This window comes from Narcine bancroftii, chromosome 3 (genome assembly GCF_036971445.1).
Source record: "Narcine bancroftii isolate sNarBan1 chromosome 3, sNarBan1.hap1, whole genome shotgun sequence".
Lineage (NCBI taxonomy): Eukaryota > Metazoa > Chordata > Chondrichthyes > Torpediniformes > Narcinidae > Narcine > Narcine bancroftii.
This window is the reverse complement of record NC_091471.1, coordinates 3,969,236-4,545,951: the sequence shown is the minus strand read 5'-3', so window position 1 is coordinate 4,545,951 and position 576,716 is coordinate 3,969,236. Positions and strand designations below refer to the sequence as shown.

The 576,716-nt window shown below is 45.5% G+C and overlaps 3 protein-coding genes and 1 long non-coding RNA gene across 16 annotated transcripts in view; 2 read left to right on the top strand and 2 right to left on the bottom strand.

Moving 5' to 3' along the window:
- Positions 1 to 84,484, top strand: part of LOC138756947 (rab11 family-interacting protein 1-like) — a 111,939-nt gene extending 27,455 nt beyond the window's left edge. For 2 of the 5 annotated variants that reach the window (XM_069923416.1, XM_069923414.1), the window contains exons 2-6: positions 7,693 to 8,162; positions 24,955 to 25,588; positions 51,383 to 53,605; positions 73,132 to 73,312; positions 82,141 to 84,484. In XM_069923416.1, the coding sequence (XP_069779517.1) occupies positions 7,693 to 8,162; positions 24,955 to 25,588; positions 51,383 to 53,605; positions 73,132 to 73,312; positions 82,141 to 82,362 (3,730 nt within the window). In that variant the 3' untranslated portion in view covers positions 82,363 to 84,484. Of the gene's footprint in view, positions 1 to 2,800; positions 2,974 to 7,692; positions 8,163 to 16,129; positions 16,289 to 24,954; positions 25,589 to 51,382; positions 53,606 to 73,131; positions 73,313 to 82,140 lie in introns of those variants that run through there. The other 3 variants (XM_069923417.1, XM_069923415.1, XM_069923418.1) reach the window with 3 other exon arrangements.
- A 19,914-nt stretch (positions 84,485 to 104,398) lies between these two features.
- On the top strand, positions 104,399 to 413,885 carry LOC138756945 (sideroflexin-5-like). 5 transcript variants are annotated; one of them, XM_069923410.1, is made up of 14 exons: positions 104,399 to 104,627; positions 136,689 to 136,757; positions 167,145 to 167,222; positions 174,101 to 174,127; positions 175,257 to 175,311; positions 199,164 to 199,189; positions 205,822 to 205,875; positions 225,128 to 225,184; positions 230,164 to 230,229; positions 250,530 to 250,620; positions 289,305 to 289,420; positions 294,586 to 294,671; positions 331,897 to 332,014; positions 335,413 to 335,926. In XM_069923410.1, the coding sequence occupies exons 1-14, from the start codon at positions 104,577 to 104,579 to the stop codon at positions 335,440 to 335,442; spliced, it is 924 nt and encodes a 307-aa protein (XP_069779511.1). In that variant the 5' UTR covers positions 104,399 to 104,576; the 3' UTR covers positions 335,443 to 335,926. The 5 variants fall into 5 exon arrangements, with proteins under 5 accessions (XP_069779511.1, XP_069779513.1, XP_069779512.1 ...); XM_069923409.1 differs by lacking the exon at positions 335,413 to 335,926 and adding an exon at positions 413,649 to 413,885 and having other exon boundaries at positions 104,401 to 104,627; XM_069923412.1 differs by lacking the exons at positions 331,897 to 332,014; positions 335,413 to 335,926 and adding an exon at positions 413,649 to 413,885.
- Positions 243,627 to 329,262, bottom strand: LOC138756946 (uncharacterized). 5 transcript variants are annotated; one of them, XR_011353241.1, is made up of 7 exons: positions 329,205 to 329,240; positions 315,928 to 316,044; positions 314,408 to 314,521; positions 297,286 to 297,348; positions 288,341 to 288,538; positions 261,586 to 261,688; positions 243,627 to 243,838 (listed from the first exon to the last, which is right to left on the bottom strand). It is a non-coding gene; the product is annotated as an uncharacterized lncRNA (long non-coding RNA). The 5 variants fall into 5 exon arrangements; XR_011353243.1 differs by lacking the exon at positions 329,205 to 329,240 and adding an exon at positions 317,008 to 317,056; XR_011353242.1 differs by lacking the exon at positions 288,341 to 288,538.
- A 64,211-nt stretch (positions 413,886 to 478,096) lies between the features above and the next one.
- emx1 (empty spiracles homeobox 1) lies at positions 478,097 to 512,789 on the bottom strand. Its single transcript, XM_069922724.1, has 3 exons — positions 512,289 to 512,789; positions 504,126 to 504,310; positions 478,097 to 478,464 (listed from the first exon to the last, which is right to left on the bottom strand). Exons 1-3 carry the CDS (start codon positions 512,632 to 512,634, stop codon positions 478,297 to 478,299), a joined length of 699 nt encoding a protein of 232 aa, XP_069778825.1. The 5' UTR covers positions 512,635 to 512,789; the 3' UTR covers positions 478,097 to 478,296.
- Between the last annotated feature and the right edge of the window lie 63,927 nt (positions 512,790 to 576,716).

The window sequence follows — 576,716 nt, the reverse complement described above, 5'->3', positions numbered from 1 at the left end:
TCACCTTGTAGCCATGTTTCCGTGATGGCGACCAGTCATAGGCATGGGGACCGATTTGGGCCTCAAGTTTACTAACCTTATTCCTAATACTGCGGGTATTCAGATAAAGTGCCCTCATGCTCTTTGTCCTTTTAATATCTAGTGACTTCTGTAACCTTTTCTTTTGATTTTTCTGCCCACTATTTTTCTTTGTAATTTTCTTAACCCGAAAACTCACTGCTCCATCTGACTTTTTACTTTCTCCTCCCAACATTACTTTTCCTAGTTTACTTTTCCTGGCCATTACTTTATCTTCCCTCTCCTTTTCCCTGTCACTTAGGTGATACTCCAGGTGAGGTCTCACCAGGGCCCTGTACAACTGCAGGAGGGCTTCTCTACTCCTATACTCCAATCCCCTGTTTATGAAAGCCAACATACCATTCGCCCTCTTCACCACTTGCTGAACCTGACGCTAATTTTCAATGACGGGTGAACGAGTCCACCCAGATCCCTTTGCACGACCCCACTCCCCAGCTTGACTCCATTTAAATAATATTCTGCTCTCTTATTACTGCCTCCAAAATGGAGAACCTCACATTTGCTCACATTGAACTTCATCTTCCATTCCTCCGCCCACTCCCCCAACCTGTCCAAGTCCCTCTGCATTTTCCTGACATCCTCCTCACTCTTTCCACTGCCACTCAGTTTAGTGTCATCTGCAAATATGCTCATGTTGTTCATCATCCCTTCATCCAAATCATTTACATAGATGATGAACAACTGAGGACCCAACACCAATCCCTGTGGGACCCCACTCGTCACATCCTGAAAATGACCCGGTTATCCCAACTTTGTTTCCTTTTTCTTAACCAATTTTCTATCCATGTCAGCACCTTCCCCCCAATACCATGCTCCTTGATTTTTCCTACTGTGTGGGACCTTATCAAAGGCTTTCTGGAAGTCCAGGTGCACCACATCCACTGGCTCTCCCAAGTCCACCCTCTTTGTCATATCTTCAAAAAATTCCGGAAGGTTAGTCAAGGATGACTTTCCCTTAAGGAATCCACTGGTACATGGCACCGATACTATTATTTCTGCCCAAGTGCTTTGCTACTTCTCCTTTTATGATGGATTCCAATATCTTCCCCACCACTGACGTCAGGCTGACCGGTCTATAATTTCTCTCCCTCCCTTCTTAAAAAGTGCCACTACATCAGCCACTCTCCAATCCACAGGCACCTCCCCTGAATCTATGGAACTTTGGAAAATGCCGACCAGTGCCTTCACAATTTCCAGAGCAACCTTTCTAAGCACCTTGGGATGCAGCCCATCAGGCCCTGGGAACTTATCACCCCTCAGTCCTAAAAATTTACCCACAACCACCTGCTTCTGGATCTGGATATCCATCAGATTCCCCCATTTCCTCAGGAAATTCCACCCAGTCCCAAGATACTGCATGACCTCTCCACCCTATCTGACCAGAACCTAGACCCTCCTTGGTGAAGACAGATGCAAAGTATCTGCATTTATTTTAAATTTTTGAAATAAACTGTTAAAAAAAGTCACTGGGTATATTCAAGGCAGAGATTGAGAGGTTCTTGATTAGCCAGGGCATCAAAGGTTATGGGGAGAAGGCCGGGCAGTGGGGCTGAGTGGGGAAATGGATTGAATGGCAGGGCAGACTCAATGGGCTGAATGGCCCTATTTCTGCTCCTATTGTCATAAGCCAGGAAGTTGAATGTGGTTGAAGAGTTGCTGAAATCAACCTGCCTTTTAAAGAAGATAATGTGCCATTACAAAGGGGTTTGACTTGAGCAAGATTACTTAGCTTTACGCCATCCTTTGTTGCAATGTTTTCCAACCTTCTTTGGGGCTTGCTGCAGTGGGAAGAGGGTGGGTGATGTGTTTGACGCTGGCTTCCTGCCTTGGAGGCATTCCATCCTCCTTAGCAAGATGTTTACAAGGTTCCTCACACCACGTCCTGTGGAGAAACTTGTGGTTCAGTGTTCTCCACCCCTTTGCAACACCGAAGGAGATCATTGGGTTCACATGAGTTCCGCATTTCATCCCTTCCAAGTCGACTAGTCGATTCGGTTCCTTTCCCTTTCCCTGTGTTTTGCCCCGTCCCTGCAGAGGAGTCCCAGACACCGGCAGCACTTGATCCATGAGGAATGTGGCCAGCTTCCACTGGGAGGGGAGGGAATAACAGCAGTGAGATCCTTGCTCATATGGTCTCCCAGCATTTGACAGGGAAGGGTGGAGCTCGTTCCTTATCTCTTGCTGCCTAAACTGCTCCAAGGCCCCGATGCAGACTCAGGGCTGAGCTATTGGCCAATTTCAGACTGTCTACCAATCCCTATGGAGTCTTGGGTAATCGACTTGGCAGGCGTTGCTGGCAGGGAGTTTGCTAACAGTTCATCTCAGCCTGAAGCCGTCGTTTCCCACTGCTTTCCTTGGGTTACTTGCTCCCTCTGTCACTGCGCCCACCACCCCCCCAATCCTGCCACCAGCGAGATGTTGGATGCCCTCTGAGCTTTCTGTGTATCACTGCTTGGGTGCGGGCGTGGCAGGACCTCAGAGTTACCACCTGATCCATTGCTTGCAGGATTACTCAGCTCTGCCTGTGGCTGAGCACACGTGCACTCCGCTGCTGCATTGCTGTTTTAAAAAAACCAAAGCCAGCTCTCAGCGACACGAGGCACCGCTCCCAGCTGACACCCGATTCCTTTATTGCCACGTAATAGTACACAGCATGTAATATTACACAAAATTGTCTTCTGCCTGTCGTAATGCAGAGACACCATCGGTATCACCCGGTGCCTCCTACAGAGCAGGAGAAAGAGAAGCAAAAGAGACACCAGATGTTTTAAGTGCCGGGCCCCTGCCTTGAGGCCGGCTCGATCCGCGGAGAAAAACCAGAACTTGCCTCATTATGGAGCAGCCCTAAAAGGCTCTGGGAACGCAGAGCGGTTTCAGCTGTGCGGGGGATTAGGGGTAACAAAGACGGCGATTGATCGTTCTTCCAGCTTCCCCTCTGGCTCATCACTCTTGCATCCATCAGACTACCCGGCTCTGCTCCACCATCTCCACTCCTCAGCTTCTGCCCTCCTCCCTCCCGGGCCGTGGAGCTCAGCACAATGGTCCCTTCGCCCTCTGGCCCTGGCAGCAAGGTGGGATCCAACTCTCCTTGCCCCTGCTGGGCCTCCAGCTCCCCGCTGTCCTCCTGCATCTCGGTTTCGGTGGCCCTGGTGAAAGAGCGAGGGGCGGAGGGGGAAACAGGAAGAGGGCACTTCCGGAGGGTGGGGGGAGCAGGAGGGAGCCCTCACCCCAGCACCAGTCCCCGTGGGAGCCCTGGTGGTGGTGGCTCCTGGGTCGCCGTCAGCCCACCCCTAGCCAGCAGCAGCACATTTATGATGCGTGGCAGAGCGCTGCACTCCACCGCTGACACTAGGTTGAAGAGGGATTGGAGTCGGCGCCTTGGAGCCGCTCGTGGAGCATTTATGATGGTGGAGAGGTGAAGGTTAGCAGTGAGGAAGTTGTGGTTGGTGTGTGGGAGAGGGGGGATGGGAGCTGCTCTGCTCAAGATGAGGAAAAGGTCCAGAAGGCGGTAAAACATCACACAAACTCCCCTCCCCTCTCCTTCCATCTCTGTTGCCCAGGAAAGGCAGCTGATATGAAAGAAGCGCCCATCACATCCCGGACATACTCTCTTCTCCCTCCTGCTCCCATGTTGCCTTTACGCAGGGCATGATTCAGTCATGGGGCGGGGGGGGGGGGGGGGGGTGGAGAACATTGCCGAAACCACATGAACATTTTAGCCAAGAGCTCCAAGGGACTGATGATAAGAACGGTCCAGCCTCTCATGGGGATGCGAGAGGCCTGGTGAATGTCACCCATGTTATCAGCAGGAAACAGAGGCTGAGTTGGCCAGATTCCTCTGATCTGACACCACTTCAGCGGCACATGGCAAGAGCATCCGCACGCAGCGCAGGCAGGCCCGGGGGGTGGGGTGGGGGGGGGGGGAAGGTCAAGGGTTGGGCATGGCGACAAGCTGTAATCATCTCTGCTCTGGATCGCTATCCTACCTGTGGTAACGACATGACCTGTCCCAGAGGGTCTGACCCCCAGTAGCAGTGATTGTGATCCCTGACCTGGAGTGGGGGGGGGGTTAGTGTGTGTGACCACCCACCCTTCCTGTGGGCAACTTTTTCCCTCTTGATTTTATAGAAGGTTCCCCTTCTAACAGGTGGAGAGAGGTGGGAAGGTGGTAGAGAAAGAGTTGAAGTAATCAGGGGAGAGAGAGCAGAGACCTCTCCCCCTATCACTGGACAGCATGGTTAGTTCAACTCTGTGACACTGCCTTGATACCTTGATGAAGGGTTCAAAGGCCTGGATAGAGGGGACTTGGAGAAGATGGTTCAGCAGTGGGAGAGTCTAAGACTGGAGGACACAGATTCAGAATAAATTATGTCCCTTTAGAATAGAAATGAGGCAAAATTTCTTCAGCCAGCGGGTGGTGAATCTGTGGAATTTGTTGCCAAAGGCCATTGTTGTAGCCAGATCATTGGGTGTATTTAAAATGGAGATTGGTAGGTCTTACAGACCATAGACTGTAAGACACAGAAGCAAAACAGGCTGATCCATTTCCCCACACGGCCCCACTGCCCGGCCTTCTCCCCATAACCTTTGATGCCCTGGCTAATCAAGAACCTGTCAATCTCTTCCTTAAATACACCCAATGACCCGGCCTCCACAACCTCCTGTGGCAACAAATTCCACAGATCCACCACCCTCTGGCTAAAGAAAATCCTCCACGTCTCTCTTCTAAGTGGACGCCCTTCAATCCTGAATTAATACCCTCTTGTCCTAGGCTCTCCCACCGTGGGAAACAATCTTTCTACATCTACTCCGTCCACGCCTTTCAACATTCAAAATATTTCAATGAGATCCCCCCTCATTCTCCTAAATTCCAACGAGCACAGGCCAAGAGCTGTCAAACGCTCCTCATATGATAACCCTTTCATTCCTGGATTCATCTTTGTGAACCTCCTCTGCATAAAGGTTAGGGGGGGAAGCCAGGAGAATAAGACTGAAAGCCATCATTTGAATGGTGGAGCAGAGTTGATGGGCAGAATGGCCTAATTCACCCCAATTAACCTACAACCAATTAACCAGAATGGCCCAAATTCAACAAACAATTAACCAGAATGGCCCGAATTCACCCCAATTAACCTACAACCCCTGATACATTTTGAAGGGTGGGAGGAAACTGGAGCACTCGGAGGAAACCCACACAGATATGGGGAGAACAAACAAACTCCTTACAGACAGCATGGGATTCGAACCTGAGTTGCTAGCGCTGCAACAGTGTCGCAATAACCACTACCCATCGCTCGACATCCTCCTACAATAAATGACAACCTCCAAGATTATGACGGCCAGCACCTGTTTCCCGGGGCAGGATCAGCAAACACCAGAGGACGAGTGTACAACGTGAAGGGAGGGAAATTTTGGGAAGACATTGGATTAAGGTTTTTTTACACAGAGAGCTGTGGGGGCCTGGAATGCCTTGGAGGCTGGAACATTAGGGGCATTTCAGAGACTCTTGGACAGGCACATGGATGGAAAGAAAATAGAGGGTTACGGGGTGGGGTTAATTTTTAGGTGTATATATAAGTTGGCACCACATCATGGGCTGAAGGCCCTGTGCTATGCCATAATATTTTATGATCCCCTATTTCTGAGTTGCTCTGTGTGTTTAACTTTTCCCTATCAATTTGCTGAATTCTCTTCTTTTTTCTCTCTCATGTTCAAATGTGATGCTTTTATTGGTAGCCTATAAACCTTTACCTTTTGTCTAACACTACATTTAACCTCCCTTCATGACCACAGTGAGACCCCATGTACTGTTGGTCTCTTTCAAACCTGAAGACTACACCGTCAACAATGCAGTGGAGGGGATATGGAGGGATATCTATAAAGTGCAGGCAGCAGAGGTTTAATTTGGACACAGGCACATGGGTCGAAGGACGTGATCCTGTACTGTTTCTGTGTTTTACGTTGTCCCATGTGGCAGTGTTGGCGTGAATTGTGTGCCTGGATTGGACTTGAATCTTAGACCATAGAACACTGAGCATCCCAACAAGACCACACGTAAATTGGAGGAACAACACTTAATTTTTCCGTCTGGGCACCCTCCAGCCGGATGGTATCAACATCGACTTCTCTGGATTCTGCCGGTCTGCTCTCCATTCTCCCTTCCTTCCCCTCCCTCTGTCTTCTTTCCCTCAGCTCTCCACCACCCTTCCCTCTCTGTTCTCCGAGCCGCCCCTCCTCCCCCTGTTTGCTGCTGTTCCCTCCCTCCCTTCTCCATCTATTGCCTCCTGCCTGTGTGACTGCGCACCCCCTATCATTTTTCCATACCTTGATGAAGGGCTCAAGCCCAAGATGTTGGTTGGGTACCTTTATCCTGGCCTCATAAAGAACAGATCTTCCTTGACTTACGATGGCCTGACATAATATTTTTTCTTGGTACGATGGTGATGGGCATTTTAATGAAAATACCTGAATGTAGACACTTGGTTCTGTAGTTTCATAATTCGCTGCACGGTGGTGTTGGGGTGACCTGTCGTTATTGGTGATGTACAAAAAATAGGTTTTTTTAAGTGTGGATAGAAGTATATAAAATTGAGGGGGATAGATCAATTAGATGTGAATAGGCTCTTCCCCTTGGAGGGTTGGGGAGATGGGAACGAGGAGTCATAAGTTGAGGGTTAGGGGGCAAAAGTTTAGAAGTAACATGAGAGGGAACTTCTTCACTCAGAGAGTGAATGACCTTCCGGAAGAGGTGGTTGTAGCAGGGACAATTCTATCATTTAAGAGGAGATTGGATGAGTACATGGATATGATGGGATTGGAGAGTTATGGGCAGGGAGCGGGTAGGTGGAACTAGTGGAGTTCACTTAAATCGGTATGGACTAGAGGGGCTGAGATGCCCTCTTTCTGTACTGTAATTATTATATATGGTTATGTAGTGGTAGCTACCAACTCTTAAACACACCACAGGACACTGAGGGGTTTCAGTTGAACTGATTTATTTGAACTTCCTTGACCCTCTGAGATTCAGGGCTTAGTTCATGATTTGGCTGAAACCAAAGAGGCTTCTCCCAAAATAAAGTCAAACCTTGATGAAGGGCTCAAGTCCTAAAGGTTGGTTCTGGACCTTTATCTTCGTTACATAAAGGACACTCTGTGGCCAGCTGAGTTTCTCTAGTATTGTGTTAGTGTGGTTTTTTAAGGGCAGCGTGAGCTCTGCCCCGTGTGGGGGGTGATGTCATCCCATTTGCCCGAGGCGCGCGCTGAGACGTGAGCCACGAGGCACTGAGATACCCCCAACAGCGCCATCTTCCCACAGCTGCCCCGCCGGCATGGCGATACAAGTGGGGGCCGGTTCGCCGTGAGAGATCTGCGGTGCAGTATTCTTTATCGGCTTACGATTTTCCCACCTACGATGGGTTTATCGGAATGTAACTCCATCGTACGTCGAGGAGCATCTGTGCACTGTTTGACCTGCTGGATTTCTCCAGTACAGGGTCTGCGGACTTTTGTGTTTTACTTCTGACTGCAGGGATGGTGTGGGACAAACCATACTCTTCCTGGCCTCCATTGTCTCGTATTCTCCCTAAGTCATGACCTGATCTTCTTTATCCTCAGATGGTACAAGCTGTCCTCCAAGTCCGGCCAAAAGGAGAAGGAACGAGGGGAGATCCAAGTCAGTATACGGTTTGTCCGCAACAACCTGACGGCCAGCATGTTTGACCTGTCCTCGAAGGAGAAGCACCGCTCGGCGCTGGACAAGCTGAAGGACAAGGTGAAAGGCAAGAAGAAACAGGACAGGCTGGTGGCCGAGTCTGCCTCGGCCATCGTCTCCAGCAGCGTGGGGCAGATAACCAGTGACGAGGAGCTCAGCGAGAGGGGGACACCGGAGAAGAAGCCCAAGAGGAGCTTCTTCTCAAAGCCTAAGCTTCACCGCTCATCGCTGACCAAGTCCAACTCCTCGCTCAGCTCCCAGCACAGTGTGCGGTCCTTGGAGAGTGTCGACAGCAGTACTGGGGTTGCAAGCTTGGGGTCTCCAAAGGCCATGGCAGCTCCTGCTGACTGGCAGCATCTGCCCAGCGAATCGGGTAAGGAGCCTGTGTCCTGGTGACATTTAGGGTCAACCTGTTGAGCCTGGTCTGTACTTGAGGTTGGAGACCCAGGAAACTAAAGGTGGTGAATCCCAGGGCACAAAGTGCAGCTCCCTTCGCACCGTCCCATCACACACTCCCGGGGTCAGACACCGAGTGAAGTTCTCTCCACACCGTCCTTTCACTCACTCCCAGGGTCAGACACAAAGTGAAGCTCCCTCCACACCATCCCATCACACACTCCCAGGGTCAGACACAGAGTGAAGCTCCCTCCACACCGTCCTTTCACTCACTCCCGGGGTCAGACACAGAGTGAAGCTCCCTCCACACCATCCCATCACACACTCCCAGGGTCAGACACGGAGTGAGGCTGCTTCCACGCCGTCCCATCTCACACTCCCGGGATCAGACACAGAAGGCTTCCTCTGCAGGTATTGCATCTCACCTCTGTATGGATTCAAAAACCAGTATATCTTTCCTCAAGTAAGGAGACTAAAACTGCACACATTACTCCAGGTCCGACCAGTTGCGACAGAGTCCCCTGCTCTTAAATTCAATCCCTCCAGCAATGAAGGACAACTCTCCATTTACGTTATTGATGACCTGTTGTACCTGCAAACCAGCCTTTTTCAATTCATGCACAAGCTCTCCCAAGTCCCTCTGCACAACAGCATGCTGTAGTCATTCACCATTTAAATAAGAATCTGAACTTCTATTTTTCCTTTCAAAGTTGCCGGGACTTGAGAGGAACTGAGTTACAGGGAAAGGTTCAACTGATTCGGACTTTATTCCCTGGACTGTAGAAGAATGAGGGGAGATTTGATAGATGTGGACACATTTAAAATGGGTATAGATAGGGTGAATGCAAGGAGGCTTTTTCCACTGAGTAAAACATGAAAGTCTGCAGTCACCGTGATTGAAGTAAAAGCTCAAGGCTGGAGAAACTCAGCAAGACAAGGTGTCCTTTATATGGCAATTAATATGGCATTATACCTTGACGAAGGGCTCAAGCCCGAAACGTTAATTATTTTAATTTAGATATACAGCACGGTAAAAGGGTATTTCGGCCCACAAGTCTGTGTCGCCCAATTAACCTCCAACCCCCAGTATGTTTCGAATGATGGGAGGAAACCGGAGACCCCGGGGAAAACCCATGCAGACATGGGGAGAACGTATAGACAGCGCGGGATTTGAACCCACGTCCGCTCCTAATCACTGGCGCTGTAAAGGCGTGGCGCTAACCGCCATGCCAACCATGCCGCCTCCAGTTCTCTGCTGTCCGACTCCTTGACCCTCTGAGATTCAGGGTTTAGTTCATGATTTGGCTGAAACCAAAGAGGCTTCTCCCAAAATAAAGTCAAACCTTGATGAAGGGCTCAAGTCCTAAAGGTTGGTTCTGGACCTTTATCTTCGTTACATAAAGGACACTCTGTGGCCAGCTGAGTTTCTCTAGTATTGTGTTAGTGTGGTTTTTTCCACTCAGGTGGGATGAGATAAGAACTGGAGGTTAAGGGTGAAAGGCGAGGTGTTTCAGGTGCTCATATTTCTTCATGCTGAGAGTGTGGAACGAGCTGCCAGCTGAAGTGGTGAATGTGGGCTGGAGTTTAACATAGAAGAAAAATTTAGCCAGGTACTTGGATGGGAGGAGAATGGAAGGATATGGTCTGGGTGCAGGTCAGTGGGACTAAGTGGAATGGTAGTTCTAGCCCTGACTGGATGGGCCGAAGGGCTGGTTACGGTGCTGTGGAGTTCTCTGGTTGTACTAAATCTCTCGCTGGTGTGCTTGCAGGTCTCCCACCCTCCCAGCTGCCTGCTTATTTAATTTGTCTCTACTGCGCTGCCATACTGGGAATGACGAACCGGGTATGTTCATTGGGATGGTCTGCCCAGCCAGAGTTGCATCCAGGGCCAGCATTGAAAAGAAACAAAATAACCCTTACTCATTTCTCATGCTGCTGGGAAATGTTCCACATTTTCCCTCCTGGAAAATCCCACTGCGATTTTGAATTCCAGAAATTATCCCTTCCAGGATTTTGATGTAAAACATGAAGGTCTGAAGATACTGGAGTTGAAGTTAAAACATAATACGACCTGACGACCCACATTCTGCAAGAGGAGTGTTCCCCTGCCTTGGCTGCTATTCCCACTGTTTATGACTAGAGGAACAAAATACAGTACAAATCCGATTATCCGAAATGGTCAGGACCAGGCCTGTGTCATATAAATTTTTTTTTTCGGAGAACTGGTCATTTTTTTAAAAAACAGCCCAGTAGCACAGCAAATCACTTGGTAATAGTGTTTAAACAACAAGGGAAGACTTTTATAAGCATTAAAATAATGTTTAACCATATAACCATTTACAGCACGGAAACAGGCCAGTTCGGCCCTACTAGTCCGTGCCGAACATCTTCTCCCACCCAGTCCCACTGACCCGCATTCAGCCCTACACCCTCCACACCTCTCCCGTCCATGTACCTATCCAACCTTTCCTTGAATATTAACATCGATCTCGCTTCTATCACTACTGCCGGAAGTTCATTCCACACTCCCACCACCCTCTGCGTGAAAAAATTCCCCCTCATGTTCCCCTAAACTTTTCCCCTTTTACTCTCAATCCATCCCCTCTTGTATGAATCTCCCCCACTTTCAGTGGAAAAAGCCTGTCCACATTCACTCTATCTGTCCCCCTTATAATTTTGAACACCTGTATCATTCACCCCTCAACCTTCTACACTCTAGGGAATAAAGTCCCAGTCTGCTCATCTGTTCCCTGTAATTCAAACCCTGAAACCCCAGCAAACATCCTCGTAAACCTCCTCTGCACTCTCTCTATATTGTTTATATCCTTCCTGTAATTCGGCAACCAAAACTGCACACAATATTCAAAATTTGCCCTCACCAATGCCTTAGTCAATTTCAACATAACATCCCAACTCCCGTATTCTATATTTTGATTTATGAAAGCCAACATACCAAATGCCTTCTTCACCACCTTATCCACATGTGATTCAACTTTCAGGGAATTATGTACCATGACTCCTGAATCCCTTTGTTCCATTGCACTCCTCAAATGTCTACCATTTAGCGTGTATGTCCTACTTTGATAGTTCTACCAAAATGTAGCACCTCACATTTATCAGTATTAAACTCCATCTGCCATCTTCCAGCCCACTCTTCTAACTGTCCTATATCACCCTGTAACCTTTGTATCATTTAGAAATTTATGAATCCAATTTGCCACCCTATCATCTAGGTCGTTAATATAAATGACAAGCAGCAGTGGACCTAGTACCAACCCCTGAGGCACTCCACTCACCACTGGCCTCCAATTTGACAAACAATTTTCTACCACTACTCTCTGGCATCTCCCATCCAACCATTGCTGAATCTATTTCACTACTTCATCATTAATACCTAATACTTCCACTTTCCTCACTCGCCTCTTATGGGGAACCTTGTCAAAAGCCTTACTAAAGTCCAAATCAACAATGTCCACCGCCTTCCCTTCATCAACCTTTGTAGTAACTTCCTCGAAAAACTCTCCAAGATTTGTTAGAAATGATCTACTATGTACAAAACCATGCTGACCACTCCAAATCAATCCCTATCTTTCCAAATAGTTGTATACATCATCTCTAAGAACACCTTTCATTAATTTACCCACCACTGATGTCAGTCTTACAGGCCTATGATTACCAGGTTTACTTTTGGATCCTTTTTTGAACAGCGGAACAACACGAGCCCCCTCCAGTTCTCCGGCCCTTCCCCCGTGGCCAGTGACATTTTAAATATTTCTGTCAACGCCCAAACTATTTGTTCACGAACCTCCCTCAGGGTCCTAGGGAATATTTTGTCAGGAACTGGAGATTTATCCACCTTGATCTTTTTCAATATAGCCAACACAACCTCCTCATTAATCCTTATATTATTCATGAGCTCCCGACCATATTTCTTCACTTCATCTGGCTCAATATCCTTTTCCTTAGTGAAAACTGAAGAAAAGGAAGGTTAATTAGGAAGGTGCAGTCTTTAGGTATAAATTTTGAGATAGTCAAATGGATTGAACATTGGCTGAAAGGGAGAGGCCAGAGAGTGGTAGTGGATAATTGTCTGTCAGGTTGGAGGCCGGTGACCAGTGGTGTGCCTCAAGGATCTGTATTGGGCCCATTGTTGTTCGTTATATACATTAATGATCTAGATGATGGGGTGGTGAATTGGATTAGTAAATATGCAGACGATACTAAGATAGGTGGAATAGTGGATAATGAAGAAGGTTTTCAAGGATTGCAGAGGGATTTGGGCTGCTTAGAAAAGTGGGCTGAAAAATGGCAGATGGAATTTAATGCTGATAAGTGTGAGGTGCTTCATTTTGGTAAGAAGATTCAGAACAGGACATACGTGGTAAATGGGAGAGCATTGAGGAATACAGAAGAGCAGAAAGATTTAGGAGTGACGGTACATCGTTCCCTGAAGGTAGAAACTCACGTGAATAGGGTGGTGAAGAAGGCTTTTAGTAGGCTGGCCCTTATCAATCATTGCATGGAATATAGGAGTTGGGAGGTGATGTTGAGATTGTATAAGACGTTGGTGCGGCCTAATTTGGAGTTCTGTGTGCAGTTCTGGTCGCCTAATTATAGGAAGGATATAAACAGAGTGGAGAGAGTGCAGAGAAGGTTTACCAGAATGTTGCCTGGGTTTAAGCATCTGGAGTATGGGGAGAGATTGGACAGATTGGGTCTTTATTCTTTGGAGCGTAGAAGGTTGAGAGGGGATTTGATAGAAGTATTTAAGATTATGAAAGGGATAGACAGAATGGATGTGGATAGACTATTTCCGTTAAGAGGAGGAAAGTTTAAAACAAGAGGACATGAGTTAAGAATTAAGGGGCAGAGGTTTAGAGGTAACATGAGGGGGAACTTCTTTACTCAGAGAGTGGTAGCTGTGTGGAATGATCTTCCGAGAGAAATAGTGGCGGCGGAGTCAATTGTATTGTTTAAGAAAAGGTTGGACAGGTATATGGATGAGAAGAAGATGGAGGGTTATGGGCATTGTGCAGGGAGGTGGGATTAGAAAGGGGTGTTTGGTTCGGTGCGGACTAGAAGGGCCTAATGGCCTGTTTCCGTGCTGTAATTGTTATTATGTTAAAAAAAAATTGTTTAAATTTCACCCATTTTCTCTGGCTTCTCAAACAGCCTCCCCCCTCATCTTCAGGGGGCCCAATGTTATCCCTCACTATTCTTTTACTACCAACCCCAACCAACCAATTTTCCCCTGCAACCGCTGCAATCGTGTCTGCCTGTCCCGCATCGGACTTGTCAGCCACAAACGAGCCTGCAGGTGACGTGGACATTTACCCCCTCCATAAATCTTCGTCCGCGAAGCCAAGCCAAAGAAGAACCCTTTTTGATTTATTTTTACTTTTTCTGCCAAAGCAGCTTCATTTCTCCTTTCAGCCGTTCTAATTTCCTTCTTAAGGTTTTTTTTACACCTTATATTCCTCAAGCAGTTCATCCCTTCCCTGCTGTTTCTACCTGTTGTCCACATCCCTCTTCCTCCGAACCAAGTTCCCAATATCTTTTGGAAAAACAAGGCTCCCTACAGTTTCTAACCTTTCCTTTAATCTTCACGGGGACAGACCGACTCTGCACTCTCAGACCTTCTTTGAATATCCTCCATTTATCAGTTGCATTTTTCCCTGAAAACAACTTATCCCAATCCACACCCTCCAAATCTTTTCCATCCCCTTGAAATTTGCCTTCTTCCAATCAAGAATCTCCACCTCTATTCTTTTCCATCACTAGCCTAAAACTAATAGTATTGTGATCTCTCGACCCAAAGTGTTCCCCAACACAAACCTCCATCACCTGACCTACCTCGTTCCCTAAGAGGAGATCCAATACTTGAGTTGGTTCTTCCACATTTTTATTCAGAAAACTTTCCTGAACACACTTCACAAACTCTACCCCATCCAGCCCTCTTACTGTATGGGCCTCCCAGTTAATGTTTGGAAATTTGAAATCTCCCACCTTATGTTTATTACAAATTTGCTCCTCTATTTCCCTCAGCCCATTTGGTGGTCTATAATACACTCCCATTAATGTATTCATGCCTCTGCCATTCCTCAATTCCACCCAAATAGCCTTGCTGGATGATCCCAACAAACCATCCTGCCACAGCACTGCTGTCATTTTCTCTCTAATAAGCAATGCAACTCCTCCGCCTTTTATTGCCCCTGCCTGGGAGCCTGACGTCCCTGCCCCTGCCTGGGAGGCCGATCTTCTCAGTGATGCTGGGACAAGGGATTCTTCTGACCACCTGCGGCTGGGAGACAGCAACACACAGTTTGAGAGAGAAAGTTGGAGAGAAAAGTCAATAGGGGAAGATAAAGAAAAAATTGAAAGAGAGAGGGAGGAGTTACCCGAAATGAGGACAATCGTGGTTCCTAATTTCATGTCAGGTGAATATTTTTTCCAACATTTGAGGTCAGTTCGGCTCCGAAAATTTTTTTAGGATAAATGAGGATTTTGGAGAATTGATTTTGGATAATCGAAGTTGTACTATACATGATATCGAAAGTAAAAACACAAAGCTGGAGAAACTCAGCAGATCAAACAGTGTCCTTTATATAGCAAAGGTAAACATACATCACCAACATTTTGGTCTTTGGCCCTTCATCAAGCTATGGAAAAATGTCGGCAGGTGTCTGAACAAAATTGTCAAGTGGGAGGAACAGGGTGAGGAGCATGGTATGCTACCCTAACCGTGATTCTGATAGCTGAGCACTCTCCAACCAATTGCATTAATGCCGTCTCCTCCAGTTTCTGCTAGCCCACTCCCCGGTCAAATCCCCCATGAGTTTGTACCTTAAGAGATGGGGAAGTGCAGAGAGACCTAGGGGTACTTGTACACACACCAGTCTCTGAAGGCGAACATGCAGGTACAGCAGGCGGTTAAAAAGGCAAATGGTATGTTGGCCTTCATATCAAGAGGGTTTGAGTCTAGGAACAAGGATACCTTACTGCAGCTGTACAGGGCCTTGGTGAGACCCTACCTGGAGTATTGTGTGCAGTTTTGGTCACCTTATCTAAGGAAGGATGTCCTTGCAATGGAGGGAGTGCAGAGGCGATTCACCAGGCTGACACCTGGAAGGGCAGGAATGACTTATGAGGAAAGATTGCGCAAATTGGGATTGTACTCGCTGGAGTTTAGAAGATTGAGAGGGAATCTCATAGAGACATATAAAATTCTGGCAGGACTGGACAGAACGGATGCAGATGGGATGTTTCCAATGGTGGAGGAGTCCAAAACCCGGGGCCATGGTTTGAGGATAATAGGCAAACCATTTATGACCGAGATGAGGAGGAATTTCTATACCCAGAGGGTGGTGAATCTGTGGAATTCATTGCCACAGAGGGCAGTAGAGGCAAGATCATTAAATATATTTAAGAGGGAATTAGATCTATTTCTTCAGTATAAGGGTATTAAAGGTTACGGAGAGAAGGCAGGGACGGGGTACTGAACTTTAAGATCAGCCATGATCTCATTGAATGGCGGAGCAGGCTCGAAGGGGCGAATGACCTACTCCTGCTTCTATCTTCTATGTTTCTCTCCGTATCAGCGTGAGTTTCCTCCACATGCTTTGGTTTCCTCTCACCTTCTAAAGACGCATGGGATTTGTGAGTTAATTGGTCACTTGGATGTATCTGGGCGGCACGGGCTCATGGGCCGGAAGGGCCTGTAACCATGCTGTGCCTCTATTTCAAAATTAATAAATCATATCTCTTTCCTCTCACCTTAAACCTGCCCTGTGTTCTTTAGAATCATCTACCTTGGGGAAAAAGATTGTGGGCATTCAATTTTATACATGGTTTTATAAACCTTTTCAGGGTCCATAGGTGAAACGTTAACCTGGGGCTCCCTGCTGTCCCCGGTGGGTGGATAGGATTCCTGATGATCTTCTCCCCAAGAACATCACCACCACCACACTCTTCAGAGGTCAAGAAGCTATGGTTCTCTCTGGGTGCGATGTAGACGTCATTGGTGGATTGTCTGTGGAATGGCCCCTGAACTGAGCAAGCGGCTAACAGTCGACCACGTTGGTGGACTTGACCATACAGGAGGAGGTATAGATTTTGGGGGCTGCATGGTTGGGATGTTGTGACAATCAGTCAAATACTTTGGAGGATGCTGGGATGGCGAAAGGTGCCAGGGAAATGCTGCCCATGCAGGGCGGCGCGGTCAGCGTAACGCTGTTATAGTGGCAGCAAACAAGACCGGTTTTCAAATCCAGCGCTGTTTTTAAGGAGTTTGTATGTTCTCCCCATGTCTGCATGGGTGCCTGGATTTCAACTCTCTCTGGGATCGCACTGTTGTTTCAGTCTGATGACGTTGCCGCCAACTCCTGAGGAATGGTCTGCTGGCTAAGCGGGCAGACTATTTTTTCAATGGGAAGAATATTGAAAATACCCAGATGCAAAGGGACCTGGGAGTCCTCGTGCAGGACGGCCTGAAGGTGAACTTGCAGGTTGAGTCGGTGACGAAGAAGGCGAATGCGATGCTGGCGTTCATTTCATGAAGAATAAAATATAAGAGCAGGGATGTAATGGTGGGGGTTTATAAGGCCCTGGTGAGACCTCACGTGGAGAATTGTGAGGAGTTTTGAGCTCCTTGTTTAAGAAAAGATGTGGTGACATTGGAGAGAGTTCATAGGAGGTTCACAAGGATGATTCCGGGAATGAAGGGGTTATCATTGAGGAGCGTTTGACAGCTCTTGGCCTGGACTCGTTGAGATTTAGGAGAATGAGGGAAGATCTCATTAAAACATTTTGAATGTTGAACAGCATTGACAGATTAGATGTAGAATGGTTGAGAGAGTAGAGAATAAGAGGGCACAACTTCAGAATTGAAGGGCATCCGCTTAAAGCAGAGATGCCAATCCTTGTGTGTACTTGAGGCAGAGATTAACATAGAAACGTAGAAGATAGGAGCAGGAGAAAGTCATTCGGCCCTTTGAGCCTGCTCCGCCATTCAATGAGACCATGGCTGATCTTAAAGTTCAGTACCCTGTCCCCGCCTTCTCTCCGTAACCCCTAATTCCCTTATACTGAAGAAATAGATCTAATTCCCTCTTAAATATATTTAATGAACCTGCCTCTACTGCCCTCTGTGGCAAAGAATTCCACAGATTCACCATCCACTGGGTAAAGAAATTCCTCTTCATCTCGGTCCTAAATGTTTTGCCTATTATCCTTGAACCATGGCCCCGGGTTCTGGACTCCCCCACCATTGGAAACGTTCCTTCCGCATCTGTTCTGTCCAGTCCTGCCAGAATTTTATATGTCTCTATGAGATCCCCTCTCAATCTTCTAAACTCCAGTGAGTACAATCCCAATTTGCGCAATCTTTCCTCATAAGTCGTTCCTGCCATTCCAGGTATCAGCCTGGTGAATCGCCTCTGCACTCCCTCCATTGCAAGAACATCCTTCCTTAGATCAGGTGACCAAAACTGCACACAATACTCCAGGTGGGGTCTCACCAAGGCCCTGTACAGCTGCAGTAAGGTATCCTTGTTCCTATACTCAAACCCTCTTGATATGAAGGCCAACATACTATTTGCCTTTTTAACCGCCTGGTGTACCTGCATGCTCGCCTTCAGTGACTGGTGCACAAGAACCCCTAGTTCTCTCTGCACTTCCCCATCTCCCAATCTATTGCCATTCAAATAGTAATCTGCCCTCCGGTTTGTATTACCAAAGTGGATAACCTCACATTTATCCACATTGTAGTGCATTTGCCATGTATCTGCCCAGTTCCCCAATTTATGCAAATCACACTGGAGCTTCCTGACCCCCTCTTCCGTGCACACAACTCCTCCTAGCTTAGTGTCGTCTGCAAATTTGGAGATATTACATCCAATCCCCTCATCCAGATCATTAATGTAAATTGTAAACAGCTGGGGTCCCAGTACAGATCCCTGTGGTACCCCACTGGTCACCGCCTGCCACTCAGAAAATGAGCCATTTATCCCAACTCTCTGTCTTCTACCTGCCAGCCAGTTCTCAATCCACATCAATACTTTGCCCCCAATCCCATGAGCCTTGATTTTGGAAGCTAGTCGTTTATGCGGGACCTTATCGAAGGCCTTTTGGAAGTCCAGGTACACCACATCCACTGGCTCTCCCCCATCTATTTTACCTGTTACCATCTCAAAGAATTCCAATAGATTTGTCAAGCACGATTTACCTTTTGTAAACCCATGTTGACTCCGTCCGATCCCTTCTCTGCTAGTCATATGCTCCGCTATTACATCCTTAATAATGGATTCCATCATTTTTCCCACTACTGATGTAAGGCTCACTGGCCGATAATTCCCCGCTTTTTCTCTACCCCCCTTTTTAAATAGTGGGGTAACATTAGCTACCCTCCAATCCATGGGTACTGATCCTGAGTCTATCGAGTTCTGGAAAATAATTCTTAAAGCATCTGCTATCTGAATGGCCACTTCCTTGAGTACCCTAGGATGTAGATTATCAGGCCCTTGGGATTTATCTGCCTTCAATCCCATCAATTTCCCCAAGACCATGACCTTAGAGATACTGATTTCTTTCAGTTCCTCCCTTGCATTAGTCTCTATGTTTCCCAACATCCTTGGGAGGTTATTTGTATCCTCTCTTGTAAAAATAGAACTAAAGTAAGAATTTAATTGGTCTGCCATTTCCTTATTCCCCATTATATATTCCCCTGATTCCGACTGCAAGGGACCTACTCTGGATTTCACCAATCTTTTCCTCTTGACATATCTATAAAAGCTTTTGCAGCCGGTTTTTATATTTGCCGCAAGCTTACTTTCGTAATTTATTTTTGCTCTCTTGATTAATCCCTTTGTCCTCCTTTGATGCATCTAGAACTGCTCCCAGTCTTCGGTTGTGGTACTTTTTTTGGCCAATTGATATGCTCTCTCTTTGGACCTAATGCTGTCTCTAATTTCCCTTGTTATCCACGGTTGAGTCACCTTTTTTGGTTTATTTTTATGCCAAACCGGTATAAACGATTTTTGCAATTTCTCCATTAGATCTGTGAATGCTTTCCATTGTCTATCCACAGTCAACTCCCCCATAAACACCACCCAATCAATCTTACTCAACTCCCGTCTCATACCATCATAATTCCATTTATTTAAATTCAGGACCTTAGTCTCGGTTTTAATTTCTTCACTCTCCATGTCGAGTGAGAATTCGATCACATTGTGATCGCTCCTACCCAAAGGGCCTCGTACAACAAGATTGTTGATTATCCCCTTATCATTGCATAATACCCAATCTAAAATGGCCTGCTCCCGAGTTGGTTCCTCGGCATATTGGTCTAGATAACCGTCCCGTAAACATTCAAGGAATTCCTCCTCCTCTGTATTTTTACTAATTTGACTAGTCCAATCTATATGCAAATTAAAGTCTTCCATGATGACGGCTGTTCCCTTATTGCACGCTTTTCTAATTTCTCTTTTAATGCCTTCCCTCACCTCTACACTACTATTTGGAGGCCTATATACCACCCCCACTAACGTTTTCCGCCCCTTGCTATTCCTCAGTTCTACCCATATAGATTCCACATCTTCCGAATTGATATCCTTCCTGTCAATCGTGTCGGTCCCTTCTCTCACCATCAATACTACCCCACCCTCTTTGCTTTCTTGCCGATCCCTCCTAAATATCGTATACCCCGGGATGTTAAGTTCCCAGGCTTGCCCACCCTGCAGCCATGTTTCTGTAATCCCAATCAAATCATATTTGTTTATCTCAATTTCCACAGCTAATTCATCTACCTTGTTCCGAATGCTTCTTGCATTAAGATATAAAGCCTTCAGATTTGCTTTTTTCACCCTCCTTGCTCTTTCTGATTTTTTACTTTTGCTGCCTAACCTAACTCTTCCTGTTTTATTGATGGCTTCTTGATTATCCAGGGCATCAAAGGTTATGGGGAGAAGATCAGGCAGTGGGGCTGAATGGGAAAATGGATCAGTTCTTGATTAGGATAAAGGTCATCGAGGACTGCATGTATAGACAAAAATCAAAGGTTTGTACATAATAGAAGTGTTCTCAGGTGTATTTATTTCAATGCAAGAATAATGTTGGAAAGGCGGATGGGCTTAGGGCGTGATTGGCACGTGGATTAGCGCATGGGAATATGACATTATTGCTTTTAGTGAGACTTGGTTGCAGGAGGGGCAGGACTGGCAGCTCAATGTCTCGTGTTCTGTCGTTTCAGACGTGATAGAGGGGGAGGAGTGGCATTGCTAGTCAGGGAAAATATCACAGCTGTGCTTAGACAGGCTAGCCCCGGAGGGCTCATCTACAAAAGCCATATGGTTAGAGCTGACGAACGAGAAAGGTGTGACCACACTGATAGGGTTGTGTTATAGACCGCCCAATAGTCAGAGAGAGTTTGAGAATTGAGAGATAGCAGACCGATGTGAGAAACAGAATGTTGTGATAGGAGGAGATTTTAACTTTCCACATATTGACTGGGACGCCCACACTGTAAAAGGGCTGCATGGCTTGGAGTTTATTGAATGTGTTCAGGAAAGTTTTCTAAATCAATGTATAGAGATACCAGCGAGAGAGGATGCAATATGTGATTTCCTATTAGGAAACCAGACAGGGCAGGTGATGGAATTATGTGTAGACAAACATTTTTGGTCCAGTGACCATAATGTAATTAGTTTCAAGTTAATTATGGGGAAGGGTAGGTCTGGTTCTTGAGTTAAAATTCTAAATTGGAGAAAGGCCAACTTTGTGGAAATGAGAAAGGATCGAGGAAGAGTGGATTGCGATAAGTTGTTTTCTGGCAAGGACGTGTTCAGTCAGTGGAAGGTCTTTAAAGGCAAAATTTTGAGAGTGCAGAATTTGCACGTTCCTGTCCGGATTAAAGGCAAAGTTAACAGGCCGAGGGAACCTTGGTTTTCGAGGGATATTGGGAATCTGCTTAAGAGGAAGAGAGAGGTGTAGAGCAGGTCTAGGCAACATGGAGCAAATGAGGTGCTACAAGAGTGTAGAAAATGTAAGAAAATACTTAAGACAGAAGAAGACACGAGGTTGGTTTGACAGACAATGTGAAGGTAAATCCGAAGGGTTTCTACAAGTATATTAAGAGTAAAAGGATAGTAAGGGACAAAATTGATCCCCTAGAGCAGGGGTGTCAAACTCAAATTCACCGAGGGCCAAAATTAAAAACTTGGACTAAGTCGAGGGCCGAACTAAATATTTATTGAAAATTTTCAACAACATCTGCATGTTTTTTCTTCTTTCAATATATGTAATGTTAAACTTTAGGATATAACTTTAGGAGGATAATGTTACAGGTCAGGAGTAGGTAGCTCAAGTTCACCCTTTGCTTGACCTGAGGGAAACCTATTTAGTCCCTGTGGAAATGTAGTCAGCATTCACAGGCTGTGTCCATTTTGGCCTGCATCAGGACTCAGCATTTCCTGCTCACTCCTCAGGCTCTAGGCCTCTATTCACCCTCGACCCACCATCCCTCTACCTGACCAGTCCTTTACCCAACCTCTACTCACCCCTCACTCCACTCGCTCTGCCTCTACCCACCCCATCCTATACACGCCCCTCTACTGCCTCTCCCCTCAATCTGTTCCTCCCTCTACCCGTCTCTCACCCTCTAATCACCCCTCCCCTACTCGCCCTGCCCCTCCCCTTTTACCTCTTCCCTATCCACCCCTCCTTCTACTCATCCCTCCCTCTAACTGCCCCTCGCACCACCATAACTTCCCCTGCCCATTACTCCTCACCTACACCCTCTGCCCACCCCTGCTTACCCACCCACTCAGGCCCAGCGCGCTGCCGATCAGCCTTTGCGGACAGCCACCATCTCTCTTCACGTGCAGGGCCGAACCAGCCGTCCCTGGGGTCCGCGCGGGTGCAAGCGCTGAAGGCCGTGGCGACCGGGAGAAGTGCGCTCGCGCTGTGGAAGGGCCGACCGGTGCCAGTCGCGCGGGGCTCGCGCTGCCCGGGGGCCGTGCGCAGCCTGCCATGCCCGTCGCGCCGACAGGAAATCACAGGCGCTCGCCCATCTGCCGCACCGCTCGACAGGTGGGAGAAGTGACTGGTTGTGCGGGGAGCCTTCCAACCGGCTTGCCGGCTGATGACATCGACAGACTTCTCGTGTTACAATTTCTCGTGTTACATTGGGGAAGGATGTGCAATGAAGGGGGAGGATGGTGGGGGTGATGTTACCAAAAAACAGCATCGGCTCTCGCTGCAGGGCGGGCCACCTCTAATACATTTTTGAAATGATCTTGCAGGCCAAATATAATTATATTGGGCCAGAGTTTGACATGTGTGCCCTAGAGGATCAGAGCAGTCGTCTATGTTTGGAGCCTCACGAGATGGGGAGATCTTAAAGTTTTTTTTGCATCAGTATTTACTCAGGAAATTGACATTGTGTATAAGGAAGGAAGGGAGACAAGCAGTAGTGGCAGGGAACATATGGAGATTAACGAGGAGGAGGTGCTTGCTGCCTTGAATAAAAGTAGATAAATTCCCCAGACCTTGAAGGAGACAAGTGTAGAAATTGCAGGGGCTCTGGCAGATGTATTCAAAATATCCTTAGCTACAGGTGAGGTGCCAGAGGATTGGAGGGTAGCTCATGTTGTTCCGTTGTTTAAAAAAGGCTCCAAAAATTAACAAGGAAATTACAGGCTGGTGAGCCTGACCAGTCGTAAGTATATTATTGAAGGGTGTTCTGAGAGATCAGATACTCGTGTATTTGGACAGACAAGGGCTGATAAGGATAGTCAGCATGGATTTGTGCCTGGTAGGTCATGTTTAACAAATCTTCAAGGAAGTTACCAAGAAAGTAGATGAAGGAAAGGGTGTGGATGTTGTCTACATGAACTATAGTGAGGCCTTCGACAAGGTCCCACATGGGAGGTTAGTTCAGAAGGTTCAGACACTAGGTATCCATGGAGAGGTTGCAAACTAGATTCAAAGTTGGCTGAATGGGAGAAGCCAGAGAGTAGTGGTGGATGATTAATTCTCAGACTGGAGGCCTATGATTAGTGGTGCCTCAGGGATCGGTGCTGGGACCATTGTTGTTTGTTGTCTCTAGCAATGATCTGGATGATAATGTGGTCAATTGGATCAGAAAGTTTGCAGGTGACACTAAGATTAGAGGCGTTATGGACGGCAAGAAAGTTTTTCAAATTTTGCAGAGGGATCTGGACCAACTGGGAGAAGGGACCAAAAAATGGTCGATGGAGTTTAATGCCGACAAATGTGAGGTGTTGCATTTTAGAAGGATAAGCCAAGGAAGGACGTAAACGGTCGGGCACTGAGGCGTGTGGAGGAGCAGAGAGACCTGGGGATGCGGGTACATTGTTCCCTGAAGGTGGTGTCACAGGTGGACAGGGTTGTAAAGAAAGCTGTTGGCATCTTGGCCTCATAAATCAAAGTATTGAGTCCAGAAGTTGGGATGTTATGGTAAGGTTGTATAAGACATTGGTGAGGCCAAATTTGGTTTATTTTGTGCAGTTCTGGTCACCGAACTACAGGAAGGTTATCAGTAAGATTGAAACGGTGAAGAAAAGATTTACTAGGATGTTGCTGGGTCTTCAGGAACAGAGTTACAGGGAAAGATTAAACAGGTTAGGACTTTATTCTTTGGAGTGTAGAAGATTGGGGGGAGATTTGAAGGAGGTGTAGACAGAGTAAATGTAGGTCGGCTCTTTCCACATATTGGGAGAGATAAATACGAGGGAACATGGCTATAGGGTGAAAGCGAAAAGGTTTAGGGGGAACGTTAGTGGGAACTTCTTCAATCAGAGAGTGTTGGGAGTGTGGAACGAGTTGCCATCCAACGTGGTAAATGCAGGCTCATTGTTAAGTTTTAAGAATAAACTGGATAGATACATGGATGAGAGAGGTCTGGAGGGTTATGGACTGAGTACAGGTCAGTGGGACTAGCGGAATGATGTTTCAGCATAGACAGGAAAGGCCGAATGGCCTGTTTTCTCTGCTGAAGTGTTCTATCATTCTGTGGTTCTAAATGGGTGGCAGACATGATGGGGGCTGAATGGCCTATTTCTGCGGGACAAGTTGTGTCTGAGGGGTACTTGCAATACAGTTGCGCAGCCAGAAGAGCCACTGCTTCACAGCTCCAGAGACATGGGTTTGATCCCTGCCTCCGACAGTGCCTGGATGGTTTGGACGCTCTCCCTGTGACCCCTGTATGTTCCATAAGACACAGTCCAGACCCTTCAGCCCACAATGTTGTGCTAACCTACTCCACAACCGTCCAACCCTTCCCTGCGTCATGCCCACAATCCACCATTTTCCTTACTAGATCCGCGTACATATCTAGGAATGTAGGTTCCTTCCCAGGTGTTCCAGACTTTTCTCCCCCCCCTCACACACCCCCCAACCCCACGCCCCGAAGACTAGCAGATTGGACAGTTAAAATTTCCCCCAGTGAGGAGGAGAGCCGGAGGAGTTGAGGGAATGCAAGAGAATAGAGATATAAAGGGATTAATGTGAGATTAATGTAAATGTTTGGCGTGGATTTGAAAGGAACGCTTCCATGTCATATGACTGCTTCCGTGTCGTATGACTGCGTCCATGACCTATGACTGCGTCCGTGTCCTATGACTGTGTCCGTGTTGTATGACCGCCCCCTGGGAACTGGTCGATGCAGGTGGGTGGGGTTAGACTGGCTTAAACCAGGATGTTTGTCACTAGCTGACCATAAATCAGGGCATTCTCTGTCCTTTTTGTTATAACAGCAGATTCCAAACCATTTTTGGCCAAGGTGCTGACACACAAGAGGACTCTCAGCGACGAGGTTAACCAGGCGATGGAAGTCGGTCTGCCTCACCTGGCTCCCAAGACGAGTCCCATGTCAAGGTCGTTGCTCTGTATCAATGGCAGCCACGTCTACAGTGAGGAGCATTCCCCCAAGAACCCCTCCAGTTCATTCCTCAAGTCCCCCCACCTGTGCCTCTCCCTCCAGAACGTTGCCGGCAAGGCCGAGGAACCCCGGCAGCAGACCCCAGTCGGGGACCCCGACAGTCAACAGTGGAAGGAGGGCAGGCCGGAGGTCAGAGGCGTGCCCCCCGCCATCACAGTGAACAACGAGGGGGTCGCCCAGGACCTGAGCATGGAGGGGCGGAGGAAGGAGGGGGCCGGAGGTGCGCAGGGAACCAGGCCAGTGTACGTGGCTGCCCCCTTCACCTCCGCCGTTGAGCCCTCAAGGAGCAGAGCCTGCCACGAGACCAAGAAGGTCAGCGTCTTCCCGTTCGGCAGTGACACTGTGGACTCTGAGGCCAGGCGATCCAGAACACCATCTCCCGTGAGAAAATCCAGTTCTTTAACACGACCCAGTGGATGGTTTCTGAAGGAGACCAGTCACAAGCCAAGGTCAGTGACCATCCTGGGGAAATTGTAGAAGTTGGGTGGGGGGGTGGGGGAAGGTGGTGGTGGTTTGAATACAGTGTGACTCTCTAGCTAATGTTAACCGAGCTGAGAATATCTCTTTATCCTTTGCTATCTTTGCTTTATAAAGTACATTGGTTAACCTGCTACGTTTCTGCAATTTTACTTCAGATTTTAGATCTACATGAGAACACAGTGTACTTTATATAGCAAAGATAAAGGTACATAATCAACAATTTGGGCTTGAGCCCCTCATCAAGGGATCTTTATCTGTGCACAATAATGTGCACTGTGTGACCTGCAGAGTTTCTCCAGCGTTTTGTTTTTACCTTCTACTACAGTGTCTGCAGACTTTCATGTTTTACTTAAATTTACGTGAATTCTGCTGGTCACCTCATTTGCAGGAAGGACATAGAAGCCTTGGAAAGGCGTCAGGTTCATCAAGATGTTGGCTGGTTTGGAGGGGATGAGTTGTGGGAAGAGGTTGGACCAACTTGAGTTGTTTTCTTTGGAGAGTTGGAGGCCGAGGGGAGACCTGATAGAAGTTTAGAAAATCATTAGGCTGTTCGGTCAAAATCCTTTCATGTGATTAAATTGTAGAGCTTCTGCACTTAAGGTAAGGGGGAGGATGTTTGGAGGAGCTTGGGGTGACACGATTGGCCAAGCAGTTAGGGCAATGCTGTTACAGCGCCAGCGATCGGGACCAGAGTTCGAATCCTGTGCTCTCTGTAAGGTGTTTGTATGTTCTCCCCAGGTCTGCGTGGGTTTTCCCCAGGGGCTCCGGTTTCCTCCCACTGTTCAAAAAATGTTCTGGGGGCTGTAGGCCAATTGGAAGTAAATTGGGCGGCAAGGGCTTGTGGGCCGAAAGGGCCTAGTTACCGTGTAGTGTGTCTAAATTGATGTGAAGGGCAAGGTTTTACTCAGTGTGGTGGATTGCCAGGATAGGCAGCCGGGGTAGTGGCGGAGGGTGGAACAACAGTTGTGTTGGAGACTTTTGGATAGACACATGGATGTGCAGGGAGTGGAGTGGTATGCGTTAAATGCAAGCACTGGAGTTTTGGTTTCATTCGTGTTCTGACCAGACATTATGGGCCGAAGGGCCTGGTCCTGTGCTGTACCTCTGTATAGTGTCCCTTTTTAACATGCAATCTACTGTAGATTTGCTAAGTTCCAGAACTGCAATCAAGGACGTTGGATTGATTAGAGAAATTCAGCATGCTTTTGCTCAAGGCTAAATGTAAACTAATCAACTTTGATGAAGTAACGGAGAAGGACAATATTTTAGACCTCTAAAGGAATGATCAGGTACCATGAAATATGACAAGATTATAAGATATAAGGGCAGAAGTAGGCCATTCAGCCCATTGATTCTGCTCTGCCATTCCGTCAGGAACTGATCCATTCTGCCACTCAGCCCCAGCCCCCTGCCTTCTCCCCATTACGTTGCGAGACCGTGAGTGAAACACAGAAGTCTGCAGGCGCTGTGACTGTAGTAAAAACATATCAAAATGCTGGAGGAACTCAGCCGGTGTTCTCAGTGTCCAATAAAAAGCAAAGATTTATTACCATTGTTTTGGGCTTGATCCCGTCTTCAGGGAATGGATTATTCTGCAGGAGGGACTGACCAGCATCCATGGGAGAGAAAGAATGGTCAATGTTTCAGGCCGGCCGGAACCCGTTATCAATGATGGGTCTCAACTTAAGGATTTAGGCCTGAAATGTTGACCATTCATTCTTTCCCATGGATGCTGTTCGACCTGCTGAGTTCCTCCAGTAGGTTGAGTTTGGCTTCAGATTCCAGCATCTGCAGCCTCCAGTGTGTCTCCAATGTTGGGCGCCTACTTCTGCAATCCCAAAATTTTCTTCTCGAGCCCGCGTTCACCACATCTGATGGCAACTGATTCCACACTCCCACCACTCTCTGAGTGATGTTCCCCCTAAACCTTTCCACTTTCATCTTAAAACCATGACCTCTCGTACTTATCTCCCCTAATCTGTGGAAAAAGAAGTCTACTCACATTTACTCTGTCAATACCTCTCATAATCTCGTAATCTTCACAACGGTTATGGAAAAAAAAACTGCTTGTCCCCTGAAGAAAGACTTCAGGCCCGAAACGTCGACAATACATCTTTTCTTTTTATGGACGCTGAAAAGCCTGGCTGAATTCATCCAACATTTCATGTGTTTTTACCTTTGATACCCTGACTATTTGGATACCTATCAATCTCTCCCTTAAGTACACCCAAAGACCTGGCCCATCTGCCCGTGGTAGCAAATCCACAGATTCACTACCCATTGGCTAAAGAAATTCCTCCGCATCTCTGTTTAAAATGGACGCCGTCCCCTACCACAGGAAATTACTTTGCCACATCTACTCTGTCCAGGCCTTTCAACATACAAAATGATTCATTGATAAATTCAGGCATACAGGCCACTTCGGCCCACAAGCCCATGCACCCAAATTAACCCACAATGCCGTACACTTCGAATGGTGGGAGGAAACCAGAGCCCCCAGGGAAAACCAACGCAGACAGGAGGAGGACGTACAAAATCCTTACAGACAGCGCGGGATTTGAACCCCAGACCTGAAAAGGCGTCGCGCTAACCGTGCAGCCCAGGTCTCCCCTCATTCTTCTGAACTCCAAGGAGTGCAGTCCAAGGGCCATCAAACGTTCCTCATATGCTAATCCCTTCATAGGTTCAAAGAACACGTCAGCACAGAAAACAGGCCATTGGTCCCTTCTAGCCTGTGCCCCAACATTATTCCACTAGTCCCATTGACCTGCACCCAATCCATAACCCTCCACACCTCTCCCATTCTTGTGGCTAATGAATCTATTTTTAAAAGTTGAGTGAGCCCACATTTACCATGTCAGATGGCAGCTTGTTCCACACTCCCACAAGTGAAGAAGTTCCCCCTAATGTTCCATCTAAACCATAAAACAGGCCATTCGACCTTTCCAGTCTATGCCGACCATTATTACACTCATCCCATAACCCTCCAGACCTCTCCCATCCATGTATCTACCAAATTTATTCTTAAAACTTAAGAGCCCACATTCACCACATCTGATGGCAGCTCATTCCATACTCCCACCACTCTCTGAATGAAGAACTTTCCCCTAACCCTAACCTTAACCTTTCCCCTTTCATCTTAAAACTATAACATTTCATATTTATCTCCCCCAATCGGTGGAAAAAGTCTCCTCACATTTACTCTGTCATAATCTTGTAAACCTCTATCAAATCTCTCCTCATTCTTCTTCGCTCCAAGGAATAAAGTCCTAACTGTTTAATCTTTCTCTGAAGACCCAACAACATCCTAGTAAATCTTCTCTGCACTCTCAATCTTACTGATAACCTTCCTGTAGTTTGGTGACCAGAACTGCTTACATTATTCCAAATTGAGCCTCATCAATGTCTTAAACAACTTCAACATAACATCCCAACTCCTGTACTCAATACTTTGATTTATCAAGGCTAAGTTGGCCACCTGTGACACCACCTTCAGGGAACAATGTACCTGCATCCCCAGGTCTCTCTGCTCCTCTACACGCCTCAGTGCCCGACCGTTTACGTCCTTCCTTGGCTTATCCTTCTAAAATGCAACACCTCACATTTGTCGGCATTAAACTCCATCGACCATTTTTTGGTCCCTTCTCCCAGTTGGTCCAGATCCCTCTGCAAAATTTGAAAATCTTTCTTGCCGTCCATAACACCTCTAATCTTAGTGTCACCTGCAAACTTTCTGATCCAATTGACCACATTATCATCCAGATCATTGATAGAGACAACAAACAACAATGGTCCCAGCACCGATCCCTGAGGCACCACCACTAGTCACAGGCCTCCAGTCTGAGAAGCATCATCCACCACCACCACTCTGTTTTCTCCCACACAGCCAATTTTGAATCCTATTTACAAACTCTCCCTGGATACCCAGTGTCTGAATCTTCCGAACTAACCTCTCTTGTGAGACCTTGTCAAAGGCCTCATTATAGGTCCATGTAGACAATATCCACATACTTTCCTTCATCTACTTTCTTGGTTTTAAAAAAAGATTTGTTAAACAAAACCTACAAAACACAAATCCATGCTGACTCTCCTTATCAGCCCTTGGGTGTCCAAATACTTACCCACTACTGATGTCAGGCTCACCGGCCAGTAATTTCCTGGTTTACTATTGGAGCCTTTTTTAAACAACAGATCAACATGAGCTACCCTCCAATCCTCTGGCACCTCACCTGTGGCTAAGGACATTTTAAATATTTCTGCCAGGGCGCCTGCAATTTCTACACTCACTTCCCTCAAGGTCCGAGGGAATACCATGTCAGGCCCTGGAGATTTATCTACCTTTATTCACTGTAAGGCAGCAAGCACTTCCTCCTCCTTAATGTCTATATGCCAGTTTCCTGTGTAAATACTGATGCAAAAAAACTGTTCAAGATCTCCCCCATCTCGTGAGACTCCACACAGAGACGACCTCTCTGATCCTCTAGGGGATTCATTTTGTCCCTTACTATCCTTTTAGTCACAACATACTTGTAGAAACCCTTTGGATTTACCTTCACATTATCTGACAAAGCAACCTCATGTCTTCTTCTTGCCTTCCTGATTTCCTTTTAAGTATTTTCTTACATTTTCTATACTCTTCTAGCATCTCATTTGCTCCATGTTGCCTAGACCTGCTCTACACCTCTCTCTTCCTCTTGAGCAGATTGCCAATATCCCTTGAAAACCAAGGTTCCCTCAGCCTGTTAACTTGGCCTTTAATCCTGTCTCGAACATGCAAACTCTGCATTCTCTCAATTTTTCCTTTGAAGGCCTTCCACTTACTGAACATGTCCTTGCCAGAAAACAACATTGCAATCCACTCTTCCTAGATCCTTTCTCATTTCCACAAAATTGGCCTTTCTCCAATTTAGAATCTCAATTTGAGAACCAGACCTATCCTTCTCCATAATTAGTGAAACTAATGACATTATGGTCACTGGTCCAAAAATGTTTGTCTACAAATACTTCTGTCACCTGCCCTAATAGGAGATCAAGTATTATATCTTTTCTCATTGGTACCTCTCTCTGTATATTGATTTAGAAAACTTTCCTGAACACATGTAGTATTGGAGTCCCAGTCAATACGTGGAAAGTTTAAAATCTCCCTCTATCACAACTTTCTTTTTCTTACCTCAGTCTGCTATCTCTCTACAGAGTGGTCACACCTTCCCCATTCCTCAGCTCCACCCACATGACCTCTGTGGGTGAGCCCTCTGGGCTGTCCTGTCTAAACACAGCTGCGATCCTTTCCCTGATTAGCAATGCCACTCCTCCCCCTCTATCACATCTGAAACCCGAAATCTGAACCCCGGAACATTGAGCTGCCAGTCCTGCCCCTCCTGCCACCAAGCCTCACTTATAGCAATAACGCCATAATCCCATGTGCAAATTCACAGCCTAAGCTCGTCTGCCTTTCCAACAATACTCCTTGCATGGAAATAAATCCACCTGAGAACACATCCAAACCTTTGATTTCTCTCTAGACATGCATTCCGCGCATGACCTTTATCTTTCTCCTCACTATCTGCTCTTAACTCTAGCTCCTATCCCCGTACAAATCGAGTTGAAACCCTCCATAAACAGCACTAACAAACCTACCTGCAAGGATATTAATCCCCTGCAAATTGTCCCAACCAAACAAGCCCCCCCTTCCCTGGAACAGAGTCCACTGGTCCAGAAACATGAAACCCTCCCTCCCTCCTGAACCATCTCTTTTGCCACAAACGTAGCTGCATTCACTTCCTATTTTCAGCCTTGCTAGCATGTGAACTCCTGAGATTGCCACCCTGGGGGTCCTATCCTTCCACTCTTCTCTTCAATTCCCTTTGCATGACCTCCAGGAATCATTCTTATAAATTGTTTCTGAACCCTCTCCAATGCCAGCACATCCTTCCTTAAATAAGGCATTGGAAACTCACCAGTGCCGTATAAAGCCTCAGTGTCACATCCTATTCATTTGGATATAAACACCAGCATTGCATTCGCCTTCTTCACCACCGACTCAACCTGGAGGTTAACCTTTCGGGTATCCAGCATGAGGACTCCCAAGGCCCTTTGCACCTCCAAATTTAAAATTTTCTCCCCATCCAAATAATCCTTTAATTTCTTCTACCAAATACCATGATCGTACACTTTCCAACATTGTATTACATGAAGATTGAAAGTCATGGAATGGAGGGATTGCAGCAGCGCAATGTTGAAGACCCGCAGGAGGCTGCAGATGCTGGAACCTGAAGCCAAACTCAATCTTGTGGAGGGGTTCAGCAGGTCGAGCAGCGCCCGTGGGAGAGAAAGAAAAGCCTGAAATGCTGACCTGAAGGGCGAGACGCATCATCAACAAAGGGTCACGGCCTGAAATGTTGTCCATTCTGCCTCCCACGGATTCTGCTCGGCCTGCTCCTCCAGCAGATTGGGTGTTGGGGACAGAAACTTGTCTCTGGATATGGAAGTGAAGGGTCATGACAAACGTGCCAGAGAAACTCAGCAGGTCGCGCAGCATCCACAGGAAGTAAAGGGTGACTAGCGTTTCTAGCCTGGGCCCTTCACCAGGAGTTGGGTCGGTGAGGACGTGGATCTGGTGGAGAGGTCAGTGGCAGGTTATGGTGAGTGAGTGAGTTCCGGGGGAGGATGTGAGAATGAGGGTCTCAACACTCTCCAACAAGACGGCATCAAGTTTCCATTAACTCCCTCCTCTAAGTCTCTCTCCTTCCCAATCCCTCTAAATCTTTGCCTCCAGCTCCCTACCAACTTCCCTTCCTTCTATTAGAGAGCTGTCCCATCACTTCTCAGCTTTTTTCTCTTCTACCCTCTCACCTGTGACCTCGTCCCAGTTAACATGTATTCCTCCACCTACCCCTTCCTCTCTCCTCCCCCCACTTTTTTAATCAGGCGTCTGCCAGTTTATCCTTAGACCCAGGCCAAGACATTGATCGCCCTTTTGCTTCGTCTGGACGCTGCGTGACCTGCTGAGTTTCTCCAGCAGGTTTGTGTACTGCCCTTGATCCCAGCATCTTAACTCCACCAAGAGTCACGTCGAAGGGAGCTTCCTTTCGGACTGGATGAACAATGGCATAGGATTACTGGGCCAGCAGGAACTCCATGGGCCAAAAGGCCTGTTTCTGTGCTGTCTCAATCTGTATCATGGATCCCAGCCATGGCTTTTCTTAATGTATGTAAATGGGACAAAACGTAGAGGGTACAAATTCTTTATGTTCCTGTTAGGTTGAAAGGAAAGGTTAAAAGATTGAGGGAGCCAAGGTTTTCAAGGGAATTTATAAACGGTTCAGAAAAAGAGAGATGCCACCAGTAAATATAAGCAGCGTGGAGAAAATGAAGGGCTCGCGGAATATAGAGAATGTAAAAAGGATCTGAAGAAAGAAATTAGAAAAGCTACAAAGAAATACGAGGTTGCTTTGGCAAATAAGGTGAAAGTAAATCCAAAGGGTTTCTACAGTTCTATTAACAGCAAGAGGAGTGTGAGGGATAAGATCGGACCCTTCGAGAATCAGAGTGGTCACCTGTGTGTGGAACCAAAAGGCATGGGGGAGATTTTGAACTACTCCTTTTCTAAGGAGAAAAATATTGAATTGTGTACGGTAAGGGAAACGAGTGGGGAAGTAATGGAAACTGTGATGACTGAAGAGGAGGAAGTGCTAGAGCTTTTAAGAAATATAAAGGTGGCCAAGTCTCCAGGTCCTGACAGGATATTTCCCTAGGACTTTGAGGGAAGTTGGTGTAGAAATAGCAGGGGCTCTGACAGAAATATTTAAAATGTCATTGGCAATGGGGATGGTGCCGGAGAATTGGAGGATTGCGCACGTTGTTCCATTGTATAAAAAGGGTTCAAAGAGTAAAGCGAGCAATTATCGGCCTGTAAGTTTGATGTCAACGGTGGGCAACTAATAGAAAATGTTCTGAAAGATGGTGTATATATAATCATCTGGATAGACATGGTATGATTAGGAACAATCAACATGGATTTGTGCTTGGAAGGTCCTGTTTAACAAATCTTCGTGAATTTTGTTGGAGGTTACAGGGAAAATTGATGAGGGTAAGGCAGTGGATGTTGTCTATATGGACTTCAGTAAGGCCTCCGACAAGGTCCTACATGGAAGGTGGGTTAGGAAAGTTCAATCGTTAATGTGGAAATAGTAAAATGGATTCAACAGTGGCTGGATGGGAGATGCCAGAGAGTGGAGGTGGATAACTGTTTGTCGGGTTGGAGGCCGATGGCTAGTGGTGTGCCTTAAGGATCTGTACTGGGCCCATTGTTGTTTGAAATAGACCCGAATGATCTGGATGATGGGGTGGTAAATTGGATTAGTCAGTATGGAGATGATTCTAAGGTAAATGGCATTGGGGATAGTGAGGAAGGTTTTCAAATCTTGCACAGAGATTTGGGCAAGTTAGAAGAGTGGGCTGAAAGTTGGCAAATGGAGTTTAATGCTGACAAGTGTGAAATGCTACATTTTGGTCAGACTAATCAAAATAGGACATATGTAGTGAATGGGAGGGCATTAAAGAATGCAATTGAACAGAGGGATCTAGGAATAATGTTCCACAGTTCCTGGAAGGTGGATAAGGTCATGAAGAAGGCCTTTGGAATTCTGGCCTTTATGAATCAAGCATAGAATAGAAGAGTTGGGAGGTGATGTTAAAATTGTACAAGGCATTGGTGAGGCCAAATATGGAATATTGTGTTCAGTTCTGGTCACCAAATTATAGGAAGGATGTGAACCAAACAGAGAGAGAACAGAGAAGATTCACCAGACAAGACCTGGGCTTCAGCACCTAAGTTATAGAGAAAGGTTAAACAAGTTAGGTCGTTATTTCTTGGAGCGTAGAAGGCTGAGGGGGATTTGATAGAGGTCTTTAAAATTTTGAGGGGATAGACAGAGTCGATGGGGATTGACCTTTTCAATTGAGAATGGGGGAGATTCAAATAAGAGGACACGAGCTGAGAGTTAGGGGGAAAAGATTTAGGATCTGTGTGGAATGAGCTTTCGGTGGAGGCAGGTACAATATTATCTTTTAAGAAAAATTTGGAGGTGCATGGATGTAAAATGTATGGAGGGTTATGGGCAGAGTGCAGGTCAGTGGGACTAGGAGAGTATGTGTTTTAGCACAGAAAAGAAGGGCTGTGATGGTGGGTTTCCATGCTGTAATTGTTATGTGTGCACTGCGTGGAGGAGGGAAATGGCAGGAAGGCAGGAGGTAGTGATGAGATGGGAATTTATTGTCATAGATCTACTAAAGTACAGTAAAACCTTTGTTACCGGGAACGCAAGCAACTGGCAGCATCGAGTAACTGACAATAAAATTGAGGAAAATAAATGGGTAAAAAATATGGAAGTTTAAAATTGGTGTGCCTCGCTGTTCGTTCACCATTCATGCCACACGCAATCTCAGGCAACTGGAAAATACTCTTATTCAGCGTCTACATATTCCCTGTAGTTAGACAACCAAAACTCCACACAATACTCTAAATTTGGCCTCATCAATGTCTTATACAACTTTACCATAACATCCCAACTCCTGTACTCAATACTTTGATTTATGAAGGCCAATGTGGCAAAACCTCTCTTTACAACCCTGTCCACCTGTGATGGCACTTTCAGGGAATTATGCATCTGTATTCCCAGGTCCCTCAGGCACTCCTCAGTGCCTGACCATTTGCCATGTATGTTCTTCGTTGGTTTGTCTTTCCAAAATGCAACACCTCACACTTGTCTGCATTAAATTCCATCGGCCGTTTTTCAGCCCATTTTTCCAGCTGGTCCAGATCCCTCTGCAAGCTTTGAAAACCTTCCTCACTGTCCACAACGTCTCCAATCTTAGTGTCATCTGCAAACTTGCTGATCCAATTGACCACATTATCATCCAGATTATTGGTATAGATGGAAAACAACAATGGTCCCAGCACCGATCCCTGAGGTCCACCAATAGTTACAGGCCTCCAGTCTGAGAAGCATCATCCACCACTACTCTCTGGCTTTTCCTGTTCAGTCATTGTCGAATCCAGTTCACTACCTCACCGTGAATACTGAGCGTCTGAACCTTCCTGACTAACCTCCCACGTGGGACCTTGTCAAAGGTTGGAATTTAGAGTTGGAATTTCAGGGAACGAGTGAGGATCCCATTGAAACATTTTGATTGTTGAAAGGCATGGACAATGTAGAAGTAAAAATGTTATTTCCCATGGTGGGAGAGTCTAGGACAAGAGGGTATAACTTTAGGAGTGAAGGGCGTCCACTTAGAACAGAGATGTGGGGAAATTTCTTCAGCCAGAGGGTGGTGAATCTGTGGAATTTGTTACCACAGGTGGTTCTGGAGGCCGGATCATTGGGTGTATTTAAGGGAGGGCATCAAAGGTTAGGGGTAAGTGAATTAGATGATAATTGAATGATGGAGTAGATTCGATGGGTTGAATAGCCCTTTTTCTGCTCCGACAGCAAGAAATGTAACATGTGAAAGGATATAATGTCTGGTGAAAAAAGTTTGACAGAGCTAGGGATACAGGTACTAAAGGGGCATTCAAAAGACTCTTAGGCTCAAGGATGAAGTGGGGGGAGGGTTAGGTTGCTATGTAGTAGGTTTATATAGGTTGGCACAACATTGTGTGCTGAAGGACCTTTACTGTGCTGGAATGTTCTATGTTAGCCAAATATTCACAGTCGTAGTTGGTGCAGAAGAAAACAGTGATATTTCCATATCACAGGTGATTCTGGTAGTGTTGTGGTTGAGGTACCACTAGGAGCTTCGAGTGCCTGCTAGTTGTTTGGAAAAAGGAAACAGAAAGAATGGGAAAGGTCAATGTGAAGGAGCAAGTATAATTCTAAAAGGGACAGAAGGGCAGAGAGACCCTGGGATGGGGGTAGGTGTATGTTCACCGTGTCAGGGCAGGCTGAGAAAGAACAACAGAGATGATTCTGGGCAGCTAGAAGGAGTTGAGAAACATGGGAACAGAGTGATGGGATCACATAGGATTCAATCATGTTATTCAAAAGGGGGCTGGATAAATAATTGAAAAAGTATGGGGGAGAGAGGGGGAGAGCGAGGGGTTTGCAAGGAGAATTTCGATGCACTCCAAGCGTTGGATGGCTTCTCTTTTGTGTTGTGTCGTTTTTTGTCATTTGCAGCTGGTTTTTCATGAGCTTTCGGTTCTGATTCAAGATTCTTTTATTTGTCATGAAATAAAACAGATGGAATATTAGACAAAACTGTATTTGATCTACCGTAAGGCAAAGATTCGCCACCACCATAAATTGCCTGGCATCCATTACAGTCAGAGAAAGAGGAGCAAAAGAGAGTCCCTTCAGAGATACCGAGTTGTCCATGGATTCGCCTCCAGTTCTCCCGCAGCCTCTGTAGCTGCACAGACTCCTGTTCAATCCATCGGCCGCCCAAGCTCCAGATCCAAACCCCCGACACGATCAGGAAACCTTCAGCGCCCAAGGCCCTTCTTGCCTTTAGCACCCTCTCGAATCCAGGCTCTGAGCCCTGGTTCCCACAAGTCCATCTCCAGCAGTGTGCAGTGTGTCCACAAGTTGCCCGCAGCTCGTGTGGGTCCCCCGACCACAAGTTGCCCGTAGCCTGTGTGGGTCCCTCAGCTGCTGAGCCCCTCGCTGGTCCGCCGCCACGGTCACCGTCCTGGAGGGTCGCCTCCACTGCTTCTCCTTCTCAGTGGAGTACGTTCCCCCAGTTTATGGTGCCCTGTGCTTGTTTGCTGCCCCCTCCCAGAGTCTGCGAACCCATAATTAGCAGTTTTTAGAGTAGGAATGAAACAAGGAATACAACTATATTTTGCATTACGCAGTGGAAACTCTACTCCAACTGATCTGACAAAGGAACACATCCTTTGGCACACAATGTCTGTGCCAAACAAATTAAATCTCATCTGCCTGCTTATTCCCTGCCTATTCACATCTATCCAGAAGCCTCTTATCTGCTACTGTTATATCTGCTTCCACCACTGCCCCTGACAGCCCACTTGTGCTCTTGAGATATTTCCCTGCTGAGACTGTTCAGAGTGTGAGCTTTGATGGGATGGTTTAGATGTCTACATCGGAGAGACTGGATGTAGCCTGAGAGATCGCTTCATTGAGCACCTCAGCTCCGGCCGCTGCAATAGCATGGATCTCCCAGTGGCCATCCATTTCAATTCCCTTGCTGACAGGTCTATCTGTGGCCTTGTGCATGGCCAGTCTGAGACCACCGCAAATTGGAGGAACAGCACCTCATCTTCCATCTGAGCCCCCTCCAACTGGATGGCATTAGCATCGGCTTCTCCGGTTTCCATTAGCCTCCCTTTCTCCCCCCCCCCCCATATCTCTCTCTCTCTCTCTCTCCTTTTCCCTCCGTCTTCTTTCTCAGCTTTGCTTTACAAAGCCAAAAGCAATCCTTTCGCACCCAATCAATTCTCACCTTTCCTTTTCCAATTAACATCTTTTGTCTGTTGGACTGTGCTTCTCCCCGGCCTTATAGTTCAGGCACCTGCCTGCATTTCACTCATACTTTGAAAAAGGAATCAGGCCCGAAATGCCAGTATTGGAGCTTTACCCGTTATGGCCACTGTGAGACCGGCCAAGTTCCTCCAGTATTTCTGCGATTTTTACAATCACAGCATCTGCACACTTTCGCGTTTCACTCCGTTCAGATGGAGCTTTGTTCTGTGCCAATCCTGCCCTCCATCTACCCTGAGGGTGGGATGTTAATTCTGTCTCTGTCCTGCGAGTGTGAGACAGGAGAGTGCAGTAGGAGCTTTCTAACCCTTTGTTGAATTTGCCTCGATGCACTTGGCTACTGTATATCCAGCTTCCAGCTCAAAGAAAAATGGTATACACAGGTCAGGGATAAGGTAACACTCCTTAATACCAGAATGATAAAGAGAAGGGAGCATGAAAACATTCAAGTTTGTTGTCATCTGATTATGCATCCTGTCAACACAGCATATCTCTGGACCATGTTGCGCACACACAGACCCCACACACACCCAAACGACGTATATACACAGTGGTCCGAAATAAATCTACATAAAAATAATTTAAGGGCTTCTCGGATTGTTCGACTGTCTCACCAACTTTGGGAAGAAGATGTTTCCCCAACCTGGCAGTCTTGGTTTTTAAGCATTTGCACCTCGTCCTTGAAGGTAGAGACTCACCAATAATGCAGCTTGGGAGTTAAGAGTCCTTGATGATACTCTGGGCCCTCTTTAAACACTACTTTCTCTCTGTAGACGTCATCAGTAGAGGGAAGGGAAACCCCAGTGATCTTCTCAGCAGTTTTAATCACCCTCCGCACTGACCTCCGATCTGATGCTTTGCAGCGACCACACCACACTCTGATGCAGACAGGACACTCTCTATTGCGCTCCTGTACAACTTTGTTAGGATGGTGGCCGGTAATCTTGCCATCCTCGACCTCCCGAGGAAGTGTAGGCACTGCTGTGTCTTCTTGACTAATGAGGAGGTGGTGTGGATCCAGGTTAGACATCGAAGAACTTTGTGCTCTGCAATTCATATACGACGGAGCCATTGACTGGGAGTAGGGAGTGGGCCTTCATCCTCCTGAAGTGCATAACCATCTGCTACGTCTTGTCCACATTGAGACTCAGGATGTTACTCTTGCACCACTGTCCGAGCCTTTCAACCTCCTCTCCGTAAGCCGACTCATCGTTTGCCGCCGCTGAGGCAAACTTCCATGGTGTCATTCGTAAACTTGATGAATCTGTGCAGCTGAACCTGAGCAAAACATTAATCCTTAAAGATAATAAGAATTCTAAAAAGATGTGAAAGTGATGTCACAGGTAGATAAGAACATAAGATATAAGAGCAGGAGTCGGCCATCCGGCCCGTTGAAACTGCTCCGCCATTCAATGAGATCATGGCTGATCTGCTCATTGACTCATCTCCACCCACCTGCCTTTTCCCCCATCTCCCTTCATTCCTTTTTGATGTAAAAATCTAACTAATTGAACCTTAAATATGTTTAATGAAGTTGCCTCAACTGCTTCCCTGTGAAGAGAATTCCACAGATTCACGACTCTCTGGGAAAAATAGTTTTTCCTCATCTCCGTCTTGAATCTACTCCCTGAATCTTGAGGCTATGTCCCCTAGTTCTGGTCTCACCTACCAGTGAAAACAATTTTCCTGCCTCTATCTTATCCATCCCTTTCATAATTTTATATGTTTCTATAAGATCTCTCACCTCTGGGATCGACCTGGTGAACCTCCCCTGGACTGCCTCCAAGGCCAGTATATCCATCCTCAAGGAGATCAGAACTGCACACAGTTCTCCAGGTGCAGCCTCACCAGGACCTTGTATAGTTGCAGCATGACCTCCCTGCTCTTGAATTCAGTTCCTCTAGCGATGAAGGCCAACATTATTTTGTATCTGCAACCCAACTTTTTGCGATTCATACCCAAGCCCTCCCATTCTTTTACCATTTAAATAATAATCTACTCTTCTATTTTTCCTACCAAAGTGGATGACCTCGCATTTACTAATATTGTACTCCATCTGCCAGACCTTTACCCACTCACCTAACTTAACTATATCCTTCTGCAGCCTCTCCACATCCGCTGTACAGTTTGTTTTTTCACTCAGTTTAGGATCATCTGCAAACTTGGCTGCTCTGCACTCTGTCCCCTCTTCCAAATCATTGTTGTAAAGAGATCTTTTGGCATATTGACCTTCATAAATCAAAGTATTGAGTACAGAAGTTGGGATGTTATGGTAAAGTTGTATAAGACATTGGTGAGGCCAAATTTGGAGGATTGTGTGCAGTTTTGGTCACCGAACTACAGGAAAGATATCAATAAGATAGAAAGAGTGTGGAGAAGATTTACTAGGTTGTTGCCCAGACTTCATGAAATGAGTTACAGGAAAAGGTTAAGCAGGTTAGGACTTTATTCCATGGAGCATCGGAGAATGAGGGGCAACACAGTTAGCCATAGTGGTTAGCGCAACGTTATTACAGCGCCAGCGATCGGGACCGGAGTTTGAATCCTGTGCTGTCTGTAAAAGTTTGTATGTTCTCCCCATGTCTGTGTAGGTTTTCCCGGGGGCTCCAGTTTTCTCCCACCATTCCAAACGTATGGAGTTGTAGGTTAATTGGTGTAATTGGGCAGCATGGACTCATGGACCACAAGGTCCTACCACCATGCTGTATGTCTAAATTTAATTAAAACTTTTAAATTTGATAGAGGTATGCAAAATATTGAGGAGTATGGATGAGGTAAATGCAAAGTAGACTTTTCCCACTGAGGTTGGGTGAGACGAGAACTAGAGGACATGGGTTAAGGGTGAAAGGTGAGATGTTTAAGGGGGAACTTCACGCAGACTGTGGTGGGAATGAAGAATGAGCTGCCTACAGAGGTGGTAGATGCAGTCAATGTCATCAGTCAAATGTGGAAGGGAACACTGCTGTATCTGCTGTGATAATACAGTTAACCAACAGTGACCACAACATGATTTACCACTCAAAATATCAAATGGGAGAATGGTCAATGGGAAAGAGTTAACTCTAATGACTTGGGAAGGGACCCATCACAGCTAAACTGGGAAGAGACAAATGCAGGATAACGTTAGTGGAGAGTAACTTGATCAGGCAAAATGACATATGCAAGTCAAGGATTTTTCTCTGAAGGGAAAAGGAATTAAGTGCAAGTTTGTTGTCACGTAACACCGGTTATAGTGAAAAGGGTTTCTAAGCGAGGAGTCTCGCAAGATGGGTTTAATATTTGTGCAGCCATATAAAGTGGAACAACACAATTCATGGATTATCACCAAGTAAGGGGAGCGTGAGAGCACTGTGGCGGGGTCCATTCAGGAGCCTGATGGCTGCAGGGAAGAAACTGTCTTTAAATCTGTCGGTGCGCACTTTCACATCCTTGAGCCTTCTCCCCAGTGGGAGGAGGGAGAATAGAGTGTGTCTGGGGCGTGATGGGTCCTTCGATGCGTCGGCTGCCTTTCCTGGGCAGTGGGAGATGAAGATGGGGTCCAGGGAGGGGAGTTTGCGTGATGTTCTGAGCTGCACTCACTGCCTTCTGCAGCTTCTGATCTTGAGCAGAGCAGCTCCTGTCCCACGCCGTGAGGCAGCCAGCAAGTCTGCGCTCGATGGTTCTAGTGAGAAGTTGTTGAGGGACACGGGGACATGCCAGGACCATGAGACAGTAGAGGCATTGAATGGCTTTCGTAATGTGGTTACTCCCAAGAACCTGACACTATCTACTGTCTCCATATGGTTGAGATCGATGTGGATGAGGGAGTAGGCACCCTGTCCACTCCACTCTAAACTGCTGCCCTCCCCAATGGTTTTCTCATGCTGCCTGACGGTTAATATTTCCAGCATTTTTTGTTTGACTTCAGCATTCAGAAGAATAGAGGAGTTGAGATGAAGGGTATGGTCATTTCTGGGATTCACTACATAAGAGAAGACTGGGCTGAGAAGACCATAGGAGTAATCTTTTTAAAAATTAAATTTAGACATACAGCACGGAAACAGGCCGTTTTGGCTCATGAGTCCATCCCACTCATTGACCTACACCCCCCCAGTACGTTTCGAACAGTGGGAGAAAACCGGAGCCTTTGGGGATAACCCACACAAAGGGAGAATGTACAAACTCCTTCCAGACAGTGATGGATTTGAACCCCGGTCCCGATTGCTGGTGCTCTAAAGGCTTTGCGCTGACCGCTGTGCTAACTGCGCTGCCCCAAGCCCATCGAGTCTGCCCCACCATTCAATCATGAGCTGATCCATTTCCTCACTTGGCCCCACTGCCCGGCCTTCTCCCCATAACCTTTCATGCCCCGGATAATCAAGAACCTGTCAATCTCTGCCTTAAATACTCCCAATGACTTGGTCTCCACACTCGCCTGTGGCAACAAATTCCACAGATTCACCACCCTCTGGCTGAAGAAATTCCTCCGCGCCTCTGTTCTACATAAGAAGTGATGTTTGGGTGTCAGCAAAAGGCATAACAGAGTTGACTAATGATTTGTTTCTGTGCTGTTGAGTTCCTATAATTCTTTGCAAGGGTGTTCCTGTTTCTAACGCATCTCAATGTCAAAACCACAGTCATCACCGGTATTCTGTTGATACTGAAATGACCTGGTCATGTTCTCCAAGGCCCCCTGGAAGCCAGGCAACTCACAGGGATAACTGTTAGCTCTCTGTTTTCAGAGCAGGGATCCAAGTGTGTTTGGACAGCTGAAGGCACAGCTGCCATTACAAAGCACAGGAGGTCGGATGTACAGTATGCACAAGGCCAGAAATTGGAAGGGAGTTTGTGAGGCTTGTTTGCATTTTATTAGGGGTAGAAATGGCTATGGAGATCACATGGAGAAGTTTGTCCATGGCCTCATGCACTGCCAATTGGAGGATTCCTTATATTCCGTCTTGGCAGTCTTCAAGCAGACAGCATTTATGTCGATGACCAAATATCCAATTTCTGTTAACCCGCCCCCTCCTCCAAGTCTCTCTCTTTCCATATCCCTCTTTCCTTTCCTCCACCCCCTTTCCTTCCCTCTTTATTCAGAGAGCTTCCCCCTCCCCATCACTTCTCCTTGCTCTATCCTCCCACCTTTATCCACCTATGACTTCTTACCTGTCAGTCTGTGTTCTTCCCCTGCTCCTTCCACCACCCTACCTTTTTAATCAGGTGCCTACTTTTTATAAAAATTTAGACATACAACACGGTAACAGGCCCTTTCGGCCCATGGGCCTGGGCCACCCAATTGCACCCAATGGACCTACAACTCTCGGTACATTTCGAACAGTGGGAGGAAACCAGATCCCCCAGAGGAAACACACGCAGACATTGTGAGAAGGTACAAACTCCTTACAGACAGCGTGGGATTCGAACCTAGGTCCCGATTGCTGGCGCTGTAATGGCGTGGCACTACCCATTACGCCAACCGTACCGCTCTTGTTTTTCCTGAGTCCTGACAAGGGGCCAAGCCCCAAAACGTTGGTTCCCCTTCAATTCCCAAGGACGCTGCGTGACATGCTGAGTTTGTCAAGCAAGTTTGTGTGCTGCTCTCGATCACACCTCTCTGGGTGATTATGTCAGAATTTGCGGCTGAGATGGTTTTAAATAACTCTCCATGATCTCGTGCACTGCCTAACTGAGACCACCTGCAAACAGGAGGAACACATTTTGTCTGGACATCCTCCAAATGGATGGCATTAATATCAACTTCTCCGGTTTCTGTTATTCCCCCCCACAGCAAGTATCCTTTCCTTTCACACACTCTGTATCTCTCCCTCCCCCCCTTTTTCCTCTGTCTCCCTTCCCCCCTTTTCCCTCTGACTCCTTTCATCCAGTTCTGCATTCACAAAGCCAACCCTCCGCCCCTGTCGATCGAGTTTCATCTTTCCTCTCTCCTGTGTCCCATCCATATCCAATTAATAGCTTTTGCTTGCTGGTCTTTACTCTCCCCTGCCCATTCTCCCCATCTCCTCCTGCCCTTTTAATTCGGGCACCTGCCAGCCTACTTTTTCCTCATACATTGAAGAAGGGCTCAGGCCTGAAACATCAGGAATATGTCTTTCCCTCCTGTGATCGCTGCGAGACCGGCTGTGTCCTTACACTGTTTCTGCATTTTTACTAAACTCAGCAGGTCACACAGCAAGTAGGAATGAGCTGCCAGAGGAGGTGGTAGAAGTGGAGACAATTGCAGCGTTTTAAAGACATTTACTCATACCTAGAAGAAGGGCTCAGGCCCAAAACATCGGAAATATATCTTTACCTCCTATGGACGCTGTGAGACCTGCGGAGTTCCTCCAGCATTTCTGTGTTTTTACTTGAATAGAAGAGTCTCTGCTGGGTGCATTTCCACCATCTTCAGGTTACAGGGTTCTTGCGCCACACTTTTGCTAAATGATCCAGTCAAGGAGGAACCTTTCATGACAAATCTTTGTCACCTGTTGATCTTGGGAGTGTTTCATCAAATCTTGCCTTCCTTCCGGCCCTATCAACATATATTTGCAGTGCAATGGAAATAATGTCAGGAGAACGATCGCAATTTTTCTTTTATGCTGCAAATGGGAGCTTCCAGACCACCTGGATCCAAAACAGATTGATATAGACATGGGACTATGTCATTCTGTAATGGAGTCAAGGAGACACACAGCATTGAAAAAGGCCCTTCGGACTGTTCTGGGCACAGAGGACCCCAAAACCCAGCAGCAATAGAAATTCACTAAGACAAATGGTTACTTAAACAGAAGTTTCTTTTAATTTTCTTTAAACGTGAAAACAGGATCAAACTTTAACATTACTATTAACTTAACCTAACTCAACCCCCTTCTATGTAAGTTCAGAAAAGTTCTTTGGTTCACAGTCCAATCTCACTTCTCCTCCAAGTTCACTGGTTGCAGGCAATTCTTAGACTGTGCACAGAATTTAACATTTATGAATTTCACCAGGCTTTGGTGCTTGAAAGGTAAATGGTTACCGCTCAGGAAGGTTCTTGTCGGGTTTCAGAGAGAGATTTGTTGCTCGTTGGACACAAACTGATCCCTTCTAATCAGCCACGTCAGTGTCTTGCCAAAGAAACTTGCCCCGACAGGGTTTTCCAGATGATAACCTCTTTCTTTCAGGTCACCACAGAGTTCCTTTTTGTTTCCCTTATTTCAAGTGAAACCTTATACAGCCAGCCTTCTCCTCTTGTATGGACCACAAGGTCTTTCAACCGGCTGAACTAAGAACTCACAACCCGTCTTCAAAATAGGGTTTTTCCACAAGCTTGCCAGCTTGTCCTGTTCTAGTCCCAGCTGTTGCTGAACTGTAGAACTGAATTCTCTCTCACTCTCAAAGAAAGCCACATGACCCTCTTAGAACAGCACTCTGCACTCAGACTGCGGCACTGGGCCCAATCTTCTGAATTCGTTCATCTGTTGCTTTCCAAAACAATAATCCATTACTCCACAGCAGGTCCAATTAACTCCTACTTGTGAAGTCCTTATAGGCATCCTTCAAAGGTTTTGCAAAAGCACTTGGAACCTGAACTGTCTGGCTTAAGCAGAGCTCTGGAATTTTAAATGAGATCTCTTTTGAAGTGTTTGTATGTGACCTACACTAAAAAGCCTCCCACAATTTATTTCCTTTATAACATATATACACAAGCAATATAAAATGTAACATAATCTGTCACAGGACCACAGTTCTAACTGACCATTTCCATTGATCCTACAATAAGACCATAAAATGTAGAAACACAAATAGGCTATTCAGCCCATTGAGTCTGCTCTGCCATTTAATCATGAGCTGATCTATTTTACCACTCAACTCCACTGACCTGCTTTCTCCCCATAACCTTTGATGTCCTGCTAATTGAGAACCATGGTGGAAGAGTACAGGAGAAGAGGGCACAGCTTGAGGATTGAAGGGCATCTGCTTAGAACAGAGAGACAGGAATTTCTTCAGCCAGAGGGTGGCGAATCTGAGGAATTTGTTGCCTCAGGTGGTTGTGGAGGCCGGGTCATTGGGTGTATTTATGGCAGAGATTGATAGGTTCTTGATTAGCCAGGGCATCAAAAGTTATGGGGAGAAATGGATCAGCTCATGATTGAATGGTGAGGCAGATTCAATGGGCTGAATGGCCTATTTCTGCTCCTATGTCTTATGGTCTTATAACCTGTCAATCTCTGCCTTAAAAATACTCAATGACTTGGCCAACATTGATCCCATATTGGCATCAACCCCTTCCACCCCCCCCCCCCCCACCACCCCGATCCTACCACCCACCTAAATGCTCATGGCTGTTTACTGTGGCAGTTATCCTACCAATCTGAACCCCACTGAGGGAGGAAACCAGTGCATGCAGAGGAAACCCACACGGTCACAGGGAGAAAGCGCAGACTCCATGTAGATTTCACATTGAACCCATGTCTCTGGCACTGGGAGGCTGCAGGTCCACTGGCTCTGCCACTCTGTGCCACTTGCAGTGGGTGCAGGTCTGTCACAATGGTATTGTGGAACTGTACTGGCTCCAACACAGTCCCTCCTCGGCAATCCCTCAGGATGGATGAGCACCTCCACTCAGTTCTGTGGGTTCTGAGATGATCAATGTGGGTCCCACAGATGGGACACAAGAGCCTGACTAATGGGGGTGAATGGTTGGTATATAAGGACTATGTACAAGAGCATCAAAATTCTTGCTTGCTGCGGATACACAAATCCTAATACTATATATTAATTTACCACAATATGCAGGATAGAAAACAAGCTAATAAATGTCAGAGGCAAAAGGCAGGGAAATGCTCACAGTTGCAATTGGTGAAAGGAAAAGAGGGTGTTTCATAATGCATTCAGATCTTTTAGTGGTAATGGAGTGGTCTCGGGTAGTTCAAGAAACCAATTGTAATGGAAAAAAACTATTCTTGAATCAAGAGGGGCTGGACTTTCATCATTCATCAAGGTTTGATCATTTTTCATCATCGTTCACCAAAGTAGATCCTGTATCAACATCATTCGCCAAGGTTCCATCCTCTTCCATCGTTGTTCATCAAGATTCTGCCCTCTTTCATCATGGTTCCATCTTCCATCGTTGTTCATCGAGGTTCTGTCCTCTTTCATCAAGGTTCCATCCTCTTCCATCGTTGTTCATCGAGGTTCTGCCCTCTTTCATCATGGTTCAATCTTCATCCATTGTTGTTCATCGAGGTTCTGCCCTCTTTCATTGAGGTTCCATCCTCTTCCATCGTTGTTCATCGAGGTTCTGTTCTCTTTCATCGAGGTTCCATCGTTGTTCATCAAGGTTCTTCCCTCTTTCATCGAGGTTCCATCCTCTTTTATCATTATTCATCGAGGTTCTGTCCTCTTTCATCAAGGTTCCATCCTCTTCCATCGTTGTTCATCGAGGTTCTGCCCTCTTTCATCGAGGTTCCATCCTCTTTTATCATTATTCATCGAGGTTCTGTCCTCTTCCATCGTTGTTCATCGAGGTTCTGCCATCTTTCATCGAGGTTCCATCGTCTTCCATCTTTATTCATTGAGGTTCTGTCCTCTTTCATCATGGTTCCATCTTCTTGCATCGTCATTTATCGATGTTCCGTCTTTTTTCATTGTTGTTCATCATGGTTCCATCTTTCATCATTGTTCATCGAGATTTGATCATATTTCATCAAGGTTCTGTCCTTTTTCATCATCGTTCATCAAGGGATCTCAAACGATCAGTGGGGATTTGGTTTCTATTTCAACTCTCCTGGAATCTCTGCCTGGAAACCTTCCAATGATCCAGCTCAGATTAAAGAGTTTCAAGAGTGAGATGGCCGACACATTGGATGTAACCAATGTGTCCAGGCCTCAGTGCTGGGGATCTGCTCTGGGATTGACTGTGAGCTTGGAAGAATTTGCAACAACTGCATTTGTGATGTTCTCAGTGAATTGAGGTGAAAGTTATAGGAAGTTGCAGAGCACAAATGTGCTGGAGAAACTCAGCAGGTCACACAGCATCCACAGGGAAAAAAGAATGATAACCTACATTTCAAGCCTGGGCCCTTCATCAAGGTTTGAGCAAGAAACAGGCAGGTATCTGAATAAAAGATGGGAGGAGACAAGGAAGGAAGGAAGGGGCAGGGAGAGGAGGACTGGCCAAAAGGTAAGAGGTCGTAGGTGGATGCAGGGGGAGGGTATGAGAAAAAAGGCTGAAATGTGATAACGGAGGGGGTAGCACTGAATGAGAGGGAAGAGAAGGGGGTGGGGAGCTAGCTGGAGGAAAGGAGATAGGCAAAGAGAAAGACTTGGAGAAGGGGGTGAAGTCAGTGTTAATACAGGCTGGTTGGAGAGAGTTCCGATTCTTGGGGAGCTGTGGTCTGGCAGTGTATGAGGCCACGGACAGACATGATATGTAGGAATGGTGTGAAGAATTGAAATGGTTGGCCACTGGGAGGTCCTTTCTTGCTTTTGCAGCTGACAGAGCGAAGATGCTCAGTGAAGCATATCCCAGTCTGTGTCCAGTCTATCAGATATACTGTGAGAATGAAGTCAAATGGCATGTGGGATAAGTTCAAGCAATTAATGAAGGACAAAGATGTGCAGACAGATGAGACACGTTCTTTCTTTCAATTTATTCTTGTTGATGATGGGGGAGGGGCAGATGAATCTCAGGTATGGATGAAACTTGCTGAAGACTTGGGAATGGATGAATCTCTCTGAAGACTCTGGGGATGAATGAATCTTGCTGAAGTTTCGGCATATGGAGGAATGCTGAAGACTCAGGGGAGGGATGAATTTCGCTGAAGACTTGGTGGATGGATGAATCTCACTGTTGTAAGAATGAATCTCACTGAAAACTCATTGTATGTATGAGTCTCACTGAAGATTCGTCCTACCAATGAATCTTACTGAAGATTAGGGGGACAGATGAATCTCGCTGAAGTCTAGGGGGACAGATGAATCTCATTGAAGACTCTGGTATGAATGAGCCTCGCTGAAGACTCAACATATGGATTATCCTTGCTGAAGACTCAACATATGGGTGATCCTTGCTGAAGACTCAACATATGGATGATTCTTGTTGAAGTCATAGTATGGATGAATCTTGCTGAATACTCAGGGATGGATGAATCTTGCTGAAGACTCGGGAACAGGTGAATCTCACTGAAGTTTAGGAGGACAGATGAATCTCACTGAAGACCCATACAGATGAATCTCACGGAAGACTCTGGTACTAATGAGCCTCGCTGAAGACTCATATAGATGATCCTTGCTGAATACTCAACATATGGAGGATTCTTGTTGAAGACATAGTATGGATGATTCTCAATGAAGACTCTGGGATGGATGAATCTTGCTGAATGCTCAGGGATGAATGAATTTTGCTGAAGACTCAGGGTCAGATGAATCTCGCTGAAGTCTAGGGGAACAGATGAATCTCACTGAAGACCCATACAGATGAATCTCATGGAAGACTCTGGTACTAATGAGCCTCGCTAAAGGCTCAACATATGGATGATCCTTGCTGAAGACTCAATATATGGATGATTCTTGTTGGATATAGTATGGATGATTCTCACTGAAGATTGGGATGAATGAATCTTGCTGAAGATTCAGATGGATGAATTTTGCTGAAGACTCATACAGATGATCCTCACTGAAGACTCATCGTATAGATGATCCTCATGGAAGACTCAAGGGATGGATGAACCTCACTGAAGACTCAGAGTATTGATGAATCCCACTGAAGACATAGTACTGATGAATCTCACTGAATATTTGTGGTACATGTGAACCTCGCTGAAGACCTGTCATATGGATGACTCTCACTGAAGACTCATTCATATGGATGAACCTCACTGAAGACCAGGGGATGGAAAAATCTCACAAGACGGGGTACTGATGAATCTCACTGAAGACTTGGGTATGAATGAACCTCACTAAAGACGGGGTATGGATGAACCTTGCTGAAGACTCGGGGTAGGAATAAACCTGGCTGAAGACTCCGGTATGGAAGATCCTTGCTGAAGACTCATCATATGCATGATTCTCCCTGAAGACATGAGGGACAGATGATCCTCACTGAAGACTCGAGGGCTTGATGAATTTTGCAGAAGATGGGGTACAAATGAACCTCACTAAAGATTCAGAGGATGGATGAATCTCTCTGAAGACTCAGGATATGGATGAACCTTGCTGAAGACTCTGGGTATGGATGAATTTTGCTGAAAACTCAGGGTATGGATAAATCTCACTGAAGACTAATTTTACAGATGAATCTCGCTGAAGATGGGGTACTGATGAATCTTGCTGAAGACGGGCAGATTACCCCTCTCCCCCTGACATTATCCCCTCCCCCATTGACATTACCCTTCATATCCCAGTCTACCCCAACTAATAGTTAGATTCGGAGCCATTTCCCCATGTCCGGGGGCACATGTTGCCTTTATCTCCCTGAACTAAGATTAGAATGAAATAAAATTACCACTGAAAAGGTTTTAGTAAAAAAAAAGTGACCAGTTTAGTCAGGAGATAGTTTCTCGGGCGCCGTACTTCAGGGACTTTAAAAATGATTTGAACTGTATTGTACGTTGCAAATGTTAGGATAGATACATGGATGGAAGGGGTTGGTAGTGAGGGCGAAGGTCAATGGCTCTAGAATAGGCAGAATCACGGTTGAGCGTGGACTAGGCGGGCCAAAAGGATTGTTTCTGCGCTGCTGTGTTCCGTGGTTCTAACAGTGGTCCTCAATCGTTTTTTTCCCCACTCCCATACCACCTTCAGTCATCCCTGAGTAACCACAGAGCACTGATAGCAGTGCTTCTCAACCACTGACCCTCAGCATCCTATGCTCTGTGGTTAGTAAGGGATGACAGGTGGTATGGGAGTGGGAAAGAAGGTTGAGAACTACTGATCTAACCAGATATAAATCTAAGGAAAGGTTGAAATGTTCTGTTTGGTCCCAACGCCACACTAACCAGGAGGACTTCTGTCTTCCCTCCACAGCCGGGAAGTATCTCCTGCGGTAGAAACCCGTTCTGATTCTCCCTCGTTTTCCCATTGCTTGTCACTGCACCCTCCTCCTCCCCTTCCTTCATCCCCTCACATTCTGCATCGTGCAACTAACACTAACCCTTTCATGGGTGCTGAGGAAGGGCGAGTGCCGTTCTTCAAGCCTCCTACCAACCCTTTCTTCATTGCTCTGCAGAGTAACCCTTTCTTTGAGGATCTCTTGGCTGATACGTTATTAAAATCTCCTCCATTCCCGTCCTCTCTCTCCAGTGTAACCTTTGGCTCTCAAGGTACACCTGATGCCCTGAGCACCGACGTGGTCAACCTTGCAAGCGAAGTGACCCACTGCAGCTCCCTGCCGGCTCCCCGGGTCTCCCCACTGAACAACGCAGCTGTGAGCCCTGCCTCTGCACCGCAGCCGCCAGCTACCTCTTCCCCGTCCAAAGGCACAGGCACGGTCCTGTGGTCGGCTGGAGTTGGCATCGAGGTCGGAGGAGGTCAACGAGGGCCCTGGCCGGATTATTCGAACAATCAAGTACCTTCTGATGCGCCGAAGGAGGACGAGGGAGAAGAAAAGGTCTCGTCCACGCTGGCCCAAGTGGGGGGTCATCTGGCCGTGCAGAGCCAGGGCAAAGGGAGCAGCTCTTCCATGGACTGGTCTGGAGGATGGGTCCAGGATGGCGAGCCCTTGGTTGGGAGCAGAATGCGCGCAGACTGGGCAGAGAGCATGCATTGGACTGTCCCTCTGGCGCAGGGTGCCGCTTCGCCAGTCTTGGACCCAGAGCAAACTCAGGAGCTGGGGCAGAGTGTCCCCTACGGTGACCCTGAGGTGCAAAGCGGCCCATTGCCTGGAGGAGAGGCTCCAAGGGGACATCACCTGGGGGGACATCACCTGGAGAGACCTCCGGCGCCACCCAGCCGGGCTGGAGGCGAGCCGCCAGTTACTGGTGGCAGTGCCATCCTTTCTCCCATTTTTCTGCAGAATGAGGACCAGGTCCCCAATGATTGCTTGCCCGCTTCGGAAATTCAGCTGGGCGGGAGCCGCTGTGAGAGTCCAGCCAGGGTCACGGGGGAAGGAAAATCACGTGCTACAGAAGAGTGCCCCGAGGGGACAGGGGGGAGCCCCGAGGGGACAAAGGGAAGGACAGGGGGGAGCCCCGAGGAGTCAGGGGTGAGCCCCGAGGAGTCAGGGGTGAGCCCCGAGGAGTCAGGGGTGAGCCCCAAGGGGACAAGGGGAAGGACAGAGGGGAGCCCTGAGGAGACAGGGGGGAGACCCAAGGCTGTGGCAGGTGAAAGGAATCTCATTGCCGCCCCATGTTTGAATCACACTGACCCAGCTCCTCCGAAGCCCCCTCGTTCATTCGAATGCAACCACGGGGACGAGGCTGACAAAGGTGAAGCGATGGAGGAGAGGCAGGAGATACTGGGCTGCCCTGCTGCTCTGCAGTTGCACCAAAGACTCGAGCAAAAGGCCTCCCTTGTGCTCTCCAGCCCAGCTGCTGAGGCCAACCCTGAGCAGCCCGAAACTGCCTCCACACCGCCCGCTGTGCGACCCTCAGCCGATGCAGAACCCAGTGCCTCGGAGTTGAACCCAAATGAGATCCCAGGCGTTGAGCTCTACAAGACTTGTCTTTCCACGCTCTCAGCGGAGGTAATAAACACATCAACTGGCAGTGATGGCAATTCAAACAAATTGGATGTTTTCCAGCAGGCTGGGTCGTGGGGGCTCATTGAATTCCACCACCTTGTTGAGGTCCAGCCTGCCACACTATGGGCGAACTCACCGGAGGCTGCATCTCTGGGCGAGGACCGACTGCCAGCAGGTCTGGAAGTCAGTCCCGAGGAGGAAGGCAGCTCAGCCCGGTCCGCCGTCCAGGAGTCCGGCGAGAAGACTTGGGAATTCTTCCCCGGGGAGGCGGACGGGGGTGCAGGAAGGGAAGGGGGACTTCGCACCCTGAGCCACTCGGAGCAGGCGCCAGCCAGGAACGCTGGTCGAGGGATGGGGCCATTAACGGCCGGGATGGAGACGGCAGGGGGAAGGAAGCAGCGAGCTGGGGGACCAGAGGCAGAGAGTTCTCTGTCTGGGGCGTGTAATCACGGCCAGGAGATGGGCAAGGCAAATGGCCCAGCACCTCTCAGTGCCCCGAGCGCTAACCACCGGCCTTGGGACTGCAGGAAGCTCGTGGCGGAGGAGGCTCCCGCGGAGGATTCCTGGCCACCGTCCGCCGCCCTCTCTGAGCAGAGGTTGAGCTTCAGGGACCTCCACCGACAATCCGTCCCGCACGCCTTTCTCCTGCCGGATTTTCCCTTGGCCTTCTCCACCCCTCACCCCGTGGCTGCCACTAACCCTAGAGCAACTGACCTTCCCTCTCCCATCCCACTCCCCTCTGCCTCGGGGGACATCGCCTCCCAACACTCGCCGCAGTCCGGTGGTCCAAAACCTCGGGAGCCGCGGCCAGTGGAGACACCCGCCCCGAAGCAGCAACAACTCAGGTGAGCATCGCGGGGTTAAGACGAAACCTTTCTCCTCTACCTGTTCTATTCAATCCATGAACATCCGCTTGAGTATGCGGGAGGGAATGACTCATCCTGCTCCCTTTCCTGATTTGCCCAGTCTCTTCCACTCTCCCCCTACCCGTCCCCTTCCCCGCCCACCTCTGCTGGCCCTGTCTCCTGCCTCTTCTCCTGACTCTGCCCTCTGCCCCTGTCTCCAACTCTCCCGCCTCTGCCCTGTCTCCTGCCTCCACCCCATCTCCCGCCTCTGACCCCATCTCCCGCCTCTGACCCCATCTCCCACTTCTGACCCCATCTCCCGCCTCTGCCCCCACTGTCCCACCTCCACCCCATCTCCTGCCTCCGCCCCCACTTTCCCGCCTCCGCCCCCACTCTCCCGCCTTCTTCCCCACTCTCCTGCCTCTGCTCCTGGCTCTGCCCATTCTCCCACCTCCCAGTTTTCCCCCCTCAAATTCCAGCAGATTGTCTGGGCCCATCAGTAACCCAACCTGGATATGAAGGGGATGACTGGGAGCACCTGGGTAACAGGCCACATCCGGCCCTTCAGATGGCCATGCATGCGGTCTGAGCATTGGCCAATCAAGTGTGGTGTTGTTTTCATTAGATTATCACTTGGCAAGGTTGACAGTGATCAGGAACACGACTTTTTCAGTCACACAGCATAGTAGCCTACTCATGCCCTGCATGTTTCTTTCTCTTCTTCTTCTTCTTCTTCTTCTTCTTCTTTGGCTTGGCTTCGCAGACGAAGATTTATGGAGGGGGTAAAAAGTCCACGTCAGCTGCAGGCTCGTTTGTGGCTGACCAGTCCGATGCGGGACAGGCAGACACGATTGCAGCGGTTGCAAGGGAAAATTGGTTGGTTGGGGTTGGGTGTTGGGTTTTTCCTCCTTTGCCTTTTGTCAGTGAGGTGGGCTCTTTCTATCTCTTCATAAAATGCAGGGATCCATCTCACTCCCTCTCTCTCGCTCCCCCCTCTCCCTTGCTCCCCTCTCCCTCGCTCCCCCTCTCCCTCGCTCCCCCTCTCCCTCGCTCCCTTGCTCTCCCTCGCTCCCTCGCTCCCCCTCTCCCTCGCTCCCCCTCTCCCTCACTTCCCCCTCTCCCTCGCTCCCCCCCTCTCCCTCGCTCCCCCCCTCTCCCTCGCTCCCCCCCTCTCCCTCGCTCCCCCCTCTCCCTCTCTCCCCCTCTCCCTCACTTCCCCCTCTCCCTCGCTCCCTCTCTCCCTCGCTTCCCTCGCTCCCCCTCTCCCTCACTTCCCCCTCTCCCTCGCTCCCCCTCTCCCTCACTTCCCCCTCTCCCTCGCTCCCCCTCTCCCTCGCTCCCCTTCTCTCCCTCGTCCCCCCTCTCTCCCTCGTCCCCCCTCTCTCCCTCGTCCCCCCTCTCTCCCTCGTCCCCCCTCTCTCCCTCGTCCCCCCCTCTCCCTCGTCCCCCCTCGCTCCCTCTCTGCCAGCTGAAGTGGTGAATATCGGCTCAATTTTAACATTTAAGAAGAATTTGGACAGGGAGAGATATGGAGGGCTATGGACTGGGTGCAGGACAGTGGCACAGATGAGAAGAGCCGAAGAGGCCTGTGTCTGTGCAGTAATGTTCCCAACCTTTTCTGTTTCAATTCCCTTTGCCCAGGTTGGCTTAAATGTAAATCTGACCTTGAGTTGAGTTGGTTGAGTTGTGGTGAAAGGCCCCAGAAAGCTGTTTCACAAAAGCAACAGCCCTGGAATATAGAAAAATGAGGGGCCGTTTAAAAGTGTTTTATTTAAAATTATGAGAGGGATAAAAAGAGTAAATATGAGTAGGTTTTTTTCCACTGAAGCTACGTGAGACACAAACCAGAGGAGATGGGTGAAAGGGGAAAAGTTTAGGGAACGATCTGCCAGCTGAAGTAGTGAATGAGTGCTCAATGTTAGTATTTGAGAAGTATTTGGACAGGTACATGGATGAGGGGGTATGAACTGGGTGCAGGTCAGTGGGACTATGGAAATAAAAATGGCTTGGCACAGACTAGAAGGGCTAAAGGGGCCTGTTTCTGTGCTGCAATGTTCTATGGCCTTAAAAATGAAGATGTGATGAAGGCTGATCTTCATCTGAGGAGTTGTTCCAGTGAAGCTCTATGCACCTCGGACCCAGCAACAAAGCAGGGAAGTGAGCCCAGGTGAACGACACCACCTGCCTTCTGTGGTTAGTGTGTCTGCAGCCCCCACTGACAACATCCTTAATGGTTAAAGCTAATTAACGAGTCTAAGTTCATGTTTATTCTCATCTGTACGCATACAACCAGAAAAAAAACAGCGTTTCTCCAGAGAACAACTAACAACACATCATAAGGACATATAAAGATATAATATAAAATAGAAATATATAAACATTTTGGGATTTACTCAATTAAGGGAAACCGGTCACTCTCACAGCCTGCGGGACGAAGCTATTCCCCAGCCTGGCCGTCCTGATTTTGATGTTCCTGATGTTAGTGGATCAAAGATCCTGTGCAGTCTTCGGTCTCTTTATTCTTACACCTTCCTGTTCTTTGCTTATTTCTTGAAGAAGGACCCAGACCCAAAACAGGTAATTTATCTTTACCTCCTCTGGGTGTTGCTGGTCTGCCTGAGTTCCTCCAGCATTTCTGTGTGTTTCTACAAAGATCCTGTGTGCTGGATGGAAAGGGTCCTCTATAGAGCCCTATTTAAGCAACTCTCCTGGTGAATGTCGTCAATAGAGGAAAGCGAGACCCCTGGTGATCTTTTCGGCCATTTTGATGATCCTCTGTATTGACTTGCGGCTCCCATCCCACACAGTGATGCAGCCGGACAGAACACTCTCGATTGTAAAAACACAATGCCAGAGAATCTCAGCAGGTCAAACGGTATTGCTTTAAACAATAAGGGGAAAGATGCATCTCAATTGTGCTCATGCAAAATAGTGTCGAGATGAGAGCCAGTAGTCTAGCCCTCCTCAGCTCCCTTTGGGAATGTAGGCGCTGCCGTGCCTTCCTGACTTAGGACGGAGTGTTGCGAGATGTGACTGGAAGATCTGGCGTTTCTTCAACCAGCAAAGATAGAAGTGTCTAGGGACTGAATGCCACCAAAAGCCCTGGTTGTCCAGGCGAATTGCAGAGGCCGCAGTAAATTCCTTGCTGAGATTAATTAGAATTTATTGGGAGATCAATTTTGTTTTTATAAGTCGATTCTCATCCGTATTGATTCTGACGATGGTATCGCTATAGGATGGCCAATCTCTTGGTCTCCATACAAGGAGAATACTTAGTGGTGCCACGCAACCAATTTTCTTGTCCTATACATGAGTACAATAACCACTTTCTGATCCTCCAGTTTCTTCCTACATTCCAAAGATGTACGGGGTTAGTAGGTTAATTAGTTATTTGGGCGGTGAGGCCTTGTGTTTATTTCTAAATTTAAAAAAAAACATGGTAGAAGGTCCTTCTGGTCCATGAAACCTGTGCCACCCACTCTGTATGTTTTTGGAGGATTGGGGGAAATGGGATTTCCCAGAGGAATCGTGTGCAGACACATGGGCCCCTAGTGCTGTAACGGTGTTGCATTTACTACTACACTAATTGATGGGGTTTTTTTTAGATTTATACATGATAGAAATGTTCTCAGGTGTATTTATTTAAATGCAAGGAGTATTGTCGGAAAGGCAGACAAGCTTAGGGCATGGATTGGTATGTGGGATTATGACATTGTTACTAAAAGTGAGACTTGGTGACAGGAGGGGCATGACTGATAACTCAATGCTCCGGGTTCTGTTGTTTCAGATGTGATAGAGGGGGAAGGACGAAAGGGGGCAAGAGTGGCATTGCTAGTCGGGGAAATGATCACAGCTGTGCTGAGTCAGGACAGCCCAGAGGGCTTGTCTACAAGAGGGCATGTCGTTGGAGCTGAGGAACGGGAAAGATGTGACCACACTGATAGGGTTGTATTATAGACCGCCCAATAGTCAGAGAGAATTGGAGAAACAAATCTGTCGGGAGATAGCAGACTGATGTAAGAAACAGAAAGTTCTGATAGTGGGAGATTTTAACTTTTCACATATTGACTGGGACGCCCACACTGTAAAAGGGCTGCATGGCTTGGAGTTTGTCCAATGTGTTCAGGAAAGTTTTCTAAATCAATGTATAGAGGTACCAATGAGAGAGGATGCAATACTTGATCTCCTATTAGGGAACCAGGCAGGACAGGAGACAGAATTATGTGTAAGCGAACATTTTTGGAACCAGTGGCCATAATGTCATTAGTTTCAAGTTAATTATGGATAAGAATAGATCTCGTCGTCAAGTTGAGATTCTAAATTGGAGGAAGGCCAATTTTTGTGGAAATGAGAAAGGATCTAGAATGGGTGGATTGGGAAAAGTTGTTTTCGGGCAAGGATGAGTTTGGTAAGTGGAAGGTCTTCAGAGGCGAAATTTTGAGTGCAGAGTTTGCACGTTCCTGTCAAGATTAAAGGCAATGTTAACAGGCAGAGGGAACCTTGGTTTTAAAGGGATATTGGGGATCTGGTTAAGACGAGGAGAGAGGTGTAGAGCAGGTCTAGGCAACAAGGAGCAAATGAGGTACTAGAAGAGTATAGAAAATGTAAGACAATACTTAAGAAGGAAATTAGGAAGGCAAGAAGAAGACACGAGGGTGCTTTGGCAGATAATGTGAAGGTAAATCCAAAAGGTTTCTCCAAGCATGTTAAGACTAAAAGGATAGTAAGGGACAAAATTGGTCCCCTAGAGGATCAGAGTGGTCATCTATGTGTGGAGCCTCACAAGAAGGGGGAGATCTTGAACAGTTTTTTTGCCAGGATAAGGAAGGAAGGGAGACAAGCAGTAGTGGCAGGGAACATATGGAGATTAAAGAGGAGGAGGTGCTTGCTGCTTTACTGCGAATAAATCCACTAGGCCTGACATACTATTCCCTTGTATCTTGAGGGAGTCTAGTGTCGAAATTTCTATTTAAAATGTCCTTCTCCATGGGTGAGGTTCTGGAGGATTGTTGGGTAGCTCATGTGTTCTGTTGTTTAAAAAAGGCTCCAAAAGTAAACTAGGAAATTACAGGCCGGTGAGTCTGACGTCAGTAGTGGGTAAATTATTGTAGGGTGTTCTGAGAGATCGGATATACATGTATATGGACAGTCAGGGTCTGATTATAATCAGCATGGACCTGTGTGTGGTTGGTCATGTTTAACAAGTTTTTCAATGAAGTTACCAAGAAAGTAGAAGAAGGAAAGGATGTGAACTTCAGTAAGGTCTTTGACAAAGTCCCACATGGCAGGTTAGTTCAGAAGGTTCAGACACGAGGTATCCATGGAGAGGTTGTAAACTGTATTCAAAAGTGGCTGAATGGGAGAAGACAGCGAGTGGCAGTGGATGATGCTTCTCAGACTGGAGGCCTATTGGTGGGCCTCAGGGATTGGTGCTGGGACCATTGTTGTTTGTTGTCTATATCAATGATCTGGATGATAATGTGGGAAATTGGATCAGAAAGTTTGCCGATGACACTAAGATTGGAGGTGTGGTGGACAGCGAGGAAGGCTTTCAAAGCTTGCAGAGGGATCTGGACCAACTGGAAAATGGGCCAGAAAATGGCAGATTGAACTTAATGCAGACAAGTGTGAGGTGTTGCATTTTTCAAGGACAAACCAAGAAAGGACGTACACAGTAAATGGTCGGACATTGTGGAATGTGGAGGAACAAAGAGATCTGGGAATATAGATTCCCTGAAACTAGTCTCACGGGTGGGCAGGGCTGTAAAGAGAGCTTTTGGCATCTTGGCTTTCATAAATCAAAGTAATGAGTTCAGGAGTTGGGATGTTATGGCAAGTTGTATAAGACATTGGTGAGACCAAATTTGGAATATTGAGTGCAGTTCTGGTCACCAAACTACAGGAAGGATATCAATAAGACAAAGATTGCAGAGAAGATTTACTAGGATGTGCTGGGTCTTCACAAGTTGTGTTACAGGGAAAGATTAAACAGGTTAGGAGAATGTAAAAGAATGAGGGGAGATTTGATGGAGGTTTACAAAATTATGAGGGGTATAGACAGAGTAAATACAGGTAAGCTAATTCCACTTAGACTAAGAGAGATAAATACAAAAGGACATGGCTTTAGGTTGAAAGGGGAAAGGTTTATGGGAACATTAGGGGGAACTCAGAGAATAGTGGAAGTGTGGAATGAGCTGCCATCTGACTTGAATGCAGCCTGAATCTTAAGTTTTAAGATTAAATGGGAGAGATACAAGGATGGGAGAGTCTGGAGGGTTATGTACTGGGTGCACGTCAGTGGGACTGGTGGAATAATGTTTTGGTACAGATTACAAGGGCCAAATGGCCAGTTTTCTATGCCAAAGTGTTCTATGGTTCTATTAAAAGAAACTATTCTTGAACCTCGAGGTGCCAGATTTCAGGCTGATGTACCTTCTGCCTGAAGGCAACAATGACCAGAAAACATAGCCAGGGTGATGGGGGTCCTTTATGAAGTTGGCTGCCTTCTTGAGGCAGCGCCTCACAAAGATGTTTTCAATGGCCAGGAGGTCCGAAGCCTGTGTTGGAAACTTCCTGAAGCCTTGTGTGTTCTTTACCTTGCTTCACTCTGTGCCGTACACAACACCAGCCGAGAGCTGGAGGGCTTTCTGACATCTTCTCTGGGGCTTGTATTTTCCCAGTAAACATGTCTGGTGAGTTGACAGCTTACTAGACCACATTGGAAGAAAAATTAGGCTTGATCCCTCCAGAGAAAATCAATATGGTCTTGGGAAATTCCCTTCAGATCGGACCTTCACAGATCTTGGTTTAATTTGGATTTGTAATGAGCATCCTGGCCTGTGCTCTCACTCCTCCCCCACCCAAGGTGAGACGTCACTGTGCTCTTAATGAGGAACGAGGTAAGTGCATGGGGGAGAAGTTTCTTGCTGATGGTATGGATGACACAGACCAATTAGGCTGTGAATAGGTGGCTTGTGTGCTTTAAAAATGCATGTAGTTGCAGTGGAGAAACACAGGAGACTGCATACCCTGGAATGTGAAACTGAACACAATCTTCTGGAGGGACCCCGAGTCGATCAGTGGGCCGAGTTCCTCCAGCTGATATTGTTTGGTGTCTGATATTTAATTTCGAGGTGAATATTTCGCTCTTGTCTTTGTGTAATTTTTTGATCATCTCATTTAAATGTGTCTTTTGCGATTCTGAAGCCTGTTCAGCTTACAAGTGTTCAGAATGAGTTATGTTCCAAGTGACGGTAAATGGAATTGGTGTGGGCAGGTGCTCATGGAGGGTGTGGAGGTACGAGATCGAGGGCCTGGTTCTAGGCTGCAAGACTCCACAATTTCAGACGTTACTAACGTGCCGTCAGCCCAACCAAGTCGACGGTTGACCTGGGTAATGTTCAGGTTTATCTGGATATACACAACCAGATGAAACAGCATTTCTCTGGACCACGGTGCACAGCACATAACCACATGCATATCAAAATATATATATGTATGTATCTATGTGTATGTCCACACATTTTTATACACGTTTGTATATGTATATATGTGTGTATATGTACATACACAGTGCCTTCCATAATGTTTGGGACAAAGTTTTTCCTTTATTTCCCCGTGCTCCATAGATTTAAATTTGTAATCAAACAATTCACATGTGATTAAAGTGCCACATTCCTGATTTTATTCAAGGTTGTTTGTATACATTATGGTTTGACCATGTAGAAATTACAGCAATTTTTAAACTGTTCCCCCATTTCAAGGGACCATAATGTTTGGAACATTGGGTTTCACAGGTGTTTGCGAGTCCTCAGGTATGTTTAATTGCTTCATTGGTACAGGCATAAGAGAGCTAGGCTTGCTTCCAAGCTTTTGATCACCTTTGGAGTCTGTTATTGCCATTTTTCAACACGAGGACCAGAGTTGTGTCAATGAAGGTCAAAGGAGCCATTATGAGGCTGAAAAACATGAATAAAACAGTGAGAGACGTCGCCCAAAACTTTGGATGAGCAAAATCAACAGTTTGGGACATGGTTAAAAAGAAAGAGCATATTGATGTGCTCAGTAATTGCAAAGGGACTGGTATTCCAAGGAAAACCTCCACTGCTGAGGACAGATGAATTCTTATCATAATGAAGAAAAATCCCCAAACACAGATCAGAAGTACTCTTCAGGAGGCAGATTTCCTGCTACCAACCTTCTAGGAAGACTTTGACACTGCATCATGAATTATCTGGTTAGTCGGTAACCCGGCATTTTACAGGAGTCCCTCCTCCAGCGGTGACAATGCAAGAGCAGGTTGTGCTTTCACACCGCCAGGAGTCGATCAGTGAGTTAACTCGGTCGGGCTCTGGCATTTTCCCCCACCAAGCGACGAACGGACCCACCAAATTAGCTGGTTAACCCACATGGAATCGGTGAGCTGAAAGGGTCTATGACTTCTGTCCGTAGAAGACTTCATGAACAGAAATACAGTGACTTCCCTACAAGAAGCAAATCAGTAGTTAGCCACAGAAAGGATGGCTAGATTACGGTTCGGCAAGAATCATTTAAAAGAGCCTACAAAATTCTGGAAAAAGGTCTTGCGGACAGATGAGACCAAGATTAATCTGTATCAGAGTGATGGCAAGAGCATGATGGAGGTGTAAAGGAACTGCCCAGGATCCAAAGCACACCACCTTTGCCATGGTTTGCATCTTGCAGTGTAGCCTCTGTATTTCTGTGAAGACTGTGAAGTCTTCTGTGGACAGTAGTCTTTGACACATCCACACCTGCCTCCTGAAGAGTGTTTCTGATCTGTCGGACAGGCGTTTCGGGATTTTCCTTCGTTATGGTGAAAATTCGTCTGTCAGCAGTGGAGATCTTCCTAAGAATACCAGTCCCTTTGTGATTACTGAGCTCACCAGTATGCCTTTCTCTTAATGATGTTCCCGACTGTTGAGTTTGGTAATCCTAAGGTTTGGGCAACTGTTTTGTTCTTGTTTTTCAGCCTCATTGCGGATCCTTTTGACTTTTATTAGTGGAGCCTCAGGGATCGGTGCTGGAACCATTAGTTGTTTGTCATTTATATCAATGATCTGGAGGATAATTTGGTAAATTGGATCAGCAAATTTGAGACGTTGTGGACAGTGAGGAAGGTTTTCAAAGCTGCAGAGGGATCTGGACCAGCTGGAAAAATGGGCTGAAAGATGGCCGATGGAATTTAATGCAGACAAGGGGGAGGTGTTGCATTTTGGAAGGACAAACCAAGAAAGGATGTACACGGTGAATGGTCGGGCACGGAAGGGTGCGGTAGAACAGAGGAATCTGGGAATACAGATATGTACAGTACAAATCCGATTATCCAAAATGGTCAGGACTGGGCTTATTTCAGATAAACAGTTTTTTGGAGAACAGGTCATTTTTTTAAAAATAGCCCAGTGGCAACAACAAATATTGGAACAGTGTTTAAACAACAACAAACAACAAGGGAAGGCTTCTTCAGCATTAAAATAATTCTCACCAAAAAAAAATGCTGGCCACCGCTGATCACCTAAACAAACCCATCGAGGCCCTGCTCGAGCCCGGGAGCCTGAAGTCCACTGCTGCCCAAAATCTGGAATGTACACTTTAATAACATGTGAATTGTTTGATTACAAAAAAACTCTGGAGCACAGGGGCTCCATAAAGGAAAAAAAGTATCTAGGCCCAATATGGAGGGGGGGGGGGTGTGTGTGTCCATGTGGATGTACATATTCGTGTGTGTGTGTGTGTGTGTGTGTGTGTGTGTGTGTGCGAAAACACTGATTTTGGAGAGCAGCAGGAATCATTAAGGACCCCCACCACCCAGCACATGCTCGGTTCTCGCTGCTGCCGTCAGGAAAGAGGTGTCGGTGCCACAAGACTCGCCCCACCAGGTTCAGGAACAGCTGCTCCCCCTCCACCATCAGACGCCTCAACGTCAAACTCAATCAGGGCCTCGTTTTCAGGCTCTTACTTTGCACATTATTTATCATAGAATATTTTAGAAGATGTAGTTTGCTTGCATTTATTTCTTGGTTACATTTTTCTTTTATGTCTATGTATCTTTTCTTGAGTACAGTTTGTTTTCCACTACCAATAAGTAGAAATTCTGCCTGGCCCACAGGAAAAAGAATCTCAGGGTTGGATGTGGTGTCGTGTATGTGCCCTGACAATAAATCTGAACTTCGATGTGCGTGTGTGTGCATAGATATTCAGGCTCTCAGCTGAATTATACACTCGCAACCTGGAATAGGTCAAGAATTAGCCCCTCTCCCCCCCCCCCCCACCCAATTGATGGTGTGATGAACTAGGTATGTCAATTAAAATGTCACAAAGGTTTAAGTTTGTGTTAGGTGAAGCTATAGCAATCTCCTATTTTAGCTGTCAGTAGTGCTCAGAATCAGAATTTATTGTCATGGACATGTCGCAAGATGATCAGGCCTACTTGATTCTGGTAGAAGCTGGGTGTTCTTCTGGGAAGACAGAGCAGAGATGCGAAGGTCTCCAAGTGTCAGTCGTGACCTCTGAGGAGTGCCTGGTGGCTTTGTTTGTCTTTAGCAGCTTTGAAAGGCTACTTTCTCTTGGAGTCCTTGACGTTTTACATTGTCCACAGCAGCCCTTTTTTAGTCTTAAATTTAAATGTAGACATACAGCATGGTAACAGGCCCTTCTAGCCCACGAGTCGGTGCCGCCAAAATACCCCCATTAATCTACCACCCTTGTATGTTTTGGAGGGTGGGTGGAAACCGGAGCACCCAGAGAAAACCCACAAAGACACGGGGAGAATGTACAAACTCCTTACAGACAGCGCGGGATTTGAAACCGGATCGCTGGCTCTATAACACCGTTGCTCTAACCACTACACTTATCATGTCACCCGAAGTAAGAATTGGTTTCTCCTGGTTTCGCCATCCTGAAGTCCACAATCACTTCCTTAATTTTGCTAATGTTGAGTACAAGCATGTCGTTGTGACCCCACTCCACCAGCTGATCTATCTTACCCCTGTATTTTATTTGTTTTATGTAGCCGATAGAAGTATGGAAGACAGCAAAACCTGACTGCTTCTCAGGGAAGGGGACCTATAAAATTTGAGCTTAGTCCTAGGATGGGCATAGACAAAAAATGGTTGGAAATGGCTGATCTATAGCAGTTTGAAAGAAAAACAGAACTCTGGGATGTAAATTTTAACAAGATCATAAGATTGTGGAGCAGAAATAGGCCATTCAGCAAGTCTGCCCTGCCATTCAATCATGAGCTGATCCATATTCCCACTTAGCCCCACTGCCTGGGCTTTTCATAATCTTTGATGCCCCGGCTAATCAAGAATCTATTGACAGTCTTAGTCACTTAACTTCAGGAAAGATATCAATAAGATTGAGAGTGCAGAGAGGATTTACTAGGAAGTTGCCTGGACTTCAGGAATGGAGTTACAAGGAACGGTTAAGTAGGACTTTATTCCCTGGAGCATAGAAGAATGAGGGGAGATTTGATAGAGGTATTTAAATTTCGGATGAACATAGGCTTTTTTCCTAGGTGAGATAACAATCATAGAAAAATTGGTGCAGGAGACGGCCATTTGGCCCTTCAAGCTTACACCACCATTCAATATGATCATGGCTGATCAGTACCCGGTTCCTGCCTTCTCCCCATACCCCCTGATCCCCTTAGCCACAAGGGCCAATTCTAACCTACTCTTAAATATTGACAAGGAACCATCCTCAGCTACTTCCTGTAGCAAAGAATTCCACAGATCCACCACCCTCTGAGAGAAGACATTTTTCCTCATCTCAGTCCTAAAAAGCATCCCCCTTATCCTTAAACTGTGACCCCTGGTTCTGGTTTTTCCCAGCATTGGAAACAACCTACCTGCATCTAGTCTGTCTAAACCCTTAAGAATTTTATATGTTTCTATAAGATCCCCCCTCAATCTTCTAAATTCCAGAGAATACAAGCCTAGTCTGTCCAACCTTTCTTCATATGCGAGTCCCTCCATCTCCGGTATCAGTCTAGTGAACCTTCTCTGCACCCCCTCCATGGCAAGGATGTCCTTCCTCAGATAAGGCGACCAAAACTGCGCGCAGTACTCCAGGTGTGGACTCACTGAGGCCCTGTAGAGCTGTAGCAGGATCTCCCTACTCCTGTACTCAAATCCTCTCGCTATGAACGCCAATATACCTTTCGCCCTCCTCACCGCCTGCTGCACCTGCAAGCCCACTTTCAACGACTGATGCACAGCAACACCCAAGTCTCGCTGCATCTCCCCTTTTCCTAAACGGATACCATTTAAATAATAGTCCTCTTTCCTGGTGAAAGGGGAAACTTCACACAGAGAGTGGAGGGAGTGGAACGAGCTGCCAGCTAAGGAGGTGAATGCGGGCTCATTTTTAATATTGAAGAAGAATTTGGACAGATACATGGATGGGAGAGGTATGGAGGGATATGGACTGGGTGCAGGTCAGTGGGACGAGGCAGAAAAATAGTTTGGTACAGACTAGAAGGACTTGTTTCTGTGCTGTATCAATCTTTGATTTAAATACACCCAATGATCTGGCCTCCACAACTGCCTGTGGCAACAAAATTCCACAGATTCACCACCCTCTGGCTGAAGAAATTTCTCCATCTCTTAGCAGACACCCTTCAATCGTGAAGTTGTGTCCCCTTGTCCTGAAGTCTCCCGCCCTAGGAAACATCCTTTCTCCATCTACTCTGTCCACACCTTTCAACATTCAAAATGTTTCAATGAGATCCCCCGTCTTTCTAAATTCCAAGTGCTCTCATGTGCTCTTGAGTTTATTGTCATATACATTACAGTGTAAATAAGTATCATCAGATCCTTGGGGTTTTCAGGCTCATTAATTTCTCTAGCGGTTCATTACAAATATTCTTTTACTCTTTCATCATTACTGGTCCTTTGACTATCCCTTATTTCTGGGAAATTTTTCACATCTTTTCAGTAAAGACATCTGTCAAAATCTTCTTTATCAACAGCAAAACATAATCAAAGGTGATAGAAAAAGGATTTATTTACGGAAGTTATTATTATTCAGTTCCCTGATTCCTATTACAAACCGTGCTATCTCTGGTAAAAATTGCTTGTGTTAATCTTTAACACAGTTTCTTTCTTTCTTTCTTTCTTTTTCAATCTTTTTATTATTATTATAATTTATAAACACATACAGTTCAAAGAGATATTAAAAAAATACATAGTAAGTAATGAATTAATACAGAGATATTAAACAATAATATTATAGAATAAAAATATATCATAAAAAAAATTTTGATCAGTTTAGGGTGTGAACTATCTCTAAAAAAAAGATATAATTAATAACAATATATGAAAAAAGAGAAAAAAAACCCCAAAAAAGAAGAAAAAACAAATCTGAATTTAAAAAAAACTTTTAAAAAAAACCTACAGATATAGCTAAACCACGCCGATCACTCCGATCTCATCTTACAACCCAATTATCATACATAATCATAGAAAGAATACAGAGCCAGGTCAACTCACCACAAATGAAAATATTGAATAAATGGTCGCCAGGTTAACTCAAACTTAGAAGTGGGTTCATAGACAGAGTTTCTAATTTTCTCTAAATTTAAACATAGTATAGTTTGGGTAAACCATTGGAAAACAGTGGGAGGATTTACCTCTTTCCAATTTAATAGTATAGATCTTCTAGCCATTAGTGTAAGAAAAGCAATCATACGATCCGCAGGAAGAGATAAATAAGTCAAATCTATCATAGGTAATCCAAAAATTGCAGTAATGGGATGTGGTTGTAAATCAATATTCAAAACAGTAGATATAATGGAAAAAATTTCCTTCCAATAATTCTGTAAAGAGGGACAGGACCAAAACATATGTGTAAGGGAAGCTATTTCCAATTGACATTTATCACATATAGGATCGATATGAGAATAAAAGCGATGGAGTTTATTCTTGGATTTAATACATTGGATTATTCTTGGATAACTCTTTCATGTCATTTGAACAATTATCCATGAAATATGATTTACCTCGATCTCATTTCTTTCGATATTTGCAGATTAGGAGTTTCTTAGTTTCGACTTTACCCTCTTTTCCCAATCGGGAGACTACGACTGTTTTAGAGGATATACTACATTCAAAATTCCCTCCAAAAGGTGTGATATCTAAATTATATAATATAATTACAAAAATAAATTCTGGGACTTTTGAAAAGTTTAAAAATGATTGGGAAAGAGAACTCAACCTTCATATTTCTAATGAAAATTGGAATAAAATTCTGCGACTGGTAAACTCTTCTCTATGTGCAAAACATTCACTAATACAGTTTAAAGTTGTTCATAGAGCTCATATGTCTAAAGATAAACACAGTTTCTTTACCTTTTCATCGTCAATTTCTCCGTCATCCTTCTCTGCATTTTTAGATTCCCAATCCTCAGGCCCATTGATTTTCCTGGATGTAGATACACTCTATTTTTAGAATATTAAGGGTTGAACCACTTTTCATGTTGAGCAGCTAGCATAGCGGTTAGTGCCAGTGACCCGGGTTCGTATCCAGAGCTGTCTGTGAGGAATTTGTATGTCCTCTCTGTGCCTGCATGTGCTTCCTCCAGCTGCTTCGGTTTCCTTCCACCTTTCAAAATGTAATTGGGTAGCACAGGGTTAAAAGGCGGAATCGGTTTCTATTATTGCTGTGAAGAAAATTTTAAAATTAATTTAATTGTTAAATTTAGAAATACAACCCGGTTACAGGCCATTTCGGCTCACGAGTCCGTGCTGCCCAATTTAAAACCAAATGACCTACACCCCTGGTGCCCCTGGAAACCATGCAGAAATGGGGAGAACATCCACACTCCTAACAGCATGGGATTCAAACCCACGGTCCCGATCGGTGGCGCTGCTAAGGCATTGGCACTAACCGCTACGCCAACCAAGCCAGCCCAATTCATTATCTCTCTCATGCTCTTGATGTGAAACTTCTGGGCAGGAACACAAAAGTTCAGCTTTATTGTCAGAGTACATACATAAGCTCACATAGAACCCTGAGATCCTTTTTCCTGTGGGCCAGGAAGAATTTCTACTTATTGGTTGTGCAAAAAAAAAATAATGTGAGAAGAAAAGATATGTATAATAAATTGTGCAACACAGAAAATAAATATTCCATAATGAATAATGTGCAATGTTTTGAAATGAGTCCCTGATTGAGTTTGTCGTTGAGGGGTCTGATGGTGGAGGGGTAGCAGCTGTTCCTGAACCTGGTGGTGCGAGTCTTGTGGCACCTGCGCCTCTTTCCTGATGTCAGCAGTGAGAACAGAGCGTGTGGATCCTTGATGATTGTTGCTGCTCTCCAGTGGTAGCATTCCAGATAGATTTTCTCATCTGTGGGGAATGTTTTGCCTGTGATGCATTTGGGCTGTGTCACCTACTCTCAAGGCTTTCTGCTCAGAGGTAACCTACTGCAGTAGATTATCTTGTTGTATTAAAACTTAAGGCCTTTGGGTAAAGAGATTAAAACATTGACGTGGTTGGGAACATGTGTGAGGTGTTATCTCAAGAAGGTAGACGTCATCATAACAGTCCCTACCCCAGCACCCCTCCTCGTCCTCTGGGTCACAACCTCCTCACTGATACCTTTTGGAAAAAGGTACAGAAGCTTGAAGATAAGCACCCTTAGTTTCAAGAGCAGGTTTTTTTCTCCAATACTTACCAGGTTCTCGATCCATAAGTCGAAGTAGATTTGTCACAAAAACTCTAAACATTGAGAAGTGTTGTTCTGCAGAGAGACTAACATTCATCCAGCTGTATAAAGAGCACAATTTAATGAGTACAGGGTTGCAATGAAAAGGAAAATCAATTAGTACCAAGGAAGGGGAGCATGAGAGCACTGTGGTGAGGTTCATTCAGGAGCTTGATGGCTGCAGGGAAGAAACTAATTTTAAGCCTGTCGGTGCTCGGTTTCACACTCTTGAGCCCTTCTCCCCGATGGGAGGAGGAGAGTGTGTCTGGAGTGTGACAAGTCCTTCAGTGAGTTGGCTGCTTTTCCTAAGCAGTGGAAGGTGCAGATGGAGTCCGTGGAGGGGAAGGAGGTTTGTGTGATGTTCCAAGCTCCATTCACTGCCTTTGCAGGTTCTGCCAACCTGGAGCAGAGCAGCTCCTGTCCTACACTCTGATGCACCCAGCAAGGTTGCTCTCAGTGAGGGACCCATAGATGTTATTGAGGGACAGGGGAAACATTTCGAATTTCTTCAGTCTTCCGTTTTCTTGACCTTGGTCAGGACACTGGAGATGTTTTCTCCTAAGAAATTGGAGCTATCAACTCTTTTGTCTTCAGCCCATCAATGTGGGCAGGGGTGTGGACTCCACACCTTCTCCTGATGCTAATAATCATCTGCTTCATCTTATTGACCTTGAGAGGGATGTTGTTAACTTGGCACCTTGTCATGTTTTTCAATCTCTTTCATATATTTTGTCAACTACAATAGACTTTCAGTCTCTTTCCTACAAGAGCTCCAAAGATTAATTTTAAAAAAACTTAGATATACAGCACAGTAACAGGCCATTCTGACCCACGAGTACACCCAATTAACCTACAACCCTGGTATGTTTTGAAAGGAAATCCCAAGCGGAGGAGGGAGAACATATGGTGCAGAATTCGAACCCCGTTTCAGTAGCTGGCAGTGTAAAGGCGTTGCGTTATCCACTATGCCAACCGTGGTGCCCCTAACCTGTGGTGAAAACACAAACATACTGGAGGAACTCAGCAGGTCTCGCAGCATCTGTAGGAAGCAGAGATGATGTTTTGGGCCTGAGCCCTTCTTCAAGGAAAGAAATGGCAGTGTTGCTGTTGGTGTGGAGCTGGGGAGTGGAGACATAATGGAGACATAGTCCTCGGCAGGGACCTACCACCTAGTTCTACTGATGACGGATCCATACAGGCTATGAACAGCCTGTTGAAGGAGCCGACGGTGTTTCCTTTAAAATCTTGCGACCATAGGGTCTGGGCCCAAGATGGCAGTGCCTGTGTTCAGCAATGGCATTGAGGGGTTGCAGACTCCGGGGCAGCATCAGACTGGCACAGGATACCAGTAATGGGGATTAGACCCCCTGTTGAGAAGGGGAAGCAGAGGAGATGACGTTTGGCCCACGGTGGCAGACCAGTGAGGGGCTATGAGGCTAAAGGACACACATGGGTGGCGAGCTGTTGGCAACTTGATCGAGGAACCCACACAGATTTCAGGCTACTGGCAATGTCATCAAGGACTCCCATGAGGCCGTGGGCTGCTGGAGACTGGCTCGTGAGAACCAAGTTTCGGAACCAGGATTCAAGAGGATGCCAAAGGAAAGGAGGGCTCCAAAAGGGCCCTGAAGGGTTCCTCATCATGTCGGAGGATTGGATCTGGCCTCAAGTTGCCAAGGGTTTGAACTGAACTGAAGTTTTGAAGAAGAGGATGAAGGAGTGGCACCTCGATGAAGGGCTCAAGCCTGAAATGTTGGTTATGAATCTGCTATAGACAGGTCACTGTTTGACCAGTTGAGTTTCTCCAGCATTGGGTTTTCACTTCAGTCATGATGTCGGCAGACTTTCATGTTTTACTAATATTTGTTAGGATTTTTCTTTACTCTTTTTATATTTATTATATTTTTTTTCTTTGTGGCTATTTAATTTTACTTTATCTGTGTTGATGTCCTTGACTTAACTAGGAAGCAGCAGCAGGTAAGGCTCATTGCATCTGCACATTGTGCTTACTGACTGGGCAAGAATGGGTGGCACGGTTGGTGTAGCAGTTAGTGCGCTGCTGTAACATCGTCAGCATACGAGACAGGGGTTCGAATTCCGCACTGACTGTAAGGAGTTTGTACATTCTCCCCGTGTCTGTGTGGGTCTTCTCCAGGGGCTCTGGTTTCCTCTCACCGTTCACAACGTTCTGGGGTTGTAGGTTACTTGGGTGTCCATTGGGTTCCACGGGTTCGTGGACCGAATTGGCCTGTTACCATGCTGTATGTCTAAATTTAAATTTAAGAAACTAATTTGTTCAGGATGTTGCAAAATATCTCGGTGCCCTTAAGGAAGCTGATATTGTTGGGAAGGTGGGATCAAGGCCTGTTTTGGGGGTGTCTTGGGTAAACATACCTCTCACTTTGTTCATTTTAGATTGGTCACAGTGTTTGAGCTACCAAAAGAAAATAGACACACACACCGAGAGCAGTTCAGATTATACAAATGTTTATTACAAATTCAAAAGCTGATTTCACACTACAATATGCAAGCCCTTCCCAACTATACTTATCAACGCTTGGACTGGTCCCAACTGCCAAAGCGAGGCAATGACTGCACACTTGTAGTAGGTTGTCAGGGCGCCGGTAGCAGCTTCTCCACTTTCCCTGACCGGGACGTTGGCTGGACTCTAGAAGTTCTTCTTCTTGCTGAGAGATATTGCCACCTCTCGGAGAGTCTCTCACTTCAGCAGCGGGCCCATGGCTTATATTACCCAAAAACTGCTTACCCAAGCACCTATTCCCAGCACAGCAAAAAAGATAAGCGAGCAAGCTAGCACGCTAGGCTTCTATCGAATAACATAATTTTCAGCTTATCACTTTGAATACAATGGTTTATTTTGCATCAAGGCTAGGCCTCTGACAGTCTGTGACCAAAACAAGCAGGAAGATTAAATGTTCTTGGTACACAGATGTCCTTTCTTCAGATAACAGCATCTCTGGCCCCTCGGTGGAACTTAGCTTATGTCTGCTGGTTCTAAAACACAAGCAGGTTCTCAGCCTTGCAGAAGCAAAGACTGCAAAAGTAAAAAACAACACAGTTAGAATCTTCCATTACAGAGGGATGATTGGAAATTTAATTTTAATTTAGGGTTACAGCACGGTCGCAGACCTTTCCAGTCCATGAGCCCATGTCACCCAAATACACCCAATTAACCAACAAACCCATTCGTTTTTAGAGGGTGGGAAGAATGAGGGGGTACCTAAGAGAAACATCTTGAATGTTGAAAGGTGTGGACAGAGGAGTTTCCCATGGTAGGGGAGTCTCGGACAAGAGGGCACAACTTCGGAATTAAAGGGTGCCCATTTAAAACAGAGATATGGAGGAATTATTTTAGTCAGAGAGCGGTGAACCTTTTGAATTTGCTACCGGGGCAGCTGTGGATGCCAGGTTGTTGGGTGTAATTAAAGCAGAGATTGATAGGTACCTGAATGGTCAAGGTATAAAGATTATGGGAAGAAGACAGGGGAGTTGGTCTGAGTGGTAGAATGGATCGGCACATGACGGAATGGCAGAGTGGCCTCATTGGGCTGAATGGCCTACTTCTGCTCCTATATTGATGGAAACCAGAGTACCTCAGGGAAAACCTCGCAGGGTCCCGGGGAGAACATACAAACTTTTTATAGAGAGTGCTGGATTTGAGCCCAGGTCACTGTAATAAGTATCGTGGTCACCGCTGTGCCCACCACGTTTTGAACAAAGTTTTCCATCTGGAGTGTAGCAGCATATTATGAGTGATTATTTCTCTGCTCTCCCACCAGCCCACTCCCTGAGAAGCCAATCACTGCCACGGCCCAGGAGGTTGCAGAGAAGAAATCTAGCCGGTCCTGCCTCAGCAGTACACTGAGCAGTGGGTTGGAGAAGCTGAAGAATGTGACCACCGGAAGTATCAGCCCCATTAAGGTGTCTGGGCATGGACGAGAGGCGCAGGAAGCAGTGAAGGTAAGTTGGACTACATGGGGTTCGAGCTTCTTGCAGGAGTGTTGACTGAGGAAAGCCTTTGTGCTAAACAGCTGTGTGATGCACTGTGGGTTCCTGCAGTCACCATTAGCTACAACCATTTAAACCTGGGCCTTAAAGAAGAATCTTTGCAGTCAAGTGCCATGTACAAGTGTGCTGGAGAAACTCAGCAGGTCACACAGTATCCATAGGAAGGTTAACTAAGGTTTCAGGCCAGAGGTTAACTAAGGTTTCAGGCCAGAGGTTAACTAAGGTTTCAGGCCAGAGCCCTTTGTCAGGAGTAAGGAAAAGCAGAATCAGAATTTATTGTTATGAAATTTGATTTACAGGCCTCATCACCATGGCAACGTTGATTTAAACCACCTCACAAAATAAAATTAAATAGTGCAAAAAAAATCAAAGGAAGGCAGTGTTTTTGGTTCATTGTTCATTCAGGAATTTGATGACAGTGGGGAAGAAGCCATCCTTGTGCTGTTTTCAGGCTCCTGTACCTTTTTCCTGACAGTAGCAGAGTGAAGAGGTTGGTGGGGGTCTTTGAGGATAGACGCTGCTTTCTTATGACACCGCCTCACGTAGACGTCCTCCGTGGAGTGAAGTCTGCTGCCTGTTGCTGGCTGAGTTAACAACCCTCTGAAGTTTATTCTTGTCCTGAGAATTGGTGCCTCCATACCAGGCAGTGATGGGACGCGCCAGAATGCTCTCCACGGTCCACCTGTAGAAGGTGTACGAGAGTCTTCGGTGACGAACCAAATCTCCTCAGACATCTCACAAAGCATAGTGGCTGGGAAGCCGCCTTCATGATTGCATTGACTTGGAAGCTCCAGGTCAGACCCTCAGAAATGTTGACACCCAGGAATCTGATGTATGAATAAAAAGGTTGGGGGAGTGGGAGGGAGGGAAGGAGCACGAGCGAAGAAGAGCTAATTGGGGGATACAAGTGGGACGGTAGATGAGGAAGAGGGCAGAGGGTGAAAAAGGATAGCTCTCTGAGAGAAGGAAGGGGGTGGGGAGCTGAAGTAAGGGTGACAGGCAAAAGAGAGACGAGGGGAATGGCTTTAACGGAAATTGGAGGTTGATGTTGATGGCATCTGGTTAGAGAGTGCCAAGATGGAATATATGTTTGTGGTGATAGTGCGCTACAATTTTGTTCCACCAAATGCTTTGTGGAATTGGTTTGGCAGTGCATGAGTGAAATACGAAAGTCTGCAGACGCTGTGGTAGTAAGAACACAGAAATGCTGGAAGAATAATAAGTTATTCCTCGAAGAAGGGTTCAGGCCTAATCCCTTCACAATAGATAACATTTCCTTTAGAGAATGGGAGAGAAAAAGGATTAAAAGAATAGAAAATTGTTTTTTGGGAAATAATTTATTATCATTTGAACAAATGAAGTACAAATATGGAATAACTCACGGTACAATGTTTGCATACCACCAAATGAAAACCACTTAAAGGATTCATTGGGAAGCAGACTGAGGTTACCAGAAGGAAGCAGCTTTGAATATGTGATTACAGACACAGTGATAATAAAAAGATTTATAACGAACATTACATCAAACTGCAAGAGAAGGAAAATTATGAAATAAGCTATAAGCCCAAACAAAAATGGGAAAAAGATTTAAACATAAAGTTAAAAAAATGAAAGTTGGGAAAAGTTATGTTCTGGAACTATGAGAAATATAATAAATACGAGGTTATGCATGATACAATATAATTGGTTACACAGGCTATACACCACACCCCAAAAGTTAATAAATGGGATCCAACAGTATCAGACAGATGTTTTCGCTGTAAGAAGGAAACAGGAACAACAATACATGCAATTTGGGCATGTGAGAAAGTGGAAAAGTTTTGGGAAGATCTAAATCAGGTATTAAATAAAATCACGAAAAGCAACATCCCAAAAAATCCAGAGATCTTTCTTCGAAGTAATATAAGAAGTAAAGAATTTGGACTCGATTTGGATGAAGCACAAAAAAGATTGATTATGATAGCCTTAGCTGTAGCAAAAAAATGTATAATGTCAACCTGGAAATCAGAAGAGAGCCTGAGAATACAGCAATGGTACATGGAAATGAATAAATGTATTCCATTGGAAAAAATAACATATAATTGAAAAAATAAAGTCACATTATTCGAACAAATTTGGGAACTGTACATGGAATACGACAGAGAGGGCTCGCCTCAGACCTCCACCCCCTAAAAGACAGAATGAGAAGACGACGAAATGAACTGACCCAGTGGGTAAAAGTAGATGACACAATTTTCTTGTTTATTTTCATTGTGTGATGATATTGTTTAATGGGTTTAATGTATTGTATATGTTGAACGTTTAGAGGGTAGGGAGGGGGGTAGGAAGGAGGGAGGAGGGAAAAAGGGGAGAAAATGACACTGTGTATATTAAAGAGGGAAATGTTTGTGTCTATTTTGATTGATATGTGAAAAAAATTTTTAAAAATTAAAAAAGAAGGGTTCAGGCCCCAGACAATGGTAATATATCTTTACCTTCAATGGATACTCCAAGACCAGCTGAGTTCCTCCAGCATTTTGGTGTGTTTTTATGCCAGTACATGGACAAACCTGTTGGGGTGGCCAAGGAGTGAGGATTTAAAATGGATGGCCACTAGGAGGTCCTTGCTGTTTCTTATGCCTGATGAAGGGCTCGGGCAACCCTTCACTTGTGCAATGGTGCATGACTTGTTGAATTTCTGTACTGGGCCAAATGGGCCTTGCGTCTCACGTGTGAAATTTAAGTAGAAATGTACAAGCATGTTTACCTCTTTCCCAGATCTCAGTGGTTTGAGATTTGCAGTCAGAGAAATTTATCTTGGCAAATCAATTGTGTGGCATTTAAAAAAATAATTAAATGATACAACATGCTATAAGGCCCTTCCAGTCTGTGACTGGTGGTGTGGCTCAGGGATCGGTGCTGGGACCATTGTTGTTTGTCATCTATATCAGTGATCTGGATGATAATGTAGTTAATTGGATCCGCAAGTTTACAGATGACCCTAAGATTGGAGATGATGTGGACAGTGAGAAAGATTTTCAAAGCTTGCAGAGGGATCTGGACCAGCTGGAAAAATGGGTTGTAAAATGACAGATGGAATTTAATGCAGACAAGGGTGAGGTGTTGCATTTTGGAAGGCAAACCAAGATAGGACATACATGATAAATGATAGGACACTGAGGAGTGCGGTAGAACAGAAATATCTGGGAGTACAGATACATAATTCCTTGAAAGTGGTGTCACAGGGGGACAGGGTTGTAAAGAGATCTTTTGGCATCTTGGCCTTCATAAATCAAAGAATTGAGGATAGGAGTTGGGATGTTATGGTAAAGTTGTATAAGACAGTGGTGAGGCCAAATTTGGAGTATTGTCTGTAGTTTTGGTCACCAAACTACAAGAAAAATCAGAATCATGATTTATTGTCATGAACAAGTCATAAAATTCGATGTTTTTGCAGCAACGTCGTAGCGTAAACATTCATATTATAACCATCTTACAACATTACTATTCATTTTTTTTAAGTGCACGAGAAGTAAGGCCGTGTCTTTGATTCATTGATCATTCAGGAATCTGATGGCAGAGGGAAAGAAGCCATCCTTGTGCCGCTGAGTGCTCATCTTTAGGCTCCTTGTACATTTTTCCTGATGGTAACAGAGTGAAGAGGACATGGCCTGGGGGTGGTGGGGGTCTTTGAGGATAGAGGCTGCTTTTTTAAGACACCGCCTCCTGTAGATGCCCTCGATGGAGTGAAGTCTGGTGCCTGTGATGTCGCAGGCTGAGTTAACAACCCTCTGGAGTTTATTCTTGTTCTGATGGTTGGCGTCTCCATACCAGGCAGTGATGCAACCAGCCAGAATGCTCTCTAGGGTACACATGTAGAAGTTTTTGAGAGTCTTCAGTAACATACCGAATCTCCTCAGACACCTCACAAAGTATAGCCTCTGGTGAGCCTTCCTTGTGATTCCATCAACGTGGAGGCTCCAGGACTGATCCTCAGTGATGTTGACACTCAGGAATTTGACGTCTTTGACCCTCATGGGTGTATAACATGTAGAGCAGTGGGCTAAGCACGCATCTTTGGAGTGCGCCAATGTTGATGATCAGTGAGGAGCAGACGTTGCTTCCAAATAGTACTGACTGTGGTCTTCCAATGAGCAAGTCAAGGATCCATTTGCAGAGGTGGGTACAAAAGTCTCGAGTTTGAGGCTTCTCGACCAGCGCTGAGGGATGCCCAAGCTGTAGTCAATAGAGAGCAGCAGTATGTATGATTTGCTGTTTTCGAGGTGATCCAGAGCTGAGTGAAGAGCCAGCGATGTTGCATCGGCTGTGGAGCGATTGTGACGAGAGGCTAATTGCAGTGGGTCCAGATCTTTACTTAGGTACGTGTTAATTCTGGCCATGACCAGCCTCTCAAAATATTTCAGTCCAAGAGCTGTCAAATGCTCCTCATATGATAACCCTTTCATTCCCAGATCATCCTCTCCATCCTTTCTTAAATGAGGAGCCCAAATTATTTACATTTCTCCATGTGAGGTCTCACCAGTGTCCTCTAAAGCCTCAACATCACATCCCTGATCTTATATTCTATTCCTCTTGAAATGAGTGCATCTGAAGGTTTTGTCAGTATCAGAATCAGAATTTATTGTCGTGAATGTCACGAAATTTGTTGTTTTGTGGCAGAATTGCAGATGCGAAAATTACAAATAAATAGATTGGTGCAAAAGCAGGGAAAGTGAGGTCATATCTGTGGTTCATGGTCCATTCAGAAATCTGAGGGTGGAGGAGAAAAAACTGTTTCTGTGCCGCTGGGTGTTTGTCTTCAGGCTCCTTGCTGCTGGTATCAGTGTAAAGAGGGGATGACCTGGCTGGTGAGGGTCCTTGATGATAGAAGCTGCTTTCTTGAGACACTGCCTCTTATAATTGTCCTCAGTGGAGTGAAGAGAGATGTTCATGATGGTGCTGGCCGAGTTCACAACTCTCTCTAGTGTTTTCCTGTCCTGTACATTGGTACATTCAGACCAGACAGTGTTGGAACTGGTCAGAATTCTCACCTTGGTGCACCTGTGGAAATTTGCAGAGTCTTCAGTGAGATCTCAAACTCCTCACTCAGTATAGCTGCAGACAGGCCTTCTTCATGATTGCATCGGCACGGGGGCCCCAGGATAGATCTTCAGACACGTTGACACCCAGTTCTTAACTCTTTCCACTGCTGACCCCTCAATGAAGACTACTTTGTGTTCTCTTGGTTTCCCCTTCCTGAAGTCCACAATCAATTCTTATGCTTTGCTGATGTTGAGTGCAAGGCAGTTGTTGTGACATCATTCAACCAGCTGATCTATTCTCAGTTCTTTGGCATAATGAGTTAGAAACATTATGCCCACATCTCATCAATGTTTCATGTAGCATACACTTGGGATGACACACAATGGCCAATTAACTTACCTTGGCAGAATGTGAGGTGCGGTTCCTCTCATTCCTATTCCACCTGGGCTGTCTGCAGCTTTTCAGTATGAACAAAGAATGTTCTAATTCACGGAATGTCCTCTCTGTTCCATACCACTTCTGCCCTTTCCTCTGACCTCCCTCCCCTTTTTTTGTCCCGTTTCCTACCTAGCCCCCCCTTAACTGTTCTCATCCTCCTCTTCTTTGATTCCTTCCAACCTCATCTCATTGGATACTCTTATTTCCCCCCCCCCCCCTTCCCCTCTGGTTCCATCTGTTCCCTCTCTTTATCCCACCAAAATTGTCTTATCAGATCCTAGCACTGGCAGCCTTTGTCGCTGACCACTCACCACGCCACCCGCGTCTCATTTTTCTCCATCTGACCTCTTTATGTTTCTCTGTGGCACCTGCCAATCCACTGCTGCTGTCCAACAAGCTTCATCTCTCCCTAGTTCACCAATCCCTCTCCCACACCTCACACTCTGTCCATTTAACACTGGCTTCATAGAACACTACAGTATAGAAAAAGACCCTTCCAATCTTAGAGTCTTTGCCCAGCTATTTTTATGCCTGGTCCCACTGACCATCAGTCAGACCATATCCCCCTATAACCCCCATCCATGTACCAGTCCAAATTTTTGAATGTCGTGTTTTTTAAAAAAAATTCACAGCACAGTAGAAGCCAATTCCGGCCATTTAAACCCATGCCGCCTAATTACACCCAATTAACCCACAATCCCCGTACGTTTTGGAGGGTGGAAAGAAACTGAAGCACCTGGAGGAAACCCTTGCAGGTCACGGGGAGAAGGTACAAAGTCCTTACAGACAGCACCGGATTTGAACGCTGGTCGCTGGTGCTGTTACAGTGTTCACTTCGCCACACTAACCATGCCACCCAAAATCAAGTCTGCATTCTTCACTCCTGCTGGCTCATTCCACATTCCCACCACTCTCTATGTGAAGAAGTTCCCCCTTATGTTCACCCTGAACCTTTCCCCTTTCACCCTTAACCCACATCCTCTGGTTTTTATCTCCCTTCTCCACATTCCCAGTCTTGCCTGAAACAACGACTATTCTTTTCTCCAGCCCCCACCTCCCCCCCCCACCCCGATGCTGCTCGACCTGCTGAGTTCCTCCATCAGTTTGTTAATGGTTAAGGAGGTGTGGTGTTCCTTGCACCATTTTGTGTGGTTTCGATCCGCTTCTGATGAATACACTCTATTTTCAGTGCCTTCCTGAATGGTGCTTTGCCACTTAGTGCAGCTAAGGACCAGGCATTCCCAAGGGGCAGTGAAGATGTTGTCACGAGATTTTCCATCTCTTCTCTGTGGTGCAACTCATCATTATTGCTGTTGAGTCCGACGACTGTTGTATCATCTGCAAACTTGATTACTCTATTGGAGGAGGATCTGGCGATGCAGTTGTAGGTCAGTAGCATGAACTAGATCGGGCTGAGCACACAGCCCAACTGCTGACCCCTCCCCTTCTCCTTAGCACTGCCAATCTTCTCTCTCCTTCCTCAATCCTGCAGCAGGGTTTCGACCCTAAACATCGATGGTCCAGTTCCCTCCATGACTTTGTGTCCTTTTCCAGTTTTTAATTTGCTTCAGATTCCACCATCTGCCATCTCTTGTGCCATCTGAGACAATCACTATTTATCAAGCAAGGGATTACCAGGTGGACTGAGGAAAAGATGCAAAGATATTCTGAAAGTCTCTGCAAAGGGACAACATCCTCACTGCCCCCATGGGATTGCCTGGTCCTTAGCTGCACTAAGTGGCAAAGCACCATTCAGGAAGGCACTGAAAATAGAATCAGAAGCAGATCGAAACCACACAAAATGGTGCAAGGAACACAACACCTCCTTAATTATTAATAAACTGATGGAGGAACTCAGCAGGTCGAGCAGCATTGGGGTGGGGGGGGGGGAGGTGGGGGCTGGAGAAAAGAACAGTCGCTGTTTCAGTCAAGACTGAGAATGTGGAGAAGTGAGATAAAAACCAGAGGATGTGGGTTAAGGGTGAAAGGGGAAAAGTTTAAAGGGAACATTATGGGGAATTTGATAGAGGTACTCAAAATTATGAGGTATTTCGACAGAATAGAGGTAGGTCGGCCTTTTCCACTGAGGGTAGGTGAGAGAAAAACCAGAGGACATGGGGACACACATCTCCTCACTTGTCAGGAAGGCATAACCAGCAACTGCACTTCCTGAGAAGATTGAGGCGGGCAAACCTACGGGCCACCATCCTGTCAACCTTTTAACAGTAGCTCTATCGAGAGCATCCTGGCTGGCTGCATTACAGTGTGGTACAGTTGCTGTAGAGAAATGGATTGGTAATTAATCTTTAGGACCATAAGAGAAACAGAGAAGATCACTGAGGTCTCTTGGAATCATTGTCTGAAGAGGACTCACAAAATCATGGAGGACCACCACCATCCCGCACACCGTATATTTCAGCTACTCCCGAGGGGAAGAGATACAGAAGCATCGGAGCCAAAATCACTAGGCTGAGGAACAGCTTCTTCCCACGGGCAGTCAGAACACTGAACAACTGAAATGAACTGCTCATACAAACCCTCCAAGACTCTACCATTTATTATACAATATTTATTTTTATATACATACTGCATAAGTATCACGTGTCTGGCTGTGTGCTGTTTTGTCAGGTTGTACTTGTACAGTTGGATCAGGAAGGGGTGAAGGATGACGGACAGATGGAGGAGCAGGAAGGATGGAGTTTAGGAGACAGACGCAGAGGAGTGATGGGGGGAAGCAGACGAGGGGAGGGGTGTGCCCTGCTGCCTACGACAGCAGATCGAATACAATTAGGCCTACGTTGCTGCAGGTGTTGGTTCTTGTTTGCCGTCCTTGCGATTGCAGTTGGAGGATTTTGCAGAATGTCATTCAGCCTCCAGAGAGCAGTGGAACTGGGATGTGGAAAGTGGCATAGATAGGGCGGACAGCAAACACCTTTTTCCCAGGGCAAGAGGAGCAAACACACCAGAGGACATTTGGAGTTAACATGACACCACGACTGAAGTAAAAACACAAGGCTGGAGAAACTCAGCTGGTCAAACAGTGTACTTTAGGTAGCAAAGATAAAGATACAGAACCAATGTTTTGGTCTTGAGCCCTTCATCAAGGTATAAGAAATTGTCAGCAGGCCTCTGAATAAATCAAGTGTGGTTTCTCCAATTTACTATTGGTCTTGGAGGCAATGGACAGACATGTGAGTGGGGTGCAGAATTGAAGTGGTTGGCCAGATCCCTGTCACTGATGCAGACAGAGCAAAGGTGTCCAGCAAAGCAATTTCCCAGTCTCTGGTGTGATCTTCTTTACATCTTTCTTCTCATTGCAGGAATCCAAGATGCCAGACCCAGCCACGCACTACTACCACCTCACACACGACGAACTCATCAAAAAAATTCTGCAGCAGGAGTTGGAGTTGCAGAAGAAGGAAGAACACGTGCGAGATCTGGAGGAGTATATCGACCTCTTGCTGGTGCAGATCATGGAGCAAAATCCGAGCATCCTCCAGTCGGTGAGCGAGAAGATGAAGAGCAAGACGGCTACCGATTAAATCACCATCGTGCCTGACCCAGTCTATGGGCTTCTCCTTACATCCTTGCACTTGTAAATGTTGGAATGACAGCAGGTACAAAAAACGATCACATTCTTGCTGTGAAATGACCATCCATGTGCAGCAGGAGAGGTGATTGTGAAGAAGGTGGGAAAGAGGAACTGAACTTGGTGGCGTTTTGGTTTGGGACATTGTGCTGTCACAATTCCTGCAGGAGGCAAACCTTGCTTGGATGCCTATGAATATAGAGCTTTGGCAAAGAACAACTCGTTCATGGGGGCAAGGAATATAATTCAACACGGAAATTTAGCAAATCTTTTTGTTGGCCATGGCCACTGTAAGAGTGCAGTGGGGAATGAAGAGAATAAATTAGAAATAGTTGCTGTTGGTGTGGTAAGAAATCTTCCCTTGGTGCCTGCAAAAAAAAATCCCATGTTAAACTACATTCAAGCTGTGATAAGCCAGTCTCTGTGCCTTCACATGCATGCAAATCGTCTGAGATAGCATAATGTGTTGAAATGTTTTGGTATCATTTGTATTTGTCTTCCAGCCAACCTCAAGGGGTATTTGGAAGATTGATTCCAGTGTCCCTAAACAAAGCCTATCTTTTGTTTCTCTTTCCTCTGCATGTTTTGACTGGACACCTCTTGCAACTGTCTCAGAATGAGAACCATTCTCTATGCAATTAAAGTATTATTAATGACACCTGATTGCGTACATTGATAAAGCTGGTAGAGTGCGTGCTCCCAGAAAAGTCGCTGCAGCTAATGCTTTGCCTATCTCACCGAGCACTGTTGAAAGGAACTGTGTCCTGGTGATTGCACTTTCCTTTTGCTGCCTCTCGGATGCACAAGAGTTTGTGAAAGTCACCCAATCTGTTCACAGCCTGGTCTTTTTGGAGTGACCATCCGTCGAGAGGATAAACTTGCTCCTGCCGAACATCTACACGAGAGCATTTTCTAGCAAGGTCCAAATTAACAGCGGAAAAATGCATGCTTTTGGTCGCCTCCCTCCCGCCACTGTGTGGTGTCCTTGGGAGAGATCTGCCAGCTGAGAGCTTCTGGTCTACTTTGGCAGGGCAGGGTGAAATCATGGAAGAACACCAATATACATTTGTGTTTAATTTCTTTTGAAATGATTACATTTGTGGAGTAATTGGAGAACAGTCCTTCCCTTTGCAGTAGGACATGTGCAGTGGTTCCTTATTGGCAACTCTCACATGCACGCAGTTAAAGATGGAAAAAGAACCCCAGAATAAGTTGATACTGTGAAAAAGATCTTCTCTGGCGCTTTTTTCCATTTCTAATCCAAGTCAAGTCATGTGAACTATGTTCATGAGTAGAAGATGGTACTGAGTCTCTCAGGAAAGCACTACAGCTGTGATTATTTTTGTAAGGGGGTTGGGGGAAGAACTCGTTTCAGTCTCTCAGCTGGACAGCATCTATAAAGATTAGTTAAAACACAGATTCCTGAGGATTTTCTTTTTGCCTTGTATTTTCCATAATCCTATCCTGGGTTTTAAGTATTTGAAAAATGTTCTCAAAGCAAATCCACCATGATGAATTTAAACCAGAATTAATTAAAATTAACTCAAAGAAAAGGTTAAAGGTTCTACCTGTTGAACGCCATCATGAGACTTGTTCTCAGTGTGAATCTTGGGTTGTATTGTGTTAAGACACCGCAAGAGTCAATATGTCATTGTAAGCAATTAAATTAACCTCTTGTGTAGCAGGAGAAATACATATTTTTGTGATGGATTTGATTTATTGATGAAAAGTAGATCCATATTTATTGCATGGGTATGCTTTGATGTGGAAATATTTGGAATTGTTTTTTTCTCTCCACTCCGTTGGTCGCTTCTCTCCAAGAACAAAATCCATCTCATAAACTCTTACCAAACCTTACTGTTTGCAGCTCACATGGGGGATCGGATGCAACATGCTTTGCCCAACTATCAATGGAGAATCCAGTCGGAAGTATTTCTCCAAATGCCTTTGCTATGTAACTGGTGTAATATACTGTATATAATATGTATGAAAAAACTGCTTCCTGAGAGCTTTCCAAATTGCTACCTGTTAATAAAATTATATCATGAAGTAATAAAATTAGCTTTTTTTCCCAAGATGTACGTGTAGCCGTATTAATAAAGATTTCCTATTAATAAAGATTTCCTTAAGAAATGAACACTTCTTGTGAACTGAAATACAAATGCAGCCTTGCATTGAGAATGGAAATATCTATCTTGTTGAATTAAATTTATTTTCCATCGTCAGACATCAGCAGGAAAAATTAACCCCACTTTTTTGAATATTTAGCTTTTAAAAGTTCATCCATGGGACATGAGTATCTTGGTTGGTGTCCTGTTTTTTTCTGTGGTAATGATAGATTAAGGTTGATGTCACTATTCCTTCCTTTTACCCCGGGCAACAAATACATAGAACACTACAGTCCAGTACAGGCCCATGAGCCGTCAATGTTGTGCCAACCCATATATTCCAAAGTACTAAACCCTCCCTACCCCATAACCCTCTATTTTTCTTTCATCCATGTATCTAAGAGTCTCTTAAATGCTCCAATGTTTGAGCCTCCACCACCATCCCTGGCAAGGCATTCCAGGCACCCACAACTCTCAAATAGCAGAGGACATCTGTTTAAGGTGAGGGGAGAAATGTTTCAGGTAAGTTTTCTCTAAAACAGAGAGTGGTGGTGGCTGCCTGGAATGCAGGTGTGGGGGGTGGAGGCTGGTAAAATGGGGACATTCGAAAGACTCGTGGATAGAGTGGCACGGTTGCCGCCACGCTGTTACAGTGCCAGCGACCCAGGTTTGTATCTGCTGTTGTCTGTAAGGTTTTTGTACGTTCTCCTCTTGTCTGCATTGATTTCTTTTGGGTGCTCCAGTTTCCTCCCTCGTTTTGAAACGTAAAGGGAGGGGGTGTAGATTAATTGGGGTATGTGAGTGGCACAGACTCGTGGGCTAGAAGGGCCCGTAACAGAGCTGTATGTCTAAATTTAAGAAAATAGACATACTGATGTAAGAAAAATAGAGGGTTATAGGTAAGGTGAGGAAGGATTAGATTGTAATGGAGCAGGTTTATTACATAGGTCAGCACAACATCATGGCCGAGGGGCCTGCACTCTGCTGCACTGGTCTATGGGCAAATGTTCTTTCGTTTTGCAACTCAAAAATTCCATTGGGATGGGGAGGAGACAATCTGAACATCAGAGGGCTTTGTGGAGCAAAACCTTTCACGTTGCGCAGACCCACGATGACACAGTATCTGGCAATGGGAGAGGATCTATTCAAACGAGTGGCTGGGTGCAACTCAGACCCTCAACCTGGCTCCACCAGGACAGATGGGATGTTAACCTCAACTTGCGTTCTCACCTGCACTAGATGATGTTTCACCCCTTTCCTTATTTAAATATCTATCTCCCTTTGCTAAAATAAAAATCATTTCAAGACTCTTCTTCTAACCTTTTAAGGAAGGGAGTTCTCAAGACTCACGACCCCTTCGAGAAATAAATTTGCCCTGTCTAAATGAGCCACTGAATGTTTTTATTTAGAGAGACCCCCAATTCTCACAAAAGAGAAAACATTCTCACCACATCACTCAAGAACATCAATTAAGAACAATTATTATCGAAATGATGCTTTTCATATAGAAGTGTGTACATCAGTGAAGTATTATCTTTCCTTATTTGGAAAAGAGGTTCAATGTCAACCCTCAACCAGTGGACTCCGGGATCAATTGTTCAAGCATTGGAACACTCAAAGGGTTGTGAGTGTGGAACGAGCTGCCAGCAAAGGTGATGGATGTGGGTTTGATTCCAACATTGAAGAAATATTTGAACAGGTACATGGATGGGAGGGGTACTGTCTGGGGATCGGTCAATTGGACAAGGTGGAAGACAGGATGGACTGTGGATCTATTGCGATAAACCTGGAAATACCTGCCAGCAATCAGAAAAAGAGAGGAAGAATTTGTATTTCAGGTTAATGCCTTTCATCAATCTGAAATGTTTAACTAAAGATTCAATTTATTTTCATTTGATAAAGGGAGTGCAATATGACAGAATTTGTGTTCATCTGTCATAAGGCAGACAAATTTGCCATCAGCAAAAAATTGCCTGAAGCGCCTCTAAAGTCATCGAGCTTCCATAGATTTGCCTCCCCCACAGCTACACAGAATTCAAACCATCAGCAGCTCAAACTCCAGATCCGAATCTCCAACACGATCAGGAACCCTTCAGTGCCCTCAGCACCCTCTTGCTTCCCAGTTCTGATACCTGCTACCCCTTCAACCAGTCTTGAGCCAATCTCCAGCAGTCCGCAGGCCAGTGTGAATCTCTTAATCGCAGTTGCCAGCAGTCCGCAGCCTGCAGGGGTTCATCGCCTTGAGTCACCAACAGCCTGTGTGTCCGCAGAACCCCTCATGGGTCTGTGGCTGTGGTCCCCATGCTATGAGTCATCTCCTCTGTGTTTCCTTCTCAAATGGGTTGTTCTCCCATTTTATGGTGCTCTGCGCCAGTCCTCTGCAACCCCTCATGGCTGCTGCCGATCAAAGGTGCCGCCATCTTGGGTGCAGGCCCCGCAGTCACAGTATTTTTTTAAATAAAACCACCGTCGGCTCAATTTACAGCCTGTTTAAAGCCCGTACGGAAATGATGGCAGTTGGATTGGGCGGTTTTTCTCTTTGTAGAGATTTTGTTTGATTTGTTGGATATTTGCAGCATTCTGTCTTTACTTCAGATTGCCAGCAGCTGTAGAATATTAGTTCAGGATAACTTGGGGCAGCACGGTTAGCGCGACGCTATTACAGTGTCAGCAAGCTGGGTTCAAATCATGCGCTGTCTGTCAGGAGTTTGTTCGTTCTCCCTGTGTCTGCGTGGGTTTCCTCCAGGTGCTCAGGTTTCCTCCCACCCGACAAAAACGTACAGGGGGTGGGGTTGTTGGTTAATTGGGGTATTTGGGCAGCATGGGTTGTTGGGCCGGAAGGGCTTGTGACATTGCTGTATCTGTAAATTGTGTGCTTACTTCCTGAAGACATCACGGATCGCCATTGCTAAGAGTCAGCGTAAACCTGTGCAATCTGCACTAGGTGGCAGATAACCCTCTTTCTCTGAGATGAGCTGAGAGGATCATAGTTACTGAGGGTTTTTTAGATATGCAGCATGGAACAGATCATTTCGGCCCACAAGTCTGTGCTGCCCAATGACGCCCGATTGACCTACACCCCCAGTATGTATTTGAAAGGTGAGAGGAAACCAGAGCCTCCCAAGTAAACCCACACAGACATGGGGAGAATGTACAAACTCCTTACAGACAGTTCGGGATTTGAACCCTGGATCCAATTGCTGGCATTGTGACATACAATGTACTGATGCATTAAAATTCTTACTTGCTGCAGCCAAACAAATATGCAAGATACATATATGCCTAGGCATAAAATGTGATAATCTTTTCTTTGGCTTGGCTTCGCGGACGAAGATTTATGGAGGGGGTAAAAAAGTCCACGTCAGCTGCAGGCTCGTTTGTGGCTGACCAGTCCGATGCGGGACAGGCAGACACGATTGCAGCGGTTGCAGGGGAAAATTGGTGGGTTGGGGTTGGGTGTTGGGTTTTTCCTCCTTTGCCTTTTGTCAGTGAGGTGGGCTCTGCGGTCTTCTTCCAAGGAGGTTGCTGCCCGCCGAACTGTGAGGCGCCAAGATGCACGGTTTGAGGCGATATCAGCCCACTGGCGGTGGTCAATGTGGCAGGCACCAAGAGATTTCTTTAGGCAGTCCTTGTACCTTTTCTTTGGTGCACCTCTGTCACGGTGGCCAGTGATAATAGAACATAGAATATTACAGCACAATACAGGCCCTTTGGCCCATCATGTTGTGCTGACTGATGTAAACCTACTCAACAAACTAAATCTTCCCTGCCTTATACCCATAACCACCTATTTTTCTTACATCCATGTGCCTGTCTAAGACCCTATTAATGTCCCTGTTGCACCAGCCTCCACTACCACCACCCCAGCAATGCATTTCTTTACTTATTCCTTGAAGAGCTCAGGCCTGAAACATCGGCAATATATTTTTGTCTCCGATGGACACTGCAAGACCGGCTGAGTTCCTCTAGCATTTTCAGTGTGGTTTTTACTACAATCATGGCATCTGCAGACTTTTGTGTTTCACTCAATGCATTCCAGGAACTCTATGTGTAAAACAGAAACTTACCCTGACGTCTCCCTTAAACTTTTGTCCCCTCTCCTTGTATAGATGTCCTCTGGTGTTTGCTTGCCTCACCCTGGGAAAAAGGTGCTGGCTGTCCACCCTATCGATGGCTTGCATAATCTTGTAGACATCTATTAACTCACCTGTGATAGATAAATAAATACTCACAGTTGCAGTTAGTGCAAGAAAAAACTGAAATTTCAATAGTACAGATAAATCCTTTGCTGCTTACGGACTAGGTTAGGGTAGTTCAAGGTTCCGATCTTTGTTGAAAAATATCTTGAATCCAGAGGTGCTGGATTCCACACTTCTGTACCTTCTGAGTGCAAGACCGTCATTGTACATGGTTTTTCTGAACCACACAAAACTCTTCGACTCCATCAGCCAAGAGAGATTACAGAGAATACTTCTCGTGTTTGTGTGTCTAATGAAATTTCCTATAATTTTATGCCCATATCCCAAAGGCACGCCATGCAACATGTGATCGTAACAAGCAGCTCCACCCTAGACACAATCCCATGGCAATCCTAGAACAAGACAATTTTGGAACCATCCTGCCTCTCAATCTTCCTTCCAACAATTACAAAAAAACTGCTGAAAATATTCAGCTTATCAGGCAGTATCTAAAGTGAAAGAGTAGGCACGTTCTGTTCTCGCTGCTGCCATCAGGAAAGAGGTATAGATGCCACAGGATGCCCACCACTGGGTTCAGGAACAGCTGCTACCCCTCCACCATTGGACTCAACAACAAACTCAATCGTGGACTCATTTAAAAACTCTTATTTTGCTCCTTATTTATTACTGAATATTAATTTTTTTCTGTATTGCACACTCAGTTTCTTTACATTTCTTTGTTCACATTTCTCTCTTTTGCATACATATCTTTTTTTGGAGGTACAGTTTTTTGGACTATTGATAAACAGAAATTGTGCCTGGCCCACAGGAGAATCTCTGGGTTGGATGTGATGTCTTGTATGTACTCTGACAGTAAATTTGAACTTTAATGACCTTTCCATCAGAACAAATCTATCCACAGATGCTATGTGATCTGCTGAGCATAACCAGCTTGTCTGTATTTATTCTGTACTCCCTTTCCCCAAGATTCCTTGCTGGACCATGAAAACACCATTCAGTTGGTTGAAGGCCCGCGCACTTCAGGCTGAATGACCACATTCTGTGCTCCTGGTCACCCAGACTTCTGCTGCTCTGTTGAGTCCAATCTTAGGGTATAATGTTATTGTTACTGAGATATTGCTGAAAGTGAACAAGTTTGTGAAGGATTTATTAAAACAGAAATGCTGGAGGAAATCAGCAAGTCCTGCAGCAGCTACAGGAGGTAAAGATATATAACTGACATTTTGGGCCTAAGCCCTTCTTGAAGACTTTGCTTATATATCTTTTGGGCCTAAGCCCTTCTTGAAGATGTTGCTTATATATCTTTTGGGCCCAAGCCCTTCTTGAAGATGTTGCTTATATATCTTTTGGGCCTAAGCCCTTCTTGAAGACTTTGCTTATATATCTTTTGGGCCTAAGCCCTTCTTGAAGACTTTGCTTATATATCTTTTGGGCCTAAGCCCTTCTTGAAGACTTTGCTTATATATCTTTTGGGCCTAAGCCCTTCTTGAAGATGTTGCTTATATATCTTTTGGGCCCAAGCCCTTCTTGAAGATGTTGCTTATATATCTTTTGGGCCTAAGCCCTTCTTGAAGACTTTGCTTATATATCTTTTGGGCCTAAGCCCTTCTTGAAGACTTTGCTTATATATCTTTTGGGCCTACGCCCTTCTTGAAGACGTTGCTTATATATCTTTTGGGCCCAAGCCCTTCTTGAAGATGTTGCTTATATATCTTTTGGGCCTAAGCCCTTCTTGAAGACTTTGCTTATATATCTTTTGGGCCTAAGCCCTTCTTGAAGACTTTGCTTATATATCTTTTGGGCCTAAGCCCTTCTTGAAGACGTTGCTTATATATCTTTTGGGCCCAAGCCCTTCTTGAAGATGTTGCTTATATATCTTTTGGGCCTAAGCCCTTCTTGAAGACTTTGCTTATATATCTTTTGGGCCTAAGCCCTTCTTGAAGACGTTGCTTATATATCTTTTGGCCTAAGCCCTTCTTGAAGACGTTGCTTATATATCTTTTGGGCCCAAGCCCTTCTTGAAGATGTTGCTTATATATCTTTTGGGCCCAAGCCCTTCTTGAAGATGTTGCTTATATATCTTTTGGGCCTAAGCCCTTCTTGAAGACTTTGCTTATATATCTTTTGGGCCTAAGCCCTTCTTGAAGACTTTGCTTATATATCTTTTGGGCCTAAGCCCTTCTTGAAGACGTTGCTTATATATCTTTTGGGCCTAAGCCCTTCTTGAAGACTTTGCTTATATATCTTTTGGGCCTAAGCCCTTCTTGAAGACTTTGCTTATATATCTTTTGGGCCTAAGCCCTTCTTGAAGACGTTGCTTATATATCTTTTGGGCCCAAGCCCTTCTTGAAGATGTTGCTTATATATCTTTTGGGCCTAAGCCCTTCTTGAAGACTTTGCTTATATATCTTTTGGGCCTAAGCCCTTCTTGAAGACTTTGCTTATATATCTTTTGGACCTAAGCCCTTCTTGAAGATGTTGCTTATATATCTTTTGGGCCCAAGCCCTTCTTGAAGATGTTGCTTATATATCTTTTGGGCCTAAGCCCTTCTTGAAGACTTTGCTTATATATCTTTTGGGCCTAAGCCCTTCTGGAAGACTTTGCTTATATATCTTTTGGGCCTAAGCCCTTCTTGAAGACGTTGCTTATATATCTTTTGGGCCCAAGCCCTTCTTGAAGATGTTGCTTATATATCTTTTGGGCCTAAGCCCTTCTTGAAGACTTTGCTTATATATCTTTTGGGCCTAAGCCCTTCTTGAAGACTTTGCTTATATATCTTTTGGGCCTAAGCCCTTCTTGAAGACGTTGCTTATATATCTTTTGGGCCCAAGCCCTTCTTGAAGATGTTGCTTATATATCTTTTGGGCCTAAGCCCTTCTTGAAGACTTTGCTTATATATCTTTTGGGCCTAAGCCCTTCTTGAAGACGTTGCTTATATATCTTTTGGCCTAAGCCCTTCTTGAAGACGTTGCTTATATATCTTTTGGGCCCAAGCCCTTCTTGAAGATGTTGCTTATATATCTTTTGGGCCTAAGCCCTTCTTTTTTTTTTATTTTTTATTTTTTACACTGTAAACCATATTGATCAAGTTACATACAGACATTTTTTCTCTTGAATATACACAGTGCCATTTATTCCCCATTTTCCCCCCTCCCTTCCCTCCCTCCCTCACCCCCTTTCCCATTTATTTGAAACATAGAAACATAGAAGATAGGAGCAGGAGTAGGTCATTCGACCCTTCGAGCCTGCTCCACCATTCAACGAGATCATGGCTGATCTTAAAGTTCAGTACCCCGTCCCCGCCTTTTCTCCGTAACCTTTAATACCCTTATACTGAAGAAATAGATCTAATTCCCTCAAATATATTTAATGAACCTGCCTCTACTGCCCTCTGTGGCAATGAATTCCACAAATTCACCACCCTCTGGGTCAAGAAATTCCTCCTCATCTCGGTCCTAAATGGTTTGCCTATTATCCTCGAACCATGGCCCCGGGTTCTGGATTTTCCCATCCTTGGAAACATCCCATCTGCATCCATTCTGACCAGTCCTGCCAGAATTTTATATGTCTCTATGAGATCCCCTCTCAATCTTCTTAACTCCAGCGAGTACAATCCCAATTTGCGCAATCTTTCCTCATTAAGTCATTCCTGCCATTCCAGGTATCAGCCTGGTGAATCACCTCTGCACGCCCTCCATCGCAAGAACATCCCTCCTTAGATAAGATGACCAAAACTGCACACAATACTCCAGGTGTGGTCTCACCAAGGCCCTGTACAGCTGCAGTAAGGTATCCTTGTTCCTATACTCAAACCCGCTTGATATGAAGTCCAACATACCATTTGCCTTTTTAACCGCCTGCTGTACCTGCATGCTCGCCTTCAGAGACTGGTGTACAAGTACCCATAGGTCTCCCTGCACTTCCCTATCTCTTAATCTATTGCCATTCAAATAGTTCAATCTATAAGTTACATTAAACCCGTGGCCTAAGCCCTTCTTGAAGACATTGCTTATATATCTTTTGGGCCTAAGCCCTTCTTGAAGATGTTGCTTATATATCTTTTGGGCCTAAGCCCTTCTTGAAGACGTTGCTTATATATCTTTTGGGCCCAAGCCCTTCTTGAAGACGTTGCTTATATATCTTTACCTCCTAAGGACGCTGCGAGACCTGCTGAGTTCCTCCAGCATTTGTGTTTTTAGCATGTCTGCAACCCATCATGTTTCACCTTGTGAAGGTTTGTTCCCAGTTTGATATTGACGTACAAAGTAGCGCTCTGCTGATCAAGGTGTTTTATCAATTCCAGCTTTCTTATCATCCACTTGTACAAGTAAAACCTGATGAAACCGTGTTCCTCAGTCCTTGTTGCAAAAACATGCATACAGAACTAACAAAGACAAATGATCCATATGACACAGGTATATGTATCATAGAGTCTAGGAGGGTCTCCCCATGTTTGCTTGCACCCATTACTCCCCTGCATTTGACTCCCAAACTCCATCCTTCCTACTCTTCCATCTGGCAATCATCCTTCACCCCTCCCCAGTCCACCAAGTTCAGGTTTATGATCATCCAATTGTAGAACTACAGCCCAACAAAACATCATCTCCAAGAACATGCACTCTCCCAGACATATGACACATACAGACATACATACTTATGCAATACACATATGCATATATGAAAAGAAAAAATAAATAATAAATAGCTGAGTCATGGAGGGTTTGTATGAGCAGTTCATCAGTCGTTGAGCATTCTCACTGCCCGTAGGAAGAAGCTGTTTCTCAGCCTGATGATGCAAGCTCTGATACCCCATGTCTCTTTCCCGATGGGGGTAGCTGGAAAATGCTGTGTTGATGGTGGGAGGCCAGAAGGGAGGGGGAAGGGATACCATAGCGATCCTCTCTGCCACTCTTATGGTCCTGTAGAATGGCCTCCGATCCATTTCTCTGTAGCAACCGTTGCACACTACTATGCAGCAGGCCAGGGCACCCGCAAGAGATCCTGTAGAAAACTGACATAATGGTGGCCGGTAGCCTTGCCCCTTCAGTTTTCTCAGGAAGTTGTGGCTTCCTGACAAGTAAGGAGATGTTTGTTGAGCATCAACGATAGATTTCTAGTTAACTGGACTTGGAGTAATGGTGTTCTCCACTACCAAGCTATGAATATGTTGTGGAGGCTGGTCATCCCTGGTCCTCCTGAAGTCCACAATCATCTAATTTGTCTTGTCCACATTGAAGATCCTAGTTATCAGTGGATAATAAAGCTGGATGCTGTTCAGAATGGGAAAAGGCAGAATCATGGAGAGTTGGGATGCTGTGTGAAATTCTGGTTACCACACCTTGCACTATTACACTGGACAGGGTGATTGTGGAGATTCAGTAAGATATTTCCTGGGATGAAACATTTCAGTTACAGCAAGAGATTGAGCAGAGTGGGATTGTTTTCCTTCAAATAAAAGATGAGGGCGGACTTGAGAGGTCTCCAAAATGCATGATATCAATTGGGAAAAGCTGGAAATTTCCATACTACCAGAAATGTTGAAAATTAGTGGGCACCCGTTTACGATAATTAGAGGTGGGATCTGAGGTATTTTCACCCAGACAGGGGTGACAGAGGAAGAAATTATCACCGGCATGGTTAGCGTAGCACAACGCTGTTACAACACCAGCAACCCAGGTTTGAATCTGTATGTATGTTCTCCCCGGGTCTGCATGGGTTTCCTTCGGGTGCTCCAGTTTCCTCCAACCCTTCAAAAACATTCGGGAGTTGTAGGTCAATTAGGTATAATCGGGCAGCATGGGCTCATGGGCCACAAGGGCCTGTAACTGTGCTATATCTCTGAATTGAAATAAATATTTTAAAATTTAAAAGTATTCATACCAGCACTTGAATCGAGGCATTGGTGGCAGTGGGCCAAGAGCGAGCTGGTAGTTGAGATTAGTATAGATGGGTACTTCGTGGTCAGCATAGATATGGTTAGATTAGATTTCAGATTTATTTTCAGAGTACATACGTGAATACAACCCTGATATTCTTTTTCCTGCGGGCGAGGCAGAATTACCACTTATTGGTCATGCAAAAGAAAAACTGTACACAACATACACATGTCAACAAATAAAGAAATGTAAGCAAACTGACTGCAATACAGAGAAAAAAATCAATGAAGTGCAAAAGTAAGAGTCCTTAAATTGAGTCCCTGATTGAGTTTGTCGTTGATGGTGGAGGGTAGCAGCTGTTCCTGAAACTGGTGGTGAGAGTCTTGTGGCACATGGTAGCAGTGAGAATGGAGCGTTTGCTGGATAGTATGAATCCTTAATGATTGCTGCTGGACTCTGACAGATGTTCTCGATGGTGGGGAGGGTCTTTCCTGTGATGTCCTCTACCTTTTGAAGGGCTTTATGCAGGATTATTGGTGTCCCCATACCAGACCGTGATGCAATTGGTCAGCACACATTCCACCACACATCTGTAGAAGTTTCCCAGGACTTCCAATGTCAGATCAACCCTCTGCAAACCCTCGAGGAAGTAGAAGCACTTAAGAGCTTTCTTCATGATGCCATTAATGTTTTGGGTCCAGGAAAGATCCTCCAAGATAGTGACTCCCGAAAACTTAAATTTGTTCCCCCTCTCCACCTCTGATCCCTCCAATGATCACTGGATCTACACCCCTGGTTTTCCCTTCCTAAAGTCGCCCATCAGCACCTTTCTTCTGGTGAGATTGAGCGTGAAATTATTGTTGGTGCACCATTTGGCCAAGTTTTCAATCTCCCTCCTGTATGCTGACTCATTGCCAAATGGTGGGCCTGTTTTTTTTTAATTTTTAATTTTTCACACCATAAATCACATTAACCATGATACACACTTTTTCCTTTTCACACATATACAGAGCCATTTTCTCCCCCCCCCCTCCTCCCATCCCACCCTCCCTACCTCCCCCCTCCCGTCCATTTAAGGTACAAAATCTAGGATACATTAAACCAGTCAGACAATGTTGTCATTCAATAAAAATATACCGGAAATTCCACTGAGTCCATTCTTTTAATTTCCTTTTCCTTCCGTTAACTTAGGTAGTGATTGTCCCCAGTAGGTTTTCACTATTGTGTTTCATGTAAGGCTCCCATATTTGTTCGAATATTTCAATATTATTTCTTAAACTATATGTTATTTTTTCTAATGGAATACATTTATTCATTTCTATATACCATTGTTGTATTTTCAAATTATCTTCCAATTTCCAGGTTGACATAATACATTTTTTTGCTACGGCTAGAGCTATCTTAACAAATCTTTTTTGTGCATCCTCCAAATCAATTCCAAATTCTTTGTTTTTTATGTTACTTAGGAGGAAGATCTCTGGATTCTTTGGTATATTGTTTTCTGTTATTTTATTTAATATCTGATTTAGATCTTCCCAAAATTTTTCTACTTTCTCACATGTCCAGATTGCATGAATTGTTGTTCCCATTTCTTTTTTACATCGAAAACATCTATCAGATACTGTTGGGTCCCATTTATTTAACTTTTGAGGTGTAATGTATAGCCTGTGTATCCAGTTATATTGTATCATACGTAACCTCGTATTTATTGTATTTCTCATCATTCCAGAGCATAACTTCTCCCATGTTTCCTTTTTTATCTTTATATTTAAATCTTGTTCCCATTTTTGTTTAGTTTTACCATTTATTTCCTCATTCTCCTTTTCTTGCAGTTTAATATACATATTTGTTATAAATCTTTTGATTATCATTGTATCTGTAATCACATATTCAAAGTTACTTCCCTCTGGCAAACTCAAACTGCTTCCTAATTTATCCTTCAAGTAGGATCTCAATTGGTAATATGCCAGCGCTGTATCTTGAGTTGTATTGTATTTATCTTTCATTTGTTCAAAGGATAATCATCTATTTCCTGAAAAACAATTTTCTATTCTTTTAATCCCTTTTATCTCCCATTCTCTAAAGGAAAGGTTATCTATTGTAAAAGGGAGTAAATTGTTTTGCGTCAATATTAGTTTTGGTAATTGATAATTTGTTTTATTTCTTTCTACATGAATCTTCTTCCAAATATTGAGTAGATGATGTAATACTGGAGAACTTCTATGTTGTACCAATTTTTCATCCCATTTATATAATATGTGTTCAGGTATCTTTTCCCCTATTTTATCTAATTCTAATCTAGTCCAATCTGGCTTTTCCCTTGTTTGATAAAAATCTGATAGGTATCTTAATTGTGCGGCTCTATAATAATTTTTAAAGTTTGGCAGTTGTAAGCCTCCTTGTTTATACCATTCTGTTAATTTATCTAGTGCTATCCTCGGTTTCCCCCCTTTCCATAAAAATTTCCTTATTATTTTCTTTAACTCCTTGAAGAATTTCTCTGTCAGTTGTATTGGCAATGCCTGAAATAGGTATAATATCCTTGGAAAAATGTTCATTTTAATACAGTTTATCCTTCCTATTAGTGTTAGTGGTAAATCTTTCCAATGCTTTAAATCGTCCTGTAATTTTTTCATTAGTGGATAATAATTGAGTTTATATAGTTGGCCGAGATTTTTATTTATTTGTACACCTAGGTATCTCATTGCTTGCATTTGCCATCTAAATGGTGATTCCTTTTTAAATTTTGAGAAATCGGCATTATTCATAGGCATTCCTTCACTTTTATTTACGTTGATCTTGTAACCCGACACTTCTCCATATTCCTTCAATTTCTTATATAATTCTTTTATTGATAGTTCTGGTTCTGTTAAGTATACTATAATATCATCCACAAATAAACTGATTTTATATTCCTTGTCTTTTATTTTTATCCCTTTTATATTATTTTCTGTTCTTATCAATTCTGCTAGTGGTTCTATAGCTAACACAAACAATAAAGGTGATAGTGGGCATCCCTGCCATGTTGACCTGCTTAAGTTAAATTGCTTTGATACATGTCCATTTACTGTCACTTTCACTAATGGTCCCTTATATAATGCTTTAATCCAATTAATATACTTCTCCGGTAAACTGAATTTTTGCAATACTTTGAACAAATAATTCCATTCTACTCTGTCAAAGGCCTTCTCTGTGTCTAAAGCAACTGCTACTGTTGGCGCTTTATTCCCTTCTACTGCATGAATTCAGTTAATAAATTTACAAATATTGTCTGTTGTGCGTCTTTTTTTTGATAAATCCAGTTTGGTCTAGATTTACCATGTTCGGTACATACTCTGCTAATCTGTTTGCTAATAGTTTAGCTATTATCTTATAATCTGTGTTAAGTAAAGATATTGGTCTATATGACGCTGGTGTGAGTGCATCTTTCCCTTGCTTTAGTATTACTGTAATTATTGCTGTTTTACATGAATCTGGTAAGCTTTGTGTTTTATCAATCTGGTTGATTACTTCCCGGAGGGGCGGAATTAATAAGTCTTTAAATGTTTTATAGAATTCTATTGGGAATCCATCCTCTCCTGGTGTCTTATTATTTGGTCATTTTTTTATTATCTCTTGTATTTCTACTATTCCAAATGGCTCTGTTAATTTATTTTGTTCCTCTATTTGTAGTTTTGGTAGTTCAATTTTAGTTAAAAATTCATCTATTTTCCCTTCTTTCCCTTCGTTTTCAGTTCGGTATAATTGTTCATAGAATTCTCTAAAGTTTTCCTTAATTTCTTTTGGATTATATGTAATTTGTTTGTCTTTTTTCCTTGATGCCAATACCATTTTCTTAGCTTGTTCTGTCTTAAGCTGCCATGCTAAGATTTTGTGCGTTTTTTCATCTAGTTCATAATATTTCTGTTTTGTCTTCATTATATTCTTCTCCACCTTATATGTTTGTAGTGTTTCATATTTTATTTTTTTATCCGCCAATTGTATCTTCCTTCATTGCTAATTCTTTTTCTATATTTACTATTTCCCTTTCCAACTGCTCTGTTTCCTGATTATAGTCCTTTTTCATCTTGGTTACATAATTTATTATTTGCCCTCTAATGAATGGTTTCATTGCATCCCATAGTATAAACTTATCTTTCACTGATTTTGTATTTATTCCAAAATACATTTTAATTTGTCTTTCAATAAATTCTCTAAAATCCTGCCTTTTAAGTAACATGGGGTTTAATCTCCATCTATACATTCTTGGAGGGATGTCCTCTAACTTTATTGTCAATATTAAGGATGAATGGTCCGATAGTATTCTAGCTTTATATTCTGTTTTTATTACTCTATCTTGCATATGAGCTAATAACAAAAATAGGTCTATTCTTGAGTATGTTTTATGTCTAGCCGAGTAATATGAATATTCCTTTTCCTTTGGGTGTTGTTTCCTCCATATATCCAAAAGTTGCATTTCTTCCATCGATTTAATTATAAATTTGGTTACTTTGTTCTTTCTGTTAATTTTTTTCCCAGATTTGTCCATATTTGAATCCAAATTCAGGTTGAAATCCCCTCCTATTAATATGTTCCCTTGCGTATCTGCTATCTTCAAAAAGATATCTTGCATAAACTTTTGATCTTCTTTGTTAGGTGAATATACATTGAGTAGATTCCAAAACTCCGAATATATCTGACATTTTATCATTACATATCTCCCTGCTGGATCTATTATTTCCTCTTCTATTTTAAATGGCACATTTTTACTAATTAATATAGCTACTCCTCTTGCTTTTGAATTATACGATGCTGCTGTTACGTGTCCTACCCAATCTCTCTTTAATTTCTTGTGCTCCAATTCAGTTAAATGTGTTTCTTGCACAAATGCTATATCAATTTTTTCTTTCTTCAGTAAATTTAGCAGTTTCTTCCTTTTAATTTGGTTATGTATTCCATTAATATTTAAAGTCATATAGTTCAACGTAGCCATTTTATACTTTGTTTATCTTCCCTTTCCGTTTCTCCATCATTACCTTTCCTTCTTATCCATTTCTGTTTTCTTGTTTTGAACCCTTTATAAGACAACATTCCTAAAACATCCAACATTTTCCTTATTCTCCTATTTTAAACTTCTTTAGCCCCAATCTCCCCTTCCCCTCCTGAGTTGTCCTTTATCCCTTGTCGGACAACCACATCTCCCCTCTCCATTTGGATTTGTGAATTCACTCGCAAGCGTCAGCTGATTTTGCAGTGACCGTAACTCCTCCCCACCCAGCCCCCCCAGAAAAGATTTCACTTTTCATATGTAACAAAGGTCACTCTTTTAATTCCCTACTTATTCCCTCTATTCCATTTCCTTCCCTTATTAATTCTTGTCTATACTCTCTATATTTTCCTCTAAATACGGATACATTCATGTATGCACACTATACATATACACACATATACCTCTTTACCCACATACATATAGATCGTGGTCATTTTTACTCTTATTACATGTCTTCATCTCTCTGTTTGTTTTGTAGTTGTTCTGCAAATTTCCTTGCTTCCTCTGGATCCGAGAATAGTTTTTTTCCATAAGATCGTTTTCGCTGTATTGAACTCCTTCCTCTTCTTCAGGAGTTCAAAACTTATGTGTCTTTTTAGTTCGCAGTCTTTTGTACTCTCGTTACACGTCTTCATCTCTCAGTCTATTTTGTAATTCTTCTGCAAATTTTTGTGCTTCCTCTGGATCCGAGAATAGTCTGTTTTGCTGTCCTGGAATAAATATTTTCAATACCGCTGGATGCTTTATTATAAATTTATACCCTTTCTTCCATAAAATCGCCTTTGCTGTATTGAACTCCTTTCTCTTCTTCAGGAGTTCAAAACTTATATCTGGATAAATGAAGATTTTTCGCCCTTTGTACTCCAGTGGCTTGTTGTCCTCTCTTACTTTTTCCATTGTTTTCTCCAGTACCTTTTCTCTTTTAGTATATCTTAGGAATTTTACTAAAATAGATCTTGGCTTTTGTTGTGGTTGTGGTTTAAAGGCCAATGCTCTATGTGCCCTTTCTATTTCCATTTCTTGCTGTAGTTCTGGACATCCTAGGATCCTAGGGATCCAATCTTTTTATAAACTCTCTCATATTCTTGCCTTATTCATCTTCCTTAAGGCCCACTATCTTTATGTTATTTCTTCTGTTATAATTTTCCATTATTTCTATTTTCTGAGCTAACAGCTCTTGTGTCTCTTTAACTTTTTTATTAGATTCCTCTAATTTCTTTTTTAAGTCCTCTACCTCCATTTCTACTGCTGCTTCTCGTTCTTCCACCTTGTCCATTCTTTTTCCCATTTCTGATAAGGTCATATCTATTTTATTCATTTTCTCTTCTGTATTGTTTATTCTTCTTCTTAAATCATTAAATTCTTGCACTTGCCATTCTTTAAATGACTCCATGTATTCTTTAATAAGAGAAAGTATATCCTTTGTCTTGCCTTTCCCTTCTTCTTCTATTTCACTGTACTCTTCCTCTTCTTCTTCCTCTGGGTTGGCCATCTGTTGTTTCTTTGTTGCCCTTTCCTTCTCTTCTTTCTTGTTTCCATTGTCTTCTATGTTCTCCTCTTGCTGCAGCTGTTCTGCAGCTGTCATTGCCGGCTGTGGAGATCGACTCCCCAGCTGGTCACCCCTCCCGTCGGTGTGCTTTTTGCATGCGCAGTTGCGCACTTTTACTCGGCTCAGCAAGCCATTTTTGTAGTCCACTTTCTACCGACCTGAGGGAGCGGGTTTCTCTCTCCACCACGGGCCTCTTCGAGCAGGTAAGGCCTTCTCCTTCTTCTTCCGTTGTCTTCTCTTCCTCTCTTCTTACCATTGGTTTCGATTTTTCTTTTTTCGTCGCCATCTTCTTTCCACCTTTATACTCACTTTACTTTAATTTTTATTTTTGTGCCCTTGTGTTTTCCTTTGTTTTTTCCGACTTTTCTGGAGAGGGCTGGAGTTCACCGTCCGGCCACTACTCCATCACGTGACTCCTCCGGTGGGCCTGTTTCATTAAATGACTGAAAACCTGAGGATTTGTTGTTTGTTTTCAGTTGAAAGTGCAAGGTCAGACAATAGAGCAGCAGAAGTCTGGGTGACCAGGAGCACAGAATTTGGCCAGTTGGCGTAAGCAAGTTCAAGAGGTAACAGAACACAGCAGCAGATGAGGTGAGGATAAACAGAGCCTGTCCATTTCACTGAGCTCAACTCTAAGTTACGAATGTGCTGGAGAAACTGAGCAGACACGCAGCATCTATAGAAGTCAGAATCAGAACTTATTGTCAAGAACATGTCATGAAATTCATTGTTTTGCGCAGCATCACAGTGTAAACAAACTACCTTAACTTGCAAGAAAAAGTAAGGCAGTGGGCTAAGCACACCATGTCTCCAAACTTTCATATTTGTTTATTGCACTCGATCCCAGCATCTGCAAACTTTCTCTTTTTTAACTCAACTTCAAGTCACACTCCTTCAGGTTCACAGTTTCCAAATCCCTGGATTGGTGGGAGTATGTGATATTTCCAATGCTGTTTCCTATTTACACATTCTTCCTTGGTGTTATGGTCCAGCAGCCAAACTAATTGGGTGTAAAACCCCTCTTCGACTTTTTTTTGGATTCCATTCCAAGTTCTTGAAAACCCTGGTAAATTTCTACAGATGTGTGGTGTAAATGGTGCTGACCAGCTGCATCACGATCTGATATGGGGACAGCAATACCCCTGAGCGTAAAGCCCTGCAAAATGTACACAGCCCAGGACATTAAAGGTTTTATTTGTTTAAATGTGTATGTGGAGTCAGTTTTTTTTTGCACTCCCATTAAACACCAACAAAAACCTTGCACTTAATGTCCCCAAAACTAAGGAGCTGACTGTTGGCTTCAGGAAGGGAAAGCCAGTGGAGTACGATCCAGTGATCATTGGGGGATCAGACGTGGAGAAGGTGAGCAAATTTAAGTTCTTGTGAGTAACTATCTCAGAGGATGTTTCCTGGACTGAACACACCAATGGCATCGTGAATAAAGCATGTCAACACCTCAGGAGTTTCCAGAAGTTTGGTATTGAAATTTTCTGCAGATGGGTGGTGGAATGTGTGCTGACCGACTGCATCTTTGTTGGGTATGGGGACAAGGATATCCCTGAGCGTAAAGCCTTCCAAAAAGTAGTGGACACAGCCCAGGACATCACAGGCAACACCCTTCCCACCACCGAGAACATCTACGGGGAACACTGCCGTCGGAGAGCAGCAGCAATCCTCGAGGATCCGCGCCACCCCAGCACTGCTGCCGTCAGGAAAGGGGTATAGGGGCCACAAGACTCGCACCTCCAGGTTAAGGAACAGTTGCTCCCCCTCCACCATCAGACTCTTCAACGACAAAACTCAATCAGGGACTCATTTAAGGCCTCTCATCCCGAACCATTCCTGATGAGACTATAAACCAGGATCTGGAACAAGAACCTGGAATGGGCGGAGCTCACTCAGTAACAACCCATGAATCAAAAAGTTAGGTTGCAGGTGCAGCAGGTTATTAAGAAGGCAAATGGAATGTTGGCCTTCATCGCTAGAGGAATTGAATTCAGGAGTAGGAAGGTCATGTTGCAACTGTATAAGGTACTGGTGAGACCGCACCTGGAGTACTGTGTCCAGTTCTGGTCTCCATATTTGAGGAAGGATATACTGGCTTTGGAGACGGTCCAGAGGAGGTTTACTAGGTTGATCCCTGGGATGAAGGGGTTGACTTAGGATGAAAGATTAAATCGTCTAGGATTGTATTCGCTCGAGTACAGAAGAATGAGAGGAGATCTTATAGAAACATATAGGATTATGAAGGGCATGGATAGGATAGATGTAGGAAGGTTTTTTAAGCTGGCCGGGGAAACCAAAACGAGAGGACACAGTCTCAAGATTCGGGGGAGTAGATTTAGGACAGAGATGAGGAAAAGTAGTTTTTCCCAGAGAGTAGTGAATGTTTGGAATTCTCTATCCAGGGAAGTGGTTGAGGCTGCCTCATTAAACATATTTAAAATTCGGTTAGATAAATTTTTTACATGATAGAGGAATTAGGGGATATGGGGAGAAGGCAGGTAGGTGGAGTTAAGTCATAAATTAGATCACCCATGATCGTATTGAATAGCAGAGCAGGCTCGATGGGCCATTTTTGGCCTCCTCCTGTTCCTACTTCTTATGTTCCTAAATGGCTACAAACCCCGAGACCAGGGATGGCGCGTCCTTTCAACCTGAAGCCCCCCCAAGCAGCATCCCAAGCATCCACTTCCACCAATGGCTGCTACAGAACACGTTTCGGGCGCAAAATACAGGGATTAAACTGGGGGGGACTGTTCAGTGCTGATAATTGTTGTAATGTGCGACACCGACATGGATCGAGGTATGTGAAAGAGGTTAGCCCAGAAAGGGGAGGTAGACAGCCGCTTCTATTGGGCTGCCCGCACCCGCTGCAGCCACTGTGGTCGCTACGATGGTATTGCGCGTGCGTGAGTCCCCGCGAAGCGCGCTCGGTTGGTGGCGGACGCCATTTCCAGGGGCTCTTGTTGATTCATCGGAGGTTGTCGTTTTGGGCATCAGCAAACACACTTTACTGATTTTTACTCCTCTCTGTATTGCTCAGTTTGTTTCCACTTTTAAAATTTGTTCATTGAGGTCGTTTTTTTTTTGCACTGCCAGTAAATTCTCCTGAAGTTTGGCTGTGGGGTCACGTGTGTCACGTCTGGACAAGTCTGAAAGGTGGATGGATCCGTTCATTCAACACTGCGCATGGGCGGGACCATGGAGCATGACGGGAAGTGTCGTGTCCTGCACAAATTGCGACTGCGCCTGCATTTCCTGAGAGACCTCGCAGGTGAAACTACAGCTCCCGACAGCGACCGGGGCTCACTTCCGGCCAGCCGCTCACCTGGGAGGCGCCAAATTCCCGGGCGAACCGATCCTTGACCTTGGAGAGGGTGGGAGAAGGAGGTGAGACGAGCGATGGCAGCGGAGTATCCACCGTTCGTGTTGGGGAGAGCGCGGTTCGATCAGGTACGATCGGCGCGGACCACCGAGGGAGTCGTCGAACACCCCCGACCCCGACCCACCCGAGCCACGTGACGTTCAGCCCGCAATTCCAAAAAAAAACGGTCGAGCCAAACCCGCCCTTTCGATCGCCTCATTGGGCGAGGCTGCTGCCTCTCCCTCCTCGCCTCGCTGCTGATTGGTTAGGGCACCTGTCCATCATTAAAGGGCTCTGCTGCTGGTGTTGGGTCAAATTAAAAGGGCGACTATTGTCACGTGTTCCAGGGGAGAGATTGTTGGGAGAGCAGTCCAGCCAGACTTCCCAGCCAGAGTACCAACACGATAGAGAAGAGAAGTGCTGAATTACAGTGCGTCCAGACCTAAGTCAACACAATTTTAATATTTTGGCTAAAAACACAATGCTGGAGAAACAGTGTCCTTGATATCGCAGACGACTTGGGCTTGAGCCCTTCATCAAAGATTGAACAAATTCCGGGCAGGACCCTGGAATAAAATAGGTGGGGGGGGGGGAGGGTAGGGGGAGGAGGAGGTTATTCAGGATAGGAACGTTCTGCCAGGCAGAGGAAGGGGGACTGGCTAGGTCCCTTGGCCCTTCCTCTGCTGCGGCAGGAAGTGCCTCACTTGTGCTCACCCCTCCCTCACCACCAGTTGCATCCCCAAACAGCCTTTCCAAGGGAAGTAAGTCAGCCTGAAGAAAACTGAGGTCCTCCATCAACCAGCTCCCCACCATGACCACCAGCCCCCCCACATCTCCATCGGGCACACAGAACTCAAAACGGTCAACCAGTTTACCTACCTCGGCTGCACCATTTCATCGGATGCAAGGATCGACAACGAGATAGACAACAGACTCGCCAAGGCAAATAGCGCCTTTGGAAGACTACACAAAAGAGTCTGGAAAAACAACCACCTGAACAAACACACAAAGATCAGCATGTACAGAGCCATTGTCATACCCACGCTCCTGTTCGTCTATGAATCTTGAGTCCTCTACCGGCATCATCTACAGCTCCGAGAATGCTTCCATCCTCAACATCCATTGGAATCACCAATATCGAAGTACTCGAGCTAACAGAGTCCGCAAGCATCGAATCCATGCTGCTGAAGACCCAACTGCTCTGGGTGGGTCACGTCTCCAGAATGGAGGACCATCGCCTTCCCAAGATTGTGTTATATGGGGAGCTCTCCACTGGCCACCGAGACAGAGGTGCACCAAAGAAGAGGTACAAGGACTGCTTAAAGAAATCTCTTGGTGCCTGCCACATTGACCTCTGCCAGTGGGCTGATATCGCCTCCAACCGTGCATCTTGGCGCCTCACAGTTCGGCGGGCAGCAACCTCCTTTGAAGAAGACCGCAGAGCCCACCTCACTGACAAAAGGCAAAGGAGGAAAAACCCAACACCCAACCCCAACCAACCAATTTTCCCTTGCAACCGCTGCAACCATGCCTGCCTGTCCCGCATCGGACTTGTCAGTCACCAACGAGCCTGCAGCAGACGTGGACATACCCCTCCATAAATCTTCGTCTGCGAAGCCAAGCCAAAGAAGAAGAACACTTCACTTGTGATTCTGTGGGAGTCACTTACTGCAGCTGGTGTTCCTATTGTGGCCTTATCTTCGTCGGAGAGACTGGATGCAGACTGGGAGATCGCTTCGTTGAGCACCTTCGCTCTGTTCGCATCAATGACAGGAATCTTCTAGTGGTCGACCAATTAAATTCTGCTCCCTACGTTGTGTCTGTCTCATTCACCTAATTTTCCAACTGGACACTCTCCAACCAGATGGCATTAACATCGACTTCTACTGTTTCTGCTCCCCCCCCCTTCCCTCTTTTTCAGTCTTCAATTCTCCAGTTCTCCACCCCCTTTCCTCTTTCTCAGTCTTCATTTCTCTAGCTCTCCACCCCCTTCCCTCTTTCTCAGTCTTCATTTCTCCAGCTCTCTACCCCTTCCCTCTTTCTCAGTCTTCATTTCTCCAGCTCTCCACCCCCTTCCCTCTCCATTCACAGAACCATCCCCCTTCCCTTCCTTATACACCTATCACCTCCTGCTTTTGGGACAGTGCTCCTCCTCATGCACCTCCCACCCCAACAATTCGTTCAGGCGCCTGTCTACATTTTACTCATGATGAAGGATTCAAGCCTGAAACATTGGTTATGCATCTTTATCTTTGCAATATAAGGTACACTTTTGACCTACTGAATTTCCCCAGCTTTGTGTTTTTACTTCAATCACATTGTCTGCAGACTTTCGTGTTTTACTGTAATATTTTGGGATTCATTCAGGAGTCTGATAATGAAATTGTAAGGAGTTTGTGTGTTCTCTCCATGTCTCTTGGGTTTCATCTGGGCGTCTGTTATCGTTCAAAGATGAACGAGGTTAGTAGGTTACGTAGCACTTGAGGCACCTGACAAAGACTGGCCAAAGACAGCATGCTTTCTGTAAGGTAAATCTTGAATGATAAACCTGCAGGATTTCTCTGAAGAAGTGACAAACAGGCCATGGATTTTTAGAAGTCCTTTTAAAAAAAAATTGAGAAATTCAGCAGGGCAACAGGTCCTTTTGCAGTCAATCGGATACCTTTTGAGATGAAAGAAACGTGGTGGCCGTGTGAGGGTTTGACATGCGTAATGTGATAATGAGTAACAATTACTTTCTGAGTGATGTTCGTTCTGAATGACTTTTGACCAAGCTGCCAAGAAGGGCTTCACTGCTCTTCAGGTTAATGGTCATGGACCATTTATTCAAAATAATGTTAAGGAACCTTTTGCATTTCTAGAGTTTTACTGCACAGAAACAGGTCCAGAGGTCCAGATTGTTCATGCCAAACAAGGTGCCCTCCTACTTAAGCCCATTAAACACTCTGCCCATACCTCTCCAATCCCTTCCCATCCATGTCGTTAACCAAGTGTTTTAAATTTAAATTAGACATACAGCGCAGTAAAAAGGCCCTTCCAGCCCATGAGCCTGTGGAGTCCAAATACCCCAATATATTTTGAAGGGTGGGAGGAAACCGGAGCATTTGGAGAAAACCCACACAGACACAGAGAGAACGTACAAACTTCCTACAGACAGCGCTGGATTTGAACCCATGTGGCTTGCACTGTAATAGCATTGTGTTAACCATGCCGTTCAAACGCAAGTATTTTATAACACCTGCCTCCACCACTTTGTCTGGTAGATTATTCCATGTGCCTACCACCCTCTGAGGGAAGAACTGTCCCCTGACATCCCTAAAAAAAATCTTGGGCTTTTCCCTTTGGAATGTAGAAGAATGAGAGGGGTCTGAAAGATTATGGGGCATTGATAAGATGGTCAGCCAGCACCATTTTCCCAGGGTAGGAGTAGCAAGCATCCATCTGTATGAAGTGAAGGGAGGGAAGTATAGGGGAGACATCAGGGATAAGTTTTTTTTTCACATAGAGTTGTGGGGGCCTGGAATTCATTGGTGGGGGGGGGTGTGGAGGTAAAACAATAGGGGTATTAAGAGACTCTTAGGCATGTGTGGATGAAAGAAAAATAGAGGGTTACAGGACAGAGAGGGATTAGTTTTTTTTTAGGTATATATGGGTTGGCACAATATCGTGGACTGAAGGGGCTTTGCTGTCGTGTTCTGTTTTAAATCTTCCTCCCTCCTCTGTGGGGAGGGGGAGAAATAAAGGGGCAATATTTTGACAACTCAACCATAGAAAAATTCTCACTATCCAGCACTGCAATGCTGTAACTTTCCAAGGAAATAATTCAAAAGAATGAAAAGAAGAGCAATGGCTTTTTGTCAATAATTGATAAAAATAGCGAAAAGAAGAGGCATGCCTGTGCAGCGAGTTTATTAAATGGTGTGCTTCCAATCTCTTCTGAGGAATGGCATTCTTGCTTGGTCGAGAAATGTGAAAAGTAGAATGAAACATTTCCTGATTGTGGATTTCAGGAGCGAGTCAGGAGAACTCGAACCAGTCCTCATCGAGGGGACCACAGCGGAGAGGGTCAAATTCCTTTCTCTTTTTAAAATATTTTTATTGAGCTTGACATAATAGTCCCTTATACAAGGTGTATTGATAAAGCAAAGCGAAATGATATACATATCCTTTAAAATAAATGCACAATACAACAAATTTAAAATTTCATTCATAATTGTTAAACGTCATTATTTGTTAAAATTATTATGTGTATAGATCAGTTCAATAATAATAATATACCAATCCTCATTATACCTTGATATAATATCTTTTTTAAACTTTATTTAAAATTTTCAAGAAAAAACTTATACAAAGTCCATAATATAAAAATGAAAACTACAACTAACCCACCCCCCTCCACCCACCCTCAGCAAACTCCACAGGAAAGCATACAAAAAAAACACCGTAAAAGAGCAATTTAAGATATTACTAAACTCGTACATTTCAAATAAGGCGACCACATCTTAATAAAAAAGTCATAATTATCATGCAAGTTGTATGTTATTTTCTCCATATAAATACAGGATCTCGACTCATTATTGCCAACGAGTTACATTTACCTCAACCTCATCTTTCCATGAAGTTGCGACACATTTACGTGCTACAGCCAATGCTAGACGAGGAAATGCTGTCTGAAACTTGTCCAACCCCAAATCAGTAAATGGGGCAATACAACCCAACAAAAAAATGTTTGGATCCAGCAAAAATTGGATCTTAATCAATTTTTGAAGAAATTCCCAAATTTTTTGCCAAAATGGTTGAACCTGATCACAAAGCCAAACTGAATGTAAAAATGTTCCTCCACATAGTCCACATCTAAAACACAGTTCTGAATTTCTAAATCCGTATTTTCTCAGGGGTCAGATTCAACTGATGCAAAAAATTATAATTCACCATACTGTATTTTACATTAAGCAATTTAGTCACTCCATCAAAACTCATCATCTCCCAATCGGCCTGATTAATATCGCAAATTAAGTCATTTTCCCATTTAATTCTAGATTTATCTAAATTTATTTTATCCATAGTATCTTGCAACAATACATACATTTCAGAAATAAAACCCTTATTTGATGAATGAGAAATCAAAAACTCAAATTTTGTAAACTTAGGAATTTTCATTTCTCTTCCAAAATGATCTTTCACTAATGTTCTAATTTGATTAGAATTCACTGAAATTCCAAATTTCTCTCTAAGTTGATGAAACAATAAAAATTTACGCTCTTCAAAACAATCCTGCAACAACTTCATTCCTTTAATCTGCCATTCTCTTAAAAATCTATTATTCAACGAAAAAGGAATCAATTTATTTTGATATATGGGACCCTGAACCGATAATTTACCTTTCGTACCTATCAATAAATTCCTTTTAGTCCAAATCTCTAAAAAATGGTCCATTATATCTCTGTAATAAAACAGAATTCCACTTAATTATAGAATGGTGCGAATAAGGTTCTGAAATACCAGCCAATTCTACCCGAGCCCAACGAGGAGGATACAAAACATCCATCATACGATTAATAAATCTTAATTGAGCTGCTTCATAATAATTTTGAAAATGAGGCAATTGTAATCGTCCAAAGGCATATTTCCAAGTCAATTTACGTATCGCTACTCTAGCTAATTTCCCCTTCCATAAAAATTCTCATACTACTTTATTTAAGTCCTGAAAAAAAGATTTCGAAAGTAGACAAGGAATCGACTGTAAAAGATAGTGAATTCGCGGAAAAACGTTCATCTTAATGCAATTTACTCAACCTTCTCATGACAAAGGTAAATCCTTCTCCTTAATCAAATAGCCTTAATCTTTCTCATTAACGGTACATAATTTAAATTATACAATGATTGATTTTTACATCAATCAATGTACCCAAATACTTGACTTTATCAGTTCAACAAAATTTAGTAATTTGTCTACACTGATCATAATTTACATCAGAAATTGGTAATATTTCACTTTTATCCCAATTCACCTTCTTTGGCTTGGCTTCGCGGACGAAGATTTATGGAGGGGTATGTCCACGTCTGCTGCAGGCTCGTTGGTAACTGACAAGTCCAATGCAGGACAGGCAGGCACGGTTGCAGCGGTTGCAAGGGAAAATTGGTAGGTTGGGGTTGGGTGTTGGGTTTTTGCTCCTTTGTCTTTTGTCAGTGAGGTGGGCTCTGCGGTCTTCTTCAAAGGAGGTTGCTGCCCGCCTAACTGTGAGGCGCCAAGATGCACAGTTGGAGGCAATATCAGCCCACTGGCAGTGGTCAATGTGGCAGGCACCAAGAGATTTCTTTAAGTAGTCCTTGTACCTCTTCTTTGGTGCACCTCTGTCTTGGTGGCCAGTGGAGAGCTCGCCATGTAACACGATCTTGGGAAGGCGATGGTCCTCCATTCTGGAGACGTGACCCACCCAGCGCAGTTGGGTCTTCAGCAGCGTGGATTCAATGCTTGCGGACTCTGCCAGCTCGAGTACTTCGATGTTGGTGATGAAGTCATTCCAATGAATGTTGAAGATGGAGCGGAGAGAGCACTAATGGAAGCGTTCTAGGAGCCGTAGGTGATGCCGGTAGAGGACCCATGATTCGGAGCCAAACAAGAGCGTGGGTATGACAGCGGCTCTGTACACGCTGATCTTTGTGTATTTCTTCAGGTGGTTGTTTTTCCAGACTCTTTTGTGTAGTCTTCCAAAGGCGCTATTTGCCTTGGCGAGTCTGTTGTCTATCTCGTTGTCGATCCTTGCATCCGCTGAAATGGTGCAGCCGAGGTAGGTAAACTGGTTGACCGTTTTGAGTTCAGTGTGCCCGATGGAGATGTGGGGGGGCTGGTAGTCATGGTGGGGAGCTGGCTGATGGAGGACCTCAGTTTTCTTCAGGCTGACTTCCAGGCCAAACATTTTGGCAGTTTCCGCAAAACAGGACGTCAAGCGCTGAAGAGCTGGCTCTGAATGGGCAACTAAAGCGGCATGGTCTGCAAAGAGTAGTTCACGGACAAGTTTCTCTTGTGTCTTGATGTGAGCGTGCAGGCGCCTCAGATTGAAGAGACTGCCATCCGTGCGGTACCGGATGTAAACAGCATCTTCATTGTTGAGGTCTTTCATGGCTTGTTTCAGCATCATGCTGAAGAAGATTGAAAAGAGGGATGGTGCAAGAACGCAGCCTTGCTTCACACCGTTGTCAATGGAGAAGGGTTCAGAGAGCTCATTGCTGTATCTGACCCAACCTGGTTGGCTTTCGTGCAGTTGGATAACCATGTTGAGGAACTTGTATCCTGACAATACACCATATTGTCTAAACAGTCTTGGAAATAAATTAAAGATCGTTCCAGATTAGTTGAATATATCAAAACATCATCAGCAAATAAATTAATCTTATATTCATCATCTGCTATCCTTAGGAACATAGGAAGTAGGAACAGGAGGAGGCCAAAAATGGCCCATCGAGCCTGCTCCACCATTCAATACGATCATGGCTGATCTAATTTATGACCTAACTCCACTTACCTGCCTTCTCCCCATATCCTCTAATTCCTCTATCATGTAAAAATTTATCTAACCGAATTTTAAATATGTTTAATGAGGCAGCCTCAACCACTTCCCTGGATAGAGAATTCCAAACATTCACTACTCTCTGGGAAAAACTATTTTTCCTCATCTCTGTCCTAAATCTACTCCCCCGAATCTTGAGACTGTGTCCTCTTGTTTTAGTTTCCCCGACCAGCTCAAAAAACCTTCCTACATCTATCCTATCCATACCCTTCATAATCCTATATGTTTCTATAAGATCTCCTCTCATTCTTCTGAACTCGAGCGAATACAATCCTAGACGATTTAATCTTTCATCATGTCAACCCCTTCATCCCAGGGATCAACCTAGTAAACTTGCTCTGGACCGTCTCCAAAGCCAGTATATCCTTCCTCAAATATGGAGACCAGAATTGGACACAGTACTCCAGGTGCGGTCTCACCAGTACCTTATACAGTTGCAACATTACCTCCCTATTCCTGAATTCAATTCCTCTAGCGATGAAGGCCAACATTCTATTTGCCTTCTTAATAACCTGCTGCACCTGCAACCTAACATTTTGCGATTCATGCACAAGCCCTCCCAAGTCCCTATGCACAACAGCATGCTGTAGTTTTTCACCCTTTAAATAATATTCAGCTCTTTTATTTTTCTTGCCAAAGTGGATAACCTCACACTTATTAACATTATACTCCATCTGCCAGACCTTTGCCCACTCATCCAGCTTAACTCTATCCCTCTGCAGACTCTCCACGTCCTCATTACAATTTGCTCTTCCACTCAATTTGGTGTCATCCGCAAACTTGGCTACAGCACATTTTGTCCCCTCCTCCAAGTCATCAATGTAAATGATGAACAGTTGTGGGCCTAACACCGACCCCTGCGGCATCCCACTTACCACTCTCTGTCAACCTGAAAAACTCCCACTATCCCAACTCTCTGCCTCCTGTCAGACAACCAATTTTCAATCCAGGCCAATATACTTCCCCGGACTCCTCTTTCCTGTAACTTACTGAGAAGTCTCTTGCGCGGCACCTTATCAAACGCTTTCTGGAAATCCAAATATACAACATCAACCTGTTCCCCTCTATCAACCGCACCCATTATATCCTCAAAGAATCCTAACAAATTTGTCAAACAAGATCTTCCCTTTCTAAAACCATGCTGCGTCTGCCTGATTGAACCCTTACGTTCCAAAAGTTTCACTATTTCATCTTTAATGACAGCTTCAAGCATTTTTCCAACCACAAACGTCAAGCTAATTGGCCAATAATTTCCAGACTTCTGCCTACATCCCTTCTTAAAAAGTGGCGTGACATATGCTGTCTTCCAGTCTGCCAGGACCTGCCCAGAATCCAAGGAATTTTGGTCTATGACCACCAATGCATCAACTCTAACTTCTGCCATTTTCTTCAGAACCCTTGAATGCATATCATCAAGGACCAGGTGATTTGTCCGACTTAAAAAAATAAAGGCCATCAGTTTCTCTTGTACCTCTAATATTCTCATTCTGCCCTTGTAGCTTGAGCTAACAGTTCGATGACCAACGCAAATAGAGCTGGCGACAAAGGACAACTTTGGTGACTTGATATAATATCTAAAAAATGATATAATCTACGATAATCATAATTAAACCCAATAAATCCAGTTATCTAAAAGAAAAAACCTAAACTCAATACTAATCTAACCCCTCTCTCTAATCAAGGTTATAAGATGGATCAAGTCACGATCTCCAGAAGATGGGTGGATCAAAACTAGAGCATCCATATCATTTAAATCTACCAATGATTATAGTATTGTATAAGTGGGCCCCATACCTTTTCAAACGGAAACTTCTTATCTTTAACATTATACCAAATTTTCTCTAAACTACATCATATTGTGACGGAGTATATAGATATGTTTTGGGAGATAAATTTGGAAAGGTTTGTTAGAGTAGGTCACATACAAACAGATCTTATTTGAAATACTGGAGCTCTGCCCAATGCTAGACATATCTGGGCTCGGAACTTTTTCAAGAGCTTTGAAGAGTGTTCAAGAGACTTTACTAATGGATTGTTGTTTACAAAAGGCAACAGATGAAAGAGCTTGTCAGAGCCGCTGCTGTCTGGAAGAGAGCTTGCTGTTGTAAGAGGGTCATGTGGTTTTGCAAGCAGTGAGAGTCAAACAGGTTTTCCTCTTTGAGAGAGAGAGAGACACACACACACGCACACAGATAACTTGGACAGTGTTACAGCCAGCAAGAAGCAGCTGGGACTGGAACAGGACAAGCTTGCAAGCTTGTATAATTCCCCATTTTGGAAGATGGCCAGGTCAAAGCCTTTGTGGTTCATGCAAGAGGAGAGGACTGGCTGTCTAATGTTTCACTTGGAATAAGAGAAACAAAAAGGAACTCTGGTGACATGAAGGAAAGAGGTTATCATCTGGAGAACCCTGAAGGGTCAAGTTTCGTCAGCAAGACACTAGAGTGGCTGATTAAAAAGAATCAGTTGTGGATGTCCTGGAACAACAAATCTCTCTCTAAACTGACAAGAACCTTCCTGAGCGGTAACAATTTCTCTTTCAAGCACCAAAGCCTGGTGAAGTTTATAAATGTTAAATTCTGTGCACAGTCTAAGAATTGCCTGCAACCAGTGAACTTGGAGGAATGAGAAGTGAGATTGGACTGTGAATTAAAGAACTTTTCTGAACTTACATACATGTGCACTTGGAATTCGAAGGGGGTTAAGTTAGGTTAGTTAAGTCAATAGAGATAAGTTTAAGTTTGATTCTATTTTCATGTTTAAAGATAATTAAAAGCAACTTTTGTTTAAGTAACTATTTGTCTTGGTGAATCTCTATTACTGCTTGGTTTTGGGGTCCTCTGGGCTCATAACAATGTAACCACTGTGTATGAGTCGGTGACAAGTTTATCTTTCATTTCATTAAAACTGCTCGTCTGGCTATCAATGTGCTAAAAGCAAAAACTTGCTCCTGAGGTGCTAATAAAAGTTTATCTGGTTCACTTGAAAAACCAAACAGGGCAATTAAAGGGCATGGATCTATTTTCATCTTAAAAATCACTGATAAAGAATGAAAAATATTCTCCCATTATCTTCCTATTTGAGGCCATTCCCAAAACATATGAATCAGTGAGGCATCAAAAATTTTACAGTTTTCACATAATGGATCAACATCTGCATGGAAATGGGCTAATTTGAATTTAGACTTGTGTATTCTGTGTATCACCTTAAATTGTAATAAGCAGAGCCTTGCACAAAACGAGGACACATTGATCAAACTAAGAGGGGAACTCCAATCCTCATCTGAAAAAGATACTTTAAGATCACGCTCCCAATCATTTTTAATCTTAACCATTGGGGCTAATCTTAAATTCAGTAGATCAATATAAATACATGATATCAATCCTGTGTGAATAAATTGTAGATCAAAAAATATGTCAAGAATATTTGAATCTGCGATTCGAGGAAAAGCATTGAATTTAGACTGAACAAAATTCCTAATTTGCAAATATCTAAAAAAATGTCTATTAGAGAGCTTAAATTTAACTGACAGTTGTTCAAAAGAAGCAGTTATTTCAAATAAATAAATCTTTAAAAATTTTAATACCAAATCTGTACCATTCCTTAAAGCCTTCATCTGATCACCAAATCTGTACCATTTTTTAAAGCCTTCATCTGATCACCAAATCTGTACCATTCCTTAAAGCCTTCATCTGATCGTCAAATCTGTACCATTCCTTAAAGCCTTCATCTGATCGTCAAATCTGTACCATTCCTTAAAGCCTTCATCTGATCACCAAATCTGTACCATTCCTTAAAGCCTTCATCTGATCACCAAATCTGTACCATTCCTTAAAGCCTTCATCTGATCGCCAAATCTGTACCATTCCTTAAAGCCTTCATCTGATCACCAAATCTGTACCATTCCTTAAAGCCTTCATCTGATCGCCAAATCTGTACCATTCCTTAAAGCCTACATCTGATCACCAAATCTGTACCATTCCTTAAAGCCTTCATCTGATGGCGTTTAAATGTTCGGTAGCTTTTTTAATATATCTTGTATTTCCTCTTTCAAATGGTTTTATCAATTTGTTTTGCTCCTCTTCTTGCAATTTTGGTAGTTCAATTTTAGCTAGAAACTCATCTATTTTTGTCTTCTTTCCCTTTGTTCTCAGTTCGGTATAATTGCTTGTAGAATTCCTTAAAGTTTTCATTGATCTCTGTTGGGTTATATGTAATTTGTTTGTCCTTTTTCCTTGATGCCAATACCATTCTTTTAGCTTGTTCTGTTTTAAGCTACCAAGCTAGTATTTTGTGCATTTTTTTTTCTCCTAGCTCATAATACTTCTACTTTGTCTTCATTATGTTCTTCTCCACCTTATATGTTTGCAGTGTTTCGTATTTTATTTTTTTTGTCCGTCCGCCATTTCTCTTTTTGTTATATCATCCCTTGTTGCTAGTTCCTTTTCTGTACTTACTATCTCCCTTTCTAGCTGTTCTAGTTCCCGATTGTAGTCCTTCATCTTAGTTATATAACTTATTATCTGCCCTCTAATGAAGGCTTTCATTGCGTCCCATAATATAAATTTGTCTCACTGATTCCGTATTTATTTCAAAGTACATTTTAATTTGGCGCTCAATAAATTCTCTAAAATCCTGCCTTTTAAGTAGCATGGAGTTTAACCTCCATCTATATGTTCTTGGTGGGATGTCCTCCAGTTCTATTGCTAATAACAGTGGTGAGTGATAAGATAACAATCTAGCTTTATATTCTGTTTTCCTAACTCTCCCTTGGATATGGGCTGACAGCAGGAACAGGTCAATCCTTCAGTATGTTTTATGTCTACTCGAATAATATGAGTATTCGTTCTCCGTTGGGTGTTGTCTCCTCCATATATCCAAAAGTTGCATTTCCTGCATTGATTTAACCATAAATTTGGCTACTTTGTTCTTTCTGCTCGTCTTTTGTCCAGTTTTATCCATCTTTGAATCCAAATTAAGGTTAAAGTCCCCTCCTATCAATATATTCCCCTGCGTATCTACAATCTTCAAAAAAATATCTTGCATAAACTTTTGATCCTCTTCATTAGGTGCATATATATTGACCAAATTCCAGAATTCTGAATATATCTGACACTTTATCATTACATATCTCCCTGCTGGATCTATTATTTCCTCCTTGTAATGGTTTTTACTTTTGCACCCTTTGCTTCTGCAAGGCTGAAAACCTGCTTTTTTTTAGAACCAGCAGACATAAGCTAAATTCCACCGAGGGTCCAGAGATGCTGTTATCTGACGAAAGGACATCTGTGTACCAAGAACATTTAATCTTCCTGCTTGTTTTGGTCACATACTGTCAGAGGCTTGATGCAAAATAAACAATTGTATTCAAAGTGATAAGCTGAAAATTACGTTATTCGTTAGTAGCCTCGCATGCTAGCTTGCTTGCTTGTCTTTCTTACTGTGCTGGGAATAGGTGCTTGGGTAAGCAGTTTTTGGGTAATATAAGCCATGGTCCCGCTGCTGAAGTTTGAGACTCTCTGAGAGGTGGCAACATCTCTCAGCAAGAAGAAGAACTTCTAGAGTCCAGTCAGCGTCCCGGTCATGGGAGGTGGAGAAGCCGCTACTGGCGCCCCGGTCGTTGCTTCGCTTCGGCATTTGGGACCAGTCCAGGCATTGATAAGTATAGTTGGGAAGGGCTAGCATATTGTAGTTTGAAATCAGCTTTTGAATTTGTAATAAACATTTCTATAATCTGAACTGCTCTCGGTGTGTGTGTCTATTTTCTTTTGGTAGCTCAAACACTGTGACCAATCTAAAATGAACAAAGTGACAGGTATAAGTTTACCCAGGACACTCCTCTATTTTGATTGGTACATTTTTATTGATTAATATAGCTACACCTCTGGCTTCTGAATTATATGATGCTGCCGCTACGTGCCCTTCCCAGTCTCTCCTTCATTTCTTGTGTTCCACTTCAGTTAGATGCGTCTCCTGCATGAATGCTATATCTATTTTTTTCTTTTTTCAGTAAATTTAATAGCCTTTTCCTTTTGATTTGGTTATGTATTCCGTTAATATTTATAGTCATATAGTTCAACACGGCCATCTCATACTTTGTTTACCTCTCATTTCTGCTTCTTCACCACCACCTTTCCCCTTTTCCCCATTTCCATTTCTCTGAAGTGTTGTCATACAGTGCGTTCAAAAAAAGAAAACTAAAACATAAAATATCTCAACCACTCCCACATCTAAAATTCCCTTAACCCCAAGTGTCTCCCCCCCCCCGAGTTGCCCCTTGTCCCTTGACGGGCAACCACAACTCCCCTCTCCATTCAGACTGTGAAGCTGTTTGCAAGTGTCAACTGATTTCACAGTGACTGTTATTTCTCTCCCACCCAACCCCCTCCAGAAAAGACTTTTATCTTCACATTACAACAAAGCTCCCCCTCTTTTCTTCTCTTTTTCTTTTTATTTTTTAACCCCTCTTTTTTTCCCCCCTTCTCCTTTACTTCCCTTTTTCTTCCCTCCTTTAGTTCTTACTTCTGCATTATTTTTACATCTTTATATGTAATTTGTCGCCATTCTTCGTTCTTGTTACATCTCTTCATCTCTCTTTCTGTCTTGCAGGCGTTCTGCAAATTCTCGTGCTTTCTCCGTATCCAAGAACAGTCTGTTTTGCTGCCCCGGGATAACTATTTTAAATACCGCTGGATATCTTAACATAAATTTATAGCCTTTTTTCCATAGGATCGATTTTGGTGCGTTAACCTCCTTCCTCTTCTTTAGAGCTCAAAACTTATGTCTGTTGAGCTGCTTGTCTCAGTTTGTTGAGTATTTTTTTTCATGGTGTCTTGATGTTGGTCCTCTTCTTCTGGGTTGGTTATCTGTTGTGTCTCTGGTTTCCTTTTTTCATTCTCACCCCTCCCGTTCCCATTATTTTCTTTATCTTCCAGCTGGGAGCCCTGCTGTCGGGTCTCTCTCAGCTGCTCGTGTTGTTGAGTTTCACTCTACAGCTGGTCCCCCATCCCGTCGGTGTTGTCTTTGTTGTACGCATCGCACATGCGCAAGGTTGCGCACCTCTGTTTGGCTCCGTGAGCCATTTTTGCAGTCCCGCAGTCGATGGGTCGCGACCCTGCGGGGTGTCCACTAATCTCGGGGAGTGGGCTCTTCTTTCCACGGTGGTTCCCTGCTTTTTCGTGTAGGTAAGGCCTTCACCTTTCTCTTCCGGTGTCTTTCCTTCTTCTTTTCTTCCCGTTATTTTTGGCTTTTCTGTCTTAGGTGCCATTTTCTCCACATCTTTATTTTTTATTTGTTGTGGTTTGTGCGTCTGGGGCTTTGCTTTTTCTTCACTTTTTTCCTTCTTTTCTGGAGAGGGCTGGTATTCTCCTACCGGCCACTACTCCGTCACGTGACTCCTCCGGTTTTGCTGATGTTGAGTGCAAAGTTGTTGTCTTTACCCCATTCCATGAGCTGATCGATTGTGGAATTGCCATTTGTGATTCTACTGATAACTGGTGTCACACAGAGAATAGATGGATGTGTATCAAGTTTAATTGGGCTATCGATTTTGGTGCAGACATATGGGCCGAAGGGCCTGTTCCTGGGCTGTGCTGCTTTGTCATGTGTCATATGAAATGAGATATAGTTGGGAAAAAAAAGCTTTGATTTGCATGCAAATCTACTGGTACAGCAGGTAGCAGTAATAAACACATGCAGGGAATCTTCTTTATATCAAGTTAAATAGAGCAGTGTTTCGAGAAAAAGGACAATTTTAAAAAAATGCAAGGGCATCATTTTACCAATGGGAGGTTAATTTAAAGGTGACATGATTAGAACAAAGTTATGAGAGCGCCAGTGACCCGAGTTCAGTAAGGAGTTTGTACATTCTCCCTGTGACCTGTTCCAGTTTCCTCCCACCCTTCAAAATGTTCAGTGGTTGTAAATTAATTGGTGTATTTGGAGGATACAGGGTCATGGGCTGGAAGGGCCTGTTCTAGTGCGGCACATGTTGAAAAATAAAGTCTGGCAAGAAAGAAACTGTCCTTGCATGGAAATCTGTGTTTTCAATCTTTTCCCTTTCCCCCCACCCAAGGAGGGAAATAGGTGTGACTGATGTGGGATTGGTCTTTCAAGTTAACTTTTCTGAAACAGCTGGAGGTCTAGGCAGATTTGATGGTGGGGGAGGGGTTAAGTTATTACCTGAGCTATGCTCTCTGCCGTTACTTGAGGTCTTGGGCAGAGTAGTTCCCTTCCCAAGTTGGGATGCATCTGGATAAAATATGTTCTGTGATGCATCAGAAGACGTTGGCCAGAGATCTTGATGCGTGCCAAATTCCCAGTCTTTTGAGGAGGTTGAGGTGTTGGTCTGCTTTCCTAGTTGTAACATGAGCATATAGTTGGACCATGATAAGTTGTTTGTGGTATTTACTCTTCAAGGCTTGAAACTCTTCACCATCTCCATCTCAGCACTGTGGATATGTGCTCCCCTGCATCCTGAAGTCAATGACCAGCACCTTTATTTGCTGACTTTGAGGGAGAGATGGCCACTGGACTCCTTAGTGTTTCTCAACCTTTTTCTTTCCACTCACATAAGTAGTCCCAATGCCATAGGTGCTCTGTGATTAGTAAGAGATTGCTTAAGGTAGGATGTGGGTGGAAAGAAAAAGGTTGAAAACCACTATTTTAATTGTCCCTCATTGACTCGTTATGTGCATGGTTTCAGAACTCCAAAAGAAATGGGCCAGTGACAATTTTTCTAAAGCAAAATATTTCATTAACATTTGGGTCTAGAGCAGGAATTCCTAACCTTTCCTTCCCACTCAGATCTCACCTGAAGCAATCCCTTACTAATCACAGAGCACCGATGGCCTAGGAATTACTTAAAGTGGGATGTGAGTGGAAAGAAAAAGGTTGAGAGCCACTGCTCTATATCCTCCCTATACTCTCTCATTATTGACCAGCCTACAAATAGTGTCATGCCTAAACTTGTAGATGGAGTTTGAGTAGGTTTTGGCCACAAAATCATGAAAATACAGTAAAGCCCTTGCTATCCATCTCCAATGTGAATTGGTAGATCAGTGAAGTTAATTTTCTGGTTGCTTGAGATTGCGTGTGAATTGAATTGGAATTTATTGTCTAAGTATTGTTCAGATGGCTGGCTCCTCCCCTGGCACCACCTTCACCTACCTCAATATAAACCTTGGTTTTCTTGCCTTACCTCAGAGTCATCTGAGGACTATTGTGCCTACCGGCCATTGATTGTAAGCTATTAAAAGTGTGTTTGTACTCCTCTCCGAGTACATTCAGTCGCGTAACAATTTTAATAGCTTAACTTTTAAGTAGGATGGAAGCCCTGTTGAAGCCAGACATGCTCCAGGTGAACCCTCTGGCCCCTGAGGCCCCGGAGGAATTCGCCTACTGGTTGGAGTGCTTCCACTCCTACCTGACGGCCACAAAAGTCGTCTTCAACTCGGGTGATCTCTGGAGATCGGCACTTCTCTCTCAACCAAAGGGTACACGATCATCGGAGAGGTACATGTGGCCCCAGAATGATGTGCTGGCGAGACACTGGCTCTCTCAACATCAGCAGCGTCTGGATGAGTCACTGGACGACTATATTCTTGAACTGTGGGCCCTGACCAGGAAATGCCACTACAAAGTAGCCACAGCCCGGGTGAGAGAGGATGAACAAATCTGGGACACCCTCAAGGCAGGAGTGAGGGCGAGGTAAGAGACAGTGACTGCTAGAGTTGGGGAAGAAAAACGTGGACAGCACCCTGAAGCTGGCAAGAGTGCTTGAACGGGCCCAACTGGGAGCTGACGGCCTCACGGGCAAAAGCAGCGACCTTTCAGAGGACCAGGTCGTTGGAGCGCCAGCGACTCCCGCAGCCCCAGTGCCAACTGCTGCAGCTAGTGAGGAGGTCATGAAGCATACGAGGATAACCGAGGAGGTAGTGATGGCTGTGTTGAAAAAGATAAAGGTGGATAAATCTAGAGGACCGGACAAAATATTCCCAAGGACACTCAGGGAGGCTCGTGGACAGATAGTGGGGCCATTAACAGAGATATTTAGGATGTCACTGGCCACGGGGGTAGTGCCAAAGGATTGGAGGATGGCTCCGCTGTTTAAGAAAGGGTCCAAATGTAAACCTGGGAATTATAGGCCCGTGAGTCTGACGTCTGTGGTGGGAAAGTTGATGGAAAGTGTTCGGAGGGATGGTATTTACAAATATTTGGAGGTACAGGGATTGCTAGGGAGTAATCAGCATGGTTTTGTCAGGGGGAGATCATGCTTGACAAACCTGATTGAATTTTTCGAGAGGGTTAGGAATGATGGTAAATAGTACCCTCAAGGCTGATACTCAGGTAGATGGTGTGGTGAAGAAGGCATTTGGAATGTTGGCCTTCATAAATCGGAGAATTGAATTCAAGAGTAGGGAGGTTATGATGAAATTGTACAAGGCATTGGTGAGGCCAAATTTGGAGTACTGTGTGCAGTTTTGGTCACCAAATTATAGGAAAGATATAAACAAAATAGAGAGAGTGCAGAGAAGGTTCACGAGAATGTTGACAGGATTTCAAGGTTTGAGTTACAGGGAAAGGTCGTGCAGACTGGGGCTATTTTCTCTGGAGCGTAGAAGATTGAGAGGGGACTTGATAGAGGTGTTTAAGATTTTAAAAGGGACAGACAGAGTAAATGTGGATAGGCTTTTTCAATTAAGAGTGGGGGAGATTCAAACTAGAGGGCATGGTTTAAGATTGAAGGGGAAAAATTATAAGGGGAACATGAGGGGAAATTTCTTTACGCAAAGGGTGGTAGGGATGTGGAATGAGCTTCCGGCAGAAATGGTTGAGGCGGGATCATTGGTTACATTTAAGGAAAGATTGGATAGTTACATGGAGAGGAGAGGACTGGAGGGGTATGGACCGAGTGCTGGTCAGTGGGTCTAGGACTAGTAGCATGGACTAGTAGGGCTGAATTGGCCTGTTCTGTGCTGTAAGTGGTTATATGTGCGACCAGGGTTGCTACTTCTGTGGTCAGGCACAGCACTCCTGTGCCTGATGCACTGTGAAGGACTCTGTATGCGCAGGATTCGGTAAGTGAGTGCACTGGATGAAGGTCAGCCAGGCTAAAGGGAACCCAAAGAGGACTACTCCATGTGCAACCCCTGAATCATCGCTTGACCCGTGCCCGAGTCCTAAAGGACCAGCCTCCACCTCTCTGTGCTGTTCGCCGCCAGCGTCTGGCTGTGCCTCGTGATGGGACTCACCACCGGAAGTGGAACATTGGTAGAAGCCACGACGGCCATCTAGTCGACTGTCAGATCAGGATGGAGGGCGGCCATCTTGCCGTGCCTCGTGATCGACACCATCTTGTCTACCCGTGGGCCAAGAGCGGAGAGTCGACATCAGCATGGGGAAAGACAAGGTTTCTGGAGTACTGGCATCGGTCGTCCTGGATCAGGCAATATCTCGCCAATTGAATAACTCGACAATGGAGGTGAGAGTAAATGGACATTTGACGGATTGCTTAGTAGACGTTGGCTCCCTAGAGAGCTTTATAAACTTTGTGACAGCTCTGCAGTACCTGACGGACTATCATATTTTCACCCTCTGCGACGATCCAGGAGTATTGTATAGTACATCTAACTATAAAGCGGGGTGGTGGGAGGGGGAACGGTGGATTTTGTAAGTTCCGACTGTACTGAAAGATTTATGTGCTCCTGTGTTGCTGGGCTTCGACTTCCTATGTCACCTTAAAAGGTGATTAGCCCACTTTCTCTAATCACGTTGCAGAATGGAAGATCCCAAAAGCCAGACACGACATGCGGTCTCTCCACCCTAAACATTGATTTGAGCAGGCGATAGAGTGCGGGGAATCAGAAATATATTAGAGACGAGACACAGTGGCTGCTCAAAGAAAACATCATGGAACCTAGCAACAGCCCATGGAGAGCCCAGATGGTAGTCATGAAAGGGGAAGAAAAGTCAAGACTAACGATTGACTAAAGCCAAACAATTAATCGTTTTACATTCCTGGACTCATACCACCTCCCTCGAATTTTGGACATGGTAAATGAAATTGCACAGTACCAGGTCTATTCGACCAATGACTTGAAAGCTGCATACCATCAGTTATTGATCCATTCTGAAGGCCGCCCCTACACAGCATTTGAGGTACACAGGCGGCTCTATTCTATCAGTTCCAGAGGGTCATTTTTGGTATCACCAATGGGGTCTCAGTCTTCCAGAGACAGATGATCAAAATGGTCGAAGAGTATGGGTTGAAGGCCACCTTTCCTTATCTTGACCACATCTCCATTTGTGGACTCTCTGGAAGACCATGACACCAACCTCCAGAGGTTTCTCCACATGTCCAAGGGCCTGAACCTCACGTACAACTCCAGTAAGTGTGTGTTTCTGACAAAACGTCTGGCGATCCTGGGCTATGTGGTGGAGAATGGTGTCATTGGCCCTGACCCTGATCAAATGCACTCCCTGTTAGACCTCCTGATCCCGATGACCATGAAAGCCTTAAGGAAGTGCCTGGGCTTCTTCTCCTACTTTGACCAGTGTGTCCCTCGCTACACGGATAAGGTCTGCCCCCTCTTAAAGTCCACCTTTTTCCCATTGTTGGCTGAAGCCCAGGTGACTTTTGACTACATTCGGAGCTACATCGCAAAGGCCACCATGCGTGCAGTGGACAAGAATGCACCCTTCCAGGTGGAAAGCAAAGCCTCTGGCCATTACCCTTAACCAGGCAGACAGGCTGGTTGCATTTTTCTCCCATACCCTACAAGTGCAACTGAGGACAAAAATGGAAGGTTAAGACAAATGAATGTGTGGCTGAGGGGCTGGTGTAAAAGTCAGGGTTTTGGCTTCTTGGACCATTGGAATCTCTTTTGGGGAAGGCATGACCTTTACAAGAAGGATGGGTTACACCTAAACCCAAAAGGGGTCAATATATTGGCAGCTAGGTTTGGTACAGCCGTCGGGTGCGGTTTAAACTAATTTGGCAGGGGGGTGGGAACCTGTATGATAGGGCAAAGGACAGAAAAGATAAAACAGGAAAAGTTAGGTGAGGCAGCGAAAGTAAAAAATCAGAAAGAGCAAGGAGGGTGAAAAAAGCAAATCTGAAGGCTTTGTATCTTAATGCAAGAAGCATTAGGAACAAGGTAGATGAATTAGCTGTGGAAATTGAGATAAACCAATATGATTTGATTGGGATTACAGAAACATGGCTGCAGGGTGGGCAAGCCTGGGAACTTAACATCCCGGGGTATACGATATTTAGGAGGGATCGGCAAGAAAGCAAAGGAGGTGGGGTAGCATTGATGGTGAGAGAAGGGACCGACACGATTGACAGAAAGGATATCAACTTGGAAGATGCGGAATCTATATGGGTAGAACTGAGGAATAGCAAGGGGTGGAAAACATTAGTGGGGGTGGTATATAGGCCTCCAAATAGTAGTGTAGAGGTGAGGGAAGGCATTAAAAGAAAAATTAGAAAAGCGTGCAATAAGGGAACAGCTGACATCATGGGAGACTTTAATTTGCATATAGATTGGACTAGTCAAATTGGTAAAACTACAGAGGAGGAGGAATTCCTTGAATGTTTACGGGATGGTTATCTAGTCCAATATGTCGAGGAACCAACTCGGGAGCAGGCCATTTTAGATTGGGTATTATGCAATGATAAGGGGCTAATTAACAATCTTGTTGTACGAGGCCCTTTGGGTAGGAGCGATCACAATATGATCGAATTCTCACTCGACATGGAGAGTGATGAAATTAAAACCGAGACTAAGGCCCTGAATTTAAATAAAGGGAATTATGATGGTATGAGACGGGAGTTGAGTAAGATTGATTGGGTGGTGTTTATGGGGGAGTTGACGGTGGATAGACAATGGAAAGCATTCACAGATCTAATCAAATATCGTTTATAAACCAAAAAAGGTGACTCAACCGTGGATAACAAGGGAAATTAGAGACAGCATTAGGTCCAAAGAGAGAGCATATCAATTGGCCAAAAAAAGTACCACAACCGAAGACTGGGAGCAGTTCAAGATGCACCAAAGGAGGACAAAGGGATTAATCAAGAGGGCAAAAATAAATTACGAAAGTAAGCTTGCGGCAAACATAAAAACCGACTGCAAAAGCTTTTATAGATATCTCAAGAGGAAAAGATTGGTGAAATCCAGAGTAGGTCCCTTGCAGTCGGAATCAGCGGAATATATAATGGGGAATAAGGAAATGGCAGACCAATTAAATTCTTACTTTAGTTCTGTTTTTACAAGAGAGGATACAAATAACCTCCCAAGGATGTTGGGAAACAGAGACTAATTCAAGGGAGGAACTGAAAGAAATCAGTATCTCTAAGGACATGGTCTTGGGGAAATTGATGGGATTGAAGGCAGATAAATCCCAAGGGCCTGATAATCTACATCCTAGGGTACTTAAGGAAGTGGACATTCAGATAGCAGATGCTTTAAGAATTATTTTCCAGAACTCGATAGACTCAGGATCAGTACCCATGGATTGGAGGGTAGCTAATGTTACCCCACTATTTAAAAAGGGGGGTAGAGAAAAAGCGGGGAATTATCGGCCGGTGAGCCTTACATCAGTAGTGGGAAAAATGATGGAATCCATTATTAAGGATGTAATAGCGGAGCATATGACTAGCAGAGAAGGGATCGGACGGAGTCAACATGGATTTACAAAAGGTAAATCGTGCTTGACAAATCTATTGGAATTCTTTGAGATGGTGACAGGTAAAATAGATGGGGGAGAGCCAGTGGATGTGGTGTACCTGGACTTCCAAAAGGCCTTCGATAAGGTCCCGCATAAACGACTGGCTTCCAAAATCAAGGCTCATGGGATTGGGGGCAAAGTATTGATGTGGATTGAGAACTGGCTGGCAGGTAGAAGACAGAAAGTTGGGATAAATGGCTCGTTTTCTGAGTGGCAGGCGGTGACCAGTGGGGTGCCACAAGGATCTGTACTGGGACCCCAACTGTTCACAATTTACATTAATGATCTGGATGAGGGGATTGGATGTAATATCTCCAAATTTGCAGACGACACTAAGCTAGGAGGGGTTGTGTGCACGGAAGAGGGGGTCAGGAAGCTCCAGTGTGATTTGGATAAATTGAGGGACTGGGCAGAAACATGGCAAATGCACTACAATGTGGATAAATGTGAGGTTATCCACTTTGGTAATACAAACCGGAGGGCAGATTACTATTTGAATGGCAATAGATTAAGAGATAGGGAAGTGCAGGGAGACCTAGGGGTACTTGTACACCAGTCTCTGAAGGCGAGCATGCAGGTACAGCAGGCGGTTAAAAAGGCAAATGGTATGTTGGCCTTCATATCAAGTTTGAGTCTAGGAACAAGGATACCTTACTGCAGCTGTACAGGGCCTTGGTGAGACCCCACCTGGAGTATTGTGTGCAGTTTTGGTCACCTTATCTAAGGAAGGATGTTCTTGCAATGGAGGGAGTGCAGAGGCGATTCACCAGGCTGACACCTGGAATGGCAGGAATGACTTATGAGGAAAGATTGCGCAAATTGGGATTGTACTCACTGGAGTTTAGAAGATTGAGAGGGGATCTCATAGAGACCTATAAAATTCTGGCAGGACTGGACAGAATGGATGCAGATGGGATGTTTCAAATGGTGGGGGAGTCCAGAACCCGGGGCCATGGTTCGAGGATAATAGGCAAACCATTTAGGACCGAGATGAGGAGGAATTTCTTTACCCAGAGGGTGGTGAATCTGTGGAATTCATTGCCACAGAGAGCAGTAGAGGCAGGTTCATTGAATATATTTAAGAGGGAATTAGATATATTTCTTCAGTATAAGGGAATTAGGGGTTACAGAGAGAAGGCGGGGACGGGGTACTGAACTTTAAGATCAGCCATGATCTCATTGAATGGCGGAGCAGGCTCAAAGGGCCGAATGACATACTCCTGCTCCTATCTTCTATGTTTCTATGTTTAATCCATCTGTGGAGAAAGTGGCTCAAACCATTGTGGAGGCCATCAGGCACTGGAGGCATTACCTGTCCTCCAGAAAATTTACACTGTTCACCAACCAGTGATCAGTTGCATTTATGTTTAATAATGCAAAAAGGGGCAAAATAAAGAATGATAAGATCACTAGGTGGAGGATTGAACTCTCCACCTATAATTATGACATAGCATACAGGCCAGGTACTCTCAATGAATCTCCAGGTGCCCTGTCAAGAAGTTATGCCTCTGCACTCATCAGCCATTGCGGTCACTGCACGATGAGCTTTGCCACCCAGGCATCACTGCATGGCTCATTTTGTCAAGGCACGCAACCTGCCCTACTCCATTGAGGACATCATGGAAATTACCAGGTCCTGACAGGCCTGTGCGGAGTGCAAACCACACTTGTACTGTCCCGACAAAGGCAGTGTTCTCCGGGATCCTGAGTGGGTACTTGGCACACTTGAGGCGTCGGACCCTCAGTTCCAGTGGGTGCCAGGTCTTTGATAGAGATGGTGTCCTCTCTGTCATCAGGGTATGCCATGTGGGCATACGTTGGATTGGCATGCAGCAGGTGCACCCTTTCGATCAGGGGGTCTGTCTTGCTCCTTCTCACTTGCTTTCTCAGCAGGACTGGCCCTGGTGCCATCTGATAGACATCCCACCCCTTCGAACGACTGTGTTGATTTCAAGGGTCCCTTCCTTTCCACCAACGGAAAGATGTACTTTCTCAACGTTATGAACGAGTATTCATGTTTTCTGTTCGCCATTCCCTGCCCAGACATGACCACCACCACAGTCATCAGGGCTCTATTGCACTCTATTTTTACCATGTTCCAGTATCCCAGCTATATCCATAGCGACTAGGGCTTACTATTTATGAGCAAAGAACTACGCCAGTATCTGCTCGTAACGGGCATTGCCTCAAGCAAGACGACTAGCTACAATCGCTGGAGGAACGGACAAGTTGAAAAAAAGAACATGACTGTATGGAAGGCCATGAAATTGGCTCTCTGGTCCAAAGGCCTTCCAGATGCATGCTGGCCAGAAGTCCTACCTATGGTGCTCCACTCCATTAGGTCGCTCCTCTGCACGGCGACCATTGCAACTCCTCACAAGCTTATGTTTACATTCCAGAGGAAATCCACATCCGGGACTACTCTCTCGGCTTGGCTGATGACACCAGGGCCAGTCCTGCTGAGAACTCACATGAGGAGGAGCAAGGCAGACCCCCTGATCGAAAGGGTGCACCTGCTGCATGCCAATCCAATGTACGCCCACATGACATACCCTGATGGCAGAGAGGACACCATCTCGATCAAAGACCTGGCACCTGCCGGAACTGAGGGTCCGATGCCTCAAGTGTGCCAGAAATTACCGAGTACCCCACTCAGGGTACCGGAAGACACTGCTCGGGAAGTGGACCAATTCACTCCACGACCTGAGCTGGAGCCCTCAAGACCCACAGACCCTGTACCACAGGGTGTCCAGGAAGTTCAGGAATTCTAATTCTTCCAGTACTGCAGGGCTCGACTAGAATCACCAGACTCTCTGACAGACTTAACTTGTAAATATTTGTAAAGTATTAGTTTTTTTTGGATGAATGGCCTCTGTTTTTCACCCACAGGCTTAATTCTGAAGGAAGGGGTGAATGCAGTGAACTGGAATTCACTGTCTATGTGTTGTTCCAATGTCTGGCTCTTCCCCTGGCTCCACCCTCACCTACTCCAATATTAACCCTTGTTTTTCTGCCTTACTTCACATTCCCCTGAGGACTATTGGCCATTGATTGTAAGCTATTGTTACTCCTCACTTGTCTCTAAGTCTTCAGCTTGGCTTCGCGGAAAAAGATTTATGGAGGGGGTAAAAAAGTCCACGTCAGCTGCAGGCTCGTTTGTGGCTGACAAGTCCGATGCGGGACAGGCAGACACGGTTGCAGCGGCTGCAGGGGAAAATTGGTGGGTTGGGGTTGGGTTTTTCCTCCTTTGCCTTTTGTCAGTGAGGTGGGCTCTGCGGTCTTCTTCAAAGGAGGTTGCTGCCCGCCGAACTGTGAGGTGCCAAGATGCACGGTTTGAGGCGATATCAGCCCACTGGCAGTTGTCAATGTGGCTAAAGCATGTTGAATGAATTTCAAACTAACTGCTAAGATGAGGTAATTTTAAACTTTCTTATTTTTTATCTATTTGCCTGCAATTTTTTTTGCTGGTTGCTTGAATTCCAGATAATGGGTCCCTGCTATACAAGGAATATAATAAGGCGTATGTGCAGGGCACTGATGTTCAACATTATTGTGCAGGAGGTGGTGTCTTCCCAACTGTTATCAGATTCTTAAATGGACCTCCCATTGGTAAAATAATGATGTTCTTGCACAGTTTTTAACTTTGTTTTCACTAAGTGAACTGGCGTGACATGGCCTGTTTCCACACCATAAACAGTTATATGGTTATATATGGTTATACTTACATTCTGCACTATTTGACTTATTATAACACTTCTTTGCATTTGTTTGTTTATTGGATTACCTGTTGTTCGAGTTGAAATGGCTGAATAGTATGTAAAATAAAGATTTTTTAATTGTATCTCTGTACATATGACAATAAACAGTTCGATTAAATTCCCTGGATTCTTTACCCTGCAACTGTAAGGAAGTGCATTTATCCTTACACCTCCCCCACCATCATCCAGAGACCTTAACAATCCTTCCAGACAAAAATTCATAAGGACTTCCTCCAGTCTTCTCTAGTGTATTCGATGATCAGCCAGAGCATCAAAGGTTGTGGGGAGAACACCGGCAGTTTGGCTGAGTGGGGAAATGGATCACCTCATGATTAAATGGGGGGGCAGACTCGATGAGCTCTATAGCCTGTTTCTGCTCCAATTTCTTATGCTCTTCTGGAGCCCTCTTATTGTATCTGCTCTGCATCCACCACCACTTCCAGGAACCCACCACACTGTGTATTTTTTTTCAAAATTCCCCGGCATGTCTCCCTTCAAGCTCTCTTTCTCCCCTCTCCACCAACCCCACCTAAATCCATCACCTCTAATATATCATATATCATCTGTTTACCTGGGGAGGAGGGGGGGGGCGGGGGGGGGAGACTTTCACCCCATCCACGCCTCTGCTAATTTCATCAACTTCTGTCAGCTTTCCCCTCTGACTCCATTCCGGAAAAAAAACAATCCAAGTTTGTCCAGCATAAATTGAGTTGTTTGTAGTAATTCACCTTGTCCATTCAACTTCCTTTTCAGTAGTGTGTCTGGGTTTTAAATGAGCCGATTGGCAACTTAATTAGTCTTGTCCTGCAGCCTCAGCAGAACATTTCCAAAAATAAATTAGGCAGACTTCAGTGGCTAAACTAGGCCTGGGTAGAGTTGTGGCTGATGGGCTGGAGGGTGATGGTCGGTCGCCTGAATAAAACATTTGTACTTGCTCTGGATAGAATCAATGCCAGTCAAGCAAGCCCCACAAACCTTTATTCTTGGCAGACGAATGGCATTCTCAATAGTGTGGCCTTGAATAATCTTAACAATCAGGATAGCCATTCGTTTTCAGTTGGCATCCTGAAACCAGCCTCGAGCTGCAAAACTCATCCCGTGTTTACATTTTGTGGGATGCATCAGGGAAGAGTAATGGAATTTTGTTCCTTGTGTTCATTTCACTTATTGACTTCTGTCAGCTTCATTAATCCAGATCTGGTTGAATTCAGATAAATACAGACTGTGGAAAATAGCAATTTGAACCTTTAAACAACATTTCAAATCAGTCACAAATTCTTTAGAGAGAAATGGTCCTTTCACCTCAGCCGTTCCTACTGCAGCAAGCACCTTCCCCTATCTTGGGAATCTGAGTGGAAATTGTTCCATCAGACAGGCACAGCGTGGAAGGGCAACTCATGTTTGACAAACTTACTGGAGTTCATTGAGGATATAATGAACACAGTGGTTGGAGGTGAAGAGGTGGATGTATGCTTGGATTTTCAGAAAATGTTGAATGATGTGCCACGTCAAAGACATCGATAAGGAATTGGTTGGTCAATGGAAGACCGAGTTGGGAGTCTGTCTGGATGGCAAATATTGGAGAGTGGGGTGCCACAGGGGTTGGTGCTGGTCCTGATATATATTAATGATTTGGAAGAGAGAAAATTCAGTATGCTATTGTGCAGAGGAACACAAGCAAAAGGTTATCAAGAGGGCAAATGGTCTGTTGTCCTTCATTGCTAGAGATTCTTCTGCAACGGTCACAGGGTAGGATGAGGTCTCCTTACACCACAGTACAGGGCCTACGACACACGATGTTGTGCCGGCCTATATATACACACACACACACACACACACACACACACATATTTTTTTCTGTCTTTGGCTTGGCTTCGCGGACGAACATTTATGGAGGGGTAAATGTCCACGTCAGCAACAGGCTTGTTTGTGGCTGACAAGTCCGATGCGGGACAGGCAGACATGGTTGTAGCGGTTGCAGGGGAAAATTGGTTGGTTGGGGTTGGGTGTTGGGTTTTTCCTCCTTTGTCTTTTGACAGTGAGGTGGGCTCTGCGGTCTTCTTCAAAGGAGGTTGCTGCCCGCCAAACTGTGAGGCGCCAAGATGCACGGTTTGAGGCGAGATCAGCCCACTGGCGGTGGTCAATGTGGCAGGCACCAAGAGATTTCTTTAGGCAGTCCTTGTACCTCTTCTTTGGTGCACCTCTGTCTCGGTGGCCAGTGGAGAGCTCGCCATATAACAAGATCTTGGGAAGGCGATGGTCCTCCATTCTGGAGACATGACCTACCCAGCGCAGTTTGATCTTCAGCAGCGTGGATTGATGCTGTCGGCCTCTGCCATCTCGAGTACTTCGATGTTGGAGATGAAGTCGCTCCAATGAATGTTGAGGATGGAGCGGAGACAACGCTGGTGGAAGCGTTCTAGGAGCCGTAGGTGATGCTGGTAAAGGATCCATATATATATACACCTACAAACAAAAAACAAAACCAACCCTATCACAAAACTCTCTATTTTTCTTCCATCCATGTGCCTGTCAAAGAGTGTCTTAAAGCCCCAATTTTTCCAGCCTCCACCATCACCCCTGGCAGTGCATTCCAGACACCCACAGTTCTCTGAGTAAAACGAGACTTACCTCTGATGTCACCCCTAAACTTTCCTCCCTTCACTTTCTGAAGTTGTCCTCTGGTGTTTACTACTCCTGCCCTTGTAAAAAAGATGCTGGCTGTCTACCTTATCTATGCCTCTCAAAGATGTACTGGCTTTGGAAGCGGTGCAGAGGAGGTTAACCAGGTTTATTCTGGATATGAAGGGATTAGATTATGAGGAAATATTGAGTTGGTTAGGACTGTACTCTTTGGAATTCAGAAGAATGACTGAGCATCTTACAAAATGTATAAAATGAGTCAGGAAAGTTGTTTCTTCTCAGAGGTGAGATAAAACTAGGGGAGAGTCTGAAGATTCGGAGGGGGTTATACATTCGGGTATGGTATGAGGAACTGCTTTTCCCAGAGAGTCGTGAATCTGTTGAATTCTCTGCCTGAGGAAGCAGTAGAGATTGCTTTATTAAATACAATGAAGACGGAGTTAGACAAATTTTTGCATAGTAGGGGAATTCTGGGACATTGGGAAAAAGCAAGTAGGTGGAGCTGAGTCACGATCTTATTGAATGGTGGAGCATATTCGATGGGCCAAATGACCTCCCTCAGCTCCTATTTCTTGCGTTCTTTCCCTAATGCACTCAATACAACTAATTAATTGATAATAATCGTATGTAGAGTCTTGAATGTGGCATCGCAGGTAGATAAGGATGTAAAGAGAGCTTTTGGCATATTGGACTTCATAAATCAAAGTATTGAGTACAGGAGTTGGGATGTTATGGTAAAGTTGTATAAGACATTGGTGAGGCCAAATTTGGAGGATTGTCTGCAGTTCTGGTCACCAAACTACAGGAAAGAATCAATAAGATAGAAAGAGGGCAGAGAAGATTGACTAGGATGTTGCCTGGACTTCAGGAACTGAGTTACAGGGAAAGGTTAAACAGGTTAGGAGTTTATTCCCTTGTGTGTAGAGAAATGAGGGGAGATTTGATCGAGGTATTTAACATCAAGAAGGGGATAGACAGAGTAAATGTAAATAAGCTTTTTCCACTGAGGGTAGATGAGATACAAACCAGAGGACACGGGTTATGAGTGGAAAGGAGAAAAGTTTAAAAGGTAAAGGATCCATGATTGTCATGTAATACTACATTTAGAATGAAATTCTTTAACTAGACAGAGAGTTTCTACTTTGTCCAGTGCCCCTCACAGAAACCTGAAGCACCTAGTATGCTACGGCAGCCTCCCCTCCAACTACTGACCAGTCATGAGCCTGCTTAGCTTTTGAGATCAGACAATTTCAGGCATACTCAGGCTATTAGATGCTGTTTGGCGAGCTTCTTCACAGAGTGGGAGTGTGGAACGAACTTCCAGCTGAGGTAGTGAATGCGAGCTCAATTTTAACATTTAAAAAGAATTTGGACAGGTCCATGCGTGGGAGAGGTCTGGAGGCCTATGGACTGGGTGCAGGTCAGTGGGATCAGGCAAAAAAGAATGGTTTGGCACAGACTCAAAGGGCCGAAGGGACCTGTTTCTCGTCGATAGTGTTCTGTGGTGGATCTCTTTTGTGTATTCAGATGATTACTAGGGTCTTTCTCCTCCCCATCGACGTGATCTGCCAGGATCGTTGTCTGAAGAGGGCACACAAAATCAGTGAGGACCCCTTCCACCCCGCTCGCAGCATCATTCAGCTGCTCCCGTTGGGGAAGAGATACAGGAGGATCGGAGTCAGAACCACCAGGCTGAGGAACAGCTTCTTCCTGCAGGAAGTGAGAATGCTGAACGACCCAAGGAACTGCTCACACTGACCCTCTGCTATGTATTAAACAATATTTATTTTTGATCTGTGTACTTGTCCTGCATGCGTATCACTTGTCTGCATGAGTATTATGCCTGGTTGTGTATTTGCACTGTTTCGTCAGGTTGTACTTGTATAATCGGGTGATAAAAAACTTGAAATTGAACTTGAACTTGAAAGGATAGCACAGTGATGCAGCTAGTAGGTCAGTTGTCTCTCAGCTCCAGTGGCCCAGTTTGCTGTCTGTGTGGAGTTTCTCTGTTCTCCTTATGACTGTGTGAGTTTCCTTCTGGGTGCTCTAATTTAGCCATTCTCAGCCTTTTTTTTTTTGCCTTTTGCTTCCCCGTGAGTTCTCGGCTCAGAGTTTATGGGCCACTTTTCCTGTGAAGCAATCAAATTTTAGTTTCTTCTGTTTTTCTCTCCTACTGACTACACGAAAAAAAACAGAAAAATGTTTGTGTTACGTGCGAAGAAAAGAAAAGAGGACTTACTTAAATGTGCTGTGGTCCTCCCTGGAGTTTGGGGTGGAGGGTGAGGGGAGGAATGTGTAGGATCCAGCGGAGAATGGCTGCATTAATTTCATTTCTCATCCCGAGGACTTGCAGGTTGGTGGGTTAATTGGCTTCTGTAAATTTCCCCTGGTGTGTGGAATCTAGGGGAGATTGAGAATGTGGGGAGAATAAATAATGGAATTTAGGTGGGATTGGGATAAACCATGGGTTGGTGGTCAGCATGGATGATGGGCTGAAGGGTTTGTTTCTGACCCATATTTCTCCAACTAAATTTTTTTATCCCTTTCCTCTTGCCCCCTTAGAATAGTATTGCTACATTTGATTTATCAGGATTTAAACAAGAAAGTCTGCAGATGCTGGGGACGAGGGCAGCCTACAAACATGCTGGAGAAACTCAGCAGGTCATGCAGCATTCTTAGGAAGTGAAGGGTAACCAAAATGCTGGGCCTGAGCCCTTTGTCAGGTGTGACCTGAACGTTAGTTTCCCTTCCTATGGATGCTGTGTGACTGCTGAGTTTCTTCAGCACGTTTGTGATTCATTACAACGTAATTTTTCCCTTTTTGACTTGAAAACAGTATTATTTTTAAATTCCATCTTTTTCTCCATTCTATAGCCTTCCTCAAATTTATTTATTTGAATCAAATTCAATTGCTACAGCGTCAGCAACTCCAGTTTGAATCCAGCACCGTCTGTAAGGAGTTTCTACATTCTCCCTGTATCTGCATGAGTTTCCTTTTGGTGCTGTGGTCTCCTCTCACCATTCAATATGTACCAGGGGTTGTAGGTCAATTGGGTGTAATTGAGCTCGTGGGCTGGAAGGGCCTGGTACTATGCTGTAGGTCTTTAAAAAAAATTCTTGGTTTTCAAAATTCCCCATTGGTTGTCATGGCCCGGATTTTACATCTTCAATCGCTGGAATTCTTAAGCCCCTGAGACGCTGCATCTCTCCTTTAATCAGCTCCTATCTCCTTCACCATGCTTTCGATTGTGCGAGGTGCCCCGGGACAAGTTTATGTTATATAAATGCAAATTCTTGGTCTGAATATTACAGTTGCTAACTGAATTATTTTGTTTATTAAGATTTGAGCTGGCGACACTCACCTGTTTTTTTCAGCTTGTGCAGATTATGCTTTTATCAATTGGTGAATGTTCGATTCTGATTTTGTTTTTCATTCTTCTTTCAGTCCACTTTTTATGGGCGTTTGAGGCATTTCCTGGATATCATTGATCCCCGGACTCTGTTTGTCACTGAGGTATTTCACGCAGTGCATGGTTTTTAAGTTCTGTTTAATACTTTGAATGTTTCCCACAGATCAAGCACAATCTTTTGAAACTTTGCAATGTCAATAGTGATTCTTCACTTATACACTGGAGGAGTTGTGGATGGAGCTGAAAGTGGTCATTGGTTACAAGAGGATATAGACAGGATGCAGAGTTGGGAAGAAAAGTGGCAGATGGATTTTAATCCAAGTAAGTGTGAGGTGATGCATTTTGGAAGGGCAAACCAGAAGGCTGGATACAAGGTTAATGGTCGATTACTTAAGAGTGGATGAACAGAGGGACCTTGGGGTCCATATCTATCCATCCCTCAAGGTCGCCGGACAGGTTGATGGCATAATTAGGAAGGCCTATGGGATGCTGGGATTCATTCATAGAGGGATTGAATTCAAGAGTAGAGAGGTCATGTTGCAATGCTACAAATCTCTGGTAAGACCACACTTAGAGTATTATGATCAGTTCTAGATAGGGTGGACGGCCAGCATCTGTTTCCCAGGGCAGGAATAGCAAACACCAGAGAACATATGTGCAGAGTGAAGGGAGAGAATTTTAGGGGAGACATCAGGGATAAGTGTTTTTACACAGAGAGTTGTGGGGGACTGGAATGCCTTGCCAGGGTTGGTGGTGGAGGCTGGAACATTGGGGTCATTTTAGAGACACTTAGACAGGCATGTGGATGGAAGAAAAATAGAGGATTGCAGGGTAGGGAGGGTTTAATACTTTTTTTTAAGGAATATATGGGTTGGCACAACATCGAGGGCCGAAGGGCCTGTACTGTGCTGTAGTGTTCTAGGCATCACTATTCAAGGTTGGGATTATGAGGAAATCTGGGAAATGGGTTTGAATGGAAGGTTGACTCCCTGAGAGTTAATGTGCTAGACATTTCCAACACAGTCACTAGGTACACCCTTTCTCCACAGCAAGTAGAAGGAAATGGTCCTGAAACTCCCGTACAGTGTATCAACTCCAAGCCCAATGGTTTTAATGCAACAGTTAAATGTAACGATGTACTCAAATCTTGGGGAACTGAGGGCAAATCTTTTTGCTCAGTGGTTGATATGAGGGCTTCTACAAATATATTAAGAGCAAAAGGATAGCAAGGGACAGAATTGGTTCACTTGAAGATTAGTGGTTGGGTATGTATGGAGCCAAAATGATGGGGAAGATCTTAAATTTTTTCTTTGCCTTTATATTTATGGAGGCATCTGACGTAGAAACTATAGAAGTGAGGCAAACAAGCACTGAGGTATTGGAACCCAGGAACCCATACAGATAAAAGAGGAGGAGGTGCTTGCTATATTGAAGCCTAAAGGATGGACAAATCCCCGGGGCTTAAGCAGGGTGTAAATGTAGTGCTTTAGCACAACGTTGTTACAGCTCCAGCAGCCTGGGTTTGAATCTGGCACAGTCTGCAAAGAGTTTCTGCATTCTCACTGGGATCTGTGTGGTTTTCTCTGAGTACTTGGGTTACCTTCCACCCTCCAAGATTTACAGGGTTGGCTGGTTCATTGAGTGTAATTAGGCTGCACGGGTTTCATGGGCCAGAAGGCTCTTCTCCTATGTTGCATCATTAGTTATAATCTGTCTTTAAGCTTGTTGATGTACACTTTCCCACTCTTGAGCCTTGTTGATGGGAGGAGAGAGTGTGGATGGTTCTGATGGGTCCTTCAGTATGTTGCCTTTCTGAATCTATGTCTGACAAGTATGCTTGAACCAGTACAATTGATAACTGTTCAGAACATGGAACAGAGTCCTGTCTTCACCGCTTTGTGATATGTGGCAATTCCGTAGAGCCATAGAACTACAGTACAGAAATGGCCCCTTTGTCCCATCTAGTCTATGCAAAAATATTATTCTGTCTGTCCCTGGACCATATTCCTCTTATTCCCCTCCCATCCAATCTTCTACAATCTCTGAAATACTGAAGTCGAATCTACGTCCACCACTTCTGCTGGGAGCTTCTCCACCCTCTCACCACTCTGTGTGAAGAGGTTTCCCCTAAACAGATTTCAGATTTATTGTCAGAGTATATACACGACATCACATACAACCAAAAGATTCTTTTTCCTGTGGGCCAGGCAGAATTACCACTTAAAAACTGATTTAACGTACACACAAACAAAGAAATGTAAACATATTGGCTGTGCAATACAGAGGAAAAAAATCAATAAAGTGCAAAAGTAAGTCTTTAAATGAGTCCCTGGTTGAGTTTGTTGTTGAGGAGTCTGATGGTGGAGGTGGTGATGAAAGAAAAAGAAATGGTGTCGGCGCACTACGGCGACTGACTTTCCTAAACATCTCACCTTTCACCCTTAACCCATGCCCTCTACTTCTGTCTCATCTAACCGCATTGGAAAATTCCAGCTTGCATTTACCCTATCTATACTCCTTATAAATTCCATCCGTGTGATCTATCTAAGAGTCTTTTGAATGCCCCTATTGTACTGACCTTTACCACTAGGTATGCATTCCAGGTACCCACCACACTCTCAGTAAAAATAATACCATTGACATCTCCTGTAAACTTTCCTCCACTCACCTTAAATAGGTGTCCTCTGGTATTTGTTATTGATGCCCTGTAAAGTGGTTGGGGGTGGCAATTAGCACAATGCTGTTCTTTCTTTGGCTTGGCTTCGCGGACGAATATTTATGGAGGGGTATGTCCATGTCTGCTGCAGGCTCGTTGGTGACTGACAAGTCCGATGCGGGACAGGCAGGCACAGTTGCAGTGGTTGCAAGGGAAAATTGGTGGGTTGGGGTTGGGTGTTGGGTTTTTCCTCCTTTGTCTTTTGTCAGTGAGGTGGGCTCTGCAGTCTTCTTCAAAGGAGGTTGCTGCCCGCCGAACTGTGAGGCGCCAAGATGCACGGTTTGAGGCGATATCAGCCCACTGGCGGTGGTCAATGTGGCAGGCTCCAAGAGATTTCTTTAAGCAGTCCTTTTACCTCTTCTTTGGTGCACCTCTGTCTCGGTGGCCAGTGGAGAGCTCGCCATAGAACCCGATCTTGGGAAGGTGATGGTCCTCCATTCTGGAGACGTGACCCACCCAGCGCAGTTGGGTCTTCAGCAGCATGGATTCGATGCTTGCGGACTCTCCCAGCTCAAGTACTTTGACGTTGGTGATGAAGTCATTCCAATGAATGTTGAGGATGGAGCGGAGACAGTGCTGATGGAAGCGTTCTAGGAGCCGTAGGTGATGCCGGTAGAGGACCCATGATTCGGAGCCGAACAAGAGCGTGGGTATGACAGCGGCTTTGTACACGCTGGTCTTTGTGTGTTTCTTCAGGTGGTTGTTTTTCCAGACTCTTTTGTGTAGTCTTCCAAAGGTGCTATTTGCCTTGGCGAGTCTGTTGTCTATCTCTTTGTCGATCCTTGCATCTGATGAAATGGTGCTATTACAGTGCAAGTAATAGCATCGAGTCCACGCTGCTGAAGATCCAGCTGCGCTGGGTGGGTCACGTCTCCAGAATGGAGGACCATCGCCTTCCCAAGATCGTGTTATATGGCGAGCTCTCCACTGGCCACTGTGACAGAGGTGCACCAAAGAAAAGGTACAAGGACTGCCTAAAGAAATCTCTTGGTGCCTGCCACATTGACCACCGCCAGTGGGCTGATATCGCCTCAAACCGTGCATCTTTGCACCTCACAGTTTGGCGGGCAGCAACCTCCTTTGAAGAAGACCGCAGAGCCCACCTCACTGACAAAAGACAAAGGAGGAAAAACCCAACACCCAACCCCAACCAACCAATTTTCCCCTGCAACCGTCTGCCTGTCCCGCATCGGACTTGTCAGCCACAAACGAGCCTGTAGCTGACGTGGACATTTACCCCCTCCATAAATCTTCATCCGCGAAGCCAAGCCAAAGAAAAGAAGAATAGCGGGCAGGGGTTGTCAGTGATATTATTTTTGCTCAGAGAGTGGTGGGTACCTGGAATGCATATCTAGTGGTGGACATTCAAAAGATTCTTACATAGGCCCATGGATGGAAGAAAATAGAAGGTCCAAGGGTGTGAGGTTGGGTGTATAGATGTACTCTGACTATAAATGTGAAAAATAAAATCATTGTGGACAGAAGAGACTGGACTGTGCTGGAATGTTCTATGTTTTCACTCCCTGATCCTAAGGATCACTTTTGTGCAGATTTTCAATGGGACCAGACACAAACTAATTTTTTTGCTTTGCAAGGACTGCTCAGAGGCAGTCCTTTGGGGAGTAATCAACTCCTGATACCCCATTGTCTTTTTACCCTTAGGCATATCCAAGTAAGGAAGGTGGAATACTCTCCATATGCCTCAATGAGCTGGTCAGCATGGACATGTTGGGCTGAGGGTCCTGTTCCCATGATGTAAAACTCACTCCATGATTGCAGCTCCAATAATGCTTGGGGCTTAACACAATCCAAGATGTAGCTGCCTGTCTGATCTATCAATCTGGACAACAATTTGTCCTTGGTTGGCACTGAGTGTCTACAGACTGCATCATTTACATGCACAACATTCACTTGCCCAGGGCACTCCAACCACACTTCTGAAATCTACCTCCAAGCACAAGAGTGGCTGGCGCAATGAACATAGAACATTACAGCACAGTACTTTCAGCCCACGATGTTGTGCCAACCAATATAGATCTACAACAGGACTAAACCCTTCCTACCTCATAACACTCTATTTTTCTTCCATCCATGTGCTCATGAAAACGCCCTTTATTATTTTAGTATTTTTAACCTTCATTTGTCTTTTAATACCAGTCATATATCTTTCTTTCTTTGGCTTTGCTTCGCGGACGAAGATTTATGGAGGGGGTAAAAAGTCCACGTCAGCTGCAGGCTCGTTTGTGGCTGACCAGTCCGATGCGGGACAGGCAGACACGATTGCAGCGGTTGCAAGGGAAAATTGGTTGGTTGGGGTTGGGTGTTGGGTTTTTCCTCCTTTGCCTTTTGTCAGTGAGGTGGGCTCTGCGGTCTTCTTCAAAGGAGGCTGCTGCCCGCCAAACTGTGAGGCGCCAAGATGCACGGTTTGAGGCGTTATCAGCCCACTGGCGGTGGTCAATGTGGCAGGCACCAAGAGATTTCTTTAGGCAGTCCTTGTACCTTTTCTTTGGTGCACCTCTGTCACGGTGGCCAGTGGAGAGCTCGCCATATAATACGATCTTGGGAAGGCGATGGTCCTCCATTCTGGAGACGTGACCCATCCAGCGCAGCTGGATCTTCAGCAGCGTGGACTCGATGCTGTCGACCTCTGCCATCTCGAGTACCTCGACGTTAGGGGTGTGAGCGCTCCAATGGATGTTGAGGATGGAGCGGAGACAACGCTGGTGGAAGCGTTCTAGGAGCCGTAGGTGGTGCCGGTAGAGGACCCATGATTCAGAGCCGAACAGGAGTGTGGGTATGACAACGGCTCTGTATACGCTTATCTTTGTGAGGTTTTTCAGTTGGTTGTTTTTCCAGACTCTTTTGTGTAGTCTTCCAAAGGCGCTATTTGCCTTGGCGAGTCTGTTGTCTATCTCATTGTCGATCCTTGCATCTGATGAAATGGTGCAGCCGAGATAGGTAAACTGGTTGACCGTTTTGAGTTTTGTGTGCCCGATGGAGATGTGGGGGGGCTGGTAGTCATGGTGGGGAGCTGGCTGATGGAGGACCTCAGTTTTCTTCAGGCTGACTTCCAGGCCAAACATTTTGGCAGTTTCCGCAAAGCAGGACGTCAAGCGCTGAAGAGCTGGCTCTGAATGGGCAACTAAAGCGGCATCATCTGCAAAGAGTAGTTCACGGACAAGTTTCTCTTGTGTCTTGGTGTGAGCTTGCAGGCGCCTCAGATTGAAGAGACTGCCATCCGTGCGGTACCGGATGTAAACAGCGTCTTCATTGTTGGGGTCTTTCATGGCTTGGTTCAGCATCATGCTGAAGAAGATTGAAAAGAGGGTTGGTGCGAGAACACAGCCTTGCTTCACGCCATTGTTAATGGAGAAGGGTTCAGAGAGCTCATTGCTGTATCTGACCCGACCTTGTTGGTTTTCGTGCAGTTGGATAATCATGTTGAGGAACTTTGGGGGACATCCGATGCGCTCTAGTATTTGCCAAAGCCCTTTCCTGCTCACGGTGTCGAAGGCTTTGGTGAGGTCAACAAAGGTGATGTAGAGTCCTTTGTTTTGTTCTCTGCACTTTTCTTGGAGCTGTCTGAGGGCAAAGACCATGTCAGTAGTTCCTCTGTTTGCGCGAAAGCCGCACTGTGATTCTGGGAGAATATTCTCGGCGACACTAGGTATTATTCTATTTAGTAGAATCCTAGCAAAGATTTTGCCTGCAATGGAGAGCAGCGTGATTCCCCTGTAGTTTGAGCAGTCTGATTTCTCGCCTTTGTTTTTGTACAGGGTGATGATGGTGGCATCACGAAGATCCTGAGGCAGTTTACCTTGGTCCCAACAAAGCTTGAAAAACTCATGCAGTCATATATAGCATCTGGCAATGTGGTTATGTAAGGGGTTTGAGTTTTTTCTCACTATTTTCTTTCCTTTTTTTATATATTAGAGGTTTTTTTTCATTATAGGGGATATAGTATTTAGACTATGAATTATGGATATAATTTACAGTTTATGTATGTTAGTGATGTAAGGAGTACCTTACTTAGTTTGTATAACTGTCTGTACTATCTTATTGAATTGTACCATTTTTTGTTTGTATAAGTTCAATAAAAATATTTTAAAAAGAAAATGCCCAGTGTACATCTGCTGGGATGTATGGCCTCGAATTGCCCAGTCGGGAGAGGGCAGCTGAGTATATCCATCAGTTGCCCTGGCCTCTATTCTCTGGAAGGGGCGCGGATGTCTGCCACCCCGCAGGTGATGTTTCCTGCTGCCGGAGAGGGGCAAGTTCCTTTTGGAACAGGATTCTCAGCTCTGCCCTAAGGGAGTTGGAGCCACTGTGGGTGGTGGAAGAGCTGAGGGAGTTGTGAGTGTGGACTTCGGAGCTCCTTCCCCCAGAGTGCTCTTTCCAGAGTGTGCACAAAGCAGAGATGGGGTTTCCATGAATGCGAGCGTGCTCCACGCCATTGCTCACCAATACCATAAACAACTCCTTGCAGATAAACCGGGGGCCCTCATTGCCTGCCCTTGCCTCGGCCTTGCAGACTTGACTGGGTGCCACCGCCCCCACTCCGCTTCATGTATTCAAGCCCTTCTAATAATTTGATGGCTTCCTGGATAGTTTTCCCAGTTGCCGGTCCCATGAGGGGCAGGACCACTGAGTTTAGGTCAGGGTATGCTGTGGTGTCTACATTATCCTGCTAGGGCATCAGTAACCCTTGTTTTCTCAGGGAAATGGTGATCGCAGGCTCCTCTATATATGCCTATAATTAAAGCCCATTCCCTGAAGCCCCTTGTCCCCTCAATAGTCCTGTTCCACTGTGGCCAGCAGTATAGGTCCCATTCTAGCAGAGTTGGGTATCAGGCTTGCATTGCCATCACAGATCACTTCAGGTGATGCCCGCAGGGCATAATTGTCTTCAAGGGCAATAAGATATCCAAGGTGCTTGCTTCCTGATGGGAGAGGTTCACATTGGGGGCCCCCTCATCCCAGAGCCTGAGCAGCCAGGTGTTTCTCTGGGCACTAGCGATAATCTTTCTCCCAGGGCGGTCAGCTCTTCCGCTGAATATTCCAATGTCACTGTGGTTTCGCAGTGCCCACAGGCATGTCCATCCGAGGTCACCCCCATTCTCTGCTGCTTCCCTGTTCTGTAGGGTTGGTGGAATGCCCTCATGTCGGATCTGTGACCGGAGAGGGGGAGGACGTGTGGGGCAGGTTTCGTCCTCTTCACTCTCATCACTGCCCATCCACACGTCCCCTCCCTCAACCACATGTTGAGCCTGTCCCCTCGCTGGACAATGGCCTGGACATTAATTGGGTCTATCTGCCAGCTGGAGTGGCAGCTGCTGCATTTTAAGTAGCCTGCAGGCTACCTGTCCCTCTCACCTCAAGATTGGTCGGTGGCTTGGGCTTGGGCAGCGTATGCTGCTGGAGTGCCTCTATCTCCTTATTTTTCTGGGCACTCTCCAAATCTTTCCTTTCTATGATCTTGCATTGGTTTCTCAGGAGAGATGCTAGCAGCCAAAAGGCACCCCTCTGACTACCCTTAGTTTTTGGGAACCCTAACTGCTTGAGGAAGGACAGCACGTGGTGACCCACTTTCTCACCGGGTGAGTCCAGGTGCTTGGACCAATCTACTGGTTTGCCGTGGTCCACCAGCTTTCTTAACAAGCTCCCAATCCCTGCACTTTCGTCAGTCCACCCGGGGATCCTATCTTCACTGCCAGCACTGGCTCTCCTGTCCCAATTCCAAAACATCTCCCTGCAGCTGTGTTCAGTCAGAACTCTAAAGACCCTGCTCACAGCACCAATTTTCATGTGTGTGAAACTGGTTTGTGTCCCAAGGGTGATGAGTCTGAATGCAGATGATGTGTAGGGGAGTCACAACAGGGGTAAAATATGCACCCACTTGACAGATAAAGCGAAACCTTTTGTGGGTAGAAGGTTTTACAATCAAGTATTCACATATGATACCCGCCTCCCATTGATATCCCTGGTAGGCACGGCTCTTATCTAAACTAAACTATGGGCACTTGGCACACAATATTACAGCTCTCAACCCTTTGTCTGCTCATACTTTACCGACGATTCTCCAGCGTTGTCCACAGTTCCCAACCTGGAGTGGAGCTTGAGTTCATCCCAGAAGATAAAAGAGGAAGATGTCTTACATATGGTGGGCTTTATAGTGTCATCAGTTGGAAGTGAGGTGACCTGATCAGGTTCCAGACGGAGAGGTCTCATGCCTCTCCTCAATCCACACTACACAATGGCAATGTCATCTGCAAACTAATAGTTGGGAGTTGGAGCAGCATTCGGAGAATAATTAACGCTTTTCTGCTGGCACTGGGTTTGGCTCTGTTTATCCTGCTAAACCTGGATCCCAACCTTGGCAAGTGAAATAAGATTCAGGTTTTGTCTGTTTTTACTAGAGGGCTGACAAGCTGCCAAGACGATGTTTGTGTTTTGAGGTGAAACTTGTTGCTCTGTCATGGAGAATGGGTAGAGAGGGGATCTCATCGAGACCTATAAAATTCTGGCAGGACTGGACAGAATGGATGCAGATGGGATGTTTCCAAGGATGGGAAAATCCAGAACCCAGGGCCATGGTTTGAGGATAATAGGCAAACCCTTTAGGACCGAGATGAGGAGGAATTTCTTGACCCAGAGGGTGGTGAATCTGTGGAATTCATTGCCACAGAGGGCAGTAGAGGCAGGTTCATTAAATCTATTTAAGAGGGAATTAGATCTATTTCTTCAGTACAAGGGTATTAAAAGTTACGGAGAGAAGGCGGGGACGGGGTACTGAACTTTAAGATCAGCCATGATCTCGTTGAATGGCGGAGCAGGCTCGAAGGGTCGAATGACCTACTCCAGCTCCTATCTTCTATGTTTCTATGCCCTACATAAGAGCCTGTAATTATTAGTTTGAGTAGCTGTTGTTGAAAAAAGCTATTGGTTGGAGAAGAACAGTTGGCACAGACTGTAAAGTTTCTTGAATGAAATGCAGTAGAGTTTTTTTTCTAAAAAGAGCATCTGATAAGGATGTAAAAGAGACTTTTCAATGAAAATCATTCACATTATATGATGTTTGGTGTTGTGTTTACCTGGGGTAAATGGTGTCAGAGTTGTACAGTGCAAAAGCAGACCTTTCAGCATCCATTTAGCCAATATTTAGCCCTTTTAAATATTAATATTCAGTAGGTTCCAGAAGAACAGGCATCAGGTAACTAGTCTAGAGCCATCATTCTCAACCTTTATTTGGTTACAGCCCCCTTGGGAATCTGCTCAAAATTTATGGGCCCCTTCTCTGTCAAGCAGTCATGTTTAGCTGGTTTCTTCCATTCTTCTCTCCTGCATAAAAAGCAAAAAAAAATTAAGTGAGGTGAAAATGTGGTGTGGCCCCCAGGAGGGGAGGGGGAATGGGGATTTATGCCCCCCATTGGGAATGGCTGCGCTAGAGAACAGAATTGAGGAACCAAGGGCAAGATGGCTGTACCAAACCCACACAATGGATTGCTGTTGCCTCTGGTTCACCCCCAACTCTCCAGATTTTGCTGTTCAGGCCAAATGTTTCTCCCTACTTCGTGTGGACCGGTCGGCATCCTCGGGTAAAAGAAGAGGAAGTGGCGTCCACTTTTCCCGGTGCTCAGGAAAAACTCTCTGATTTCCTAGATTAGTGTTGTCATCGTACTCTCTTCCAGAATTCGAGTCTTAAGGTTCCTTCATTGTCATGTGCACAGCATACATCTCATTCATTTTCTCTTTGCCCTGTAAATGCACACACAGATGCGCCACTAGGTCAGCACCCCCGCCCCCCCCATACCCATCCCCACCCATAGGAACAAGAGAGAGTGCCTTTGGATCAAAATAATTGTTATCTGATACTTCTTCTTCTTCTTTGGCTTGGCTTCGCGGACGAAGATTTATGGAGGGGGTAAAAAGTCCACGTCAGCTGCAGGCTCGTTTGTGGCTGACCAGTCCGATGCGGGACAGGCAGACACGATTGCAGCGGTTGCAAGGGAAAATTGGTTGGTTGGGGTTGGGTGTTGGGTTTTTCCTCCTTTGCCTTTTGTCAGTGAGGTGGGCTCTGCGGTCTTCTTCAAAGGAGGCTGCTGCCCGCCAAACTGTGAGGCGCCAAGATGCACGGTTTGAGGCGTTATCAGCCCACTGGCGGTGGTCAATGTGGCAGGCACCAAGAGATTTCTTTAGGCAGTCCTTGTACCTTTTCTTTGGTGCACCTCTGTCACGGTGGCCAGTGGAGAGCTCGCCATATAATACGATCTTGGGAAGGCGATGGTCCTCCATTCTGGAGACGTGACCCATCCAGCGCAGCTGGATCTTCAGCAGCGTGGACTCGATGCTGTCGACCTCTGCCATCTCGAGTACCTCGACGTTAGGGGTGTGAGCGCTCCAATGGATGTTGAGGATGGAGCGGAGACAACGCTGGTGGAAGCGTTCTAGGAGCCGTAGGTGGTGCCATATAACCATATAACCATATAACCACTTACAGCACAGAACAGGCCAGTTCGGCCCTACTAGTCCATGCTGTAGCAAATTCCCACCCTCCTAGTCCCACTGACCAGCACCCGGTCCATCCCCCTCTAGTCCCCTCCTATCCATGTAATGATCCAGTCTTTCCTTAAATGTAACCAATGATCCCGCCTCGACCACGTCTGCCGGAAGCTCATTCCACATCCCCACCACCCTCTGCGTAAAGAAATTTCCCCTCATGTTCCCCTTATAATTTTCCCCCTTCAATCTTAAACCATGTCCTCTAGTTTGAATCTCCCCCTTTCTTAATTGAAAAAGCCTATCCACATTTACTCTGTCTGTCCCTTTTAAAATCTTAAACACCTCTATTAAGTCCCCCCTCAATCTTCTACGCTCCAGAGAAAAAAGCCCCAGTCTGCACAACCTTTCCCTGTAACTCAGACCCTGAAATCCTGTCAACATTCTCGTGAACCTTCTCTGCACTCTCTCTATTTTGTTTGTTCCTCTGGAGGCTATTAATGTATAAAAGGGTTAACAATTAAAGCTGGTAACATGGAATATCCAGCATCAGGTGGAATTCCCTTTGCCTTCTATTCTCTCAAAGTTTGAATCATACTAACAGGCCAAATTTACTCTTAATTTGAATGGGTATGGTAGTAGAGTTAAAGTTAGGTTATGAGACTAGTAGCCAGCAACTGGCGTCATTAACTTTGCTGCTCCATTTGAGGAGGACTCTTGCAATTTTGGGGCTTCTGTGTTGAATGATGAGGCCCTTTTGGAACTGTATATTCTTAAGTTATATGGATCCTATAGGGATTTATAGATGCCGGATAAGCAAGTTTTCCGGTTACTTGAGACAGCACGTTGCATGAATGCAGAACTAATGGCGTGCCAATTTTGAACGCGTATTTTATACCCATTAATTTTCCATGATTTTTTTTTGCAGGTTACTTAAGGTTGCCAGTTGCTTGAATTCTGGGTACAGGGATTCACTGTATTGGGTTCAGTTCTGGTCTCCTCATTACAGGAAGGATGTGGAAGTTATGAAGAGGGGGCAGAGGAGATTCACCAGGATGCTGCCTGGATTGGAGAACATGTTTTAAGAGGCAAGGTTAGCAGAGCTGGGGCTTTTCTTTTGGAGCGAAAAAGGATGAGAGGTGAATTAATAGAGGTCTACAAGATTATGAGAGGCATAGATGGGGTGGACAACCAGCACCTTTTCCTGAGGAAAGACTAGCAAACACCAGAGGACATTTGAACAGGGTGAGGGGAGGAAAGTTTAGGGGAGACATCAGGGGTATTCTTTTCTCACAGAGAATGGTGGGTGCTTGGAATGCATTGCCAGAGATGGTGGTGGAGGTTGGTACTGTTGGGACATTTAAAAGTCAGACACATGGATGCAATAAATATAGAGGGTTATGGTGTGAGGTAGGGAAGGTTTAGTTTATTAGGTAGGTTTATATAGGTCATGCTGTAATGTTCTTCTAAAACAGGGAGCAGGTGTTTCCTGGCAGGTGGGGCGGTGGGGGGGGTTACTTGAGTAGCTGGTGCACTTACCCAAGGCATCCAGATGCATGGATAAGGTTCTTAGTAATTCAAAAACACTAACAGAAAATTATATTCATGGAGATGAATAAATCTGGAATCTCAGTAATGGTGACATGAAGCTACCAGTTTGTCATTAAACATCTATCAGGTTCACTAATGACTAATGATCTGTCTTTACCTTGTCTGACATTTATTTCCTGGAGAGCAGGAAGATGAGGAGTGATCTCATGAGATGAGCAAAATAACGAGAGGAATAGATCAGATGAACGCATGGAATCTTTTTGGTGAAGTGGGAGAGATATACTGCATACCATTTTTATACAGAGGGTGGTGGATAAAGGAACGGGCTGCTGGAGGAAGTGGTTGAGGCAGGTTCTGTTGCAATGTTTAAGAAATAATTGGACAGATACTGTGATAGGATAAGTTTAGAAGAATATGGCAGGTGAGGAGAGTGTGGATGGGACATTTTGGTTGGCATGGGCGAATTTGGGCTGAAGGGCCTGTTTCCCACTCTTTGTTGCTCCATGACCAGGCTTGGATAGATTTTTTTAAAAATTTGCAAATACAGCACGGTAACAGGAGCCCATATAACCCCATACATGTTTGGAATGTCGGGAGAAACCAAAGTACCTGGAGGAAACCCACAAAGACACAGGGAGAAAGTGCAAACTCCTTGCAGTTAGCGCCAGATTTGAACCTGGGTCACTGGCCCTGTAATAGCTTCGTGCTAACTGTGCCGTAGCATAATTTGAACCAAGAATATAATATACTTCTTAGAATTTCAAATATTCCTCAAAAAAGATGAGGCTGTGGTGAATTAAAAATGTTGAAAAATGCATCTTGAAGGTTATGAAACAATTCAGACAGAGGGGTTTTAGATCTTAGAACAGCACACCACAGAAACAGACGCCTTTGGCCCTGCTAGTGTGTGCCGAACCATTTTTTTGTTGCGTAGTTCCACTGACCTACATAACCCTCCCATCCATGGACCTGCCCAAATTCTTCTTAAATATTAAAATTGAGCCCACATTCACCACCTCAGCTGACAGCTCGTTCCACACCCTCACCACACTCTGTGTGAAGAAATTCCCCCTCATCATTTTAAATACCTCTATCGGATCTCCCCTCATTCTTCTACACTCCAGGGAATAAAGTCCTAATCTGTTTAACCTTTCCATATCCTAGTAAATCTTTCTCTCTTCATCACCTATGAAAAATTGGCCCAAGAGAGCAAGGGTCTGAATGGCCTTTTGTTCCTGTGTTTCCGTAAGACTTGGTCATTGAATTGACCTGACAGAAAAATTGTGAATCAATGGCCACCTCTAAATCCCCACCCACAACACACGGAAAAAATCTGCACTGTTTTGGGTGTTGTTATAAATGTGCAAAGTTCTTTTTAAAACATCTCATTTCTGTGTGTGCCTTTTGAGTTTTAATTTGGATCACTGAGGGTCAGTCTTGATTCAACACATGGTGGTTTCCAAAAGGCAGACATCATTGGTCAGCTGCCATGAGGTTAGCATTCAAATGAGGCTAATTTGGGAGGGTTGCCATGTTGCAATTGAATTAAAATTGAAGTTGATCATTAATTACAGGGTGTGTGGGTTTGTGTGAATTAACAGTTTCCTGTTCCCAGTTCAGTGGCCCAAACAAGGTTTGTGGAAAAATGATGCTGTACATCCCAGAGCTAATCATCTCATCATTGCTTTACTCAGAATCCAAATTTATTGTCATAACAAGTCACAAAGTACATTGTTTTGAGGCACCGTCATAATATAAGCCACCTTACAAAAACCAATAAAAATAGTGCATGAAAAGTCAGTAAGGCAGTCTTTGGTTTATTGATCATTGAAGCTGTCCTTCAAGGTCCTGTACATTTTTTCCAAAGGTAGCAGAGTGAAGAGGCCATGGCTAGATGGTGGGAGTCCTTGAGAATAGACACTGCTTTCTTAAGATACCACCTCTTGTAGATGTCCTTGACGGAGTGAAGACTGGTGCTCGTGATGTCACAGGCCAAGTTAACAACCCTCTGGTGCTTTCCCTTGTCCTGTTCATTGGTACCTCTGTACCAGTCAGTGATGCAACCAGCCAGAATGCTCTCCACGTTGCACCTGTAGAAGTTTTCAAGTGTCTTCGGTAAGGGGCCGCAAACAAAATTGTCTGCATTTCAAACTGTCTCGCAGTTGTAGACAGCTGGAGTGTTACTGCAAGACATTTCTTCTCTTGTTCCTCTTGACCTAGTAAACCTTCTCTTACAGATAAAAGGAAGCCAAAGCTAATGAGGGGAAAGAATACTCTTACTCTTGTCCATTCTGGACCAGGGGTCAGGACAAGCCCAAGGCATCAAATGCACTGTGTTATCTTCAGTTGACATTTTCCCAGAAACTACAAGACTAAACGCCTTCTTTTGTGAGGGTAAACAATTTTAAAAATAAAAAAGAATCTTTTCCCCCACTGGTAAGGGTGATTGGGCTTCTTGTTGCTTTTCATTCAGTTTGGCACCAAATCCTTTTTCTTTCTTCTCTCCTAATGGAAAAAGAACCCCATGCTGTGTATTAACAGTCTGTCTGTCGAAAATGTCATCTGGAATAAATTAGAGCAGTAAAAATACCTGGAACCGGCTCCTGGCACTCCTGTTGAAGGTTAATTAACCAGCATTAAATACATAATACCAATAACTTCATCTTCTCACTTCCCTAAATCAACTCATCCTTTATCAGCCTCTATTAGGGGAAAGAAAAAAAAACCAAAGGGCTGATTATTGAAGTTTTGTAGTTTAAATCTGCTGACCTCAAGTACCATCCTCCCTTGTACATGAGTTGGTTTTGGGAGAGAATCATAATTTATGGTCAGGAACGTGTCATGAAATTCAGTGTTTTGTGGCAGTATTATTGAATATTGCAGGTGCAAAGATTTGCTACAAATTACATTTTAAAAAAATAGATTAGTGCAAAAGAAGAAAGAAAGTGAAGTGGTAAAAGACAAGGGAAAGAAAACAGCCTGAGCACTGGCCGCCGTGACGTGACAAACCCATAAATCCCTGATATATGTTTCATACCTTTGTTGTGAACATCCTAGATGTGGTGTATAACTTTGGTTGAGTAAGGGGGGAGGAGGGAAGGGACAGAAAAAGTTTGAACTCTTAAGAAAATCTTGTGTAGAATTGATAATTGTAAATTGTGATAGGTTAACATTAATATCATTAATATTGATAACTGTTTGAATTTTGAAAATCATAAATAAAATATAAAAAAAACAAGTGAGGTCATGTCTCTGGTTCATTGTCCATTCAGAAATCTGATGGCGGAGGGGAAGAAACTGTTTCTGTACCGTGGGGTGTTGGTCTTCAGGCTCCTGTACCTCCTTCATGATGGTAGCAGGGTGAAGAGGGGTCCTTGAGGATAGAAGCTGCTTTCTTGAGTGTTCCATATTGATTTGCATGGAGAACAGACAAACAAACAGACAGACATGCATAAATATATATTAGATAGAAGAATAATTAGGAGTACGATAGGGCCCCTTAAAGATTAACAAGATCATCTATGTGTGTAACTGCAGGAGACAATAGTGGTCCTAAACAAATAATTCTCATCTGGATTGATCATGGAGAAAGACCTGCAGGCAAGGGAACTAGGGGAAGTAAATAGCCATGGCTTGAAGGAAGTCCACGTTGCAGAAGAGAAGGAGCTGGAGGTCTTAAAATGCATGAATGTACATACTGTAAATCCTAGGGCTAATTAAGGAATTTGTTGTGACAGACAGCAATGGTGGCTAGCATTGGACATATTTAAAATGGAGGTGGATGGGTTCTTGATTAGTTAGGATTAAAGGTACAGGGAGAAGGCAGGAGAATTGGATTGAGAGGAAAAATACATCCTTAATGATTTGAAGAGCAGAGCAGACTGGATGGGCTGAATGGCCTAATTCTGTTCCTACTCTTTATGGTCTTATTGAAGGTATGTTGGGATGTTACTGGAATTAGGGGAGAAATTGCAGTGGGGATTGTTGGAATATTTGTATCATTAGCCCTAGGTCAAATCTGCAATCGGTTAATTTATTTAATTGTTTCTCATCCCTTCCAAAGCCCAGTGAATTAGTTAAATGATACAGGACATGGGAGAAGTTGTTTCCATTGGCAAGGGCATTTAGAACAAGAGCGCACAATTTTCGGATTGAAGGGCAGCCCAATTCAAACAGAAATGCGGAGTGATTTCTTTAGCCAGAGGGTGGTGAATCTCTGGAATTTGTTACCACAGGTGGGTGTGGAGGCCAGATTGTTGGGTGCATTTAAGGCAAAGATTACTAGGTATCTGAAGAGTCAGGGTATCAAAGGTTATGGGAAGAAAGCTGGGGAGTGGGGCTGAATAGGAGAATGGATCGGCGCAAGAGCAGACTCGATGGCCTGAATGGCCTACTTCTGCTCCTATATCTTATGATGAATTGACAGCGTAATAAGTAAATGAAGTACAAATGCTGAGAGAGGTGCATATTCGGTAAAAACACTTCGTTAATGGGATCATGGACAAAATTGTTGTTCTTTAATTCTGGCGAAACAACGAGAATGTAGTTTATTTTAGTTACGAGGTATTTCCTTTCCCCATGCTTCATTTATTCTCACTAATCTGTAGTGATAATTGCTCTTGTAGCAATTCAGCATTGGAAATGTCTCCTCTACGTAATTCACAGACCTAGCTCTAGTTTTTGTTCCCTTCCACCTCAAATAATGATTATGGCTGCTTTTCCTGTTAGCCCACAACCACCTGGTACTTCATTCGACCACTTAATCTTTGAACAGTGGATTCAAACAGCACAAAGCAATGCCTTCGGCTCAACTTGTCACTCCTCTTGGTCACCTCTTTAAAACAAAACTCAACGAACAAAGAACACTACGGCCCAGTAGTGTTCGGCCCTCGATGTTGTGCTACCTTCAAAAAAAGAAACCTTCCCAACCTCATAACCCTCTATTTTTCTTCTATCCATGAACCTGTCAAAGAGTCTCTTAAATATACCAGGTTCCACTACCACCCATGGCAATTTATTCCAGGTACCCACAACTCATGGTGTAAAAAAAAATCAATCAATAAACAAAACTTTTCCCCAGTGTTATGATGTCATCACGTCGCCATGATAACGTCACTCATATATTGTGTGCTGCGGGAAACCATTTTAGATTTGGAATAAACAAAGAATAAAGCATCATGTGCTAATGTATTTCTAAGCCAAGAAAACACAACAGATTGGCGATGAGGATCGAAATGAACTTCCTCTATGCTCCAAACGTTGGAGTGAAGATTTAAAAGGGAAACACAAGATTATTATCACAGCGGGCCCCACAGGCTCAAGCACAGAGAACAATGGAAAGAAGATTCAAGTTAGAAGAGGGATAGTTTGGAAAATTCGTGGACACAGAGGAAGACTGGTATGCCTACGTAGAAAGATTTGATCATTACCATCTTGCCCATAGTATTACCGACACATCACCTTTGAACTGAAAACTATGCTATTTCTGAGCCAAGTGGGAAGCAAGATATTTAAACCCCTGAAAGACCAACTACAAAAACTTATGCAGATTTGCGTACATCCGGTACCGCACGGATGGCAGTCTCTTCAATCTGAGGCGCCTGCAAGCTCACACCAAGACACAAGAGAAACTTGTCCGTGAACTACTCTTTGCAGACGATGCCGCTTTAGTTGCCCATTCAGAGCCAGCTCTTCAGCGCTTGACGTCCTGCTTTGCGGAAACTGCCAAAAGTCAGCCTGAAGAAAACTGAGGTCCTCCATCAGCCAGCTCCCCACCGTGACTACCAGCCCCCCCACATCTCCATCGGGCACACAAAACTCAAAACGGTCAACCAGTTTACCTATCTCGGCTGCACCATTTCATCAGATGCAAGGATCGACAATGAGATAGACAACAGACTCGCCAAGGCAAATAGCGCCTTTGGAAGACTACACAAAAGAGTATGGAAAAACAACCAACTGAAAAACCTCACAAAGATAAGCGTATACAGAGCCGTTGTCATACCCACACTCCTGTTCGGCTCTGAATCATGGGTCCTCTACCGGCACCACCTACGGCTCCTAGAACGCTTCCACCAGCGTTGTCTCCGCTCCATCCTCAACATCCATTGGAGCGCTTTCATCCCTAACATCGAAGTACTCGAGATGGCAGAGGTCGACTGCATCGAGTCCACGCTGCTGAAGATCCAGCTGCGCTGGATGGGTCACGTCTCCAGAATGGAGGACCATCGCCTTCCCAAGATCGTGTTATATGGTGAGCTCTCCACTGGCCACCGTGACAGAGGTGCACCAAAGAAAAGGTACAAGGACTGCCTAAAGAAATCTCTTGGTGCCTGCCACATTGACCACCGCCAGTGGGCTGATATTGCCTCAAACCGTGCATCTTGGCGCCTCACAGTTTGGCGGGCAGCAACCTCCTTTGAAGAAGACCGCAGAGCCCACCTCACTGACAAAAGGCAAAGGAGGAAAAACCCAACACCCAACCCCAACCCACCAATTTTCCCCTGCAGCCGCTGCAACCGTGTCTGCCTGTCCCGCATCGGACTTGTCAGCCACAAACGAGCCTGCAGCTGACGTGGACTTTTACCCCGTCCATAAATCTTCGTCTGCGAAGCCAAGCCAAAGAAAGAATAGGGGCACATCTAAGTCCCAAACCACTGGCTGTTGCAGAAAGACAAAGATTTTATTTCAGAAAGCAGAGAATAGGCAAAATTTTGGCTGAATTACATAGACTGTCAGAAGACTGTAAGTTTGGGGTGTTCTTAAATGAAGCATTAAGGAATAGTAAAGTATCTGTTCACAAGTTAGTAATAGATATCGCAGACCACAGTGGGAGACAGTGATTGCTAAGTACAAGAGATGTAACCCTTAATTCAGCATATGATATAGCCTTGGGTTTTGAGATAGCCGATAACAACTTGGACATCGCCCATTGAGGACCACAAGTGGTAGAAAAGTTTTCCCACCAAGAATGCCGCCGCTATGGAAAAAGCAATCACACTCCGGATAATTGTTATTTCAGAAAATCTAGATGTCATCTATGTGACAAAGAGGGGCACATCAGAACCAAAAGTCCAAGACAGAAGGAAAGTGGCAGCAAGGGTAAAAAGGATAAAAAGTGAAGACCTAAATTTGAAAAACATCCCTCAGAAGTAAGAACCATGGAGGAGAAGGATGAAAGCCCCGGCAATGGAACAAATGACTCAGAGGAAGACATGATACGGGAAGGTCATGTGTATCGCATGTTAAAGGATAAAAATTCGGAAATGTACATCCAAGTGAACCTCTTCGAATGGAGTTGGACACGGGCAGCAGTGCCATTAATGCCACTAAAGTTAAAAGCATGACTGTTAACCCACTTCACCATTAAAGAGATTGACATGGTGTTGAAAATGGTCACGGGAGAAAGTCAAGGTGTTTGGAAAATGTGACATTAACGTGGAATATAAAGGACAGACACCAAAGAGATTACCTCTCTACATCGTTGACACCAAGGTGCCGGCACTCTTCGGAAGAAACTGGCTATCACACGTTCAACTACATTGGATGGAAATTGGATCCATAATGAATGTGTGCCTAGAAGATAAGGCCAAGCCAAAACTGGAGCAAGGAATATCAGACGGCTTTCGAAAAAGGCCTGGGAAAAATCCAAGAAGTCCAGGTGAAATTACACCTGAAATCAGGTGTTGAACCCAGGTTCTTTAAGCCCAGAACAGTACTGTTTGCAAAAAAGAGAAAGATTGAATCTAAACTTAACAGATTGGAAAACATCCAATACAGTGATTAGGCAGCCCCCATCGTGCCAGTGTGAAAAAGGCCCATGGAGAAATCTGAATTTGTGGTGACTACAAATTGACCATTAATCAAGCTTTGCAAATACCTGAACATCCTATGCCCAAAGTGGAGGAATTATTCCACGCCCTGAACGGGGGAAAGAAATTCACGAAGGTGGACTTATCACAAGCATATCAGCAAATAGATTTGGAAGAGTCCTCAAAGAAATATGTGGCATTCGATACTCATTTGGGGTTATTCACCTATACCCAAATGCCATAGGGAATGTCAGCAACCCCGGCAATATTTCAAACAGTCATGGACAAATTATTACGTGGCATGCTATCTCGATGACATTATAATTACTATTCCTTTTGTGAGTCGTAGTGGACAGGAATTTTGTTACTTGACGTTAGTAGTTCTTTCAAGCGATCAACTAGTCTCTTCATTCCATCAGCATTTCTGATCTTTTTAAAATTTTCACCCAGGTTCAGCAGGCTGCATAGCATTGATATTTGGTGTGTGCTTCTGATAATGGTTAACCAAACCCTGGAACGACCGTAATTCGGCTCAATTTGTTGGGTAGGGTACTCTGCGGACAGCCTCGGTACCAGCAGTATCCATTTGGACTCCCTCACTATTAATTGTAAAGCCTAAATATGTTATGGAAGATACCATAAATACACACTAGTCCTGGCGCAGGTGGATGTTTACTTGTTGCAATTGAATTAGGACTCTTTCTCGGTTAGATAGGTGCTCAGATTTGTCTCGACCTAACTCTTGCAGTGAATGCTTCTCCAGTGGGATTAGGAGTGATATGGTTATAAGTGATAGAAAAAGGGGAACAAACGGTGGCTTGTGCCTCCCAGACTTTGATGGCTTGTGAACATAATTATGCACAACTGGAAAAGGAAGGACTTGCCATAATATTTGGTGTCAAATGATTCCATCAATATTTATATGGTAGGAGGTTTACCTTGGGAACTGATAACAAACCACTGAGTTTGATTCTAGGCCCTAAAAAGGGGATACCAATGCTAGCGGCAACAAGAATTAAAAGATGGGCCAGGTTCCTCGCCGCATACGACTACGATCTAAAACATAAACCAGCAACACAGAACAGCCATGCTAATGCACAATCTCACCTGCCCGTACCGAAAACTTAACAGAAAGACGAGGTAATTAAATGGAAATGGACGGTGGAGGCTACAGCTATTAATCAAGAACAACTTCACCGTTTACTTATTACAGCAAAAACAGTCAGTAAAAAAGTACAGAAGGAATCTGTCAAAGGTCTTATATTTCACCTTAAATGAGTGACACGAGGCCAAAGCTATCTCTCCAGAACTGAAACCTTATACACGACACAATAAGATATCAATTGAAGAAGGTGGTTTATTGTGAGGCACCAGGACAATTATTCCTATGAATGGCAGAGAGCCATATTATCAGAGCTCCACAACAACCACCCAAGGATGGTTTAAATGAAAGCTTTGGCACGTCTGCATGTCTGGTGGACCTCAATTGGCATCGATATGGAACAGACAGTGAGAAAATGTGGCATTCGTCAAGATATGGAACCCAAAGCTTCTCAAGCAGAAGCAGACCCATGAAGATGGGCATCACGACCAGGGCACAGGATTCACATCGATTTTGCTGGTCTGTTTATGAGAAAAAAAACTTCCTTATGGTTGTCAGTGCCCAGTCTAAATGGCCAGTGGTGTCACAGATGAGAAAAACAACAACAGTCCAGACATTTAAAAGACTATGAAGTATATTTGCATTAGATGAGTTGCCTTTTGAACTAGTCTCTGATAATGGGCCGCAGTTTGTATCAGATGCTCCTACATAATAACAATATGCGACACATCTTGTCAGCACCCTATCACCCAAGCATTAATGGGGAAGTAGGATGTTTTGTACAAACATTTAAAAAGACCATGAAAACTAAGAAACTCCAAGACAAGATTGTGGATTTCCTAATGCGCAGCAATACACGGCAATCTGTGACCAAATGAACACCAGCAAATTGATGTTTGGACATAACTTAAGAACAAAACTTTCCACAGTACACCCAAACATTGACCTTCACATGGAACAATCCACGTCTCCAAGTAAATCTACCAGATCTCTGGAAGTAGGAGAGCGGGAACTGGTATGGGACTAACGAGACAATAGGGAGCTGTGGGTGATAGGCACGATTCTTAAAAAACTAAGTCCCTGTTATTATTCTATACTGGTGGGAACTAAAATGTGGAAACGGTACATTGACCAGTTGAGAGCGGTGGATGTTCCTATGGCCACATCCACTGCTTACGATCCCAATGAAATTCCAGATGAGGTTCCATGGGCTTATACCACCGTCGACGTTCCAGAATTATCTTTGGGAAATGAGGCCTCTTCAATGTTGACTGTCAACTGAGCAGTCCTACTGCTCAGCAGCGCAGTCCTATGCAACGTCCAAATGAGGCGTGCCAAAGACAAGGTCCTTACCACCGACCAAGGTGCTACCCGAAAAGGCAGAGAGTCCAGAGAAGTCACAAAGTATTCTGACGGATTCTACCTCACTGAGATGATCCAAAAGGAAAGAACGTCCTCCAGAACGGCTGAAGGACTATGTAGAGTGACTTGGCGGCTTAACATGTCATATTTGCATTATAGTGTCATTCTTACCATTAGTCTATGGGAACGATGTAGTTATCGTAGTTTAGCTGCCTATATGTTATTTTCACAAAGTATTAATTTTATTGGGGGGGGGGAGTGTTTTATATATATATATATATATATATATATATATACACATCAAATCCACGCTGCTGAAGATCAAACTGCGCTGGGTAGGTCACGTCTCCAGAATGGAGGACCATCGCCTTCCCAAGATCGTGTTATATGGCGAGCTCTCCACTGGCCACCGAGACAGAGGTGCACCAAAGAAGAGGTACAAGGACTGCCTAAAGAAATCTCTTGGTGCCTGCCACATTGACCACTGCCAGTGGGCTGATATCGCCTCAAATCGCGCCTCATAGTTCGGCGGGCAGCAACCTCCTTTGAAGAAGACCGCAGAGCCCACCTCACTGACAAAAGTCAAAGGAGGAAAAACCCAACACCCAACCCCAACCAACCAATTTTCCCTTGCAACCGTTGCAACCGTGCCTGCCTGTCCCGCATCGGACTTGTCAGCCACAAACGAGCCTGCAGCTGACGTGGACATTACCCCTCCATAAATCTTCGTCCGCGAAGCCAAGCCAAAGAAAAAGATATATGATGTCGTCACTTGTACATACTGTGTGCTGCAGGGAACCATTTTAGATTTGTAACAAACAATGAATAAAGCATCATGTCTCTGTGTACTAGTCTATGCCTCTCAGAATCTTGTAGACCTCTATTAAGTCTCCTCTCATCCTTCTACCCTCCTAAGAGAAAATTCTATAGGACATAATACACGATTTCCCCTGCACAAAGCCATGAGGATTACATCTCATCATTCCCCAAACCCTCTCCAGCAACTTTCCCATCACTGATGTCAGGCTCAGCAGCTGTAGTTTCCTGGCTCGTCCATGCTGCCTTTTTGTAAAATAACACTTTGACAGTTATCTCGTCTGGGAAACAACCTCCCATCAGCTGACACAAAATTATCACTTCTGTTAATCAGTGTAGTTTTCTAGCTGACTTAAAGATGCCAGTCTCCTCCCCTTCCACCTACCCGTGCAGTAGGGATTCTGCTGAGGCTAATTATCTCCCCCATCTGAGATCCATGAACTTGGCTGGGACATGGACGAGGCGTATATTTCAACCTCTTATAAGCGCAACCTCGAGTCTGACCCAGTGATCACATTAGCTGCCCACCCCACTTTCAGGATTGAATTCCGATTGCATTTCTCCAACAATCACACCACGCATATTTAAAAAAAAATACACCCCAGGCTCCCCATTTCAGTTCACAGTCATTTATAACTCGTCACCTTGATGGTGTTGGCAGTGCCGGAGCCCATTCTCTTTCCAACCCTGCAGGAAGCTGTTTCATTTGCCAATATTAATCTGCAGCTAATAAAGTCACTGCTCCATTAGATGAAGTTCTAATTAAGAGAACTAATTTCAGACCAGTTCCGAAGGGTTTGCTTAGAAAGGAAAAGAAACCATCTCCCACAGAGTACTGATGAGGCCAGAGGTGCTGAAGAGTCAGTGGAGTGAAAATTTGATGATATTTATAATTAAGATACAAAAGAAATGTGCACATGTCTCATGCTTCTGGACATACCACCAGTCGAGTCTGCGAGGATTAAGTTTTATTTGACAGTTTGAAAGTTAATTCACATCAAGTTGAGATCCCACTATCAACTGTGAACTACATTGGCTCCAATTCAGCAATACTTTTTATAACAGTGTCTCGTATCCCCATATGACTTTGACCCTGCTGACATCTATGACCTTTGCTGTCTCCAGAATTCTAGTTCAAATTGCTTCAAATAAAAACACAGAACGTTTCAGACCTGAGCCCTTCTTCAACATATGCGGAATCTCTTTGAGGGATGCCTTACCCTGAAGAAGGTCACCTTTTTTCTTGTTTCACTGGCTCCACTGCGAGATCTCCTTGAGGAATGCCTACCCTGAAAAAGTTCTCCTCCCCTATGTCTATATTTTAAGTAAATCACAGCATCTGCAGACTTTTGTGTATTACACTATTAAATTGCTTCATCCCAGGCAACCGTGCCTGAATTCTTGAATTTACTCCATGAACCGAGCAAGGTGATCTACAGCCTCCCTTTCTGACCAGCCATTTTAACAGTCTTAAATAGCTCGCAATGTGATTTGATTGTAACATTTGCCTGAAAATGTTTTTGCTGTGGCTTCTTGACTGCTTTTGAAATGCTGAAGGTGCTAATGTTATCCATATAGCGAGGCATTTCTTTGAATAGGTGAAGATTCCCAAGATTCCTTTATTGTTACGTGAATAGTACAGAACATGCTACATGACATGAAATTGCCTTCTGCCTGCAATAAAGTAGACAGAGTTGTCATTAATATCACCCAGCGCCCTTTATAGTAAGATAAACAAATGGGAGACCCTTCAGAGTCACTGAGTGTCCGTGGATTTGCCTCCAGCGCACCCACAGCCTCTGTGGCTGCACAGACTCCTGTTTGATCCATTGGCAGCCCGAGCTTCAGAGCCAAACCTTTGACACGGTCAGGAGGCCTTCAACGCTCAAGGACCTTCAGAAGCCCTTCTTGAATCCCGGCTCCAAAGCCCTCAGCCCGCATCCCGTGCAGGTTCCCCCGACTGCAAGTCGGCAGTAGCCCACAGCCTGAGTTGGTCCCTCAGCCACTGAGGCCCTCACTAGTCCGCTGCTGTGGTCACAGTCCTATATCTTCGTCTCCTCTGTTTCTCCTTCTCGTTTGGAGGTGTTTCTCCTCGTTTCTGGACCCCGTGCCAGTCTGCTGCTCCCCAGAGTTTCCAACCCCTCGTGGATGCTGCCCAGCACAGGTGCTGCTATCTTGGACATGGTTGCAGGATTCTAGTTTATAAACACCTCTGAAAGGCTTTTAAAGCTTGTACGCAGCTCCCTGCATTAATTCCGGGAGGTTGAACCCTTTGGTGCATCACTGTATCTCCGCTGTCCTGCGTCCACCCCAGCGAGAATGCTGCCATTACAGTAGCTCTGGCAGTGCCATGAGTTGTTTTAAGAGAATGGAGGAAAAGGAGAAAGTTCTCTTTCCACCCCAGTATACCCATGGAAACAGGACTGGTCAGATTTTATAGCTCAGCGCTTCGCCTAAGCCTCCCTTGTGTCCCATGCCATTTTAACAAGCGTGGGTTTTTATTTTCTACCAATAGACCTAACTTCTATACAGCTTTACAGCTCCAGTGACCAGGACCAGTGTTTGAATCCCACCCTGTCTGTAAGGAGTTTGCAACATTCTCCCCGTGTCTGCGTGGGTTTTGCCTAAGCTCCAGTTTCCTCCCACCGTTCGAAACATACTATGAGCATAGGTTAATTGGGTGTAAAATGGATGCCACTGACTCATGGGCCAAAATGGCTTGTTACCGTGCTGTATGTCCAAAAAATTTGTCCAGCCCACATTTCAGATTTATTGTTACAGTACATACATGACATCACATTTTCTCTCTAGGTCATTCTTTGGTCTCTAACTATTCCTGTATCTCTACCTCTCCCACCTTCAGTCCAATGCCCTATCACATTCTGACACCCTTTCCCTTCCCCTTCCCCCCACCCCTCTTCATCACTTGATATTTCTCCTTCCCACTTTAGTCTCATTCTCATTAAAAGATCTTGGAGCTGAACGTTTTGACTAACCATTCTGTTTGTTCACTCAAAATATCAGCATGTTTTATCTACTTAGACGTGTATAATAAAAGAAAAAATGTATTTTATGTTAAAAAGATCAAACCATTTTACCATGGGAAACTTCTACAGATATGCAATGGAAAGTGTGCTGACCAGCTGCATCATGGCCTGGTATTCGGGTTGGGGGAGGGTGGTGGGGGTGAGCAGAAAGCCCTCCAAAAGGTAGTGGACACAACCCAGAACATTACAGACAAAACTCTCTCCACCATCAAGAAAATCTACATGGAACGCTGTCATCAGAGAGCAGCAGCAATCATCAAGGATCCACATCACCCAGCACATGCTCTGTTCTCGCTGCTGCCATCAGGAAAGAGGTGTAGGGGTCACAAGACTCGCACCACCAGGTTCAGGAACAGATGCTACCCCTCCTCCATCAGACTCCTCAACAACAAACTCACTCAGGGATTTATTTAAGGACACTTACTTATGCACATTATTTATTATTGGATATTTATTTTCTATATTGTAGTCAGTTTGTTTGCATTTCCTTTGTTTACATTTCTCTCTTTTGTGTACATATCTTTTTCTTGAGTACATTTTTTTGCACGACTGATAAATAGAAATTGTGCTTGGCCCACAGGAAAAAAGAATCGCAGGGTTGTATGTGATGTCATGTATGTTCTCTGACAATAAATCTGAAATCTGAACAACCAATATTATTATCACAGAAGTGTGTCAATTAATTTCTTTCTTTCCATCATTTCAATCATACTACATGGATTGCAGTGTGTTAAGAAGTATTTAAAAGTGCAACAAGATGCACTTCCATCTTCTGCAATGAAGATTTGCCTCTTTGGACTTGTATAACCATATAACCACTTACAGCACAGAACAGGCCAGTTCGGCCCTACTAGTCCATGCTGTAACAAATCCCCACCCTCCTAATCGCACTGACCAGCACCCGGTCCATACCCCTCCAGTCCTCTCCTATCCATGTAACTATCTAGTCTTTCCTTAAATGAAACCAATGATCCCGCCTCGACCACGTCTGCCAGAAGCTCATTCCACATCCCCACCACCCTCTGCGTAAAGAAATTTCCCCTCATGTTCCCCTTATAATTTTTCCCCTTCAATCTTAAACCATGCCCTCTAGTTTGAATCTCCCCCACTCTTAATTGAAACAGCCTATCCACATTTACTCTGTCTGTCCCTTTTAAAATCTTAAACACCTCTATCAAGTTCCCTCTCAATCTTCTACGCTCCAGAGAAAAAAGCCCCAGTCTGCACAACCTTTCCCTGTAACTCAAACCTTGAAATCCTGTCAACTTCTCGCTTCCAGTTTTTTTTTAATCTCCTGACTTTTTAAAAAGTTGGCCACCTCATCCTGGCAGATGCCCAGTCTAGGGAACCTCACTGAACTGCTTAAATAAATGACCTTACACAGCCCCATTTTTACCACTCACCATGTCACCAACGGCAACTGTGGAAGGAGCGTCAATCTTGATAGTAGAACCTAGAAATCGACAGCAGCTGATCTCAACAGCTCCCCTGAGGGCCACAACACATTTAAGTAAAAGCCCTGTTTTCACCTCGTGAATCATATTAAAAAGCAGAGATGTGGAGCAATTTATTTTGCCAGTGTTGGAATTTTGCTATAATGGGCAGCTGTGGAGGCCAATTTGTTGGGTGTATTTTTTAAGGCAAAAATTGAAAGGCATCTGAATCATCAGGATATCAAAGGCAGGGGAGTGGGGCTGAGTGGGAGAATGGATCAGCTCATGGCAGCATTGACTCAATGGACCAAATAGCTTTCTCTGCTCCTATGTCTTATGGTCTTATAATTTGGTTTTAAAGTGATTGCCAAAAGAATGAAGGATAAGAGGAAAATCTTTAAATAGGGAATATATGTTATCTGCATTCACTGTCTGACATGGGTGATGGAACCTGTGGCTCTTTGAAGGAATTGGATGATACTTAACAGAAAAGAAAATTTGACTTACAGAGCTGAGAAGAGTGTTTGACTTCATCATCCTGCACCCAAGGCAAAGCAGGAATGTTGTTCCGAGCAATATGCTCATTTAGAGACTGAGTAATTGATGGTTTGCCATCATCATCTATTGAGTAATGAGAACTTCTGATCATATACTTAAGTACATGATAACATGGGTGACATGGTTAAGCACAGTGGTTAGCACAGGGCCAGTGACTTTGGTATAAATCTGGTGCTGTCTGTGGTGAGTTTGTATATTCACCCCATGACCTGGGTTCTCAGGTTTCCTCCCACTCTCCAAAACATATGGGGTTTGGTAGATTAATTGGGTGGCATGGGTTTCAGTGTCTGGAAGGGCCAGATCATTTAAAAAAAAATTAAACACAATGTACAGATGCACTGAAATTCTTACTTCTTGCAGCCACACAGGAACATAAGATACATCAACTACAATCGTCTAAATTAAAATGCTCTTCTCATAATCTCTAGCAATCCTCGTATTCCATGAATTAATGGAAGGAAAGTCCTATATTTAAATTTTGGGAATGTGAACATTGCTGGCAAAGCTTGGATGTATTGCCCATCTCCATTTGCATGAGAACATCCAAAAGAGGACCAGGAGTAGGCCATCTGGCTCTTTGAGCTGTCATTGTACATAGGTGGATCTGCCACCTATTGCAAAGAGGAACTTCCTTTGAGTATCCCTGAGCTTCCGTGCAGAGTGAAAGAAGTCCATTTAAGGTTAATGGTGGAAAGTTTAGGGGAGATGTCGGAGGAATGTTTGTTTACACAGAGTAGTAGGGTTTATGGAATGCATTGCCGGGAGTGTTGATGGAGACTGGTACAATAGGGATATTTAACAGACTCTAGTACAGGCACGTGGGTGTAGGGAAGATGAAGGCTAATGTGTGTGAGATGATGGAAATTTGAGATTGTTAAGGAATAGATTTACATAGGTCAGCACAGCATCATGGGCAGAAAGGCCTGTATTATACTGAAACATTCTGTGTTCTGTTAAAGACTGAGAATACTGCCTGGGATGGTATGATTTAGTGTAGCGGTTTGTGCCACGGTGTAACTGCACCAGCGACCAGGGTTTACATCTAGCACTGTCAACAAAGAGTTTGTACATTCTCCCTGTGAATGCGTGGGTTTCCTTCAGATGTTCTGGTTTCTTCCTACTGTTCAAAGCCTACCGGGGGTTCTAGATTAATTGGGTATAAATTGGGCAGCACGGGCTCATAGGTCAAGGGCCTGTAGTGTGCTGTTATGTCTACATTGAAATGTTTAAAATGTAATGGGGAGACTTGCTTTGTACTAGACAGTCGAAGATTTTATACCCTCGAGGGATGTGGCTTCGCAGGTTGAGCCATGGTTTAATTACCCTTCTCTAATTACCCTTGATAAGGTGGTGGACTGTTCCTTCCTTGAACTGCTGCAGTCCTTGATGTGTGGGGATCTCCACAATGCCGATGAGAAGAGTTCCAGGATCTTGACCCAGCTGTTAGTGGTGAAGATCACCACCCCTACAACATGTTGCCCCCATTTTTGATTTATAGCTTGCATCAGAGCCTTTGGCAGTGGTTTGTGTCAGTTAAAGCACGTTTTATTTTTAAAATATCGATTCTTTTAAACTCTTTCTTTGCTCTTTGTTTTTCAGAATCACCTTAAAGCAGCAGTGCAGCTTCTGAAAGACTTCAAACTTGGTACCATACCCTCAGGAGTCTCCAACCAGCAGGTAAGCATTAGATAGGCCCCTCAGCCTTTCCATCATCAGCTGATCCATTCTCCCATTCAGACCCATTCCCCTGCCTCCTCCCTCACCACAGTCTGGGCTCCCAGCAGACCTTTCACATGAAACAACACTTCACTCATACATCCAGAGGACTTATTTACTGCATCCAGTGTACATTTTGAGGCCTTCTCTACATCAGAGAGACCAGTCACCGAGTGGGAGAACACTTCGCTCAGCACCTCTGCTCCGTCCACAACCACAGCGACCCCCCCCAGTGGCCAACCCTTTCAATTCCGGTTCACAGTCCCGTACTCACAGGTTTGTCCATGGCCTTATGTACTGTCCTACCCAGACCACCCACAAATTGGAGGAATAACACCTTGTTTTCAGTCTGGGCCCCCTCCAGCCACATGGCATAAACATTGACTTTACTGCTTTCCATTAAACCTGCTCGCCTTTTACCCCTTTTTCATGTTGTGGTGAAATGACTGGACGCACTGGCTGGCCCGCCTTCTGGGGGTCTCCTTGCCTTAGCTCCTCCCTTGATCCTGTCCATGTGACCCCATAAAGGTCGAGTCCCCTCTCCTTCCTGCTCATTTTCCTAGCCTGGGCCCGGGCCAACAGTCTCTAGCACAATGAAGCCTATCGTTCCCCTCAGTCTTCTGTCTGCATCATTATTGGGGCGACCGATAGCGCCCAACAATTTACTGAGCTCGATTTTTGGAGGTCTCCAGTTATGGAGAAATTGCTGCGCCCCGAACGGCTGGAAGCAGACTTCCAAGTCCCGGTGCATCGGTACTCTTCAAACAGTGGGTGAACAGTTTTAATAATTTCCTCAATGCTGCTGCAGAGGTGGTCAACTTGGACGAGAAGAAGCTCAAGATCCTTCTAGCCCGAGTCGGCCAGAAGGCCTACCTGACCATCCTACGCTGTGCGACCTACACTGAGGTGATGGCTGAGCTGCGGCTGCTCTATAAACCCAAGGTGAACTCGGTTTACTCCCGTTACCTGCTGGCGTCCCGGAAACAACAGCCTGGTGAGTCTGCCAAAGAGTTCGTCCGGTCCTTGGTCACACTGGGAAAAGACTGTTTGAGGGATCTAACGGGCCCGGGCACGATATTGCTGAACCAGTGCGTGGAAGAGCTGATCAGAGACACCTGTGTGTTGGGGTTGAGGTCGGATTACATCTGGCAAAGATTCCTCGAGGAGGACCCGCTCCCTCTCAAAAAGGCTATCGAACTGGTCAGAACTCTGGACTAGTCCCAGCGCCAAGCGGTGTCAATCATGGGCAGAAGCGGGCCAACTGTGTACGTTCCACCACGAGGGCCATCGGCCTGGGACTCAGCGTTGGGCATCACCGATCCGACTACGGCTGCAATCACACCGACCGCATCGTTGAGATGCAATTTCTGTGGGCAGGCCAAGCACGCGAGGGCGCCTCTGCCCCGCGAAAGGAGCGACATGCTCGGGCTGTGGAAAGAGGGGCCACTACCAAAGGGACTGCAGGTCCTGATCGCAGCCAGCGAGCAGTGTTCCTGAAGAGCTTCCGGCGTTTACCACGTGTGCGGTGAGGGTAGCGCTATCTTATTGGCCACCGCTCCCAATCTCGGCACCTCCGCCTATTGTGCTAGTGACATCACTTCCGACTGCCTCGACTCCACTTCCGACTTCTTCTTCATCCAATGCTGCGTAGTCAACATGGAGGTTGCCATCTTGAGCGGGCCTCCCCACCAACAACTAAGATGAAGGAACGCAGCCCCTCGCTTTAGTGACACTAAATCAAGCCGGTCCTCACCCAATCTCGAACTCAATGATGCAGATCGAGGTGAATGGGCATAAAACGAACTGTCTTTTCGATAGTGGCAGCACAGAAAGCTTCATGCACCCCGATGTGGTCCACAGACTCTCCCTCCTGCTCCGACCCATGAACGGGATGGTTTCATTGGCGGCTATGAACCAACAGTCGAGTATCCGGGGGTATCGCTGATGGTGGGGGGGGGGATGTTATAACGACTTTGTGTTATTAATCATGCCCTGCCTCTGCGTGCTGATCCTCCTAGGGCTTGACTTTCAGAGTCCGTTCCCTTCCAGGTGGAAAGCGACGCCTCCAACTTCACACTGGCCGCCACATTAAACCAAGCAGGCAGGCCGGTACCATTTTTTTTCCCGCACATTTCATGATCCCGAACTCTGGCACTCCTCCGTCGAGAAGGAAGCGCAAGCGATCGTTGAGGCGGTGCGCCACTGGCGGCACTACCTAGCCAGTAAGAGATTTACCCTGTTGACTGACCAGAGGGCAGTGACCTTCATGTTCAGAGCCAAACAACGGGGTAAAATCAAGAATGACAAGATTCTGAGGTGGAAGATTGAATTGTCCACCTACAGCTATGACATCTTATACAGGCCAGTAAGCTCAATGACCTCCCTGGATGCCCTATCCCGAGGGATGTGCGCCAGCGTGCATCTCGACTGTCTCCAGACCCAGCACAGTAATCTGTGTCACCCTGGAGTCCCGTACTCTGTCGAGGATGTCCAGTCCACGACCAGACGCTGCCAAATCTGCACCGAATATAAGCCCCAGTTCTACCGGCCAGAAAAGGCACACGTCATCAAGGCCACTCACCCTTTCGAACGACTCAGTGTCGATATCAAGGGCCCCCTCCCAACCACAAATAGGAACACCTACTTCCTGACGGTGGTGGACGAATTCTCCAGGTTCCCCTTTGCAATCCCCCGACCGGATATGACCTCAGCCACTGTCATCAAGGCCCTGAGCAGTATCTTCCCACTGTTCGGGTACCCCGACTACATTCATTGTGACCGGGGGACCTCGATCATGAGTGAGGAGCTGCGTCAGTACTTCCTGACCAGAGGCATAGCCGCCAGCAGGACCACCAGCTATAACCCTAGAGGTAATGGCCAGGTGGAAAGGGAGAATGGCACTATTTGGAAGGTGGTGCTCCTGGCCCTCAGGTCCAAACATTTACCAGTGTCCCGCTGGCAGGACGTTTTGCCTGAAGCCTTCCATGCTATCCGCTGCACCGCTACTAACACCACTCCACACAAATGCCTCTTTGCTTTCCTAGGAGGTCGGCGAATGGTTCTTCCATCCCTACCTGGCTGACATCCCCAGGGCCAGTTCTCCTTTGGAGGCACGTCAGAGGCCATAAGACCCACTGGTTGAAGCGGTACACCTCATTCATGCCAACCCCCAGTATGCATTTGTGAGGTACCTGGACGGTCACGAGGACGCTGTGCCCATTCGAGACCTAGCAAGGGCCGGAGACCCCGAGACTGCCTTGCCGGCTGCTGACCACACCGCGGACCCAATGGTGCCACATCCAAGCACGGCCCTGGAGTCCGAACCGCCTACCCTGCAGGCGGACGTCCAGGTTCCTACCACTCCTGCAGCTGCGGCAGACCCCCCAGTACTCCAGGAGTCTACCACTAACACCCCAACCCCCACAGTTCCTGCAGCGAATACTCCCCCATCGGCCCCCTCTTTGGAGAGCACTGTACTGAAGCGCCAGTTACCCGGCGGTCCGGCAGACAGAGGATGCTGCCTGTGCGGCTCAACCTCTAGCCGGAAGTGGGGAGGGGAGGGGGTAGCATTCGCTTTTGTAGCCAGTTGTTGTTAATTGTTAATTATTATTGTTCTGCTGTTGTATTTCCTCCAGGTTTTGTTATTACCAGTGGACTCTTTTTAAAAAAGGGGGGGGTGAATGTGGTGATATGGCTGTATACACTGCTGGCCTGCCCACTGGGGGTCTCCCTGCCTTAGCTCCTCCCTTGATCCTTCCCATGTGACCCCGGGCCATAAAGGTTGAGTCCCCTCTCCTTCCCGCTCATTTTCCTAGCCTAGACCCGGGCCAGCAGTCTCTTGCTCAATAAAGCCTATTGGTGGAGAGCACAGTCCCACAGGCAGGAGATAATAGAGAGGGAAAGCACAGTGGGAGAGGAGGGATGGCTCTGTGAATGGACGGGGAACTGGAGGAAAGGAGACAGAGGAAAGGGGAGATCCCTGTCACTGATAAAACAGCTGTCCCTTCAAAGCAAACAGGAGCTGGAGGGACCTGGTGGGTCAGGCAAAGTGAACTGCCAGTACACACCTCTCTGGTTATCTAGGCCAGAAGGCATTTGCTATGTTGAAGTGAAGCGAGCATCATAAACAGACCAGGCAGAATGCGGACCCTGATCAATCTTCCCGAAGAACTGCAGGGAAGCAGTTTGGTTGAACTAGTGGAGTTGTTCTAGTGAACCGGTGCAGGGACTCGAAAGGTCGACATGGCCTGTTTCCGCTCCGTAAATGGTTATATGGTTCCCCTCAGTCTTCTGCCTGCGTCATTATTGGGGCGACCGATAGCACCCAACACCTGTCCTTCCAGTTCTTTCACCCACCCAGCTCTACCATCCCCCCTCCCCCTCATTGCTGCTATCCCCTCCCTCATTTCCCCACCTCTCATCTCCTGCCTTGCCACCCCTCCCCTCCCCCCCCCTACCTTTTTGTTCAGACGCTTGTTGACATTTTCTCACACTTTGCTGGAGGGCTCAAGCATGAAACATCAGTTCTGTATCTTTCCCTTTGCTACATCAAGGACACTGTTTGACCTGCTGAGCTTCTCCAGTGTTTTGTGTTTTTTACAAAATTATATATCATTGCCACTTCTTTGCCCATTCTCCTAATCCATCTAAGTCCTTCTGCAGCCTCTGTGTTTCTTCAACACTACCTGCTTCTCTACCTACCTTCATATCATCTGCAACGTCTTGCCCACATTGAGACTCAGGTTGTTGCTGTCGCACCACTGTAGAAGCCTTTCAACCTCCCCTCTGTAAGCCGACTATTGTTGTGTCATCCACATACTCAATAAACTCTTGGCACTTTATTCTTTAAAACTGAAGTTATTCAGCCAATACTTTGTACTATAAATAGGGATAGGACAGAGTTTGGTCAGAACAGCAGTGAAAAGCCAGCATTTTCCGCCAATAACACAGGCAGTTTGTGACAATAGTCTGATAAGTCCTGAGGGAAAAATGTGAATAAGGAAACAAGAGTGAAACAGGAAAGTTTGCAGACACTGTGATTGCAGTTAATACACAAAAGTGCTGGAGAAATTCAGCAGGTTCCGCAGCATCCATATAGAACCCACATTTTGGGCCTAAGCCCTTCGTCAAGGAATGGATGTTCAGGTACAAGGAGACATGAAGCTGGAAGGGCAATTTTCTATTTGTTGCTGTATTTGAGGATGTGTGGACGGTTTCAATCAGTTTTTACATCAGCACCAAAGCTGCCAATGCAACTTCACTTCCTTCCTGTTAGCAATTTACTCTAAAAGCTGGTTTGCTTTGACAAAGTCCAAGGGCAGGATCCATAATTGGACTTGCATTCCACAGAACCATGGAGCACTATAGCACAGACACAGGCCATTTGGCCCATCCAGTCGATATGAACTAATATCCTGCCTAGTTCCATGGACCTGCACCCTTCACATCCAAATACCTAGCCACAATTTTCTTAAATGGCAAACTTGAGCCCAAATTCACCACTTCAGCTGGCAGCTTGTTCCACACTTCTGCGCGAAATTCCCCTAAACATCTCACCTTTCACCTGTCCTCTTGTTCTTGTCTCACCTAAACCTCAGTAGGAAAAAGCCAACTTACATTGACTCTATTTATACCCTTCATAATTTTATTTACTGTCAAATTTCCCCTTATTCTTCTAATCTCCAGGCAGCAAGGTCCTAACCCTCTTAACCTTTCCCATTAGTTCAGCAGTTTCTCCAATCCAAAAGCTCTATTGACAACCCTATCCATTTGTGACACGACTTTCAGGCAATTATGTATCTGTATTCCCAGATTCCTCTATTCTACCACACTCCTCAGTGCCCGACCATTTACTGTGTATATCCTACCCTAGTTAGTTCTCCCAAAGTACCTCTGTCCTTGCGTTTCACCTGCACCTGGTTTACCAATCCCTCCATCACAATCTTCCCACCCTGTCCTTTTTACACTGGCTCAAAGTGCCAACTATTCTTTCTCTCCCACTTAAAGCTGCTTTACCCGCTGAGTTCTCCAGCAGAGTTTGTTTAGCTTCAGATTCCAGCATCTGCTGTCTCCTGTGTGCCTCTAGCTCAGATGGCAACCTGGTTCACCTGGAGAAGTTGGCCCATAATGCTATGTTAGCATTCATTTCAAGAGGACAAGAGAGTCTTTACAAGGCATTGGTCTGACCACATTTGGAATATTATGAGCAGTCTTGGGCTCCATATCGAAGAAAAGATGGACTGGAGTTGGAGAGGGTCCAGTGGAGGTATACAAGAATGATCCCCAAAAAAAGAGGAGTCATACATGAGAAGTGTTTGATGGCTTTAGCCCTACACTCGCTGGAATTTAGAAGGATGGGGTGGTTGGGGGATCTCATCGAAACATACTGAATATTTAAAGGGCTGGATAGAGTGGTCATGGAGAAGATGTTTTTGGCAGTGGGAGAGTCTAGGACCAAAGGGCACAGCCTCAGAATGAAAAGGTGTCTCTTTAGAACAGAGATGAGGAGAGATTTCTTCAGCTGGAGGGTGGTGAATCTGTGGAATTTGTTGTCACAGAGATAAACTTATGATCAGAGGTGTCCATGTTTATGGGGAGAAGGTAGGAGAATGGGGTTGAAAGGAAAAATACATCAGTCATGATTTGACTGGCAGAGCAGACTTGATGGGCCGAATGGCCTAATTCTGCTCCTAAATCTTACGGCCTATTGCCTCATTCATGTTCTCCCAGGATCTGGAGGAAATGAGCCAACGCAGGCCCCAGATCTGAAGCTGACCGATGCTGGGCTTTAAATATCAGGTTCGACACTAACAATATCTCCTTTCTTTGTCTTTATCTAGCTTTGGGAGGCACAAAAAATTAAACAGGTAAGTATTTCTACATAACTAATCCTGCTGTAATTCCTGTTTATGAATGTGTGATATATTTCATTGTTTTTATTAAAATTTTCATCTGTTCAACACTCTCTGATTGTACTTTCCAAGAAAAAGTGTTGATGCCATTTGTCTGGTGAATTGGAGGGATATGGATTATGAACTCTGGTTTGAATAGTAATTCAGAGAGTCCAAATTTTGTCATGGCATTCAGACAAAAGGACTTCCATAGGACTTAGTATTACAAGCCGGAGACCATTCTCCTGCCTCACCCTTTGTGACTCCGGTTTCACATTAAGGATACTGGTCATTAGTTGATGTTTTGAGGTTGAATCCGTTCAACTGCATGTGGATCAGCTTGTCCATTAATATCCGCCTGGTAATGGCACCAACATCTCCAGAATGAATTAAAATACCATTGTGGATATTATTGGTCGTCCTTCGATTGTGGATAAAGTCTTATTATTTTGTATGTTGTAACCATTTTCTCCGTAATTGTATAAGACATTGGGTGAGGCCAATTTTGGAGTATTATGTGCAGTTTTGGACACCACACTAAAGGATAGACATTAATAAGACTGAAAGAACAGAAAAAAATTATGAGGATGTTCACTGCACAGGACTTGAGAAGAGAGTTACAGGGAAAGGTTAAACAGGTTAGGACTTTATTCCCTGGAGCGTAGAAGAATGAAGGGAGATTTGATTGAAGTATTTAAAATTGTGAGGAGTACAGGTAGAGTAAATGCAAGCAGGCTTTTCCCACTTAGGTTGGGTGAGACAAGAATGAGAGATCATAGGTCAAAAGTGAAAGGTGAGTTGTTTAAGGGGGAATTTCTTCATCCAGAGAGGGATGAGCATGTAGAATGAGTTGCCAACTGAAGTGTGAATGCAGGCTCAAATTTGCCATTTAAGAAAAATTTGGATAGGTACATGGATAGGAGGGGCATGAATGGATATGGTCTGGGTGCAAGTCAATGGAACTAGGCAGAAAAAAATAGTTCAATCCAGACTCGATGGACTGAAGGCCCTGTTTCTATGCTGTCATTTAGTGTTTGCTGTCTTTCCTTCCGATTGAAAGACATTTTCTGTAGTGTTCTTAACTCTTCTTTTGCTTTGTTTCAAGGCTGTTTTGCACCCGGATACCAATGAGAAAATTTTGATGCCATTCAGGATGTCAGGTATACTTTCACAATTTTGCAACACTAATTTCTATTCACATCTATTGACTTCAGTACTAACTTTTCATCCTTCTGTTAGTCTGTGCAGTACTTCCTCACAGCCAAAGTCATGGATCTATTATCAAGAGTACCTCTCTGAGATGTTCGATCAAATTGCTTTTTTCATTTTTAGCTCCTACCCTGGTCTTAAGCCAGGAGCATTTGTTTTCCTCAATCATAAGGACCATATGATACAGGAGCAGAAGTAGCCATTCAGCCTATTGAGTCCATTCCATCATGAGCTGATTCATTCTCCCGCTCAGCCCCACTCCCCTGCCTTCTCCCCATAACCTTTGACGCCCTGACTATTCAAATACCTATCAATCTCTGCCTTAATGGCCTGGCCTCCATAGCCACCCGTGATAGCAAATTCCAGAGATTTACTACTTTCTGGCTAAAAAAATTCCTCCACATTTGTTTTAATCCTGAAGTTGTGCCTTCTTATCCTTGACTCCCCTACCATGGGAAACAATCCTTCCAAATCGTGTAGTGGGGATTGGAACATGGAACCATAGAACATTACAGCACAGAAACTGGCCTCTTCAGCCCTTCTAGTCCGTGCCAAACCATTTTTTTTTGCTTCGTCCTTCCCATTGATCTGCACGCAGTCCATAGCTCTCCATACCTCTTCCATCCATGTACCTGTCCACATTCGAGAATGAGACATGAGATAAATTTTTGCTGATTTTTCTTTAAATATCAATTCTTCCGCAATGTGTCCAAAGCTGCAAATCCATGAACCCAGAGATATTTACCATTGACAGACTGTTTCACTGTGCAAATATCTCCGAAAAATATGTTTACATGTCTCTTCTCAGAAGCATCATGGATGTATGGTTATTCTTATTGAAGGACTGCAGGTATTTGGATTAATCTTGGGTTTTGATAGAGATTTTATCTTGTTATTTTTTTTGTATTTATAGCACGGTAGAAGCCATTTCTGCCCATTTAAATCCGTGCTTCCCAATTACACCTATATAAACCTACAATCCCCATATGTTTTGGAGGGTGGGAGGAAACCAGAGCACACAGAGGAAACCCACGCAGACATGAGGAGAACGTACAAACTCCTTACAACAGCGCCAGATTCAAACCTGGGTCTTTGGCACTGTAATGGTGTCACGCTAACTGCGATGCTAACCATTCTGCCCCTTTTGGGGGGTGGGGGATCTGGGCTTCATTCGTAAAGGCAGCATTTATTACCCATCCTTAAATAGCCTTGAACCATTGCAGGTATTCTTGTGAAGATGCTCCCACTGTGGATTGGGAGAGGGTTCCAGGAATTGGACCCAGGGATGAAAAGTGACTGGTATTATTGGGCTGAAGGAGAACTTGCAAATGGCGGTGTTCGTTGTGCTCTGTTGCCCTTGTCGCTGGTGGTAAGGTCACAAATTAAGAGTTTGATGGGTAATTAAATGCATCTTTTTAGAGTCTGCATGTGCAACCACTGTATACCATGATGGAGGGAGTGATGGTCCAATCAAGCGCGATCATTGTATTAATGAAGGATCTTGACCTGAACTGTCAATGTTCTTTCTCCTCCCTCCACTGAAGCTACTTGACCACTAAGTTCCTCCAGAACACATTGTTTTGTTGATCATTAGATTCTGTTAGAGAATACACTTTGTCTTGGGCATGTGGAGAACATTCCACCACGATCCCCACTCATGCCTTGAGTCACCTGGAGCCGTACTTGCTGATATTCAGAGGGGATCCTCCAGAGACATGTAAAATGATGAAAAGGACGGATAAAATAGAGGCAGGAATGTTGTGTCCACTGGATACTAGAACCAGCGGACAGAGTTTCAAGATTCGGTGGAGAAGTCCCAGAACAGAGATGAGGAGGAATGGGAACTGTTTTCCCATAGAATTGTGAATCTGTGGAATTCTAGACCATAGAATATTACAGCGCAGTACATGCCCTTCAGCCCACGATGTTGTGCTAACTGATAGAAGTTACTCAACCAACTGAACCTTCCATACCTTACCCCCATAACCCTCTATTTTTCAAATATCCATGTGCCTGTCTAAGAGTCTTTTAAATGCCCCTATTGTACCAGCCTCCACCGCCACCGCTGGCAATACATTCCAGGCACTCACTACTCTGTGTGTAAAAAAAACTTGATGCCTCTCCTACACTTTACTTCCCTCACCTTGCACAGATGTCCTCTGGTGTTCGCTATGCTTGCCCATGAAAATGGTGCTGGCTATCCATCCTATCTGTGCCTCATAATGATGTAGACTTCTATTATGTCATCTCTCGTCCTTCGCCCCAGAGAAAAGTCCTTGCCTCATAAGACACGTTCTGCCATCCAGGCATCCTCTTGGTTAATCTCCCCAAACCACAGTCACTACCTCACTTTTTCTCTTCTTCTTGCACCAATTTATTTATTTTTAAAAATGTAACTTGTACCAATTTTTTGCACCTGCAACAAAACACAAGTTTTCAGCACATCTGACGTGACAATAAATTCTGATTCTGATTCAGACCTCTTCATGACTTCCACATCCTTCCTAGGAGTTGACTGGAACGGAACAGAATATTCCAAATATGGTCTCGACCATTAGAATTCTCTAATGGTGCCTCATTAACTGTGCATAAGACACCAATAGATCTTTGCAGAAAAGGAGAATTAGGGGATATGGGGGAAAAGCCAGGTAAGTGGAGCTGAGTTCATGGCCAGATTTTATTTAATGGCAGAACAGGTTGCACAGATTTGATGGCTGTCCCCGAGAACCATAGACCCCTATAGCACAGAAACAGGCCCCTTTAGCCTTTCTAGTCTGCTGAACCATAGATAACCATTTATGGAGAGGAAACAGGCCATGTCGGCCTTTCGAGTGTGTACCAGTTCACTAGAATAACTCCACTAGCTCAAACCTCCCGCTCACCGCCAATAATCCTCCAGTCCCTTCACCTCCATGTACACATCCAACCTTCTCTTAAATGACAGAAGGGACCCTGACACAACTATCTCATTTGGAAGTTAATTCCATTCTGCCACCACTCACTGAGTGAAAAAGCCACCTCTAATATTTCTCCTAAACTGTTGTCCCCTTACCCTTAACTCATGGCCTCTTGATCCAACCTCCCATGCCCTCAGGGGAAAGAGTATGTTTATGTCTAGTCTATCTATTCCTTTCATAATTTTAAATACCTCTGTCAAGTCCCCTCTCATTCGTCTACGTTCCAATGAATAAAGTCCCAGTTTCCTTAATCTCTCCCTGTAATCCAGATGCTGCAAGCCAGGCAACATCCTTGTAAACTTTCTCTGCACCCTCTCCACCTTATTTCTATCCTTTCTATAATTTGGAGACCAGAATTGAGCACAGTACTCCAAAACCGGCCTCACCAATGGCTTAAACAGCTGCAGCATCACCTCCCAGCTCCTATACTCTACACTATGATTTATGAAGGCCGGCATACCATATGCCTTCTTAACCACCCTGTCTACATGGGAATCCACCTTCAGTGAACTCTGTACCATAACCCCCAGGTCTCTTCGCTCCTCTGCATGCCTCAATGCCCTTCCCTTAACTGTATGTCCTATTCAGGTTATTTTTACCAAAATGCAACACCTCACACTTGTCTACGTTGAATTCCATCTGCCATCTTTCAGCCCACTCTTCCAAACAAACCAAATCCTTCTGTAATCCAAAAAAATCTACCTCACTATCCACCACTCCCCCTATTTTCATATCATCCGCATATTTGCTTACACAGTTAACCACATCCTCCTCTAAATCATTAATATAAATGATAAACAACAAGGGACCCAGCACTGATCCCTGAGGCACCCCGCTTGTCATAGGCTTCCAACTGGACAGATAGTTGTCGATCATGAATTTTTGCTGTCTATCTCCCAGCCACCTCTGAACAATCTCTCTACTAATTTCTAGTGACTGAACCTTCCTTATTAACCTTCCATGCGGAACCTTATCAAAAGCCTTACTAAAATCCAAATAGGTCACATCCACTGCTCTACCTTCATCCATCTTTTCTGTCACTTCCCCAAAAAACTCAACAAGGTTCGTCAAACATGACTTTCCTTTTACAAACCCATGCTGAGTGCCCCTAATCAACCCCTGCCCATCCAGATATGCGTATGTACTATCTCGAAGCATACCCTCCATAACCTTCCCCACCACCGAAGTCAATCTTACTGGCTAATAATTACTTGGCCTACACCTAATGCCTTTTTTGAACAATGGAACAACATTTGCAACCCTCCAATCCTGTGGTACCAACCCAACCTCCAGTGATCTTTGAAAAATCACTGTCAGTGCCCCCGCTATTTGTTCCCTGACCTCCTGGGAAAAATCCCATCAGGAACCAGGAGACTTATCTACCTTAATTGACCCTAGAAGCTCCAAAACTCTTGCTTTACTAATCCCTATCCTTTCCATAACTAAGCCCTTTGCCTCTCTTATCTCGTATATCCCAATGTCCCTTTCCCTTGTGAATACCGACGAGAAAAAATCGTTCAATATTTCTCCCATCTCATACGGTTCCAGACATAGTTCATCCAGTGGACCTATTCTATCCTTAACCCCCTTTTACTGTTCACATATCTGTAAAAACCCTTAGGATTCACCTTCACCTTATTAGCTATGGACTCCTCATATCTTCTTTTTGCCTTTCTAATTTCCCTCTTAAGGTTCTTCCTGCAATCTAAGTAACGACCATACATCTCCTCAATCCCTTGTTTTTTATATTTGATATAGGCCTCCCTCTTGTCCCGAACCAACTTCTTAATTTCACCAGAAAACCATGGCTCCCTCGAACCTTTAGTCTTCCCCTTCGGCCTGACTGGAACATAAAGATCCTGTGCTCTCAATCTCTCACCCCTAAATGCCCCCCAAATTTCCTCTACATCCTTTCCGGCAAAAAGATCAGCCCACACAACTCTACAAATCCCTTCACATTTTTCTAAATCTGGCCTCCCCCCACTCGAAGACCTTCAACCTCGGACCCAACCTATCCGTTTCCATCATTAAGCTAAAGCTAATGGACCCATGATCACCGGATCCAAAGTTCTCTCCCATGCTTACCTCCGTCACCTGCCCTATTTCATTCCCAAATAACAGATCTAACACCGCTCCCCCTCTAGTTGGCATCTCAACATATTGCTGCAAAAAGCAACCCTGAACACAATGCATAAGTACTGAACCATCCTGCCCTTTTACTTACTGCGTTTCTCAATCTATGTTTGGAAAATTGAAATCCCCAACCAACACCACCGTATTTCTCCTGCACATCTCACCTATTCCCTTGCACATTTGCTCTTCTAGTTCCCTTTCCCCATTTGGAGGCCTATAATACACCCCCATAATAGTAACCTCACCCTTCTTATTTTTCAGCTCTACCCACACTGCCTCCCTCGACGGGCCCTCCGTCCATCTTGCCTCAGCATTGCTGTAATATCCTCCCTGACAAGTAATGCCACACCTCCCCCACTTAATCCACCAACTCTGTCTCATTGAAAGCAGCGAAATCCTGAAACATTCAACTGACAGTCACAACTTTCCTTCAACCACGTCTCGCTAATGGCCACAACATCATAATGCCACATGTCAATCCACACCTTCAGCTCATCCAGCTTCCTTACTATGCTTCTTGCATTAAAATAAATACATCTCAGGGATCTCCTACATCCTACCTTCTCCCTATCCTCCTCTCTTCCATTCTCACAATTTTCACTACAATATCTTTTTACTACTTCCTGCTTTTTCTCCCTCAAATTATTCAAACGTATCTTTCCTTAGCCTACAAACCCTCACCCTGCTGTCCTGCCTAACTTGAAACCCTGACCCCAACCATACTAGTTTAAATCCCCCCCCCGACAGCCCCTGCCAGGAGGCTGGTCCCTCTGGGATTAAGATGTAACCCATCATTACGATATAGGTACCATCTTCCCCAAAAAAAGGTCCCGGTGGTCCAAGAACTTGAAACCCTGTCTGTTACTCCATCCCTTTAGCCATGCATTTAACCTCCACCTAATTCTATTTCTGCCCTCACTGTCACGTGGCACAGGAAGCAATCCAGAGATTACCCTCTTAGTGGTCTTCCTTTTAAGCTCCCTACCCAACTCCCTATACTCATTCTGCAGGACCACTTCCTTCTTCCTTCCAACATCATTGGTACCAACATGTACCACAACCTCAGGCTCCTCACCCTCCCGTTTTAGGATGTTCTGAATGCACATAGTCACATCCTGGACCCTGGCACCAGGGAGGCAAGCCACCATCCAGTTTTTCTTATCGCGTCCACAAAAACCTCTGTCTGTCCTCCTAACCATTGAATCCCCTATAACTATCGCCATTTTCCTTTTATCCCTACCTTTCTGGGTCATAGAGGTTGACACCACACCTCTGCCCACCATAGTCTGAATATCCCCCTCCTCAGTTCTCAAGGTGGAGTACCGATTTCTGAAGATTACAAACTTGGGTGCTTGCACATGAACCTGACCCCTCCCTTTCCTCCTCCTAACGGTAACCCACTGCCGCTCCTCCCATGGCCCCTGTGCGACCAACTGTCTGTAGCTCTTGTCCGTGATGGCCTCACTCTCCCTAACCAGAGAGAGGTCATCGAGCTGCAGCTCAAGTTCCTTGACCCGGTCCTTCAGGCCACACTCCTTGTCCGTGATGGCCTTACTCTCCCTAACCAGAGAGAGGACATCGAGCTGCAGCTCAAGTTCCTTGACCCGGTCCTTCAGGCCACACTCCTTGTCCGTGATGGCCTCACTCTCCCTAACCAGAGAGAGGACATTGAGCTGCAGCTCAAGTTCCTTGACCCGGTCCTTCAGGCCACACTCCTCGTCCGTGATGGCTTCACTCTCCCTAACCAGAGAGAGGTCATCGAGCTGCAACTCAAGTTCCCTGACTCGGTCCCTTAGACACTGCAGCTCAGCCCACTTTGTGCACACATGGAAGTCCGGAAGACGTGAAGACTCCATGACTCCCAGATATGACACTGAGAGCAGAAAAGTGCCCTTACACTCATCCTGCCTCATTCTCCTCACACCTTACAAAGTAAAAAAATAAGCATATATATTAAATTAACTCTGAATGCCTTACCTTTAGTCCAGCACGCTCGTCCTCAGCCTCTGCTCACCTAAGCCTCACAAGCCAAAGCCTCAAAGACCCACTCCTTCACTGGGCCACTCCCTTATACTCACTCTCCTTTTATTGTTCCCTTGGCCAATTAACACCCTCACTCTCTCCAAGCTCCTCCACCTGCAGATAGTCGCCCAAACTCCAGTCGCCGCCTCCTCCAACTCACAGCCCGAACCATTTTTTTTGCCTAGTCCCACTGACCTGCACCCAGTCCATAGTCCTCCATATGCCTCTGCATTCACTACCTCAGCTGGAAACTCATTTCACAATGTGAAGAAGTTCCCCCTCATGTTCCCCATAAACCTTCGCCCCTTTCACTCTTAACCCATGTCCTCTGGTTTGTATCTCAGTGGAAAAAGCCGACCTACATATAAGGTACTGGTGAGACCGCACCTGGAGTACTGTGTCCAGTTCTGGTCTCCATATTTGAGCAAGGATCTACGGCTTTGGAGACGGTCCAGAGGAGGTTTACTAGGTTGATCCCTGGGATGAAGGGGTTGACATGATGAAAGATTAAATCGTCTAGGATTGTATTCGCTCAAGTTCAGAAGAATGAGAGGAGATCTTATGGAAACATATAGGATTATGAAGGGTATAGATAGGATAGATGTAGGAAGGTGTTTTGAACTGGCCGGGGAAACTAAAACGAGAGGACACAGTCTCTAGATTCAGGGGAGTAGATTTAGGACAGAGATGAGGAAAAATAGTTTTTCCCAGAGAGTAGTGATTGTTTGGAATTCTCTATCCAGGGAAGTGGTTGAGGCTGCCTCATTAAACATATTTAAAATTCGGTTAGATAAATTTTTACATGATAGAGGAATTAGGGGATATGGGGAGAAGGCAGGTAGGTGGAGTTAGGTCATAAATTAGATCAGCCATGATTGTATTGAATGGCGGAGCAGGCTCGATGGGCCATTTTTGGCCTCCTCCTGTTCCTACTTCCTATGTTCCTATGTTCCTACTCTGTCTGTCTCCCTCATAATTTTAAATACCTCGCTCAGATCTCTCCTCATTTTTCTACACTCCAGGGAATAAAGTCCTAACCTGTTTAACCTTTCCTTGTAACTCAGTTCCTGAGTAAATATCCCAGTAAATCTGCTCCTATTTCTTGTGATCTTATCAAATATAGTGAAAAAGCTTTGGCGTGAAAAGAGGAGAATCACTCACCAAAGCATAACCAACCTCTGTATTGCTCTTGGTTGGTTTAGATGAGTCTCCGGCCAGTGGTGATACCACCACCCTACCCTCCTTGAATATTAAGCACGGTTGGTAGACTGTTTTGTTAGAGGTAGTCATTGCCCAGTACTTCCATGGTGCTAATGTTACCTGCTCCTTATCAGCCCATGCCTGACCTTTCAAGTTCAAGTTTAAACTTATTTATTATCCGATTGTAAAAGTGCAAACTGATGAAACAACATTCTCCAGTCCTCATTGCAAAACACTGCAAACACATATGCAGACAAATGATACAAATACACAGTATGTCTACACAAATATTAAAATAAATAAATATTTTTGATAAGTAAAGAGTAGAGTCACGGGAGGGTTTGTATGAGTAGTTTGTGTCTCGTTCTTCGTGTACTCCGGTTCGGACTGCTTGATAAGTTGAGTTTTAAAAGTCCTTGCTTCAATTCATTTTTTTAAAGTAAAAAAGCAACAAGTTAATTGTTGTTGAAATTCTTTGTAATTGTTATACATTGAGCTGACTTGCTGATGCCAGCAATGTGTGTTTTGGCAATGTTTAACATATTGTTCAGGGACATAGCAGCAGCGTATCATGACAGGAGAATGGACTATGTTACCACCATGAAGGCTCAGTTTTAATATTTCAGAAAAATTTGGACAGCTACATGGATGAGAGGGGTATAGAGAGAAATGGACAGTGCAATCAGGCAGGATAATAGTTCAGCACAGACTAGAAGGACCAAAGGACCCATTTCTAGTGCTGCAATGCTCTATGGTTTCACTGGTGAAGGCTTGCCCTTCCCTGATAAGGAATTGATTATGGATTTCAGGAAGGGGAAACCAAGAGAATGCAAGTCAGTCCTCATCGAGTGCTCAGCAGTTGAGAAGGTAAGGAACTTCAAATTCCTGAATGTCAACATCTCAGAAAATCTATCCTGAGGCCATCATGTCAATGTAATCATGAAGACTCGCTATTAGGAGTTTGAGGAGATTTGGTATGTCAACAAATTTCTACCGTGGAGAGCATTCTGGCTGGTTGCATCACTTTCTGGTATGGAGGCGCCAATACACAGGACAAAAATGGCTGCAGATGGTTGTAAGCTCAGCTATAGCCATTATGGGCATCAGTCTTCACTTCATTGTGGACATCTTGAAGTAGCAGTGTCTGAAGAAAACAGCTTCTATCCTCAAAGAGCCTCACCACTGTTAGGTCTGTTTTGTTCATGAATGAGTGAGACAAACACCAGGCTGAGTCGAAATCAGGGTTCTTTGTTCTTTATTACCGGATTGTAACACTTGCGACTAACCATGTTAGTCGGAGAATGCATTCTGCCGTTATCAGCAAAATGGTGATTTTTTATACCCTTGGATATGTGCTTAGAACATCATCATATCATTACTTGTCCAATGACTAAAACTGTTGCTATCCTTTCCCTGCTAGCTTCCTGCCTCTCAATCCATCAATGTCTCTCTTATCTTGTAAGTACAAGGATGCATTCACATCTTGTTACAGCCCTGCACATTCCCATCTCATGATGTTTTACCTAACAGGAGTACAAGGACACCTCCCCTTCTTGTTACAGCCCTGTACAGGGTAATTCCTTACACATTCCCATCTCATGATGTTTTACCTTACAATCCCTCCTTTGTCCTCTTTAGAGGACAATCTCGCCCTGACTATGCTACCACCGCGTTACATTAGTTCGCCTATTATTGCCAAGCTCTATACGGGTTCTGTTCACAGGGCAGTTCGGCTGGTGGGCGAGGGCTCCCCCAACCCTCCTTTGCGTACACCCCCCATCCGTCACCCCGATCCCATTGCCCGTTTACAAGTTTCATCCCATTTGCCCCCAAGCAAAAAACTAGCTAACCCCCCGTACATTAGTAAATTCCCAAGTTAACATATGGTCTACAATCTAATTCATAATACTTGTTCTACAATCTGATTAATAATGTTTGTGTTACAATCAATGTTATAATATTTGTTCTACAATCAAGGTTATAATATTTAGGTTACAAGCAAGGTTAAAATTATATGTGTAACAATCTAATTCACAATCCCTCCTTCCCATCACATTCCCCTTCAGACTCCAGATCGATCTCAGCAACTTTCTCCGCCTCCTGTAATGTGAGATAGTCTTGCTCCACAGCCTGCACAGCTTGATATTTCGGAGGCAGTTCATCACGGTCAGCAAAGGCTCTCTCTATGGTCCTCGTGACCAGCGTTCGAATGCATGGAATACAACAACAGCCACAAGTGATAAAAATTGATACAGAAATGAACAAACCCAGCAAAAGTTGTCCTAACAAAGTGCTCCATCTCCCAAACACTCCCTGTAACCAGGATAAAACAGGATTGGAGACTCCAGACTGGGCTTTTAATTCTTTCGCCAATGCCCTAAGTTTCGTTAACCCCTTAGTGAGTGATCCATCTGGCCCTGTGTTATTAGAGATAGAAGTGCAGCATAGATCTCCAAACATAGCACACACTCCACCTTTCTCTGCCAGGACCATATCAATCGCTATCCCATTCTGAAGTGTCATAAGGGAAGTTTCTGACAGTTGTTGATGTATTGCCTCAACAACGTCCCTGGTCAAATTTGCAAGGCGCTGGACATTATAGTGAATAAGGTTGATCCTATTAACATTCTTATTTACAGTGATGGGAAAAATTGCACTAAAAACAGGAAAGCTTTCAAACCCAGCTGCAATCTCATCGGCTAATTTAAATTCGTCCGGAATATTCCGGGCTTGGCCAATGGCATCAATCCATACCCCATCAGGGTTCCTTCCTCCCGGCCCCAAGAGTCCAACACTCCTCCTTTTTCTCCACAGCCAACTCTCTGTGTGGCGCAATTCTAGGGAATCCTCGTCTCCCTCCTGCCTTTTGACAATCAGCACTGGCGCATTAAGGGTTACTAGAGCACACCGACCATCCCAGTTAGCGGGGAGCCAGTTGTACAGCACTCTTCCTCCACAAAACCACCAAATATCCGCCCTAGCCTGGGTCAAGCGGGTTGCACTACTGCTATGTGAGAGATCAACATGAGTCCTGCACGAGTCGCTGGGCAGCCAACCCACATGGAAAACGTGCGCTGCTGTGTTGTTGTTGGCAAAACAAGTAACATTAGTTATGCCTGTGGATCTAAAGACAGGGGGAGCTACATTAGCCGGAGCTATGGGAAACGTCTGTTCCCATATCAGACACCTATTCAGTGGGTTGGATTCTGACATTAGGTTCAAGGCGCAGTCCATAGCATCTGTCTCCTCAAAAATTGATCTGCTCATCCGTAATAATGGCCTTCCTCGGGCACAGACCCAGCAGTTCCCATACCCTGCTTGGTCCGCATATTTACCCATCTGATCTATCCAGGAGTTTGACTCATCAATACCTGTCTCAATTGCTATCTTCTCTCCCCTGGACATCTTCGTACTGTCGAATTTTCTCACTTCCCCCTCTTTCGAAGTGGGTTTAATTATGTCCTTTGTGTATGTTTATAAGTCGAATCTCACCACTCCCCAAGGATCTTTTCCATTAATAGACACTCCAATCATTTGATAGGAGAGGTCTCCGACACCATGTTCTCTCCCTGTGCCTCCCTCGCATGTCTTGTACTGTAGTAGGTTTTCGATACCCTAGTATCATTTCTCTATGTGCCTCAGACATGGCCGTACCGTTTTTACCCACGAGTCTTCCTAGGAAAGTTACCACCCTCCTTCCGACCTGACATTTCGACCTTTTTACTTTAAATCCAGCCTCGCCTAACCCCTTGAGTAAAACTGCTGTCCCTGTCAGGCACTCATGTGGCGTTTTCCCTGCTAATATTAGGTCGTCTACATACTGAATCAGTGTAACATCTTCCGGGAGCTTTAATTTCATTAGGATTTCGCTAAGGGCCTGATTGAACAGTCCTGGACTGTCCTTATAACCCTGAGGTAATCTAGTGTATGTGTACCGATGTGCTTGGTAAGTGAAAGTGAACCAGTCTTGGCATTCCTCAGCTAATTTCAAGCAGAAGAATGCGTTTGCCAGATCAATGACAGTATAGTATTCGTGCTCCGGACTCAGAGCCCTAAGTGCTACATATGGGTCTGGGACTGGTCTCCCGATGGTCTTGGTAGCCAAGTTAATCTCCCGGAGGTCGTGTACCATCCTCCAGTCTTTTCTACCCTGTTTGGGAACAGGCATGATGGGCGTGTTCCACATACTGTCAGGTGCCGCCCTTAAAACCCCTGACTCCATTAACCCTTCTATCGTTCCTTTAATACCCTCCTCCTGACTGGGCGACAAGCGGTATTGTTTTCTCCATATTGGTTTCTGCCCGGGGTTGGCCAATTCTAGAAATACCTCTCCTTTTATTACTCCCACATCATAGGGCCCCGTTGTCCATATATGTGGACTCAGATTAGAAAGATATTTGTCTGAGTCTCTGTGATCAATATTTTCTCCTTCTATGGCTCGGTCTCTTTCTACTTTCTCATTCACTACCTGGTCCCATGCTTCAATATTCAGTCTGACAAATTTTCCTCCCTCCGAGGTGGAATATCCCGGGATTTCTGTCTGCCTGTATTCACACCCTATCGCTTCCTTTACCATCGGACCCAGCTGTCGAGCGTGATGATCTTTGGCAATACCCAAGGTCACATGAGGCACACTTTCTACTCCTAAGCAGAACCACTCCATTTGTTCTTCTGTCATGACAACCATAGCAGCTATTCCCTCCTTACCTACAAAGATAAATGGACAATGTATCGTTTCTGTCTTCCCTTCTTTTAGAGAGTCCCACCTCTCCTCATATTCCTGGTCCGGGTGGATGGTGTAGTTTAATGTAACATGCATAGGATCTAGTGGATAATGGTAATCCCCATACCGAGGAATACTGGCCCTCCACTCAAAAAACTGTTTAATCAGCCCTGGGCCTGGTTCATCATACAGTAGCCGACTCCAGAAAATACTAACCTCCACAGAGTCTTCTGAAGCGTTAGATGGGGTCATTACTATAAACTGTCCTCCCCTTCTTATTGTATCCCCTGGGTATGTTAACCGAAGGCCCTTCTCAGAACATTGTATGGTTATTCCTAGTTTGGTAAGAATGTCCCTTGCTAATAAATTAATGGGGCAACTTGGCACAACCAGGACAGGCGTTTTAACCCTTTGTTGTCCAAATGTCATGTCGATGTTATCTGTATAGGGCTGTGTTTCCCTTATCCCGGAGAATCCTATTGTAGATAATGTTTTGCCCGAAAATGTGCTCCCTGGGGGTTTTTAATCACTGTCGTAACTGCTGCCCCTGTGTCAACCATAAATTCAATTTTTTCTCCATTTACCGTCCCCCAAATTTTTGGTGGCTCCCAGGGAGGCGTGATTTTTGATTCTCCTGGGCACCGTCAATAATCAAATTCAGCACCTTCCTCAATATAGTCATTACACTGAGGTGCCTGGACTTGTTGATCACTCTGCCACCCCCCGATTCTCTGGGGCCCATCAATGTGTCCACCCCTACCCCTTGCTTGTCCTCTTAAGTTTCCTCCTCTTCCCCGATAGCCTCTCATAGAGGGTAATCTTTTTCCCCTTGCTCTCCCAGCCTCCGGACAGTTCCGCTGGTAGTGTCCAGGATTTTGGCAGTACCAGCATACTACATGTTCCCCTCTATACATTGTACCTAGCTGTCTTTCCCAACCATTTCTTACTTGGGGTCCCGGATTTATCACTGGCCCCATGACCTGTGGGACTATCTGTTGGGCCGCTAATTTAACCCCTATATGTTCTATGGCTCTCACCAATTTATCGGTTGTTTAGTCCACCTCCTTCTGGGACGCACTTTCTGACTTAGCATGCTCTGATTGACGATGTCGTTTGATTGCATGTGTCAGGTGTCTTTTCCACAAATCCTCCGACATTGTCTCTACTCCCACAATGTCCCTTAATTTTGCTTGAACCGTAGCAGGTAGTCCGTTTATTATCCCATTACGAAAGTGAGCCCTTCCTAAGGGGCTGTGGTCGGGTCTTTCTCCAGTCCCTGTTTCCCATAAGTCCCATGCTCGAGTGAAATACTCGTGTGCAGTCTCTCCTTCCTTTAGTTGAAGGGTTACCAAGGCATCCAAACTATAGGGTGTAGGAATTGTTTCTCTAAGTGCTTCCCAAAATTTATTCCGAAGTGGGTTAAATTCTATTTCATCCCCCAATTTACTGCTTCTTACAATTCTCTCTATTTGCTTCAGGGCCCCTTCTGCCTTTAATTTTATCATGATAGTTCTGACATCTGCGAGTGCTAATTGTTCTTGGCAGGTTTCTCGCTCAAAACAAGAAATCCATGGACTAGCCCCATTACTCAACGGAGGTAGTTTTTTCATTAAACTCTCTAAGTCCATTCGTGACCAGGGTACATATTTTTGAGTTCCCCGTCCCGTGATCAGTAATGGGCATTGATATCTCAATTTTTGGGGATTTCTGCTCCTTCTTTACTCTTGGCATGCATTTATTTATCCCACCTTGTTCTGACTCTTCTTCGTCACTGTCACTGTCCCTATCAGCTTCCAATGTCTCAGGGTCAAAGGTATATTGGTCACGTTCATCTCTAAGATAATCTTTTCGGCCATAGTTTAGTTGTTTCACATCTTTCTCTTTTGTCCTAACTATGTCCAGGTAGGCATGTCTATTTTTCTCCCTCCCGAGTCTTTTCCTTCTACTTTCCTCCCATGGTGGATCGTATCTCGTTTCCTCATCTGTACTACACTTTTCGTCCTTTACTCCTATTACCATTCCTTCAGCTTTAATTTCTCCTGACAGTGTTGTAGTTATCTTTTCCACTTCCTTAAATACACCTACCATTAATTCTTTTTGATCCTCACTGATCTGCCCCAGCACATTAATATCTCTGTTTAAGTTTTTAATGTTATCCTGAACCTTTTTCATGTTCCATTTCTGTATCTCTAACTCCTTTTCTATTTTCTTGGACTCCAGAGGGGTCTCTACATCTATTACTCCCCCTTCTATTTTTATTAAAGGGGCCTGTACCTCGTCTGATGTGTCCCTATTCCCGAGGTTCTTGTCACACCCCAGTGTCTCAATATCTGGATATAAGGGACGTGACTCCAGTATCCCATCTGGGGTGCCAGGGGCACCTTTTGACTCCACATATGTATAGGGCGGGGGTCTACAAGCTATTTCTACAGGGGCCATAATAGGTGGGTTATCAGGGAGACCAAATTCTTCGAATATAGCTAGGACATCGCGGTACTGCATCTCCTTGTCTCTCACCCTCTTTTTTGCTGACTCGCGATTAAAGATTTTGTTTTCTGTGTCCCGTTTTGTTTAATTGTATAAGACTCACTTATAAATGATTTATTGTCAGAGTACATACATGACATCACATACATCCAGAGACTATGAGAGAGAGAGAGAGAGAGAGAGAGAGAGAGAGAGAGAGAGAGAGAGCATAGCGAGAGAAAGAGATAGAGAGGCAGATACACAGAGCACAAGAGATAGAGAGAGAAAATGCCTTGCACTGGCCCCACTGGGAGAAAAGTCTTCAGATTAACACTTTCGTTTCAAAGGTTTTAAAAGGTTCTCATCCTGTGATCACTGGTCTGGATCAGATTGGGTCTCCCACCACTGGGAACTATCACTCCTTCCTTCCCTCCCACCTCGAGTGAGCTACACGTCAGCCCACAATGTCTGCCCTGATCCCGCAATGGTGGGGGTGCGGGAAAGAGGGAGGGAGAGAGGATAAAACAGGATCCCATTTGATGCGGAGCTGGAATTGTGGGCACAAAATTAAAACCAAATTGTATTTCTCTGCCCTGCCCAACCTGGGGATTTCAGGGCAGCACCGCCACAGATTGGGATTGGGAGGGGGAGTGGGTGAGAGAGGAGGGGGGGAGAAGAGAGAGAGGGGGAGAGAAGAGAGAGAGGGAGGGAGAGAGCAAACCCGGACACTTCGTGGCTGGAAACTGGAAACAGGCACTTTTCCTTTCCCTTCTGTGTTTTGTTTCTTCCAGCTTATCTAAGCCTCCTCGTTTTAAAATTTTTTTTTCCTCACCTGTCAGGAACATCTCAGTGCCCCCGGGTAACCAACCCCTCTTCCTCCAGCGGTCTACACATTTTCGGAGCATTTTTTGTTTTTCCAATGCCGCATTACTGGTATTTCGCTCCTCTAATTCCTGATTAATTTCCTTAATAACTTGGTCAAAAGTCTTAGCAGGCAACTGTACAGCCATAGCTGCGGGACCGCTTTCTAATGCCTGTTTTAATTTAGGTTCTTGTCCGTTTAGGGGATCTATGTCAACGAAAATTGCTTTTAAAAATGTCTCCTTGCAAGCTGGATGACTAATATCTTTTAAAGGAACAGTCTCTAAGTCTTGTCCTCCAATTGACTTCAGACTGTCCTGTATACTCTGATTGCTCGTTTTCCACTCTCTGTTTTCCCAAAGGGGTCTGAAAGTTAAATTACAACTAGAAAACCAAATATTTGGGCTATACTTTTGTCCTGTTTCCCTGTACCAATCTATGAATTTACGTAACTTTATCTCCTTGGTGATGTTGGGAATACCCTCATTTAACTTATCAAAAGTATTTCGAATAAACTGGGTGTCTCTTAGGAGTTTATCAACTTTTTCATTAATATCTCCTACCTGATCCGGACACAGCTGTCGCAGCCTTCTGTCGTCGTTCTTGTTCACCAGGCAGGCGTCCCTGAGAACTTTTTTTGTTGTCTCAAGGTCTCTAGTGTCTGCTGTGGTATTCCACCACGGCGAATTGGGGAAATAAATTCTTAACTTCTCAAGTGTACAGACATTATCATACCTACCGGACATTTATAAGTCAGTCTCTCAGATACAATTGAGGCCAATAAGCCTGAACCTTTGTTTTCTTTCAAAGCCCAACCTTCACGTGGGAGATTTCTCCTCTTAATAACCAGTTTAGGGCAGAAAACTCAGGTCCTCAATTGTTTATAGACCACCTTCTCACTCTATTGGACTTTGCAACGACACAATAAAGACTTTTAAACTCTAGTAGTTTCTTGCGAAGCACTTAATAAATGTCATTCAAACACCTTAAGGACTTTTATCTTGTCTGTAATCACTTACGTGTTACAATCCTGGCATGCGACCTTCAATTGTGGTCGTCTAATTTGTCCGATCTCCAGTTCTTACTGACAATCATAAAGATTTAAAAAAAAAAAAGAGAATTTTGTTAAAACAGGCTTCTCTGGACCTTTTTATCAGCCGGCTGAGATGATTGTCAGAAAAAACAGAAACCGTCGTCCAGTGTTCACTCACCCATCACGTCGGGGTCACCAAATTGTTAGGTCTGTTTTGTTCATGAATGAGTGAGACAAACACCAGGCTGAGTCGAAATCAGGGTTCTTTGTTCTTTATTACCGGATTGTAACACTTGCGACTAACCATGTTAGTCGGAGAATGCATTCTGCCGTTATCAGCAAAATGGTGATTTTTTATACCCTTGGATATGTGCTTAGAACATCATCATATCATTACTTGTCCAATGACTAAAACTGTTGCTATCCTTTCCCTGCTAGCTTCCTGCCTCTCAATCCATCAATGTCTCTCTTATCTTGTAAGTACAAGGATGCATTCACATCTTGTTACAGCCCTGCACATTCCCATCTCATGATGTTTTACCTAACAGGAGTACAAGGACACCTCCCCTTCTTGTTACAGCCCTGTACAGGGTAATTCCTTACACATTCCCATCTCATGATGTTTTACCTTACACCACCTAGGCCATGCTCTCTTCACACTGTTCTCATCAGGAAGGAGGTGCAGGAGCCTGAAGACAAACACCAAACACTACAAAATTAGCTTCTTTCCATCTTCCATCCGATTCCTGAACGGACAATGAACCACAGACACGACCTCACTTTTCTTTTTCTCTTTTTGTTCTAATCATTTACGAATTGTAATTTATAGCAATTTTTGGACCTGTAATGCACAATACTGCTTCCGCAAAACAACATCTTTTGTGGCACATGTTCATGACACAAACCTGATTCTGATAAGAGCAGTTGCCTCATCTACAAGCTGCTCACTTGTATGGGATCATTAATGCACAGGGATAGAGAAGTTATTAATTGCATTTATTCTTGGATGATTTGCAGATCATTCTGAAGAACCAGATCTAATGTTGGGAGTGGTGGGGAAAACATCAAAGAATTCTTACAAGGATTCCGTTCACACCCTAAATTATTGCAAGCCAGAAACAATTTGCTGGTGAAACTCAGCAGGCCATGCAACATCAGTGGGAGAAAAAGATTGTCAACGTTTTCTGGTTGAATTCCTTCTCCAAAACTGAGAGTGTAGAGGAGGGATAGCCAGTTTAATGATGACAGGTGGGAGGTTTTGGACAGGGGCCAATAGGGGATTGGTTACACTGGAGGGATGAAGGAATGATGGACAGGTAGGGAGGTTGAAGGCTGGAGTTAGGAGACAGGTGCAGTAGGTTCAAGGCTCGTTTTATTGTCAGGTAATAATACATTAAAATGTATCATGCTTGATATAAGGCAAACAAAGACTCACCATGAGAAAGAGAAGCAAAGTGAGTCACTGAGTGTTTGTGGAATTCACCTCCATGACAAGGCACAACGACAGCTTCTTCTCCTCAGCCGGACAATGAAACTCAGACACTTTTGTAGTTTATCCTATTTTCTTGAAATATTTATTTATTTTTGAGATGTATTATATTAATGACAATAAATTCTGATTCTGAGAACACCTGCAGCCGCACAGACTACTGTTCGATTCATCGGCAACCCGAGCTCCAGTTCCAAACCTCCGACATGGCCAGAAAGCCTTCAGCACCCGAGGCTCTTTGGGAGCCCTCTCGAATCCTGGTTCTAATACCTGGTTCCCATGAGCCAGTCTCCAGCAGCCCATGTGTACTCCAACCACCAGCCTGTGTGTGTCCCTCAGCTGCCATGGTCACCATCCTATAGGATCGACTCCTCTGATTCTCCTTCTCAAGGGGGTGCTCTCCCTGTTACTGGTGTCCAGCTCCTGTCTGTGGCTTCCCCAGAGTCTGCAAACCCTCGTGGCCTGCTGCCTTGCAGTTGCAGGATTTTTCTTACAAACACCATTAGCTCCTTTAACAGGCCACTTATGACCTGTACACTTAGGCAGAAATAATAGTATAAGGGCTAGTCAGCATGGATTCCTTAAGGGTAAGTCATGCTTGACTAACCTTCTGGAATTTTTCGAGGATGTGACAAAGAGGGTGGACTTGGGAGAGCCAGTGGATGTGGTGTATTTGGACTTCCAGAAGGCCTTTGATAAGGTACCACACGGGAGACTAGTGGGCAAGATCAGGGAGCATGGTATTGGAGGTAAGGTGCTGACATGGATAGGAAATTGGTTAAGAAATAGGAAACAAAGGGTTGGGGTAAGCGGGTCTTTTTCAGGATGGCAGGATGTGACGAGTGGAGTGCCGCAGGGATTGGTATTGGGTCCTCAGTTGTTTGTAATTTATGTAAATGATTTGGATGAGGGGATTATTAATAACTTGAGTAAATTTGCAGATGACACGAAACTGGGTGGCGGTGTGGGGTGTGAGGAGGATGTCAGGAAAATGCAGAGGGTCTTGGACAGGTTGGGGGTGTGGGCTGCTGAATGGAAGATGACGTTCAATGTAAGCAAATGTGAGGTTATCCATTTTGGGGGCAATAATAGGAAAGCTGAGTATTATTTAAATGGAGACAAGCTAGGGAGTGGGGAGGAGCAAATGGAACTGGGTGTACTTGTTCACCGGTCACTGAAGACTAGCATGCAGGTTCAGAAAGCTGTGAAGAAGGCTAATAGCATGTTGGCTTTCATAAAGAGGGGATTGGAGTATAGGAACAGAGACGCCCTTCTGCAGTTGTACAGGGCCCTGGTGAGACCCCACCTGGAGTATTGCGTCCAGTTCTGGTCTCCAATTTTGAGGAAGGACATACTAGCTATAGAGGGTGTGCAGCGCAGATTTACAAGGTTAGTTCCAGGGATGGCGGGGTTGACATATGCTGAAAGGCTAGAAAAACTGGACTTGTATCCGATGGAGTTTAGAAGGATGAGGGGGGACATGATTGAGGTATACAAAATTATCAGGGGGATAGACAAGGTGAAGTCGGATTACTTGTTCCCAATGATGGGGGAGACGAGGACCAGAGGGCATAGTTTAAGAATACAGGGTAGGCCCTTTAGGACAGAGATGAGAAAACATTTTTTTACCCAGAGAAGTGTGAATCTCTGGAATGCTCTGTGGTAGAGGCAGATTCGCTGATATGTTCAAAAGAGAGTTAGATAAGACTCTAGTGGGCAAAGGAGTTAAGGGTTATGGGGATAAGGCTGGAAAGGGGTACTGATGGTAGTGATCAGCCATGATCTGTAAAATGGCGGTGCTGGCTCGATGGGCCGGAGGGCCTACTCCAGCTCCTATTGTCTATTGTCTATTGTCTAATGTCTATTACCAGCATTAGGACTGGGCAGGCAGTTAAACAGTAGATTGGCAGATGCCAGACAAAGGGAAAGGCAAGGAGAAAAAAGGGGTTAAGCTGGAGGCTGGTGGGTGTTGTGGAAATGGGATTCCAGTACTAAAATCTGCTCAGTGTAGAAGGCAGTGATGGCAATATAATAGAAACCTTTCAAAGAGAACAGATTGGAGCAGAAAGCATTGAAAAGGGGGAGCAGATCCTGTGGCTGAAATGTGGACAGAAGAGGGTGGAAACGAGGGGGGTGAGGATGTGCGAGGTTCTGAGTGGGTGAATGGGGAGAAAAGCAGAAGTAGATGGGAAGAGAGAGAAGATTTGTTATGCCCTGCATGCAGCTTCACTCTGAATTTGTTGGGGGCTGTTCACCACAGAAAAGCTCAATCAAAAGCAGTGGCTCCAGTAATAGTAGTTGGAAGTAAAAGGTGCTCATTTTGAGGTTTGAACTTCTACTTTGAAGAGGAGCTCAGGCCCGAAACATCGGTTATGTATCTTTACCTCCTATGTGCACAGCAAGACCTGCTGAGTTCCTCCAGCGTTTCTGTGTTTTTGCTGGTTTTGTTGTATTTTTCAGGTGACCATTGCAGTGGTGGTCATTGGCGGAGGTGAGAGTTTAATCATTGCCATGCGCCGTCGTTGAGAGGTAGCTCCTGTCAATGAGGAATGCTCCACATTTTGCTGTGTCTTGTTCTCAGTCTTTAATGTGCGGGCAGTGTTGTGTGATAGGGTCAGATTGGCAGAGGACCTTTGTTTAATGTATGCAAGACCTATCCAGAGGTTATGACCTCATGGCCATTCTCATCAGCCAAATTCAGCTCCAAATCAATCTACAAATTCACTAACAATACCGCTGTTGGGTAAATAACTGGAATGAGGAGTCAAAATACAGGATGGAAATCGTGAACCTGGCTGAGTGGTGCCAAAACAACAATCTTGCTCTCAACGTCACCAAGACCAAGGAGCTTTTTGTTGATTTTAGGAAGGAGAGGCAGACGTTCCACACACACATATCCTCATTGATTCAGTTGGAGGCCGAGAGAGACAGAACCTTGATATTCCTGGGAGTCCAGATATCAGAAGATCTCTCCTGGAGAGGCAAACGAGAAGGCACACCAGCCCTCTTCTTTCTAAAGAGTCTGAGGAGATCTGGCATGTGTTGGACACTCTACAGGGGTACTGTGGAAAATATACTGACTGATTGGTAATTCAAGTGCCCAGGAATGCAGAAGGTAATAAACGCCACCAGGTCCATCACAGACTCCAAATTCTCATTCACTGCAGACATCTAGTAGATGTGAAGCACTGCCTCAAGAAGGCAGACAATATCATAAAGGACCCCTGTCACCCTGGTCACAACCTCTTCTCACTTCTACCTTCAGGCAGAAGGTATAGAAGACTGAGATCCAGCACCCTGTCCAAGAACAGTTTCTTTCCTACAGCTATTAGTCACTTGAACCTCCCCATGTTACACGAATCAGGAACTGATCCAACATCACAAAAAGACTGTCTGTGCTATTGCAAAAACACTCTTTGAACTTGGATTACTACTAATATTTATTATCTATATTGCCTCTTTTCATTCAATTAATTTATTATCGTGGTTTTGCTTTAGCTGCAGCAAAAAAAAGAATTTCAGTGCATATGTATATTGTACCATGTGTATGACAGTAAACTCATTGTTGGACACCAGCTACCACAAGGTCAAGCAAGAAGCAAAGTTAGTGTCGTAGAGTCAATCCAAATCTTGCCCCTCAATGACAAGTCATCCTTGCGGCCTCCCGGGAGACTGAACGGTGCAAAATTCATGCGGTATCAAGTCAACAGACTAACAGTGTTCAGAGACCTGAGACCACTAACTTAGCAGAAACCCATATAGAAGGCGGTACAGGATCCCTGCCCAACTACAGGCGGACAGTGTGACTCTGAGCAAGGGGAGATGTAGGAGGTCCTTGCTGGAGTGTCTGCCTAAGGCAGCCCAACTATAGTCAGACAGTGTGACCCTGGACAGGGGGAGATATTGGAAGTCCTTGGGCTGGAGAGCTGGCCTCACACAGTGCAGTTCAAGGACTGGGAGGAATTTCACTAAGCCAGCGACAGAAGGAGTCAGGTGATAAGCTGAAACATTTCTGGAACCTTCAATCAGCCTGGTACCATTGAACTTCCAAACAAACCCTTGTCTGCAACTGTGGCACTCCTTGGATCCAAGACTACAGAACAAAGGACAGGGGGATTGAATTTGGGAGTGGGGGGGGGGGGGGGCGGGGGAGGTTCAGAGGAAAAAGAAAGGGAGAACTGCCCAGAGAAGCAAAGGAAGGAGGGATCCAAGTGGCAGAATATAATATAAGAGTCAGGGGGAGGTGAGTAAACATTGCAGGGAGCAGATCTGGCTGTCTCAGATTGAGTACACATTATTGGGAGTGAAACAATCGCAGATGCTGCGATTGTCGTAAAGGCATGGGAATGCTGAGTTCCTCCAGCATTTGTGTGGTTTTTTTTTACGTTATTGGGAGAACAGAGCGTAGAAAAATGAGGGGAGATTTGATCGAGGTTTAAAAAGTTATGAGATATAGACAATCAATGCGAGTAAAGCCTTTTTCATGTAGATTAGGAGAGTTAAATCCAAGAGGGCATGGCTTTAGAGTAAAAGCAGAAAAGTTCAGGGGAGCTTCTTCATTCAGAAGTGGTGGGAGTGTAGAACAAGCTGCCGTCTGACGTGGTGAATTCGGGCTCACTGTTAAATTTTAAGAATAAATTGCATAGAAGCATGGATGAGAGATGTCTAGAGGGTTATGGACTGGGTGCAGGTCAGTGAGACTTGCGGAATGATATTTTGGCTCAGACTAGAAGGGCCAAATGGCCTGTTTTCTGTGCTGTAGTGTTCGCTCAACCTTGTGCATTGTAAGCCCCAAACGCATGGTTTATTTCAAAAGGTCAGAGGAGAATTGGAAGTGTAAAGAGGGGATGGAAAGGAAAGGAAATGTAGATGGAGACATGATGATGAAAATTAGTTCAATGTCTATCTTTTTGTTTCAGGTTATATTCCTTTTGGGACCCCAATTGTAAGTATCTCTGGACAAGAATCATGATTAAATCCTTTGATGTGTGATCTTAGCCTCTTTCCCTAGCTCAAATACATGCAGTCTGTAAAGCTGCATTGGTAGATGCAACGTTTTGGATATTACATGGCCCCTCATAGATAACCATATACAGCACAGAACAGGCCAATTTGGCCCTACTAGTCCATGCCGGAACAAATCCCCACCCTCCTAGTCCCACTGACCAGCACCTGGTCCAATTCTCTCCCCTCCATTTAATTATCCAGGCTTTCCTTAAATATAAATAACGTCCTTGCTTCAACCACCTCTGTCAGAAGCTTATTCCACATCCCAACCACCCTTTGCGTGAAGAAATTTCCCCTCATGTTCCCCTTTTAATTTTCCCCCTTCAATCTCAAACCATGGCCTCTGGTTTGAATAACCCCCACTCTTCATTGAAAAAGCCTATCCACGTTGACTCACTCTGTCCCTTTTAAAATCTTGAACAGCTCCATCAAATCCCCCCTCAATCTTCTACTCTCCAGAGAAAAAAGCCCCAGGCTGCTCAACCTTTCTCTGTAACTCAAACCCTGACATCTTGTCAACATTCTCGTGAACCTTCTCTGCACTCTTTCTATTTTGTTTATATCCGATTTATGAAGGCCAACATTACAACATTCCAAATGCCTTCTTGTGTGTGTGTGTGGGAGATGAGCACTCTAGTCATCCCCAGAACATAGCATATTACAGCACAGTACCAGCCCTTCAGCCTTGCATGTTGTGCCAACCTATATATACCCAAAAAAGACTGAACCCTCCCTACCTCATAAGCCTCAATTTTTCTTTCATCCATGTGTCTGTCTTAGGGTCTCCTAAATGCCCCTATTGTTCCAGCCTCCACCACCATCCCAGGCAATGCATTTCCAGACCCTGCAACTCTCTGTGTAAAAGAACTTAACTCTGATGTCTACCCTAAACCTTCCTCCCTTCACTTTGTGCAGATGTCCTCTGGTATTTGCCACTTTTGCCCTGGGAAAAAGGTGCTGGATGAACACTTTAAAGTGCCTCTCATAATCTTGTAGACCTCTATTAAATCACCTATCATCCTCCTTCGCTCCAATGAAAAAAGCCCTAGCACTACTTTCTTTGGCTTGGCTTCACGGACGAAGATTTATGGAGGGGTATGTCCACGTCTGCTGCAGGCTCATTGGTGACTGACAAGTCCGATGTGGGACAGGCAGGCATAGTTGCAGCGGTTGCAAAGGAAAATTGGTTGGTTGGGTTTGGGTGTTGGGTTTTTCCTCCTTTGCCTTTTGTCAGTGAGGTGGGCTCTGCGGTCTTCTTCAAAGGAGGTTGCTGCCCGCCGAACTGTGAGGCGCCAAGATGCACGGTTGGAGGCGATATCAGCCCACTGGTGGTGGTCAATGTGGCAGGCACCAAGAGATTTCTTTAAGCAGTCCTTGTACCTCTTCTTTGGTGCACCTCTTTGATGCCAGTGGAGAGCTCGCCATATAACACGATCTTGGGAAGGCGATGGTCCTCCATTCTGGAGACGTGACCCACCCAGCGCAGTTGGGTCTTCAACAGTGTGGATTTGATGCTTGCGGACTCTGCCAGCTCGAGTACTTCGATGTTGGTGATGAAGTCACTCCAATGAATGTTGAGGATGGAGCGGAGACAGCGCTGATGGAAGCGTTCTAGGAGCTGTAGGTGATGCCGGTAGAGGACCCATGATTCAGAGCCGAACAGGAGCGTGGATATAACAAAAGCTCTGTACACGCTGATCTTTGTGTGTTTCTTCAGGTGGTTGTTTTTCCAGACTCTTTTGTGTAGTCTTCCAAAGGCGCTATTTGCTTTGGCGAGTCTGTTGTCTATCTCGTTGTCGATCCTTGCATCAGATGAAATGGTGCAGCCGAGGTAGGTAAACTGGTTGACCGTTTTGAGTTCTGTGTGCCCGATGGAGATGTGGGGGGACTGGTAGTCATGGTGGGGAGCTGGCTGATGGAGGACCTCAGTTTTCTTCAGGCTGACTTCCAGGCCAAACATTTTGGCAGTTTCCGCAAAACAGGACGTCATGTGCTGGAGAGCTGGCTCTGAATGGGCAACGAAAGCGGCATAGTCTGCAAAGAGTAGTTCACGGACAAGTTGCTCTTGTGCCTTGGTGTGAGCTTTCAGGCGCCTCAGGTTGAAGAGACTGCCATCCATGCGGTACCGGATGTAAACAGAGTCTTCATTGTTGAGGTCTTTCATGGCTTGTTTCAGCATCATGCTGAAGAAGATAGTAAAGAGGGTTGGTGTGAGGACGCAGCCTTGCTTCACGCTGTTGTCAATGGAGAAGGGTTCGGAGAGCTCATTGCTGAATCTGACCCGACCTTGTTGGTTTTCATGCAGTTGGATAACCATGTTGATCAACTTGGGGGGACATCTGAGGCGCTCTAGTATTTGCCAAAGCCCTTTCCTGCTCACAGTGTCGAAGGCTTTGGTGAGGTCAACAAAGGTGATGTAGAGTCCTTTGTTTTGTTCTCTGCACTTTTCTTGGAGCTGTTTGAGGGCAAAGACCATGTCAGTAGTTCTTCTGTTTGCGCGAAAGCCACACTGTGATTCTGGGAGGACATTTTCGGCGACACTAGGTATTAGTCTATTAAGCAGAATCCTAGCGAAGATTTTGCCTGCAATGGAGAGGAGCGTGATTCCCCTGTAGTTTGAGCAGTCTGATTTCTCGCCTTTGTTTTTGTACAGGGTGATGATGATGGCATCACGAAGGTCCTGAGGCAACTTACCTTGGTCCCAGAGCATGAAAAACTCATGCAGTTTGGAATGCAGAGTTTTGCCGCCAGCCTTCCAGACCTCTGGGGGGATTCCATCCATACCTGCTGCTTTTCCACTTTTCAGTTGTTCAGTTGCCTTATATGTCTCTTCCCGGGTAAGGACCTCATCCAGCTCTAGACTCAAGGGCTGTTGAGGGAGCTGGAGCAGGGCGGATTCTTGGATTGAGTCGTTGGCACTGAAAAGAGATTGGAAGTGTTCTGACCATCGATTGAGGATGGAGATCTTGTCGCTGAGGAGGACTTCACCGTCTGAGCTGCGCAGAGGGCTTTGGACTTGGGGTGAGGGGCTGTACACAGCCTTTAGTGTCTCATAGAAACCCCTGAAGTCGCCAATGTCGGTGCTAAGCTGGGTTCATTTGGCGAGGCTAGTCCACCACTCATTTTGGAACTCCCGGAGTTTGCACTGAAGATGGCTGCATGCGTGACGGAAGGCTCGTTTTTTCTCTGGCCAGGATGGCTTTGCAAGGTGAGCCTGGTGGGCAGATCACTTCTTTGCCAGCAGCTCCTGGATTTCCTGGTTGTTTTCGTCAAACCAGTCCTTGTTTTTCCTGGAGGAGAAGCCCAGTGGATTGCAGTATGGCCATTTTCAGCTGATCCCAGAGGGTTTCAGGAGACGTGTCTGTGAGGCAGTTTGCATCCTCGAGCTTTGCTGGGAGGTTTGCCTGGAAGTTTCCTCTCACTTCGTCTGACTGCATTTCCTCTATTAAGTCACCTATCATCCTCCTTTGCTCCAATGAGAAAAGCCCTAGCACTACTAACCTTGCCTCATACGACATGTTCTCCAATCACGTTCTCCAATCCAGGCAACATTCTGGTAAATCTTTAATGAGGTGACCAGAACTGAACACAATATTCTTAAGTGTGGTCTCACCTGAGATTTACAGAGATGCAACATCATCTCATGACTTGTGAACTCAATCTCCTGACTAATGAAGGTCAGCATATCATAAGCCTTCTTAACTATCCTATCAATCTGTGTGGAAACCTGGAGCAACCTATGGATTTGGAACCCAAGGTGCCTCTGTTTTCCACACTGTTAAGAATCTGCCATTATCCATGTACTCCTTTAAGTACAACCTTCCAAAAAGCATCACCTCACACTTACCTGAATTGAAACAAAGTTTCCTTGGAACTGCTTGCACATCTGTGCAAGGACAAAACTCGGTTTCTATTTTCCATTGCAGGACCTTGTGTTTCTTCCTCCTACACTCTTGCCTCCAAATACAAAGTTCTGTTTGCTTTCTTACACATCACGATGGACACGACTTGTTCAATTACTCCTGCCGTGTCTCCTCTCATTCTCAAAGGTTCAAAGATTCCTTCTATCATCATGTAATAATACATAAAATGAAATTTATGTGATACACCTCAACTTTTGTCTGCCACTAGACAAAGAGTTGCCATGAGCATGGCCCAGCACCCCTAATAGTTAGTGTCTGTATTCGCCTCCAGTGTTCCCGCAGCCTCTGCAGCTGCACAAGACTCCGGTTCAAACCATCGGCAAGCCAAGCTTCAGATAAGATCAGGAAGCCTTCAGCGCCCAAGGCCCTTCGGGAACCCTTCTTGTCCTCAAACCCTCTCAAATCCTGGTTCCCATGATCCAGTCTCCACCAGCCTGCGTAGCCATTGCTCTTGATCATGTCCACAATCAGCTGCCCTCTCTGCCCTGCGTGACTTCTTCCTGTTTGTCTTGTTCACGGCAACAGCTTGGTGCCTGTTAATACTTGGCTTGCTTGCAGGCCTCTTAGCTGGCTGATGTTTAGGCTGTTTGCTCAAGGAGGCTACTGACCCCTTCAAAATTACCACCAACCCCTTTGGCCTGCAATTTACCCCTGACTCTCCTTGCAGGGCACAACATCTCCATGTCCCTTTCCCCTGTGAAGTTCTTTGTATCCGTGGTCAGCATTAACTGCGGTTCCACTTTTCAAACTCTACATTGGGACGTGTGTTGTTCCCACAACTTCCCTGACAAGCCACAGCTCACATGGAGTGAGCTTGCACATGCTGTTCACTCCTCCTCCTCAATTTCTCTGCAACTTGAGGTGTGCTCAGCCTTACCTTCCTCCTCCATTGATCCATTGACGGCTTGCCCAGATTTAGTTTATTTGTTTGCTGGATCTGATGAGAACAACATTTATTACCCTTCCCCAGTATCCCTGAATGGAGAGTCTTGCCCTGTTATTTGATGGCAGAGAAGAGTGGGTTACATTGCTGCAGGTCTCATCTCATCCTTTAAAGGTCTGGACCTTTATATTTAAACCCAATGCCCTCCACCCCATTTCCCCACCCCTGCCTGGTCTTTACCATCCTCTCCGATCTTCTCCTCTCGGAAACAGAACATTGTCACTTTCGTCCCCCTTATTCCATGAATTCTGCGCACATAAAGACGTCCAACTCTTGGGGCAGCAGGGTTGGTTTAGCAGTTAGCAGAACACCTTTACAGCATCAGCGATTGGGATTGGGGTTCGAATCCTGCGCTGTCTGTAAGGAGTTTGTACATTCTCCCCGGGTCTGCGTGGGTTTTCCCTGGGGGCTGTGGTTTCCTCCCATCGTTCAAAATGTACGTTAATTGTAGGTTAATTGGGTGTAAATTGAGCGGCACTCACCCATGGGCCAAAATGGCCTGTTGCTATGCTGTATCCCTCTGTCTTCTTCTGTCGGGTCCTTCTCTGTACTCACTTCTACAACCAGGATTCTCCACTAACTACAACAGGCCCATTTCTTCCTCCTCCTGGACACTTCATTCCAGCTCTTCTACCTGCTTTGGACCTTTATATTGAAATGAAACCTGCTGACTTTCTCCAGCATTTCTGTGTTTTTACTCCAATCATCATGCCTGCAGACTTTACTGTTTCACTCATTTGATACAATCTAGGTAAAGTGTACAATTTCCTTTCTTGAAGCAAGTGAGTGAACTGGAGGATTTCATGACTGGAGGTCTGAGTTGAAAATTTGCTATGTTTTCAGAGTGAGGATATTATGGAAATGGGTAAGGATGTTGCTATGGGGGTATTCAACCACAGGGCATGATGGCGGAGTGGAAAGCAGTGAGCTAAAGACATGAACTCCATCTAATGTATCACTTCTCCCTGGTGTTATTAAAGCTAATGTTAACAGTGAGCTGCTGGAGAAACTTAATGGGTCAGGGAAGATCCATGGATAGAAATGGTCAAACTATGTTTTGGTTTGGGACCTTTTACCGGAAAGTTCGACAACGCCAGTGATCAGTGCTGTGTAAGGAGTTGGTATGTTCTCTCATGTCTGTATGGGCTTTTCCCAGGTGCTCTTTTGTCCCACCCTCTAAAATGTATGGAGTTGGAGGGCACTGTCTTGGAATTAGAGGGTACCCATTTAAAACATGAGGAGAATTTCTTTAGCCAGTGGGTCGTGGACTTGTGGAATTCATTGCCACCGACAGCTGTGGAGGCCCAATCATTGGGGGGAGTTTAAGGAGGAGACTGATAGGTTTCTAATTAGTCAGGGTATCAAGGGATATGGGGAAAAGGCCGGAAATTGGAACTAGAAGTGAAATGGTTTAGCTCATTGTGGAGTGGTGGAGCAGACTCGATGGGCCGAATGATTTTATTCTCTTCCTTTATCTTGTGATCTGTGATCTTAATTTGGGCGTAAATGGATGGCACAGGTTTAAATGGCCGGAATCGGCTTTTACCATGCTGTAAAAAATAAATAAAAATTAAATTTAAATTTAAGCTCATTTTTTTGCTCAAGATTCCAGCACCTGCAGATTTGTGTTTCTCGTTAAGCTTGGATGCGCTGATTTGTTCTCTGGGTGTGAATCAGTCTAATTGGTGCCTGTGCTCTCTCTAGGTGGTTGGACTCCTGCTGCCACAGCAGACATTAGCAACGACTATCTTCTGGCAGGTAAGAACCAGGTGTTGGCCCCAGGATACAGCCCAGAGAAAACCAGAATACAAAGGATCTCCTTTTCATGTCCTCTAAGAACCCTTTTTGGAAAATATGTCTAATGAGGCAAAGTTAGTAGAGCTGGGACTTTGGAGCGAAGAAGGATGAGAGGTGATTTAATAGAGGTTTACAACATTCTGATTGGCTTAGATAGGGTGGACGGCCAGAACCTGTTTCCCAGGGCAGGAATAACAAACATCAGAGGGCATTTGTACAAAGCGAAGGGAGGAAAGTTTGGAGGGCCTGTATATGACCCCTGTTATGGTCCTCTTGCCTTTGCAATTTCTCAACTCTATCCAAACAGACTCTACTCCAGCTGCTTCAATGTCTTTCCTTTCAACCACTAACAGAGAGCCATCCCACCTCCTCTTCCTAACTTTCTGTCCTTTTGATAGGATGTGTACCCTGGAACATTAATTTCCCAATCTTGTCGCTCCTGCAGCCATGTCTCCATTACTCCTATAACATCGTATCCTCCCATATCCATTTGCACCTCAAACTCATCCATTTTATTCCGTATACTTTGTGCATTCATATTCAATACCTTGAGACTGTTCCTCCCTGCTCTCCTCTCCTTTTTTAAATTTTTTTTAATTTTTCACACTATGAACCATATTCATCAAAATACACACAAACATTTCCCTCTTGAATATACACTGTGTCATTTTCTCCTCTTTTTTCTTCCCTCCCTACTTCCCACCCCCCTCCCCACCCACTAAACATTCAACATATACAATACAATAAACCCATTAAACAATGTCATCACACAATGAAAATAAACAAGAAAATTGTGTCATCTACTTTTACCCACTGGGTCAGTTCATTTCATCGTCTTCTCATTTTATAATTTTAGGGGGTGGAGGTCCGAGGCGAGCCCTCTCTGTTGTGTGCCATGTACGATTCCCAAATTTGTTCAAATAATGTGACTTTATTTTTTAAATTATAAGTTATTTTTTCTGATACAATACATTTATTCATTTCCATGTACCATTGCTGTATTATCAGGTTCTCTTCTGATTTCCAAGTTGACATTATACATTTTTTGCTACTGCTAAGGCTATCATAATAAATCTTTTTTGTGCTCCATCCAAATCAAGTCCAAGTTCTTTACTTCTTACATTACTTAGAAGAAAGATCTCTGGATTTTTTGGTATGTTGCTTTTTGTGATCTTATTTAATACCTGATTTAGATCTTCCCAAAACTTTTCCACTTTCTCACATGCCCAAATTGCATGTACTGTTGTTCCCGTTTCCTTCTTACAGCGAAAACATCTGTCTGATAATGTTAGATCTTTTGGGGCATGATATATAGCCTGTGTAACCAATTATATTGTATTATGCGTAACCTTGTATTTATTATATTTCTCATAGTTCCAGAGCATAGCTTTTCCCATTTTTCATTTTTTATCTTTATGTTTAAATCATTTTCCCACTTTTGTTTGGGTTTACAGCTTATTTCATCATTTTCCTTCTTTTGCAGCTTGATGTACATGTTCGTTATAAATCTTTTAATTATCATTGTGTTTGTAATTGCATATTCAAAGCTGTTTCCTTCTGGTGACCTCAGTCTGTTTCCCAATTTGTCCTTTAAGTGGTTTTCAGTTGATGGTATGCAAACATTGTTCGTGAGTTATTCCATATTTTTACTTCATTTGTTCAAATGTTAATAAATTATTTCCCAAAAAACAATTTTCTTTTCTTTTCATCCCTTCACTCTCCCATTCTCTAAAGGAAAGGTTATCTATTCTGAATCAATAATAATTTTGCTGTTGGAAATTTGTTTTTTTCCTTTCTACATGAATCTTCTTCCAAATGTTGAGTAAATGGTGCAGTACTGGTGAACTTCTACATTGCACCAGTTTTTCATCCCACTTAAAAAGTATATGTTCTGGTACCTTCTTCCCTATTTTATCTAGCTCTATCTTGGTCCAATCTGGTTTTTCCCTTGTTTGATACAAATCTGATAGATATCTTAATTGTGCTGCTCTATAATAATTTTTAAAGTTTGGTAGCTGCGAACCACCTTGTTTGCACCATTCTGTTAATTTATCTAACATTATCCTCGGTTTACCACCCTTTCCATAAGAATTTCCTTCTTATTTTCTTTAAGAAAATAAGACTTATTAATTCCTCCTCTCCTGTTGAGGGAATTGATAATGATTGAAATAGGTATTGTATCCTTGGGAAGATATTCATTTTAATCCAATTTACCCTTCCTATCAGTGTTCATGGTAATTCTTTCCAATGTTCTAAGTCATCCTGTAATTTTTTCACTAATGGTTGATAATTTAATTTGTATAGGTGGCCTAAATTATTATCTAATCTCATATCTAGGTATTGGATTGCTTGTGTTTGCCATTTTTTCTTTTCTAAACTCTGTGTAATCCGCATTATTCTTTTATTTGCGTTGAACTTGTACCCCGATATTTCTCCATATTCCTTCAATTTCTTATATAATTCTTTTATTGATATTTCTGGTTCTGTTAAGTATACAATAATGTCATCTGCAAATAGACTGATTTTATATTCCTTCTCTTTTTTTTTATCCCTTTTATTTTATTTTCTGTTCTTATCAGTTCTGCCAAGGGTTCTGTAGCTAAACCGAACAATGAGGGAGATAGTTGACCTGCTTAATTTAAATTGGTTCGATATATATCCATTTACTGTCACCTTCGCCAATGGTCCCTTATATAATGCTTTAATCCAATTAATATATTTCTCTGGTAGATTGAACCTCTGTAATACTTTGAATAAATAATTCCATTCTACCCTGTCAAAGGCTTTCTCTGCATCTAAAGCAACAGCCACTGTTGGTATCTTATTTCCTTGTACTGCATGGATTATGTTAATGAACTTACAGACATTGTCCGTTGTTCGTCTTTTCTTAATAAATCCAGTTTGATCTTGTTTTACTATTTTTTGTACACAGTTGGCGAATCTGTTTGCTGATAGTTTAGCCATTATCTTATAATCTGAGTTAAGTAGAGATATTGGTCTATATGATGCTGGTGTTAGTGGATCTTTCCCCACCTTTGGTATTACTGTAATTATTGCTGTTTTACATGAATCTGGCATGTTTTATGTTTCTTCAATTTGGTTCATTACTTCCAGGAGAGGAGGAATTAATAAGTCTTTAAATGTTTTATAGAATTCTATTGGGAGTCCGTCTTCTCCAGGCATTTTATTGTTCAGTAGCTTTTTTAATATATCCTGTATTTCCTCTATTTCAAATGGTTTTATCAATTTGTTTTGCTCCTCTTCTTGCAATTTCGGTAGTTCAATTTTAGCTAAAAACTCATCTATTTTGTCTTCTTTCCCTTCGTTCTCAGTTCGGTATAATTGTTCGTAGAAATCCTTGAAGTTTTCATTGATCTCTGTTGGGTTATATGTAATTTGTTTGTCCATTTTCCTTGATGCCAATACAGTTCTTTTAGCTTGTTCTGTTTTAAGCTGCGAGGCTCGTATTTTGTGCGTTTTTTTCTCCTAGCTCATAATACTTCTGCTTTATTTTCATTATGTTCTTCTCCAGCTTGTACGTTTGTAGTGTTTCGTATTTTATTTTTTGTTTGCCAATTCTCTCTTTTTTTTGTATCTTCCCTTGTTGCTAGTTCCTTTTTTGTACTTACTATCTCCCTTTCCAGCTGTTCTATTTCCGATTGTAGTCCTTTTTCATCTTAGTTACATAACTTATTATCTGCCCTCTAATGAAGGCTTTCATTGCGTCGCATAATATAAATTTGTCTCACTGATTCCGTATTTATTTCAAAGTACATTTTAATTTGGTGTTCAATAAATTCTCTAAATTCCTGTCTTTTAAGTAGCATGGAGTTTAATCTCCAAGTATATGTTTTTGGTGGGATCTCCTCCAGTTCTATTGCTAATAACAGGGGTGAATGCTCAGATAACAATCTAGCTTTATATTCCGTTTTCCTAACTCTCCCTTGGATATAGGCTGACTACAGGAACAGGTCATTCCTTGAGTATGTTTTATGTCTACTCGAATAATATGAGTATTCTTTCTCCTTTGGGTGTTGCCTCCTCCATATATCCAAAAGTTTCATTTCCTACATTGATTTAACCATAAATTTGGCTACTTTGTTCTTTTTGTTCGTCTTTTGTCCAGTTTTATCCATCTTTGAATCCAAATTAAGGTTAAAGTCCCCTCCTATCAATATATTCCCCTACTTATCTACAATCTTCAAAAAAATATCTTGCATAAATTTTTGATCCTCTTCATTAGGTGCATATATATTGACCAAATTCCAGAATTCTGAATATATCTGACACTTTATCATTACATATCTCCCTGCTGGATCTATTATTTCCTCCTCTATTTTGATTGGTACATTTTTATTGATTAATATAGCTACACCTCTGGCTTTTGAATTATATGATGCTGCCGTTACGCGCCCTACCCAGTCTCTCCTTCATTTCTTGTGTTCCTCTTCAGTTAGATGTGTTTTCTGCATGAATGCTATATCAATTTTTTCTTTTTTCAGTAAATTTAATAGCCTCTTCCTTTTGATTTGGTTATGTATTCCATTAATATTTATAGTCATATAGTTCAACACGGCCATCTGATACTTTGTTTACCTCTCATTTCCGCTTCCTCACCACCTTTCCCCTTTTCCCCATTTGCATCTCTTAGTTTTCCTTTTTTGAACTCAATGTATGACAACATTTCTAAAACATAAAATACTTCAACCACTCCCACATCTAAAATTCCCTTAACCCCAAGTGCCTCCCCACCTCTGAGTCGCCCCTTGTCCCTTGCCGGGCAACCACAACTCCCCTCTCCATTCGGACTATGAACCCGTTCACAAGTGTCAACTGATTTCGCAGTGACTGTTATTCTCTCCCACCCAACCCCCTCCAGAAAAGACTTTTATCTTCACATTAAAACAATGCTCCCCCTCTTTTCTTCTCTTCCCCCCCTCCCTTATTTCCCTTTTCTTCCCTCTTTTAGTTCTTACTTATACATTATTTTTACATCTTTATATGTAGTTTGTTATGATTCTTGTTCTTGTTACATCTCTTCATCTCTCTTTCTGTCTTACAGGCGTTCTGCAAATTCTCGTGCTTTCTCCGGATCCGAGAACAATCTGTTTTGCTGCTCTTGGATAACTATTTTAAGTACCGCTGGATATCTTAACATAAATTTATAGCCTTTTTTCCATAGGATCGATTTTGCTGCGTTAAACTCCTTCCTCTTCTTTAGGAGATCAAAACTTATGTCTGGGTAGAAAAAATTTTTTGATCTTTGTATTCCATTCTCAGAAATTTTACTAAAACTGATCTTGGTTTTTGTTGTGCCTGTGGTTTCGGGGCTAATGTTCTGTGTGCCCTTTCTATTTCCATTCCTTCCTGCATATCTGGCATTCCCAGGACCTTGGGGATCCATTCTTTTATAAATTCTTTCATATCTTTGCCTTCTTCATCTTCCTTAAGGCCCACTATCTTTATATTGTTTCGCCTACTATAGTTTTCCATTATATCCATCTTCTGAGATAACAACTCCAGTGTTTCTTTAACTTTTTTGTCTCTTTCTTCCAATTTTCTTTTTAAGTCGTTCACTTCCATTTCTACCGCCATTACACGTTCTTCCACATTTTCTAACCTTTTCCCTACATCTGTTATGACCAGCTCTATTCTACTCACTTTTTCTTCTGTACTTTTCATTTTTCTTTTCATTTCTCTAAATTCTAGTGTCAGCCATTCTTTTAATGCTCTCATTTGTTCATGAATTTTTTTTTAATCTATGTACTGTCCATTCATTTTACCTCCTATTCCTCTGTGCAGAGCTTGATCTTCTTCTTCTGTGTCTGCTCTTGGGTTTGTGTCTTCTATTTCTCTTCCTTGTATCTGTGTTTCTTCTGACTTTCTTGTTGAGCTGCTTGCCTCAGTTTGTTGGGTATATTTTTTCATGACTTCTTGATGTTGGTCCTCTTCTTCTGGGCTAGTCATCTGTTGGGCCTCCTGCTGCTGTTTTTCTTTCTCATCCCTCCCTTTCCCGTTGCTTTCCTCTTCTTCCAGCTGGGAGCCCTGCTGTCAGGCCTCTCTCAGCTGGTCGTGCTATGTAGATTCACTCCACAGTTGGGCCCCCCTGCCGTCGGTGTTCTCCTTTTCCTTGTTTTGCGCACCTCTGTTTGGCTCCGTGAGCCATTTTTTCAGTTCTGCGGTCGGGAGGTCGCGACCCTGCGGGGTCTCCACTAACCTCGGGGAGTGGGCTCCTCTGTCCACGGCAGGTCCCTGCTTCTTCATGCAGGTAAAGCCTTCTCTTTTCTCTTTCGGCGTATTTCCTTCTTTTTTTTCCCCATTGTTTTTGGTTTTTCTTTCTTAGGTGCCATTTTCTTTCTTTTCTCCACACCTTTATCTTTTATTTGTTGTGTTTTGTGTGTCTGGGGCTTTGTGTTTCCTTCACTTTTTTTCTTCTTTTCTGTAGAGGGCTGGTATTCTCCTACTGGCTACTACTTCATCACATCACTCCTCCAACCCACTCCTGCTCTCCTCTCCTTGATACCTGACGAACTTTCCCATATTTTCCTATCCCTTCTTGTTCCCTCTGCCTTTATGATTTCACAGTCTATTGGAACCACCCCTATATTCTCCTTCTTATCTGTTTTTCTATCAGTCTGGTTCCCATCCCACTGCCAATTTAGTTTAATCCATACCCAACAGCATTATTAAAGCTTACTGCCAGTATATTGGCCCCCTTTGGATTCAGGTGTACCCCATCCCTCCTGTAGAGGTCCTGTCTCCCCCAGAAGAGACCCAATGGTCGATGAACCTGAAACATTGCACTCTCCACCATTCCTTCAGCCATACATTTAACCTCCTGATTTTTTCATTTTTTCCCCCACCTGCACACAGCACAGGTAGCAACCCTGAGATTACGACCCTGGAGGTCCTGCTTCTTAATCTCCATCCTAGCTCACGGTAATCCCTCTTCAGGAGCTTATTGCAACTTGTAAAGTTCTTGGGGGCAAAAAAAACAAGCTGGTGAAAGAACTCAGCAGATCAGGCAGCAGGTATGCAAGCCAAGGTTGCCACCCTGAATCAGGAATAAGAGTGTAGAGGGGAGACAGCTAGTATATTAATGGCAATGGGTTGTATGAGGTAGATCACAAGATATAGGGGCAGAAGTAGGCCCATTGGCTTATTGAGTCTGCTCCACCATTCTAATCATGAGCTGATCCATCCTCCCACTCAGTCCCTCCCCAGCTTTCTCCCCATAACCCTTGATGCCCTGAGAAATCAAATTCCTATCCATCTCTGCTTTAAATACACCTAACGACCTCACTTCCACAGCTCCCCGTGGCAAAAAGTTCAATAGACTCACGACTATCTGGCTAAAGAAATAGATAAATTGTCACCCTTTTATCGTGAAGTTATGCCCTCTTGTCCTTGACTCTCCTACCATGGGAAGCATCCTTGCCCACATCTACTCTGTCCAGGTCTTTCAGCAATCAAAATGTCTCTCTGAGGTCCCACCCCCCCATCCACCCACCCTACTGTACTCCAACGAGTACAGTCCAAGAGCTGACAGTGTTTCTCAAATACCAACCCTTTCATTCCTGGTATCATTCTAATAAACCTTCTTTGAACGCTTTCCAACGCCAGCTCATCTTTTCTCAAATATGGCACCCAAAACCGAACATAGGACTCCAAGTGAGATCTCAGCAGTGGTTTACAGGGACTCAACATTACATCCTTGTATGCTACCCCTTTAGAAATGAATATCAACATTGCATTCACCTCCTTCACCACCAACTCAACCTGAAGGTTAACTTTAGGGTATCCTGTACGAGGACTCCCAAATCCCTTTGCACCTCAGAATTTTGAATTTTCTCCCAGTCTAAATGCACGTCCGTACACTATCCAACATTATCTCTCTGCAGCCTTTCAGTATCCTCTGCACCACCTGCCTGTTACATGAGATTTAAGTCAGGTTCGGTGGGATCACAGAGAAGCAAGTCCAGACACTTGCGAACAAACAAGGGCAATCTTTATTGTACACATGAGTTAATTGTAACAGGGAGGACACAGAACAACTCTCAAACAATGTAGGCATTGACATGGGATACAGCGAACTCTGGTACTGGTGGCCGCATACTCTCTCTCTCTTATCATACACATGCAGTAGTATTCGGTTACTAACACACTCTTAAAAGACAGGGAGTTCACCAGCACTCCCAATTCCCTGAATGGTGTGGCTCAATACTAAGTATTCCCACACAATACTATGGTCCCGCACACCTTAACAAAGACTCCTCCAGCAATGTCCACAGTTCATGACCTGGAATAGAGCAGGGCTTGTAGTAAAGACCAAGCAGCAAAGGTCGGCTGAATGGGGTGGGCTTTTAAAGTGCAGTAAGTGGAGTCCATCCCAAGTAATCAGTAAGTGATTTAAAGGGGCCAATGGTCAGGTGTGTCCTTATGGGTGGGCAGTCCAACCTTGATTGGCAGATGATATGACTTCTGACGAGGTTCTACATGGAGAGACCACATGACTCTCCACAATCGATATTCCCACCAGGTTTCAGATGGAGGAGCCATGTGACCCTCTATTATCCACATACGCCACCCTACCACCTATTTTGGAATCATCTGGAAATTTAGTCACAAAGCCATTTTTTCCATAGTCCAAATTATTTATATACAACATAAAAAGAAGCAGCCTCAACACTAGCCCTTGCAGAATACCACTGGTAACTGGTTCCCTTTATTTGTTCTCCTTTTGGTCAAGCAGTTGCCTTAAGTAAACAAAACCCAGGAGTGACCTTTCTGTGCTCTCTGTCAAAACCCTTGAAAAGAGCTTCCAACCACCAGTGTCTCCAGTCCATTCATTTCATGACATCATTTCATTTAACACCTACTCGTGAAATGTGCTTAGCATTCTCCATTCTTCCTGCAATGTTACTGAATATGAATTCTTCAGACTTTCAAATAAGATCTTTTTTAAAATGTGACCCACTAATCTTACCAAAATCCTCCCAATATTATAATCCATTACACAAGGGCTCTCATCTTGTTTAATTTCCTTATGTGTGGCATCTTGTTGAAGGCCCTTTGAAAGTCCAAATACACAACATCCTCTGCATCTTCCTTGCCGATCCTACTTGTAATCTCATCAAAACATTGCAATAGGTTTGTCAGGCATGATTTTCCTTTAAGGAAGCCATGCTGACTTGGACCTATCTTTTCCCGCACCTTTGTTAAGGTGTGCGGGACCATAACATGCACCTCCAGGCATTCTATAATCTCATCCTTGACAATCGACTCCAATAGCTTCCCAACCACTGAAGTCAGGCTAATATTTCAATAATTTCCTTTCTGCTGCCTCCTCACTCCCTTCTTAAACAGCGGAGTGACGTTCACCATGCCAGACTCCAGTGATTCCTAGAAGTTCATTACCAATACCTCCACAATCTCTACAGCTACTTCCTTCAGAACTCGAGGGTGCATTCCATCTCATCCGGGAGACTTATCTACCCTTAGACCATTGAGCTTCCCAAGTACCTTCTCTCTCATGATCTTGACGCAGCCACTTCTCTTCCGAGAGAGCCATGAGAGTCCGATACACTACGAATGTCTTCCACAGTGAAGACTGATCCAAAATATTCAGTTCCTCTGCCATCTCCTTCTCTCCCATTACAATTCCTCCAACATTATTTTCTATTGGTCCGATGTCTACTTTGGTCACTCTTTACTCTTTATATATTTCAAAAGCTTTTACTATCCTCTTTGATATTATTTGCTAACCTCCTTTGTTTTTTAAAGTTTCCCGGTCCTCCATCTTCCCACTAATTTTTGCTCCCTTCTATGCCCTCTCTTTTTTCTTTACTTTGGTTTTTACCTTCCCTCATCAGCCACAATTGTCATTTTAACATTCACAAATTTCTTCCTTTTTGGTATGTGCCTGTCCTGCACTTTCCTAATTTTTAAAAAATATAAACCTACAGCATGGTAACAGGCCATTTTGGCCCACAAGTCAGTTCCACCCAATTTATGCGCCATTAACCTAAGCTCCTGGTACATTTTGAACAGTGGGGAGAAACTGGAGCCCCTGGGGAAAACCCACAGACACAGGGAGAAAGTACAAACTCCTTACAGACAGCGCAGGATTCGAACCCTGGTCCGATCCCAATTGTGAGCGCTGAAAAGGCAGTACACTAACCGCTATGCCTCTCGCAGGAACTCCATCCATTGCTGATCTGCTGTCTTTCCCATTAGTGTGTTTCTCCATTTAACTTTGGCCAGTTCCACTCTCGTGCAGCTGTAATTTCATTTCCTCCACTGAAATGCCAACACATCGGGCTTTAGCCTCTCCTTTTCAAATTTCAGTCATATTGTGATCACTGCCTCCTAGGGGCTCCTTTACCTCTAATCACCTCTGGTTCATTACACAGCACCAATCCAGAACAACTGATCCCCATGTGAGCTCATCAACAAGCTGCTTTAAACAGCCATCCCATAGGGATTCCACCAACACTCTCTCCTGAGGTCCCAGACCAGCTTGACTTTCCCAATCTACTTTCATGTTAAAATCCCCCATGATTATCGTAATGCTGTCCTTCTGACATGCCTTTTCTATTTCCAGTTCCACATCCTGGCTGCTGTTTGCGGTATATAACTGCCATTAGGATCCTTTTACCTTGACCCTTCCTTAACTGAACCCATAAACATTCTACCTATTTCGATCCTATGTCCCTTCTATCCAATGATGTAATATCGCTGCTAACCCGCAGATCCACGCTGTTCCCTCGACTAACTTGGACATTCAGCTCCCCATGACAGTGATGGTGGTAAATGATAGGTGGATCCCGATGAGGAGGGAGTTGATGATCCTGATAGAGCCGGGTTCTTTGGGAGCTGGACAGGGTAAATGCTCGGTGGGAGTTTTCCCTCATTGTAGAGTCAAGGTCAAGAGGACAGGTTCAGAATGTCGTGGGTATCTGTTCACGACTGAAATGAGGAAGACTTTCCTCTCACAATAGAAGCATAGAACTCTTTGGAATTCCTTCTTCAGAAAGTTGTGGAGGCTGATTGTATGCAGAAATGATTGTTTTCTTATTGTAGAACAGAGTGGGAAGATGGATTTGAGGAAAAGTGGATCAACCATGACCTCAGAGAGCTGGCTGGCCTGACGGGTTGAATGGCTAACTTTTCCTGGTGGTCTGAAACTTGCAATGTAGTATTGTTGAATGTCCATCCTGTTTTCATAGAAGCCCCACATAAGAGTGACATCAGTGACATCTGCTGGTACACAGCAATTACTGAAGGAGCTGGAAGTGGTTTGTGAATTTAGTTTTCCATGGCTCTCTCACCGTACCATCCTATTGCAAGATTTGAATTGGAATCAGGTTTATCCTCATGAACGTGTGCCACACAATTTGTTGTTTTGCAGTAGTAGCAGTATTTGTGCATCACAGGTGAAAAATTGCGACAAATTACAGCTCCAAAGATACAAGATTTAAAAAAAACTAGTGCAAACAAAAAGAAAGAGTGAGTAGTGTCCATGGATTGATTCATTGTCTGTTCAAAATGTGGTGGTGGAGGGGAAGAAGCTGCTTTTGTAACATTAAGGGTGTATTTTCAGGCTCCTGTACCTCCTTCCTGATGGTAGTGAGAAGAGGGCATGGCCTGGGTGGTGAGGGTCCTTGATGATAGAGGCTGCTTTCTTGAGGCACTGCCTCTTAAAGATGTCCTTAATGGAGTGAAGACTGATGCCTGTGATGCCGTTGGCTGAGTTTACAACCCTCTGTAGCCTTTTCCTGTCCTGTGCATTGGCACTTCCAGACCAGACAGTGATGCAACCGGTCAGAATGCTTGAGAAACTCAGCAAGTCATGCAGCATTCTTCATGTAGCAAAGATAAAGATACATGAACAACGTTTCAGGCCCGATCCCTTTCCTCAAGGCAATTTTGTGTAAACTACAATCACAGCATCTGCAGGCTTTCTTGTGGAACTCCATTTAATTCCTCAACTCCGTGAAAGATGCCATTTGGTCTCCCCGAACAGCATTTGTCTTCTAGCACGGAGAGATGTCGGTGAGAGAATGCTGCTGGCTGGCACATTCCAGGCTGCAGGAGTATGTGCTGTCAAGTATCACTCTTCCGCGGCCAGAATCACAATTAGCATAAGGATGGCGTAGTTAGTGCAGCGGTTAACGACCTGGGTTTAAATCCAGCACTGTCTCTAAGGAGTGTGTTCGTTCTCTCCGTGTCTGCGTGGATTTCCTCCAGGTGCTCCAGTTTCCTCCCACCCTGCAAAAACGTAATGGAGTTGTAGGTTAGTTGTATTTAGGTTGGGGGTAATATCACAGCTGTAGAAAGGGAGAACACTGCAGAGGGAGTGTCTACAGAGATGGTGTGGGTCAAAGTCAGAAATAGGAAGGGAGCTATCACTGTGCTGGGAGTAGTTAATAACTCTTGGGACATTGGGGAATGGATAAGTCGGCAGATTTTAGAATGGTGCAGAAATACCAAGATTGTTGTTATGGGAGACTTCAACTTCCCAAATATTGACTGGCACCTCCTGACTGCAAGAGGGATAAATGGGGCTGAATTTTTCAGGTATGTCCAAGAAAGATTCCTGGCACAGAATGTGGATCTGCCGACTGGAGCAGAGGCCAGACTGGATCTACTGCTGGGTAATGAACCTGGTCAGGTGACAGTCCTCTCAGGGGTGGGGGGAACATTTTGGTGATGGAGATCAAAACTCCCTGAGCTTAAGCATAGCTGTGGACAAGGATAAAAGCAGACAAAATGCTAAAACATTAAATTGGGGAAGGGCTAATTATTATGGGATAAGGCAGGACCTAGGGAGAGTAAAATGGGAACGATGTTCATGGGAGAAAGCACAGAAGTAATGTGGATGTTTAGAAGTAATGTGACCACTTCCACCAATTTCTGGATAGGTTTGCCCCACTGAGATAGGGAAAATATGGAAGGAAAAGGGAACTGTGGTTGACAAAGCAGGTGAGGCAGCAAGTTAAGAAGAAGGAAGCGTACATTAGATTAAGGAAGCAAAAAACAAGAAGGGCTCATGAGAAATATATGTTAGCCAGCAAGGAACTTAGGAGAGCACGAAGGAGGCTGATGAAGGCCTTGGCAAGTAAGGTTAAGGAAAACCCTGAAGCATTCTATGCTAACGTGAGGAACAGAAGGATGACGAGAGTGAAGGTTGGGCTGCTTCAGGGTAAAGGACGCAACATGTGCCTGAAGGCAGAGGAGGTCCTAAATGCTTCAGTACTCATAAGAGAAAAGGATTTTGATCAGGGTGAGGTTAGAATAGAATAAGCTTATGTGCTGGACCATATAACAGGCCATGTCACCCTTTCGAGTCCGCACCAGTACCATGTTGAGATTAAGAAAGAGGAAGTGCTGAATCTTAACCACAATCGGGAGATTGAGATCAGGAGCTGTGAGATAATGTTGCATCTCTATAATCTCTGCTGAGACTGCACTTGGAAAATTATGTTCAGTTCTGGTCATCTCATTATAGAAAGGATGTGGAAGCTATGGAGAGGGTCCAGAGGAGATTGACTAGGATGTTGCATGGATTGAAAAATATATCTTATGAGGCAAGCATTGAAAAGTCCCTGGGGCTGGATGAGATATACCCCAGATTGCTATGGGAAGGGAGGAATAATGATCAGTGCATCCTCCTTGGCCACATTTGAGATGTTGGAGGATTGGAGAATGGTAAATGTGGTCATCTTGTTAAAAATAGTTCATAAGGAGAATCCTGAGAATTTTAGACCAGTCTTACGTCAGTAGTGGGCATCAAACTATTGGAGAAGATTCTTAAGGACTGGATTTATGAGCATTTAGGCTTTTCAGGGACAGTCACCACAACTTTGTGAGGGGAAGGCCGTGCCTCACAAGTCTAACAGAGTTTTTTTAAGGAGGTAACAAAAGAAATTGTTGAGGTGGTAATTTTGGTCTATATGGATTTTAGTAAGGCATTTGAAATGGTCCTCAATAGGAGAAAGTCATGAGACATGATATCAATGAAGACTCTGGCTGTGTGTATTGACGTGCCTGTAGAAAGCAGAGTGTAGTAATGGATGGGAAGTATTCTGTCTGGGGGTCAGTGATTAGTGGAGTTCCGCAGTGATCTGTTCTCGGACCCCTGCTCTTTGTGATTTATATAAATTACCTGTATGAAAAAGTAGAAGCATGGGTCAATAAGTTTTCAGATTCAAAGGTTGGAAGTGTGATGGATGGTATTGAAGATTGTCATAGTTTACGACAGGATTTTGACAGGATTCAGAGTTCAGCGGCAGATGGAGGTCAATCTGGATAAGTGTGAGGTGATGCATTTTATTTAAAAAAATTTTTTCGACAGTAACAGGCCCTTTCGGCCCACAAGCCCGTGCCGCCCAATTACACCCAATTGACCTACACCCCCCAGTATATTATGAACAGCAGGAGGAAACTGGAGCCCACAGGGAAAACTCATGCAGACACAAGGAGAACGTACAAACTCCTTACAGACAGTGGGAGATTCAAACCCCAGTCCTGATCACTGGTGCTGTAACAGCGTTGCGCTGACCGTGCTACCCAAAGGTCATTAGAAGGTTGAACTTGAAGTCAGAGTACAGGGTTAATGATGAGATACTTAATATTATGGAAGAAAAGAAGGACCTCGGGATCCAAATCCATAGATCTCTCAAGGTTGCCTCTCAGGCTGATAGGATAGTTAAGAAGGCCTGTGGGATGCTTGGCTTCATTGGTCAGGGGATTGAGCTCAGGAGCTGTGAGATCAATCTCCAGTGAGACCGGACGTGGAAGATGATGTTCAATTCTGGTCACTTCATTATAGGAAGGATGCGGAAGCTGTGGAAAGGGTGCAGAAGAGATTTGCCAGGAAATTCCCTGGATTGGAAAATATGTCTTATGAGACGAGGTTAGCAGAGCTGGGACGTTCTCTTTGGAGCGTAGAAGGATGAGAACAGACTTTTTGGAGGTGTAAAAGAGGTAGAGGTAAGGTAGACCGCCAGCACCTTTTTTCCCCAAGGCGGGAGTAGCAAACATCAGAGGACATGTGTACAAAGTAAATGGAGGAAACTTTAGGGAGAACTCAGGGATTTTATTTTTCGCAGAGAGTGGTGGGGGCCTGGAATGCCTTGCCAGGGGTGATAGTGAAGTCTGGAACATTAGGGGCATTTAAGAGACTCTCAGACAGGCACATGGTTGAAGAAAAATAGAGAGTTCTGAGGTCGGGAGAGTTGAGTTTTTTTTAATAGGAATATAAATGTCAGCACAACATCATGGGCTGAAGGGCCTGTACATAGACTGTAATGTTCTTTTATGGTCCAGAATAAATAAACAGATATAAAAATAAATAAATATTGTTTAATACATAGTAGAATCTTGGATGGTTAGTGTGATGAGTTCATTTAGACATTCAGTTCTCACTGGCCATGGAAAGAAGCTGCTCCTCAGCCTCGTCATGCTGGCTTTTACACTGCTGTACCTCTTCGCCGACAGAAGTAGATGAAAGATGGTATGTGGTAGGGGTCCTCCATGATTTTATGCAGTTTTGGGAGTGGGGAGTGGAAATATAGTGCTCCCACGGGGTCCAACCACCCAGTCAGAATGCCATCAGCTCCATACAGGCTTTAAATGGCCTGTAAATGGAGCCGACGTAGGTTTTATTTAAAAGTACTGTAACTGCGGTGTCAGCACCAAAGATGGCAGCACCTATGAATGGCAGCAGCTACAAAGGGTTGCAGACTCTGGGGAAGCAGAGGACTGGCACAAAGCATCAGAAAATAGGGAGTCCATCCCCCTCTTCTTCCCGTTCGAGAAGAAGCAGAGGAGACGGTGACCATGACGGCGGTCCAATGAGGGTTTCGGTGGCTGAAGAACACACGAGCAGCGGGCTGTTGGCGACTTGAGGTGAGGAAGCAATGCACGCTGTGGGGTGCTGGCGACTGGTTGAGGGATTCATATCGAGCTGTGGACTGCCAGAGATTGCCTCAAGATTGGCTGAAGGGGGTACCAGGTATTGGAACTGAGATGCCAGAGGATGTCGAGGGTGCTGGAGGATTCCTGATCGTGTCAGAGGTTTGGATCTGGAGCTCAGGCTGCTGATGCTTTGGACTGTAGTTTGTGTGGTTAAGAGCGCTGCGAGGTGAATCCACGGACACTCGGTGTCTCTGAGGGGACTCTCTTTCTCTCTCTGTAAAAGACACTTCAGGAAATTTCTGCAGATGGCCAATCTGTCTGCCGTATGGCAGACAAAAACAAATTTATTGCACTGTCTTTATTACATGACAATAAATTGAATCTTTAATCTTAAGAATTCTCTTTAGCACCCCTGAAGTAAGTTAATATGATGGTGGCCGGTAGCCTTGGCCATTCAGTCTTCTCAGGAAGTGCAGTCACTGTTGTGCCTCCCTAACAAGTGAGGAGATGTTTATCCAGGATAGGTCACCTGTTAAACAGACTCCAAGGAACTTGGTGCTCTCTTCTCTCTCCACTACCGAGTTATAATTTGTCGAGGTGGGTGGACCTTCCTGGTCCTCTTGAAGCCCACAATCATCATCTTCGTCATGTCCACATGAAGACTCAGATTGTAATTTCTCGCACCATTTCATGATATTTTCCACCTCTTCTCTGTCTTGCTGATAAAGCCATTTTCTGCTGTGTCAACTGCAAACTTAATGACTCTTTCAGAGCTAGATCTGGCAATGCAGTCGTGGGTCAGTTGTCTGAACAGGAGTGGGCTAAGCACACAGCCCTGAGAGGCTCATAGTGTTCGACATTCTGCCACTGACCCAGACTGTGATCTTTCCATTAGGACAATGGTTCTTAACCTTTTTTCTTTCCACTCACATCCCACTTTAAGTCATCCCTGTGCCATCGGTGCTCTGTGATTAGTAAGTGATTGCTTAAGGTGGGATGTGGATGGGAAGGGAAGGTTGAGAACCACTGCTCTGGACCCAATTGTTACTGAAATATTTTGCTTGAGAAAAAATGATATTGGCCCATTTCCTTTGGAGTTATGAAACCATGCACATGACGAGTCAATGAGGTACGATTAAAACAGTGGTTTTCAAACTTTCTTTCCACCAACATACCACCTTAAACAACCCCTTACTAATCACAGAGTACCGATGTCATATGGAATATTTAAAGTGGAATGTGAGTGGAAAGAAAAAGGTTGAAAACCACTGCATTAGGAAGTCCAGGATTCAATTACAGAAAGGGGAATTGAGTCCTAGCAAGGACAGCTTTTGGCACTATTCCATTTATTTAACCAAATCTATGAAAGCTGAGCACATCTTGCTTTGCGTGAAGAGGTAAGGTACAGGCTTGGGTTGTTAGAATGAACAGAGGTCAGCAATGAAAAGGGCACAATGAACCGCAACTGCTAAATATTCATGACAGAATCTAGTGGAATATATCAAGGAATATCAAACAAAGTGAACTATGGAGAATGGTTGACCTACAGCTGAAAGTTTCCACTTCTGCGTGAACTTACTAACAGATGATTGAAAATACTTGAGATTCCACTGGTCTAATTAAGAGGAGATCAAAGCAATGATAAGACTATTAACTGGACATGTACAGTAGGAAAAACATTGCAGCCTATTTGAAAGGAAGCAATTAACTACTACAAACAATAAATCTAAGGCAAAGTGGCTTCAGAAATGCAAGTCACTTCTAACTAATTCTTTGCAATTCTTGGAGGATGTAAATTATTCAGAATCAAAGAACATGACAGCACAGAAAACAGGCCCTTCTGCCCTTCTAGTCTATACCAAACTTTTTCTGCCTAGTCCCACTGACATGCACCCAGACCAAAGCCCTCCATACCCCTCCCATCCAGTACCTGTCCAAGTTCTTCTTAAATGTTAAAATTGAGCCCGCATTCACTTCAATTGGCAGCTCATTCCACACTCCCACCACTCTCTGTGTGAAGAAATTCCCCTTAAAATTTCCCCTAAACTTTTCCCTTTTCCCCCTTAACCCATGTCCTCTGGTTTGTATCTCACCTACTCTCAGTGGAAAAAGCCTACTTGCATTTATTCTACCTGTCCCCCTCATAATTTTAAATAGCTCTATCAAATCTCCCCTCATTCTTCTACACTTCAGGGAATAAAGTTCTTACCTGTTTAACCTTTCCCTGTAATTCAGTTCTTGAAGTCCTGGCAACATCTTTTTCAATTTTATTGATATCTTTCCTATATTTAGGTGACCAGAACTGCACACAATACTCCATATTTGGCCTCACAAATGTCTTGTACAACTTTAGCATAACATCCTAACTCCTGTATTCAATATTTTGATTTATGAAGGCCAATGTGTCAAAAACTCTGTTTACGAACCTGTCGATCAATGACACCACTTTATGGGAATTATATATCTGTATTCCCAGATTCATCCATTCTACTGCACTTCTCAGTCCCTACCATTGACCTGTGGTGCACTGCAGTGTGAATAAGCCTGTTCTACAGGCTTTAATTATCTTAAAACTTGCACACAAGGTTCAGTATCCCTTCTAGCTCCGAATGCTCTTCTCTTGCCCAAGAACTGTTGTGAGCCTTTTTGTGGGGCCGGTAATTGGCAGGGATTAAGTGGAACCAGTCTCCTAGGTTACCTCCCTGCAGGTATAATGGGTTTGTCCCCTGCAGTAGGCAGTGCAGGAGTGCGGACAGGTGCAGGCAGTCACTGACAGTCTAGTGGTTGTATCACCACATGTCCTACCTCGTTCGTCCTTCCAAAATGCAACACCTCACACGTGTCTGAATTAAATTCCATCGGCCATTTTGCAGCTGGTCCAGATCCTTTTGCAAACTTTGAAAGCCTTGTCCACATCAACTCCCATCTTTGCGTTATCATTTGGGAGATGTGGCCCATTTTCTTTGTCCTTGCATTCATCTCCCCTCACCCCAGCCAGAGGAGAAGACCTTTGTTGTTTGCAATACCTAGGAGGCCTCAGAGTGTGGTACTTGGCATTCGGAGCTGGTGGCTTTCCCATCACAGCTGTAGCTCATGCTAGCCATAACATGAAATGAGGGAAATAATTGGATAAGGGGAACCAGGTTATGATTTTTCTTCTTTCTTTGAGCAGATACGGTGGCAACATGTAGTGCGGATTAATATGAACTAATAGCAGGAGAAAGGCTTGTTCAGATGAGAAATGTTTTTGTATTGATGTTCACTTGCACTGATTTGTTTTGCTTCGTTGCAGTGGTTGAACCAGAGCCACAATGCCTGTGTGAATTATGCAAACAGAAATGCAACGAAGGTAAGAAAAATGTGTGTAAAAGAATGAGGGGAGATTTGATAGAGGTATTTAAAATAATGAGGGGCAGAGAGAGAGTAGGTGAGATACAAACTAGAGGACATGAGTTAAGAGTGAAAAGGAAAAAGTTTATGGAGAACCTGAGAGGGAATCTCTTCATACACAGAAAGTGGTGGGATTGTGGTGAATGCAGGCTTAAATTTAACATTTAAGAAAAATTGGGAGAGGTATGGACTGTGTGGGGGTCAGTGACACTAGGCAGAAAAATAGTTTGGCACACACTAGAAGGGCCAAAGGGCTTGTTTCTGTGCTGTAATGTTCTATGGTTCTAAGGATCTGCTGCCATTGATCTTCTTGTCAAACACCATGCAAGTATGAGAACCCTTGTTTATCAAAGGGTGAGATTCCCTTGCTGGACACTCCAGCAGCTTTGTCTCAGGATAACATTTATCGATGAGGCAACAAGACATCCTGTTTGGAGTTGCACATTCTACATTTGACAGTGCAAATTTCCTGCATGCACCAAGTTACCTCCCAACATTTCCTGAAGGTTGGTAGGTTAATTGACCGCTGTAAATTTTCTTCAGTATCCAGTATATATTGAATTGGAGGAGGAGGGGAGACAGATGAGAATGTGGAGAAAATAAAATGGATTAATGCAGGATTGGTATAAATCAGCCATTCTCAACCTTTTATTTGGCTATGGCCCCTTTAGGACATAATTCAAAGTCTTTGGGGCCCCTTCCCTGTGAAGCAGTCAAGTTTAATTGGTTTCTTCCATATTCTCTCCTATCTGCTATTTGTTCTATATAAAAAAAAATTAAGCATATTTATATTATGTGAGGTGAAAAGAAAAAGACTGTTTGGGGTCCCGAATGATGGTGAGAGTGGAGGTGTGGGAGCAAGCGGAGTATCTCCTATGGTCATGGGGAGAGGTGCCAAGGGAGGAATAGGTGAGTTAGATAAGTGCAGATTAAATTCCACCACTCTAAATCTATAATTTTTAATTTTTTATCACAGAGCTATGGGGTTATTCGGTATATTTAAGGCAGGGAACAGTTGAATCAGAATTGGCTCCTGTTGTTCTGCAGAAGCAGTATTGTGAATTACAGGTAGAAAATTGCTATAAATTACAGTTTTGTAAATGCTTCCTGAAAGAAAATGGGGGATTGTGATAGACAACTTCAAGTTGAACACAAAGATCACTTCAGATTTGCTGCATCACGTAGGAAATTGGAGAAACATTAAATGAACTTCTGTTGAATTTAGCAGGTTTAATCACGTAATGACGCTGACACATTGCATTAGTGCAACTGATCTAAAAAAATTTTGCCGCTAATTTTTATTTGTATTCACCATCTGATGCCTCTCGTGTCAGTCTCCAACAATAGACGGTCAACATTGATGGATTCTAGTTGCCCTGATACCACTTTTCCATGGTCGCAACTTCCTGGTGAAACCTTTCACCATGTTCGTCACTGACTGCATCAAAATGAGCAGGGAAGTCCAAGTGTAAATGACACGTTGCAGTTCATGGTTTTATATGGGACAGTCTGCCTCTGAACTGAAAGGGGACTGATGTGCTTGCGGGAAGGTTGCAAGTGTTACTTCAGTGGATTTAAACTAGATTTGCAGGGGGAGGGGAACTAGAGTGCCAGAGCAAATAGAGGAGTGGAAGAGGGAAAATATAATGTTAAAATGACATGCACCTTTAGAAGTCAACGGGTTGAATGTGGTGGAAATATTCTAAGGTTCATCTATTTCAATGCAAGGAGCATTGTGGGAAAGGCAGACGAGGTCAGAGCATGGATTGGCACATGGTTTTATGACATTGTGGCCATTAGTGAAACTTAGTTGCCTGAGAGGCAGGACTGGTAGCTCAATATTCTGGGCTTCTGTTGCTTTAGTTGCGATAGAACGGAGGGTGGGATGAAAGGGAGAGGAATGGCATTGCTCGTCAGGGAAAATATCACAGCTGTACTCAGGAACAACAGACCAGAGGGCTCATCTAATGAGGCTACATGGGTGGAGCTGAGGAACAAGAAAGATATGGCACATAAAATGTTGTACAGGTACACGATCCTTTATCCAGACATCTAAAATCTGGAAAGCTCCAAAATCTGGTAAGTAGGGAGAGAGGTGGCTGGGCAGCCGGCACTTGGGGGAGGCGGCCGGGCAGCCGAGGGACCGGCGCTTGAGGGAGACGGCCGGACGACTGGAAGGGGGTGGGGGTGGATACTGCAGTACAATTCAGGTGGGCTTTCCAAAATCTGGAAAATTCCAAAATTTGGAACATAATGTCCACCAAGGGTTTCCGATAAAGGATCCTGAACCTGTATTATAGACCGCCCAATAGTCAGCCAGAATTGGAGGAGCAAATCTGTAGAGATATCAGACAGCTACAGGAAACATAAAGTTGTGATAGTGGGAGATTTTAAATTTTTACATATTGACTGGGATTCCCATAGTGTAAAAGGGTTGGAGTTTGTCAAATGTGCTCAGGAAAATTTTCTAAATCAATGTATAGAGGTACCAACTAGAGAGAGTACAATACTGGATCTCCTATTAGAGAACAGGACAGGTGACAGAAGTATGTGTCGGGGAACATTCTGGGTCCAGTGATCATAATACCATTGGTTTCAAGTTAATTATGGAGAAGGATGGGTCTGGGCCTCGGTTTGAGATTCTAAATTGGAGCAAGAGCAATTTTGAGGAAATGAGAAAGGATCTAGAATGCATCGTTGGAATAATGGGCAAGAATGTGCAAGATAGCTGGGGGACCTTTAAAGCTGAAACTTTGAGAGTACAGTGTTTGTATGTTCTTGAAACGATCAAAGGCAAAATTAGAAGGGCAAGGGGAACCTTGGTTTTCAAACGATATCAGGGTTCTGGTTCAGAAGAAGAGAGAGAGGTGTATAATGGGTATAGATAACATGGACAAATGAGGTACTTGAGATGCAAGAAAAGAAAGAAATCAGGAGGCTAAAAGAAGACATGAGGTTGCTTTGACGACAATGTGAAGGAAAATCCTAAGGGTTCCTGCAGATATATTAAGAGCAAAAGATAGACAGAGTCAGTGTAGACAGGCTTTTTGCGCTGAGGGTCGGTGAGATACAAACCAGAGGACATGGGTTATGAGTGAAGAGGGAAAAGATTTGGGGAACATGAGGGGGAGGTTCTTCACACAGAAAATAGAGAGTGGGAAATCTCTTCAAACAGGGAGTGTAGAATTAGTTGCCAGTTGAATTGGTGAATGTGGGCTCAATTTTAACATTTAAAAAGAATTTGGACAGAAACATGGATGGGAGAGGTATGGAAGCCGCCTTCTTGGTTACATCACATGATGGCCCCAGGATAGGTTTTCAGGGATGTTGTCACCCAGGAATTTGAAGTTTTTTACCCTCTTGAGAGGGCTGGTTTGTGTACTCCTGGTTTCCCCATCATGAAATCCAATTCCTTGGTTTTGCTCACATTGCCTGCAAGGTTGTTGCTGTGAGTCGTTAGGAAAGTGGAATTGATGTGGAAGATCAAGAGCAGGTGTTTAACTCCTATTTAATGCACCAGCTGGTTCCCATAGAGAAGCAGACTCTTGGCTGTCACCTTTTGTTGTGGTAGCATGTCAATTGTGTAATATGACTAAGTAGAGCATTAAGTTCAAATTTATTATCCAAGTGCACAAGTACAACGTGACAAAATGCAATTCTCTGGTCCTCAGTACAAAACATGCAAACACACAACCAGACATAACACACATACAGACAAACAATACAGATGCAGGACAAATATACATGCATAAAAATAAATAAATATTGTTAGTTAAACAATACAGTCTCGGAGGGTCAGTGTGAGCACTACCTTTGGTCGATCACCATTATCACTGTGGGAAGAAGCTGTTCCTCAGCCTGGTGGGGCCGGCTCTGATCCTCCTGGATCTCTTCCCTGATGGGAAAGATGCTGTGTGCGGGGTGGAAAGGGTCCTCAATGTTTTTGTGTGCCTTCTTCAAACAATGATCCTGGTAGATCATGTCGATGGTGGGGGGTGAGAGGTGGGAGGAGGTGAGAGGCTTCTCTTACGACCCTGCAGATTGATGTCCGATCCATTTATTTTCAGCAACAAAACACACTGATGTAGTCACCCAGGACGCTCTCGACAGAGCTCCTATAGAAGGTCGACGTGATGGTGGCCGGTGGCCTTGCCCACTTCAGTCTTCTCAGGAAGGGCAGTCCCTCTTGTGCCTTCCTGACAAGTGAGGAGATGTGTGTCCATGAAAGGTCACTGGTTAAGTGGATTTGGAGGAACTTGGTGCTCTACATTCTCTCCATTACCAAGATTTTAAGGTGTAGTGGAGGGTGGTCCTTCCTCAAGTCCATGATCATCTCCTTCATCATGTTTGACTTGCTCAATGTTTTGAGCATTTTCTGTTTTTATTACAGTTTTGAGTTAATAACCTTATTTTAACATAAATGTTTTGCATTTCTCCCTCTCCATCTCCCACCTTTTAACTCCCTCCCCATCTCCTATCTCCCATCTCCCTCCCCATTCCCCTCCCTCCATATCCCTCCCCCATTTTGCTCCTCATCACCCTCCCCTTTCTCCATCCCTATCACCCTCTCCAACTCCCTCCATCTCCTGCCCCCTCAATTCCACCCCATCTCTCTCTCCCCTTATTTTCCACCTCATCTCCTGCTCCTCCCTCCTCTTATCTCTCTGTTTATCTCGCTCCCCTTATCTCTCTCCCTTTATCTCCCTTCTCCAACTTGCTCCCCTTATCTCCCTCCCTTTATCTCCCTCTACATCTCCCTCCCCAACTTCTTCCCCATCTCCCTCCCTCCCCAACTCCCTCCCTCAACTCCCTCCCCATTTCCCTCCCTCTATCTCCCTCTCCCCACTCCCTCCCCATCTCCTCCCCCCATCCAACCCCCACCGCCACCTGCCCCTATCTCCCTCACTCATTCCCTCTTGTGTTTCCTAATCTCAACAGCCGACTCCTGTGTCGAAGTTCGCCCTGGGTTACGTTGGAGCAGTTGTCAGTGCTGTCTCCATAGCCGTGAGTAATTTTGACATTCTCTGCATACCTGCAGTGACCATTCCAAGGGTCTTGGCAGGTTATAGGTCCAATTATTTGCTCATTGTAGATTACCCAATAAAACAAGCACTAATTTTGAGTAAATGTCAGGAGATTTGATAGATTAAAGATAAACTTTCCAATGGCAGGAGAGTCAGTAACCAGGGGTCATCAGATTAAGATAATTTCCATAAAATCCAGAGAGGAAATATTTTACTGTGCTACAACCCATTAAGATTTCACATAAGTTATTGATATATTCTTCATGCTTTATGACTTTAGCAGATGAAAGTTTCAAGCCTGTATCCACTTACGACCTCTTACCTGTTAGCATGTACTCCTCCTTCCTTTCCTCCTCGTCTCGTCCCCTCACCCGCTTTTTTTTTGCTTATAACCGACGAAAGGCTCAGGCCTGAAAAGTAGTTTACCCTTTCACAGGTCCTAACTGCTCCTGCTATACTGATCTTCATCTCATGGACACTGCATTTCTCTTTTGTGTATTTCAATTTCATTTCAGTTCTGTGCCCCATTCCCATCATCTCTTGTCCGTCCCAACAAGACCACCCATAAATTGGTGGAACAACACGATTTTCCATCTGGGCACTCTCCGACTGGATACCATTAACATTGGCCTCTCCGGTTTCTGCTAGCCCATTCCCTGTTCTCCCTTCCTTTCCCTTTGTCTTCTTTCCTCCAGTTCAACACCTCCTTCCCTCTCTATTCACAGAGCTATCCCTCCTCTCCCTGCTTGCTCCTGTGCCCCCCCCCCCCACCCCTGTCCACTTATTACCTCCTGCCTTTGGGACTGTGCTCCCCACTCCCTTCCCCTTCCTCCCACCATTTTGTTCGGGTGCCTGCCAATATTATTCTATTCCTTGATGAAGGGCTCAAGCCCTTTTATGTATTTATCTTTGCCATATAAAGAACGCTGTTTGACCAGCTAAGTTTTTACTTTTGTGTATTGTCTAGTCGCTGATAGGGAAATAAGCTGAGAGATAGGATCAGTCCCAGACGTTCAAGCAATAAGTCCATAACCATCCTAAATAAATGAATGTCCTCTGGTGTGTGACCCTGGGGTAAAAAATTCTGACTGTACACCTTATCTATGCTTCTCATAATTTGATACAATTCAATCATGTCTTGCTTTAGCCTCCTATGCTCTGGAGGAAGCAACCAAAGTTTGTCCAATCCTTCCTTATAATTCGTACCCTTTAAAGCAGGCGACATCATGTTCTGTACCATTTCCACATCCCTTCTGCAATTAAGTGACCAGAATTGCACAAATTATTCCAAGAGCGGCCAAAACAAAATTTTATATTGCTGCAACGTGACCTCCTTACTTTTATACACAATAAAGCTAAGCACAGCACACACCTTCTTTACCACCCTTTCTAATTGTTGCCACTTTCAATGAGCTGTGGACCTGGACCCTCAGATCCTTCTGCACCTTCAATGCTTTTAAGAGCCCTGCCATTAACGACAGACTTTCCCCTTAGGTTTGACTAACGGAAGTGCAACACTTTACACTTGTCCGAATTAAACTCCATCTGCCATTTCTCTGTAACTGAGCTATATCATGTTGTATTTGATAACTCTCAACACTGTCCACAATTGCACCAATCTTCGAAATATCTGCAAACTTAATAACCCACCCACGTACTTTTATATCCATATATATCACAACCAATAGTGGTCCCAACACTGATCCCTGAAGAACACCACTGGTGATGGACCTCCAGCCAGAATAATAGCTTTCCACCACTGTCCACTGTCTTCTTTGCACCAGCCATTCTCATACCCAAACTATTAACTCACATAGATCCCAGGCCTCTGCACCTTCTGAATCAGCCTGCCATGAATGGCCTCGTCAAACGCCTTACTAAAGACCATATATGAAAATTCACATCGCCACCCTCATCGTCTACTTTTGTCACCTCCTTAATACCTTCTATCAGGACATGATTCTAAGAGATTGGATTTACAAGCATTTGGATAGCCAGGGACTGATTAAAGTGGATAAAGCCAGAAGCCCTGGATGAACAATGAAATCTGGAATTGGCTGAGAGCCAGATCATAGGCATTTAAGTCCAGAGATCAAGATCAGTACAGCAGGAGCAGTTAGGACCTGTGGAAAGCTATCTCCCGAGTGAAGTGGAGATTCCAGATGAGAATGGAAATAACAAGGGACACTCAACAGCTGTGCCAGGGCCTAAATGCCATAATCTGTTACAAAACCAAATCCGGTGAAGTAGCAGGCGGAAAAGCTTCACTCCCAGAGGAAGTTGATGCCTTCTTCTCCCAATTTGACAACACGACAGTGGTGGGCCTTATCTGTAAGAAGGAGAAGGCAGCGTATAGAGACGAAGTGCAGTCACTAACGAACTGGTGCAGAGTTCACAACCTGTATCTGAACGTTAAAAAAAACAAAAGAGATGGTTGTTGACTTCAGGAGGGCCTGGGGAGAACCACACTCCTCTGACCATTGGCGGCTCTACCATTGAAGTCGTCAAGAGTATCAAATTCCTCAGAGTGTACCTGGCAAAGAACCACATCTAGTCCCTTAACACCAGCTCCATAGCCAAGAAAGCCCAGCAACGCCTCTACTTCCTGCAAAGGCTGAGGAAAGTCTATCTCCCACCTTCTATCCTCACTACATTCTACAGAGGATGTATTGAGAGTATCCTATGCAACTGTATCACCGCCTGGTTTGGAAGCTGTACCTCCTCAGACTGCAAGACCCCGCAGAGGACAGAGATAGCGGAAAAGACCATTGGGGAACCTCCTCCTAGCATGGAGGACATCTACCAAACTCGATGCATCCCTCATGTCAACTGAGACGATCAGAGAGAGAGAAAAGCATCCTCCCGTGTGACTGAAATACTATGTTCAATGACTTGGCGATCCAACACATCCTACTTCTTTTATAATTACCCATAATCTTCACCCTTAGTCTATGGGCACAATGTAGTTATTTAGATCATGTGTTATTTGCGCAATGCATTTATTTTGTGGGAGGGGTGGAGTGTCAGGTATTTATGCCTGTGTGAGTATGATGTCATCAAGATCAGCTCCCTGTCATGTGGAACCATTTTAGTTCTGTATTAAAGAATGAATGAAGCACCACGTCTCAGTGTTCAGTGTTTGTCCTTGAAACATCAAATACATAACACACACCACCCAGCACACGCTCTGTTCTCGCTGCTGCCATCAGGAAAGACATGTAGATGCCACCAGACTGGCACCAGCAGATTCAGGAACAGCTGCTCCCCCTCCACCATCAGACCCCTCAACAACAAACTCAATCAGGGACTCATTTAAGGACTCTGACTTGTCCACCTTCTTGACTTACTTTTTCTTCTCTCTGTATTGCACAGTCAGTTTGTTTACATTCATTATCTGTTTACAGTTTGTTTACATGTTTACGCTGTGTACAGTTTTTTTGCAGGAAAAGAAATTTCAGGGTTGTATGTGAATTCATGTAATAAATCTGAAACCTGAAATCCACAGAGCCTGACCAAGTTCAAATTTATGCACGTGTGGGTCGTAAGCACCAGCGATCCATTTTTGATTGTGCTGCTGTCTGTAAGGTGTATGTATGTTCTCCCTATGTCTGCTTGGGTTCCCTCTGGGTGCTCTGGTTTCCTCCCACCCTTCAAAACAGACGTAGGTTAATTGGGGTATTAGGATGGCACAGGCTGATGGGCCAGAAGGGCCTGTAACTGTGCTAAATGACTAAAACAATTTTAATTTAAAAGTTAAAATTTAAATAATCATCTGACATCCAACCTGACAAACAGCGTTTCTCTGGACCATGGTGGACACGTGTGTACATAGCACATAATAATCACATATGAAGATATAATTTAAAATAAATAGACATATTTTGGCAAGTTCAAAGTTTCAGTGTAATATACATGATATACTTCAACTCGAGATGGCAGAGGTCGACAGCATCGAGTCCACGCTGCTGAAGATCCAGCTGCGCTGGGTGGGTCACGTCTCCAGAATGGAGGACCATCGCCTTCCCAAGATCGTGTTGTATGGCGAGCTCTCCACTGGCCACCGTGACAGAGGTGCACCAAAGAAAAGGTACAAGGACTGCCTAAAGAAATCTCTTGGTGCCTGCCACATTGACCACCGCCAGTGGGCTGATATCGCCTCAAGCCGTGCATCTTGGTGCCTCACAGTTTGGCGGGCAGCAACCTCCTTTGAAGAAGACCGCAGAGCCCACCTCACTGACAAAAGGCAAAGGAGGAAAAACCCAACACCCAACCCCAACCAACCAATTTTCCCCTGCAACCGCTGCAACCGTGTCTGCCTGTCCCGCATCGGACTTGTCAGCCACAAACGAGCCTGCAGCTGACGTGGACATTTAACCCCTCCATAAATCTTCGTCCGCGAAGCCAAGCCAAAGAAAGAAAAAAAAAACTTCAACTTTTATCTGTCGTAAGGCAAACAAAGAGTCGCTATGAGCATTGCCTGGTGCTCCTAACAATAAGTGAAAGAGAAGCAAGAGAGTCCCTTCAGAGACACAGTGTCTGTGGATTCGCCTCCTCACTCCCACAGCCTCTACAGCCACACAAACTTCTGTTCAATCCATCAGCAACTCGAGCTTCAGATACAGTCGGGAAGCCTTCAGTGCCTGAGGCCGCACTGACTCCAGTTTGAACGGTTTACTCGGTTACACGACACTGTTCATCAATCTCACAGCCTGCAGGAAGAAGTCATTTCCCAGACTGGCCGTCCGGATTTTGATGCTCATGTACCTCCTTCCAGATGGTAGTGGGTCAAAGATCCTGTGCGCTGGATGGAAATGGTCCTCAATAATTTTTTTTTATATAATTTTTTATTTTTCACACTGTGAACCATATCAACCAAAATATGTACAAACCATAAAACAATATTTTCACACAAAGGAAAAAATAAAGTAGAAAAATGTGTCATCTATTTATTACCCACTGAATCTAGTTTTGTCTTCTTATCATTTTCATTCTCATTTTAGAGGATGGAGGTCGTAGGCGAGCTCTCTCTGATATGTTCCATGTACGGTTCCTAAATTTGTTCAAACATTGTGACTTTATTTTTTAAATTATATGTTATTTTTTCCAATGGAATACATTTATTCATTTCCATGTACCATTGCTGTATTCTCAGCCTCTCTTCTGATTTCCAAGTTGACATTTTTTTGCTACTGCTAAGGCTGTCATAATTAATTTTTTTTTGCACTTTATCCAATTTGAGGTCTAATTCTCTACTTTTTATGTTACTTAAAAGAAATATCTCTGGTTTTATTTTGTATGTTATTTTTTGTAATTTTATTTAGTATCTGATATAATTCTTCCCAAAACATATTTACTTTCGTACATGCCCAAGTTGCATGTAATGTTGTTCCCATTTCCTTCTGACAGTGAAAACATCTGTCTGATAATGTTGAATTCCATTTTTTTAATTTTTGTGGAGTAATATATACCCCGTGTAACCAATTATACTGTATCATGCGTAACCTTGTGTTTAATGTATCCTTCATAGTTCCAGAACATAACTTTTCCCATACTTCATTTTTTATCTTTATGTTTAGATCCTTTCCCCACTTCTGCTTAGGTTTATAGTTTATTTTGTTTCCTTACCTTGCAGCTTAATGTACATGTTGGTTATAAATCTTTTGAATATCATTGTGTCTGTAATCATGTATTCAAAGCTGCTTCCTTCAGGTGATCTCAAGCTGTTTCCCAATTTATCCTTTAAATAAGCTTTCAATTGATGATATGCAAACATTGTTCCGTGAGTTATTCCATATTTGTACTTCATTTGTTCAAATGTTAATAAATTATTTCCCAAAAAAACAGTTTTCTATTCTTTTCATTCCATTTCTCTTCCATTCTCTAAAGGAAAGGTTGTCTATTGTAAAAGGGATTCACGGATTTTACGTCAACAGTAATTTTGATATTTGATCATTCATTTTTTTCCTTTTTTAAGTGGATCTTCTTCCATGTATTTAGTATATGAGGCAGTACTGGTGAGTTTTTATATTGCACCAGCTTTTCATCTTACTTATAAAGTATATATTCCGGTACCTTTTCCCCTATTTTATCTAGTTCTATCGTAGTCCAGTCTGGTTTTTCCCTCGTCTGGTAAAAATCTGATAAAAACCTCAATTGTGCGGCTCTATAATAATTTCTAAAATTTGGTAACGGTAAACCACCTTGATTATACCTCTCTGCTCATTTATCTAATGCTACCCTTGGATTCCTCCCTTTCCACAAGAATTTCCTTATTATTTTCTTTAGTTCCTTAAAGAATTTTTTTGTTAAGGGAATTGGTAATGTTTGAAATAAGTATTGTATCCTTGGGAACAAATTCATTTTAATACAGTTTACCTTCCCTATCAACGTTAGCGATAATTCTTTCCATTGTTCTACGTCTTCCTGCAATTTCTTTATTAGTGGCTGATTATTTAGTTTGTACAAGTGGCTTAATTTATTATCTAACCTGATCCCTAGGTATCGGATTGCTTGTGTTTGCCATTTAAATGGTGATGTTTTAAAAAATTCTGTATAGTCTGCCTTACTCATTGGCATCACTTCACTTTTATTTGCGTTGATCTTGTACCCTGATATTTCTTCATATTCCTTCAATTTCTTATGTAATTCTTTTACTGATACCTCTGGTTCTGTTAGGTATACTATGATGTCATCTGCAAATAAACTGATTTTATACTCCTTCTCCTTTATTTTTATCCCTTTTATTTTATTTTCTATTTTTATCAGTTCTGCCAAAGGTTCTATTGCTAAGGCAAACAATGAGGGGGATAGTGGACATCCCTGTCTAGTTGACCTCCTTAATTTAAAGTGACTTGATACATATCCATTTACTGTTACCTTCACCAATGCTTTAATCCAATTGATGTATTTTTCTGGTAGATTGAATTTTTGCTATACTTTAAATAAGTAATTCCACTCTACTCTGTCAAAGGCTTTTTCTGCATCTAGAGCAACAGCCACTGTTGGTTTCTTATTTCCTTGAACTGCGTGAATTAGATTAATAAGTTTGCAGATTATCCGCTGTTTGTCTTTTCTTAATAACTCCAATTTGATTTTGTTTTACTATTTTAGGTACACAATCACCCAATCTGTTTGCTAATAATTTCGCTATTATCTTATAGTCTGAGTTAAGTAGAGATATTGGTCTGTATGATGCTGGTGTTAGTGGATCCTTCCCCGTCTTTGGTATTACTGTAATTATTGCTGTTTTACATGAATCTGGCAAGTTTTGTGTTTCTTCTATCATAACTTCCAGGGGAGGAGGAATTAATAACTCTTTTAATGTTTTATAAAATTCCATTGGAAATCCATCCTCTCCTGGTGTTTTATTGTTCGGTAGCTTTTTTAATATATTCTGTACTTCCTCTATTTCAAATGGTTTTTATTAGTTTGTTTTGTTCTTCTTGCAATTTCAGCAGTTTAACTTTAGCTAAAAATTCCTCTCCTTTATCATCTTTCCCCTCGTTCTCAGTTTGATACAATTGTTCATAAAATTCCTTAAAGTTTTCATTAATCTCTGTTGGATTATATGTAATTTGTTTGTCCTTTTGCCTTGATGCCAATCTCGTTCTTTTAGCTTGTTCTGTTTTAAGTTGCCAAGCTAATATTTTTTGTGTTTTTTCTCCCAGTTCGTAATACTTTTGCTTTGTTTTCATTATGTTCTTTTCCACCTTGTACGTTTGTAATGTTTCTTATTTAATTTTTTTGTCTGCCAATTCTCTCCTTTTCGTTATATCATCCCTTTTTACTAATTCCTTTTCTGTACTTACTATCTCCCTTTCCAACTGCTCTATTTCCCTTTTTCATCTTAGTCATAAAAATCTCTAGCTTTTGAATTATTGGATGCTGTCGTTACGTGTCCTACCCAGTCTCTCTCTAGTTTATGTTAGATACGTTTCCTGCACAAATGCTGTATCTATTTTTTCCTTCTTCAATAAATTTGGTAGCCTCTTCCTTTTAATTTGATTTTGTATTCCATTAATGTTTATAGTCATATAGTTCAACATGGCCATCTTATATCTTGCATTCATCTCTTTTCCACTTCTTTGCCACCTCCATCCCCCTTTTCTCCATTTTCATCTCTTAGTTTTCTCTTATTACACTAAATATACAACAACACATTTAAGACATAAAGTAACCCCACAGTTCCCACATCCACTAATACCTTAACCCCAAAAGTCCCCCCCCCCCGAGTTGCCCCATACCCCTTGCCGGGCAACCACAACTCCCCTTTTCATTTGGGTTGCGATCTTGTTTGCAGCGTCAACTGATTTTACAGTGATGGTTATTCCCCCTCCACCCAACCCTCTCCAGAAAACACTTTTTTAACACATATAGCAAAGCTCTCTCTCTTCTTTTTTTCCCCTTACTCCCTTCCCTTCTATTTTCCCTCTTTAGTTCTTTACATATACATTGTTTTTATATCTTTATATATACTTTATCGCCATTCTTCATTCTTGTTACATCTCTTCATCTCTTCTCCTTTCCTACAAATGTTCTGTGAATTCTTGCGCTTTCTCTGGATCCGAGAACAGTCTGTTTTGCTCCCTGGGTATAAAGATTTTAAGCACAGCTGGATGTCTTAATATGAATTTGTAACCTTTTTTCCATAAAGTTGATTTTGCTGTATTAAATTTCTTCCTCCTCTTTAAGAGTTCAAAACTTATGTCTGGGTAAAAAAATATTTTTGACCCTTGTATTCCAATGGTTTATTATCTTCTCTCATTTTATTCCTTGCCCGCTCCAGTATATTTTCTCTTGTCTTGTATCTCCAAAATTTTACTAAGATGGATCTTGGTTTTTGATGTGCCTGTGGTTTCGGAGCTAGTGCTCCGTGTGCCCTTTCTATTTCCATTCCTTCCTGCATTTCTGTCATTCCCAGGACCTTCGGGATCCATCCTTTTATAAATTCCTTCATATCTGTGCCTTCTTTACCCTCCTTCAGGCCCACTATTTTTATGTTGTTTCGCCTACTATAATTTTCCAACATATCAATTTTCTGAGATAACGACTCTTGTGTCTCTTTAATTTTTTTGTCACTTCCAATTTTTCTCACGTCATTTACTGCCATTTCTATAGTCGTTTCCTGCTCTTCCACATTCTCTACTCTTTTCCCTATTTCTGTCATTACCAGTTCTAACCTTTACATTTTATCTTCTGTTCTTTTCATTTTCCTTTTAATTACATTAAACTCTAATGACGACCATTCTTTTAGTGATCTCATTTGTTCTTCAGAAAAGACTTTATCCATATTCTGTTCATCAGTTTTACCTTTTATTTCTCTTTGTCCATCAGTTTGACCTTGATCTTGGTCTTCTTCTTCTCTTCTTTGTGTCTGTGTCTAATCTGTTTTTCCTGATGAGCTACTTGTATCTCTTTGTCGGGCCTCTTCTTGCTGGGCCTCTTCTTGCCGTACCTCCCCTCTGTTGTGCTTCTTGACATTGGTCTTCTTGTCGATCTTCCCTCCGTCTGTCTTCCACCTCTATTTCGTCGCACCCTCTTCTGCTGTCTTCCTTATTCTCCAGCTGAGAGCCCTGGTGTTGGGTGTCTCTCAGCTGCTCGGTCTGTGACAGCCCGCTCCTCTGCTGAGCCCCCCTCCTTCCGGTGTCCTCTTTCTCCTCTGATTGCGCATTTTTGTTTGGCTCCGAGAGCCATTTTTCTAATGTACCAGCTGGTGGATCACGACTCAGTAGGTCAGGTACCGACCTCGCGTGTCGGGCGTTCCTCGTCACCACAGCGTCCTGTTCCTCCCTCAAGTAAGGCCTTCTTCCGTCTTCTCCGGCAACTTTTTTACATCTTTTTTTCCAACTGTTCTTACTTTCTCCTTCTTGGAAGCCATCTTCTTTCTTTTCTCTGTATCTTTATCTTCTATTTCTTGTACTCTATTTCTGTTATGCTTTGCTTTTTCCTAACTGTTTTTCCTATTTTCCTGGAGAGCGCTGGTTTCTCCGACCGGCCACTACTCCATCACGTGACTCCTCCATTCTCAGTGATTCTTGAGCAATTCTCCCGATTAATGATTCCTTGGCTTTTGCATGCTGAGGCTCTAAGGCCCAAAAGCAGAAAATGCCATAAACATTCAGTCAGCATTTTAGCAGAGAGAAAAGCATGGTTAATTTCAAGCTGATTCAACTTTCAGGAGATGGACAGGCTTGGGTGAGAAACTATTTTTTCTCTCTCCATTCAGGGTGATAGTGGAGGCTAGTAAATTATAGGGACTTTCAAAAGACTCTTAGAGAGTCACATGAATGTTTGAAAAATACAGGGTTATGGGTGTAAGGAGGGAAGGGTTATACTGATGTGGAGTAGGTTTCCAAAGGTCGGCACTACATCATGAGCTGAAGGCCCTGTAGTGTGCTTAGTATAGAACATAGAACATAGATCCAAAATGAGTGGTGGATTAGCCTCGCCAAGCGAACCCAGCTCAGCGCGGACATTGGCGACTTCAGGGGTTTCTACGAGGCTCTAAAGGCTATGTACGGCCCCTCACCCCAAGTCCAAAGCCCGCTGCGCAGCTCAGACGGCAAAGTCCTCCTCAGCGACAAGATCTCCATCCTCAACCGATGGTCAGAACACTTCCAATCTTTTTTCAGTGCCAACCGCTCAGTCCAAGATTCCGCCCTGCTCCAGCTCCCTCAACAGCCCCTAAGGCTAGAGCTGGATGAGGTCCTCACCCAGGATGAGACATATAAGGCAATCGAACAACTGAAAAGTGGCAAAGCAGCAGGTATGGATGGAATCCCCCCAGAGGTCTGGAAGACTGGCGGCAAAACTCTACATGTCAAACTGCATGAGTTTTTCAAGCTTTGTTGGGACCAAGGAAAACTGCCTCAGGACCTTTGTGATGCCACCATCATCACCCTGTACAAAAACAAAGGCGAGAAATCAGACTGCTCAAACTACAGGGGAATCACGCTGCTCTCCATTGCAGGCAAAATCTTCGCTAGGATTCTCCTAAATAGAATAAAACCTAGTGTCGCCGAGAATATTCTCCCAGAATCACAGTGCGGCTTTCGCGCAAACAGAAGAACTGCTGACATGGTCTTTGCCCTCAGACAGCTCCAAGAAAAGTGCAGAGAACAAAACAAAGGACTCTACATCACCTTTGTTGACCTCACCAAAGCCTTCGACACCGTGAGCAGGAAAGGGCTTTGGCAAATACTAGAGCGCATCGGATGCACCCCAAAGTTCCTCAACATGATTATCCAACTGCACGAAAACCAACAAGGTCGGGTCAGATACAGCAATGAGCTCTCTGAACCCTTCTCCATTAACAATGGCGTGAAGCAAGGCTGTGTTCTCGCACCAACCCTCTTTTCAATCTTCTTCAGCATGATGCTGAACCAAGTCATGAAAGACCTCAACAATGAAGACGCTGTTTACATCCGGTACCGCACGGATGGCAGTCTCTTCAATCTGAGGCGCCTGCAAGCTCACACCAAGACACAAGAGAAACTTGTCCGTGAACTACTCTTTGCAGATGATGCCGCTTTAGTTGCCCATTCAGAGCCAGCTCTTCAGCGCTTGACGTCCTGTTTTGCGGAAACTGCCAAAATGTTTGGCCTGGAAGTCAGCCTGAAGAAAACGGAGGTCCTCCATCGGCCAGCTCCCCACCATGACTACCAGCCCCCCCACATCTCCATCGGGCACACAAAACTCAAAACGGTCAACCAGTTTACCTATCTTGGCTGCACCATTTCATCAGATGCAAGGATCGACAACGAGATAGACAACAGACTCGCCAAGGCAAATAGCGCCTTTGGAAGACTACACAAAAGAGTATGGAAAAACAACCAACTGAAAAACCTCACAAAGATAAGCGTATACAGAGCCGTTGTCATACCCACACTCCTGTTCGGCTCCGAATCATGGGTCCTCTACCGGCATCACCTACGGCTCCTAGAAAGCTTCCACCAGCGTTGTCTCCGCTCCATCCTCAACATTCATTGGAGCGCTTTCATCCCTAACATCGAAGTACTCGAGATGGCAGAGGTCGACAGCATCAAGTCCACGCTGCTGAAGATCCAGCTGCGCTGGGTGGGTCACGTCTCCAGAATGGAGGACCATCGCCTTCCCAAGATCGTGTTATATGGCGAGCTCTCCACTGGCCACCGTGACAGAGGTGCACCAAAGAAAAGGTACAAGGACTGCCTAAAGAAATCTCTTGGTGCCTGCCACATTGACCACCGCCAGTGGGCTGATATCGCCTCAAACTGTGCATCTTGGCGCCTCACAGTTTGGCAGGCAGCAACCTCCTTTGAAGAAGACCGCAGAGCCCACCTCACTGACAAAAGGCAAAGGAGGAAAAACCCAACACCCAACCCCAACCAACCAATTTTCCCCTGCAACCGCTGCAACCGTGTCTGCCTGTCCCGCATCGGACTTGTCAGCCACAAACGAGCCTGCAGCTGACGTGGACATTTACCCCCTCCATAAATCTTTGTCCGCGAAGCCAAGCCAAAGAAGTGACCATTACAGCACAGTACAGGTCTTTCAACCCTCAATGTGGTGCCAACCCATATATTCCTTATATTAAAAATACACGAAATGTTCCCCACCCCGTAACCCTCTATTTTCCTTCCATCTATGTGCCTGTCTCAGAGTCTCTTAAATGCCCCTACTGTTTCAGCTTCCACCACCAACCCCGGCAAGGCAGTCCAGGCAACCACAACTCTGTGTAAAAAAGCTTAACCCCTGACGTCTCCCCTAAACTTTCCTCCTTTCACTCTGTACACACGTCCTCTGGTGTTTGCTATTCCTGCCCTGGGAAACAGGCGCTGGCCGTCCACCCTATCTTTGCCTCTCATAATCTTGTCGACCTCTATCAAGTCTCCTCTCATCCTTCTTTGCTCAAAAGAGAAAAGTCCCAGCTCTGCTAACCTTGCCTCATAAGACTTATTTTCCAATCCAGATAACATCCTGGTAAATTTCAGCCCCCTCTCCATAGCTTCCACATCCTTCCTATAATGAGGTGACCAGAAAGTCTGGTCTCACCAGAGATTTGTAGTGTTGCAACATGACCTGTCAACTCTTGAACTCAATCCCCCTATTAATGGATCCCACATGTTCTATGTTCATTCAATATTTTGCAGTATAAAACTACTGCAGTTGATAGCTTTTTTATGTGTGATTTTAATTAAAGATCTCAGCATGAAAGGCATTTTTCTCCTATTGACTGCTATTGAACCAGTTATTTCTAGTATTTTTTTTAATTTAAGGTTTCCAGTGTTTTTGTTCACCTGCTTAACTGATGTTTTGATAATGTATTGAATTGCAGCAGATCTGTTTGTAATGCTTGCCTAAAGAATTGTAAATGATGTTACCTCTGTAGACTGTCTAATTAACCGAGTTTAATCGTCATTCAGACGTTGGTGTCATAACAGAAAATATCATTTCTTCCGCTATTGGTGTTGACAAAATATTCAGCAATATCACCATGACAAAACCCAAATGATCCTTATTAAGACTCTTTACTTCCACGCCCACTTCCATCTATCTGCTTGAAAATCAAACCAGAAAATGCTGGATTCACTCTGTGGGTCAAGCAGCAGCTGTGGAGAAATAAGCAGAGATTATATTTCGGGTTATGAAACCTGTGAAAATAAACCTTTTGTTTTGGATTCGGCTTTGTTAATCTCTTGTGTGTTTCCACTACAAGATCTCTTCCCCAACTAACCCCACAGGTTCCAAGTAATGTGTCCATCTGTAACGCCTTCTGCCTTGGAAAAGCAGCCAACAGATTAAAAGACCCATCTCACCCCAGTCTCCCTCTCTTCAACCCTCTCCCCTACCATCAGGAAGAAGATGCACCGCCAGATTCAAGGACAGTTTCTTTCTACTGTTATCAGACTCATGAATGAATCTCTCATCTCTCCATCCCAACTGATCTCAAGCCAAGACAAGTTTTCTGTCATCTGATTATACAAATGCAACCCACGAAACGGCGATCTCCGATCCTTGGTGCAAAACATGCAAACACACAATCAGGCATAACCCACAAACAGAAACAATATACATGCAGGACAAGTATTTCATCTATACAAATAAATAAATAATGTTTGTACAATTGAAAGTCTCAGGTTCCTCAGTCTGGTGGTGCCGGCTCTGATCCTCTTGTGTTGTTTCCCCGACGGGAGCAGCTGAAAGATGCTGTGTGAAGGGTGGAAGGGGTCCTGTGATTTTGAGTTCTCTCTTCAGACAACGATACCAGTAGATCACATCAATTGGGAAGGGGGGGGGAAGACTCCAGTGATCCTCTCTGCCACTCTTATGGCCCAGTGGATTGCCCTCCGATGCATTTCTCTGAAGCAACTGCGATGCAACTGGTCTGGATGATCTCGATAGAGCTTTCTCTACCTAGCTTTCTCCATGGTTGACCTCATGGTGGCCCAGTCTCCAGCATCTCACAGAATATTACAGCAAATTATAGGCCTTTCAGCCCATGATTTTGTGCCAACTTGTGTTCAAAGTTCAGATTAATGAGCAAAACACATACAACCCTGAGATCCTTTTTCCAGTGGGCCAGGCAGAATTTCTACTTATTAGTAGTGCATTAAACTGTACTCAAGAAAGGTTACATATACAAAATAGAGAAAGGGAAACAAACTGCAATACAGAAAATAAATATTCAATAATCAATAAAGTGCACAAGTCTGAGTCCTTAAATGAGTCCCTGATTGAGTTTGTTGTTGAGGGGTCTGATGGTGGAGGGGGAGCAGCTGTTCCTGAACCTGATGGTGCCAGTCTGGTGGCACCTACACCTCTTTCCTGATGGCAGCAGCGAGAACGTGTGCTGGGTGGTGTGGATCCTTGATCATTATTCCTGCTCTCTGATGGCAGCATTCCATTTAGATTTCCTCGCTGGAGTGGAGAGTTTTGCTTGCGATGTACTGGGCTGCATTCTCTATCTTTTGCAGGGCTTTCCACTCAGAAGTAACACATCTTTAGAAGCTTGCTAAGGTTTTCATTGTCATACCTCGCAAACTCCTCAGGAAGTAGAGGCACTGTCGTGTGTTTGCTTCAGGAAAGATCATCTGAGATAGCGATTCCGAGGAATTTAAATTGGCTCACTCTCTTCACCTCTGATCCCCCAATGATCACTGGATCGTACACCTCTGGTTTTCCCCTCCTGAGGTCAATAATCAGCTCCTTGGTTTTGATGACCTTGAGTGCGAGGTTGTTGTTGATGCACCCTTCAGCCAAGTTTTCAATCTCCCTCCTGTCTGCTGACTCGTTACCCCCTTTTGTACTACGCATTACCGTGGTATCATCAACAAAAAGATGGGGTTATCGTCGTCCTGAGTCGCACAGTCGTAGGTGTAAAGCGAGTAGAGCACAGGGTCTAAGTCCTGTAGTACTCCATTGCTGATGGAGATTGTGGAGGAAATATTCTTGTCAATCTACATTAATTGAGGAGATCCACAGTGGGGTATTGAGGCCCAGTTCTTGTATTTTATTGATCAGTTTTGAGGGGATGATGGTGTTAAATGCAGAATTGTAGTTGATAAAGAGCATCCTGATATATGCATCTCTGCTGTCCAGGTGTTCCAGGGCTTAATGTAGAGCTGGTGAGATGGCATTTGCTGTAGACCTGTTGCTGCATTGGGCACATTGGAATGGATCCAGGTCTCTACTCAGACAGGAGCTGATCTGCTTCAACACCAGCGTCTCAAAACACTTCATCACTGTGGATGTGAGTGTCGCTGGTTGATAGTTATTTAGGGAGGTTAACACTCTCTTCTTGGACACCATTACAATTGAAACCTGTTTGAAACGGATGGGTACCATGCCCTGTCGGAATGAGATGTTGAAGATATCCCTGAATATATTGGCAAGTTAGTCAGCACAGATTTTCAGTACACGGCCAGTAACGACATCTGGGCAGGTTGCTCTGCTTGGATTCATTCTCCTAAAGGCAACCTGCACGTCATCCTTGGATATGGACAGTGGAGGATCAGGGCATGGGGGTGTGCAGTGGCTCTTCCTTGTTCTTGTGGTCACATTGGGTGTAGAAGGCATTAAGTTAATCAGGTGTGAAGTTTTACTGTCACTGGTTTGCGGTGGGAAGTTGGAGTGGATTGTCAAGGATGAGGTTATGGAGTACCTAGAAGTGCATGATAAGATAGGCCAAAGACAAGAGAAAATCTTGCCTGACAAACCTACTGCAGTTGTTCTTTGAGGAAACCACAAGCAGGCTAGACAAAAAACATGCTGTGGATGTTGTATATTTGGACTTTCAAAAGACCCTTGACAAGGTGCCATACGTGAAGCCGCTGAACAGGATGAGATCCCATGGAATTACATGAAAGATACTTGCCTGTGTGCAGCTTTGGCTGATTAATAGGAAACACAGAATGATAATAAAGAGACCCTATTCTGGTTGGCTACTGGGTGCCAGTGGAGTTCTGCTGGGGTCAGTGTTGGGGCCACTTCTTACATTGTGTGCTTATGAGTTGGACTGAGGAAGAAATGGCTTTGTGGCTAAGATTTCACATGATACATAGTTGGGTGGAGTGAAGTCAAGTTTATTGTCATCAGATTAGACAAGTACAACCTGACAAAAATGTTCTCTGGTACTCAGTACAAAACAAGCAGACACACAAGCAGATATAACACACATACAGACAAACAATACACATGCAGGAGAAGTATTTCATCTATACAGATAAATAAAGAAATAAATATTGTTTATTAGAATATTAGAGCCTTGGAGGGTCAGTGTGAGCCGTTCCTTTGGTCGTTCAGCATTCTCACTGTCTGTGGGAAGAAGCTGTTCCTCAGCCTGGTGGTGCTGGATCTGATCCTCCTGGAGAGCGAGGTAGTGAGGAGGAAATGGAGAGACTGCAGAGAGACTTAGAGAGATTGGGAGATTGGGCAGAGAAGTGGCAAATGAAACACAATGTTGGAAAGTGGACGGTCAGGCATTTTGGGAGAAGGAATAAAAGGGCCGACTATGATTTGGATGGGAGAAAATTCAAAATTTGGAGATGTAACGGGACTTAGGAGTCATCATGCAGGATATCCTAAAGGTTAACCTCCAGGTTGAGTTGACGATGAAGAAGATGAATGCAATGTTGGCTTGAAATCCGGAGGAATAGGTTATAACAGCAGGAATGTGACGTTGAGGCTTTATAAGGTCTCACTTGGTACAGTTGTGGGGTCTTTTTTTGAGAAAGGATGAGCTGCAAGGTGACCCTAAATGGGAATTAAACTTTCAAGGGTATCAGGTGGTGCAAAGAGATAGACAGGATGGTAAGGGAGGTGGAGTTGCACTCTTAATCAGAGATGAGCTCCAGGCAGTAGTGAGGAATGATATAAGATCTAAAGAGCACAATGTTGAGTCCATTTGGGTGGAGATAAAGAATAACAAAGGGAAAAAATTATTGGTGGGTGTTATCTATCGCCCACCAAATAACAATAGTTTAGTGACACAGGAAATAAATAGAGATAAGTGAGGCATGTAATAATGATACGGCAGTCGCCATGGGGGACTTTAACTTCCACATAGATTGGGAAAATCAAGTTGGTCGTGGGAGTCTGGAAGAAGACTTCATAGAATGCATCCGCGATAGCTTTCTTGAGCAGCAGGTTAAGGAACCCACAAGAGAAAATGCTCTCCTGGATCTCCTGTTGTGCAATGAGATAGGGAGAGTAAATGATGTAATAGTCAGAGAGCATCTGGGAAATAGCGATCATAGTAGGATTGAATTTCTCATTCAGATGGAAGGGGAAAGAGTTAGACCTAAAGCTAATATATTATCCTTAAACAGGGGTGACTACCATAGGATGAGGGAGGAATTGGGCAGAGTGGACTGGGAGCACAGGCTCATTGATGAAACAGTTGAGGAACAGTGGAAGATTTTCAAAGAAATATTTTGTAATGCTCAACAAAAATATATTCCGGTCAGGAAAAAGGGGCAGCAAGGGAGGGAAAAATCAACTGTGGTTAACAAAGGAAATAAAGGAGAGTATAAAATTGAAGGCGCAGGTGTATAAAGCTGCAAAGAGCAGTGGGAAACTGGAAGATTGGGAAAACTTTAAGAGACAACAAGGGGTTACAAAGCGGGTAATAAGAAATGGGAAAAAGGATTATGAAAGTCAATTGGCACAAAATATAAAAACAGAAAGCAAAAAAGTTTATAAAGATATAAAACGGAAGAGGGTGGCCAGAGTTAACATAGGACCCTCGGAGGATGAGAAAGGAAAACTGGTAGCAAAAAATGAGGAAATGGCCGAGGCGTTAAACAAATATTTTGTGTCAGTCTTCACGGTGGAAGACACGTCCAGCATGCCCAAGTGCGGAGTTAAGGATGCGAATGTTGGGGAGAGCCTTAATAAAATAGTTGTTACAAAGGCAGTATTGATGGAGAAACTGGCTTTAGCCAGACAAATCACCTGGTCCTGATGATATGCATCCAAGGGTTCTGAAGGAAATGGCAGAGGTTATAGTTGATGCATTGGTGGTCATAGACCAAAATTCCTTGGATTCCGAGCAGGTCCCGGCAGACTGGAAGACAGCAAATGTCACGCCACTTTTTAAGAAGGGATGTAGGCAGAAGACTGGAAATTATCGGCCAATTAGCTTGACGTCTGTAGTTGGAAAAATGCTTGAAGCCGTCATTAAAGATGAAATAGTGAAACTTTTGGAACGCAAGGGTTCAATCAGGCAGACGCAGCATGGTTTTAGAAAGGGAAGATCTTGTTTGACAAACTTGTTAGGATTCTTTGAGGATATAATGGGTGCGGTGGATAGAGGGGAACAGGTTGATGTTGTATATTTGGATTTCCAGAAAGCGTTTGATAAGGTGCCGCACAAGAGACTTCTCAGTAAGTTACTGAAAGTGGAGTCCAGGGAAGTCTATTGGCCTGGAATGAAAATTGGTTGTCTGACAGGAGGCAGAGAGTCGGGATAAATGGGAGTTTTTCAGGTTGGCAGAGAGTGGTAAGTGGGGTGCCGCAGGGGTCAGTGTTAGGCCCACAACTGTTCATCATTTACACTGATGGTGTAGCCAACTTTGCGGATGACACCAAATTGAATGGAAGAGCAAATTGTAATGAGGATGTGGAGAGTCTGCAGAGGGATAGAGTTAAGCTGGATGAGTGGGCAAAGGTCTGGCAGATGGAGTACAATGTTAGTAAGTGTGAGGTGATCCACTTTGGCAAGTAAAATAAAAGAGCTGAATATTATTAAAAGGGTGAAAAACTACAGCATGCGGTTGTGCAGAGGGACTTGGGAGGACTTGTGCATGAATCGCAAAAAGTTAGGTTGCAGGTGCAGCAGGTTATTAAGAAGGCAAATGGAATGTTGGCCTTCATCGCTAGAGGAATTGAATTCAGGAGTAGGGAGGTCATGTTGCAACTGTATAAGGTACTGGTGAGACCGCACCTGGAGTACTGTGTCCAGTTCTGGTCTCCAAATTTGAGCGATTGGCTTTGGAGAGGGTCCAGAGGAGGTTTACTAGGTTGATCCCTGGGATGAAGGGGTTGACTTATGATGAAAGATTAAATCGTCTAGGATTGTATTTGCTCGAGTTCAGAAGAATGAGAGGAGATCTTATAGAAACATATAGGATTATGAAGGGTATGGATAGGATAGATGTAGGAAGGTTTTTTGAGCTGGCCGGGGAAACTAAAATGAGAGGACACAGTCTGAAGATTCGGGGGAGTAGATTTAGGACAGAGACGAGGAAAAATAGTTTTTCCCAGAGAGTACTGAATGTTTGGAATTCTCTGAGCAGGGAAGTGGTTGAGGCTGCCTCATTAAACATATTTAAAATTTGGTTAGATAAATTTTTACATGATAGAGGAATGAGGGGATATGGGGAGAAGGCAGGTAGGTGGAGTTAGGTCATAAATTAGATCAGCCATGATCTTATTGAATGGTGGAGCAGGCTCGATGGGCCATTTTTGGCCTACTCCTCTTCCTACTTCCTATGTTCCTATGGAATTGGAGGAGGTTCAGAGAATATTTTCAAGAACAATCTCTGGAATGAATGGAATAGCATATGAGGAATATTTGACAACTCATGGAAGAATGAGGGAGGACTTCATAGAAGCATTTCAAATGTTGAAAGGACTGGACAGAGTAGATGTGGCAAAGTTGTGTCCTATGGTCTGGAAGTCTAGGACAAGAGGACACAACTTCAGGACTGAAGGGGATCCATTTTTATGTGGAGGAAGTGTGCACTGTTTGGTAACCTGTTGAAGAGGGGAGATAATCTTATGCTTTTTCTCTGTTTTCAGGTTGGTTTGAACATTTTCATCAAGAAAGCCTGCAGATTTAATCCAGCCACACGCTTTCTGATCCAACGGTTTGTGCCATTTCCTGCTGTAGGTACGTGAGATTCATATGGTCAAATTAAAAACAGAAAGTGATGGAAACTCTCCTCAATTCCTCACCCATCCTTTCCACTGATTTCATGTGAACAGTTCCATTTAGATCAGATCAGATGCTATTTATTGTCATGTAATAAAATAGAAATGTAATATTGCACCAATTGCTTTTATTATGCCATAAGGCAGACAAAGATTTGCCATTAGCATTGCCCAGTGCCCCTTACAGGCAGAGAAAGAGAAGCAACAGAGAGTGTTTGTGGATTCACCTCCCACAGCCTCTGCAGCTGTACAAGACCCCAGTCAAACCATCGGCAAACCGAGCTCCAGATCCAAACTCCAATGCAATTAGGAACCCTTCAGAGCCCAGGGCCCTGTGGGAGCCCCTCTTGCCCTCAGCATCCTCTTAAATCTTGGTTCTGTTACCTAGGTCTCATGAGCCAGTCTCCAGCAGCCCACAGCCTAGTGTGAGTCCTTTGTTCTAAAGTTACCAGATGCTGCAGCTAGTTTGGGTTTCTTGCCCGGAAATCACCAACAGTTCACCACCTGGGCATGTCTTTCAGCCACAGAGCCCCTCGCTGGTCCACCACCATGGGCCAAGGGTCATCTCCTCTGCTTCTTTTTTTCAATGTGCATTATTCTCCTTCTTACTGAAGCCCTGCTCCCTCGGAGTCTGCAACCCCTCGAGGCCACTTCCGAGCACAGGCGCCACCATCTTGGGCCTGGCCCCACGGTCGCAGCATTTAAAAAGAAGCACCTTTAGGTCCTTTAACAAGCCATTTAAAGTCTATAGAAGCCGTCAGTAGCATGACTGGACGTTAAGACTCCTTGGGAGGGTGCTTTGTCTCCGCTCCCTGATCTCCCAGGTCCGCACCAGTGGCAGCTCTGCCGTTACGTCACTCCCGGCAGTGGGTTCATTTCTTAAATAATTTGTTTGTGTCATTTGTCATATTTCTGTACCTTCTCAGCCACACACTGTATTTTGTTCATGCCCATTATAGCTATTCTAACAATTTCTCCACAGTGTTTTCTTCCTGCACAAATCCTTGTATTTAAACTTTACCTCTTTAATCTTTATATTCAGGAATACTGGGCAACACCACATAAAAACATTAGTACAAACTAATCAACTAGAGAGCAGGAGAGACCATTCACCCCTTGTAGTGCACGTCGAAAGAATCAAAGGCTTGTTGATCCAAACCAAGGGTTTTATTAACCAAAAGACTGGAGCGTATCACATGTAGGTCAACCAGTCCAGAATGATCTGGGTCTGGCTAGGAGCAACCCTTTAAGAGATGCCAGTAGGCGTGGCTACGCTCTCAGCCAACCAATCACAGCCATCCTATATTACAATATACATATATATATATATATATATATAATATATATATACATATATATATACACACACACACATCGGTGATAAAATCCATACTATCACATTCAACCCTTCTTTGAGAACTGACCCTGGGGTGAATGGAGGGTTGTAAAAACAAAAACGGGGGTGGAGGTTAGGGGCTGTAATGTCGGGGGGCTTATCGTCTGGCGTGACCGCCATGGTGCTGGGATTGGGGCCACTCTAGTCATGTCGCTGGCGGGCTCATTGGGTGCGTGCCCCGTCTCGCTCAATTCCCCAACGGCGTTGTCAACAGGCAGGCCTGAATTGCTCCCACTGCCGCTGGTGGGGTGGTGCTGATCCCTCTGATCAAGCACGTGACCTAGGGGCGAAGAAGTTGGAGGAGGTTGGGTTGGGAGTGATGCCAGGTCCGATCCAGCTTGGGATAGGTCCCTTACCGAGACTGTGTCCTCCCAGCCGTCTGGGTAGTCTATGTATGCATAATGCGGGTTTGCATGGAGCAGCATTACTCAGGGTCGTTTTTTGAATACTGGATGTGGTGTCACAGCAGGACAGGTCCGGGAACTGTGAGCCATGCTGGTATGGTTGTTCCCGATTCAGATTTCCTTGGGAAAGAGAACATCCTTTTGTGGGGGGTGGCATTGGTCACGGTGCATAGGAGGGAGTGGATGGAGGGTAGGTGCTAGTGAACACGTCCTGCCAGCGAGCAGTGGGGAGGCCTTTGGACCGGAGGGCAAGTGTAACCACTTTCCAGACGGTGGCGTTCTCTCTTTCAACCTGCCCATTACCACGTGGGTTGTAGCTGGTGGTCCTGGTTGAAGCAATACCACGCTCCAGGAGGTAGTGTCGCAGCTCAGCGCTCATAAACGAGGACCCCCGGTTACTGTGGATGTAACTGGGGTACCACAAGATGGTGAAGATGCTGTGCAAGGCCTCTATGACTGAGGAGGCGGTCATGTCCGAACAGGGCAAAGCAAAAGGGAAGCGAGAGTACTCATTGATCACCATAAGAATGTAGGTTTTACAGTTGGTCAACGGTAGGGGCCCCTTAGACGTTCAAATGGCTGGGTGATTTTGATGATGTGGGTGTTCTCCAGGCGGAAGAAATGTGGCTTGCACTCAGCGCACACCAGGCAGGCTCGGGTCATGGAGCGAATCTCCTCGACCGTGTAGGGCAGGTTGTGGTTCTTAACGAAGTGCGCAAACCTAGTGACCCCCGGATGACAGAGCTCCTCATAGAGTCTCTGCAGCCTGTCCAATGTATGTTGGCGCAAGTCCCCCTGGAGAGTGCTTCTGGTGGGTTGTTGAGCTTACCAGGCTGGTACAGTATGTCGTAATTGAAGGTGGAGAGTTCGATTTTCCACCTAGCAATCTTGTCGTTCTTGATCTTACCTCACTGGGTATTGCTGAACATGAAGGAGACCGCGCGTTGGTCAGTCAGTAGTGTAAAGCACCTGCCAGTGAGGTAGTGCGTCCTGCGACGTACTGCTTCGACTATGGCCTGGGCGTCCTTCTCGACAGAGGAGTGTCGTCTCTCAGGGCCCTGAAGGGACCTTGAGAAGAAGGCTACTGGCCGGCCGGACTGGTTCAAAGTGGCCGCCAGTGCAAAATTGGATACATTGCTCTCTACTTGGAACAGAATGGACTCGTCGATGGCGTGCAGCGCCAATGTCCAATTTGATGCGGTCGAAGGCCACTCTGGCTTTGGTTGACGGGGAAGGAGGTGGTCTTGATAAGGGGCTGTGCCTTGTTGGCGTAGTGTGGAACCCATTGGGCGTAATACGAAAAGAAGCCCAGGCAGCATCTAAGTACCTTTTGGGTGTGGGGGGTGGCAGATCCATGATGGACGCATGTGGCCAGGGTCCGACATGATCACCCCATTCTCCACCACACAACCTAGAATTGCGAGCCAAGTGGTCCGGAAGACACACTTGTCAAAATTGTAGGTCAAGTTCAGCTGAATTGCAGTCTGAAAGAATTTCTCAAGGTTGGCATCATAATCCTCTGTGTCATGGCCGCAGATGATGACATTGTTCAGATACGGGAAAGTAGCAGTCAGCCCGTTCTGGTCCACCATCCAGTCCATTTCCCACTGGAAAACCGCGACGTCATTCGTGACCCCAAAGGGTACCCTGAGGAATTGATACAGCCGCCCATTCGCTTCAAAGGCCATGAAAGGTCGGTCTTCTGGCCGGATTGGGAGCTGGTGATAAGCCGAACGTAGGTCAATGGTGGAGAACACACGGTATTGGGCGATCTGATTCACCACATCCATGATCCGTGGGAGGGGGTACGTGTCCAGAAGCGTGAAGCAGTTGATTGTCTGGCTGTAATCAACCACCATTCGCGGCTTCTCCCTGTTTTTAACAACCACCACCTGGACCCTCCATGGACTTGAGCTGGATTCGATAATGCCCTCATCCAGCAGTCTGCGCACCTCGCTTCTGATAAATTTCCTGCGTTCATAACTATATTGCCGGCTTTTGGTGGCCACAGGCTTCCATCCAGGGGTGATATTTGCGAAAAGTGCTGGCGGAGCAACTCGGAGGGTGGAGAGACTACAGGTGAGGCCCCAGGGCATGGTGGTGGGTGGCTCGGGCTGCCGCTGGCAGGAGGTTTCCGGGGTGGAGTGGTTACAGACAGAGAGCAGAGCATGAGGACCCCCAAAGTGCAGGGAAATGGTTTGAAACTGGCACTGAAATTCCAGTACCAGCAGTGCAGGGGCGCACAATTGGGGAAGGACTAATAGTTTGAAGTCTGTGAACATGATGCCCTGGACTTTCAGGGTCGCCACGCAGTACCCCTTTACCCCAGTCGAGTGCGATGTGGTCGCCAATTAAATTCTCTGTGCAGTGGAGAGAATAGCCAGTCTGCAACGGTGGGCCAGGTCTGGGCAGATAAAATTGTCAGTTGACCCCGAGTCAAATAAGGAATTGGTATAGTGTCCATGCACTTTAATCAGTTCCATTACTTTTGTGAGGGGTTGGGGGAAGTCCTGGTCGAGGGTTATTGATGCAGAGACTTGTAATGTAGACAGGGGAGTCCTGTGTGATGACGTCACGCAAACAGCTGGGCTTAAAAAACAGTGTCGAGGAGTCGGTGTTGCTGCCTGTAGCTAACGGTAAGTGTTGGGGGTTGCTGCTTGGTGTCGGCGGTGGGGCGGTCAGCAGTGGTGGGTCCCTGGTCGGCAGTGTCGGGTCCCCGGTCGGCAGAGTCAGTGGGTACCGGGTCGGCAGCGTCGGTTGCGGCGGCGTGTCCCCGGTCGGCAGTGGCGGTAGCAGCGTGTCCATGGTCAGCAGCGGCGGTGGCAGGTCCCTGGTCGGTAGCAGCGCCGTGTCCCTGGTCAGCGGCGGCGGCGGCGGGTCCCTGGTCAGCGGTGGCGGCGGGTCCCTGGTCGGCAGCAGGGTCAGGTCCCTGGTTGGCAGCGGCGGCGACCGTTGAGGTCAGGGCTGGGGCCTGGTCAGGCATTGCTTCGTGAGGTAGGGTGAACGTCATTGCGGTGAGGGTGGGTTGTACCTTCCGCACTCGGTGTCTGCCCCGCAATGTCAGGCGCTGCTGCACAGTGGAGTCCTCGCTCTCATTGGACGAGAGCTCTGAGGAAGAAGTGTTTGAAATGGAGAGTGGCGATTGGGCTTCACATGAGGCACTGTGTTTGACAGCGGCCATTTTGGAGCGACAGACTACAGCAAAGTGGCCGTTTTTAAGGCACTTCTGGCACCTGGCTTTTCTCACTGGGCACTGGGACCTGCTGTGCTTGTTCCTCTCACAGAAATAACACTTTGGGGTTGCATCGGGCAGCGTAGCAGCAGTAGTAAGGTAGAGGGAGGGCATCCTACTTACATCAGAGTGTGGGATCCAGCCCCGAGAGTACATGTCCATACTTAAGACCACAGCCTCCATCATCTCTGTGATCCGGATCACGACCTCTAGGTTTTCTCCCCCGTGCTCTAGCAGGCGTTGCCTCACCTCATTCGAACGAACCCCGGCCACATAGGCATCCCGAATCAGATCGTCTGTGGTCTCCGCAGCAGTTCTGTCTGTGCAGGCACAGGCACAGACCCTGCCCATTGCCCTTAGTGCCTGAATATAAGCTCTACAGGACTCACCAGCTGTTGCCTCCTTGTAGCAAGTTTGTACTGAGCATAGACCCTGTTCATTGGTCGCTCGTAGAGCCCTTTCAGCACCTTCATGGCTGCGGCGTAAGTGGTCACATCCTGGATACTCTGGTAGACTCTCGGGGACACCATAGTCATCAATATTAGTAGTTGATGGCTGTCCTCTATCACGACAGGATCAGAGAGCTGTAAGTATGTTTCAAAGCATCTCACCCAGTGCTTAAAGTTGTTCGAGGCTATAGCTGACTGTGGGCGAATGTCGAGGCGTTCAAGCCATAGCATACGCTCCATCCCTTCAAAATTTTTTAGTTAATAAAATTGTAGAGCGCGTCGAAAGAACCAAAGACTTGTTGATCCAAACCAAGGCTTTTATTAACGAAAAGACTGGAGCATATCACAAGTAGGTCGACCAATCCAGAATGACCTGGTCTGGCTCAGATCAATCCTTTAAGACCTGCCAGTAGGTGTGGCTACACTCTCAGTCAGTCACAGTCATCCTCCACGACCATCTGTACATATACACATTGGTGATAGAATCTGTACTGTCACAACCCCGAAGTGCTACTTCTGTGGGAGGGACAAACACAGCAGGCCCTAGTGTCCTGCAAGGAAAGCAAGGTGCCAGAAATGCCTTAAAAACAGTCACTTTGTTGTAGTCTGTCACTCCAAAATGGCCACCACCAAACACAGTGCCTCGTGTGAGGTCCAACCGCCATCCCCTTGTTCAAACCTCTTCATCGGAGCTCTCGTCCAATGAGTGAGGGCTCGATCACACGGCAGTGCCTGACTTCACTGGGCAGGCGCCGAGCGCAGAAGGTACACTCCACCCTCGCCATGATGACTGCAAGCAGCCACCCCCAGCACTTACCGTCGGCATCCTGACGGCCCCAGCCAGCTGCAAGCAGCAGCCCCAGCCACTCGACACCGACAGCTCCAGCCCGACTGCTCCTGTGACGTCACCACGCACACGTAGTGCTCTTCATGCCCGACACCGCGTGACGTCATCACGCAAGACTCCACTGTCCCCAGCACAAGTCGTTGCATCAGTGACCTGGACCAGGACTGCCCCCATCCCCTCACAAAAGTGATGGAACTGATTCAAGTGCACGGACACCATACTAACTGCTTATTTGACTCGGGGTCAACCTAGAGTTTATCCATCCAGACCTGGCCCACCGTTGTCGACTGGTCATCCTCCCCACTGACCAAAAGATTTAATTGGTCTCCAGATGACACTCGACTGGGGTAAAGGGGTACTGCGTGGTGATCCTGAAAGTCCAGGGCATCACTTATACCAATTTTAAACTGTTAGTTCTCCCTCAACTGTGCGCTCCAGTATTGCTGGGACTGGATTTTCAGTGCCTGTTCCGTACTGTTTCCCTGGACTATGGGGAGCCTCATGCGCCACTCTCTGTCTGTAACCACTCCACCCCGGAGGCCTCCTGCTAGCGACAGCCCACACCACCTGCCCCCGCGCCACACGTGTAGCCTCTCCACTCTCCAGGTCGCTCCTCCAGCACTCTTTGCAAACCTCACCCCTGGCTGAAAACCAGTGGCCATCAAAAGCCGGCAATATAGTGACGAAGACAGGAAATTTATCAGAAGCGAGGTGCGCAGACTGCTGGATGAGGGCATTATCGATCTCAGCTCAAGTCCCTGGAGGGCCCAGGTAGTGGTTGTTAAAAACGGGGAGAAGCCGCGAATGGTGGTTGATTACAGCCAGACAATCTTTTGACATGCAGTACAGGGGTCACACCAGGCAGAGTAGCGATGGCAGACAGGCATTAAAGAGACTCATGTGTGAGAAGTTTTATTTCTGACAAATGGGGACTCGTCCGGGATCTACACTCCGGCCGTGAGGGGAGGCGAGAAGAGGGACATCGGAGGCGGTGCACCCCGCTGAGTTCAGCGGCTCCTAGTCCCTTGCTCGTCGCTTCGGGCGGCTTGAGCGAGTGGTATCCGGACAGGGTGACACGACAAGACGGAGAGGAGAAGGGTGACGGTTCAATCCCCGGGAAGACACCGGTAAGTGACGACTTACGATTGTGGTGTGGGGATTGGGTAACAGGTGTAACGGGATACACCTGTTTGGATAAAAACCTAACGGAATAGATTAAGTATAGATCTTTTGTCGTTGTGTGAGGACCCTGTCGCGGGACTCTAGGATAGACCCCAGGGAAACCTCGGCGGTAACCGAAGGAGGGACAGCACCTCCGACGAAGTGCCGAGAAGAGAGGGGTCAACCCCAGGAAAACCTCGGCGGTAACCGAAGGAGGGACAGCACCTCCGACGAAGTGCCGAGAAGAGAGGGGACAACCCCAGGAAAACCTCAGCGGTAACCGAAGGAGGGACAGCACCTCCGACGAGGCGTCTGAGAGGAAGGGAGTAGGGTCCAGAGCGAGAGGGTCCTCAGCAACGATAAACAGATCTAGGTGGGAAAATGGGAGGATCAAAATCTAAGGGCTCGTCTGAAAATTCAGGACAATTCCTGGGAGTACCCCTTGACAGCCCTTTGGGGAGAATGTTTGAAAATTGGGATAGTAAAAGATATCGGGACAAAAACAAGAAAAAGATGATCCAATATTGTCTCCTTTGGTCAAAACAACCTATTAAAGGTTCCTCGGTCTGGTGGCCGAAATTTGGATCTGATGAGGATTGGGTTAGACAAGCATTAAACATATATGTAAATTCGAGACCAAAGGTGAATCAAGAAGAGTCAGCATATGCATTTTGTTGGGTTCCCTGGCCAGGATCCTTAACAGAATGTTTTAAATTGAGAGTGGCAGGAGAAAAGAAATGGGAACCTCTGGACAACCTTCCCCCTCCTTATATTCCCCCGGTGCCTACTGCGCCCGAGGAAAGCTTATTACCGGAGGGGAAAGGTGATGAATCTGATTGCCCCCAAGGGGGCCGGGATAAAAAGGATGAATTAAGGGAGTCGGACCCTAAACTTCCACCGGTAAACCGACCCTGGACAAGATCCCAGACTGGTCCAGGACCATCAAAGTTTTCAATAAACCTAAATCCCCTGAGAGAAGTTCCTATGGGAGGACCGGGAGGGGGAACGGGATATGTGAATGTTCCCCTAACTAGTACAGAGGTGCGGGGATTTAAGAAAGAAATGAAAAAGTTATTGGAAGATCCTATAGGACTGGCTGAACAGCTTGACCAATTCTTGGGACCAAACACATATACGTGGGAAGAGATGCAGGCAATAATGGGAACATTATTTTCACCCCAGGAGAGGCAGATGATTCGACGGGCTGCCCTCCTCATGTGGGAATATGAACAACCTGGGGACCCTAGACCCCATGAACAAAAATATCCCTTAAATGAACCCAGGTGGGACAAACGAACACCCGAGGGATTGGCAAGTATGAGACAATATAGAGAGTGGACAATTAAAGGGATACGGGAGGCTGTGCCAAAGGGTCACAATTTTACCAAGGCATTTGGGAACCACCAGGGGAAAGACGAGTCCCCTACTGATTTTTTGGAGAGGGTGAGAAAGAATGTCCAACAGTATGCTGGTGTGGACCCTAGTACACCAATGGGTGAACAGCTTATTCGAATTGAATTTGTTTCCAAATCATGGCAAGACATTAGAAAGAAACTAGAAAAGGAGGAGGACTGGAGTGAAAAACCCCTAAGTGAACTGTTAAAAAAGGCACAAAAAGTATATGTGCAGAGAGAAGAAGAAGATCAAAAAAAGGCGACAAAGGTTATGGTACAGACTATCCGACAGATGAATGCTGAATCCAGAGGGGAAAGAAAACAAAACCTTCCTCTAAACAATCCAAAATATCCAAGAGAGGGAAGACCCCGGAGGTTCGTTAAGTGCTATTACTGCAATGAGGAAGGACACTTTAAGAGGGAATGCCCCCGATACAAGAGGGAATTGCGTGCCCTCGAACTTATGGAAGAAGATTAAGGGTGTCAGGGGTTCCAAATGTTAGGGACCAAATATAAGAGGGAACCCCTGGTAAAACTAAAAATTGGTCCCAAGGGAGAAGAGGTGGTGTTTATGGTGGACACAGGAGCGGAACGAAGTAGTGTAATAACTGTGCCAATCGGAACTGAGCCTATAAAAAGTAATTTGACAATTTCTGGGATAGAAGGGGCTCCCAGAATGGTATCAATAATTCCCCAAGTAACAGTGAAACTGGAAGAAAGAGAAGGGGTACAAGACCTCTTGTTATTACCTTCGGCTGGATTTAACCTCCTAGGAAGGGACTTACAGGCTCTCCTAGGTTTGGGTGCTCTCCCTGTGGACGGAGAAGTGCGAGTCCACCTCTGCGCTTTAAAGGAAGAGGATGAACGGCAGATTGACGAGAGAGTCTGGTATAAGGAGGGAAATCGAGGAGGTCTGGACATCCCACCTTTACATGTCACATTAATACCAGGTCATCAGCCGGTAAGGAAACGTCAGTATCCTATTTCTTTGGAAGGGAGAAAAGGGCTACAGCCGGTAATTGAGACTTTAATATGAGACGGACTATTAGAAGAATGCATGTCACCTTATAACACCCCTATACTCCCAGTAAAAAAGTCAGATGGATCCTATCGCCTAGTTCAGGATCTAAGAAGTTTGAATGCTATTGTTCAGACCCGCCACCCAGTGGTACCTAATCCCTATACTATTATGAGTCGGATTCCCCCAGACCATGAGTGGTTTAGTGTTATCGACTTGAAGGATGCCTTCTGGACTTGTCCGTTAGAAGAGGAAAGTAGAGATATGTTTGCGTTTGAATGGGAAAATCCATGGACAGGTAGACGGAGACAGTTTCGGTGGACTGTATTGCCCCAAGGGTTCACTGAATCTCCAAACCTGTTTGGACAAATGCTAGAACAAATCCTGATGGACTATCCACAATCTGATGATTCCCAACTAATGCAGTATGTGGATGATTTACTATTATCAGGACCCAAGGAACAAGAAATGAGGGGAGAGACCATTAGACTCTTGAATTATCTGGGGAAAAAGGGTCTACGAGTGTCCAGAAACAAGTTACAGTTTGTTGAGAAAACTGTAATATATCTGGGACACCAGATAAGTAAAGGACAGAAACGAATTACCCCTGAGTGAACCTTATAGTTTTTGGGGGCTTGCAGGGGAAAGTCTGCAGTCGCACTGATTGTAGTGCAATACACAAAACTGCTGGAGAAACTCAGCAGGAGATGCAGCGTCCATCGGACACAAAGGGATATAACCACCGTTTCAGGCTTGAGCCCTTCATCAGGAATTTGAGACTTCAAGTCCGACTGCAAGAATACTAGGGCAAATATAAAAGCATCCGTACAAGTAAATCGACTGGAGTGCAAGGAGAGGCTATTCAGCCCTCGAAACCATTCAAATGGCAATTGCAACCTTCCCAAAACATTGGTTACATCCCTTTGCGTCCTATGGTCACCTGCGTGACCTGCTGAGTTTCCCCAGCACAAGTAAAATTACGCTGCCTTTGCTGTAATTCTGCACATTTGTGCTGTGTCTGACCTGTACTGTGTATGCGGTGTTTAATTGGTCTGCTCCCAAACAACTTCTTCCTCTGCCTCATGTGACCATCAACTTCCACCAATTCCAAAGATTCTCAAACTATCTGAGAGGAAAAAAATACCTCATTTTTGTCTTAAATGGACAACTCTTTATTTTTAAACGGTGACTTGTATAGTTATAGATTAGCGGACAAGGGAGCATGCAGGAGTTAACAACGGGTCCCAGACACAGCACCCACCTTTCAATAAGACCATGGCTAATCCTTTTTTTAAATTTTTAAAAATTTTTCACACCAAGAACCATATTAACCAAAATGCACACAAACATTTCCCTCTTGAATATACACGGTGTCATTTTCTCCCCTTTTTCCCCCCTCCCTTCCCTCCCTCCTTCCTACCCCCCTCCCTACCCTCTAAACGTTCAACATATACAATACAATAAACCCATTAAACAATGTCATCACACAATGAAAATAAACAAAAAAATTGTGTCATCTACTTTTACCCACTGGGTCAGTTCATTTCGTCGTCTTCTCATTCTATCATTTTAGGGGGTGGAGGTCCGCGGTAGGACTTCTCTTTTGTGTTCCATGTACGGTTCCCAAATTTGTTAAAATAATGTGACTTTATTTTTTTAAGTTCTATGTTATTTTTTCCAATGGAATACATTTATTCATTTCCATGTACCATTGCTGTATTCTCAGGCTCTCTTCTGATTTCCAGGTTGACATTAAACATTTTTTGCTACAGCTAAGGCTATCATAATCAATCTTTTTTGTGCTTCATCCAAATCGAGTCTAAGTTCTTTACTTCTTATATTACTTAGAAGAAAGATCTCTGGATTTTTTGGGATGTTGCTTTTCGTGATTTTATTTAATACCTGATTTAGATCTTCCCAAAACTTTTCCACTTTCTCACATGCCCAAATTGCATGTACTGTCGTTCCCATTTCCTTCTTACAGTGAAAACATCCGTCTGATACTGTTGGGTCCCATTTATTTAACTTTTGGGGTGTGGTGTATAGCCCGTGTAACCAATTATATTGTATTATGCGTAACCTCATGTTTATTGTATTTCTCATAGTTCCAGAGCATAGCTTTTCCCATTTTTCATCTTTATGCTTAGATCATGTTTCCACTTTTGTTTGGGTTTACAGATTATTTCATTGTTCTCTTTCTCTTGCAGCTTGATGTACATTCAAAGCTGCTTCCTTCTGGTAACCTCAGCCTGCTTCCCAATTTGTCCTTTAAGATGGTTTTTAGTTGGTGGTATGCAAACCTTGTGTCGAGAGTTATTCCATATTTGTACTTCATGTATTCAAAAGATAATAAATTATTTCCCAAAAACAATTTTCTATTCTTTTGATCCCTTTTCTCCCCCATTCTCTAAAGGAAAGGTTATCTATTCTGAAAGGGATTAGTTGATCTTGCGTCAATAATAATTTTGGTAGTTGGTAATTTGTTTTTTTCCTTTCTACGTGAATCTTCTTCCAAATGTTGAGCAGATGGTGCAATACTGGTGAATTCCTATGTTGCACCAGCTTTTCATCCCACTTCTATAGTATATGTTCTGGTACCTTCTCCCCTATTTTATCTAGCTCTAATCTGGTCGAATCTTGTTTTTACCTTGTTTGATAAAAATCTGATAGGTATCTTAATTGTGCTGCTCTATAATAATTCTTAAAGTTTGGTAGCTGTAAACCCCCTTTTTATATCTAGCGCTATCCTTGGATTCCCCCCTTTCCATAAGAATTTCCTTATTATTTTCTTTAGCTCATTGAAGAATTTCTCTGTTAAGGGAATTGGTAACGATTGAAATAGATATTGTATCCTTGGGAAGATATTCATTTTAATGCAATTTACCCCTCCTATCAGTGTTCGTGGCAAATCTTTCCAATGTTCTAAGTCATCTTGTAATTTATTCATTAATGGCTGATAATTTAATTTGTATAGATGGCCTAGATTATTATCTAGTCTAATACCTAGGTATCGGATTGCTTGTGTTTGCCATTTAAATGGTGATTCTTTCTTAAACTTTGTGAAATTCACATTATTCATTGGCATCGCTTCACTTTTATTTGCGTTGATCTTGTACCCCGATATTTCTCCATATTCCTTCAATTTCTTATGTAATTCTTTTATTGATATTTCTGGTTCTGTTAAGTTTACTATGACGTCATCTGCAAATAGACTGATTTTATATTCCTTCTCTTTTATTTTTATCCCTTTTATTTTATTTTCTATTCTTATCAGTTCTGCCAAGAGTTCTATAGCTAAAGCGAACACTGAGTGAGATAGTGGACATCCCTGCCTAGTTGACCTGCTTAATTTAAATTGGTTCGATATATACCCATTTACTGTCACCTTCGCCAATGGTCCCTTATATAATGCTTTAATCCAATTAATATATTTTTCTGGTAGGTTGAACCTCTGTAGAACTTTGAATAAATAATTCCATTCTACCCTGTCAAAGGCTTTCTCTGCGTCTAAAGCAACCGCCACTGTTGGCGTCCTATTTCCTTGTACTACATGGATTAAGTTAATGAACTTACAGATATTGTCCATTGTTCGTCTTTTCTTAATAAATCCAGTTTGATATAGTTTGACTATTTTTGGTACACAGTCGGCCAATCTGTTGGCTAATAATTTCACTATTATCTTATAATTTGAGTTAAGTTGAGATATTGGTCTATACGATGCTGGTGTTAGTGGATCTTTCCCCGTCTTTGGTATTACTGTAATTATTGCTGTTTTACATGAATCTGGCATGTTTTGTGTTTCTTCAGTCTGGTTCATTATTTCCAGGAGAGGAGGAATTAATAAGTCTTTAAATGTTTTATAGAATTCTACTGGGAGTCCGTCCTCTCCAGGCATTTTATTGTTCAGTAGCTTTTTAAATATGTCCTGTATTTCCTCTATTTCAAATGGTTTTATCAATTTGTTTTGCTCCTCTTCTTGCAATTTCGGTAGTTCAATTTTAGCTAAAAACTCATCCATTTTGTCTTCTTTCCCTTCATTCTCAGTTTGGTAAATTGATCGTAGAATTCCTTAAAGTTTTCGTTGATCTCTGTTGGGTTATATGTAATTTGTTTGTCCTTTTTCCTTGATGCCAATACCGTTCTTTTAGCTTGTTCTGTTTTAAGCTGCCAAGCTAGTATTTTGTGCGTTTTTTTCTCCTAGCTCATAATACTTCTGTTTTGTCTTCATTATGTTCTTCTCCACCTTATACGTTTGTAGTGTTTCGTATTTTATTTTTTTTGTCCGCCTATTCTCTTTTTTTTTGTATCTTCCCTTGTTGCTAGTTCTTTTTCTGTACTTACTATTTCCCTTTCTAGCTGTTCTATTTCCCAATTGTAGTCCTTTTTAATCTTAGTTACATAACTTATTATCTGCCCTCTAATGAAGGCATCCCATAATATAAATTTGTCTTTCACTGATTCCGTATTTATTTCAAAGTACATTTTAATTTGGCGCTCAATAAATTCTCTAAATTCCTGTCTTTTAAGTAGCATGGAGTTTAATCTCCAAGTATATGTTTTTGGTGGGATGTCCTCCAGTTCTATTGGTAATAACAGGGGTAAGTGATCCGATAACAATCTAGCTTTATATTCCATTTTCCTAACTGTCCCTTGGATATGGGCTGACAACAGGAACAGGTCAATCCTTGAGTATGTTTTATGTCTATTTGAATAATATGAGTATTCCTAATCCTTCTTGATGTCACTTTGCACACCACCTTGTGAAGATCTCACTCAGAATCAAAATTTATTGGCGTGAACAAGTCATGAAATTTGGTGTTTTACGGCAAATGTTCATATTATATCCATCTTACAACATCACTAGAAGTAAAATTTAAAAATAGTGCATGAAAAGTAAGGCAGTGTCTTTAGTTCATTGATTATTTAGGAATCTGTCACAAACGGGTTGTTTTGCTACAGCATCCACAGTGCAAATAAATCACCTTTCAAACTAACTAGATAACTGGATAGATGGTGGGAGGAAATGAGGCAGTGTCTGTGGTTCATTGTCCATTCAGCAATCTGATGGCGGAGGGGAAGAATCTGTCCTTGTTCCAATCTGTGCTTGCCTTCAGGCATCTCCTTCCAGAATGAAGAGGACATGGCTTAGGTAGTGAGGGTCCTTGAGGATAGAGGGTGTCTTCTAAATCACCACCTCTTGAAAATGTTCTTGATGGAGTGAAGACTGATACCCATGACACTGGCTGAGTTAACATCCCTCTGGAGCTTATTCCTGTTCTGTGTACCAGCCAGTGGTGCAACCAGACAGAATACTTTCCACAGTACACCTGTAGAAATTTTTGAGTCTGATGCCAAACCGAATCTCCTCAAACTCCTCACGAAATATAGTCTCTGCTGAGACTTTCTTGTGATTGCATTGATGCTTCTAAACTTGAGCAAGTTCAAACCTAGCCAATAGAGTCATAGAATTGTCCAGCAACGACACAGACCCTTCGGCCCAACTCATCTTGTGCCGACCAAGTAGTCTCCTTCAGCTAGTCTCATTTGCCTGTATTTGGCCCATATCCCTCCAAACCTTTCCTATCCATACATCGGTCTAAAATGTTTTTTTAAAATGTCACAATTCTATCTGTCACTAGCTTCCTCTGACAGCTTGTTCCATCTGCCCACTAATCTCTGTGAGAAAAGCTTGTCTCTCCTGTCCGCTTTAAATCTCTTCCCCCTCACCTTAAACCTGTGCCTTCTAGTTTTATACTCCCCTTTCATGGGTTAAAAAAAACTGTGACCATTCACCTTATCCATGCCTCTCATGGTTTTGTAACCTCTGTAAGGCTCTCCCTTAGCCTCCTCTGCTCCAGGGGATAAAGCCTATTCAGCTTCTCCTCATAATTCAAGCCCTCCTTGTGAATGATTTCCACACCTTATCCATCCATCCTTTCTACAGAACTGCACACAATACTCCAAATGTGGTCTCACCAATATCTTGTGCAGTTGAAACATGATGTCCCAACTCCTGTACTCAGTGTCCTAATTGATGAAGGCAAGCATGCCTGTCGTAAAATTAACTGATCGGAGACCTTGAGTATCGTTTCACAGACGTTATTTCACATGATCTGTCATGGAGAGTAGGGGGCAGTCTCCACTGCTTTCCAACTCTGTAATCTAGTTCTATAAGCACGTATATTTATACACAGAGACAAACAAGCTGTTACAGAAAATCAGATTGCATCATGGAAGAAACCCATTGAAAATGGAATCAGGACCTTTATTACAATTTTTATCTTTTATTGGCATGGACTTGTGGGGCCGAATTGGCCTGTTGCAGTGCTGTATATCGAATTTTAAAAAAAATCTTAGTTTGTCTAATTTGAAGTGACGCTGGTTACGGCTCCATCCTTAGCTTCTAAATGACATCTCACTGAACAGATGCTCTATTAAAACATGCTTATTTGCCCATTACATCAGTGACAGTTTCAATCCTTTCTTCTGAAAATTTCTTCCACAGCATCAAACACCTACTTCACAACCCTCTCTGCCTGTTGTTGCCATTTTCAGGGGCCTGTACTCTGCCTTACAACATTCTCCAGGGCCCTACTTGTCTTCTCATTTGGTATAGATCCTGTTGTAACTGTAAGCAACCTTCTTTACTGTCCACTATACCATCAATTCTAGGGTGGAGGAACAAAGGGACCTTGGGGGCCCAAACCCATACATCTCTTATGGTTGCCGCGCAAGTTGATAAGATAATTACGACGGTCTATGGGATGCAGAGCTTCATAAGTTGGGGGATTGAGTTCAGGAGCTGTGAGGTAATGTGGCAACTCTATAAATCTTTGGTGAGACCACATGGAATATTTTGTTCAAGTCTGGTCACCTTATTACAGGAAGGATGTGGGAGCTATGGAGAGGGTTAAAAGCAGATTTACCAAGATGTGGGCTGGATTAGAATATATGTCTTATAAGGTGAGGTTTGCAGAGCTAAGGTTGAGGTAACAATAATGTGATACACTATCAATAATGCTGAAAGACTGGAGTTATTAGGCTTTTATTACCATAAGACTGGGCACATGCTCCTGTTGTTGGTCTGGTGCCAGGATTTGAACTGAGGGAGGGACTCGGGTGTAATTCCCTTTATTGGGGAATTCCAGGGGAAGAATTTACTGGGAGGAGGTGGGCCAGTCATATAGAGATACAGTACCAATGGCTTAAGAGTCTCACAGTATTATCACCGTATTCACCCCCTCTTTTTAAAAGAAAGTCCAGCAGAGTGGAGTGGGTTCATTGTCCATTACAAGTTCAGCCAGCCCAGTGGTCTGTGTCTCAGAGGCTACCATGGCGCAACTGCCGGTTCTCGTTCGACTTGGAGCATGTCTGAGGTGGGGCGGGTGTCAGGGCAGGGGGCTGGAGGTTGGCCATTGTGGTCGGAGCATTTGGTATATAGGTTGGGGTAGGGTGCTCAGGTATGGAGTGGTTGAAGCTGGTGGTAGATCTCATTGGATCGGTGACGGTCTCGGGATCTCATGCCCAGACTGAGACGGTGTCTTCGTATCTATCCGGGGACGCTACGTAAGCATATTGGTGGTTGGTGTGGAGGACGTGGACCTTCTTGACCAGTGGGTCGGTTTTCTGGCCGCGCACATGCCTCTGGTGCAGGACTGGTCCTGGGGACGTCAACCAAGAAGTTAGCATTTGTCCCAGACATGGACTTCCTGAGGAAGCAAAACATTCGTTCATGTAGCGTGGTGTTAGTGGTTGTATACAGGAGGGATCTAATCAAGTGGAGTGCCTTGGAGAGGACCTACCTCCAATGGGAGATGGATGGCCCTCTTGATTTCGAGGCTCTGATGGGGATAGGGTAGACACCCAGCACCTTTTTCCTAGGGTAGGAATAGCAAAAAAAACCCACAAGATATCTGTGTCAAGTGAAGTTTAGGAGAGACAATGGGGGTACGTTTTTTACAGAGAGAGTGGTGGGTGCTTGGAATGCCTTGCCAGGAGTGGTGGTGGAGGCTGAAACAATAGGGGCATTTAAGAGACTCTTAGGCACGCACATGGAAGGAAGGAAAATAGAGAGCTATGAGGTAGAGAGGGTTTTTTTGTAGATATATATAGGTTGATACAACATGGTGGGCTGAAGGGCCTGTACTGTGCTGTAATGTTCTCTGTTCTATGTTCATTAATTAAACCCATTAATCATGTTATGTTCTCATCCAAATCATTCATATAAGTGTCAAACAGTGATCCCTACGGCACAGCAATGGTCGCAGGTCTCTAATCAGAAAAGCAACTCGCCAGTTCAACCCTCTGACTCTTATCAGCAGGCCATTTCTGTATCCAGTCGATCATCCCAGATCTTCTGGACCAGACTACCATGCAGGACCTTGTCAATGGAAATAGCAGGTGGAGTTTAATTAGGGTGAAGTAGCAACTTGGGTAGATGGTGGTTAGAAAGGCATGCGTCATGCTTGAGTCTACATTTCAAGTGCTGCATTGCTGTCTGATACGGAGGTGCCAATGCAGAGGACAGGAAAAAGGAACAGAGTTGTGAACTCGGCCGGCACCATCACGGGCATCGGTCTTCACGCCATCGAGGACATCTACAAGAGGCGTTGTCTGAAGAAGGCAGCCTCTATCCTCAAGGCCATGCCCTCTTCACTCTGCTACCATCAGGAAGGAGGTGCAGGAGCCTGAAGACATACACCCCATGGTGTAAAAACAGCTTCTTCCCCTCCGACATCAGATTTTTGAATGAACAATAAACCACCTTTTTTCCACTTCTTTTGCCTTAATTTTTTTTTAAATGGTGCTTTTGGAAATGTAATCCAGAGCAATTTTTGCACATGTATTACACATGTATTATGCATGTATTACACATGTTTTTTTTTTCTTTGGCTTGGCTTCGCGGACGAAGATTTATGGAGGGGGTAAAAGTCCACGTCAGCTGCAGGCTCTTTTGTGGCTGACCAGTCCGATGCGGGACAGGCAGACACGGTTGAAGCGGTTGCAGGGGAAAATTGGTGGGTTAGGGGTTGGGTGTTGTATTTTTCCTCCTTTGTCTTTTGTCAGTGAGGTGGGCTCTGCGGTCTTCTTCAAAGGAGGTTGCTGCCCGCCGAACTGTGAGGCGCCAAGATGCACGGTTTGAGGCGAGATCAGCCCACTGGCGGTGGTCAATGTGGCAGGCACCAAGAGATTTCTTTAGGCAGTCCTTGTACCTTTTCTTTGGTGCACCTCTGTCACGGTGATGCTGCTGGAAAGCAACTAACTTTGTGACACATGTTCATGATGATAAATTCTGATTCTGGTTAAAACTTTGGTGAGGCTACGATTGGAGAATTATGTGCAGTTTTGGCTGCCACGTTGCAGGAAAGACATGGAAGATATGTGAGGGTGTAGAAGATGTTCGCCAGGATGTTTCCTGGATATGAAAGCGTTAGTTATACGCAGAGGTTGGACAAACTCAGATTGTTTTCTGAGTGGGAGCCCGAGGGGAACGGCCTGATAGCTTTATAAACTCATGAGACGTTGATTGGGTAGACAGTCTGAATCTTTTCCCCAGGGTGAAAATATCACATACTACATGTATTTGAGCTGAGAGGGTGACAGTTTAAGGGAGTATGCTGGGCCGGTGTTTTACAAAGAGAGGAGTGGGTGCCTGGAATGAGCTGCCAGGGGTAATGGTGGAAGCAAATACAATAGTAGTGTTTCAGAAGCTTCTAGATAGACACCTGAACATGCAGGAACAGAGGGATAGGGATCATATGCAGGCAGGAAAGATGAACTTTAAGTTGGACGCCACGTCTGCACGGAAACTGTGATGTGCTGGATTTTCTTCCTGGTGGAAGAGGGGAAAAGAGAGTGGGATGGCCTGTGTCCTTTGAGACAAGGAATGAATTCTTTCCTTTTGCCCTTAAGAATATTATTGGAGCATTTTTTAAATGATTTCAGGGATATAACGTACGTGGGGTGAAACATGAAAGTGTGCAGACACCCTGATTGTAGTAAGAACACAGAAATGCTGGAGAACTCAGTACGTAGGAGGTAAGGATGTATGACCGACGTTTCAGAGCTGTGCCTCAAGGTATAGGAATCTTCTGGGTAGACATCCTGCAGTTGAGCAACCAAATGGAGTGAAAGACGAAAGTCTGCAGACTCTGTGATTGTAGTAAAAACATAGAAAGCCTGCAGGAACTCAGCCAGTCTCGCAGCGTCCTTAGGAGGTAAATGTACATTACTGATATTTCAGGCCTGAGCCCTTCCTCAAGGTACGAGGAATATATGTGTCATGGTTTGTGCAGTGGTTGGCACAACCCTATTACAACAGGTTTGAATCGGGCGCTGTCTGTGAGGAATACGTTCTTCCCATGTCTGCATGGGTTTTCTCCCGGTGATCCAGATTCCTCTCACATTCCAAAGACATAGTGGGTTAGTGGGTTAATTTGGCAGCGCGGGATCTTGGGCCAGCAGGGCCTGTTACCGTGCTGTATCTCCAAATTAAATTTTTTTAAAATTAAAAAATATATCGATTCACAATCAAGAGCTGCAACCTGGCACCTTTGCTACTGATGTGTTGAGCAGTGCGCTGGAACTGGGTCCAGCATCTGCAAAGGAAGGGTGACGACAATGCTGTCATCACTCACTGGGAGGGCTAGAACCTCTTGACACCCTAACACAAAGGACGGCCTCTGTCCACAGCTTCTGCACAAAGGGTGACAGCTTCTTATTCCCTTTTGGTTTTGTTTATGACTCACAGTGCCTCAGCTTCAATGTCTTTAAATTAAAATTTAAATCTATTTACAATGCGGCCGAGTCCGCCCAATGAAAACCGTGCCAACAATTGCACCCAATTCTTTTCTTTGGCTTGGCTTCGCGGACGAAGATTTATGGAGGGGTAAAAGTCCACGTCAGCTACGTTTTAAAGAATGGAAAGAAAGCAGAGCACCGGAGGAAACCCAAGCAGGTCCCAGGGAGAACATGCAAACTCAGTGACAGATTCAATCCCAGTTTGTCGGTGAGATGTTAACTATGTTGATAACAGTGTGGAGATTATATCAGTTAATTTATCCTGGAGGTATTGTTTGAAGGAAGATTCTGATTCTAGGGACTGGAAATACAGACGACTCTGTTTTAATATATCAATTATTTTATTTTAAATTTAGACATACAGCATGGTAACAGGCCCTTTGAGCTCACGAGCCCACGCCGTCCAACAACCCCCCCCCCCCAGGTATGTTTTTGAAGGGTGGGAGAACGCAGAGCCCCCAGGGAAAATCCACACAGACACAGGGAGATGGTACAAACTCCTTACAGACAGCACCAGATTCAAACCATTGACCCGGTCGCCGGTGTTATAACAGCATTACGCTAATATTATTAACCTATAAATCCTGTGCAGCTCAGCGCTGGATGGGTCACGTCTCCAGAATGGAGGACCATCGCCTTCCCAAGATCGTGTTATATGGCGAGCTCTCCACTGGCCACCGTGACAGAGGTGCACCAAAGAAAAGATACAAAGACTGCCTAAAGAAATCTCTTGGTGCCTGCCACATTGACCACCGCGAGTGGGCTGATATCGCCTCAAACCGTGCATCTTGGCGCCTCACAGTTCGGCGGGCAGCAACCTCCTTTGAAGAAGACCGCAGAGCCCACCTCACTGACAAAAGACAAAGGAGGAAAAACCCAACACCCAACCCCAACCAACCAATTTTCCCCTGCAGCCGCTGCAACCGTGTCTGCCTGTCCCGCATCGGACTTGTCAGCCACAAACGAGCCTGCAGCTGACGTGGACTTTTACCCCTTCCATAAATCTTCGTCCGCGAAGCCAAGCCAGGGAAGAAAATAAATCCTGTATGATTTTTTTTTGGAGGGTGGGAAGAACACCCGGCGGAAACCCATGTAGGGCACAGGGAGAACGTTACAGAGAGCAACGGATTCGAACTCAGGTTGCTGGTGCTGCTTTGCACTAACCGTGCCGGCCTGAACGTTTATCTTTCTGAGACGTCCTCAGGTTGTTTATGAACTTTGTCAATTCAGACTTGTGATAAAACAAAGAGCCATGCATACTCCTTCACCACTAAACTCAATGGCTGGAGCAAAAGTGAATCTATCAAAGGATGACATGGATCACAGTGTGGGCACTGGCCATTTGTGCACCCAGCCCTCCATTCCAATTGTTGTCTTGCTCACGTACTTCTCCAGCATTGTTTGATTGCATCAATGCAAATCAGCTTCTGTGAGTGTTGTTGGCAATGCAGTGTTTGCTCATCCAAGGTGGAAATTATGAGGACAAGGCCTTGACTGTCATCTGTGCCTCAGTGGGTAGCTCACTCACCACTGAGTCAGAGGTTGAGTTCAAGTTCCACTCCAGAGACCCGAGCGATGGTGCGAAATCCTGCGTCGTCAGACATATAGTTTGAGGAAGTGGTAGAGATCAGTGACAAAGGATGAGAGGTGACTTAATAGAGGTATGTAAGATTTTGAGGGGCATAGATAGGGTAGACAACTCTGTGGTAACAGTACCAAATACCAGATGGCATCTGTTAAGGGGGAGTGGGGGAAAGTTTAGGCATCAACGGTAAGTTTTTTACACAGAACGGTGGATGTCTGGAATGCATGGCCAAGAGTGGTGGTGGAGACTGGGACAATAGGGGCATTTAAAAGACTCTTAGACAGGCACATGGATCAATGAAAAAAAGAAAGTTATGGGTATGAGGCTTAATTTTAGATTGTGGTGGAGTAGGTTTATATAGGTCAGCAGAAAACCATGGGCTGGAATGTTCTATGTTCTGGGTGCAACATTTAACAGGCATTTGTATAAGTGCACGGATGGGCTTAGAGGCACAGCGTCAGGATTGAAGGGCATCCACTTAAAACAAAGACGCAGAGCAATTTCTTTTAGCCAGAGGGTGGTGAATCTGTGGAATTTGTGGCCACCGGTGGTAGTGGAGGCCAGGACATTGTGTGTATTTAAGGCAGAGATTGACAGGTGGGTCACAGGGCCTGCTTCTCTGACTGGCAGCACGTCTTCGGGACTTGGGAAGGAAGCTGAAGGACAGAGGAAACTCACACAATAACAGTGAGAACATGCAAACTCCAATGGGCAGCTCCCGAGGTCAGAATTCAACCCTGTTCACTAGAGTCCTAAGGTAGTTTGTTCTTCTTGCCCTGGTAAAAAGGTGATCTTGTTTGCCTGTGTTCCTCCCCCTGCCCATTCCTCCTTGCTCTCTTTTTAAACCTTTATTTTAGGCATACAGCAAGGTAACAGGCCCTTCCAGCTTACGAGCCCCTGCCATCCTATTACATCCAATTGACCTATAACGCCTGGTATGTTTTGAAGGGTGGGAGCTTAATTTTCTGGCCTTCTGTTGCTTTAGAATGGTGGGGATGAAAGGGGGAGGAATGGCATTGCTCATCAGAGAAAAGATCACAGCTGTGGTCAGGCAGGACAGACCAAAGGGCTTGTCTAGTGAGACTATATGGGTGGAGCTGAGGAACAGGAAAGGTATGACCACACTCATGGGCTTGAATTATAGACCACCTAATAGTAAATGAGAATTGGAGGAGTAAATCTGTAGAGAGATAGGAGACAGCTGCAGGAAACACAAGGTTGTAATAGTAGGGGATTTTAATTTTCCACATATTGATCGGGACTCCCATACCGTAAAAGGGCTGGATGGCTTGGAGTTTGTCAAATATGGTCAGGGAAGTACCAACTAGAGAGAATGTAATACTGGATCTCCTTTTAAGGAATGATACAGGACAGGTGACAGAAGTATATGTAGAGGAATATTTTGGATCCAATGATCAGAATGCCATTTATTTCAAGTTAATCTCATGTTGAGATTCTAAATTGGAGAAAGGCCGATTTTGAGGAAATGGGGAAGGATCTAGAATGTGTGGTTTGGGATAAGTTGTTTTCAGGCAAGGATGTGTGAGGTAAGTGGAGGATCTTCAAAAGTGAAATTTTGAGAGTATAGAGTTTGTATGTTCCTGTCAGGATTAAAGGCAAGGTTCGCAGACAGAGGGAACCTTGGTTTTCGAGGGATATCGGGGATCTGGTTCGGAAGAAGAGAGAGGTGTAGAACAGGTAGAGGCAACATGGAGCAAATGAGGGACTGGAGGAGAATAAAAAATGCAAGAAAAACTTCAAGAAAGAAATCAACGTAAAGGAAAATCCTCAAGGTTTCTACAGGTATACTAAGAGCTAAAGGATAGTAAGGGACAAAATTGGTCCCCTTGAACATCAGAGTGGTCGGCTATGTACGGAGACAAAAGAGATGGGGGGGATCTTAAGTGTTTTTTTTTCATCAGCGTCCTCTCAGGGAACAGGGACAGAGTCGTGGGAAGTCAGGAAAATAAGCAGTGAGGTCATGGAACCTGTACAGATTAAAGAGACGAAATGCTTGCTATCATAAAGTGAATAAAGGTGGATAAATCCCCAGGGCCTGATGAAATATTCCCTCACACCTTGAGGGAGCCTAATGTAGAAATTGCAGGGGTTCTGGCAGAACTATTTATAATATCCTTAGTCAGAACTCATACTGAGGGAAGGACTTGGCTTAACTGTCTTTATTAGGGGATTCCATGGGGTGGAGTCACTAAGGGAAGGTGGGCCAAACATATATACAGTGCCAGTAACCAAGTAACAGTATACTATCACCACAGACGTCTCTGACAAACTACAACCAACACGTCACATGCAAGACCAGGGAAGCAAACACATGACCACTGAAGAATGCATACTGTGCCATACAACGACCCTACTTCAGCAAGTCTGATCCCCTGGGTGTTCCACTCCCAGCATACAAGCAGAGATTGAGGACCACAGCACCAGCAGTGAAGACAGTGAAAGTATGGTCAAGGGAGGCAGAGGAGCATCTGCAGGACTCCTTTAAATTGGTAGACTGGATCATATTCAAGCACTCATCCATGATTTAAATGAATATACAGCAAATGTCATCTGCTTCATCAAGACTTGCATGGATGAGTGTGTGCCCATGCGCACATCCCAGACATATAACCCAACCATAAGCCCTGGATGAATCTGAGAATTCACAACCTGCTGAGGGCGAGAACAAGGGCATTTAACACTGGGGATCAGGAACTTTACAAGAAGTCCAGGTACTACTTGCATGAGGCCATCTCTGAAGCAAAATGGCAATTCCAGAGGAAGCGAGAGACAGAGACAGATCCATGCCAGCTATGGCACGGAGACCTTTACTGCCTACAAAGCAAGGGTGAACGTTATATATGGCTGTGATGCTTCACTACCTGATGAGCTAAACATCTTCTATGCCCACTTTGAGAAGAAGATCCAAACAGAGCCTACTAGAATCCCTGAAAAAGTTGAGGACCCTGTGATATCTGTCACATAATCAAATAACAATTACAACCTAGTAACTGGCCAGTTCGGCCCTTCTAGTGCATGCCAAACACATTCTCCCACCTAATCCCATTGACCCGCATCCAGCCCATAACCTTCCATACCTCTCTCGTCCATATACCTATCCAAGTTTTCCTTAAATATTAAAATTGAGCTCGCATCTACCACTTTGGCCGGAGGCTCATTCTACACTCCCACCGCACTCTGAGTGAAGAAACGCTTCCTCATATTTCCCCGAAACTATTCCTCCTTCAATCTCAATCCATGTCCTCTTGTTTGAATCCCCCCCCCCACTTAATGAATAAAGCCTATCCACATTTACTCTATCTGTCCCCCTCATTATTTTAAATACCTCTATCAAATCATCCCTCAGTCTTCTACACTCCATAGAATGAAATCCTAGCCTGTATAACTTTCCCCTGTAACTCAAACCCTGAAACCCAGGCAACATTCCTGTAAATTTTCTCTGCACTCTCTCTATTTTGTTGATATCCTTTGTATAATTCAGCGACTAAAACTGCACACAATACTCCAAATTTGGCTTCACCAATGCCTTATACAACTTCAACATGACATCCCAACTCCAGTATTCAATACTCTGATTTATGAAGGCCAACATACTTAAAGCTTTCTTCATCACCCTATCTACATATCACTCCACTTTCAGGGAATTAAATACCAGAATTCCTAAATCCCTTTGTTCTGCTGCACTTCTCAATTGTCTACCATTTAATGTGTATGATCTTTGCTGATTAGTTCTACCAAAATGTAGCACCTCACACTTATCAGTATTAAACTCCATCTGCCATCTTTCAGCCCACTCGTCTAACTGTCCTATATCCCACTGAAAGCTTTTAAAACCTTCTTCACTGTCCACATGACTACCAATCTTAGTCTCATCTGCACCTAACCCAATTTACCACCCTATCATCCAGATCGTTAATATATATGACAAACAACAATGGATTCAATACCGATCCCTGAGGCACTCCACTAGTAACCAGCCTCCACCGCTACCCTCTGATATCTCCCATCCAACCTTTATTGAATCCATTTCACTACTTCAACATTAATACCTTATGCTTGAACCTTCCTAACTATCCTCTTATGCGGAACCTTGTCAAAAGCCTTACTAAAGTCCATATAGACAACATCCACAGCCTTCCACTTCGTTAACCTTCTTCGTAACATCCTTGAAAAATTCTTTAAGATTTGTTAATCATGATCTACCACGTATAAAACCATGTTGACTACTACTAATCAATCCCCGTCTATCCAAATATACCATCTTATAGAACGCTCTCCATTAATTTATCTACCACCGACGTCAGACTCAAGGCCTATAATTACCAGGTGTACTTTGAGTCTTTTTTAAACAGTGGAACAACACGAACTACCCTCCAATCCTCTGGCATCTCCCCCGTAGCTAATGACATTTTAAATATTTCTGTCAGAGCCCCCACTCTAACCTCCCGCAAGGCCCTAAGGAATACCTTGTTGGGCCCCAGAGATTTATCCATCTTTATTCTCTTTAAAATAGCCAGTACTACCTCCTCATTAATCTGTCTTTGAGGGTGATGTCACAACATCATTCAAGAGGGTGCACCTGGCAAGGCATCAGGCCCTGACGACATATCTGGCAGGGGACTAAAAATCTGTGGCAACCAACTAGCTGGAGTGTTCACGGACATTTTCAACCTGCTTCTAAAGGGCATCAATCATCCCAGTACCCAAGAAGAGTAGAGTGAGCTGCCTCAACGACTACTGTCCAGTAGAACAAACTTCTACTATGATGAAATGCTTTGAGAGACTGGTCATGGCCAGAATTAACACATGCCTAAGCAAGTATCCGGGGCCATTGCAATTCACTTAACGTCACAATTACTCCACAGTGGATGCAATATCACTGGCTCTGTACTCAGCTCTGGATCTCATAGAAAACAACACACAGCTGCTCTTCATCGACTACAGCTCGGCCTTCAACACCATTATTCCCTCTGTGCTGGTCAAGAAGCTACAAACTGTAGGCCTCTGTAGCCCCCTCTGCAACTTGATCCTTGACTTTCTTATCGGAAGACCACAGTCAGTACTAATTGGAAACAGCATCTTGGCCTCACTGATTATCAACACAGGCGCACCCCAAGGATGCGAGCTTAACCCACTGCTCTAATCATTAAGTGCTATGTACATTTGCTGAGGTCACCACGGTTGTCGACAGAATCACTAACAGCAAAGAGGAAGCACCCAGAAGGGAGAGAGATCAGCTCATTGACGGTGCAACAACAACCTTGTGCTCAACATTAACAAAACCAAGGAGATGATTATGGACTTCAGGAGGAAATCAGGGGAATACAGCCCAGTCGTCATCGAGGGCTCAGTAGTGGAGAGGATCAAGAACTTCAATTCCTGGGCGTTAGCATCTCTGAGGATCTGTCCTGGAGCCTCCATGTTGAAGCAGTCACAAAGAGGGCTCACCAGCAGCTAAACAGGTACACAATCCTTTATCTAGAACCCTTGAGGGACAGTATGTTCTGAATTTCGGATTTGTTTGGATTTCGGAAAGCCAGATTTAAGCCCACCTGAATTGTGCTGCCGTCTCCCCCCCCCACACCTCACCCGCCCGACTCACGCTGCCATCGGTCTCCCCACTTGCTGGTTTTTGGAGCTTTCCGGATTTTGGATGTCCAGATAAAGGATTGTGTACCTGTACTTTGTTAGATATCTTAGGAGATTCGGTATGTCACCAAAAACCTTTCAAAAACTTCTTCAGCCAGAACATTCTGGCTGGTTGTATCACTGCCTGGTATGGAGGTGCCAACTCTCACAAGAAGAATAAACTCCAGAGGGTTGTTAATTCAGCCTGCAACATCACAAGCACCAAATTTCACTCCATCGAGGACATTGACACGAGGCGGTGTCTTAAGAAAGCAGCCTCTATCCTCAAAGACCCCACCACCCAGGCCACGCCCTCTTCTCTCTGCTACCATCGGGAAAAAGGTATAGGAGCTTAAAGACGAGCACTCAGTGACAGGACAGCTCCCATCAGATTCCTGAATGATCAATGAACCAAAGACACGGCCTTAATTTTCATGCATGGGTACTTTTTTTAATTTATAGCAATGTTGTAAGATGGTTATAATATGATCCTGCCACAAAACAGTGAATTTCATGCCTTGTTCATGACAAATTCTGATTCTGAGATCAGATATACAATTATTTGGATAGCCAGGGACTGATTAGGATAGTCAAAATGGCTTTGTGCGTGGTAGGTCGTGATTAACCAGGAATGTCGATGAGGGAAAGACTGTGGATGTTGTCTACTTGGACTTTAGGAATGCCTGTAATAGGGTTCCACCCGGGTGGTTAGTCAGGAAGGTTCAGGTGCAAGGTATTCATGGTAAAGTAGTGAACTGGATTTGACAATGGCTGGATGGGAGAAGCCAGCTCGTAGTGGTGGATGGTTGCTTCTCAGACTGGAGGCCTGTAACTAGTGTTATTCCTCAGGGATCAGTGCTGGGACCATTGTTGTTTGTCATCTATATCAACAATCTGGATGATAATGTGGTAAATTGGATCAGCAAGTTTTCAGATGACTCTAACATTATAGGCGTTGTGGACAGGTTTTCAAAGCTTGCAGAAGGGATCTGGACCAGTTGAAAATATGGACTGAAAAATTACAGATGGAATTTAATGCAGACACTTGTGAGTTGTTGCATTTTTCAAGGACAAACCAAAAAAGGACATACACGATAAATGGTCGGGCACTGAGGAGTGCAGTAGAACAGAGGGAAACCTGGGAATACAGATACGTAATTCCCTGAAAGTGGCATCACAGGTGGACAAAGTTGTAAAGTGATCTTTTAGCATATTGGTGTCATAAATCAAAATATTGAGTACTGGAGTTGAGATGTTATGGTAAAGTTGTATAAGACATTGGTGGGGCCAAATTTGGAGTATTATGTGCAGTCTGGTCACCGAACTACAGGAAATATATCAGTAAAATAGAAAGAGTGCAGAGATTATTTACTAGGATGTTGCCTGGACTTCAGGAACTGAGTTACAGGGAAAGGTTAAACAGGTTAGGACTTTATCCCTGGAGTGTAAAAGAATGAGGGGAGATTTGATCGAGGTATTTAAAATTATGAGGGGGATTGACAGAGTAAATGTAGGTCGGCTTTTTCCACTGAGGGTCAGTGAGATACAAACCAGAGGACATGGGTTAAAGGTGAAAGGGGAAAAGTTTAGGGGGAACATGATGGGGAACTTCTTCACACAGAGAGTGGTGGGGGTGTGGAACGAGCTGCCAGCTGAGGTGGTGAATGTGGGCTCAATGTTAACATTTAAGAAGAATTTGGACAAGTCCATGAATGGGAGAGGTATTGGGGGATATGGACTGCGTGCAGATCAGTGGGACTAGGCAGAAAAATGGTTCAACAAGACTAGTGGCCTGTTTTTGTGCCATAATGTTCTATGGTTCTATGAGGCATTTTCCCACCCAGAAGGTGGTGATCCCTGGAACTTGTCCTGCAGAACACACCAAGTTGGGGATAAATGAAACTTCTGGGAGAGAGAGGGAAGGTGGACTGGGGTAGAGGATCAGCCAAGATTTTATTCAATGGCAGAGCAGATTCAAGGGGCTGTGAGATCTGCTCCTGTTCCTATTTCTTGCATCCCTATCTTGTACTTTTTCACGTTGCTCTTTGTGAGTGCATTAGCTGACATGATTTCTACATTAGAACATTGATTAGAACCTATAAAAAACCTTAATTGGTTTTAATTTAACATTAAAGTTTGCAGGCGCTGTGATTGTAAGCGATACATGAAAGTGCTGGGCAAACAGCAGGTCATGCAGCATCTATAGGAAATGAAGGGTCACTAATGTTTCTGTTAACGTTTTCTCATCAAGGTTTGAGCAAAACCAGGCAGGTACCTGAATAAAAAGGTGCAGGGAAGAGAAGAGGGAGGGAGGGAGGAAGGGGCAGGTGGAAGGAGTACAGGCCAGCAGGTAAGATATCATATAGTTGAAGGGAGAAGAAGATGAAAAGATGAGGTGATCACTGAGGGAGAGAGTAGATCTGAATGGAGATGGAAGGGAAGGAGACAGAGGGATAGAGAGAAAGATTTGGGAGGGGGGGTAACAGAAACTGGGGAAGTTGATGTTACCACTCTCCCATCATTTCTCAGCTGTTTATTCTCTTCTGTCCTTCCACCTATGACCTGTTAGTTTGTACTCCTCCCCTACCCCTTCCTCCCTTTTCTCCTTCCCCCCTCCCTAATACCTTGGTGAAAGGCTCAGGCCCAAAACGTTGGTTACCTTTTCATTCCTATAGGTCAGATTCTCAACCTTCCCTTCTCACTCACATCCCACCTTAAGCAATCCCTTACTAATCACAGAGCTCCGATGGCAGAGGGATTACTTAAAGTGGGATGTGAATGGAAAGGAAAAGGTTGAGAACCACTGCTCTAGGCGCTGCTTGACATGCTGGATTTCTCCAGCATTTTTATCTTTTGCATCTTATTGGCTATATAGTACTTTCTAATATCTTGAAAACCTAAAAGGTGCTGCGTGATCCAAGTATTTTTGTTATCACTCAGAAGAACACAGTACCCAGTTCAACTGATTCATGCTTCATAGGAGCCTCCCACCCACTTTACTGCCTCTAACACAGTTCAGTCCATTGCGCAAACCAACCTCCTCTCCATCAACTCTGTCCACACCTCCCACTGTCTCACGAAGGACACCAACATTTATAGGGGCCTGTTCCACCCCAGTTGCACTCTTCTCCCGCTCTCCATATGAGCAGACGATATATGAGTTTTGAAACATGAACCTTATGATACAAGCTTTGATCTTTCCTGCTGTCAGAGGATTTTTAATGGACCTCTCATTAGTAAAAGATGATGCCCTTGCATTGTCTTAAACACACTTTTCTCTATACCCTGCATTCCGTGATTTACTGGAACACCACACCCTGTGATTCACTGGAACACCGAGACCCTGCACTCTGTGACCCACTGTAACACCGCACCCTGCTCTCTGTAATTCACTGTAACACCCCATCCTACATTCTGTGTCTCACTGTAACATTGGACCCCACACTCTGTAACACCCCATCCTACACTCTGTGACTCACTGTAACATCCCACCCTGCATTCTGTGTCTCACTGTAACATTGGACCCCACACTCTGTGTCTCATTGTAACACCCCACCCATCACTCTGTGACCCTCTGTAACACCCAACCCTACACTCTGTGACTCACTGTAACACCCAACCCTACACTCTGTGGCCGCCTGTAACACCCCACCCTACACTCTGTGACCGCCTGTAACACCCCAACCTACACTCTGTGACCACCTGTAACACCCCACCCTGCACTCTGTGACCTCCTGTAACACCCCACCCTACACTCTGTGACCACCTGTAACACCCCACCCTACACTCTGTGACCACCTGTAACACCCCACCCTGCACTCTGTGACCTCCTGTAACACCCCACCCTACACTCTGTGACCTCCTGTAACACCCCACCCTACACTCTGTGACCACCTGTAACCCCCCACCCTACACTCTGTGACTCACTGTAACACCCCACCCTACACTCTGTGACCGCCTGTAACACCCCACCCTACACTCTGTGACCCACTGTAACCCCCCACCCTACACTCTGTGACTCACTTTAACACCGCACCCTCCACTCTGTGACCCACTGTAACACCCCACCCTGCACTTTTGTTAATGCACTATCTGCTATACTTAAGTATAGGTTGACAACCCTGGATAGCATGCAAAATAAAGCTTTCACTCTCTCTCACTATATGTGGCAATAAACATTTCAGTTAAATTTGACTTCCTGGCTGAATAGTTCACTGAGAACTATCAGATTCACACCTAGGGAGGGTCCTTCTCCCCTTTTCAGTGATGAGCATCTTTGGGGGATGATGGAGAATATATCAGGAGTTACATAATATTCCCTCGGTGCCAACATCTGAGGTGCCACAGTTTCTTGCAGCACTCTCATTTCTGTCTGCAACACTGATTTGTTGGCCCCTGACTTTTCCATGTGCCCCATCACGTTGCCTGACATTTCAGTAGGTCTCACTTCAGATACCAAGCTGTCAACACGCCACTTACTCAGCGATCTAAAACATATGCAAAGCCCCTATTAACGGCTGCATTAACACCTTTGAAAGTGTTCAATTTTATAAGATCTGGAGTCCAAACGAACTCGCAGCTTATAGTACACACTGGCTAAAGAGTAGTATTTAATTCACAGTTCCTGTTACCTTGTGTTTTGCTCAGTATCAATCCTTATATCAGATACTATTTATTGTCATGTAGTAAAACAGAAATATAATATTACAGAAAATTGTCTTCAGTCTGCCATAGATAATGATTCACCATTAACATTGCCCAGCATCCCTTACAGTTAGAGAAAGAGAAGCAACAGAGAGCCCCCCAGAGTCACTGAGTGTCCGTGGATTCGCCTCCAGTGCTCCAGATCCAACCGTTCCACACGTTCCGCCCTTTGGGAGCCCTACTTACCCTCAGCGACCTCTCAAATCCCAGTCCCGTCACCTGGTTCTCATGAGCCAGTCTCCAGAAACCTGTGGCCTGGTGGGAGTCCCCTAACCGCATTGCCAGCAGCCCGTGGCTTGTGTGGGTTCTTCGCCCTCAAGTCACCAACAGCCTGTGTTTACACTTCTCACTGGTCCATCGTCGTGGTCACTATGCTTAGGGTCATCTCCTCTGCTTCTCATTCTCAACAGTGGGGGGGGGGTGATGTACTCATCATAACTGTTGCCCTGCACTTCCGCTGCTTCTCTGGAGTCTGCAACCCCTCGAGGCTGCTGCCGAACACAGGCGCCACCATCTTGAGAAGTTTTGAGGCGGTTGTGAGGCGAAAAAAATGTCAGCACTGCCCGAGCTTCTGTAGAAAAATATGGCAGCCCTGCCAGTGCTGCCTTAACAGAGCCTGTACCCAAGATGTCAGCACCTGTGTTCGACATCAGCCACAAGGGTTGTAGTCTCCAGAGGAGCAGCAGACTGGTCCAGGGGACCAGAATTGGGGAGAATGAAGAAGGGGAAGCATAGGAGATGATCCTTAGAGGACAGTGACCATGACAGTGAACCTACAAAGGCCTCACCGGCTGAAGAACACACACAGGCTCATGAGAACCAGGTATCGGAAGGAGGGTTTGAGGGAGCTGAGGGCAAGAAAGCTCTCGAAGGACCTCGGGCATTGAAGGCTTCCTGATCACGTCAGAGGTTTGGATCTGGAGCTCAGGTTGCTAATGGATCGAATGGGCGTCTGTGCGGCTGCCGAGGATGTGGGAATGCTGGTGGCGAACTTACAGACACACAATGATTCCGAAGGGATTCCCTTCTCTCCCATCACCAGGGGCACCAGGCTTATTGCAACTCTGTGCACCTCACAGCAGACAAAGATAAAATATATCATGTGCGGAACAATTTTTAATGTATTGTTATGCGACAATAAAAGGAACCTTGAACCTTGATAAAGGAAAGGCAGAGTTGTTGTCCCCAAGCACTTCATTAAAAGGCTTTGACAAGATTCCACATGGGCGGTTGGTCAAGAAGATTCAGTTGTTCGGTATTCAGGATGAGGTATTAAATTGGAATAGACATTGGCTTTCTGGGAGAAGCGAGAGAGTGGTAGATCATTGCCTTTGTGACTACTGGTGTGCCTGTGGATTGGTGCTGGGCCCATACCAATGATCTAGTTGATCAGGTGGTATATTGGATCAGCCAATTTGTAGATGACACTAAAATTGGAGGTGCAGTTGACAATATGAAAAGCCGTCAAAGCCTGCAGTGGAATCTGGACCAGTGGAGAAAATGGCAGAAGAAATGTAATGCGGACAAGTGGGAGATGCAGGCCCGTGAGCCAGAAGGGCTGTATCTCTAAATCTGAAAAATCACTGAGACACGCAAGAGGTTGGAGACGCTGGAATGTGGAGCAAGAAATGATTCTGCTGGAGGAACTGATGCTGCTCATTCGGTTGAGTTACTCTAGCAGATCGCTTGTTGCGAATGAAGAAACACGAGTCCAGAGGAGGTACAAATGCACGCATTCAGCTGCGCTCATTTAATGAATGGTTTCTGTTTAGCTAACGGTCTTTATCACTCTGTCTTCTTCCCATCCATGGAGTCAGGTGTTTGGGCCCTTTACTTCTCCTTCCTAAAATCAACGGTCATCTCATTGGTCTTGGTGACACTGAGAGCAAGATTTTGTTTTTCAAAATGTATTTTCTGAGCATAATAAACAGCATCGAATCCACGCTGCTGAAGATCAAACTGCGCTGGGTAGGTCACATCTCCAGAATGGAGGACCATCGCCTTCCCAAGATCGTGTTATATGGCGAGCTCTCTACTGGCCACCGAGACAGAGGTGCACCAAAGAATAAAGAGGTACAAGGACTGCCTAAAGAAATCTCTTGGTGCCTGCCACACTGACCACCACCAGTGGGCTGATATCGCCTCAAACTGCGGTGCCTCACAGTTCGGCGGGCAGCAACTCCACAGAGCCCACCACACTGACAAAAGACAAAGGAGGAAAAACCCAACACCCAACCCCAACCAACCAATCTTCCCTTGCAACCGCTGCAACCGTGTCTGCCTGTCCCGCATCAGACTTGTCAGCCACAAACGAGCCTGCAGCTGACGTGGACATTACCCCTCCATAAATCTTCATCCACGAAGCCAAGCCAAAGAAAGAAAGAAAGAAGGAAACAGCTTCGTAGCCGTGGACAGATGTACATTGTGCATTGTTTTAACAGAAAAAAACAACACACATATCCACAAATGCTCACATCCACCCTCAGATGTTTGCCCAACCCCCCCCCCATTCCCTGACCACTTTGCTGACAGTATCATTGGTATATTAACTGTCAGTCTTTTACTCCAAAAGCACTCATAGTTCAGAGAAATAATGCATTAAGGGTTCTCATTTATGTACTAATTTTCCGGTGGGCCCACTTAATGTGTATTTGATTTTCTCCAGTTAATAAAGAAACTGATGTCCTTAATCCATTGTGTAATAGAGGGATCCCCGATCAATACTTCCAGTGGAACAAGATTAGAAGCTTGACTAATAGTGGTGTAAATTCTATCGCGTCTTTCTGCAGGAAATTTCAGGAGTTGTCAGAGATTCCAAATATTGCAGTCAACGGGCAGGGTTGCAAATTAACTTTAAATATTTCAGATAGTGTGCTAAAGACTCTGCTCCAGAACCCTTGTATTTCAGGTGCTGATAAAAACGCATGACTTAGATGGCAAGGAGAGCCATTACACCAATTGCATTTGTCCTCCATTTCAGGATTGATGGCTGACAGTGTAGGTTTAGAAAAGTGAACTCTGGGCACCACCTTGAACTGAAGTCCCAAGCGAGCACAGGAGGTGGTAGAGCAAATTCTCTCAATAGCCTCTTCCCTCAGTTTCTCCTCAATTTCTATTCCAGATCTTGCCCCCATTTTATCTTTATTTTGGAAAATGAATGACTTTTAATGGACAGAATAGAGCTGGCATCACCCGATCAGTTTCTTGATCTCCATCCTGTATTCCGACTCCTCATTTCCAGTTATTTGGCCAAAAATGGTGGTGTCGTTAGCCAATTTGCAAGTTGAGTCAAAGCTCAACTTGGCTGGCTATCAGCAGTGTTGATGTGGACAGAGGAGTGGGCTTTACACCCCTCTCCTGAAGTCAGGATTCAAGATTCCTTTATTGTCATGCCATAGCGCAGAACATGTAATAATACACAAAACTGTCTTCTGCCTGGCGTAAGGCAAAGAGCCACCGTTAGCGTCAGCCAGCATCCCTCACTTGTGAGTCTGCTGGGGTCGTCTACTGCATCTGGTGCTCCCATTGTGGCCTCCTCTATATCAGAGAGAATGGACATAGATTGCTTCTTTGAGGACTTTGGCTCTGTCTGTCTCCCCAGAGGCCCCCCATTTCATTTCCCTGCCCCATTCCCTTGCCAACATGTTTGTCCATGGTCTCAGGTTCATGCACTGCCAGACTGAGATCACCCACAAAGTGGAGAAAGAGCGCCTCGTCGTCCGTGTGGACACTCTCCAAACAGATGACATCAACATTGACTTTTGTAGTTTCTGTTAACAAAAATGCTTCAAAAAATTGTTTCCATAAATATATGGTTTGAAAATAAATACATTAGTGCAAAAGAAAAGAAAGAAGAGGTGAGCAAATTTAAATTCCTGTGTGATGCTATCTCGGAGGACCTTTCCTGGATGCAATACATGAATGTCAGTGCCTATACTTCCTCAGGAGCTTCCAGAGATTCATTATGATATGGAAAACCTTGGCAAACCTCTGCAGATGTGTGGTGGAAAGTATGCTGACCACCTACATCATGGCCTGGTATTACTTCTGAGCACAAAGCCCTCCAAAAGTTAGTGAACACAGCCCAGTACATCACAGGCCAAACTCTCCCACCACTGAGAAAGTCGACATGGAATGCTGATGTCGTTGCTACTCCCATTCACTCATTAACCAGATCACCTTGTCTACAGCTTATCTCCATGGTCACTGGGTTTCAACTCATTAGAGACTGTCTCCTCTCTAACCCTGCCTACAACTTCACAAGCTTCTGTTATCTCCTTTTTTTAGCTCTGATGAAGGGTCTTTGACCTGAAACATTGACTCTTCCCTCAGATGTAGCCTGATTTCTGGCATCTTTAAAATTTGTTTTTGGAATCAGGTTTATTGTCACGAGCATTTGTCACAAAATGGGTGACACAGTTAGTGTGTCGTGGCTTAGCAAGCGCTGTTACAGCGCCAGCGACCCGGGTTTGAATCCAGCACTGTCTGTACATTCTGTACATTCTCTCCGGGTGCTCTGGTTTCCTCCCACAATTCAAAAGATGTGGGAGGTTGTAGGTGAATTGGATTTGGGCGACACGGGTTCATGGGCCAGAAGGGCCTGTAACTTTCCTGTCTGTCTAAATTAAAATTAAATTAAAATGTGTTGTTTTGCGGCAGAAGTATTGTGCAACTACAGGTGCAAAATTGCTAGAAATTAAAAGGCAAGATTTAAAAAATAAATCATTACTGCAAAAAAGAGAAAAAAGTGAAGTCATGTCTGTGGTTCTTTGTCCGTTCAGAAATCCGATGGCAGAGGGAACGAAGCAGCATTTTCCAACAAAGCACAGGTGATAATCAGGGATAATTAAAGGCATTATGTTTGCTTTCAATATTTATTTCAAATGTTTAAATTTACACGAGCAGAAAACATCTTGCATGTCTCTCTGGTCTCGTTACCTCCGTTCTCTATTTTCTCACTTTCTCAGGAGCTAGCATATTTACATTTTCTAAGGATCAGGCAAAACACTTCATACTAATCAAGTAATAATTAAAGGCTACCTGGTTCGTTGTAAGATTGAATTTTTCTTTGTCACCCTTGAGGCGAACTCATCTGTCTTGAAGAATGGTGTTCAAGTTCAAGCTCACTTATCATCCGATGTATGATTGAACGATGAAAAGAGATAACAGAAGCTTGTGAAGTTGTAGGGAGGGTCCTTGATGCGAAAATGTGCAGACACGCATATGGACAAATGATACCTATGCACATATGTATGTGCAAATATTAAAAGAAATCATTATTACTGTTAAATCGTCGAGCCTTGGAGGGTTTGTTTGAGCAGTTTATTCAGTCATTCAGTAAGAAGCTGTTTCTCAGCCTGGCTCTTGAACAATCAGAAGTCAATAATCCTGACTTGACTCAGTCTTCGACAATGCAGGATGTAAAGTCCTAACCTATTCAATCTTTTCCTATAACAGCTCCTCAAGTCTTGGCCACATCCTTATAACTTTTCTCTGCACTTTTTTAATCTGATTGATATCTTTGTCGAACCTGCATTGCTGGTTATGGTTATGGTGTTGCGTGAATCACTACACCACACCCAGTGTCACGAGGACAGCTTCTTCCTCAGATTTCTGAATGGACAATGAACCTCTGACATGACATCGTTTTCTCCTTTTTTTTGGCACTATTTCTTGATTTTTGAATTGTAATTCATAGCAATATTTGCACGGCAACGCTGCCGCAAAAACCAATTTCGTGACATGTTCGTGATACAGTAAACCCCTGCAATCCGGATTTCAAGCAAACGGCCAAAAAACCGCAGAAAATAAATAGGTAAAACAAACTTACATTTAAAATTGGCGTGCCTCGCCGTTAGTTCACCGATCACACAACACACAATCTCAAGCAACCGGAAAATTCACTCATCTGGCATTAACCAAATCGCCTAGATGCCAGGGGTTTTACTATATTTAACTCTGATTTGGATCCTGAAGTGATGTGTGTGGTGTCTTGCCCCTGCAGCAGCTGCAAATGTAAGCAATGTGGTGTTGATGCGGCACAATGAGCTGGAAGAAGGGATCTCGGTGTTGGATGAGGATGGAAACACCATTGGATCTTCCAGGATCGCTGCCCAACATGTGAGTCTGGTTTTGTTTGTTGCCTTCTGGTATTGATCTACCACATTGGTGCAAGTTGATTAATGAAGTTCAGGTCACACTAACTCGCTCCAACAGGGGAGGATCTAGGTTTGGTTAAAGGAGAATCTCCAAGTTGCACAATGCACTGTTCAGTGCTGCAGCCTTACTGCATTTCACTAAGATCACATCTTTGCATAGATAGGTTAAGTAAGCAGGCAAGGATCTGGAGATAGATGGAATTCCATGATGGGAAGTTCGTTTATTATCGTCACATCCTACAACCTCCAACCCCACAAAAACACACACACATCCAAATATAACACACATACAGACAAACAGCACTGGCGCAGGAAAACTAGACATAAAGGGACATCTGGCAAGTGGAACCCTCTTTAAAAGAAGATAGAAAGAATTCAGGGCCAGCATGATCCTGTTTGAATGAAGTTCAAGGCTGAGGAATCTCTGGTTTATAAGGGATATTGAAGATCTGGTCAGGAAAAAAGAGGTACATATCAGGTACAGAAGATATAGAATCCCTGTCGGTAGAATTAAGAAACTCTAAGGGCAAAAAGACACTGATGGGAGTTGTATACAGGCCTCAAAAAAGTAGCTAGAATATGGCATGCAAACTACATAGGGAGATAGAGAAGGCATGCAAAGGGATTTATCAAATATATAGGAGCTGGGAAGTGATGCTGCGACTGTTTAAGGCATTGGTGAGGCCAGGTTTGGAGTACTGTGCTCAGTTCTGGTCTCCAAATTATAGAAAGGATATAGATAAGGTGGAGAGGGTGCAGAGAAGATTTACAAGGATGTTGCCTGGCTTACAGCATCTGGATTACAGGGAGAGATTAAGGAGACTGGGACTTTATTCATTGGAACGTAGCCAACTGAGAGGGGACATGATAGAGGTTTTTAAAATTATGAAAGGAATGGATAAACTAGACATAAACAGCCTCTTCCCCTGAGGGCAGGGGAGGTTGGAACAAGAGGGCATGAGTTAAGGGTAAGGGGGCAAAACTTTAGGAGAAATATTAGAGGATGCTTTTTCACTCAGTGAGTGGTGGCAGAATGGAATGATTTTCCAAAAGAGATAGTTGCGCCAAGGTCCCTTCTGTCATTTAAGAGAAGGTTGGATGTGTGCATGGAGGTGAGGGGGGTTGGAGGGTTATGGGCAGAGAGCGGGAGGGGGGAACTAGTGGAGTTGTTCGAGTGAACCGGTGCGGACTTGAAGGGCTGACATGGCCTGTTTCTGCTCCGTAAATGGTTATATGGTTATATAATAAATAAATAACGAGATATACTTTCGTAAATATGGGAGTCTCAAAAGGTCAGTGGGAGCAGTTTATTCAGTCGTTCAGCATTCTTGGTGCCCATGGGGAGAAGCTGTTCCTCAGCCTGGTGGCGCTGGCTCTGATCCTCCTGGATCTCTTCCCGACGGGAGCAGCTGAAAGATACTGTGTGCAGGGTGGTTGGGGTCCTCACTGATTTTGCGCGCCCTCTCCGGAAAGAGATCCTGGTCGATCACCTCATTGGGGGAGAAAGGAAGCCCCCAGTGGTGAAAAATTACAGCATTGTGTCCTGGGAGTGCTCATACATGAATTGCATGAAGTTAGCTTGCAGGTGCAGCAAATGAGACGTTGGACTTCAATGCTGGAGGGATTGAATTTACGAGTAGGGAGTTTGTACAGGGTACTGGTGAAGCCTGGTGTATGCGTGCAGTTCTGGTCTCCTGAATGGAGAAAAGGTATTCTGGCTTTGTTGAGAGGAGGAGAGGGGAGGAGACAGAGAACTGGAGCTTCATAGCCAGAGATTGCCAAAGCAACTAGCTCTCCAGCACCTAGCCATCCAACCACTGAATCAGGACAGCTTACTCCCAGCCAGTGGGACACCCAGCCAACCATTCAGCAGGTGGGCAGCAGCTGTCCACTCATCCAGTCAGCCTCTTAGCCAGGCTGCAGCAGCAGGGGAGTGAGCTGAACCAAGGGTTAGTTAAACCACTGAGCTGGAGTGTCTTGGCTACACTAATATCAAGGCCACCAGGAGGTCCCGTCACTCACTCCACATGCTTAAGGCTGTTCCACTCTGCTTTTGCCATGGGGCTTTTATCCCAGATGTATCAGTTCCTTGAAACCACCAACTCTACATCGACCCAGTCCAGCAAGTTTTAATAACACTTTATTTTTCTTCCATCCACCACCATCCCTGGCAATTGATTCCAGGCACCCACAACTCTGTGTAAAAAGTCTTACCCCTGATGTCTTCCCAAAACCTTCCTCATAGGAACATAGGAAGTAGGAACAGGAGTAGGCCAAAAATGGCCTATCGAGCCTGCTCCGCCATTCAATACGATCATGGTTGATCTAATTTCCCTTCACTTCATAAAGATGCCCTCTGGTATTTGCTACTTTCGCCCTGGGGAAAAGATGCTGGCTGTCTACCTTAAATGTGCCTGTCATAACCTTGTAGACCTCTCGTCACCTCTCATCCTTCTTTGCTCCAAAGAGAAAAGCCCTACCTCTGTTAACCTCATAAGACATATTTTCCAATCCAGGCAATATCCGGGTAAAATAATCTCCTCTGCACCCTCTCCATAGCTTCCACTTCCTTCCAGGTGGAGCCTTTCTCAGCAAGCGCCCCACGGCCTCCCTGGGGTCCACAGCACATTGAAGTAAAAGCCTTGTTTTCTTTTCACCTCACATAACAGAAATATTTTTAATTTTTTTTTAATGTAGTTGGTAGGAGCAAAGTGCTGAAGAAACCAAAACTTGACTGTTTCACAGGGAATGGGTCCCATAAACTCTGAGCAGAGTCCTATGGGGGACATATAAACATATCTTTCTCTTTCTCTTGGGCTTGGCTGCGCGGACGAACATTTATGGAGGGGTAATGTCCACGTCAGCAACAGGCTCGTTTGTGGCTGACAAGTCCGACGCGGGACAGGCAGACATGGTTGCAGCAGTTGCAAGGGAAAATTGGTTGGTTGGGGTTGGGTGTTGGGTTTTAACAATTACAGCATGGGAATAGGCCATCACAGCCCTTCTTGTCTTTGCCAAAACACTTACCCTCTCCTAGTCCCATTAACCTGCACTCTGCCCGTAACCCTCCATTCCTTTTACATCCATATACCTATCTAAATTTTTCTTAAAAGATAATGTTGTGCCTGCCTCCACCACTTCCACCGGAAGCCCATTCCACACAGACATAGCTGAAAAAATGGCTGCTTTGGTGAAGGAAGCAAGGAAATGTATTGATTCAGATTCAGTTGTGTCTCATTGTCTAATGACTGTGCTTTTACTACAATCACAGTATCTACAGACTTTCATGTTTCACTACAGGTTAAACAGGTTGGGACTTTATTCCCTGAAACTTAGAAGGCTGAGGAGAGATTTGACAGAGGTATACAAAATTATGAGGGCATAGATAGAGTAAAGGCAAGTAGGCTTTTTCCACTGAAGTTGGGTGAAACAAGAACTAGAGGATATGTGTTAAGCCTGAAATGTAAGGGGAACATGAGGGGGAACATCTTCACAAAAGCCACTTTCAGGTGCTCGGACGCAGATAATACGCCGGCAGACGCGGCTGGGGGAGTGCAGCTGGGACGTTCAGGTGACCGCGGAGAAGACGCCTTTCTGTCACCTGAACGAGCCAGCTGAAGGAGAGTCGCGTCCGAGCGAACGCTGGCTCCTGTGGACTGTGGTCGTAGTCCCATTGCTGCTTTCAGGTGCAACAGGGAATTCTTGGAGCCGGAGATTATATCTACAGGAGGAGAGTTAGATAAGTGCTCCTCCTGGCCAGGTTCTCCACTTTGAGGTGGCCACCCAACAGCCACATTGGAGTACAATAGGTGGCTTTACAGTCGGGGTATTTTGGCTACCTGAAAGTGCCTACAGAGAGTGATGGGGGTGTGGAACGAGCTGCCAGCTGAAGTGGCTTGATTTTGACACAAGAAAAATTTAGACAGGTACATAGATGGGAGGAGTATGGAAGGATATGGTATGGGGATAGGTCAGTGGGAAGGTAGAATAATAGTTCAATATGAACTAGAAGGGCTGTGGTGTTCTATGGTTCTACGAATTTTCTGCAGGACTAAGATGAGTTATGTGCAAGTAGAAATACAAATGTCAGGAAGGTGCATGTTCAACTGAGCATCTGCCATTATAGTACACAGATAGATTGTACAGAGGGATCTTTACTGTATCTCACCCCTGCTTACCTGCCCTTTTTATTCCTTTAACAAGAAATAACATGAAGACAATGTTCCACGAGTTCCGTTCCGCACTACTTACTAGTTCACATTATAACATGATCAGCAGGATCCAGAATGCTGCCCATCTCCTGTCTCATTGTGCTTGACGAGTCTGTGTGGAGCAGCCATTCTCAACGAGGGCTTTATTGCCCCCTCCCCCACCCGTGGGCCACAGCACATTTAACGGGTGCACGGATTCAATCATAAAATATTTTTGATGTTTTTTACATCATCAGTAGGAAAGAAGTACGGAAGTAACCAACTAAACTTAACTGGTTCACAGGGAAGGGAGCCATAAACTTTGAGCGGAGCTCTAAAGGGGGCAAACCCAAACAAAGGTTGAGAATGGCTGGTGTAGAGGAAATGTAATTATTTAAGAATGCAAAACGCCCCTTTAGAACAGAGATGATGAGGAACTTTTCCCAGAGGATGGTGCATCTGTGGAGTTCGTTGCTGCAGACGGTTGTGGAGGCTAAGTCATTTGGTATATTTAAGACTGAGATAGATACATTCTTGATTTGGAAGGGATCCGGAGTTAAGGATAGAAGGCAGGTGAATGGGGTTGAAAAGGATTGCAAATCAGCCATGATGGAATGGCAGGACAGATTCAATGGTCTTACTTGACTCACCCACACTGTTCCTGATCTAGGATTGTGTGATGGGACAGTGTGGAGGGACGTTTCCTCTGTGCCCAAAGAGTCACTGCATGGCTGCTTTGCACCTGTGCTCCTCCACACTAATGATCCTCGTATAACTCCTCACAAGCTCAGAATAGAAAGGGAAGCAGTCATTAGTGTAATTTCTACATCTGTTACCACAACTTGTCAGTTTATTTGCAGGTTATCGTATATTGTCTCGGATTGAGTCTATTCTCTACCAACTGTATTTACTGGAATTGAACTTCTGTCTCACTCAGGCACTATTGGAGACTGCCTTAACTCGAATTGTCCTCCCTGTCCCCATCCTGGTGCTGCCACCGATCATCATGTCATTCTTGGAGAAGTAAGTGCCAATGCTACCATGTCAGCTTGATCTGCTTTCTTACCACAGACACTGAATCTGATTTGTTCCCCTTTCGCCATCACCCCCATATGTCAATATTGTCATGGCCTACAATTTCCCCAGAGTTGTTCCTGCTCCAGCAGGACCTGCCCTGAACTTTATTTCCATTTGCCACGTTGCCTTGGAAAGTCTGAAGGTTGACGATGGAGTCCAATGAGATTATGGAATACTGGGCAGTTTCCAGCAAAGTTGGTAAAAATGATCATCTGTGTACAATATTACAGTCCTGCACAGTGTTGACATTCTAGGGTGTGTGTAAATGTTCGACTGTGTACAACATCACTGTCCTACCCAATGTTGGCCTTTCTGGGGTAAATGTTCGACTGTATACAACGTCACTGTCCTACCCAATGTTGGCCTTTCTGGGGTAAATGTTCGACTGTGTACAATGTCACTGTCCTACCCAATGTTGGCCTTTCTGGGGTAAATGTTCGACTGTGTACAACGTCACTGTCCTACCCAATGTTGGCCTTTCTGGGGTAAATTTTCGACTGTGTACAACGTCACTGTCCTACCCAATGTTGGCCTTTCTGGGGTAAATGTTCGACTGTGTACAATGTCACTGTCCTACCCAATGTTGGCCTTTCTGGGGTAAATGTTCGACTGTGTACAACGTCACTGTCCTACCCAATGTTGGCCTTTCTGGGGTAAATGTTCGACTGTGTACAATGTCACTGTCCTACCCAATGTTGGCCTTTCTGGGGTAAATGTTCGACTGTGTACAACGTCACTGTCCTACCCAATGTTGGCCTTTCTGGGGTAAATGTTCGACTGTGTACAACGTCACTGTCCTACCCAATGTTGGCCTTTCTGGGGTAAATGTTCGACTGTGTACAATGTCACTGTCCTACCCAATGTTGGCCTTTCTGGGGTAAATGTTCGACTGTGTACAATGTCACTGTCCTACCCAATGTTGGGCTTTCTGGGGTAAATGTTCGACTGTGTACAATGTCACTGTCCTACCCAATGTTGGCCTTTCTGGGGTAAATGTTCGACTGTGTACAATGTCACTGTCCTACCCAATGTTGGGCTTTCTGGGGTAAATGTTCGACTGTGTACAACGTCACTGTCCTACCCAATGTTGGCCTTTCTGGGGTAAATGTTCGACTGTGTACAACGTCACTGTCCTACCCAATGTTGGCCTTTCTGGGATAAATGTTCGACTGTGTACAATGTCACTGTCCTACCCAATGTTGGCCTTTCTGGGGTAAATGTTCGACTGTGTACAATGTCACTGTCCTACCCAATGTTGGCCTTTCTGGGGTAAATGTTCGACTGTGTACAACGTCACTGTCCTACCCAATGTTGGCCTTTCTGGGGTAAATGTTCGACTGTGTACAATGTCACTGTCCTACCCAATGTTGGCCTTTCTGGGGTAAATGTTCGACTGTGTACAACGTCACTGTCCTACCCAATGTTGGCCTTTCTGGGGTAAATGTTCGACTGTGTACAACGTCACTGTCCTACCCAATGTTGGCCTTTCTGGGGAAAATGTTCGACTGTGTACAATGTCACTGTCCTACCCAATGTTGGCCTTTCTGGGGTAAATGTTCGACTGTGTACAATGTCACTGTCCTACCCAATGTTGGCCTTTCTGGGGTAAATGTTCGACTGTGTACAACGTCACTGTCCTACCCAATGTTGGCCTTTCTGGGGTAAATGTTCGACTGTGTACAATGTCACTGTCCTACCCAATGTTGGCCTTTCTGGGGTAAATGTTCGACTGTGTACAATGTCACTGTCCTACCCAATGTTGGGCTTTCTGGGGTAAATGTTCGACTGTGTACAATGTCACTGTCCTACCCAATGTTGGCCTTTCTGGGGTAAATGTTCGACTGTGTACAATGTCACTGTCCTACCCAATGTTGGGCTTTCTGGGGTAAATGTTCGACTGTGTACAACGTCACTGTCCTACCCAATGTTGGCCTTTCTGGGGTAAATGTTCGACTGTGTACAATGTCACTGTCCTACCCAATGTTGGCCTTTCTGGGGAAAATGTTCGACTGTATACAACGTCACTGTCCTACCCAATGTTGGCCTTTCTGGGGTAAATGTTCGACTGTGTACAACGTCACTGTCCTACCCAATGTTGGCCTTTCTGGGGTAAATGTTCGACTGTGTACACCGTCACAGTCTTGCACAGTGTTAGCCTTCCCAGGGTAAATGTTCGACTGTGTGCAACAACACAATCCTCAAAGTTGGTGAATATTCTGAGCCCTCACAATCTTCTTTGGGACAAACTTCCAAAGATTCTCCACACTTTGGATGAAGAAATATATTCTAGCCTTGGCCTTGAATGGTCAGCCTCTTATTTTAAGACTGCAGTCTGTGACCCAATGAGGTAGAACATCATCATTTCCCTCTCCAGCCGTCAAGAATTTGGTCTGCTTCGGTGAGATCACCTCTCATTATACTGTACTGATGAGATTGCAGACTCAGTCATCCTTTGTCTGCTGTGGAGCTGTCCCTGCCTTACACAATCCCAGGGATCTGGTGAACTGTCCCTGCACTCTCAGTATGACAGGATTTGATTGCACGCATAAAGACATCTTACTGCGATTTTAGAGGGTCCTGGTGAGATTCCATCTGGAACGTTGGTATGGAGCTGGTCTCTAAACTAAGACAAAAGGAAGAGAATGTAATGAAAATCAAAAGACTACAAACGCTGGAAGTTTAAATTTAAAAAAAGCAACTGAAAATGCTAGACGCCCTCGGCAGCTGAAGCCCTGAAACATTTTCTTTCTCCCGATGCTGCCTGATCCATACAGTGTTTATCATAACCTATTTATTTAATGAAAGGAAGCTTATATCAAACACAGCAGTTTAATACAGCCGAAAGCCTGGAGCAGTGTAGAACGTGTAGAGGTGCAATTAAAAAAGGAAACAAGAGAAGTAAAAGAGAATGCTTGAGAAAAAAAAAGCTGGCAATTAAAATCAAACAAAAAAGTTAAGTTTTATGTGAATACATTTTTACATGCTGTATGCCTCTTTGACTAAGTAGCAGGTCTTTATCAAAGAAAAGAGAAAAGCTTATTAAGAATCAAAAATAAATCTTGAGGTAGAAGAGATGGGTAACATCGAACCATAGAGCATAACAGCATAGAAAACAGACCCTTCTAGTCTGCACCGAATTATTATTCTGCTTAGTCCCACCGACCTGCGCCCATTCTGTACCCCTTCCATCCATGTACCTGTCCAAATTTTTCTTAAATGTTAAAATTGAGCCCACCTTCATCATTTCAGCTGGCAGCTCGTTCCATACTCCTGCTACTCTCTGAGTGAAGGAATTCCCCCAAATGTTTCCCATTAAACTTCTCCCCTTAAACCATGGTTTGTATCTCACCTAACCTCAGTGGAAAAAGTCTACTTACTCTATCTGTACCCATCATAATTTTGTATACCTCTATCCAACCTCCCCTCATTCTTCTGCGCTCCAGGGAATAAAGTCCTAACCTTTTCCCCGTGAAACACGAAAGCCTGCAGACTTAGAAGGTCCCGCAGCATTCATAGGATCCATAAGATACATAACCAATACAGTTCCTCACGTCCTGGCAATATCCAATTAGTAGAGTTCATAATGTGTGGTTGACTTTATGAAGGAGATAAAGGTGCTGATATCATGGTTAATGCAGTATCATGTGGATAAATGTGAGGTTCTCCATTTTGGTGGCAATAATTGGAATGGTGAGAAATTAGAAAAAATGGGAAGTGCAACGAGACCTGGGTCGTCATCGCGCATCAGTCATTAAAGGTTGGAATGCTAAAACAGCAGTGCAAAATGGCACGTTGGCTTTCATCGGGCGTAGTTTTAAATCTAGAAGCAGGGAGGCCTTAACTGCAGTTATTTGGGGCCTTGGCGAGGCCACGTCTTGAGGATTAGGTACAGTTTTGGTCTCCTGACCTGAGGAAGGACATTCCTGCCATTGAAGGGGAGCAGAGAAGGCTCATCAGACTGATCCCTGCAATGGCAGGACTGACGGAAGAAGAAAGACTGGATAGACCAGGGTTATACTCGCTGGGATTTAGACGAACGAGAGGGGATCTCATTGAGACATGCAACATTTTGTCAGGACTAGATATGTTAGATTCAGGAATAATGTTCCGGATGTTGGGGGAAGTCCAGGATAAGGGAGTCACAGTCAGAAGGAGAAGGGACTGAGATGAGGAGAAACGTCTTCACTCAGAGAGTTATGAACTTGTGGAACTCCCTACCACAGAGAGTTGCTGAGGCCGGTTCATTAGTGTATTCAAAAGGAAGATGTGAGTGGCCCTTATGGCTAAAGGGATTTAGTGGCGGGGAGTGAAGGCAGGAATTGGATACTGAGGCCGTATGATCAGCCGTGATTATATTAAGAGGTGGAACAGGTTTGAAGGGCTGAATTGCCTTCTCCTGCTCCTATTTTCTATGTTAATAAACAATTTTTTTATATTTTGGACTGGATGGTTACCGTCCAGGTTAGTGCAAGCTATTATAGCGGCAGCGACCCGGGTTCATATGCTCCCCATAACCGTATAGGCTTCCTCCGGGTGCTCTGGATTCCGACCACATTCCAAAGACGTACGGGGTTAGTGGGTTAATTGATCACAAGGATATATTTGGATGGCACAGCCTCGTGGGCTGGAAGGTCCTATATCTCCAAATTTGAAACAAATGGGACATCCAAGAGACTGCAAAAGAACCCTTCTAACTGCACCTGGTACTCTGTGGTAGATAAACAAGGCCAAGATGAACAGGGCAGGAGGTCAGCATGCAAGAGGGACGGAGAATAGCACTGAAGACCACTGGAAACACAGGTTCAGCCTTGCGAACTGATCACAGATGTTGCACAAAGTGGTCACTCAATCTGCATGGCTCCCCAGTGTGGGAGACCATGTCACGAGTGCTGAATGCAGCATTCTACCCTGGAAGAAGTACATTTGATCCACTGGTGCAGAGTGTTTGGGTTCTTGGGTAGGGGGAAGGGAGGAGATAAATGGGAATCTGTAGTTGAATGAGAAGGTACTGTGAATACAGAGAATGTGTGTCAGTGGAGATGGTAGAGTGAGCCAGATTCCTCTGTAATCCACGACTGGGCCACTTGATTTTACATGACTCAAAGGAATGTATATTTGCTTGAAGCATGATTTATTTCTTTAAAGTCAAAGAAAAATGCTGGAGAAGCGCAGCAGGTCAAATGCCACTCTTTAAATACCAAAGATAAAGAGATATAACCAAGGTTTTGGGCCTGAACCCTTCAACAAGGTATGAGCAAAATGTAGACAGGTGCCCAAATAAAATGGTGGGGGGGGGGGACAGGCAGGGGTGGGAGCACAGGTGAATAAATAGGTGAATAAGGGAGGGAGGGCACATCAGCAAATGGGGGAGTGTGGATGGCTCTGTGAATGGAGAGGGAAGGGGGTGGAGAGCTGAAGGAAAGAAGACAGAGGGATGGGAAAGGGAGGGAGAACAGGGAGTGGTTGGCAGAAAGTAGAAGACCATGTTAATGGCATCTGGTTGGAGAGTGCCCAGACAGAATATTAGGTGATGTTCCTCCAATTTACAAGTGGTCCTAGTTTGGCTGTACATGAGGCCCTTCTCCGTGGATTGTCACGTTGTTATGGAGGAGAAGCTTGTGTGGTCCTGAGATCCTGAGAACAATGCCTTCTGGAGCTATGTTTCCAATAGGGCCACCCATGGCAATAAGATCAAGGGTGAGGTCCCTGACAAAGGACAAACCAACTGTCCTCAACAGTGGACCAGGCAGACAGCTGTGAAGGCGCACGAAGGCTGCAACAAATCCATCAGGTCCAATTGTCATGGCTTCCATGCCCTTGGAACTAGTTGCTTAGTTTGTGAAGGAGCGTGTGCTACTTGAAGTGCAACATCAAGTACACGTTAAACAAATACACGGTCTATGGGGAATGGAACGAAGGCCAACATCCTCGACCTCAAGGGGTACCCACAACGACAACGACATGAGGCCATGGACAGATAGCGCAAGATGTTAGATGTTGCTTGTCCATCGACATAGAACAATATAGTACAGGGCCTTCAGCCCACAATGTCTGTGCCAGCCTTGATCCCAGTTTAAACATGCCACCTGCCTGCTCATGTCTATAAACCCCCCATTCCCAGCCTGTTCATGTGACTGTCTTGATGCCCCTTCTTTATTGATACGATTTCTACCACCTCCCGAAACACCTGTGTAAAAGGTTTTGGTTTGTAAATTTCCTTTAAACATTTTGATTCTCACCCTGAAGTATTTGATATTTCCATGCAAAGATAAAAGACTCAATCTCCTCTATCTGTGCCTCTCATAATGCTATGAACCTCTATCACGTCTCCCCGAAGCCTCTGAGGTTCCAGAGTTAACAAGATTGTTAAACCTTCTAGCAGCTCACTTCAAGACTTCAAGATTCCTTTACTGTCACATAATGATACAGAAAATGTACAACAGGTACCTAAACTTTTATCTGGGATCGTCGAAACGGGACACCTGGCATTGTTCAGAACCTTCCGGATTTCGGAATCATTTTAAAATGGCAGTCCCTTTAAGCTAATGCAATGTTTCAAAATTGTGCAAAATTGCACAAAACGGGGGCACGGGTGTTAAATGAATTTAGAAACTTCAAAATAAAACTGCAGGGAGGAGTCACATGATGGAGTAGTGGCCGGTAGGGTAAAACCAGCCTTCTCCAGAAAAAAAGTCAAGAAAAGACAAAGTTCAACAAATATAAAATATAAGAAACAGAAGATAAAGTTGCAGAGAAGAGAAAGAAGATGACACCCAAGAAGAAAAAAGAAAAAACAACAGGAAAGAAAGAAGAAAAGTCACCGGAAAAGAAAGGAGAAGGCCTTACTTGCACGAAGGAATAGGGAGCCATGGTGGCGAAGAATGTCTGTTCTCCGAGGTTGGTGCTGGCCCTGCGGAGTCAAGACCTCCGACCGGTGGACTGCAAAAATGGCTCTCTGAGCAAAACAAAAGTGCACAGTGCACAATCTAAGGTAAAGGAAAGCACCGACGGGAGGAGGGGCTCAGCCGAGGAGCGGGCAACCATGGCACGACTAGCTGAGGGACGCCCGACACCAGGACTCTCAGCTGAAAGATGTGGAAAGCGGCAGGAGAGGGAGTGAAGTACCAGGTGAGAAAGAAAGTCAACGGGGTGAACGGCAAGAGGAGCAGCAGCAGGAGGCCCGACAGATGAGCAGCCCAGAAGGGGACGACCAATAGCAAGAAGCCCAGCAAGAAGTGGCCTGACAAAGTGATACAAGCAACTCATCAGGAAAATCAGAAGAGATACAGATACAAAGAAGAGAAGAAGACACAAACACAGGTACAGACACAGAAGAAGAGGAAGAAGACCAAAATCTTCACAGAGAAATAGAAGGTAAAACAGATGGACAGAATATAGATAAAGCTTTTTTTGAATAACAAATGAGAGCATTGAAAGAATGGTTGTCGTTAGAATTTAATGCAATTAAAAGAAAAATGAAAAGAACAGAAAATAAAATGCAAAGATTAGAACTAGTCATGACAGAAATAGGGAAAAGAGTAGAAAATGTGGAAGAACGAGAAATGGCTGTAGAAATGGAAGTAAACGACTTAAGAGGAAAATTGGAAGAAAGTGACAAAAAAATTAAAGAGACACAAGAGTTATTATCTCAGAAAATTGATATGTTGGAAAATTATAGTAAGCGAAACAACATAAAAATAGAGGGCCTGAAGGAAGATGAAGAAGGCACAGATATGAAGGAATTTATAAAAGGATGGGTCCCGAAGGTCCTGGGAATGACAGAAATGTAGGAAGGAATGGAAATAGAAAGGACACACGGAGCACTAGCCCCGAAACTACAGGCACAGCAAAAACCAAGATCCATCTTAGTAAAATTTTTGAGATATACGACAAGACAAAATATACTGGAGCGGGCAAGGAATAAAATGAGAGAAGATAATAAACCATTGGAATACAAGGGTCAAAAAATATTTTTTTACCCGCACATAAGTTTTGAACTCTTAAAGAGGAAGGAGTTTAATACAGCGAAAACGATTTTATGGAAAAACGGTTATAAATTCATGTTAAGACATCTTCCTTTTAATTTGGTTATGTATTCCATTAATATTTATAGTCATATAGTTCAACATGGCCATCTCATACTCTGTTTACACCTCATTTCTGCTTCCTCACCACCACCATGTTAAGCTGTGCTTAAAATATTTATTCCCCGGGGAGCAAAACAGACTGTTCTCAGATCTGGAGGAAGCACAAGAATTCGCAGAGCATTTGCAGGACAGGAGAAGAGATGAAGAGATATAACAAGAATGAAGAACGGTGATAAAGTATATATAAAGATATTAAAAAAAAAATTTTATGTAAAGAACTAAAGAAGGAAAAGAGAAGGAAAGGAAGGAAGTAAGGGGGAAAAAAAGGGAGAACTTTGTCATAAGTGTAAAAAAAAGTGTTTCCTAGGGGTTGGGGGGAGAGAATAACTGTCACTGCGAAATCAGTTGAACAAGATCGCAATCCAAACAGAAAGGGGAGTTGTGGTTGCCCAGCAACTCAGAGAGGGGGGGGCGGGATTTGGGCTTATATTGGGTGTGGGAATTGTTGGAGTATTTTATGTTTTTAATATTTTGTCATACTTTGAGTTTAAAAAGGGAAAACTGAGAGATGAAAATGGGGAAAAGGGAGATGGTGGTGGTGAAAAAGCAGAAATGAGGTGTAAACGGAGTATGAGATGGCCATGTTGAACTATATGACTATAAACATTAATGGAATACATAACAAAATTAAAAGGAAGAGGCTATTAAATTTACTGCAAAAAGAAAAAAATAGATATAGCTTTTGTGCAGGAAACGCATCTACCTGAAGTGGAACATAACATGTAGTGGCAGCATCATATAATTCATAGAAACATTGAAGATAGGAGCAGGAGTAGGTCATTCGGCCCTTCGAGCCTGCTCCACCATTCAACGAGATCATGGCTGATCTTAAAGTTCAGTACCCCGTGCCCGCCTTCTCTCCGTAACCTTTAATACCCTTATACTGAAGAAATAGATCTAATTCCCTCTTAAATATATTTAATGAACCTGCCTCTACTGCCCTCTGTGGCAATGAATTCCACAGATTCACCACCCTCTGGGTAAAGAAATTCCTCCTCATCTTGGTCCTAAATGGTTTGCCTATTATCCTCAAACCATGGCCCCGGGTTCTGGATTTTCCCATCCTTGGAAACATCCCATCTGCATCTATTCTGTCCAGTCCTGCCAGAATTTTATATGTCTCTATGAGATCCCCTCTCAATCTTCTAAACTCCAGCGAGTACAATCCCAATTTGCGCAATCTTTCCTCCTAAGTCATTCCTGCCATTCCAGGTCTCAGCCTGGTGAATCGCCTCTGCACTCCCTCCATTGCAAAAACATCCTTCCTTAGATAAGGTGACCAAAACTGCACACAATACTCCAGGTGGGGTCTCACCAAGGCCCTGTACAGCTGCAGTAATGTATCCTTGTTCCTATACTTAAACCCTCTTGATATGAAGGCCAACGTACCATTTGCCTTTTTAACCGCCTGCTGTACCTGCATGCTCGCCTTCAGAGACTGATGTACAAGTACCCCTAGGTCTCTCTGCACTTCCCCATCTCTTAATCTATTGCCATTCAAATAGTAATCTGCCCTCCGGTTTGTATGACCAAAGTGGATAACCTCACATTTATCCACATTGTAGTGCATTTGCCATGTATCTGCCCAGTCCCTCAATTTATCCAAATCACACTGGAGCTTCCTGACCCCCTCTTCCGTGCACACAACCCCTCCTAGCTTAGTGTCATCTGCAAATTTGGAGATATTCCATCCATTCCCCTCATCCAGATCATTAATGTAAATTGTGAACAGCTGGGGTCCCAGTACAGATCCCTGTGGCACCCCACTGGTCACCGCCTGCCACTCAGAAAATGAGCCGTTTATCCCAGCTCTCTGTCTTCTACCTGCCAGCCAGTTCTCAATCCACATCAATACTTTGCCCCCAATTCAAAAGCTAGAGGTGTAGCTATATTAATTAATAAAAATGTACCAATCAAAATAGAGGAGGAAATAATAGATCCAGTAGGGAGGTATGTAATGATAAAGTGTCAGATATATTCAGAATTTTGGAATTTGCTCAATATATATCCAACTAATGAGGAGGATCAAAAGTTTATGCAGGATATTTTTTTGAAGATTGTAGATACACAAGGAAATATATTGATAGGAGGGGATATTAATTTGGATCCAATGTTGGATAAAACTGGACAAAAGACTAGTAAAAAGAATAAAGTGGCCAAATTTATGCTTAAATCAATGCAGGAAATGAAACTTATGGATATATGGAGGAGGCAGCATCCAAGAGAGAAGGAATATTCATATTATTCGAGTAGGCATAAAACATACTCAAGGATTGATATGTTTTTGTTGTCGGCCCATATTCAAGGGAGAGTTAGGAAAGCTGAGTATAAAGCTAGACTACTATCTGATCATTCACCCCTGTTATTAGCAATAGAACTGGAGGACATCCCACCAAGAACATATAGATGGAGGTTAAACTCCATGCTACTTAAAAGGCAGGAATTTAGAGAGTTTATTGAACGCCAAATTAAAACATATTTTGAAATAAACACAGAATCAGTGAAAGACAAATTTATATTATGGGACACAATGAAAGCCTTCATTAGAGGGCAGATAATAAGTTATGTAACTAAGATGAAAAAGGACTACAATCGGGAAATAGAACAGCTAGAAAGGGAGATAGTAAGTACAGAAAAGGAACTCATAAAAAGGGATGATATAACAAAAACGAGAGAATTGGCAGACAAAAAAATAAAATACGAAACATTATAAAAGTACAAGGTGGAGAAGAACATAATGAAAATAAAGCAAAAGTATTACGAACTGGGAGAAAAAGCACATAAAATATTAGCTTGGCAACTTAAAACAGGACAAGCTAAAAGAACTGTATTGGCATCAAGGAAAAAGGACTAATAAATTACATATAACTCAATATAGATTAATGAAAACTTTAAGGAATTTTATGAACAATTGTATCAAACTGAGAACGAGGGGAAAGATGATAAAACAGAAGAGTTTTTAGGTAAAATTGAACTGATGAAATTGCAATGAGGAACAAAACAAACTGATAAAACCATTGGAAATAGAGGATATATTAAAAAAGCTGCTGAACAATAAAACACCAGGAGAGGATGGATTCCCAATAGAATTCTATTCTCCTGGAAGTAATGAACCAGGTAGAAGAAACACAAAACTTGCCAGATTCATGTAAAACAGCACTAATTACAGTAATACCAAAGACGGGGAAGGATCCATTAACACCAGCAACATATAGACCAATATCTCTACTTAACTCAGATTATAAGATAATCACAAAATTATTAGCCAACAGATGGGCCGATTGTGTACCAAAAATAGTAAAACAAGATCAAACTGGATTTATTAAGAAAAGATGAACAGCGGATAATGTCTATAAACTTATTAATCTAATTCATGCAGTTCAAAGAAATAAGAAGCCAACAGTGACTGTTGCTTTAGACGCAGAAAAAGCCTTTGACAGAGTAGAGTGGAACTATTTATTTGAAGTATTACAGAGGTTCAATCTACCAGAAAAATATATTAATTGGATTAAAGCATTGTATAATGGACTGTTGGCGAAGGTAACAGTAAATGGATATGTATTGAGCCAATTTAAATTAAGTAAGTCAACTAGGCAAGGATGTCCATTATCCCAAGAGCAGAAAATAAAATAAAAGGGATAAAAATAAAGAAGGAGTATAAAATCAGCTTATTTGCAGATGACGTCATAGTATACCTAACAGAACCAGAAATATCAATAAAAGAATTACATAAGAAATTGAAGGAGTATGGAGTACAAGATCAATGCAAATAAAAGTGAAGTGATGCCAATGAGTAACGCAGATTATACAGAATTTTAAAAAGAATCACCATTTAAATGGCAAACACAAGCAATCCGCTACCTAGGGATCAGGTTGGATAATAACTTAAGCCACTTGTACAAACTAAAATTATCAGCCACTAATAAAGAAATTGCAGGAAGACTTAGAACATTGGAAAGAATTACCGCTAACGTTGATAGGGAGGGTAAATTGCATTAAAATGAATGTTTTCCCAAGGATACAATACTTATTTCAATCGTTACCAATTCCCTTAACAGAGAAATTCTTTAATGAACTAAAGAGAATAATAAGGAAATTCCTGTGGAAAGGGGGGAAACCGAGGGTAGCATTAGATAATTTATCAGAGAGGTATAACCAAGGTGGTTTGCAGTTACCAAACTTTAAAAATTATTATAGAGCTGCACAATTAAGGTATTTATCAGATTTTTACCAGACTGGACTAAGATAGAACTAGATAAAATAGGGGAGAAAGTACTGGAACATATACTTTATAAGTGGGATGAAAAGCTGGAGCAATATAAAAGCTCACCAGTACTGCATCATTTACTTAATATAGGGAAGAAGATCCACTTAGAAAGGAAAAAAAAACAAATTACCAACTACCAAAATTATTATTGATGCAAAATCCGCTAATCCCTTTTACAATAACCTTTTCTTTAGAAAATGGGAGAGAAAAGGAATCAAAAGAATAAAAAATTGTTTTTGGGAAATAATTTGAAGTACAAATATGGAATAACTCATGGTACAATGTTTGCAGATCATCAACTGAAAGCTTATTTAAAGGATAAATTGGGAAACAGACTGAGGTTACCAGGAGGAAGCAGCTGTGAATATGTGATTACAGACACAATGATAATTAAAAGATTTATAATGAACATGTACATTAAGCTGCAAGGTAAGGAAAATGATGAAATAAGTTATAAACCTAAACAAAAGTGGGAAAAGGGTTCAAACATAAAGATAAAAAATGAAACATGGGAAAAGTTATGCTCTGGAACTGTGAAGAATACAATAAACACAAGGTTACGCATGATACAATATAATTGGTTACACAGGTTATATATCACGCCTCAAAAGTTAAAAGAATGGGATGCAACATTATCAGACAGATGTTTTCGCTGTAAGAAGGAAATGGGAACAACATACATGCAATTTGGGCATGTACGAAAGTGAAAATGTTTTGGGAAGATCTAAATCAGGTATTAAATAAAATCACAAAAAATAACATACCAAAAAAATCCAGAGATCTTTCTTCTAAGTAATATAAGAAGTAAAGAATTAGGCCTCAAACTGGATGAAGTACAAAAAAGATTTATTATGACAGCCTTAGCAGTAGCAAAAAATGTATAAGGTCAACTTGGAAATCAGAAGAGAACCTGAGAATACAGCAATGGTACATGGAAATGAATAAATGTATTCCATTGGAAAAAATAACTTATAATTTAAAAAATAAAGTCACATTATTTGAACAAATTTGGGAACCGTACATGGAACATAACAGAGAGGGCTCGCCTCGGACCTCCACCCCCTAAAATGGTAAGAAGACAAAATGAACTGATCCAGTGTGTAAAAGTAAATGACACAATTTTCTTGTTTATTTTTCATTGTGTGAAGACATTGTTTTATGGTTTTATTGTATTGTATATGTTGAATATTTATTGGTTTTGGAGGGGGGTGGGAAGGGGGGAGGGAGGGTAGGGGGAAAAAAAGGGAGAAAATGCCACTGTGTATATTTAATGAGAAACGTTTGTATATATTTTGGTTGATATGGTTCACAGTGTGAAAGATAAAAAATTATATTTAAAAAAATAAAACTGCAGACATCTCAACAGTGAAAATGCAGTAAACGCACGTTACAGCTCCAACATCGCGCTGACTGGGAGGGCAGGTGGCGATGAGAATCAACAGGGAGGGGCTCTTATAAAATAACAATTGTGCTGATCAGCGACGGCGCCCGACAGGGAGTTGCTCTTATAAAGTGATCATCCCTCTAATTAGTGATGGCGCGTGCCATAAAGGGCCACTTATTAGGTGATGATACCACAAATTATCAACGTGGAATGCAACAGGATACACAGGAGCTTTATGTTCCTGTTAGGTTAAAAGGAGGGGCAAAAGGTTTGAGAGAGCCGTGGTTTTCAAGGAATATTGGAAACTTGGTTCGAAGAAAAAGGGAGGCGTACATTAGATATAAGAAGCATGGAGTTAAGGAGATGTTTGAAAGATACATTGAATGTAAGAGGAATCTTAAGAGAGGAATTAGGAAAGCTAAAAGAAGGTACGAGAAAACTATGGCAAGCAGGGTGAAAACAAATCCAAAAGAGTTCTACAAATATGTTAATGGTAAGAGGAAAGCTAGAGACAAAATTGGTCCCTTAGAAAATCAGAGTGGAAAACTGTGTGTGGAACCTAGAGAAATGGGGGAGATATTGAACAGTTTCTTTTCTTCGGTATTCACTAAGGAGAAGGATATTGGGAGATGTGGGATAAAAAAAGCAAATTGGGTAAATATGGGGAATATAGAGATTACAAAAGGTGTAGTTTTAAGGCTTTTGAAGAATATAAAGGTGGATAAGTCTCCAGGACCAGACGGGATCTTCCCCAGGACATTGAGAGAAGTGAAGGAGGAAATAGCAGAGGCTCTGGCGGTAATTTTTCGAATGTCATTAGATATGGGGATAGTGCCGGAGGATTGGCGCATTGCGCATGTGGTTCCGTTATTTAAAAAGGGTTCAAGGAGGAAGCCTGGCAACTATCGGCCTGTAAGTTTGACGTCTGTGGTAGGTAAATTAATGGAGAAAATTCTTAGAGATAGTACTTATAAACATCTGGATAGACAGGGTCTGATCAGGAGTACTCAACATGGATTTGTGGGAGGAAGGTCATGTTTGACCAATCTGATTGAATTTTTTGAAGAGGTGACTAGGAATGTGGATGAGGGTAGCGCAGTGGATGTTGTCTATATGGACTTCAGTAAGGCCTTCGATAAGGTACCACATGGAAGGTTAGTTAGGAAGGTGCAGTCTTTAGCTATAAATTTTGAGATAGTCAAATGGATTGAACATTGGCTGAAAGGGAGAGGCCAGAGAGTGGTAGTGGATAATTGTCTGTCAGGTTGGAGGCCGGTGACCAGTGGTGTGCCTCAAGGATCTGTATTGGGCCCATTGTTGTTCGTTATATACATTAATGATCTAGATGATGGGGTGGTGAATTGGATTAGTAAATATGCAGACGATACTAAGATAGGTGGAATAGTGGATAATGAAGAAGGTTTTCTAGGATTGCAGAGGGATTTGGGCTGCTTAGAAAAGTGGGCTGAAAAATGGCAGATGGAATTTAATGCTGATAAGTGTGAGGTGCTTCATTTTGGTAAGAAGAATCAGAATAGGACATACGTGGTAAATGGGAGAACATTGAGGAATACAGAAGAGCAGAAAGATTTAGGAGTGACGGTACATCGTTCCCTGAAGGTAGAAACTCACGTGAATAGGGTGGTGAAGAAGGCTTTTAGTATGCTGGCCTTTATCAATCATTGCATGGAATATAGGAGTTGGGAGGTGATGTTGAGATTGTATAAGACGTTGGTGCGGCCTAATTTGGAGTTCTGTGTGCAGTTCTGGTCGCCTAATTATAGGAAGGATATAAACAGAGTGGAGAGAGTGCAGAGAAGGTTTACCAGAATGTTGCCTGGGTTTAAGCATCTGGAGTACGGGGAGAGATTGGACAGATTAGGTCTTTATTCTTTGGAGCGTAGAAGGTTGAGAGGGGATTTGATAGAAGTATTTAAGATTATGAAAGGGATAGACAGAGTGGATGTGGATAGACTATTTCCGTTAAGAGGAGGAAAGATTAAAACAAGAGGACATGAGTTAAGAATTAAGGGGCAGAGGTTTAGAGGTAACATGAGGGGGAACTTCTTTACTCAGAGAGTGGTAGCTGTGTGGAATGATCTTCCGGGAGAAATAGTGGCGGCGGAGTCAATTGTATTATTTAAGAAAAGGTTGGACAGGTATATGGATGAGAGGAAGATGGAGGGTTATGGGCATTGTGCAGGGAGGTGGGATTAGAAAGGGGTGTTTGGTTCGGTGCGGACTAGAAGGGCCTAATGGCCTGTTTCCGTGCTGTAATTGTTATTATTATTATTATTGAGTTGATCCATCTTTGATGAGCAGATGTCATCAACTGAAAAAAGTGCTGGTTTTTGGAGGTTGCCAGAATCCCAGATAAAAGGTTGGGCACTACACAAAGTTTTCTGTTGCCTCTCATAAAGCAGACAAAGAGACACCATTATTGTAACCCAGCACCCCTTAGAAGCAAAGGAGAGTCCCTTCAGAGACACTGAGTGTCCGTGGATTCGCCCTCCAGTGTTCCTGCAGCCTCTGCAGCCGCACAGACTCCTGTTTGATTCATCACCAACCTGAACTCCAGATCCAAACCTCTGACACGAGGTCCTTCAGGAGCCCTTCTTGCCTTCAGCCCCCTTTCGAACCCTAGTTCCCATGAGCCATTTTCCAGCAGCCCGCAGCCTGTGTGCTCCAATCCAAGTAACGTACACCCTCTTCCTCACCCTCTTCAAAGCCACCACATCATCCCAAGAATGCAGCGCCCAGAACTGAACAAAGTGCTTCAAACTAGGCTGACGAATGTTTTGCACAGCTGTGACATTACTTTCAAACTTTTATACTCAATGAAGGTGCCAGACAACTCCTTTACCACCCTATCCAGTATTATTTCCACTTACAGGGAACCACACCCTGCCACTCCAGGTTTCCTCTGTACATCACTGCTCCAAAGGATCCTGCCATTTTGCTGTACACTTTCCTCTTTCATTTGACCTCCTGAAAACCTCACATTCATCTGGACTAACCTGCATCTACCATTTCTCCTCCCATCTACATCCCATTCTATCTTTCTCAATTGATTTCACTATCCTCAACTCTGCTCATTTTTGAGTCGTCTGTAAATGTACTTATCAGCCCAACCCCATTTTTGATCGAATAACGTATATATACATAAAAGAAGCAACAGATACAGAGCATCAATCACAGAAACACCCCTCGACCAAAACACTGGCTTGGAAGCCAATAGATCATTAGAACACAGTACAGGCCTTTCAGCCCATGATGTAGAAACCTGCTTTCAAAGATGAACTCTCCCTACCACATAACCGTCTCGTTTTCTTATCCCATATGCCTGTCTAAGAGTCTTTTAAATGTCCCTATTTCTTCAGCCTCCACCACCGTCCCTGGCACCCACCACTCTGTGTAAAAAATGTACTGTTAATGTCTCGACTAAACTTTCCTCCCTTCACTTTGGACAGACACCCTCTGGTGTTTGCTGCTCTCGCCCTGGGAAAAAGGTGCTGACTGTCCACCCTATCTATGCCTCTCATAATCTTTTAAACCTCTATTAAGTCACCTCTCATCTTTCTTCGCTCAAAGAGAAAAGCTCCAGCTCTGCTAACCTTGCCTCACAAGAGAAGTTGTCCAATCCAAGCCACATCTTGGTAAATCTCCTCTGCCCCCTCTCCATAGCTTGTCATTCCTGTAATGAAGCGACCAGAGCTGAACACAATATTTCAAGGTGCTCTAACCAGAATTGTAATAGTGCTGCCACACGACCTCACGGCTCTTGAATTCAGTTCCCTGACGAATGAAGTCCAGTATCGTACAGGCCTTCTTAATTACCCTACTAACCTGTACTGCAACCTTGAGAGATCTATGGAATTGGACCCCAAGGTCCCTTCTTTTCTTCCACACCATTAAGAATCCTGTCATTAACCATATACTCCACCTTGAACTTTACCTTCCTAAATCCATTACTTCATACTTATCCAGATTGAACTCTATCTGCCCAACTGCCCATACTGTCTTTATTGCATTGTAAACTACGACAGCCTGCTACACCATGGGTGGCCAACCTTTTACATTCCATGCGTCAAAATAAATGGCGACAAGGAGGTCTTGTGAGAATTGACCTTAGTGGCAACCATGTTGTGTTTGGTTTTGGCCTTTTAATAAGTTGAGAGTGTATGGGAGGAGATAGATTGGTGGACAGAGCATCGAAGAAAGAGGTTTATATTTATTGTATGTGGAAGGCGGGGTGGTGCTGGCAGGGGTGTGGCACTGGCTGGGGTGTGGCACTGGCAGGGGGGATCAGACTCCATCTACGCTAATCCTGCCTCCTTCTACACTTATTGTGCCACCCTCTACTAACTGTACCACCTCCTAAGTGCCACTGCAAATCATCCACTGTGCCACTTTTTGCTCACATGTCATAGGTTGGCCATCCCTGTTCTACACGATCCACAGCACCTTCAACCTTCATGTCATCTGCAAACCTACTGACCCACCCTCTACTTCTTTGTTCAGGTCATTTAAAAAATAACAAAGAGCAGGAGTCCCAGAACAGATTACTCCAGCACTCCACAAGTCACTGACCTCCAGCGTGAATACGTTCCATCCACTACTCCCCTCTGCTTTCCGCAGGCAAGCCAATTCTGGATCATCACAGCCAAGGTTCCATGGATCCCTTGCCTCATGACTTCCTGAACAAATCTGCAATGGGAGACCTTGTCTAATGCCTCACTAAAATCCAGTGACACCACATCTACTGCCCTATCTTCATTAGTTTCTTTAATTAGACTGTGAGGCAGGGCCTACCCCTCACAAAGTCATGCTGACTATCCCTGAGAAGACTCTACTTGTCTGAAAGCTCCTAAATCCTGTCCCTGGTGTGAAGGCTTTCAAAGGATACTACAGGATTTGGATCTATACAGACATGGGCAGAGAGGTGGCAAATGGAATATAATGCAGACAAGTGTGAAGTGTTCCACTTTTGAGGGCAAAAGGTAATGGCAGCACTGTTCAAAGCATTGATGTATCGAGGGGATTGGGGGTCCAGGTCCACACCTCATTGAAAGTAGTCACACAAGTGGATAGAGAGGTAAAGAAGGTGTATGGTGTGCTCGGCTTCACTGGGTGGGATGTTGGGTATAAAAGTAAGAAGTTTGTGTTGCAGCATAATAAAACTTTAGTTCGGCCACACTGGGAATACCATGTGCAGTTCTGGTCGCCCCATTATGGGAAGAATGTGGAGGCACACACTAGAGGACTTGCGTTTAAGGTGAGGGGAGAAAGGTTAAGGAAGATGTGAGGGGAAAACAACCACTTATTTGCTGATTCCACTCATTGAAACACATGCTGATCAATTACACTCAATTAACCTATGAATCCCATATGTTTTAGAGGACGGGAGGAAACCAGAGCACCCGCTGAAAATCCATGCAGGTCATGAGAAGAACATACAGACTTCTTCCAGACAGTGCTGGATATGAACCCAGGTCACTGGCGCTGTAATAGTGTTGTACTATTTTACACAGAGCGATGGGCTGCCAGAAGTGGTGGAAGCAAATACTATAAGAGCATTTAAGAGGCTTCGAGATAGACATGGACATGGAGGTGATGACGGGATATCGATTAAGTGTGAGCCGCAGCAGTTTTAGTGCGCCTGTTCAGCACAGGCACATGGGCCGAAAGGTTCTACGTTTGATGATCTGAAATTTTGTCTTTCAGTGTTAACTCACTGAAGTCTGCCATAATGGTGATAAATTTAGATGTCCCCAGTATGTTCACTATATCAAACAGCTTTGACTTGATAATAAACACCTCAACCTGCAACTCGGCTGTTTGTTTAGCACAAGGAAGTGAATTAGAGGCGATAACGTAAACGTACCTCACCCACGAAAATACCCCTCAGCGAGATGTCATGTTACACTGGCGCACTTCACCCTTCGACAAGCCACTTGCCAACTTACAATGCAGAGTCACAGGCTGATTCGTAAGTCATCTGTTCACACATAGAAGCATGCAGTCCCAGTCAAGGGGATTGAGAATCATTCATGCAGCCATAATTATTTACAGTGATGAGGGGATTATGGCATCACACAGCTTAGGAACAAGCCCTTCGGCTCAACTTGCCCACGCTGACCAAAATGTCCCACACACTCTAGTCCCTCCCTCTAAACCCATCCTATCCATCTATCCTGTCTAATTGTTTCTTAAACATTGCAATAGTACCTGCTTCTACCACCTCCTCCAGCTGCTCATTCCATACACCCACCACCCTCTCTGTAAAAAAGGTTACCTCTGAGGTTCCTGTTAAATCTCTCTCTCTGCCCCCCGCCCCCCCCCCCCCCCCCCCAGCCCATTTTCTCTGGTTACAGAGTCCCCTATACTGTGCCAAGACTCTCTTTGTTCACATGATCTACTCCTCTCCTGATGTTGTCTCCCTCAATGAGATCACCCCTCAACCTCCTGAGCTCCAAGGAATAAAGCCCCGGCCTATTCAACCTCACCCCGTAGCTCAGGACCCCGAGTCCTGGCAACATCCTCGTCAATCTTCTCTGCATTCCTGCAGCACGGTGACCAGAATACAATGTTCCAAATCTACCAGGGAACACAAATTAAAAGTGACAAAGAATGCAAAAGTGAAACGGATGGTGGGTGAGACATTTCCACGATTAAGAGAAGTGGACCACTTGACGAAACTAACTTGCCCTGAAATGCTGGAGGAACTGAATGAGCCTCACAGCGTCTATCTCTGTGGGGATTCTCCCAGTGCTTCTTGCAGCCTTTATTTTTGAATATTTTATTTTGAATCAACATATAACCATAGAAAAATTACAGCATGGAAACAGACCATCTTGGCCCTTCTAGTCCCACCTACCTGCACCCTGCCCATAACCCTCCATTCCCCTCCCATCCATAGACCTCTCCAATTTTTCCTTAAATAACAAAATGGACCCTGCCGCCACTACTTCTCCCGGAAGCTCATTCATGCAGTCAGAAGAATATCAAAAGGTAAAACAATATCCATAATATTAACAAAATAATACAGATATTGATCCATGTCGATGTTAAAGAGTGAGAAAAAAAGACTAAAAGAGTCAACATGTAATTCAATTATTATAAAGAAAGAAAAATCACTGTACTACAAAAATGGAAATTCACTGACCACTTTGAACCTAAGGGAGAAAAAGATCATAGAAAAATAATAGAGAGAAAGAAGAACAAAATAAGAGGAACCCTCCCCCCCTCCACACCCCCAAGAAAGAAGAAAAAGTAAGAAAAGAGAAAGAATAAGAAAAAGAAAAGATTGGCCTCACCTCGGATAAACCCCACTCCCATCGAGGGACAAATAACCTGACTTATGTAGGGTCCTCGGCGAAGGGGGAACCGTTTACCCCAATGTACCTTAGGTATGAGTTCCATATTCTTGTTTTGGAGGTTATATGTGGTCTTCTCCAGGGCTTTATCCAAATGTTCACCAAAGTTACAGTGAGTAGAACATCCTGGGCAGGCAGGGATAGACTGATACAGGGAGAATGATTAGTGGCTGAGGTCAAAAAAAAGGTTCCCCTCCCCTGGGAAAAATGGCTGCCCCTCATCAATAGAGAAACCTCTGGCTCTTCTGTTCTTAGCTTCTCCTCAGAAGCCTGCCAGTCCCAGTTACATTCTTGTGTTTTCTCCATCCTCCCTAGCTCAATGACATCTTTTTTAAGACCATAAGACATAGGTGCAGAAATAGGCTATTCAGCCCATCGAGTCTGCCCCATCATTCAATCATGAACTGATCCATTGCCCCACTCAGCCCCACTGTCTGGCCTTCTCGCCATAACTATTGATGCCCTGGCTAGTTAAGAACCTGTCAATCGCCGCCTTAAGTACACCCAATGACTCAGCCTCCACAACCGCCTGTGGCAACAAATTCCTGATTCACCATCCTATAGCTTTCTCACACATTGAATTCAAATGCCTTTCGCCTTCTACTGCTTATCCCAACCCCTTCATCCTCCAGCCTGGTTTGTTTGCCATTCCCTATCTGTATCATAGACCTTTCCTCTACCTTTTCCCCTTTCCTTTCCAAATCCCCTTCACCTTCCTGAGGAGAGATTGAGGAGCAAGCAATTATACTCAGTGGAGTTTAGAAGGAAGAGGGGAGATCAAAACCTTTAAGGCTTTTGAACCTCCCCGTACTATCCTAACCATAAACTATTCAGGGACCACCAAATGATATGTCTGCACTATTGAAATATTAGTTTTCTTTGCTCTAACTGCAACTGTGAAATTTATCTCTGCTTTTATACATACTTTTTGTATCATGGCATACTGTGGTAATTGATACTTAGTTGAAGTCTTTGTCATACTGATTCAGCTGTGGACTACATTCGGGAGACTGGATGCAATCTGGGAGATCGCTTCAATGAGCATCTTCACTTTGTCTGCTGCAGTAATAGAGATCTCCCAGTGGTCACCCATTTCAATTTCACTCACCATTCCTACGTTGACATCTCTGTCCATGGACTGCCAAACCAAGGTCACCTGCAAATTAGTGGAGCAACACCTAATATTTTGTCTGGGCATTCTCCAATCAGATGGCATTAGCATCAACTTCTATGGTTTCTGTTAGGCTCCTCCCCTGGCTTCCTCTCTTCCCTATCCCTCTGCCTCCATGCCTCCCCCTCTCCACCCTTTCCCTTTCTATTCAGAGAACTATCCTCTCCCTCATTACCTCAGCCTTGTTCTCTTGTACTCTCCCTCCCACACCACCTATGACCACTTGCCTGTGATCCTGTGCTTCTCCCTCTGCCCCCCCCCCACCACTATTTTGTTCAGGCACCTGCCTGCCTTTTGCTCATACCTTAATGAAGGGTCCGGGGCTAAAATGTTAGTTATGTATGCCTTTGTGATGTAAATAACTTGCTGAGATTCTCCGGCATTGAAGCACTGGAGTTGGCTTCATTGGCTGTAGTTAAGACTCAGATAGAAGAATTGGGGTATTAAGGGTTATGGGAACAAGAGTGTCGGAGGTTCGAATCTGGAGCTCTGGTTGCCAATGGTTTGGACTGAAGACTGCAAATACAGAGGCTACGAGAGTGCTGGAGGCGAATCACTGGACACTCAGTGACTCTGAGGCACTCTCTTTTGCTTCTGTTTCTCTGACGGTAAGAGGTGCCAGGCAATTTCTGCTGATGTCTGCAGACTGGGCTTACGGGAGACTATTTTGTCTAATAGTGCATCTGTTTTAGTACAAGTTTATTCTCATCTGATTGTACAAGTACAACCTGATGAAACAGTGTTCTCCGGTCCTCGGACCGGTAAAAACACGCAGACACACAACCAGACATCACAGACTTACAGATAAACAATGCACATACAGGAGAAGTATTTCATCCATGCAGATAAATGAATAGATATTGCTTTGTACAAATGAGAGTCTCGGAGGGTCAGAGTGAGCTGTTCCTTTGGGCGATCAGTATCCTCGCTGCCCAAGGTAAGAAGCTGTTCCTCAGCCTGGTGGGGAGCAGTTGAAAGATGCTGTGGGTGGGGTGGAAGGAGTCCTCAATGATTTTGTGCGCCCTCTTCAGACAACGATCCTGGTAGATCATGTCGATGGTGGAGAGGGAGACCCCAGTGATCCTCTCTGCCATTTTTATGGTCCTGTGGATTGACCTCTGATCCATTTCTCTGTAGCAACCGTACCCACACTGTGATGCAACCGGCCAAGATGCTCTTGATAGAGCTCCTGTAGAAGATTGACATGATGGTGGCCGGTGGCCTTGCCCGCTTCAGTCTTCTCAGGAAGTGCAGTTTCTGTTGAGCCTTCCTGACAAGTGAGGAGATGTTGAGTGTCCACGATATGGAATTTAATACAAATAAGTGTGAAGTGTTGCATTTTGGAAAGGCAAATCTAAATAGGTCATATACATTGAATGGTAGACAATTGAGGAGTGCAGAGCAACAAAGGGATTTAGGAGTTATGGTAAATAGTACCCTCAGGGCTAATATTCAGGTAGATGGTGTGGTGAAGAAGGCATTTGGAATGTTGGCCTTCATCAATCGGAGTATTGAATTCAAGAGTAGGGAGGTTATGATGAAATTGTACAAAGCATTGGTGAGGCCAAGTTTGGAATACTGTGTGCAGTTTTGGTCACCAAATTATAGGAAGGATATAAATAAAATAGAGAGAGTGCAGAGAACGTTCACGAGAATGTTGACAGGATGTCAGGGTTTGAGTTACAGAGAAAGGTTGAGTAGCCTGGGGCATTTTTCTCTGGAGCGTAGAAGATTGAGGGGGGATTTGATGGAGGTGTTCAAGATTTTAAAAGGGACAGAGAGAGTCAACGTGGATAGGCTTTTTCAATTAAGAGTGGGGGATATTCAAACCAGAGGCCATGGTTTGAGATTGCAGGGGAAAATTATAAGGGGAACATGAGGGGAAATTTCTTCACGCAAAGGATGGTTGGGATTTGGAATGAGCTTCTGGCAGAGGTGGTGAAGCAAGGATGTTATTTACATTCAAAGAAAGACTGGATAATTACATGGAGGGGAGAGGATTGGAGGGGTAAGGACCAGGTGCTGGTCAGTGGGACTAGGAGGGTGGGGATTTGTTCTGGCATGGACTAGTAGGGCCGAACTGGCCTGTTCTGTGCTGTATATGGTTATATGATAAGTCACTATTTAAGTGAACTCCAAGGATCTTGGTGCTCTCCTCTACAGAGTTGTTGATGTGTAGTGGAGGGTGGTCGTTCCTGGTCCTCCTGAAGTCCATGATCATCTCCTTTGTCCTGTCCACATTGAAACTCAGGTTGTTCCTCTCGCCCCATTTCACGAGATGTTCCCCCTCTTCTCTGTAGCGCGACTCATCATTTTTGCTGACGAGGCCAACGACTGTCGTGGAAACTTGACCATTAGAGCTGGATCTGGCAACGCAGTCGTGGGTCAGTGGCATGAACAAGAATGGACAGCTCTGAGGTGTGCCAGTGCTCAGATATTCTACTACTGACCTGGACAGACTGTGGTCTTTCCATTAGGAAGTCCAGGATCCAATTACAGAGAGGGGTGTTGGTTGAGTCCCAGTAAGGTCACCTTCTTCACCAGTCTCTGGGATATGATGGTATTGAATGCCAAGCTGAAGTTAGTGAACAGCAGTCTGGCGTATGAGGCATCATTCTTCAGGTGGGCCAGGACAAAGCGAAGCGACAAGACTATAGCATTGTCTGTGGAATGGTTTATTCTGTGGGCAAATTGAAATGGATCCAATGTTTTTGAGAGATGCTTTGATGCGTTCCATCACCAAATGCTCAAAGCATTTCATAATGGTGGAGGTCGGTGCCATAAGACTGTAGTCAGGCCTGTTATTGTCGCCCTCTTGGGTACTGAGATAATGGTGGCTGTCTTGAACCCTGAAGGAGCGACGGACTGCTGCAGTGACATGTTGAAGATATCCGTGAAGGCCTCCATCAATTGGTCTTTGCAGTCCTTCAATAACCGACTAGCTATGTTGTCTGGTCCCACTGCCTTGTGGACTATGGATAGGGTTCTCCTCATCTCAGCTGAGGCTATGTGGGGTGGGGAGCGGGGCAGTTCATCAGGGGTACGCAGAGCTTTCTTTGGCGTCATCCTGTTCTTTTCATCAAACCGTGAATAGAAGGTGTCAGTCTGTCCGGAAGGGAGGCTTCATTGTCCTTAACTTGCAAGGTTGACTTGTGATCTGTAATAGTCACGATCCCTTGCCCCATGCGCCTCGTGTCACCGGTGTCACACAGCTGTCTGTGGATCTTCTGTGCGTACCCTCGCTTTGCCTTCTATTACGTGACCATAAAAGAATTTTGAATCTTAATGAACGGCGGGGCAGACTTCATTGAGACAAAGGGCCAACTCCTGCCCCTGTTCCTTATGACTTTAAGTTCCTTCTTGCTTGTTTCACCGTAACCATCCTCTACCTGTACTTTCTCCGTGTCCTTCTCACCTTTTGACCACTGATCGCGTAAACAGATGCCAAAATGGAACATGTTCTAAATTACCTCACCTGGCTCAGCACAAAGATTCGCCCAAGAAACGTGTACTTGAAAACCGAAAGGAAATTCGGACCCAGGTGTTACAACAGAAGGTGGATTCATGAATCTGATAGTTCATATTAGATTGCAGACCCAAAACTGTGTCTGTTTTGGAAACATGGGATCTTTCAAAGTGGAACAGATGAAAAGTTGAAAGTTTTTCTTTTTATAATAATGAACATGTTTATTGGTTCAACGTAGCAATGAACACCTTGCAAGAGTTTATAGTGATAACATTTGCAAGCTGGTTTACTCATGCTAAAGGATCATTAGACAAACTGGATTTAAGATAATGAGTTCCATAATGACATGTTCAACATTTATTTCTTTTGGCATCATTTTAATAATCGGCAAATGCTGGGAAATCTGTCTCGACCAGAATCAATGCCTGGACAATAGTTGTTCAGCCATTAGATAAATGATCTTGATTCAGCAAGCAGAACTACAATTCCAAAATTTGCATTCAACTCCAAGTTAATGCAGAACCATGATAAAATAGATGTTAATAAAGTCACAGAAGAAATCCTATTGTCACTTCAAATCCTATTGTCACATGTATTACAGCACCCGCGATCCCAGGATCGAATCCTGTGCTGTTTGTACATTCTGCCTGTGTCTGCATGGGTTTCCCCCAGGAGCTCCAATTTCCTCCCACTGTTTGAAACGTACCAGGGTTGTAGGTTAAATGGGGTATTCAGATTCATGGGCCCGTTACTGTGCTGTATGTCTAAATTTAATTTTTGTAGCTAGATGGTGGAGGTTAGAACCATAGAACACTATAGCATGGAAACCATCCCTTTGCCCCAAAATATTATTCTGCCTCATTGCCATGACCTGTACCAGGACCATAGCCTTCCATACCCCTACAATATATGTTGTTTTGCGAGTAGGCCAGTAGACGTGCATAAGACAACAGTAAGACATCGTACAAAAGTGCAGAGAGAGACAGAGCAAAGGCAACATAACTATTTTAAGGTTTTTTCAGGAGTCTGATCACGGTGGGAAGGAAACTGCTTTTGAATCTGTGTGATTACCATTTGTGAGTCTTCCTCCTGATGGGAAGCGTGTGTGGCACATTTGTGAAGAGGTACATTTTGGTAGGAAGCATTAAGTGGCCGCAGGTTATAGGGGATGAAAGAGCTGAGGTCTCAGATCGCAAGGCTCCAGTATTGTTTAATGTCATGAGAAGCAAACCCAAGAACAGGGGCTGGTGGCACAAGAGACTGCAGATGGTTGAAGTCTGGAGCAAAATCAAACTGCTGTCGGAACACTCTGATTGAGCAACATCTATGGGACAAAAGGAATGGTCAATGTTTCACGTCAAGGCACTGCGTCAGGAATAGGGATTCATGTCTTGTGGTAAAGAATTTAAAGATTTTAAAAAACCTGTAAACATGTAGAGCCTAGATTGGATTACTCTTAGATACATGTGGATGGTCCCATATTATAGAAGTGATATCAAGACAGAAGAAAATGTTCCCAAAATTCAATGGAATTCATATTTATTGTCAGAATACATCAATTCCATCATATTACAACCCAGAGATTCTTTTTCCTTCGGGCCAGGCAGAATTACCATTTATTGGTCATACAAAAAAAAACGGTACACAATGTAAACATGTAAACAAACAAACAAGGCGTGAAACATGAAAGTCTGCAGATGCTGTGATTGCAGTTAAAAACACAGAAATGCTGGAGCAACTCAGCCGGTCTCGCAGCGTCCATAGGAAGTAAAGATATATAAGCAACATTTTGGGCCTGAGCCCTTCTTCAGGGTTATCGCTCTTTTCCTCCTGTGGATGCTGCGAGGCCTGCTGAGTTCCTCCAGCATTTTTGTGTTTCTCTTTAGACAAGGCTTATGTCAGGGTGTAACGGAAGGCTTGCCTGGTTTGGTTGCACTATTCACCCTTGTTCTTCCCCCCTGTTTCTGACTCATTGGACACTCTGCCGAATCTCATCAGCTTAGTAGCACCTCCCAGTAACACCCAGAATACCCTTTAGCGGTGTCTTAGCACTTGGGCTGCACTGCAGAACTGGAAGATCACAGTGCATACAACCAGAACTAAATGCCTTCCCAATTTCTCCACACTCCATCCCTTGGTTCATATGTGTTCTCACCTCACTCCAACTCTGACCAACAATGACACAAGAAAATTAGGCATCTGACCTGATCCTATTTATAGTTGGCTTTTCAATAAAATACAGTATCCAATTAAGACAGGGAATTGTACTTGTTAATAAGATGCTTAATTGTGGCAGAAACCCGTTAATTAGAATCTTCTAATGACCGTTGTATGACCTGGTCTGAGAGCAAGGCATGTTAGATATTCACACCTCGCTCCTCCATCACTCATTACCTCAAATTGGTTCTGTCTTCCACCAAGCTCAAAGCTGGCAGGGCAGCAATTAAAAAACTTTCTTTCTTCTCAGTAATTTACTGTTTAATTTTTTTTGCTTCAGATTATATGACTTTTCCCTGACTGTAAGGGCCAGGTGGTGTATTAAAGTCCTGTACCCTTCAGTGAGTAAATAAGACCATATGACCATAAGACATAGAAGCAGAAATAGGCTATTCAGCCCTTCGAATCTGCCCCATGTTTCAATCATGAGCTGATTCATTTTCCCACTCATCCCCACTTCCTGGCCTTCTCCACATAACCTTTGATGCCATGGCTAATCAAGAACCTCTCAATCTCTGCCTTAAATACACCCAATGACCTGGCCTCTACAGCCACCTGTGGCAATAAATTCCATAAATTTACCATCCACTGGCTGAAGAAATTCCTACACATCTTTGTTCTAAGTAGATGTCCTCTTGTCCTCAACTCTCTCACCATGGGAAACAACCTTTCTATGTGTACTCTGTTAAAACTGCTCACAATTCTCCAAGTGAGGTCTCACCAGTGCCTTGTAAAGCCTCAACATCACATCTCTGCTCTTATATTCTATTTCTCTTGAAATGAACACCAGCATTGCATTTGCCTTCTTCACCACCGGCTCAACCTGCAAGTTTGCCTTCAGACTGTCCTGCACGAGGACTCCCAAGTCCCTTTGCATCTGAGTATTTTCAATTTTTTTTCCCATTTGAAAAAGAGTCTGTTCATTTTTTTTCAACCAAAATGCATGACTGTACATTTTCGGAGTACTACACAGGGATAGGAACTCTGCACCATGAGCCTCCTCACAGGGAGAGGTCAATTACTTCCACGAGCCCATTACACAGCTAAAGTAAGAATATGAAAGGGACAGATTGTCCAAATCTCTTTTACCTTTGTATAGCTGTCAAAAACAAGAAGGCAGAGATACAAGGTGAGAGGAGAGAGTTTCGAAGGGGGATCTGAGGGACATGCTTTAATGAGGGTGAACTGGAGATTTATCCACTCTCTGTATATAAAAAAACACGCCTTCAATAAATTCAAATTGGTCCGATAAGATCCCCTCCTGGCAAACCATGCTACATCTGATTAATCACTGCCTTTCCAACTCCAGATGGATTCTTTCCCTCATTTTTTTTCATCCACTGACTTCTCAGCCACTGACATTCGACACAGCAGTCTGTAACTACCATGCTTTTTAGTGCTGTCTTTACTTAACATAACATAACATAACAATTACAGCACGGAAACAGGCCATTAGGCCCTTCTAGTCCGCACCGAACCAAACACTCCTCTCTAGTCCCACCTACCTGCACAATGACCATAACCTTCCACCTTCTTCTCATCCATATACCTGTCCAACTTTTTCTTAAATAATAAAATTGACTCTGCCGCAACTATTTCTCCCAGAAGCTCGTTCCACACCGCTACCACTCTCTGAGTAAAGAAGTTCCCCCTCATGTTACCTCTAAACCTCTGCCCCTTAACTCTTAACTTATGTCCTCTTGTTTCAATCTCTCCTACTCTTAACGGAAATAGTCTATCCACATCCACTCTGTCTATCCCATTCATAATCTTAAATACCTCTATCAAATCCCCTCTCAACCTTCTACACTCCAAAGAATAAAGACCCTATCTGCCCAATCTCTCCCTGTACTCTAGATGCTTAAACCCAGGTAACATTCTGGTAAATCTTCTCTGCACTCTCTCCACTCTGTTTATATCCTTCCTATAATTAGGCGACCAGAACTGCACACAGAACTCTAAATTAGGCCGCACCAACGCCTTATACAATCTCAACATCACTTCCCAACTCCTATATTCCATGCAATGATTGATAAAGGCCAGCATACTAAAAGCCTTCTTCACCACCCTATTCACGTGAGTTTCTACCTTCAGGGAACAATGTACCATTACTCCTAAATCCTTCTGCTCTTCTGTATTCCTCAATGCTCTCCCATTTTCTACATATGTCCTGTTCTGATTCTTCTTACCAAAATGAAGCACCTCACACTTATTTTTCAGCATTAAATTCCATCTGCCATTTTTCAGCCCACTTTTCTAAGCAGCCCAAATCCCTCTGCAATCCTTGAAAACCTTCTTCATTATCCACTATTCCGCCTATCTTAGTATCGTCTGCATATTTACTAATCCAATTGACCACCCCATCATCTAGATCATTAATGTATATAACGAACAACAATGGGCCCAATACAGATCCCTGAGGCACACCACTGGTCACCGGCCTCCAACCTGACAGACAATTTTCCACTACCACTCTCTGGCCTCTCCCTTTCAGCCAATGTTCAATCCATTTGACTATCTCAAAATTTATAGCTAAAGACTGCACCTTCCTAACTAACCTTCCATGTGGTACCTTATCGAAGGCCTTACTGAAGTCCATATAGACAACATCCACCGCGCTACCCTCATCCACATTCCTAGTCACCTCTTCAAAAAATTCAATCAGATTGGTCAAACATGACCTTCCTCCCACAAATCCATGTTGAGTGCTCCTGATCAGACCCTGTCTATCCAGATATTTATAAGTACTATCTCTAAGAACTTTCTCCATTAATTCACCTACCACAGACATCAAACTTACAGGCCGATAATTGCCAGGCTTCCTCCTTGAACCCTTTTTAAATAACGGAACCACATGCGCAATATGCCAATCCTCCGGCACTATCCCCATCTCTAATGACATTTGGAAAATTACCGTCAGAGCCTCTGCTATTTCCTCCTTTACTTCTCTCAATGTCCTGGGGAAGATCCCGTCTTGTCCCGGAGACTTATCCACCTTTATATTCCTCAAAAGCCCTAACACTACATCTTTCGTAATCACTATATTCCCCATATTTACCCAATTTGCTTTTTTTATCTCACATATCCCAATATCCTTGTCCTTGGTGAATACCGAAGAAAAGAAACTGTTCAATATCTCCCCCATTTCTCCAGGCTCCACACACAGTTTTCCGCTCTGATTCTCTAAGGGACCAATTTTGTCTCTCGCTTTCCTTTAATCATTAACATATTTGTAGAACCCTTTTGGATTAATTTTCACCCTGCTTGCTATAGTCCTCATACCTTCTTTTAGCTTTCCTAATTCCTCTCTTAAGATTCCTCTTACATTCAATGTATTTTTCAAACATCTCCTTAATTCCATGCTTCTTATACCTAATGTACGCCTCCCTTTTTCTTCGAACCAAGTTTCCAATATTCCTTGAAAACCACGGCTCTCTCCAACCTTTTGCCCCTCCTTTTAACCTAACAGGAACATAAAGCTTTTGCACTCTCAAAATCTGATCTTTAAAAGACTTCCATCTCTCTACTACATCCTGCCTATAAAACAAATTGTCCCAATGCACACCCTGTAAGTCCTTTCGCATCTCCTCAAATCTAGCTTTTCCCCAATCAAAAACCTCAACCCTTGGCCCTGACTTATCTCTTTCCATAATGACATTGAAGCTGATGGCATTATGATCACTGGACCCAAAGTGCTCGCCAACACTAACCTTCGTCACTTGACCCATCTCATTTGCCAACAGTAGATCTAACACTGCACCTTCTCTGGTCGGCACCTCTACATATTGTTGTAAAAAACTATCTTGCACACATTTCACAAACTCTAACCCATCCAGCCCTTTCACAGAATGTGTTTCCCAATCTATATGTGGAAAATTAAAATCTCCTATAATTACAACCCTGTGCTTATCACAAATATCCACTATCTCCCTACAGATTTGCTCCTCTAGGTCTCGGTCCCTTCCGGGTGGTCTATAATACACCCCTACAAGTGTAACCTCTCCTTTCCCACTCCTCAGTTCCACCCAAATAGCCTCCGTGGATGTGCCCTCTAATCTATCCTGCCTAAGCACCGCTGTAATATTCTCCCTGACAAGCAATGCAACACCACCTCCTCTTGCCCCTCCGACTCTATCACACCTAAAGCAACGAAACCCAGGAATATTCAGCTGCCAATCACATCCCTCCTGCAACCATGTCTCACTAATCGCTACCACATCATACTTCCAAGTTTCAATCCACACCTTCAGCTCATGCACCTTTTTGACAATACTCCTGGCATTAAAATATATGAATTTCAGAGATTTCCCAATTCTTAATCCCTGTTTTCCCTCATCTTTAATAACAGTATTATTTCCTTTTCCTGCCAATTGCCCTTCATCTTCTTCCAGAGCATTTCCTTTCTCTTTCACCTTCCCATCCATATTCAAATACTTACTACAAACTTTCTTTGTTTGCATGCTAACCTTCTCCTTACTGCTCTGTACTATTTTGCTCCCTCCCCCCAACCATTCTAGTTTAAAGGATCCTGAGTAGCCCTAGCAAATACCCCTGCCAGGATTCTGGTCCCCCTGGGATTTAAGTGTAACCCGTCCTTACTGTACAGGTCACATCTCCCCCAAAAAAGGTCCCAGTTATCCAGAAACTTAAAACCCTGCCCCTTACTCCACCCCTTCAGCCACGTGTTAATCCTCCACCTCATTCTATTTCTATTCACACTGTCACGTGGCACAGGGAGTAATCCAGAGATTACCCCCTTTGCGGTCCTTCTTTTTAACTCCCTACCTAACTGCCTGTACTCACTTTTTAGGACCTCTTCTCTATTCCTCCCTATGTCACTCTCCTCCTGGCCCCTCTCCTTAAAACTCACCATCGGAGCTGCAACAATCTCCTTCATTGCCTCCCAAAGCAGCTGGGATACATCTCATCGGGCCCTGCGGATCGATCGTGCGTTCAAGTTCAAAGTTCAGATTTATTATCAGAATGCGTGCCTGTCATCACATACATAACCCTGAGATTCTTTTTCCTGCGGGCCAGGCAGAATTTCTACATATCGGTGATGCTAAAAACTATACTCGAGGAAAGATACGTATAACAAAAGCTGGCGGAAATTCAGATGGGTACGTGAGTGGCAGAGGTACGGAGGTATGGTCTGGGTGCAAGTCAATGGGACTGAGTGGAAAAGTAGTTCTCGGGACAAACTATATGGGCCAAAGGGCCTGTTTCTGTGCTGTAGTTTTCTCTGGATCTTAGTGAATGCAGATGAGACGTACTGTGTTATTTGGTTCCATGTACAAGTTGACCATTTTATTTGTAATGAGCCTCATTCTTTCGCTGTCTCTACGTTATAAGGTTGTATGAATGTTAAAGTTAACCTGTCACATGAATAAGAATGAAAGAGTGCGGAGATTTACCAGGATGTTGCCGTGTCTAGAAGAACTGAGTTACAGGGAAAGGTTAATTAGGTTAGGACTTTATTCCCTGGAGCATCAGAGAACGAGGGAAGATTTGATACAAAATTCTGAGGGGGCATAGATCGAGTGAATGCATGCAGGCTTTTTCCATTGAGGTCGGGTGAGACAAGAGCTAGAGGTACAAAGTCAGCTGTTTAGGGGAGAACATTATGGGGAACTTCTTCACCCAGCAAGTGGTGGGAGTGTGGAATGAGCTGTTAGCTGAAGGTGTGAATGCGGGCTCAAATTGAACATTTAAGAAGAATTTGGACAGGTACATGGATGGAAGGGGTATGGAGGGCTATGGACTGGATACGTCAGTGGGACTGGGCAGAATAATAGTTTACACAGAAATGTGTGAACTACAATCACAGATTTTCTTGTGTAACTCAGTGCCGACAAGATGGGCCTGTCTCTGTGCTAGGGTGTAAAGGTAAAGGTTCCATGATTGTCACGTAACACAGTGCTGGGGTGGTCTATGTTTCTTTGGACTGCTCACAGAAGAACCCTCTCACTATTCCAGGAAAAAAATGCCACATATAAACTTTTGACCATAATATACTTAAAATTGCTTTCAATCTGAAATGTTCCCAGTAGTTTTAAGGAATTTCCCACAACTTCATCTACTGCTCCCACTGTAGTCTCCTCTGTATCGCACAAACTGGGCACAGCCTGGGAGATCACTTCGTTGAGCACTTTGAATCTGTCCGCCGCCATAGCATGGATCTCCCAGTGGCCACCCATTTTAATTTCCCATGCTATTCCCTTGCTAACAAGTACCTCCATGGTCTCATGTACTGCCATATGGAGACCATCCGCAAATTGGAGGAGCCACACCTCATCTTCTAACTGGCACCCTCCAACCGGATGGCATTAACGTCAACTCCTCTGGGGTTTTCGTTAACACCCCCCTCCCGACTTCTTTCCCCGTCGCCCTCCCCCAGGTCTGTCTCGCTCCCTTCCCTGTCTCCTTTCACATAGACATAATCAATTCTCACCTGTCCCCTGATCATATCCCATTCACACCTCGTGTGGGTCTGGACTCCTGCTCCAGCCAGCAATGTCTGTAAAGGTAAAGGTTCCATGATTGTCACATAACACTACATTTAGAATGTAACATACATGAAATTCTTTAACTTTTGTCTACCATAAAGCAGACAGAGAGTCGCCACTTTATTCATTGCCCCTACAGCACCAGGTGTTCCTTAGCCTATTCAGGCAATCTCAGGTGTATTCAGGTTCTGAGATTTCCTGTTTTTTACCCATTCTACTTATTCCTTGAAGAAGGGCTCAGACTCGAAACGTCAACAGTGTATCTTTGTCTCCTGTTCGATGCTGAAAGACCGGATAAGTTCCTCCAGTATTTCTGTGTTTTAACTATGAACACAGCATCTGCAGATTTTCGTGTTTCACTCCTACTACAATAGCCAGATTACCCTCACACCTTTATGAAATGTGTCTAAATACCTATTCCTTTATGTCCTCATGGCTGTTCGAAGATGGTAGTATACCGAACACCTATCTGATTTTAACTTCCTCATTTTAAGAGCCTTCTAGGATATCATTCCTGATGACTGCAGAAATGAACTCCTTCATTAATATTGCATCTATTCTTTCATATCTGTTATCTAATTTTCCTGTCTTGGAGTGCTATAGTAATTTAAGGTATACTATCGTAGTTAGTGTATCTTAAAGCGGGGATGTTATGAAGGGCTTAGATAGGGAAGACGGCCAGCACCATTATCCAAAGGCGGATTCAAATCTGGCACAGCACATAAGGAGTTTGTATGTTCTCCCCGTGTCTGCGTGGGTTTCCTCCAGGTGCTCTGGTTTCCTCCCAGCCTTCAAAACGTATGAGGAGTGAAGATTAATTGGGGTATTTGGGCAATTACCAATTGCGAGGTTATCCACTTTGGAGGGATGAACAGGAAAGAGGACTATTATTTAAATGGTATCCGTTTAGGAAAAGGGGAGATGCAGCGAGACTTGGGTGTTGCTGTGCATCAGTCATTGAAGTGGGAATGTAGGTGCAGCAGGCAGTGAGGAAGGCGAATGTTATGTTGGCGTTCATAGCGAGAGGATTTGAGTCCAGGAGTAGGGAGATCCTGCTACAGCTGAACAGGGCCTCAGTGAGTCCACACCTGGAGTACTGCGTGCAGTTTTGGTCGCCTTATCTGAGGAAGGACATCCTCGCCATGGAGGGGGTGCAGAGAAGGTTCACTGGACTGATACCAGGGATGGAGGGTCTCACATATGAAGAAAGGTTGGACAGACTAGGCTTGTATTCTCTGGAATTTAGAAGATTGAGGGGGGATCTTATAGAAACATATCAAATTCTTAAGGGTTTAGACAGACTAGACGCAGGTAAGTTATTTCCAATGCTGGGAAAAACCAGAACCAGGGGTCACAGTTTAAGGATAAAAGTAGTTTTTTAGGACTGAGATGAGGAAAAATTTCTTCTCTCAGAGGGTGGTGGATCTGTGGAATTCTTTGCCACAGGAAGTATTTGAGGCCGGATCCTTGTCAATATTCAAGAGTAGGTTGGACCTGGCCCTTGTGGCTAAGGGGATCAGGAGGTATGGGGAGAAGGCAGGATCCGGGTACTGATCAGCCATGATCATATTGAATGGCGGGGTAGGCTTGAAGGGCCAAATGGCCGTCTCCTGCACCAATTTGTCTATGTTTCTATGAAATCTGTTTAAGGTGAGTGGAGGAAGTTTGGGGGAGATGTTCATGATAAATTATTTACATAGAGAGTGATGGGTGCCAGGAATGGATTGCCAAGGGAGGCTGGTAAAATAGGGACGTTCAAAAGATTCTGAGGCACAAGAAAAATAGAGGGTCATAGGGAAGGATTAGATTGTTGTGGAGCAGATTTACTCCTTGGAGTTCAGAAGAATGAGGGGAACTTCATAGAAGCATTTTGAATGTTAAAAAGCCTGGACAGAGTAGATGTGGCATTGTTGTAACCAATGGTAGGTGATTCAAGAACAAGAGGATACAACTTCAGGATTGAAGGGTATCCATTTAAAACAGCAATACAATTGCTTTTTTAAATGAACAGCAAAAAATGATGAACCTCTGGAATTTTCTGCCACAGGTGGATGTGGAGTCCAGATCATTGGGTGTATTTAAGGCAGAGATTGGTAACTATCTGAATAGTCTGGGTATCATAGATTATGGGGAGAAGGCAGGGGTGTGGGGCTGTGTGGGAGAATTTATCAGCTCATGATGGGATGGCAAAGTGGACTCGATGGGCTGAATGGCCTACTTCTGCTCCTATATCTTATCATCTAGATTGTGGGCCTCATGACCTGTGCGGCTCCAGCAAAATGTTTGGAGCACCTGTACATTGTACTTGTATATGTGACAATAAACTTTCATCGACATCATGAGGGTGGTACAATTTGCATAGCATTTAAGCGCAGTGCTGTTACAATGCCAGCAACTGAGGTTCAAATTCACTGCTCTGTGTGTTTTCACCAAGTATGCATGGATTTTCTCCAGGTGCTCCGGTTTTCTCCCACCATTCACAAATGTACCAAGCTTAGAAGGTCAGTTGGATGTAATGGGGCGGCACGGCCTCATGGGCCAAAAGGGCTTGGTGTGTTGTATGTCTACATTTAAGTCATACCTCACCAGACTTGCCTGCCTACCTGTCTTACTGACCACACTTACCTTTCTGCACAGGACCCGGATGCTGAAAGCACATCCGAGACTGACGCTTCCTTTACACGGCCTGGTGTGCCTAGCTGCATTTGGATTTGCACTGCCGATCGCCATCAGCATCTTCCCACAGATTTCAGAGGTCAGTAAATGCGGTAGAAACAAGCATCTTTCTTTGTGTTGAATTGGCTCACCAGCATACTTGGAATGCAGAGTTCAACAACAGTCTGGAGTTGAGTGCAAGACTTAAACGTGTCGGAGAAAGTCAGCAGATCACGCAGCATCCTCAGAAAGTAAAGGGTGACCAATATATTGGTTCTGGGCCTGCCAAAACAGGCAGGCACCTGAATAATAAGGTGGGAGGAGGAGGGAGAAGGCGAGGAAGGGGCAGGTGAGGAGAACAGGCTGACAGGTAAGAGGTGCATGCAGGTAGGAGGGTAGAAGATATAAAAAAAGAGGTGGGAGGGATAGGTTTGAAGTTAGGAGAAGGAAGGGAAGGGGGTGGGGAGCTGGAGGGAAGGAGGCAGAGGTATAGGGAAAGAGGGGGGTTACGCTAATTAGAGGTGAATGTCCAGATGGAATATAAGGCATCGCTCCTACAAATGGACACGTTGCCTTGGTTTGTCAGTGGATGATGCCATGGGCGGATATGTCATTGTGGCAGTGGGACGTGGAATTGAAATGGTTGTCCACCGGGACATCCTTACTGTTGCAGCAGGCAAAGCGAAGGTGCTCAACAGGACGATGCCCCAGTCTGCGGCCATTCTCTCCGATGTGGACGAGACCACATCAGGAGCACCGGATGCAGTAAGTGATTTGACCGATTCACAAATGAAGTGTTCCTTCTCACTGAGGACTGTTTGGGGCACCGAATAATGGTGAGGGAGGAGGTGTGAGTCCAAATGTAGCATTGGTCACCCTTGAACTTGGAACGTGAACCTATACTTCTTCTGGATGCTGCGTAACCTGAGGAATTTCTCCTGTACATTTGTGTATTACCTGGAATGTGGTCTCCCTTGATGTAAGAGAACTTTACTGTTTATCAAAGCTCTGCTACATCAGCCTTCAGAGTGCTTTAAGGATGAGTGTACTGAGGGACAATTCGATTCACCTCAGAGCACCTTCATAGAACATTTCGGCACAGTACCGGCCCTTCAGCCCACAATGTTGTACTGACCTATGTGAACCACAACAATCTGACCCATCCCTACTTCACACCCATAACTATCTTTCTTACATCCATGCGCCTATCTACGAGTCTTTTAAATGTCTCTATTAAACCAGCCTCCACCACCAGCCCATGGCAATGCATTCCAGGCACCCAGCACCCTCTGTGCAAAAAACTTTCCTCTAACATCTCCCCTAAACGTTCCTCCACTCACCTTAAACAGATGTCCTCTGGTATTTGCTGTTGTCACACCAGGAAAAAGACACTGGCTGTCCACCCTATCTTTTCCCTTCATAATCTTTTCCACCTCTACTAAGTCACCTCTTATCCTTTGTTCCTCCAAAGAGAAAGCCCCTAGCTCTTCCAACTTTGCTTCATATGACATGTTCTGTAATCCAGGCAACATCTCCTCTGCACCCTTTCCAAAGTATCTGCAGCTTCACGCATGCAAGTCCAGAAATGTTCTTCCCCCTTTAACTCCGATGGAGTCCCATAATTTTAACCTCTCGGTCTCGAATTGGCCATTTCTCCAGAAATCACTGTGGAAAATTTAGCACTAAACCCACACTGGTTGCACATTTCTGTGAAGAGGACTGGCTGTGAGGGAAAGGAGTGATTTTCAGGTCTTTTACATTTTTCTTACTTATTTGAATTAATTTAAATGCATGGCATTGTTGTTTTAAATGATCTCCAGTTTCAATTATTTTAATTTTTAAATGTTTTGAAGTTTTTAACATTTTCAAATTTTTTAATGGTGTGATTGGTTATTTTTGAACATCAAAGATGTGCTCTCAGGGCCTCCGACTCTGGTGGACGTTAGTGGTGTTTGAAGGGTCAATGTTGGGGATGTTTCACTGTTTCCAACTCATTATCTCCCTGAGGCCCAATATGAGATGAGCAGATAGCCCATTTGTGTGATGGGAAGGGTCCCCAACACCATGATCAACGGTAAATATTCAAGTGGAGGGGCTAACGAGGGTCGAGTACAGTAATGCAGTGCTAACATGATGCTGTCCAGCTAACCCGAAGTTGATTATTGCAGGGGCACAATTAACCAGAGGGTTTAATTAAACCTTGTTCACACATTACGGAGAGAAAAGGTCACAGTCTCCAAACTGCAGCTATGACACACCAGCTGAAGTGAATTTTCTGAAAAGGCGCAGGAAGTATCATCGGCCTTTTTTTTTGTATTCTTTTCCCAAAGATCTGGTCCCTATTTAAATTCTGTGATCAGCTTCCAAAGTGCGCAATAGAACATACAGCCCGGTAACAGGCCGTTCTAACCCACGAACCTGTCTCTCCCAAACACATAATTAACCTAAACCCCCCCCCCCAAACATTTTTGAAAGATGGGAGGAAACCCACGCAGGCATGGGGAGAACGTGAAAACTCCTTACAGACAGTGGCAGATTTGAACCCGGGCCACTGGCGCCGTAAAAGCGTGGCACTGATCATCACGCTAACCATCCTGTCCAAATGGTCAAACCCACCCATTTTTCATGCCCTCTCTCCTCCTCCCTGTCCTTGCAACTGTCTCAAATCCCACAAGCATCGTGGAACCCCTCACACCCCTTTGTAGGCTGCAGGTTCCAACATTCCAACCCCTCCATCTTGCACATACCTTGAACGGAAACCAAGACTCAGCACCAGAATGTTCCTTCACTTTCCACCCCTGCCCATATTATTCATATCACAGCATGGAAACAGGCCCTTTGGCCCAATTCATCCATGCTACCCAAGGTGTCTCCCTGAGCTCGTCTTTCCAAACCTTTCCTATGCATGGACCTGCTCAAATGTCTTTTAGACATTACAATTGTCCCCACCTTTACCACTTCCTCTTGCAGCTCGATGTACACGACCATCACCCTCTGTGTGAAAACTGCCAGCTCAGGTCCTCTTTAAATCTTTCCCCCTCTCATCTTAAAATGTATGCCAAGTCAAGTCAAGTTCATTGTCATGGGACATCTGCACGAAACAGCGTTCTCCGGTCCTCAGTGCAAAACACGCAGACACAGAACCAAACATAACACACGTACAGGTAAACAGTATATATGCAGGGCAAGTATTCATATGCACAAATAAATAAATAAAGATTGTTTCATGGCTATGAGAGTCTTGGAGGGTCAGTGGGAGCCGTTCCTTGGGTCGTTCAGCATTCTCACTGCCCATGGGAAGAAGCTGTTCCTCCACCTGGTGGCGCCGGCTCTGATCCTATTCCCCGACGGGAGCAGCTGAAAGATGCTGTGTGCGGGGTGGAAGGGGTCCTCAAGGACTGGGGACCATTTGCCTTATCGATGCCCCTCTGTGAGGTTACCCTCAGTTTCCTACCTCCAGGTAACGTCTTTATTTGAACATCTCCTAACTATTTTCAGATATCTCCCAGACATGTTGCAGCTGTTTAAAATGGAATAGGTGAGAACAAGTGTCCGAGACATGGGTTACAAGAAAATTTAAAGGAGTCCTAAATCTCACTGTTGGAGAGCACCAATGCATACATGAAGGATCCACACATCCCAGGACACACTTTGTCCTCACTGCTGCCATCAGGAAAAAGGTGTCGGTGCCACCAGATTCAGGAACAGCTGCTTCCCCTCCACTATCAGACTCCTCAACATCAAACTCAATCAGGGACTCATTTAAGGACTCTGTGCTCAGTATTTATTATTGAATATTTATTTTCTGTATTGCACAGTCAGTTTGTTAACATTTTTTCTTTGTTTACATTTTTCTCTTCTATATGCATATCTTTCTTCTTGAGTACCATTTAAAGTTACCAATAAGTCAAAATTCTGTCTGGCATGGAGGAGAAAGAATCTCATGGTCAAACTGTAATGTGATGTCACGTATTTACCATCACAATAAATTTGAAGTTCTATTAGATTTTAACTCGAATCTAAGAGAAAGATTCATAACATTGTCAGAAAAATGCACTAAGATAAATGATTGGGAGAATTTTATAATTCAGCCAAGGACAACCTCGGAATTCATACCCAGAGGCCCGATAGGAGAGGAGATCAAACTGGCAAGAAAGATAAAACCAATCTATAGGAGCCTAAAAGTATGTAAAAGGTTAATAACTACCAAGGATAAATGTGGGTCTGTGGCGCTTGAAGTAGCTGAAGAGAAACACAGTCACCACACCGAAGATCGTTAATGACTGTTTATTCACATCAGCGCGCGCCCCTTTAAGGGCAGCTCGGGCTCAGTCACCACGCGTGTGGTGACGTCATAATCGCTGCCCAGGGCGCACGCTGGAAGGGATGCTGGAGTCAGAGAGAAACCACTGACGACGCCATCTCCCCATGGCTGCTCCGCCACGTGGCGATACACGCAGGGCCGGTTCGTCATGAGAATGTGCGCCGCCACACACCCCCCACCCCCCAGAACCGGCTACACGTCTTGTCGGTTTGGCGGCCGGCCCAGGCGCTTGGGCACAGCCATCTGCACCGGCTGGGATAAGTCCAAATGAGTGGCTTTTAAGCAGTGCACAGTAAAAAGTTCTTCCTTTCCCCCCATATCTAAGGTGAAAGTCCCACCCAACCGCCGAAGAACCTTATATGGCCATTCATATGGGCGCTGCAATGAGGCCCTCTGTGGTCCTCTCTGGACAAATACAAACTGCACCACATCCAGTTCTTTGCGTCGATGGGATGGTCGGGTGCCGTGGCGTGATGGGGGTGGTGGGATTAGGTTGGCCAGTCTTTTGCGGAGGTCTGCGGGCCTCTCGCCTTTGTTGTGCGTCACCTCAGCCGAAGAATTAACCTGGCCAGGAGAGTAATGCGCTGTAAACCATCTCTGCCGATGAGGCTTGCAGGTCCTCATTGGGCGCCATTCTTATCCTGAGGAGAACCCAGGGTAGCTCGTCTACACAGTTGGGGCCAGAAAGTCTTGCTATCAGAGCGGACTTCAAGTGTCGGCGGAACCTTTCTACCAACCCGTTAGACTATGGCCGTGGTGTGGTGAAGTGTTACCCCTAGAAACCTTGCCAGCTGAGACCATAGCGTCTCTGTCGCTCGTGATGTGCCCCGGCATGCTGAAACGAACGATCCACTGGCTAACCAGGGCTCTAGCACACGTCTCCGCTGATGCCTCATGGACCAGGATGGCTTCCGGCCATCTCGTTGCTCTGTCCACTGTGGTGAACAGGTACCGCGACTCCCTGGACACCGGCAAGGGGCCTACGACATCCTCGAGGATATGCCGGAACCTCCGCGTTGTCAAGTTGAAATGTGGAACAGTGGCTTGCATGTGCCTGTGGATTTTAGACGGCAGTTGCGGGCCAGTGCTGCCACCTCTTTCTTGATGCCAGACGAATCATTGAGCCACCATCCTCACGGTTGCCTTCACTGAGGGGTGGGCAAGATCGTGGATAGAGCTGACGACCCTTGCCCTCCACTCCTGTGGAACTACCGGGCACGCTGAGCCAGTGGAGGTGTCGCAGAGCAGTGGCTGGACAGAGTCAGGAAACCGATATCCTCGAAGTGCAGACCCAAGATAGAGGTTCGGAGAGCTTGTGTTTCGGTGTCGCGTTGTTGGGCCTGCGCTAGTTGCGCGTAGTCTAGGCCGGGAGCTAATGTGTTGATGGCTGGGTGGGAGAGCGCATCCGCGACCACATTGTCATTGCCCACCCGGTGCCGGATGCCCATGGTGTATTCGGACACATAGGTGGCGCTGTTGCCTGCCGACCACAGGTCCTTGGCCATAGCCAGTGCTTGGGTGAGGGATTTGTGAACAGTAAAAACGGTGAAAGTAATGCCTTCCAAGAAATTTCGAAAGTGGTGGAGGGTCAGGTACAGCGCCAGGAGCTCCCGGTCGAACGCACTGTATTTAAGTTCCAACAGCCGCAACTGCTTGCTGAAAAATGCCAGCAGGCGCCACTGTCTGTCCAGCCACTGTTCCAGTACTCCCCCGACTGCTGTAGCAGAAGCGTCGACCGAGAGCGCCGTGTACGCTTCCGGGTGTGGGTGTATGAACAATGTTGCCTCTGCGGGGGCTTGTTTCGTTGCAGCGAAGGACTTGTTCGCCTCCTCCGACCAGACCAGGGTCTTCTCTTTTGCCGCGATCAGTGTGAATAGAGGGCACATGGTGCAGGTGGCGTTGAGGATGAATCTATGGTAAAAATTTACCATCCCCACAAATTCTTGCAGGTCCTTAAGGGTGGAGGGTTTGGGGAAACGCTGGACAGCTGCCACTTTCTCCGGTGCCGGAGCTGCCCCAGACGCTGAGATGGTGTGCCCCAGGAACTGCAATGTTTATTTCCCAAACTGGCATTTGGCCTTGTTGACCGTGAGGCTGAACTCTGCCAGACGGGCAAACAGGGTACGGAGATGGGCCTTGTGCTCTTCGCGGCTGCGGCTGGCTACAATGATGTCTTCTAGGTAGATAAAAACAAAGTCCAAATCCCTACCAACTGCGTCCATGAGGCGCTGGAATGTCTGGGCCACGTTCTTCAACCCGAACAGCATCCGGAGGAACTCGAATAAGCTGAAAGGGGTGTCAATGGCGGTCTTTCCAACGTCATCGGGGTGAACCAGGATTTGGTGGTATCTACACACCAGATCGACTTTAGAGAAGAACTGCGTGGCGTGGAGGTTGGCCGCGAAGTCCTGGATATGGGGGACTGGGTACCTGTCTGGAGTCGTGGCATTGTTTAACCGCCTGGAGTCTCTGCAGGGCCTCCAACCACCAGATGACTTTGGGATCATGTGCAGAGGCGCCACCCAGGCACTATCCAACCACCGGATGATGCCCAACTCCTGGAGCCCGGAGAATTCCTCCTTTGCCTGTTTCAGTTTCTCTGGTGGCAGCCGTCTAGCTCTGGCATGTAACGGGGGGGCTTGTGTGGAAATGAGGTGGAAAACTCTGTGTCGGTGGAAAGCGATGTCGAAACGTGGCTCAAGGATGGCAGGAAACTCGGTGAGGATCTCGGCGTACTCGTCCATGGCAGTGGCTACTGTGGCAATTCTGGGACTGTCGTCGACCACCGTGCCCAGTCACACTGAGTGAAAAGTGCGGGCGTTGAGCAGCCTCCTACCCCTCACGTCCACCAGGAGGCTGTGAGCCGTTAGGAAGTTAGCCCCCAACAGTGTGGTGCCCACTGAGGCCAGGACGAGCCTCCATGTGAACTTTCTTTCCCCGATCTGTATCTGTGCCCTACGGGTGCCATAGGTCTTGATTGTGGAGCCATTGGCAGTCCGCAAGGCTGGACTGGGAGTCCGGGTGCGAGTTTCCAGTGCTGAAGGAGGAGGGTGCTCAGCTCGGCCCCTGTGTCCACCAGGAACCAGCGGCCCGTGGATTTGTCTGTGATGTAAAGGAGGCTGTTCACGTGGCCAACTGTCGCAGCCATCAACAGTGGTTGGCCTGGCCATTTCCATGGCGGCTCTTGCGGGCTTTTGGTCTCCAGCGCTGGTCGTAAAAGCACCATGTTGACTGGGTTTCCTCCGGCTTGCGCTTGGGAGTATCCTGCGGTCGACGGGACCCCGGCTTGGAAACCTGGCTGAGGGCCGCCTCGTTTTCCTGCTTTGCGTGCCAGAGGACATCTGTCCGGGCTACGGCCTTGCGGGGGTCGGAAAAGTATTCTTCGGACAGATGGAGCCAGTATTGTCTGGCATCTGTTCAAGGAATATCTGGCTGAAGAGAAAACACGACTCATGATCCTCCACCAGGGCCAGCATCTCATCCATGAGAGCTGAAGGGCTGTGATTCCCCCAACCTGTCCAGGTGTCAGAGCCTGGAAGTACGCTGCTGGGGAGTGAGGCCAAACTTCCCCAGGAGTAGATTTTTGAGGGAGGTGTACTTGCCCACTGCTAGTGGCCAGTAAATGATGTCGTCCACCCTTCCTGCCGTGTCCTGATCAGCACACCCACGACGTGGTAGAACTTCGTGGCGTCGGCTAAGATGTTGCGCAGGTGGAATTGTGCCTCCGCTTGCTCAAACCATGTTCGTGGGCGATTGGGCCAGAAGGGGAGAAGTTTGGGGGCTACTGTGTTCACCTCGGCTGCGTCCATCATTAACTGGGTCCACATAGTCGTCTGGGCCTGTCGGGGTCACCACTGTGGCGCTTGAAGTAGCTGAAGAAAAACAGTCACCACACTGAAGATTCAAGCTCAGCACGTGCCCCTTTAAGGGCAGCTCAGGCTCAGTCACCACGTGCGTGATGACGTCATAATCGCTGCCCAGAGCTCCCGCTGGAAGGGATACTGGAGTCAGAGAGAAACCCCTGACGACGCCATCTCCCCATGGCTGACCCACCACGTGGCGATACACGCGGGGCCAGTTCGCTATGAGGATGTGCGCCGCCACAGGTCCTTTATTTATTGTGTAGAAGAACTACTTTGAGAAAGAAGGAAATGGCTGAGGAATTTAGGGCAGTGCAATTAGCAGAACGCTATTACAGTGGCATCGACCCAGGATCGAATCTGGCGCCGTCTATAAGGTGTTTGTTCATTCTCCCCACATCTGCATGGGTTTCCTCTGTGTGCTCCCGTTTTCTCCCACCCTCCAAAATGTACGGAGGGGGTAGGTTAATTAGGTGTCATTGGGCTCATGGGGCCTGTTATCCTGATGTATGTGCAGAAGTCAATTTAATTCAGCAAGTGCTTGGCGTGTATATTTGGAGAAGAGAGAAGATGGGGCAGCACAGTTGGCGGAGTGGTTAGCTGAACGCCTTTACAGCGCCAGCAATTGCATTCGGGATTCAATTCCCACACTGCTGCAAGGAGTTTGTATGTTCTCCCCGTGTCTGCGTGGGTTTTCCTCGGGGGCTCAGGTTTCCTCCCACCGTTCAAAACGTACCGGGGTGTAGGTTAATTCGGTGTAAATTGGGAGGCACAGTGAAATGACCTGTTGCCTGCGCTGTATGTCTAAATTTAAATTTAAACTCAAGAAATCTCCCAGAGGTAGTAGTGTGGAACCATGTGGAAATGAGGAACTGAAAGAAACAAGTAATAGTAATGTTATATGACAATTTAATGAGTCTGAATACTGCGTAATCCTAGTAACCTGATCATGTCTGTCAAACCCGAAAGAGGTGACTCTGAATAGAGGAAATACACTATTTATCATTTTCCCAAATTCCATGGACACTGGAATCTCTCTGAGCGATTGGAGAGTAGGAATCTTCCCTATCATTGAAGAACAAGGGAGAAAATAGAAAACTACTGACCTGTGAGGAGGATCAGAGCCAACACCACCAGGCTGAGAAACAGCTTCTTCCCACAGCCAGTGAGGATTCTGAAGGACCAAATGTTATGGTGCTGTCAGTTTAACCTAACAGCAAATATTTCATGAAGTGAGTTGATGCAGTTTAAGGACAGGTTACCTCTAAATGGTACCATCTAAGTGACTGCAGTGGGTACTATGTCCAAGATATACTGTGGTTAATCTCCATGGCTACTCCAACATCATCCCTGCAGGGTCTGGGCCCAAGATGGAGGCACCTCTGTTTGGCAGCTGTCTCAGGGAGTTGCAGACTCTGGGGAAGCAGAGGACTACTGGTGTAGGGCACCAGAAAACAGGGACACCACCCCTGCCTTTGAGAAGAAGAAGCAGAGGAGACAATCTTATTGGATGGTGACCAGCGAGGGGGCTGTGTGGCTGAAGAACAGATAGGCTGTGGACTGTTGATGACTCGAAGCAAGGAACCCACTCAAGCTGCAGGCTGCTGGTGACTGTGGTCAAGGGGCTCGTACCAGGCTGCGGACTGCTGAAGGCAGGCTGAAGACTGGCTGAAAGGGTACCAGGTATTGGAACCAGGATACGAGAGGGTACTAGCAGCGTGGTGACGTCATAATCGCTGCCCAGGGCGCGCGCTGGAAGGGTTGCTGGAGTCAGAGAGAAACCCCTGACGACGCCATCTCCCCATGGCTGCCCCGCCACATGGCGATACACGCGGGGCCGGTTCGCCCTGAGGATGTGCGCCACCACAGGTCCTTTATTTATCGTGTAGAAGAACTACTTTGAGAAAGAAGGAAATGGCTGAGGAATTTAGGGCAGTGCAATTAGCAGAACGCTATTACAGTGCCATCGACCCAGGATCGAATCCGGTGCCCTCTATAAGGTATTTGTACGTGCTTCCTGATCGTGTCGGACTTTTGGATCTAGAGCTTGGGTTGCCGATGGTTTGGATGGGAGTCTGTGCGGTTGCAGAAGCTGTGGAAGAACTGGAGGCGAATCCATCAACACTCAAGTGACTTTGGGGGGGACTCTCTTTTGCTTCTCTTTCTCTGACTGTAAGAGGCACGTAGCAATTTCTGCTGATGGTGAATCTGTCTAACTTCCGATAGACTGATGCAATTTTGTGTAATATTACATTTGTTTTATTACATGACTATAAAGGAATCTTGAATCTAAAATGGCGACGTCTACCTAAGGACAAGGGCAAAAGGTAGAGGTTCTGCTTGAAGTAAAACACCCAGCCCTTTATTATCATTAGTTCTATATCCCAGAACCTTCACCCCAACAGCACTGTGGAACCATCTTAATCAGAATCAGGTCTATTGTCATGAACATGTGTCTCAAAATTTGTGTTTTGTGGCAGCAATATTGTACATTACAGTTGCAAAAATTGCTGTAAATGACAGTTCTGTAGATATGCTATTTAAAAATAAATAAATTGAGACACCTCCTTTTGTGGACATCCTTAATGGAGTGAAGACTGATGCCCATGATGGCACTGGCCGAGTTCGCAACCCTTTTCCTGTCCTGTGCATTGGCTCCTCTGTACCAGACAGTGATTCAACCGGCCAGAAAGCTCTCCACGGCACGCCTCTAGAAATGTGCAAGAGTCTTGGGTGACATCCCAAATCTCCTCAATCTCTTAACAAAATATAGCGACTGGCGAGTCTTCTTCGCGATTGCATTGACACAATGGCCCCAGGGAAGATTTTCAGAGCTGTTGACACCCAGAAACTGGAAGTGGTTCAAGGAGGCAGCTCGCCGCAACCTTCTCAGGAGCAAAGGAAGAGGTGCAATAAATGCTTGTGACACCCAGAGACTACAAAATAATTTTAAAAATAGGTGTGGTTTGAAACTCAGTCACCAGATAATGCAATAAATGCATGGAGCTTTGTTTTCCAATAACATTACTGTATTGGATACTTAGGGAGGTGTGCAATGAGCGGATAATGTGGATTCTGTGAGAGTCCCTCTCACTGCTCCCCATCTGTAACCCCTGCTGTTCTACAGATTTTCGTGTTACACCTCTCCATAGGATGATGTGGGTGAGTGGATGCAAGGTGTTGTAATGTGTTAGATGTCTGCACAGCTTTGATGGAGTTCATTTCTCTCCATATATGTGCTTGACCTACTGATCCCTTCAGCTTCTTATTGTTCCCTGATATGTTTCAATCAGTTCTCCTTTCATTGATCTACTCTTTGCGCCTAGACCATCCAATCTTTCCTCACAGACCACCCACCAATTGCTAGCAGCAATTAGGAAACTCATGCACTGTTTCAGATACGGGGGAGCTTCAATGGAGCATCTCTGATTAGGATATTTGATTGGTTTGAGATTGGGAGAAGCGATTATGGTGGCGGAGACAATTTAGAAACCTCATTACTTAATTATTTTCCCTCTAGTCCTCTAGTCTTTCCTGTGATGGAGCCCATTCATTCCTAGACTAGCCTAACAATACCTCCATTCCACTAAACTTCACCCACAACACACAAATATGCTGGAGAGAGTCAGCAGATCATGCAACATCCATAGGAAGTCAAGAGTAACCAACCATTCGGGCCCTTCATCTCATCAGTTTTTCCAGCACATTTGCAGTGGTCCCCCAACGTCTGCAAAAAACTGAACTTTGTCTAAACACCCATTCGTCAGAGGCATCCACAGCTCAATACCAGCCAGTTGCTTGACTACATTCATTACATCCAAGACTCGCCCTGTACTCAAATCTGCATAAAACTATAAGATATAGGAGCAGAAATAGGCCATTCAGCCCATCCAGTCTGCCCCTGCCATTTAATCATGAGCTGATCCATTTCCCCACTCAGCCCCACTACCCGGCCTTCTCCCATAATCTTTAATGCCCTGGCGAATCAAGAATCTATCAATCTTTGCCTTAAATACACCCAATGTCTTGGCTTCCACAACCCCCCCCCGTGGCAACAAATGACAGATTCACCACCTCTGGCTCAAGAAGTTCCTCCGTATCTCTGTTCTAAGCGGACACCCTTCAATCCTGAAGTTGTGCCTTCTTGTCCTAGACTCTCCCACCATGGGGAAAAAAACCTTTCTACATTTACTCTGTCCATGCCTTTCAACATTCAAAATGTTTCAATGAGATCCCCCCTCATTCTCCTAAATTCCAATGAGCCAAGAAATGTCCAATGCTCCTTGTATGATAACCCTTTCATTCCTGGAATCGTCCTTGTGAACCTCCCCGGAACCCTCTCCAACATCAGCAAATCCTTTCTTCAATGAGGAGACCAGAACTGCTCACAGTTCTCTCAGTGAGGTCTCACCTGTGCCTTATAAAGCCTCACCATCCCATCCTAGAGTAAAGGCTTCCAATGTCAATTCCAGACAACTTCTCCCCACCTCACCTTATTTGCTGAGGTCAACTCCTAACCTCCCGATTAGCCATTGTCAGCCCAAGTTTCAGACTATTTTCGAAAAAGTTAGCATGAATGTCACTTCAATCTGCATTTCAGATCATTCCTCTGAAGTTGCATGGAGGCCGTACGCAGGGTGCCAACTGTGTCGCTCGAGAATTGCTGTTTATTCAGGAGAATAAGGAGTCACTCACTGAGTAACCATATGGAGTTCCTGTTTGTTCAGCTGGGTGACAGTTACACAGTGTGCATCTCCCAGCACTTCCTGTATATTCAGTAGGGGTGAGGGTCACTCACTGTGGAACAGTGTGGAGCCTGATTTCAGCAGATCTAACCGCGCTAGTTTATGCAGCAGGGTGAGTTTTACTCACTGTGTAGAAGCCCGAGCAACCTTTCACTGGGAGACACATTCCGTCTGTCATGTGCTCTTCCACCCTGGACACATTTCATCGGTCAGTACAGAAATGGGTTTACTCCACCCCAACACCACAGGTGGTCTGGGAATGTCTGAAAGGAATCCCTGTGGCAGCTGTTGCGTAATGATGGCCAAGCCTGGCATAAGCGCCTTCTGCACCATCGTGTGAAGCTCAAGACCTAGAATCTCAGACCCTCTATGGACAATCCCAGCAGTAACAGGCGTGAACACAGCTCTGCTCTCATGGTGAGGGAAGTCGGACACATTGAGAACAGAGCATTCCGCGAGATGCAGTGGGAAGAAGGTCAAGTTCGAGTTTCTTGTCACGTTTAAGTTTGTTGTCATGAGATCCATGAGAAAGTTCACTCTGCAAGCTGTCAAGTCTAGTTTATTGTCAACTAAGTACATCCTGACGAAGCAGCATTCTCCAGCCCTGGTGCAAAACATGCAGACATACAACCAGATATAACTTATAGACAAACAATACATATGCATGAAAAATATATAATCGGCCCAGTTTGCATAGCGGTTAGCTCAACACCTTTACAGCGCCAGTGATCAGGACCAGGGTTCGAATACTGCACTGTCTGTAAGGAGTTTGTACATTCTCCCGGTGTCTGCGTGGGTTTTCTCCAAAGGGTCCGGTTTCCTCCATTCATTCAAAACGTACTGGGGGTACGGGTCAATGGGGTGTAAATTGAACAATGTGGACTTGTGGGCCAAAATAGCCTGTTTCCATGCTGTATGTCTAAATTTAAATTTTAAGAAAACACAAATAAATATTGTTTCATGGATATGCGAGTCTCAGATGGTTAATGAGAGCAGTTTCTTTGGTCGTTCGGCATTCTCAGTGCCCGTGGGGAGAAGCTGTTCCTCAGCCTGGTGGCGCTGGCTCTGATCCTCCTGGATCTCTTCCCCGACGGGAGTTGAAAAAATCTGTGTGCAGAGTGGAAGGGGTCCTCAATGATTTTGCAAGGCCTCTTCAGACAATGATCCCAGTTAAATCATGTCAGTGGAAGGGAGGGAGACTCCAGTGATCCTCTCTGCTACTCTTATGGTCCTGTTGATTGACCTCTGATCCACAGTCCAGCCGAGGGGTGGCCAACCTTTTAATTTTTAATTTAGACTTATAGCATGGTAACAGGCCATTTTCCCCACGAGTACGTACCGGGGGTGTAGGCTAATTGGGTGGCATGGACTTGTGGGCCAAAATGGCCTGTTACTGTGCTGTAAGTCTAAATTAAAAGGTTGGCTACCCATGGTCCAGCCTGTCAACCTATGCAGAGTACAGCAAAAGAATCAAAGAGGGCAGAGCTACAGAGAGAATGAAGCAGGAGCAGCATTATTTCACTAGCGTGGTTCGTTTAGGATCACGATATTGCAGCACAGAAATGGCCTTAGAATCTGGTGGCGACCAGTTGTCTGTTAGTAGAAGGATCTGCAGTTTCCACATTGCCCTCTGTGGAAACCGCAAAACCATTGTGGAAGTACATCATCCTCAAGACCAACGGATTACTGATAAACGAACTTCTCTCATGTAGGTTGAGGGCAGTGGTTCTCAACCTTTTTCTTTCCACCCACATTTCTGGCTTTTCATCTCATGGGATGACAATGGTTCCTTTCAGTCAATTTGAGAGGTTTGCTGTGAGGCTACTCAACTCCTCAGAAAGGAATAGTGTGTGCATGATTGAATTTAGGTAAGTAGGGATTGCATTGGTCCAGGACCACCTTCTCAACATCCCCTCCTGGATCCAGTGGCACGGTGAGGTCCAAGACGGTTGGAGGAAGTTCTTTTGCGGTGAATGGCCAGACCAAACTTCAATGCAAGGGATGACCTTTCCTCGTTTCATGGCAAATGTTTGCCCGATGGCCGTTAACCCTACGAGTGGGTTCGTCCACCCTTTGACAGGTTTTGTTCTTCATCCTGCAGGGTGTCTAGCCACCCTCCACACCAGGCAAGCCTGGTGGGGGAGCCGGTTTAGTTGCTGACCACCCAACCATGTGGTTGATAGTACTGGGCTACATTGTACCAGTAGCACTCAGACAAGTAACCTGACATCACCACTCACACACCACTTTAAGTAATCCCTTGCTAACGACAGTGCATCTATGGCATAAGATGCCATAAGTGCTCTGTGGTTAGTAAGGGATTACTTAATTTGGTATGTATGTGAATGGAAAGAAAAAGGTTGAGAACTGCTGGTTTAGGGTAAGGGGTAAGACCTTCAGAGGGGACTCGAGGAATTACCATCTGAGAAGCTAGGATTTGGAATGTACTGCCTGAGTGGATGGTGAAGGCAGAGGCTTAGAGAGAATGAGAATCAGAGAGATTCTCGGTTAGGGCGGCTCGGTTAGTGTAGTGGTTAGTGCAAGGGTTTGAATCCCGCTCTGTCTGTAAGGAGCTTGTATGTTCTCCTGGTGTCTGTGTGGGTTTTCCCTGAGGGGTATGGTTTCCTCCCACCATTCTAAATATACCTGGTGTTGTAGGTCAATCGGGTGTAATTGGGTGGCACGGACTCATGGGCCGACACATCACCGTGCTGTATGTCTAAATTTAATCAGAATTTATTGTCATGAACATGCCACAGAATTCATTGTTTTCCAGCGGCATTACAAAATAAAATAAATAAATCTGATGGCGGAGGGGAAGAAGCTGTCCTTGTGCCATTGAATGTTTATCTTCAGGCTCCTGTACCTCCTTCTTCATGGTAGAAGTGTGAAGAGGGCATGGCCTGGGTGGTGGGTCATGAAGATAGAAGCTGCTTTATTGAGATACTGCTCCTTAGAGATGTCCTTAATGAGTGAAGGCTGGTGCACATGATAGCGCTGGCTGAGTTCACAATCCTCTGACTTGTGCATTGGCACCTCCATACCAGACAGTGATGCAACCGGTCAGAATGCTCTCCACGGTACACCTGCAGAAATTTGCAGGAGTCTTTGGTGACGTACCCAATCTCCTCAAACTTCTCATGTACCTGATAGTGAGCCCTCTTTTTGTTTGCATCAACGTGGAGTCCCCAGGACAGATCTTTTGACATGTTGACATCCAGAAATTTGAAGTTCTTAACCCTCTTCACTGCTCAACACTCGATGAGGACTAGTTCTTCTGGTTTCCCCCTCCCGAAGTCCACAATCAGTTCTTTAGTTTTGCTAACATTAAATTCAAATGTTGTTGTGACACCACTCAACCAGCTGATCTTTTTCACTCCTGTACCCTTCCTCATTGCCATCTGATTTTGCCTTTATTAAGTATCAAGACAAGTACTTATTCAGCCACCCTGAATCAATGTTGCAGCTCTATAAACTCTGGTGAGACCGCCCTCAGAGTATTGTGTTGAGTTGTGGTTGCCTCATTATAGGAAAGGATGTAGAAGCTTTTGAAAGGGTACAGAGGAGATTTACCAAGACACTAACTGGATTGGAAAGCATGTCCAATGAGGAAAGGATGAGTGAGCTAGAGGTTTTCTTTTTGGAGTGACTGATTCTGTCTTAATTGAGGTTTATAAGTTCATGAGGGGCAGCCAGCACCTTTTTCTCAGAGTGGCAATCACCAATACCAGAGGGCATCTGTTTCCTTTCTACAGGAGCACAGTTGAAAGTGTCCTGGCTGGCTGCATCACAGTGTGGTACCGTTGCTGTGGAGCATTGGGTCAGAGTTCAATCCACAGGACCATAAGTTGGCAGAGAGGATCACCAGGATCTCTCTCTCCCTTATCAATGTGATCTACCAGGATCGCTGATTGAAGAGGGCTTGCAAAATCATTGAGGACCCCATCCACTCTGCACACGGTATCTCTCAGCTTCTCCCATCAGGATCAGGATAGAAATGGAGGAGGATCAGAGCCAGGCTGAGGAACAGCTTCTTCCCGTGGACAGTGGAAATGCTGAATGACAAGCCCTCCGGGACACTACTATTTATTAAACAATATATTTTTCTTTTATATATGTATCACATGAATATCATTTGGGCAGTTCGCACAGTGCTGTTACCGTACCAGCAATTGGGACCAGGGTTCGAATACTGCATTATCTGTAAGGAGTTTGTATGTTTTCCCCGAGTCTGCATGGGTTTTCCTGGGTGCTCTGATTTCCTCCCACCCTTCAAAACGTACCAGGTGTTGTAGGTTAATTGGGTGTAATTGGGCTGCATGGGTTCGTGGGCCAAAAGGACCTGTTTCTGTGCTCTATGTCTATGTTTGTCTGTATGTGTTTTATGTCTGGTTGTGCATTTGCATGCTTTTGCACTGAGGACTGGAGAACGCTGTTTTGTCCAGTTGTACTTGTACAATCAGCTGACAATAAACTTGAGCTTTTAACTTTAAGATGAGCGGAGGAAAGTTAAGGAGAGGTGTCAGAGATAAGAGAGTGGTGGGTGCCTGGAATATATTGCAGGGGATGGTGCTGAAGGCTGGGACTATAAGATTCTTAGTAATGGATGTAAGGAAAATGGGGTTGAGGACCTTATGTGATGGAGGGAAGGGTTAGCTTTATATAGGTCAGAATGACAGTGTGGGCTGAAGGGCCTGTACTGTTCTGTCGTCTATGTTCTATGTAATTAAATCTATAAGCTATGGCAGTTGTGCACTGCACAGTCTGGTCACTCAGCTGTAGGAAAGATAACATTAAGCTGGAAAGGGTGCAGAAAGGATTCACAAGAATGTCACTGGGACTGGAAGACTTTTGTAAGGAGAGGCTGAATAGGCTGGGTCCTTTCTCCCTGGTCTGTAAGGAGGCTGAGGGAGAAATCGACAAATGTTTATACAATTAGGAAGGGCACTGTTTGGATAAATAGTCAAAATCATTTTCCAGGTAGGGAAGGATAAAACGAGAGGCCATAGGCTTGAAGTAGGAGGGGCAAGATCTAAATAGGACCTGAGGGGTACCTTTCTCATTCAGAAGGTGGTGGATCTATGTCACGAGCTGCTAGTGGAAGTAATGGAGGCAGGTACAATAGAACTTGAAAAACCATGTGGAAAGATACATAAATAGGAGGTTGAGAAGGATATGGGTCAAACACAGACAAATGGGACTAGTTTGAGTGGACAACATGATCAGCAAAACAGGATGGGCTGAAGGGCCTGTTTCCGTGCTGTATTCCTCTAAGAAAAATGGCAATGCTGCCGGAGCTGCTGTAACTGCTACCACTGGAGGAGACCTGGGGAAAGCAGGAGATGGAGACACAGCAATCTCCTGAAGGCTCGCAGCACCCAGTCTGTCTGTGACAGCTATGTCCAGCCTTTAAACGGGCAGTTAAAGGGGTCAACAGGGTTTTATTTAAAATCCTGTGACCAAGGGGTCTGGGCTCAAGATGGTGGCACCTATGCTCGGCAGCGACCACGAGGGGTTGCAGACCCCGGGGGAGCAGTGGACTGGTGCAGGGCACCAGAAACGGGGAGACAACCCTCCACTGAGAACGAAAAGCAGAGATGACCTGAAGGCCAGTGACCACAGTGGTGGAACAGCGAGGGACTCTGCGGCTGAAGGACACACACATGCAGCGAGCTGTTGGCGACTTGCTGGCAAGGAACCCACAAAGGCTGCGGGCTGCTAGCGACTTGAGGTCAAAGAGGTTACACCAGGCTGTGGGCTGCTGGTGACTGGCTTATGAGAACCCGTTATCAGAACTGGGCTTTGAGAGGGTATCAAGGGCCCTAGATACTGAAGGCTTCCTCATCGAGTTGGAGGTTTGGATCTGAGCTTGGGCGGCCGATGGATTGAACTGGAGTCTGTGCGACTGTGGAGTGCTGGAGGTGAACCAACAGACACTCAGTCTCTCTGAGGGGACCTCTTTTTCTGACTGTAAGGGGGGCCAGGCAACACTAATGGGAAATCTTTGTCTGCCTTATGGCAGAACTAAAGCAATTTTGTGTAATATTACATTTTTGTGTTATTGTGTGAGAATAGATAGTATCTGTATCTAACTCTATGCTTAGTCATAACGTCATACAGTAATGCAGCCAGAAGTAGGCCCTACACCTATACAAACTGTGTCCCATTGACCAAGATTTAGTCTATAGCCATCTTTGCACTGGCTATTCAAGTCCTGGAAAGCAATGTGCTAGGTATCTGCATGACTCTATGAAAGAGGGGACCTTTACTCTGTGTCTAATTTTTTTAAAGTTTATAACACTGCAAGAACTGATTCTGGCTATTGAGACGTATACTGCCCAATTAACCTGCAACCCAGTACGTTTGGAGGTTGGGAGGAAACCGGAGCATCCGGAGGAAACTCACGCAGATCACGGGGAGAACGTCCAAACTCCTTACATACAGCGCCAGCTTCAAACCCGGGTGACTGACACTGTAATAGCCTCACACACGCCACTGCCAATCTGAGATGTCACTGCCCCGTAAATATGCATTAGGACTGTGCAGAGGGAGTTTCACTCTGTGCTGGCCAATATTCAAACCAACCCCCATTTCATCAAGCGGGTTAGGGTTAGGGTTCTTCTCACTGTCTCATCAATGCACCCAATATATTAAAAGCCCCTTCCCGCTCCAGTCACACTCTCTTCCTCCCATTCTAGTGATCAGACAACATCTCCATCTTCACCCTCTCTGGCCCACCTTGTTCCAGCATCCCATCTCTCTCTCTCTCTCTCTCTCTCTCCCCCTCCCTCCCCCCTCTCTATCTCTATCTATCTAACCCCTGCTTCCCATCCTGGGAGTGTGATGAGATTTTTACACTCTTTGTGGTCCCTACTATAGGAATGTGTGATGGGACAGGCATTCATTCTGTGTCTGACCTCAGGAGTGCGTGATGGTACGGTGCAGAGGGAGTTTCACTCTGTGCCTGACCCTGGGAATCTATGTAATGGAACGGAGTGGGGGGAGCTTCATTCTGTATCTGACCCCAGGAGTGTGTGATGGGACGGTGCGGAGGGAGCATCACTCTGTTTTTGACCCCAGGAGTGTGTGATGGCACGGTGTGGAGAGAGCTTCACTCTGTGTCCGACCCCGGGATTGTGTGATGGGACAGTGCGGAGGGAGCTTCATTCTTTGACTGACCCTGGGAATGTATGATGGGACAGTGTGGAAAGAACTTCACTCTGTGTCTGACCCACGTGGTTCCTGCCCTGGGAGTGTGTGATTGGACGGCACAGAGAGAGCTTTTCTCTGCCTGTCACCTGTACCTTCCCTGCCCCAGGCAAGTATTATTGGATGCTTGGGATGATAATAGGCTCCATCTTCTGGACTGTCGGCCCACCCTTGAAGTTAAGCAGAAGAGAGATGGAAGCTGTCAGTCACCGTGCCGGCAAGTCTGAACACCCTCTCAGGATCTGTACTTTGTAAAAAATCACACAGCAAGCATTTTAAAACAATGCATTTGGAGGCTGATGCTTTCTCTACCTGGAGCAGCTGTTGCAGAGAGAATCGGCAACACACAACATTCACAGGGCCAATCAGTGCTTCCTGATGAAAAGACACTTCGAAGGCTGTTTGTTTACCCTTTGGCCTTTCCTTCACGCCCAGACACTACCCCTGCAGTGAGCCAGGTGTTTGCCAAATATATCTGTGACGAACAGGAAATCACACCCACTCGTTTCCTCAAAAAAAAGGACCCTTAAAATCCCGGCTCATCTCCATAGCAGCACACCTTTTAAATTATTGTTGTCTCATCATTCTGGGAGGGGGAGGGGCAGGGAAGATGAAGAAGAAGAATCACTCATTAGGGACTGCTGAGATGATGGAAGGCTCAGTGCCAAGTACATGCATTTCTGCGTGGTGTCTCCTTTGCAGCTGATGACAAAGGGAACTGCTGCAGAGTGTATGAGCACAGCTCAGGCCAACATGCAAATACCATCCCCCTCCATCGGCTCCGTCCACACTGCCTTGGAAAAGTAGGCCCTGGCCCCGTTCTCTTCACCTTCCGCCCGTCAGGAAGATTCACATGTGTGAGGTCACGCAATGCCAGATTTTAGGAGAGCTGTTATCAGGCTCCTGAATGAACCCCACACCAGTAAAATTGTGCTGCCTCGCCTCCACCCCAAATTCAGGAAAGGAAATCCAGAGGTTTACAATCCAGTGATCATTGGGGGATCAGAGGTGGAGAGGGGGAGCACATTTAACTTCTTGGGAGTCACTATCCAAGAGGATCTTTCCTGGAGCCAATGCATAAATGGCATCGTGAAGAAAGCACGTCAGTGCCTCCACTTCCTCAGGAGTTTGCGGAGGTTTGGTATGACATCGTAAACCCTGGCAAATTTCTACAGAGGTGTGGTGGGAAGTGTGCTGTCTGGCTGTCTGGCCAATACCCTTGAGCATAAAGCCCTGCAAAAGGTATTGAACACAGCCCAGGTCATCACAGGTGAAACCCTCCCCACTATCGAGAACATGTGCGGGGAACACTGCCTTCAGAGAGCAGCAGGAATCATCAAGGATTCACACCCTCTAGTACACACTCTGTCCTCGCTGCTGCCATCAGGAAAGAGGTGTCAGTGCCACAAGACTTGCACAAGACTTACTCTCTGTGTTGCACAGTCGCTTTACATGCATATATTCTGCAGCAATATATTTTTTTGCTCTTTCACTAAGGGGTAATTCAGCCTCGCCCCCAGGTTAAAGAATCTCAGGGTTGCATGTGATGTCATGTGAGTACTTTGACAATGAATCTGAATATGATTTCTGGAACTCCGCACTTCAGTACTGTGGAGTTAAAGAAGAAAATCTGCAGCTGCTGGGATTGAATGCAATACATAAACGTGCGGGAGAAACTCAGCAGATCCCACAGCGTTCATAGGAAGTAGAAGGTAACTAATGTTTTGGGCCCGAGCCCTTTCTTTCTGATGAATGGCACTGGCCTAAAATATTAGTCACTTTTTACTTCTTAGGGATGATGTCTAACTTGCTGAGTTTCTCCCGCACGTTTGGGTATTTTACTTCTGCACTGTGTGAAGTGCGAAAGTGTGCAGACACTGTGATTGTAGTAAAACACACACAGAAATATTGGAGGAATTCAGCCGGTCTTGCAGCATCCATTGGAGGTAAAGATAGATAACCGATGCATCGGTCCTGAGCCCTTCTTTAACTCCTACAGACTGAAACCTCGGTAATATATCAAGTCAAGTCAGGGTTATTGTCAACTGATTGCACAAGTACAACTTGAAACAGCGTTCTCCGATCCTCGGCGCAGAACACACAGATATAACACACATACAGACAAGCAATACATATGCAGGATGAGTAGTTCATCTATAAAAACAAAAATTGTTGTTTTGTACCTACGAGAGTCTCAGGTGGTTATTGTGTCCAGTTCCTTTGGCCGGTCAGCATTCTTTTTCCCCTTGGAAAAAACCTGTTCCTCAGGCTGGTGGCGCTGGCACTAATCCTCCTGTATCTCTTCTCCGGCGGGAACAGATGAAAGATGCTGTGTGCAGGGTGGATGGAGTCTTCAGTGATTTTGTGCGCCCTGTTCAGACAACATTCCCAGTAGATTACATTGATGGAGGGAGTGGGGGTGGGGATGGGGTGTGGAGGGGGGGGGGGAAACTGCAGTGATCCTCTCTGGCATTCTGGTGGTCTTGTGGATTGACCTCTGATCCATTTTTCTGTAGCAACCATACCCCACTATGATGCAGCCGGCCAGGACCCTTTCAATAGAGTTTTGGTGGAAGGTTGTCATGATGGTGGCCGGTAGCCTCGGCCACTTCAGTCTTCTCAGGAAGTGCAGTCCCTTCCTGACAAGTGAGGAGATGTTGAGTGTCCACGAAAGGTCATAAGTTAAGTGAGCTCCAAGAAACTTGGTGCTGTCTTTACCTTCTTTAGATGCTGCAAGACCAGCTGAGTTCCGCCAGCATTTCTATGTTTTTACTACACTGTGACTTGTTATACTATGTGTACGACTATTTCAAAAAAATCTGAAATCTGTATGTGAAATGTCCACTGGCCTACTCGCAAAACAGCGTCTGTCACTGCATCCTGGTTACAGGCAACAATGAACTTGATGTTAAATTTTTGAAGGGAAGCTAGAGATTCTGGTTCACACGTTCTGCAGGAGACCTTAGTACTCTGGACCAGCCATTCTCAGCCTTTTTCTCAGCTCTGGACCCACCTAAAACTCTGCTCAAAATTTATGGGACCTGCTTCCTTGTGAAGCAGTCATGGTTTTGGTTTCTTCCATACTTCTTTCTTACCGTCTACATAAAAAAATAGTTTTGTTACGTGAGGTGAAAAGAAAACAAGGCTTTTACTTAAATGTGCAGTGGTCCCGGGAGTGGGGGGGTGCCGTACAGCCCCCTCTGAGAATGCCAGCTGTGGGCTAATGGAATGGTTCAAGGTAGTGTGTCTGCAGAACCTACAAACTTACGTCACTATGGGAACAGCAAGGAGGTATCAGCCGGCTATGTCATTGGTGAGGAACAATGCAATAACTCAGTGCTTGGGGACTGCCAGTCTCCAGAAGAAGTGAAGCACAAAAGTCTGCAGACACTGTGATTGTAGTAAAAACATACCAAAATACTGGAGGAACTCAGCCGGTCTTTTCAGCATCCATAATAAGCAAAGATATATTCCTGACATTTTGGACCTGAGCCTTTCTTCAGGGAACAAGCAGATTCCTGGTCCCTGCGTATTTTCCCTGAAGAAGGGCTCAGGCCCATAACGTTGACAATATAGCTTTGCTTTTTTTGGACGCTGAAAAGACCGGCCGAGTTCCTCCAGTACTTCAATGTTTTCACTAGTCTCAAGAAGAACACAAGGAAAAAAGAGAAGGAGCAGGCGATTCAACTTCAACTCCTCTCTATTGATATCCCAAGGCAAACTAATCGTGGCATTACCAAAGAACTGTCTGCTCTATTTCTTTCACAACGATTACTGTAGATATTATTCCCTATCAATGGTTAACATAACGGTTAACGCATTGCTGATACAACACCAGCAACTGGGGTTCAAATCCCGTGCTGTCTATAAGGAGTTTGTACATTCTCCTCGTGTCTGCATGGGTTTCCTCCATGGGCTCCGGTTTCCTCCCATGTTCAAAAAAACATGTACTGGGGTTTGTAGGTCAATTGGTGTAAATGGTAGGCATGGCCTTATGGGCTGAAAGGCCTGCATGTCTAAATTTAAATAAATTCATCCCTGAGTTACAGGGAGAGGTGAAACAGGTTAGGACTTTATTCCCTGAACTGTAGGGGAATGAGGGGAGATTTGATAGAGGTATACAAAATCATGATGAGTATGGACAGAGTAAAGGCAAGCTGGCTTTTTCCACCGAGGTTGTGTGAGGTACAAACCAAAGGACATGAGTTAAGGGTGAAAGGTGAGATGTTTCAAGAGAACATTGGTGAGGGGGGGGGGGGTAGTTCTTCACGCAGAGAATGGTGGGAGAGTGGGATGAGCTGCCAACTGAATTGGTGAATGCAGGCTTTAATTTGACTCAAGAGAACATAGATGGGAAGAGTATAGAGGGATATGATCCGGGTGGAGGTCAGTTGGACAAGGCAGAATAACAGTTCAGCACAGACTAAACTGAAAGGGCTGTTTATGTACTGTAGAGTTCCATGGTTCTAATTAAGTTTTTGCAAATATCTGTTTAGCTGCAACAAGTTAGAATTTTGGTGCACATGTGCATTGTACAACGTACATTAGAGTAAACTCATTATAATTTATCCTCATAGAACCATCACACACTACAGCACAGTAACCCAGTCTGTGCCAAACTATTATTCTCCCTCGTCCCACTGACCTGCCCCCGGACCATATCCCTCCATACCTCACCCATCCATGAACCTGTCTGAATTTTCTTAAACATCAAAATTGAGCTCAAATTCACCATTTCATCTGGCAGCTCATAGCACACTCTCACCACTCTCCATGTGAAGAAGTTCTCTTTAAACATTTCATTGTTCATCCTTAACACATAACCTCTAGTTCTTGTCTCAGCTAAGTGGACAAAGTCTGCTTCTCTTTACTTGGCCTATACCCTTCATCATAAACAATGGTATATTTTTGAACTGTAATATCTGTGTCATAATCTTATTAATACTAAGAGCAAGGGGGTTCTGCTGGAACTGTACAGGGTTCAGGTGAGGCCGCACCTGGAGTCCACTTCTGGTCGCCTTTCTTGAGAAAAGATACCATGACTCTGGAGGAGCGAGCAGGTTCACCAGAGATGAGGGGTTGGCTCTGCAGGAGAGATTATGTGGCCGAGAAGTTTTAAGGGATGAGGGTGGATCTGAAAAGTTTGAAAGGAATAGATAAGATGGAAGCAGTGGTGGGTGAGATGAGAACTGGGGGTCAACCTCAGGATTCAAGGGTTTAGAGGAACTGATTTTCCCAGAGTAACGAATCTGTGGAATTCAATACACAAATGTGCTGGAGAAACTCAGCAGGTCACACACCATCCATAAGCCTTTTGGGCCTGAGCCTTTCGTCATGTATAAGAAAAAGCAGATGGGCATCTGAATTAAAAAGGTGGGGAAAGGGTACCAGTCTGTTTCCTCATACACCTGATGAAGAGTCAGGCCCGAAACATTGGTTACCCTTTACTTCCTATGGACACTGCGTGACCTGCTGAGTATCTCCGGCACATTTGTGTATTGCACTTGACCTCAGCAACTGTAGACTTGCTTGTTTAACACCAATCTGTGGAATTCTCTGCCCAAGAAAACAGTAGTGGCTGTCTCATTAAATTTAAGACACAGTTAGATGTTTCAAATGTTGAAAGGCCTGGAAATAGTAGGAGAGTCTATGACAAGAGGGTACAACTTCAGGACTGAATGGCGCCCATTTAAAACAGAGATGCCAGAGAGTGATCAACCTCTGGAATTTATTACCAAAGGCAGCTGTGGAGGACAGGTTGATGGGTGTCTTTAAGGTAGAGATTGATATGTCAGGATATCAAAGGTTATGGGGAGAAGGCAGGGAAGTGGGGCTGAGTGGGAAAATGGTTCAATTCATGATGGAATGGCAGAGTGGACTCTACAGGCTGAACTCTCTACTTCTGCTCCTATATCGTATGGTTTTATGTTTGCATAATAGGGTATTAAGGGCTATGGGAACAGGCAGGTAAGTGGAACTGAGTACACAGCCAGATCAGCTGTGGTATTATTGCATGGTGGAATCAGATGGCCTACTGCTAATGCCTCTTGTCTTCAGGCCTTGACACACCTCTGCTTTTTGCAGGCATGCAGCCTAGCGATAGCAGAATACAATGCTTCTGTGAGGAGAAGCATTCAAAATGCAGGGCACCAGTGTGCACCAGAAAAATAATAATGCAAAGGTTTCAGTATTCGCCTGAGACTCATAGGACCATAGAACATTACTACACAGAAAATAGGCCTTTCCTTCATTCCAGTCTGCGCTGAACTATTATTCTGCCCAGTCCCACTGACCTGCATGTGATCCCTATCCCTCCACACCCCTCCCGTCCATGGACCTGTCCAAATTCTTCTTAAATGATAAAATTGAGCCCGCATTCACCATTTCAGCTGGCAGCTCGTTCCACTCTCCCACCGCTCTCTGTGCAAAGAAGCTTCCCCTCATGTTCCCCTAAACTTTTCCCCTTTCACCCTTAACCAAGTCCTCTGGTTTGTATCTCACCTCCCCTCAGTGGAAAAAGCTTTTTCATTTGTCCATGCCCCTCATAATTTTGTATACCTCAGTCAAATCTCTGCACTCATTCTTCTATGCTTCAGGAAAAAAAAGTCTTGTAACTCAGTTCCTGAAGTCCCGTCAATATTGTAGAAAATTTTCTCAGTGCTCTTTCAATCTTATTGATATCTTTTGCCTCCTGCACAAGTTTTGGAAGGGCTCGCGTTTTGCACTGAGCCTGCTGTCTACGATGACCAACTTCGGTTTGGACAATGCTCAGCTGGATGGCATTAACATCGACTTTTCCAATTTCTGCTAAAAGCCCTCTCTTCCCTTCTCCTTGCCTTCTTTCCCTCAGCTCTCCACCCATTACCTCTCTATTCACCCATGCTTACTGCTGTGCCCTCCCTGCTTTCTCCACTTATTACTTCCTGCCCCCCCTTACCCTTTTATTCAGACACCCGCCGACATTTTTCCATCCCTTGATGAAGGGCTCAGGCCTGAAACATCGGTTACGTACTTTTATCTTTGCTTTGACCTGCTAAGCTTTTCCAGCCTCGTGTTTTTACTTCAGCCACAGTGTCTGCAGACTTTTGAGTTTTACTTCTGCTCAGCTGTGGATGGAGATTCGGTTTCAAGCTGGCAAGCCAGCACTTCAGGTACAGGTTGAACAAAAAATGTAAACCGTCTTTCTGCAGGTGTGTCTGTGGTGGTTGGAATAAATATTCCTGCTACCTTATTTTGTTTACACCTCATAAACCAGAAAAAATGTCAAGGAAAAGCTTGACACCTGCCAACTTACCAAGTTTTCCTCCATTGCAAGGCCCTGAAACAGACAAATACTCGGCACCTCAGCAGAGTGTCAGTTTTTAGCTAAAGGTAATTAGAGTCCCAAGTTTATGGAGACTTAATTTGTTCTTGTTTGCTGATTTGAATATTAATATCTTTTGAAATACCAATATCCATTTCCCATCTTTACCTACCTCAGTGAAGTAGATGTTAAACAGCCTTGCTAAACCGCTGCAATCCTCGTTATTGGGTGCATTTAAGATGGCAATGAGGAAGCATACAGAGGGAGATAGATCAGCTCGTTGAGTGGTGTCACACCAACAACCTTGCACTCAACGTTAACAACATCAAGAAGGTGATTGTGGACTTCAGGAGGAAGTCAGGGGAACACGACCCGGTCCTCATCGAGGGGTCAGCAGTGGAGAGGGTCAAGAACTTTCAAGTTCCTGGGTGTCTACATCTCTGAGGATCTGTCCTCCATGTCGATGCAATCGCAAGAAAGCTTTCCAGCAGCTAGACTTTGTGAGGAGATTCCTTATGTCAACAAAAACTCGCGTAAACGTCTACAGGCGGACCATGGAGAGCTTTCTAGCTGGTTGCATCACTCCCTGGTATGGAGGTGCCAATGCTCAGGACAAGAAAAAACTCCATGGAGTTGTTAACGTCACCTGTGGCATCACAGTCACCAGACTTCACTCCATCCAGGACATCGACAAGAGGCAGTGCTTAAGAAAGCAGCCTTTAAATTCAAGGATCCCCACCACCCAGGCCAAGCCCTCTTCACTCTGCCACCATCGGGAAAAAGGTAAAGGAGCCTAAAGGTGAACAGCCAGTGATACAGAAACAGCTTCATGCCTCATGACTTACTGAATGAGGCTCTCATGGGGGACCTTGTCAAATGCCTTACTAAAATCCATAAAGATCACATTGACTGCCCTACGCTCATCAATTTCTTTAGTTACCTCCTTAAAAAACTCAATTAGGCTCATAAGGCACGACCTTCCCTTCATAAAGCTCTGCTGACTATCCTTGAGTAGACTGGACCTCCAAATGCTTATAGATCCTTAAGAATCCTCTTCATTAGACATCCTACTGACGTCAGACTCACCAGTCTAAAATTCCCAGGATTCTCCCTATTATCTTTTTTAAACAAAGGGACTACATTTGCCATTCTCCAATCCTTCTGGCACCTCTAAAGCTTCTAGATCCCATTCCTACACTGGGCCCTAACACACTGGCCACTCTGCATGAGCTTCCCCTCTTTTTATTTATCACTGCCCCATATCTTTATTACTCCTCACACCAATCACTGTTCTGTTTAACCCTTAACTTTCCCTCCTCTCCCTTTCAAACTGCACTCACAGCTTCTCCTCCATCAGCGACAGTCCCAAAATTAGAATGGCCCAAGTCCCCACTCCACTCCCTTTTCAATTGCGTACGAGATTTTAGTTTAATTTGGGTGTAATTGGGTGACACAGTGGCCTAAATCAGCTTCTACCATGCTGTAATTTTTTTTTTTAATTTCAGACAGAAAGTGATTTACAAATTCCCCCACATATAGAGACTCAAGTGACTGTACATGCTGAAAATAAATCGAACCAACAACAAAAAACAAATTGCTGGAGGAACTCGGCCAGATAGGGTGGGAACTGATGGTCAGAGCAGCCAGTTTGGTTGATGTATCCTATGCCAACAGTGACACGTGCTTCAGACTTTCAGGCAGCTGGTCAGAAAAGACAGCATCACCTCAAAGAAGTTGCCCGGACTTCAGGAACTGAGTTACAGGGCAAGGTTAAACAGAACTATAGAACACTACAGCACAGAAAAAACAGTCTATTTGGCCCCTCTTTTCTGTGTTGACCATTGTTCAGCTAGTCCCAATAACCTACTCCCAGTCCATAACCTTCCAGACCTCGCCTATCCATGGATCTATCCAGTTTATTGTTGAAACTCAGTCCGCACCTCCCACATAGACGGCAGCTCATTTCACACTCCCACCACTCTTGACTGAAGAAGTTCCCCCTAATATTCCCCCTTTTTCCCCTTTCACCCTAAAGCCATGTCCTCTCATCTCTCCTAATCTCAGTTGACAGAGCCTACTCGCGTTTTCTCTATCTATACCCATCAAAATTTTGTCAACCTCCATCAAATCTCCCCTCATTCTTTAACATTCAAAGGAATAAGTTCCTAACCTGTTTAATCTTTCCCTGTAACTCAACCCCTGAAGACCCGACAACATCCTAGTAAATCTTCTCTGCACTCTTTCAATCTTATTGATATCCTTCCTGTAGTTTGGTGACCAGAACTGCTCACAGTATTCCAAATGTGGCCTCATCAATGTATTAAACAACTTTAACATAACATCCCAACTCCTATACTCAATACTTTGATTTATAAAAGCCAAGATGCCAAAAGCTCTCTTTACAGCCCTGGCCACCTGCGACACCACCTTCAGAGAACAATGTACCTGTATCCCCAGGTCTCTCTGCTCCTCCGCACGCCTCAGTGCCCAACCATTTACCGTGAGCGTCCTTCCTTGATTTGCTCTTTCATCCATCATCCATTTACTGGCCCATTCTCCCAGTTGGTCCAGATCCCCGTGCAAGTTTTTAAAATCTTCCTCACTGTCCACTACACCTCATATCTTTGTGTCATCTGCAAACTTTCTGATCCAATTGACCACGTTATCATCCAGATCATTGATATAGTCAACAAACAACAATGGTCCCAGCACCGATCCCACTCGTCACAGACCTCCAGTCTGAGAAGCAACTATCCACTGCTACTCTTCTTTTCTCCCAAACAGCCAATTTCGAATCCAGTTTACAACCCCTAGTTTCTGAACCTTCTGAACTAACCTCAACATCCACAGCCTTTCATTCATCTACCTTCATGGTAACTTCCTCGAAAAACTCTACAAGATTCATTAAACATGACCTGTCACGTACAAAGCCATGCTGCCTGTCCTTGATCAGCCCATGACTGTCCAAATACCTATATATCCTGTCTCTCAGAACTCCTACTACTACTGACATCAAGCTCAATTTACCTACTACTGACATCAAGCTCACTGGCCTATAGTTACCTGGTTTATTTTTGGAGCCTTTCTTAAACAGCGGGACAACATGAGCTACTCACCAATCCCCCGGCACCTCTCCTGTGGTTAAGGACATTTTGAATTTATCCGTCAGGGCCCCTGCAATTCCAACACTTGTCTCATCAAGGTCCAGGAATATCATATCCGGCTTGGGGGATGTGTCTCCTTTATTCGCTGTAAGGCAACAATCATCTTCTCTTCCTTAATCTCCATATGTTTCATGACATTTCTACTTGTTTCCCTTCCATCCGTAAGCGCTGTGCCAGTTTCCTGAGTAAACACTGATCCATTTTGTAAGGCTCCACATATAGTTGACAATTCTGATCCTCTAGGGGACCAATTTTGTCCCTTGTTATCCTTTTATTCTTAATATACTTGTAGAAACCCTTCAGATTTACCTTCACATTATCTGCCAAAGGACCCTCATGTCTTTTTGCCTTCCTGAAATCCTTCTTTAGTATTCTCTTACATTTTCTATACTCCTTGTTGCCTTTACCAGTTATACACCTCTCTCTTCTTCCTAATTATATCACCAAAATCCCTTGAAAACTAAGGTTCCCTATGCCTGTTGATTTTGTCTTTAATCCTGGTAGGAACTTGCAAACTCTGCATCATCATAATCTCGCCTTCGAAGGCCTTCCACTTGCTGGACAGATCCTTGCCAGAAAATAGCTTATTCTAATTGTCTCTTCCGAAACGAGACCCTTTCTCATTTCCACAAAACTGGCCTCTCTCCAATTTAGAGCCTCAACTCAAGGACCAGACCTATCCTTATCCACAATTAACTTGAAACTAAAGATATTATGGTCACTGGACCCAAAATGCTCACCTACACAGATTTCTGCCACCTGACTGAATGGTTCCCTAACACGAGATCATGTATTGCATCCTCTCTCATTGGTACCTCTACATATTGATTTAGAAAATGTTCCTGTACACATTTGACAAACTCCAAGCCATCCAGTCGTTTTACAGTAGGGGAGTCCCATTCAATATGCGGAAAGTTAAAATCTCCTAATACCACAACTCTTTGTTTCTTACAAAGGTCTGCTATCTCCCGACAGATTTGCACCTCCAATTCTCTTGGACTATTGGGCAGAATATAATACAAGGCTATCAATGAGCTCACACCTTTCCCATTCTTTAGCTCCACTTATATGTCCATAGTGCTGTCCTGTCTGTGCACAGCTGTGATATTTTCCCTGACTAGCAATGCCACTCCTCCCCCTTTCATCTCTTCCCCTCTACCATGTCTGAAACACCAGAACCCCGGAACACTGAGCTGCCAGTCCTGCCCCTCCTGCAAGTAAAATCTCACTAATAACAATAACTTCCTAATCCCACGTGCAAATCCATGCCCTAAGATCATCTGCCTTACCGACAATACTCCTCGCATTGAAATAGATCCACCTGAGATCATTTCTATCATCTACATACCTCTGCTTTCTCTCTTGCATGCGATCCTCACACTACACATCAACAACTCTGTAGTGGAGAGAGTGGGAAGGACCAGGTTCCTTGGAGTTCACTTAACTAGTGACCTATCGTAGACACTCAACATCTCCTCACTTGTCAGGAAGGCACAACATCAACTGCACTTCCTGAGAAGACTGAAGCGGGCAAGGCTACCGGTCACCATCATGTCAACCTTCTATAGAATCTCTATCAAGAATGTCCTGGCCGGCTGCATCATAATGTGGCGGATCAAAATGTGACTGCAGAGAACTGGATCGGAGATCAATCCACAGGACCATGAGTGGCAGAGAGGATCACTGGAGTCTCCCTCCCCCCACCCCCCCCCCCGAAATATTATCTACTGCAATCATTGCCTGAAGAGAGCGTGAAAAATCATCAAGGATCCCTTCCACCCTGTACATAGCGTCTTTCAGCTGCTCCCATCGGGGAAGAGATCCAGGAGGATCAGAGCCGGCACCACCAGGCTGAGGAACAGCTTCTTCCCACGGGCAGTGAGAATGCAGAACGACCAAAGGAACTGCTCGCACTGACCACCCGAGACTCTCAGATTCATGAAACAATATTTATTTATTTGTATGGATTAACAAACTAACCCTGTTAGTCCTAACACAGGAACAGCAATTGAAGATTCGCCAGTGGTAAATTCAAAATAATAGTTTTTATTAAAGTATTAAATCACAAAACAGTTTTCGCTTAATTCTAAACTTAATTAACTCCAAGCTTAAACCACACTATGCGCGAAAGTAATTGTATAAATGTGTGTTTTCATTGAGTCTGAAAAGTTATTTTTAAAGCCCAGTATTTTAAAGTCTTGTTGAACTAGAAGGTCTATTAAATTGTAGTTCAGAAGTGATTATGAAACATGACACTCTTTTAAATTGTTGCTTAAATCAGTATTGAAATGTTTGTTAACACTTACTTAGTCCTTAAACTGATCAAACTCACAAATCTTGTTGAATTATTTCCCAGGAAGAAATTTATCCTTTAACTCTCACATTGGTGATCTTCAACTCCTTCTTAGCTTTCTAAGAGTTCTGCAGCTTCTTTCCAACTTGATGCTGCCTTCTAATAACATAAAGAGACAGAAGTGGGCTGACTTACTTTAAAGCCACTTCGAACAGCACCACCCCCTTCTCGAGAGAATACTGTCAATCTTCTTTTCCTTCTGGTTTCTGCTTCTTCTTGTCTTCTAGGCTAAAGATGCCTCTGCCTTCAGTTATATATACCCATCGACTGATATGAAATTACATCACCAATGAGGCCAGTCTTAATTCCTGGAAAACATGTGATCAGTTATTGGAATTTTAAACAGTTGCCAACCCCGGTTTCTTGTAAAACATGTGATCTTCCAACTCTGGCTTGTAGACGTCACGACTCTGAAAAAATTACCTCACTTCTGTTTCAAAGGGTTAAGTACATCACTCACATGGCTCTGAGTTTCATTTCTCTTACTCAAGAGGCCTTAAGTGGTTTGGTTTAAAAACAGATGACTTCCTTCAGCAATTCCTATTGAGTATTTAGATACTTCAATGTTTAATCAAACAAACAATCCATTGTTCTTGAATCATTAAGACCCACTTCAGATCCATTAGCTCTGTCTTTCTAAGACAGTTGACTCCAAAAATGAATACTTTCTGATTTCAATGGTGTATCTGTAAATGTGTGGACCTGTGTGTGACCCTGTATCAGCCCACAACTAACTTACTAAGAATACATATACAATATTTTAACTCTAGGATTTACTAAGACTTAACCTTAACCTAAATCTAGTACAACTCCAATTAGCCAGAATGGTCAGGACCGAGCCTATTTCAGATAAACTTTTTTTTTGGAGAACTGGTCATTTTTTAAAAACAGGTCAGTGGTGACAGCAAATCACTTGTAACAGTGTTTAAGCAACAAGGGAAGGCATTGCAAGCATTAAAATAATGTTTAATTCTCACCAAAAAAAAACGCTGGCCACCACCGATCACTGACACCTCCCCACTGAAGCCTCACTCGTGCTGGGAGCCCGAGGGTCCTGCTCCTTCCCAGGAGCTTGAAGTCTGCTGCTGCCGCCTGGTCCATTAGTGTCGGCGTCGGGAGCCCGAGGTCCCCGGTCAGTTCAGTTCCAAAAAATTTTCAGATAAATGAGGGTTTCTGATTTGTTTCAGATATCCTCATTTATCTGAAATTTTTAAAAAATTTCTAATAACAGAACTTCAAGTAATCAGAGTTGTATTTAATTATTAACACAAACCCACTATAGACCTGCACGTGTATTGTTTGTCTATAGGACCAATGCCTGAAGAGGGGAACCGGTGCAGACTCGAAAGGCCAACATGGCCTGTTTCCGCTCCGTAAATGGTTATATGTCTGTTTGGTTGTATGTCTGTGTGTTTTGCACCGAGGACTGGAGAACACTGTTTTGTCAGGTTGTACCTGTGCAAGTGACAATAAACTTGGATTGGCTTGACCTTGGTTGATCATTGGGGAATAAGAGCTGCAAGTTCAGGTTGCAACGAGTAAAAACAGATGGAGATAGTTAATTCCCCGTTGGGCATAAAAGCACAATGTGGTAGAAACTCAGCAGGTCAAATAGTGTGCTTTATGTCTTTGGCTTGGCTTCACGGACGAAGATTTATGGAGGGGTAATGTCCACGTCTGCTGCAGGCTCGTTGGTGACTGACAAGTCCGATGCGGGACAGGCAGGCACAGTTGCAGCGGTTGCCAGGGAAAATTGGTGGGTTGGGGTTGGGTGTTGGGTTTTTCCTCCTTTGTCTTTTGTCAGTGAGGTGGGCTCTGCGGTCTTCTTCAAAGGAGGTTGCTGCCCGCCGAACTGTGAGGCGCCAAGATGCACGGTTGGAGGCGAGATCAGCCCACTGGCGGTGGTCAATGGGGCAGGCACCAAGAGATTTCTTTATGTAGCAAATATATAAATACATAGCCAACATTTCAGGCTTGAATCTTTCATCAAGGTATAACAAAATGTAGGCATGTTTCTGAATAAAATGGTGGGTGGGAGAAGCAGGGGGTGGAGCATAGGCCCACGGGCAGCAGGTAATAGGTGGATAAGAAAGGGAGGGCACACCAGCAAACAGAGAGGGGGGAATGGCTCTGTAAATGAAGAATGAAGGGGTAGGGAGCTGAAGGAAAGGAGACAGAGGGATAGGGAAGAGAGGGAAAATGGGGAGTGGGGGAGCAGAAACTGGAGAAGTCGATGTTAATGCCATCTGGTTGGAGATAGAATATGAGGTGTTGCTTCTCCAATATACGGGTGGTCTTGGTGGGATAGTGCATGCGGCCATGGACAGACATATCAGCGTGGGAGTGGGGTGCAGATTTGAAATGATTGGCCACTGGGAGATCCCTGTCATTGATGCAGACAGAGCGAAGGTGCTCAGCGGAGCAATCTCCCAAACTATGTCCAGTCTCTCCAATGTAGAGAAGGTGACAAAGGGAGCACCGGATGCCTCCCTGGATGCACAAGTGCAGTTTTGCTATTTCCACCTATTGCCTTCTGCCTGTGGGTCTGTGCTTCTCCTCTGACTCTCCCCCCACCAATTTGTTCAGGCACCTGCCTACATTTTGCTCATACCTTGATGAGGGTCTCAAACCCGAAACGTTAGTTCTGTATCTTTATCTTTGCTATATAAAGTACACAGTCTGACCTACTGAGATTCTCCAGCGTTGGGTTTTTATTTCAATCACAGTGTCCGCAGCCCTTTTATGATTTACTCCTCTAACAGCTTTTACTCTAATCTCATTGGTCATCTTGTACATTTCAGAATAATTGCAAAGAAAGTTTCCAAAAAGTTGTTTGGGAAATTATCAGAGTGAAGGAAGTCATTGCTCCATTTGTCAATTCACCAAGTGTGGGCTCCAAACAGGAACTGTACCTGAGGGAAAGGGCACTGGCTCTGATTCGGTGAACCTGACCATGTTCTCTCTCTCTCTCTCTCTCTCTCTCTCTCTCTCTCTCTCTCTCTCTCTCTCTCTCTCTCTCACACACACACACGCGTGCACACACACACACACTCACGCACGCACACACACCTTCACACACGCGCACGCGCGTGCACACACACACACACACACACTCACGCACGCACACACACCTGCACACACGCGCACGCGCGTGCACACACACGCACGCACGCACAGGTGAGTGGAGGAGTGGTGAGAATGGCCTTTCACAGTGTTCACCTCCACTTCACTTCACATCTATTGGAGAGGGTTCAGAGGAGGATCACTGGATGATTCCAGGAATTAAAGGGCTATCATGTGATAAGTGTTTGGCAGCTCTTGGCACATACTCGTTGGAATTTAGGAGATGGGAGGGGGATCTCATTGAAATATTTTGCATGTTGAAAAGGGTGGATAGAGTAGATGTAGAAAGGTTGTTTCCCTTGGTGGGAAAGTCTAGGACAAGCAGGCGAAACTTCAAGATTTGAAGCGTGTCCACTTAGAATAGAGATGTGGAGAAATTCCTTGGCCCAGAGAGTGGTGAATCTGGAATTTGATACCACAGGCAGTTGTGGAGGCAGGTCATTGTGTGTATTTAAGGCAGAGATTGTGAGGTGTGTAACACAACTGATTGCACTCAGAGACAAGTGAGGAGTGCAAACACACTTTTAATAGCTTACAAGCAATGGCCGTAAACACGATAGTCCTCAGGTGAATCTGAGGTAAGGCGTGAAAACCAGGGTTTACATTGGGGTAGATGAGGGTGGAGCCAGCCATCAGAACAATACATAGATAGTGAATTCCATTTCACTGCAATGAGTTCTTGATGAGCCAGGGCATCAAAGATTATAGGGAGAACGTCAGGCTGTGGGGCTGAGTTGGGAAAATGGATCAGCTCATGATTGAATGGTGGGGCCAACTCGATGGGTATAATGGCCTGTTTCTACTCCGATGGTCTTATGGTCTAATACCAGAAAGCTCACCAACCAAAAGCAAGAAGTGTATTTGCAATCTTGGACACGCATGTTGACATCGACCAGACCATTCCAATGTTGTTCTGGTTTAGTCTGCCTCATTCATCCGTCCATAAACTTGCTTTCTTCCCAAAGCCCACTGCTCAGATTCCACATTCTGCCCAGAAATTCAAGGACAGTTTATCTCCTGATGTTATCAGACACTTAACTAGACCCCTCATTGGTTAAAGAGGATGTCTCTTTCTATCCCCTGCCTAATACTTTTGCGACATTATACCCTGCAGTATTTGACATCTTGTAACACTAAAATTAAAGGCATTTCTGGATAGGAAAGGTCGAGTGGAAAATTGGCAAAATGCAGGCAAATGGGACGAGCTTGGATAGCATGGACATATTGGACTGAAGGGTCTATCTGTACTGTAGAACTCTACCTCCACTGTTGATAAGTTATTTGTTTATATTGTTGCATCACCTGTCTTACACAAATATGATTTGAGAGTTAGGGGGCAAACATTTAGAGAAAACATGAGGAGGGACCTCTTTACTCAGAGAGTGGTGGGTATGTGGAACGAGCTTCCAGATGAAGTGGAAGAGGCAAGCTCGATATTAACATTTAAGAAGAAGTTGGATATGTATGTGGATGGGAAAGGAACGGAGGGTTACGGGTTGAGCGTAAGTCAGTGGGGTTAGGTGGGGAAAAGTGTTTGGCATGGACGTTTCTATGCTGTAATTGTTAGATGGTTTTATATATATAGCATGGCCTGAATAGTGAGGCTGCTTCTTGAAGACACCACCTCATGAAGATGTCTTTGATGGAGTGAAGTCTGGTGCCCGTGATGTCGCTGGCTGAGTTAACAACCCTAGGGAGTTTTTTCTTGTACTGAGAGTTAGTGCCCCCGTTCCTGACAGTGATACAACCCACCAGAATGCTCTCCACCGTACACCTGTAGAGGTTTTCGAGAGTCTTCAGTGATATGCTGAACATCATAAAACGCCACTAAAGTATAGCCACCGTCGAGCCTTCTTCATGATTGCTTTGACATGGAAGCTCCAGGACAGATCCTCAGAGATGTGGACACCCAAGGATTTGAAGTTCTTGACCTTCTCCACTACTGAGCCCTCAATGAGGTCTGGATCGTATTCCCCTGACTTCCTCCTGAAGTCCACAATCATCTCCTTCGTTCTGCTACCTTTGAGCACAAGGTTGTTGATGTGACACCATTCAACGAGCTGATCACTCTCCCTCCTGTACACTTCCTTATTGCCGTTTGTGATTCTGCCGACAACTGTGGTGTCATTGACAAATTTGTAGTCAGCATTGGAATTGTGTCTGGCCACACAGTCGTGGGTTAAGCACAAATGCTCACATTTCTGTTGAGGTGGGCCTGTGTTGATAATCAGTGAGGAGGAGACGTTGTTTCCAATTCATAATGACTCTGGTCTTTCGATGAGGAAGTCAAGGATCCAGTTGCAGAGGTGGATGCAGAGGCCCAAAGTTTTTAGCTTCTTGACCAGCACTGGGGAAATAATGGTGTTTCTGCTTTCGAGGTGATTCAGAGCTGAGTGGAGACTAGGCTTGCTTCTCAGCTGTTGATCACCTTTGGAGTCTGTAGTTGCTGTTTTTCAACATGAAGACCAGAGCTGATGACAGAAATTCTCATCATAATGAAATACCCCAAACGCCTCAATGACTACTGTCTGCCAAAGATTTCATGAACTGAAATACAGAGGCTACACTGCAAGATGCAAACCACTAGTTAACCACAGAAACAGGATGGCCAGATTACAGTTTGCCAAGAAGAGCCTGCATAATTCTGGGAAAAGGTCTCATGGACAGATGAGACTAAGATGAACCTGTATCAGAGTGATGGCAAGAGCAAAGTGAGGAGGTGTAAAGGAACTGACCAAGATCCAAAGCATCCCACCTCACCCGTGAAACATGGTGGTGGGGGTGTTCTGGGCTGGGCATGTCTGGCTGCCACAGGTACTGGTGTACTTATCTTCAATAAATATGTAACTACTGATGGCCATAGCAAAAAGAATTCTGGGGTGTATAGAAACATCTTAATCTGCTCAAGTTCGAGCAAATCCCTCCAAACTCACTGGATGGTGCTTCATCCTACAGCAAGACACTGATCCCAAACGAACTACGAAAGCAACAAAGCTAGAAACTGGGAAATTCCTGAATGGCCAAATCGCTCACCTGATCTAAATCCAATTGAGCATGCCTTCCATCTGCTGAAGAGAAAACTTAAGGGGACAAGCCCCCGAAACAAGCATGAGCTGAGGATGGTTGGAGTGGAGGCCTGGCAGTGCACCACCTGAGAAGATATTCAGAACCTGGTAATGTCTATGAACCATAGACTTCAAGCTGTTATTATACGCAAGGGATATGGTACCAAAGTACTAAACATGACTACTTTAATATACCTACCAATGCTACGTCCCAAATATTATGGTGCCCCAAAATAAGGGGACTTTGTACAAAAGGGGCTGTAATTTCTAATATAAAACTGTAGAGCCAAGGGGCAAATAAATTTTAAAACGTATTTGTCCCAAACATTATGGAAGGCACTGTAGTTTGCCTCACGCTTTGGAATCTCTACCAGCCTTCGAACCCTTTGAACTTGTGCCTCACTCAATCCCCGAATTTAATCACTCCTCAATTGGTAGCCTTGCCTTCAGCTACAGGACCTGCACACTCTGCCTGACGAATCCCACCTCTTCGACCCTGATTGCCTTTGTCCAATATCATTCCTGTCAATTGTTCATTTTGTATCCAAATAATGTTCCTCTTTGCTATGTCGGAACAGCTATATAAATGGAAGAAAATGTTTACCATTACAGAATTATTGTAAGTATCCACGTCCTTCACCTGGCACAACCTGGGCATGCCAAATGCTGTAAAATACCTTGTCTGCACCAGAACCAAATTTGACGGCACGGATCGCGGTTAGTGCAATGCTTTCACACTGCCAACATCCCGGGTTCGAATCCGATGCTGTCTGTAAGGAGTTTCTACATTCTCCCTGTGACCATGTGGGTTTCCTCCAGGTGCTCTAGTTTCCTCCCACGTTCCAAAGACACACGGGGTTAGTAGGTTAATTGGTCACATGGGTATATTTGGGCAACACAGGCTCGTGGGCTGGAAGGGCCTGTTATCGGACTGTATCTCTAAAATTTTTAAAAATTAATTAATGGTTAGCGTAGCAGTTAGCGCAATGCATCAGTGATCGGGATTGGGGTAAGGAGTATGTACGTTCTCCCCGTGTCTGCGTGGTTTCCTCCGGGTACTCTGGTTTCCTCCCACCGTTCAAACCATACAGGGGTTGTAGGTTAATTGGGTGTAATTGGGCGCATGGGCTCGTGGGCCGAAAGGGCCTGTTACCGTGCTGTATGTCTATTTAAATTGAAAACTACCCTTATCCTCTAATTACTGATTCACGTAGTCTCTGTTCATTTTTTTTAGTGGGGGTAGCTTTTCTTTTTGTCCTTTCTGTAATCCAGGCTGGGTGATGAACAAATGGTTGTTTGGTCCCAGCTGGGGTTAGTGTAGGAAGCCAGCTAGGACCTGTGGAGCTGGAGGCATTGTCGGGCTTTGGAGCGAGAGACACTGCTGATCGGGAAGCAGATGCCTTGTTTGTCGCTGCTAATCACTTCTCTCCCCTCATCGCGAAAGGTGTGAAAAGGAATGTGCAGGGGTATTGGTGCAGTTGGCACTCGGCCAGCTCCCTAATGATGCCTTAGGGGCTGGACAGAGCGCAGATCGACTGCAGAGAGGTAGACTGAAGGACAGGAGAAGGATAATCTGCCACAGAACCCACTGTCTCTCGTCTGTTTAAAGTCCCGTCTTCAATTCTGTGATGATTATGCAGGGAAGAAGATTCCTTTCAGTTCTCCGTGTGAGGTTTGCTGTTTTGTTCCTAATACAAACCTTCTTTCTCCCATCACTCTGCTAGTATTTTGGTCTGAGCACTGAAAGGCAGCAGCACCGTTTCATGGTTTCCCTCCATCCCAGACACCCACGTTTTGTGGCACAGCCCCATCAGACGCACAAAATGGCCAACTCCCATTTAACCTCTGTCGTGAAAATGTCTGCAACAGTTTTGGGAAAGCTGCTTTTGATGCTCCCGACAGGTGCCGGTGAAGTGTTTATTAAAACACACGAAAGCCTGCAGACGCTGTGATTGGAGTAAAAACACAACAACGCTGGAGGAACTCAGCAGGTCTCGCAGCATCGGTTAATCAGAATTTATTGTAAAAACACAACGCTGGAAAAACTCAGCAGGTCAAACAGTGTTCTTTATATTAAAGATACAGAACCAATGTTTCAGGCTTGAACCCTTCATCAATGTATCCGTCTGTATCTTTATCTTTGCTATATAAAGTACCCTGACCTGCTGAGTTTCTCCAGCGTTGTGTTTTTACTTCAACCATGGTGTCTGTGTTTTACTTCAGCATTAATTGCCATGAACATGTCCATTCCTGTTTCAGTAGAATACTGCCTGACCTGGTGGGCCTTCTGCTTTCTTTGAGAACTTGGAGCTTGTCTTGGGGCTGAAAGGCCAATTGACAGTACTGTTGGGACTGGAGCTGACCTCTTCAGGGCCAGCCCATCCTCGGCGCAGTTCAGTGAACTCGGAATCAATGAGAAATGTGCCCAGTCCTTTCTCTTTTGCCAAGCCTGCAGTATTGTGTCAGCACTTCTTGTTTATAGTTCAGACCTCCAACATTCGCAGCTTTATATTGCCAGGGTTTGGCAGTAATGTTTGTGTGAGCGCATGTATTAGCAACCGCGACAAATCATGACAGAGCATATGGTTCTGTGTACGCACGGCAAACGTGAGTGTCCGTTGTGCATTGGTATTCATTAGCAAGTGTCAGGGAGATTTTTTGCTCACATTTCTGTGTCCCTGCCTTTATTGCAGTTAATTGTGTCTTAGGTTAGCTCAAGGCTGTTACAGCGCCAGCAATTGGGACTCGGGTTTGAATCCCACGCTGTCTGTAAGGATTTTGTATGTTCTCCTCATGTCTGCATGGGTTTTCTCTGGGGCTCCAGTTTCCTCCCACCCTTCAAATGACATACCGGCAGTTGTAGGCCAATTGGGTGTAATTGAGTGGCATGGCCTCGTGGGCTGAAAGGGCCTGCTACCGTGCAGTATGTCTAAATTAAAATTTAGAATTAAGGATCAAAACACAGGACCAAGCCTTGGTCTCAGTCTTTCTTTGGTCCCTCCTCCTTCCCCAACTCTCCCCTCCTTCTCACTTCTTGATCCACCCCAACCTCTAACCCCCTCTCCCTATTGTCACCTTCTCTCACCCCTGCCTGGTCTTCACCATCCATCCCTTGGGACTTTCCCCTATTAGAGATGGAATGCTCTGTGCTCAGTAGAAGCCTCACCGTCATCCCCCTTCACCCACTCCTCAACGGGTTCTGCGCACGCCATGACTGTGCCCACTTCTACAACCAGGATTATCCACCTCCACACTTCTTCCTGGCCATCTCATTTGGCCTTCTTGCTGCTCTGGACCTTTATATTTACAACTGCCACTGAGACATCGCCAGCATTTCTGTGTTTTTACTTGAATCTCGACGTCTGCAGACTTTCATGTTTCACTTCAAACCTAGGACCCTGTCCACAGCTCAACATTGATCCTACCCTAGCCCGACACAGGAAAGTGCTGGAGAAACTCAGCAGGATCTAGAGGAAGTAAAATGTAATCATCATCTCTGGCCTGGATCCTTCAACGGGAACTGATCCTTGTTTAGTTCCCAAGGATCCTTAAGTAATATTGTTCAGATTTCTGGCGGTTTGGTGAGTTGCCCTCTGTAAGATCTAGCACCAACAGGTGAGTGCTAGGATCTGGATGGAATTCAACTGAAGTACATCAAATTGAATTGAATTGAGGTGAATTCTTTATTGTCAAGTGGACTGAGATACGGGTAATGAGATTCAGTGAAAAGCTTCAATTTGTGTGCTATCTAGGCATGTCCACCCATTCTTAACTACAACAGTTGTTTCAATGAGAAAACAAAAATGCAGAGTACAGTGTTGCCATGAGTCAAAACCCCTTTCACACTTGCATCCCACTAAATTGGCCATTCAGTGTCCTGGGATAGGAATGGAGATTTGGCTTTTCACATTTGACCACTCCTAACTTTCACGCTTGCAAGGAGCCGTCTCTGGGGTTAGGACTGTTCTACCTTCTACCGGTGATGTCATGACCCATTGAGCGATGGTGGACCTGCCCTAAATCCTGATCAATGTATTATAATCTTATATTTGAACAACATTACTCATGCATAATTATAACATAATTAAGTTTTATGTACGGCTCAGTATGAGCCCTTCAGCTCCTGTTGTTGTTGTGCCAACCTATATAAACCTTTATAAGGAACTGTGAGAAGGTCGAGCAATAAATAGCAATAGCGAACAATTTTTAAACAGGGTGGGAAAGTTGGTCGAGCTATACCACTCAATTAATATCGCGTGGGAAAGTTGGTAGAGCTATACCACTCAATTGATATCGCGTGGGAAAGTTGGTAGAGCTATACCACTCGATTGATATAGCGTGGGAAAGTTGGTAGAGCTATACCATTCAATTGATATAGCGTGGGAAAGTTGGTAGAGCTATACCACTCAATTGATATAGCGTGGGAAAGTTGGTAGAGCTATACCACTCAATTGATATAGTGTGGGGAAAAGGCGATGGTGGACCTGCCCTCCCAGAATTCCATGAGGCAGAGAAAGGGCTGTATGCCTGGCTGCATTCATGGAGGGGTTACCCTGCCACACGGCATTCTAGGAAGTTTGGTCTGCCGTTTGCTCTTTCCCACAGTCTTTATAAATTGTACACTATAGCGCTACCAACTTTCGCACGCTGTTTAAAAATTGTCTGCTATTGCTATTTATTTCTTTTCTCTCTCTCTCTCTCTCTCTCTCTCTCTCTCTCTCTCTCTCTCTGCGATTTTCCCACGCCAAAGTTTAAACCTTCACTTCAATCTTCACGCACCTGCACTTACACAAAAACGGGTCATTTCAATCCCACAATGCAATTCCCCATTTCACACTTGCCTGATTGCAACGGCAGTGTCTGCACATGCTAGGGATTGTACTAGGGGTCGAAGCCATCAATCCCCTGTGTGAGATGACGTCATCTGACGCCGGTGTTAAACTGCGCTCTGCCGCCCCACATGAATGTACAGCCACTGCAAGTGGCAGGTTAGGGGCAGGCTGATGACGCCGTTAGCCTGTGACCCATCTCCCCACTCACCCCTCTCCCTCCATGACCCTCTCAAGGCAGGGGCAGTTGGCAGGAGACATCGGTGGTTCCCGCTGCATAGGGGATTATGGGTAGGGAAGACGGCCATTGCTCTGCCGCGTACTTATGATGGGTGGCGCTATGGCCTCCATCAGCTCTGGAGGGCGCTACGAGGCCTATTGACTACAGTGAGCCATGTGCAGGGTGGGGGTTACAGTGAGTCACAGAGTGCCAGGTGTGGTGACCCAGAGGTCTGCACGAACAATGCAGAGTCCTGAGATCAAATCCCACCAAGGCTTTTAAATACAATTAATAATGGCCAGTGTCTTGGTTAGCGTAGTGGTTAGTGCAACACTGTTACAGCTCCACCAATCGGAACCGGGATTTGAATCGCACACTGTGTGTCAGCAATTTGTAGATTCTCCCTGCGCCTGCATGGGTTTTCCCCAGAGGCTCTGGTTTCCTCCCACTGTTCAAAACACACTGGGGTGTAGGTTGATTGGGTGCAATTGGGCAGGACAGGCTGTGGGCCAAAGTGGCCTGTTACTGGAAAATATTAATGAGACCCCAGTGATCTTCTCGGCCATTTTGACGATCCTCTGTATTGACTTACAGTCAATGCTTTGCTGCTAATGTCCCACACAATGCTGCAGCCAGGCAAGACACTCTCGATCGTGCTCCTCTAAAACGTAGTCAGGATAGGGGTTGGTAGCCTTGCCGTCTCAACCTCCTGAGGAAGAACTAAGTACTCTGGAAAATACTAGTATTCGTCCTGTTGCATTACCACAAAAAGCACATCATGCCCTTCAGAGGAAGAAATCTGACATCTGTACATATTCCAGCCTAGACATGCCTCCAGACCCTTCACAAAGTTAACTCTCAACGGGCACCAGTCAGTGAAAATTAAAATTAAAAAGTTCCCCACAGGAGGTTGGGAAAAAAGATGGAGGCATTAGGTATAAATGAGGAGGTAGTGAAATGGATTCAGCAATGGTTGGATGAGAGGTGTCAGAGAGTAGTGGTAGAAAATTGTTTGTCCAATTGGAGGCCGGTGACTAGTGGAGTTCCTCAGGGTTCGGTCCTGGGTCCACTATTGTTTGTTATATATATTAACAATCTGGAAGTAGGGGTGGAGAATTGGATAAGAAAGTTTGCAGATGACACAAAGATTGGTGGTGTTGTGGACAGTGAGGAAGATTACCGTAGATTAAAAGGTGATTTAGGAAGGCTGGAGGTGTGGGCTGAGAAATGGCTGATGGAATTTAATACAGATAAGTGTGAGGTGTTACATTTTGGAAAGGCAAATCTAAATAGGTCATATGCATTAAATGGTAGGCTATTGAGATGTGCAGAGCAACAAAGGGATTTAGGAGTTGTGGTAAATAGTACCCTCAAGGCTGATACTCAGGTAGATGGTGTGGTGAAGAAGGCATTTGGAACGTTGGCCTTCATAAATCGGAGTATTGAATTCAAGAGTAGGGAGGTTATGATGAAATTGTACAAGGCATTGGTGAGGCCAAATTTAGAGTACTGTGTACAGTTTTGGTCACCAAATTATAGGAAAGATATAAACAAAATAGAGAGAGTGCAGAGAAGGTTCACAAGAATGTTGACAGGATTTCAAGGTTTGAGTTACAGGGAAAGGTTGTGCAGACTGGGGATTTTTTCTCTGGAGCGAAGAAGATTGAGGTGTTTAAGATTTTAAAAGGGACAGACAGAGTAAACTTGGATAGGCTTTTTCAATTAAGAGTGGGGGAGATTCAAACTAGAGGGCATGGTTTAAGATTGAAGGGGGAGAATTATAAGGGGAACATGAGGGGAAATTTCTTTACGCAGAGGGTGGTGGGGATGTGGAATGAGCTTCCGGCAGACGTGGTCGAGGCGGGATCATTGGTTACATTTAAGGAAAGACTGGATCGTTACATGGATAGGAGGGGACTAGAGGGGTATGGACCGGGTGCTGGTCAGTGGGACTAGGAAGGTGGGGATTTGCTACGGCATGGACTAGCAGGGCCGAACTGGCCTGTTCTGTGCTGTAAGTGGTTATATGGTTATATGGTTATATAGATCTGTGCAGACTTTGAGAAGATTCAGTATGTCCACCAAAGACTCATGCAAACTTCTACAGGTGTACTGTGAAGAGCATTCTGACTGGTTGAGTCTTAACTCCATTACGGACATCTACAAGAGGCAGTGTCTTAAGAAAGCAGTCTATTTCCTCAAGGACCCTCACCACCCAGGGCATGCTCTCTTCACACTGCTACGATACAGGAGCCTGAAGAAGAACACCCAGTGGAACAAAAACAGTTTCCACCATCAGAATTTCGAATGGACAATGAACCACCAGCACTTTTTCTAATTTATCTTTTAACATAATTTATAGCAATATTCACACTGCACAAAATAATGAATTTCATAACATGTTCATAACAGTAAATTCTGGTTCTGAATTTGGAATAACAGAGTTAATGTTTCAGGATGGAGACTTGGACATCCTTCGCCAGAACTGGGAAAGATAGAAGCCAGTTTGTATTAAGTAGGAGAGATGGTGGGGAAGGAATAGATAGGACGTGAAGAATATCTGTGATAGGGTAAGACTGTTGATTAAGTTATAGGGTGCAATAATGACATTCAAAAAACTCTTGGCTAGGCACTTGGGTGAAGGAACAATAGATGGTGATGGATGTAACATAGAGAAGGATTAGACTGTTTACCTCGGTCAGCAAACGTCATGGGCTAAAGGGCCTGTGCTGTGATGTGTTCGATGTTAATGAGTGACCAGTGAAGGATTCATTTTGGGCAATTAAGGATGGCCTTGCCACTGATGCCCACATTCTGAGACACACATTAGTTGTTCAGAAAGTCTCTTATTCATCCTTCACCAGAAGCTTCAAATATCCAGTTTTCCCTTGTGTTCTGAGATTGCAGGAGATGCGATATAAATTTTTTGTCAGGTCGTGAAGAATGGTTTGTTGGTGAAGCAGCTGAGAGGACTTGGCATCAGTAGAAATGTACCCCAGCAAGGAACCAAACCGTCTGCTGAGAATGGCAGAAAGTCTGCAGGGAGAAAGGAAAAAAACCCAGAGCCGTCACCAAGTCGGATCCAGGCACAGAGTAGTGGGTTTTTTAATTCAGTTTGTTTTCAGTACTCTGCAATCCGTCAGCGCAGCAGTGAGCAGGCAGTACATGAAAGGTTAATCAAGTCAGTACCTAATGAGTCACAAAAAAAAGCGAGTTGCTTCAGCGCCACAACAGCCATCGCTCCGCAGGTGTCTGTCCTCAAGACAGCTCGCGAGAGCATTTCTGTGCAAGTTGATATCAGCGTGCCCAGAAACCAAGTCGGAACCTTCCTCCAAAATCTCACTGCTGGCAACGAGGACCCATGCCCGACTAAGCGTCACAAAACAAAATAACTCAGTCGAGAGAAGGAGAGGGAATGGATGGCGATGCTTTTAAAATCTGGTGTCACAGAGCGGAGAGGATCCTGGAACAGTGATGGGGTGGGGTGGGAGACTGACTTTACATTGTGAGCTGTGTTTAAGGAGAAGGACAGGCTTGTGAAGCACCTTATTAGAACCTCAGGACATTACAGCACAGAAAACAGGCCCTTCAGCCCTTCTAGTCTCTGCAAACCTATTATTTTGCCAGGTCCCACTGATACACCTAGTCCATAGCCCTCCATACCCCTCCCATCCACGCACCTGTCCAAATTTTTTAAAACATTCTGATTAAACCCGCACTCAGCACTTCAGCTGGCAGCTCATTCCACACTCCCACCACTCTCTTGTGAAGAAATTTCCCCCAATGTTCCCCATAGACTTTACCCCTTTCACCATTTACCCACGCCCAGTGGCATGTATCTCACTTGCCCTCACTGTAAGAACCTACTTTTATTTCTCCATCATAATTTTGTAAACAATCATTCTTTTGCACGGTTAGCACAGCGCTGTTACAGGGCCAGCAACCCGGGTTCAAATCCCACGCTGTCTGTAAGGAGTTTGTATGTTCTCACCATATCTGAGTGGCTTTCCTCCCATTTCCTTCCATCCTTCAAAAAAGTACGGGGTTTGTAGGTTGATCGGGTGTATTTGGGTGACAAGGGCTCATGGGCCGAAAGGGCCTATTACCGTGCTCTGTGTCTAAATTTAAAATTTTTAAAACTCTCACTGAAGATGCCCATTGTCACAATCTATAATCTGGCACTCTCTGGCGACACCAGTGGAGAGGATGGTGAACAGGGCATTTGGCACGCTTGCCTTCATCAGTAGGGGCATTGAGAGCAAGAAAAGGGGTGCCACTCTCCAGCTGTTCAAGATGTTGACAAGACCACGGACCGCCAAAAATATACTGAGATTTCTTTATGAGAATTAAATTGAGTCTGCAGGAACATCCTCAAACAAAGCGACATTCTGGGAGAGAGTCGCGGCCTTGGATAATATGCTTAAATTTCGATTGTGGGACTCAAATCCACAAACTCTGTGACTGAGCCAAAATCGCTGCCAATTGAACCAAGCTGGTAACCACCATGAGTGTCTATAACAACCCAGCCTTACCATGTTCCCCCTCTCCACCCTCCCTATGCCAAAACACTGCAGAGATTAGCAGAATAATTGGGCCAATGCAGACCCTCCACCTCCCCCATCCTCACACCACAGCTGTGGGAATATGACATTCAGTTATTGGCCCCCAAGTTGTGTGAGCAGGACCTTCAATTTGCTGGCAACCCTTTGTTTGAATAAGGCATGTCATTTATTCATTAAACATATATAAGACTTAAGAAATGTAAAAATAGACCAGGACTGGAGGGCTTGGGTCATAAGGAGAGGCTGGATAGAGCCATAGAAAACAGCAGCACAGAAACAGGCCCTTTGGCCCATCGAGTCTATGCTGAACTATTATTCTGCCTAGACCCATTGACCTGCTCCCAGATCATACATCTCCCACCCACGTATTTCATTAAATGTCAGAATCGTGTCCGCATTCACCACTTCAGCTGGGAAAGTGTTCCACACTCCCACCACTCTCTACTTGAAGAATGCTCCTCGTAAACATTTCACATATATTACCCTTAACCCATGTCCTCACCGAACCTCAGTAGAAAAAGCCACTTGCATTTACCCCATCCATACCCCTCTTTATTTTATATATCCAAAGATGGGCTGGGACTTTTCTCCCTGCAGTGTGGGAGACTGAGAGGTGACTGTATAAATTCATGAAGGTCATGGATAAAGCAAACAACTGGAGTCTTTTTTCACAAGATAGAGGAGGCTAAAGTTTAGATAGAATAGATTTATAGTGATGGGAATGATTTAAAAGGGGAACATTTTTCAATGCACTGTCCCACTCAGCAGTAGAGCCAGATACAATCATTACATTTGAAACACATTTGGACGAGATAAGAGCCCGTGATATAACAGGAATCATACAAGCATGCGTACTGCATTGGCTGATTGGCAGGAAGCAAAGAGTTGGAATACAGGGATCATATTCTGGTTAGCTGCCAGTTTCTCGTGGGGTTCCATAGGGGTCGGTGTTGGGACCACTTCTTTTTATGTTGTATATATTAATGATTTAGATAATGGAATGAATGGCTTTTTGGCCAGGTTTGCAGATGATATGAAGCTAGGTGGAGGAGCAGGGAGTGAAGAGGAAATACAGAGGCAACAGAAGGACTTAGATTTGGAGAATGGGCAAAGTGGCAAATGAAATACAATATTGCAAAATGTACAGTCATGCACTTCAGTCGAAAAATTAAATAAGTGGACTATTTTTTAAATGGGGAGAAAATTCTAAATCCCCAGATGCAAAGGGGCCTGCAGGACAGCCTGAAGGTGAACTTGCAGGTTGAGTCGGTGGTGAAGAAGGCGAATGCGATGCTGGCATTCATGTCGAGAGGAAAAGAATACAAGAGCAGGGTTGTGATGTTGAGGTATTGTGAGCAGTTCTGGGCTCCTTGTTTAAGAAAGGATGTGCTGACGTTGGAGAGGGTTCAGAGAAGGTTCACAAGGATGAAAGGTTATAAGAGGAAAGTTTGACAGCTCTTGGCCTGTACTTGTTGGAATTTAGGAAAATGGGGGGAGGGGGAATCTCATAAAACATTTCAAATGTTGAAAGGCACAGGGAGAGTAATCAACATCCTGGCAAGTGGTTGGTAAGAGATGTTGGGGATGTGGTGAATTTCTTGTGACTTCTCGGGAACTAGTGGCATGAGGTGCACTTTCTTGGTCACAGTGTGATTGTGATTGGACCAGGACAGTTTGTGGGTGATACTTACACGTTAAAAACTAAGGGTCAGTACCATCTCCGCCTCAGCACCCTTCCTACAGTGCACTCTCAACCATTCAATCACAGGCAACTTTTCACTCCTTCAAGATGCACATCGCAATCTATCTACCTCAACAGGTGTCTGGGCATCTATCCTAATATCTGTTCAGCCGAACCAGAAGCCAAGGTGCTTAAGTATTCAATAAAAACAGAACACGCTCCATCACTGGGGACGGAGAGAGAGGAGAGAGAGTGCGGGAGAGAAAGAAACAGAGAGAGAGCCATAGCTTTTCAGATCTGTAAGCTTTCATCAAAACAGGAAGAATATAGAGGTGCAGCTCTGGTTTCCCAACTACAGGAGCTGGAGAGGGGGTAGAAAAGAAGTCACCAGATCGAGAGGGCTTACTAAGAGCGAGAGGCTAGATGGGCTGGGACTGTTTTTCCAGGAGAGATGAAGTTGAAGAGGGGTGGGGGGCCTTATAAAATCAGGAGGGATATGGATCGTTAATGCCTTATTCCCAGGGTACAGGAATTTAAAATGAGAGGGCGTCGGTTTAAGGTGAGGGAGGAAAGCCTCTTTTTGACAGGGAGGGTGGTGACAGAGGAAGTGGTAGAGATGGCTACATTTACAGACTCCACTCCCCAGCAACCCAACCCTTCCTTCCATCCCACCCAAAACCCTCTGTTTTTCTGACATTCATGTGCCAATCCTATTGTACCAGCCTCCACCACCACCCCCGGCAATTCTGTCCAGGCCCCCACCACTCTCTGTGGAAAAATACTTGCCCCTGACGTCGCCCCTAAACTTGCCTCCCCTCATCTTGAACTGATGTCATCTGATATTGGCCATTGTTGCCTCAGGAAAAAAGTGCCCACCTTCAACCCTATCGATGCCCCTCATAATCTTTCTTTTTTTAATCTTTTTATTAATTTTCCACAAAAAAAACATAGAATAATATACAGAAAACGTGGACAAAGTGGTAGATGCGGGTTCGATTTTAATATTTAAAGAAACGTTGTTTAGGAGTATGGACAAGAGAGGTGTGGAGGGTGTAGGGCCGGGTCTGGGACTAGGTGGGATCAGGTGTTCAGCATGGACTAGAAGGGCCGAACTGGCCTGTTTCTGTGCTGTAATTGTTATATGGATATTTATAAAAGGTGCTTTCAAATTAATTCAACATTTCCATATATTGACAGTTACATTGAGTAAGGAAGTGTCAAGTAAATGCATAAAACAAAAAAAATTTAACTCTGATGGAAAAAAAAGATTTAAAAAAAACCCCAAGACAACAAAAACAACTGGTCAATCCATTCGGAGAGTAATTTCAGAGTAGAAAAGAGATGCTTCCTGAGTAAACACAATGCCCTTGGAGAAAAAACAACAAACTGGAAGTGACTCTATTTCGTTCATTAGTTTGAGTCATACGAAAATATTGAAGAAATGCTCGGCAAGTTTTTTCGAAGTTAAAGGTTGTATAAAATGTCCGTCTTCTAATTTTTTTCTAAAATCTAAGTGTGACATAAGGGAGGAAAGCCTTTGAAGTAAAGTCGGCAGATTGCAATCTTTTTCCATTTGAGTCATCTAGCTCTCCTTGCCATCAACATTGAAAAGGCTACTAGCCTTTGGACTGAAGCAAGTGCCAAGCCTGATCCCAATACTGTGATCCCAAAAATAGCTGTGAGTAAGTTTGGCAATAAATCTAGATCCAACACTTCAGCTAAAGTTTCAAAAACACCTTGCCAAAAATTACCTAATTTTGTACAGGACCAAAACAGAGGAGTCAAAGTGGCCTCTTCAGATTTACACCTCTCACAAATAGGATTTATATTAGGAAAAATACAGGCCAATCAGCCCTATGCACTACCTGGAACTGAATCAAAGAGTGACAAGCACAAATTGAAGAAGTATTGAAAGTCGAAAAATTCTTTCCCATGAATCATCAGAAAGTAGATGCTCGAATTCCAGTTCCCAAGCCACTTTAAATTTTATCATTGGGTAAAGGACGTAAATTAAGCAAGCTGTTATAAATACTAGCGATCAATCCTTTACAGGAAGGATTTCATTGAAGAAGAGAATCAATCAAAATAGTTGAAAAGGCAAATGAAAAATCTGGCAGAAAAGAGTGTAGAAAACTCCTAATTTGAAAATATCTAAGATGTGTCTTAGGCAAATGGAACTTTTCAGCTAATTGATCAAAAGATATTAAACAATTTCCTTCAAACATCTCAAGAAAGGTTATTATTCCTTTATCTTTCCATAGGGCAAAAGCTTGATCAGATGATGTCTTAAAAAAAATAATTGGAATAAGTTTTACTGTACAGAACAAAATTATTTAAATCAAAAAACTGAAGACGTTGAAAGCAAATCCTTAATGTATGTCTGAGAATTGGATTAAAATCTTGTTTATATACTTTAGATAATGCCAAGGTGAGAGAAATACCTAATAGAGAAGTTAAAGAGTATCCTCAATTATTCTCCAATTCAACCCATAAAGGGCAATGGTGCATCTCAGAATAGTAAGTCCAGAATGTGATGTTTCATACATTAATTGCCCAGTAATAAACCTGAAGTTTATAATGCCATTCCACCATCTTTTTTTCTTTTTCTGGTAGTAATGGTTTAACCAACCTAAAGACTTTTATTATTCCATAGATAAGATGATACTTTAGGGACGAAAGTTGGATAGCTTGAAATGTTTATAAGAACTTTGGTAAGAATATTATTTTATTGTTTTAATTGCATTAATTTGACCTACTAATGATAGCATTACTGGTGACCATTTCAATAATATTTTAGTATAATCAATCAAAAGGAGATCATTATATTAGTATAAATAATTAAAGTGTTTTGCAATTTTTATACCGAGATATGTAAACTGATTTTAAACATCTTTAAAAGTCATTGATCATGTAAAATGCCCCTCATATCTTCTTCCCTCAAGGCAGGTTAATAGAACTGGCTCAGGTAGACATGGAAAAGGTGGTCATGTTTCCTTGTTAAGTTTGTGTGTGTGTGTGTGTGTGTGTGTGTGTGTGTGTGTGTGTGTGTGTGTGTGTGTGTGTGTGTGTGTGTGTGTGTGTGTGTGTGTGTGTGTGTGTGTGTGTGTGTGTACACTAGTGACAAAACCAAAAGGAAGCTCTAAAATGAGGAAGAAGGCGGGAGGGATTAAATGAAAAATTAGATGAAAATTTTATAATAAATGTTATTTACCAGACCGTGCATCTTGGCGCCTCACAGTTTGGCGGGCAGCAGCCTCCTTTGAAGAAGACCGCAGAGCCCACCTCACTGACAAAAGGCAAAGGAGGAAAAACCCAACACCCAACCCCAACCAACCAATTTTCCCTTGCAACCGCTGCAATCGTGTCTGCCTGTCCCGCATCGGACTGGTCAGCCACAAACGAGCCTGCAGCTGACGTGGACTTTTTACCCCCTCCATAAATCTTCGTCCGCGAAGCCAAGCCAAAGAAGAAGGAGTAATTGTGGCCATTAAAACAGTGCCGCCCAATTATCTTCTAACCCCATATGATTTGAAGGGTGAGAGGAAACCAGAGCATCCCAGGAAAACACACGCAGACACAGGGAGAACATATAAACATTTTTCCGATAGCGCTGGATTCTAGCCTCGTTTTGCTGGTGCCATCATAGAATTGTTGCTAACCGCATTGCTAACCATGCACGAGATGGTCCTGCACAAGGTGTAAATTACTAGAGCAGGGAGGAGAGAGAGCTGAGAGCATCTGGCAAAGAGGAATTGAATCCCATATCCTGAGGATGCGATGGTGAAAGATCCGGAGACCCATCCACGTACTAGTGGGTCCCTCACCTCAGTCAGCACTCCCTGCGGCTCAGATTGTCTGCTGCCAGCAAACGGGAGTCCTGTTCAGATTGACAGTGAATCCATTATACCTCCGCTGCTCAAACTGGGGGCCCTCTTCCCCCCAACCACCTCTCCCCACCCACTCCCCCCCCCCCACCCCCACCTTTGAAGGGAATTAAAAAGTCCAAAATATCATTCATGTTTTGATTTGGGTTTAGATTTTAAGTTATGTGGCATAGTTGATGTAACATTTAGCACTACACATTTACAGTGTCAGTGATCAGGACCTGGGGTCCGAATCCTGCACTGTCTGTAAGGTGTTTGTCCATTCTCCATGTCTACGTGGGTTTTCCTTGGGGGCTCCGTTTCCTCCCACCATTTGAAAGGTATCAGGGGTGTAGGTTAATTGGGTGTAAATTAGGTGGCGTAGACTCGAGGGCCGAAATGGCCTGTAACCATGCTGTATGTCTAAATTTAAAATTTACTGAACCTCCAATGTCCAGGTATAGTCTTTCTTCAAGTAAAATCAAACTGCTGGAGAAACTTAGCAGGTCAGACTGCATCCATGCAAGGAAATAAGACTTTAAGACATAGGAACAGAATTAGGTCGTTTGGTCCATCAAGTCTGCCCCGTCATGGCTGATATATTATCCATTTTTATCCCATTCTCCTGACTTCTCCCCGTTACCCTTGATTCCCTTCCTGAACAAGAAAGTATCTAAAATATCCCTTAAATATCCCCATTGACTTGGCCTCCACAGTAGTGGGTTCCACAGATTCTCCACCCTCCTCATCTGTGTTCTAAAGGAAAGTTTTTGTATTCTGAGGCTGTGGCCTCTGGTCCTAGACTCCCCCACCACAGGGAATATCCTCTCCACATCCAATCTATCCAGACCTTGCAGTTTTCATACAAAATAGAACATAGAACATAACAGCACAGTCCAGTCACTTCCACCCTCGATTTTATGCCAACCTATATATTCCAACCAAAAAAAAACACTCCCTACCTTATAACCCTCTATTTTTGTTCCATCCATGTGCCTGTCTGAGCCCCTAATGTTTCAGTCTCCATCACCACCCCGGCAAGGCATTCCAGGCCCCCACAACTCTCTGTGTAATAAACTTACCATTGATGTCTCCCCTAAACTCCCTTCTCTTCACTTTGTGCGCTCGTCCTCTGGTGTTTGCTGATCCTGTCCTGGGAAACAAGTGCTGACTGCCCACCCCATCTATGCTTCTCAGAATCTTGTAGACCTCTATTGTCTCCTCTCATCCTTCTTCGCTCCAAAGAGAAAAGTCCCAGCTCTGCTAACCTTGCCTCATAAGACTTATTTTCCAATCCAGGCAACATCCTGGTAAATCTCCACATAGTTTCCACATCCTTCCTATAATGAGGTGACTGGGACAGAACTCCATACTCTAAGTGTGGATTCATCAGAGATTTGTTTATTTGCAACATAATCTCTCGACTCTTGAACTCAATCCCCCGACTAATGAAGGCCAACATACCGAAGGCCTTCTTAATTATCCTAACAACCTGCATGGAACCTTTGAGAGATGGATGGATTTGGAACCCAAAGTCCCTCTGTTCTTCCACACTCTTAAGTAACTGGCCATTAACCCTGTACTCAACCTTCAAATTTGACCTTCCAAAATGTATCACCTCACACTTATTTGGATTGAACTCCATCTGCCTTTTTTCCTGCCCAACTCTGCATCCTGTGTATATCCTTTAATATCCTCCAACAACTTTCAACACTATCGGAATTGGATTAATTCTCAGAGTGCATACATGACATCACATACAACCCTAAGATTCTTTTACCTGTGAGTGAGGCAGAATTACCACTTATTGGCAGTGCAAACAAAAATTGACTCAACATATATATGTAAACAAATAAAGAAATCAATAAAGTGTAAACTTAAGAGACTTTAAACAAGTCACTGATTGAGTTTGTTGTTGAGGAGTCTGATGGTGGAGGGGTAGCACCTGTTGCTGAACCTGGTGGTGCGAGACTTGTGGCATCTACACCTCTTTCCTGATGGCAGCAGCAAGAACAGAGCATGTGCTGGATAGTATGGATCCTTGATGATTGCTTGTTCCCGTAGAGGGGAGGGTTTTGCCTGTCATATCCTGGGTTGTGTCCACTACCTATTGGAGGGCTTTACGCTCAGGGGTATTTGTGTTCCCGTACCAGTCCATAATGCAGTCAGTGGACTTTCTACCACACATCTGTAGAAATATGCCAGGGTTTCTGGTGTCATACCAAACATCTGCAAACTCCTGAGTAAGTAGAGGCTCTGACAAGCTTTCTTCGGAATGCCATTGACATTTTGGGTCCAAGAAAGATAAATACGGGACCATCAAACGGGTGCTCACCGGCTCCCTCGGCCTCTCCAGGCGCCAGCGTGCTGCTCGGATGCTGCGCCTTGATGCCTTGGGGGACAGAACTCCAATTGAGTTGATGGACGAGATGCTCACGCTCACGGACGATCACACCAACTGCCCACTCTTCGAGATAGTGACCCCCAAGAACATAGGTTTCAATGAGAACCCTCCCTCATTCTTCCAAACTCCCAGAAATGGACCGTCAACGTTTCAAATCATCTCTCCATTGCCCTCCACGGATGCTGCTTGACCAGGTGAATCCCTCCAGCAATTTGTGATATTTTGCTCCAGATTCCAGCAGCCCCCGTGCCTCCCACGGCACCCAGAACATGGACTTTCCCTTTCCTTCCACAGACGCTGACTGTCCTGTTGACTTCCCCCACCAGTTTGATTTTTGCTCTTTGTATATCTCCTCTCTGACTGTGTTTATACTTTTTTTCTGTCATTAGTGCTATCTAGAAGGTGATTAGATCTCTAAAACATTTTACAGAGGTTAAATGCTGATTAAGAATTAATTATTACTGTAAATAGCTTGGAGTGCCATATGGTGTAGAAATGAGACATATGTGCAGTTTGAGCAAATGAGGTGTTGCTTCCCATAATGCAGCAGGGCATGCCTCAGTTCGAGATCAGCTTCTGTATTATTGCACTTCAACTTCAGACTTTGCTTCACACAAGGTGAAAGTAAGCCAAGGTGTGAGTGTCACCGGTGTTTGTGAGCCTCTTGGCACGTTGGGCTAAAAATAAATGGAGAGGCGACATCGTGGCATGCTCTGGTGTAGAGAGAAACATTGCATGGATCGCAGGGAAGAAGAGCTGCCTTCTGTTGGAACTGCCCCTTGGGAGAACGAGCTCTAATGCTGAGATCCAGGGGCACTGGATTCCATGGTGAATATGCTGCTACATCCAGGAATGAATCGGAGTAGTTCAGAGGAGATAGGGAAGAAAGGGAGTGGAGTATGATGATATTGTCATCTAACGATGAGCGCCTCGCCCATAAGACATGAGAGCAGAAATAGGCCAATCAGCCCATCGAGTCTGTTCTTCCATTTAATCATGAGCTTGCGGCAGTTCGCCATGAGGCATGCGAACCGGCCCCGCTTGTCACGCACGCAGTGGGGCAGCCGGCCAAAATGGCGCCGTCGGGGGTTTCTTCCCGACCTTGGCACCGGGCTCAGAAGCCCACGCTTGGCGACCCACGTGATGCCTCGGTGACGTCAGGGCCCCCTAGCGCAGTTCTCAGCCAGGTCCTGGCTGGGAGTATAAGACCAGCCAGGCAGCCTGCAATAAATCAGTTTTGCTCACTGAACACAACCTGTCTGGTTGTGCGATCCTTCAGTTAGCAGTGTAGCCGCCGCTACAATTGGTGATCCCGACAGGTTCAAACGTCTTTGAACCCGACATGAACGACCCTTCAAGCAATGCTATAGCCATCAAGCTTCCTGACTTCTAAGTTCAGGAACCAGAGACCTGGTTCAGCCTCGCAGAGGCTCAGTTTCACCTCCGCCAGATTTCATCGGGTTCGACCAAGTTTTACCATGTGGTTGCCGCCCTGGACCAGGCCACCGCCAAACGAGTGCTGTACCTCGTTCAACACCCACCCGTGGAAGATAAATATGGGACCATCAAGCGGGTGCTCACCGGCTCCCTCGGCCTCTCCAGGCGCCAGCGTGCTGCTTGGATGCTGCGCCTCGACGCCTTGGGGGACAGAACCCCAATCGAGTTGATGGACGAGATGCTCGTGCTCATGGGCGATCACACCAACTGCCCACTCTTCAAGCGCATCTTCCTCGACCATCTGCCTGAAGACATCTGGCCGTTACTGTCCCAAGAGAGCTCCGTCGACCCGAAAGGTCACTCAAAAGGCTCAGGAGCTATGGCTCGAACGATTCCCGGAGGGCTCAGCAGTCCAGCAGGTTACGAGTCATGGGCATGACCACGCCAAACCTTCCTCTAGTGCTGCGGTGGAAAACCCAGACCCTGCAGGGGCCTCAAAGAGCATGGCCAGAAGCAAGCCATCCACTTCAGGCCTCTGCTTCTTCCACCAGCGCTGGGGAGCCAAGGTTCGGAAGTGTCATCAGCCCTGCTTGTTCCAGGAAATCGAGCAGGCCAGCCGCTGTTAATGGCTGCGACGGCTGGCCAAGAACACAACCTTCTCTACCTGCGGGATTCAGTCAGTGGCCGACACTTCCTCGTCAACACCAGGGCCCAGATCAGCATCATCCCGGCCAAAGCCATCGAGTCCCAGAACCGGCCTCGAGGACCTCCCCTCCATGCAGCCAATTCGATGGAGATCCGAATGTATGGAGACAAGACCGTCCACTTCCAGATCGGCCAGCTGAAGTTCTCGTGGAGGTTCACCGTTTCATCCCTTCCAACCACCATCCTGGGTGTCGACTTCCTCCTCGCCAACGGAATCCTGGTCGACATTTGAGTGAGGCGACTGGTAGATGCCCGTACCTTCTAATCCGTTCACCTCAGCGCCTTCCGCACAGAGCAGCCGCAGATGGCCATGGTCAACACGCCCAAGGACGGGTTTCAGCGTATCCTCGACGAGTTTCCATCTCTCCCCAAGCCGCAGTTCTCCACCACCTCACCACGCCACGGGGTGTTTCATTACATCCCCACCCAAGGCCCGCCAGTCCATGCCAAGACACGCCTGCTTCCGCCGGACAAGCTCCAGATAGTGAAGGAGGAGTTCTCGCATCTGCAGAAGCTGGGGATCATTCGACGCTCCGACAGTCCTTGGGCCTCACCACTTCACCTGGTCCCGAAAGCCTCGCCCCACAGAGATTATTGACGGCTTAACGACACGACGGTACCTGACCGTTACCCGATCCCTCACATCCAGGACTTTACAGCCAACCTGCATGGCGCAAGGGTATTCTGCAAGGTCGACCTGGTGGGCGGGGATCACCAAATCCCAGTGAATCCCGAGGACATACCCAAAACGGCCATCATCACCTTCTTTGGCTTGTTTGAGTTCCTACGCATGCCGTTCGGGCTCAAGAACGCCACCTAGACCTTCCAGCACCTCATGGACACAGTGGGCAGGGATTTGAATTTCGTATTCATTTACCTGGAAGACATCCTTGTCCAAAGCAGAGACCGGGCACAACACAAGTCTCACCTGTGCACCCTCTTCTCCCGACTGGTCGACTTTGGCCTAACGATCAATCCAGCCAAATGCCAGTTCGGGAAAGAGTCCATGCAGTTCTTGGGCCTTACCGTCATGGCCGAAGGAGCTACACCTGCCTCTACGAAGGTCACTGCAGTCAGGGAGTTCACACACCCGGACAACCTCAAGGGGCTACAGGGGTATGGTCAATTTTTATAACTGCTTCATTCCAGGTGCTGCGCGCATCATGCCTCATCACGGCCAAAGATAAGACTCCAGAGGCCTCAGGGCATTCGAAGCCATGAAAGAGGCCCTCGCGAAAGCTACCCTGCTCGTCCACCCATGCACCGACCTGCATATGGCGCTCTCCGTCGATGCCTCTGCCACAGCCATCGGCGCCGTCCTGGAACAGCAGGTGAATGGACAGTGGAAACCTCTGGCATTCTTTAGTCGTCTCCTTTGCCCGCCAGAGCACAAATAAAGCGCTTTCGATCGTGAGTTGCTGGGCATGTATCTGCCAGTGTGTCATTTCCGCTATTTCTTGGAGGGGAGGCCTTTCACCATTTTTACCGATCACAAACCCCTCACTCAGGCGCTCATTGTGACAAGAGATCCCTGGTCGGCTCACAAACAACGTCACCTCTCCTTCATGTCAGAATTCACCACTGACATTCGGCACAAGGCGGGGAAAGACAATGTGGTCGCCAACGCACTCTCACAACTGGCCATTTGCGCGCTGACACCTGGTCTCGACTTCGACCAGTTCTCCCGTGACCAGAAGTCCGATGAGGAGTCGCGGGCCTTCAGGACTGCCCTCACGGGCCTGCATTTCTAGGTCCTCCTGACTCCTCACAGTGAGGAGTCCTGTGCGATGTCTCCATGGGTACCCCACGTCCAGTGGTTCCCCAGCAGTGGTACAGGCAAGTCTTCCACCATATCCATGACCTTTCCCACCCTTCCATCAGGTCCACGGTCCATATGGTGCAGAATGTTTCGTCTGGCACGGGCTTCGGAAGCAGATTGCGGACTGGGCCAGAACCTGCACCCATTGCCAGCTTTCCAAGATACACAGGCACACCAGAGCGCCGGTACAAGATTTCAAACACGTCCGGGACATTTCCCAAGGTAACCATTACATTTTCACAGTAGTAGACCACACCACTTATTGGCCTGAGGCGATCCCGATGCCAGATGCCTCCACTGACTCCTGCTCCCGAGCTCTTTTGAACGGTTGGGTTGGCTGGTTCGGCGTCCCGAACCACCTCACCAGTGATCGGGACGCCCAGTTCACCTCTCCGCTCCGGGCACAGCTCGCCAACAGGCTGGGGATCGAGCTATATCACACCACAGCCTATCTCCCACAGGCCAATGGGCTAGTCGAGAGATTGTACCGCCACCTTAAGTCGGCACTGATGGCCCGCCTCACCGGCCCCGACTGGGTGGACGAGCTGCCCTGGGTGCTCCTGGGCATCCGCTCGACACCCAAAGAAGACCTACAGGCGTCATCAGTCGAGCTGGTCTACGGTGAACCGCTAGCCCTACCCAGTGAGTTTGTCAATGCACCTCACAACTCCCAGCAGTCACTGCAGTCTACTTCCCCACCTGTGGGCCCAGTTGGACTTCTCACACACCCACCGCCGCCCAGACATGGCACACAGGCTTCTTACGTCCCCACCGAGCTGTATTCCGCAGAGTACGTTTTTATCAGGTGGGGCCCGTCCACAGCACATCTACAAAGACCATTTGAAGGGCTGTACAAAGTCGTCCAGCGTTCAGGATCCACTTTCACACTGGACATCGGTGGTAAGAGGGAACTGTTTACGGTGGACAGGTTAAAGCCAGCCCACCTCGACCCCACCAAGCCACTAGGTGTGGCCCAACCCAAGAAGCGAGCCGCCTGGCAAAAAAGGACATTGGCGCCGGTTCTGGGGGGAGGGGGCTGTGTGGCGGTACGCCATTAGGCAGGTGAACCAGCCACGCTTGTCACGCACGTGGTGGGGCAGCCAGCCAAGATGGCGCTGTCGTGGATTTCCTCCTGACCTTGGCACTGGGCTCAGAAGCCCCCACTTGGCGACCCCGGTGACGTCATGGCCCCCAGTGCGGTTCTCAGTCAGGTCCGGGCTGGGAGTTTAAGACCAACCAGTCAGCCTGCAATAAATCAGTTTTGCTCACTGAACTCAACCCGGCTGGTTTACGATCCATCAGTTAGCAGTGTAGCCTCCGCTACAATCTAATTATTTTCCCACTCAGCCTCTCTGCCCAAAACCTTTGATGCCCTGGCTAATCAAGAACCTATCAATCTCTGCCTTAAATACACCCAGTTATCTGCCCTCCACAACTGCCTGTGGCAACAAATTTCACAGATTTACCACCCCCCTGGCTGAAGAAATTCCTCCTTGTCTCTGTTCTAAGTGGTCACCTTTCCATCCAGATGTTTTGCCTTCTTGTCCTAGATTCTCCCATCATGGAAACAATGTTTGTGCATCTTCTCTGTCCAAGCCTTTCAACATTCAAAATGCTTCAATGAGAACCCTCCTCATTCTCCTAAATAATGGTGAGACCAAGAGTAGTCAAATGCTCCTCACATCACCCTTTCATTCCCAGAATCATCTTGGTAAAGCTCGAACATCAGCACATCCTTTCTTAAATGAGGAATCCAAAACTGATCACAATACTCCAAATGAGTGGGGGGGGAGGGCGTGGGGAAGGTGAGGTCTGGGCCTGATGTTCCGTTCACCCAAGGAAAGTTCACGCGCAATACATCGCCTCTCCTTTCTCGGTGTAGTGATCACTGGATGGCCGCTATCTGGCTTAGCCAGGCAGGAGGTCACTGCAAATGGCCTCTCCTACATTATTGCATCTGTAGCAAAACCTTCTCATTGGTGTCCCCCGTTTTCACTGAGTTTTCTGCGTTATGGTGCGACCGAGTGTCCAGTGGTATAACTGGATGGGTAGCCTTGATTGGCAGCCAGCCTAAGAGAAGGAAAACTCTAATTTTGAACCCAGTCAGAAGGGGTTCGTTAGCCTTGTCAGGCTATCCATCTGGGAGAACGATATTCCGTAACACCTACGACCCAAGGACCTGGCTGTCACAGTCCCAGCTTGCTGGGCTGCAGCAGATAAGCCGCGGGTGTAAAGGGTGGGCCCAGTACTGCACACAATGCACTCCACCTAAAAAGAAACCATTGGGCAGACTCGAAGGACGTACCCAAGTCCACGATCCTTCCTAAATCTTGGTTCGCCAAGCCAAGCCATGACTGACTCCAAGTGAGATCTCACCAGTGCCTTATAAAGTATCAACATCACACCCTGAAATTCTATTCCTCTTGAAATGAAAGCCAGTGTTGCTTTCACCACCGACTCAACCTACAAGTTCTCCTTCAGGCCATCCTGCACGAGGACTCCCAGGTCCCTTTGCATCTGGGTACTTTCAATTTTCTCCCCATCAGGAAAAAATCTGCCCGATTATTTTTTTTCTACCAAGGTGCACGACTGACCACATTCCAACATCATATTTAATTTGCAAGGAGATGGCATGAGCCATCTCCTCTAAACACCCAGGGGAGACGGGGCAAGAGGACGGTGAGGAGCAAACCCATTTCTGAAGAGGATTGAGTTATCAGGACCTTATTAACGAGGATGATGGAAGAAGAGCATCAGAAAGGGAATTGGAATCATACATGAGCAACTATACCTGGCAAAGGTGTAGGGAAAGAGGGTGATGGGATTGTCCTGTAGGGAGCTGACATTGTTTTGATGGGCCAAATAGCCTCAGCCCACTGAAACAATGCTCTGTTCACATAGAAAACATGAGCTCTGCAGGTGTCATAGCACTTTTCTCCACCAGATGATATCTCAGGGCATTTACAGCCAATTAAATATGACTGAGGTACAGTCCTTTTTATGATGTAGGATTATTGAGTATCAGCAGATTCAAGAGCTGAGGATGGTAAAATTTATCAAATATACTCCTCTCCAACTCTGCATAGGGGAGGGTCACACACTTTCCTCTTCCACTGGGTGACAGGGGAGGGTCACACCCTGTCCTTACCCACTGGGTGACAGGGGAGGGTCACACCTGTCCTTACCCACTGGGTGACAGGGGAGGGTCACACCTGTCCTTACCCACTGAGTGATAGGGGAGGGTCACACACTTTCCTCTCCCACTCGGTGACACCGGGAGGGTCACACACTTTCCTCTTCCACTGGGTGACAGGGGAGGGTCACACCTGTCCTTACCCACTGGGTGACAGGGGAGGGTCACACCCTGTCCTTACCCACTGAGTGATAGGGGAGGGTCACACACTTTCCTCTCCCACTCGGTGACACCGGGAGGGTCACACACTTTCCTCTTCCACTGGGTGACAGGGGAGGGTCACACCCTGTCCTTATCCACTGAGTGATAGGGGAGGGTCACACACTTTCCTCTTCCACTGGGTGACAGGGGAGGGTCACACCCTGTCCTTACCCACTGAGTGATAGGGGAGGGTCACACACTTTCCTCTCCCACTCGGTGACACCGGGAGGGTCACACACTTTCCTCTTCCACTGGGTGACAGGGGAGGGTCACACCCTGTCCTTATCCACTGGGTGACAGGGGAGGGTCACACCTGTCCTTACCCACTGGGTGACAGGGGAGGGTCACACCCTGTCCTTACCCACTGAGTGATAGGGGAGGGTCACACACTTTCCTCTCCCACTGGGTGACACCGGGAGGGTCACACACTTTCCTCTCTCACTGGGTGACACCGGGGTGGGGGGGGGGAGTGTCACAGGAATCTCACGTCCTGTCCTCTCCCACTGGGTGACATGGGATTGTCATACCCAGTCCTCTCCCACTGGGTGACATGGGATTGTCATACCCTGTCCTCTCCCACTGGGTGACATGGGATTGTCATACCCAGTCCTCTCCCACTGGGTGACATGGGATTGTCATACCCAGTCCTCTCCCACTGGGTGGCATGGGATTGTCATACCCAGTCCTCTCCCACTGGGTGACATGGGATTGTCATACCCAGTCCTCTCCCACTGGGTGACATGGGATTGTCATACCCAGTCCTCTCCCACTGGGTGACATGGGATTGTCATACCCAGTCCTCTCCCACTGGGTGGCATGGGATTGTCATACCCAGTCCTCTCCCACTGGGTGACATGGGATTGTCATACCCAGTCCTCTCCCACTGGGTGACATGGGATTGTCATACCCAGTCCTCTCCCACTGGGTGGCATGGGATTGTCATACCCAGTCCTCTCCCAGTGGGTGACATGGGATTGTCATACCCAGTCCTCTCCCACTGGGTGGCATGGGATTGTCATACCCAGTCCTCTCCCACTGGGTGACATGGGATTGTCATACCCAGTCCTCTCCCACTGGGTGGCATGGGATTGTCATACCCAGTCCTCTCCCACTGGGTGACATGGGATTGTCATACCCAGTCCTCTCCCACTGGGTGACATGGGATTGTCATACCCAGTCCTCTCCCACTGGGTGGCATGGGATTGTCATACCCAGTCCTCTCCCACTGGGTGGCATGGGATTGTCATACCCAGTCCTCTCCCACTGGGTGGCATGGGATTGTCATACCCAGTCCTCTCCCACTGGGTGGCATGGGATTGTCATACCCAGTCCTCTCCCACTGGGTGACATGGGATTGTCATACCCAGTCCTCTCCCACTGGGTGACATGGGATTGTCATACCCAGTCCTCTCCCACTGGGTGACATGGGATTGTCATACCCAGTCCTCTCCCACTGGGTGACATGGGATTGTCATACCCAGTCCTCTCCCAGTGGGTGGCATGGGATTGTCATACCCAGTCCTCTCCCACTGGGTGACATGGGATTGTCATACCCAGTCCTCTCCCACTGGGTGACATGGGATTGTCATACCCAGTCCTCTCCCAGTGGGTGGCATGGGATTGTCATACCCAGTCCTCTCCCACTGGGTGGCATGGGATTGTCATACCCAGTCCTCTCCCAGTGGGTGGCATGGGATTGTCATACCCAGTCCTCTCCCAGTGGGTGGCATGGGATTGTCATACCCAGTCCTCTCCCACTGGGTGGCATGGGATTGTCATACCCAGTCCTCTCCCACTGGGTGACATGGGATTGTCATACCCAGTCCTCTCCCACTGGGTGACATGGGATTGTCATACCCAGTCCTCTCCCACTGGGTGACATGGGATTGTCATACCCAGTCCTCTCCCAGTGGGTGGCATGGGATTGTCATACCCAGTCCTCTCCCACTGGGTGACATGGGATTGTCATACCCAGTCCTCTCCCACTGGGTGACATGGGATTGTCATACCCAGTCCTCTCCCAGTGGGTGGCATGGGATTGTCATACCCAGTCCTCTCCCACTGGGTGGCATGGGATTGTCATACCCAGTCCTCTCCCAGTGGGTGGCATGGGATTGTCATACCCAGTCCTCTCCCAGTGGGTGGCATGGGATTGTCATACCCAGTCCTCTCCCACTGGGTGGCATGGGATTGTCATACCCAGTCCTCTCCCACTGGGTGACATGGGATTGTCATACCCAGTCCTCTCCCACTGGGTGGCATGGGATTGTCATACCCAGTCCTCTCCCACTGGGTGGCATGGGATTGTCATACCCAGTCCTCTCCCACTGGGTGACATGGGATTGTCATACCCAGTCCTCTCCCACTGGGTGGCATGGGATTGTCATACCCAGTCCTCTCCCACTGGGTGGCATGGGATTGTCATACCCAGTCCTCTCCCAGTGGGTGGCATGGGATTGTCATACCCAGTCCTCTCCCAGTGGGTGGCATGGGATTGTCATACCCAGTCCTCTCCCAGTGGGTGACATGGGATTGTCATACCCAGTCCTCTCCCACTGGGTGGCATGGGATTGTCATACCCAGTCCTCTCCCAGTGGGTGACATGGGATTGTCATACCCAGTCCTCTCCCAGTGGGTGGCATGGGATTGTCATACCCAGTCCTCTCCCAGTGGGTGGCACGGGATTGTCATACCCAGTCCTCTCCCAGTGGGTGGCACGGGATTGTCATACCCAGTCCTCTCCCAGTGGGTGGCACGGGATTGTCATACCCAGTCCTCTCCCACTGGGTGACATGGGATTGTCATACCCAGTCCTCTCCCAGTGGGTGGCATGGGATTGTCATACCCAGTCCTCTCCCACTGGGTGACATGGGATTGTCATACCCAGTCCTCTCCCAGTGGGTGGCATGGGATTGTCATACCCAGTCCTCTCCCAGTGGGTGGCATGGGATTGTCATACCCAGTCCTCTCCCACTGGGTGACATGGGATTGTCATACCCAGTCCTCTCCCACTGGGTGACATGGGATTGTCATACCCAGTCCTCTCCCAGTGGGTGGCATGGGATTGTCATACCCAGTCCTCTCCCACTGGGTGACATGGGATTGTCATACCCAGTCCTCTCCCAGTGGGTGGCATGGGATTGTCATACCCAGTCCTCTCCCACTGGGTGGCATGGGATTGTCATACCCAGTCCTCTCCCACTGGGTGGCATGGGATTGTCATACCCAGTCCTCTCCCAGTGGGTGGCATGGGATTGTCATACCCAGTCCTCTCCCACTGGGTGGCATGGGATTGTCATACCCAGTCCTCTCCCACTGGGTGGCATGGGATTGTCATACCCAGTCCTCTCCCAGTGGGTGACATGGGATTGTCATACCCAGTCCTCTCCCACTGGGTGGCATGGGATTGTCATACCCAGTCCTCTCCCAGTGGGTGACATGGGATTGTCATACCCAGTCCTCTCCCAGTGGGTGGCATGGGATTGTCATACCCAGTCCTCTCCCACTGGGTGGCATGGGATTGTCATACCCAGTCCTCTCCCACTGGGTGACATGGGATTGTCATACCCAGTCCTCTCCCAGTGGGTGGCATGGGATTGTCATACCCAGTCCTCTCCCACTGGGTGGCATGGGATTGTCATACCCAGTCCTCTCCCACTGGGTGGCATGGGATTGTCATACCCAGTCCTCTCCCACTGGGTGACATGGGATTGTCATACCCAGTCCTCTCCCAGTGGGTGGCATGGGATTGTCATACCCAGTCCTCTCCCACTGGGTGGCATGGGATTGTCATACCCAGTCCTCTCCCAGTGGGTGGCATGGGATTGTCATACCCAGTCCTCTCCCAGTGGGTGACATGGGATTGTCATACCCAGTCCTCTCCCAGTGGGTGGCATGGGATTGTCATACCCAGTCCTCTCCCAGTGGGTGGCATGGGATTGTCATACCCAGTCCTCTCCCACTGGGTGACATGGGATTGTCATACCCAGTCCTCTCCCAGTGGGTGGCATGGGATTGTCATACCCAGTCCTCTCCCACTGGGTGACATGGGATTGTCATACCCAGTCCTCTCCCACTGGGTGACATGGGATTGTCATACCCAGTCCTCTCCCACTGGGTGACATGGGATTGTCATACCCAGTCCTCTCCCAGTGGGTGGCATGGGATTGTCATACCCAGTCCTCTCCCAGTGGGTGGCATGGGATTGTCATACCCAGTCCTCTCCCAGTGGGTGACATGGGATTGTCATACCCAGTCCTCTCCCAGTGGGTGGCATGGGATTGTCATACCCAGTCCTCTCCCAGTGGGTGGCATGGGATTGTCATACCCAGTCCTCTCCCAGTGGGTGACATGGGATTGTCATACCCAGTCCTCTCCCAGTGGGTGACATGGGATTGTCATACCCAGTCCTCTCCCAGTGGGTGGCATGGGATTGTCATACCCAGTCCTCTCCCAGTGGGTGGCATGGGATTGTCATACCCAGTCCTCTCCCAGTGGGTGACATGGGATTGTCATACCCAGTCCTCTCCCAGTGGGTGACATGGGATTGTCATACCCAGTCCTCTCCCAGTGGGTGGCATGGGATTGTCATACCCAGTCCTCTCCCAGTGGGTGGCACGGGATTGTCATACCCAGTCCTCTCCCACTGGGTGGCATGGGATTGTCATACCCAGTCCTCTCCCAGTGGGTGACATGGGATTGTCATACCCAGTCCTCTCCCAGTGGGTGACATGGGATTGTCATACCCAGTCCTCTCCCACTGGGTGGCATGGGATTGTCATACCCAGTCCTCTCCCAGTGGGTGGCATGGGATTGTCATACCCAGTCCTCTCCCAGTGGGTGACATGGGATTGTCATACCCAGTCCTCTCCCACTGGGTGGCATGGGATTGTCATACCCAGTCCTCTCCCAGTGGGTGACATGGGATTGTCATACCCAGTCCTCTCCCACTGGGTGGCATGGGATTGTCATACCCAGTCCTCTCCCACTGGGTGGCATGGGATTGTCATACCCAGTCCTCTCCCAGTGGGTGACATGGGATTGTCATACCCAGTCCTCTCCCACTGGGTGGCATGGGATTGTCATACCCAGTCCTCTCCCACTGGGTGGCATGGGATTGTCATACCCAGTCCTCTCCCACTGGGTGACATGGGATTGTCATACCCAGTCCTCTCCCACTGGGTGACATGGGATTGTCATACCCAGTCCTCTCCCACTGGGTGACATGGGATTGTCATACCCAGTCCTCTCCCACTGGGTGGCATGGGATTGTCATACCCAGTCCTCTCCCACTGGGTGACATGGGATTGTCATACCCAGTCCTCTCCCACTGGGTGGCATGGGATTGTCATACCCAGTCCTCTCCCACTGGGTGACACGGCAGTACTACACCCTCTCCCCGCTGCTTATTCCATATCCCAGCACTTCCAGCTTTTGTGTTTCTTCTGCCACAACGATTCCATATTACACTGTGCCCCTTGCTCACCAGAAGTCATTTTCTTCCCCCCACAGATGCTGCTCGACTCCCTAAGTCCCTCCAACATCCTGTTGCCTTGCTCCTCCCTTCCCAGAAGGATTCATCGGTGACTCCCTATTATTTGTGCCCCCACATTCTGCTCTCTCCTGTGGGCAGGAAGATGTCATCCTCTACCATTTTGAAACCCTTTCCAATTATAAAGACCTCTCTTTGGTCCCATTTCCACCATCTCTTGTCAAGAGAAAAGCGCCCCAATCTGCCTCGTCTTAGCTGTCACCTCTCATTTCTGGTATCCTCCCAAATTAACCCAGAGCTTCCATTTGACTTAGTGCCTGATGATAAGATGTTATTCACAATATAAATATAAACAACGTATTAGGTTACAACGACTGACAGATTTTCGTCTTGAAAATGCGTCGGTTTCCCAAGATCGAAAGGAAGCTCAGTCATTTGTGCAGTGGGCCTGTTCCCAGCTGAGGCTGATTAACAACCTTTGCCAAAGCGCACATTTTTTTTTAAATTATTTGTTCTCAGGATGTGGCTGATACAAGCAAGCATTGCTCTCGCTTCCCTTTTTCGGAACTTTGCAGCCAAATTCTCGTAATGTTTTCTTCTCCCTGTCATCACACAGCACAGTACAGGCCCTTCTGCCCACCTCACCCATGCCAACCAAGTAGGTATCCTGCGCAAGTTTCCATTTGCCTGCATTTGCGCCGTTATCCTTCTGACCCCCTTTACATTTCAAATTTAGACATACAGCACGGTATCAGGCCCTTCCGGCTCAGGAGCCCGTGCCGCCCAATTAGCCTACATCCCGGTACATTTTGAATGGTGGGAGGAAATCCGCCTCCACGGGAAAACCCATGCAGACACGGGGACAATGTTTAAATTCCTTACAGTCAGCGCGGGATCGAACTCAGGTCCCAATCGCTGGCGCTGTAACAGCATTGCACTAACCGCTACACCAACTGTGACACTGTGATCCACGTATCTGTCAAAATGACATTTGAACGTTGTGATTGTATCCACCTCTGTCTTTCTCTGCTTGCTCGTTCCAGATACAGACCACCCTGAGTGAGAAGGTTACACACCCACCCCCTCCCCCAGCGCATTATTAAAATTCTCTGCTCACACCTCTGCTCTCTAATTCTTAAATCATCTAAGATATGGGAGCAGAAGTAGGCCATTTGGCCCATTGAGTCTACTCTGCTGTTCTATCATGAGCTGACCCATTCTCCCACACTCAGCCCACTCCCCTACCTCCTCCCTTATAACCATTTACAGCACAGAAACAGGCTAGTTTGGCCCTACTAGTCCGTGCCGAACATCTTCTCCCACCCAGTCCCACTGACCCGCATTCAGCCCTGCACCCTCCACACCTCTCCCGTCCATGTACCTATCATCCTTTCCTTGAATATTAACATCTCGCTTCTACCACCTCTGCCAGAAATTTATTCCATACCCCCACCACCCTCTGCGTGAAGTAATTCCCCTTCATTTTTCCCCTAAACATTTCCCCTTTTACTCTCAATCCATCTCCTCCACTCTCAGTGGAAAAAGCCTGTCCACATTGACTCTATCCGTTCCCCCTTATAATTTTGAATACCTCGATCAAATCACCCCTCAACCTTCTACACTCCAGGGAATAAAGTCCCAGCCTGCTCAACCTTTCCCTGTAATTCAAACCCTGAAACCCCAGAAACATCCTCATAAACCTCCTCTGCACTCTCTCTATATTGTTTATATCCTTCCTGTAATTCGGCGACCAAAACTGCACACAATATTCCAAATTTGCCCTCACCAATGCCTTAGACAATTTCAACATGACATCACAACTCCTGTGTTCAATACTCTGGTTTATGAAAGCCAACATACCAAATGCCTTCTTCACCACCCTATCCACATGTGATTCAACTTTCATGGAATTATCTACCATGACTCCTGAATCCCTTTGTTCCATTGCACTCCTCAATTCTCCATCATTTAACGTGTATGACCTATTTTGATTAGTCCTACCAAAATGTAGCACCTCACGTTTATCAGTATTAAACTCCATCTGCCATCTTCCAGCCCACACTTCTAACTGTCGTATATCACACTGTAAGCTTTGATAATCTTCCTTGCTGTCCACAACACCGCATAGCGTTTAATACCCTGACTAATCAGATACCTATCAATCTCTGCGTTCAATACACCCAATAACCCGGCCTCCTCAGCAGCCCATGGCAGCAAATTCCAGAGGTTCACCGCTCTCTGGCTAAAGAAATCCCCCCACATCTGTTTTAACTGGACACTCTTCAATCTTGAAGTTGTGCCCTCTTGACCTAGACTGTCCTATCATGGGAAACAACTTTGCCATGGTCTTATGCCACTGGTTCTCAATCTTTTTCTTTCCACTTGCATCCCACTTTAAGTATTCTCTGTGTCATAAGTGCTCTGTGATTAGTAAGGGATTGCTTAAGGTGGGATGTGGGTGGAAAGAAAATGGTTGAAAACCACTGTCTTATGCGTTGTTCCTCATGTTTACTTTTGGCCTCACCCGGGCAATTGATGTGGTCCAGGAAGTGTGAGTTTTCATGCAAGGTCAGGCATGAAATCACACTGCCCGTTAGCATAGGAGTTAATGCAACGTTACTGAGAAGACGAAGGAGAAACTTTTATCACCCACTTTACACATGGACATACAATCCGGCAGACAAGAGGCACATAATCCTCAGCAAAAGCATTCAGGAACCTCAACAGTCTCAGCCTTGGCTGCGTGATCAGTGCTCATGCTGCCGAGAGAGGAGGCCGTGACATTGTCGTTCTTTAGAGGCAATCTCTACTGTTAGTTTCCAATTCAGAAGTGGTTGTTATTGTAGCCAGTGAAGAAGGATGCCAAAGATGGCAGCAGGAACTTGATCAGTTGGGAAGGGGGTCGGAGGAATAGTTGATAGAATTTAATGCAGGGAAATGTGAGGGAGGTTTGACATGGGTAGGACCAACACGGTGAATGATAGAGATCTGAGGAGTGTGGTAGAGCAGAGGGATCTGGGAGTACAGGTACATAATACCTTGAGAGTGGTGTTACAGGTAGATAGGGTGGGGAAAAAGGCTTTGGGCCCATTGGCCCATTGGCCTTCATTCGTCAGAGTACTGAGTATAGAAGCTGGAAGGTCATGTATAAGACGGTGGTGAGGCCCCATGTGGAGGATTGTGTTCAGTTGTGGTCACCGAGCTGCAGGAAAGATGTCGTTGAGCTGGAGAGGGTGCCGAGAAGATTGATGAGGATGTTGCCAGGACTCGGGGCCCTGAGCTACAGGGAGAGGTTGAACAGGCCGGGGCTTTATTCCTCGGAGCGCAGGAGGGTGAGGGGTGATCTCACAGAAGGAGACAACATCATGAGAGGATTAGATCGGGTGAACGCAGAGGGTCTTTTGCTCAGTCAGGGAATCAGTAACCAGAGGGCACGGGTTTAATGTGAGGGTGGAGAGATTTAACAGGAACCTGAGGGGTAATGTTTTTACACAGAGGGTAGTGGGTGTATGGAATGGGCTGCCGGAGGAGGTGAGGCCGGTAGAAGTGCCAAATTAAATAAACATTTCGACAGTTACATGCGTAGCATGGGTTTAGAGGGGTATAGGCCAAATGCAGGCAGGTGGGACTAGTGTGAGGAGGGACATTTAGGTCGGCATGGGCAAGTTGGGCCAAGGGCCTGTGTCCACATTGTGTTACTATGGGACTGACTCAGGCAGACCACAGAAAGCCCAAATCACTAAGTCAAGATGGGAGACTCCCAAGTTCTTGCCCAATGTACATTCTTTGACCAACCTTGTGAGGGCATATGATGAGATTCCTGTTCAAGGGACTCTACTTCCTTGCACAAAATAGAGGCCACAAAGCCTTTCTATCAGTGAGAGGACAAGAAATGTTCTAATTACTCCTGAAGCACGTTTCGGTTGTGAAATCTGCCTCAAGATTTCACGAATAACACTGCGGTTGACACCACCCTGTTATAGCGCCAGTGACTCGGGTTCAAATCCAGCTGTAAGGAGTTTGTACATTCTCCCTGTGCCTGCATGGGCCTCCTCCGGGTGCTCCAGTTTTCTCCCATCCCTCAAAACATACCGGGGTCTCAGGTTAAATGGGGGTAATTGGGTGGTATGGGCTTGTGGGCCGAAAGGGCCTGTTACCTTGCTGTATGTCCACATTTAAATGTAAATTTTAAATCCAAATTTGAAATAAGATCGAAAGAATGAAGAGAAGATTGACTGGGACGTTGCCCGGACGTCAGGAACTGAGTTACAGGGAAAGGTTAAACAGGTTAGGGCTTTATTCCCTGGAGCGTCTGTGAATGAGGGGAGATTTGATGGATATGCTGGGTCTATAGAAAATAAATGCAAGCAGGTTTTTCCCGCTGAGGTCAGGGGTAAAGAGTGAAAGGGGAAAAGTTTAGGAGGAACTTGAGGGGAAACTTCTTCACACAGAGAGTGGTGGGGGTGTGGAACAAGCTGCCAAATGAATGGTGAATGTGGGCTCAATTTTAACATTTAAGAAAAATTTGGACAGGTCCATGGATGGAAGGGGTATGGAAGGCTATGGACCGGGTGCAAGTCAGTGGGACCAGGCAGAGACTAGCAGGGTTGGAGGGCCTGTTTTCTGTGCTGTAATGTTCTATGATTCTATGAATAAAAATATATTGTTTTGTCTGTATTGTGGAATAAGTATTGGTCGGGTCATCAAAGAGAGCTTTTCTAATCAACTTTCTGAGGTACCACAGAATCTTTTCAAGTTATTTTTTCTTTCAAGGAACAACCAAAATGTGATGTCTCTCTCCAGGTATCACTCCCTCGGTACCGTGCTGGAAGAGTCAGAATGCATTTGAACTGCTGGGCTGGGATTTGAACTGATAACCATCTGAGTTTGAGGCAGGAATTTTACTCGTGAGCTGTGGCTATCCAATTCTGATCCTATCATCAGTTGTCCATTATCTTTGGTATCTGGTATTTGCCAGATTTGGGGTAGAGAAAATGTGAATCTGTGACCCAGATCATTTGACTCAATTCTGACAAAAGGGTGGCACAGTTGGTGTAGCAGTCAGCGCCACGCCTTTACAGCGCCAGCCATCAGGACCAGGGTTTAAAACCCGCAGTGTCCGTAAGGAGTTGGTACGCTCTCCCCGTGTCTGTGTGGGTTTTCCTGGGGGTGCAGGTTAATTGGATGCAAATTGGGCAGCACGACCTTGTGGGCCAGAATGGCCTGTTACTGTGTTTTTTTTTACATTTTTAAATTTGTAATTTTAAAGGAGGTGCAGCACATTTAAAATGAAGTAATGTTAACAGGGAGGTTTAACAGCTTATAAAATGCTTTGTGTGTGTCTGATGCAGGATTTGGTTGTTTGATTTGCGCGTGCATGTGCACAGGCGCGTGTGTGTGTGAGTGTGTGCAGGCACGCCTGATTGTGATGTGTGTACGTATATGACAAATTGGTTTTGTGTGTGTACATGTGTGTGAGAGATTGTACTGGAGGTGAGTGTGTTTCTGTATGCACTTGTGTGTGGGTGTGTAAGATGTGAAAGAGATTGTGATGTTTGTCTCTGAGTGTGTGAGGGATTGTTGTGTTTATATTATAGATATGTATGAGAACGCATGTGGGAGATTGTGTTGGGGGGGTGTGTGGTTGGCAGGTGTGAGAGTAATTGTGGTGTGTGTGGGTGTGCGCGCCCGCCCGCGCACGCGCGCACACACACTCTTTGACAGACAGCAGTGACTCACACCTCACTGGGAGGTGCTCAGCAGGGGGGTCTTCATACCACAACCACTACATCCTCAGCCAGAAGAGAAAGTAGCATCAATTCCTTCTCAGTGTACAATCACAAAACAGATGGAGCCCAACCTGAGTGCAAAATAGCAGCGGTCACGTGTCTTCAGTCCAGTCCTCTCCTCCTGCTTTTACCTTTGTAACGTGGCATTAGCTGAGCCAAAACCACAACCGATATTGTTCTCAGACAGATAATATCTTGATTTTATAATTCCCCTTCCTGTTAATTCATAGCCCAGTCCCTATCCCAATTCCCGCAAACCCTTGACTTCCCACGAGGCCATGAATCCCTGAATTTTGTGTCCATTTGGTCATCCTAGATTTTCTTGGGAAAGCAGAATACAAGAGATGATGGAAATCTGAAATTGCCGAATAAAGTAATTTACCAGAAGCAGTAAACTCCGAATTTGCTGACCTGGGGTGCTGAATATCTCCAGCATTTCCTGCCTTTATTCCCGATTTTCGGAGTTTCGCCCTTGGGGTCTGGATCAAGTTCTGTCCAGGACAGAGGTCTGCATTTCCCTCCCAAACCTGTTCCCTTTCAATGGAGGGAGTGCAGAGGCGATTCACCAGGCTGAGACCTGGAATGGCAGGAATGACTTAGGAGGAAAGATTGCGCAAATTGGGATTGTACTCGCTGGAGTTTAGAAGATTGAGAGGGGATCTCATAGAGACCTATAAAATTCTGGCAGGACTGGACAGAGTGGATGCAGATGGGATGTTTCCAAGGATGGTTTGAGGATAATAGGCAAACCATTTAGGACCGAGATGAGGAGGAATTTCTTGACCCAGAGGGTGGTGAATCTGTGGAATTCGTTGCCACAGAGGGCAGTAGAGGCAGGGAATTAGATCTATTTCTTCAGTATAAGGGTATTAAAGGTTACGGAGAGAAGGCGGGGACGGGGTACTGAACTTTAAGATCAGCCATGATCTCGTTGAATGGCGGAGCAGGCTTGAAGGGTCGAATGACCTACTCCTGCTCCTATCTTCTATGTTTCTATGTTTAAACAAGATCAAGTTTAGGTTTATTGTCACATTTAAGGAGGGACAGGGAGAAAGTTTGTTTTGTCTGTAATCCAGCTGGTAAGATGTACCTTGAGGTAACAATTTTGGGGCTTGGGATCCTCTCAGAGATAGTGATCGCAGACTTTGGAGGCCAGGTCATTAGGTGTATTTAAGGTAGAGATTGAAAGGTACGTGAATAGTCAACGTATCAAAGGATATGGAGAGAAGGCCGGGGAGTTGGGCCGAGTGGGAGAGTGGATCAGCTCATGATGGAAGGGTGGAGCAGACTTGATGGGCCGAATAGCCTACTTCTGATATCTGATATGAATGCAGTCTTGGTGAATGGTTCCAGCCCTAAAAAAGTGAACATTCCTCTTCTCCCATTACCACTGCTTGACCCACCAAGTTGACCCACTGCAGGGTTGTGTTGAGAGATTCTGAGAGGGATTGACAAGTTACCATATAACCATATAACCACTTACAGCACAGAACGAGCCAGTTCGGCCCTACTAGTCCATGCCGTAGCAAATCCCCACCCTCCTAGTCCCACTGACCAGCACCCGGTCCATACCCCTCTAGTCCCCTCCTATCCATGTAACTATCCAGTCTTTCCTTAAATGTATCCAATGATCCCGCCTCGACCACGTCTGCCGGAAGCTCATTCCGCATCCCCACCACCCTCTGCGTAAAGAAATTTCCCCTCATGTTCCCCTTATAATTTTCCCCCTTCAATCTTAAACTATGTCCTCTAGTTTGAATCTCCGCCAATCTTAATTGAAAAAGCCTATCCACATTTACTCTGTCTGTCCCTTTTAAAATCTTAAACACCTCTATCAAGTCCCCTCTCAATCTTCTACGCTCCAGAGAAAAAAGCCCCAGTCTGCACAACCTTTCGCTGTAACTCAGACCCTGAAATCCTGTCAACATTCTCGTTAACCTTCTCTGCACTCTCTCTATTTTCTTTATATCTTTCCTATAATTTGGTGATCAAAACTGTACACAGTACTCCAAATTTGGCCTCACCAATGCCTTGTACAATTTCATCATAACCTCCCTACTCTTGAATTCAATACTCCGATTGATGAAGGCCAACATTCCAAATGCCTTCTTCACCACACCATCTACCTGAGTATCAGCCTTGAGGGTACTATTTACCACAACTCCTAAATCCCTTTGTTGCTCTGCACTCCTCAATTGTCTACCATTCAATGTATATGACCTATTTAAATTTGCCTTTCCAAAATGTAGCACCTCACATTTATCTGTATTAAATTCCATCAGCCATTTCTCAGCCCACACCTCCAGCCTTCCTAAATCACCTTTTAATCTACGGTAATCTACCTCACTGTCCACAACACCACCAATCTTTGTGTCATCCGCAAACTTGCTTATCCAATTCTCCACCCCTACATCCAGATCGTTAATATATATAACAAATAATAGTGGACCCAGGACCGAACCCTGAGGAACTCCACTAGTCACCGGCCTCCAATTGGACAAACAATTTTCTACCACTACTCTCTGACACCTCCCATCCAACCACTGCTGAATCCATTTCACTACCTCTTTATTTATACCTAATGCCTCCACCTTTTTTCCTAACCTCCTGTGGGGAACTTTGTCAAAAGTTAAATGCTAAAATGATATTTCAGCGCAGTAATCTCTCTGAACAGCCTTCAACTCAAGTTGGTGTCTCCTTCAGCGCAGGATAACCACAGTACTGCAATGCCACCTTGTCCAGTTGTGCAGTTTTGGACTCTATCCTTTGTGTAAATAACGCCAACATTCCATTGGCCTTTTTAATGGCTTTCTGTACCTACATGTGCACTTCGTGTCTCTAACACAAGAACACCATGGTCTTTCTCCAAGGGTATATGATTCTAGAACTAGAAGGCACAGTTTTAACATGAGATGGGAGAGATATCTGAGGGGCAATTTTTTTCACTCAGAGGGTCGCCCGTATCTAGAATGAACTGCTGAAGGGAACTATAATTTTGACATTCAAAAGACATTTGGACAGAAACATGAAGGGCTTCGAAGGATAAGGACCAAATGCAAGCAAATGAGACTAGCCGAATGGTCCGCATGGTTGAGTTGGGCCAAAGGGTCTGTTCTGTGCTGTGTGACTGTTTGACCCAGACCTTCTAACCCACAGCCCTTTGGTCTCACTCCACATCAGCAATCTGCTTTTTTAATCCTTCCTACCTAGTCTTGAGTTTTTTGAGGAGGTAACGAAAGTGTGACAGAGTATTTAGAGGTGGCTTGGGAGGAATTGTTAGAGCAGGTTGCACACAAACATTTTAAAACACAGAATCTTTGCAGAACTTTTGCAGAATGCTTTTTGCAGAATACAGCTGGCCTGGGAGTGCGTGTGAGTTTTGCAGGCAGACGGAGATCAGTTTTGCTCACAGAGAGGGAGGGAGTGAAACAGAGAGGAGAGACACAGAAATCAGTTCCAGAGGGACAAGATGGGAAACTTTGGAAGGCTGCCTGGTCAAAGGAGAAGACTGGCGGTCTGAAAGGTGACACGAAAGAAAGAGGATCATCTGGAGAACCCTGAAGGGGGCAGGTTTCGTCAGCAAGACTGATATAGAAGGAATCAGTTGTGAATGTCCTGGAACAAAAGGAATCTCTCTAAAAACCAGCAAGAACCCTCCTGAGTGTTAACCATTTGCCTGTTAAGCACCAAAGCCTGGTGAACTTTGTTAATGCTAACTTCTGTGCACAGAACAAGAATGGCCTGCAACCAGTGAGATTAGACTGTGATCCAAAGAACTTTTCTTATCTCAAATATACATTACACACACCTGCGCTTAGTATTAGAGGGGGTATTAAGTAGTTAGGTAGGTTAAGTAGTAAGTTAAAGTTTAATTCTGTTTTCTTGTTCAATTATAATTAAAAACTACTTTTGTTTAAATGACCCTGTGTTGTGGTGCAGATCTATTGCTGCTGGTTTTTAGGCTCCTCTGGACTCCGTAACAAAAGAAATTGATGAAAGTATGGCAGTAGATGTGGTGCATATGGATTTTAGTAAGGTATTTGTCAAGGTCCTCCATGGTAGACTCATTCACAATGTCATGAGGCATAGGGTCCATGGAATCTGGTTGTGTGGATTCAGAATTGGCTTGCCTGCAGAAAATAGAGGGTGGTAGTGAATGGAACATAATCTGACTGGAAGTCAGTGACCAGTGGTGTTCTGCAGGGATTTGTTCTGTGAGTCCAGCTCCTTGTGATTTTTATAAATCACATGGTCGAAGAAGTAGAGGGATGAGTCAGTATGTTTGCAGACAACATGACGGTTGGAGGAGCTGTGGATAGTGTAGAAGGTTGGCATAGATTACCACAAGGCAGAGGCAGGATGCAGAGATGGGGAGAAAAGTGGCAGATGGAGTTCAATTCAGGAAAGTGTGAAGTGATGCATTTTGGAAGGTCAACCTGAAGGCAGTATAGATGGTCAACAATAGTGTGGAAGAACAGAAGGACCTTGGGGTCCAAATCCATAGATCTCTCAAAGCTGTCACACATGTTGAAATGGTATTTAGGAAGGCTTTGAGTACGCTGGCCTTCATTAGTTGGAAGATTGAGTCCAAGAGCTCTATGAAACACGAATTAGACCACACTAGAATATTGTGTTCCATTCTGGTCACCTCATCTATGGAGAGGGTGCAGAGGAGATTTACCAGGACATTGCCTGGATTGGAACATGTGTCATATGAGGGCAAAGTTAAAAGACTAGGACTTTTGTCTTTGTGCGAAGAAGGATGAGAGGAGACTTAATAGAGGTCTATAAGATTTTGAGAGGTAGACAGACAGCACCTATTTTCTGGGCCAAATTTAGCAAACACCAGAGGATGTACCTACAAAGTGAGTGGAGGAAAGTTTTGGGGAGACATCAGAATATTTTTTTTCACACAGAGAGTGGTGGGTGCCTGGAATGTATGGCCAGGGATTGTGGTGGATGCTGGTACAATGGGAGCACTTAAAAAACTCTTAGACAGGCACATGAATGTAAGAAAAATAGAGGGTTAGGCAGGCAAGGTTTAATTTTCTTAGTAGGTTCATAGGGGTTGGAACAACATCGAAGGCTGAAGGGCCTGTACTGTGTGGTAATATTCTATATGCTAACATTTCCCCAATTTGTGCATTATTTTTGTGCATTATTTGCCAAATCATCGCTCCCTCACTGAGGGAGTAGGCCATTCTGTCCCTCTAGCCTGCACCACCATTCAATGGCTGATCTACATCAGGCCTTGCCTCCTCATCTATGCCAGATCCTCACCGCCCTCAGTTCCCTGATTTGAGGATAGGATTGTCCTCAATAACAACAGCTCTGCAGCTGAGCAGGCTGATGGTACTTTACAAGGAGACCCTGGTGAACGGTCAAAGTTCACACTCATCAAGCATCATGCTTGCAGGAATGAAAGGTCAATCAATTCAGAGTTCAAAATCAACATTCCAAGTTCATATTTATAGTTAGAGGACATACATGGCATCATCTACAAGCCTGAGATTCTTTTTTCTGCGGCCCAGGCAGAATTTCGACGAATTGGTTGTGCAAACAAATGTGGAACATCAAACACGACAGCACAGTACAGTCTGGTCCTTGCTTATGGCATATGAGACCCCAAGGTCCCTCTGTTCATCCACATTGCTAAGTAACCAACCATTAACCATGGACTCAGTCTTCAGGTATGACCTTCCAAAATGCATCACCTCACACTTATCCAGATTGAACGCCATCTGCCACTTTTCTGCCCAACCCTGCATCCTGCCTACATCCTTTAGTAACCTACAACAGGCTTCAACACTATCAACAGCCCCTCCTGACCCATCCTTCCGCCTCTTCATCTACGTCATTTACAGAAGCCAAGTACACAAAAGAGAGAAATGTAAACAAACGAGGAAGTGCAAACAAACTGACCACTATATAGAAAATAATAATCAGTAATAAATAACGAACAAAACTGATTGAGTCTGTTGTTTAGGAGACTGATGGTGAAAGAGTGGCAACTGTTCCTGAACCTCCAGTCTTATGGCACCCATAATTCTTTCCTGATGGCAGCAGCGAGAACAGAGCGAGTGCTGGGTGGTGGGGGTCCTTGACGATGGCTGCTGCTCTCCGACGGCAGCGTTCCCCGTAGATGTTCTCGTTGGTGGCGAGGGTTTTGCCTGTGATGTCCTGGGCTGTGTCAACTACCTTTTGCAGGACTTTATGGTCAGGGGTATTGGTGCCCCCAGACCAGGCCATGATACAGCCCACTTTCCGCAACACGCCTGTGGAAATTTGCCAAGGTTTCAGACATCATGCCGAACCTCTAAAAGCTCCTGAGGAAGTAGAGGTGCTTTCTTCATGGTTCAACTGAGTCCTCACCCCTTTCCATTTTATTTTGTAGATTGAAACTTCAAAACTGGAACCAGAGATCAAGGCAGCGACACTGCGCAAAAGTTGCTTTTACAATAAGGGTCTGTGAGAATCTGTGATACCTCAATCTCTCAGGAGCGAAGAAGAAATCTGTTCATCGTAACTACTGATTGGTGATAATTACAGCCAGCAATATTTTTTGGCATAATTTAGCTAATTGCTCCCAGTTGTCAATCAATTTTCATAAAATCTAACTGCATTGCCAATATCTTATGACTGATTCTTAATCCAGGATCTGTTTTGGATGTGAAATATTCCTCTGCTGGGTTGGGGTATGTGTGCCTGCCTGGAGAATTAAACATCCTGTAAATCTGATTTCTGTCTGTGGATCAGGAGACAGGTTATTGGATCCGAGCAGGCAGACACCAGGGCTTCAAATGGCCAACCTTTTAGTAACTAATCAGTCATTAAACCATCAGCTATTGGAGGCCATTCAGGCAATTGTCAGGCAACTAGCCTTAATGTTCATAAGACCTAGAGCAGAAGTAGGCTATTTGGTCCATTGAGTCTGCTCCGCCATTCCATCATGAGCTGATCCAGTCTCCCACTCAGCCCCACTCCCCGGCCTTCTTCCCATAATCCTTCACTATTCAGATGCCCATCAACCTCTGCCTTAAATACACCCAACAATCTGGTCTCCACAGGCCCCCCCGTGGCAGCAACTTCCAGAGGTTCATCACCCTCTGGCTAAAGGAATTCCTCCACGTCTCTGTTTTAAATGGGTGCCTTTCTGTCCTGAAGTTATACCTTCTTGTCCTTGATTCCCCTACCGTGGGTAACAACTTTTACACGGCTACTCTGTCCAGGCCTATCAACATTCAAAATGTTTCCATGAGGTCCTCCTTCATTCTTCTGAACTCCAAGAGCTGTCAAACGTTCCTCACATGTTAATCCCTTCATTCCAGGAAACAATCTTCTCTGAAGCTTCTCCAATCCCAGCACATCCTTTCTTAAATAATGAGCCCAAAACTGTACCCTGTACTCCAAGTACAGCCTCACCAGTGCCTTATAAAGCCTCCTCCTCCCTCATTTTTTGATTCAGTTTTTAATTCAGTTCCCTTCCCATTTTGAATCTACCTCTACCACTCTTTGTAGTCATGGGTTCCAGATCACAATTCACTGGTGGCACTGTTTGCGCACCCCAGGCCAGCGATCAGGACTGGGTTTTGAATCCCACGTTGACTGCAAGAAGTTTGAACGTTCTCCCCGTGTCTGCGTGGATTTTCCCCGGGGGCTCCGGTTCCCTTCCGCTGTTCAAAACCTACCTGGGGTATAGGATATTGGGGCGTAAATTGGGTGGCACGAACTATGGGCTGAAATGGCCTGTTACCGTGCTGTAGGTCTAAATTTAATTTAATTTTAAAAAACAACCTTTTCCCACCTGTGGCTCTTTCATCAATCACTGGTAATTTGTCCCCTCCAGTTCGTGGCCCTCCTGTTTGGCGTAAATAATTTGAACTAGACCATCCAACTTCCCCTTCACCTTTAGTCTTTTAAGAAGAACAGATGTGTCCCATCGAGCAGCACAATTGACCAGCAAGAATCTCGATAAGAATTTAAAACATAGGAGCAGAAATAGGCCATTCAGCCTATCGAGTCTGCCCTGCCGTTTAAACATGTGCTGATCTATTTTCCCATTCAGCCCCACTGCCCGGGGCTAATCAAGAACCTGCCAATCTCTACCTTAAATACATCCAATGACCCGGCCTCCACAACCACCTGTGGCAACAAATTCCACAGATTCACCACCCTCTGGCTGAAGAAATAACTCCGCGTCTCCAGTCGCTGGATCCTGTTTAGTGGCCTTTCCCCCAGTTTTGTGGGCAAAGCTCAGCTGCCCGATTGAACCGAGTCAAAACAGCGGCCCCTTTCATCATCTGTCTGTCGTTTCATTGCTATCCCTTTGTGGATTGACTTGGGAAACAGGTGGTTAATGTGCAACTGCCCCAATCAAGTACAACTGGACAAAACTGTGTTCTCCAGCCCTCAGTGTAAAACCATGCAGACACACATATAGATACAGCACACATATTTACAAGTGATTTATATGCAATACAAAGATAAATAAATATTGTTTAATAAATAGTAGAGTCTCAGAGGGTTTGTATGAGCAGTTTATTCAGTCGTTCAGCATTATCACTGCCGTGGGAAGAAGCTGTTCCTCAGCCTGGTGGGGCTGGCTCTGATCCTCCTGTATCTCTTCCCCGACGGGAGCAGTTGAAAGATGCTTTGTACGGGATGGGTCCTCAATGATATTGCGCGCCCTCTTCGGACAACGATCCCTGTAGATCACGTCGATGAGGAGTAGAGAGACTCCAGTGATCCTCTCTGCCACTCTTATGGACCGACCTTCGATCTGATGCTCAACTGTAATCGTACCAAACTTGCCGTTCAACACACTGAACACCCCCCCCACAGACAATTGCTACCCCATGCAGAAGGAGGCAATAGGGCTCAGATCCCTGTATGGATGGAAACTCAGCACGTATTGTCAACTACAGAACAGAGGGAGAGAGCCAGCAGACAATTACATTGAATGATTATTCCCACACATTTCCATAACTGTTTATTCCTGTCACTTTTCTTGATTTTTTTTATCATACACTTTGGCAATCAAATTTGCCCTCTGGTCGAGCAAATGGTTCAGATCAGCATTAGCTGGCATCAAACCAATACATGTCCCCCCTTCACACCAACACAGAGACACTCACACAATAACCTTCATTCATATGTCTACAGATGTCAATGCAACTCCACCTGTCATTCAATAACCCACAATATTGATTCTGGCTTTCCCTTTTCCCTCCCTCACACCATCCTTCAGTGACCCCTCTCCTCCAGCGACCTGTGTCGTTGACTGTAGCCCCACCGACGTTAATCCCAACACCCCCACACTGTCCCTCAGTGACCGCGCTCTCCCAGCACCCTGTGTCACTGACTGTACCCCCACCGAGGTTAATCCTCACTCCCCCACACTGTCCCTCAGTGACCGCGCTCTCCCAGCACCCTGTGTCACAGACTGTACCCCCACCGACGTTAATCCCCACTCCCCCACACTGTCCCTCAGTGACCACGGTCTCGTAGCACCCTGTGTCACTGACTGTAACCCCCACCGACGTTAATCCACACTCCCCCAACTGTGCCTCAGTGACCGCGCTCTCCCAGCACCCTGTGTCACAGACTGTACCCCCACTAATGTTAATCCCCACCTCCCCACACTCTCCCTTAGTGACCGTGCTCTCCCAGCACCCAGTGTCACTGACTTTACCCCCCACCGACGTTAATCCCCACTCCCCCACACTGTCCCTCAGTGACCACGGTCTCGTAGCACCCTGTGTCACTGACTGTAACCCCCACCGACGTTAATCCACACTCCCCCACACTGTCCCTTAGTGACCGTGCTCTCCCAGCACCCAGTGTCACTGAATGTACCCCCACCCACGTTAATCCCCATTCGCCCACAATGTCCCTCAGTGACCCCCATCCCCCAGCACCCTGTGTCACTGACTGTACCCCCACCGAGGTTAATCCTCACTCCCCCACACTGTCCCTCAGTGACCGCGCTCTCCCAGCACCCTGTGTCACAGACTGTACCCCCACCGAGGTTAATCCCCACTCCCCCACACTGTCCCTTAGTGACCGCGCTCTCCCAGCACCCTGTGTCACAGACTGTACCCCCACCGACAATAATCCCCACTCTCCCACACTGTCCCTTAGTCACCGTGCTCTCCCAGCACCCAGTGTCACTGACTGTACCCCTCATCGACGCTAATCCTCACTCCCCCACACTGTCCCTCAGTGACCGCGCTCTCCCAGCACCCTGTGTCACTGACTGTACCCACCACCGACGTTAATCCACACTCCCCCACACTGTCCCTCAGTGACTGTGCTCTACCAGCACCCTGTGTCACCGACTGTACCCCCACCGACGTTAAACACCACTCCCCCACACTGTCCCTCAGTGACCGCGCTCTCCCAGCACCCTGTGTCACTGACTGTACCCCCACCTACGTTAATCCCCACTCCCCCACACTGTCCCTCAGTGACCCCCCTCCCCCAGCACCCTGTGTCACTGACTGTACCCCCACCGAGGTTAATCCTCACTCCCCCACACTGTCCCTCAGTGACCGCGCTCTCCCAGCACCCTGTGTCACTGACTGTACCCCCACCTACGTTAATCCCCACTCCCCCACACTGTCCCTCAGTGACCCCCCTCCCCCAGCACCCTGTGTCACTGACTGTACCCCCACCGAGGTTAATCCTCACTCCCCCACACTGTCCCTCAGTGACCGCGCTCTCCCAGCACCCTGTGTCACAGACTGTACCCCCACCGACGTTAATCCCCACTCCCCCACACTGTCCCTCAGTGACCACGGTCTCGTAGCACCCTGTGTCACTGACTGTAACCCCCACCGACGTTAATCCGCACTCCCCCAACTGTCCCTCAGTGACCGCGCTCTCCCAGCACCCTGTGTCACAGACTGTACCCCCACTAATGTTAATCCCCACCTCCCCACACTCTCCCTTAGTGACCGTGCTCTCCCAGCACCCAGTGTCACTGACTGTACCCCCCACCGACGATAATCCCCACTCTCCCACACTGTCCCTCAGTGACCGCGCTCTCCCAGCACCCTGTGTCACTGACTTTACCCCCCACCGACGTTAATCCCCACTCCCCCAACTGTCCCTCAGTGACCACGGTCTCGTAGCACCCTGTGTCACTGACTGTACCCCCCACCGACGTTAATCCACACTCCCCCAACTGTCCCTCAGTGACCACGGTCTCGTAGCACCCTGTGTCACTGACTGTACCCCCCACCGACGTTAATCCACACTCCCCCACACTGTCCCTCAGTGACCGTGCTCTACCAGCACCCTGTGTCACCCACTGTACCCCCACCGACGTTAAACACCACTCCCCCACACTGTCCCTTAGTGACCGTGCTCTCCCAGCACCCAGTGTCACTGAATGTACCCCCACCCACGTTAATCCCCATTCCCCCACAATGTCCCTCAGTGACCCCCCTCCCCCAGCACCCTGTGTCACTGACTGTACCCCCACCGAGGTTAATCCTCACTCCCCCACACTGTCCCTCAGTGACCGCGCTCTCCCAGCACCCTGTGTCACTGACTGTACCCCCACCGAGGTTAATCACCACTCCCCCACACTGTCCCTCAGTGACCGCGCTCTCCCAGCACCCAGTGTCACTGACTGTACCCCCCACCGACGATAATCCCCAATCTCCCACACTGTCCCTCAGTGACCGCGGTCTCCCAGCACCCAGTGTCACTGACTGTACCCCCCACCGACGTTAATCCCCACTCCCCCACACTATCCCTCAGTGACCACAGTCTCGTAGCACCCTGTGTCACTGACTGTACCCCCCACCGACGTTAATCCACACACCCCCACACTGTCCCTCAGTGACTGCGCTCTCCCAGCACCCTGTGTCACCGACTGTACCCCCACCGACGTTAAACACCACTCCCCCACACTGTCCCTCAGTGACCCCCCTCCCCCAGCACCCTGTGTCATTGACTGTACCCCCACTGACGTTAATCCCCACTCCCCCACACTGTCCCTTAGTGACCGTGCTCTCCCAGCACCCAGTGTCACTGACTGTACCCCCACCGAGGTTAATCCCCACTCCCCCACACTGTCCCTCAGTGACCGCGCTCTCCCAGCACCCAGTGTCACTGACTGTACCCCCACCGAGGTTAATCCCCACTCTCCCACACTGTCCCTCAGTGACCGCGCTCTCCCAGCACCCAGTGTCACTGACTGTACCCCCCACCGACGTTAATCCCCACACCCCCACACTGACCCTCAGTGACCACGGACTCCCAGCACCCTGTGTCACTGACTGTACCCCCACCGAGGTTAATCCACACTCCCCCAACTGTCCCTCAGTGACCGCGCTCTCCCAGCACCCTGTGTCACAGACTGTACCCCCACCGAGGTTAATCCCCACTCCCCCACACTGTCCCTCAGTGACCATGGTCTCGTAGCACCCTGTGTCACTGACTGTACCCCTCATCGACGTTAATCCCCACACCCCCACACTGTCCTTCAGTGACCGCGCTCTCCCAGCACCCAGTGTCACTGACTGTACCCCCCCACCGACGATAATCCCCACTCTCCCACACAGTCCCTCAGTGACCGCGCTCTCCCAGCACCCTGTGTCACTGACTGTACCCCCCACCGACGTTAATCCACACTCCCCCACACTGTCCCTCAGTGACCCCCCTCCCCCAGCACCCAGTGTCACTGACTTTACCCCCCACCGACGTTAATCCACACTCCCCCACACTGTCCCTCAGTGACCGCGCTCTCCCAGCACCCTGTGTCACTGACTGTAACCCCCACCGAGGTTAATCCACACTCCCCCAACTGTCCCTCAGTGACCGCGCTCTCCCAGCACCCTGTGTCACAGACTGTACCCCCACCGAGGTTAATCCCCACTCCCCCACACTGTCCCTCAGTGACAATGGTCTCGTAGCACCCTGTGTCACTGACTGTACCCCTCATCGACGTTAATCCCCACACCCCCACACTGTCCCTCAGTGACCGCGCTCTCCCAGCACCCTGTGTCACTGACTGTACCCCCTCCGAGGTTAATCCTCACTCCCCCACACTGTCCCTCAGTGACCGCGCTCTCCCAGCACCCTGTGTCACAGACTGTACCCCCACCGACGTTAATCCCCACTCCCCCACACTGTCCCTCAGTGACCACGGTCTCGTAGCACCCTGTGTCACTGACTGTAACCCCCACCGACGTTAATCCACACTCCCCCAACTGTCCCTCAGTGACCGCGCTCTCCCAGCACCCTGTGTCACAGACTGTACCCCCACTAATGTTAATCCCCACCTCCCCACACTCTCCCTTAGTGACCGTGCTCTCCCAGCACCCAGTGTCACTGACTTTACCCCCCACCGACGTTAATCCCCACTCCCCCACACTGTCCCTCAGTGACCACGGTCTCGTAGCACCCTGTGTCACTGACTGTAACCCCCACCGACGTTAATCCACACTCCCCCAACTGTCCCTCAGTGACCGCGCTCTCCCAGCACCCTGTGTCACAGACTGTACCCCCACTAATGTTAATCCCCACCTCCCCACACTCTCCCTTAGTGACCGTGCTCTCCCAGCACCCAGTGTCACTGACTTTACCCCCCACCGACGATAATCCCCACTCTCCCACACTGTCCCTCAGTGACCGCGCTCTCCCAGCACCCTGTGTCACTGACTTTACCCCCCACCGACGTTAATCCCCACTCCCCCACACTGTCCCTCAGTGACCACGGTCTCGTAGCACCCTGTGTCACTGACTGTACCCCCCACCGACGTTAATCCACACTCCCCCAACTGTCCCTCAGTGACCACGGTCTCGTAGCACCCTGTGTCACTGACTGTACCCCCCACCGACGTTAATCCACACTCCCCCACACTGTCCCTCAGTGACCGTGCTCTACCAGCACCGTGTCACCGACTGTACCCCCACCGACGTTAAACACCACTCCCCCACACTGTCCCTTAGTGACCGTGCTCTCCCAGCACCCAGTGTCACTGAATGTACCCCCACCCACGTTAATCCCCATTCCCCCACAATGTCCCTCAGTGACCCCCCTCCCCCAGCACCCTGTGTCACTGACTGTACCCCCACCGAGGTTAATACCCACTCCCCCACACTGTCCTTCAGTGACCGTGCTCTCCCAGCACCCAGTGTCACTGACTTTACCCCCCACCGACGTTAATCCCCACTCCCCCACACTGTCCCTTAGTGACCGTGCTCTCCCAGCACCCAGTGTCACTGAATGTACCCCCACCCACGTTAATCCCCATTCGCCCACAATGTCCCTCAGTGACCCCCATCCCCCAGCACCCTGTGTCACTGACTGTACCCCCACCGAGGTTAATCCTCACTCCCCCACACTGTCCCTCAGTGACCGCGCTCTCCCAGCACCCAGTGTCACTGACTGTACCCCTCATCGACGCTAATCCTCACTCCCCCACACTGTCCCTCAGTGACCGTGCTCTACCAGCACCGTGTCACCGACTGTACCCCCACCGACGTTAAACACCACTCCCCCACACTGTCCCTTAGTGACCGTGCTCTCCCAGCACCCAGTGTCACTGAATGTACCCCCACCCACGTTAATCCCCATTCCCCCACAATGTCCCTCAGTGACCCCCCTCCCCCAGCACCCTGTGTCACTGACTGTACCCCCACCGAGGTTAATACCCACTCCCCCACACTGTCCTTCAGTGACCGTGCTCTCCCAGCACCCAGTGTCACTGACTTTACCCCCCCACCGACGTTAATCCCCACTCCCCCACACTGTCCCTTAGTGACCGTGCTCTCCCAGCACCCAGTGTCACTGAATGTACCCCCACCCACGTTTATCCCCATTCGCCCACAATGTCCCTCAGTGACCCCCATCCCCCAGCACCCTGTGTCACTGACTGTACCCCCACCGAGGTTAATCCCCACTCCCCCACACTGTCCCTTAGTGACCGCGCTCTCCCAGCACCCTGTGTCACAGACTGTACCCCCACCGACAATAATCCCCACTCTACCACACTGTCCCTTAGTGACCGTGCTCTCCCAGCACCCAGTGTCACTGACTGTACCCCTCATCGACGCTAATCCTCACTCCCCCACACTGTCCCTCAGTGACCGCGCTCTCCCAGCACCCTGTGTCACTGACTGTACCCACCATCGACGTTAATCCACACTCCCCCACACTGTCCCTCAGTGACTGTGCTCTACCAGCACCCTGTGTCACCGACTGTACCCCCACCGAGGTTAATCCCCACTCCCCCACTGTGTCCCTCAGTGACCACGGTCTCGTAGCACCCAGTGTCACTGACTGTACCCACCACCGACGTTAATCCACACTCCCCCACACTGTCCCTCAGTGACTGTGCTCTACCAGCACCCTGTGTCACTGACTGTACCCACCACCGACGTTAATCCTCACTCCCCCACACTGTCCCTCAGTGACCGCGCTCTCCCAGCACCCTGTGTCACTGACTGTACCCCCACCTACGTTAATCCCCACTCCCCCACACTGTCCCTCAGTGACCGCGCTCTCCCAGCTCCCTGTGTCACTGACTGTACCCCCACCGAGGTTAATCCTCACTCCCCCACACTGTCCCTCAGTGACCGCGCTCTCCCAGCACCCTGTGTCACAGACTGTACCCCCACCGACGTTAATCCCCACTCCCCCACACTGTCCCTCAGTGACCACGGTCTCGTAGCACCCTGTGTCACTGACTGTAACCCCCACCGACGTTAATCCACACTCCCCCAACTGTCCCTCAGTGACCGCGCTCTCCCAGCACCCTGTGTCACTGACTGTACCCCCCACCGACGTTAATCCCCACTCCCCCACTGTGTCCCTCAGTGACCACGGTCTCGTAGCACCCAGTGTCACTGACTGTACCCCCCACCGACGATAATCCCCACTCTCCCACACTGTCCCTCAGTGACCGCGCTCTCCCAGCACCCTGTGTCACTGACTGTACCCCCCACCGACGTTAATCCCCACTCCCCCACACTGTCCCTCAGTGACCGCGCTCTCCCAGCACCCTGTGTCACTGACTGTACCCCCACCTACGTTAATCCCCACTCCCCCACACTGTCCCTCAGTGACCGCGCTCTCCCAGCTCCCTGTGTCACTGACTGTACCCCCACCGAGGTTAATCCTCACTCCCCCACACTGTCCCTCAGTGACCGCGCTCTCCCAGCACCCTGTGTCACAGACTGTACCCCCACCGACGTTAATCCCCACTCCCCCACACTGTCCCTCAGTGACCACGGTCTCGTAGCACCCTGTGTCACTGACTGTAACCCCCACCGACGTTAATCCACACTCCCCCAACTGTCCCTCAGTGACCGCGCTCTCCCAGCACCCTGTGTCACTGACTGTACCCCCCACCAACGTTAATCCCCACTCCCCCACTGTGTCCCTCAGTGACCACGGTCTCGTAGCACCCAGTGTCACTGACTGTACCCCCCACCGACGATAATCCCCACTCTCCCACACTGTCCCTCAGTGACCGCGCTCTCCCAGCACCCTGTGTCACTGACTGTACCCCCCACCGACGTTAATCCCCACTCCCCCACACTGTCCCTCAGTGACCGCGCTCTCCCAGCACCCTGTGTCACTGACTTTACCCCCCACCGACGTTAATCCCCACTCCCCCACTGTGTCCCTCAGTGACCACGGTCTCGTAGCACCCAGTGTCACTGACTGTACCCCTCATCGACGTTAATCCCCACTCTCCCACACTGTCCCTCAGTGACCGCGCTCTCCCAGCACCCTGTGTCACCGACTGTACCCCCACCGACGTTAAACACCACTCCCCCACACTGTCCCTCAGTGACCGTGCTCTACCAGCACCCTGTGTCACTGACTGTACCCCCACCGACAATAATCCCCACTCTCCCACACTGTCCCTCAGTGACCGCGCTCTCCCAGCACCCAGTGTCACTGACTGTACCCCCCACCGACGTTAATCCCCACTCCCCCACACTGTCCCTCAGTGACCACGGTCTCCCAGCACCCTGTGTCACTGACTGTACCCCCACCGACGTTAATCCCCACACCCCCACACTGTCCCTCAGTGACCACGGTCTCCCAGCACCCAGTGTCACTGACTGTACCCCCACCGACAATAATCCCCACTCTCCCACACTGTCCCTCAGTGACCACGGACTCCCAGCACCCTGTGTCACTGACTGTACCCACCACCGACGTTAATCCCCACACCTCCACACTGTCCCTCAGTGACCACGGACTCCCAGCACCCTGTGTCACTGACTGTACCCCCACCGACATTAATCCCCACTCCCCCACACTGTCCCTCAGTGACCACGGTCTCCCAGCACCCAGTGTCACTGACTGTACCCCTCATCGACGTTAATCCCCACACCTCCACACTGTCCCTCGGTGACCACGGACTCCCAGCACCCAGTGTCACTGACTGTACCCACCACCGACGTTAATCCCCACTCCCCCACACTGTCCTTCAGTGACCGCGCTCTCCCAGCACCCTGTGTCACTGACTGTACCCCCCACCGACGTTAATCCCCACTCCCCCACACTCTCCCTCAGTGACCACGGTCTCGTAGCACCCTGTGTCACTGACTGTAACCTCCACCGACGTTAATCCCCACTCTCCCACACTGTCCCTCAGTGACCGCGCTCTCCCAGCACCCTGTAAAGGGCGGTGCGTCCACAACAGGTCTCTCAGACCTAATGATCCATCTTCAACTCTCATCTCTCAGAAAACATTGAAAAGTAATCTGCAGTTAAAAATAAAGCCAAGGTTTATTGGGTGCTGATGAAGGGCATCACAGTCTCTGAACTTGGCGGAGCAATTAATCCCCCTCGACTCAACCATGCGGGACCACTTGATTTGGTCTTTGATTTTATTACGACAGGGAATGTAGCAACTGAGAGGGAATTAAACATGTGTCTGAAAATGTGCATTGACTTTCTAAACCAATATTCATGTTGGAAGTGTCTTTACCATTGATAAAGGTGTGAAAAACGACAGTCTGCAGATGCTGTGATTGTAGTGAAAACAGAAATGCTGAAGGAGCTCAGCCGGTCTCGCAGCATTCTTAGAAGGTAAAGATATATTACCGACATTAAACATCGGTTCTATATCTGTACCTCCTGTGGCCACTTTGAGACGCGCTGAGTTCCTCCAGCATTTGTGTTTTTAACCATTCTCTTGTATTTGTGATTTCTAATCTAAGAATAAAAAGATGCCAGTGTGTCGTGCATACCCATACCCCTGTGCTCGAACTTCCAACTGAGACTGGCAAAATGCTTGCACACGCCAACCCAATGTCTGAACCTGTGGATCGAGGTTCAGTAATCAGAACCGTGCACCCTGGCTTGGCTCCCCTTGGGGGTACGCCACACCTTTCACTGCTTGAGAGCCGTGTTTAGGGTGCCAATTCTTAAGAAAACATTTGGACAGGTACGTGGCTGGGAGGGGTATGGAGGGACATGGTCCAGGTTCAGGGGCAGGTGAGTGCGACCAGGTAGAAAATTAGCTCAGCACATACTAGAAGGGCCCAAGGACGGTTTCAGTGCTGTAGTGTTCTAAGGTGCTATGTCCAGTTAGACGCAATGCATAACTATAGCACTATTGAACAATATAGCACAGAAACAGGCCCTTCAGCCCATATAGACCAGGCTGAACTATTATTCTATCTTGCCCCATCGGTCTTCATGAATCCATGAATCAATCCCATTTTTTCTAAAATATCAAAACTGAGCCTCCATTTCACAAGCAGTGATTTCTCACAAGGACTGTAATCCAGAGCATTTAGTTGATAAAAAGAACTTAGTCAACCATCGTCCTGCCACAGTTTAGTGCTTTTGACATTTTTCGTGACAATGTACATGGTTCTTAACTGTTACACAGATTCGTGACCGTGTGTGAGTCCGTGTCAATTGGTTCACTTCTGTGTGCTTTATGTTTGCATCATGGAATTATAGAAGAATTACATCCAAGGAGGAGTTGATTCCATATACAATAAAAACCCTGGAACTTATGGGGAGTGGTAGATGCTGGATAAGTATATTTTCCGGTTGTTTGAGATTTACTCTGACAATGTCTAACTAATACACCTGTATTAGAATAAACAGTTTAAAAGACAAAAATACTAGACGGTACTTACACTGAACAAACTTCACTTGCATGAACATATAAACCTTAAAGCATTTAACTTTATTTTCAGTCACATTCTTTGAAAATGTTTAACCGTGGCTGCATCTGCAGGTTCCTCCCCCTCCATGGAGCCGCCTGAAAGACGACCAGGTAAGTTTACAGATAAAGCCTCTGATTGGGGCAAACCCTTACTAAAGAGGGATATAGAGACACTTTTAGACGGCGAGCGGCATCAACCAGTTCTTCATCCTGGGCGACGCCATTGCTGTTTCACACAACTTGATTCAAACAGCTACTACGGCTCTCCACTGGCTGAATATTCACTACCATCTTAGAACCATAGAACAATACAAAACAGCACAGAAACAAGCCTTCTAGTCTGTGCCAAACTATTATTCTCCCTCGTCCAACTGATCTGCACCCCGACCATAGCCCTCTATACCCCTCCCATCCATGTACTTATCCAAATTCTTCTTGAATGTTAAAATTGAGACGGCAAACACCAACCACTTCAGCTGCTAGCTCGTTCCACACCCACCCCACTGCTCTATGTGAAGAAATTCTCCCTCATGTTCCCCCTAAACCTTTCCCCTTTTACCCTTAACCCATGTCCTCTGGTTTGTATCTCACCGACCCTCAGTGGAAAAAGCCGACCCTACATTTACTCTGTCTGTCCCCTCATAATTTTAAATACCTCTATCAAATCTCCCCTCATTCTCCTACACTCCAGGGAATAAAGTCCTAACCTGTTTAACCTTTCCCTTTAACTCAGTTCCTGACGTCCGGGCAACATCCTAGTAAATCTTCTCTGCGCTCTTTCTATCTTACTGATATCTTTCCTATAGTTCGGTGACCAAAACTGCACACAATCCTCCAAATTTGGCCTCACCAATGTCTTGCACACCTTTTCCGTTACAAACCTTTTCCTTCAGAGAACATTTGCTTTTACAATTTAAACTTATGTATTTTTTACCTATAATTTTATTCTTATTTATTTAATTTCGTAATTTATTTTCCTCAGTTTTTTTTTGCCAGTTGCTTGAATTCCAGCTACCAGGAGTTCTACTGCATCATGGCCAATTCACTCAGCAGATTGCCACCAGCCTCACCCCATCTTGCGATGCTGCATCTGTAGTCCAGCAGGTCACTGCCTCATCCAGCAGTTGTTTGATGGGTTCTTGACCCCCCACCCCACTATCCTCTGGATGTAAAAAGTACCTCATCATCATCGCTCTAAACCTACTTCACTTTTATTCCTCAACCTCTGTTTCTTTTTTACCTATTCCACGAAAGGAAATGAGTTAGAGACATGGAAACAGCCTCCTCAGCCCACACGTCCATTCCAGCCATGTCCACTCCTTTCCACTTACTCTGTCCAGCCCCTCTGAATTGAATGCACCTCAATTTACTCGACAATTTTTTTGAAAAGGTTTGCTTCCTGAAATAAAATTGGGGATTATGATAGACAACTTCAAGCTGAACACAAAGATAATTTCAGATTTGCTGTATCACGTAGAAAGTTGGAGAAACGTTAAATTAACTTTTATTGAATTTTTTTAATAACTTCATTTAAAAAATTTTAAATCACAAAATATTGAAATACATTCAAATATAATGATTCATATAGGAATCTTCTTTGGCTTGGCTTCGCGGACAAAGATTTATGGAGGGGCATGTCCACGTCTGCTGCAGGCTCGTTGGTGATTGACAAGTCCGATGCGGGACAGGCAGGCACGGTTGCAGCGGTTGCAAGGGAAAATTGGTTGGTTGGGGTTGGGTGTTGGGTTTTTCCTCCTTTGTCTTTTGTCAGTGAGGTGGGCTCTGCGGTCTTCTTCAAAGGAGGTTGCTGCCCGCCGAACTGTGAGGCGCCAAGATGCACGGTTGGAGGTGATATCAGCCCACTGGCAGTGGTCAATGTGGCAGGCACCAAGAGATTTCTTTAAGCAGTCCTTGTACCTCTTTCTTCTTTGGTGCACCTCTGTCTTGGTGGCCAGTGGAGAGCTCGCCATATAACACGATCTTGGGAAGGAGATGGTCCTCCATTCTGGAGATGTGACCTACCCAGTGCAGTTGGGTCTTCAGCAGCGTGGATTCGATGCTTGCGGACTCTGCCAGCTCGAGTACTTCGATGTTGGTGATGAAGTCACTCCAATGAATGTTGAGGATGGAGCGGAGACAGCGCTGGTGGAAGCGTTCTAGGAGCCGTAGGTGATGCCGATAAAGGATCCATGATTCGGAGCCGAACAGGAGTGTGGGTATGACAGTGGCTCTGTATACGCTAATCTTTGTGAGGTTTTTCAGTTGGTTGTTTTTCCAGACTCTTTTGTGTAGTTTTCCAAAGGCGCTATTTGCCTTGGCGAGTCTGTTGTCTATCTCGTTGTCTATCCTTGCATCAGATGAAATGGTGCAGCCGAGGTAGGTAAACTGGTTGACCATTTTGAGTTCTGTGTGGCCGATGGAGATGTGGGGGGGGCTGGTAGTCATGGTGGGGAGCTGGCTGATGGAGGACCTCAATTTTCTTCAGGCTAACTTCCAGACCAAACATTTTGGCAGTTTCCGCAAAACAGGATGTCATGCACTGTAGAGCTGGCTCTGAATGGGCAACTAAAGCGGCATCATCTGCAAAGAGTAGTTCACGGACAAGTTGGTCTTGTGTGAGCTTGCAGGCACCTCAAATTGAAGAGACTGCCATCTGTGTGGTACCGGATGTAAACAGTGTCTTCATTATTGAGGTCTTTCATATAGGAATATACATGGAATATATAATAATCCACCACCCCCATGCACACCATTCCCCCTCCCACACTACTATCCCTCTCTCAACCCCCTCACCCTCCTTATAACCCAAACCCTAAAGATAGAAAAGAGAGAAAGAAGAAGGAGATCCAAACCATCCATCACACAACAAAAAGCCACAGACAAGAGTAACACCACCACAACACGCCGTAGAAAGTTCCAGATAATCCAAATAAGGACTCCAAACTTTCCAATAAAAAAATAATCATCATGTTATCTTTTCCAGAGGAATACACGAGCTCAACTCCATATGCCATCGATGCAAACTTAAATTAACCTCATTTTTCCAAGTAATCGCTATACGTTTTCTCGCTACAGTAAAGCTAATCTCAAAAATGCAATTGATGCCTAGTTAATCTCAATTTCAAGAACAACATTTTAACATTACTTAATAAAAATAATGTTGGTTCCATCAGCAATTTATTCTTAAGAACTTACTCTAAAAAACCTTTAAGTCGTGTCCAAAAATGTTTAACTGTGGTCACATAACCACGTAGAATATAGAAAAGAATTTACTTCCTGAAACATAAATCTGAGGAAATTAAATTATATCTCTTTAATTTTTCAGGGGTTAAATATCACTGATGTATAAAGTTATAATGAACCAACCTATATCTTACATTAATAATCTTAGTCATATTATCTTTACATAAATTTCTCCAAACTTCCTGATCAATTATTATCCCTAAATTTTTTCCCCACCTTAATCTCGACTTAAGTAAATCTACCTTAGGCATTTTATTCTGTAATAATGAATACATTTCAGATACAAGTTTTTTCTTCCCAACTTCCATAAGCAAAATTTCAAATTTTGACTGCCTTGACAACCTTACAAATGTCCAAAATTATCCAGTAGTAAAACTATCTAATTTGGTAATAATAAAAAAGAGAACTTTGTAGAATTTCATATTTTTCCTTCATTCTTTGAAAAGACATTAAATAACCTGCTTTGTAACAATCTTGTATAATTTTACTTTCTTTCTGATCCCATATTTTCAAAAGTTGATTTTTAAGCGTAAAAGGAAAAAGTTTATTCTGGTATAAAGGTGTCTTCACTGTGCGCCTATTTCCTCATTTATCATATTCCATAACTCAATTAAATGTCTCAAAATAGGTGAATTAAATATAAATAATAACTGAGAATTCAATTTATAAATAAATTTTTCTTCTCGCCAATTTTAGTTAACTCAATATTAGCTCATACCAATGGATTATCCAAATCAAACAATCTATTAATAAATTTCATTTGTGCTGCTCTATAATAATTTTGAATGTAAACCTTGAATGTAATTTTGAATTTTTCCACAAAATTTCCTAACTATAGAATTAAATCCCTAAAAAACTTTTGAAGAACTTTACAAAATATGGATTGAAAAAGATGTTGTATTCTAGGAAAAATATTCATCTTAATACAATTAACTCTACCTATTAATGTTATAGGTAATCTTACCATCTATTTAAATCACTCTTAATTTTCTGAAATAAAGGTAAATAATTTAACATACAAATTATCTAAATTCTTATCCAATCTAATACCTAAATATTTAATTTGATCTGACCATTTAAATTGAACAATCTTTTTTACAATGAGTAGAATCAGCATCAATCAATGGCAGAATCTCATTTTTTCCCCAATTAATTTTATAGCCAGATATTTCACCATATTGTTTTAATCTTTCACATAATTTTAAAGAATTTTGAGGTTCTGTTAAGTAAATCAAAAAATTATCAGCAAATCAATTGATTTTGGACTCCTCAGATTTCACTTTAATACATTTAATAAAAGAGAGACATGTGTTGACATAGGACCAATAGAAAATGATGCTGGGGAAATTATAATGGGTTACAAGGATATGGCAGAAGAATTAATTCAAAACTTTATGTCATTATTCACTTTGGAAGACATTAGTAATATCCCTGACAGACAGAGGCTTCAGGGAGTAGAGTTGGATACAGTTGAGATTACTAGAGAAATTGTACTAGGTAAATTAAAGATTGATAAATCTCCCGGACCAGATGAGGTACACCCATGGATTTTGAAAGAGGTGGCTTTGGAGATTGTAGATCCACTGGTGACAATCTTCCAGAAATCAATAGTCTCTGGGTGGTTCCGGGGGATTGGAAGTTTGCGAATGTGGTTCCGCTGTACAAGAAAGGAGGGAAACAGAAAAAAGGAAACTATAGATCTATAAGTCTGACGTTGGTGGTTGGGAAGTTATTAGAGTTGATCCTCAAGGATGGAGTTACGAAATCCCTGGAGATGCACGACAGGATTGATCTAGTCAGCATGGTTTTTTAAAGGGTAGATCCTGCCTGACCAACCTATTACAGTTTTTTGAAGAAATCTCAGGGAGGATAGACAAGGATAGACTGTGGATTTTCAAAAGGCTTTCGATAAGGTGCCGCATGTTAGGCTGATAAATAAGATGAGGGCCCATGGAATTACAGGGATACTATTAGACTGGATAGAAAATTGGCTGATAGGCAGAAAGCAAAGGGTTGAAACTGAGGGACCCCGTTCAGGATGGCTGCCTGTTCAGCAGGGGTCGGTCTTGGGGCCACTGTTGTTTACAATTTATATTAACTATTTGGATTGTTGAATGAATGATTTTGTGGCAAAATTTGCAGATGACACCAAGAAACCGTAAAGATGCAGAAGGATAATAGACAGATTAGGAGACTGGACAAAAATATGGCAGATGAAGTACAATGTTGAGAAGTGTTCAGTTCCATATTTTGCCAGTGGAAATAAATAGGCAGATACTATTTGGAAGGGGAGAAAATTCAATCCTCGGAGGTGCAGAGAGACCCGGGCGTCCTTGTGCAGATTAATCTAAAAGTTAATGCCCAAGTGGGATTGGTAGCATTCATTTCAAGAAGAATAGTGTATAAGAATAGAGAGGTGTTAATGAGACTCTGTGGGGCACTGGTGAGACCCCATTTGGAGAACTGTGTACAGTTTTGGGCCTCCTATCTTAGAAAAGATGTGATGTTGTTGGAGAGGGTGCAGAGGAGATTTACCAAGGTGATTCCTGGAAATCAGGGGCTGGCATGTGGGGAGTGTTTGACAGCTTTTGGGTTGTATTCGTTGGAGTATAAGAGAATGAAAGGATCTCATAGAGACATTTTGAATATTGAAAAGTTTTGACAGGATGAATGCGGATAAGGTGTTTCCCTTGGTGGGTGAATCGAGGACAAAGGGTTATAGTCATAAAATTAGAGGTTATTCATTCAAAACAGAGATGAGGAAGAACTTCTTTAGTCAGAGGGTCGTGGATCTGTGGAACTCACTGCCGCACAAAGCAGTGGAGGCCAAATCACTAGGAATATTTAAAAAGGAAGTGGATAAGTATCTGATTAGTAAGAGTTTCAAGGGATATGGGGAAAAGGTTGGAAATTGGAACTAAGGGTGAGCATAGTTCAGCTTAGTGTAGAATCATGTAGATTTGAAGGGCCGAATGGCCTGCTTCTGCTCCTTTAACTTAAGAACTACCTTACGCAAGTGGCAATAAATGACACTGGAGACAGTAGAGTCAGGAATCAGTGCCTTTATTGTGCTTAACCACAGCTTTTATAGTTCCCTCTGCGCACTTCACGCTGAGCTTTCTGGGATGCGGTATTGATGTCACTTTCCAGCCTCGAGTGTGGGTGCCATAAAAAGCGCAGGCTCTTATTCACGCGTTTTTCCTAATTACTGGTGCCTGGCTTGTAGCTGGAGGTCTGGGACTTTGTTGGAGGCTATGCGCTCTGGTAATGCGCTTGCTTAGCTGTTGTGGCTACGCGTGATTCTGTTATATGCGTGGGGCACCCACTACAATCGTGGCTGCCATACGCAGGTTCCTGATGGTAGATCAGCCTGGGGCATCCTCTGGGACTTTTCAGTGGTGACGAGATCGGTCTTGAAAGGTCAGTGTGTGCCGGTTTCAGTTGTTCAATTGTGAACATACACTCTTGGCCCCCTATGTCCAATGTCAATACCACACATTCTCACCTGATTACCCTAAAGGGCCCCTCATATGGGCATTGAAATCCTGATCCTTTCTGACCTTTCCTAACCATCACAAATTCTGCAGTCAATAGGTCGTGTGGCATCTGATGTTTGGAGCTCCCTTGAAAAATCTTGGGATAGGGTTGTTTTGCCCTTTTGCTGTCTCTCACAAGACGTAAAATATTCAAGTCAGCTGTCTGATTTATGTCACTACCGAAATGTATGTCACCTAGAATGGATAGTGGAGTTCCATAGATCACCTCAGCAGTCGAAACTTCCTTTGGTGCTGTACGTATTCCCAATTACACCCACGGTAATTTGTCCATCCAGTTCAGTCTATGGAACCGTTCCACAAGTCCATTTGACTGAGGATGATAGGCGGTTGTGTGGTGTAATTTACTTCCACAGAAGTTTGAAATCTGTGTTCACAGGTGGGAAGTAAACTGCGTACCTCTATCCGAAGTGATGGGACTAGGTACCCCAAATCGTGCAATCCAATTAAAAATAAAGGTCCGTGCACACATCTCCGTGTCTGCTGCCTGGATAGGGGTTGCTTCCGGCTAATGACTAAAACGGTCAATAACAGTAAATAAATATCTCATCCCTTGACAGACCGGCAAAGGTGGACGTGGTGAAATTTTGCATCCACTGTGGAGAATCTTTCAGGCGGTACACGTGTGTGTCTGTGAATTTTAGCTTTTTGGCACTGAAGACAAGTTTTGGCCTACAGGGTGACATCTCTCTTTAGACTGTGTCACACATAACAATTTGACACTAGGTTAAAGGATGATCTAATGGAAGGATGCGAAAGATTATGTATATCATCGAAGATCTTCCTGTGCCAGCTAACCGGTAGAATGGGTCTAGGGTGTCCTGTGGAAATGTCGCAAAGGAGTGTGGGTTCCCTTGCCAGTAGTGATTTCCTCAATCTGGAGACTGGTAATGGCAGTTTTGTAGGCTTGTACCTCCTCATCCCGTTGCTGGTCTTCCACCAACTGTGCCGTGTTAATTCCACCCTGGACTGCAGAGACAGTTGGTCTCGATAGGCCATCTGCCATTGGATTGGAAAAACTGGCCATGTACCGAATGTCAGTCGTGAACTCAGAGATGAATGACAATTGGCGTTGCTGCCTCGCGGACCATGGGTCAGATATCATACTCATGGCCTGCACGAGAGGTTTATGATCAGTAAAGGCCATAAAGACTCGGTCCTCCAGCATGTATCTGAAATGGCGCACCGCCAAATACAACGACAGTAATTCTCGGTCAAATGTGCTGTATCTCATCTCTATAGGTTGAAGATGTCTGGTATATAATGCAAGTGGCACCCATTGTCCTTCTATGAGTTGTTGCAAAACTGCACCAATTGCATGGTCGGATGCGTCTGTAGTTAGCGAGAGGGGCGTTTTGTGATCTGGGTGGGTGGGCAAGACTTGCCACAGATGCCAAACAATCCTTGTTTTTTTCAAAAGCCATGTCTGCCTCCTCATCCCAATGCAATATATTTGATCCTTTTCTATTTAATAGGTCAAACAGTGGACGCATCGCGGCTGCCGCTCCTCTAATAAAACGATGGTAAAAGGTAACCATTCCTATAAATCGTTGCAAATCCTTCTGGGTAAGAGGCTGGGGAAACTTGCGTATGGCAATCACTTTGTCTGGCAATGGTATAGTTCCAGTACGAGAAATCCTGTGGCCGAGTAAATCAATCGCAGCTGTACATTTTGCGGGGTTGACTGAAAGGCCAAAATCCTGTAATTTAGAGAATAGGAGACGGAGGTGTCGTTTATGCGATTCCTCATCCGGGCTCGCTATGAGGATGTCATCCAAATATACGGAAGTTCCTTCTAAGTCCCTGGTGACAACGTCCATCAATCTTTCAAACGTCTGGGCTGTGTTCTTCAGACCAAATGGCATTCTGATAAATTCACAGAGACCAAAGGGGTTATAATAGCCGTCTTTGGAACATCCACAGGGTGAATTGGAATCCGATAGCATCCCTTCACTAAATCTACTTTGGAAAATATAGTAGCATTAGCCAACCGTGCTGAGATGAGGGATTGGATAGCAGTTGGGGACTCTTATATCATTCAACCGCCTGTAGTCCCCACATGGCCACCAACCACCACAGTTTTTAGGCACCATGTGAAGGGGTGAATCCCATGGACTTTTGGACCTGCGTACCTCCCTTAATTCCTCCATTACTGCGAATTCTGCTCTTGCAATTGTAAGCTTGTCTTTGGGAAGCCTGCGAGTCCTAGCATAAACAGGTGGACCAGTTGTATTAATATAATGACATACACCATGCCACGGCTTATAATCCTGAAAATCAGTCGTCAACAGTCCCGGGAACTCTTTAAGTATCGAGGTGTATGCATTCTGCTGAATCGCCTGAACTCTTACCGTTTGGAATGAACGATGCATTCTTTTAAGGGGCAAACTTTGGAAGTTGGCCGTGTTTATCAGACGATATCTATGTATATCCACCAAGAGACCATGCTCTCTCAAAAAATCCATGCCTAACAGGGGAAAACCTCCTGAGGCCACCATGCATTTCCAGTAGAATACCGCTGAACCCGTATGTATCGTGACCTTTCTCATTCCGAAAGTAGGAATCGTGGTACCATTAACTACTGAAAGTGGTGGAGTACGTGCACCTTGTGCCAACTCAAACTGTGTCGGGGGAACAATACTGAACTCAGCCCCATTATCTATCAAGTAATCCACCCCCGAAATCATGTCATATAAACAAAGAAGACCTTGTTCTGTGCCAATCGCCGAGGCCACTAACGGCGGTTGGCGGGTCCATTTACCTGACGTGGTGGTGGACCTGGGTAAGTGCAAGGACTCTTATATCTATAGGCAGAGCGACTCCATCGGCGATGATAAAAACAGTATCCAGAACTCTTGTTTCCTTGATCAGGACGTGGTCACTGTACTGCCGCACATGCCAGTGGTCATGGCGTTTTGGGAGGCTCGGACAACTCAGCCACACAGATGGGCTGCACCTGCATTCTGTTCACCTGTAGAAGGCCATAAAGTCAGTCGGCCTCTCTTGCTACCAAATGCGGCTCTGTAAAACTCATGTGCGCCATTCCCGCCACCACATGCACTGGTAATTTCGATAAAAACTGCCTCAAAAAGAAAGCAATCCGGATGGCCTGAGGCTAGTGATACCAGCTCTTGCATTAACTGGGATGGACTACGGTCCCCAAGTTCTTGCATATTCAAAATCCTTATAGTCTGTTTATGGTGAGAAAGCTCAAATGTTTCCAGCAAAAAGTCCTGGAATTTAGTGTACTTCTGGTCCATCGGAGGGTTCTTTGGCTTCGCTTCGCGGACGAAGATTTATGGAGGGGGTAAAAGTCCACGTCAGCTGCAGGCTCGTTTGTGGCTGACAAGTCCGATGCGGGACAGGCAGACACGGTTGCAGCGGCTGCAGGGGAAAAATGGTTGGTTGGGGTTGGGTGTTGTATTTTTCCTCCTTTGCCTTTTGTCAGTGAGGTGGGCTCTGAGGTCTTCTTCAAAGGAGGTTGCTGCCCGCCAAACTGTGAGGCGCCAAGATGCACGGTTTGAGGCGATATCAGCCCACTGGCGGTGGTCAATGTGGCAGGCACCAAGAGATTTCTTTAGGCAGTCCTTGTACCTTTTCTTTGGTGCACCTCTGTCACGGTGGCCAGTGGAGAGCTCGCCATAACTCGGAGGGTTATTGATGAATGAACTCACCCTTGCTGTGGTTGTAGTATCTAATGCACTCACAACGTGCCAATATCTCGTGTCCTCAGATGTAAGGCTCCGAAGCACAAATTCCGCTTTGGCCAACTGCAGCCAGCTACGTGGTTCATCCAACCAGAATGGAGGCAGGCAAACTGCTACTACATTAACCACCACCGGTGTTGCAGCCAGCGAGGCTGTGTTGACCTCCACCTTTGAAGTCATCGGTTGCTTCTCCATGTCAGTCATGTGGGACTCAGTGTAGCTGAGACCCGTCGGGGTCACCAAAATATGTAGTGGCCTATCTGACGACACTACCTTACGCAAGTGGCAATAAATGACACTGGAGACAGTAGTCAGGAATCAGTGCCTTTATTGTGCTTAACCACAGCTTTTATAGTTCCCTCTGTGTGTTTCACGCTGAGCCTTCTGGGGATGCGGTAGTGATGTCCAGCCTCGGGTGTTGGGTGCCATAAAAAGCGCGGGCTCTTATTCACGCGCTTTTCCTAATTGCTGGTGCCTGGCTTATAGCTGGAGGACTGGGACATCGTTGGAGGCTATACGCTCTGGTAATGCGCTTGCTTAATTGTTGTGGGTGTACGCGATTCTGTTATACGTGTGGGGCTCCCGCTACACCGTACAGGTTCAGAAAAAATAGGCCACACATATAGATGGAGATTTAATTCTTTATTGTTAAGAAATGTCGAGTTTTGTAATTTTATAAGATCAAATACAGAATACAGCAATATTTACAAATAAATACAAATTCTGTTAATAGTAAGTTTGTCTTGCGGGATGCTTTAAAAGCATATTTTAGAGGACAAATTATTGGTTTTTTGACTAAAATTAAGAAACAGTAATTTTTTTTGAGGTTTTTACAAGCCCAAAGGACCCCAAAACCCAGCAGTAATAGACAGTCACCAAGTAGTTTTTAAAACAAAAGTTATTTTTAATCAACTTTAAACATGAAAACAGAATCAATCTTTAACTTACCTCTATACTTAACTAACCCAAATTAACCCCCTTCTAATTCTAAGTGCATGTGTATGTAATGTGTGTGTAAATTTAAGAAAAGTTCTTTGGTTCACAGTTCAATCTCACTTCTCATTCTTCCAAGTTCACTGGATGCAGGCAATTCTTAGACTGTGCACAGAATTTAACATGTATAAAGTTCACCAGGCTTTGGTGCTCGAAAGGTAAATGTTTACCGCACAGGAAGATTCTTGTCGGGTTTGCAGAGAGAGATTTGTTGTTCCAGGATTTCCACAACTGAGGTACCACCATTAGTCACCTCAGTGTCTTGCTGATGAAACTTGCTCATCAGGGTTTTCCAGATGGTAACCTCTTTCTTTCAGACCACTACAGAGTTCCTTTCTGTTCCATTTATTCCAAGAGAAACATCAGACAGATCGCACTTCCAGCCATTCACTGCTTTGGAACTTTATTTCCTACCAGTTCTTCCTGGCTTGCACTGTTCAGCTCCTTTAGTATCACACACACTAGCTGGGAGAACATATTAACTTGTCTCTCTCTCTCTCTCTCTCTCTCTCTCTCTCTCTCTCTCTCCAACTACCAACTGCCAGAAAGCCCATGTGACTCTCTCACTTGCAAAAGCCCCCACCTTCTTCAGCAAATAACAGGAGATCTTCTCCTTAGTCAAGTTGTTGTCTTAGATAAACAAAACCTAGGGTTGACCTTTCTGTGAGCACTTTGCTGAAAGGTACTTGTAGCCAGTTTGTCTCCTCCAAAACAATGGTATTTCATTTTATATTGTCATTTCAATTAGCACCTACTTGTGAAATGTGCATCACATTCTCCAGAGATCCTGTAATGTTATTGAATATGAATTCTTCAGTCTTTCAAATAAGATCTGTTTTAAAATATGTGTATGGATGTAACTCACTAATCTTTCCAAAATCCTCCCAATATTATATTGGAAAAGGAGATAGAAAATGATTTACAGCAGAATTCAACAGAGACTAAAAAAGATACAATTGATAAATAAGAAATTGCATTATAATTCATTACAGACTTATAAATTTGAGAAATTATTACAAAGAACTAGACAAAAATATTATGAATTGGGGAAGAGCTCATAAGGTATTAGCATGGCAATTAAAGACGGTGTAGGTTTCTAGAACAAGTAATGCTATTAGGAAAAATTCTAAAATTACATATAAGCCTCAAGAAATAAATGATGCCTTTAAGGAATTTTATTTGAATTTATATACATCTGAACATGAAAAAGATGAGATTAAAAATTATTATTTTTTTAGCAGATCTTCAGTTGCCTTTGAGTATTCGAGAGCGTAATGAATTGGATGCTCCCTTTATTTATAGAGAAATTATAAAAGTACTTAAATCAATGTCTAATGGGAAATCTCCTGGTGATGATGGATTTATATCTGAATTTTATTAAAACAATTTCAAGATTTATTAATGCCATTGTTAATGAAACAAACAATAGAGGTTTAATCTTTACTTTTATTGAATTTAGCATGTTTCATCACATAATGATGCTGACACATTTAGTTCAACTGATCTAAAAATATTTTGCCACTGATTTTCGTTTGTACTCAGCATTTGATGCCTCTCATGTCAGTGTCCATCAATGGTCAGCCAGCATTAATGGATTCCAGTGGCCCCGATACCACTTTTCCTTGGTCACAATGTCCTGGTAAAATCCTTCACCATATTTGTCACTGACTGCGCCAAGATCAGTAGGGGAGAAGTCCAAGTGCGAATGCAGAAAATGAATTTTCAATGACATGTTGCACTTCATGCTTTTGTTTGCTTGATGCACCTTGTCAATCAGCTGCATGTAGTTTGGTGCTCTGTAGTTGCTAAGAAAACTGCATCGATCCTGACCAGGCCTAAGACAACATTTGCATAGCACCTACATTGAGTGCATGCCTAGGCACGCTTGGATGGTCAAAACCACTTGCTTTATGGGCAACATACTTACAATATGACAGGAAATCACAAAAATAAGTTATATCTTTTTTTAAAAAAGTACGTGATAGGAAAATTTGAAGATATTTTTCACGATCAGCAGACCCAAATCCATTAAAATAAACCTAAAAGTGTTCAGGAAGAAAATTCTTCATTGTCTAGTGTTAAATCACTCTTCCACTCTGTTTCAGATGAAAGACCCCAGCCCAGCTTTTCCCTTGTCTCTGATCACCCTGCCTCTGATTCCAGTCGACCAGAAGAGATCTCAGCTTCTTGCCTGTAAATCAAAACAAAATCCCATAAATACCTGTCTAACAGTGCAGATCACTTTTTAATGTTAGATTAATGGGATTGGCTATGACATGGATACTACTTTTAAGGGGCTGAAAGACACACTAGAATCCAAAATATCATTTTCTTTGGCTTGGCTTCGCAGACGAAGATTTATGGAGGGGTAAATGTCCACGTCAGCTGCAAGCTCGTTTGTGGCAGAAAAGTCTGATGCGGGACAGGCAGACACGGTTACAGCAGTTGCATGGGAAAATTGGTGGGTTGGCGTTGGGTGTTGGGTTTTTCTTCCTTTGTCTTTTGTCAGTGAGGTGGGCTCTGCGGTCTTCTTCAAAGGAGGTTGCTGCCCGCCGAACTGTGAGGCGCCAAGATGCACGGTTTGAGGCGATATCAGCCCACTGGTGTAATTCAATGTGGCAGGCACCAAGAGATTTCTTTAGGCAGTCCTTGTACCTCTTCTTTGGTGCACCTCTGTCACGGTGGCCAGTGGAGAGCTCGCCATATAACACAATCTTGGGAAGGCGATGGTCCTCCATTCTGGAGACGTGACCTACCCAGCGTAGTTGGATCTTCAACAGCGTAGATTTGATGCTGTCGGCCTCTGCCATCTCGAGTCCTTCGATGTTAGGGATGAAGTTGCTCCAATGAATGTTGAGGATCAAGCGGAGACAACGCTGATGGAAGCGTTCTAGGAGCCGTAGGTGATGCCGTCTCCAGAATGGAGGACCATCGCCTTCCCAAGATCGTGTAACATGGCAAGCTCTCCAGTGGCCACTGAGACAGAGGTGCACCAAAGAAGAGGTACAAGGACTGCCTAAAGAAATCTCTTGGTGCCTGCCACATTGACCACCGCCAGTGGGCTGATATCCCCTCAAACCGTGCATCTTGGTGCCGCACAGTTTGGCGGGCAGCAACCTCCTTTGAAGAAGACCGCAGAGCCCACCTCACTGACAAAAGACAAAGGAGGAAAAATCCAACACCCAACCCCAACCAACCAATTTTCCCTTGCAACCGCTGCAACCATGTCTGCCTGTCCCGTATCGGACTTGTCAGCCACAAACGAGCCTGCAGCTGACGTGGACATTACCCCTCCATTAATCTTCGTCCGCGAAGCCAAGCCAAAGAAAAATATTGACAAAGATTCGCCATCAGCAGAAATTGGCTGGTGCCCCTTACAGTCAGAGGGAGAGAAGCAAAGAGAGTCCCCTCAGAAACCCTGAGTGTCCGTGGATTCGCCTCCAGCCCTCCCGCAGCCCCCGCAGCCAGATCCAAACATCTAGCGTGATCAGGAGGTCCTTGGCACCCCTTTGCATTCCAGTACAGATAGATAGTACCTCTACAGCCAGTCTCCAGCTGTCTGCAGCCTGCATATCCCATCACTCTGGACTTCCCTTGCCCACCAGGATGATCTGAGGGTTCTTTCTATTTTCCCATCCTCTTCCCACCCCCTTTCATCTGACTGGGTTCTTTCTTTCCATTGCTCTCTTTCTCTCTCTCTTTCCCCTCTCTTTCACCCTCTCACTCTCTCCCCCTCTCTCTCCCTACCTTCTCCTGCTCTAGACTCTCTCTTCCTCTCCCCCTCTCTTCATCTCTGTCTCTCTGTCTCTCGCTTCCTCCATCCCCTCTGCCTCTGTCACTCTCTTCCTGCTCTCCCTCCTTTCCTCTCTCTCCTCTCTCTGTCTCTTTCTCTTCCACTCTCTCTCCCCTCTCCCTCTCTCGCTCCCTGCTCTCTTTCTCTTTGCCTCCCTCTCCTCTCTCTGTCTCTGCTGTCCTGCTCTCTCTCTCTCTCTCTCTCTTTCTCTCTCTCTCTCAGCTTCCCTCCCTGTTTCCTTTCTTTTCCCCCTTTTTCTCTTTCACTCTTTCCCCCTTTCTCCCTCTCCCTCCCACTCTCTCCCTACCCTCTCACTCTGCCTAATGCTCTCTCTCCTCTCATCTCTCTCCCACCACTCCCCCTATCTCTCTCTCTCTTTCCCTCCCTCCCCTCTCTCTGTCTGTCTGTCTGCCTCTCTCTTTCTCTCTCTTACTGTAATGTGGGCCCAGTTTCCTCTTTGTTGGATACATGGACAGGTTCTAATCCAAGTTTTATTTAGAACCCCTTCCCCAACAATCTTCACCACATTTTTTTTATTTTTTTATTTTTCATACTATGAACCATATTAACCAAATTAGACACAAACATTTCCCTCTTGAATATACTCAGTGTCATTTTCTCCCCTTCCCCCCTCCCTTCCCTCCCTCCTTCCCACCCCCCTCCCCACCCACTAAACATTCAACATATACAATACAATAAACCCATTAAACAATGTCATCACACAATGAAAATAAACAATAAAATTTTGTCATCTACTTTTACCCACTGGGTCAGTTCATTTCGTTGTCTTCTCATTCAATCTTTTTAGGGGGTGGAGGTCCGAGGCGAGCCCTCTCTGTTGTGTTCCATGTACGGTTCCCAAATTTGTTTGAATAATGTGACTTTATTTTTTCAATTATATGTTATTTTTTCCAATGCAATACATTTATTCATTTCCATGTACCATTGCTGTATTCTCAGGCTCTCTTCTGATTTCCAAGTTGACCTTATACATTTTTTGCTACTGCTAAGGCTATCATAATCAATCTTTTTTGTGCTTCATCCAAATCGAGTCCAAGTTCTTTACTTCTTGTATTACTTAGAAGGAAGATCTCTGGATTTTTTGGGATGTTGCTTTTTGAGATTTTATTTAATACCTGATTTAGATCTTCCCAAAATTTTTCCACTTTCCCACATGCCCAAATTGCATGTACTGTTGTTCCCGTTTCCTTCTTACAGTGAAAACATCTGTCTGATGCTTTTGGGGCATGATATATACCCTGTATAACCAATTATATTGTATCATGCGTAACCTCGTGTTTATTATATTCCTCATAGTTCCAGAGCATAACTTTTCCCATATTTCATTCTTTATCTTTATGTTTAGATCTTGTTCCCATTTTTGTTTGGGTTTACAGCTTGTTTCATCGTTCTCTTTCTCTTGCAGTTTGATGTACATGTTTGTTATAAATCTTTTAATTATCATTGTGTCTGTAATCACATATTCAAAATTGCTTCGTTCTGGTAACCTCAGCCTGCTTCCCAATTTGTCCTTTGAGTAGGTTTTCAGTTGGTGGTATGTAAACATTGTACCGTGAGTTATACCATATTTGTCCTTCATTTGTTCAAAAGATAATCATTTATTTCCAAAAAAACAATTTTCTATTCTTTTGATCCCTTTTCTCTCCCATTCTCTAAAGGAAATGTTATCTATTCTGAAAGGGATTAGTTGATTTTGCGTCAATATCAGTTTTGGTAGGAGGAGTCACGCGATGGAGTAGTGGCCGGACGGTGAACTCCAGCCCTCTCCAGAAAAGTCGGGAAAAACAAGAGAAAACACAAAGGCACAGAAATAAAAGTTACAGAAAAGTGAGTATAAAGGTGGAAAGAAGATGGCGACAAAAAAAGAAAAATCGAAAGCAACGGTAAGAAGAGAGGAAGAGAAGACAAAGGAGGAAAAAGGTGAAGGCCTTACCTGTCCGAAGAGGCCCGCTGCGGAGAGAGAAACCCGCTCCCTCAGGTCGGTAAATAATGGACTACAAAAATGGCTCGCAGAGCCGAGTAAAAGTGCGCAACCACGCATGCGCGAAGTATCGCGCATGCGCGATGCGAATGAAAAAAAACACACCGACGGGAGGGGGGACCAGCTGGGGAGTCGATCTCCACAGCCGGCAACGACAGCTGCAGAACACCTGCAGCAAGAAGAGACCACAGAAGACAATGGAAACAAGAAAGAAGAGGAGGAAAGGGCACCAAAGAAACAACAGATGGTCAACCCAGAGGAAGAAGAAGAGGAAGAGTATGGTGAAATAGAAGAAGAAAAGATAGGCAAGGTAAAGGATATACTTGCTCTTATTAAAGGATACATGGAGTCATTTAAAGAATGGCAAACACAGGAATTTAAGGATTTAAGAAAAAGAATAAACAACACAGAGGAGAAAATAATTAAAATGGAGATGACCTTAACAGAAATGGGAAAAAAAATGGACAAGATGGAAGAGCGGGCAGTAGCAGCAGAAATGGAGGTAGAAGACTTAAAAAAGAAATTGGAGAAATCTAATAAAAAACTAAAGAGACACAAGAACTACTAGCTCAAAAAATAGATACAATGGAAAACCATAACAGAAGAAATAACATAAAGATAGTGGGCCTTAAGGAAGATGAAGAAGGCAAGAATATGAGGGAGTTTATAAAAGAGTGGATCCCTAAGACCCTAGGATGTCCAGAACTACAGCATGAAATGGAAATAGAAAGGGCACATAGAGTATTGGCCTCTAAACCACAACCACAACAAAAACCAAGATCTATTGTAGTAAAATTCCTAAGATATACTACAAGAGAAAAGGTACTGGAGAAGACAATGGAAAAAGTAAGAGAGGGCAACAAACCACTGGAGTATAAAGGGCAAAAAATCTTCATTTATCCAGATATAAGTTTTGAACTCCTAAAGAAGAGAAAAGAGTTCAATACAGCAAAGGCGATTTTATGGAAGAAAGGGTATAAATTTATACTAAAGCATCCAGCGGTATTGAAAATATTTATTCCAGGACAGCAAAACAGACTATTCTCGGATCCAGAAGAAGCACGAAAATTTGCAGAACAATTACAAAAATAGACTGAGGGAGGAAGACGGGTAATGAGAGTTAAAATGATCACGACTGATATGTATGTGGGTAAAGACAAAAATAGACTGAGGGATGAAGACGGGTAATGAGAGTAAAAATGATCACGACTGATATGTATGTGGGTAAAGACAAAAATAGACTGAGGGATGAAGACGGGTAATGAGAGTAAAAATGATCACGATTGATATGTATGCAGGTAAAGAGGTATAAGAGTGAATAGAGACAATGAGCATACATGAATGTATCTGTACTTAGAGGAAAATATAGATAGTATAGACAAGAATTAATAAGGGAAGGTAATGGAATAGAGAGAATAAGGAGGGAATTAAAAGAGGGACCTTTGTGACATATGAAAAGTGAAATCTTTTCTGGGGGAGGCGGGGTGGGGGGAAATAGCGGTCACTGCAAAATCAGTTGACGCTTGCGAGTGGATTCGCAAATCCAAATGGAGAGGGGAGATGTGGTTGTCCGACAAGGGATAAAGGACAACTCAGGAGGTGAAGGGGAGATTGGGGATAAATAAGATAGAAATAGGAGAATAAGGAAAATGTTAGATGTTGTAGGAATGTTGTCTTATAAAGAGTTGAAAATAAGAAAACAGAAATGGAAAAGGAGGAAAGGTAATGATGGAAAAACGGAAAGAGAAGATAAACAAAATATAAAAGGGCTACGCTGAACTATATGTCTTTAAATATTAATGGAATACATAACCAAATTAAAAGGAAGAAACAACTAAATTTAAATGAATAAATGCATTCCATTAGAAAAAATAACATATTGGTTAAGAAATAATATTGAAATATTCGAACAAGTATAGGAGCCTTACATTAAATACAATAGCGAAAACCTACCGGGGACAAACATTACCTAAGTTGATGGAAGGAGAAGGAAAGAAAAAAATGGACTCAGTAGAATTTCTGGTGTAATTTTGTTGAATGACAACATTGTCTGACTGGCTTAATGCAACCTAGATTGTATACCTAAAATGGATGAGAGGGGGGGGGGGTGGGGGGGTGGTTTGGGAGGAAAGGGGGGGGGGGAGAAAAAGTCACTGTATATGTGTGAAAAGAAATAGTGTATATCATGGCTAATGTGATTTATGGTGTGAAAAAAAAAATTAAAAAAAAAAAAAATATATCAGTTTTGGTAGATGGTAATTTGTTTTTTTTTCCTTTCTACGTGAATCTTCTTCCAAATGTTGAGCAAATGGTGCAGTACTGGTGAATTCCCATGTTGCACTAGCTTTTCATCCACTTATATAGTATATATTCTGGTATCTTCTCCCCTATTTTATCTAGCTCTAATCTGGTCCAATCTGGTTTTTCCCTTGTTTGATAAAAATCTGATAGGTATCTTAATTGTGCTGCTCTATAATAATTCTTAAAGTTTGGTAGCTGTAAGCCCCCTTGTTTGCACCATTCTGTTAATTTATCTAGTGCTATCCTCGGTTTCCCCCCTTTCCATAAGAATTTCCTTATTATTTTCTTTAGCTCTTGAAGAATTCCTCTGTTAGGTGAATTGATAATGATTGAAATAGGTATTGTATCCTTGGGAAGATATTCATTTTAATGCAATTTACTCTTCCTATCAGTGTTAGTCATAAATCTTTCCAATGTTCTAAGTCATCTTTTAATTTCTTCATTAATGGCTGATAGTTTAATTTGTATAGATGGCCTAGATTATTATCTAGTCTAATACCTAGGTATCGGATTGCTTGTGTTTGCCATCTAAATGGTGATTCTTTCTTAAACTTTGTGAAATCCGCATTATTCATTGGTATCACTTCACTTTTATTTGCGTTGATCTTGTACCCCGATATTTCTCCATATTCCTTCAATTTCGTATGTAATTCTTTTATTGATATTTCTGGTTCTGTTAAGTATACTATGATGTCATCTGCAAATAGACTGATTTTATATTCCTTCTCTTTTATTTTTATCCCTTTTATTTTATTTTCTGTTCTTATCAGTTCTGCCAAGGGTCCTATAGCTAAAGCAAACAGTGAGGGAGATAGTCGACATCCCTGCCTAGTTGACCTGCTTAATTTAAATTGGTTTGATATATATCCATTTATTGTCACCTCCGCCAATGGTCCATTATACAATGCTTTAATTCAATTAATATATTTTTCTGGTAGGTTGAACCTCTGTAGTACTTTGAATAAATAATTCCATTCTACCATGCCAAAGGCTTTCTCTGTGTCTAAAGCAACCGCCACTGTTGGCGTCCTATTTCCTTGTACTACATGGATTAAGTTAATGAACTTACAGATATTGTCCGTTGTTCGTCTTTTCTTAATAAATTCAGTTTGATCTAGTTTTACTATTTTTGGTTCACAGTTGGCCAATCTGTTTGCTAATAGTTTAGCTATTATCTTATAATCTGAGTTAAGTAGAGATATTGGTCTATACGATGCTGGTGTTAGTGGATCTTTCCCCACCTTTGGTATTACTGCCATTATTGCTGTTTTACATGAATCTGGCATGTTTTATGTTTCTTCAATTTGGTTCATTACTTCCAGGAGAGGAGGAATTAATAAGTCTTTAAATGTTTTATAGAATTCTATTGGGAGTCCGTCCTCTCCAGGCGTTTTATTGTTCGGTAGCTTTTTTCATATATCCTGTATTTCCTCTATTTCAAACGATTTTATTAATTTGTTTTGCTCCTCTTGCAATTTCGTTAGTTCAATTTTAGCTAAAAACTCATCCATTTTGTCTTCTTTCCCTTCGTTCTCAGTTCGGTATAATTGTTCATAGAAATCCTTGAAGTTTTCATTGATCTTTGTTGGGTTATATGTAATTTGTTTGTCCTTTTTCCTTGATGCCAATACCGTTCTTTTAGCTTGTTCTGTTTTAAGCTGCCAAGCTAGTATTTTATGTGTTTTTTCTCCTAGCCCATAATACTTCTGCTTTGTCTTCATTATGTTCTTCTCCACCTTATACGTTTGTAGTGTTTCATATTTTATTTTTTTGTCCGTCATTTCTCTTCTTTTTGTTATATCATCCCTTGTTGCTAGTTCCTTTTCTGTACTTACTATCTCCCTTTCTAGCTGTTCTAGTTCCCGATTGTAGTCCTTCATCTTAGTTATATAACTTATTATCTGCCCTCTAATGAAGGCTTTCATTGCATCCCATAATATAAATTTGTCTTTCACTGATTCCGTATTTATTTCAAAGTACATTTTAATTTGGTGTTCAATAAATTCCCTAAAATCCTGCCTTTTAAGTAGCATGGAGTTTAATCTCCATCTATATGTTCTTGGTGGGATCTCCTCCAGTTCTATTGCTAATAACAGGGGTGAGTGATCCAATAACAATCTAGCTTTATATTCTGTTTTCCTAACTCTCCCTTGGATATGGGCTGACAGCAGGAACAGGTCAATCCTTGAGTATGTTTTATGTCTACTCGAATAATATGAGTATTCTTTCTCCTTTGGGTGTTGCCTCCTCCATATATCCAAAAGTTTCATTTCCTGCATTGATTTAACCATAAATTTGGCTACTTTCTTCTTTCTGCTCGTCTTTTGTCCAGTTTTATCCATCTTTGAATCCAAATTAAGGTTAAAGTCCCCTCCTATCAATATATTCCCCTGCATATCTACAATCTTCAAAAAAATATCTTGCATAAACTTTTGATCCTCTTCATTAGGTGCATATATATTGACCAAATTCCAGAATTCTGAATATATCTGACACTTTATCATTACATATCTCCCTGCTGGATCTATTATTTCCTCCTGTATTTTGATTGGTACATTTTTATTGATTAATATAGCTACACCTCTGGCTTTTGAATTATATGATGCTGCCGTTACGTGCCCTACCCAGTCTCTCCTTCATTTCTTGTGTTCCACTTCAGTTAGATGTGTTTCCTGCACAAATGCTATATCAAATTTTTCTTTTTTCAGTAAATTTAATAGCCTCTTCCTTTTGATTTGGTTATGTATTCCATTAATATTTATAGTCATATTGTTCAACATGGCCATCTCATACTTTGTTTACCTCTCATTCCTGCTTCCTCACCACCACCTTTCCCCTTTTCCCCATTTCCATTTCTCAGTTTTCTTTTCTTCACATTACATCAAAGCTCCCCCTCATTTCTTCTTTTTTTTCCTCTTTATTTATTTATTTATTATTAATATATTTTTAACCCCTCCTCTTTTTTCCCCTCTTCTCCGTTACTTCCCTTTTCTTCCCTCCTTTAGTTCTTACTTATACATTATCTTTACTTCTTTATATGTAGTTTGTCATCGATCTTCGTTCTTGTTACATCTCTTCATCTCTCTTTCTGTCTTGCAGGCATTCTGCAAATTCTCGTGCTTTCTCCGGATCCAAGAACAGTCTGTTTTGCTGCTCCGGGATAACTATTTTAAGTACCACTGGATATCTTAACAAAAATTTATAGCCTTTTTTCCATAGGATCGAATTTGCTGCATTAAACTCCTTCCTCTTCTTCAGGAGCTCAAAACATATGTCTGGGTAGAAAAAAATTTTTTGACCTTTGTATTCCAGTGGTTTTTTGTCTTCTCTCATTTTATTCATTGCCTTCTCCAATATATTTTCTCTTGTCGTGTATCTCAGGAATTTTACTAAAACTGACCTTGGTTTTTGTTGTGCCTGTGGTTTCGGGGCTAATGTTCTGTGTGCCCTTTCTATTTCCATTCCTTCCTGCATATCTGGCATTCCCAGGACCTTTGAGATCCATTCTTTTATAAATTCTTTCATATCTTTGCCTTCTTCATCTTCCTTAAGGCCCACTATCTTTATATTGTTTCTCCTACTATAGTTTTCCATTATATCCATCTTCTGAGATAACAACTCCTGTGTTTCTTTAACATTTTTGTCACTTTCTTCCAATTTTCTTTTTAAGTCGTTCACTTCCAATTCTACCACCATTACACGTTCTTCCACATTTTCTAACCTTTTCCCTACATCTGTTATGACCAGCTCTATTCTACTCACATTTTCTTCTGTACTTTTCATTTTTCTTTTCATTTCTATAAATTCTAGTGTCAGCCATTCTTTTAATGCTCTCATTTGTTCTTGAAATTTTTTTTAATCTATGTATTGTCCATTCATTTTACCTCCTATTCCTCTGTGCAGAGCTTGGTGTTCGCCTTCTTCTTCTGTGTCTGCTCTTGGGTTTGTGTCTTCTATTTCCCTTCCTTGTATCTGTGTTTCTTTCTTGTTGAGCTGCTTGTCTCAGTTTGTTGGGTTTTTTTTTCCCATGGTTTCTTGATGTTGGTCCTCTTCTTCTGGGCTGGTTATCTGTTGTGTCTCTTGCTTCCTTTTTCCTTTCTCACCCCTCCCGTTCCCATTGTTTTCTTTATCTTTCAGCTTGGAGCCCTGCTGTTGGGTCTCTCTCAGCTGGTCCCCCCTCCCGTCGGAGTTCTCCTTGTCATGCGCGAGGTTGCGCACCCCTGTTTGGCTCTGTGAGCCATTTTTGCAGTCCCGTGGTCGGTGGGTTGTGACCCTGTGGGGTCTCCACTAACCTCAGGGTGTGGCCTCCTCTTTCAATGGCGGGTCCCTGCTTTTTCTCTTCCGGCATCTTTCCTTCTTTTCTTCTCGTTGTTTTTGGTTTTTCTTCCTTAGTTGCCATTTTCTCCACACCTTTATTTTTTATTTGTTGTGATTTGTGTGTCTGGGGCTTTGCTTTTTCTTCACTTTTTTTCTTCTTTTCTGGAGAGGGCTGGTATTCTCCTACCGGCCACTCCTCCGTCACGTGACTCCACCAATCTTCACTACATTGATGACTGTATTGGTGATGCTTCCCTGCTCTCGATTCACATGGTAAATTACTGATTCTTCCCTTATAGTCACCTACCAGCATCCTTTACAAGCCCGGCAGCTTTTCTTAGCCATCGTGTCTATAGATTCTCCCTTGGAGAACTTAATTTCTCTCTCCATTTCTCTATCTCTATCCCAGTGTTTTCTCGATTTCTGCGGGAACTAAAATGGTGGCACAGTTCGTGTAGTGGTGAATGCAACGTTACTGGTAAATCAGTGAACCCGGTGCTGTCTGTAAGGAGTTTGTATGCTCTCCCCATGCCTCTGGATGCTCCAGTTTCCTCCCACCCTCCAAAATGTGTTCATTATGGTATTTGGGCGTCATGTAAAGAGCCCTCAGATCATCCTGGTGGGCAATGGAAATCCAGAGAGGTGGGATATTCTTGGTGTTGATGGGCTGGTGGGCTGGAATTGTGCTGTCCATTAAATTGAAAATTTTAATTCTATCTGTTTGGACAACAAGACTTCTGCACCCATTGCATCTTAACCTTAATCAATGGCTTGTCCTCTCCACAGGAGGTCTTAGAGACTTCTCCCCGATTATCTGCACCTCTGCTTTCATCCCATATCCTGCCAGCCAGAGTAGGACAAGATACTCCTCCACCTCACCTTACACCCACAGCACCGACGTTCAATGGATCGTCCAACACCTTCACCAGGACAGAACCACCACCCTGAGCCTCCTCTCCCATCCCCCCTTGGCATTCCATGGGGGACTGCGACTCCCTGATTTGCCAGCTATGCCCCATCTCTTGGCAATTTGTCACATAACCTGCTGCTCCACCTCCTCCCACCTCCAGGGACACAAAAGGGTCTTTCCAGGTGAAGAGCAGATTAACTTGCACTTCCTTCAATGTGTTGCATTGACTACAACTGTGGTGATCTGGTCTCCTCTGCAGGGGAGTGAGGCTGGTGCTCGGTCTGGACCTGGAGTCTCAGGGTGGTCCACAGGTGAGGAGGGGTGACATGACTATTGAGCATAGAAACAGGCCCTTTGGCCCGACCCATCCATGCCCGACTGCAAACACACAGGAGACTGAAAATGTTGGAATCTAAAGCTGAACACAATCAGCTCAGCAGGTCGAGCACCGTCAGTGGGAGTAAAAAAGTGGGTGATGTTTTGAGCCAATTTTTTTTTGATTGAAACTGGTGATATGTACAAAAGAAGCCAATGCAAAGAAAACAGGGTGGGGGTATGGGGTAGGGGGCCATAGTTGTGCTACAAGACTGCTTTGAGAACATGGACTGGATCTGTTTCAGGGAGGCATGTAAACATCGAGGAGCAGACGAGCTCAATGGTCATATGATTTCAGATTTATTGTCCAGAGTACATACATGACAAGACATACAACCCTGAGATTCTTTTACCTGCGGGCCAGGCAGAATGACCACTTATTGGTAGTGCAAGAATAATGTACACAACGTGTATACAAATAAAGATGAAACAACTGACTGTGCAACACAGAGAGGAAAATAATCAATCATGTTCAAAGTACGAGTCCTCAACTGAGTCCCTGATTGAGTTGGTCGTTGAGGGGTCTGATGGTGGAGGGGGAGCAGCTGTTCCTGAACCTGGTGGTGCCAGTCTGGTGGCACTGATACCTCTTTCCTGGTGGCAGCAGCGTGTGCTGGTCCTTGATGATCGCTCCTGCTCTCTCAATGGCATTATTCCCTGTAGATGATCTTGGTGGGGAGGATTTTGCCTATGATGTTCTGAGCTGTGTCCACTACCTTTTGCAGGGCTTTATGCTCAAGGGTATGGGTGCCTCCAAATCACACCATGATGTTGCCAGACAGTACACCACACATGTCCCACTGCAAATCTCCAGAAATTTGTTTCTTTTTATTGAGTGACAACATTGTTTGACGGGTTTAATGTATCTTATATTCTGAACTTTAAATAAATGGGAGGGGAGGTGAGGGAGGGAGGGAGGGGAGGAGGGAAGGGGGGAGAAAATGACACTGTATATATTTAAGAAGGAAAATGTATGTATCTTGATCAATATGGTTTATAGTGTGAAAAATAAAAAATAGTTGGACGCAGAGATCTGGGTCCTTCTCAGGGCTTGCAATGGTGCCTTCAGGACAGGGGACAGGAAGTCATTTTTGTTTTTTATATTACTTAGGAGGAAGATCTCTGGGTTTTTTGGTATATTGCTTTCTGTGATTTTATTTAATATCTAGTTTAGATCTTCCCAAAATTTTTTCACTTTCTCACATGTCCAGATTGCATGAATTGTTGTTCCCATTTCCTTTTTACAGCGAAAACAAATGTCAGATACTGCTGGGTCCCATTTATTTAACTTTTGAGGTGTGATGTATAACCTGTGTATCCAGTTATATTGTATCATACGTAACCTTGTGTTTATTGTATTTCTCATCGTTCCAGAGCATAACTTCTCCCATGTTTCATTCTTTATCTTTATGCTTAGATCTTGTTCCCATTTTTGTTTAGTTTTACCATTTGTTTCCTCATTCTCCTTTTCTTGTAGTTTAATATACATATTTGTTATAAATCTTTTGATTATTTTTGTGTCTGTAATCACATATTCAAAATTACTTTCCTCTGGTAACCTCAGACTTCCTCCCAATTTGTCCTTCAAGTATGATTTCAGTTGGTAGTATGCAAACACTGTATCTTGAGTTATATTATATTTATCCTTCATTTGTTCAAAGGATAATAATTTATTTCCCGAAAAACAATTTTCTATTCTTTTGATCCCTTTTTTCTCCCATTCTCTAAAGGAAAGGTTGTCTATTGTAAAAGGGATTAGCTGATTTTGCGTCAGTATTAGTTTTGGTAGTTGGTAATTTGTTTTATTCCTTTCTACATGAATCTTCTTCCAAATGTTGAGCAGATGATGTAATACTGGAGAATTCCTACGTTGTACCAATTTTTCATCCCATTTATATAATATATGTTCAGGTATCTTCTCCCCTATTTTATCTAGTTCTAATCTAGTCCAATCTGGCTTTTCCCTTGTTTGGTAAAAATCTGATAGGTATCTTAATTGTGTGGCTCTATAATAATTTTTAAAGTTTGGCAGTTGTAAGCCTCCTTGTTTATACCATTCTGTTAATTTATCTAGTGCTATCCTCCTTTCCCCCCTTTCCATAAAAATTTCCTTATTATTTTCTTTAACTCCTTGAAGAATTTCTCTGTTAAGCGTATTGGTAATGTCTGAAATAGGTATTGTATCCTTGGGAAAATGTTCATTTTAATACAGTTTATCCTTCCTATCAGTGTTAGTGGTAAGTTTTTCCAATGCTCTAAGTCGTCTTGTAATTTTTTCATTAGTGGATAATAATTGAGTTTATATAGATGGCCGAGGTTTTTATTTATTTGTATACCTAGGTATCTTATTGCTTGCATTTGCCATCTGAATGGTGATTCTTTCTTAAATTTTGAGAAATCCGCATTATTCATTGGCATTGCTTCACTTTTATTTGCGTTAATCTTGTACCCCGACACTTCTCCATATTCCTTCAATTTCCTATGTAATTCTTTTATTGATATTTCTGGTTCTGCTAAGTAGATGATCATGAACTTCAGGGGGACCAGGAACAACCACCCTCCGCTACATATCAACACTCTGTAGTAGAGAGAGTGGAGAGCATCAAGTTCCTTGGAGTTCACTTAACTAGTGACCTATCATGGACACTCAACATCTCCTCATGTATTCAGGAAGGTGCAACAGGGACTGCATTTCCTGAGAAGACTGAGGTGGGCAAGACTACCGGTCACCACCATGACAACTTTCTACAAGAGCTCTATTGAGAGTGTCCTAGCCGGCTGCATCATAGTGTGGTACAGTTATTGTAGAGATTTGGATCGGAGGACAATCCACAGGACCATAAGAGCGGCAGAGAAGATCACTGGGATCTTAATCCCTGCCAATCGATAGGATCTACTGGGATCATTGTCTGAAGAAGGCACACAAAATCTGTGAGACCCCTTCCACCCTGCACACAGCATCTTTCAACGGCTCTTGTCAGGGAAGAGATACAGGAGGATCAGATCCAGCACCACCAGGCTGAGGAAGAACTCTTTCCCATGGGCAGCGAGAATGCTGAACGACTGGATGTACTTCAAAAAAAACTCTCCATGATTCTTTTTATTAATAATATTTACTTTAAATATATGTTTATAAGACACGTATATAGGTTCTGTGCATACGTATTGTTTGTCTGTGTGTGTGTTATGTCTGGATGTGTGTTTGTGTGGTGGCCCGCCATGTGGCAATTGAGCTGGTGCTCCGAACGGTGAGCGCAACCAAAGGCCAGCAGCCTGTGCAGCGGCACTGGCCCCAACATGTGAACCAGCAGGTGAATGGCAAGGGCAGCTTAAAGGCCAGCAACCCCAAAATGCTGGGATGGTGCGTGGGGAAGAAGGGCATTGATACATAGGAAAGTACCGCACGCGAGAAAGTACTGCATGTTTTGTGGGTCGTGACGTCAGTAAAGGGGGAAAACGGCGGGAATGGGGCGAGTATAAAAGTTGGGCCTGAGCTCTAATAAAACTCAAGAGCTTAACCTGACTACACAGAATTTGTGTGTCTTCCTTCGAGTGGCGCACAGCTACAATTGGTGACCCCAACGGTTTAGACAGCATCTAAACCCAGCAATGAACGATCAGGCTGCAGTCCACGCAGTCGCTCTCAAGCTGCCAATCTACTGGATGAATCAACCACGCGTGTGGTTCGATCAGGCTGAGGCACCGTTCCAGATCCAGTAGATCACAGCAGAGTCCACCCGGTATTACCTCGTGGTGAGGGCCCTGGACCAGGACACAGCAGGAAGCGTGGCCAACTTCATCCAGGAGCCCCCATCGGAAGGCGCATACACAACCTTCAAGGACTTGCTAATCGAGACATTTGTGCTCCCACAACATGAGAGAAGGGCACGTCTGCTCCACATGGATGGACTAGGAGGACAGGCCCCCATCAGCTCTCATGAACGAGATGCTGGCCCTCCTGGGCAAACACGAGCCCTGCATCATGTTCGAGCAGGCATTCCTGGAGCAACTGCCCGAGGACATCCAACTGCTCCTGGACGACACGGATTTCAGTGACACCCGGAAAGTTGCAGCATTAGTGGACGTTCTGTGGAAACAGAAAAGATAGTTCTTGGCATCTGTGGGCTCGTCACAGCCCCACAGCCAGACCTGTTCAGAACCACCAAAGTGCCCTAGAGGAGGTGATCCAGACGACCAGTGATGTTTCTACCACCAGAGATGGAGTGACAGAGCCCGCCGTTGCAGGCCACCATGTACGTACCAGGGAAACGTCGGAGCCAGCCACCGCTAATGGCCATGACAATTGGCCAACAAAACAGCTTCCAGTACTTTTGGGACTGCGAGTCCGGACGATGTTTCCTTGTATTCAGGAGCAGAGGTCAGCGTCCTGCCCCCGTTGGGACAGGATACCAGGAACAGGCAGTCGGGCCTCACGCTGAGGGCTGCCAACAACAGCATGATCTGGCTCTATAGTAATTGTAAGGTCCAACTGCAGTTGGGAGGCACCCTCTTCTCCTGGGTGTTCATGCTGGCCGCAGTGGAACAGCCGCTCCTCGGGGTTGACTTCCTGCGCACCCATAGCCTGGTAGTGGACCACAAGGGTCAAAGATTAGTCCACACCAAGAATTTCCAAATCATCCCCCTCAAAGACGCCAAGCTCCCAGCACTCCACCTGGACTCTGTGCAGCGATCGACCGATAAATACGCAGGGTCCTAGCTGAGTTTCCAATGGTGCTATCCCCCCCAATTCACCACAGTGATGCCTCGGCATGGAGTACAGCACCACATCCTGACCCAGGGCCCATCGCTCCTTCCAAGAACGTGTTCCTCCGGAGAAGCTCCACCTGGCGAAGAATGAATTCAAGAAAATGGAAGAACTCGGCATCATACGGCAGTCGGACAGCCCATGGGATTCTCCCCTGCATGTGGTGCCCAAAGCAACACCGGATTGATACTCTGTGACGCACATCCAGGACTTCACAGGTAACCTGCACGGAGCAAAGACCTTTTCCAAAGTGGACCTTGTGCAGGGATATCATCAGATCCAGGTAGACACCGATGATATCCCCAAGACCACCATTATCACCCCGATCGGCCTGTTCAAATTCCTCTGAATGCTGTTCGGGCTGGAGAACGTGGCACAGACCTTCCAGGTACGCATGGACACAGTGGGCCGAGACCTGGACGACACCTTTGGGTACCTAGACGACATCCTCATGGTGAGTAGGAACCAACAAGAACACATGATGCATCTCCACAACCTCTACACCCAATGGAACGAGTTCGGCCTGACGATGAACCCAGCCAAATGCCAGGTCAGGTTGGAGGTCACAGGATAACCAGGGAAGGAGCCACACCACTACCCAGCAAAGTGGAGGCCATCCAGAAGTTCCCCAGACCCAACGTGACAAAGGGTCTACAGGCGTTCATGGGGATGACCAGTTCTATCACAGGTTCATCCCCTCAGCTGCCTGGATTATGCGGCCTTTGTTCGCTCAGATGGCAGGCAAGGCGAAGGACATCACTTGGGATGAGGAGTCGGCGGAAGCCTTCATGAAGGCCAAGGAAGTCCTGGCGGACGCCGCCTTCCTGGCACATCCCAGGTCAGATGCTCCAATGGCCCTGTCAGTGGATGCCTCAGGAACAGCGATCGGCGGAGTTCTGGAGCAGCAGATCGAAGGAAGTTGGTGGCCACTGGCTTTCTTCAGCAAACATCTGTGGCCTCCAGAACTGAAGTAGAGTACTTTTGACAGAAAGCTACTGGTGCTGTACTCAGCCATCTGCCACTTCAGCAACTTTCTAGAGGGCAGATCTGTCATGGCTTTCACAGATCACAAGGCCCTGACTTTCACCTTGGCTAAGATCTCGGACCCCTGGTCAGCCCACCAGGATTGACACCTGTCTTACATCTCGGAGTACACCACAGATGTAAGACATTTCTCCGGCAAGGACAACGTGGTGGTCGACGCACTGTCCAAGCAAAGTATCCAGACGTTATCAAGGGGAGTGGAGTTCATGGCACTGGCGGAGGTGCAGCAGAAAGACGAGAAGATGCCCCATTACAAGACTCCCATATCAGGACTGCAGCTCCAGGATATCCCATTCGGCACAAGTAACACCACCCTCCTGTGCAACGTGGCCACCGGTCAGGTCAGACCTATTGTTCCGGCAGCTTGGAGACAGCAGGTTTCCGATTCCATACATGGACTGGCTCACCCGTCCATCAGGACCACAGTCCAGCTGGTGACCAGCAAATACGTGTGGCATGGATTGTGGAAACAGGTCAGTGGGTGGGCGAAAGCGTATACGCAGTGCCAAACCACCAAGGTACACTATGACCCCACCTCTCGAGCCCGCGGAACGAAGGTTCGACCACATCCACGTGGACATAGTAGGACCCTTACCAGTATCCCAGGGTTTCCACTACCTGTTCACAATGGTTGACCACTTCACCAGATGGCCAGAAGCAGTCCCGCTGGTAGACACGCGAACAATCTCTTGCGCCAGGGCCCTTATCTCGTCTTAGGAGGCACAGTTTGGGTTACTGTCCCTCATCACATCCAACAGAGGGGCCCAGTTCACCTCTAGTCTATGGTCCGACCTCAACAGCCTGTGGGGTGCCCAGCTGCATCACACAACAGTTTACTACCCACAGTCCAATGGTTGGTGGAGCGCTTCCACAGGCACCTCAAAACTGCGCCCATGACCAGGCTCCAAGGACCCAACTGGGTAGACGAGCGCCACAGGCACCTCAAAACTGCGCCCATGACCAGGCTCCAAGCACCCAACTGGGCATCTGCACGGCACCCAAGGAGGACCTCAACACCTCTTCGGCTGATCTCGGTGTTCCCAGGGGGATTTGTAAATCTCCAGGCAGACAGCAGAATGACTCAGCAGCGTTCCTCAGCAGGCTGAGGGAAAGAGTTGGCAACCTGGCCGTGATTCCACCTTCCAGGTACGGACACGCGAGGACCAACATACCCAAAGATCTGCGAGACTATGAGTATGTTTTCATTCGCAGGCGTCCACATCGTCCACTGCTGCAGAGGCCATAGGAGGGTCCGTTCCAGGTCACCGGCATCAATGGGGCTGCATTCGAGCTGGAGGTCGGAGGCAAGATGGAGGTTTTCACCACAGACAGGCCGAAGCTTGCACACCTTGGCCCAGCATCCCGGTTGAGACACCAGCACCATGCCGGAGAGCCAGGCCACCAAAGGCTGCAGAGACTCTGCCTCCGGACACCAAGGACAACACCGCCGGTTCGGGGGAGTCATGTGATGGCCCACCACAGCGACGATCAATCCAGCACTCTGGGCAGCGAGCGCAACTAAAGCCCAGCAGTTCGTAGAGCAGCACTGGCCCCAGCCAACGAACCGGCAGGCGGACAGCAAGAGCAGCTTTGTTGCACAACCAACAGACCGGGGACGTTGCTCGGGCAAGGGATTGTTATGCAGGAAAGTACCTGTACGCGGGAAACCCGCTTTTGTTACGTGGGTCATGACATGAGGAAAAGGGGGAAACAGTGGGAACGGAGCGAGTATAAAAGTCAGATCTGAGCCCCTAATAAAATGCAGAGCTGAACCTGACTAACCCTACGTGTGTGTGTGTGTTTTCCTTCGAGTGGCGCATGGCTGCAATTGCATTGTTTTTGCACCGAGGACCGGAGAACACTGTTTCATTGGGTGTTAGGTGTGGAAATGGCTGACAATAAACTTGAAAACTTGTCAATCTTCTACAGGAGCTCGATCTAGAGAGTCCAGACTGGCTGCATCGCTGTGTGGTACAGTTGCTGCAGAGAAATGAATAGGTCAGTCCACAGGACCCTCCATTAGGTCGTTTATTGTCATGTGATTGAACAAGTGCAACCCGATGAAACAGCGTTCTCCGGTCCTGGGTGCAGAACACGTAGACACCTAACCAGACATAACACATACAGTCAAACAAAACACAAGCAGGGCAAGTATTTCACCTATACAAATAAATAAATATTGTTTCATGAATATGAAAGTCTCTGATGGTCAGGGTGAGCAGTTCCTCTGGTCGTTCAGCATTCTCGCTGCCCGTGGGAAGAATCTGTTCCTTGGCCTGGTGGCGCTGGCTCTGATCTTCCTGGATCTCTTCCCCGACGGGAGCAGCTGAAAGATGCTGTGTGCAGGGTGGAAGGGGTCCTCAATGGTTCCAGTAGATCATGTCGATGGTTGGGGGTGGTGGAGTGGGGGTAGACTCCAGTGATCCTCTCTGCCACTCTTATGGTCTGATCCATTTCTATGCACCCACCACACCCACTCTGATGCGGCCAGCCTGGATGCAGTCCCTGTTGCACCTTCCTGACAAGTGAGATGTTGAGTGTCCAGGATAGGTCACTAGTTCAGTGAACTCCAAGGAACTTGGTGCTCTCTCCCCACTCTCTCCACTACAGAGTTGTTGATGTGTAGTGGAGGGTGGTCGTTCCTAGTCCTCCTGAAGTCTTGTCCGTGTTCCTCTCATAACATTTCACGAGATTTTCTGCCTCTTCTCTGTAGTGCGACTCATTGTTGTTGCTGACGAGCCCGACGACTGTTGCGTCATCTGCAAACTTGATGACGCTGTTGGAGCTGGATCTGACGATGCAGACCTGGGTCAGTAGCGGGAACAGGAGCGGACCGAACAAACACACAGCCCTGAGGTGTGGCAGTGCTCAGTGTGACGGTGTTCAATGTTCTGCTACCTCCCTGGACAGACTGAGACCTTTCCATTAGGCAGTCCAAGATCCAGCCACAGAGAGGGGTGCTGAGTCCAAAGAGCGGCAGGAAGGATCACTGGAGTATTCCTGCCCACACCCCCACCACCACCCATTGACATGATCTACCGAGATCGCTGCTTTAAGAGATCTCGCAAAATCACACACAGCATCTTTCAGCTGCTCTCGTCGGGAAAGAGATACAGGAGGATCGGAGCCAACACTGCAGGGTTGAGCATAGCTTCTTCCCACGGGCGGTAAGGATGCTGAATGACTGAAATGAACTGCTCATTCAAGCTCTTTGAGGCTCTGTTATTTATAAACAATATTTATTTTTATATCACAAGATAATGGAGCAGAAGCAGGCCACTAGGCCCATTGAGTCTGTTCCTTGACTCTATACTAAGCTGAACTATGCTCACACCTAGTTCCAATTTCCAGCCTTTCCCCCATATCCCTTGATACCCTTTCTAATTACATACTTATCCACTTCCTGTTTAAATACTCCCAATGATCTGGCCTCAACCGTTGTATGCGTATATATGTATCTACATATGTAGATACAAACTGAATATGTATCATTTTTCTGTATGCGTGTCACGACTGGCTGTATGTCTGCATGTTTCTGCACAGAGGACCGGAGAACGCTGTTTTGTTGATGTGTAGTGGAGGGTGGTCGTTCCTAGTCCTCCTGAAGTCTTGTCCGTGTTCCTCTCATAACATTTCACGAGATTTTCTGCCTCTTCTCTGTAGTGCGACTCATCATTGTTGCTGACGAGCCCGACGACTGTTGCGTCATCTGCAAACTTGATGACGCTGTTAGAGCTGGATCTGACGATGCAGACCTGGGTCAGTACTTGTACAATGGGATGATAACACGTGACAACAATCGCATCAAGGTGCCGACACATTGCCTTAGTTCAACTGACCTAAAAATATTTTGCCGCTGATTTTCATTTGTACTCAGCATCTGATGCCTCTCATGTCAGTATTCACCAATAATCGGCCAGTGTTGATGGATTCCTGATACTATTTTTCCATGGTCACAATGTCCCGGTGAAACCTTTCACCATGTTCATCACCGACTGCACCGAGATCAGCAGGGAAGACGTCCAAGTGCAAATGCTAAAAATTAATTTTCAATGACGTTGCATTTCATGATTTTGTCTGCTTGAAGTGGACTTCAAATATGACAGGAAATCACAAAAGTGGGTTAAACAGTATGTGATAGGAAAATTTTAAGGTGATTTTTCATGATCTGCAGTCCAAAATCCATAAAATACACACAAAAGTGTTCAGGAAGAAAAATGTTTATTGACCAGTGTAATGAACTTGAGCTGGAGGTCACATGCGAATGAATGGAGCTGAAGGCAGGGTCTGAGTTATCCAGCCGTTCGCCCTGCCTTGGAGGGAGTGTCGTTTCTAGACACTGACAATGAGCTCGTCAACTCGGTGTGGACTCGACCACGAAGTTTACTTTGGCTGGGTTCTCCCACATAGCTCAACAATTAACAGATTAACCTCTGAGGAATTCTGGGCTCAGGAGAAGAGACAAAGAATCCAAAGGGTGAAACACATCTCCCTGGGAGACTGATGGAAGCACTGGGTTGGAACATTCACCTTTGCCATTGATAAAAAAATGTCCCTTTAGATTAGAGATTTTCTTTATCCAGAGGGCCGTGAATCTGTGGGATTTATTGCTGCAGATGGCATTGGGGATATTTAAAAGAGAGATTCTTGATTAGGGAGAGAATTGAGGGTTCTGGGGAGAAGGCAGGAGAATGGTGTTGAACAGGATAGTAAATCGGTCATGATGGAACGGCAAGTCAGACTCACTAGGCCGAAGGGTCTAATTCAGTGGTTCTCAACCTTTTTCTTTCCACTCACATCCCACTTTAAGTCATCCCTATGCTATCGGTGCTCTGTGATTAGTAAGGGATTGCTTAAGGTGGGATGTGAGTGGGAAGGGAAGGTTGAGAATCACTGCTCTCGACCTAATTGTTACTGAAATATTTTGCTTGAGAAAAATCGTCTTTGGCCCATTTCCTTTGGAATTATGAAACCATGCACATAACGAGTCAATTAGGGACGATTAAAACAGTGGTTTTCAAACTTTATCTTCCCACCCACATATTCTTACTATTCACAGAGCACCAATGGCATAGGGATTACTTAAAGAGGTGTGTGAGTGGAAAGGAAAAGGTTGAGAACCACTCCATTCCTATGCCTCATCTCTGATGAGCTGTTATCTTGTGCTAAAAAAAAATTTGTAAAATGCTGGAGCAACTCAGCAGGTCGAACAGTGTACTTTATATAGCAAAGGTAAAAATACATCTCCGACGTTTCGGGCTTCAGCCCTTCATCAAGGTGTGAGAGAACATCAGCAAGCGTCCAAATGAAAGGGTAAGGGGGGGAGGTGGGGCCGCAAAGGCAGGAGGTGATAGGTGGAGAAGGGGACAGCAGCGAGCAGGGGGAGGAGGGAGGGGTGGGTGAATAGAGAAGGAAGGGGGTGGAGAGCCTAACCCAGAAAAATCGATGTTAGTGCCGTCCGGCTGGAGAGGGCCCAGACGGAAAATCAGGTGTTGTTCCTCCAATTTGCGGGTGGTCCTGGTGTGATAGTACACAAGGCCATGGACAGACATGAGTAGGGGAATGGGACACAGAACTGAAATGGTTGGTCTCTATCACTGGTGCGGACAGAGCGAGTCTGACCTGCTGAGTTTCACCAGCATTGTGTTTTAACTTCAACCACGGTGTCTGCAGATGTTTGTGTTTTACTGCCTGTTTGGCTCTCTCATAGATAGTATTTCCCAGATTGTTCTCAACAGGATCTTCTACACACAGAGAGGTGTGGGAGTGTGCAACGAGCCAAAGTGGTGAATGCGGGCTCAATTTTAAAATTTAAGGGAAATTTGGACAGATCCATGGATGGGAGGGGTCTGGAGGGATATGGCCCGGGTGTAGGTCAATGGGACTATGCAGAGTAACGGTTTAGCACAGACTAGATGGGCAGAAAGGCCTGTTGTGCTGGAAAGTTTTCAATTGTTCAGGATACGGGTATTATTGGCATTTATCACCTGAATGACCAAGGAGGTACAGGCCCTTCTGCCCACATGTCTTGGCTGAGCCTGATGCCCAAATTAAACTTGAACTCTTCTGCCTGTGGCATATCCCTCCATTTGGTGCAGTCACGTGCCTATCTAGAAGCCTCTTTTAAGACCATAAGACATAGGAACAGGAATAGGCCATTCAGCCCCTCAAGTCTGCCCCACCATTTAACCATGAGCTGATCCATTTCCCCACTCAGCCTTCTCCCCATAACCTTTGATGTCCTGGCTAATGAAGAATCTATCAATCTCTGCCTTAAAAACACTCAACAGCCCGGCCTCCACAACTACCTGTGGCAACAAATTCCATAGATTCACCATCCTCTGGCTGAAGAAATTCCCCCGGTTCTCTGTTCAGGATGCCCTTCAATCCTGAAGTTGGCCCCTCTTGTCCTAAACTCTCCACCGTGGGAAACAGCCTTTCTACATCTACTCTGTCCACGCCTTTCAACATTCAAAATGTTTCAATGAGATCCCCCCTCATTCTGCTAAATCCCAATGAGTACAGGCCAAGAGTTGTCAAACGCTCCTCACATGATAACCCTTTCATTCCCAGAATCATCCTTGTGACCCTCCTCTGAACCCTCTCCAAAGTCAGCCCAGAGCCTGCTCCCAATACTCCACGTGAGGTCTCACCAGGGCCTTATCAAGCCTCAACATCACAGCCCTTCTTCCAAACCTCATTCCCATGACCCTCTGTTTTTCTTACATCCATGTGCCTATCTAAGAGTCCCTAAAGAAGCAGCCTCCACCACCAGCCCCAGCAAGGCATTCCAAGCACCTACTACTTACCCCTGATGTCTTCCCTTAAACCTTCCTCAGATCATTTGACCCATGAGGTGCCTCGCAACCAGGTTTGGTAGTTAGTAACGAGAGTTTATTGTCATAATCAAAATGTACAGATGCACCGAAATTCTTACCTCCTAAGCAAGTATAAATCATGCACCTTACACCAACTACTGCACTATTCATTAAATAACCGCAATATATCAAGACATAAAAGCAATCAGAAATCTCCTTCTTCTGGCTCTCCACCCCGATGACAATGGTTCCTTTCAGTTACTTTGAGAGGTTTGACATGAGGATACCCCAGTCCTCACAAAGGAGCAGCGTGTGCATGAATGGATTTAGATGAGTAGGGGGATGCATTGGTCCAGACCCACCCTCTCGATATCCCCTCCCTGATCCAGCGGCATGGTGAGGTCCAAGACGGCCGAGCTTCGATGCAAGGGATGCCCTTTCTGCGCTTCAGGGCACTTGTTTGCCAGACGGCCGTTGACCCTACGAGAGGGTTCGTCCACCCTTTAACAGGTCTTGTTTTTCATCCTGCAGGGGGTCTAGCCACCCTCCACACCAGGCAAGCCTGATCATGTGACAAGTCGTACTGGGTTACACGGTACCAGTAGCACTCAGACAAGTGACCTGATGGTAAGAAATATAACAGTAATATAAAAGTAATTATGTATATAGAAAAATAAAATTGGTTGGTAGAATGAACACAGAAATTACAGCACAGTACAGACCCTTCAGCCCACGATGTTGTGCTGACCTACAGTATATAAACCTACTCCACAATCTACCCTTCCCTCCCTCACACCCATAACCCTCCATTTTTCTTACATCCATGTGCTATCTGAGCTGACGAGTGATACGAACATTAATCAAAGTTCAGAGTGCATACATGACATCACATCCAACCCTGAGATTCAGGCAGAATTTCTACAGATTCACTACTTCCTAAAAAAAGCAGCTTCTCCTCATCTCCATCCTAAATCTACTCCCCTGGATCTTGAGGCTACGTCCCCTAGTTCTGGTCTCCCCCACCAATGGGAACAACTTACCTACTTCTATCTTATCTATGCCTTTCATAATTTTAAATGTTTCTGTAAGATCCCCTCTCATTCTTCTAAATTCCAGTGAGTGCAGTCCCAGGCAAACCCCTTCATTCCTGGAATCAACCTGGTCAACCTCCTCTGCATTGCCTCCAAAGCATCATTGCTCAAGTCAGGAGACCAGAACTGCATGCAGTTCTCCAGATGTGGCCTCACCAGCACCTTGTGCAGTTACAGCATAATCTCCCTGTTCCTAAATTCAACCCCTCAAGGCCAACGTTCCATTTGTCGGTGATTTGAAGAGAACTTGCTTTACCAACAATACAAACTTGGATGGGGTGGTGAGGAGGATGCATCACTTAACCCATCACAATCCCGCAAGGGTCCTGACTAAATGGCCCTCCTCATATGTTGAGTGAATGTGCAAGTACATGGAAGGTGTGTTTTGTTTTAAATTTAGACATACAGCATGGTAACAGGCCCTCCCGGCCCACGAGCCTGCGCTGTCCAATTAAACCCAATTAACCTACACTTCTCGGGTCTGTTTTGAATGGTGGGAGGAAACCAGAGCCCCTGGGGAAAATCCATGCAGACACAGAGAGAATGTACAAAGTCCTCACAGACAGCGTAGGATTCAAACCCCAGTCTTATTCGCTGGTTCTGTAATAGCGTCATGCGAACCGCTACGCCATCCGAGCTACCCTATCATCATGTGATCGAGTGTGAACTTATTTACCTTGGTCAGAAACACAGAATGGTATTGTTAGTTAAATGGAACTGGGTTGGGGTATGACGTGCAGAGTCCTGGGTATCCTCCTACATCAATCATTGGTTTAACAAGCAGTTAAGGGGGCAGATGGGATGCAAACTTTAATTGCAAGGTTTTTTTGTACAGAAGCCATGATATCTCCTCACATTTATGCAGTGTCTTGGTGTGACAACACCTGGAGTTCTGTGTGCAGCTTTATCTCCATATGGGGAGGGATTCAGGTCTGTGGCATGAGGAGACATTGGGTCAACTAAGCCTGTTTAGATGACTGGAGATGGATTCCGATACTGGCAGCCCTTGTTCTCACATCACCTTCTTCCTCCATGGCCACCTTCCTCGTGTTCTCTCTCTCTCTCTCATTCTCTCTCTTTCTCTCTCTCTCTCTCTCCCCCTCTGTCTAATTCTCTCTCATTCTCCCTGTCTCCCTCTATCTCTGTCACTCGCTCCCTCTAACTCTTTCTCTCTCTCCCCCTTTGTCTCTGACACTCTCTTCTCTCTCCATCCTCTTTCCCCCTCTCTCTCTGAAGACGAGCACCCAGCGGCACAAGGACAGCTTCTTCCCCAGATTTCTGATCAGACAAGAAACCACATGCACTACCTCAATTTCTCTTATTTTCTTGGACTATTTATTTATTTTGAAATTTAATTCACAGCAATATTTGCACTGTAAGGTTGCCGTAAAGCAACGAATTTTGTGACATGTTCATGACATCTTTCTCTGCGTCTGCTTTCTAGTAGCACTCTCTCTCTCTCTCTAAATTCTCTCTCTCTGTTCTGTACATCACCTGCCCTGCTATCTCCTGTCTCCAACCTCACCCTCACCCACCCAGCACTATCCATCTGTCCCTCCTTCACCTCTCCCTCGTTCACCATTCCCCTGTTGGCCCCTTCCTCTCCCCTGTACCTCCTTCCACTGGCTCTCTCCACTCTCCGCAGACTCGATGAAGAGTCCCACCTGCAAAGGTATTTGACCTACTTGACTTTGTCTTGATGGTAACTGCATTCCCTGCCTGCTGTTCAGAAGAGGGAGGAGCTCATTGAAATTTACAAAGTTCTCATGGGGCTGGACAGTCTGGAGAGGGAAGGACAATGTTTCCCACAGTCTGGGGGCTGCAAACAAGGCATGGTTTCAATTTACAGGGGAAGAGATTTAGACCTGAGGGAGGTGTTGAATTTGTGTAATAATCTACCAGAGGACTGCAGAAATCATTGATCAATGTATTTGAGTACAAAATAAATAAATCATTTAATTTTAATTTGGACATGAACCACAGAACGTACAACATCACAACAGAGAAACAGGCCCTTTGGGCCTTCTAGTCTATACTGAGCCATTATTCAGCTAGTCCAATGGTTTTCAGTTTTTTTCTTTCCACCTTAAGAAATCCCTTACTATTCACAGAGAACCTATTAGTTTAAGCTCCTGCCACACCCCAACCCTTCCAGAGCAACACCAGCAAACCTTCCCTGAAGGATATTAGTCCCCCTCCAGATCAGATACAAGCTGTCCCATCAGGACGGTCCCACCTTCCCTGGAAGAGCCCAATGATCCAGAAACCTGAAGCCCTCCCTCCTGCACCAGATCTTTCGCCACGTGTTAAGCTGCATTATCCTCCTATTTCTAACCTCACCAGCACGTGGCACGGGCAGCAATCCTGAGATCATTACCCTGGAGGGTTCTGTCCTTCAACCTAGTGCCTAACTCCCTCTCCTTTCAGGACCTCCTCACCGTTCCTTCCCACATCATTAATCCCTACATGGACCATGAAATCCAACTGCTCACCCTCCCTCTTGAGAATACCATAAACTTGATCTGAGGTATCTCGGACCCTGGTTCCATGGAAACAAAATACCATCTGAGATACTTGATCTCTTCCACAGAACCGCTTGTCTGTCCCCCAACTATGGAATCCCCTATCACTACAGCTTGCCTCTCCTCCTCCCTTCCCTTCTGAGCCACAGGACCAGACTCCGTGCCAGAGACCTGATCGCCGTGAGTTGTTGCTGGTGGGTCGTCCCCCACAACAGTATCCCAAATGGTATACTTGTTATTGAGGGAAACGGCCACGGGGGTGCCCTACACTGCCTGTCTGTTCCCTTTCCCCCTCCTGTCTGTCACCCATCTACCGTCCCCCACCTCCTAGATGTGACAATGTCTCTGTAACTCCTGTCTAACACACCCTCTGCCTCCTTAATGATCCGGAGTTCATCCAACTCCAGCTCCAATCCCTCAACTCGGCTTGTCAGGAGCTGCAGCTGGATGCACCTCTCGCAGATGTAGTCGTCATGGATACTGCCGGCTTCCCTGACGACCCACATCCTGCAAGAGGAACATTCCCCTGCCTTGGCTGCCATTCCCACTGTCTGTGACTAGAGGAACAAAATATATGAGATCTAAAACCTGCCCTTAACCTATGCCGACCTGCTGAATCCATTTTGTCCTCGACTAGGGTGGCCCTTTCTTACTTCAGCTCCCGCACCACCACCTCAGCATCTTCTTGCCAAAACCTCTTGACTCAGACTGCTCTGTCGATGGCATCCCCGCTACGCAGTTCCTCACTTTTATAGCGATGCTCGACATTTTTTTTAAATCTCTGCTGCAGCTTGGGTCACCTGATCTCGATTGCACCAATCAGCTTCTCTCTGCTGGGTCTGTCCTTTTTAAATCTTTGCTGCCACTGCTCGGTAGCGCAGTAACAGGCTTCTCCAGCCCGAAAGCCTGCACCGCCCAAAATGTGCCCAAACTTCAAAGTTCAGACTTATTGCTGGAGCACACACGTGACGTCACGTACAGCCCTGAGATTCTTTTTCCTGTGGGCCCGGCTGAATTTCTACTTAACCGGTAGTGCAAAAAAAAAGCTCTACTCAAGAAAAGATACGTATACAAAAGAGAGAAATGAAAGCAAATCAGAAAATAAATATTCATTAATATCTAATGTAAGAGTCCTTAACTGAGTCGCGACTTTGTTGTTTAGGATGTGTCCAATTAAAGCTACAAACCCGTACGCCCTTAGAACACTGGAGGAAACAGGATCACAAGGAGGCGGCCCACACAGTCATGGGGATGCATACAAACTCCTTACAAGAAGTGGCGGATTCAAACCTGGGTCATGGTCGGCGTAACAGCTTTGTGCTAACCATGCCACCTTGCAATCGGTGTAATCAGAAGCCATCCGGGCACGCGAGGAGAGAGCAGGATGTTACGCCACCTTCTTGTACGGAACCTGCCACGATCAGGTTGCACGGTGGAAAAGCCTCAAATGGTAAGATGGCCAGACTCTGATGTCCCAAGGCTCCTGCTGGTTGGAAGATCAAACTTGAAGGCTGAGACAGGGTTAATGATCGGATACTTATCACTGAGGAAGAACAGAGGAACCTTGGGCTCAGGGTCCATAGATCTCTCAAGGTTGCCACGCAAATTGATAGGATAGTTAAGAAGGTTCGTTAGTCAGGGGACTGAATTAAGAGCTATGAGGAAATGTTGCACTTCTATAAAACTCTAGTGGCCTCATTACAGGAACAATGTGGAAGCTTTGGATAGGAGATTTACCAAGATGTTGCCTGGATTGGAGAGCTGGGACTTTTCTCTTTGGGGCATAGAAGGATGAGAGGAAAATTAATAGAGGTCTACAAGATGGTGAGGCGGACAGCCAGCGTTTGTTTCCCTGGGCTGGATCATCAAACTCCAGAGGACATGCGTACAAAGTGAAGGGAGGGAAGTTTAGGGCAGACATCAAGGGTAAGTTTTGAGAGTGGTAGGTGCCTGGAATACATTGCTAGTGGTGGTGGTGGAGGCTGGTACAACAGGGCATTTAAGAAACTCTCAGACAGGCAGATGGATGCTGGAAAAATAGAGGGTTATGGATGTGAGGGAGGGAAGGTTTGTTGGTTGAGTAGATTTTTATAGGTCGGCACAACATCGAGGGCTGAAGTGACTGTACTGTGACTGTACTGTGCTGGAATGTTCTCTGCTCAATCCCGATCATTGTGGAGGGTGATGGAGTACCCTGGGAAAGCCCACACAGGTCATGGGGAGAACCAGCTCCTCACGGACAGCGCCGTGTCCTTAGAAATAGCGTTGCAGGCATAACGAACACCAATGGAGAGAATCAAGAAAGTCCACAGATGCCGGGGCTGACTGTGGAGGGCCCAGGCCTGAAACCTTGGTTTCCCTTTCCTTCCTCTGGACGCTGCAGGACCTGCTGAGTTTCTCCAGCATATTTGTGTTTAATGCACATGACAAGCCCCAATTCACACACCCCCTTCATCCTGCTCCTTAGAAGGAGAATTTCCAGGATGAGTTAATGAAGAGAGAAGGCAATAATTTACCTTTATGTGACAGTATTTCTTTAATGGTCAAGGCTGTGAAGCATAGGTTAATGGGTATTCAGCCTAACGCACCTGCATTAGGTATAAAATGACGCAGAGATCAAGTTTCAAAACAAAGAGTCTTCATCTGACAAAGATCACTCAGCAAACGATGAGAACGGTTCTATTCGAACTGAGAGTGTCCCTCCTTGATCGCTCCCTGAGCTGTATTTAGTTTCCTGAATCAGAGGTTTGAGCACTCCCGTGTTTTACGCGTTTCACACAATCCCAGTTAAACCTGAAAATCTGCGCTAACCGACTCGCAGGGAGAGTTCACGGACGTTTTCAATCTCTCATTCCAGCAGTTAGAGGCTCCCACCTGCTTCAAAGAGCATCAATTATCCTGGTGCCCAAGAAGAGTAGTGTGAGCTGCCTCAAACAACTATCGCCCAGTAACACTAATGTACGAGGAGCGCTTGGCAGCTCTTGGGTTGCATTCATTGGAGGATAGGAGAATGAGAGGAGATCTCATAGAGACACTTCGTATTTTGAAGGCTTTAGAGATGGTGGATGCGGGTAAGATGTTTCCCTTGGTGGGTGAATCGAGGGCAAGGGGGTCATAGTCTGAAAATGAGAGGTTATCCACATAAAACAGAGATTAGGAAGAACTTCTTTAGCCGGAGGGTAATGGATCTGTGCAACTCGCTGCCTCATACAGCAGTGGAAGCCAGATCACTGGGAGTATTTAAACAAGAAATAGACAAGTATCTCACTAGTGAGGACATCAAGGGATATGGGGAAGAGGCTGGAAACTGGAACTAGTGTAGAGTAGTTTAGTGTAGATTTACGGAACAGACTCAATGGGCCTAGCAGCCTGGTTCTGTTCATTTGTCTTGTGAATCTACTGTGATGAAATGCTTCGAGAGGCTGGTCATGGCCAGAATTAACACGTACCTAAATAAAGATCTGGGCCCACTGCAATTCGCCCACCATCACAATCGTTCCACAGCAGATGCAATATCACTGGCTCTCCACTCAGCTCTGAATCACCTCGAAAACAGCATCACGTACATAGGCTACACTTCATCGACTACAGCTCAGCTTTTAACACAATCATACCCTCTGCGCTGGTTAACAAGCTCCAAACTTTGGATCTCTACAACCCTCCCCCCGACCCGTGACTAGATCCTTGATTTTCTCATTGGAAGTCCACAGTCAGCACGGCTCAGTAAAAGCGTCTCCTCCTCACTGACTATCAATGCAGGAGCACCACAAGGATGTGTGCTTAGCCCACTGCTCTACTCACACCCCTGAGCGCAAGGCCCATTCTCTTGGATGTTGCAGTGTGAACGGTGGAGCTCAGTCTCAGCGCAAACATGTGCATCATTCGCCCCCTGCCCCCACCCCGTGGAGTCTGGGACATCCCAGGAGAGGGCGCAGAGAGCAGGTGGCGGCACGAATTGGTTGGCCACAGTCGCCAGAACACTGATGACTGCACAGTGGAGTGCAGCGAATTCTCAGCACGGGAGGTTGAAGAAGATTAAAGATTGACCAAGTCCCCCGCCCTCCCCCCTCCCCGAAGCCCTGTGAGTGCAACTCTGAGCAAGATGGAAAAGTCCACAGAACACGGCTTCATTTGACAATAACCAGAGAATTATCCATTAATGCAAGCAATTACAGGAGATTAGAAGTCTCTCTTAAGGACAGCTTTCATCTTTCAATGGAACTATGGTGAGAGTTCTCAGAATCACAGGATCAGAATCAGGTTTTATCGTCATGAATGTGTCTTGTGGCAGCATTGCAGATGCAAAAATTGCTATAAATATTTTTTAAATATATAATGAAATGTAGAAAATGTAATTTGCAAATTTTAAAATATTTTTAAAATCCACACCACCCAGCGCACGCTCTGTTCTCGCTGCTGCCATCAGGAAAGGGGTGTCGGTGCCACAAGATTCACACCAGTAGGTTCAGGAACAGCTGCGCTCCCTCCACCATCAGACTCCTCAATGACAAACTCAGTCAGGGACTCATTCAAGGACTCTGACTTGTGCATTTTATTGATTTTCTTTTTTGTTCTCTCTGTATTGCACAGTCAATTTGTTGACATTTGTTTTCTCTTTACAGTTCTTTCATTTACATGTGTACATTGTGTACAGTTTTTTTTTGTACAACCAATAATTCTGCCTCAACCGCAGAATAAAGAATCTCAGGGTTGTATGTAACGTCATGGATGTACTTAAATCTGAAATATGAAATAAATAAATTACTACGAAAATAACAGAAAAGTGAGGTCATGCCTGTGGTTCACTGCCTGTTAAAAAATGTACCGGGGGTTGTAGGTTAATTGGGTGTAATTGGGCGGCACCGGCTTGTGGGCTGAAAGGGCCTGTTACCGTGCTGTATGTCTAAAGTTAAATGTTTTAAAATTTACTTTAAATTTTAAAAATTAAGAAATCTAATGGTGGAGAGAAAGAGGCTGCTTTTGTGCCCATGGGTGTGTGTCTTCAGGCTCCTGTCCCTCCTTCCTGATGGTAGCAGTGAGAAGAGGGCCTGGCCTGGGTGCTGGGGGCCCTTGAGGATAGAGGCTGCTTTCTTGAGACACCGCCTCTTGTCGATGCCCTCGGTGGGGTGAAGACTGATGCCCGTGATGGTGCTGGCCGAGTTCACAACTCTGCCTTCTTTTCATGCTGTGTGCATTGGCACCTTCGTGCCAGATCCAATCAGAATGCTCTCCACGGTACTCTTGTAGAAGTTTTCGAGAGGTTTCGGTGACATACCGAATCTCCTCAGACACCTCACAAAGTATAGCCGATGGCGAGCTTTCTTTCTGATTGCATCTTTGTGGAGGCTTCAGGACAGATCCTCGGAGATGTTGACACCCAGGAGGGTGAGGTGCTTGACCTGCTCCACTACTGAGCCCTCGGTGAGGACTGGGTCATGTTCCCCTGACTTCCTCCTGAAGTCCACAGTCATCTCCTTGGTTTTGCTAACGCTGAGCGCAAGATTGTTGGTGTGACACCACTCGACGAGCTGATTTATCTCCCTCCTGTACGCTTCCTCATTTGCCATCTGTACGTTAACATCCCTGCCATCTGGTCTGAATGTCCTAACTGAATTTGAACTCTGGTCTTGCTGGCGTGGTTTGGATTACATAAATGGATCAAACAATGATGTAAGTATTTCAACTCATCCTCCCATTCAATATTCAGTCAAAGTTCAGATTTATTGTCAGGGTACATACATGGCATCACATACAACCCTGAGATTCTTTTTCCTGTGGGCCAATCAGGATTTGTACTTATCGGTAATTGTAACCTGTACTAAAAAACAAACTGATGGTAACTGTACTGAAAAAAAATCCAATAATAAATAACGTGCAAAGTAAGTCTTTAAATGTGTCTCTGAGTTTGTCATTGAGGAGTCTGCTGGTGGAGGGGTGGCAGCTGTTCCCGAACCTGGTTGGTGTGAGTCTTGTGGCACCTCGACCTCTTTCCTGATGGCAGCAGTGAGAACAAAGCGTGTGCTGGGTGGTGTGGATCCCTGATGATCACTGCTGCTCTCTGATGACAGTGTTCCCTGTCGATGTCCTCGATGGTGTGGAGGGTTTTGCCTTTGATGTCCTGGGCTGTGTCCACTACCTTTTGCAGGGCTTTACTCTCAGGGCTATTGGTGTCCCCTAACCTGACTGTGATGCAGTGGATCAGTACACTTTCCACTACAAATATGTGGAAATTTGCCAAGCTTTTCAATGACATGTTGAACCTCATCAGGATGTAGAGGTCCTGACATGGTTTCTCCATGATGACATTGGTGTGTTGGGTCCAGGAAAGATCTGCCAGGATGGTGACTCCCAAGAGCTTACATGTGCTCCCCCTCTCTACCTCTGATTCCCCCCAGTGACCACTGGATCGTGCACCACTGGCTTTCCCTTCCTGAAGCCAACAATCAGCTCCTTAGTTTAGGTGACATTGAGTGCAAGTTGTTGTTGGTGGACCATTCAGCCAAGTTTTCAATCTCCCTCCTGTACACTGACTCATCCCCGTCCTTTATACAACCCACTACCGTGGTATCGTCGGCAAATTTGTAGACGGTGTTATTGTCGTACTGAGCTACCTAGTCATAGGTGTAAAGTGAGTAGAGCAGGGGGCTAAGGACACACCCCTGGGGTGGTCCGGTACTGATGGAGATGGTTTTTATTTGTTTTTATATTATATATACAACACAGTAACAGGCCCCTTTCTGCCCACCCGTTCCAATTACATCCAATTAACATGTTTAACTTATGAACAGTAGAAGAAAATCGGAGCTCCCAGAGGAAACCCACACAGACATGGGGAGAATGTACAAACTCTTTACAGACAGCGTGGCATTCGAACCCTGGTCCTGATCGCTGGCGCTGTAATGGCATTGTGGGCCAAATTGCCTAATTCCGGTCTTATGATCTTTCCCCTTGAAACCTCCTGGACAGACCCCAAAAGCTGGCTGCATCCTAAACCACTCCAACTCTCACCCATTTCAGTGCTTGTTGGCTTGAAACCTTTCTCATTACAGTTCCCCAGGCCTTCAACCCCTCCATAATTCCAAGTGGCATCACGGGCAGCTTGGGTTGTGAAAAGGGCTTTTGGCACGTTGGTCTTCATTAATCAAAGTATTGAGTATAGGAGTTGGGATGTTATAATAAAGTTGTTTAAGACATTGGAGGATTGTGTGCAGTTCTGGTCACCGAACTACAGGAAAGAGATCAATAAGATAGAAAGAGTGCAGAGAAGATTTACTAGAATGTGTTAACATTCTCCTTCATTGGGTTAATGATTTGCAAACTCTTTAACTCATTGACAGGAGGAAGTCAGGGGAACACGACCCAGTCCTCATCAAGGGCTCAGTACTGGGTGTCAACATCTCCGAGGATCTGTCCTCCATATCGATGCAATTGCAGAGAAGGTTCGCTAGCAGCTATACTTTGTGGGGAGTTTGAGGAGATACAGGACGTCAACAAAGATGCTCGAAAACTTCTACAGGTGGACCTTGGAGAGCATTCTGGCTGGTTGCATCACTTTCTGGTATGGAGGTGCCAACGCTCAGGATGAGAAAAATCTCCAGAGGGTTGTTAACTCAACCTGCGACATCACAGGCACCAGACTTCACTCCATCGAGGACATCGACATGAGGCAGAGTCTTAAAAAAACACCCTCTATCTTCAAGGATCCCCACCACTCTGCTACCATCGGGAAAAAGGTACAGGAGCCTGAAGACAAGCACAAGGACAGTTTCTTCCCCTCTGTCATCAGATTCCTGAATTATCAATGAATCAAAGACACTGCCTCACTTTCCATGTAGTAATATATTTTAACTTATTGCTTTATCTGAACATTTGCCCCGTGACGCTGCTGCCAAACACTGAATTTCGTGACTTGTTCATGACAATAAATTCTGATCCTGTTTCTGCAAGGCAGTTTGATTACTACAGGAGGAAACTTTTATTGCAGTTGATGAGAGCACACGTGGAGTGCCTGGTCTCCTTGCCTGCTGGCCCAGGAGATTCACTCAGCTGCTTCCTGAGATCTCAGATTTGCCACTTGAGACTGGTTGGTCTTCTCTAGATTTGAGGTGCTACTACCGAGACCAGATTCAGGGTCAACATTTCCCCCAGCCGAAGTGTCTAGAGCCAGGGGCCACAGTTGCACAGTGAGATCGAGAGGGGAGCGGGGAGAAAGGTGGAATTCCCTGGCCCAGAGCACAGTGGGAGTTTGGTGATTGCGAAGACAGAGGAGGATGGATTTAGGGGAAATCTAGGGAGAGTTGGAGGAGTGTGTTGCAGATGTAAATAGTAAATGGAGGTGCATTAAATGTGGTATATTTGGATTTCCAAAAGGCCTAGGGCAAGGTGCCGGGCATGAGGCTGCTGGACCAGATGTGAGCCCGTGGAATTACAGGAAGTACTAGCATGGGCAGAGCAACGGCTGGTCAGCAGGAAACAGAGAGTGGGAATGGAGGGATCCTATTTAGGTTGGCAGTGGTGGTCCGATGTGGGGGCCACTTCTTCTTCTCTCGTCTGTAATTATCTGGATTACAGAATTAATGGTGGAGGATACAGAGATAGGTAGAGGGGCAGGTAGTGAGGAGGCAACAGAGAGGCAGCAAAGGGACTTGGACAGATGAGGAGGATGGGCAGAGAAGTGGCAAATGAAATACAACGTCAGAAAGCCTTCGGTCATGCTCGTTGGGGGGAGGAATAAAAGGGCAGACGATTATTTGGATGAGGAGAAGATTCAAAATTTGGATGTGCAAAGGTAGATTCAGGCGCCTGCCTACATTTTGTTCATAACTTGACGAAGGGATCAAGCCCCCAAAACATTGGTGATGGACCTTTATCTTCACTACACTAAGGACCTGGTTTGACCTGCTGAGTTTCTCCAGCGTCGTGGAAAAGGGCTCCCCATTGAACCAAAGGAAGGGTCAGATCCTCTCGCATAGGGTCAGCAGTGTTCATTACAGACACAACAAATTACTCAACAGCATCGTACGAAATATTGCAAGCCTTTATTCATGTACTGAGATTTCAGATAATGCAGGGGAAGCAAAATAATGAACGTTCTGGCGCGCACATCAGCTTTCAATCATGAACTACATCACAGCTATTTACAGTCTGCTTGTGGGATAGAACCAGGCCTTCACTGTGATCACCTACAAGTGAACCAGTCTTCACAGCAGCATGTGGGACCATCATCTTACCATGAGGAGCTAAATCATGTCAGAAGGATTCCCCATGGGAGATGTGTCTCCCCCTCCCGATCTACACATCCCAAATCAACCAATCACGTCAACAGGTATCCCTATGAATTAATGTGTGTCTGCATCTGTGTGTGTGTGAGTGTACGTGTGTGAGTGTTTGTGTGTGTGTGTGTGTGTGTGTGTGTGTGTGTGTGTGTGTGTGTGAGTGTATGTGTGTGTGTGTGTGTTTGTGTGAGTGTGTGTGAGTGTTTGTGTTTGTGTGAGTGTGTGTGTTTGTGTGAGTGTGTGTGTGATGGTTATGTCTGTATCCATTTTCCCGTGGGGAGTGTGTGTGTTGTCTGTCTGTTTGCATGTATTATCCTATCTGTTTGTTGCGTGTGTCTTGCTATCAGGACCTGTCCCTGTGTGCATCTGCTTATCTGTTCAGGTCTGTCTGTGTGTATTTATCTGCCTGTGTTGTCTGTCTGTCATTCTCAGTGTGCCTATTAGTCTGTGGCCAAGTGTGTATACCCTTTTGCCTGTCTGACTGTGGGTCTGGTCAGCGGTTGAGGGTCGATCAGACTGCCTCACCCACAGGTGGAATGCCCTGGTGAATATGCTCCTGGAAGACGGGGACGGTAGGGCTGTGGACCCGACCCAGGGTGACAATGTAGGCATGTCTGGGTGAAAGCACCGTCCACACCTACTTTGCAGTGGCATCTCGCTCCACAGATGTAGCAAACAGCACGTACATCAGGGGTTCAGTGGAAAATTGGGCAAACACTTCTCACAGGACAAAGTCTCCATCAGAGGGCAGAGAAAAACGACGTTGCCAGCTTAAAATGACGGTGGCTCCTGCCCAGGAACAAACCCTTCTCCCGCAGTTCCCCCTGAACCAAGACAATATTCTCCGTGTGAGGGAACCAATCATTACCAGTTGAAGAGCCACATCGCAAAGAATTACATCAAATAAATAAAAAAGTTTATTTTTTAGGATAATTTTTAATATAATATATATTTATATATATATACAGTGGATGGTTAAGTATCACTGGAACAGAACACACTCTTTCTTCCACAGCCCGAAGTGCATGTTCAGATCCTTCTCAGGACACCCAGTGATGATCAATGTGTTGGTCTGCAGTTTGCTTCTCCGCTCTCCTCTCCCCCTTCGGAAATGCCCACGGCTTCTTGGATGTCGCCTCCCGGGCGGTCGCTCCCGCATGCCCGCGACTCCCCGGCTAGTCCTCGGAGGTGACGTCTATGTCATCAGGACTGGACTGTTTGGTGGCCAACCTCCAGCGGTTGACGTGATGGGAGCCTTTCTTCTTCTGCTGGGAGTCGGCCCCTTCCTCCTCCAGCTTCTGTCGCTTGTACTTGGTCCTCCTGTTTTGGAACCACACCTTCACCTGAAATGAGGAATGAGAATCAGAATTTCATTGCCATGAACATGTCACCAAATTCGTTGCTTTGCGGCAGCCTCACAGTTGCAAATATTCCCATAAAATCACATTTAAACGGAAGTAAATTAGTGCCAAAATGAGGTTCATTGTCCATTCAGGAATCTGATGGCGGAGGGGAAGAAGCTGTTTTTGAGCCGCTGGGTGTTTGTCTTCAGGCTCCTGCACCTCCTTCCCGATGGTAGTAGAGAGAAGAGGTAAAAGAACACAGAAATGCTAGAGGAAGTCAGCCGGTCTTGCAGCATCCATAGGAGGGAATGATATATTACCGACGTTCAGGCCTGAGCCCTTCTTCAAGCTAAAGCCAGGCAGGCATCTTAATTAAAGACAAGAGATTAATGGGGAAGAATGAGAGAGGGAAGAGTCCAGGCCTAACTACCAAAAAGTGTTAATTGTCAGGGCCCTTGAGGATACAGGCTTCTTTCTTGAGATGCCACCTCAATGGAGTGAAAACTGCTGCCCATGACGGTTCTCAACTCTCTGTCCTGTTCATTGACACCTTCGTACTAGACAGTGAAGCAACCAGTGGGAATGCTCGCCACGATACTCCTGCAGAAATTGGCAAGTGTCTTTGGTGACATACCCAATCTCCTCAAACACTTCAGGAAGTATTGCTCCTGACGAGCCGCCTTCGTGATTGCATCGGCGTGGAGGTCCCAGAAGAGTTCAGGTTCATGTCTGAGATCAGGCCTAGTCCAAAACAGAGCATCATCACAGAGTAGGACACTGTGATGGTCATCAACCACATCCAGTGGCTCAATGACCCATCAAGTTTGTATTCAGACTTAAGTCAAGTTCATTCTCATCTGCTTGTACAAGAACAACCCGACGAAACAGCGTTCTCCGGTCCTCAATGCAAAACACGCAGACACACAACCAGACATAACACACGTACATTCGAGCTATACATCCACAGGACAAGTATTTCATCTATAAATAAATAGATGTTTTTGTACAAATGAGAGTCTCGGAGGGTCAGTGTAGGGTGTGATGACCTATGTAAACCTACTCCATAATAATCTAAATCTTCCCTACTCACACCCATAATTCACTACTAATCTTCAAAGATGAGCCTATCAAAGAGTCTTTTAAATGTCCCTATTGTACCAGCCTCCACCACCACGCCCAGCAATGCATTGCAGGCACCCACCACTCTCAGTGTGTAAAATGCACATCTCCCCTAAACTTCCCTCCACTCACCTTAAACCAGTGTCCTCAGGTATTTGCCATTGTCGCCCCGATCTGAGTCCCTCAAAATCTACCTCTATTAAGTCATCTCTCATTCTTCACCGCTCCAAAGAGAAAAGCCCCGCTCTGTTATCGTTGCTTCATTTGATGTGTTCACTCATCCTGTTAAGTCCCTGGTTCTTCTTTGGCTTGGCTTCGCGGACGAAGATTTATGGAGGGGGTAAAAGTCCACGTCTGCTGCAGGCTCGTTGGTGACTGACAAGTCCGATGCGGGACAGGCAGACACGGTTGCAACGGTTGCAAGGGAAAATTGGTGGGTTGGGGTTGGGTGTTGGATTTTCCCTCCTTTGTCTTTTGTCAGTGAGGTGGGCTCTGCGGTCCCTGGTTAAATCACCTTAATACCTCATAGTCCTTGCCTTTCCAAATTCAACTGTCTCTTAGAATCCCCTCTCGGAACTGACACACCACGGGCCTTGCCTGACTTGTTGAGATTTTACAGTATTTTTTGTCTTTATTTCGGAGATCCATCATCTGCAAGTTTTTATTTTAATTGTTTTGGTAGGAGGGGAGTTCTCTCACATAGTTCCCTGCCCATTACCTCTCATGCCTCCCAACAGTAACTGGTCATGGTCCTCCTTTTCAGAAAATGGGGTGGACATGGAGATAGAACATAGAGCACGACAGCACATTACAGGCCCTTCAGCCCTCAATGTTCTGCTGACCCTTTAAAAAAATGCTAAACCCTCCCTACCTCGTAACCCTCTATTTTTCTTCCATCCATGTGTCCTAAGAGTCTCTAAAATGCCCCTAATGTTTCAGCCTCCATCACCATCCCTGGCAAGGCATTCCAGGCCCCCACAACTCTCTGTATAAAAAACTTACCCCTGACATCTCCCCTAAACTTCGCTCCCTTCTCTTTGTACACACATCCTCTGGTGTTTGCTATTCCTGCCCTGGGAAACAGGTGCTGACCGTCCACCCTATCTATGCCTCCCATAATCTTGTAGACCTCTATCGTCTCCTCTCATCCTTCTAGGCTCCAAAGAGAAAAGTCCCAGCTCTGCTCACCTTGCCTTATAAGACTTATTTTCCAATCCAGGCAACATCCTGGTAAATCTTCTCTGCCCCCTCTCCATATGATGAGGGACAGTTCTTACAAGAAAGTATCACCAACACTCTGTTCTGGTCCAACCAAAATGACATTACTGCCAAGAACGTACACCATTGCCACTACTACCTTTAAAGCCAAAAGAGATTCAGCATGTTTCTTATGTCCCTTACCAATTTTTATGGCTGTACCATAGAGAGTACAGGTGTAACCCGCTTTACAAATGCTCGCTTTACGCAAATTTGCTTTGACGAAGAAACCTGCGTTCACTTTTACAAAAGGATTTTTGCTTTTAGAAAAAGGTGGTAAAAGCAGCGGGGCGTGATAGAGGCTGCGTGCCCACCCCGAACTGCTCTTCCTCTCTCTCCTACATCCCAGTCTCCTGTACCTCCCACCACCCCAAACTCCAAAGATTCAGCCAAATGACACTGTACCTAGATTATTTCTACTTTATTGATCATCCAGGAGCCTTGCCGTTCGGCGTGGGCGATCATGTCTCTCCATCTGTCACGATCTCTGCCCCTCCAAATTGTAGCCATTGCCTCCCCTGTTCTCCTTCGGTGAGGGCTCCATCTTTGAGCTGAGACCATAGTCGATGTTGAGTTCATGATTAAACAGGGATAAATTACTGAAGTGGTTTCCCGTTGCCTTCTTCAGTTGCAGTGTCCGTATTGGACGGGTCACCCTGGCCAGAGATCATCAGATTCATCTGCCCAGCGGTTTTAGTTTTACAACCATAAATTCCAGTTTGTAGAATCAGCTTGTAAAAACCATCCTCCATCTGCAAACCATGGCTTCACATGACCCTGATTGAGAGGTTAAACAGGTCCCACACCTTTCCCAAGGGTGACCTGTAAGCTATTGGCCGGAAGAGGTACCTTGCACCTCTAATTGCACAGCACCGACACCAGTCGGTGGGCTGTGTATTTATCATATCATTCCTGCTTTTAATAAATGTTAGTAATATTTTAGATTTTAAGTGTTTTTTGGTATGATTTGGTGGGTTATTTTCTGGGTCTTGGAATACTGAAAATGTTTCCCATAGAAATCAATGGTAATCATTTCTTTGCTTTACACCATTACGGCTTATGAAAGGTTCGTAGGAACACTCTAGTTTCATCAGGCAGGGTATACCTGTGTCCCATGTGGATGCACCACATCTTAGAGCTTGAATGGCACGGCCCAAGTCCGCGAGAATCGGCAGAGAGTTGTGAATGTGTCTCAGACCATCACACTATCTATCGACTCCCTCCACATCTGTCAAAAGCCACCAACACATCCTACCCCTCCTCCACCCTCCTGTCGGCCATTCATTTTGTGACATACTCATGACAATAAATTCTGATTCTGAGAAGATGCATTAGCTTGAAAGCACAAACCTTCAGGTTCAAGGACAGTATATTTCTTGCTGTCATCAGGCTCTTGAATGAGCCTCATATTGGTTAAAAGAATGCTGCCTGTGCATTTTTTAACTGATTTTTTTTCTCTGTAATACTATACTTTCATAGTAACTGCTGTAGTTAGGGCTGGGTTGATCTGTCTGGATAACACACAAAATAAAGCTTTTCATTGTATCTCAATACATAGGATTTTACTTTGGGCTTGACTGCTGCTTGTCTTGGAACTTTGTTTCCGATTGTTCAAGTTCAAATTCATATTTATTGTCACATGTTCCAAAGATGCAGTGATCAAAGTTGTTTTGCGAGCAGTCCTGTTGAATATTTCATGCTAGTACATCAAGAAAGGCACAGTACAAAGAGTGCAGAAATATAGTGAGAGATCAATATGTACAGAGCAAAGGCTCACATGGAGTTCATTCAGGAGTCTGATAACAGCAGGAATAAAATTTCCTTGAATCTGATGGCACGTAACCTCACTCTTGTTAACTTCTTCCTGATATTAGCTGCTTTATTTAAAGCAGTGGGAAGTGTAGATTAAATCAATGGAGGGAAGGGAGTGTGTGTGATGGTCTGAGCCACATTCACAACTTTCTGCCGTTTCCTGGGCAGAGCAGTTCCTGTCCCACACAGTGATGCACCCCAACGGAATGCTCTCACAGGTGCCCCTTTAGCGGTTGTTCGGGGATGCAGGTGACATGTCGTATTTCCTCAGGGCTACTGAGAAAATCAAGTCAGGTTCCTTGTCATCTGATTGCGCAAGGTTTTTATTCCTGGCTTGGCTTCACGAACGAAGATTTAGGGAAGATCGTAGATGTGGGCACATCCTTCGAGCCTGAACAATGGCTTTTTTTAGGTGGAGGGCAGTGTGCGCAGTACTGGCCCCACCCTTTACACCTGGGGTTTATCTGCCATGGCCTAGCAAGCTGGAACTGTGACAGCCGGGTCCTCAGGTCATAGGGTTTATGTTGGAGTGTCCTTCTCCCAGATGGATGGCCTGACCAGGCTATTGAGCCCCTTCTGCCTGGGTTTGAAATCAGAGTTTCCCTTCTCTTAGGCTGACTGCCAACCAAGGCTACCCATCCAGTTATACCGCCGGATACTTGGTTGTTCCATGATGCATAAAACTCGGTGAAAATGGGGGACATCGACGAGAAGGTGTTGCTACGGAAGCAGTAATGTAGGAGAGGCCATTTGCAGTAACCTGACAGTGGCCACGTGGCGATCACTACCCCAAGAAAGGAGAGGCGATGGATTACGCATTCACTTTCCCTAGGTAAGCGGGACATCTGGCCCAAGCCTCGACTGCACCTGCACAAGTACATCTGACAAAACAGCGTTCTCTGGTCCTCAGTACGTTGGTACGCTTTCTGGGCCACAATTTGAGTGTGGGTGGACCAGGACAGGTCATTGGAAATGTTTCCCTCATGTACATGAAATGTAAAGCTGCTAACTATCTCCACCTCACACCATTGATGTGGAGCAGAGAGTGAGCACCACCTTCTTGAACTGGTAGGTGTGTTCGATGTATTTCTGCAGGGTTGAGGGTGCCGGTATACAGGGTGGTGCTGCTCTGGTCACTAGAACCATTTCTGCCTCCGCAAGGAGCAGACTGCAAGCTGTGGGGAGGATGGACAGGAACACACTGTGTTCTGACAGGCGTGTGTGTGTGTGTGTGTGTGTGTGTGTGTGTGTGTGTGTGTGTGTGCGTATGTGTGTGTGTGTGTGTGCGTATGTGTGTGTGTGTGTGTGTGTGTGTGTGCGCGTATGTGTGTGTGTGTGTGTGTGTGTGTATGTGTGTGTGTGCGTATGTGTGTGTGTGTATGTGTGTGTGCGCGTATGTGTGTGTGTGTATGTGTGTGTGCTTATGTGTGTGTGTATGTGTGTGTGTGTGCGTATGTGTGTGTGCGTGTGTGTGTGTGCGCGCGCGTATGTGTGTGTGCGTGTGTGTGTGTGTGTGTGTGTGTGTGTGTGTGTGCGTGTGTGCGTGTGTGTGTGTGTGTGTGTGTGTGTGTGTGTGTGTGTGTTTGTGTGTGTGCGTGCATGAGGATGCGACTCTGTGATGTTCTCACTCCCCAGTCAGTTCCCTCCATAATGAGATGCAAAAGAACACGGAGTGCGGAGTTGGGTTAGGCAGGAAAACCATAAGATTTACATAGATCTCTCTACTCAAACAGGAGCACCCAGCACAAAGTGAGAGAGAGAGAGAGAGAGAGAGAGAGAGAGAGAGAGAGGGAAAATGAGAGTGAGAAGAGAGAGAGAGGGAAAAAGAGGAAGCTTTGGAGAAAGAGAAAGAGGGTGAGGGAGAAAGAAAGTAAGAGAGAGACAGAAGGAAAATGACAGTGAGGAGAGAGAGTGAGAAGGAGAGAGGGAAAAAGAGGAAGAGAAAAAGAAGGTGAGAGAGAGAGAGAGAGAGGAAGGAAGAAAGAGAGAGGGGAGGGCCAAACCTCTCAAAATGTCACTGGAAAAAGGAGCGCCAATTAATCCATCAACCTGCTGCCCCGTAATCCTGCATATGTTCCAAATATTTATCTTGTAACGACAGAAGGCATTCGGCACGCTTGCCTTCATCGATTAGAGCACTGAGTACAGGAGCAGGGACAGCATGTTTCAAATCGACAAGACGCTGGTGAGACCGCACTTGGAGGATTGTGTTCAGTTCTGGTCACCAAGCTGTAGGAACGGTATCATCAAACTGGAGAGGGTCCAGAAAAGATTCACAAGCAAGTTACCAGGATGAGTGGAGAGGGTGTGGGGGTGGGATGGAAGGGAAGAGTGGGTAAGGAACTTCGTATTCCTGGTGAAGACCCATCCTGGGACCTCCATGTCAATGCAATTGTGAAGAAAGCTCACCAGTGGCTATACTTAGTGAGGAGTCTGAAGAGATTTGGTACATCATCAAAGACTCTCACCAATTTCTACATGTGGTCTGTGGAGAGCATTCTGTCTGGTTGCATCACTATCTGGTATGGACGTGTCAATGCACAGGACAGGAACAGGCTCCAAAGAGTTGTGAATTCGGCCAGTGGCATCACAGACTTCTATTAAGGACATGTACAAGAGTCAGAGGCTGAAGAAAGCAACCTCTATCCTCAAGGACCCTCACCACCCAGGCTATGTCCTCTTCTATAACCATATAACCAAGTACAGCACAGAAACAGGCCATGATGGCCCTTCGAGTCCGTGCCAGTTCACTTGAACTACTCCGCTAGATCCCCCCTACCGCTTGCCACCCATAATTCTCCAACCTCGTCATATCCATGTACACATCCAACCTTCTCTTAAATGTCAGAAGGGACCCTGCTGCAACTATCTCCTCTGGAAGATCATTCCATTCTGCCACCACTCTCTGAGTGAAGAAGCCACCTCTAACATTTCTCCTAAAGAGCTGCCCCCTTACCCTCAACTTGTGCCCTCTTGTTCCAACCTCCTCTGCCCTCAGGGAAAAGAGTCTAATCACTTCTAGTCTATCAATTCCCTTCATAATTTTAAATACCTCTATCAAATCCCCTCTCAGCCATCTATGTTCCAGTCTCTTTAATCTTTCTCCGTACTCTAGATGTTGTAAGTCAGGCAACATCCTTGTAAACTTTCTCTGCACCCTCTCCACCTTATCTATATCCTTCCTATAATTTGGAGACCCGAACTGAACACAATACTCCAAACCAGGCCTCACCCATGCCTTAAACAATCACAGCATCACTTCCCAACTCCTATACTCTACGCTATGATTTATGAAGGCCAGCAAACCACATTCCTTCTTAACCACTCTGTCTACATGGGAATCCACCTTCAATGAACTCTGTACCATAACTCCAAGACCCCTCTGTTCCTCTGCATTCCTCAATGCCCTCCCCTTAACTGCTACCGTTCAGGAAGGAGGTACAGGAGCCCTGAAGATCAACACCCAACAGTACGAAAACAAGTTCTTCCCCTCTGCCATCAGATTTCTAAATGAACAATGAATCACAGACATGACCTCACTTTCTTTTTTATCCACTCATTTTTTTTTAATTTTGTATTTACGGAATTGTAATTTATAGCAATTTTGCACCTTGTTCTGCACCACACTGCTGCCAAGAAACAAGTTTCGGCACATCATGACACGTGTTCATGACAATAAACCGGATTCTCATTCAGTATGCTCTGAGCTTGCTTTATCCGCCTGGAAGAGGCCAGAGCTGGAGTGCAGTCCCTCTGGCAGAGCAGGCCATCCACATTCCCAGATATCCTGAACCTGCCCATAGGGTCTAACACCATATCCGCCCCAGAGCCCCTACCTTAATGTGACAACCGCACAAGACGTTGGTTGCCCAGCTAGAGTCGATCCTTAAGGATGAGGTGATGAAATACCTGGAGATGCACGACAGGATAGGTCCGAGTCAGCATGGTTTTTTAAAGGGTAGATCCTGCCTGACCAACCTAAGAGTTTTTTTGAAGAAATCTCAAGTAGGATAGACAGAGGGGAGGCTGTGGATGTTGTCTATTTAGATTTTCAAAAGGCTTTCGATAAGGTGCCTCATATTAGGCTGCTAAATAAGATGAGGGCCCAGGGAATTACAGGGAATTTATTAAACTGGATAGAGAAGTGGCTGATAGGCAGGAAGCAAAGGGTTGAAATTAAGGGTTCCCGTTCTGGATGGCTGCCTGTAACTAGTGGTGTTCCGCAGGGGTCGGTTTTGTTGTATACAATTTATATTAATGATTTGGATTGTGGTATGAATGGTTTTGTGGCCAAATTTGCAGATGACACCAAGACAGGTGGCGGAGTAGGAAGTGTAGTGGAAACTATAAAGTTGCAGAAGGATATGGACAGATTAGGAGACTGGACAAAATTAGGGCAGATGAGATTTAACATAGAGAAATGTACAGTTGTACATATTGGCAGTGGAAATAAACAGGCAGAATACTATTTGGATGGGATGAAAATTCAGGCCTCGCCTGTGCAAAGGGACCTGGATTTCCTCGTGCATGGAAACCTAAAAGTTAATGACCAGGTGGGATTGGTAGTGAAGAAAATGAATGCTATGTTGGCCTTCATTTCAAGAGGAATAGCATATAAGAGAAATGAGGGGTTGATGGGGCTCTATGGGGCACTGGTGAGGCCACATTTGGAGAACTGTGTACAGTTTTCGGTCCCTTATCTTAGAAAGAATGTAATGTTGGAGAGGGTACAGAGGAGATTTACTAGGATGATTCCCGGAATGCAAGGACTAACGAACGAGGAGCGTTTGGGTTGTATTCATTGGAGTAGAGGAGAATGAGAGGAGATCTCATAGAGGCATTTTGTATTTTGAAAGGTTTAGATAGGGTGGATGCAGATAAGATGTTTCCTTTGGTGGGTGAATCGAGGACAAGGGGTCATAGTCTGAAAATGAGAGGTTATCCATATAAAATACAGACTAGGAAGAACTTCTTTAGTCAGAGGGTCGTGGATCTGGGGAACTCGCTGCCGCATACAGCAGTGGAAGCCAGATCACTGGGAGTATTTAAACAAGAAATAGACAAGTATCTCATTAGTGAGGGTATCAAGGGATATGGGGAAAAGGCCGGAATTTGGAACTAGTGTAGAGTAGTTTAGTGTAGATTTACGGAACAGACTCGATGGGCTGAGTGGCCTGGTTCTGATCCTTTGTCTTGTGATCTTGTTATATCATTAAGATGCAAAGGGTGCAAAAAAGATTCACGAGGATGTTCAGGCTAGAAATGTAAGGAGAGGCAGGTCAAGCTGGGACTTTTCTCTATGGACCATTGGGACGCTGAGGGGGTGACCTTATCAAGGTTTATAGAATACGATGGTCAGGAATAAAGTAGTTTAAAACTAAAGGGTGTAGGTCAGTGGCTCTCAACTTTTTTCTTTCCACTCACATCCCACTTTAAGTAATCCCTATGTCATAGTAAGGGGTGGCTTAAGGTGGGATGTGAGTGGAAAGAAAAAGTTTGAAAACCACTGTTTTAATCGTCCCTCATTGACTTGTTATGTGCACGGTTTCAGAACTCCAAAGGAAATGGGCCAATGACAATTTTTCCCAAGCAAAATATTTCACTAACAATTGGGTCGAGAGCAGCGATTCTCAACCTTCCTTCCCACTCACATCCCACCTTAAGCAATTCCTTACTAATCACAGAGCCCTGATGGCACAGGGATTACTTAAAGTGGGATGTGAGTGGAAGGTAAAAGGTTGAGAACCACTGGTGTAGATTTAAGGTGATGGGGAAAGATTTAAAAGGGTCCTGAGAGATACATAGTTCACACAGATGGTGGGTACATGGGCGAGATGCCAGGGAACGTGGTAGAGGCAGGGCCAATTGCAACATTTAAAATACAGACAGGATCATGAATAACATAACCAGAACATAATAAATAGAAGCAGGAGGCCATCCGGCCCATCGAGCCTGCACCTCCATTCATTAAGATCACAGCTGCTCTGGCCATGGATCCAGCTCCACCTATTCCACTTTTCCCCGACTATGCATAAATCTATCTCACTGTGTCTTAAATATATTGCATGAAGCAGCCTCTACTACTTCCTTGGGCTGAAAATTCCCCTGCCTTCTCTGGCTCATTCTCTCTCTCTCTCTCTCTCTCTCTCTCTCTCTCTCTCTCTTTCTTTCTCTTCGCTGCTGCCTTCCATCTCCCTCTTTCTACTGTCTGCCCCTCTCTCTGTGTATTCTGCCCTGCCTCTCTCTCTCTCTCTCTCTTTCTCTTCGCTGCTGCCTTCCATCTCCCTCTTTCTACTGTCTGCCCCTCTCTCTGTGTATTCTGCCCTGCCTCTCTCTCTCTCTCTCTCTCTCTCTCTTTCTCTTCGCTGCTGCCTTCCATCTCCCTCTTTCTACTGTCTGCCCCTCTCTCTGTGTATTCTGCCCTGCCTCTCTCTCTCTCTCTCTCTTTCTCTTCGCTGCTGCCTTCCATCTCCCTCTTTCTACTGTCTGCCCCTCTCTCTGTGTATTCTGCCCTGCCTCTCTCTCTCTCTCTCTCTCTCTCTCTTTCTCTTCGCTGCTGCCTTCCATCTCCCTCTTTCTACTGTCTGCCCCTCTCTCTGTGTATTCTGCCCTGCCTCTCTCTCTCTCTCTCTCTTTCTCTTCGCTGCTGCCTTCCATCTCCCTCTTTCTACTGTCTGCCCCTCTCTCTGTGTATTCTGCCCTGCCTCTCTCTCTCTCTCTCTCTCTCTTTCTCTTCGCTGCTGCCTTCCATCTCCCTCTTTCTACTGTCTGCCCCTCTCTCTGTGTATTCTGCCCTGCCTCTCTCTCTCTCTCTCTCTCTTTCTCTTCGCTGCTGCCTTCCATCTCCCTCTTTCTACTGTCTGCCCCTCTCTCTGTATATTCTGCCCTGCCTCTCTCTCTCTCTCTCTCTCTCTCTCTCCATTTTTCTCTCTCCCCCCTTCCTCTCTCTTTCTAGGAGGAGCAGTTCCTCCTCAACTCCATCCTAAATCTACTCCCCTGAATTTGAAGTTCTGTCCCCAGTTCTAATATCACCTACCAATGGAAACAACTTTCCTGCCTCTAGTCTTTCATAATTTTATGTTTCTCTATGATCCCCTCTCATTCTTCTGAATTCCAGTTAGTACAGTCCCAGATGATTCAATAACCCCTTTCACACCTGTGTCCCACTAAATTGGCCTGGGATAGGAATGGGGGTGGGGCTTTTCACACTTGACCACTCCTAATGTGGGACACTGAACGCTTTCACACTTGCACGGAGCCATCCCGGGGTTAAGACTGTTCTACCTTCTACCGGTGACATCACGATGTCTTGAGTGATGGTGGACCTGCCCTAAATATGATCTTATATTTAAGCAACGTTAATCATGCCTAATCATGACATAATTAAGCTTTATATAGAGCACAGTTTAAGCCCTTCAGCCCCTGTTGTTGTTGTGCCAGCCTATATAAACCCTTTGTCTCTTCTTTGGCTTGGCTTCACGGATGAAGATTAATGGAGGGGTAATGTCCACGTCAGCTGCAGGCTTGTTTGTGGCTGACAAGTCCGATGCGGGACAGGCAGACACGGTTGCAGCGGTTGCAAGGGAAAATTGGTTGGTTGGGGTTGGGTGTTGGGTTTTTCCTCCTTTGTCTTTTGTCAGTGAGGTGGGCTCTGCGGTCTTCTTCAAAGGAGGTTGCTGCCCGCCAAACTGTGAGGTGCCAAGATGCGCGGTTTGAGGCGATATCAGCCCACTGGCGGTGTCAATGTGGCAGGCACCAAGAGATTTCTTTAGGCAGTCCTTGTACCTCTTCTTTGGTGCACCTCTGTCTCGGTGGCCAGTGGAGAGCTCGCCATATAACACGATCTTGGGAAGGCGATGGTCCTCCATTCTGGAGACGTGACCTACCCAGCGCAGTTGGATCTTCAGCAGCGTGGATTCGATGCTGTCGGCCGACTTTTATTCATAAGGTTTATTCACCCTTTGTAAATGGAAGATTTAAACTGTGTTTTTTTACTTTTGCACCCTTTGCTTCTGCAAGGCTGAGAACCTGCTTTTTTTTTTATAACCAGCAGACATAAGCTAAATTCCACCAAGGGGCTAGAGATGCTGTTATCTGAAGAAAGGACATCTGTGTACCAAGAACATTTAATCTTCCTGCTTGTTTTAGACACAGACTGTCAGAGGCCTAGCCTTGATGCAAAGTAAACCATTGTATTCAAAGTGATAAGCTGAAAATTATGTTATTCGATAGAAGCCTAGCGTGCTAGCTTGCTCGCTTATCTTTCTTGCTGTGCTGGGAATAGGGGCTTGGGTAAGCAGTTTTTGGGTAGTTTAAGCCATGGTCCCGCTGCTGAAGTGAGAGAATCTCCGAGAGGTGGCAATATCTCTCAGCAAGAAGAAGAACTTTTAGAGTCCAGCCAACGTCCCGGTCGGGGGAGGTGGAGAAGCTGCTACCGGAGCCCTGACAACCTACTACAGGTGTGCAGTCGCTGCCTCGCTTCGGCAGTTGGGACCAGTCCAGACGTTGATAAGTATAGTTGAGAAGGGCTTGCATATTGTAGTGTGAAATCAGCTTTAGATTTAGTAATAAAGATTTGTATAAACTGAAGTGCTCTCGGTTTGTGTGTCTATTTTCTTTCGGAAGCTCAAACACTGTGACCAATCTAAAACGAACATAATGAGAGGTACAAGTTTACCCAAGACATCCTTATAAGGGACCATGGGAAGGTGCTAGCAAGTTGTTAGTGCTAATGCACACAATTTATAAAGACTGTGGGAAAATGCTACCAACTTTCCCACGCTGTTTAAAAATTGTCCACTATTGCTATTTATTTCTTCTCTTTCTCTCCCTCTCTCTCTCCCTCTCTCTCTCTCTCTCTCTCTCTCTCTCTCTCTCGCTGCAACTCTCCCACGCCAAAGTTTATCCCTTCATTTTATTTTTTTCATCTGTCATGTTCCTGTACTCATGCAAAAACTTGGGTCATTTCAGTCTATGATTCTGTGGTCTAACCAGAGTTTGATAGAGCTGTAACATTACCTCATGTCTCTTGAATTCAACTTTCCGACTAATAAAGGCTAACATCCATTTCACACTTGCCTGATCGCAATGCCGGCATCTGCAGACGCCAGGGATTGTACTAGGAGTTGAGGGCATCAATCCCCAGTGGGATATGACATCATCCTGATGCCAGTGTTGAGCTGATTTTGCTTTCACACTGGACAATTTAATTCCTGGGACTACATGCAAGTGTGAAAAGGGCGAATGCCTTCTCATCGGCCAACCCCTTCAACCCTGGAATCAACCTGGTGAACCTCTGCTGCACTGCCTCCAAAGCGAATATATTCTTCCTCAAGGAGACCAGAACTGCACACAGTTGTGGGAATGGGATCCAGTGTGAACTAGCCAATTGCATGCGATGGTAGAAATCAGAGAATGGCATTGGAAGTTGCTTTCCAGGATGAAGGCAGTGGTATCCTGCAGGGATGAGTTCTGGGTCCTGGTTGTGGATCAGCGACATTAGCAATTTGAATGAGAATGTCCAAGGTATGACGAATGGGTTTAGAACATAGAATAGTAGGGCCAGAATGTTGCGCCAACCTATCTACACCCACTCCAGCTTCAATCTAACCCATCCAAACCTCACACCCGGAGCCCACTCTTTGTCTTCCCTCTATGGGCCAATCTAAGAGTTTGAGGATCACACCAAGGTTGTTGATATGGTGGACAGAGAAGAAGGTTATCTTAGGTCACACCAGAATTTCAGCCAATTGGATAAGTGGGCAAAGGATTGGCAGATGGAATTTAACTTAAACCAGTGTGAGGTAATGTAGTTTGGGGGAATAAACCAGGCAGGTTGCACACAGTGAATGGCAGAGGCCTGCAGAACAGAGAAATCTCAGGGTACAAGTATATATGGAACATACTGTATATCAGTACTACCTTTGACCACAATATCTGTACTGTATAGAACATAGAACGTAACAGCACAGTACAGGCCCTCAATGTTGTGCCGACCTATATGTTTGTACCAAAAAAATTAAAAAGCTAAACCCCCCCCCCTCCCTATGCCGTAACCCTCTATTTATTTCCATCCATGTGCCTGTCTAAGAGTCTCTTAAATACCCTTAATGTTTCAGCCTCCACCACCATCCCCGGTAAGGCATTTCAGGCCCCCACAACTCTGTGTAAAAAAAACTACCCCTGATGGCTCCCCTAAACTTCCCTCCCTTCACTTTGTACCAATGTCCCCTAGTGTTTGCTATTCCTGCCTTGTGAAGTAGGCACTGGCTGTCCACGCTATCTATGCCTCTCAGAATCTTGTAGACCACTATTAAGTCTCCTCTCATCCTTCTTTGCTCCAAATAGAAAAGTCCCAGCTCTGCTAACCTGGCCTCATAAGACTTGTTTCCCCAATCCAGCCAACATCTTGGTAAATCTCCTCTGTACCCTCTCCATAGCTTCCACATTCTTCCTGTAATGAGGTATCCAGAACTGAACACAGTGCTCTAAGTGGGGTCTCACCAGAGATTTGTAGAGTTGCAACACGCCCTCACGATTCCAACTCAATCCCACTACAATGTTAGCCTTTATTAGTTGGAAAGTTGAATTCAAGAGACATGAGGTGATGTTACAGCTCTATCAAACTCTGGTTAGACCACAGAATCATAGAAGAACCGTAACATTACAGCACAAAAAAAAGGCCCTTTCAGCCCTTCTAGTCTGTGCTGAACTGTTTTTTTGCCTACTCCCACTGACCTGCACCCAGTCCATATCCCTCCATACCCCTCCCATCCATGTACCTGTCTAAATTCTTCTTAAATGTTAAAATTGAGCCCACATTCACCATTTCAGCTGACAGCTCATTCCACACGCCCACCGCTCTCTGTGTGAAGAAGTTCCTACTCACGTTCCCCCTAAACTTCCCCCTTTCACTCTTAACCCATGTCCTCTGGTTTGTATCTCACCGGCCCTCAGTGGAAAAAGCCGACCTACATTTACTCTGTCTGTCCCCCTCATAATTTTAAATACCTCGATCAAATCTCCCCTCATTCTTCTACACCCCAGGGAATAAAGTCCTAACCTGTTTAATCTTTCCCCGTAATTCAGTTCCTGAAGTCCAGGCAACATCCTAGTAAATCTTCTCTGCCCTCTTTCTCTCTTATTGATACCTTTCATGTGGTTTGGTGACCAAAACTGCACACAATACTCCAAATTGGGCTGCATCAATGTCTGATACAATTTTACCATCATGTCCAAACTCCTGTACTCAATACTTTGATTTAGAGCATCTTCACAAGCCCATCTTTCCAGCTGGTCCAGATCCCTCTGCAAGCTTTGAAAACCTTCCTCACTGTCCACAGCGTCTCCAATCTTAGTGTCATCTGCAAACTTCCTGATCCAATTGACCACATTATCATCCAGATCATTGATATAGATGACAAACAATGGACCCAGCATCGATCCCTGAGGCAACACCACTGGTCACAGGCCTCCAGTCTGAGAAGCATCATCCATCACTACTCTCTGGCTTCTCCCGTCCAGCCATTGTCGAATCCAGTTCAGTATCTCACCGTGAATCAGAATCAAAATCATGATTTATTGTCAAGAACAGGTCATGAAACTCTATGTTTTGTGGCAGCGTCACAGATAAACATTCATATTATAACCATCTTATGACATCACTATAAAAAAATAAATAAAATACTAATAACAATTACAGGGCAGGAAAAGTGAGGCCGTGTGTTTGGTTCATCGACCATTCAGGAATCTGATGGCAGTGGGAGGAAGCTGTCCTTGTGCCGCTGGGTGCTCGTCTTCAGGCTCCTGGACCTTTTTCACAATGGAAGCAGAGTGAAGAGGGCATGGCCTGGGGGCTGGGGGTCTTTGAGGCTAGAGGCTGCTCTTTTAAGACACCGTCTCATGTCGACGTCCTTGATGAAGTGAAGTCTGGTGCCTGTGATGTCGCAGGCTGAGTTAACAATCGTCTGGAGTTTATTCTTGTCCTGAGAATTGATGCCTCCATACCAGGCAGTGATGCAACCGGCCAGAATGTTCTCCACGGTATACCTGTAGAGGTTTACGAGGTCTTTGGTGACATACTGAATCTTCTCAGACACCTCACAAAGTATAGCCACTGGCGAGCCTTCTTCATGATTGCATCAACATGGGGGCTTCAGGACAGATCGTCGGAGATGTTGACACCCAGGAATTTGAAGTTCTTGACCCTCTCCACTACTGAGCCCTCAATGAGGACTGGGCCGTGTTCCCCTGACTCCCTCCTGAAATCCACAATAACCTCCTTGGTTTTGCAGATGTTGAGTGCAAGGTTGTTGTTGTTAGACCATTCAACGAGCTGATCTATCTCCATCCTGGACACTTCCTCATTGCCCTTTGTGTTTCTCCCGACAACGGTGATGTCATCGGCAAACTTGTAGATGGCCTTGGAATTGTGTCTGGCCACTGAGTCATGGGTGTATAATGAGTAGAGCAGTGGGCTAAGCACATATTGTTGGGGTGTATCTGTGTTGATGATCAGTGAGGAGGAGACATTGTTTCCAATTCGTACTGACTGTGGTCTTCCGATGAGGAAATCAAGGATCCAATTGCAGAGTTGGGTACAGATGCCCAGAGTTTATAGCTTCTTGACCAGCACTGAGGGAATAATGGTATTGAAGGCCGAGTTGTAGTCGATGAAGAGAAGCTGTATGTGTGAATTGCTGTTTTTGAGGTGATCCAGAGCTGAGTGGAGAGCCAACGATATTGTATCTGCTGTGGAACGATTGTGATGGTAGGTGAATTGCAGCGGGTCCAGATCTTTACTTAGGGACGTGCTAATTCTGGCCATGACCAGCCTCTCGAAGCATTTCATCACAGTAGAAGTTAGTGCAACTGGGTGATAGCCATTGAGGGAGCTCACGCTACTCCTCTTGGGCACCGGGATGATTGATGCTCTTTTGAAGCAGGTGGGAGCCTCTGACTGCAGCAATGAGAGGTTGAAAAATCCGTGAACACTCCAGCTAGTTGGTTGGCGCAGATTTTCAGTCCCCTGCTGGATACACCATCAGAGCCTGACATTTTACGAGTGTTCACCCTCTTGAATGATATTCTGACATCGCCCTCAGAGACAGATAGCAAAGGGTTCTCAGCCTTTTCAGGGATTCTAGTAGGCTCTGTTTGGCTCTTCTACTCAAAGCGGACATAGAAGATGTTCAGCTCATCAGGTAATGAAGCATCGCAGCCATATATAATGTTCACCCTACAAAGGGCTGTAATGGCCGGCAGTCCCTGCCATAGCTGGCATGGATCTGTCTCTGTCTCTAGCTTCCTCCTGAATTGTCATTTTGCTTCAGAAATGGCCTTCTGCAGGTTGTACCTGGACTTCTTGCAAATACCATACTCCCTGGCCTCAAACACCCTTGTGTTCTCCCTCAGCAGGTTGTGGATTCTCTGATTCATCCAGAGCTTCTGGCTGGGGAACACCTGATATTTGTGCATGGGCCCACACACTCATTATAACTTAAACAACGGAACAGCATGAGCTACCTTCCAATAATCCAGGACCACACCCGTGGCAAAGGACATTTTAAATATTTCTGTCAATATCTACACGAGCCACAAGGTCCAAGGGAATATCTTGTCAGGCCCAGGGGATTTATCCACCCTCATTCGCTTTAAGACAGAAAGCACTTACTCCTCTTTAATCTGTACAGGTTCCATGACCTCATTGCTTCTTTTCCTGACTTCCCACCACTCTGTGCCTGTTTTCTGAGTGAACACTGATGAAGAATAAAACATTTAAGGACTCCCCCCCATCTCTCTGGCTCCATTCAAACCCAACCACTCTGATCTTCAAGGGGTCAAATTTTGTCCCTTACTCTCCTTTTGCTCTTAATATACCTGTAGAAACTCTTAGGATTTTCCTTCACATTGTCGCCAAACCAACCTCATGTCTTCTTTTTTGGCTTCCTGGTTTCTTTCTTGAGATTTTTCTTACATTTTTTATACTCCTCAAGTAGCTCATTTGCTCCATGTTGCCTCTACCTGTTCTTGTGGTGCGCTGTTAGCCAGAATCAGACACACACGAGGTAAAGACTGTACAACAGGTTTTAATCCACAAAGACTTCCACAGAGCTAGTCTGGCTGTAGCCGCAGTAACTCTGAGTGAGCTTCGGGAGGCCGGCACAGGCTTATATCCCGGAGAGTGATTGACACCCGACCGGGTGGGGCTTGATCCCTTCAGGCCGACTGATTGACAGCCGGCCAGGTGTTGTCCTGTCCCCTTACACTCCTGCAGGTACAGTTGTTGCCCCCTACAGTAGGCCGGTGGTGTACCACCGCAGTTCTACACCTCTCTCTTCTTCCGAACCCGATCCCCAGTATACCCCAAAAACCAAGGTTCCTTCTGCCTGCTAACCTTGCCTTTAATCCTGACAGGAACATTCAAACTCTGTACTCTCAAAATTTCCCCTTTGAAGATCCTCCACTTACCTCGCACATCCTTGGCCGAAAACAACTTATCCCAATCCACACATTCTAGGCCTCAAAATTGGCCGTTCTCCAATTTCGAATCTCAACCCAAGGCCCAGACGCATCCTTCTCCATAATTAACTTGAAACAAATCGCATTATGGTCACTGGATCCAAAATGTTCGCCTACACATACTTCTGTCACCTGTCCTGTCTTGTTCCCTAATAGGAGATCTAGATTTGCACTCTCCCCAGTTGGTACCTCTACAGTATACCCCATTTTATGAATATCGCTTTAAGAAAATTCGCTTTTAAAAAGAAAGCTGTGTTTGCTATTACGAAAGTATCCTTCAATAGTAATGAATGGGTTTTCAATTAACACCATTTCGGCATACGAAAGGTTTCTTAGGAATGCTCTAGTTTCATAAAGTGGGGTATTCCTGTATATGTATTGATTTAGAAAATTTTCCTGAACACATTTGACAAACTCCAAGCCATCCCCCCTTTTATAGTATGGGAGTCCCAGTCAATATGTGTATATTTAAATCCCCTACTATCATAACCTTATGTCTCCCTGCAGCCGTCTGTCTCTCTACAGCTTTGCTTCTCCAATTCTCGTTGATTATTGGGTGGTCTATAATACAACCCCATGAGTGCGGTTATATCTTTCCCGTTCCTCAGCTCCACCCATATAGTCTCAGTAGACCAGCCCTCTGGTCTGTCCTACCTGAGCACAGCTGGGATATTTTCCCTGATGAACAATGCCACTACTTTCCACCCACTCCCCCCCCACCCAACACCCCATTTCTAAGTACTGAAACATTGAGCTCCCGTTATCTCCAGGTTTCTTTATCCTCACTACAGAGCCGTTAGCGGAACCTATCCGACGAGATCCAGGCGTAAAAGGATTCAGGGTCAAAAACTCACCAAACTCATCTCCCTCCACTAAACCGATGCCCTCTAGTTTTAGACGACCCTTCCCTGGAAAAGCTTGTGACCATTCAATAAGATCATAAGACCAGGAGACATTGGAGCAGAAATAGGCCATTCAAGGTCAATCAAGACCCATAGCATTAATACATTTGCTAACGACATACCAATATATATGACAGAGACCAGCAACCTCATTACAAAACTGCAATCTAAACTGGAGCATTATGGGAGAGAAAGGGGGAGATTCAAACTAGAGGACATGGTTTAAGATTGAAAGGGGAAAATTATAAGGGGAACATGAGGGAAAATTTCTTTACGCAGAGGGTGGTGGGGATGTGGAATGAGCTTCCGGCAGACGTGGTGGAGGCGGGATCATTGGTTACATTTAAGGAAAGACTGGATCGTTACATGGAGAGGAGGGGACTAGAGGGGTATGGACCGGGTGCTGGTCAGTGGGACTAGGAGGATGGGGATTTGCTACGGCATGGACTAGTAGGGCCGAACTGGCCTGTTCTGTGCTGTAAGTGGTTATATGGTTATATGGGATAGTTTGGGGTTCTAAAGTCAATTGGGATAAAAGGAAAATTATGCCACTTATGGGAGGGAATTATAATCAAATTCAGAGAAATTCACAATTTAAATGGCCACAAAATGGTATAAAATATTTAGGGATAAATGTAGATAGTAACTTACAGAATTTATATAAGTTGAATTCTCTTCCCTTGCTTAAGAGAATTAGGGAAGACCTTCGTAAATGGAGAACTCTCCCAATAACTCTTGTTGGCAGGGTCAATTGTATAAAAACGAATATGTTACATAAATTTAGACAAAGATGGGAGACAGATTTGGGTAAACAGATGGATGAAAAAAGCTGGCCCATTGAGTCTGCCCCACCAATTTAATCATGAGCTGATCCATTTCCCCATTCAGGCCGACCTTCTCCCCATAACCTTTGATGCCCTGGCTAATAAAAAACCTGTCAATCTCTGCCTTAAATACACCCAATGACCCGGCCTCCACAATTACCTGTGGCAACAAATTCCACAGATTCACAGCTCCCTGGCTGAAGAAATTCCTCTGCAACTCTGTTCTGTTGATGCCCATCAATCCTGCAGTTGTACCCTCTTGTCCTGAACTCTCCCACTGTGGGAAACAGCCATTCTACATCGACTATGTCCACCCCTTTCGACATTCAAAATGTTTCCTGAGATAATCCCTCATTCTCCTAAATCCCAATGAGTACAGGCCAAGAGCTGTCAAACGCCCCTCATAACTCTTTCATTCCCAGAATCATCTTTGTGAACCTCCTCTGAACCCTCTCCAACATCAGCACATCCTTTCTTAAACAAGGAGCCCAAAACTGCTCACAATTCTCCACATGAGGTCTCACCAGGGCCTCTTAAAGCCTTAACATTACATCATTTTATTTATGCCCCTTGTGATTTTATATACCTCTGAACACCTCTCACCATTGATGTACCCCAGGAAAAAAGCCCCAGTCTATCAGGTCTCTCTCTATAACTCAAGCCCCAGTCTCTGGAACATCCTTGTGCATCTTTTCTGAACCCTTTCTAATTTAATGATGCAGATTCTCTGTACCATCCTGACCTAATTTCAAGACCACCAAAGATCTGTCTGACTACTGTTACAGTCTACCTTTTGTATGGCCATCCCAATATTCTTCAACCAACAGTGCGTAAGACTCAATCCTGGAATCTCATCTGGAACACTTCTAGATACTATCTGATCCTCCTAGGAAGCTCCAGTACCTGCCTTGGGAAGGACACAAATCTCCAGAACAGTGGTTTCCAAACTGCCCCCTCCTAAACATACCTCCCACCTTAAACAAACCCTCTGCCATCGGGGCTCTGTGATCAGTCAGGGATTGCTTAAGGTGGGATGTGGGTGGAAAGAAAAAGGTTGAGAACCTTTGTTTTAATCGTCCCTCGTTGACTCGTCATGTGCACAGTTTCAGAACTCCAAAGGAAATGGGCCAATGACAATTTTTCTCCAGCAAAATATTTCAGTAACAATTGGGTCCAGGGCAGTGATTCTCAACCTTCCCTTCCCACTCACATCCCACTTTAAGTAATCCCTTACTGATCACAGACCACCGATGGGACAGGGATTACTTAAAGTGGGATGTGAATTTAGGGGGGCAAAGTGAAAACCACTGTTCTAGAAGGTTGAGATTTGCAAGGAGGAAACACCAAAAGTTGGCCCCTAGGGACCCATCTGCCTGACAAGATGCATGGGGCATCTTTACCAATGTCTTTCTCCCGTCAGGGAGATGTACAAGACCTTGTGGCAACATCTCCTATCTCAACTCCCAGTATCTATTTGGTTGCATAAGGTCCACTCCATCATCGCATTACTGCCCAATCCCTTAGCATGTTGGACAGACATTGGATGAAAGCAGCCTTCCGTTTAGAGCAGTAACCAGAGGACATAGGTTTAAGTTGAGGCGGAAGAGATTTAGCAGGAACCTGAGGGGTTAACATATTTACACAGAGTCCAGTGGGTGTCTGGAATGGGCTGCTATTTGAGGTGGTTGAGGTAGGTACCATTGCAACGTTGGATGGATACAGGGATAAGGATGGGTTCAGAGGGATATGGGCCAAACGCAGGCAGTTGGGACTAATGTGGGTGGGATGTTTTGGTCAGCGTGGGCAGGTTGGGCTAAAGGGCCTGTTTCTATGCTGTGTGATGCTAATACATAGATGCACAAACATCAGGTAGTTTTAATATTTGTAAGGAATGTCGCACCTGGAGATATCATGGCACTCAGAGGCTCGGGGCTTCAGAGGAATGGATCAGAGGTCAATCCACAGGACCCTACGAGTGACAGAGAGGATCACTGGAGTCTCTCCTCCCCCTCCCCCCTTCGACGTGATCTACCAGGATCATTGTCTGAAGAGGGCGTGCAAAATCGTTGAGGACCCCTTCCACCCTGCACACAGCATCTTTCAGCTGCTCCCGTCGGGGAAGCGATACAGGAGGATCAGAGCCAGGCTGAGGAACAGCTTCTTCCCATGGGCAGTGAGAATGCAGAATGACTAAAAGAACCATCTGAGGCCCTCATATTTACAAAACAACATTTACTTATTTTGGAGACTTAATAGAGGTCGACAAGATTATGAGAGGCATAGATAGGGTGGGCGGCCAGCAACTGTTTCCCAGGGCAGAATCAGAAAACATGAGAGGACATGTGTACAAAGTGAAGGGAGAGAAGTTAAGGGGAGATGTCAGGGGTACGTTTTTTCCACACAGAGAGTTGTGGGTACCTGGACTGCCTTGCCAGGAGCGGTGGAGGAGGCTGAAACATTCAGGGCATTTAAGAGACTCTTAGATACATGAATGGAAGAAAAATAGAAGGTTACGGGGTAGGGAGGGTTTAGTACTTATTTTTGTAAGGAATACATGGGTCAGCACCACATTGAGGGCCGAAGGGCCTTACTTTGCTGTAGTGTTCGATGTTCTATGTTCCATTTATATAGATGAAATATTTGCCCTGCGTGTTGTCTGTATGTGTGTGTGATGTCTGGTTGTGTGCCTGCGTGTTTTACACCGAGGACCGGAGAACACTGTTTCGTCGGGTTGTACTTGTACAAACAGGTGTCAATAAACTTGAGTTGAGTTGACATGGTTTGATATAGTACAAGACGAGAATCAGTTTCCACAGTGCCATTGTTACCCATGCTGATGCTGTGGTGACGATTTGGTTGACCAGTAATGCAAAAGCATCAAAGTGACAGGAGCTACAGAATGTAAATTTAAATATTAAATTTAGACACGGTAACAGCCCCTTCCGGGCCCATGAGCCTGTGCCGCCCAAATACCCCAATTAACCTCTAAGCCCTGCACATTTTGAAGGGTGGGAGGAGACCAGAGCACCCAGAGGAAATCCACACACACACGGGGAAAACGTACAAATTCCTTACAGACAGTATCAGATGTGGGTGGCACGGTTGGCGTAGCGGTAACGCAGTGCCTTTACAGCGCCAGCGATTGGGACTGGGGTTCGAATTCCGCACTGTCTGTAAGGAGTTTGTGCTACCCCGGGGGCTCTGGTTTCCTCCCATCATTCGAAATGTACCCGGGGGGTGTACGTTATCTGGTGTAATTGGAAAGCACGGACTCGTGTTACCATGCTGTATGCCTAAATTTAAAATTAAAATTAAAACCCCTGGTGCTGTCAGTGTTGTGTTAACCACTACACTAATGGTGAATACAGTTAATTCAACAAATCATGGAATCGTTCAAAAAATGGGTTGAAACTATAGAATGTTACAGAAGTGAAAACAGGCCCTTCAGCCTTTTGAATCTGTGCCAAACTATTATTCTGCCCAGTCCCACTGACAGGCACCCATTCTCTATCCCCCATACCCCTCCCATCCATGGACCTGTCCAAATTTTTCTTAAATGTAAGCGCACATTCACTACTTCAGCTGGCAGCTTGTTCCACAGCCCCCACCGCTCTCTGCGTGAAGAAATTCCCACCAATGTTCCCCTTAAACATTTCCCTTCTCCCCCTTAACCCAAGTCGATGACGATGTGAAAAATTCCCCGGCTCTTTGGGGGAAACAAATCTTCCATTCCTTACCTGGTGTGGCCTCACTGTGAATCCAGACCATGCCCCAATGGCCTCAGACTTAGGGCTTAGTTTCTGAGCTCATTGGAAGAAATTTCACCTGAAGCTCAACATCACTGGTGAAACTAAAGGTGGGGGGGGGGGGGGGGGCGCGTGGACAGCTCCAGGTGACACCATCAGAGGGGGTGACACCAAAGTGACTGTATAAAATTTTTGTGCAGTGTTTCAGCAGAAATTTTTTTTTTTTTATAAAATATATCCCTGTCGTTAGTTATAACAAGAAAAGCGTTATCTGTAAGCCCAGCTAACATGTATCAGTAGACCTTCAAGGCTAAACCTCGATGCTGATTTACATTTTTGAAGCTTCTAACGGACTCCGGTCAGAGCTGCCATTATTACCCAATAACAACGACACTTCAAATCATGTGGTTTCATCTGCACGCATAAACAAGCAAGCACTGTTTTTTTTGTTGCTGCTGTGTTTTTTTTGTAGTCACTGCTTTTGTCAAATTCTCTGGCGTTTTATCTCACTATTATTGCCTTTACATTCAGCGATCTCCGAGAGTTACGAGCAACATTAGTACAAAAAGTATTACTAAGGATTCTGTCTGGTCTGGTATGGGAGGAGGTCCATGTGAGGCGGAACGGTGACCCCATGAGTTACCGCACTGGGTGACACCAACCTTAGTGACACTACTGATCAACACCATAGGTGTCATGGCACAGCAGTACTGCCGGCCGGCCTCAATAGCAATAAACCCATCTCATTGAATGTTTTAGTCACCTACCTTCAGGATTGAAAAGAGTCCAGATCAGATTTACTAGGGTGTTGCCAGGAATTAAGGAGGTGAGTTGTCGATGAAGGTTAAACAGGTTAGGACTTTATTCCTTGGAGGGTAGAAGAATGAGGGGAGATTTGATATAGATATTTAAGTTATGAGGGGGATAATGAGGTAAATGCAAGCAAGTTTTTTCCACTGAGGGAAGGTGAGATACAAACCAGAGGCCATGGGTTAGGGGTGTAAAGGGAGATGGTTTAAGGGGAACATTCATGAAAACTTTTCACTCAGCGGCTAGATCCACCCAAGTTTGGGGACCCATGTCTCCCTATCACTGGGGTCCTAAATCTTCCCAGGTTTGGAAGATTGGGGACCTGTCTCCCCAGCTCTGGAGGCCCATCTCCTTGAGTGTGGGAGCCGGCTCTCCAATGTAGGGGCCCCAAGTTTCCCTGTGTCTGGGAGCCCAATTCTCCCTGGGTCTGGGAAAGCGGGTCATGGGGTCCATCAACCCAGGTCTGGGGATCCAAGTCTCCCCGGATGTAAGCCACCTCCCAGGGAATGAACCATTTCCCTGGCTGTGGCTTGAGTCTCCCCAGGTGTGTGCCATCTCTCTGTGTGTGGGGGCTGAATCTCCCCAGGTCTGGGGTGCGCAATCTCCCTCAGTGCGGTCCATCTCACCAGGTGCGGACCGCCTCCCCACGCCCCCTGCCCACCCCATGTTACCTGTGTCTCCGATAGGCTCAGACTGCTGGCCAACTGCTTCCTCTCGGCGCCCACCACATAGTGATTCTTCTCAAAGGCCCTCTCCAGGCGCAGCAGCTGTGACGGTGAGAACGCAGTGCGGATCCGCTTGGGCTTCCTGGCGAATGGGCCATGCAGTAGCATGGTTTCCTGGGCACCATCCGCCCCTGGAGAGAGATACAAACCAGAGGACATGGGTTAAGGGTGAAGGGGGAATGTTTAGGGGGAACTTCTTCACACAGAGAGCGGTGGGAGTGTGGAACGAGCTGCCAGTTGAAATGGTGAATGCGGACTCAATTTTAATATTTAAGAAGGAGTTGGACAGGTCTGGAGGGATATGGACTGGGTGCAGGTCAGTGGGACTAGGCAAAATAAATGGTTCGGCACAGACTAGAAGGGCCAAAGGGGCCTGTTTCTGTTCTGTAATGTCCTATGGTTGTATTTCAGCTGGCGCAGTGTTCAATAACAAACTTTATCTTGCTTGAGTTCTTGTGAACTGAGATGCAAAGCAGCTGAGAGCTTCCAAAAAAATTATTTACTAATTGTTTTTAATTCCACATTTATAATTCTTCAATTTCTATTGACACCAAGATAAATTAATATGGCACGGAAACAAACCCTTTGACCCAGTTTGTCCATGCTGACCTGAGCTGGTCCCATTTATCTGCCTTTGGCCCATCTATTTACACCAGTAGTTCTCAACCTTTTATCTTTCCCCTCACATCCCACTTTAAGTAATCCCTGTGCCATTTGTGCTCTGTGATGAGTAAGGGATTTATTAAGGTGGATTGTGAGTTGTGTGACGGTGTACATCTCTCGTGGTGAGCTGACCCCTGCTTGTATCGCCACGCCGGCGGGGCAGCCACGAGAAGATGGTGACATCGGGGGTATCTCAGTGGCCTTGTGATTCAGGCCACAGTGTGCGCCTCAGGCAACGTGATGATGTCACCGCCCGCGCAGGACGGAGTTCACGCTGCCCTTAAAGGGTGCGCGCAAAGTTCAAATAAATCAGTTCAACTGAAACCCCTCAGCGTCCTGTTGTGTGTTTAAGAGTCTGTAGCTGCTGCTACAGTGAAAAGATAAAATTTGAAACCCACTGTTTTAATCGTCCCTCATTGACTTGTCATGTGCACGGTTTCATAACTCCAAAGGAAATGGGCCAATGGCAATTTTTCTCAAGCACAATTGGGTCTAAAGCAGTGATTCTCAACCTTCCCTTCCCACCCACATCCCACCTTAACCAATCCTTTGCTAATCACAGAGCCCCAATGACACAGGGATTACTTAAAGTGGGATGTGAGAGGGATGAAAAAGGTTGAGAACCACTAATTTACACCTTTCCTTTCCATGGACTTTATACATTTTAATCACTTCCTCCCCTACCTCATCCTCTGCAAGTCCATTCCATCCACCTACCACCCTCTGTGAGAAGGTACCCTTCAGGTTCCCCTTTAAATCTGTCCCTCTCATTTTAAATGTGTGCCCTCGAGCATTAGAGCTGGTCTAGAAACACCAATACCGCAGAGCTTAAAGCCCTGTAAAAGGTAGTGGACACAGGCCAAGACATCAGGGCAAAACCCTCCCCACTCTTGAGAACATCTACAGGGGACACGGCCATCGGAAAGTAACATCAATCCTCAAAGACCCACACCACCCAGCACATGCTCAGTTCTCGCTGCTGCCATCAGGAAAGAGGTGTAGGGGCCACAAGACTCAGCTGCTCCCCCTCCACCATCAGACTCCTCAACAACACACTCAATCAGGGACTCCTTTAAGGACTCTGACTTTGCTCAGTATTTATTACTGAATATTTATTTTCTGAATTGCACAGTCGGATTTTTTTTTCTTTGTTTACTTTCCCTTCATCTCTTGAGTACAGTTTTTTTTTTGCACTACCGATTTTTTTTTAGACCAGATTTCAGATTTATTGCCGGAGTACATACATGCAAATCTAAATAGGTCATATGCATTAAATGGTCGGCTATTGAGATGAGCAGAGCAACAAAGGGATTTAGGAGTTGTGGCAAATAGTACCCTCAAGGCTGATACTCAGGTAGATGGTGTGGTGAAGAAGGCATTTGGAATGTTGGCCTTCATAAATCGGAGAATTGAATTCAAGAGTAGGGAGGTTATGATGAAATTGTACAAGGCATTGGTGAGGCCAAATATGGAGTACTGTGTACAGTTTTGGTCACCAAATTATAGGAAAGATATGAACAAAATAGAGAGAGTGCAGAGAAGGTTCACGAGAATGTTGACAGGATTTCAAGGTCTGAGTTACAGGGAAAGGTTGTGCAGACTGGGGCTTTTTTCTCTGGAGCGAAGAAGATTGAGGGGGGACTTGATAGAGGTGTTTAAGATTTTAAAAGGGACAGACAGAGTAAACGTGGATAGGCTTTTTCAATTAAGAGTGGGGGAGATTCAAACTAGAGGGCATGGTTTGAGATTGCAGGGGGAAAATTATAAGGGGAACATGAGGGGAAATTTCTTTACGCAGAGGGTGGTGGGGATGTGGAATGAGCTTCCGGCAGACGTGGTCGAGGCGGGATCATTGGTTACATTTAAGGAAAGACTGGATCGTTACATGGAGAGGAGGGGACTAGAGGGGTATGGACCGGGTGCTGGTCAGTGGGACTAGGAGGGCGGGGATTTGTTACGGCATGGACTAGTGGGGCCGAACTGACCTGTTCTGTACTGTAAGTGGTTATATGGTTATATGGACATCACATACAACCCCGAGATTCTTTATTCTATGGGCCAGGCAGAATTACCACTAATTGGTAGTGCAAAAAAAAACTGTACACAATGTAAACATGTAAACAAATAAAGAAATGAAAACAGATAACAAATGTAAATAAACTTTCTGTGGGAATTTAAAAAATCAATAAAGTGGAAAACTCAGTCCTTAAATAAGTCCCTGATTGAGTTTGTCATTGAGGAGTCTGACGGTGGAGGGGGAGCAGCTGTTCCTGAACCTGCTGGTGCGAGTCCTGTGGCCCGTACACTTCTCTCCTGATGGTAGCAGCGAGAACAGAGCGTGTACTGGGTGGTGGGGATCCTTGAGGATTGCTGCCGCTCTCCGACGGCAGCGTTCCCTGTACATGTCCTCATTCTGCCTGGCCAGCAGTAAAAAGAACCTCGGTGTCATATGAGATTTCTTTTATGTAACTCTGACGATAAATTTGAACTTTAGATTCCCTGACAATGAGGAAAAGACTGTCACTATTCATCATATCTATTCCCCACCACCACCCCCGCCCCGATGTAATAAGCCTCTCCCCTCAGTCCTGGGCAGGATACTGGGCAGAAGCGATCTGAGGTGTGCCAACCTGCATCAGAGTTGGGGAAAGTTAGCCATTCTTGCTTGGCTGCAGAGGCTTTTCCTCATAGATCCTTCAACTGTTACTCGCACAGAGAGTGGTGAGGGGTGGAGGGGGGTGGGGGGGAGTGGAATGAGCTCCCAGCTGAAGTGGTGAATGCGGGCTCAATGTTAACATTTAAGAAGAATTTGGACAAGTGCATGGATGGGAGGGGTATGGAGGGCTATGGACTGGATGCAGATCAGTGGGACTAATAGTTTGGCATAGACTAGAAGGGCTGAAAGGCCTGTTTACTGCTTCTCCTACGGACGATGCTGAGTGTCTCAAACACTTGCCATCTGCATTTTCCTAGTTCCTGCATTAGCAGTTTGGAGGACAACCCTTGGAGGTGGAAGGGACTGTGGTTGGAAACTGGCAGTGCAAGCGCGGGGAGATATTATAACCATAGAACATTATGGCACAGAAACAGGCCCCTTCGGCCCTTCTAGTCTGTGCTGAACTATTATGCTGCCTGGTCCCAATGACCTGCACCCAGTCAATCCCCCTCCCATCCGTGTAGCTGTCCAAATTCTTCTTAAATGTTAAAATTGAGCCCGCATTCACCACTTCAGCTGGTAGCTCGTTCCACACCCCCACCGCTCTCTGTATGAAGAAGTCCCCCCTCATGTTCCCCCTAAACTTTTCCCTTTCACCCTTAACCCATGTCCTCTGGTTTGTATCTCAGTGGAAAAAGCCGACCTACATTCACTTCTGTCTATTCCCATCATAACTTTAAATACCTCAATCAAATCTCCCCTCATTCTTCCACACCCCAGGGAATAAAGTCCTAACCCAGTGGGTTCCCAACCTTTTTCTTTCCACTCACGTTACCTTAAGTCATCCCTTACTAACTACCGAGCACCTCCTGCATGGGAAGCCTGAGGTGCTCGGTAGTTAGAAAGGGATGACTTAAGGTGGTCTGTGAGTGGAAAGAAAAAGGTTGGGAACCCCTGTGACCCTTCCCTGTTTGTGAAACCGTCCGTCCCTCTGGGCAACTGGGGGAAAGGGGACTGTGACTTTCTCGCGGATAGAACTGTGCGACCTCCCTTCAGGGGGAAGGCAGAGATAACTCTGCCCGTCCTCTGGCTCGACACAGGTTCCAGCAGGCGCACCGCTCTCCTGCGCGATGCTCTGAGCCTCAGCTGTGAACCTGATCTTTCTCCAACTGCAGGAATCTTTGATGGTCCCAACGATTCCTCTGGCCTCCGTCTTTCACATTTCAACAATAAATCCCTTTAACGAGCGGGGAACAACCAGTCTCTCCGTGCAATACCACGGGCAGTCTGGGAGCTGCTCTGAACAGTTCCTCGCCGTCCTCTCTCCCTCCCTCCAGCCCTCCCTCCCTCTCTCTCTCTCTCTCCCCCTCTCTTTCCAACTCTCATTATCTATCTCTTTTTGTCTATCGCTCTTTCTCATGTCCTCCTCTCTGTATTTCTACTCACCCCCTCCCCTTGTCTCTCTTTCTCTTTCTCATTCTCTCCCTCTCTCTACTTTTCTGACACTTTGCTCCATCTGTCTATCTATTATTCTCTCAATCTCGGTCCCTCTCTATCTCTTTCGTCTCGCTCTTTCACTCTGCCTTTCATCTCTCTCTCACTCCCTCCCCTTAGTTTGCAATTTGTTTCCCTGTGTTTTCTATGTTTTTTTCCCCACTCTCTCCAGTTCTCCACCTCCCCTCCTCTTTCCTTCCTCCTTTCTCTCATTATCTGCCTTTCTTTCACTCCCGAAAGCTTCCCCTCAACACTCTCACTGTCCTTGGAGTACGAGACTCTTGCAGCAGGAGGGCCAGACCCTTTGGTCCACCAATCACTGCACTAATCCTACTTCAATGCCACAGTGCTTCAAGGTGTTCATCCAAATGCTGGGAGACTCCTGGCCTCCATTGCCCCCTCTGGTTGTGATTTCCAGGTTCCAACGCCCCTCTGGGTGGAAAAGAATTCATCCACACATTCTCAACAAATATCTTAACGCTTGTCTTCAACTTCTGGTCATAGAATGTTTGTGTGGGGAAGTTTTGCACTGTCCATCTCTGTCCCTAGGGTAGGCTTTTCCTGAGTGTTCCAAGGTTAACAAATCCAGCCCTTTCTTCTCTAACTCCCCCCCCCCCAGCCTCCTCCTCTCTCTCTCTCCCTCTCCCCCTCTCTCCATTTCCCGTTCTCCCTCCCTCCTCTCCATCTCTTTCTCTATCTCACTCTTTCTTTCTCGCCATCTCGTTCCCTCCCTCCCTATTTCAAACGCCCCGATCACACTCTCCCACCATCTCCCCTGCTCTCGAACACCAACCCCAGCGTCTCCAGAACTGTGAAGCCCCTCATCAGATTGATTCATGTTGGCGAGATCTCTGCCCCCTCTCCGAAGCCTTCACACCTCTCTTAAACAGTGCACTTTACAATTCCTCAGCTCCCGAAATCTGCCGTCATTTATCAACTGATCCTCTTGCCCTTTATCCAACTGTGGTGAATTCCACGTTTATAACCCCCCCACCAGCACCGCTTTTGTTGCCCCCTCGGAGTTCTGCCCAGTTCATGGAATTGGAACAAAATGCCCAACTTGCTTCTCTGCCCCATCCGCCGATCCCTCCCCTGCAGCCCCTTGACGGCCATTGCCAGCCCCCTCCCGGTTCACGGACCCGCCGGTGTTGAGCGGGGTCCCTGCTCCGCCGCTCCCACCCGTGCCCGCGGCTCATATCTTCAAACACCGGGTGCAAGGATCTGCACTGGAACCGAGATCGGCCGAAAGTGTCAATAAGGCGCCGGAGGGGAAAAATCCAAAGGGTTTTTGAAAATCGAAGTCTGTTTTGTTTCTTTTACCAAGTGCCTCGCGTCCAAATAAATACATGCAAGCGCTCTCTTCCCTCTCCCCTTAATCGCCAGTTTCAACCCGTAGCCCCCTGCATTTAAGAGACAGGCGCATGGATGGAGGAGAAATAGAGGAAGACGGGGTCAACACAATATCGAGGGCCGAAGGGCCTGTAGTGTTTCGCGTTCTTTGCTAAAACTGCACTTAAACCTTGACTAGCGGTGGGGGGGGGGGGGGGGGTTATGCATCGATTTGTTGCAATATTAGCAAATTTGACAGCGAAGGGCGTTCAGCCGATTGAAGGTAGAACGTGTGCATTTTAACCCATTAAACCTACATTTTAACCCGTGTATTTTTAACATTAGATTCGCTGACTTAAAGTTAGACGTTGCATTTTGTGGGTGCGTGAGTGACAAGTTCTTGCCAGTGAGATCGGACTCGGGGCTTGTTCTGGCCGCTCGTCTTCGACAGGACGATTTGCATCGCCCTTCATCCAGTCCCCGGCAAACACAAGGATCGCACCTCCCGGTTTCAGCCGAGCGGCCTCTTATCTCCGGGGAGGAGGCGGCTCTGTCTCCGCCAGGGTTGCGACGGCCACGAAAGCTCCGCGTTTCCTCTCCCCCCCCCCCCCCCCCCCCCACGGGCGCGGCGGCTTCACCCACGCACCGACTTGGATCTGGACTCAGCATCGGGGTGGAAGACGCCTTGTCCGAGAATCATCTTCTCTTCCCTGGGTCGGCAGAGATCTGCAACGTTCCGGGCTTCGTCGAGGTATCCGCCAGAACACTCGATGCACTTGGTTTCCATCCAGTGTTTGTTGGGGCCACGTTCTGTTGGAGCCGCTGTCAGGGCTCAAGCCCGAAACGTTGCTTCACTTTGCTGTGTTTCTCCAGAAGTTTGACTGTAAATCACGGTCTCCGCAGATTTTTATCTTTTGATTTATCATTATTTCACAGCCATTCACAAACTTTTCCCGAGGATCTGCTTCGGGGGGTTTAGAGAGGTAAAACCCCGGAATAAATTCCACCCCAGCCCGTCATCTCCCCTGGACCATCAAGTTTAATTTGTTTTAAAGATCTCCAATCAGTGCAAATCTCTTTCTGCTGCCGGGTGTGGTTGTAAAAAACCTTCAAACAATATTATTTCTGTTTCAAACGCTGAAGACGGGTCATCAATTCCCCGCTGAGATGAAATGAAATTCAAACTTGTTCGACTAATAAATTGGATCTTTTCTGGTGCGGATTTTTGTTTTTTCACGGCCTGGGCATTTTTTTAAAAAAAAAGACACTGAAGTTTTAAAAACATTTTGAATTTGAAAACGGAGACGGGGCGGGTTGGTGGTGAAACTCTTCGATCCGGAGCGGGTTCCTTTTTTGCGCGGTGCTTCATCCCTGCCTCCTCGGATCCGATCCCCTGCTTCCCACATTGAATATCTCGCCCAGTCACGATCAGATCTGATCGGATGAACGAGATGTCCCTGGATGTGGTCTGTTTTGTTTTAACCTCAATGGCTATTCCTGTAGAAATTGCGTCGTTTTGCATAAAAGCTGCAGTGGAATAAATATGATGTCGATTTATAGGTCAATGAAATAGAAACGAACTCGATTTGTAACAATTGTCGTACGTATTGGGTGGGGAGAACTACATTTCGGACCCGTGTGTGTATTTTAGTTTCAATTAAGATCGAAAGGTTACGAGAAAGACATTTCGCTACATTATCTTTAAAGTATCTCGTAGCTTTGATCGCCCTGTTAGATATTCTGTGGAGCTCCATTCAGATCCGAATTTATAGCAATAGCTTGTATCAATTGATAATGGGGTCCGAAGCTCACAGAGGGGTTCGAATATATTTGCTCTTAGGTGACAGATCGGAGGTGCTGAGCGTTCACTCGTTTTCCAGAGAGACCCAATGTGGAGGGAGAGTCCTTGTCTGCTGCCCCTCGGTGCTCGTCTCCCGAGGGTTGATACCGAATGAATGTTCCCTTACCTTGAAATCTGTGTCCAAATAATCGGTTCCTTAAGACCCAGGGGTAGAAATTGAGAGGGTCTCTGTGTTGAGGCGAGAAGAACGGGTGGGGGCTCTGCAGGTGATGCGTCCCGAGCTGGTGAGGGTGAACGGGAAGCGAGGGGTGACTGACCGTGTCCTGGAACATGAGGTCCGGGCCCGGGTACAGAGAGCGACCGGCTGTCGGGAAAGAGTTGGGGAACGCGTCGGCGGAAGGCGGGTAGTTGAGAGCGGTGGGTCGGAGAGGCTCGTCCGGCGACAGAGGGCTGTTGTCCTTGGCCACCAGCGACTCGATGGTGAAGCAGCGCTTGGTCGTCGCGTGGAACATGTTGGCTTGAAGTTGGTGCGAAGGATGCGTCCCCCCGGTGGGATCGAGGAGCTGCTCAGTCGGCGAGGACAACAGGCAGTCGGTGAGCAAACTCAGTCATTGATCGACGCGGTGGAGCTTCGCGGGTGGAAGAGACGAGCTCAGAGCTCATCAGAACCCAGGCGTGCTCTTGGGTGTGTGTGGAGAAGGGGGAGGAGGTGGGGAAAGGGGAGAGGAAGGGGAGGGTGGAATTCTGTTGATACCTGGCCGTGGGATTGGCTTGCACCTGCCCGCTTCGCCCAAGATTCCTGGGATCCGGCAACGCCTGTAAAACGCGGAGCCAACTCCACCGGCGGCTGGAACGGGCTGCCAGCGGGAAACGCGCCCTTAACCGGGCGAGGGGACTCCCGTCCTCAGCCGCCGGCATCCTTCCCCCCGACAGGCCGCAATGAAGAGAAGTTCGCTGCGATTCTATCAACGTGTCCTGGAGCCTGACGTCTATTAACAGTCTTCGCATGGGAACAGGTGTGTGTGTGAGAGAGAGAGAGTATGTGTGGGTCTGTGTGTTTGTGTGGGTCTGTATGTCTTTGTATGGGACTGCGTGTGTTTCTTTTATGTGGGTCTGCGTGTGTTTGTGTGGGTCTGTATGTCTTTGTATGGGACTGTGTGTGTTTCTTTTATGTGGGTCTGTGTGTGTTTGTGCGGGTCTGTATGTCTTTGTATGGGACTGTGTGTGTTTCTTTTATGTGGGTCTGTGTGTGTCTGTATGTCTTTGTACGGGACTGCGTGTGTTTCTTTTATGTGGGTCTGCGTGTGTTTGTGCGGGTCTGTATGTCTTTGTATGGGACTGTGTGTGTTTCTTTTATGTGGGTCTGCGTGTGTTTGTGTGGGTCTGTATGTCTTTGTATGGGACTGTGTGTGTTTCTTTTATGTGGGTCTGTGTGTGTTTGTGTGGGTCTGTATGTCTTTGTATGGGACTGTGTGTGTTTCTTTTATGTGGGTCTGTGTGTGTTTGTGTGGGTCTGTATGTCTTTGTATGGGACTGTGTGTGTGTTTGGGAGGGTGAGAGGAAGGAGAGATTTATAAAAGGAATATTCCTTAGATTTCTTTATGTCTATATTTTACATGATAAGAGGAATTAGGGGATATGGGGAGAAGGCAGGTAGGTGGAGTTAGGTCATAAATTAGATCAGCCATGATCGTATTGAATGGCGGAGCAGGCTCGATGGGCCACTTTTGGCCTCCTTTTCCTTGTTCCTATGTTCTTATCCTCGTGTGTGACTGTTGGTGTGGGTTTATGTGTTGGGGGGGGGGGGGAAGAGAGAGGAAGGAGAGGTTTATAAAAGTCTTATACGCATTACTTCACATCTAATCTGCATTTAAGTTAATGACAGTTACAAAGGTTATAGATGATCGCCCCATGTAAATTATTGCTATTAATTTTTTCCAGGGGGGAAAAAAAAACTCAAGCCGCAAATCTCCGCGGCGCAAAGACGTCGGCAGGTCTGGGGGCAGGAAGAGAGCGGCGAGGAGGCGAAGAGGACGAGGACGAGGTTCGCACCGAGCACCTGGAAGCGTCCTGTGAGCGCAAGGGAACATCGCTGTCTGCTGTCGTGATGTGGCCCGGGCTTGTGTTTTGTTGCATGCTTGACCATGGGGAATATGTGTGTGCAGGCAGTAATTGCCGTGCAATGTGTGTGTGTGTTGTGCACGAGTTTTCTTTTTAAATGACCCGGCTGACGCGCGATTATTTTATATTTGTGTATCATTATGGAGCACATGAATACTGTCTAAATGCACCTATTCCACAGTGTATGAAGATTAAAGTCCCCATATTAGATTTGCGCGATTGCATGAGAAATAGAAAGGGTCTGTGAGTCTAATTGTGACCTGTGTCAGGTGGAGATTCGTTGTACTGGTTCCCAACAGTTGCGTTGGAGAGAAACGATTTTGTTTTTCCTGGGGACCGAAATCATTGTTTTACGGATTCACCCGCTGTATTTGTTTGTTCCACAGAGGGAGTTAAAGGTCTAAATGCAATGAGCGACCATATCCCCGAAAGCCGCCGTCTCGGCCATCCATTACCCCGGCAAAGCACCAGGCAACGCTTCCTTCAATCGGGTAAAGTATAAACCAAATGCAATTTCGGATTAAGACTATCTTAACGTTAACGTCTCTCCGTTGACCAAGCGGAGTTTCGCGTGAAACGAAAAGGTGTCCCCTGTTTGATGGGGCAGCGACCTTCACTCACCGGCGAGTGGCGGCGGGACAATCCCCCTGCCCTCCAACCAAGTTGCCGGCGGTGGGAGCCTTGTTTGAACGCGCCCGTTGATTTGTGCGGGTCCTCTCTCTCCCGCACCGGGAGGGAGAGAGGTGAGTCCTGGCGCCCGACAGAATGTGAGTGGAAGAGCGTCTGTGGCCCGCGAACTCCTCCTCGGGGCTGGGTTTCTGGCTGTGGCGAAGCCGACGCGATGCAAAATGAGCCTTGGACCAGACTTGGTATCTCGTTCAGGGCCGTTTGGAAAGAGAACTCGCCGACAATGTGTTCATCAAAGCCACTGAGGGAGGCCCTTTTACTCAACTCGAGACCATGTTGCCCACCCAGGCCGGTCCTCTTCGCAATTCCCTCTGAACTCTCCTCTCCCAGGAATTCCTGCCCGATCTTTACGGGTCCATTGAAGAAGGGCTCCGGCCCGAGACGTCGGCGACAGATCTTCGCCTCCGAGGGAAGATCTTCGCCTCCGAGACCAGCTGAGGTTCCTCCAGTACTTTTTCTGTCTTTGCCACCCATGGACCTGTCTCAGTACCTTTTAGTAAAAACCGCAGAAATGCTGGCGGGTTCAGCAGGTCCATTGGAGGGAACGACAGATAAAAGACCAGCACGGAATTCTACAGACGCCGCGATTGGAGTGAAACTCAGCAGGTCCAACTTTATGTAGCAAAGATAAAGGTGTGTTTCGGGCCTGAACCCTTCTATCAGCTATGGTAGGTGTTTGACTGTTTTTTAAAAAAACCCACTGCATTTATCTCTGCTTCCACTTTTTCTGGCAGCTGGTTCCACCAAGCCACCGCCCTCTGTGTGGAGAAGATGCCCCGCAGACTCCTGCTCATTCCGTCGTCTCTCACCTTGAACCTACTGCCCGACTTCTCAGCCCCGGGAATAAGTCGATTGACCTTCACAAGGCAAGTGCGATCCTTCTCGCATCGTCCCCCACCCCCACCCCGTCTCCGAGCGCTCAGATCCCCGATTCTGAAACTGGGGTTTCCACTGGATCCGAGTGAACCCCGTTGACGGACGCTGCAAGACCGGCTGAGCTCCTCCAGCATCTCGGTGGGCTTTTATTTCTAATTTATCTATTGACGGGGAACTCTTCGTTCAAGCACCTCTTCCCTCTCCGGTCTGGTGCATTTACCAGCGACCCAACTCCTCGGGTGAGTTCGGGTCGGCGCTCCCGCCACGGTAAAGCTCTCACCACCGTGTCGATACTTTTGATTTGCACAGGCCGAGTGCGAGTCAGACGGGTTTATCGCCCAACACACACACACACACACATGGATACACACATTCTCTCTCTCTCACACACACACACATGGTTACACACATTCTCTCTCTCACACACACGTGGATACACACATTCTCTCACACAGACATGGATACACACATTCTCTCTCTCACACACAGACAAATGGATACACACATTCTCTCTCTCACACACACAGACAAATGGATACACACTTTCTCTCTCTCACACAGACACATGGATACACACATTCTCTCACACAGACATGGATACACACATTCTTTCTCTCACACACACAGACAAATGGATACACACATTCTCTCTCTCACACAGACACATGGATACACACATTCTCTCACACAGACATGGATACACACATTCTTTCTCTCACACACACAGACATGGATACACACATTCTTTCTCTCACACACACAGACACATGGATACACACATTCTTTCTCTCACACACACAGACAAATGGATACACACATTCTCTCTCTCACACAGACACATGGATACACACATTCTTTCTCTCACACACACAGACACATGGATGCACACATTCTTTCTCTCACACACACAGACAAATGGATACACACATTCTCTCTCTCACACAGACACATGGATACACACATTCTCTCACACAGACATGGATACACACATTCTTTCTCTCACACACACAGACACATGGATACACACATTCTTTCTCTCACACACACAGACAAATGGATACACACATTCTCTCTCTCACACAGACACATGGATACACACATTCTCTCACACAGACATGGATACACACATTCTTTCTCTCACACACACAGACACATGGATACACACATTCTTTCTCTCACACAAACAGACACATGGATGCACACATTCTCTCTCTCTCACACGCGCACACACACACACACACACATTTGCACGCATGTTAAAACATTGGGAATGAGAGGATATGATTTCCAATTTCACTTCTGGCGGTGAACCGATGAAGTTGACTCGACCTGCTCCTGTGCTTGAGGATGGAACGAGCAAATTCGGCTGAAAGTAAAATGCTTTGATTTGTTTGAGTTGTTGGTTGGGTCTTGTCCCCGGTCGCCGCTTAGGTTCATTTACACAGACACGCACACATTCTCCTAATCATCTCCCACATGCAAACACCCTCGTTACACAAAGACACGCAACTCTATATACATCCCGCACACATTTTCCACAAACACACACACAAATAATACAAGCCCCCTCCGCCAACCAAGCGCGCCTCTCACGCATTCCCACACACCGACCCTCTGTCTCACCCACCCATCTCAGTCCCGCGCGGGCCTGCCTCTTCACATCATGAACCTTGACGAAGGATCTCCATCCGGAACCTCGTCAACTCCTCCCCCACCCCCACCGCCTCCTGCCCCCACAGATGCTGCTCGGCCCGCTAAAGTCTCCCAGCTGCCCACTTTTTGTTCGCTCTCAACTCCAGCATCTGCTGCCCTCTCTCACGTCCCCAGACCCTCCACATCGAGCGTGGCCCCCATAACTGCACAGCCCCCCCCCCCCACATCGAGCGTGGCCCCCATAACTGCACAGCCCCCCCCCCCCCACATCGAGCGTGGCCCCCATAACTGCACAGCCCCTCCCCACATCGAGCGTGGCCCCCATAACTGCACAGCCCCCCCCCCCACATCGAGCGTGGCCCCCATAACTGCACAGCCCCCCCCCCACATCGAGCGTGGCCCCCATAACTGCACAGCCCCCCCCCCACATCGAGCGTGGCCCCCATAACTGCACAGCCCCCCCCCCCACACATCGAGCGTGGCCCCCATAACTGCACAGCGCCCCCCCCACATCGAGCGTGGCCCCCATAACTGCACAGCCCCCCCCCACACATCGAGCGTGGCCCCCATAACTGCACAGCCCCCCCCCACATCGAGCGTGGCCCCCATAACTGCACAGCCCCCCCCCACACATCGAGCGTGGCCCCCATAACTGCACAGCCCCCCCCCCACATCGAGCGTGGCCCCCATAACTGCACAGCCCCCCCCCCCCACATCGAGCGTGGCCCCCATCCCCCGGGACGTGTTTCTTGGTGTGAGTGGGGGCGCCCATTGCGCTTTGGAACAGTTGCATTTGAAGGTGCTTGGAAGCCTTTCGCCCCGCGCGTTGTCCATCGAAATCTCCTCTGGATCACGGGTCTCTCCCCCATTTATCCGCGAGGCAGCTTTGAACTTCAGAAGGGATCAATTCGGAGACCAAAGGAGAAAACGAGACAGCGCTTGACTCGCGATCAGGGAGATTTCTCTCAGCCCGTCTGTACCTCGAGGGGATTCTCCGCCGTTTCCTCGGCTTAACTGCAGATTCTACCTGTTCAAATAGCTCCGTCAAAAGGGGGAAGGGCTTTTACAGTCGGAGGAGGGGTGCAATTAAATCTTTAATCACGGGGGGGGGGGGAGGTTAATTAATCCGCTTTAAATATTCACTAATCATTCTGCAATAAATCAGCCCCAAACTCCCCTCCCACCACACACTCCATCTGGGGGCTTTTGAAGCCAGAGACCGGCCCCGAGTTGCGCTGAGTCGCAGATCGGTGGCTATTTTCCAATCTAGTGGGCCGTGGAGTTTCACGATCTGCTCTTTGGTCCCATCACAATGACTGGGGCAGCGAGCAGTTGGTCTTCAAACTTGATAGGAAGGTGCGTCTGAGTGTTAATCTGTAACTAGTTATCCTGCTCCCACTCCCCGATTATTATCACCAGGACCTCCCGGACTGGGGCCACGATGTTAGCTCCACGATTAAATCCTCTCTCTCTCTCTCTCTCTCCTTTCCCTCTCTCCCTCCCTCTCTTTCCATCCCAGCCCTCTCGTTTCTCTCTCTCTCCCTCTTTCACACCACTTTCTCTCTCCCGTCTCTCCTCTCTCTTTCCATCCTTCCCCTCTCCCTCTCTCCTCTCTCTCTCTTTCTCATTCTCTCCCCTCCCACTCACTCTTCCTCTCTCCTCAATTGTTCTTTCTCCTTTCCCTCTCTCCCTCTTTTACTTTCTCTCTCTCTCCCTCTCTCTCTCTCTCTCTCCTCCCCCACCCCTGGGTGATGACGTACTGGACAATGTTAAACTGTTTAAACAATGTTTGACTGTATCCCAGTAATTCACCTCCAGCAACATTAGACATCACAGGATCTGCCACATTCTCCATCTGCCCCAGAAGTGATTCCAGACCCACAGATATGGGGTGGTAAAATAAAAGTGGTCCACCTTTCCATAAAGCACAGAAAAAAGCCATTGGACCCATTGAATGAATGCTGACCAATTCCTCCATAACCCTTCCTTCCCCACGTCCTCATCATTCCGTCCCACATTGGTGACTGTGGGAGAAATCCTGAGCAGTTTGGTGTGAAGGGATGGGAGAGGGGGCAAACATGGGGAGGACATGCAAACTCCACACAGACAGCACCAGAGGTTGGGATCGAACCCTGGACTCTGGGGGTGTGAGGCATCAGTAAAGTGGCTGCACCAAATCTGCAGACACTGCAGTTGAAGTAAAAACACGACGCTGGAGAAACTCCACTGGTCAAACAGTGTCCTTTATGTAGCAAAGATAAAGGCACAGAACCAACGTTTCTGGCTTGAGCCCTTCATCAAGGTGTGTAAAAAATGTTGCCTGCTTTAGGACAGAGATGAGGAAGAACTGCTTTTCCCAGAGGGGGATGAATCTGGAATTCAATGCCCATTGAAGCAGTGGAGGTGATCTCAGTAAATATATTTAAGACAGGGTTGGATAAATTTTTACATAGTTGGGGAATTAAAGGATATGGGGGAAAGGCAGGTGGGTGGAGATGAGCCTCTCATCAGATCAGCCATGATCACGTTGAATGGCGGAGCAGGCTTGATGGGCCGGATGACTGACTCCTGCTCCTGTTTCTCATGTTCTCCTTGTCAACTTTAACGTACTGGCACCATGTGTTCATGTTGTGTGGACTGGATGGGGGAATTGGTGTATCATGAGAACCTGGGTCTGCCACTCTCCCCAAGGGCCCACCGATAGGTCTGGGGTCAACTGTAGGTTGGGACAGATGACTCATCCCTCTGTCTCCATACCTTCCGCAACTCACAGGAACACCAGAAATAGGAGAAGGCACTTGCCTCTCCCCTGTTATTCAATCTGATCATGGTTGTACCACGCAGCAATAGACTCTTTGGCCCAACCTATCCATGTCCTCCTGGTTCTCCATTTGACCCAGTCAACTGTATTAATTTTTATTTATTTAGAGATGCAGCATTTGAACAGGCCCATCCAGCCATGAGCCTGTGCCACCCAATTACACCCATGTGAACAAGGAACCTACTAAAACCCTGTACATCTTTGAAATGTGGGAGGAGACTGGAGCACCCGGAGGAAACCTATGCAGACACAGGGAGAACGTACACATTCCTTAAAGACAGCACTGGATTCGAACCCAGGTCACTGGTGATGTGATAGCATTTCGCTAACTCAAACTGCGCCGCCCATGAATTTGCATGCGATTGCCCCATATCCTCCTAAACCCTTTCCTATCCACCTACCTATCGTACACCAGAGAACATAGAACCATGGAAAACTACAGCATAGAAAACAGGTCATTCAGTCCTTCTAGTCTCTGCTTAAACATCATTCCGTTAGTTCCACTGACCTACATCCAGTCCATAACCCTCCCAACATCTCCTATCCATATATCTATCCAATTTATTCTTAAAACTTAAGAGTGAGCCTGTATTCATCACGTCAGCTGGCAGCTCATTCCACACTCCCACCACTCTCTGAGTGAAGAAGTTCCCCCAATGTACCCCCTAAACATTCCCCTTTCACCCTAACACCATGTCCTCATATATTTACTTCTCTCATTTACCTTTGTCTATTCCTCTCATAATTTTGGAAACTATTAAATCTCCCCTTATTCTTCTTCGCTCCACAGAATAAAGTCCCAACCTGTTTAATCTTTCCTTGTAACTCAACCCCTTTTCCTAAGCAACCTGCTTAGGATATAAAACCTACAACCCAAGGACTTCGCTGCCACGTCCCAACTTGCTTGGCCACGGCACACGAACCATGGGTGTAAAGGGTGGGGCCAGTACTGCGCACACTGCACTCCACCTAAAAGCTCCTTTGCGCAGGCCCGAGGACATGTCCACATCCTCCCCCTCAAAAGATGCACACAAACTCAAGCTAGCATGCTGGAACATCAAAACCATGCTAGATAAGGCTGACAGCCACCAACCTGAACATCGGTCTGCCCTCATCGCACATGAACTCCTCAGACTCGACATCGACATAGCCGCTCTCAGCGAAGTCCACCTTGCAGATATAGGCAGCCTCCAAGAACACGGTGCGGGCTACACACTCTAATGGTCTGGCAAGCCTCAGGCTGAAGGACGCCTATCTGGTGTAGGCTTCATGGTCAAGAACTCCATTGCCTCCAAACTCGAAAACCTCCTGACAGGCCTCTCGGACCGAATCATGTCCATGCGACTCCCCCTTCAGAACAAGCGTCGCATCACCCTCATCAGTGTCTATGCTCCAACCCTCCAGGCGGAACCAGCAGAAAAGGACAAGTTCTACACTGACTTGCGCAACCTCATCCAACGCACCCCTACAGCCGACAAGGTTGTCATCCTTGGCGACTTCAACGCTCGCGTCGGCAAAGACTCAGAAACCTGGCCAGGAATCCTGGGCAAGCATGGTGTCGGCAAGTGCAATGACAATGGGCGCCTCCTGTTGGAGCTCTGCGCAGAACAGCGGCTTGTCATTACTAACACCCTTTTCCAGTAGAGAGACAGCCTGAAGACTACCTGGATGCATCCCCGATCCAAACACTGGCACCTCCTGGACTACATTCTGGTGCGAGGAAGAGACAAACGAGATGTGCTCCACACCAGGGTCATGCCCAGCGCGGAATGCCACACAGACCACCGGCTGGTTCGCTGCAAGCTCAACCTTCACTTCAAGCCAAAGTTCAAGAACAGTGGTGCCCCCAGAAAGAGGTTCAATGTTGGAAACTTGCAGTCAGACGAAGTGAGAGGAAACTTCAGGCAAACCTCCAAGCAAAGCTCGAGGATGCAAACTGCCTCACGGACTCGTCCCCTGAAACCCTCTGGGATCAGCTGAGGACTACCATACTGCAATCCACTGAAGAGGTACTGGGCTTCTCCTCCAGGAAAAACAAGGACTGGTTCGACAAAAACAACCAGGAAACACAGGAGCTGCTGGCAAAGAAGCAATCTGCCCACCAGGCTCACCTTGCAAAGCCGTCCTAGCCAGAGAAAAAACGAGCCTTCCGTCGCGCATGCAGCCATCTTCAGCGCAAACTCCGGGAGATCCAAAATGAGTGGTGGACTAGCCTTGCCAAACGAACCCAGCTTAGCGCCGACATTGGCAACTTCAGGGGTTTCAATGAGACACTAAAGGCGGTGTACGGCCTCTCACCCCAAGTCCAAAGCCCTCTGTGCAGCTCAGACGGCAAAGTCCTCCTCAGCGACAAGATCTCCATCCTCAATCGATGGTCAGAACACTTCCAATCTCTTTTCAGTGCCAACCACTCAGTCCAAGAATCTGCCCTGCTCCAGCTCCCTCAACAGCCCTTGAGTCTAGAACTGGATGAGGTCCTTACCCAGGAAGAGACATATAAGGCAATTGAACAACTGAAAAGTGGCAAAGCAGCAGGTATGGATGGAATCCCGCCCAGAGGACTTGAAGGCTGGCGGCAAAACTCTGCATCCCAAACTGCATGAGTTTTTCATGCTCTGCTGGGACCAAGGAAAGCTGCCTCAGGACCTTCGTGATGCCATCATCATCACCCTGTACAAAAACAAAAGCGAGAAATCAGAGTGCTCAAACTACAGGGGAATCACGCTGCTCTCCATTGCAGGCAAAATCTTCACTAGGATTCTCCTTAATAGACTAATACCTAGTGTCACCGAAAATGTCCTCCCAGAATCACAGTGTGGCTTTCGCGCAAACTACTGACATGGTCTTTGCCCTCAGACAGCTCCAAGAAAAGTGCAGAGAACAAAACAAAGGACTCTACATCACCTTTGTTGACCTCACCAAAGCCTTCGACACCGTGAGCAGTGAAGGGCTTTGGCAAATACTAGAGCGCCTCGGATGCCCCCCCAAGTTCCTCAACATGGTTATCCAACTGTACGAAAACCAACAAGGTCGGGTCAGATACAGCAATGAGCTCTCTGAATCTTTCTCCATTAACAATGGCGTGAAGTAAGGCTGCGTCCTCGCACCAACCCTCTTTTCAATCTTCTTCAGCATGATGCTGAACCAAGCCATGAAAGACCTCAACAATGAAGACGCTGTTTACATCCGGTACCGCACGGATGGCAGTCTCTGCAATCTGAAACGCCTGCAAGCTCACACCAAGACACAAGAGCAACTTGTCCGTGAACTACTCTTTGCAGATGATGCCGCTTTAGTTGCTCATTCAGAGCCAGCTCTCCAGCGCTTAACGTCCTGTTTTGCGGAAACTTCCAAAATGTTTGGCCTGGAAGTCAGCCTGAAGAAAACTGAGGTCCTCCAACAGCCAGCTCCCCACCATGACTACCAGCCCCCCCCACATCTCCATCGGGCACCAAGAACTCAAAACGGTCAACCAGTTTACCTACCTCGGCTGCACCATTTAATCTGATGCAAGGATCGACAACGAGATAGACAACAGACTCGCCAAGGCAAATAGCGCCTTTGGAAGACTACACAAAAGAGTCTGGAAAAACAATCACCTGAAGAAACACACAAAGATCAGTATGTACAGAGCCGTTGTCATACCCACGCTCCTGTTTGGCTTCGAATCATGGGTCCTCTACTGGCATCACCTACAGCTCCTAGAACGCTTCCTTCAGCACTGTCTCCGCTCCATCCTCAACATTCATTGGAATGACTTCATCACCAACATCGAAATACTCAATCTGGCAGAGTCCGCAAGCATCAAATCCACCCAATTGCGCTGGGTGGGTCATGTCTCCAGAATGGAGGGCCATCGCCTTCCCAAGATCATGTTATATGGTGAGCTCTCCACTGGTCACCGAGACAGAGGTGCACCAAAGAAGAGGTACAAGGGCTACTTAAAGAAATCTCTTGGTGCCTGCCACATTGACCACCACCAGTGGGCTGATATCGCTTCTGACCGTGCATCTTGGTGCCTCACAGTTCAGCGGGCAGCAACCTCCTTTGAAGAAGACCGCAGAGCCCACCTCATTGACAAAAGACAAAAACCCAACACCTAACCCCAACCAACCAATTTTCCCTTGCATCCGCTGCAACCGTGCCTGCCTGTCCCGCATCGGACTTGTCAGTCACCAACAAGCCTGTAGCAGACGTGGACATACCCCTCCATAAATCTTCGTCCACGAAGCCAAGCCAAAGAAGAAAGAAAGAACTCAACCCCTGAAGACCTGGCAACATCCTAGTAAATCTCTGCACTTTCAATTTTACTGATATCTTTCCTGTAGTTCAGTGACCAGAACTGCACACAATGCTCCAGATCTGGCCTCACCAATGTTTTATACAACTTTACCATAACATCCCAACTACTGTACTCAATACTTTGATTTATGAAAGCCAAGATGCCAAAAGCTTTCTTTACAACCCTTTTTACCTGTGACGCCACTTTCAGGGAATTATGTTTCTGTATTCCCAGATCCCTTTGTTCCTCCACACTCCTCAGTGCCCTTCCATTTATTATGTCTGTCCTACCTTAGTTTGTCCTTCCAAAATGCAACACCTCACACTTGTCTGCATTAAATTCCATCTGCCATTTTTCAGCCCACTTTTCCATTTGGTCCAGATCCCTCTGCAAGCTTTTAAAACCTTCCTCACTGTCCACAACGTCTCCAATCTTAGTGTCATCTGCAAACTTGCTGATCAAATTTACCACATTATCACCCAGATCATTGATATAGATGACAAAAAAAAATGGTCCCAGCACCAATCCCTGAGGCAACACCAATAATCACAGGCCTCCAGTCTGAGAAGCAGGCATCCACCACTACTCTCTGGCTTCTACCATTCAGGCAATTTCAAATACTGTTTATAACCTTTCCATGGATACCTAGTGTCTGAACCTTGTATACTAACCTCCCATGTGGGACCTTGTCAAATATCTTACAAAATCCAAGTAGACAACATGCCTTTCCTTCATCTACTTTCTTTGTAACCTCCTTGAAAAGCTCTAGAATATTGATTAAACATGACTTACCAGGCACAAAGCCTGCTGATTATCCTTAATCAGCCCTTGGCTGTCCAAATACTGTCCAATCTCTCAGAACATCTTCTATCAATTTATCCACTAATGACGTCAGGCTCACCAGCCTGTAATTTCCGGATCTTTGTTTAAACAACGGAACAACAATCCTCTGGCACCTCACCAATGGCAAAGGACATTTTAAATATTTCTGCCAGGGCCCCTGCAAATTCTACACTAATCTCCCTCAAGGCCTGAGAGAATATCATGTATGCCTTGAGGATTTATCTACCTTTATTCGCTGTAAGGCAGCAAACACCTTCTCCTCTTTAATCTCTGTATGTTCCCTGCCACTACTACTGTTTGTTTCCCTTCCTTCCTTATCCACTCTGCCAGTTTCCTGAGTAAATACTGATGCAAAAAAATTGTTCAAGATCTCCCCATCTTGTGAGGCTTCACACATAAACGACCTCTCTGATCTTCTAGGGGACAGTTTTGTCCCTTACTATCCGTTTACTCTTAATGTACTTGTAGAAACCTTTCCAGTATTTGGACAGGTACTGTATGTAATCGTCAGCACCATGTAAAAGTTTACCCCCTTTTTTGGCCAAAGAACCTGGAATTTTCTATACCTCACATGTAAAAGTCAATCCTAGTCTCTCACCTTGGCCCCAGCCACCCATCCATCAGAGCTCCCGACACCTTGACCCTGGACTCGCACCTCACCAGGCAGAATTACCACTTCTTTGGGAGTGCAATTCAACGTTCACATGTAAACAAATAAAGAAATGTAAACAAATTGACTGCAATACAGATAAAAATATCAATAAAGTCCTTGAATGAGTCCCTGATTGAGTTTGTGGTTGAGGAGTCTGATGGTGGAGGGGTAGCAGCTGTTCCTGAACCTGGTGGTGCGAGTCTTGTGGCGCCGAGACCTCTTTCCTGATGGTAGCAGCGAGAACTAGAGAGTGTGCTGGGTGGGGTGGATCCATAATGATGGCTGCTGCTGCGTTCCCTGTAGATGTTCTCGATGGTGGGAAGGATTTTGCCTGGCTGGTCCATTACCTTTTGCGGGGCTTTACCCTCAGGGGGTATTGATGTCCCCTGACCAGACCGTGATGCAGCCAGTCAGCACACATTCCACCCCACCTCTGTCGAAATTTGCCAGGGTTTCCGATATCGTACCAAACCTCCGCAAACTCCTGAGGAAGTGGAGGTGCTGACATGTTGCTCGGACTAGAGGGCTTGAGTTCAAGGGAGAAGTTAGTTAGGCGAAGCCTTTATTCCCTGGAGTGTCGGAGGGTGAGTGACCACCTTATGGGGGTTTATAAAAGCTTGAAGGGCATGAATCAAGTGATTAGGGCATTTCTCTCAGGGTAGATCAATCTAGCGTTCGAGGGCCTAGGGTCAGATTAGCATTTGATGAAGTGTGGTAAAACTAAAGTCAGTGAGCTCCGAGGATTACTTGGGTGTTACAGTTAGTGTAGCGGTTAGCCTGACGCTATTACAGCACCAGCTTCCCAATTTCAAATCTGACACTGTCTGTAAGGATTAAGTATGTTCTCCCCGTGTTGGTGTGGGTTTCCTCCGGGTGCTCTGGTTTCCTCCCAGCTTTCAAAAAGTACGGGGGTTGTGAGTTAATTGGTGTATTTGGTGGGGGGCGGGGGGGGGGCGTGACGCAGGCTTGTGGAAGGGTCTGTTACCATGCTGTATGTCTAATTTTTAAAGATTACTCCAGAAGTTGAAGACATATAAACCAAACAGATGGTCTAATTGGAGATCTAATATTCAAGCCCCAGCAGGTCACTGCTGCGTCCGAGCCTGAGACTTTAGCAGCTTCATCAAAGCTTTCTTCCATCAGAACGCCAGAAAGGTATGTGACACCACAGAAGTTAAAAGAATGGAATCCAACACTTTTGGACAGATGTTTCCATTGTAAACAAGAAATTGGAACAATATTACACACAATTTGGACAGGTACAAAAGTAAAAACTTTTTGGGGAGATTTAAACTTAATATTAAATGAAATTACAAAAAATAAGATACCAAAAGATCCTGAAATCTTCCTGTTAAATATAAAAACAAAGAATTAGGCCTAAAATAAGACAGGACTCAAAAAAGATTTATTATTAGCAATGAAAAAAAATGCATAATGACAACTTGGAAAACGGAACCAACCTTAAAAATACAACAATGGTTCATAGAAATGAACAAGTATATTCCAGTAGAAAAAAATGCCAGCAATCTAAAAGCCAAATATACTTTATTTGGACAAATTTGGGAACCATACATAGAGCTTATTAGAAACTGCCAATTTCAGACATCAATCTCTTAAAATGATAAACTATAAATATGTAAATAAGTATAGAATTTAGGATGACACGACTTCTTTTTTTCTTTTCCTTTTATTGTTTATTTCTTTTTCTTCTTTCTTTTCCTTTACGTTATAGGGGGTGGGGAGAGTTGAAGGAAAAGGGGGAAAATAACACTGTGCATATTTTAATGATCTTGTAGCGGCGGCGACACTGCTCACTGAAGGATCGCGCAACCAGCCGGGTTGAGTTCAGTGAGCAAAAACTGATTTATTGCAGGCTGACTGGCTGGTCTTACACTCCCAGCCTGGACCTGGTGGAGAACTGCGCTGGGGGGCCCCAACGTCACCGGGGCATCACGTGGGTCGCCAAGCGCAGGCTTCTGACCACAGTGCTGAGGTCAGGAGGAAACCCACGTCGGCGCCATTTTGGCAGGTTGCCCCGCTGTGTAAGTGACAAGTGGGGCTGGTTCGCATACCTCCACACAGCCCCCCCATAGAACCGGCACCAATGTTGTTTTTTGCCGGGCGGCCTCACTTCTTGGGTTGGGCTCGGTGGGGTCGAGGTGGGCTGGCTTTAAACTGTCCACCGTAAACAGTTCCCTCTTACCACTGATGTCCAGTGTGAAAGTGGATTCTGAATGCTGGACGACTTTGTACAGCCCTTCATATGGTCTTTTTAGAGATGCGCTTGATAAAAATGTACTCTGCAGAATACAGCTCGCTGGGGACCTAAGAGGCCCGTGTGCTGTGTCTGGGAGGCAGTGGGGGTGTGAAGGAGTCCAACTGGGCCCAGAGGCTGGGAAGTAGACCATGCAGTGACTGCTGGGGGTTGTGAGGTGCGTTGACGAACTCACCGGGTAGGGCTAGCGGTTCACCGTAGACCAGCTCAGCTGATGACGCCTGTAGGTCTACTTTGGGTGTCGAGTGGATGCCCAGGAGCACCCAAGGCAGCTCGTCCAACCAGTCAGGGCCGGTGAGGCGGGCCATCAGTGCCGACTTAAGGTGGCGGTGCAATCTCTCAACTAGCCCATTGGCCTGTGGGTGATAGGCTGTGGTGTGATATAGCTCGATCCACAGCCTGTTGGCGAGCTGTGCCCAGAGCACAGAGGTGAACTGGGTGCCCCGATCACTGGTGAGGTGGTTCGGGATGCCGAACTGCTCGGGAGCAGGAGTCTATGGAGGCATCTGGCATCAGGATCACCTCAGGCCAATGAGTGGTGCGGTCTAATACTGTGAAAAGGTAAAGGTTACCTCGGGAAACGGGTAAGGGTCTGACAATGTCCCCGTGATGCCCCGGTGACGTTGGGGCCCCCCAGCGCGGTTCTCCACCAGGTCCAGTCCCGGACGTGTTCAAAATCTTGTACGGGCACTCTGGTGTGCCTATGTACCTCGGAAAGCTGGCAATGGGTGCAGGTTCCAGCCCAGTCCACAATCTGCCTCCAAAGCCCTTGCCAGACGAATGTTCTGCCACCATATGGACCATGGACCTGATGGAAGGGTGGGGAATGTCATGGATATGGTGGAAGACTTGCCTGCACTACTGCTGGGGAACCACTGGACACGGGGTGCCCATGGAAACATCGCACAGGATGGTGCCCTCACCATGAGGAGTTGGGAGGTCCTAGAACTGCAGGCCCGTGATGGCAGTCCTGAAGGCCCGCATCCCCTCATCGGACTTCTGGTCCTGGGCGAGCTGGTCGAAGTCGAGACCGGGTGTCAGCGTGCAAATGTCTGGTCATGATAGTGCGTCGGTGACCATGTTGTCTTTCCCCACCTTGTGCTGAATGTCGGTGGTGAACTCCGGCATGAAGGAGAGATGACGTTGTTGGCGGGCCGACCAGGGATCTCTTGCCATAGTGAGTGCCTGAGTGAGGGGCTTGTGGTCTGTAAAAATGGTGAAAGGCCTCCCCTCCAAGAAATAGCGGAAATGACGCACCGCCAGGTGCATGTCCAGTAACTCACGATCGAAAGCGGGCAAAGGAGTCGACTAAAGAATGCCAGTGGTTTCCACTGTTCATTCACCTGCTGCCCCAGGACGGCGCCAATGGCTGTGGCAGAGGAATTGACGGAGAGCGCCATATGCAGGTCAGTGCCTGGGTGGACGAGCAGGGTAGCCTTTGTGAGGGGATCTTTCGTGGTTTCTAATGCCCTGCTGGCCTCTGGAGTCCAGGCGAGTGTCTTGTCTTTGGCCATAATGAGGGCGAAGACTGGATGCATGATGTGCGCAGCACCTGGAATGAAGCGGTTATAGAAATTGACCATACCCGTGAACTCCTGTTGCCCCTTGAGGTTGTCTGGGAGTGGGAACTCCCTGACTGCAGCAACCTTTGTAGTGGCAGATGTAGTTCCTTCGGCCGTGATGGTAAGGCCCAGGAACTGCATGGACTCTTTCCCGAACTGGCATTTGGCTGGATTGATCATTAGGCCAAAGTCGGCCATTCGGGAGAAGAGGGTGAGCAGGTGAGACTTGTGTGGTGCCCGGTCTCTGCTAGCGACAAGGATGTTATCCAAGTAAATGAATACAAAATTCAAATCCCTGCCCACTGTGTCCATGAGGCGCTGGAAGGTCTGGGCGGCGTTCTTGAGCCTGAACGGCATGTGTAGGAACTCAATCAAGCTGAAGGGGGTGATGATGGCCATTTTGGTTATGTCCTCGGGGAGCACCAGGATTTGGTGATACCCCCACACCAGGTCGACCTTGGAGAATACCCTCGTGAAAATTAGCAATAAAGGAAGATACAACCAAAAGAAGAGAATTGGCGGATAAAAAAATAAAATATGAAACATTACAAACATATAAGGTGGAGAAGAATATAATGAAGACAAAACAGAAATATTATGAACTAGGGGAAAAAACACACAAAATCCTAGCATGGCAGCTTAAGACAGAGCAAACTAAGAAAATGGTATTGGCAACAAGGAAAAAAGACAAACAAATTACATATAATCCAAAAGAAATTAAGGAAAACTTCAGAGAATTCTATGAACAATTATACCGAACCGAAAACGAAGGGAAAGAAGGGAAAATAGATGAATTTTTGACTAAAATTGAACTACCAAAACTACAAATAGAGGAACAAAATAAATTAACAGAACCATTTGGAACAGTAGAAATACAAGAGATAATAAAAAATTTACCAAATAATAAGACACCAGGAGAGGATGGACTCCCAATAGAATTCTACAAAACATTTAAAGACCTAATAATACCGCCCCTCCTGGATGTAATCAACCAGATTGATGAGACACAAAACTTACCAGATTCATGTAAAACAGCAATAATTACAGTGATACTAAAACAAGGGAAAGATCCACTCTCACCAGCGTCATATAGACCAATATCTTTGCTAAACACAGATTATAAGATAATAGCTAAACTATTAGCGAACAGATTAGCAGAACAGGTACCGAAAATGGTAAATTTAGACCAAACTGGATTTATCAAAAAAAGACGCACAACAGACAATATTTGTAAATTTATTAACTTAATTCATGCAGTAGAAGGAAATAAAGCACCGGCAGTAGCAGTTGCTTTAGACGCAGAGAAGGCCTTCGACAGAGTAGAATGGAATTACTTGTTCAAAGTATTGCAAAAATTCAGTTTACCGGAGAAGTATATTAATTGGATTAAAGCATTATATGAGGGACCGTTAGCGAAAGTGACAGTAAATGGACATGTATCAAAGCAATTTAACTTAAGCAGGTCAACGCGGCAGGGATGCCCACTATCACCATTATTGTTTGCGCTAGCTATAGAACCACTAGCAGAATCGATAAGAAGAGATAATAATATAAAAGGAATAAAAATAAAAGACAGGGAATATAAAATCAGTCTGTTTGCGGATGATGTGATAGTGTACTTAACAGAACCAGAACTATCAATAAAAGAACTATATAAGAAATTGAAGGAATATGGAGAAGTGTCGGGATACAAGATAAACGTAAATAAAAGTGAAGCATTGCCTATGAATAACGCGGATTTCTCAAAATTTAAGGAGGAATCCCCATTCAGATGGCAAACGCAGGCAATAAGATACCTAGGTGTGCAAATAAACAAAAATCTAGGCCAATTATATAAACTCAATTACAATCCACTAATGAAAAAATTACAGGACGATTTAGAGCATTGGAAAGAGCTACCACTAACACTGATAGGAAGGATAAACTGTATTAAAATGAACATTTTTCCAAGGATACTATACTTATTTCAGGCATTGCCAATACAACTGACAGAAAAATTCTTCAAAGAGTTAAAGAAAATAATAAGGAGATTTTTATGGAGGGGGGGAATCCGAGGATAGCACTAGACAAATTAACAGAATGGTATAAACAAGGAGGCTTACAATTGCCAAACTTCAAAAATTATTATAGAGCCGCACAATTAAGGTACCTATCAGATTTTTATCAAACAAGGGAAAAACCAGACTGGACGAGACTAGAATTAGATAAAATAGGGGAAAAGATACCTGAACACATATTATATAAATGGGACGAAAAATTGGTACAACATAGTACTTCTCCAGTATTACACCATCTCCTCAATATATGGAAGAAGATTCATGTAGAAAGAAATAAAATAAATTACCAAATACCAAAACTAATATTGACGCAAAATAAGCTACTCCCTTTTACAATAGACAACCTTGCCTTTAGAAAATGGGAAAAAAAAGGGATTAAAAGAATAGAAAATTGTTTTTCAGGAAGTAGATTCTTATCCTTTGAACAAATGAGAGATAAGTACAATATAACGAGAGATACAGCGCTGGCATATTACCAACTGAGATCCTACTTGAAAGATAAATTAGGAAGCAATTTGAGTTTACCAGAGGGAAGTAACCTTGAATATGTGATTACAGATACAATGTTAATCAAAAGATTTATAAAAAATATGTATATTAAACTGCAAGAAAAGGAAAATGAGGAAACAAATGGTAAAACTAAACAAAAATGGGAACAAGATTTAAATATAAAGATAAAAAAGGAAACATGGGAGAAGTTATGCTCTGGAACGATGAGAAATACAATAAATACGAGGCTGCGTATGATACAATATAATTGGTTACACAGACTATACATTACACCGCAAAAGTTAAATAAATGGGACCCAACAGTATCTGATAGATGTTTTCGATGTAAAAAAGAAAGGGGAACAACAATTCATGCAATCTGGACATGTGAGAGAGTAGAAAAATTTTGGGATGATCTCAATCAGATATTAAATAAAATAACAGAAAACAATATACCAAAGAATCCAGAGATCTTTCTCCTAAGTAACATAAAAAATAAAGAATTTGGAATTGACTTGGAGGATGCACAAAAAAGATTTGTTAAGATAGCCCTAGCCGTAGCAAAAAAATGTATTATGTCAACCTGGAAATTGGAAGATAATTTGAAAATACAACAATGGTATATAGAAATGAATAAATGTATTCCATTAGAAAAAATAACATATAGTTTAAGAAATAATATTGAAATATTCGAACAAGTATGGGAGCCTTACATTAAATACAATAGCGAAAACCAACCGGGAACAAACATTACCTAAGTTGATGGAAGGAGAAGAAAAGAAAAGAATGGACTCAGTAGAATTTCTGGTGTATTTTTGTTGAATGACAACATTGTCTAACTGAATTAATGCAACCTAGATTGTATAACTAAAATGGATGAGAGGGGGGGGGATGGGGGGGTGGCTTGGGAGGAGGGAGGGGGGAGGGAGAAAAAGTCACTGTAAATGTGTGGAAAAGAAAAAGTGTATATCATGGCTATTGTGATTTATGGTGTGAAAAATAAAAAATTTAAAAAAAAAAAAAAAAAGAGAATACCCTTGTGCCATGCAGGTTAGCCGTAAAGTCCTGGATGTGAGGAATCGGGTAACGGTCAGGTACTGTCGCGTCATTCAGCCGTCGATAATCTCTTCAGGGGCGCCAGCCACCAGAAGCTTTCGGGACCAGGTGGAGTGGTGAGGCCCAAGGACTGCCAGAGCATCAAATGATCCCCAGTTTCTGCAGATGCAAGAACTCTTCCTTCGCTATCTGGAGCTTATCCAGCAGGAGCTGGCGTGCCTTGGCATGGACCAGCAGGCCTTGGGTGGGGATGTAATGAAACACCTGTGGCGGCATGAGGTGTTGGAGAACTGCGGCTTGAGGAAGAATGGGAACTCGTCGAGGATACGCTGAAACCCGTCCTTGGGCATGCTGACCATAGCCATCTGTGGCTGCTCTGTGAGGGAGGCGCTGAGGCGAACGGATTGGAAGTTACGGGCATCTACCAGTCACCTAACTCAAATGTCGACCAGGAGTCAGTGGGCGAGGAGGAAGTCAACACCCAGGAGGGATGAAATTGTGAACCTCCACGAGAACTTCCGCTGGCCGATCTGGAAGTGGACGGTCTTGTCTCCATACGTTTGGATCTCCGTCGAATTGACTGCACGGAGGGGAGGTCCTCGAGGCCGTTCCAGGACTCGATGGTTGTGGCTGGGATGACGCTGATCTGGGCCCCGGTGTTCATGAGGAAGCGTCGGCCGCTGACTGAATCCCGCAGGTAGAGAAGGCTGTGTTCTTGGCCAGCCATCGCAGCCATTAACAGCAGCCAGCCTGCTCGTTTCCCTGGAATGAGCAGGGCTGATGACACTTCCGAGCCTTGGTTGCCCAGCGCTGGTGGAAGAAGCAGAGGCCTGAAGTGGATGGTTTGCTTCTGGCTATGCTCTTTGAGGCCCCTGCAGGGGCCGGGTGTTCCACTGCAGCGCCAGATGTTTCATTACATTCCCACCCAAGGCCTGCTGGTCCATGCCAAGGCACGCCAGCTCCTGCCGGATAAGCTCCAAATAGCGAAGGAAGAGTTCTTGCATCTGCAGAAACTGGGGATCATTTGACGCTCTGACAGTCCTTGGGCCTCACCACTCCACCTGGTCCCGAAAGCTTCCGGTGGCTGGTGCCCCTGAGGAGATTATCTGGGAATCGTTCGAGCCATAGCTCCTGAGCTTTTTGTGTGACCTTCCTAGGATCGACGAAGCTCTCCTGGGACAGTAATGGCCGGATGTCTTCAGGCAGATGGTCGAGGAAGATGTGCTCGAAGAGTGGGCATTTGGTGTGTTCGCCCATGAGCGCAAGCATCTCATTCCTCAACTCGATTGGGATTCTGTCCCTCAAGGCATCAAGGTGCAGCATCCGAGAGGCACACTGGCACCTGGAGAGGCCGAGGGAACCAGTGAGCACCCACTTGATGGTCCCGTATTTATCTTCCACAGGTTGGTGCTGAACGAGGTGCAGCACTTGTTTGGCAGTGACCTGGTCCAGGGCGGCGACCTCATGGTAAAACTTGGTCAAATCCGATTAAATCTGGTGGAGATGAAACTGAGCCTCTGCGTGGCTGAACCAGGTCTCCAGCTCCTGAACCCAGAAGTCAGGAAGCTTGATGGCTATAGCATTGATCGAAGGTTGTTCATGTCGGGTTCAAAGACGTTTGAACCTGTCCGGGTCACCAATTGTAGCGATGGCTCACTGAAGGATCGCACAACCAGACGGGTTGAGTTCAGTGAGCAAAACTGATTTATTGAGGTCTGCATGGCTGGTCTTATATTCCCAGCCCTGACCTGGCTGAGAACCGCGCTGGGGGGCCCCAACGTCACCAGGGTGTCACGTGGGTCACCAAGCGCGGGCTTCTGAGCCCCGTGCCGAGGTTGGGAAGAAACCCCCAATGGCGCCATTTTGTCCGGCTGCCCCTCCGCGTGCGTGACAAGCGGGGCTGGTTCACCTGCCTAATGGTGTACTGCCACAGATGAATGTTGTTATATATTGTTATTGAAGGAGTTCACAGTGAAGTATTAAATAAATAAAAAGAAAGGGGGTTGGAGGATGGTTCATTGATGATTGCACCATGTTCCATACCTTTCACTGTCCTCTCCAGATGAAATGGCCCAGATGTGAATGCATCAAGACCTCGACAACATCAGGCACAGATTGAGAAGTGGCATCCAACACTGTGGTTCAAGTGAAAACATGTTGCTGGAGAAACTCAGCTGGTCAAACAGTGTCCTTTATACAGCAAAGATAAAGATACATAACCAATGTTTCGGGCTTGAGCCCTTCATCAAGGCATGAGCAGGTGTCCAAACAATTTTGCTCATACTTTGATGAAGGGCTCAAGCCCGAAAAGTCGGTTCTGCATCTTTATCTTTGCTGTATAAAGGACACTGTTTGACCTGCTGAGTTTCTCCAGTATTGTGTGCGTACTTAACTGGATCAGGTAATGCAAAAATAAAACTGAAATAAAGAGTCTAATATCCTCCAGCATTGACAATTCCGGGCTCACCGTGGACAAGAAGCTCAAATGGACCAGCCTCACAAATACGGAGACTTCACTCACCTCCTGCCACCACAAAGCTTTTCCACGGTCTACAAGGCACTAAGTCAGGAGTGCTGTGAACCCGCCAGGATGAGTGCAGCTCCAGCAACTCTGGGAAAGTTTTTCACCATCCAGACAAAACTGCCCACTCCATCGACTGGCCGAAACGCCCCCTCCCTCCGCTCCTTAACAGCCGGTGCCTCAAGGAAGCAACCTCTATCCTCAAGATCCCTCACCGCCAAGGCTGTGCCCTCTTCTCACTGCTATCACCAGGACTGAGGTGCAAGAGCCTGAAGACGAACACCCAGCGGAACAGAAACAGCTTCTTCCCCTCTGCCATCAGATTCCTGAATGGTCCACACCCCACTTATTTTCTCTTTTTTGCACTAATTATTTATTTTCTAATATTGCGTATATGGAACTATAATTTACAGCAATTTTTCACTTTAATGCACAATTCTGTTGCCACATGACAACAACCTTCATGGCATGTTCACGACAATAAACCTGATCCTGATACTGGTTCTGCCAGCGCACTGTGGCTCAACTGGGAATACAGATTATAATCCCTGAAAGTGGTGTCTCAGGTGGACAGGATTGTAACAAGGGCTTTTAGCACATTGGCCTTCATAAAGCAAAGTATTGAGTACAGGAGTTGGGATGTTGTGGTAAAGTTGTTTCAGACCAAATTTGGAGGATTGTGTGCGGTTTTGGTCACCGAACTACAGGAAAGAGATCCATAAGTTTGAAAGAGTGAAAGAATGCAGAAATTTACAAGGATGTTGCCAGGAACTGAGTTAAAGGGGAAAGGTTAAGCAGGTTAGGGCTTTATCCCTGGAGTGTCGGAGAATGAGGGGAGATTTGATAGAGGTGTACAAATTTATCAGGCCTATCGACAGAGTGAACACATGCAGGCTTCTTCCACTTCCACTGAGCTTGAGTGGGACAAGAACAAGAGGACATGGGTTAAGGGTGAAAGGGGAATTATTGAAAGGGAAGATTGGGGAAAGTTCTTGACACAAACAGTGGTGAGTGTATGCCAGCTGAGGCAGAGAATGGAGGCTTGATTTTGGTATTTAAGAAAAATTGTGTAGGCCAGTGGTTCTCCACCTTTTTGTTTTCCATTCACATAGCACCTTAAGTACAGGCAACATGGTTAGCATAGAGGTTGGTGCAACACCTTTACAGCACCAGCGATCGGGACTAGGGTTCAAATCCTATGCTGTCTGTAAGGAGTTTGTATGTTCACCATCTCTCTGTGTGGGTTTTCCTTGAGGGCTCTGGTTTCCTCCCACTATTTGAAACGTACCGAGGGTTGTAGGTCAATTGGGTGGCACGGGCCGGATGGGCCTGTTACCCTGCTCTATGTCTATAAAATAGTAATCCCTTGATTATATGGCATAGGTGCTCTGTGGTTAGTAAGGGATTACTTAATGTGGTGTGTGAGTGGAAAGATAAGGTTGAGGACCACTGTCCGAGATTCACGACTACAGCCACCACTGAGGACCCAGGCCCACCAAGTCCACCAAATCCAAGGGAATGTTCACCTCCAAGTCCCACTCCATATTTCACTGCTCCTTCACCGCCACCTCGTCTGCATGCTGGATGTACCTGCTCACCAGCTCCGTGGGTGCCCCTTCACCACCAGAACTGCAGGCATTCGAGCTCCACCCTCCCAAGATGGTCCAACAAATGCTGGTCTTGGCCCGACCTTGGCTGATTAATTTATTCAGATTTATTGTCAGAGTACACACAAGACATCACATACAGCCCTGAGATTCTTCCCAGCAGGCGTGGCAGAATTACCACTAATTGGCAGTGCAAAAAAACAAAACTGACTCAACGTACACATGCGAACAAATAAAAAATGTAAACAAACTGCAATGCAGAGATAGAAAAAAAATCAATAAAGTGCACAAAGAAGATTCCATAAATGAGTCCATGATTGAGTTTGTCTGATGATGAAGGGGGAGTAGCTGTTCCTGAACCTGCTGGTGTGAATCTTGTGGCCCCTACACCTCTTAACGTTTTATTTTGAAAACTTTATTTAAAAGATAACAAAAACATAACATACAATATAGAAATTGTCAAAGAAAATGTTTTCGTTAATACCCATCCCACCCTCTCACCCCTACAGCCAGCTCCCTTAAGGGGAGCAAAAAAAAAATAGATTATATATATAAAAAAATATTGTAAATGTTCACAACATTTCAAAGTATATCTAAATGCATATATTTCAAATACGGAGACCACTTACTAACAAAAGAAGAAGAATTATCATGTAAAATATAAGTAATTTTTTCCATAACCACACATACTTTCAATTCATTGTGTCAACGTGATATATTAATCTCAGTATCATCTTTCCAAGTACTAGCAACACATTTACACGCTACTGATAACACCAAACGTACAAAAGCCATTTGAATTTTATCCAATCCCATTCCCCTTAACGAATATAAATTTACCAACAAGAAAATTGTTGGATCTAACAGTAGTATAAAATTATATAATTTCTCCAAAACTACTTTAATTCCTTGCCAAAATGATTGAACTTTAACACAATTCCATACAGCATGTAAAAAAGTTCCAATGCATGAACCACATCTAAAACAAGAATCCGAATTACTTAACCCATTTTTTTTTAACTTTTCCGGGGTCAAATATAATTGATGTAAGAAATTATAATTAACTATTCTGTATCTTACATTAGTCAATTTAATTACATTGTCCTGACACATATTCACCCAATCATCTTCAGGGAAAATAAATACTGAATCACTCTCCCATTTGAGTTTAGATTTCTCCCAATCTGGTTTATCCATACTATCTTGTAACAAATTATACATAACTGAAATATAACTCTTTTTCAGCAAAGATTCAAATCTCGACAAAGTAGGTAAATTCATCTCCCTACCATAATTATCCTTTCCCAAGGCTCTAAGTTGGTAATACGTAAACAAAAAATTTACAGATATATCAAATCTTTCTCTCAATTGATTAAAAGAAAGAAATTGCCCCTCTACAAAACAATCCTGTATTGTCTTTATACCTTTAGAATCCCAAATCTTTAAATGATTATTAAACATTGAGAAGGGAATAAGCTGATTGTTATACAATGGAGTTAAAATAGATAATTTATCTTTCAACCCTAACACCCTATTTTTTTTTAACAAAATCTTTAATAAATGCTTCAATATCGGCATATCATATTGCTGTAACAAAATCAAATTCCAACAAAATATAAATTCATGTATTTCAACCCTAGGAATACATGCCATCTCCACTTTAGCCCAGCTAGGAGGCTGATCTAAATACATCAATCTACTAATAAACTTCAACTGGGTCACTACATAATAATTTTGAAAATGTAGTAGTTGTAGTCCGCCCAATATATACTTCCATGTAAGTCTATGCAATGCTATTCGAGCTAGTTTACCTTTCCATAAAAACTCTCGCACTGCTTTATTCAAATCTTGAAAAAAGCCTTTAGAAAGTAAACAAGGTAGTAACTCAAATAAATATTGAATTCAAGGAAAAATATTCATTTTAATACAATTAACCTGACAAATCAAAGTTAATGGAAGATCTTTCCACTTAATCAAATCTGCTTTAATCCATCTTAATATAGGTACATAATTTAATTGATATAATGATTGATAATTCGTATCCATAAACACACCTAAATATTTAATTTTACTTGTCCACCTTAATTCTGTAATTGTTTTAAATTCAGAATAATCTCCCACTCCAACTGGGAAAATTTCACTTTTATCCCAATTAACTTTATATCCTGATAATTCTCCAAATTTTAACAAACACTCTTGCAATTGTTTCAACGACTGTTCCGGTTCCGTAAAATATACCAACACATCGTCCGCAAACAAATTAATTTTATATTCTTCATTCTTAACCCTCATCCCTCTAATTTCTTAATTTTGTCTAATAGCTAACAGTTCAATAACCAACACAAATAGGGCTGGTGACAATGGGCAGCCCTGTCGAGTTGAACAAGTCAATTTAAATGGTAAAGAAATCTGTCCATTTGTCACCACCCTAGCAATCGGGTTCATATATAAAGCCTTAACCCAACCAATAAAAATAAGGCCAAATTTAAATTTCTCTAACATTTTAAATAAAACATCGCACTCAACCCTATCAAAAGCTTTTTCTGCATCTAATGGTTGCTTTTGATATGCGTTGACCAATGTAATTAATCGAAATATATTATCTGATGCATTTCTATTCTTAATAAAACCTGTTTGATCAATGTGTACCAATTTAGGCAAATATTTAGCAAGTCTATTCGCTAATACTTTCGCTATAATTTTATAATCTACATTTAATAAAGAGATAGGTCTATATGAAGACACTTTTAATGGGTCTCTATCTTTTTTTGGAATAACAGTTATTAAACCACTTGAACATGATTCTGGTAACTTCTGACCTTCAGTAACTTGATTCAACACTTCTCCAAATTCATTAGAAAAATCATCATAAAAAAATTTATAAAATCCACAGGGAATCCATCATCCCCTGGGGACTTTCCATTCGGCATTTTCTGAATAGCTTCCTTAATTACAAAATCCGTAAATGGAGATTCCAGTTCCTGAACATCATTCCCATCTAATACTGGTAACTTTAATTTAGATAAGTAAGAATCAATAAAGCCATTATCCTGTTTCTCCTCAGAAGTATATAATTTTTGATAAAATGAATAAAGCTGATCATTAATTTCCTGAGGCTTATGTTATTATTGAATTTTTCTTAACAGCATTAATAGTCCGAGACACCTGTTCAGCTTTCAATTGCCAGGCAATTGGTTTAGAGCAAATTAGAGATCATTTTAGAGCTCTTTCCCCCAACTCACAATAATGTTGTTTAGATCGATTAATTAAGCGCTCAAACTGATAAGTTTGCAAAGTATTATAACGTAATTTCAGCCTCTCTAATGCAACTTTTTAAAATCTTCTGTTACACCTTTCTGTAAATCCTTCTCTAACTAGCAATCTTATTTTCTAACTCTGATCTTTCTGCCATATATTGTTTCTTAACTTTCGTAGAATAACTAATGATCTTCCCTCTCAAATAAGCTTTTAAAGCATCCCATATTACAAAATGACTATCCACAGAATTAACATTTTCAGTCAAAAATAAAGAAATCTGCTCTTTAACAAAAGTAGCAAATTCTGGTTTCTTCAATAACATTGCATTAAACCTCCATCTAAACGACGGATGTACTACCTCCTACAGTTCACTCTTAATTCTCTGCCAGCGTACCCCTCTGAAGATTCCAATTCAAATGGTAATTTTTCATGAATCAAAATCGCTACTCCTCTTGCCTTAGAATTTGAAAAAGAAGAAAAAAACATGACCAACCCAATCTCTTTTCAATTTCAGATGTTCTTTCTCAGTTAAATGTGTTTCTTGTAAAAAAGCAATATCAATTTTCATTTTTTTTATATAAGCCAATATTTTCTTTCTCTTAATTGGAATTATTTAACCCCTGCACATTAAAAGTTGTTAAATTCTATTGAGACATCTTTTTAACTACTAATATATTTACACACTATAAAATAATGCTCCCCTCTATAATTCTTCCAAAACCGAAAAGCCTTCAACATCAAGAAAACTTTGTGTCAACTCTTCTTTCTTTCCATACTTTCCATTCCCATGTCCATTTCCATTTCCATTTCCATTTACTCTCCTCTTAGATAACGTAGGAGAAGATCCATTTCTTCACAATTCCGGCAAAGAATTAGCAAAAACCAAAGCATCGTGGTCATTCTCAAAAAATTGAGATTGAAAATTTCCATAAAAAACCTTCAAAATTGCAGGATAACAAAAAGCAAACTTGTAGCCTTTTTGCCACAAAACATCTTTAGCTGTATTGAATTCTCGTCGTCTTCTAATAACCTCTTGACTCAAATCAGGATGAAAAAACACTCTGTTATTTTGTACCATTAATGGAGACCGATTCTGCCTTGCATTTTGCACTGCCAAACGTAAAATCATTTCTCGATCTTGATATTTTAAACAACGAATCAAAACTGCTCTCGGTGTTTGTCCTGGGAGTGGTCTTCTTCTCAGAGTTCTGTGAGCCCTATCCAATTCCAAACCTTCAGGAAAAAACTCTTTACCCAGCACCTCTGGGATCCAGTGCTTAAAAATTTTATAGGGTCGACACCTTGCAGCGTTCCCTGTAGATGTTCTCAATGATGGGGAGGGTTTTACCCACGATGTCCTGGGCTGCGTCCACTACCTTCTGCAGGGCTTTACGCACAGGGGCATTGGTGTCCCCAGACCAGACCATGAAGCAGCCGGGTCAGCACACTTTGCACCAGTTATCTATAGAAATATAATGAGGGGCAGACAGCACCCTATTCACGGGGTGACGATTGCAAATAGTAGGACATCTGCTTAAGGTGACTGAAGGGAAGTTCAGGGGAGACTTCAGGGGTAAGATTTTTGCACAGAGTGTGGTGGGGGCCTGGACTGCATTGCCGGAGGTGGTGGTGGAGGCTGGTACAACAGGGGTTTTCAAAAGACTTTGATAGGCTCATGGATGTAAGAAAAAATAGAGGGTTCTGGGTGTGAGGGAGGGTAGGGTTACTTTGCTGTGGAGTAGGTTTACATAGTCAGCTCAACATTGTGGGCTGAAGGGCTTGTACTGTGCTGTAATGTTCTATGTTCTATGTACATAGACTGTTTTTTACATTCAATATGAAGGTGACCACGGCAGTGGATCAGTGAGGGGCCCGGACGGGCTGCTGGAGACTGGCTCATGGGAACCAGGTATCGGAGCCTAGATTCAAGAGGGCGCCTCGAGGGCTGAAGGCTTCCTGACCGTGTCGGAGGTTCGGATCTGGAGATCGCCTTACCGATGGAGTCTGTGCAGCTGCAGAGGCTGCGGGAGGACTGGAGGCAAATCCACGGACACTCAGTGCCTGTGAAAGGACTCTCATTGGCTTTTCTTTCTCTCGTACTGTAAGGGGCACTGGGTGACCATAATGGTGACTCTTTACAGCAGCCAGAAGCCAATTTCATGTAATTTTACATGTTCTGTGTTATTACATGACAAGATACCACTGTGGTAGTAATGGTGTAAATAGAAATTAATGTAAACAGTGCACCGTGATGGACCTGAATGGATACAAAACTAAGGGTAGCAAGAGACTTTGAACAGTTTTCCTCTTGTGAATCACATTTTGTGAATAAAGTCTATTTTTGGTTAAAAAAAAATACATGGGATTAAAATGAATCCTGAATCTGCTTTAAAATTGCCACAATACATGTCCCCAGCTCAAAACCCTGGGGATAAGTTCTTCCAGAAATATAGTGCCTGTTTAATCCTTGCCCCTGTGCAGCTGAAGAGTTAACTGAGATAAGTCGTTTGTCCTGATGTGAAATTGATTCCAGTCATCAAAAGTCACCAAGAATTTTAAATGGATCAATCTATCCTAATTTATGAATGTAAAATAATTGTGTTGCTTTTAATATTCAAATTTAATTTAATCAAGTAATTTGATTTCCATTTTTAATAATTTTGGGAACTCTACAGTCATAGATTCATCAGCCAAGAGTGGGTCTCACATTCACCTCTCAATCAAAAGCTCATGGGACCGAGCGTTTATTTTAGGAATGAGCACAATCCATGCTGACTTTCCAAAGCTCTGCCAATGGAGTGCTGCATTGTCAAAGATGTTGTTGCTTGGGTGAGATGTTAGATCAAGGTCTCTCTCCCTCCCTCCCCTCTATCTCTCACTCACTTTCCCCTCTCTCCTCTCTCTCCCCCTCTATTTTGGCTCCTGTCTTTCACTTTCTCTCTTTCTCCCTCCTCTCTGCCACTTTCTCACTCTTTCTAACTCCCTTTTCTTCTCTCTCTCTTTCTTTGTCCCCCCTCTCTCTCTTGCTCTGTCATTCTTTCTTTCTCCCTCTATCACTCAAACTCCTCACAAAGTATAGCCGCTGGTGAGCCTTCTTTGTCATGGCATCTGTCCTGGGGCAGATCCTCAGGCATGCTGACACCAGGAATTTCAAGCTCTAAACCAATGGTTCTCAACCTTTATCTTTCCCATCACATCCCACTTTATGTAATCCCTATCCCATGTGATTAGTAAGGGATTGCTTAAGGTGGGATGTGGGTGGGAAGGGAAGGTTTGAAAACCACTGTTTTCATCACCCCTCATTGACTCGTTATGTGCATGGTTTCAGAATTCCAAAGGAAATGGGCCAATTACAATTTTTCTCAAGCAAAATATTTCAGTAACAATTGGGTTTAGAGCAGTAATTCTCAACCTTCCCCTCCCACCCACATCTGACCTTAAGCAATCCCTTACTCGTCACAGAGCACCGATGGCACAGGGATTATTGAAAGTGGTAAGCGAGTGGAAAGAAAAAGGTTGAGAACGACTGCTCTAAACCCTTTGCCCTGCTGGCCCCATGATGAGGACCAGTTTAAGACATAGAATATAGAAAATATCCTCTGGCCCACAATGTTATGCTACCAATATATACATGCACCTACCAACCAAAAATGAAATCTTCCCTACCTCATAACTCTCTATTTTTCTTTCATCCACATGTCTGTCCAAGAATGTTCAAATGCCCCTATTGTTTCAGCCTCCACCACCATCCCTTGCAAGGCATTCCAGCCACCCACAACTCTGTAAAGAACTTATCCCTGATGCCTTCCCTAAAACTTCCCTCCCTTCACTTCATACAAACGTCCTCTGGTGTTTGTTCTTCCTGCCCTGGGAAACAGGTGCTGGCCATCCACCCTATCTATGCCTCTCATAATCTTGTAGTCCTCTATCATCTCCTCTCATCCTCTATGCTCCAAAGAGAAAAGTTCCAGCTCTGCTAACCTTGCCTCATAAGGCTTGTTTCCCAATCCAGACAACTTCCTGGTAAGTCTCTTCTGCACCCTCTCCATAGCTGCCACATCTTGCTTTATTTTTAAAAAATATTTTTATTTTTAATACAGAACATATGCAAGTAATATAATTCAATAAAATGATATGGATAATTATATTATTTTTATTAATAAAACATTCAGTGTAACAAAAACATTGTAAATCGTGTCCATAATTCATATTCCAAGTCTTATATATAAAAAAATTAATAACAAAGGAAGAAAGAGAAAAGAAAATAATAAAAAGAAAGGGAGAAAACCCTTGCCTGACAGTGTTGCCAAATGCCATATGTGATTAAAATTTAAAGAAAAGTGAAAATAGAAAAAAGTTTTAAAAATCATGGGAAGATATGAGTTGGACAATTTAATTTAATTATGTTGAGAAGAAATTATAAAATAAGATAGTGAGTCACTATCTTAATGTGGAATCTTATATCTGAATTATTCACTGAATAACAAAATTTTTCCATCTTCAAACAGGTCATGATGTCCCATAACCACTGATCACGAGCAATTTTTTCCATTTAAGCAAAACCACTCACCTCGCCAAAAACAAGGCATTAAAAAATGGTGCGACGCTGAACCAGAGACAAAGAAGAATCATTCCCTCCCACCATACTGAAGAAGGACACCAAAGGATTCAGTGTTAAATCTATGTTAACATTTCTTGACTAAGTATGGAAACCCTCTAGTATTTTCTAGATTGGGACAAAGCCAGAATATCTGAATTAATGACACTTCTGTGCTCTTACACCTGACACAGCAAGAAATCATATCTCTGAAAAGAAATGAGATAGTTTCACTCTAGACATGTGCTTCGCATACCACTTTAAATTGTAATAAGCAATGACGAGCACATAATGAAGAACTATTAACCAACTTAAGAATTGTCTCCCAATCTACAGTAATAAAAGGGAAGAAAAGGTTATAAAAGTAACTATTATACATACAAAAACAGTTTCGCCAACTGTACTCTATATGTTTAAAATATATGTAAGCTCTGATGGTGAACGGATCTGTTTGTATGGGAGGGAGGGAAGGACTATTTTATTTTTGTTTTGTTTGTTGTGTTTGTAAGAAAAAGTTTAATATTTGTTACTATATATATATATATATATATATATATATATATGAAAAAAAAACATATAACATTTTTTAAAATTGTATCCGAAGCCGCATCTGATCTAGTTAAATTTAAATCCTTTTCCCAAGCATTTTTAATTCAAACTAACGAAGTTCCAATTTAAACATAACAGTTCCTTTTAAATAATAGATATTATATCTTTCCAAGAAAGCATTTAACTAAAATAACTCATCTACAAAATTTAATTCAGACTCTCTTGGAAAATCAGATAGTTGTGATTCAAGAAAATGCCAGACTTGTAAATGTAAAAAAAAAGAGATTTGGGCAGGTTTGAATTAAGCAGGAAGCTGCTCAAATGATATAACCATATAACAATTACAGTACAGAAACAGGCCATCTCGGCTCCTCTAGTCCGTACCGATTTAAGTGATCTCCTCTAGTCCCACCTACATGCTCCCTGCCCATAACCCTCCAATCCCCTCATATCCATGCACCTATCCAACATTTTCTTAAATGACAAAATTGACCCTGCTGCAACCACTTCTTCTGGAAGGTCATTCCACTCAGCCACCTCATTGCAATCTCACCTACCCTCAAGGGAAAGAGCCTATCCACATCTACCTATCAATCCCCCTCATAATCTTAAATACCTCTATCAAATCCCCCCTCAACCTTCTATACTCCAATGAATAAAGACCTAATCTGCTCAATCTTTCTTTCTAATCTAGATTCTGAAACCCAAGTAACATTTTAGTAAATCTTCTCTGCACTCGCTCTACCTTGTTGATATCCTTCCCTATAATTTGGGTTCCAGAACTCCACACTGTGTTCCAAATTTGGCCTCACCAATGCCTTGAACAGTCTCAACATCACCTAATATTCCATGGTTTGATTTATAAAGGCCAGCATACAAAAAGCCTTCTTTACCACTCTATCCACATGAGATTCCACTTTCAAAGAACGATGAACCATTATTCCAAGATCCCTCTGTTCCTCTGCATTCCCCAATCCCCTCCTCTTCACTGCTTATGTCCTGATTTGATTATTCTTCCCAAAATGAAGCACCTTGCACTTACCGATATTAAACTCCATCTGCCATCTCTCAGCCCACTCTTCTAAACCATCCAAATCCTTCTGCAGTCCCTGAAAACCATCTTCACTATCCATAACTCCCCCTATTTTTCTATTGTCCACATATTTACTCATCCAATTTACCACTCCCTCATCCAAATCATTAATGTAAATGACAAACAATAAGGGACCCAACACCGATCCCTGAGGCACACTGCTCGTCATTGGCCTCCATCCTGACAGACAGTAATCCACCATGACTCTGGCATCTTCATTCTAGCCACCATTGAGCCCATCTGACTTATCTCAACATTAATACCTAGCTCCTGAACCTCCCTTACCAACCTTCCATGTGGAACTTTATCAAAGGCCTTACTGAAATCCATGAGTACATTCAATTTAGATCCTGAAAATTGACTGAAATGTGAAAGTTATGACATCATAGGGGGGGAGGGAGGCAACTGGATCCAAGATGAAAAGTAAGAGGTCGTCTGCATAGAGGGAAATCTTATATTTGGCCCCTTTCCTCTGTATCCCCAAGATGTCCTTGCACTCATGAAATATAGTTGCCAATGGTTCAATCGCCAGATCAAATAATAAGGGACTTAACAGGAATCCTTCATGACGTAGATTAAAAAGTTGAGATCGTTGTAAGTTAGTAAGAATTGTGGCAATTCCACATCTTTCCTGATACGAGGTGACCAGAACTGAACACAATATTTCAAGTGTGGTATCACCAGAGATTTATAAAGCTGAAAAATTACTTCACAACTTCTGAACTAATTCTGCCAATTAACGAAGCCCAGCATATCATAGGTTCATGTTCTCCTGATTTCCCCTTCCTGAAGTCCACAACCAGTTCCTTAGTTTTGCTAACATTGAGTGCAAGGTCAACCAGCTGATCAAGGAATCAGCTTCATTCAAAGCTTAAGAAAGCTGGCAATATCTTCTCTTTAGGCCATCTGAGAGGTGACTTGCCTTTGCACCGGTGCTGAGGTGGGTGTGGGATCTGTAGACTCTTCCCCACATGACACAGGAGGTGGTTGACAGATTGTGAGATGGTGCATTCCTTCCGCTGCTTACACACTGTGCCATGGTGCTCCCAATGCCCAGACTCGAAGTCACCAATGCCACCCTGAATGCACCTTCTCTATGTTGAGTGGACATGGCAGAGAATCCCGGGAGTTGGAAGAGGGTGGTGAGGGTTGGAATGTTGCTTTTCTTGAAAGAGACTTTAGCACATCTTTAAACATTTTCCTCTGTTTGCCTTGTGATTATTTCCTAGGACAGTGTTCGGTGGTAGAACTACAGAACCATAGAACATTACAGCAAAGAAATGGGCCTTTCAGCCCTTCTAGTCTGTGCTGAATGTTATTATGCCTAGCCCCACTGAGCTTCACCCAGTCCATACCTTTCCATACCCCTCTCTTCCATGGACCTGTCCAAATTTTTCTTAACTGTTAAAATTGAGCCCGTATTCACCACTTCAGCCGGGCAGCTCGTTCCACACCCCCATCACTCTCTGTGTGAAGATGCTCCCCCTGATGTTCCCCTTAAACTTTTCCCCTTTCACCCTTAACCCATGTCCTCTGGTTTGTATCTCACCGACCCTGTGGAGAAAGCCGACCTACATTTACTCTGTCTGTCCCCCTCATAATTTTAAACACCTCAGTCAAATCTACCGTCAATCTTCTGTGCTCCAGGGAATAAAGTCCTAACCTCTTTAACCTTTCCCTGTAACTCAGTTCCTGAAGTCCAGGCAACGTCCTAGTAAATCTTCTCTGCACTCTTTCTATCTTATTGATATCTTTCCTGCAGTTCGGTGACCAAAACTGGACACAATCCTCCAAATTTGGCCTCACCATTGTCTTATACAACTTTACCATAACATCCCAACTCCTGTACTCAATACTTTGATTTATGAAGGCCAAGATGCCAAAACCTCTCTTTACAACCCTGTCCACCTGTGATGCCACTTTCAGGGAAGTATGATCTGTATTCCCAGATCCCTCTGTTCTACTGCACTCCTCAGTGCCTGACCATTCACCGTGTAAGTCCTTTCTTGGTTTGTCCTTCCAAAATGCAACATCTCACACTTGTATGCATTAAGTTCCATCTGCCATTTTTCAGCCCATTTTTCCAGTTGATCCAGATCCCTCTCCAAGCTTTGGAAACCTTCATAGAACACTACAGCACAGTACAGACCTTTCAGCCCTCGATGTGATGCAGGTCCATATATTCCTCACTGTCCTCAACACCTCCAATCTTTGTGTCATCTGCAAATTTGCTGATCTTATTGACCACATTATCATCCAGCACCGATCCCCGAGGCGCCCCACTAGTCACTGTCCTCCGGTCTGAGAAGCAGTTATCCAACTGAAATCACCCTGACATGGAAATATATCATCGGTTGCTCACCAGAATCCCAGAGGGGCAATAAATGCTGGAAACAACAGCAACGCCACCTTCATGAATGATTCAAAACTTAGGAACATCCAGGGGAAGAATTGGGTGTGAGGCCCTGTATCCAAACATTATTTAAGTCATGCACCCATCTCCTCTCAGTTCCTGAGGCTTGCTTGTATCACATCTGGATGTTCTGGCATCATAGAGGCTGGTAAATCTGGTGAAGATCTGTGAAGGGAAGGAATAGGAACATATAAATTCTGATTGGAGAATAAAAGTGCCCAGCTTCTTCTGTAATGATGCTCCAACATCATTTCCCTTCCTTCTCTGGTCACCCAGGCCATGCCCTTGTCTTTTTGTTACCTGCGGGGGAACACAGCATCGCAAGCATAACATTACCATACTGTACAGGCTGGCCGGCCTCCGACCCTGTAACTCCTCTCTGTAAGATTCCCCAATAAAGGCTGAGCTGCTGTAGTCTCCTCCCTTCATACTGGCCTTGGAACCGGGCCAGCAGCATGTGAAGACGTGCCTGTTGTTTCAGGTTATTAAAGCCTTTAATCACTTGCTTCAAGTCTGCTTGTGGTTGTTGATAGTACATCAATTTAATAACTTGAGCAACCTGCCATCGACAAAACGATTTGTGTGGAGAGATTGGAGACCAATCCCAGGGAATGAGAGGCCTCCGTCAATTGTGACATGTGGCTGTACTGTCTGAAGCCCTACATGAGGGGCAGCCAGATCACAGATGGCATAGATAAGTACAATCTACTCTTTGCATCAGTTGGTCACTGAGGTCACCAAATAATTCAAGACTGCAACAAGTACAATGATGCGATGGCCCTACTGCAACATCAGTAGGGAGCCCCATGAACTCGATGTATGGTCACTGATGCCTGGGTCCTCGGTGAGTCTGTCGATGACTTTGTGAGGGCCATGCGGGAACTGGGACGTGCCTATGGGTGCGTAGACATGACAGCTGCTGTCTACCAAGAGAAACTCATCTGCGACAAATTAGTGGCCGGTTTTCATTAAAACCATATCCGAGAGAGACTTCTGGAAAAGGGAAATCGGACTTAAAGGAAGTCATGCAGCTGGCATGAGCGCTCGAAACGGCCCAGAAAAATATGAAGGCTCACTCCTCAAGCAACGTGGCCATCAGGTGGGAAGCACGGGCGCCGCCATCTTGGGACTCAGGGTCCCTAACAGCCACGGCTACTGCTGAGTTCGCGAGGTGCACTTACTGCGGCCAGACAAAGCACCCTCAAAAGAACTGTCTGGCCCGAAGCGCGACCTGCTCAGACTGCAGGAGGAAGGGACCCTACGCTCAAGTATGTCGATCCAAGCCTTTGTCTAGCAGCACTGCATGGGATCCTCAATGCCATCTTGGAATGGCCAATTTCTGACGTCATTTCTGGCCGCAGAGAACCAAACGGTGGGAAAAGGAGTAAGACCAACACGGGTCGACATCACTTCTAGCGTCTCTTCCGGTCCCCATCGCATGTGATCCATGGGGGCAGCCTTCTTCAAGATCTCCAGGGCAGCTGTCTCGGCGGTCGCCACAGCCACACTACAGCAGCAGTGGCTCGGAGAATGAATTAACATCCATGATGGACATAGAGGTAGATGGTCATGCCACAAGCTGCCTATCCGACACAGGGGACTGAAAGTTTCATACACCCAGACATTGTCCAATGCTATTCCCTCTCAGTGTCCCCTGCAAAGTATAGCTGGGGTCAGAATACCATTCCACCAAAATCTATGGGTGCTGTACAGTGACCCTCACTGTGAGGGGCATGAAGTACTAGAAACTCAAACTCCTCGTCATGCCCCATCTCTGTGCGCCAGTCACTCTGGGGCTGGACTTCCAAAGCCAGCTGAAGAGCGTGCTCATGCAATTTGACGTGCCCCGTCCTCCCCTCGTGGTACAAAACAGCCAGTTCCTGGATAGCCTGCCCATCTCTCCAAACATGGACAGTCAAGGCACTGGAACACTGCCCAGAGCTCACGACAGTGGAAACAAACAGGCAGAATATTTGGATGGGGTGAAAATTCAGACCTCGGATGTGCAAAGGGACCTGGGTGTCCTTGTGCAGGGAAACCTAAAAGTTAATGACCAGGTGGGATTGGTAGCGAAGAAAGCAAATACTATGATGGCCTTCATTTCAAGAGGAATAGCGTATAAGAGAAAAGAGGTGTTGATGAGGCTCTATGGGACACTGGTGAGACCTCATTTGGAGATCTGTGTAGAGTTTTGGGTCCCTTATCTTAGAAAGGATGTGATGCTGTTGGAGAGGGTGCAGAGGAGAATTACCAGGATGATTCCTGGAATGCAGGGGCTGGCATATTGGGGAGTGTTTGGCAGCTCTTGGGTTGTATTCGTTGGAGTATAGGGAAGTGAGGGGGGGGGGGGGATCTCATAGAGACATTTCATATTTCGAAAGATTTAGATAGGGTGGATGTGGGTAAGATGTTTCCCTTGGTGGGTGAATCGAGGACAAGGGGTCATAGTCTGAAAATGAGAGGTTATCCATATAAAATACAGACTAGGAAGAACTTCTTTAGCCAGAGGGTCATGGATTTGTAGAACTCACTGCCGCATACAGCAGTGGAAGCAAGATCACTGGGAGTATTTAAACAAGAAATAGACAAGTATCTCATTAGTGAGGGTATCAAGGGATATGGGGAAAAGGCCAGAAATTGGAACTAGTGTAGCGTAGCTTAGTGTAGATTTACGGAACAGGCTCGATAGGCCAAGTGGACTGGTTCTGTTCCTTTGTCTTGGGAAGATCAAAAACGACAAGATCGTGAGGTGGAGAATTGAACTGTTCACCTATAATTACGAGATCTTGTACTAGCCTGGGGAGCTCAATGAGCTACCTGATGCCCTGTCCCGGGGTATCTGCACCAACACGAAAGCGGACCACCTCCAAGCCCTCCATGATAGTCTCTGCCACCCCGGGGTCACCAGGCTCTACCACTTTGTGAGGGCCCGCAGCCTCCCCTATTCAGTGGAGGAGATGAGGGAACCAATATTTCCTATCCCAGGGTATAACCACAAGCAGGACCACCAGTGACAACCCCCGCAGGGATGGGCAGGTGGAAAGGGAGAATGGCATGATCAGGAGGGCAATCTTCTTAGCCTTCAGTTCAAAAGGGATGCACGTCTCCCAGCAAGAGGTCTTTTCAGAAGTGCTACACGCCACTTAGGTCCCTGCTGTGTACGGCTACGGACACCACCCCAACATGAAAAACTGTTCTCCTTCCCCAGGAGGTTGGCGTCGGAAACCACGCTGCAGGTCTGGCCGACGAGCCCAAGGCCGATGTTTCTCTGCAGGCACGTTAGAAATCATGTCAGACCTGCTGGTCGAGGAGGTGCATCACTTGTATGCGAAGCCCCAATACACCCACTTGGAGTTCCAGGATGGGCGAGAAGACACGGTATCTGTCAGGGACCTGGCTCGTGCAGGATTCCTGTCAGAAGAGGTGCACCACCTGTATGCGAAGCCCCAATACATGCACTTGGAGTTCCAGGATGGGCGAGAAGCCACGGTATCCGTCAGGGACCTGGTTCGTGCAGGATTCCTGTCAGAAGAGGTGCACCACCTGTATGCGAAGCCCCAATACACCCACTTGGAGTTCCAGGATGGGCGAGAAGACACGGTATCCGTCAGGGACCTGGCTCGTGCAGGATTCCTGTCAGAAGAGGTGCACCACCTGTATGCGAAGCCCCAATACACCCACTTGGAGTTCCAGGATGGGCGAGAAGACACGGTATCCGTCAGGGACCTGGTTCGTGCAGGATTCCTGTCAGAAGAGGTGCACCACCTGTATGCGAAGCCCCAATACACCCACTTGGAGTTCCAGGATGAGCGAGAAGACACGGTATCTGTCAGGGACCTGGCTCGTGCAGGATTCCTGTCAGAAGAGGTGCACCACCTGTATGCGAAGCCCCAATACACCCACTTGGAGTTCCAGGATGGGCGAGAAGACACGGTATCCGTCAGGGACCTGGTTCGTGCAGGATTCCTGTCAGAAGAGGTGCACCACCTGTATGCGAAGCCCCAATACACCCACTTGGAGTTCCAGGATGGGCGAGAAGACACGGTATCCCTCAGGGACCTGGCTCGTGCAGGATTCCTGTCAGAAGAGGTGCACCACCTGTATGCGAAGCCACAATACACCCACTTGGAGTTCCAGGATGGGCGAGAAGACATGGTATCCATCAGGGACCTAGCTCGTGCAGGATTCCCGTCAGAAGAGGTGCACCACCTGTATGCGAAGCCCCAATACACCCACTTGGAGTTCCAGGATGGGCAAGAAGACACGGTATCCCTCAGGGACCTGGCTCGTGCAGGATTCCTGTCAGAAGAAGTGCACCACCTGTATGCGAAGCCCCAATACACCCACTTGGAGTTCCAGGATGGGCGAGAAGACACGGTAGCCGTCAGGGACCTGGCTCGTGCAGGATTCCTGTCAGAAGAGGTGCACCACCTGTATGCGAAGCCCCAGTACACCCACTTGGAGTTCCAGGATGGGCGAGAAGACACGGTATCCCTCAGGGACCTGGCTCGTGCCGGATTCCTGTCAGAAGAGGTGCACCACCTGTATGCGAAGCCCCAATACACCCACTTGGAGTTCCAAGATGGGCGAGAAGACACGGTATCCCTCAGGGACCTGGCTCGTGCAGGATTCCTGTCAGAAGAGGTGCACCACCTGTATGCGAAGCCCCAATACACCCACTTGGAGTTCCAGGATGGGCGAGAAGACACGGTATCCCTCAGGGACCTGGCTCGTGCAGGATTCCTTTCAGAAGAGGTGCATACGGGAGCCTCCACCATCAACCAGCCAGTCCCTTTTATCTTGCTGAAAAATGAGTACCCAAACCCACCACCACCACCCCCCAGGTACAGGAGCCTAAAGACGAGCCCTCAGCTGCACAAGGACAGCTTCTTCCCCGCTGCCATCAGATTCCTGAATGATCCATGAACCAAAGACACTGCACTATTTTTTTTGTTGTAAGGTGGTTTATATGAACGTTTACACTGTGACGCTGTCGCAAAACAACAAATTTCATGACTTATTCATGACAATGAATTCTGGTTCTCTCTCTCTCTCTCTCTCTCTCTCTCTTCCTCTCTCTCCTCCTCTGACTCCCCCTTGTCCTCTCTCCTCCACTCGCTATATATCACTCCCCTGTCTTTCTTTCTCTCTCTCCCTTCTCTGAATCCCACCCCTGCCCCCCTCTCCCTCTCTCCCCCTTGCCCCCTCTCTTTCTTTCTCCCCTCTTTCCCTCTCCCTTCTCTCTCTCCCTCTCCCCTTCTCCTCTCTTTCCTTCTCTCCTCCCTCTCTCCCTCCCTCTCTCCTTTCCCCTCTTTCTCCCTTGGTCCCTTTCCCACCTCTCCCCTCTCTCCTTTTCCCTCTTTCTCCCTCGGCCCCTCTCTCTGTATCCCACTCTCCCTCTTTCTCCCCCTCCCCTTTCCCCTGACTCACCCTCTCTCCTCTCTTGGTTCCCTCCCTTCTCTATTTACCCCTCTCCCTATGCAGTTCTATCTCTCCTCTTCTGTCCCATCCCCTCTTCCTTTCCACACCCCTCTCTCCTCCTTTCCCTGTGGTCCCTCTCTCCCTTTGTCTCTCCCTCTCTTTCTCTCAGATGCCTTTGAGTACTATCTCATCACACATTCTCTCCCTCTTTCTCTCTTTCATTCTATCCCTCATTCCTTGCTTTCTCTATTTCTTTCGATCTTTCACTAATTTCTCTTATAATTCACTCTCTTTCTCTCTCTCCCTCTGATTTCACTCTCACTTCCCTCATTGATCCTTCTGTAACTCTTTCTCTCTCTCTCTCTCCCTTCCTCGTTCACTCTCTCTGCCGCTGTCCCTTAATCTTACTCCCCCTCCCTTTCTCTCTCTCTCCATCTCACTCTATCTTTGCCTCTCTCCATCTCACTCTATCTTTGCCTCTCTCCCCCTCCCCCCCGCCCCCTCCTCACTCCCCCTCTCCCTCTCGCCCTCCCTCCCTTTCTCAGCACCCTGCTCCGTCCCCCTCCTCCTTTTCCCAGGTATTTTTTTAATGCCCAGCAGGGTAGATTTTAATTGATTCTCTGCAGATGGCCAATTAACATTCATTCCTTTTGCCTTCAGCATTTAATTATGGGTTGGGAGAGGTGGCTGGCCAGGTGACTGAGGAAGGAAAATGCTCTCCATTTTACAGGCGAAAGAAAGAGGAGAGAGAGAGGGAGGGAAGAGGGGAAGAGGGGGAAGGAGAGAATGAGAAAGAGAGATAGAGTGAGTGAGAGGGGGGGAGAGAGAAAGAGTGAGAGGAAGATGGGGTGGGAGGGGGGTAGGGGAGGAAGGGTCCAGGGCGCACACTGTATTTTTCAGATTGGCTCTACTTAGGTCTGACTTTTTAAATTACCAACTAAACTTTTTCCACCAGAGCTATTCCAGGGAAAACAGTAACATGTCAGTTGTTGCTGTGGGAACACAACGACTCGGGTGGGGGGAATAGAGACAGAGAGAGAGAAAGTGAGAGAGACCAGAAAGAGAGAGAGAGAGATGCAAACTGACACACTCAGCTGAACCAGACATAGCCAGATGCGGAAACAATAGTCTAGGGGGAGTGATACCCACACACTCAGCCTGACGTCCTCTCACACTGGCCACTTGCCACTCTGACACACCCAGTGTTAGCTCCGACTGGAAGTTCCCGACGACAGGGCACCTTCAGAGGATACATTCATTCCTCAGCTCCTCCCTCCTGTCTGTCAGGTGAACCAGCAACTCCCTCCAGCACACAACCCTGTGTCCCTTTCAAAGGAATGCAAGCCACTGGAGCCATTCGGCCCCTCAATGCTGTCCCATTACTCAGTCCGACCAGAGTGGATCTTTACATTAACTCCATAACACTGTATCTGTGAATAAAACTGTCGCAGGCTGCAGCCATTCGCCCCTCACATGAAGTTAAGCTAGTTAATCAGTTACTCATTTTGATTGCACTGGTTAAACACCCAGTTAAACATTACAATGAATCGCAATCTCGGGCTCAGTCCAGCCACTGCAGAGTTTTCCAGGATTAATAACTGCAAAGTTAGCACCATCTGCCATCTCTCTCTCCACTGGCCTCCCTGCTGCCCTCTCTACCTCTCCATATCTATCTCTCCCTCCCTCTCTCCTTCCCTCCCTTCTTCCTTCCATCTCTTCCTCCTTCCTGATCTCCTACTATCTCCCCTTTGCCTCCCTCTTTCTCTCCTTCTATCTCTCCTTTCTTCCCTATCTCTATCTCTATCCCACCTTCCCTTCCCCTCATTTCCTCCTTCCATCTCTCCCTCCTTCCCTATCTCTATTCCACTCTCCCTTCCTCCTTCCATCTCTCCTTTCTTCCCAATTTCTATCCCACCCTCTCTCCTCCCCTCTATTCCTTCTTCCATCTCTCCCTGCTATCTCCCTTTCTCCTTCTATCCCTCGCTCTGCCTACCCTCCCACTCTCCCTCTCTCTCCATCTTTCCCTCCTTCCCTACCGCTCCCCTCATTCTGCCTCCTCTCCTATTTTCCTCTTTCTCCCTCCATCTCCCTCTCTTCACTCTTGTTCTTCTCCTTCCTTCCACCATCCCTCCATTTGTCCCTCCCACTCCCCAGCTCCACCCTTCTTGTCCTCCCTGTCTCCCTCTTCACACAGCTCCTCTCCATGTCATGGTCAGGTGAGACCTGGATTGTGTTTTAGACCAGTGAGGTCTGGATTAGCCTCAGGACCAGGATTTAATGTGGGATGAGTCACAGTGAGGACCATTCATGTGGAAGAGATGTTTGGATGTGCACAGATTGCCTCAGTGATTGCTGACAAGATGCCTGTTTGGAGTGGAGAGGACCATTGGAATCACTTCCCCCCCACCATCGACGAGATCTACCAGGATCGTTGTCTGAAGAGGGAGTGCAAAATCGTTGAGGACCCCTTCCACCCTGCACACAGCATCTTTCAGCTGCTCCCATCAGGGAAGAGATCCAGGAGGATCAGAGCCGGCACCACCAGGCTGAGGAACTGCTTCTTCCCACAGGCAGTGAGGATGCAGAACGACCAAAGGAACTGGTCACACTGACCCTCTGAGACACTCACATTCATGAAAGACTTATTTATTTGTATAGATGAATACTTGTCTGCATGTGTATTGTTTGTCTATATGTGTGTTATGTCTGGTTGTGTGTCTGCATGTTTTGCACTGAGGACTGGAGAACACTGTTTCGTCTTGTGCAATTGGAAGACGATAAACCTGACTTGAGCTTGTATGGAATCAATCCTTTCCCTCTCCCTGGACATCAGGTAGCATTTCTGTAGCTTCACCAGTGACCACAGAAGTCCCAGAGTGCCTCAGGCTTTTGTCCCGTCCCCACTGTTTCACAGGCAGAACCTTCCTACCTGGATGCAGGAAGTTCCACCATGTGGTTTAAGAGCAGATGACCCCCTCCCAGGAATTCTGGGGTGGGATCAACGATCCTGGTAGATCAACCCCTCGACCAGCATCAGACAACCTCATAATTGACACGGCTTTGTGGGATCTTCCCATACGCCAATTTCCATAAGCTGCTTTCAGGTGCATTCTCCGCTAATAATGTGCCTGCAGGAGCGATACAGCCCTGTGGAATGGTTGTTCAGATGGCAGCCCTGAAAGTGCTGTGCTGTCCACCTGAAAGGGCAACTACAGGAGATGCACCTCGGAGTGCACTCTGGCTCCTGTCAGCGCGGGACATCAGGGCAGCGGGGAGGGTGGCTGTCAGGCGCAGGGAGGGGGACTGTCAGGCAGTGGGGAGGGGGGCTGACAGGCAGTGGGGAGGAGCTGTCAGGCGTGCGGAGGGGGCAGTCAGGCAGCGAGGAGGGGGCTGTCAGGCGCAGGGAGGGGTTGTCAGGTGTGGGGCAGGGAGGCGCAGGGAGAGGGTTGTCAGGTGTGGGGAGGGAAGCTGTCAGGCAGCATGGGTGCTGTCAGGCGTGGGGGCTGTCAGGCAGTGGGGAGGGGGTTGTCAGGTGTGGGGAGGGAGGCTGTCAGGCAGCGGGGAGGGAGGCTGTCAGGCGTGGGGAGAGGGGCGGTCAAGCATGGGGAGGAGGGCTGTCAGGCAGCGGGGATTTGGGTTGCTGGCTGATTGTCATCAGCCCACCCCCAAGCAGCCGCATTCAGGCAGCTGCATTCAGGTACCTTAGGGGGACTGCTCAGATGTGGAGATTATGCCACCTGGAGGAGAGTTGGTTCTTCCAAGCCGCATCAGGGTATATGCTTCCCAATAGCCGCATTCGGGTAAAATATGTGGCTTTATATCAGTGTATTCTGTCCACCTGAAAGAGCCAAGAGACCTTGAAAATTCCTCCCTGATTCATCGTGCAGTACAACTCTTCTCTTATAAAAGTCCCAAAACATTTGGACCGTCGGAATCTTTTCCGCAGAGTAAAAACGTCCCACACTCGAGGTCATGCATGGAGAGAATTAAAGGGCGACATGCAGGATAAGTCCTGTACATAGAGAGGGGTGGGTGCCTGGAACAGGCTGCCAGGGCTAGTGGTGGAAGTAGGGGAGCAGGCAGTGTCCGAGGAGACGGTGGCCCCTAAATAGCGGCTTAACTTGGCTGTACATTCAGGTGAGTTGGTGGAGCCCAGGTCTCAGCCGATTATCCCTCCCCAAGGAGGGTTGGCATCAGCGCCTCAGAGGTGTTTCTTCCACATTGAGTTAGGTAAGTGATAGAGGAATTAGGGGATATGGGGAGAAGGCAGGTAGGTGGAGTTGGGTCATAAATTAGATCAGCCATGATCGTATTGAATGGCGGAGCAGGCTCGATGGGCCATTTTTGGCCTCCTCCTGTTCCTACTTCCTATGTTCCTAAATAGTTGGCCACAAGGGGGCATAATCTTCGCCTTTACACAAGGGCCTTTGGTCCACCTGATAATGATTTCTTGTCTTAAACATTGTACGATGTACATATGCACCAAAATTCTTATTTGCCGCGGCTGAACAGGTTCTTTGTTTATAAAAAATATTGTTGTAAACACAGTTTAAATCCAAAACAGAGATAATAAATAATTATTAATCCCTGCGCATAAAAATCTAACTTTGCAAGAGTCCATTTGTAACGCTTCTGATCAGTCAGAGAAGCGGTCGGTGCAACACCGTTACAGCACCAGTAATCAGGACTGGTGTTCGAAACCCCCACCCCACCTGTGAGGAGATTGTACGTTCTCCCTGTGTCTGTGTGGGTTTTCCCTGGGGACTGCGGTTTTCAAAACGGTTTAAGAGCCTGATAAATTTAAATTTAGACATGCAGCACGGTTACAGCCCCTTCCGGCCCACGAGCCCATGGCTCCCAAAGACAGCCAATTAACCTGCAATGTTTTGGAGGGTGGGAGGAGCACCCGGAGGAAACCCCCCACAGGCACGAAAAGAATGTGCAAACTCCATTCAGACAGCGCTGGATTTGAACCCGGGTCACCGGCACTGTCTCAGCGTCGTGCTAACTGTGCTGTCCCGGTTAACTGTTGGATAAAAGCGGTTCTGCCACCTGGAGCTTCTATACCAACTAGAACCACAGAACCTTAGAACATCACCACACTGAAACAGCCCTTCAGCCCTTCTAGTTTGTGCTGAACTTTTTTGTCCTAGTCCCACTGACCTGCACCTAGTCCATATCCTCCATACCTCTCCCACCCATGGGCCTGACCAAATTCTTCTTAAATGGTGACATTGAGCCCACATTCACCACTTCAGCTGGCAGCTCAATCCACACCCCCACCACTCTCTGTGTGAAGAAGTTCCCCCTCATGTTCCCCCTAAACTTTTCCCCTTTCACCATTAACCCATGTCCTCTGGTTTGTATCTCACTGACCCTCAGTGGAAATAGCTGACCTACATTTACTCTGCCTGTCCCCCTCATAATTTTAAACACCTTGATCAAATCTCCTCTCATTCTTCTGTGCTCCAGGGAATAAAGTCCTAACCTGTTTAACCTTTCCCTGTAACTCAGTTCCTGAAGCCTGGGCAACATCCTAATGCCTGAAGGTGGCAGAACATGTTTCGTGATTGTCCGTCATCAGACTCTGAAGACTGGCGACCTTCGAAGTGAGTGCGTTACTCCCTCCTCTCAGTCCTCAATGACCCCCCCCCCCCCCCACCTCAGCAACCCATGGCATTCCCTTCAAATCCTAGCCCCTCTGAAAGAGTTTTCCCCCTCTCGATGAAGGAAATGAACTGGAATCTTTCCTCCATCGCTCATCCCTGGTGCAGAACTCTAGCTCCAGAACATCGACTTAGTGTTTACTGTGGACGTCCCACCTTGGTTTGTCCTTCCAAAATGCAACATCTCACCCTCGTCTGCATTAAATTCCATCGGCCATTTTTCAGCCTATTTTTCCAGCCGATCCAGGTCTCTCTGCAAGCTTTGAAAACCTTCCTCACTGTCCACAACGTCTCCAATCTTAGTATCGTCTACATCATTCACTGACACAAACTGTGTCAAAACCCTCTCCTGGACACACCACAAGAAATTCTGCCCCTTCTGAGCCTTTTACACTAGTTAATATCAGTTAAAATTCTAAATTTAAAATCTAAGATTCAAGATACAGTAGTGACTGCTCCAGTTAAGCTATTAAATCAATTCACCAGATACACTGATAGTTTGCAGAGACTCTTAATTCAATTTGCTTCCTCTTTTAAATCCCTTCTGGCCCGGACACCCGGGACCAGAAGTGGCATCACCCCGTGCCTACAACTCACCTGCAGGGCGCGTAGCTTAAATACGATGGGAGCCCCGCGCCATCCTAACTCCCCAGTGCGCTGCGAATAGTCCCGTGGTGCCGCGCATTCATTTGGCCAGCTGCAGGGGCGACGGTTCGGCCCACTGGGTTATGTGGCTGTTCGGCCCGTTACAATACGTTTATTGTCACGAAATAGTACAGAACATGTAATGTCAAGTTAGGTTTATTGCACAAGTACAACCCGACAAAACAACATTCTCCAGTCCTCAGTGTAAAGCGCACAGACACACAACCAGACATAACACACATACGGACAAATAATACAGATGCAGGGCAAGTATTCCTACATACAAATAAATAAATATTTGCTTTATAAATAGGAGAGTCTTGGGTGGTTGGTGTAAGCAATTCCTTTGATTGTTTAAGATTCTCACTGGCTGTGTAATATTCCACAAAATTGCCTTCTGCCTGCTGTAAGACAGAAAAAGGGACACCATTACAGATCGAGAGAGAGAAAAGCACGGTTAGCGCAACTCTATTACTACGACTCGGGTTGAATCCCGTGCTGTCTGTAAGGAGTTTGTATGTTCTCCCCGCATCTCCATGGGTTTCCTCCGAGTGCTCCAGTTTCCTCCCACCCTTCAAAACGTACCAGGGGTTGTAGGTTAATTGGGGGATTTGGGCGGCACAGGCTCGTGGACTGAAAGGGCCTGTTACTGCGGGTTTTTTTTGGAGTCACCGAGTGTCTGTGGATTCGCCTCCAGTTCTCCCGCAGCCTCTGCAGCCCCACAGACTCCTGTTCGATCCATCGGCTGCCCGAACTCCAGATCCAAACCTCTGACATGGTCAGGAAGCCTTCAGCGCCCGAGAATCTTCAGGAGCCCTTCCCCCTCCAACCCCCCGCTCCTGGTTCCTGGCTCTGATACCTGGTTCCCATGAGCCAGTCTCCAGCGGCCTGTGGGGTTCCCTCTGCCGCTAACCCCCTGATCAGTGCAATAAGGGGAGGTTCATTCACCTGATCGCTGTTGGAAATAAACTGTAATCAGTTAAACCTTGCAAATAAACTCTAACTAAATAAACATACTGAATAAATTTAAAGTAATCTTGTGTTCTTCAGTGTGAAGAACACTAAAGAAATGCAGCTCTGACCAAAGCTCTGCTGGTCTCCAATTTATGGTCCAATACCACCCTCTCCTGGTGACATCAACCACTGCAGGTGGTCAAACATTGAGAGGGACTCAGTGGGCGACACTGCACAAAAGGGCTGGAGAAACCTAGCAGGACACGTAGCATCCACAGGAAGCAAAGGGCATTCGACATCTGGGGCTTTGGCCCTCCGTCAAGAAGGCAGACTCCCGACTAAAAAAGGTGGGAGGGGGAGGGGAGGTGAACAGGTGGATGCAGGTGGGGGAAGAGCTCAGGTGAACAGGTAACAGGTGGATACAGGTGGGAGAGGGAAGAGCTCAGGCAAACAGGTAACAGGTGGATACAGGTGGGAGAGGGAAGAGCTCAGGCAAACAGGTAAACAGTTGGATACAGGTGGGGGGGTGAAGAGCTCAGGCAAACAGGTAACAGGTGGATACAGGTGGGAGAGGGAAGAGCTCAGGCAAACAGGTAAACAGTTGGATACAGGTGGGGGGTGAAGAGCTCAGGCAAACAGGTAAACAGTTGGATACAGGTGGGGGAAGAGCTCAGGCAAACAGGTAACAGGTGGATACAGGTGGGAGAGGGAAGAGCTCAAGCAATCAGGTAACAGGTGGATACAGGTGGGAGAGGGAAGAAAAGAGCTGAGGTAATAGGGGAAGGGGGCAGCTCTCTGAATGGAGAGGGAAGGGCAGGGGATAGGGAGCTGGTGGAAAGGAGACGGAGGGATAGGGAAAGGAAGAGACTTGGGGGAGGCAATGAACCGAAACCAGAGCAGTCGATGTTAATGCCATCTGATTGGAGAGCCTAGATGGAATACAGTCATGCGCTGTGTGATGTCTGTTCAGGCAACGTCCGAACACAGATACGTTCGTGGTCCCATAAGGTCATAACAAAGTTCAGACATCCTGATCAGAGAATGGGACATAGCAGATGTTCCTGGACGTAGCAAACGAAACAGCTTCCTGCTTGCAAAATGTGTTCTTCTTGCATCCAAAGTGATTGCGCTGCCTGGCGTATAATGGTACAGTACAGATATTACCTGTAACACATATGCTTTGATAATCACAACAAACTCCTGTGTTACTGATACTCGACTTTCTGTCCTTATTTTCGTGTGAACTTTCCCTTCTTACAAATAAAACGTTTACTGTATAACAGAGTGTGCATCGACTCGTAGGCAGCAGCGTCGAATCTCATGTATCGCGCGGCTCTCGAGTGCTGTAGCTTGGCTAATTACCGCATTTAATGGCATTTACGACATCCCCCCCTGTTTCAGCAGGGAATATTAAGAATTTTTAAACATTTTATGTTATTGAAATATGTAGCTACAGGATCAGCAGAAATAAAACTCGGACCAAACATGCAACTCAGACGACAGGAAAAATCTTTTTAATAATAAAACTGCTGTAATTTACCAGAGAAAACAAAAGCAGCTTCAGCTACAGCAGGAAACTGTATAAAAACAAATGGCCGCTGTCGGTCCCCGCCCTGGTCCCACTGTCCAGCCCTCTCCCGGGGTAGGGGACTGGGGCGGTGGGATCAGAGTTGGGGTTGGTGGTGGGCTGTCAGGGAGAGCGGGGCAGTGGGATCAATGTGGGGGGTGGAGGTGGGCTGTCAGGGGGAGCGGGGCAGTGGGATCTGTGGGGGCTGGTGGTGGGCTGTCAGGGAGAGCGGGGCAGTGGGATCAATGTGGGGGGTGGAGGTGGGCTGTCAGGGGGAATGGGGCAGTGGGATCTGTGGGGGCTGGTGGTGGGCTGTCAGGGAGAGCGGGGCAGTGGGATCAGTGTGGGGGTTGGCAGTGGGCTGTCAGGGGGGAGCGGGGCAGTGGGAACAGTGTGGGAGGTGGTGGTGGGTTGTTGGGGGGAAGCAGAGCGGTGGGATCAGTATGGGAGGTGGTGCCTGTTGGGGGGAGTGGGGTGTTGGGAGGGAGATCCCTACCAGTCGCTGCCACACACTACTAATGACAGCAGAATGGTTTTTTTTTAAATTTAGACAGACAGCATAACGGGCCATTTCGGCCCATGAACCCATGCTGCCCATTAACCCCTGGTACATTTTGGGTGGGAGGAAGCCGGAGCCCCTGGGGAAAACTCACGCAAGCACAGGGGGAACGTACAAACTCCTTACAGATAGTGCAGGATTCAACCCCCGGTCCTGGTCACTGGCGCTGTAGCAGCGTTGTGTTAGCTGCCAAGCTTACCGTGCTGCCCAGTCTCTTAACAGTTTGTTTGGTGGGTTCCACCAGCAGGTTTTTTTGGCTCCGATTCCAAACTTCCAATGATCGAAGTATTTGAATTCAGCAACTTGGATCTTGAATTACAAGGTTCCTTTTGTTGTCACATAATAACCATGTTACAATTTACAGTACGGAAACAGGCCATATCGGCCCTTCCAGTCCGCACCGATTTACATGAAACTCCACTAGTTCCACCTACCACTCCCTTGCCCATAACCCTCACATCCATGTACTCACCAACCTCCTCCTAAATGACAGAATGGACCCTGCCGCAACTACCTCTTCCGGAAGATCATTCCACTCAGCCACCACTCTCTGAGTGAAGAGGCATCCTCTTATACTACTCCTAAAGTTTTGCCCCCTAACCCTTAACTTTTGACGCCTTGTTCCAATCTCCCCTACCCTCAGGGGAAAGAGCCTATTCACATCTACTCTATCTATTCCCTTCATAAATTTTAAATACCTCTATCAAATCCCCTCTCAACCTTCTACACTCCGACAAATAAAGTCCCAGTCTACTCAATCTTTCTCCATATTCAAGATACTGCAATCCAGGCAACATATTTGTAAACCTTCTCTACACCCTCTCAACTTATTGATATCCTTCCTATAATTTGGAGACCAGAACAGCACACAATTCTTCAAACTTGGCCTCACCAATCCCTTAAACAATCTCAACATTACCCCCCAGCTCCTATATTCTATGCTATGATTTATAAAGGCCAGCACACCAAAAGCCTTCTTCACCACCCTATCTACATGGGAATCCACCTTCAAGGAAGGATGAACCATTATTCCAAGATCCCTCTGTTCCTCTGCATTCCTCAATCCCCTCCCCTTCACTGTATGTCCTGTTTTGGTTATTCTTCCCAAAATGAAGCTCATGAAAATATAATATACATGAGATTCTTCATTTTAATTGCTGTAAGGCAAACAGAGTTGACATGAGCATTGCCCGGCACCCCTTACAGAACGAGAGAAGGAGAATCAAAAGAGAGTCCCTTCAGAGTCACCAAGTGTCCGTGGATTCGCCTCCAGCCCTCCCATTTCTTCTGCAACCCCACAATCTCCTCTTCGATCCATTGGTCACACAAGCTCCAGATCCAAACCTCCGACACAAACAGGAGGCCTTCGGTGCCTGAGGCTCCTTTGGGAGCCCTTCTTGCCCTCAGCTCCCAGCTCTGATACCTGGTTCCCATGAGCCAGTCTCCAGCAGCCCGTGCGGGTCCCCCGACTGCATGTTGCCCGCAACCTGTGGGGGCCTCAGTGATTAAGGAGCGTAGTCTATGTTTCACAAGGATCCCTGCTCCCTCCAAAAGAAATAGAAAACTTCAACTCAACAGTGGTTGTATAACTGAGCTGAGCTCAGACTACGCACCCCATACATTACTTAGCCATGTCCTGGCGATGGTCACTTTGTCCCTGCGGTCAGGTTGCAGGCGTGGGTGGTCGCAGTTCAGTGGATCTCCTATCAGTGGGCACTGGCCATGTTCCGGTTCTGAGTGTTGCCCATGCATCACAGCAGGGCAGAGCCAGTGGGCAGAGTCCAGTAACTCAGTAAAACCAGGCATCAATGGCACCAGGGTCAGCAGCGGTGAAAGAAGATATTTCCACGACACACTAACACAGATTTACCTGTGTAATACAAAAAATTGAGGAGGTTTACCTCATCAAGGGAGGGAGGGGTTTACCCTTGTAATGCAAACAGCAAGTGGTTTACTTGTGTTATAGAGACAGACAGGGAATATGTAATACACACAGGGAGGCATACTCGAGATGGCAGAGGTCGACAGCATCGAGTCCACGCTGCTGAAGATCCAGCTGCGCTGGATGGGTCACGTCTCCAGAATGGAGGACCATCGCCTTCCCAAGATCGTGTTATATGGCGAGCTCTCCACTGGCCACCGTGACAGAGGTGCACCAAAGAAAAGGTACAAGGACTGCCTAAAGAAATCTCTTGGTGCCTGCCCCATTGACCACCGCCAGTGGGCTGATATCGCCTCAAACCGTGCATCTTGGCGCCTCACAGTTTGGCGGGCAGCAACCTCCTTTGAAGAAGACCGCAGAGCCCACCTCACTGACAAAAGGCAAAGGAGGAAAAACCTAACACCCAACCCCAACCCACCAATTTTCCCCTGCAGCCGCTGCAACCGTGTCTGCCTGTCCCGCATCGGACTTGTCAGCCACAAACGAGCCTGCAGCTGACGTGGACTTTTACCCCCTCCATAAATCTTCGTCCGCGAAGCCAAGCCAAAGAAGAAGACACATAGCGATGGGATTACCTGTGTTATACACACAATGCGGGGATTCGCCTGCATAATACACACAGTGAGGGGTTACCTGCGCAATTCGCACATCCATGGACCTGTCCAAATTCTTCTTAAATGTTAAAATTGAGCCCACATTCACCACTTCAGCTGGCAGCTTGTTCCATACTCCCCCTCATGTTCCCCCTAAACTTTTCCCCTTTCTCCTTTAACCCATGTCCTCTGGTTTGTATCTCACCCACCCTCAGTGGAAAAAAGGCTGTCTACATTTACTCTGTCTGTCCCCCTCATAATTTTAAATACCTCGATCAAATCTCCCCTCATTCTTCTACACTCCAGGGAATAAATTCCTAACCTGTTTAACCTTTCCCTTTAACTCAGTTCCTGACATCTGGGCAACATCCTAGTAAATCTTCTCTGCACTCTTTCTATCTTATTGATCTCTTTCCTGTAGTTCGGTGACCAAAACTGCACACAATTCTCCAAATTTGGCCTCACCAATGTCTGATACAATTTTACCAACTCCTGTAGTCGATACTTTGATTTATAAAGGCCAATATGCCAAAAGTTCTCTTTCCAACTCTATCTACCTGTGACACCATTTTTAGGGAATTATGTATCTGTATTCCCAGGTCCCTCTGTTCTACTGCACCCTTCAGTGCCCGAACATTCACCGTTTACGTCCTTTCTTGGTTGGTCCTTCCAAAATGCAACCCCTCACACTTGTCTGCATTAAATTCCATTTTTCAGCCCATTTTTCCAGCTGGTCCAGATCCCTCTGCAAGTTTTGAAAACCTTCCTCACTGTCCACAACGTCTCCAATCTTAGTGTCATCTGCAAACTTGCTGATCCAATTGACCATATTATCATCCAGATCATTGATTATAGATGACAAACAACAATGGTCCCAGCACCGATCCCTGAGACACCCCACTCGCCACAGGCCTCCAGTCTGAGAAGCATCATCCACCACTACTCTCTGGCTTCTCCTGTCCAGCCATTGTTGAATCCAGTTCATTACTTCACCAAGAATACCCAGCATCTGAACCTTCCTGACCAACCTCCCATGTGGGACCTTTTCAAAGGCTTTACTAAAGTCCATGTAGACAACATCCACAGCCTTTCCTTCAACAATTTTCCTGGTAACTTCCTCATAAAACTGAATAAGTTTGGTTAAACATGACCTACCGCGCACAAAGCCACGTTGACGATCCCTAATCAGCATCTGGCTATCTAAATAATTTTATATCCGACCTCTTAGAAACCCTTCCAATAATTTACCTACTACTGACATCAGGCTCACCCGCCTGTAATTTTAAGGTTTACTTTTGGAGCCTTTTATAAACAATGGAACAACCTGAGCTCCCCTTCAATGCTTTGGAACCTCACCTATGGAGAAGGACATTTTAAATATTTCTGCCAGAGCCCCTGCATTTTCTACACTCGCCTTTCTCAAGGTCTAAGGGAATAACTCATCAGACTCTGGGGATTTATCCACCCTAATTTTCTCTGGAAAAATGGGAACATGAGACAGCAGAAAGGACATTCCCATGGCAATTGGTCCAACAGAGCAACGCTCATAGTACCAGCCTGCATTGAATTGAGACCCATGACTTTATCGCCAGACCCAGCTCCAACTGTGTCATCCAGTTTGCAGATGACACGACAGTCGTCGGCCTCGTCAGCAACAACGATGAGTCGCTCTACAGAGACAAGGTGGAAAATCTCGTGAAATGGTGCATAAGAAGCAAGATGATTCTCAACGTGGACAAGACGAAGGAGAAGATCGCGGACTTCAGGAGGACCTATTGTGGACCCTCAACATCTCCTCACTTGTCAGGAAGGCACAACAGCGACCGCACTTCCTGAGAAGACTGAAGTGGGCAAGCCCACCATCCACCACCCTATCAACCTTCTACAGGAGCTCTATCGAGAGCATCCTGGCCAGCTGCATCACAGTGGGGTACAGTTGCTGCAGAGAAATGGATCGGAGTTCGATCCACAGGAGTGGCAGAGAGGATCACTGGGGTCTCCCTCCCAAACATTGATGTGATCTCGTGGGATTGTTGTCTGAAGAGGGCACCCAAAATCATTAAGGATCTCATCCTCTCTGCAGACAGCATCTTTCAGCTACTCCTGTCGGGGAAGAGAAACAGGAGGATCAGAGCCAGCCCCACCAGGCTGAGGAACAGCTTCTTCCCACGGGCAGTGAGGATGCTGAACGACCAAAGGAACTTCTCACACTAACCATCTAAGACTCTTGTATTCATGAAAGAAGATTTATTTGTTTGTATGGATGAATACTTGTCCTGCGTATGATTTAACATAACAATTACAGCTTGGAAACAGGCCATTCGGCCCTTCTAGTCCGCACCGAACCAAACACCCCTTTCTAGTCCCACCTCCCTGCACAATGCCCATAACCCTCCATCTTCTTCTCATCCATATACCTGTCCAACCTTTTCTTAAATAATACAATTGACTCCGCCGCCACTATATTGTCCATATGTATGTTATGTCTGGTTGTGTGTCTGTGTGCTTTGCACTGAGGACCAGAGATCGGTGTTTGGTCGTGTTGCACTTGTACAATCAGATGTGAATAAACTTGAAAGAAGTGAAACACAAATGTCTGATGACACCGTGGTTGAAGTAAAAACACGGCGCTTGAGAAACTCAGCAGATCAGTGTCCTCTATGTATTAAAGATAAAAATACATAACCGACATTTCAGGCTTGAGCCCTTCATCAGGGTATGAGAGGATGTCAGCACGCATCCGAACAAAAGGGTAAGGGGTGAGGTGCAGTCTCAAAGCCTGGAGGTGATAGGTGGAGAAGGGAGGGAGGGGACAGCAGAGAGCAGGGGGAGGAGGGAGGGCTGGGTGAATAGAGAGGGAAGGGGCTGGAGAGCTGATAGGTGGAAGGGAAGGGAAGAGGGGTAGAGGAGAGCAGGTTAGCAGAAACCGGAAAAGTCGATGTAAATGTCATCCGGCTGGAGAGGGTCCAAATGGAAAATTGTTCTTCCAATTTATGGGTGGTCTGGGTGGCATTGTGTATGAGGCACTTGACTTGATATGGGCCAAGCGCAGAGAGGTGTGACATTCTGGTCAGCGTTGGTAAGCTGGGCCGTAAAGCTTGTTTCCAAGCTCTGACGGCAGCCCAGTGATGTGGACATCACTGTCGACGCAGGTTCCCCTCCTGTGTGGCCCTGCCGAGGAAGAGCATTAACGTGACAATTGGGTGTGAGAAAGAATTGGTTTACAGTGGGATGGACCACACATGAAGTCTCACCTCCTGTCACACCCTCCTGTCCTTTTTGTTCCTTTCTTCCTCTAGCTTAATTTCATTTTGATTTTAGACACTGGTTCTCAGCTTTTTCCACTCACATACTATCTTAAGTAATCCCTTACTAACCACTGATCATCTATGCCAAACCCTTTCTCTCCATAAATCTGTCCAAATGTTTTTTTGAATTAGTAATTGTACCTGTTTCTGCAGCTTTCCCTGCAGTTCGTTTGGATACCGCCCACCCTCTTAGTGTAAACTATGTCCCATGGGGCCCTCTTAAATCTCTCCCCTCTTGCCTTGAACGGAAGCATTCTAGGACTAGACCAGTGGTTCTCAACAGCTTTTTCCATGCACATAGGATGCCGTAGGTGCTCTCTGGTTAGTAAGGGATTACTTAAGGTGGTGTGTGAGTGTGGAAAAAAATGGTTGAGAACCACAGGTTTGAAATGCCATTAATTACAAAGATATTCCGATCTGGCCCATGGCACAGCTTGCAGCCTGAACCACTCCAGTCCCACGAGTCCTCCAGAGAGCTGCCGGACACCTGGTTTCTATTCTGATTTGTTCCATATCCCTAACGCGGCGTGGTTGCCATAGCGGCTAGAGCAACACTGTTACAGCGCCAGCGATCGGGACCAGGGTTCGAGTCCCACGCTGTCTGTAAGGAGTTTGTATGTTCTCCCCGAGTCTGTGTGCATTTTCCCCAGGAGCACCTGTTTCCTCCCACCGTTCAAAATGTACCAGGGGTATAGGTTAATGGGGTGTAAAATGGGCGGCATGGGATCATGGGCCATGGAATCACAGGCTCGTGGGCCGAACGGACCTCTTACCTTGCTGAATGCCTCAATGTCTAAACCACTCATGACCTCCATCAAACCTTGTATTTTCCTCCTTTACCAGCAGGGCAACTCAAGATTTTCCTGTCAAATCCTGGAGTTGAAATCCCTCCTCCCAGGAACCAGTTTCGGATCTGTTCTGCATTCTGCCTGGGATGTATATGTCCTTCTGGTTGACTGCTCCATCCAGCCATGGGGTTGCAGAATTTGATCCCTGTCCCAGCGCAGACATGGACGGGACCTCTGGTGGGAGTGGGGGTGGGGGGGAAGCTGGAAGTTTCTGGAAAACTGGAGCTTACTTTGCCCGGGTACACCATTGAATTGTTGTGACATCTGGACCGAGGTTCCTCAATGCTCCCAGTGAGTCATGATGGGAAGGAGGGTGCAAATGTGGACACAAGACAGGAGGGTGAGAAATGTCACACTCCTTAAGACGGCAGTAGCCAACTAACAGGTTGGTGTTGTTAAGTGTGTGTGTGTGTGTGTGTGTGTGTGTGGGAGTGTGGGAGTGTGTGGGTGGGTGGGTGGGAGTGTGTGTGGGTGGGTGGGAGTGTGTGTGTGTGTGTGTGTGTGTGTGTGGGTGTGTATGTGTGTGTGGATGTGTGTGTGAGAGTGTGTGTGTGTATGCGTGTGGGAGTGTGGGAGTGTGTGGGTGGGTGGGTGGGAGTGTGTGTGGGTGGGTGGGAGTGTGTGTGTGTGTGTGTGTGTGTGTGGGTGTGTATGTGTGTGTGGATGTGTGTGTGAGAGTGTGTGTGTGTATGCGTGTGGGAGTGTGGGAGTGTGTGGGTGGGTGGGTGGGAGTATATGTGGGTGGGTTGGAATGTGTGTGTGTGTGTGTGTGTGTGTGTGTGTGTGTGTGTGTGTGTGTGGGTGTGTATGGGTGGGTGGGAGTGTGTGTGTTTATATCTGTGTGTGAGTGTGAGAGTGTGTGTGTGTGCATGTGTGTGTGGATGTGTGTGTGAGAGTGTGTGTGTGTATACGTGTGTGGATGTGTGTGTGCGAGTGTGGGTGTGTATGCGTGTGTGTGTGTGTGTGTGTGTGTGTGTGTGTGTGTGTGTGTGTGTGTGTGTGTGTGTGTGTGTGCGTTGAGGGAAGACATCAGGGGTGTTTTGTTACAGAGTTGTGGGGGCCTGGAATGCCTTGCCAGGGCTGGTGGTGGAGAGTGAAACCTTAGTCTTAAACAGACACATGGATGAAATGAAAATAGAGGGTTATAGAGTAGGAAGGGTTCCGTTTTTTGGAATATATGGGTTGGCACAACATCATGGGCCAAAGGGCCTGTGCTGTGCTGTAGCGTAATATTCTAGGTTATATGTTCTGTGTTTATTTCATAGAGCAGATAGAATGTTGAAAGGCCTGGATCGAATAGATGTGGCAAAGTTGTTTCCTATGTAGGGGAGTCAGGGCACAACTTGAGGATTGAAGGGCGCCCATTGACAACAGAAATATAGAGGAATTTCTTTAGCCAGAGAGCGATGAACCTAGGGAATTTGCTGCCACGGGCGGCCATGGAGGCCAGGTCGTTGAGTGTATTTAAGGCAGAGATTGATAGGTATCTGAATAGTCAGGGGATCAAAGGTTATGGGGAGAAGGCAGCGGAGTGGGGAGAAGGGATCAGCTCATGATTAAAGAGTGGGGTGGACTCAATGGGCTGAATGGGCTATTTCTGCACCTATATCTTATGGTCTGTTGATGCCTATATAAATTAATCTCATCTATCTGCATCTCTTCATCCCACCTCATTTATATATCTCTCGAAATACTTCTTAAACATTGTTATTTATGATTTGTCAGGACTTGAGGGCCTGAGCTGCAGGGAGAGGTAGAGCAGGCTGGGGCTTTATTCCTTGCAACACGGGAGGGTGAGGGGTGATCTCACAGAGGCGGACAAAATCGTGAGAGGAATAGATCAGGTGAACGCAAAGAGTATTTTGCCCTAGAGCAGGAGGACTCAGTAACCAGAGGACACAGGTTTAAGTCTGGGGCTGGGGGGCAGAAAGATTTAAGAGGAAAACTGAGGGGTAATTTTCTTACACAGAGGGTGGTGGGTGTATGGAACGGGCTGCCGGAGGAGGTGGTCGAGGCAGGGTCTATTGTAATGTTTAAGAAACAATTGGATGGATTCATGGATAGGACGGGATTAGAGGGATGTGAGCCAAACACAGGGGCTAGTGTGGGTGGGACATCTTGATTGGCATAGGCACTGGCATGACTAGAGGGAGAGCGTGGCACTAAAATGAGTGTCTATAAAGCTTTTGGGCAGTGTTTCAGCAGAAATTTATTTTTTTTAATAAAAATATCTCTGTAGCTCGTTATAACAACAAACACTCAATGCTAATGTACATTTTGAACCTCATGTGCTCCGGTCAGAGCCGTCATTATTCCCCAATGACAATTTTACCTTGAATCACGTGGTTTCGTCTGCACATCTCCTGGTGTTTTCGTAGTCACTTGCTTTTGTAAAAATCAGTGATCTATGAGAATTACAAGTAATATTAGTACAAAAAAACATTACTAAGGATTCTGTCTAGTCTGGTATGGGAGGAGGTCCACAGGGGGAGGGTGACACCAACCCTAGTGATGCTACTGGGCAAGTTGGGCTGAATACATGGTGAATGGTCGGGCACTGAGGGGTGGGGTAGAACAGAGGGATCTGGAAATACAGATACAGAATTCCCTGAAAGTGGCATCACAGGTGGATAGGGTTGTAAAGAGAGCTTCAGGCATATTGGCCTCATAAATTAAAGTATTGGGTACAGGAGTTGGGATGTTAAACTATAGTTGTTGTCGACATTTGGTGAGGCTAAATTTGGAGAATTGTGTGCAGTTTTGGTCACCGAATTACAGGAAAGATATCAATAAGATAGAAAGAGCACAGAGAAGATTTACTAGGATGTTGCTTGGACGTCAGGAACTGAGTTACAGGGAAAGGTTAATAGGTTAGGACTTTATTCCCTGGAGTGTAGAAGAATGAGGGGAGATTTGATCGAGGTATTTAAAATTATGAGGGGACAGGCAGGGTAAATGTAGGTCGGCTTTTTCCACTGAGGGTGGGTGAGATACAAACCAGAGGACATGTGTTAAGGGTGAAAGGGGAATTGTTTGAGGGAAACATGAGGGGGAATTTCTTCACACAGAGAGCGATGGGGATGTGGAACGAGCTGCCAGCTGAATGTGGGCTCAACTTTCACATTTAAGTAAAATTTGGACAGGTACATGGATGGGAGTGGTATGGAGGAAAATGGACTGGGTGCAGGTCAGTGGGGCTGGGCAGAATAATAATTCAGCACAGACTAGAAGGGCTGAAGGGCCTGTTTTCTGTGCTGTAATGCTCTATGGTTCTAACCTAGCACCTGTCTTGAGTTAAAATTTCATTCATCCCCCAGTAATGATCTGGATGAGGGGATTGGATGGAATATCTCCAAATTTGCAGATGACACTAAGCTAGGAGGGGTTGTGTGCACGGAAGAGGGGGTCAGGAAGCTCCAGTGTGATTTGGATCAATTGAGGGACTGGGCAGATCCATGGCAAATGCACTACAATGTGGATAAATGTGAGGTTATCCACTTTGGTAATACAAACCGGAGGGCAGATTACTGTTTGAATGGCAATAGATTAAGAGATGGGGAAGTGCAGAGAGTCCTAGGGCTACTTGTACATTAGTCTCTGAAGGCGAGCATGCAGGTACAGCAGGCGGTTAAAAAGGCAAATGGTATGTTGGCCTTCATATCAAGAGGGTTTGAGTCTAGGAACAAGGATACCTTACTGCAGCTGTACAGGGCCTTGGTGAGACCCCACCTGGATTATTGTGTGCAGTTTTGGTCAACTTATCTAAGGAAGGATGTTCTTGCAATGGAGGGAGTGCAGAGGCGATTCACCAGGCTGATACCTGGAATGGCAGGAATGACTTATGAGGAAAGAATGCGCAAATTGGGATTGTACTCGCTGGAGTTTAGAAGATTGAGAGGGGATCTCATAGAGACCTATAAAATTCTGGCAGGACTGGACAGAATGGATGCAGATGGGATGTTTCCAAGGATGGGAAAATCCAGAACCCGGGGCCATGGTTTGAGGATAATAGGCAAACCATTTAGGACCGAGATGAGGAGGAATTTCTTGACCCAGAGGGTGGTGAATCTGTGGAATTCATTGCCACAGAGGGCAGTAGAGGCAGGTTCATTAAATCTATTTAAGAGGGAATTAGATCTATTTCTTCAGTATAAGGGTATTAAAGGTTACGGAGAGAAGGCGGGGACAGGGTACTGAACTTTAAGATCAGCCATGATCTCGTTGAATGGCGGAGCAGGCTCGAAGGGTCGAATGACCTACTCCTGCTCCTATCTTCTATGTTTCTTTGTTTCTATGTTTCTATGGCTTTGGGACACAGTGCATGCATAGTTGGGATATGGACTTTCAAAAGTGCTGCTCTGAGTATATTGGGCCTCTCTCCCTGCCTGACTCCCTTCTGCCAGCCCAGCCCCCACACATAGCCTGATGTCCCAGTCTCCAGCACTTACCTACCAGCTGTGGAGTGGGGAGGGTCTTCCACCTCAGTGTCAGAGAGTAGCTGTCAAAGGAATGCACTGTTTCACTAAATGAGCTGACGATGACTTCGTTAGTTCACATACACCTGGGCTTTTGCATTTTTATTGAAGAGTTTCAACCTCCCCTGAAGATCACACACAGCAGATCTGTGTCAGCACCAACCTGCTGGAAGATTGTTTCCCCAGCTGCCTCGTGGGCATGGACACAGATGCAGGAGCGTGTATAATGTGCACTTATACTAAATCAGTGGTTTTCAATCTTTCTCTTTCCACGCACATCCCACTTTAAGTATTCCCTCTGCCATCGGTGCGCTGTGATTAGTAAGGGATTGCTTAAGGTGGGATGTGGGCGGAAAGAAAAAGTTTGAAAACCACTGTTTTAATTGTCCCTCATGGACTCGTTATGTGCACGGTTTCAGAACTCCAAAGGAAATGGGCCAGTGACCATTTTTCTCAAGCAAAATATTTCAATAACAATTGGGGCTCGAGCAGTGATTCCCACTCACACCTTTGTAAATGGCAGCACAACATCAGCCCTCCTCCGGCCTTCTGGAACTTCACGAGAGGTCAAAGATGATGTGAATATCTCAGTGAGGGCCTCTCCAAATTCCTCCCTACAAGGTGCGAGGACACACATCGCCAGGCCAACCAGCAGTGGACCCAGTACCGACCTTTACAGGTCTCCAGGAAAACATCCCTCCACCACCACCCTCTGCTTCCTTCCCCTGACCCCGTTCTGAATCCAACGGGCCAGCTCACTTTGGATCCCATGTGATTTAATCTTCCAGACTAACCTGCCATGTGGGACCTTGGCACAGGTCTTGCTAGGGTCCATGTATACAACATCCACAGCCCTGCCCTCATCAACCCTCTTGGTCACATTGAACCATAGAACTAGAGAACATGACAGCACAGAAAAAGGACCCTTAGGCCCTTCAAGCCTGTGCCAAACCTTTTTTTTTTGCCTAGTCCCATTGACCTGCACCCAGTCATAAAATAACATAACATAACAATTACAGCACGGAAACAGGCCATTAGGCCCTTCCAGTCCACACCGAACCAAACACTCCTTTCTAGTCCCACCTCCCTGCACAATGCCCATAACCCTCCATCTTCTTCTCATCCATATACCTGTCCAACCTTTTCTTAAATAATACAATTGACTCCGCCGCCACTATTTCTCCCGGAAGATCATTCCACACGG

Excerpts from the sequence above, each read along its gene's own strand:
- LOC138756945 (XM_069923409.1), top strand. The coding sequence starts at position 104,577 with ATGGCAGCGGAGTATCCACCGTTCGTGTTGGGGAGAGCGCGGTTCGAT. Across the intron at positions 167,223-174,100 it reads CAGGAGTCTCCAACCAGCAG|CTTTGGGAGGCACAAAAAAT; the intron begins GTAAGCATTAGA and ends GTCTTTATCTAG. Across the intron at positions 289,421-294,585 it reads CCAGGATCGCTGCCCAACAT|GCACTATTGGAGACTGCCTT; the intron begins GTGAGTCTGGTT and ends TGTCTCACTCAG.
- emx1 (XM_069922724.1), bottom strand. The coding sequence starts at position 512,634 with ATGTTCCACGCGACGACCAAGCGCTGCTTCACCATCGAGTCGCTGGTG. Across the intron at positions 504,311-512,288 it reads ATTTGGACACAGATTTCAAG|GGGCGGATGGTGCCCAGGAA; the intron begins GTAAGGGAACAT and ends ATCTCTCTCCAG. Across the intron at positions 478,465-504,125 it reads TGAGCCTATCGGAGACACAG|GTGAAGGTGTGGTTCCAAAA; the intron begins GTAACATGGGGT and ends TCCTCATTTCAG.